This window comes from Hypanus sabinus, chromosome 20 (genome assembly GCF_030144855.1).
Source record: "Hypanus sabinus isolate sHypSab1 chromosome 20, sHypSab1.hap1, whole genome shotgun sequence".
Lineage (NCBI taxonomy): Eukaryota > Metazoa > Chordata > Chondrichthyes > Myliobatiformes > Dasyatidae > Hypanus > Hypanus sabinus.
The window spans coordinates 60,444,665-60,965,239 of NC_082725.1; the positions used below are offsets into that span (position 1 = coordinate 60,444,665).

At 42.4% G+C, this 520,575-nt stretch overlaps 2 protein-coding genes across 16 annotated transcripts; one reads left to right on the forward strand and one right to left on the reverse strand.

Moving 5' to 3' along the window:
- Window positions 1–14,336: 14,336 nt before the first annotated feature.
- LOC132378572 (phosphatase and actin regulator 1-like) lies at window positions 14,337–460,879 on the forward strand. The gene is made up of 14 exons (XM_059945581.1): window positions 14,337–14,448; window positions 291,834–291,998; window positions 360,695–360,775; window positions 381,899–382,048; window positions 395,242–395,445; window positions 401,190–401,312; window positions 403,657–403,942; window positions 413,545–413,768; window positions 415,697–415,853; window positions 424,125–424,180; window positions 429,315–429,376; window positions 437,741–437,881; window positions 460,576–460,652; window positions 460,746–460,879. Exons 1-14 carry the CDS (start codon window positions 14,337–14,339, stop codon window positions 460,759–460,761), a joined length of 1,854 nt encoding a protein of 617 aa, XP_059801564.1. The 3' UTR covers window positions 460,762–460,879.
- A 17,152-nt stretch (window positions 460,880–478,031) lies between these two features.
- On the reverse strand, window positions 478,032–496,299 carry tbc1d7 (TBC1 domain family, member 7). Of its 15 annotated transcripts, none has more exons than XM_059945589.1 (8): window positions 496,172–496,299; window positions 494,620–494,735; window positions 492,979–493,059; window positions 491,549–491,736; window positions 490,416–490,553; window positions 488,721–488,866; window positions 481,383–481,512; window positions 478,032–479,758 (listed from the first exon to the last, which is right to left on the reverse strand). In XM_059945589.1, exons 2-8 carry the CDS (start codon window positions 494,729–494,731, stop codon window positions 479,672–479,674), a joined length of 882 nt encoding a protein of 293 aa, XP_059801572.1. In that variant the 5' UTR covers window positions 494,732–494,735; window positions 496,172–496,299; the 3' UTR covers window positions 478,032–479,671. The 15 variants fall into 15 exon arrangements, with proteins under 15 accessions (XP_059801572.1, XP_059801566.1, XP_059801567.1 ...); XM_059945583.1 differs by having other exon boundaries at window positions 494,572–494,735; XM_059945584.1 differs by having other exon boundaries at window positions 494,572–494,738; window positions 496,172–496,293.
- Between the last annotated feature and the right edge of the window lie 24,276 nt (window positions 496,300–520,575).

Below are 520,575 nucleotides of genomic sequence, written 5' to 3' on the forward strand. Positions count from 1 at the left end.
AGGTGCAAGGTCATAACAAGGTAGATTGTGAAGTCAAAAGTCCATCTTATCGTTCCAGGGAGCCATTCAGTAGACATATTACAGCAGGACAGAAGCTGTCCTTGAGCCTAGTGGCATGTATCTTCTACCTGATGGGAGGTGGAAGAGGAGAAAATGTCCAGGGTGGGTGGGGTCTTAGATAATGTTGTGTGCTTTACTGAGGCAGGTAGAGGCCTTGGAGGGTAGAATGTTTTTTTTTTGTGATGTGCTGAGCTGTCTCCACAGATCTCTGCAGTTTCTTGCTGTCTTGGACAGAGCAGTTGCTGTACCAAGCCCTTGATGTATTTGGATAGAATGCTATGGTTCACCTATAAAAGTTGGTGAAGGTCAACAAGGATTTCTTTAGCATCCCTAGGAAATAGAGGTTAAGGTGTCTGCATGGTAAAACTAGATAAAAATGGAGTAAATGCCATTAAGGAGCCTTTCCTACTAAACTTATAAGCCTCTGGCTCCCTCCAGTGATGACCAGCTGATGTGTTTTAATCAGAATATACAGTTAATTGTACACAATCGTTTCATGTTCCCCATTCACAGTTTAATTTCCATTCACCTGTAAACGTGTAATCATAATTAAAAAAATTAAGTCTCAATTGGAATGAGCACTTGATAAATGGAAATTCTTGATAAACAAGGAATTAGTGGGAGTACATGGAACTAAGGTTACAATGATCCAGCTGCAGCTCCTGACAAACCGAATTAGGGAACTGGAGCTGGAGCTGGATGAACTTTGGATCATTCATGAGGCAGAGGCAGCTGAGTGACTGTCAGAAGAGGGAAGGGGAATAGACAGGAAGAACAGAGCACCCCTGTGGCCGTTCCATCAATAGTAAGTATACCGTTTTGGATACTGTTGGTGGGGACAACCTACCAGGGACAAGTCTCTAGCACCGAGACTGGACTCTCAGCTTAGAAGGGAAGGAGGGAAAAGAGGAGAGCAGTAGTGATAGGTGATTCGATAGTTAGGGGGACAGATAAGCGGTTCTGTGGGAGAGATCGAGAATCTCCGATGATCTGTTGCCTCCCTGGTGCCAGGGTCTGTGATATCTTGGATCCAGTTTTCAGTATTCTCTAGAGGGAGGGTGAGCAGCCAGATATCGTGGTCCATGTAGGGACCAATGACATGGATAGGAAGAAGGAGGATGTCCTGCAAAGAGAATTTAGGGAGTTAGGTGCAAAGTTGAAAAACAGGACCTCCAAGGTTGCAATCTCAGGATTGATACCTGTGCCACGTGCAAGTGAAGCAAGAAATAGGAAGATAATGCAGCTAAATACGTGGCTAAGGAGTTGGTGCAGGGGGGAGGGTTTCATGTTTCTGGACAATTGGGCCTTGTTCCAGGGAAGGTGGGGTCTGTTCCAATGGGACAGGTTGCACTGGAACTGGAGGAGGACTAACATCCTTGCGGGAAGGTTTACTCGTGCTGCTCCAGGGGGTTTAAAATAGATTTGCAGGGGGAGGGGAACCAGAGTGTTAGAGCAGATAGTGAGGTGGAGGAGGATAAAGATCATGCGAGAACTGCAAGTATAGTGCATGGAGTAAAGCCAGATCTAACATATAAAGAGGCATTGAGGAAAGAGAAACAGAATAAAGGGTATAAAGGCAGTAAGGGTTAAAGTGCATGTACTACAATGCAAGAAGCATCAGGAACAAAGATGATGAACTGAGAGCCTGGATACATACATGGAATTATGAAGTAGTGGCCATTACAGAGACTTGGCTGGCACCAGGGCAGGAATGGATTCTCAATATTCCTGGATTTCAGTGCTTTAAAAGGGATGGGGGGGGGGGAGGGGAGGAGGGGTGGCATTACTGGTCAGGGGAGGAGGGGTGGCATTACAGCTATAGAAAGGGTGGGTAATGCAGCAGGATCCTCTTTTGAGTCACTATGGATAGAAGTCAGGAACAGGAAGGGAGCAGTTACTCTATTGGGAGTATTCTATAGGCCCCCTGGTAGCAGCAGAGATACCAAGGAGCAGATTGAGAGGCAGATTTTGGAAAGGTGCAAAAATAATAGGGTTGTTATCATGGGTGACTTTAATTTCCCTAATCTTGATTGGCACCTGATTAGTTCCAATGGTTTAGACAGTTCAGAGTTTGTCACAGTATGTTGACATGCCGACTGGGGGAATGCCAGTATCAGGTAATGAACCAGGTCAGATCACAGATCTCTCAGTGGGTAAGCATCTGGGGGACAGTGACCACCGCTCCCTGGCCTTTAACATTATCATGGAAAAGGATAGAATCAGAGAGGAAAGGAAAATTTTTAATTGGGGAAGGGCAAATTATGAGGCTACATAAGGCTAGAACTTGCGGGTGTGAATAGGGATGATGCTTTTGCAGGGAAATGTACTGTGGACATGTGGTCAATGTTTAGGGATCTCTTGCAGGATGTTAGGGATAAGTTGGTCACAGTGAGGAAGATAAAGAATAGTAGGGTGAAGGAACCATGGGTGACAAGTGAGGTGGAGAATCTAGTCAGATGGAAGAAGGCAACATACATGAGGTTTAGGAAGCAAGGAAAGAGTACAGAGGAGATTTACCAGGATGCTGTTGCCTTGTTTAGAGAGTATGCATTATGATCAGAGATTAAGGGAGCTAGGGCTTTACTCTCTGGAGAGAAGGAGGATGAGGGGAGACATGATAGAGGTATACAAGATATTAAGAGGAATAGATAGAATGGTCAGCCAGTACTTCTTCCCCAGGGCACCACTGCTCAATACAAGAGGACATGGCTTTAAGGTAAGGGGAGGGAAGTTCAAGGGGGATATTAGAGGAAAATTTTTTACTCAGAGAGTGGTTGGTGCATGGAACGCACTGCCTGAGTCTGTGGTGGAGGCAGATACACTAGTGAGATTTAAGAGACTACTAGACAGGTATATGGAGGAATTTAAGGTGGAGTGTTATATGGGAGGCAGGGTTTAAGGGTCGGCACAACATTGTGGGCCGAAGGGCTTGTACCGTGCTGTATTGTTCTATGTTGTATGTTCTATCCCAGTTATGAACTTACTAAATGGTAGAGGAGGCTCAAGGTGCACATACCCCTGCACATTCATTATTCATTAGCACATTTCTCTTCATTTATAAACTACACAGTGACCTCCAATTAATATTCTCCCTGACACTTCTGGATTGCACACATCGTTGGGGGTATTGTGTGCAGCTGCACTCAAACTATGATAGGAAATACATCCTTAAATTGTAAAGAGTGTAGAGGAGATTTAGAAGGATGCAACCAGAACTCAAGATCCTAAGTTATAGGGAGTGATTGGGCAAGTTAGGAGTTTATTCCTTAATGGAAAAGATTGACAGGTGACCTTATAGAGTGTGTAAGATCACGAGGGACTTAGATAGGGAGAATGCACAGTCTTTTTCCTAGGGAAGGGGGAACTAAAATTTCAAGGGAAAAGATTTAAGAAGGATCTGTGGGACAAATTCATTTATGGAATGGACTGCCAGAGCAATTCTTTACCTCTGAATAGATTATGAAATCTAAAATCTGAATTTGAAATGCAAGGAATAATCTCTGGAAATGCTCAGTTTGTCAGGCAGCATCTTTATAGAAAAGGGATTTTAACATTTCAGATCAATAGCCGAATTTAGTACAGATGCAGCTTAACTCATTACGTGTTCTTACATGTTCTGCTTTTGTTTATGACATTCAACTGTGAACAACCATGGCTGCACAGCGTAGGCTATGATTTATAGGGATTTTTCCATACCAGTCAAATTTAAAGATCTCTGCTGATGAAAAAGTTGAAACCATCAGCTGATAATTAGCAAAAGATCCTGAACATATTATTTGTCAAGTATCAGGCATGATATTATCTTTGCAGAACAAAAGCAGAAAATGTTGAAAATACTGACTAAGTAGGCAACAGCTTGGAAAGACAATCAGTTTAAGTTTCAGGTTGAAGGCACTTGATCAAAAGTGGCAGTTAAAAAATTATATATATATAATCTTTGTAAACCTTTCCTTCTCCAGGCCAATGATAATCATGCCCTTTGACAGATGTTCCCATTGCAAACATCCTGCACTTGCTCACCCCTAACATACTTGAGAATCCAGAAGCCACTGCCATGTGCAGAGGCTCTTCTCATTCAGATGGACAACATTTCTCTGGTGTAATTGGTTTTATTTTGCACCCTGTCTTATTCAAAATATGAAGCTGTATAAGCATTGTCATAGATAGTGTAGAATATGGGACATTTTCTCCTAAAATCCTTGAACTTAAAACTTTATCACAGCTATTCTCCTGTGCAACACACAATATGCTGGAGCAACTCAGCAGTATCTGTGGGGTAAATGTACAGTTAAGACTTGGGGCCAAGAACCTTTATCAGTCCTGGAGCTTAAGTGGCTTTTAGATTAACAAGCAAATCAGAAGGGAACAGAGGGATGTGAATAATACACAGGAGGAGGATATTTGGTGCATCTTGACATCAAAACTAAGCAGATCATCTGCACCTGTGGGAGAGTATCTTAAGAATTGAGTATCTTAGGTAAGTCATTTTTTTATTAGATCTGAAGGAGCTGAGATTAAAGAAAGATTTTAAAAATTAAAGATAAGCTTTATTTGTCACATATATGCCAAAACGTTGAAATCGCCAGTAAAATGAGTTGTTTGCATCAATTTGAGCATGTTCTGGGGTCAAACGTTGCTATGCTTTTGGCACCAACGTAGCATCCCACAATTTACTAAGCTTAACCTGTACGTCTTTGGAATGTGGGAAGAAACCAGTGCACCCTACTGTAAACCCGGTGGTCATGGGGAGAATATACAAACTCCTTACAGATAGCAGTAGGAATTGGACCCTGGTCACTGGTGCTGTAAAGTGTTACACTTACTGCTACGCTATCGTGCCGCCCCTTCATTTGAACAACTGCCGGAGAATGAGGAGAAGTGGAAGACAGCCAAGTAAGGAATGGAAGTGATTAAATAGACAGCAGCATAGAAGTAAACACGCTGCTGGTTGGTGAAGAAAAGGAAGAAAAAAAAACTTAGTTCTGATGTTGGTAAATAATAAATGATGTGGAGGTAGTTTGGGTGGGGGCAAAAAACTTGCAGTTTCACAGTTTCAACAGCTGTCAAAACGTATCACAGCTAACAATGTTCCTTTGACTATCATTTTTGTTGTAACAGCCACTGTTGGGAAAGAAGCAACAAGCAGTAAGCAGATAAATGAAATCAACCGGTTTGAGATAAATGTTGTGCAACATCTCTTCCTCATCACTTGAGAAAGGGATCATCGTCTCTGCTGTGATACGCCTCACTTTACCATCCCATCTGATGGACCACACTGAAATATCCAATTTCAGGTTACATGTGCCATTCACTAGAAGAGAACACAAGTCCACACTTTCCAACATGGAGCTAATTGCATTGTCAGCTCTGATACTCAATGTAGAATAGATAATATCATGGGAAAAATAGGTGTTTTATTTTGCTTGGGCCAACTGTACATCCTCTTCATCCTAAAACATTTGTTTGTCATGTTTGTAATCTACTGTGTGCTACTGCAAAAAGTTGGTTTTCATGTTATTTTTCCCCTGGGTATGTAAATCAGTGACAATAAGGTTGAACTTGATCAGGACAGTTTGTCAGCTCGTGAAAAATGCTCCACAATGTCACTAGGTGGCATTACAGTCTGATACACAGCCCAAGTTGATACAGGTTCAGTGAGAGAATGAGTAAGGTTTAGCCCAGAGGTAGCAGCAGCAGTCAGGCCAAGTAGATCCTCACGTAGCCTGCATAATCTTCACATATGCAGCCTGGTTTGACTGGCATCTATCATTTTACTTAAGGGCAGGTCAGGAACCAGTTAGGTTCAGCACTGAAGCAACAATTTGCTGGAGGAAGTCAGTGGCCCCAGCAGCACCAATTGAAGGAAAGGAATCGACGTCTCGAGTCAACAACCCTGCATCAGGATCGAGAATGAAGAGGCGAGATGGGGAGGATTCTGAGATGGTTGTTAATCCAGCATTTGCAGTATCTTCTATCTCCAGGTTTAACACTGAACTGCTGTACTTCCCCTGTGCACTGTTTCTGAAGGACATGAGGAGTGAAGTTGCAGGGGGTGGGGGGTACTGGTCTCTACAGTCAGTACCAGGCATGATCAGCTGACTAACCTTTTATGGTGTATCATGTTTATCTCTATGCTGCTATGCAACAAATCTTAAATGAATCAATGTTCACACCACAAGTGGTGATATAACAGCTGGAGCTGCTGTCTCAGGGTTTGCTCCTGATCTCAGGTGGTGCCCGTGTTGACTTTACATGTTCTCCTTGTTACTGCTCTATGGGTTTTCTTCCACATCCCAAAGATGTACTGGTTGTTTACTTGATTACTGTAAATTATATGTTACTAGAAAAAGGAAATAAAATGGATCTGTCCAAAGACATACTTGGTGGTAGGTTAATTGGTCATTGTAAATTGTCCCATGATTAGACTCGGGTTAAATTGGGGGATTGCTGGTTGGCGCAGCTCGAAGGGCTGGAAGGGCATATTCCATACTACTTCACAATAAATAAATTAATTAATTAAAATCTGAGAGAGAATGAGTTGTTGGAATACAAGAAAAATAAGGAGAGGGATCATAAGATTGATATGTTTACACTGCTGGGGCATGCCAGTGCATAGACTTGATAGGATGGATGGTCTCCTTTATCACAGGAGATATTTATAGAGGATTTCTAACACACGGTTAAATACCTTGTGGGATTCCATAGGAATGTGATTTAACAAATATTTTTTACTGAATTATTTCAAGTGAAGGCCAAATGTTGGGTGTAAGGAGTTTCTTAAGAAAAGTTTGAAAGTCAACACCAGCAGAAAAAAAATTGCCTCAGTAAAGCTCTCAGTGTTGGCCAGGGTTCTCTGGGCCACAGGCTCTTAGGTGAGAATCTAAAATGTGACTTTTGGCTTCCTTGATCTGCCTAGTCAAAAGACCAGGGTGCCAACCTCTTTTGAATGCATTTGCTCCTTTTCCCTCCCCATCCATCCCTTGCCCTACCCCCAGCCGCCCCCCTCCTGTGTCCAGCAAGTAGGTTGAAGGCTGTGGTCAGATTTGAGAGATAATTATTTTGGACATCTCATCCTATTCCAGAAGGCTGCAATTGGTAAGGATGCTGTACAACAGCTCTGTAGGCTGTTTCATGAATAGAGTACCTTACATAGAAAGGATAAAATGTGCAGAAACTAGATGGGGTTAGCAAAAAAGGGTAGCTGATGGTCAGTATGGACTCAGTGGGCTGAAGGGTCTTGAACTGTCTAGTATCTCTCTGTCTTTCTATGACACTTGTGGTTGCCACCTGATTATCTTGGGGTCTCAAAGTGCTGCAGGAATAGCACCCATTTCCAAGTATTAGTAAAGAGTTTTCCCAAGAGTGTGGAAAGAAAACAGCAACAATCCTCTCAGTACTTTCTTCAGTGTTAGCCAAAGAAGGAACTCGGTACGATACTTTTCACAGTTACTTAAGGGTTACAGGGGATTGTGATGTCAACTCCTCTGTGTCTATACAATGCTCACTAACATTTTCCATGAGTTTCAGAGAGTTCAGATAAACGTATACATCCTGGGTTAAAGAGTGAAACCAATAGCCCTTATAGGGCTATAGGATAGAGAAATTCAGGCAACTTCTAGTGTAGGTTTCATGGTCGGCACAACATTATGATCTGAAAGTTCTGTAATGTGCTGTAGATTTTCTATGTTCTAATAGCATGCCAGTTGCATGGAACATGCAGTGACAGTGTGAAATACCAACTTCACCTCCCCATCTGGGGTATTTCCTGGTGCTGTCCAATGTGTACAATTTCATTGTGAAAGTAGATGTACATAGGTTAGATTTCCAAGCCCCTGATTGTGTAATAACCCCTCTTACATATCCCCACCAACTGCCTGCACCTCATACAGCTCCGCCATCTTCTCCTCTCATCTATCTTTAGTTGTCTTTCGCTTGCTTCTCAAATTCTTTTCAGTTCAGATTCACTGCAGCACTTGGCAACATTCTAAGATTCTTACCTTGATCCAGTACTATATTTTCAATATCATTGTTTGGATAAGAATGCTTTCCTGTAGGGATTTCCTATCCAATTCATATTCAGATTAGGTTATTGCCACATATTTTACTGTGCAACAATCTTAGGCATATATATACAGCTAGAGACTTCTCCACAGTACCGTAATTGTCAATATGGAGCGGAGAGCGAGTTTGTAAATCTGGCAGGAACAAAGGATATTGGGTGCAGCTCCGCAGGAGGGGTGTGGGACAGCTGGCAGAGAAGGAGGAGGTGGTTGCGTGGGTGCAGAGACACCAGGCAGGGTAATTTGATTTCAAACAATTGCTCTGTTGATAATTACAGAATGTCTCTCTGATGTTGCCCACTCTCTCCCCTCTCCTTTCCCCTTTTCACAACCATAATTTCCATCCCCCTGTTCCCTTCCCACTCTCAGTCCACAACAGAAACCCATTTCAGAATCAGGTTTCATATTTGCTATGAAATTTGTTTTTTTCTGACAGCATAACAGTGCAATACATAAAATTACTACAGTACTGTGCAAAAGTCTTAGGCACCCTAGCTATATATATGTGTCTAAAACATTTGCACAGCACTGTACTCTAGGATGCAATGAAATTCTTTGTATGCATGAAGCTCACAGACTAAACTGTATTTTATGATTATAATAAATGTAATGAATAATGCAAGACCTATTGCGCAAAGTGGTCCAAAGTGTAACAGAATGGTGCAAAGTGTAGTAGTGGAATCTCAAGTGACAATAACTGAATAACCAAGTGAGGTAGAACTGAGAGTCCAAGAACGTGGCAGCACCTCTGGGAAGAGGATGTGAATGAGATGATTGGTTCACAAGTCTGACAGAGGTGGGGAAGAAACTGTTCTTTAGTCCAGACATCTGGGGTTTTGAACCCCTGTATTATCTCCCAGAAGAAAGAAGATAGAAATTGAAATGGTGATGGGTTGCATCCACTGACATATTTTTTTTACATAAATCTAATTACCTACTTTTTATTGTTTATTCATTAAATCTGGTTTCCCATCTAGCTTTATAAGCTTTATAAGCCCATTTAACTCTTATTTTTTAACTTCATGGCTTAAGTTTCGTTTAACAAAATGCAATGTTCATATTATGATTACCTTCCTGAGAGGCAAGCCGTTAATAGGATTGCTCAGTCAATCTGTTAAAAAGCAAAGATGGTAGCACTGTTAGTGGAAAGGTATCTAGAGACCTTGAGCAATGATATGAAGACATAAGATCACATATCACTATTGTGGCTGGGGAATTGGAGTTCAATAAATAAGAAATGAAATAAAAAAACTTCTATCAGTAGTGGTGCCAACAAGTAACACCAGGTCATTGGTTCAGTAATTTTATTTGAGGGAAGAACCCTTACCCCATCAGGTGTAAATTTGACTCTATATTTAGAGCAATGTGTCTAATTGCCCTCTGAAATGTGAGCAACTGAAACCATTTCTACAGGACTGGGTTCTGCTTTTCATAAGTCAGAAACAGAGTGTGGGAGAGGACCACAGAGACAGCTGAGACAGGAGTGCAAGAAGGTGTGGGAAGAGTGGCCACCCACTGGCCCCATAGTCTCGGTAAGTCAGTGAGTCTGCTCAGCATTTCCAGCTCTGCTGGGCTAGACCCAGCCCCTTATTATTGCAGTTTCTTCACATGTATAGGTGTCCATGAGCCTGGTGTTTGTACCCTAGGGAGGGCCTGTACAAATCAATAAAACAAAAACAAAAAAGAAGCGAAACAGAGAGCAGAGCACCCAGTCTTGGATAAAAGGGCCCAACCTGAGCCAACCCTGAAATTGGCAGAACCAACCCAGACATTGTAACTTCTTTCATTATAGGCCCCTCTATCATCAGTGTTACAGACACCCTCACCCACCAGAGCTGAAAGAAATAAAGGTGCATAGTCAGGAATCAACGGTTCCAAGAATCTTTAAATTTGACTCTGGACTCAAGGCATCAGATCAAACAACTACATTGTACATCATAGAACGGTACAGCACAGGAATATGCCCTTCAGCCCATTATGTTGTGCAAAACTAATTAGACTAGTAATTAAGAGCTGACTAAACTAATCCCTTCTGCCTACATAATGGTCACTTATTCTACTGCAGTCTGAAATGTACATGACATATCAGCTAACTTCCACATGTTGCAGTAATGTCACAACCCTTGCTTCACTTTCCCCATGAAAATTAGTGTTTATTTAATAATTTTAATAAATTAAAATTGTATATAAAATACATGTTTTATTAATAAATTTTAAAATTGGTTAACTATGCATTTCTAGCTTTTAGTTTTTTAATGTCCTCACATAGAGAAATCAGGAATAACTCCACCCATCAACTTAATTTCATACCTGTTATTTTATAATCCTTCATCTTTGCTCAGCACTCTGCCGCCTGTTTCTTTGTGCTTCCTTTCTCTGCTGCTTTATTCTCAATTCTTGCTATTTCCTCGTCCCTTTTGATTATTTATCCCATCTGCTATTTTCTCACTTTTTGCTGTTGTCCATGCTCCCTTTACCCTCTGCAGTTGCTGTTTTGTAGGGGAGGCTGTAGTGGAATTCCATGTGCCATGCCAATGGATTTGTGTTGCTGTTTGCATGAGCAAACAGACAGAACTGGAGCTATAAACATGACACACTTTATTTCAGGCAATAACTGATCTGTAGTACCTTGATACCATGTACCATGTAACAGAGTCACGTTACATTGCGCAACAGCCAAGGTGGCCACCCCGTGCAAGTTGCTCTCAGAGGATCTATTTATATGATTGTTCTCCTCTCTTAAATATCAATTCCAGGATTGAAATAATTAGTACCAATGCTGTCTTCAATCTTCTGATTACCAGAAGCAACTAATCTCACATCCCAACTCCCAGACCCAAGCAGAACCAACCAAAACTTTTCACAGTATCTCAGTACATGTCATGATAACAAATCGATTCCAATTTAAATCACTTCTTAGTTACACAGACATAACACTTTACACAGCATCCTCTTTAAAAAAACAAACTCACATAAACCAGCAAGTGTTTTCAAACACAAAATTATTTGAATTATTTGAACTGTTTATATAAAAATCTGTAAATTCAATCAACCCTAAGTTCAATTAAAATTTTTATCTGTTCATTCCCTGAACTCTAACATTTCACAGTAGCACCTAAGGCTTTGGTTTCTCATTTTCTATGTGGTCTCTTATGTTGATACAACTGCTACTGTGGATTTGTTACCGCATGGCATTCACATGGAGTACAAACTCTTCTCTCCAGAAGAGAATCCACCCCTCTATCACACCACAGTCCTGAGATTTCTAATTAAAGCTCTGATTTAAACTTCCATGGCCACCTTGATCAAGGTCTAGCTTGTAGCTCTGATCTCCCAGTGTCTGCAAATTGTAGACTCTCCAGCACCCCTTCACATATGGTTGATCTCCTCTCCTGAAGTATGTGTGGCTCCTACCTTGCACTGACTGTGAAACTTTTAAAAACACGTTGCCTCAGCCTGAGTGATCCTGTCCAGTTCACACTTATGATCATCAGTGCATTACTGGCCTTGACATAATTACCTGAACTCCCAAGGCTTCATGATCCCTTACGTGTGTAACCATACCACTTTGCTCACTTCGATAGAAAATGGTTGAGGTATCTCAGATACATATCCAGGCCTTTTGCAGCCTGATACTGGATTATCAATTTCCATATCTATTGATGCTTCCTTGGTGAGCAGGGTGGCATTAGAAGCATTTGTCTTTATCATCCTCCTTGGGTCTGCATTTCTTTCTCTTACCCCTTCCCCTGCCTCTGAGCTTCTAGACTATGTTTCCTAGAATCCATAGCAGACATTCCTCTAAATTTTCACAAATCCCAAGGACTTTGATCCCTGTAATAACTATTCTACTCTGACCCTTGCTTGGCAATGGCCTGCAAATAAACCTTTATTGACTTCCACCTCAGATCAGGGAATAAACTTGTGACCTAAATCTGGTGTAAGCCCATTGACTCTTACAGATTCCTTATAACTATTCCGCCCACCATGTGCTTTTTGAAAATATTTTGTTTCATAGGCCAGTTTCTCTGGCTCATGGTAGCTACGCTGGCAATACCACCTTCTGCTCTGTTATTTCTGAATGAGTTTCTTTTCCAGGATATAGGAGCCCACATACCAAGTGAGAAGCCAAAGCCTTTGGTGCTGCTGTGAGATGATAGAGTTCAGGGAATGAACAGAAAAAAGGATCAATTGAATTTAGATTTGTTCGAACTTACAAATTTTTATATAAACAGTTAATTGTTCAAATAAATTGTGTCTGAAAACACTTGATGGTTGTAGGGCTCTCACTAATTATGGAGACAGAAGTAAAATTTAATGACTCTGGCTGATATCTTGTTCATCAGCCTTATCTTGTTCTATTTTTCATCTTCTTACTCCCTCATCACCTTCTCCCACTCAGAATGAGATTACATTTCCAGCCCACTATCCTCTTCAGTCCAATTCCTCTTCTGTGCAATTTCAAACATCTCCAATGTAATGGGACGTATTCCCCTACTCTGTCCTTTCCAATTTCAAGGGGACCATTCCCTTTGGGAAATATGGCTCTTTGCTCCATCTCTACCAGTGCTCTTCTTGTGGCACCTTCCCTTGCAAAGCCAGGAGATGCAACATTTGCCCCTTCACTTCCTACCAATTAGGGAATAAAACCCCCTGTTCAACAGGAATCATTTGTATATTTCTACCAACTAATGCAATTACAAAGTTCTGCAATGGTGTGAAAAAGCACTTTGGAGGATGTTTTCATTTGGTCAATGACCCTAAGATACCTGTCACTTTAATTATCTGTATCTTTCCCTTTCTGACATTTTGTTCTTCGCCTCTTACCCTGTTACAATAAATTACAATGTAAGCTCATCAGCTGAGTAATCACATTGCAGCCTTCAGGATTCTGTAGTGAACTCAGTCTTTTCCAGTAAACTCAGCCTTTTCCAGTAATCACCATTTCCTGCACTTTCTTTTCAGACTTCCAGTCTCCATAACTAAGTTATGATTATGCAGATCCTGCCCGGAGTTCCTGCAAACCAGGGGTTCCCAAAATTTTTATGCCATGGACCCCTGCTGTTAACTGATGGGGTTCATGGACCCAAGGTTGGGAATCCCTGCTCTATACTAACGTTAACTTTCCACCTCTTCACCTTACCACTTCTACTTTTCACAGTAGTTGCTTTTTTGCCATTTAACCAAGGGGAGGGCTATATTCCCACCCCTACACAGTCCTATCCTTTGGTTCACTTCTCCCCTCCAGTACCCCCCCACCCTTATTCTGTATCCTATCATCAGTATATCCCCTAATATTTCCAGTTCTGACGATTTCCAGATCTGAAATGTTCACTGGTTTTCTCTTCAGAGATGCTGCCTGACCTGCCGAATGTCCCAATCTCTGCTGTTTTTGTTGGTCTCTTCACAATCTTGGTGCCATATTCCATTCCTTTTCGAGTTGCAGACTATATTTCTGGGGCACCTATTCATGTCCATGGCATCACAGAGTCTGATCACGCCTCCAAACTTCTGCTGTACCTTTAGACATCCCATCCTATGCATTTTTGGTGTCTTGCTTCCTATCATAAATGGGGATCCTCTGCTGCTTCTGTCCTCACTTGCACTGACGGCCACATTGATCCACTTCCTTCGTGCCTGCTGACAAGTGTTTAAATTCCTCCCCTTTCCATCTCTGTAATCTCCCTACAACCCTTCTAGAAACTTCATTCTATTCTAGTCTGAGGGACATCCCCAAATCACACTATTCCGGGCGAGAGCGCTTTTAACTGACAAAACTTAACTGAACTTCCTTACCTTCCTTTTCACCCCCTTAAAATCCAGCTAACAAGATCTCCACTAACCCCTCTCTTCTCCTAATATGTCATATTTTAATTGATGACGCCCTGGGGACGTTTTACAACATTAAAGGCGCTACACTGATGGAAATAGTAGTGGAATTCAGCGGCTGATAAATTGCTGTCTCTTTTATTTGCGTTGCGTGGGCGGGTCTTTCCGTGTTTGGTTGTATATGTGTGTGGACTTATTGTGCGGGAGACGCGGGAGGGATTTTCCTGTTCTGGGTTGCCTGCAACTTCTGGCGTCCGATGTCTTGCCATTGTGTGTCTGTGTGCGTGTATTTGCTTGTGCAACCCTTTGCATTGAGTGCTGGGGGAGGGGGTGGGGGGGTCGGAGGGGCTGCAGTGGCGTTGAGTGCTGTCGCTGGTACCTCTATTAATGGCGGCCTCTCCAACAGAGCAAGCAGATCGCCGGCTCATCCGCAGAGTCAGGTCCAAGAGCGATACGCCCTATCTCGCCGAGGCTAGAATATCCCTCAACGTGGAAACAGGTACTGACCGAAACAATGCAGCAAGCCGAGCGACGTGCATTAAATCCGCTGACGTTATAGTGAAGAGAAGGAATCGTCTTTGTGTGTGCTTTGGGTATAGAAGCTGTTTGAAGGAGGTACAATTTTCCCGCTGCTGCTATTTATTGTTGGATGAGATGCGTTTTATGACTTGAATTGCACCTTTTTATTTTTTCTATGTGGACTTTTACCTAAAGGCGAGTGGTTAGTGGGCGCCAAGCGCTGATGGAGGTGAGGATCGCTTGTTTATTTCTTTGTCCCGCTCAAGATGTCATTGGGAGGCAGATGTGCCGAAGTTACCCGGAGCCGAGCCACTGGGTGGCTGCGTTGCGGATGCACATCCGCCGCCAGCCTCGCCTGCATCAGCACCCGACCTGTCCTCGGGCATTAGCTGTGTGGCCAAGACTGACCGCAGCAGACTTCCTGCAGCTTGCTAGTCAAGGAGGATTGTTAACCTACCGTGTCAATTTTATTATCACTGAGAAATCCAAATGGCTTCCCAAGTACATCTCCATAACTCGCAGTCAGTGTTTTTGTTTCTGCAATTGGAGGAGGTAGACTCGAACGTGAGCTGAAATTTGAGAGTTTACTGTCGTTTTAGAGTTTAGTTGCTTTGTTACCATGTCAGGTATACCTCAAGTATCTAATGTACTACACTGCAGTTATAATGGTAAATAAGGACATTACGAAGAAGTTAAATAATCTGTGTCTATTTAATTGGAAGGAGAAATAGAAAATTTGGAAATAGTGGAGGTGGTGGGGGGAGACAACAGCCCGGAAACGATTGAGACACTAAAGACATTAGGACTAGTTTTTGTTAGATTAGCAGTGGAGACATTCTTGGGACTAAACTGCAGTAATTCCCCAGCACCTGATGATTTGAAGCCTATAGTTATGAGCCTGGAAGATGACAACTATAATGGTACTATATAAGAAAGAGTGCTGATTTGGAGGGGGGGGGGGGTTGGAGAATGGAGTTCTACAGATCACATAACCTGACATCAGGATAGAAGAAGCCTTTGTAATTATTACAAAGGAAGATGTAACACAGTACACCTGGTCTTACCAACACCAAATTTACCTGTAGACTGTGCTTACGGACAAGTGTTCTGGAGACGGACAGGATGAATTTACTAGCTGTGGCGGGGCTGCAGGTATCTTCTACCATGTGGCAATTCAGTTTACAGACTCATTTTCCAACTGGGTTATGATTAGCTTCCGGGAATAGAACCTTGCTGTCATGTGGGGAGTCACTACGCTTCAAAATTTGAAGGACCTGGTGGAGTCGACATGGATCTATGAAAAGGAAATCCTGTCTGGAAAATTTCTTTCTGAAGTTACATATAGCAGAATAGAATAAGGTGACCTTTGATGATATATCAGAAGGCCTTTGATAAGGTTCCATGTGTGAACTTTGAACTTTGATATGAGGTTATTGATAATATTAATTACTGGGATGGACTGAAGTCTGGTTCAATGATTTTTGGGTTGAGAGACCGTGACTGATGGGGTGGTGACAGAGATGAGGGCTATGGCAGCCTCTGTTTTAGTATTTGTATCACCAATTTGAGTAGGTCGAAAACAATTTCAAGGTCTAGTGTAATTAAACTGCAGGGAAATAATCCATGGGAAAACTTAAAATTATCTGTGCGTGTTGTCCTTTATTCTTGTTCAGTTGATATTTTACAAACTATTACTTTTAAGCCCATAATGTTGCACACTGAATTATGGTTGTACAATATGTGCTTCAAGTGGAAGTTTTGAATGATTGTTCTGTTGTATAGATTAGGATGTTAACATTAGAGGGTGTAGAAGTGGGTTTGGGAAAGTGGTGTATGCTTTTCCTTCTTTTATCTAATCATGGTTAGTTGCTGATGGATTTGAGGTGAAATGTTAACTTACTACTGACTGGAAAATGCCCAGTGCAGAAGGTTCTTCGGGTCTTTTTGGCTTTCTGCAAAAGTTAGCAACAGGGCAAGAGAGATGATATTTGTACTTATGTAACTTGAGAAGGAGTTAAAATTAAAGCCAGTATATCAGTGGGAATGTAAACCAGATGAAAAACATTTAAATGAAAAGACAATTGACAAAACTATTGGCACATAGAAAAAGACCTTCAGTCATTGTGACAGTAAAAGCATAGTTGAAAGAGAAGAAAAATTTTACTTAACACAGTTAGTGAATTGAATTCCTTTTTACTATTTTTGGTCAACCAATTCTTTAATGACAACAGGAGTGAATCTGCAGATGCTGGAAATAAATAAAAACACAAAATGCTGGCAGAACTCACCAGGCCAGACAGCATCTATGGGAGGAGGTAGTGATGACGTTTTGGCTGAAACCCTTCATCAGGAGTGAAGTAACATGGGATGGTCAAGGGGTAATAAGAAGTGGGTGGAGGGATGAAGTAGAGAGCTGGGAAGTGATAGGCTGAAGGGAAATGGGCTAGGGGAAAGATGGAGAATTATGGGAAATAAAAGAGAAAGAAAGGTAGGGCTGGGGGGAGATTATAGTGATGGGGGGGGGGCGGGAAGAGAGAGAAAGAGAACCAAAAACTAAAATTATAGATAGGGATGGGGTAAGGTGGGGGGGGGGGCAGAGGTATGAACGGAGGTCTGTGAGTTGAATGTTCATGCCAGCAGGTAGGAGGCTACCTAGGTGGGAGATAAGGTATTGCTCCATCATCCTGCGTGTGGCCTTATCTTGACGGTCGAGGAGGCCATGGATAGACATGTCGGAGTGGGAGTGGTCTGTGGAATTGAAGTGTGTGGCCACAGGGAGATCCCGCCACTGCTGGAGGACTGAGTGCCGGTCATTCTTTAATGACTTTATCATCTGTAATGGTCGCACTTGCTTACTTTTCCATGGAACAGAACTGACCTTGTAATTAACGTTGCAGACTTTATAAATTCATCTGATTGCAGCGAAGACAATGATGCACACACTTCAATTGTATCTGTAAGTGTGTGGGGGACTAATTACCATTCCAAATGATTCACAGAAATGATATTTTGAATGACATTTTGAGCATTCTAGCCGTTTTTCTTTGCATTTTCTTTTACAGCCATTATACTGTGAATATTAGTTGCTATTATGAGATGCATTTTATATTTGAAAGTACACTTTGAGGCAAATGATAAATACCCACAATTTTATTGAATGAATTGCCATCATCCATTAACTGCTCCACTTATTTGCATCCACATCATATCTTAATGGAAATTTTATTATGCAATAAATACAATTTACAGTGGTCTATTTTTAAACAACTATCTGAACAAAATGTTTCTATTGTGCAAGTGTGATTTTTACTTAAAAGCAACCATTACTTGAACTTATAAAAGAAAGCTTGTTACAGGAAGTTTTATCTCATTTATACAGCTTGCGGAGTGTGGATTTTGCACAATTTTTGTTTAGAAATATTTCAAGTAGGTGCTTAAAATGAAGAAAATACAAATTACCTTTTTGTTCTTTGTTCAAACCTCATAACAGTGAAGAAAAACAAAAAAAAGGACGCAGGGCAGGATCGGAGGAAGCATTTAAAGAGGTTGCAAATCCAGGTGAACACTTTTAATTTATCTCTTGAGTTACCTTTAACTTTAGTCATCTTTAAAAGTCTCCTGTCCATCCTGCCCTCCTTCCTATTTTACATCACTCCAATTTTAGTGAATTGTTTTAAGGAGATTTGTTTCTATTTCCTCTCAACTGGTCAGAACCAGTGCAATATTTTCATGGAATTATTTATCCATTATTTATCTCAGTATATCACATTGTCATGTGAGCACAGAATGTCTATACTATATAGGAACAGATTTTTTTCAACTCTTTTCTGTGTTACTGAAGTTTAAATATGCAACTTAGTAATTCAGCTGGTATTCCTTAAACAAATAACTTTATACTGTTTTGTTTTAAAGCTACAAATATCAATATTTACAGAAAAGATGTAGAAACATAGAAACATAGAAAATAGGTGCAGGAGTAGGCCATTCGGCCCTTCAAGCCTGCACTGCCATTCGTATGATCATGGCTGATCATCCAACTCAGAACCCTGTACCTACTCCCTGATCCCTTTAGCCACAAAGGCCATATCTAACTTGGTAAATAAGGTTGAAAGAGTACTGAGAAAATTTACAAGAGGACCTGAGTTATAAGGAAAGATTTAGTAGGTTAAGACTTGATTCCCTGGAATGTAGAAGATTGAGGAGTGATTTGCTAGAGGTATAGATAGAATAAATATAAGCAGGCTTTTTCCACTGAGGTTGAATGGAACTACAAGTAGAGGTCATGGGTTAAGGGTGAAAGATGAAAGTTTAAAGGAACAGGAGGAGGAACTTCACTCAGGGTCGTGAGCGTGTGGAAGGAGCTGTGAGCACAAGTGGTAGATACGAGCTCGATTTCAACACTTAAGAGAAGTTTCGATACTTACTTGGAAGGGAAATGGAGTGCTATGGTCCCAATGCAGGTCAATGGGAGCAGGCATTTTAAATGGTTCAGCATGGACTAGTTCGGCTGATGGGCCTTTTTCTGTGCTGTGCTTTTCTATGATTCTATGAATCTTACTGATGTGACAAATCATTTAACCAAATCTGCTGTTAAGGCTAACTACTAAACTGTTAGCTAGTATATACAAATGTTTCTTAGATAGTCTGGGAGAATATAGGTTCTTGAGTGCAATTGGCTAGATCAAACCCTCTGGCCTCAGCTTGAGGTCATTTACTCCAGTTTGTCTGACATTCCACGTGCCTCTTCACTGCAGAGTCTGCCAGTGCAGGTACATGATCATTCCTGATTTGCCATCTGTATTGTAGTTCTTTGTTGTTAACTTGGCTGAGGCCACAGTTTGTTGTTGATGACATGGATTACTAGTCCAATAGACTAGTGAGCATGTTAGAAATAGATCAGTAATAGGCATTTTGTTTGCTGCTTCATCCATTATGATTGTGCCTGTTTCACACTAACTCCATCTCCTCCAACTCCTTTTATACCTAAAAACCCTTTTGCTCATGTCCTGTAAATTGTCAGTCATTGGCCAATTAAATGGAGGACTGCAATGTTCCATCACTTTCTGGTTGATGAAATTGCATCTACATCCTGAATGGCTGACATCTTATTTTAGACCATAAGGTATTGGAGCAGAAGTAGGCCATTCAGCCCATTGAGTCTGCTCCACCATTCTATCATGGCTGATTTATTATCCTTCTCAACTCCATTTTCCTGCTTTCTCCCAGTAACATTTGATGCCCTGATTAATCAAGAACTTATCAACCTCTGTCTTAAATAAACCCAATGACTTGACCTACACAACTAAATCTGGTGATGAATTACACAGATTTACCACTATTTTGGCTAAAGAAATTCTTTCTTATCACTGTTCTAAATAGATGTCTGTCAATTCTGAGGCTGTGCACTCTGGTCCTAGACTTCCCCATAATAGGAAACATCCTCTCCCTATCCACTCTATCTTGGCCTTTCAATATTCGATAGGTTTCAATGAGATCCCCTTCATTCTTCTAAACTCCAGTGAGTACAGGCCCAGAGCCATCAAATTAATTTGGATAAGTTGGTTAAGTCACTGGGACCAGACAAGATGTACCCCAGGCTATTGTGGGAGGTGAGGGAGGAGATTGCTGAGCTTCTGGCGATGATCTTTGCATCATCAATGGGGATGTGAAAAGTTGTAGATGTTGATCCCTTATTCAAGAAAGGAAGTTGTGATAGCTCAGGAAATTATAGACCAGTGATTCTTACTTCAGTGGTTGGTAAGTTGATGGTGAAGATCCTGAGAGGCAGGATTTATGAACATTTGGAGAGGCATAGTATGATCAGGAATAGTCAACATGGCTTTGTCAAAGGCAGGTCGTGCCTTATGAGCCTGATTGAATTTTTTGAGAACGTAACTAAACACACATGATGAAGGCAGAGCAGAAGATGTAGTGTATTTGGATTTCAACAAGGCATTTGATAAGATACCCCATTCAAGGTTTATTGAGAAGGTAAGGAGGCAAGGGATCCAAGGGGACATTGCCTTGTGGATCCAGAATTGGTTTGCCCACAGAAGGCAAAGAGTGGTTGTAGACAGGTCATATTCTGCATGGAGGTTGGTGACCAGTGGTGTGCCTCAGGAATCTGTTCTGGGACCCCTACTATTTGTGATTTTTATATTTATCTGGATATACCTGTATGAGGAAGTGGAGGGCTAGGTTATTAAATTTTCTGATTACACAAAGGTTGGGGGATGTTGTGAATAGTGTGGGGAGTTGTCAGAGGTTACAGTGGGACATTGATATGATGCAAAACTGTGCTGAGAAGTGGCAGATGGAATTCAACCAAGATAAGTGTGAGTTGATTCATTTTGGTAGGTCAAATATAATGGTAGAGTACAGTATTAATGGTAAGACTCTTGGCAGTGTGGAGGATCAGAGGGATCTTGGGGTCTGAGTCCATAGGACACTCAAAGCTGTTGTGCAGGTTGACTCTGTGGTTAAGAAGGCATATGGTGCATTGGCCTTCATCAATCATGGGATTGAGTTTAGGAGCCGAGAGGTAATGTCGCAGCTGCATAGGATCCTGGTCAGACCCCACTTGGAGTACTGTGCTCAGTTCTGGTTGCCTCACTACAGGAAGAATGTAGAAACCATAGAAATGGTGCAGAGGAGACTTACACGGATATTGCCTGGATTGAGGAGCATGCCTTATGAGAACAGATTGAGTGAACTCGGCCTTTTCTCCTTGGAGAGATGGAGGATGAGAGGTGACCTGATAGAAGTGAATAAGATGAAGAGAGGCATTGATCGTGTAGATAGTCAGAGGCTTCTTCCCAGGGCTGAAATGGCTAGCACAAGAAGGCACAGTTTTAATGTGCTTGGAATTAGGTACAGAGGATATGACAGGGGTAAGTTTTTTTTTATGCAGAGAGTGGTAGGTGCGTGGAATGGGCAGTGAGTGGTGGCAGTGGTGGAGGCGGAAATGATAGGGTCTTTTAAGAGACTCCTGGATGGGTACATGGAGCTTGGAAAAATGGGGGCTATGGGTAAGCCTAGGTATTTCTGAGGTAAGGACATGTTTGGCACAGCTTTGTGGGCTAAAGGGCCTGTAATGTCTGTAGGTTTTCTATGTTATACGTTTCTATGTAAACTAGTCAATAATAAAAAGAGTGTACCAAAAGGGTTTTTCAGATATATAAGGAGTGAAAGGGAGACAAAAATGGATTTTGGACCACTGGATAATAACACTGGAGAGGCAGTAATGGGGGACAAATAAATGGCGGACAAATTGAATATCTATTTTGCTTCAGTCTTCACTGTGGAAGACACTAGTAATATGCCAGAAAAGTGAGAGTGACAGGGAGGCAAATTTGAGTGTAGTTGCTATTACTCAGGAGAAGGTGTCTGGGAAGCTGAAAAGTCTGAAGGTAGATAAGTCAGATGGACGACACCTCAGGATTCTGAAAGAGGTATATATATAGAGACTGTGGAGGCATTAGTAGTGATCTTACTAGAATCACTCGATTCTGGAATGGTTCCCAATGACTGGAAAATTGGAAATGTCATTCCACTCTTTAAGGAGGAAAGAAGGCAGAAGAGAGAACATTATAGGCCTGACTTCAGTGGTTGGAAAGATGTTAAAGTCAATTGTTGAGGAGAAGGTTTCAGAGTACTTGGAGGCACATGATAAAATAGGCCAAAGTCAGCATGGTTTTTTTAAGGGGAAATCTTGCCTGACAAATCAGTTGGAATTCATTGAAGAACTAACTGGCAGGATAGACAAAGGTGAGTCAGTGGATGTTGGTTATTTGGTTTTTCAGAAGCCCTTTGACAAGGTGCCACACATCAGGCTACTTAACAAGATAAGAGCCCATGGTATTACAGGAAAGGTACCAGCATGAATAGGAGATTGGCTATCTGGCTGGAGGCAATGAGTCAGAATAAAAGGGGGCTTTTTTTTTGCTTAGCTGCTGGTGACTGTGGTGTGTGTTGGAAGGAGTCTGTGTTGGGACCTCTTCTTTTTACATTATATGTCAATGATTTGGATGTGAGAATTGATGGCTTTGCAGCCAGGTTTGTGAACAATATGAAGATGTGGAGAGGCAGACAGCATTGAGAAAGGTTTTAGAGAGATTGGGTGAATGGGCAAAGAAGTTGCAGATGGAATATAACGTAGGGAAGTGAATGGCCATGCATTTTGGCAGAAGGAATAAAGGTGCGGGCCATTTTGTAAATGGGGAGAAAATTCAAAATATCAGAGCTGCATAGGGACTTGGGAGTCCTCACAGGATTGCTTAAAAGTTAACTTGCAAATTGAGTCAGTGGTAAGGAAGCCAAATGTAATGTTAGTATTCATTTCGAGAGGACTAGAACACAAGAGTAAGGATGTAATGCTGAAGTTTATAAGGCATTGATCAGAATGCACTTGTAGTATTATGAGTAGTATTGGGCCCCTTATCGCAGAAAGGACGTGTTGGACATTGGAGAGGATCCAGAGGAGGTTCACGAGAATGATCCTCGGAATGAAAGCATTTATGACGAGCATTTAGAAACATAGAAACACAGAAAACCTACAGCACAATACAGCCCCTTCAGCCCACAAAGCTGTGCCGAACATGTCCTTACTTAGGGTTACTCATAGATCTCTATTTTTTTCAGGATCTTCTCCATCAATTTAGCAACCACTGAAGTAAGACTCACTTGTCTATAATTTCCTCGGCTATCCCTACTCCCTTCCTGAAATAAAGGAGCAACATCCGCAACCCTCCAATCCTCTGGAACTTCTCCCATCCTCATTGATGATGCAGAGATCATTGCCAGAGGCTCAGCAATCTCCTCCCTTGCTTCCCACAGTCGCCTGGGGAACATCCCGTCTGGTCCCGAAGACTTATCCAACTTGATTCTTTCCAAAAACTCCAGCAGATCCTCTTTCTTAATATCTACATACTCAAGCTTTTCAGTCCGCTGCAAGTCATCACTACAATCACCAAGATCCTTTTCCATAGTGAATACTGAAGCAAAGTATTCATTAAGTACTTCTGCCATCTCTTCCAGTTCCACACACACGCTTCCACTGTCACACTTGATTGGGGGTTTCCTTAATCCTGTCCTCCAAGGCCTTCTCATGGCCCCTTCTGGCTCTCTTAATTTTATTCTTAAGCTCCTTCCTGCTAGCCTTATAATCTTCTAGATCTCTATCTATCATTACCTTTTGTGAGTTCTTCTTTTCTGCTTGACTAGATTTTCAACAGCCTTTGTACACCATGGTTCTTGTACCCTTCCATCCTTTCCCTGTCTCATTGGAACATACCTACACAGAACCCCTCACAAATATCTCCTGAACATTTGCCATTTTAATTCCTTACGTTTCCCTGAGAACATCTGTTTCCAATTTATGCTTCCAAGTTCCTGCCTGATAGCCTCATATTTCCCCTTACTCCAGTTAAATATTTCCCTATCTTGTCTGTTCCTGTCCTTCTCCAATGCTATGGTAAAGGAGATAGAATTGTGATCACTATCTCTAAAATGCTCTCCCACTGAGAGACTTGACACCTGACCAGATTCATTTCCCAATACCAGATCAAGTACAGGCTCTCCTCTTGTAAGCTTATCTACATATTGTATCAAGAAACCTTTCTGAACACACCTAACAAACTCCACCCCATGGAAACCCTTTACTCTAGGGAGATGCCAATCAATATTTTGGAATTTATAATCTCCCATCACAACAACCCTGTTATTATTACTCCTTTCCAGAATCTGTCTCCCTTTCTGCTCCCTCATGTCCCTGTTACTATTGGGTGGTCTATCAAAAACACCCAGTAGAGTTATTGACCCCTTCCTTTTCCTAACTTCCACCCACAGAGACTCCGTAGACAACCCCTCCATGACTTCCTCCTTTTCTGCAGCCGTGACACTATCTCGGATCAACAGTGCCACACCCCCACCTCTTTTGTCTCCCTCCCTGTCCTTTCTGAAACATTTAAAGCCTGGCACATGAAGTAGCCATTCCTGCTCCTGCACCATCCAAGTCTCTGTAATGGCCACAACATCATAGTTCCAAGTGCTGATACATGCTCTAAGCTCATGTGCTTTATTCATAATACTCCACGCATTAAATAGACACATCTGAAACCATCGGTCTGAATGCATCCCCTCTCTATCCTCCCTTTTACACTGTCTACAAGCTTTCTCTATTTGTAAGTCAATCTCCCTTTGCTCCGTCACTTCAGTTTGGCTCCCACCCCCCAGCAATTCTAGGTTTAAGCTCTCCCCAAAAGCCTTAGCAAACCACCCTGCCAGGATATTGGTCCTCCTCAGATTCAAGTGCAACCCGTCCTTCTTGTACAGGTCCCACCTGCCCCAGAAGAGGTCCCAATGATCCAGAAATCTGAATCCCTGCCCCCTGCTCCAATCCCTCAACCACACATTTATCCTCCACTTCATTCTATTCGTATACTCACTATCATGTGGCACAGGCAGTAATCCCGAGATTACTACCTTTGAGGTCCTGCTTCTCCTTCCTAACTCCCTCTGTATTTCATCTTTTCTGTCTTTATTTCTCTTTTAGTTCTCTTCTGTGGTTTTTAGAAGTTCCCCAATCCTATAGCTTCTCTCTAACTTTTGGTCTATTATATGCCCTCTCTTTAGCTTTTATGCTGTTTTTGGCTTCTCTTGTCAACCATGGTTGCCTTATTCTTCCTTTAGAATCCTCCTTCATCTTTTGTATGTATCTTTCCTGCACCTTCTGAATTTCTCCCAGAAACACTAGCCAGTTATCATCCCTGCTAATGTCCCCTTCCAGTCAACTTTGGCCATCTCCTCTCTCAGGCCTGTGTAATTCCCTTTACAATGTTACCACTTTTTAAGGCTTTGATTTCAAGTTTTTACCAACAGAGGCACACCACCCCCTCTGCCTACCTGCCTGTCCTTTTGATACAATGCGCAGCCTTGAATGTTAAGCTCCTACTATGATCTTCTTTAAGCCATGACTAAGAATTACCCACCACATCATACCTGCCATTCTCTAACTGCACTACAACATCACCTTATTCTATATAAACAACACACACAAAATGCTGGTGGAACACAGCAGGCCAGGCAGCATCTATAGGGAGAAGCATTGACGACGTTTCGGACCGAGACCCTTCATCCTGACATCCTGAAAGGTCTCGGCCCAAAACGTCGACAGTGCTTCTCCCTATAGATGCTGCCTGGCCTGCTGTGTTCCACCAGCATTTTGTCTGTTGTTTGCATTTCCAGCATCTGCAGATTTCCTCGTGTTTGCCCTTATTCTATATACTGTGTCCATTAAGTATAACACCTTCAGTCCTGTATTCATCACCCTTTTTGATTTTGGCCTCCCTGTTATACTTTAACTCATCCCACTGACTGCATTTCTGCTCTATCATCTGCCTGTCCTTCCTCACAGTCTCACTACACACTGCTTCAAGTTGTAGACCAAAACCTCCTCAGCCCTATCACTCCAGTTCCCATCCCCTTGCTGAATTAATTTAAACCCTCTCTAACAGCTTTAGCAAACCTGCCCACAAGTATATTGATCCCATTCAGTTTCAGGTGTAACCCATCCTTTTTGTACAGGTCATACCTTCCCCAGTAAAGATCCCAATCATCCAGAAGTCTGAAATGGTGCCCTTTGCATCAATTCTCCAGTCACACATTCAGTTGCCAAATCATCCTATTCTTACCCTCACTGGCCCATGGCACAGGCAACAATCCAGAGATTACTACCCTGGAGGTCCTGTTTTTTGGCTTTCTGCCTAACTCCCTATGTCTTCCTCCCCTTTTCTATCTATGTCATTGGTACCAATATGTATGATGAGTTCCAGTGCTATACTCTCCTTCTTTAGAATGCTGTGGACCCAATTTGAGTCATCCCTGACCTTGGCACCTGGCACAGGGTCAGTTTTCTGCCCCTCTAGTTATGGAATCCCCTATCACTACTGCACTCCTCTTCTCCCCCATTCCCTTCTGAGCCACAGAGGCAGAATCAATATCAGAGACTTGGTTGCTGCGCTTTCACCTGGTACGTTAAACTCCACCCCCAACAGTATCCAAGGTTGTGTACTTATTGGGGGAAATGGACATGGGGTACACTGTACTGGCTGTCTCTTCCTGTTCCCTCTCTGACAGGCACTTAGGTACCGGCCTCCTGTTACTTAAGGGTAATTACCTCCCTGTAGCTCTTATCTATCACCTCCTCCTCATTTGGCCATATAAGCTGAAGGTTATCAGGATTCCTTAGCAGGGTCTCTAAGGAGCTGCAGCTTTATGTATTTCATGCAAGTGTAGTTATCAGGGAGAGCAGAGCAGCTCAGAAGACGAAACATGCAGCAGCATGTGAACACCATTAGGGCATGGTCTGATGTAGCAAGTAGCATTTGTATCGTAACAATACCAGGATTTGTTATGTTTAAGTGGGGGCATCTAGCTTTGTTCCAACACTGTTTAGTAGCATTTACACTGAGATCACCACAGTCTAGAAACTTAACTGGAACAGCAAGGGCAAGTCAAAGGCTGCATTGGCCAGTTACCACAAGTATCCACCATCTATGTTTAACACACCAAGACCCTGGATTCCTGTGCTTCCTCTGATACACCATTCCCAACACACTCTGAGCCTCAGATCCCACACTTGAAATTTAGTTCACTGGAAAATCTATTATTTTACTGTTCAGCATCATTATATCCAAAGGATGTTGGAGGTTCAGTAGGAAAATCTGCAGATCTGACACCAAGATCCTCTGAGTGTGCAGCGTTATGAGAGTTTTACTCAACAGCAGATTTCCTTCACATTGATAAAGGGTTTTAAAGCAAAAATCTAAAAATTTGAATGCAAACTTTGCTGATAGGGTGAGCTTTGAACTTGTGTTTCTAAATTAATTGTCTTTAGCTCCAAGGTTCTATTCCAGCTACCAATATGCCGATCTGAGGCCTCCGTTGGTCAACGGTGACCATGGATATTGTGTCCTAGCTGTCTAGATATGCAAGCCTGGGTGGGACAACATGGACAGCAAGTTGTTGTCCATGTATCAAGCTCCCTCTCTCCACGCATCTGATGAACCCAAAGAAACAGCAGAGACCAATACAGTTTGGTACCAGCAGTGTCACAGAAGTTACCAGTCAGCATTGAACTCAATGTAGGACTACTTTAGGGACTCCACTCCAGATTTTTCCCTCAGGTTTTACTCCGGAAGTCTATCCCATGAGTGGGTGTAGCCGCAAGATGGCAGAGATTTGAGATCAGAGTTTTCCTTCTAGGTGAGCTGCCAGCCATGGTTGATGAGCCCCATCTGCTCAAAGCGACTGGTTTTAAGCTGCCAGTAATCCACCATTGCCCCTTCTCCTATCAGTAGAAATGGTTCCCCCGGGCTTAGTAGCTAAGCAACATGTGAAGGCCAGGAGCTGGACTTGGTTGTCAGAGGCTATTTGACCCACATTTAATTGAGAGCATTTAATAGGTAGTGGGAGCTTGTTCCCATTACTACCCCTAGTTATAACCTTAAAGAACCTGTTACATACCACACCAATATACTTCCACATCACTATACCACCTGGATTGATGCAGGTCAGGTAACCACAATGTGGGGATCAGCAGCAAGTTAATGACCATGTCACTAATAACCAAAAACGGTAAATGAATTGGAGAAAACATTCTTGTTCTACAACCACTGGAAGTTGTCTTCTGTGGCATCCTACTCAGGTGGTAACCTGACTTCAAATTGTTGCATAATCTCTTCAGTTTAAACAAAAGCAGGCACAATTCTTCTTGATTTTGTATATCATTGTTTCAGCAAACACTCGGTTCAAGTTACTTTGTGTCTTCTTTCTATTGTATCTTTAAAGTTAAATCACAGCTGAGGTTTTGTGAAACTCTATCTGATCTGGTTTCTCAAGGGACTTCTCAATACATCAGGCGTCTGTTAGAGGAATAACCGCACTGCAAACCAACCTGGATCATTGGAGCATGATCTGCTTGCTGATCAATAAGCCTGCAGTTATATTACAGTTCTGTTCTGAGGCCAGCAGCTATGAAATGCAGTGCGTAGCTGGCATGGGAGTTCTTATTACAGGCTGTTGGTGAGAGGACGTTTGCAGACACAGTGGCAGAGTTACTACCTCACTGCTCCTGCAGTCCTGAGCTCCAGTGTTGTCTGTTCTCCCTGTGATCGTGTGATTTTCCTTAGGTGCTCTGATTTCCTCCCTCATCCCAGTGATGTCCAGGTTTGAGTGTTGCAGAGTATTAAGGTGAACTAAGCCTCCCAAGCTTTGCTTATGGCTTGTAGAATACTGAAACACTGTGTGATTTGTAGAAACTATCACCAGCTAGTAACTGTCAGTACTGAAGAGATTCAGGATTCAGATTTTTTTTATCACAGTTACATTGAAACACAGAGTGAAATGTGTCATTTGTGTTAACAACCAACACACCTGAGGATGTGAAGGGGCAGCCTGCAGGTGTTGCTACACATTCCAGCACCAGCATAGAATGCCCATAATGCTCAGCAGAACCACACAGAACACAACAACAAAACAATGCTCATTCTTCTCACACATTCACCTATCCATGCACATACTCAGTCCTCCAACCCCAGCACAAGTGTCCTCACCCTGCAGCATCCAGCAGACTCAAACTCACAGACACTGGGCCTCCTACTTCTCCAGTGGATTTGTAGATATCCACAGATTAGGGGCTCTGGCCAGCAGGCCTCGACTTCTGGGCTTCTTGGGCTGATCCTTAGCTTTGATGGCAGGACCCACCCATCATCAAACACTAGGCTGCAAACTCTGGAAATCAAAAGCAACAAAAAAAAGTATTGGTTTTATATCCTGATGATGGAACCCCAAACACTAGGCTTTGAATGCTGGTCTCATTGATTCACATGCCAGGGGATTATTGGACCTCACCCCTCCTTCCTGCATGATATTCCTTCTCCAGAACCTGCCAAGATCTCATTTACAGGGTTTCTAAGGAGCTGCAGCTTGATGCATTTCATACAGGTGTGATTATCAGGGAGAGCAGAGCACCTCAGAAGATGAAGCATGCAGCAGTGTGTGAACGCCATTAGGGCATGGTCAGATGTAGCAAGTAGCATTTGTATCATATCAATACCGGGTGGGAGAGGGTGCACCAACTTTCATCCATGCTGGTTTGCTGGCCCGTCAATTGACCATGGATGTCCAACATCATTGGTTTCATCATTGGCCTTCAGATATTGAATGGATGCTTGGACTGAGGCCTGATGTCTGAATTCCCCCACATCCCTGTCCCTAACACAAACATGACCCCTAACTCACCCCAAAATCATCCCTACAAACCTAAAATTCTTCTAAAAGGCAACAAAATCTGAGCCACGACCTCAATAGAGACTGCAACTCAGTGCCATCTTAACTTCAACCCTCTGTAAATTATGCAGGTTCTACAAAACCTCTGAATTACTTGGCTGAAATTATACCTGTAGTGGGTTTGAGTGTGTGGGTTTCATTACTCATACTTCATCTTGAAATGATTATTGAATTAGTCATAGAGCTGTAAAACTTTCTACTGCCTCTCCAACTTTGCACATAAACATTTTAGTTTAATTTTTCAATGTAATATGAATGAAAAAAATTGATTTTACCGAGTCTGGGTTGCATTTTCATGTGCTTGGTGTAATTGGACACGGGGCTTTTGGTTGGGATCTACCTTGGAATGTCTAACCATTGTTGCATCTGATGTGCATGTGATGGTATCTTTGTTGGCACCACACCTTCAATTGTCATTGACTAGATTTGGACAGGAGAGCCACAGGGGAGTCACAAGGAAAGGGGGCCTGCTGAGGTTACCAGCAAGGTTGGGCTTGAGAGCTTCTGCTCTGACATTAATGCCTGACACACAGCACTGTTCCACCTCTTTTACACTGTTCACATTATTTGCCAAAAGTTTTCAAAGCTTTTCTGTTTTATGTGCCACAGTGCAAGGAGCAACCACCCCTGCCTTGCTGATGATGCCCCAGAACACTGTGGCCTGTGCAGGACTCAATGAAAGTTGAGGACACAGTAGGTTGACTCCCTGGCCCTAATAGCAGCCAGTTATGGAGAAGGTCCACAGCTGGTGTGAAGAGAGTTTCTTTAAAGTTCGATGCTACTCTCTGTAATGAGTGTTGTTGTGAACTTCACAAGTAGCACTCCAATCTCAAGGGGCTGAATAGTCTGAATGCTCCCATTTTGGGGAAATACAGCACAGGTAGCGGTCCTTCTGCCAACTGTCCATGCTGACCAAGATGCCCAGGTAAGCTACACCTGTGTTTGTTCCCTACCCATCAAAGCATTTTCTATCAATGTATCTGTCCAAGAGTTTTTTTTTTTGTTAACAGTGTTTTATGCTGCAGCAGATTGAAGTGACTTTAATTAATAAAAAGCAGACAGGTAATTTAAACCTCAACAAATATGGTGAATTAAATTTTGCCAATAATAATAGTAATTAACCAGAAAATCAATCATGGATTAGAAATACAGTAGCCACAGAAAATCCTTATGTATTTCAATTGGACACACCAAGCCTTTGTCTCTTTGTAGGGGGATCATCAGCTTACCAAAGTACATATTTCATTGAAAGTAGTGTCACAGGTAGACAGGGTGGTGAAGAAAATGTTTGACATACTGGCCTTGGTTAGTCAGAGTACCGAGTATAGGAGCTGGGATGTTAAGATCCGGTTGTTCAAGACATTGGTAGTACTGCAACTGGAGTACTGTGTACAGTTTTGATAACCCTGTTAAAGGAAAGACATCATTAAAGAGGGCAGAGCATGTTTATGAGGATACTGGCAGGATTTGAGTGCTTGAATTATGGGGAGAGGTTGGGCAGGCTAGGTCTTCTTGAAATATAGGAGGTTGAAGGGTAACCTTACAAAGAAATATAAAATCATACGTAGATGGGGGATAATGCATATATTCGTTTTGCTAGGTTTGAGGTGAGAGATTAAGGTGCCTTCCTCCCTCCAATCCTTCGGTATTATTCCCGTGGACAGCAGGGACATAAAGATCCTAGCCAGAGGCTCAGTAATCTCTTCCCTTGCCTCATGGAGCAGCCTGGGGAATATTCCGTCAAGCCCCGGGGACTTATCCTTCCTAATGTATTTTAACAACTCCAACACCTCTTCTCCCTTAATATCAACATGCTCCGGAACATCAGCCTTACTCATATTATCCTCACCATCATCAAGTTCCCTCGCATTGGTGAATACCGAAGGGAAGTATTCATTGAGGACCTTGCTCACTTCCACAGCCTCCAGGCACATCTTCCCACCTTTATCTGTAATCGGTTCTATCTTCACTCCTGTCAACCTTTTGTTCTTCGCATAATTGAAGAATGCCTTTACCCTGCTCGCCAAGGCCTTCTCATGCCCCCTTCTTGCTCTCCTCAGCCCCTTCTTAAGCTCCTTTTTTTTGCTACCCTACATTCCTCAGTAGATCCATCTGATCCTTGCTTCCTAAACCTCATGTATGTTGCCTTCTTCCTTCTGACTAGATTCTGCACCTCACTTGTCACTCATGGTTCCTTCACCCTACCATCCTTTACCTTCCTCACCAGAACAAATTTATCCCTAATATCCTGCAAGAGATCCCTAAACATCGACCACATGTCCATAGTATATTTCCCTGCAAAAACATCATCCCAATTCACACTCACAAGTTCTAGCCTTATAGCCTCATAATTTGCCCTTCCCCAATTAAAAATTTTTCTTTCCTCTCTGATTCTATCTTTTTCCATGATAATGTTAAAGGCCAGGGAGTGGTGGTCACTGTCCCCCAGATGCTGACCCACGTGAAGCCCTCCCTCCTGCACCAACTCCTTAGCCACGTATTTAGCTGCATTATCTTCTTATTTCTAGCCTCACTAGCAAGTGGCACGGGTATCAATCCTGAGATTGCAACCCTGGAGGTCCTGTCCTTCAACTTTGCACCTATCTCCCTAAATTCTCTTTGCAGGATCTCCTCCTTCTTCCTTTCCATGTCATTGGCCCCTACATGGACCATGACATCTGGCTGCTCACCCTCCCTCTTGAGAATACTGAGAACTCGATCCAAGATATCGCTGACCCTGGTGTCAGGGAGGCAACAGACCATCCAGGATTCTCGATCTCTTCCACAGAACCTCCTATCTGTCCCCCTAACTATCGAATCCCCTATCACTACTGCTCTCCTCTTTTCCCTCCTTCCCTTCTGTGCTCAGGATCCAGTCTCGGTGCCAGAGACGCAACCACTGGAACTTGTCCCTGGTAGGTCATCCCCACCAACAGTATCCGAAATGGTATACTTATTATTGATGGGAACGGCCACAGGAGTGCTCTGCTCATTCTGTCTTAACCTCTCCCCTCTCCTGACAGTCACCCAGCTACCTGTCTCCTGAAACTTAGAGGTGACTATCTCCCTGTAACTCCTGTTTATTTCTGCCTCTGCCTCCGGAATGATTCAAAGTTCAGCTCCAGTTCCCTAACTCGGTTTGTCAGGAGCTGCAGCTGGATGCACCTTTTGCAGGTGCAGTCATCAGGGACAACTGTGCTCACCCTGATTTCCCACATACTGCAAATGGAGCAGTCAACTGCCCTAACTGCTGTCTCCATTACCTACCCCTAAACTAATTAGATTAATTAAAGGTGGTTACCTGGCCTTACCTGAATGGGAGCAAGCTCGTCCTCTGCCTCTGCTCGCCGAAGCCTCATAGATAGAGGCATAGGTAAATCAAACATAGATATTTATAATTCTGAAAGACTTAGCAATGGAAATGGAATGGAAAAGCAATGGAAAATGATGCTTCAGCTTGCAAAAAAAAAGTCCAGAGACCTATCAATATAAGACCGTCACCGAGAAATCAAATGGTGAATGCAGAAGGAACTCATAAATTTGCACATGCTGAAATCCAAAGTGACATACAAAATGCAGGTTAGACAGTATTTATGGAAAAGAATAAATAGTCAATATTACAAACTGAGACCCTTCATCAGGACTAATGAAGGGTATTACCATGCAGGAGGAACTTCCTTACCCAGGAAGTGCTGAGAATCTGAAACTTTTAATGGTGAACGGAGACTAATATTGTTAACGGTGATCAACCCGATGTGATGAAACAAGTACCACAGTTGATTCTTTTCCACCTTTATTAGTAGCAAGCTACGAGAGAGAACATTCCATCTGCACTCTCACAGAATCTCTCTGTCGAAGCACAGAGTTTTTACCATCTTTGTCACGGACACAGAAAACCATTTCTAGCTAACCACCACAATCACATGTCCAGCAACAGTGGTAGTCCAAGACAAATACCACTTAATCACTTCAAACAAAATAGATATTTCAGTCAAGTAAGTGGATTATTGATACAAAAGGACAATGAGTTTGATAGACACCCCAGTCACTTTAATTAAGAAAGGAATGCCCTACCTGGTTTGTTTGGAGCCAAAACTTAATTACAAAGATAAGAACATCCACCAATTTTTTAATGCTTTAATTAAGAAAGGAATGTCCTGTCTAATCTCCATCAGCAAACACCTTTTGTCAAAACCAAGAAGATGTGAAAAATCAGGAGACATCCTTTTCTGGGTTTTGTGAGCTTTTAATCCTTATCTCACTCCAAAGAGCAGCTGCTCAAACACGCTGCGGCCATTCGCAAATGTTACGAATGTACCACAGCTCTGAGGGGCTGAAGGGTGCGGAGTAGCCCCCTCCTTTGTGAGAATTGCAAGATCACTATTATGTCAGTTCAGGAGACCCAGGAAATGAGAGAAAGACATGCAGAATCCACAAAGAGTTGGAATGTGTCCTGGCCTCTGAAAGGCGGAGCCATTGATACCGGCTATTGTCTCTTGGAGCCGGACTTGTGTATTGAATCCGGATGCATCGAAGCCCCCAGGCAATGAACCGAGGGTGAGGTTGGTGGAGGGATTGCATCATCCCAACCTGATTGACATCTGAGACCCTGTGAGTCAGGATAAAGGAGTGTCTGGGGAACAGCCCCTCAGATGCACCAGAAGGAACACTAGCGATCCCGTATTAGCAAAAGCCGGTGGGAAGGCCACGTGCATCCGTTTCCCTTTGCCCCAGAATCGGTGTGCCTTTACCATGGAAGAACAGTTTTTAGCTAACAACGGGGAAATCAATTCCCAACGACTCTCGAAGGATTGATATCATAAAGGGAATGGGCAAATTTTGACCCGTCTTTCTCTCCAACCAAAAAGCTGCAGCTTGAATGAACTAAAGTGACTTTTATATTTCCATCGGACAATACATTATCCCCTAGACAACGATAGAGCTATTTCTTATTGATTATTATTATACCCGCGCTTTTAGATTTAGTATTGACGACGTATATTATCTGTGTGTTTGCATTAATATTACTTTTGTGTATTTTTATCAATAAATACTGTTAAAAATAGTACCATCAGACTTCAACGGACCTCTCTATCTTTGCTGGTATGTGACCCAGTTACAGGGTATGTAAAAATTGGGGGCTCATCCGGAATTTGACACCAAATTGGGAGGCCAGTGGATCGGGCTTGTAAGTCCAAACTTGGATCTGGTTACGTGGGTAGCCAGACGGGAAAACATCAAAGATGGACATGGGTGAATTTATAGAAAAACCGACTCTGGAGGCGCTAGAGGTGGTCACCAAATCAGACTTGATAAATTTGGCGAAAAGGTTAAACCTTGCAGAGGTGAGATTGTCGATGAAAAAGCGGGAGGTGCGAAGGGCAATAACTCAGTATTATATTGGGAAGAATGTGTTGGCAGCTGAGGTATTGGAAAATATCCCTGAAAAGGTACCAGCTAGTGGGACGGCTCAGTTAGAGTTGGAGAAATTAACGTTGGAACATGCAATTAAGTTAAAACAGCTGAAAGCAGCTGAGAAGGAGAGAGAGAGAGAGAGAATATGAATGCACTGCAGCTAAAGGAGTTAGAGATGAAACAGGAGCAGGAAAGAGCTGAGAAACAAAGAGAGCACGAAATTCAGTTAAAACAGCTGGAAGCAGCTGAAAAAGAGAAGGAAAGGGCCGAGAAGGAGAGGGAGGCAGAGAAACAGAGGAAACATGACTTGGAGATGGAGAAGTTACGGCAAGAGCCACCAGTTCAGGGGTCAGACCGAGAGGAGTGGTTTAATGTTAGTCAGGAGTTGAGGTTAGTACCTCCGTTCAAGGAGACGGATGTTGATAGCTATTTCTTGCTATCAAGGTGGCAGTGAATCAGAAGTGGCCCAGAGATCAGTGGGTGGCGTTGTTACAAAATGTGTTAAAAGGGAAGGCACAGCGGGCATATATGGCGTTGTCCATGGAGGAGAAAGAGGAGGAGAGTTATGACAAAGTAAAGGCGGCCATTCTCCAGAGTTATGAGTTAGTACCTGAAGCGTATAGACTAAAGTTCAGAAAGTTAAAGAAAGGGTGGAATCAGATGTATACCGAGTTTGCCTATGAGAAAGGTGTGCTCTTGGACCATTGGTGCACAGCAGAGATAGTGGGAGAGGATTATTGGCATCTCAGGGAGTTAATTCTGATTGAGGAATTTAAAGGTTGTGTTTCGGAGGATATCCAGATGTATTTGAATGAGAAGCCGAATAAGTCCATCTCAGACTTTACTAGGTTCGCAGATGAATATGCCCTAACCCACAAGACAAAGTTTTCCTCGAATAAAAGTTCCCAGAGAGACCGTGGGAACGATAGAGAAAGCCCGCCGGCCGAGGCAGAGGTCCCACCGGGAGCTGGTGGTAAGATTGGGGGGGAAAGGCAAGACGGCCAGAGATTTCCGGGCTTGACCTGTTTTAATTGTGGAAAGGGGGGGCATATTGCATCTAGGTGCTTTGCTCCGAGGAAAGAGACAGGAAAAGGGAAAGCAGCAGTCCCTATCGGATGTGCCGTGGTAATCAGTAAATCGACAAGAGAGCCCCGGGTAGACAGAGTACGAGAAGGGTCTGAGACTTGTATGTCAAATGGAACCGTGTCTGTGAGGGAGGGAGACACCCCAGTTCCAGTACGGATCTGGAGAGACATGGGGGCTGAGCTGTCGTTGATCAGCAGTAAGGTACTAGATTTTGGTCGCAAGATGGGAATGGTAGCTATGAAAAGAATAGGCAAAGGGACGGAAATGGTGCCCTTGCATATGGTCATTATGAATTGTGAGCTAGTCTCTGGACCAGTTGAAATAGGGGTGCGATCAGAATTCCCGAGAACTGACGCGGACGTCCTTCTGGGTAATGATTTAGCCGGTGGTAAGGTTTGGGCAGCAATGACGCTGACAAAACAGCCTGTGAGTGTTGAGGCTCCGCCCCTAGATTCCCAGATCTATCCTGCATGCGCGGTCACTCACAGCATGTCGAGAAAGGCAGCTGAGACAGAGAGCAGTTTAAATCAGGCCAGTATCGATTTGGCCGAGACATTCTTACCGACCCTGTACCACGAGGGTTTAGAGGGTGGTAAAACAAAGAGTAATAAAGTGAAAGAGAGTAAGGGAGAGGAGGTAGACCTTCCCTTAGCGGGGAGAAAAGTTCTAGAGGCAGGAGATAAAGATGAGAAACAGCTGTTAAAAGGTCCAGAGTTGGACATGGATGATCTGTCTGGTTTGGCAGAACTGTTTGAAGAAGTTGAAAATTCTAAAGGTGTTCCTGATAATGAAATGAGGGCAGTCCTAGATGAAAAGGGTGCCCTTACCTTGAAGAAGTCTGCTGGGTCGGCAGATGAGGTTGTTTCAGCCCGCAGGGTTGAGTTTACTCGGGAAGAGAGTTGCCCAGAGAGTAGCTGGGAGAATCAGGGGAATTTAGAATTTGGACCGGGTACAGGTATTGAAAGCCTGGAAGAGGCAAATGTCCCGTTTGAGTGTGTCCAAGATGTGGATGCACATGGAACTGAATCTAGTAATGGAGCTCAGAAAAAGTCTGAGGTATTTGATTCAATTGAAAAGGAAGGCCGTCCTTGTGGGTCATATAGACTTGGGTCAGTGAAGAAAGGGTTAACCTTGGTAATAGTGAGAAGTGAGAGTTCCCAGGTGTTTGTGCTCGAAGGTGTGTTAAAAGTTAATGTGGAGATCAAAAGTGGGGAGATGAATATTACTATTGAAGGAAAAGGGAAATATGTAGTTCCCAAATCGAATGAAAAAAATTTGAAGGCTGGATTAATATCAAAGGCAGCAACCAGGCCCCAGTCCTTTCAATGGCGTGGTACCACAAAGCCTGCGGATCACTTACGGGTTGAGTTGGAAGATGGCGGGGTCCCCCATGCTGTTGATATTCCAGAGTGTGGTGTGAAAAGGCAGAATTTGAAATGCTGCTTGGACAAAGAGTACGAACTAACAACTAATAGCCTGAAGGGTCCTGAAGAGAAAACTAGCAACTTGCAAAAAATTAAAGAATTGGGTGGAAATTCAGAAGATGGTCTAAGTTTGGGACACAGTGTTGATAAAATAACTCCTATGGAAGAAGCGGGGGAAAGCCTATTTCGCCAGGGTACCCAAGCTCCCCACGTGGGAATTAACCGGAAAAGAGGCGAGGGTTAATGGGGACGCCATTTTTAAATAGCAAAAGCCGGTTTTACGGGATTTCGACAAAGCATGTGAATAATAAAGACAACCCCATGGAAGCCTGCTTGTTAAGTTTGAAAGCAACAGAAAGATTAGTATTTGCATGAACTTTTGTAGTATACCCGTAAGCTAAGATCACAACTCTTTAGTTTTTGTTTGGTGAAGGAAAGAAATAAAAATAGGTGGTTATTAAATTGAAGTCTGATGCTACAAGACTTTAGTAAGTTACAAGATGTTAAGATATTAAAGGAAGTGACACTGTAATTGTTAACTGTTTAGATGCTGAAGTGAATGTATAACTGTATTACCCTGTAGAAAAAAAAGACTTTTGTATTGTGTTAGATTCTAAAATCCTGTAAGACTCTGTACTACTTCGTTTTCACCGCTGGTGAAAATGCTTTGAAGAAAGGGGGTGTTACAAATGTATCACAGCTCTGAGGGACCAAAGGGTGTGGGGTAACCCCCTCCTTTGTGAGAATCGCAAGATCACTATTAAGTCAGTTCAGGAGACCCAGGAAATGAGAGAAAGACATGCAGAATCCACAAAGAGTTGGAATGTGTCCTGGCCACCGAAAGGCAGAGCCATTGATACCGGCTATTGTCTCTTGGAAGCGGACTTGTGTATTGAATCCGGTACCATGCATCGAAGCCCCCAGGCAATGAACCGAGGGTGAGATTGCATCATCCCAACCTGATTGACATCTGAGACCCTGTGAGTCAGGATAAAAGAGGGACTGTGGGAACAGCCCCTCAGACGCACCAGAAGAAACGCTCGCGATCCCGTATTAGCAAAAGCCGGTGGGAAGCCCACGTGCGTCCATTTCCCTTTGCCCCAGAATCGGTGTGCCTTTACCACGGAAGAACGGTTTTTAGCTAACAACGGGGAAATCAATTCCCAATGACTCTTGAAGGATTGACATCATAAAAGGAATGGGCAAGTTTTAACCCATCTTTCTCTCCAACCAAAGAGCTGCAGCTTGAATGAACTAAAGTGACTTTTATATTTCCATCAGACAATACATTAACCCCTAGACAACGATAGAGCTATTTCTTATTGATGATTATTATACCGGCACTTTTAGATTTAGTATTGACGACGTATATTATCTGTGTGTTTGCATTGATATTAGTTTTGTGTATTTTTATCAATAAATACTGTTAAAAATAGTACCATCAGACTTCAATGGACCTCTCTATCTTTGCTGGTAAGTGACCCAGTTACGGGGTATGTAACACAAACCAGAATACACAGACTCAACCTTAACCATTATTTACAGGAATCTGAGAATCCCCTTAAGACCTTATCATTAATGAAGGGTGGTACCATGCAGAAGAAATTTCCTTACCCAGGAAATGCTGAGAATCTGAAACTAGTAATGGTGAAGGGAGACTAAGGCTACGTCCACACTACACCGGATAAATCTGTAACCGAAGCTCTTTCTCTTTGTTTTTACCCTTCGTCCAAACTAAAATAGCGTTTTCCTCCCCCAAAACCGGAGCTTTTCAGAAATGCTGTCCAAGGTGTGTGTTTTTGAAAATGCTGGATTGGCTGGAGCAGTGTGGACGGGGTAACCGGAGACTTCTGAAAACACTGTCAGATGGCAGCGCGCCATTTCATTATTTTCTTGAATACAATCTAACAATTTCAGAACAGACGGCAACAAGACTGACGCCAGAAGAGTTAGAAATGTACTCTACAAATATTTTGACTCATAGCTTACTGAATAAATAAGTATACTCACTTTGCCCTGTTTTCTGTCCTTGCTCGTATGAAGGTGGTTTACCTATTTATGCAAGTACTTCTCTGACAATAGATGTGTAACAGCCTAATGTAACATTGTGTGGAAATACAAGATAACACTGATGCAGACACGTTTTATACATTTAACAAGGTGTTTTATTAATGCAACAGAGTTAGTCATTTTTTCAATGTTCGTTGTCAGCCGGGTCAATCTGTCCGTGGACTCCATGTCGGTTGTCTCCATACGCTCCAGTATTTGTTTTTTTTACTTTTAAGTTCTCCTCCGTGACAGCCAACAGCTGTCCGTCGTTTAAGTTTTTCTAGTCTGTAACTGCACAAACATGCACTTTCACGACGAGATTCGACACCAAGTATGTGGCTTGTTTTCAGTAGATAAGTCCTGTGCATGTGCAGTAGGAGGAGATTCACCAATATCTCCATTTCAATGTGGTCAGAGATATTTTTTAAAACGCATAGTGTGGACGCCTATTGTTTTTAAGCGAAACTGGCATTTTCAAATTTATCCGGTCTAGTGTGGATGTAGCCTAATATGGTTGTGCTTATGAGGAAAGCATGGATGGGTTTGCTAGATAAGGGTGCTGGAAAGAAGAAAGTAGAAGCCAATTGAGTTAGACAAAGAAAGATGGCAGACACGCCTGTAATATATAAACCCAGTGTGGACTGGTGGGGAAAAAAAGGCTTGCATTTATAGAATGTTTTACATCTTTTGTAGAACAGCTCAAAGGAGTTCACAGCAAAGGAACAATAATCAATCTGCTGGATGATCTCTGGGTCGAGCAGCATCTATGGGAAAGGAATTGCTAATATACCTGGGACCAGTCTGGATGTCCATCCTGAGGAAGGGTTTTGTTGAATCTCATCAAAAAATCCTTTTCTTCCATAGATTTCTTCCAGTATATTGTTCATTGCTGTAGATTCTAGTATCTGCAGTCTCTTGTGCCTCCACTTCACAGCAAAAGGAAGATCTATTGTAGTCAAGGTTGGCATGCTTCACACACAGGAGTCACTTTCTGCGTACCTACGCCTACATTAGTGGTAACAAGCATTGGTGTGGATTTTACTCAGGTGTGGCTCAGCATCTGCTGCTCAAGAGAACAGTGGTTAAATTATTGCATCCGAGGGTTCTAAAAGAGGTGGCTCAGGAAATTGCGGATGCATTGGTAATCATTTTCCAATGTTCCTTAGATTCAGGATCAGTTCCTGAAGATTGGAGAGTGGCTAATGTTATCCCACTTTTCAAGAAGGGAGGGAAGGAGAAAACGGAGAACTATCGCCCTGTTAGCCTAACGTCAGTCGTGGGGAAGATGCTTGAGTCCATTATTAAGGATGAAATAGTGGCACATCTTGATGGCAGTAATAAGATTAGGCCGAGCCAGCATGGATTTACCAAGGGCAAATCATGCTTGACTAATCTGTTGGAGTTTTTTGAGGGTGTAACAAGGATGTTAGACGAGGGTAAGCCAGTGGATGTTGTGTACCTAGATTTTCAGAAGGCATTCAATAAGGTGCCACATAGGAGATTGGTGAGTAAAATCAGAGCTCATGGCATTGGGGGCAGGGTTTCAACATGGATAGAAAACTGGTTGGCAGATAGAAAGCAAAGGGTAGCAGTGAATGGGTGTTTCTCAGACTGGCTGGAGGTGACTAGTGGGGTACCACAGGGCTCTGTATTGGGACCACAGCTCTTTACGATTTATGTCAATGATTTAGATGAGGGCATTGAAAACTATATCAGCAAGTTTGCTGACGATACTAAACTGGGTGGCAGTGTGACATGCGAAGAGGGCATTAGGAGAATGGATAGGCTGGGTGAGTGGGCAGATACTTGGCAGATGTCATTCAATGTGAATAAATGTGAAATTATCCACTTCGGAAGCAGGAACAAGAGGGCAGAGTATTGTCTGAACGGTGTAGAGTTAGGTAAGGGAGAAATGCAAAGAGACCTAGGAGTCATAGTTCATCAGTCAATGAAGGTGAATGAGCAAGTGCAACAGGCAGTGAAGAAGGCAAATGGAATGTTGGCCTTTATTACAAGGGGAATTGAGTACAAGAGCAAGGATGTCCTTTTGCATTTGTACAGGGCCCTGGTGAGACCACACCTGGAATATTGTGTACAGTTTTGGTCTCCAGGTTTAAGGAAGGACATTCTGGCAATTGAGGAAGTGCAGCGTAGATTCACTAGGTTGATTCCTGGGATGGCAGGGCTGTCTTACGCAGAGAGATTGGAGAGATTGGGCTTGTACACTCTGGAATTGAGGAGATTGAGAGGGGATCTGATTGAAACATTTAAAATAATTAAAGGATTTGATAGGATTGAGGCAGGAAATATGTTCCAGATGTTGGGAGAGTCCAGTACCAGAGGGCATGGATTAAGAATAAGAGGTCAGTTATTTAAAACAGAGTTGAGGAAGAGCTTCTTCTCCCAGAGAGTTGTGGAGGTGTGGAATGCACTGTCTCGGAAGACGGTGGAGGCTAATTCTCTGGATGCTTTCAAGAAGGAGCTAGATAGATATCTGATGGATAGGGGAATCAAGGGATATGGGGACAAGGCAGGGACTGGGTATTGATAGTGAATGATCAGCCATGATCTCAGAATGGCGGTGCAGACTCGAGGGGCCGAATGGTCTACTTCTGCACCTATTGTCTATTGTCTATATCGGGGGCTCCACAGACATGAGCTTGACTGCACCCCCTCAAACAGGACCCAACACCAAATCTGTTTGTGGATAACTTGTGATGGAGATTGTACCGAATAGCCTACAGTATAATAAGGGACTACTTTATGTTTTAATAACATGTCATTGAATGGCACATATTGAGCATGCACTATTAGGCACGTATTGATCTGTACGCGTGTGCTGAGTGCGGTTTCTGCCAGTAAAGAATCATGAACCTTAGCTCTCATCTCCAGGGTTTTTATTAACCAGGCCACATACACAGCAAATTGGCGATGAGGTTAATGAACCTACATCGTATCGGAACGCCATGTTTTAATTGATAATGATACTCAGAGGAAGAGTGCAAGGAACGAGCCAAGGAGTGGGAGAAGGAGGCAGAGCGAGGACATGAGTCTGAAAGGAAATGGGAGCACAGCCGGGGTCAGGAACGTCAGGGGACCAAGAGACACAGTCGGAGCAGCAGCACGTCCACCCGAGACCACAGCCACTGCTGATCCCCAGGGACTGAGGGTCTGCCTGCCCCAGAAGAGAGATAAAAAGGAGCGATACGCACATCTCGACGGAGTGTGCTTGTGGTGCTAGTAAAAAGGACACATGAGTGAAAAAGAAAACCAAGGGAAAACAGAGCTAAACATAACAAAGATGGTGATGATTGGAACCATTACAGCACTTGATAGTGGCATTGAAGACTGAGCAACTTACATTGAGAGAGTAGACTTACAGTGTGAGGCTAACAGCATTTACGATGAAAAGAAAGCCAGCATCTTACTCAGTATTCTGGGAGCAAAAACATACTGGCTGCTACAGAGCTTGTTAACTCCTGAAAAGCCAGCTGACAAAACGTTCAAGCAAATAGTAGACACTCTCCAACAGTATTTAAAACCCAAACTACTGAAAGATTTAAATTTCACAAACAGAATCAAAGCAAAAATGAAAGCATTTCTGAATATTGTGCTGAATTGCCCAAATTATCAGAACATTGTCAATTTGGAGCTGGTCTATCGGACTCATTGAGGGATAGGTTAGTGTGTGGCATGCACTGTGAAACCACACTGAAGAGGTTCCTGGGTGAAAAAGACCTTGCATTAGAGAAGGCACTGAACATTGCAATATCAGCAGAAACGGTATCATGGGGCGCTTCAGAGATACAACAAAAATCTCTGGAATATGCTACGAATAAAATGTCACTAAACAGAAATTAAGGAAAGAAATGTTACCGTTGTGGGAACATGTCACATGACCCTGATGACTGTTTAAAGACAAAGAATGCAGAAACTGTGGCAAACAGGGCCACATTGGCCGAGTATGCAAAGCTAGTAAACAGCAGAAATAGGACAATTACAGAGAAACAAGAAACCCAGAAAGGAAAACACAACAATGTGCACAAAATGAAAGAAGGCTGTTCTGATGAAGATGACTCAGACAAAAGTGAATTGTCTTGTCTGCAACTTCACAACGTGAAAGAGACAGATGATCAAAGAGTAATAATGATCACTCCACAAGTGACAGGCGTGAGACTGAAAATGGAGTTGGATGCAGGCTCAGCTTTAACAGTGATCTCTGTACACAACTACAAATGACTGTTTTCTTACATACCTCTGAAACAAACTAAACTACTGCTAAAGACTTACACAGGACAGAAAGTGCATCCCAAAGGTAAAATTAAAGTGATAGTGACCTACAGAGACAAAACACAGCAGCTGAACCTCTATGTACTGAAAAATGGAGGACCACCATTGCTGGGATGTGAACGTCTCAGGAAAATCCAGTTGGATTGGCACACTATGTGTCAACAAAGGAGGGCAGTTTGGCAGGGAAGATGTCTGCAGCTCTCCTCTCACCCATTGTCAACTATTACAATGATGAGGAGGAGCTAGACAGCATCGCGATGAGGAAAAATGCAGTATCCGTGGCTGCGACTTGGATGAAGATACAGAGGATGCAAGGGAGACAGATATTGCCAGTAAGCAGGATAATGAAGACTACCTGGAAGTAACAGAGCAGAGGTACCAGGAGAAACTGACATCTCTCAAAAGACAGATATAGCAGTTACAGGAAGGCACTTTGCAGGAGTATCAGAAAAGGATGATGAAACTAGATCAACAATACAAGGAATGAATATGAAATGCAGAGCTTTTTCTGCCACTGGAGACAGAACAAGTGGAAAGGAATTATATTAAAGAGAAGAAAGCAGCAGTGAAGGAATTTGAAGATAAAAAGATTGAGTTAGAAGAAAAGAAAAAGATGATTGAGAACGAGAGGCTAACAATGGAACTCGCAGGAGGTTTTATGGAGGTAAAGCCAATAATGATTAGAAAACTAAGGAGGAGACCTAATGACCCTGTTCCAATTACAGACAAAAGACAAAAACCTGCACCTGCACAGTTAAGTTACTTGTTAACAGATGAACAGATAATGGAAGATCTGCAAACTCTCAATAAGCTTAACTCTCTGAAAAGACGAGCATCTTCGTCTTCTCCTGAGCATCTTCCCAGCACTCCTGCTGAATCACCAGCACAAAGATATGAAGCATGAATAGAAGTTATATAATGATAGGAGAAGGTATCATAAAGGTCAGACTGTCTAGATGGGATCTAAGGAGAATAAGAAGATTGGCTATGTAATTAGTTCAGTTGGAACAACTGAGATATGGGTAAGGAAGACAAGTGATAGCACAAAGATGCATATATATCCAGGACAGCTGCACAGAAGAGTCTTCATTATATGGAGGCGATCTGCTGCCTAGAAATCTTAGCAAGTTGGAGGCACAGATCTTCTTAACTCCCAATGCTCAGAGGTCAGTTTTTCATGACTTTTAAATGGAAATCTGTATTAAAACAAACAAGTTGTTGACAGACGTTACCCAGGAAGGCAGAGAAGTCTCCTCCAGAGACTTGTGTTATAAATGGGCCTTAGACCAAAAGTTTAAAAAAAAAGGTTTGTTACAATTTGATATTACAGTCTCCTTATGCACGAATTCAACCAACCGCGAATCACGAATACCTAGAAGTGCTCTTCCAGCACTTGTTGTTTGAGCAAGTACAGACTTTTTTTCTTGTCATTATTCCCTAAACAATGCAGTATAACAACTATTAGGTGTTATAAGTAATTTAGAGGTGATTTAAAGTATATGGGAGGATATGCGTGGGTTATCATGAATCGGGATTTTAAAAAATCGGAAGTTCTCTTACTAAGTAAGTCAGAACAGGTATATCCAGTATTATTTAGTGTCGGTTAGTCAAATGTTTGTCTTAGTATATAGTATATATTTTACCTTTCCATGCTTATAAAACACTTAACATATGTTTAAGAACATATGTATGGCACTCCACTGATGGCCGACCTCCATGCAGAATATGACCCATCTACAACCACACTTTGCCTTCTGTGGGCAAGCCATTTCTGGATCCACAAAGCAATGTCTCCTTGGATCCCATGCCTCCTTACTTTCTCAATAAGCCTTGCATGGGGTACCTTATCAAATGCCTTGCTGAAATCCATATACAGTTGGCCCTCCTTATCCATGGGGGATTGGTTCCGGGACCCCCTAAGGATAACAAAAATCGCAGATGCTCAAGTCCCTTATTTAACCTGTCTCATTAACCTGTGGACATTAGGACCTGGTGCAGCTCTGAATCCGTAATGTTTCTGTTCATGAAAATAATCACGATTGAAAATATGGTGGAAGTAATAAAGCGATCAGAAAGAGGTGAAATGCCATCAGTCTTTGGAAAAGCGTTAGTCTACAGTCGGTCAACGATCGGAACAATTTTAATGGAGCATGTGAAAGGCCCTGCCCCGATGAAAGCTACAATTATTACTAAGCAACGTAGTGGTTTAATTATTGAAATACGTATGATTCTTAAGTTTTATATGCATAGAAAGGTAAAATATATACTATATACTAAGAAAAATGTTTTACTAACTGACACTAAATAATACCGGATGTACCTGTTCCGACTTGCCTGTACTTTTAAATAATCTCTAGATTACTTATAATACCTAATACAATGTAAATTCTATGTAAATAGTTGTTATACTGTATTGTTTAGGGAATAATGACAAGAAAAAATAGTTTGTACATGGCCAAACAACGAGTGCTGGAGAGATAACTTCCGGGTTTTTCCGATCTGTGGTTGGTTGAATCCGCGCATGTGGAATCCGCAAATAAGGAGGGCCAACTGTATACTATACCTACTGCTCTTCCTTTATCAATGTGTTTAATCGCATCCTCAAAAAATTCAATCAGGCTCATAAGGCACAACCTGCCCTTGACAAAGCCATGCTGACTATTCCTAATCATATTATACCTCTCCAAATGTTCATAATTCCTGTCTCTCAGGATCTTCTCCATCAACTTACCAACCACTGAGATAAGACTAACTGGTGTATAATTTCCTGGGCTATCTCTGCTCCCTTTCTTAAATAAAGGAACAACAATCGCAACTCTCCAATCCTCCGGAACCTCTCCTGCCCCATTGATGATGCAAAGAATATCGCCAGAGGGTTAGCAATCTCCTCCCTCGCCTCCCACAGTAGCCTGGGGTACATTTCATCCAATTGTGGTGACTTATCCAACTTGATACTTTCCAAAAGCTCTAGCACGTCCTCTTTCTTAATATCTACATGCTCAAGCTTTTCAGTCTGTTACCAAGATCCTTTTCTACAGTGAATACTGAAGCAAAGTATTCATTAAGTATCTCTGCTATTTCCTCCAGTTCCATACATACTTTCCCACTGTCACACTTGATAGGTCCTATTCTTTCACATCTTATCCTCTTGCTCTTCTCATACTTATAGATTACCTTGTGGTTTCCCTTAACTTTGCCCACCAAGGCCGCCTCATGGCCCCTTCTGGCTCTCCTAATTTCCTTCTTAAGCTCCTGCCTATTAGCCTTATAACCTAGATCTCTGAACCTTTTGTAAGCTTTTCTTCTTGACTAGATTTATTAGAGCCTTTGTACACCACAGTTCTTGTACCCTACCATAACTTCCCTGTCTCGTTGGAATGTACCTATGCAGAATTCCACGCAAATATCCCCCGAACATTTGCCTCATTTCTTCTGTACTTTTCCCTGAGAATATCTGTGTTCAATTCAAGCTTCCAATTTCCTGCCTCATAGCCTCATAATTCCCCTTACTTTTCTAACTTGTCTGTTCCTATCTCTCTCCAATGCTGTTGTAAAGGAGATAGAATTATGATCACTAGCTCCAAAATGCTCTTTCACTGAGAGATTTGACACCTGACCAGGTTAATTTCCCAATACCAAATCAAATACAGCCTTTCCTCGTGTAGGCTTATCTACATATGGTGTCATGAAACCTTCCTGAACACACTTAATAAACTCTACCCTATCTAAACCCTTGCTCAAGGGAGCTGCCAATCGATATTTGGGAAATTAAAATCTCCCATCATAATAACTCTGTTATCTTCACACCTTTCCAGGTTTAGTTTCCCTATCTGCTCCTCAATGTCCCTGTTCCTATTGGGCAGCCTGTAAAAAAACACCCAGTAAACTTCTTGACCCCTTCCTGTTCCTACCCTCCACCCACAGTGACTCCATAGAGAATCCCTCCATGGTGTCCACCTTTTCTGCAGCCATGACACTATCTCTGATCAATAGTGCCACGGCCCACCTCTTTTGCCTCCATTCCTGTCCTTTCTGAAATGTCTATAACCCAGCACTTGAAGTAACCATTCTTGTCCCTGAGCCATCAAAGTCTCTGTAATGGCTACAACATCATATCTCCAAGTACTGATCAATGCTCTAAGCTCATCCACTTTGTTCACAACACTCCTTGCGTTAAAATAGACACATTTCAAATCTTCGGTCTGAGCGTGTCCCTTCTCTATCACCTGCCTGTCTTCCCTCTCCCACTGTCTACAAGGTTTCTCTATCTGTGAGCCAACCTTCTCTTCCCCAGTCTCTTCAGTTCGGTTCCCACCCCCCAACAATTCTAGTTTAAACTCTTCCCACTAGCTTTAGTAAACCTCCCCACCAGTATATTGGTCCACCTGGGTTTCAAGTGCAACCCATCCAAAGTGATTAAAATTAAAAAAAAATACATTTGCAGCCTCAGTTTAGTTCTTTATTGTTAGGATAGTTCTGAATCAGAATCAGAATCCGCATGTGATGTGAAATTTTTTCACTTAGCAGCAGCAGTTCAATGCAATACATAATATAGAAGAGAAAATAAATAAATAAGGCAATTACAGTATATGTATATTAAATAGATTAGAAACCATGCAAAAATCAGAAATACTGTATATTTTTTAAAAAGTGAGGTAGTATCCGAAGGTTGAATGTCCATTTAGCAATCAGATGGCAGAGGGGAGGGGAAGAAGCTGCTCCTGAATCACTGAGTTTAGGCTTTCAGGCTTCTGTAACCCCTTGCTGATGGTAACAGTGAGAAAAGTACCCAGTGCCCTGGGTGGACACTGCCTTTCTGAGACACCGCTCCCTGAAGATGTCCTGGGTACTTTGTAGGCTAGTACCCAAGATGGAGCTGACTAGATTTACAACTCTCTGCAGCTTCTTTCGGTCCTGTGCAGTAGCCCCCTGCCCCCCATACCAGACAATGATGCAGTCTGTCAGAATTCTCTCCACGGTACACCTATAGAAGTTTTTGAGTGTATTTGTTGACATGCCAAATCTCTTCAAACTCCTAATGAAGTATAACTACTGTCTTGCTTTACTTGTAACTACCCATTCTCAACACTTAACTGGAGTGTTGGCCAAACTTTGTTGCTTAAATTCTTGGAGTAGGATTTTGACTCAGAATCTTACTGAAGGCAAGGATAGCACCAATCAAGTCAGAGCTCAGATAGCAGAGCAGAGCTGAATAGTTCCTTCAACTGTGTACATATTCCTATGCAACATCTTACAGGGAAATCATGAAAGCTCAGGGTCAATACAATAGATCTTTGTATTGATTTGAACCCAGATCTCTTAATTTCATGTGAGTGTAATAATACTGGGATTATTTGTAACCCAATGTCATGACATTGAATACAAACACAAGTGTTTTTCTGCCTCTGTGTACTTGGAGCAGTGCAAATGATCTGTTTAGTATGCTTCTGCCCCTGGGGATGAGTCTGGGGTGGGGGGGGGGGCACTACATGAGTGGTAATAGTGTTACCTATAAAAATGTGTTAACTCTAATCAAGGTATTGATCAAATGAAATCAAGAATACAAAGTGTTTTCAACTGTGCTTATTCCTTTTCTCTATATATTTTGTTATGAATAAAATTTATCTTTGAAATAAAACAAAATTTGCTTTTTGAGGTAGATGCAGCTTGCAGCTTGGAGGTCGTGGGGAAATATTCAGCCTAGAAATTCACAAAAGGAGCATTAAAATGTTGCAGCTTGGTTTACTTGTTTCAGGTGACAGATTTAGTGCAATGTTCACAATAATAATTGTATTTGAATAGGCCTATACAGCCTAATAGAGAGAGCAGGACACATCATCAAATCAGTTTCACATTGCTGCCAGCACTTAGCTGTGACACTAGCATGCAGGGCTCCAGCATCCCTTAAAGGAATACACAGCTTTGATTCGTACCATCTGGAGTTGACAGTCAGGAGGTGTAAAGAGATGTGGAGATATAAATAGAGTGAAAGAGGGCCTCATTCCACCCCTCATAACACCCCTCATTCCACTTCGCTCCAATCAATAAACATAACCTGTGTAATCTCTCTACGTGTCTAGAGTCTGGCAACATCCTTTTAGATCTCTTCTGTACTCTTCTAGCTAATAGCATCTGTCCAATAGCAGGATGACCAAAACCAAACACAGTACTCCATGTGTGGCCTTACCTGTCTCTTTTACAACCACAACGTAACTTCCCAACTGTCAGTCTTGGACGATGTGAAGGATCCTGAGCACACACCCCTTAGAGAGCCCAGCAGGACCCAAGTGCTCAGAATTCTTGGTAACCTATTGTGATAGTGATAATGGAGAGATTGAAAGAGTCAACAAAAAAAAATCACTTTGCTCCAATGAATAAAGTCCTAACTTGCTCAACAAGAGAAAATCTGCAGATGCTGGAAATCCAGTCAACACACACAAAATGCTGGAGGAACTCAGTAGGCCAGGCAACATCTAGGGAAAAGATTATAGTTGATGCTTTGGGCTGAGACCCATGTTCTGATGACTGGTTCCTGATCTAAAGTAAATGAACATGATAGTTTGTCTAAAACTTTAGAATACAGGCAGTCCCCGGGTTACGAACAAATTCCGTTCCTGAATCCATCTTTAACTAGGATTTGTACATAAATTGGAACAAGTATATCTGGTATTATTTAGCGTCACTTAGTCAAACGTTTGTCTTAGAATATAGTATATATTTTACCTTTCTATGTATATAAAACTCTTAAGAAATGTATGTATTCCCATAATTAAACCACTGCATTGCTTAGTAATAATTGTAGCTTTCATTGGGGCAGGGCCTTTCACATGCTCCATTATTCTCACTTTATCTTTTATCCTTTAAAATTGTTCCGATCGTTGACTGACTGTAGCCTAATGCTTTTCCAGTGACCGATGACGTTTCATCTCTTTCCAAACGCTTTATTATTTTCAATCGTGATCGCTTCCTGTCAATAGAACAGAAACAATGCGGGTTCCCAAAGTCCACTGAGTCCTAAGGACCACCGCACTGAATTCCCCAGGTCCTAAAGTCCACCACACTGGGACAGGTTAAATGGGACAAGTGGGGGCTGTGCTGGGTTTGGATATTTGATCCTCTACAATATTCCACATGGTAATTTAAACTGGAGGTGGCAGTGTTTTTTTTATGAGGTGGAGTTGCGAGCTTGACATCAACCTGGCACACTTGAGAGTGGTCTGTCAGGATCCTCCATTCTTGAGCCCAGCACCGATCTACTGCGCCACCAGCCAACCAGAAAAGGGACGGGGGTCAGGGTGAATCTTGCTAAGAAAAATTTAAGCCACATACTGTACAAAGTTACACACTCAACACAGTGTCAACGGCAACGACTTAAAATGGCAGACGGCATCGCAATCCAACTTAAGATGGCGGACTGCGTTCCTCTTCTTCGGTTGATAAGCACGAGTTGTTTGTAAGTCGGATGTTCGTAATTTGGGGACTACCTGTATTGAGGATTGTGTGGCTGATGTCTGAGAGGATTGGATAAGTAATCAAATCATGCAGTGCTGAGTTACAGTACCAATGTGGAATAGTGGAGTTGTATTATTTTATAGGATATAAATGAATGTACTACATACCAATTGAAAACACTGTGAAAGGTGCAAATATTTGACTGTCAATTTTAATTGCAATGAGAAGCATTTTTGCCTGTTCTTGCCATGACAGGGCACTTAAATATTTCTGCCTGCTTAATTTGCACAATGGGTGGGGGAAAGTAACCTGGAGATTCAGCACAACTAAATTTGGTGCGACAAGTTATTATCAATTTTTAATGTTTAAACAGAGATTTTCTTGGTGCAATATAAAAAGAATTCTGAAAGGTGTGGGTACACATTGTAGACCATCAAGTACTGAGGAAGAAGTTTATTAGAAATTCAAGATTGGTAAAAGGGCTAGGGATCATACATTGGTGCACTTGGTTGAACTGCTGGTCTCATAGCTTAAGCAGCTCAGGTTCAACCCTGACCATGGGTGCTGTCTGTGTGGAGTTTGCATGTACACTGTTTTCTCCAGGTTATTAATTTTCCTCCAGTGTTGTAAAGAATGCAGGTTGGTCATTATCATTTATCTCTAATGTGTAGATGAGTCTTAGAATCTGAGGGTGTCTATCAGAATGCGGGGAGAAGTACGGTGAAAATCTTACAAACCATTCTGCTTGTGCTCTGACTTTTCATCTTCCAGCTATAGTTTTGTTCCTTTGTTCCTGCAGTACAATTACCTTTAATTTGTAATATGCACTCTGTGTAATACATGGTCTCTCTCCTCTCCTCTCTTCCCCCCTCCTCCTCCCCCCCCCCCCATCCACATTGTTAAAAAGCTCCTCCTCTGTTACTGTCTCCTCTTGTCTGTTTATTTGGGGAAGGTTAGTTAAGTCTTGTGTGATTCTTCAGTAGAATGAATGAGGTACATTCAGCAGGTCAAACAGCATCACTGAAGAGAGAGAGCAGTCCTGTGACACAATATTTAAAAAGTTAAATTATTGTTTATTGATCCCTTTGTCAGAACTGAGATATGCCAAAACAATGATTCTTTCTGGTTCTGAGAGAGTCTTTGACTTCAAATATTAACTCTGCTTTTTTTTTCAATAACTCTGTTTGAACTGTTGAATTTTTCCAGAATTTTGTTTTCATTTCAAATTTCTAACATCTGCACAATTTTGACTTTCATTAACTTGTCAACCATCTTCACTGTCCTTCATTATATTTACAAAATTTCTAGCTGTTCAAACGATTCTATTACCTTTTCTCCCACTGATGTTAAACTAATTGTTACATCATTCCCTGGACTTCGTTTCTTTCTACATTAAGGGATCATATTAGCTGTCTGCTGGGAATATTAAATTATCTATTATAAAATACCACAATTGTATCTGTGTAACTAATTTTAATGCTCATTGGTACTACTGAATTTAGACTGGATTTCATTCCTTCCAATTAGTTTATCAATTTTGACAAAACTGGGGCAAAACAAAAATGTTATTTTTAATATGGGGACATAGGACTGCTGACGCTGGAATAAGGAACAAAAAAAAACAAATTGAAGGATGAACTCAGTGAGTCTGAGAGTATCCGTGGAAGGAATGGATAGTCAGCATCTTGAGTTGAGACCCTTCAGCTGGACTGATTATTTTGGTTCTAATTTTTAATATGTTTATTATTGACAACTTTAATGGCTCAGGGATATCAGTATTACAGTGGAGTAAAGGGAATTACAGAGGCATGAGAAGGAGCTGGCCAAAGTCCATTTGAAGGGACACTCGCATAGATGACAACAGAGCAGCAAAGATTGGAGTTCCTTGGAGCCATTCAGAAGGCACAGGATAGATACATCCTAAAGCAGATGTACGGTATTCCAAAGACAGTATGACCCAACTGTGGCTGACAAGGGAAGTCAAAACCAACATACGAGGGGTGATTGATAAGTTTGTGGCCTAAGGTGGAAGGAGTCAATTTTAGAAAACCTTGCACATTTATTTTTCAACATAGTCCCTTCCTACATTTTCACACTTAGTCCAGCAGTCATGGATCATACAGATCCCTTCTTTGTAGAAGTTGGCATCTTGGACCTCCAGAAGTGGTCCACAGCAGGGGTGATTGATAAGTTTGTAGCCTAATGTAGGAGGAGATGAGTTATACAGCTCTCGTTACATGCACATGCAGATCAGCTCTTTGAGTGATTATGCAAAAAGTTTGAAGTTAATAACCCATCTCTTTCTATGTTAGGCCACGAACCTATCAATTACCCTCGTCGAAGCAAAATAGAGGATATATAATGATCAAAAATTAGCAGGAAGTTAGAAGATGGGGAAGCTTTTAAAAACCAACAGAAAACAACTAAAAAACCAAAGGGGGGAATGAAATATGAAGGTGATCTAGACATCAACATCAATGGTTCAATGGTTCAATTTAATATCAAAGAACATATAGTGTACAATCTGAAATCCTTACTCTTTGCAGACATCCACAAAACAGAGGGGAAAAACCACAAAGAATGAATGACAGAAAAATATTAAAACCCCAAAACTCCCTCATCCCCACAAGCACAAGCAGCAGCAAAAGCATCAGCCCGCTCCCCCACGTGTTCCAGCAAAAACATCAACCCTCCCCTCGCACCACCCACAATGCAAGCTCCATAGACCAGAGACCATGATCTAGGATCAGTCAAAAACTATTGTCCATCCCAACACAGACATTTCAAGCAGGCCTTCTCTCTCTCACAAATGAAGGAGAGAGAGATACTGCTCCTGCTACAGCAAGAAGGGAAACCAACAGCTTGCTGTTTCAATATTATGATGTACGACGTTGCTTATTGTCCATGTTCCCCTGACTTGAGACCAGCAGACTCTCTCTCACCATCAAGAGAGAGAGTTCACTTGAGAACAGAGGCCTCTGACAGCTGTGCCACCTGTCTCAATGCTCCAATCTCCCGCAACACTTCATTCAGTGACATTACCAAGGAATTGGTTCGTCCATAGGGGCACACTCAGAAGGCAATCTGCCTTCCAAGCCATTCCTAGAGATCCTGAAGCACAGGACACTTAGTGAACTCCAAGAGTTAGAACCCAGTGCCCCTGAAGAATGTAGTAATGGCACAGTTGTAGATCATGAACTTCGAGAGGACCCCAGCCACCTTGAAAAGGAAAAGGGAGACAAGAGAACAAGAGACTTAACTGGATGAATATGGATGAGCTGGAAGAAGTTGCACAGGTCTGTAAAAATGTCTGGTACCATCTTTAGCTCCTCCCACTCTTACCTATGTTCAGACCTAACAAAAAAGATTCCAAAAGATTTTTCAGATATGTAAAGAGCAAAAAGAGATGAGAGTAGATATTGGACCACAGGAAAAGTGATACTGGTGAGTTAGTAATGGGGGACAAGAAAAAGTAGACCAAATGAATAACCATCTTGCATCAGTCTTTACTGTATAAGATGCTAGCAGCTTGGTGGAAGTTTGAGAGTGTCGGGGGCAGGAGTTAGTTCAGTTGCTATTACTACAGAGAAGGTCTTGGGAAACTGAAAGGTCTGAAGGTTAATAAGTCATCTGGACCAGATGGTCTACACCGCAGGATTCTGAAAGAGGTGGCTGAAGGGATTATGGAGGCATTAGTGATGATCTTTCAAGAATCACTAGATTCTGGAATGGTTCCAGAGGACTGGAAAATTGCAAATGTCACTCTGCTCTTCAAGAAGGGAGGGGGTCAGAAGAAAGGAAATTCCAGGCCAGTTAGCCTGACCTCAGAGGTTGGGAAGATGTTGGAGTTGATTGTTTAGAATGTGGTTTCAGGGTACTTGGAGGCGCATGATAAAATAGGCCAAAGTCAGCATGGTTTCCTTATGGGAAAATCTTGCCTGACAAATCTGTTAGAATTACATGAGGAAATAAAAGGCAGGGTAGACAAAGGAGAATCGGTCGATGTTGTGTACTTGGATTTTCAGAAGGCCTTTGACAAGGTGCCACATGTGAGGCTGCTAAAACAAGATAAGAGCATTTGGTATTACAGGAAAATGCAGTATGGATAAAGAATTGGCTGATTGGCAGGATGCAAAAAGTGGTAATAAAGGGAGCTAATTGGCCGCCAGTGACTAGTGGTGTTCCACAGCAGTCGGTGTTGAGACCACTTCTTTATATGCTATTTGGGCAATGATTTGGGTGGCAAAGTTGATTACTTTGTGGCCATGTTTGAGGATGATACCAAGATAGGTGAATGGCAGGTAGCAGTCTGCAGAAGGACTTAGACAGATTAGGAGAATGGGCAAATAAGTGTTAGATGGAATATAGTTTAGGGAAGCTCTTTGATAGAAGGAATGAAGACATAGACTGTTTTCTAAATGGGGAGAAAATCTAAAAAAATCAGAGTTGCAAAGGGACTTGGGAATGCTGCGCAGGGTTCCCTGTAGTTTAACTTGTCAGGATGTAATAGGGAGGATGTAATAAGACACTGGCGAGACTTCACCTGGAGTATTGGTTTGGGCCCCTTTACTTAAGAAAGTATGTGCTGACATTAGAGAGGGTTCAGAGGAGGTTCACAAAAATGATTCCAGGATGACTTATTATATGTGCAGTGATTGATGGCTCTGGGCCTTCAGTCGCTGGAATTTAGAAAAATTAGTGGGTTCTCCTTGAAATCTATCAAATTAAAATGGATGTGAAGAGGGTTTTTTATGGTGTGAGTTTAGAACCAGAGGGCACAGCCTCAGAACAGAGGGACGTCCATTTAGAACAGAGATAAGATAGAATTTCTTTAACCATACAGTGATGAATCTGTGGAATTCTTTGCCACATGTGCCTGTGGAGACCAAGTCATTGGGTGTATTTAAGACAGAGGTTGATAGGTTCTTGATTAGTCAAGCCATAAAAGTTTACAGGGAAAGGGCAGGAAATCTGGGTTGAGAGGGAAACAGATGGTTCAATTCTGCTCTGCTGTCTTATGATTAATCACATAACTTGATTTTCCTGAAGTTATTTATATGGTTACCTCTTCCTTTGATCCGTAGTTTGTATTTGCCTTTTTAGTTGTGATTTTGTCGTTACTGAGCTTTTGACATATTTGCTCAACCATTCATTGTTCTGTTTTGATCCTGACTTTGCCTCTTTGATCCTCGGTGGAGCACTGGGGCAGAAAAGACAGGAAGTAAAATCCTGCAACCCGGAAGTAGAAGTAATGTATGAACACCAGGGGTCACCCTTTTTTTTGTACCACGGACTGGTTTAATATTGACAATATTCTTGTGGACCGGCTGACAGTGGGAGGGAGGGGGTGTTAAACATGACCAGAATACAGCGATACTCGAAGCAGGTTCCTTATGTCCAGTCTATTCCACAATTTAGTTTTCGTGGCTCTCAGCACTTACCTGCTGTCCCGTTTGCTCACATTTTTTCCCCTGGAAAAAAACTCAACGTGTTTGTCTTTAAGTGCAGGGTGCTTGGACTTCAGGTGCCGAAGCAGTCCTGAGTGCTTCATTGCCTCATTAGACAACCTCCGGACCCGAACTCCAGCCTCTCACCCACCTGCCACCAGACGCCTTGGCCAGGTGCGGCTGTTCCTGTACCGGGGCCACGGCGGTCACAGTCAGGAGAGAGTGACTGACCGACCGAGCGAGGAGTGCGACAGGACACGCACCCGCCACCCTTTTAGGATCTATCAGCCAACAAAAGTTTGTCTCGAGGGATGACTTTCAGTAGATCGCAGCGAGGTAACTGCACTGATACTTAGAAAACCCTGAGCCCGAATTAGGTCTTCCATGAATACCTTAGCACCAGGTTCCCCACAAACATTTGGTGTGGTAATCAGGTTTAGAGGTGGCGCCCATCTGTCTGCAGTCCAGGCCAGTAGCAATGGCACTTTTCGCCAGCCACGCGAGGCCGCCGGTTACCCCAGGCCAACCAGTGATCCCTGACACGCTTGGGTAATGACCCCGCGTGTATTCAAGTTCAACAGTGGGCATGATGGGGAATGAGGAGAGGTGTAGCTGGCTCGTATCGTTTCCTTGAGGCCCGGTGGTTGGGGACCACTGAAGTACACTGTAATGCGTGGTGGGGGAGCTATACACATGTGCACTGGGCAGAAAGAATGGAACTAAAACCTCACAACCCGGAAACAATCTCTCAACAGTTTTTGTGTATTTATTTTTCTTCTATTTTTGGGATCTACTGGGAAAGTCTCAAAGATTGACCAGTCAATTGCGATCAACGGGTTGGCGACCACTATTTTAGTGAGTATCTTTAATTTGGATTCCAACAATCACTTAAAGTGTTGGCCACTTCTGTCTAGTTTGTATGAATATTTTTCTATTTGAATAAAATAGAAAATGAATCTTACCTCTTTAAGGTATCTTGCCACAGTTCTTGTTGTTCCTTATCTTGCTTATACCAGTTTAATTTGCATCTTACAGTACTTTGTGATTTCTATCATCTCTCCCTGATTTGTGAGTATTCCTTCATGCTTGATTCTATTGTTATTCTGGTTCTTCACTATCAGTACCACGTGGAGCAGTCCCTCTCTAGACCAATGAACTTTCTCTATGCTGCCCCCATCCTTGAAATGGGGAGACAAGAATTGTACACAGAATGACAGCTGAGATCTCAGTCATGCTCATCAAAGCTTCTGTATTTTGACATTCCCTGCCTCTTGCATCCCTGTTGATTTGCAATAGTTGTGTGTTTTGCCTATTAGGACCCCTCATGATCCTTTCATTGAGTCAGTGATACAGCAGGGGAATAGATTCTTAACCATGGTGAGAAAAATGGTTATCTAAGTTAATCCTTTTTGGCACAGATCCCTTTCCTGTCATTGTTCCTGTCCAAGTGTCTATTGTTATTGTATCTGGCTCAACTACTTCCTCTGGCAGCTTGTCCCATACGCACATAGAACTCCGCATGAAGAAATTGTCCTTCACATCCCCTTTAAATCTTTTTTTATTCACACATTAAATCTCTAATCTCTAGATTTTAAATCCTTTTCCCTGGGAAAAAGACTGTGTGTCCCTCATGACTTTATGCACCTGTTAGTCTTCTGTGCTCCGGTGAATAAAGTCCAAGATTGTCCAGTCTCTCTGTATAACTGAAGCCATCAAGTCCTAGTAATATTCTTCTCTGGACCCTTTCCAGCTTAATTTCTTTCTTATAATAGGCCAACCAAAGCTACATATACACAGTAGTCCAGGCACAGCTTCACCAATGTCTTATACACTGCAACATTTCAGTTCCTGTACTCTGTGCTCTGACTGCAGAAGGCCAGTGTGCCAAAAGTCTCCTTTACCATCTGTGACACTGCAAAACACCTAGATAAAGACTTGATTTTCCTTCTTCCTTTGGAAGTAAATAACCTTGCCTTTTCCCACATTATACTCTATCAGCACCTTTGTCTACTCACATAATCTATTTATTTAATTGCTTGTTTACTGAGAGATGCAGTGTGACCCTCTGAGCCACACTTCGAGCCGCACTGGCTAGAAATACACCCGATTTAACCTTAATCATGGGACAATATCAATGACCGTTAACCTACTGACCAGTATGTCTTTGGACTATGGGAGGAGGCCAGAGCACCTGGAGGAAACCCATATGGTCATAGGGAGAATGTATAAACTCCTTGCAGACAGCAGGAAATGAACCCCGGCTACCTGTGCTGTAAAGCGTTGTGCTAACCACTACATTGCCCTATTTGTATCTGTCTTAACTCCTCTTTGCAACCAGCTAATCCACTGATCTTTGTATCACTAATATGCTTAACCAAGTGCATTTGATTCCTTCATCTAAGTCATCAGAATAGATTATAAACAGCTGACACCACAGCATTGATATTTGTGACACTGTGGCGACCCACTTGCTGCGCAGGCGAACCGGCTCACAAATAGCCAGCGCGTGAGGGTAGACTTTGGTAATGCACCTCTGATGTCATTTCCGCCCGGAGAGGGCGGGCGCTAGGGATTAAATGCCAGCACCGTGAAGTTTGAATAAACTAGTCTCGAAATGACTTACGAAATGCGTGTCCTCTCTAGCTCTGTATGTAGTACATCGCTACATTGGTGACCTGTTCACGCAGTTTCGCTAAAACTGCCGACTTTCTGGATGCAGCGACCACACGTGTGGTTTAGCCAAGCAGAAGCCCAGTTCCAGATTCGGCAGATATCTTCTGATTCCACGTGTTACTACAATGTGGTGAGCGCCCTTGACCAGGAGACGGCCACCCAGGTTGCGGATTTCTTGCTAGTTCACAGCCTGCTGGTCGACTTGCAAGGGAAAAGACTGGTACATGCCGAGACTTTCAGATGTTCTCCCTGGGTGAAGCCAAGTTGCCGGTCCCACACCTGGACTCCATCACGCTGTCGGACAACGAATTCACCAGAATCCTGGTGGACTTTCCATCGATCCTGGCACCGTAGTTCACAGCAGCCATGCCCAGACACGGGGTTCAGCACCACATCCCGACCAAGGGACCACCCCTCCACACCCACACACGAAGGCTCCCCCCAGAAAAGCTCCGCCTGGCAAAGGAGGAGTTCAAGAGGATGGAGGAATTAGGGATCGTACGGAGGTCTGACAGCCCATGGGCCTCCCCCCTGCACATGGTGCCCAAAGCAGCCGGGGGTTGGAGACCATGCGGTGACTACCGCAGACTGAATGAGGCTACTACTCCGGTCCGCTACCCTGTGCTGTACATACAGGACTTTGCAGCAAACCTGCATGGGGCAAGAATATTTTCCAATGTAGACCTCATCCGGGGATACCATCAGATCCCGGTGCACCCTGGACATCCCCAAAACAGCACTTATCACCCCGTTCGGCCTGTTCGAGTTCCTTTGAATGCCATTCGGCCTGAAGAATGCCACACAGACGTTCCAGCGGCTAATGGATGCGGTGGGACGTGACCTGGACTTTGCGTTCATCTATTTGGATGACATCCTTATAGCCAGTGGTAGTCGCCAGGAGCATCTGTCCCACCTCTGCCAGCTCTCCTCCCGCCTGAGTGATTTCAGCCTCAGGATCAACCCGGCCAAATGCCAGTTTGGTCTTGATACCATTGACTTCCTGGGCCACAGGATTACCAAAGACGGGCAACACCTCTGCCCGCCAAGGTAGACCCACGATCTCCCACTTCGCCCGGACCAACACGGTCAAAGGCCTGCAGGAGTTCGTTGGTATGGTGAACTTCTACCACTGTTTCCTCCCCTCAGCAGCCCGTATCATGCGCCCTTTGCACACCCTGATGTCGGGTAAAGGCAAGGACATTACTTGGGACGAGGAGGCACGGCCACTTCCGTTAAAGCCAAGGAAGCCTCAGCAGATGCTGTGATGCTGGTGCACCCCAGAACAGACGTTCTAACCACCCTCATGGTGGACGCATCCGACACAGCAGTCGGTAGGGTGCTGGAACAGCTCATCGAGGGGCACTGGCAACCCCGGCGTTCTTCAGCAAGCACCTACGACCACCTGAACTCAAGTACAGTGCTTTTGACCGGGAGCTGTTGGCACTGTATCTGGCAATCTGGCATTTCAGGTACTTCTTAGAAGGCAGGCTGTTCACCGCGTTCACAGACCACAACCCATTGACCTTTGCGTTCACGAAGGTGTCTGATCCCTGGTCGGCTCGCCAGCTGTGACATCTGTCCTACATCTCCGGGTACACGATGGACATCCAGCATGTCTCGGGAAAGGACAACGTCGTGGCAGACGCACTCTCCAGACCAGCTGTCCAGGCCCTGTCCCTGGGGGTGGACTATGCAGCACTGGCGGAGGCACAGCAGGCAGACGACGAGATGCCCAGCTACAGGACCACAGTCTCGGGTTTGCGGCTGCAGGACTTTTTCGTAGGCCCAGATGAGAGGACTCTCCTGTGCGACATGGCTACCGACCAACCTCGCCCCATCGTCCCGGCAGCCTGAAGGCGGTGGGTTTTTGACTCCATACACGGTTTGGCGCACCCATCTATCAGGACAACTGTCCAGCTGGTCTCCAGCAAGTTTGCGTGGCATGGACTTCGCAAGCAGGTCAGTGAATCGGCTTGTGCCAAACAGCCAAGGTGCAGCGGCACACTAAAGCCCCACCGCAGCAGTTTGAACCCACCCACCGGAGGTTCGACCACATTCATGTGGATATCGTGGGCCCCCTACCAGTGTCCCGAGGAGTGCGGTACCTCCTAACTATGGTAGACCAGTTCACGAGGTGGCCAGAGGCAGTCCCGCTCACCGACAATTCTGCCGATTCCTGTGCCCGAGCACTGATTGCAACCTGGGTAGCACACTTCAGGGTACATTACCTCAGACAGAGGCACCCAGTTCACCTCCAGCCTGTGGTCGGCTGTGGTCGGCTGTGGCCAGCCTGTTGGGAACGCAGCTACACCACACTACTGCCTACCACCCACAGTCGAACGGACTAGTGGAGCATTTCCACCATCACTTGAAGTCGACTCTCATGGCCCGCCTGAGAGGACCTAACTGGGTGGACAAGCTTCCCTGGGTCCTGCTTGGAATTGCACAGCGCCCAAAGAGGATCTGCATGCCTCGTCGGCCGAGTTGGTGTACAGTGCACCCCTGGCCATCCCAGGAGAGTTCATGTCAGCCCCAACGGGGCAAGAGGAAGAACCCACAACAGTCCTGGACAGACTACGCGAAAGGCTTGGCAACCTGGCCCCCGTACCGACTTCACAGCACGGACGGACCCCAACCCATGTACCCAAAGACCTGCAGAACTGTAAGTTTGTGTTTGTACGAAGGGGTGGACACTGGTACCGCTACAGCGGCTGTATGAGGGGCTGTTCAAGGTGATCAACAACAATGGGTCCATGTACGTTCTGGATGTTGGGGGGAAAGAGGAGGTTTTCACGGTGGACCAACTCAAACCAGCCCATGTGGACTTGGTCCAGCCAGCCGAGGTTCAGGCACCGCGGCGCAGAGGCAGACCTCCCAAACAGAGGCTGATCCAGATTGTGGACATTGGGGAGTGTATCGCCGGTTCTGGGGGAGGGGGTTATGTGGCGACCCACTTTCTGCGCAGGTGAACCGGCTCACAAATAGCCAGTGCGTGGGGGGAGACTTTGGTAAATCACCTCTGACGTCATTTCCGCCCGGAGAGGGCTGGTACTAGGGATTAAATGCCAGTGCCGTGAAGTTCGAATAAACTCATCTCAAAATGACTTACCAACTGTGTGTCGTCTCTAGTACACTGCTACAACACCCCCCCCCCCCCTTGGTTACAGAGAATATAGAACAGTACACTACAAGAATCCATTACGTCTCTGCCAAACACACTAAGCTAAATCCCCTCTGCTATACGTGATTCAGTACCTGCATCTTCATGTGTCCACCTAAAAGCCTGTTAAGTACACTATCATAATTGTTTCCAACATCACTCCTGGCCCCTATCTCTTTCTTGTGTCAGAACAAAACTTACTCTGCATATCTCCTTTAAAATATCCTCCTTTTCCCTTAAATGCATGTGCTCAAGTTTTTGACATTTCTACCTTGGGAAGAAGATTCTGACAGTCTACCCTCTCTACCCTCTTGTAATTTTATAAACTTGTATGATGGCTCTCTTCAGCATCTACTGGGCCAAAGAAAACAACCCAAGTTTGTCCACCTTCCCTCTATAATTAATACCTTTTAATCCAGACAGCACCTTGATAGACCACTTTTGTCCTCTTTTCAAAGCCTCTGCATGCTTTTGCAATGGGGCAACCAGAATTGCACACAATACGGAGTGTCTGAATCAAATGACTGATCTGAAAATAACCTAATATAGTTTATTTTGAGAGTTGGCATTGATTTTATGTCATATGGAAAATATGGAAATAGAAAGTTGAGGTTCATGTATTCTTGTTTATTAGTTAATTACTTCTTTATCCATGCCAATATTACCACAAACTTCATATACCATACTCTAAACCTTTGAAGCATGAATGGCTTTAATCTTGAAACCCTATTGCATATTACAGATTGTATGTATAGCCACCATTGTAACATTTAGTGATCTCTGAAAAGAAATGAGGCAACAGTTGTAGGATGCACATTCTCCCATATGTTGCTGTGTTCTTGTACACAAAGTTGGAACTCTATTATTGTGTTCCCCTTAGGACCAATCTACTGCACAGTGGAAATTTCCCCGACTCAGTGGTTAGACACCTGCTGCCCGTAGATTGTTTTCCACAAAACAAGACATGTATTTTTCACCAACCTTTATTGATATACTAAACTTCCAGGAGAGTGTTGGCAAAACCAGCTTTATTAAGTTCTCTGTATATTTTATGATTTGGATTAAAGCGGTTCCTTTTGCATGGTTGACAGTGGCTGTGGGAGTTAGCTCTGCATTATAAATTTGCCTCATCCTATTACAATATATAAAACAGATGATTAATTTTTTGCATTTATTTTAAAGGCACTGCAGAGACAGGCACAAGGGTCTTGCCAGGGATTGCTGAAACGTAAAGATGAAAATGAGAATTATTTATTGATGTAAAAACAAATTGCATAGTATCTTAAACATTTTCCAGATCATTTTTGGCAGCTTATTTCAATTTTTGTAGAGCTCTCAGTACGGTGACATCATTTATGTACATGGTCTTGAACATTTCTTTTCAGTGAAATATTTCATTTTGCTTTGCTCCCTGGGCTGCCCTGGCTAAAATACATTTGTAAGAATGCTGTGACCTCCAGGCTATTGCACTTTGGTATCATGGGATGTTAATATTGTGGAGACAGGATCTTCCCAGTGATAGTGTAACACTCAAGTCCTGCCTGGATCTCAGGTCTAGGACACTGTCTCTTGAGTGTGCTCTGTCAATTAATAAGATCGTGGCTAACCTCATTGTAACCTCAACTATATTCCCACCCATTTCCAGTAACTTTTAACCCTTTGCTTATCAAGTCCCTACTTTTCCCTTGAAATTGGCATTCAAGCACTCTGCTTTTCACTGCTTCAACCTTCTGAAAAGAAACTCACCAGGATCCCCGTCTGGTGACTCCATTGTGTTAGGCAGTGACCCTGTGTTCTAGATTCCCCCACAGGAGGAAACATCTTCTCCACATTTGCCCTGCATGACCTCTCATGATCTTGGATGTTTCATTCATATATATTCTCACTCTTCTGAATTCTAACAGATACCACTAAAGTCTGTCCAACCTTTTCTCAGTGGACAACCTTTCTATTCCAGGTACCAATTTAAGAAATCTTCTTGGGTTTGTTTCCTTAAATATTGTATATTAAATATACAGTCCTGCAGAGGTGGAATCACCAATGTCCTACTTAATTGAAACTTTATCTCCTTACTTTTGTATTTGATTCTTTCAGCAATAAACAACAACATTCTGTTAGCTTCCTCAATTAACTTGCTCTGTCTGTATATCAGTCTATCTGGATTACAAATGCTCCACTTATGGTACCCTGTACATACAAATGAAATGTTGGGAGACTGACAAAATGGATATTTTGGTTGCTGCGCATCTTGTGCCAGGTTTGAATATGGCATAACTACTGAAGGCTGGGTTGAGCTGTGCGATACTTGACCCACCCTGGTTTTACATAAAGTTATACCATGCAATGAGAAGCAAGACTTTAATGCAAAAAAAATTCAGAATTGAAAACAAATCCTTGGTATTGCAAAAGAAGGTTAATAGTGTTCCATTGCTGAGGGAGTTAGGGTTATGCAGACTGGTTCAAGCCCCTGATGATTGTAGGAAGATAAGATGTTCCTGAGCCTGGGGATGTAGGACTTAGGGCTTCTGTACCTCCTACCTGACAGTAGCAGTGAGAAGAGAGCATGAGCTGGATAGTGGGGATCTCTGATTGTAGATACAGTCGGCCCTCCTTATCCACGGATTCCGTATGTGCGGATTCAACCAACCACGGATTGGGAAAACCCGCAAGTTTTCTCTACAGCACTCGTTGTTTGAGCATGTACAGACTATTTTTTTTGTCATTATTCCCTAAACAATACAGTATAACAACTATTTACATAGTATTTACATTATAATAGGTATTATAACTAATCTAGAAATGACTTAAAAGTACAGGCAGTCCCCGGGTTATGAATGAGTTCTGTTCCTGAGTCCATCTTTAAGTCGGATTTGAAGTCGGAACAGGTACATCCGGTATTATTTAGCGTCAGTTAGTCAAACATTTTTCTTAGTATATAGTACATATTTTACCTTCCTATGCATATAAAACACTTAAGAAACTTATGTATTTCAATAACTTAACCATTGCGTTGCTTATGTAATAATTGTAGATTTCATCAGGGCAGTGCCTTTCATATGCTCCATTAAAATTGTTCTGACCGTTGACCGATTGTAGCCTAATGATTTTCCAATGACCAATGGCATTTCACCTCTTTCCAATCGTGTTATTACTTCCACCTTATTTTCAATTGCAATCGTGATTATTTTTGTGAACAGAAACACTGCGGATTCAGAGCTGCGGCACCAGGTCCTAATGTCCAGCGCATGGAGACACGTTAAATAAAGTCCGGGATTCCGCTGGGTCCTAAAGACCACAGTACTGCTACATGTTAAATAAGGGACTTATTTAAATTCGCATTCGCGAATTTTGGTATCCGCGGGGGATCCCAGAACCAATTCCCTGCGGATAAGGAGGGCCGACTGTACTACCTTTTAAAGGCAGTGCCTACTCTAGATGCTGTTAGTGATGTAGAGGGTTGTGCCCATGTTGGATTGACTGTGTCTACTGCTCCTCTGGTGTTCTTGTGTTTAGAAACTGCTGTACCACATCATGATGAAACCAGTTAGCATACTTTCAAAAGTCTTTCAAAGTTTATTAAGGCAAAGGTGACATTTCAGATACCCTTAAGCTTCTAGGAAAGTAAAGCTACGAACACAGCTTCATAATTAATCTGTGTGATGGCCAGAAATTTGAAGGTGCTGACTCTCTTCACCTCTGACCCATCAATGCAAATTGAATTTCCCCAAATATAAACTAATCATGTTAGAGAAATGCCTAGCTGTTTGGATTTGCTCCCACCATAAGAAGTTCCCCAGAGTATTTGCAAGAAGATTAAAATCAATGTTGCTCTGTCATAATAAATAATTCTTCCATCTTATAATCACAGAGTCCTACACCTTGGAAACAGGCTCTTTGATCCAAATTGTCCATGTCAACTGTGTTGTCCAGCGAGTAACTCCATCTCCCCACATTTGGTTCACAGCCCTCCTACTTGATCTGTCTTTCTAATTACCTAGATAGGTTCTAAATGTGCTAATGTGTCCCCTTCAAACACTATTTCTGGCAGCTGATTGCAAATACACATCACCATTTGTGTGAAGAATTCTCCCCTGATGTTCCTTTTAAACAGATTTTCTCTTGTTTATGGTTCCTTTTAAATATCTCACCTTTGATCTTAAACCTAGGAATGAAAGTATGCCCTCACACTCGTAAGCCCTTCTATTCCACAGCAATCCCCAGGGCCCTATCATTCAGTGTATAAGTCCTACCCTGGTTTGATCTCGAACGATCTCACATTTATCTGGATTGAAAGCAATTTGACAATCCTCAGCCCACAAACCCAACTGATCAAAATCCCCTACAATTGTTCATAATCTTCTACAATGTATGTTTGTATTTCAAAGAGGAGTCAAAGACAACCAATGAAGGTTGAAAATCCGTTTCCTGGTGGGTCAATTCTTCCACATTGACAGGAGGTGCTAACACAGCCTTCCTTCAGTTATGCAGAATACTTCCACAAAATGCTGCTGCTGATCTACTTGGAATACATTTTAATTGTTTAAATTGAATATTAATTAATTTATTTTTTTATTATTCCAGGCTAGAAGCTCTTATGCTTTAAAGTTTTGAATCATTGGGGCTTAGTTGGTTATTATACAGTATAATGAATTCGCACATTAGTAAGTAATAGCTTTGGTATGTGAGATGTGGGGGAGTTTCAAGTGTTAACGAGCAAGGCTTGCAGAATTCTCCAGCGTCATGGGAACATTAAGCAATTTATTATCTTGTTTCAGTTGACCTTAAAAGCATGCACAGCAATTACAGTTAGAATAATTTTGTTTACTATGAATCTAGTCTGCTGCAAATATACTCCAGAGAAGGGAATGATTTGAATGACAAGACGACTTGTAGATTCTGACATCTTTCTGAAATCTGGGAGGTCAAAAGTGGCAGTTCCTGACCCTTCTTTCTATATCTGAAGGCACTGAATTCAAAAATCAAGAGCTTATGTTGCAACTTTATAGAACTTGGGTTAGGCTATATCTGGATTATTGCATACGGTTCGGATCTTTCCACTATAGGAAGGATGTTGAGGCTTTGGAGAGGGTCCAGAAGAGGTTTACCAGTATGCTGCCTAGTTTAGAGTGCATGTGCTATCATGAGAGGCTGGACTAACTTGGGTTGATTTCTGTAGAGTGTCAGAAGCTGAGGGAAGATCTGATAGAGGTTTGTAAGATTATGAGAGGCATGGGTATAGTAGATAGGGAGTATCTTTTTCCTAGGGTTTGCCAGGGGGCATACATTGAAGGTGTGAGGGGGTAGGTTCAAAGGGGATGTGAGGGTAAGTTTTTTTACTCGGAGTGTGATGGGTTCCTGGAATGTGCTGCCTGGTATGGTTATAGAGGCAAAAATATTTGGGGCTCTTAAGAGGTGTTTAGATAGGCACATGAATATAAGAAAGACGGTGGGATATGGATATTGTGAAGGTATGAAGTATTAGTGTTTGGGTGTTTTTGATTTGGTCAACATAACATTGTGAACCGAAGGGCCGGTTCCTGTGCTGTACTGTTTTATGTTTTACGTATCTTGCTGTGTGACTCCATAACATTACCAAACCTTCACATCTGGTCCCACAGTGTTTACCAGCTGGTGCATCTAGTGATGCCTCATTCATTTAGCAGGAGTTGATAACCTTCATCTAAAAGTAAAACATTTCTTCTTTTTACTTAAAATTATTGCTATTACTAAATTAATTTATGTAAATTCATCTAAAGGACATATATTCTTTCAATGAAGAAGGAAGTTGTTCCATCCCATAGGATCAATTCCAGTTCACAGAACAGTCTCATTCTTTATTGGTTTATTGTAGCCCATCCCAGGGAAGCACTTGTACTCACAGGGAGAATGCTCCATCCAGACTGTGCCCAAGGACAGGATTGAACCCGGCTTGCTGGAAATGTAAGGCAGCAGCTTCACTAGCCATAGTTTCAACTAAAATAACATCAATTTTAAGTTATAATTTTAAAATTATTTTTTCAACTTTTTCTGTGTCTGTGATTATCAGACAAAATTTGCAAAATTGCAAAATTTTATGTTTATTTTATTTTATTTTATTTTATTTAGAGATACAGCACAGAATAGGGTATTTCAGTCCTTCCATCTGTGCCACCCATAATCCCTCAATTTAACACTTGCCTAATCACGGGAGAATTTACAATGACCAATTAACCTACCAACTGGTGGGTCTTTGGACTGTGACAAGAAACCAGAGGACCTGGAGAAAACCCATGTGTTATGTTTCACAAATCCAAAACATAAAACTAATCGAAAGAAAAACAAGGGAGGCTGGAATTCATGTACACTTAGTTTCATTTTTACTTTAAGCCTGTTAGAGTGATAAAACCCTTTGTGAATGTTATGGTGAGAAAACCTTCATACAGCACAATCTCAATGGCTTGTTGGCTGTTGTATTTCACTGTAACAAATATCATTTCCACAAGAGTTTTCTCTGGTAAGTTCTTAGTTGAATATTTGCAGGCTTCAGTTTAGTATCTTTGAAATGTTGTTCAAGCTCACTTTGTGGAATGACTGAAAAAGTCAAGATAGTGTCTAACTCTATTCTAATTAATTTGCTGTTTTCTTTTGGTGTAAGCCATGTAACTTGTCTCTTGTTAGGTTTCACATTATAAATCTCAATGCTGCTCAGTCTTGTGTCACTCTCATCATTATCAGATTTTTCATCAATAGTATGCAGGTAGGTGTTCTTTTTGAAATTTCAGCTTGACTTATCTTTTTCTCTTCCCTGTGCAGTCCGTTTATTTTTATATGCCCAACATGCTCTTTATATGTGTCCGACTTTGTTTCATTTCTAAATGTACATTGAACCCATGAACACTACCTCACTACTTTGTTAATGCTGTTATTTTGCACTATTTATTTTAACTTAACTATTTAATAGACATAGAAACATAGAAAACCTACAGCACAATACAGGCCCTTCAGCCCACAAGGCTGTGCCGAACATGTCCCTACCCTAGAAATTACTAGGCTTACCTATAGCCCTATATTTTTCTAACCTTCATGTATTTATCCAAAAGTCTCTTAAAAGACCCTATCGTATCCGCCTCCATCACATTTGCTGGCAGCCAATTCCACGCACTCACCACTCTCTGAGTAAAAATCTCACCTCTGACATCTCCTCTGTACCTACTCTCCAGCACCTGAAACCTGTGTCCTCTTGTGGCAACCATTTCAGCCCTGGGAAAAAGCCTTTGACTATCCATGCAATCAATGCCTCTCATCATCTTATACATCTCTATCAAATCACCTCTCATCCTCCATTGCTCCAAGGAGAAAAGGCCAAGTTCACTCAGCCTGTTTTCATAAGGCATGCTCCCCAATCCAGGCAACATCCTTGTAAGTCTCCTCTGCACCCTTTCTATGGCTTCCATATCCTTCCTGTAGTGAGGCGACCAGAACTGAGCACAGTACTCCAAGTGGGGTCTGACCTGGGTCCGAAATAGCTGCAACATTACCTCTCGGCTGCTAAATTCAGTTCCACGATTGATGAAGGCCAATACACTGTCTGCCTTCTTAACCACAGTGTCAACCTGTGCAGCTGCTTTAAGCGTCCTGTGGATTCAGACCCCAAGATCCCTCTGATCCTTCACACTGCCAAGAGTCTTACCATTAATACTATATTCTGCAATTATATTTGACCTACCAAAATGAACCACTTCACATTTATCTGGGTTGAACTCCATCTGCCACTTCTCAGCCCAGTCCCTCCACTTCCTCATCCAGGCCATTTATAAAAATCATAAAGAGTAAGGGTGCCAGAACACATCCCTGAGGCACTCCACTGGTGACCGACCTCTAAGCAGAATATGACCCGTCTACAACCACTCTTTGCCTTCTGTGGGCAAGCCAGTTCTGGATCCACAAAGCAATGTCCCCTTGGATCCCATGCCTCATTACTTTCTCAATAAGGCTTGCATGGGGTACTTATCAAATGCCTTGCTGAAATCCATATACGCTACATCTGCTGTTCTTCCTTCATCAATGTGTTTAGTGACATCCTCAAAAAAATTCAATCAGTCTTGTAAGGCACAACCTGCACTTGACAAAGCCATGCTGACTATTCCTAATCATATTATACCATTCCAAAAGTTCATAAATCCTACCTCTCAAGATCTTCTTCATCAACTTACCAACCACTGAGGTAAGACTCACTGGTCTTTAATTTCCTGGTCTATCTCTACTCCCATTATTGAATAAAGGAACAACATTCGCACCCTCCAATCCTCTGGAACCTCTCCTGTCCCTATTGATGATGCAAAGATCATCGCCAGAGGCTTAGCAATCTCCTCCCTCACCTCCCACAGTAGCCTGGGGTACATCTCATCCAGGCCCGGAGACTTATCCAACTTGATGTTTTCCAAAAGCTCCAGCACATCCTCTTCCTTAATACTTACATACTCAAGCTTTTCAATCTGCTACAAGTCATCACTATTATCACCAAGAGCCTTGTCCATAGTGAATACTGAAGTAAAGTATTCATTAAGTATCTCTTCTATTTCCTCCAGTTCCATACACACTTTCCTACTGTCACATTTGATAGGTCCTATTCTTTCACATCTTATCCTCCTGCTCTTAACATACTTGTAGAATGCCTTGGGGTTTTCCTTAATCCTGCCCGCCAAAGCCTTCTCATGGCCCTTTCTGGATCTCCTAATTTCCTTCTTAAGCTCCTTCCTGTTAGCCTTGTAATCTTCTAGAACTCTAACATTACCTAACTTTCTGAACCTTTAGTAAGCTTTTCTTTTCTTCTTGACCAGTTTTATTACAGCCTTTGTACACCCCGGTTCCTGCACCCTACCATAATTTCCCTGTCTCATTGGAACATACCTGTGCAGAACTTCACACAAATGTTCCCTGAACATTTGCCACATTTCTTCCGTACAATATATACTATGTATATACTATATACATACTTTATATATATAATAAATATACTATATATATATATTTCTATATACAATATATTTCTTCCAATAAGTTAACAAATTTCATGACAATGCCAGTGACATTAAATCTGATTCTGATAGATTTTCTGCAAGTTTCACCTTTAACACAGTGCTATCATGTTTGCTGTTGTGTGCTGGGGCAGCAGGCTGAGGGTAGCAGACACCAACAGAATCAACAAACTCATTCGCAAGGCCAGTGATGTTGTGGGGTGGAACTGGACTCTCTGATGGTGGTGTCTGAAAAGAGGATGCTGTCCAAGTTGCAAGCCATCTTGGACAATGACTCCTATCCACTCCATAATGTACTGGTTAGGCACAGGAGTACATTCAGCCAGAGACTCATTCCACTGAGATGTAACACTGAGTGGCATGGGAAGTCATTCCTGCCTGTGGCCATCAAACTTTACAACTCCTCCCTTGAAGTGTCAGGCACCCTGAGCCAATAGGCTGGTCCTGGACATTTCCACTTGGCATGATTAACTTATTATTATTTAATTATTTATGGTTTTATATTGTTATATTTCTTCACTATTCTTGGTTGGTGCAGCTGTAATGAAACCCAATTTCCCTTGGGGTCAATAAAGTATGTCTGTCTGTCTGTTTAAACCTGCATTTTCAGGTGTATGTGAGCCCCTGCTACAATGGTAACACAATTAATTGGACCAGGCAGGCTTCTGTTTAGATATTTGAATTTTGTTCATGCTCACTTTAATTTTATACAGCAATTCCAACTGCTCTTTTAGATGTGTTATGATTCTGTTAGGAGTCATTTTTAATGCATTCTTGTAAGCTTTAACAAACTTAATTGTTCTCTCTTATTAAGCCTATCATTAAACTGACAATGCTGAAACAATCTCTTCAATTCAGGCAAGTATGCTGAAATGGAGTCCCCCTTCCTTTTGATTTCATTTGTAAAGCCTAAAGCATTCTGCAACCAACAATAGTTTTGGTTCTAAATGTTTCTGTATTACTTTCATGATACAGTAAAGCTTATTTAGGCTGGTTTAGTTGGAGCAGTGAGAACCTCTATGCAAATTGTATGCCTTTAAAGCCAATGCAGTCAGCAAAGTTGGCAGTCTCTTTTTATTATCTTTTCTATTTGCTTCAAGACATAACCCAATTCCCTCAGTATACGAAATTCAGATATCTCTTGTGCAATCAAACACATCGATCCTCCCAATGTAGCCAGCCATTTCTGCTTTGTTTTCATTTATTATTATTATTATTATCACCCGATACTCACTGTTTATGGATCCATGAATTTGTTTTCTGCCTTTATTTTGACTCGAATATCTCTGTCCCTTTTCGATGAAGCATCTGATCACTGTTTTTTCACTTGACTATTTCTCGCTGTGCTTTGTTTTTAAACTCGAATATCTTGCTGCTCTTCCACAGGTAGGTAACCTTCTTCCTCATCACCAGTAGTACTATTTGTTGCTCCAAAACATAGAACTAATTGAAAGCAAAAACACAGAGACAAAACTAAGACATGCATTCACAGCTATGAGTTTTAGCTTTCAATTAATTTTATGTTTTTGAGCTACAATACATAACACCACACATGCCACATGGAGGACATCACAGTTGAACTCTGAATTCTGATGCCCTGATCTGTAATATTGTCCTGCTAACCATTATGCTACCATTGCCCATCGACAGCAGAAGCTGCAAAATGTATAAATACTGCAGTCAGTCAGGGAGAGGCTGTGGAAAGATGGAATGAAGATGTTGGGACCTGGTATGAGTTTCCTGCAGTGATCATGGGTGCATTTTCACTATTCAAAGGTCTAATTTAATGTCAGAGAAATGTATACAATATACATACTCAAATGCTTTTTCTTCACAATATCCCCGAAAACAGAGAAATGTCCCAAAGAATGAATGACAGTTAAACGTAAAGTCCCTCCTGTGCGTGAGTGGCAGCGAGCACCAATTCCCCACCAGCAGAAAAAAAAACAAGCATCAGTACCACCACCGAGCACTCAAGCGTGAGCAAAGCAACAGTAAAGACACAAACTTGCAGTTACCCCAAAGACTTCGCATTCACCCAGCATTCGACATACCACAGTTTTTCTTTCTCCCTATTAAGAGAGAAAGAGAAGTCTCCCATCTTCCCAGCAAGAGTGGAGACATACCAAACAACTCACTGGTTTACGATTTTCAAAGTCCGTTACGTTGTTTATTCATGCTCTGCCTGAAGATCCCGAAGATCCCGGGTTTTCAGGCGCACAGCAGTAGATTTCTGACTCCCCTGACAACACATGGGTCTCCTGCTGTGACAGCAACCCTTGATCCACCTGTCTGTAGAGCCCCAAGATCTTAGGTTTCCAAATCTGAGCTAGACTCTCAGGCTAAACCATTGGTGTGCCAGACAACGGCCAGTCCTGAAACCCCGAGAACAGGTCCCATTCCCGCAAAGAACCGAAGTCAGCGTGTAACTCCAGGTCAGGGTCTTCAAAAGAACCCTGAAAAGGAAAAAAATAAAGATGGAAATAGGGCTGTTTCCAAAGATGCAAGCAAAGGAGTCGCAGTTTAGCTTTGCTCCCCCTCCGGGAGATTGTCTGTTGTTAGATGATATTCCTTTGCTGATCCAGTTCTCCAAGTGGGACCCTATACTGTGCCAGAGTATTGATGAAAGACTTCTGCAGTTCCATAAACAGTGCAAAAAAATTGATTGAAATATTCAACAGGTCAGGAAGTACTTATGGAGAGAAAAATTTATCAGAAGAATGCCTGTGGTTGCCCCATTACAGGAAGGATGTGGGGGCTTTGGAGAGAGTGTAGAAGAGGTTTACCAGGATACTGCTTGGCTTAGAGGGCATCAATTACAAAGAAAGTTTGAATAAACTTGGATTAATTTCTCTGGCATAGTGGAAGCTGAAGGGGGATGGAATAGAAGTTTGGAATGGGGAAAATAGGGTAGACAGTCAGATTCTCTCTCTTGTGTGTGTGTGTGTATATATATTAACAACTTGTCTCTCACAATGCTTTTAAACTCTTAACTCCTTGATCTCAGAAACTTAAAAAACATGTCCCTTGGGGGAAAGATCTGACAATCCCCCCCCCCCCTATTTATGTCACTCATAACTTTAAAAACCTCAATCAGGTCTCCCCTCAGCTTCCAGTGCTCTAGGGAGAATAAAATTAAGTTTGTTCAGTGCTCTTCTCGATCTTCATGGGTGGAGACTAATGTTTTTCTATTTGTTGATGTATTTTTCTTTGTTACAAATTAGCACACTATCTCTGCCTACATGAATACAAGTTGCAGTAAGATGTCTATAATGTATTTCACCCTGAGGTTTGACTTTATGGAAAGTTTCCCAAGAATTCATCTCTTTAGTAAGTTGAGGAGTGATTACTCTACTCTTTCCTTTCTGATCTGTCTTCATGAGTTCTAAACTAAATTTGTTAATGAGATTGACAAATCTCACCTGTTTGTGTTTTCTGACGTTAGCATGGAGCCTTCTATGTGAACTATGTAGGTAGTCAAATGCAGCTGAATGTTGATAACTAGCATCTATAGAACACACAAAGATAGAGTATCAAAGCTTTTCCAGCACTTTTGTTAACATACACCACTACTTGAAATCCTGGAACATAATTCTAACTGAGTCACTGACTTCATAACAAAGTCGTCTGCAATAAAATAATATCCAACATGGCATAAATATGCTGGAAGTTTGAAATAAAAACAGAAAGTGCTGCAATTGCTGAGCAGATTGGGCTTTTGTTCAAAGCTTTATCAAAAACATGAAGCCAAACAAAAAAATATTGCCTGACCAGCTGCATATTTCTATCACTTTTTGTTTTTTTTTTAATCTCCAGAATAGTTGCAGCTCAAAGCTTTTTTGTCCAAATGAGAGAATTGTTTCAATGAATCTTGTTGTTGACGTCAGTAAAATAATTGATGTGACGAAGTATCAGAATACATTTCAGAGGTCATTAGATTGCACTGTAAACATGCTTTGTGAAGTCACTTCTGAAAAAGATCTCAGCAAAATTTTCCCCAACAAGAACTGGTCAGCTTGACTTTGGTGTTTCAAGGTTTCTAGATATGATCATCCAAAAAGGAATTAAAGGTAATTTGACATGAGGATTAATCAAGAAAGGCTAACATGAATTTATTAAAGACAAATGGTATTTCAGTGAGCTTACAGAACGAATTGATGTAGGTATTGCAGTGCTGCTGCCTCACAGGTCTAGACAACCTGGTTTGATCCTGACTTCGGGTATTGTTTGTATGGAGTTTGTGAAGTCTCCAAAGGCACGGGAGACTAATTGATCACTTGTGGCTACTTGGTGAAAGCTTGATTGGAATGGGTGTAACCTGCAGGAAAATAATTGGGGAATAGAAATAATGTGGGCTAAGTGGGTTGCTATGTTGTAAGAGAATATATAATCTTGGTTGATGTTTCATACATAAATATTCAAGCGGTGTTGAGTAAAATGCCATGTAACAAGTTTGACAGCAAAATAGAAGTTGCAAAATCAAGAGAGCAGTGAATGTATGGATACAGAGTCGGCTCAGGAAATCCTGATGAATCTGTTTTCTGGACTGGAGATAGTTGTATAGTAGTATTCCCAAGGCAATGGTGCCTGAATCACTGCTTTCCTGGATGCATGTCAATGACTTGGAATGCAGTTTAAGGTTTGTCATTTAAAATTGAATCAAAAACTGGAAGTGTAGTTATTGAGGGGTTATTGAGAAACCACGTTGATAAATTCAGGTAAGTGGAATTGACTAGCAAATGGATGATGAAGTATAACACAGAAAATTTAAATAAATGAGTTTTCATCTCACTGAGGTGAACTGGTAGGAATTTGAATAGAATGATTGGTCAAATAAGTAATTTTTTGAATATAAGAACCAAATGTACTGGCAATTATAAATTGGACTGTAAATAAACTTGCAATTAAGTAAGTAAGTTATGTTTACCTTCAGATACTGGCTTGGTCACAACTGGAGCAATATATCCAACATCACACTTCAGGAAGTGTGTGAAAGCATTATATTGGGCGCAGTGAAAGGGAATCTCTGAGTGCTTTTGGGATTGCAGGACTTTAATAGTGTAGTGGGGTGGAGGGAAAAGCTGAGATTCTCCTCAGGATAGACAGAATTGAGAGAAGGTTTATTGGAAGTGCTTTGAAATTGTGAAGGGTATGTAAAGAAAGGAAGTTGTGATGAGGTAAATCATATAGTAAGTGATTATACTTTAGACCACTGTTTGGCAAAGTGGATTGAATGCAAATCCACAACAGAAATTTGAAAACAGATGTACGTCAAAACAAAACTGTATACTCGTAGGAAAAGAGTTGAGAAATGACATTAATTACAGCAGTTCAAAGGCTTTATTCTCAAAATACTCTTGGAAGGGAGAGTGGCACAGCAGCTAGAGCTCCAGTGTCTGTTAAGTTTTCCTTTTTGGTTTTTCTCCTCTCTCTTACTGTACCATTTAAATGGCTGTCGTGTGCTCTTCATCCCAGAGTCTCCCAGAGAACTACATATGTGTGAAGAGCATCCGGCTGCAGCTCCTTGAAGACCGTGTTAGGGATCTGGAGCAGCAATTGGATGACCTTCGGTATGTACGGGAGAGTGAGGAGATAATTGACCAAAGTTACAGGGAGATGGTCACTCTAAGGTTGCAAGAGGCAAGTAGCTGGGTGACCATTAGGAGAAATGTAAATAGGCAGTTAGAGCAGAGCACCCCTGTGGCCATTCTTCTCAAAAACAAGTATACCACTTTGGATACTTCTGTGGGGTGACCTCCTGGGGGAATGCCATGGCGACAGGGTTAATGGTACTGAGCATGGATCCATGGTACAGATGGGAAAGAGAGAGAAGAAATGGGCAGTAGTGATAGGGGACTCAATAGTCAGTTGAACAGACAGGAGATTCTGTGGATGTGAACAGGACACACGGATAGTATGTTGCCTCCCAGGTGCCAGGGTCACAGATCGCATCCACACCTTTTTGGCGAGGGAGGGGGAGCAGCCAGATGGCTTGGTACATATTGGTACCAATGACACAGGAAGGAAAAGCAATGAGGTCCTGAAAAGAGAATTTTAAAGTAACTTGGCGGGGGGATGGGAATCGGAGTGAAGGGACTCAGGATAGGACAGATGATAAAAAAGTAAAGATGCCGTGCATTCAGATTGTTAGGAATGGCAGGCAGGTGATGGGACTTAGTTTCAGTCAACAGGCTAAGTATCAAATCATTAGGAATGCAGAGTCAGAAAGAACAGCAAATGCTCAATGGATCTCAAGGTGTATCTAAAAGCGCATAGTGTAAAAAATGACGTTGATGATCTTGTTGCAATATTACAGATGCCAAGTATGATGTTGTGGCCATCACTGAATCATGGCTGAAAGATGGTTGTAGTTGGAACTGAATGTCCAAGGTTACATGTAATATCGGAGGGATATGAAGGTAGGCAAAGGGGATGGTGTGGTTATACTAATAAGAATTGGCATCAGATCAGTAGAAAGATGTGATATAGGATCAGAAGATGTTGAATTCTTGTAGGTTGAATTAAGGAACTGCAAAGGTAAAAGGACATTGATGGCAGTTATATGCAGGCCTCCCAACAGTGGCTGGGAGGTACACCACAGGTTACAGCAGGAAATAGAAAAGGCGAGTCAAAAGGGCAATGTTATGGTTATCATGGGAGATTTTAACATGCAGGTCAATTGGGAAAATCAGGCTGGTAATGGATCTCAAGAGAGTTGAGTTGTTGAATGCCTAAGAGATAGCCTTTTAGAGCAGTTTGTTGCTGAGCCTACTAGGGGATCATCTATATTGGATTGGATGAACCGGAGGCGATTAGGGAGCTGAAGGTAAAAGAACCCTTAGGAAACAGTGATCACAATATGATTGTGTTCAACTTGAAATTTGTTAGGGAGAAAATAAAGTCTGATGTAGCAGTGTTTCAGTGGAGTAAGGGAAATTACAGTAGCATGATAGAGTAAATTGGAAGGAGCTGTTGCAGGGATGTTAGCAGAGCAGCAATGGTGTGTGTTTCTGGGAAAAATGAGGAAGGTGCAGGACATGTGTATTCCAAAAATGAAGAAATACTCAAATGGTAAAATATAAACTTTGTAATATAACTGTGGCTGACAAGGGAAGTCAAAGCTATTGTAAAGGCAAAAGAAAGGGCATAGAACAAAGCAATAAACAATGGGAAGATATAGGATTGGGAAGTTTTTAAAAACCTACTGAGAGCAACTAAAAAAAATCTTTAGAAAAGAAAAGATGAAATATGAAAGCAAGCTAGCAATTAATACCAAAGTGGATAGTAAAAGCTTTTTTTAAGTATGTTAAAAATGAAAGAGAAATGAGAGTGGATTTAGGACCAAAGAGAAATGAAAGAGAAATGAGAGTGGATTTAGCACTAGAAAATGAAGCAGGACAAATGATAATGGGGTCAATGATGAACTAAGTGAGTATTTTGCGCCGGTCTTCACTGTGGAAGACACTAGCTGTATGCCTGATGTTGTAGTGTGTGAAGGAAGAGAAGTGAGTGTAATTACTATTACAAAAGAGAAGGTGCTCAAAATTCAGAAAGACCTAAAGGTACATAAGTCACCCAGACCAAAGGAGCTGCACCCTAGGGTTCTGAAAGAGGTAGCGTTAGAGATTGTAGTGGTATTAGAAATGATCTTTCAAAAATCGTAGGACTCTCACATAGTGTCAGAGGACTAAAAAATTGCAAACATTATTCACTCTTTAAGAAAGGAGGAAGCAGCAGAAAGGAAATTCTCGACCAGTTAACTTGACCTCAGTGGTTGGGAAGATGTTGGAGTCAATTGTTAAGGATGAGGTGATGCAGTACTTGGTGACACAGGACAAGATAGTACAAAATCAGCATGGTTTCCTTCAGGGAAAATTCTGCCTGACAGATCTGTTGGAATTCTTTGAGGAGATTGTAAGTGAGATAGATAAAAGGGATGCAGTCTATGTTGTGTATTTGGACTTTAGGAAGGCCTTTGACGAGGTGCACATGAGGCTGCCTACCAAGTTAAGAGCTCATGGTATTACAGCAAAATTACTAACATTGGCTGATTGGTAGGAAGCAGCAGTGTGAATAAAAGGATTGTTTTCTAGTTGGCTGCCAGTGACTAGTGATGTTCAGCAGGGATTGGTGTCGGTACCACTTCTTCTTATGTTGTTTACAAATTATTTAGTTGATGGACTAGATGGCTTGCTGCCAAGTTTGCAGATGATATGAAGATTGGTGGAGGGGCTGGTAGTGTTGAGGAAACAGGTAGGATGCAGAAGGACTTACACAGATTAGGAGAAATATAGAAAGCCTACAGCACAAAACAGGCCCTTCAGCCCACAAAGTTGTGCCAAATATGACCCTGCCTTAGAAATTACTAGACTTCCCCATAGCCCTCAATTTTTCTAAGCTCCATATACCTATCTTTAAGTCTCTTAAAAGACCCTATCGTATCCGCCTCCACCACCACCATCGTTGCTGGCAGCCCATTCCATGCACTCACCACTCTCTGAGTAAAAAACTTACCCCTGACATCTCCTCTGTACCTACTCTCCAGCACCTTAAACCTGTGTCCTCTTGTGGCAACCATTTCAGCCCTGGGAAAAAGCCTTTGACTATCCATACAATCAATGCCTCTCATCTTCTTATACACCTCTATCAAATCACCCCTCATCCTCCATTGCTCCAAGGAGAAAAGGCCAAGTTCACTCAGCCTGTTTTCATAAGGCATGCTCCCCAATCCAGGCAACATCCTTGTAAATCTCCTCTGCACCCTTTCTATGGCTTCCATATCCTTCCTGTAGTGAGGCGACCAGAACTGAGCACAGTACTCCAAGTGGGGTCTGACCTGGGTCCTATATAGCTGCAACATTACCTCTCGGCTCCTAAATTCAATTCCACGATTGATGAAGGCCGATACACTGTATGCCTTCTTAACCACAGAGTCAACCTGCACAGCTGCTTTAAGCGTCCTGTGGATTCGGACACTGATCTCCACACTGCTAGGAGCCTTAACATTAATACTATATTCTGCTATCATATTTGACCTACCAAAATGAACCACTTCACACTTAACTGTGTTGAACTCCATCTGCCACTTCTCAGCCCAGTTTTGCATCCTGTCAATGTCCCGCTGTAACTTTTGACAGCCGTCCGCACTATCCACAACACCTCCAACCTTTGTGTCATCAGCAAAATTACTAACCCATCCCTCTACTTCCTCATCCAGGTGATTTATAAAAATCACGAAGTGTAAGGGTCCCAGAACAGATTCCTGAGGCACACCACTGGTCACTGACCTCCATGCAGAGAATGGGCAAGAAAGTGGCAAATGAATAACAATGTTGGAAAATACATGGTCATGCACTTTGGAAGTAGAAATAAATGTGTGAACTGTTTTCTGAATGGGGAGAAAACCCAGGAATCTGAGATGCAGAGGGATTTGGGAGTCCTTGTGCAGAACACCCTGTAGGTTAACTTGCAGGTTGAGACTGTGGTGAGGAAGGCAAATGCCATATTAACATTCATTTCAAGTGGTTTAGAATACAAGGATGTGATGCTGAGGCTTTATAAGGCACTGGTGAGGCCTCACCTTGTGTATTGTGAACAGTTTTGCGCCGCTCACCTTAGAAGAGATGTGCTAGCATTGGAAAGGGTCCAGAGGAGGTTCACAAGGATGATTCCAGGAATTGAGGGGTTATCATATGAGGAGCGTTTGATGTCTCTGGCTCTGTAGTCACTGGAATTCAGAAGGATGAGGGGGGATCTCATTGAAACCTTTTGAACGCTGAAATGTCTAAACAGAGTAGCTGTGGAAAGGATACTTCCCATGGTGGAAGATGCTGGGACAAGAGAGCATAGCTTCAGGATAGAGGGGCACCCTTCGATAACAGAGATGTAGAGAAATTTCTTTTGCCAAAGGGTGATGAATTTGTGGAATTTGTTGCCACATGCAGCTGTGGAGACCAGGTTGTTGTGCGTATTTAAGGCAGCGATTGATAGGTTCTTGATTGGACATGGCATCAATGGTTACAGGAAGAAGGGTGGGAACTGGGGTTGAGGAGTAGATAGGAGAAAAGGATCAGCCATGATTGAATGGCAGAGCAGTCTTGATGGGCCAGATGGCCTAATTCTGCTCCTATGTCTTATGGTCTTATGGATCCGGATTCAATCCTGACCTCCAATGTTGTTTGTGTGGAGCTTGCACATTGGCTAGGTTACTTGTGGGTTTTCTCCGTATGTTCTGGTTTCTCCTGACATCCAAGAGGCATGCAGGTTAGTGGGTTATTTGCCTCGGTATGTAGGGGAGTGACAGAACCTGAGGGGGTTACTGGGAATATGGGAAGAATAGAAGGGAGAGAAAGAACCTGTGGTACATTGAATACTGGGTGAATGAGTAGTCTTTGGGATAATACAAGTCTATGTCTTTGCTGATGCTTAGCAGCATCCTTAAGTGCTCGGTGGCTGGTGCCAATGCTTTTTTATTGCTGGTGGGGGAGGGGGGATTGTTGCTTGGCTGCTGTTTCTGCAGGGGAGAGGGTGCTAGGGAGCGCTGTGAGTTCTAACATGTAACTGTCATTCACTTTTTGGAGGCACTCTGTTTTCGTGGATGGTTGTGGAGAAAAAGTATTTCAGGATGTATATCATATACATTTCTCTGATAGTAAATGTACCTTTGAAACTTTAAAATAGAATGAGTTCAGCGGGGATTAGCAGGCTAGGGAAATGTTTCTATGCTGTATGGCACAGTGACTGTATAATATTTGCAAATATCTGAAAGTTGGAAGAAAGGTCCTGGAGTACAAGAGAGGAAACAGCTTAAGCCTGTGACAGATGAAAGTGTATGTACCCTTGTCTTTCCTTTGAGGAAGCTGGCAGGAGGAGTGGTCTATTTGCAGATGGGTGACTTATTTCCCTTGGGTCATATCAAATGACATTTACCAATTCTGCCTTTGTCCTGACAGGAGGTAGCCATGTTGAGTGGCTTCAGGCCGGGTGGCAGTTGGGCAGAGTGGGTTCAAGAGGGAGGCAGGGATGGAGTAACAGATGAGCAGGCAATTGTTGGCATCCAAGAGGAGGGGAGAATCAGTATAAGAGTTGGGAAGCAACATGCAAAACGCTAGAAGAACTGAACAGGTCAAATGACACCTGTGTGGGGAGATGGACAGACAATATTTCAGGCCAAGGCCCTTCACCAATGATGTCCAACTTCAGCGGGAGATTGTGAAGTCAGTAAACTGTCCAACCAGCTGATCATAGGAAGGTTTTCCCCTCCTGCACTTAACTGTCCCCAGCTCCCTTTTGCTGCTGGAATTGAGAAATCTGCAAAATCTGACAAGCCAGAGTTAAATGTAAAATTCTGGCTAATTCTGAGGCACATAGCCCATTCTTTTTTTTTAATAGATTTTTTAAATATATTTTCTACAACACTACAAACAAAAAAAAAACCCAAAAACAAAATAGGAAATTAGTATAGTGCAAGATAAACATACAATAGTAATATAATACAAAATAAAATAATTGAAAAAGTTGAAGTCATGTAAAGTTAGTGTCCACCCCCAACCCCACAAAAAAAACTCCAGACCAACCAAAACAAAATGTAGAAAATATAAATCAGAACATTGAAACCCCCAAAACTGTAAATACAATTGAAAACAGAAGATAATAATGCCTACTACCAAAAAAAAGCGGAAAGCAAAGGACTGAAAAAAAACTTAATTAAAAGGAAAGTTATGAAAATACTCAATAAAAGGTCCCCAGACCTTATGAAACTTTATATCCGAATTAAGAATTGAATGATGAATTTTTTCAAGGTCTAAACAGGACATTATATCGGTAAGCCGTTGAGCATGCGTGGGTGGGGAAACATCTCTCCATCTAAGGAAGATTAGACGTCTAGCCAGGAGAGAAGCAAAAGATAATATTGGACATATAGTTGAACTCAAGCGTATATCTGTCTCACCCAAGAAACCAAACAGAGCAATTAAAGGGTTAGGTTCTAAGTGGCGATTCAGAATACAGGATAAAGTTATAAAAACATCTCTCCAAAATTTCTCTAGACTAGACTCCAATACATATGAATAAGAGAACCCTCGCCACTTTTGCATTTATCACAAAGAGGACTAATATTAGGATAAAATCGAGATAGTTTAGATTTGGACTTATGGGCCCTATGAACAATCTTAAACTGTAAAAGACAGTGGCAAGCACAAAGAGAAGTTGAATTAACTGATTTGAGGATCGAGTCCCAAACCTCATCAGATAAAGGGATATTTAAGTCGTGCTCCCAAGCCATTCTAATTTTATCCACAGGGGCACGCCGTAAGGATACTAATTTATTATGAATAAAAGATATTAAGCCTTTACCCAATGGATTAATAGAAAGAAATAAGTCCATAGCATTTTTCTTGGGCATTTCAGAGAAGTTGGGAAATAAAGTATTGATAAAATGTCTAATTTGGAGATGTCTAAAGAAATGGGCATTAGGTAGATTGAACTTAGCAGAGAGCTGTTGAAAGGATGCGAAGCGATTATTGATAAAAAGATCTTCAAAATACCTAATGCCCTTTCTATACCAATCATAAAATGTTGAATCATACATAGTAGGTAGAAAAAGATGATTATGTAAAATAGGACGAGAAAGGGAAAAACCATAAAAACCATAAAATTTCCTAAACTGGGCCCATATTCGCAACGTATGTCTAACAAGAGGATTAACAATTAGTCTAGACAAACTACTAGGGAGTGCAGAGCCAAGAAGTGCAGAAATAAATAGATCTTTAGTGGAATTCAGCTCCATTGCTACCCAATTAGGGCGATCAGGCTGGCTATGAAAAAAAGACCAGAAGATAAGACAACAAATGTTAGCTGCCCAGTAGTATAAACAAAAGTTAGGTAAGGCCATACCTCCCTCTTTTTTAGATTTTTGAAGATAAACTTTATTAATTCTAGAATGCTTACTCTTCCACAGATAGGACAAAATAACAGTCTAAGGAATCAAAAAAGGTTTTAGAAATGAAAATTGGAATAGATTGAAATAAATATAAAAATTTAGGGAGAACATACATTTTAATAACATTAATATGACCTACCAAGGACATAGATAGAGGTAACCATTGTGACGAACTCTGTTTTGTAGAATGCAAAAGATTGGCAAAATTTTCACGAAAAAGATCTTTAAACTTACTTGTAACTGTAATACCAAGGTAGGTAAATTGATTATCAGCTACTTTAAAGGGGAGGTCGCAGAATGCTAATACTTGTGCTTCTTTATTAATTGGGAAAAGTTCGCTCTTATGTAAGTTAAGTTTATAGCCAGAAAACTGGCTAAATTGATCAAGAAGTGAAAACATTGGGGGTAAGGATGTGGACGGATTTGAAAGAAAAAGTAATAGATCATCAGCATAAAGTGAAACTTTACGAATAAAAGATATTATATATTAAAAGTGAAACTTTATGCTCAACACCTCCCCCCCAGATCCCTGTCAATTCAGGACTGCTTCGAAATGCAATCGCCAAAGTTCTGTACAGCCAAATCTAAAAGAAAGGGACTTAAGGGGCATCCTTGATGGGTAATAACTGGGATTGCTGAGAATTAGTCAAAACAGAGGTGGTAGGACATAGATATAGCAATTTGATCCAAGAGATAAAATTTTGATCGAGGTCAAATTTTTCTAAAACCACAAAGAGGGAGTTCCACTCTATACGATCAAGTGCTTTCTCCGCATCGAGAGATAATGCATTCAGGAGTCCTAGTTGAAGGTGAATATAAAATTTTGAATAAACGCCGTATATTAAAAAAAGTAAGACGATTTTTAATAAAACCAGTTTGATCATCAGAAATAATAGAGGGAATAACAGTTTCTAATCTATGAGCCAAAACTTTGGCCAAAATTTTAACTTCAACATTAAGCAAAGAAATCGGCCTGTATGAGGAACACTCTGTTGGATCTTTGCTCTTTTTTAATAAGAGAATAATACATGCCTCATTAAATGAGGGTGGCAATTTACCATAGTTAAATGAATCAGATAGTACTGAGAGTAATTGAGGTGAAGGAAGTGAAGAGAATGATTTATAAAATTCTACGGGGAACCCATTAGGTCCAGGAGATTTGCCTGAAGACAGTGCAGAAATTACAAAAGATATTTCTTCTAATCATATAGGCTCATTAAGTTTTGCTTTAGAATCAGATGAAAGTGAAGGGATATTCAAGCTATTTAAAAAAAGATCAACAGAAATATTCTCATTCAGAGATTCAGAGGAATAAAGCTGAGAATAAAAATTTTTAAATACATCATTAATTTCTGAGTGATTCGATGTAGTATCGCCGTTCTCCTTCCGGATCTTTGTAATATGTTGTTTAGCTTTAGAACATCTCAACTGATTAACTAGAAATTTACCAGATTTATCACTGTGAATATAAATGCAACTCTTACTTTCAAGAAGTTGGCGTTCAACTGGTTGAGTAGAGAGAAGGTCAAATTTAGTTTGAAGTTCTACATGCTTCTTATATATATCGGGGTTTTTAGTCTGAGCATATAATTGATCTAATTCTTTAATCTGATTAATTAAGTCTAATCACTCTATACGGGACTTTCTGTTAAGATTCGCTGTATATGAAATTATTTGACCCCTCAAATATGCTTTCATAGCATCCCAGACAATCTGGGATGAAATTTCAGATGACATATTAGTGTTTAAAAAAAAAGTTATCTGATCCTTAATAAATTTTAGAAAATCATCATCTGATAATAAAGTCAGGTTAAAACACCAATGTTTATTCCTCTGAGTAAGACAAGGAAAATTTAGAGACAAAGTAACTGGGGCATGATCAGTATACTCTGATAGTCACAAGAATGGACAAATGAAATAAGTTGATTATCAATTAAAAAATAGTCAATTCTAGTAAAGGTATGGTGAACATGTGGAAAAAAGGAATAATCTCTCTCAGTAGGATGAAGGAAATGCCATATATCTGAGATACCATAGTTAGAAAGAAAAGAGTGAATAGCTAAAGCAGATTTAGTAGGTGATCTAGTAACAGGGGATGATCGATCCAAATTTGGGTCTAACCAGCAGTTAAAGTCGCCACCTGATATAAGAGAATATAAATTCAGATCTGGTAATGAGGAAAAAAAACATTCAAAAAAGTTAACATCGTCAAAGTTGGGAGCATACAGGTTAGCTAATACAACTTAAGTGTTATATAATTTACCAGAAACAATAATAAAATGGCCATTTGTATCAGATATCTTACTATGGAGCTCAAAAGGAATATTTGAGTTAATAAGAATGGAAACCTCCCCCCCCCCCCCCCCAGCTTTGGCCGGGAAGGATGAATGAAAATACTGACCCACCCACTTTGACATAAGCCGAGAATTATCAAAACTATGAATATGAGTTTCTTAAAGGAAAGCAATGTCAGCTTTAAGTTGCTTAATATGGGAGAAGACCTTCCTTCTTTTAACAGGATGATTCAATCTCTTTACATTCCAGCTCACAAATTTCAATGTATTTACCATTATCAATTGTTAATATGTAAAAGATAGTAGGCATATATAAAATCAAACATTGCAATAACAGTCTGGGAGCAAAAATATAAACATAAATCAATAAGATCAGGACACAAACATTTCCTGAATAACAAGGAAAAACAGAAAAAACAATAAATAGTGTTGGGACTGGAGAACCCAAAACTAGATGGCTACCCAAAAAAACAGCTAGCTCTACAAAAAAAATGATACCCCCAAAACAACTTGCAGTTCCGTAACATTAACATAAGCTCCGTGTAAATAATATAGCAAATACTAACTAATTTATGCACTAGAAAGCAAAATTACAAATAGGAACAACTTCATCAGAAAAAAATATAAAACTTAATACAAAAAAAAATCAAGAGCTAACCTACCTGTGAGAAACTATGAAAAATTGAAAAAGAAAGATGGGGAGAAGGGGGAAATTTTGTATTTAAAGAGAGTACATATCAGCCGTTTAAAAAAAAGGCAAGTCTTATACTGTAAATCGACAGCAAGACCTTCAATAAGAAACTCCAAGCCTCCAAAACAAATTAAGACCAATTGTAATTCTCTATAGTTAAAGTTATTCAAAAGTAGAGTAAATTACACAAGTAAAATCTAAGTCCACAGAGAAACATTAAATTTAAATCATCTATTTAAGAAAATCGCACCAAGTCCAGGGAAAGACTAACTAGAACCCTTAGAATCTCAGTAGTTAGTGTCTAAGTAGACTCTGAGTTCGCAAAAAAAAACTTTAATTCAAGAAATACTTATCAGCCATTTTAGAAAATCAAACCGGGTCTGAAGAAGTCAAGATGGCTGGAAGATTTCCAATAATAAACTCAGCCTCCTTAACTGATTTAACCCACTTATATTCTCCAGTAGTAAGCATAATTCGAAGGTTGGCAGGATTACGAAGGAAAGGTTTGAATCCACGATTAAAGAGCACTTTCATAATGCCTTTGAACTCGGCATTCATATTCAGAACCTGGGGGGCATAATCTTCCATGATACGAATGATATTATTATTGAAGGTCAGAGTACCTGTTCGGCGTGCCTCCATAATCAAACTGTTTTTCACCTGATATCGATGGATAATTGGCCGTGGTCTAGAACCCAAAACAGCTCGAGGGACATAGACCCTGTGAGCTCTTTCTAGCTCAGGTGGAGTCGGGAGAAATTCTTTCCCAAAAATCTCACAGAAAAACAAAAAGAAAAATTCAACGGAAGAACCCATTTCGGTGGCCTCCGGCAAACCGAGAATTCGCAGATTGCAGCATCTGCTTCGACTTTTGAGATCCACCATTTTGGAAGTAAGTTTGCTGTTTTGCTCTGTTAATTTGGAGCAGAGAGTTTCCAGATGCTGAGCGCGGTGTTTTAAATCTTCAGGGGTTAGGTCGATGTGAGATAAATGTTCGGCTTGGTCATCCACTCTGGCGTTAATCTGGTCCAATTTTGACTCCAGCTGACTGATAGAGGCTCTAAATTCAGTCTTCATATCAGTTAGAATGTCTTGTCAATTCTGTTCCAGGATAGAGAGAATCTCAGCCGACAGAGACGTGGAAGTTTCTTTTTCCCGAGTTTAGTATTTTTTGTAGCCATTATAAGATAGACGTATTCGCAGGCAGATAAAAAAACAAATAAAATAACGAACTAAGGTTTAAAAAGGGAGACACATAGTGCGAAGATAAGAAATATAATGGAGCAAAAGTTTGAAGCGACTAAACAATCACCATCTTGCCGGAAGTCTAGCCCATTCTAATAACTAAATGGCCAGCCTGTTTTCTGTGTCAGATAAAGCCTTGATCACTTACAGTAGGCAGGTTAGGTTTCAGACTGTTAACTTTTTATACCTCATATTGCTCAATATTGAGCTGCATCAGCCTTATGCTCAATGTCAGTAAGACAAAAAATCTGATTGTGGCCTTCAGAAAGGGTAAGATGGGGGAACACACACAAGTCCTCATAGAGGGATCAGAAGTGGAGAGGGTGAGCAATTTCAAATTCCTGGGTGTCATTATCTTTGAGTATCTATCCTGGGCCTAAACATATTGATGCAGCTACAAAGAAGGGATGACAATGACTATATTTTATTAGGAGTCTGAGGAGATGTGGTATGTCACCAAAGACACTCACAAATTTCCACAGATGTACCATGAAGAGCATTCTAACTAGCTGCATCACTCTATGTTATGGGGGTGGGATACTACACAGGAACAAAATAAGCTGCAGAGAGTTACAAACTTAGCTCTATCATGGGCACTAGCCTTCATAATTATGGACCCCCATCACCAGGGTCATGCCCTGTTCTCATTGCTACCATCAGGAAGGAGGTACCTGAAGGCACACACTCAACGATTCAGGAACAGCTTCGTTCCCTTTGTCCTCCGAGTTCTGAATGGACATTGAACCCATGGTCACTACCTCACTATTTAAAAAAAAAATTTTTTGCCATGTAACGACAAATTTCATGACATATGCTAGTGATATTAAACTTGATTCTGATTCAGAACCTCATAGTTATGATAGGCAAAGAATGTTGATAGTTCATTATCACCTCTAACCTGCCCTTCAGTTTGCACATGGAAGCTAATGTTTAATGTTATATTTTCACCCAGAGCCTGGTCAGTGTATGGAATGAGGTATCAGAGAGTGGTTGTCACAGGTACAATAACAAAATTTAAAAGACACAAAGGTACATGGATAGGAAGGGTTTAAAGGGATATGGGTCACAAAACAAATTGAACTAACTTTGATGGGAATTTTGGTCAGCATGAACCAATCTGGCTGAAGGGCTTATTTCCATGGTGTATGACTTTATATGTGATGCTTTAGATTTTACCACTTCCATTTGGCTAGGACCTTGACTCCACATCTACCTGTATGAAGCAATGAGTGTGAGAGAACTCTGACAATGAATGGATTGCAGCTGATGTTGAGAAGATCACGTGTTTCAGTAGGATGAACGGGGTGCAGGCTGGATTGGGCGGAGCTCATGCTGAACTGAAAGGGAAATGGCAGGCTGGATTTCCAGCGGACCACCTGAAAGGAAGATGTACAGATGGGTGCGGACCTGGAAGTGTGATGCCCTAGTGAACAGTGTAGGGTGAAGCAGGAACATAGATGGACAAAATGAAGAGGCAACGAACTGAGGAATTCACAATGATAATCGGGGCGAAGCAGGGAAGGTGGGTGATTAGTAGTGGACCTAGCAATGTGAGGAGTGTATGTATACCAGAGGGTGAAGCAGAAAGCAGTACAGGAAAATGTCTGTATCTGTGCTGTATGACACTGTGACTCTGATGAGGTGAGCGTCCATAGTCACTATAACAGAGATTTATATATAGTCACCGAGATTTATTTCAGGGCACTTGACAACGTAGCTGAATAAGGAGTATTTATACACCAAAAAATGGATCCAGTCTCCTTTTGACAGAAATCATTGTTGGAAAACATGTACCATGATGAAATCCATCATCTCCTGTCTATCCCTTGTAGTCTTGAAGCCCATGTGGTGAAGTTAGCCCTACTTCTCCATCCCCTAAAGATATTAAATATGCTTTAATGGTTCTTTGCTCAGTGATGACAAAGTGAGGCTTTCTGAGTGAGTTGTAGTTTCAAGCGCTGCCTTGCCAAAGCTGTGTTGACCCAGCAACCGGGTGTAAAGAGTTGGGAGTTTTCCCAGAGACATTGCCAAGATCTCTCCCTCAAATAAAGCACAAACAAACAAATAAAGTTGTATTAAGAGTCCAGGGCAGCATGTTCCTGTTCGGATGAAGGATAAATATGGCAAATTTAGGGAAGTCTAGATGATTGAGAATCTCGTCAGGAAAAAGAAGGAAACATAGAATCATTAGAATCAGAATCAGGTTTAATATCACCGGCATATGTCATGACATTTGTTGTTATTTGGCAGCTGTATACTGCGATACATATAAATTACAATATGGATTTATAAAAAATAATAAATAGTGCAAGAAGATATCAATAAATTACAGAGAGTGCAGAGACGATTTACTAGGATGTTACCTGGGTTTCAGCACTTAAGTTACAGAGAAAGGTTGAATAAGTTAGGTCTCTATTCATTGGAGCGTAGAAGGTTGAGGGGGGATTTGATCGAGGTATTTAAAATTTTGAGAGGGATAGATAGAGTTGATGTGAATAGGCTGTTTCCATTGAGAGTAGGGGAGATTCAAACGAGAGGACATGAGTTAGGGGGCAGAAGTTTAAGGGAAACACGAGGGGGTATTTCTTTACTCAGAGAGTGATAGCTGTGTGGAATGAGCTTCCTGTAGAAGTAGTAGAGGCCAGTTCAGTTGTGTCATTTAAGGTAAAATTGGATAGGTATATAGACAGGAAAGGAGTGGAGGGTTATGGGCTGAGTACGGGTAGGTGGGACTAGGTGAGATTAAGAGTTCGGCACAGACTAGGAGGGCCGAGATGGCCTGTTTCCATGCTGTGATTGTTATTTGGTTATATGGTTAAGAGAGGGAAAATACTGAGTAAGTGTTCAGTGGTTCATTTGCAATTCAGAAATCTGATGATGGAGAGGAGGAAGCTGTTCCTGAAATGTTGAGTGTGTGTTTTTATGGTGGTGTGGTGAACTACGTGTGCCTGTCTGGACACGCCCCCTGCTGACTGCTCCTGTGGCTCCTTCCACAGGCCTCTGTATAAAGGCAATCGAGGCCTGATGCTGGGCCTCAGTCTCCAGGATGTAGTATGATGGTCACTCACTGCTGGTTCCTTCTTCCAGTCAATAAAAGCTGATATCTCGCCTTTACGTCTCAGAGTGATGTTTAAAAGAGTCCCCATGTGGCGAAGTTTCTTACAGCTCAAGTCTATCAGGTGGTCGAATCTGTCGCTGAAATCTACGTAGCACTGGCTGTGATTGCACAGATGCCGGCAACATTGGTGATTGCACAGGAGACGGAGGATGTGCTGGTTCCAGCTCACGCATGTGCGAGGCACCTGGTATATATGCGTACAAAATGCCCGGTATATAAGTGTCGTGAGGAGTCTGTGTAGGGCCTGGTGAGCACGGTGTCACCTCGGGTACAGGGTTCATAGTTACTGGAGAGTGTTCAGGGTAGTGGTCTGCTGCTCCTGCGGGCGCCAGGTCGCGGATGGAGACCGTGTCCTCCCGCCCATCAGGTAAGACCACGTAGGCATATTGGGGGTTCGCATGTAGAACGTGAACCCTCTCGACCAGCAGGGAGTATTTATTACTCCTCACATGTTTCCGGAGCAGCACTGGCCCCAGGGACGTCAGCCAAACTGGTAGGGTGGTCCCAGTGACAGACTTCCTGGGAAAAGAGAATAGCCGTTCGTGAGGGGTGCCATTGGTGGACGTACATAACAGAGAGTGGATAGAGTGGAGTGCCTCAGGGAGGACCTCCTGCCATCGAGAGACCAGCAACCCTTTTGACTTAAGGGCTAAAAGTGTGGCCTTCCACACCATGGCATTCTCCCACTCCACCTGTCCATTACCCCGGGGATTATAACTGGTGGTCCGACTAGTAGCAATGCCCCTAGCCAGCAGGTACTGGCGCAGCTCGTCACTCATAAAGGAGGACCCTATATCACTGTGGATATAGCAGGGATACCCGAACAGAGTGAAGAGCTGGCGCAGGGCTTTTATGACGGACGTGGCAGTGGTGCCGGGGCAGAGAATGGCAAAGGGGAACCATGAGTACTCGTCGATAACATTGAGAAAATAGACATTGCGGTCAGTGGAGGGAAGGGGGCCCTTAAAGTCAACACTCAGTTGCTCAAAAGAGCGGGTGGCCTTGACAAGTTGCGCCGTGTCAGGATGGTAGAAGTGCGGTTTGCACTCAGCGCAAATTTGGCAGTCCCTGGTCATCATCCTGATGTCCTCCAGGGAGTACGGCAGGTTCCGGGCTTTCACGAAATGGTAAAATCGGGTGACCCCTGGATGGCAAAGTTGTGCATGAAGGGCGTGTAGCTGGTCGAGCTGTGTGCTAGCACACGTTCCCCGGGATAGGGCATCAGGGGGCTCATTGAGTCTGCCAGGCCGGTACAGGATGTCATAGTTGTAGGTGGAGAGTTCTATTTTTATCATTTTATCATTTTTGATTTTGCCCCGTTGTTGGTTGCTGAACATGATCGCAACCGAGCGATGGTCGGTCAGCAAGGTGAACCTTTTGCCAGCGAGATAGTGCCTCCAGTGCCTAACAGCCTCCACTATGGCCTGGGCTTCTTTCTCCACAGCGGAGTGCCGAATTTCAGAGCCTTGGAGGGTACGAGAAAAGAATGCTACTGGCCTGCCTTCCTGATTGAGGGTAGCAGCCAGAGCGAAATCGGAGGCGTCACACTCTCACACTCCACTTGGAAGGGAATGGTCTCGTCCACCGCATGCATTGTAGCTTGGCAATGTCCTCTTTAATGCAGCTGAAGGCCGCGCGGGCCTCAGCAGAGAGGGGAAAAGTGGTAGACTTGACCAGGGGGCGGGCCTTGTCTGCGTAATGGGGGACCCATTGGGCGTAATAGGAAAAAAAACCCAGGCACCGTCTGAGGGCTTTGAGAGTGGTGGGAAGAGGGAGTTCTAACAGAGGGCGCATACGGTCGGGATCAGGGCCAATGACCCCGTTTTCCACGACATACCCAAGGATAGCAAGGCAGGAGGTTCCGAACACACACTTGTCCCTGTTATAAGTAAGGTTCAGGGCTTCGGCCGCTTGGAAAAATCATTGGAGGTTGGCGTTGTGATCCAGCCAGTCGTGACCACAGATGGTGATGTTATCCAGATAGGGAAATGTGGCCTTCAGTTGATACTGGTCCACTATCCAATCCATTTCCCTCTGGAAGACAGAGACACCATTTGTGACACCGAAAGGGACGCGCAGGAAGTGATAGAGCCTGTCGCCCGCCTCGAAGGCGGTGTAGGGGCAGTCCTCTGGGCAGATGGGGAGCTGGTGATAAGCAGATTTCAGATCTATTGTCGAGTACACCTTGTACTGAGCTATCTGGTTTACCTTATCCGCGATGCGGGGTAGGGGGTACGCGTCAAGCTGCGTGAACCTATTGATGGTTTGACTATAGTCCACCACCATCCTATTTTTCTGCCCAGTCCGAACAACAACCACCTGGGCCCTCCAAGAGCTTGTGTGCTTGGCTCAATGATTCCCTCCCTGAGCAGCCGCTGCACCTCTGACTGAATGAAGGCCCTGTCCCCCGCGCTGTACCTCCTGCTTTTAGTTGCCACAGGTTTACAGTCGGGGGTCAGGTTGGCGAACAAGGTTGGGACCTTGAGGGTGGCGAGACTGCAAGTGGTGTAGGTAGCGCAGCTGTCGGCCTGGTGCTGGATGGGATGTGTGTGCCCGTGTGTGTGTGTGGTCAGTAGCGGGGTATGTGAAGAAGTCCCACAAAATTGAGGATTCCGGACAGTGAGTGGTGGGAGGGGCCCGTCATATACCATAGTCACACTTTCGAGATGGCTCTGGAAGTCCAGCCCCAATAGCACAGGTGCGCACAGATTAGGCATGACCAGTAGCGCAAAGTTCCGATATTCTGTGCCTTGCACCACCAATGTCGCTACACAACCCCCCCGGATGTCTGTGGAATGCGACCCAGAAGCCAAATTGATCCTCCGACTTACCGGCCGTGTTGTGAGTCCACAGCGTTGCACTGTGTCCGGGTGAATAAAACTCTCAGTGCTGCCCGTATCAAACAGGCATCTAGTCCTGTGCCCCTCCACCAGGATGTCCATCACTGACCTTGCAAGCTGGTGTGGGGCGCTTTGGTCGAGAGTTACAGTGGCCAGAGTTGAGCCGTCAGGGTACCCGGTAAGCATCGGAGGGTCGGGGGTGGGGCGTGCTGACACCGACAAAGGTGGCAGCTCACATCCGGGGTACCCGGTAAGCATCGGAGGGTTGGGGGTGGGGCGTGCTGACACCGACAAAGATGGCCGCTCACATCCGGGGTACCCGGTAAGCATCTGAGGGTCGGGGTTGGGGCGTGCTGATACCGACAAAGATGGCCGCTCACATCCGAGCATGCAAGATGGCGGCCCCACGTCTCACCCGCAGCGCTGCACTCCGCTCGTAGTTTAGACTTACAGACCTTGGCAAAATGGCCCCGCTTTCTGCAGCTGGAGCAGGTCGCTTCTTGCGCCGGGCAGCGTTTTCAGGGGTGCTTTTTAGTCCGCAGAAATAACAACGCACAGGCTTCTGACGGGCCGCAGCCGTGGTCGGGTTCGGGGAGCTCGTGGAATCGCGACTGGCAGCGGCCTTGGCGAATTCGCTCCCAGGAGCCGGCGGTGGTGGGGTCTGAGGTGTCCACGGAACCGGCAGGGAATCACGCGACTGGACAGCGTCAGCGTTGTGCAGAGCAGCTTCCAGAGCGTTTGCCGTCTCGATCGCTGAGCGTAAGGTAAGATTGGCTTTTTCCAGCATCCGCTGGCGCACGTACACTGACCTCAGTCCCGTCACAAAGGTGTCTCGCACTAGCAGCTCCGCATGCTGTTCTGCTGTGAGCGTCTTGCAGTCACAAGCTCGGATGAGTGTCTGTAGTGCTCGGAGAAACTCGGCGCCCGATTCTCCAGTCTGCTGTCGCCGGGTAGCTAAACGATGTCTTGCATAGATGGTATTCACCGGCCGCAGGTACTGTCTTTTGAGGGCGTCCAGTGCCCCATCGTAGGTCGGCAGGTCCCGGATAATGGAATAAACTTTTGGGGTGACCCTCGAGAGGAGAATTCTGTGCATAACGGCAGGGTCAGTCGCATGAACCTCCTCCAAGTATGATTGGAAGCATGCAAGCCAGAGTTCAAAAGCAAGAGCTGCTTCAGGGTCTTGAGGGTCCAAATCCAACCTTTCCGGACGTAAAACGGTTTCCACATTTTAAAACTTTCAGTCAATAAAATTGATGCACCATCAATAACTCACTCTGAGACGTAAAGGTGAGATATCGGCTTTTATTGACTGAAGAAGGAACCAGCAGTGAGTGACCATCATACTACATCCTGGAGACTGAGGCCGAGCATCAGGCCTCGATCGCCTTTATACAGGGGCCTGCGGGAGGAGCCACAGGAGCAGTCAGCAGGGGGCGTGTCCAGACAGGCACTCGTAGTTCACCACAGGTGGTAATGAGAAGAGGGCATGTCTTGGGTAATGAGGGTCCTTAAAGATGGATGCCGCCTTTTTGAAGTGTCCCCTGGATGCTGGGGACGCTAGTGGTCATGTTGGAGCCGGATATGTTTACAACTTTCTGCAGCTTTTTCTGATCCTGTGTTATGGCCCCTCTATACCAGATGATGATGCAACCAATTAGAACGCTCTGCACAGTATTTCTTGTAGACATTGTGAGTGTCTTTGGTGACATACCTATTTTCCTCAAACTCCTAATGAAGTATAGCCACTGTTGTGTCTTCTTTGTAATTGCATCAGTATCTTGGGTCCAGGATAGATCCTCAGAGATGTTGACACCCAGGAACTTGGAACTGCTCACCCTTTCCACTTCTGGTCCCTCGATGAAGACTGGTGTCTGTTCGCTCAGCATACCTTTCCCAAAGTCCACAATCAGTTCCTTGAACTTACTTATGTTGAATGCAAGGTTGTTTCTGTAACGCCATTCATCGAGATGATCTGTCTCACTCCTGTATGTCTCTTCATCAACATATGAAATTCTGCTGTTAATAGTCATAATCTCGGCTACTCTATGGAGGGCATTTGAGCTGTGCCTAGCCTCTACATGTGTGTAAAGAGAGTAGAGCTCTCCTTGAGGTGTGTTAGTGTTAATTGTCAGCAAGGGCGAGAGGTTATTTCCAATCCACACAGACTGTGGTCTCCCAGTGAGGAAGTAAAAGATCCAGAAGCAGAGGGTGGTACAGAGGCCCAGGATTTGGAGCTTTTTGATTCAAACTGAGGGTGTGATGGTGTTGAGCACTGAGCTATGTTGAGCACTGATTGTGTTGAGCACTGCCTATTGTCCAGGTGATCCAAGGCTGAGGGAGAGCCAGTGAGATTGCATTTGCTGTGGACCCATTGTAGCAATAGGCAAATTGCAGTGGGTCCAGGTCCTTGCTTCAGCAGTAGTTGATTCTAATCATGACCAACCTCTCAAAGGACTTCATCACAGCAAATGTAAATGTCACTGGGCGATCGTTGTTGAGGCAGCTCACCTTTGTATTCTTGGGCACTGGTATGACTGTTGCTGGTGAGAACCCCGACTGCAGCAGTGAGAGATTGAAGATGACCCTGAACACTCCTGCTAGTTGGTTGGCACTGGTTTTCAGAGCCCTGCCAGGTACACCAGCAGGGTCTGTCACCTTATGAGAGTTCACCCTCTTGAAAGATATGTGGTGTCAGCCTCTGAAACAGAGGTTACAGGGTTACCAGATGTCACAGGGATTGGCATAGATGAAGTTTTATTCTCAAAATGTGCATAAAAGGTTTTGAGCTCATCTGAGAATGAAGCATCACAGCCATTTATGATGTTAGGCTTCAGAGGGTAGGAAGAAATAGTCTGAAAACCCGAACATTGCATTTAATAGATGGAGGTTGTTATGTTTTGTAACTTTAGAACATTAAATTAGTTCAAAGGATGACACAGGGTAGTCTTTAAGCAAGATGTGCACGTATCACATGATAGTGTGATGATATATGCATTTAATATATTTTTACAAATAACTCATAATTAATCATTTAAATGAATAAGAATTAAGAACATATATATGTGCTATATGTAACTGTTGATACTGTGTTTTGCACTTTAGCCCTGGAGTAACACTGTCTCATTTGGTTGTATGGATAACTCATGTAAGCTTAAATAATAGACACTAGACACTAGAATTCTACAGCATTGTACAGGCCCTTCAGCCCTCGATGTTGTACCGACCCATATTTTCCTTAAAAAATATACAAAACCCACACTATTCCATAACTCTCTATTTTTCTTTCATCCATGTGCCTGTCCAAGAGGCTCTTAAATACCCCTAATGTTTTAGCCTCCACCACCATCCCTGGCAAGTCATTCCAGGCACTCACAACCCTCTGTGTAAAAAACTTAACCCTGATGTCTCCCCTAAACTTCCCTCCCTTAACTTTGTACATATGCCCTCTGGTGTTTTCTATTCATGCCCTGGGAAACAGGTACTGGCTATCCACCCTATCTATGCCTCTCATAATCTTGTAGACCTCTATCAAGTCCCCTCTCATCCTTCTATGCTCCAAAGAGAAAAGCCCCAGCTCTGCTAACCTTGTTTTCCAATCCAGGCAACACCCTGGTAAATCTCCTCTGCACCCTCTCCATAGCTTCCACATCCTTCCTATAATGAGGTGACCAGAACTGTACACAATACTCTAAGTGTAGTCTCACCAGAGATTTGTAGAGTTGCAACATGAACTCTCTACTCTTGAACTCAATCCCCCCGTTAATGAAGCCTAGCATCCCATAGGCCTTCTTCACTATCCTATCAACCTGTGCAGCGACCTTGAGGGATGTATGGATTTTGAACCCCAAGGTCCCTCTGTTCATCCACACTCTTAATTAACTGACCATTCATCCTGTACTCAGTCTTCTGGTTTGTTCTTCCAAAAATGCATCACCTCACACTTATCCAGATTGAACTCCATCTGCCTCTTTTCTGTCCAACTCTGCATCCTGTCTATATCCTCTTGTAACCTTTGACAACCTACAGCTCTATCCACAACTCCTCCGGTCTTCGTGTCATCTGCAAACTTACTCACCCATCCTCCCACCTCTACATCCAGGTCATTTATAAAAATCACAAATAGCAGGGGTCCCAGGACAGATCCCTACAGCACTCCATTAGTCACCGACCTCCAAGCAGAATACTTTCCTTCCACTACTACCCTCTGCTTTCTTCCTGTAAGCCAATTTTTTATCCAAATAGCCAAGGTTCCACGGATCCCATGCCTCCTGACTTTCTGGATGAGTCTCTCGTGGGGAACCTTGTCAAATGCCTTGCTAAAATCCATGTAGACCACATCCACTGCCCTACCCTCATCAATTTCTTTTATTACCTCTTCAAAAACCTCAATTAAGCTTGTGTGGCACGACCTTCCCTTCACAAAACCATGTTGACTATCCTTGAGTAGACTGTACTTCTCCAAATGCTCCTAGATCCTATCCTTAAGAATCCTTTCCAATAGCTTGCAGACCACCAATGTAAGACTCACTGGTCTATAGTTTCAAGGATTATCCCTATTACCTTTTTTCAACAAGGGAACTACATTTGCCATTCTCCAATCCTCCGGCACCTCCCCTGCAGCCAAAGAGGATTCAAAGATCATAACTACTGCTCCAGCAATCCCTTCTCTCACTTCCCACAGCAACCTGGGGTATACCACATCCGGCCCTGGGGACTTAACAATCTTGATGTTTTTAAGAACACTTCTTCTTCATTAATTTTCACATTGACCAGCACACAGGCCTGTTCTATTTCAACCTCACCCTGATCAAGGTCCTTTGCACTTGTGAATACTGAAGCAAAGTATTAATTTAGGACCTCCCCAACCTCCTTCGTCTCCAGGCACATGTTGACTCCTTTATTCTTTAGTGGCCCAACTTTCATTCTAGTCATCCTTCTGTTCTTCACATACGCATAGTACACCTTGGGGTTCTCTTTAATCCTACATGCCAAGGCCTTATGCCATCTTCAAGCTCTCCTAAGTCCTTTCTTAAGCTACTTCCTGGCTACCCTATATTTCTTCCTGCTTCCTGCTTCTTATATCTAATATATGCTTCCTTCTTTCTCTTGACAAGTTGCCTCAAATGTTTCATAAGCCATGGTTCCAGGGACAGGAATTTTGAGGGACAAGATCTAACAACATTTGGATAGACTGAGACTGATTGGGAGGAGTCAGTGCAGCTTTGTGTGTGAAAAGTCATGCTTGATGAATCTTTTAGAGTTTTTTTTAAAGAGAGAACTAGAAGGACAGATGAATCTTTTAGAGTTTTTTTTAAAGAGAGAACTAGAAGGACAGATATTGTCCATTTTGACATTAGCAGTGCATTCGTTAAGGTCCACCATGGTAGTCTGGTCACCCAAAGACCGTTAAGTACCTGGAATACATTGAATGTAGAAAATAGAAATCCATAGCACATTACAGGCCCTTCACCCCACAATGTTGTGCTGGCCATGTAACCTACTCTAGAAACTGTTTAGAATCTGTTTAGAAACTGTCTCCTAGGAATCCATGCCTCCTTACTTTCTAAGGGAGCCTTGCATGGGGATCCTTATCAAATGCCTTACTAAAATCCATTTACATTACATCCACTGCTCTACTTTCATCAATGTGTTTTGTTACATCCTCAAAGAATTTAATCAGGTTCATAAGGCACAACCTATCTGTGACAAAGCCATGCTGACGATCCCTAATCAGATTATGTCTCTCCACATGCTCATAAATCCTGCCTCTCAGGATCTTCTCTAACAACTTGTCAGACTCACTGATCTATAATTTCCTGGACTATCTCTACTCCCTTTCTTGAACAAGGGAACAACATTTGCAACTCTTCAATGCTCCAGTACTTCTCCCATCCCTATTGATTGCTCAATATTTGCAAAGATCATCACAAGAGGCTTAGCAGTCTGAAGGATTGCTTGAAAGATTCTTGGATGTGAGATTGCTGGTAGCATTTAAGAAGAATCTAGAGAAGTAGTGAAGTCACCTAGATACATGGGTCAAGTGCTGGAAGGTAGGATCGATACAAATAGGTACCCACAGGTTAACGTGGACACTGTGGGCTAAATGCTGTATGACTCTGAAGCCATGGCTATGACTCTATAACAAATTCTTGCTAGGGTTTTACATCCTAATGCAGGTTTCACTTTGAGTACTGTGGATTTTATCATGGATAGGCAAAGGTTGTGGGAAAACCAGACACAGAGGTTTCAGAGGTGACTTGATGAGTGGGCAGGGGGAGATCAACATGCTGAAAGGTTTTGCTGCAGCAGAAGGAAATTCCCTCTGAGCAGGACTGTTAATGCAGGACAAGAGTTCAAAAGAATAGGGAGATGAGGGAAAGGAGTTTTCTTACTCCACCACCCTCCCGACTGCCCCCCCCCCCACAAATCTCAGGCTACAAGGAGTGAGACTGCCCTCCCAGTTAGTCTTCATGTAGCAGATTCAAACTACACTCTGCAACTTCAAATCCTTTGAACACCACACTACACAAATTAAAGAGCCCTGTTTTGTTTTACTGTATTTTGTAGTACTGGAATATTGTTCCAAATGGAGTTTAGTATATATATATTTTTGCTAACCTAGTTGAAGCCAGAGTCGACTTAGAAGCTTGGTAATTTGATAAATGAAAACCAGAAGTTACAGGGGCAAGTAAATAACAAGGCCCATGGCAAGGCTGTTAGTTTAAGTAAGATAAAGAAACATTGCCAAAGAAAGAAAGATATTAATAAATCTAAAGTGAATGCAATTGATTGAGAGCTCACACTGAACGATCGAGTTTCAAGAATTCTTTATTCTGATTTATCACACACACTGACTTCAAGGCAAGGAGAAAAGGATAAATGCCAATCACTATTCCTTTTTGGTTATGCTGATGATCATTGTACTTGTTTATTGAGATGTTTTAGTTTCTCCAGTTACCGATAGAAGCAGGAACAAAGTACACTACAGCACAGGACAGGCCCACAATGTTGTGCCAACCTAAGTAAGCCAATTTCTTTCTGCTTGCGCATGATCCATACCTCTCCATTTTCTGTGTATTCATGAGCTTCCCCTTGAAGGCACCCACCACTCCTTCTGTACAAAACCATGTCCTGCAGATTTCCTTTGAAATGTCCTCTCTCACCTCAAAACCATGCACTCTAGTATCAGGTTCAAATGTTTCAAAGTACATATATTATCAAAGTATGTATAAATTATACAACCTTGAGATTTATTTGCTTACAGGCAGCCACAAAGCAAGAAACCTGAAAGAACCGAATTTTTAAAAAAATAAAAGGCCAAAACCTGATGTGTGGAGAAAGGGGTAAAAAAAAACACAGACCGTGCAAACAATTGAAGTGTGCAACAACATTCTGAACTAAAATGAGTCCTTAGATCCGAATCCCAGAGTAGGCCTAGACTTCAGTAACAAGCCATCATTTTAGTGAGCATGGAGCACAGCAACTGGGGCAGTCTTCATAGCCTCGGTGCCATAGTGAGAAAGGAGTGAACATCACGGGAGAGCAAGCAAAATTGGATCTCATCTCTGATCCCGAAGGATTGTCTTTCCACTATATCATCTAAATTGTCCAAACAGTGTATTGTACCTCACATTAGGACCTGGCCATTGCAGCAGTGAAAGGTTCTGGGTCTAGAACACACTGCCCAGTGACTTCAGTTCTGTCCAATTCAGTTCAGTTCAGTTTCAGTTTATTGTCATTTAGAAACCACAAATGCAATGCAGTTAAAAAATAAGACAACGTTCCTCCAGAATGATATCACAAAAGCATATGACAAAACAGACTACACCAGAAAATTCACATAACATTTGTTAATCCCCAAATCCAGAGTCCAGAGAGGCTGCTGTGTATGAATATCGCGCTACCATCTTAGTGTGTTTTCCAGAAAGGACCTCCAAAACTCCCAGTCAAAACAAGACTCCACAGACACACCAAGTCAGGAGACCAACTCTACCACCCAACAAACTAAGAACTAAAGCTACAAGACCTTCACAAAACCACACAGTTGCATATAGTTATAGTTAACATATTGTTACAACAGTGCAGACAATACCATAATTGATAAAAAAAAAGACCATGGGCACAGTAAAAATAGTCCAAAGATGTTAAAAGACTATAAGTTCGAAAGAAACCATCACACAGTTTCCACAAGTCCTCAGGGTCATGCACAGATTTATAGACCTTGTATAGGATCCCACTGTTCTCTGTGCATTGAAAGATAACAGGTTTAAAATCTAAATATTCAGATTGCTGTGTAAGGAACACCATTAAACTATTAATTTAGTTCAGTCCTGGTGGAAGCTGTTGAGGGACAGATTAATGAAAGGGGTAACACACACAAAATGCTGGTGGAACACAGCAGGCCAGACAGCATCTATAGGGAGAAGCACTGTCGATGTTTAGGGCCGAGACCCTTCGTCAGGACTAACTGAGAGGAAAGATAGTAAAAGATTTGAAAGTAGGCGGGGGAGTGGGAAATGCGAAATGATAGGAGAAGACTGGAGGGGGTGGGGTGAAGCTGAGAGCCAGAAAAGTGATTGGCAAAAGGGATACAGAGCTGGAGAAGGGAAAGGATCATGGGACGGGAGGCCTAGGGAGAAAGAAAGGTGGAGGGGAGCACCAGAGGGGGATGGAGAACAGGCAGATGGGTAGAGAGAGAGGAAAAAAAACTAAATATATCAGGGATGGGGTAAGAAGGGGAGGAGGGGCATTAACAGAAATTAGAGAAGTCAATGTTCATACCATCAGGTTGGAGGCTACCCAGCTGGTATATGAGGTGTTACTCCAACCTGAATGTGGCTTCATCTTGACGCTAGAGGAGGCCATGGATAGACATATCAGAATGGGAATGGGACGTGGAATTAAAATGTATGGTCACTGGGAGATCCTGCTTTCTCTGGCAGACAAAGCATAGTTGTTCAGTGAAACGGTCTCCCAGTCTGCGTCGGGTCTCACCAATACATAAAAGGTCACACCAGGAGCACCGGACGTAGTATACCACACCAGCTGACTCACAGGTGAAGTGTCGTCTCACCTGGAAGGACTGTCTGGGGCCCTGAATGGTGGTGAGGGAGGAAGTGTAAGGACAATGTAGCACTTGTTCCACTTACAAGGATAATTGCCAGGAGGGAGATCGGTAGGAAGGGATGGTGGGGACGAATGGACAAGGGAGTCACGTAGGGAGCAATCCCTGTGGAAAGCAGAAGGGGGGGGAGGGAAAGCAGAACAAGTGCCACACCTGCCCTTACATTTCCTCCTTCACCACCATTCAGGGTCCCAGACAGTCCTTCCAGGTGAGGCAACACTTCACCTGTGAGTCGGCTGGTATACTGCGTCTGGTGCTCCCAGTGTGGCCTTTTATATATTGGTGAGACCCGATGCAGATTGGGAGACCGTTTCGCTGAACACCTATGCTTTGTCTGCCAGAGAAAGCAGGATCTCCCAGTGGCCATACATTTTAATTCCACATCCCATTCCCATTCTGATATGTCTATCCATGGCCTCCTTTGCTGTCAAGATGAAGCCACACTCAATTTAGAGGAACAACACCTCATATACCAGCTGGGTAGCCCCCAACCTCAAGGTATGTACATTGATTTCTCTAACTTCCATTAATGCCCCTACTCCCCTTCTTACCCCATCCCTGACATTTTTTTTTCTCTCTCTCTCTCTGCCCATCACTCTGCTTGTTCTCCATCCTCCTCTGGCGCTCCCCTCCCCCTTTCTTTCTCCCTAGGGTTCCCATCCCAGTATCCTTTCCCTTCTCCAGCTCTGTATCCCTTTTGCCAATCACCTTTCTGGCTCTCAGCTTCACCCCCACCCCCTCCGGTCTTCTCCTATCATTTCACATTTCCTCCTCCCCCTCCTACTTTCACATCTCTTACTATCTTCCCTTTCAGTTAGACCTGACGAAGGGTCTCGGCCCGAAAAGTCGACAGTGCTTCTCCCTATAGATGCTGCTTTGTTCCACCAGCATTTTGTGTGTTGCTTGAATTTCCAGCATCTGCAGATTTCCTCGTGTTTGCTTAATGAAAGGGGTTGTGGTATTTATAGGAAATAGGTACCATTGGTAAGGCTAGTAATGCTCTTGAATTGAGCGGCTTGCTGGGCAAAACTTCAGATGGCAGTTGAGAGACAGTCTGGAGTTACACAGCCAATCATCACACAATCAGTGATGATGATTGATTTCCTTCCCAGATGGGCATTCAGATTAATGGATCCATGGTCACTAGGACAGATATGCTTGTTTGATACTCAACTTTATATTGCTGATTTGCTTTAAAGTGGTCTTAATTTCCCTAAGTGCTATGTGGGATTTGAACCTTTCTGATTGTTGTGTCAGTTCTAGTTACCTGATTACAGGATATGGAACTTTTGAAGAAGGCGCAGAAGAGATTCACCAGGAATTTGCCTGGGTTAGAGGTTTTTACTTATAAGCAGAGGTTGAACAAATTTGGATAATTTTCTCTGGAGCATCGGAGGCTGAGAAGCAAGCTGAGAGTGGTATATGAAATTATGTGTGACATAGACAGGATGAATGGCCAGTCTTTTTCCCAGGATGGTGAAAAAACTAATTCTAGACAAAGTAGCTTTGAGGTAGAAGACAGTAAGTTTAAAAAGATGTGTGAGGTAATTTTTTTAATGCAGTGGAGGTTGTTTGAAACAGGCTGCCGGGGAGGTAGTGAAAGCAGCTGTGACAGTAGCATTTAAAAGGCTTTTAGACAAACACAGGAGCAGGCATAGAATAGAAGGATATAAATCACAGGCAAACTGCCATACTGTTTAAATTGGCAATATAGTCGGAACAAACATCACAGGCCAAAAGGCCAGTTCCCATGCTATACTGGTTTGTTATTAGCCTGAGACTCTGGATTCACAGAAGATTCATTACCATCTACAATTGTTAAGGTAAGAACAGAAATTAAAAATTTTAAATGAAAATTAACTACAGTAATAAAAATCTAAAATGTTGGAAACGTTCAGTGGATCACACTGCTTCAGTGCTTCAGCTTCAGTGGATCACAGCTTTCAGCAAACTTTGGAAAATGAAATGCTTCCTAGAACTGCTTATGAAGCATCGTTAATGTAGTTAGAGTACAATTATGAGAAATAATTGTGGAAGATTGTGGCACTGGTCTGGAAGCTGCTTGCTTTTGAAATCCAAAAGTAGTCTTCTTGCAGCAAAAAAGTTATTTTGTAAGCTGCACACATGGAGATTCCATTCCCTGTACTAGAGGTTCACAAACAACTTTTATGGTTGCCCTCACCATTGCTCACCCTCATCTCCATTTCCCGAACACCCGCACTCACCTCATTTTCCCGCCACCTTACAGGGTTAGAGTTCCTCTTGCTCTCACAAACCACCCCATAAACTTTCAATTCCAACACATCATTCTCTGCAACTTCTGCCATCTTCAATAGGATCCTACCACCAAAGATATCATTACTTCCCCACTACTCTCCAATTTCCACTGTGATCGCTCCCTCTGTGATTCCTTGTCCATTTGTCCCTCCTACTTCCTCCATTTGTCCTTCCTTCTGGCACATATTCCTGCAAATGAAAGAAATGCTAAACCTGCCATTCATCTCCTCCCTCACCTCCATTTAGGGCCCCAGACAGGTCTTGCAGATGAGGCCTGCAAATCTGCTGGGGTCATCTATTGCATCCAGTGCTCCTTAAGCTCCTGATATAAACTGGGGACCACTTTGTCATGAACCTCTGCTTCATCCACCTAAAGTGGAATTTCCCAGTGGCCAACCATTTTAATTCCGATCCCCATTCTTGTTCTGACATTTTGGTCCTCTTCTGCCATGATGAGGCCACTCTCAGGGTGGAGGAGCACCTCATATTTCCATCAATGTAGCCTTCAACCTGAAGGTATGGCCATTGATTGATTCATCCTTTCGGTAACTTCTCTTTCTTTTTTTTTCTTTTCCCTTCCCGTTCCCTCCTCTCTTATTCCACACTCTCTTACCTCTTTTCCTCACCTGCCTATCATCTCCTCCTGGCATCCTTCATTTTTCCCTTTCTCCCATGGTCCACTCTCCTCTCCTATCAGATTCCTTCTTCTCCAGCCCTTTACCTTTCCCACCCATCTAGCATCACCTATCACCTTCTAGCTTGTCCTCCTTCCCCTCTTCCCACCGTTTTATTCTGGCATCTTCCCCCTCCCTTTCCAGTCCTAAAGAAGAGCCTCAGCATGAAACAGCAACTGCTTGTTCGTTTCTATAGGTGCTGCCTGACCTGCTGAGTTCCTCCAGCATTTTGTGTGTGTTGCTCTGGATTTCCATCATCTGCAGAATCTCTCATGTTTAAATGTTTGCTTATTGTTCTTGTATACCAAGTATTGCTGCAAACACGTTGAATGGTAGAGAAAAAGAGTGATGTGTCCTGATGAAAACTATAGGGCTGTTGTGCAGTAGGAGCATGGTACTAGGATCAAAATTAATAAACAAATGAAGACATGGTAGATGTAGGAAAGGACAACACATTTATTACCATATTATGTTATGCCCCTCTATGAATGTACATTCATTTGCTATTGAGCACTTTGAAGAAATTAAACATTAAATGTTTAATACAATCAGTTTCATAAATTGCTCTTTTATACAAACTGCATGAAGCTCATGAAAGGTCAAATGTCCAAGGACAGAAAAACTGGAACAAAATAGAAATGCTGTAAGCACTCAAAAGTTCAGGTAGGCTCTGTGGAAAGAGAAGCAGAGTTAAGTAGTGCTGATGATTTGGGTCAGAGGCAGCCAGAACTGATTTCAACGTCTGAGAAGTTTGGATAGGTACAGTATATGGATTGCAGGGGTATGGTTGTGATGCAGGTCAATGGGAGTAGGCAGTTTAAATAGTTTGGCATGGACCAGATGGGCTGAAGGGCCTGAATCCCTACTGTATTTTTCTATGACTGTATCTTTTTTCTGTCTCCTGATCTGACGGGCATTTCTTGCATTTTCTGTTTTTAGTTCTGATTTCCAGGATCTGCAGTCTTTAAATTTTTTTTATAATTTAAAGGCAGAAACTGAAGTAAGTACCCAGCAGGTTGGACAACAACAAATGGAGGGAAGTATTTTAGACTCATTGACCTTTTATCAGAACAATTATTACTTGTATGGAGACATACGAGACTGTAAATGATGGAACCTGGAGCAAAGGACGAGCTGCTGGAGGGTCTCAGGTGGCCAAGCAACACCTAGTGGGAGTGGACAGTTCACACTTCGGGTTATGACACTCCACCTGGATTGAATTATTACTCCTAACTGTTGTACTACTAAATCTATAGTATTGGGATTGAGATGAATTTAAAATTTATTGCACTAAATCAAATCTATTGCATCTATTGAAGGAAATTCTCAGTAATGCCCTTGAGCTAGTCTTTATATTGATTTACTTTAGAAATACAGTTCATCTCCTAATTTCTACTCAGAACACCTGCTACATATAGAACAAAGAATGCAATGAAACTGAATTATATTTGGTGTTTGCATGCCGTTACTTTTTTGAACAACGGCAAATTTATTAACAAGAAATAAGTGTATTCTCCTTGCATATTCTACAGCTGAAGTTGATAAAATGCTGTTTCTCAAGGATGGCAGCTGAGAGGGCAGTTAGTGCAGGATGAATCCTAAATCCTCTGTGGAACTGCAGAAAATGATCTGTGATGGTTTTTGCTGAGATACTTATATGATTTCTCTATTGCCTGTCACACAGTGTTCAGGGCTTCCTTCATTGTGTTAGTAGCTCAGTTTTCACTACTGTCAGTAAGGCAAGTTCCGGGTGAAGATTCAGGAATACCATTGTATTCAGATGTAGAGAGATTCTTCATTGCTGTTTCTGTAACAGTTCTGTTTGATCATTCAGGGTTGTTAGCCCTGAGCTAAACCCTGAGCCTGGAGGACCAGTGTATCACTCTCATCTGGCCTCTACCCTTTGACCAGTTTGGCATGGGTGACTCTACCAAGAGCCAAAGCATAAAGCCCTGACTCCAGCCAACATAGCTCTCCAGGTCATTAATGCATGCAAACCTCCAAACCTTACAACAAGGTTATGGTTCTCTTAGAGGTTTTTTGATTTGGTATCATTTAAAAGAAGCAGAGTTTGAAGCATTATTGGAGAAAAATAAAAAAGTTACTTACCTGATTTACAAAGATGCACTCTTCAAAAGAAGAAATTTGGTTACATCCAGTAAGAATCTCAAATAATCCAAATGTTTTACACCAGGGAAGTTCTCTCATTGTTCTTCAGCATTCCCTGAGGTTGAGGATGACCTATTTCCATCCAAATTATGATGTGATTGATGAGGCCAGTGTGGACACCACAGGTGGGGCAATATGTGATTACAGGGTGAGTGCCTTCCTCTGCCACTTATGGTGGCTAAAGTGTGCTCCTGAAGCATGGGATGGAGGTTCTCAATATTGTCCGAATGTTTCTTTTCTGTCTTGAGTAGCCAGGTGCCAGAAATCCCCTGGGCTCAGTGGGAATGTTGCATTTTTTTTCCAAGAAGGTTTTAAGAACATCCTTTGAATCATTTCCTCTGGTAATCTCTTCTGTGACAGATGTAAGCACGGGGGTTTGCTCTGAGGGTTTGTTGTCGGGCAACTGAACTAGGTGACTTTGGGTTAAGTGTGATTAGTGCATCAGGCCTTGGGGAGGATACTGGGTGAGGAAATGGAATTGGGGGAGAGCAATGGTGGGATGTTGTGCTGAAACCAGTAAGATATCTCCCAAGAAATTGTAGGAGCTTGCTGGGATGGCTCTAGTATTTGTACATATTCAGAGTACTTGAGTGTTAAATCTAAAGGTAGAATATAGTTGAGAGATATCATGATAAGCAGCAGAAAAAGTAAGATGATTAATAACAAGGGTGTAACAACTGAAGAAAAATTAATGCATAATTAGTACAAGTGGAGAACTAGAAAATGTTATAATCATACACACATTTTCTGTAGGGCAAGTACCTTACAACCTGCATAAAACAATATGCCCACAACCCAAAATTCATTGCACAAAAGCACTTATTTATTCAGGCAGTAATTTTTTTCTTTAATTAGGAAGAAACTGACATTTAGCAGAAGGTGTTAAGCTCATGTGGGTGGAGATTTTGCTTGTCAAAGCACTAAACCCCTCTGCAGAACCTTGTTGTGGTTTCCCCTGGATTAATATACTGTGGGAGGCGAGGGAGGAGATTGCTGAGCCTCTGGCAATGATCTTTGCTTCATCAATGGGGACAGGAGAGGTTCCGGAGGATTGAAGGGTTGCGGATGATGTTCCCTTATTCAAGAAAGGGAATAGAGATAGCCCAGGAAGGCAGATACGATAGGGTCTTTTAAGAGACTCCTAAATAGGTACATGGAGCCTAGCAAAATAGAGGGCTATGGGTAACCCTGGGTAATTTCTAAGGTAAGGACATGTTCTGCTCACCTTTGTGGGCCAAAGGGTCTGTATTGTGCTATGGGTTTTCTATGTTTCTAATATGCAAGTGTGTGATAAAGTGAATGTAAACCCTACACAAAACACAATAAATATTTATCCAGAATCTTTTAAGCAATTAACATTAAAGAAATAGAGGTAACTATATATATTTATATATATCACCCCTTTGTAACATCACTCAATTGATACCTGTGCTTTCTATTGGATGATCCTCCTTTCCAAGTGTGGCAAAGTGATCTGGAAATAGAGGTCATTGTCTTTCATTTTAGAAAGTAAATGTTGATTTTCAGTGTGGTGAACTACATATACCTGTCTGGACACGCCCCCTGCTGACTGCTCCTGTGGCTCCCCCACTGACCCCTGTATAAAGGCGATTAAGGCCTGAGCCCAGCCCTCAGACTCCAGGATGTAGTATGGTGGTCAACTACTGCTTGTTCTTTCTTCCAGTCAATAAAAGCCGATATCTCGCCTTCACGTCTCAGAGAGAGTTATTGATGGTGTATCAATTTTATTGACTGGAAGTTTTAAAACATGGAAAGTATTTTACATACGGAAAAATTGGATTTGGACCCCCAAGCCCCTGAAGCAGCTCTTGCCTTTGAACTCTGGCTTGCATGCTTCCAATCATACTTGGAGGAGGTTCGTGCAACTGAACTCGCTGTTATGCACAGAATTCTCCTCTCGAGGGTGTCCTGGAAAGTTTACTCACTTATCAGAGACCTGTCGACCTACCAAGGGGCACTGGACGCCCTCAAAAGACAGTACCTGCGGCAGGTGAACACCGTCTATGCAAGACATCGCTTAGCTATGCGAAGACAGCAGCCTGGAGAGTCGAGCGCCGAGTTTCTCCGAGCCCGACAGACACTCGTGCGAACTTGCGACTGCAAAACTCTCACGGCGGAACAACATGCGGATCTCCTCGTACAAGATGCCTCTGTTACAGGGATCAGGTCAGTGTACATGTGCAAGCGGCTGCTGGAAAATGCCGATCTTATCTTGCGCTCGGCAATCAAGATGGCCGACATACTGGAGGCTGCTCTGCACAATGCTGACGCTGTCCAGCTGCGCCATTCCCAACCGGTTCCGTGGACACCTCAGACCCAGCCGCTGCCGGTTCCCGTGAGCAAATTCGCCAATGCCGCTGCCAGTTGTGATTCCACAAACTCCCCAAACCGAACTACAGCTGCTGCCAGTTGCAAGCCTGTGCAGTGTTACTTCTGCGGACTCGAAAAGCACACCTGAAAACGCTGCCCGGCCCGAGAAGTGACCTGTTCCAGTTGCGGGAAGAAGGGCCATTTCGCCAAGGTCTGTAAGTCTAAACCATGAGCGGGGTTGGGCAGCACTGCGAGTGAGGCAAGGGGGCCACCATCTTGCCTGCCCGCCTCGTGCAAGGCATGGGGGCCGCCATCTTTGTCAGCACCAACATGCCCCGCCCCCTACCCACCGGTGCTTACCGGGCACCAAGACGGCAGTTCAACTCTGGCCTCCGTAACCCTCGACCAAAGCGCCCCACACCAACTTGCAAGGTCAATGATGGACATCCTGGTGGAGGGGCACAGGACTAGCTGCCTGTTTGACACGGGCAGCACTGACCCGGGCATGGTGCAACGCTGCGTACTCATGACACGGCCGGTAAGCCAGAGGGTCACCTTGGCTTCTGGGTCGTATTCCACAGACATCCGGGTGGGTTGTGTAGTGACATTGGTGGTGCAGGGCATAGAATATCAGAACCTTGTGCTACTGGTCATGCCTCAACTGTGCGCGCCTGTGCTATTGGGGCTGGACTTCCAGAACCACCTCGAAAGTGTGACTATGGCATATGATGGGCCCCTCCCACCACTCACTGTCAGGAATCCTCAGTTTTGTGAGACTTTGCCATATACTCCGCTACTGACCACACACCATGCACCGACCCACACATCCCACCCAGCACCATGCCGACAGCTATGCTACTGACACCACTTGCAGCCTCTCCACCCTCAAGATCCCTCCCCCACCGCTGTTCGCCAACCTGGCCCCCGACTGTAAACTTGTGGCAACTAAAAGCAGGAGGTACAGCGCGGGGGACAGGGCCTTCATTCAGTCAGAGGTGCAGCAGCTGCTCAGGGAGGGGATCATTGAGCCAAGCACAAGCCCTTGGAGGGCCCAGGTGACTGTTGTTCGGACCAGGCAGAAAAATAGGATGGTCGTGGACTATAGTCAAACCATCAATAGGTTCACGTAGCTTGACGCGTACCCCCTACCCCGCATCGCGGATATGGTCAACCAAATAGCTCAGTACAAGGTGTACTCGACAATAGATCTGAAATCCGCTTATCACCAGCTCCCCATCCGCCCAGAGGACCGCCCCTACACCGCCTTCGAGGCGGGCGGCAGTCTCTATCACTTCCTGCGCGTCCATTCAGTGTCACAAATGGTGTCTCAGTCTTCCAGAGGGAAATGGACTGGATGGTTGACCACTGCCAACTGAAGGCCACATTTCCCTATCTGGATAACATCACCATCTGTGGTCACGACTGGCCGGATCACAATGCCAACCTCCAACGATTTTTCCAAGTGGCCAAAGCCCTGAACCTTACTTATAATAGGGACAAGCTTGTGTTCAGAACCACCCGACTTGCTATCCTTGGGTATGTCGTGGAAAACAGGGTCATTGGCCCTGATCCTGACCGTATGCGCCTCCTGTTAGAACTCCCTCTTCCCACCACCCTCAAAGCCCTCAGACGGTGCCTGGGCTTCTTTTCCTATTACGCCCAATGGGTCCCCCATTACGCAGACAAGGCCCGCCCCCTGGTCAAGTCTACCACTTTTCCCCTCTCTGCCGAGGCCTGCGCGGCCTTCAGCTGTATTAAAGGAGACATTGCATGCATGCGGTGGATGAGACCATTCCCTTCCAAGTAGAGAGTGACGCCTCTGATTTTGCGCTTGCTGCTACCCTCAATCAGGCAGGCAGGCCAGTAGCATTCTTTTCTCGTACCCTTCAAGGCTCTGAAATTCAGCACTCCGCTGTGGAGAAAGAAGCCCAGGCCATAGTGGAAGCTATTAGGCACTGGAGGCACTATCTCGCCAGCAAAAGGTTCACCTTGCTGACTGACCAGCGCTCAGTTGCGATCATGTTCAGCAACCAACAACGGGGCAAAATCAAAAATGATAAAATGATAAAACTAGAACTCTCCACCTACAACTATGATATCCTGTACCGGCCTGGAAGGCTCAATGAGCCCCCTGATGCCCTATCCCAGGGAGCGTGTGCCAGTGCACAGCTCGACCAGCTATACGCCCTCCATGCACATCTTTGCCACCCGGGGGTCACCTGATTTTACCATTTCATTAAAGCCTGGAACCTGCTGTACTCCCTTGAGGACATCAGGATGATGACCAGGGACTGCCAAGTCTGCGCTGAGTGCAAACCGCACTTCTACCATCCTGAAAAGGCACAACTTATTAAGGCCACCGGCCCCTTTGAGTGACTGAATGTTGACTTGTTGAAGGGCCCCCTTCCCTCCACCGACCACAATGTCTAGTTACTCAACATTATCGACGAGTACTCTCGGTTCCCCTTTGCCATCCCCTGCCCCGACACCACTGCCACGTCCGTCATAAAAGCCCTGCACCAGCTCTTCACTCTGTTCGGATATCCCTGCTATATCCACAGTGATAGAGGGTTCTCCTTTATGAGTGACGAGCTGCGCCAGTACCTGCTGGCTAGGGGCATTGCTACTAGTCGGACCACAAGTTATAATCCCCGGGGAAATGGACAGGTGGAGAGGGAGAATGCCACAGTGTGGAAGGCCACACTTCTAGCCCTTAAGTCAAAAGGATTACCGGTCTCTCGATGGCAGGAGGTCCTCCCTGAGGCACTCCACTCTATCCGCTCTCTGTTATGTACGTCCACCAATGGCACCCCTCACGAATGCCTATTCTCTTTTCCCAGGAAGTCTGTCACTGGGACCACCCTACCAGCTTGGCTGACGTTCCCAGGGCCAGTGCTGCTCCGGAAACAAGTGAGGAGCAATAAATACTCCCCGCTGGTCGAGAGGGTTCACCTTCTACATGCGAACCCCCAGTATGCTTATGTGGTCTTACCTGATGGGCGGGAGGACACGGTCTCCATCCGCGACCTGGCGCCCGCAGGGGCAGCAGACCACTACCCCGAACACTCCATGGTAACTATGAACCCTGTACCCGAGGTGACACCACGCACACCGAGCCCTACACAAACTCCTCACGACACTCCTATACCGCGCGTCTCATACGCGCATATACCAGGCGCCTTGCACACGCATGAGGGATCACTGATGCCTAGTGGGCTGACACCTCCAGTTAGGGTGGAACCAGCACAACCACCGTCTCCGGTGCAGTCACCACCGGCACCTGTGCAATCACAGCTGGTGCTACGTAGATCGCAGCGACAGATTCGACCACCTGATAGACATAACCTTCGCCACATGGGGACTCTCTTTTAAAACAAAGGGGGGGGTGTGAATGTGGTGAACTACATATACCTGTCTGGACACGCCCCCGCTGACTACTCCTGTGGCCCCTCCCACTGACCGTGGCTCCTCCCACAGACCCCGGTATAAAGGCGATTGAGGCCTGAGCCCGGCCCTTAGTCTCCAGGATGTAGTATGGTGGTCAACTACTGTTTGTTCTTTCTTCCAGTCAATAAAAGCCGATATCTCGCCTTCACGTCTCAGAGAGAGTTATTGATGGTGCATCATTCAGTTTCCTCACGCTGATAAGCTACTAGCTTTCTGGGCTTCAGATTCAGGCAAAAATTCTGTTGCTAATGCTGCTTGGTGTCAATGAAAATATAAACTCCAATATATATTCAAGCTCTGTTTACCAGTTACAGTTTAAAGATATTTTAAAGCTAGGTTTGTTGTAAAGTTTAGTCCTGAAAGGTCTGAAAAATCATTGGCATATAATATTCGTTTCTCTGAGCATTTCTGTGATTTTCAGCATTGTTGGTGTATTTTATGCATTTTCTTTTGTTTTTAACTATTAAGAGATCTGATTTCTATTCAGTACACAGTCTTGCAAAATTAAATAATACCTTTTCTGTGGGCAGTGGATACAACCTTTTTGGAATTGGGTGTGTGCTGGGTTTTTGTTTGATTTGTGTGACTTGGGAGTGGGAGTGTGTTTCAATCTTCCCCGCATATTCACTCACTCCCTCCATTCTCATCTGCTCTCCCCACCTCCTTTATTTGATTTCAAGTACTACCTTCCTCTCTTATTATATGCCATCACCTGCAGCTTTTTGTTCCCTCCAATCACTACTTCCATTCTTCCCTCCTGCATCCACCTATCACTCCTTCTCACGTGGAACTACCTATCGCTTGCTAGGTCTTCCCCCACCCCTCTCCTCCACCTTTTTATACCAGTTATCTTCCTTCTAGTTTTCAGTAAAGATGAAGTGTCTTGATCCAAAATATCAACTGTCCATTTCCCTCATCAGATGCTGCCTAATCTGCTGAGTTCTTCAGTATTGTTTGTTACTCTGAATTCCTGCATCTGCAGTTTCTTGTGTCTTCAAGATAACATTTTGACTGCTTTCTTTGGTCATCTTCCTCAAGGCCACCTAACTGCCTAGCTTATGTCTTTTCCATTTATTACCAAGATCTCTACCTGGTTGGAAAGAATCTTTAAACCAAGAATAGGTTGCTGATCAGGTTATTTCAGTGTCATTAATCATAAGTACAGTCTTCCAGCAATTATTCTCTCAAATGGAGACAAGATGATTCGAGATTGCTCAACTATCTGCATTTTCTGTGAACTTATTTAAAAACTCCCTCTACTTTCTCAGGAACAAACTCTCATTTTTATTAACCAAGCCAATCAATATGGCCTTTTTTATATATTTTTTTGATTTGGGCTCATTAACAAGTCCAATATTTATCCTTAATCTTTGCTTGCCCTTGAGAAGGTGGGGCTGAGCTACTGAAGACCTGGTGAAGGTGCTCCATCCACGCAGGGAGTTCCGGGATTTGGATTTGGTGATGACGAAGCACTAGTAAAATGGTGCACAATTTAGTAAGAAGTCTACAAGTGATGGTGCTCCCATCTGCCATTCTTGATAGTAGAGGTTGTGGTTTTGAATCAGAATAAAGCAAATGCATGTACAGTGGATCAGAGTGACTCTGTGCAGTCTTCAAGTTGTGGATTATGGCCAATTAATCAATGAGCATAAGGAGAAGACTCAGAGCACATTGCCATGCACAACAATGGTAGGGTGCAGCACCTGAGTACTAGAGAAAAAGCTGAGGCTTTCACAATCATCTTGTCCAGATGTACCACATATATGATCTACCCTAGCTGTTTCTTCAAACCCCTACCTTCACAGAAGCCACTTCTGTTTATTCCATGTGATATCAAGACATAGTTAAGAGCACTGGTTACAGCAAAGGCTGCGGGACCAGACAATATCCCAGCTGCAGTACTGAAGACTTGTACTCCTGAAGACCTGTAGTCCAAAACTAACAACATCTTTACTCTAGCTAAGCTGTTCCAGTATGGTAACAGCACTGCGTCTTCCCAATATTATGGAGTATTGAAGAGACAGAAGACTAGATGCTGGAATCTGGAGCAACACACAAAATGTTAGAAGACCACAGCATGTCAGACTGTATTTGTTAACCTGAAGCAGAGAGCGAGTTTGTAAATCTGGTGGAAGCAGAGGATATTGGGAATGGTGAAGGTGGAGTGCTGTGGGAGGGGTGTAGGACAGGTGGCAGAGAAGGAGTGCTAGGGAAGAGTTAGTGAGGGTGCAGACACACCCTGCTGTGAGATACCAGGCAAGGTCAATTGGTTGATTGATCATTACAGAATGTCTCTCTGGTGCTTGCCACCCCTCCCCTCTTCCTTCGCCTTTTCCAAAGCATAATTCCCCTCTCCTTACCCCTTTCCACTTTCAGTCCACATTGGAGACCCATATCAAAATCAGGTTTAGTATCACTCATGCATGTCATGAAATTTGCTTTTTTTGTGGCAGCAGTAGTGTAACATATAAAATTACTACGGAACTATTCAAAAGTCTAAGACAGTGGTCCCCAACCACCTGGCCGCGGACTGGTACCGGGCCGCAAAATGTGCTACTGGGCCACGAGAAAATGATATGATTTGGCGATATGTAACGATATGAGTCAGCTGCACCTTTCCTCATTCCCTGTCACGCCCACTGTTGAACTTGAACGCACGTGAGGTCATTACACACGCGAGGTCATCAGTCGGCCATTAACCTACACTACTCGATGAGAGAAAAACAAATGTCGCTTAAGAGTTTCTTTGGAAGAGGTGGTAGAGGACATAAAAGACCTAATGATGATGATAACACAGAGACAGCTGAGGCCGAGACTGCAAAAAAAGAAAACTACTTCAACAGAAAATACGACGAGTCGTACATAAAGTATGGCTTTATTGCGACTGGTGACTTGCTTGCTCCAAGCCCCCTGTGTGTGATATGTGGAGACAAGCTGTCTAATGAGGCAATGAAGCCCTCAAAATTGCTTTGGCACCTTGAGTCCAAGCACCCTGCACTTAAAGACAAACACATTGAGTTTTTTGAGTGGAAAAAATATGACAAGTGGGACGGAAGCAAGTGCAGAGAGCCACCACCTCCACAAATGCTGCTGCTCTGAGAGTGTCATACTTAGTGGCTAGCCGTATTGCTAAGGCTAAGAAGCCTTTCACTGTTGGTGAAGAATTGATTCTGCCTGCTGTCAAGGACATGTGCCGTGAACTGTTGGGAGAAGCTGCAGCTAACAAGATGGCACAGGTTTCTCTTTCAGCTACCACAGTTTCAAGGAGAATCGATGGCATAGCGGAGGACATTGAAGCACAGCTGTTGGAACTACTTAACGAGTCACCATAGTATGCTATCCAAGTCGACGAGTCTACCAATGTCGACAACAAGGCAATACTGCTGGTTTATGTGCGATATAGATTTCAAGACGATGTGCACGAGGATATGTTGTGTGCACTTCCGCTGCCAACTAACACAACTGGGGTAGAACTATTCAAGTCTTTGAATTACTACATGTCAGGTAAACTGGACTGGTCATTCTGTGTTGGAATATGCACAGAAGGGGCTGCAGCTATGACTGAACAGCTGTCCGGTTTCACTACCTGAGTCAAAGAGGTTGCTCCTGAATGGCAGTCTACACACTCTGTCATACACAGGGAAATGCTGGCTAGCTGAAAAATGTCACCTGATCTTAACAGTGTATTGAGTGACATTGTTGAAGTTACTAATCACATTAAAGTAAAAGCCCTTAACTCACGTCTGTTTGAGCAGCTTTGCGAGGAAGTGGATGCAGAGCACAAATGCCTTCTCTTACACACTGAAATCAGATGGCTAGCAAGGGGGAGAGCCCTGGCCAGGGTTTTTGAGTTAAGAGAGCCGCTACAGAGATTTCTTTCAGGAAAAAAGTCACCACTGGCAGCACACTTTAGTGACAAGGAGTGGATAGCAAAACTCACTTATCTGTGTGACATCTTCAACCTGCTCAATGAACTCAATTTGTCACTTCAGGGGAGAATGACAACTGTCTTTAAGTTGTCAGATGAAGTATCTGCTTTCAAAGCCAAACTGGAACTATGAGGACGGCAAGTGAACAGAGGTATATTTGACATGTTCCCAACATTAGCTGGGATTTTGGGAGAGACTGAGGCTGCACCGTCCTTCTCACAGCTGGTGTGCGATCACCTATCTTTGCTGTCGACAGAATTCGAGTGTTACTTCCCAACCGCAAATGACCCAAGACATGCAAAGGAATGGGTCCCTGACCCATTTGTGAATGTCCCCGGTGAATCGTCCATGTCAGCGCGGGAAGAAGATCAACTCCTCGAGCTTGCAAGTGATGGTGGGCTGAAAAGTATGTTTGACATAGCATTGCTGTTGGCATTCTGGATCAAAGTCAAGGCTGAATATCCTGAGATAGCCAGAAAAGCACTGAAAACGTTGCTTCCATTTCCAACATCTTATCTCTCCAAAGCGGGTTTTTCTGCAATGAAAACTAAATTGCGGAATAGACTGGACATAAGGAACCCCCTTTGAGTATCGCTGTCTCCCATCACCCCTCGATGGGACCATCTTGTTGCAGGGAAACAAGCCCAGGGCTCCCGCTGATTCAGTGATATTGGCGTGTTGCAATGGTTTTATATGTTCATTTGAGGAAAATATGTGCTGTGTATTTAATATCCAAACGTTACTTAAAATGTTATGATGCTATTGACTTATAATTGACTTATCACTATATTCATGGGAGGAAAATATGTGCTGAGTGTTTAATATTAAATTTGTTAGATAAATCCTTTTAGAAATGAAATTGAGTGTATGAGCCACTTGTAAGTAACTTATAGTTGACTTATCACCTACATTCCGGTTGTGATTAACAGCCCCCCCCCCACCCCAGTCAGCCAGTCCGCCAGTCCGCAAGAGTATTGTCAATATTAAACTGGTCCGCGGTGCAAAGAGGTTGGTGACCCCTGGTCTAAGGCACCCCAGCTGTGGTGTGCCTGTATATGTACCTAAGACTCTTGTGCAGTACCTGGCCTTCACCCAAATACAGACCAAAATACTGAATTCTAGAGGTGAGTTGAAAGTGACAGACCTTGATATTTGTCCAAGAAAACCATTTTAAACTGTGGGTTTCAGGAGTCAGAGGATGACCTCCACAGACAAAAGCAGTCTAGGAAAGAGAGCGTGTGCTGTTCTTGAGCCTGTGTGAATTTTCCACCTTCAGCCGAAATCTGGTTGTACCATAAGTAACTAAGGAACAGTTGTTTTTCAGAACAGGGAGGGAGAGTATCTCACTACCAAATTTTAATACTAAGTAATGTCTTACTGGTGCGAGAAGGTTTTTATACCAGAAAGGAAATGCTTGGCAGAAAAAAAATGCAGCCAGATATTGAGGAGACATATCTCCAGGTGGGTTTAAGGTGTCTGGAAATGTGCATATAGTTACTCCATGCTGGGTGGCCAGGATGTTCAGCAATGCTCTTCTCTAATGTTTGGAGTTGTGTCAGCAAGTAGCCTGCTCCAGCACCATTGCCTCCGATGCAGCTTCCCCTGCATCCTGCATCTACTTAGTTTTAGCCCAATTTCAATCTCTTACAATGATGTGCATCTTCTGCTGCAGCTGCAGTTCACCTCTTGCTCAAGCATTCCTGAGTTTTAAACAGTGCATATTTACATTCATCCCTGCTAGCCTGACATTGAGGCAAATATTTGACAATGTACTTCATGCTGGCCTGGCTGGATGCTGAAGTCACTATAAAGATTAAAATCACAAAATGCTGGCAGAACTCAGCAGGCCTGACAGCATCTATGGGAGGAGGTAGTGACGACGTTTCGGCCCGAAACGTAGTTATTACCTGCTCCCATAGATGCTATCTGGCCTGCTGAGTTCTGCCAGCATTTTGTGATTTTATTTATTTCCAGCATCTGCAGATTCACTTGTGTTGCCTTTGAAGTCACTATAAAGATTGTTTGTCTTCATCAGTTAGGGCACTAAGTACAAGAGCTGTGGCATTAGACGTTGGGGTAAGACCACATTATATGCAGTTCTGGTCACCCAGCTATAGAAGAATGTCATCAAGCTGGAAATGGTGTAGTAAAGATGCATAAGGATGGGACAGAATGACTTAAGTTAAAAAAAAAAATTGAATAGGCTGAGATTTTTCCCCTAGAATCAGAATCAGGTTTATTATCACTGACATGTGTCACAAAATTTGTTGTTTGGTGGCAGCAGCGTAAAAAATAATATAAATGAGTAAAACTGTGTGAAAGAAGAATAACAAGGACATTCAGATATCAGATGGTAGAGGGTAAGGAGCTGTTTGTGAATGGTTGAGTGTGGGTCTTCAAGCTCCTGTACCACCTCGCCAATGGCAATAATGAAAAGGGGGCAAATCCCAGATGGTGATGGTCTTTAATGATGGATGCCAGATGCAGAGCAAAGGAGTCTGAGGGGTGGCTTTAGAGAGGTTTATAAACCCATGAGGGTAATAGAAAAGGTCTTTTTCCCAGGGTAGGGAAGTCTGAAACTAGAGAACTTAGATTTCAACTGGGAGAGGAAGATTTAAAAAAGAACTCAGGGTCAAACTTTTCATAGAGCATGGTGGATATGTGAAACAAGCTGCCAGTAAGAAAGATGATTACATTTATTTATTTATTGCGATACAGCTCAGAACAGGCCCTTCCAGCCCTTCGAACCACACTGCCCAGCAATCCCAGTTTTAATCTGAGCCTCATCATGGGACACTTTACAATGACCAAATAACTTTACATCTTTGGACTGTGGGAAGAAACCGGAGCACAGGAGGAAACCAATGTGGTTAAGGGGTGAGCATACAAACTCTTCACAGGCAGCAGTGGGAATTGAACCTGGGTTGTCTGTAATGGAAAATGCATGCTAATCACTACGTTACTGTGCTGCCTGAAGAATGTTCGAACAGGAGTGGATAGGAAAGATTTTAGTGGGATACAGACCATATACAGAAAATGGGACCAATTCATATAGACAATTTGGTTGGCATGGATGACTTGAGCTAGAGGGCCTATTTCCATAATGTATCTCTCCCTCTCCCCCTCCCCCTCCTCCTATAATCTACTGTATGCAAATAAACCCAAGAACCTACTCTGGCTGTGACAACCGCCAACCTCCCACTTGCACTAATCTACCACTAACCCTAATCTCCCTAACCCACACATCTTTCATAGGGAAGAACATGCAAACTCTACACAGACAGCACCAGAGTTCAGGATTGAACCCAGATTGATGGAACTGTGAGACAGCAATTCTACCTGCTATGCCAATGTGTCACACGAACTTTGGCATATTGACTACTAGTTGAAACCGTGGTAGTTAGTCAGGGTAAAAAGCTGTCCTTGACATTTACACTTGATCCATTTGTGAGCCGTTGAATGGTAGAACAAGAAAATGGAGTGAATTCATTGATGCACAACTCATAACAGTTAAAACTGGAGCACACAGATTCATAAAGATTGTTCAGTTTGTGCAGGAATGAAAGCTGCCTTTGACCATTTGTTGGACTTGGCTTCATCACCTTTCAACATTTTATGCAGAATGTTGCTATAAGAGTGAGCTGATCTCACAAAGAGAGGTGCAGGGTCCTAGGAACATCTGTGAACTAGACCACTGCTTGTGTACTTGGATAGGACTACAGATTACAGACTAGGCTGGGAAGAAGCTGTGAATGCATTGCCAAATCAGTGAGAGATAGAAAAGGGAAAGTAAAGTGCTCAGGAAAACTGGCAGATAGAAAAGGATTTTAAAATATGTGCAGTATTTCAGATATGATTATCTGACATCTATCACACTTTAACATAAAAATCACATCATTCCAATGTTTTGTACTAGTGAGATAGTGAGTGAAGCACCACTTTGACAAGGTTAATCAAACAGTACTGTAACCAGGCAGCAGGTGTAGATTTTTGTGTTCTGTCATTCGCCTGTCCCCTGAAGTTACTACACCAGTCTGCCAAACAATAAGTAAGTACCTTGTGTCACATCATTATTTTGACATCTTATCCAAAATACCAAGTAATTAAGAGGACATGATGCACAGCTCAAAGAGGTGTAATTAGCCTATAAAATTGAAAGCTGACTTTGAAGTCTCAGATATGGCTGTTCACTTGTATTTATTTCCAAATCAGTAACTACCATGTGCTTCAGACTGGGTATTCTAGTTCCATCATTGAAGCATGTTCACCTTAGGAGTTTAGAACCCTTTCCAAAGAATCAGCATCTTATTATAATAGAAAAAGATCTCCCTAAAAGCATATGTCACACACTCAAATCATTGGAGGAACTCAGTATGTCAGCATCTATGGTGGGAAATGAGCAGGTGATGTTTTGGCCCAAAACACTTTATCAGTTCTGTAAAGAAAGAGGACAAAAGACAGGATAAAAGGGCAGGAGAAAGGGAGAGGAGCACAAGGTGGCAGGTGATAGGTGAATCCAAGTGAGAGGGAGAAGGTGGGTTGGGGGGGGGGGGTGAATAGAAAAGAAATGTTGTGAGAAGCTGGGAGATGACAAGTGGAAGAAGTGCCAGGAATGGTATTGGAGGCAGATACAGTAGAGGCATTTGAGGGATGCTCAGATAGCTCATGATTACTGAGAGAATGGAGGGATGTGGACCATGTACGTGCAGAAGGGAGGAAGTGACATTAGTCTGATTAGTTTGACACAACGTCATGGGATGAAGTAATTAAGCTCTGTACTGTTCTGTTCTAAATGTCTTAAATTTATCTACACTGGTACGTAATCTCCTGCATAAAGTTCATCCAGCTATAACTTTATAAAATCTTCCCTCAGCCTTCTCTGCTCCAAAGTCAGTAACCCTGACCAGCCAGTGTTTCCTCTATGTAAACCTCCTCTAAACCACTTTAAATATGGTTACATTGCATAAATATTCATTTTGCATATTAACATTATGTTTCCACACTTGCAGCCAGCAGTTAAGACTACTGCTGCAGTTTCTAATCAGCAGGTCAGATCACAGAATGGAAAAGGAGATGTTATTTTCACTAATGCAATTGCAAATTTAAACCATTTGAGCTATTAGAAGCCATTCCATTTTACCCACCTCTAATCCCCACTTACTCCCAAATGTTGACCCCTCATACCCCACCCAAATCACTCCCTGATATTCTTCTTTCCTTTCATACAAACATAGAAAACATACAGCACAATACAGGCCCTTCGGTCCACAAAGTTCTGCCAAACATGTCCCAACCTCAGAAATTACTATAGGCTTACCTGCAGCCCTCTATTTTATTAAGCTCCATGTACCTATCTGAAAGCCTCTAAAAAGACCCTATCATATCCGCATCCACCACCGTTGCTGGCATTCCATCCCGTGCACTCACCACTGTAAGTTTTTTACTGGAGTGAAAAACTTACCCCTGACATCTCCTCTGTACCTACTCCCCAGCACCTTAAACCTGTGTCCTCTTGTGGCAACCATTTCAGTCCTGGGAAAAAGCCTCTGACTATCCACCTGATCAATGCCTGTCATCATCTTGTACACCTCTTTCAGGTCACCTCTCATCCTCTGTCGCTCCAAGGAGAAAAGGCCGAGTTCACTCAACCCATTGTCATAAGGCATGCTCCCCAGTCCAAGTAACATCTTTGTAAATCTCCTCTGCACCCTTTCTATGGCTTCCACATCCTTCCTTGTAGTGAGATGACCAGGACTGAGCTCAGTACTCCAAGTGGGGTCTGACCCAGACCCAGGTGATAGGGGAATCAAGGGATATGGGGACAAGGCAGGGACTGGGTATTGATAGTGAATGATCAGCCATGATCTCAGAATGGCGGTGCAGACTCGAGGGGCCGAATGGTCTACTTCTGCACCTACTGTCTATTGTCTATATAGCTGCAACATTACCTTTCGGCTCATAAATTTAATTCCATGATTGATGAAGGCCAATACACCATACACCTTCTTAACCACAGAGTCAACTTGTGCAGCTGCTTTGAGCATCCTATGGACTTGGATGCTAAGATCCCTCTGATCCTCCACACTGCCAAGAGTCTTACCATTAATACTATATTCTGCCATCATATTTGACCTACCAAAATGAAGCACTTCACACTTATCTGGGTTGAACTCCATCTGCAACTTCTCAGCACAGTTTTGCATCCTATCAATGTCCCACAGTAACCTCTGACAGCCCGCCACACTATCCACACCACCTCCAATCTTTGTGTCATCAGCAAACTTACTAACCCATCCCTCCACTTCCTCATCCAAGTCATTATAAAAATCACAAAGAGTAAAGGTCCCAGAACAGATCCCTGAGGCACTCCACTGGTGACCAGCCTCCATGCAGAATATGACCCGTCTACAACACTCTTTGCCTTCTGTGGGCAAGCCAGTTCTGGAACAACAAAGAAATGTCCCCTTGGATTCCATGCCTCCTTACTTTCTCAATAAGCCTTGCATGGGGTACCTTATCAAATGCCTTGCTGAAATCCATATACACTACATCTACTGCTCTTCCTTCATCAATGTGTTTAGTCACATCCTCAAAAAATTCAATCAGACTTGTAAGGCATGACTTTCCCTTGACAAAGCCATGGTGACTACTCCTAATCATATTATGCCTCTCCAAATGTTCATAAATCCTGTCTCTCAGGATCTTCTCCAACAAATTACCAACCACTGAGTTAAGACTCACTAGTCTATAATTTCCTGGGCTATCTCTACTCCCTTTTTTGAATAAAGGAACAACATCCGCAATCCTCCAATCCTCCGGAACCTCTCCCATCCCTATTGATGATGCAAAGATCATTGCCAGAGGCTCAGCAATCTCCTCCCTCACCTTCCACAGTAGCCTGGGGTACATTTTGTCTGGTCCCAGTGACTTATCCAAATTTATGCTTTCCAAAAGCTCCAGCACTTCCTCTTTCTTAAAATCTACATGCTCAAGCTTTTCAGTCTGCTGCAAGACATCACTACAATCACTAAGATCCTTTTCCATTGTGAATACTGAAGGATTCATTTAGTATCACTGCCATTTCCTCTGGTTTCATACACACCTTCCCACTGTCACACTTGGTAGGTCCTATTCTTTTACGTCTTATCCCAGTCCCATTTCAAGACTAACCTTGAGGGCCAGTGCTGCACATCCCCGTCTTCTCTCTCCTCTGTGTAAGTGCTCATTAGGTGGCTACAGTTCAATGGTGCGAAGATAATAAGCCATGGTACATAACATTCTGTGCCCTCGGCATGCCCATGTCTGTTGAGGCATGCATCATCTCTCTGCTTGTTGGCTGGAGACTCTGGGTCAGATTGCCAAGATGCATGATTTCAAACTCATTAAGGGGCACATAATCAGGCAGTTTCATTGTGTTTATGATGTGTTAACAGGAATTCAACAATAAAATACTGAGAAAGGCTCAGCCAAGTGACATCTAATGAACTGTATCTTTTAATCTTCTTGGGTGAGGGTGGGGATGGTTCATTGATGAATTTAACAATAGTATGGTCACATTGAAGGGCAACAAGAGTGGTATTGGTGAGCCAAATGGATGTTGTAAGGTCCATATTCCAGTGGGTTGAGGGAAGGGAGAGGTATGAGAAGGAGGGTTAAATATGAGATATATAGTTGTGGATAGTATAGTTCAAGAGAAAAGGGACTATGTTGGAGTGTGTATATGGGTTTGTGCATCAGTTTATGTCTATCAAGTTTGAGTAAAGTTGGAGAGGATTCAGCATGGACATATGCCCTTCAGACCAAGATGCCCGTGTCAACAAGGTGACTGTCCAAGTTATTCCCATGTCCCCACATTTGGCCCATATCACTCTGAAACCTTCCTATCCATGTAACTGTCTAAATGTTTATTTTACAAACTGTAATTGCATCCAATTGTACCGCTTCTTCAGGCAGCTCATTCCATATACTAACCAACATTGGTGGCATTCGGGTTCCCTGAACAGGTGGAACTACATAGAACATAGAATAGCACAGCACAGTACAGGCCCTTCAGCCCACAATGTTGTGCCAACACTTAAACCCTGCCTCCCATATAACCCCCCACCTTAAATTCCTCCATATACCTGTCTAGTAGTCTCTTAAACTTCACTAGTGTTTCTGCCTCCACCACTGACTCAGGCAGTGCATTCTATGCACCAACCACTCTCTGAGTAAAAAAAACCTTCCTCTAATATCCCCTTCGAACTTCCCACCCCTAACCTTAAAGTCATGTCCTCTTGTATTGAGCAGTGGTGCCCTGGGAAAGAGGCGCTGGCTGTCCACTCTGTCTATTCCTCTTAATATCTTGCATACCTCTATCATGTCTCCTCTCATCCTCCTCCTCTCCAAAGAGTAAAGCCCTAGCTCCCTTAATCTCTGATCATAATGGATGCTCTCTAAACCAGGCAGCATCCTGGTAAATCTCCTCTGCACTCTTTCCAAAGCTTCCACATCCTTCCTATAGTGAGGCAACCAGAACTGGACGCAGTACTGCCAAGTGTGGCCTAACTAGAGTTTTAAAGAGCTGCATCATTACCCCGAGACTCTTAAACTCTATCCCTCAACTACTGAAAGCTAACACCCCATAAGCTTTCTTAACTACCCTATCTACCTGTGAGGCAACTTTCAGGGATCTGTGGACATGTACCTCCAGATCCCTCTGCTCCTCCACACTACTAAGTATCCTGCCATTTATTTTGTACTCTGCCTTGGAGTTTGTCCTTCCAAAGTGTACCACCTCACACTTCAACAACACACACAAAATGCTGATAGAACACAGCAGGCCAGGCAGCATCGATAGGGAGAAGCGGTCGACGTTTCGGGCCAAGACCCTTCGTCAGGACTAACCAAAGGAAAGATAGTAAGAGATTTGAAAGTAGTGGGGGGAGGGGAAAATGCGAAATGATAGGAGAAGACTTCTCAATTTGGACCTTCTGAGGATCCCAGGTACTCACATTTAATTGACTCTGCCTCCCGTTGTTTCTCCAGTCGAGCTCTGAGGTTGACACTCTCCGCCATGAGAAGGTCCCTATCACAATCCCTTCCACGCCTCCAGGACACCTGTTTCTCCGTTTGCAATGGACCTGTCCGTTATTTCATCCTCCGTCAGATCCATGCGTGCAATCGCCGCTTCTTTGAGTTTATCACGTCCTGCAAGGATCGCAAGATCTTCCATCTGCAGAACCCAGAGCATGGTCTTTGTATTGCATCCTCGACCCCAGCTGTTGATCTCGGCTGCCCCAGCGACCCAGGGCATTTTGAAAATCCGGACTCCAGCACCATCAACGCAGGTTCCAATGACCATGGACAGCTTCAAAGCGATTGCACAACCACCGACTGCTACTGCAGTCTTGAACTCCAGGCCGGGTCTTCACATGCTGTGATTGTGTCTCCCGTCTCCCCTTCCCCCACCACCACTCTACAATCCCCTCTCCCTCAGATCCAATCATCAGCTCCTGGGCCCTCAGAGGCTCCATCTTCCTCTCACCCCAACCCTTCCCTCTCCACTGACACTACCAGCCTCCCTCCCCCCTCTGATCCCATCTCTCATCCGGGCCGGGTCTTTACCATTCCCTCCGACCTTCAACTCTCTGAGGCAGAGCGCTCTGTCCTCAGTAAGGGCCTCAGCTTTGTCCCCCTTCGCCCACACCTCAGTGAGTTCTGCGTACACCATGACGCTGAACTCTTCTTCCGCCGGCTCCATCTCCGAGCCTACTTCTTTGACAAGGACTCTCCTACACCCACCGATGACCCCTTCTCCCGTCTTCAACGCTCCTCCTCTTCATGGACACCCCGCTCTGGTCTTCTACCTGCTCTGGATCTCTTTATTGCTAATTGCCGAAGGGACATCAACCGTCTTGACTTCACCACACCCTGTTCCAATTCCAATCTCACTCCTTCCGAACGCTCTGCTCTCCGCTCCCTCCACACCAATCCCAACTTCAGTATAAAACCTGCTGATAAGGGGGGAGCTGTTGTTGTCTAGCGTACTGACCCCTACCTGGCCGAGGCACAGCAACAACTCTCTGATACCTCCACTTATTTACCCCTTGATCATGACCCCACTAAGGAGCACCAGGCCATTGTCTCCTATACCATCATCAACCTTATCAGCTCTGGGGATCTCCCATCCACTGCCACCAACCTCATAGTTCCCACAACCCGCACTTCCCGTTTCTACCTCCTACCCCAAGATCCACAAACCTGCCTGTCCAGGTAGACCTTTTGTCTCAGCTTGCTCCTGCATACCTTTCTGCATACCTTGACACTGTCTTATAGCCCCTTGTTCAATCTCTTCCCACCTATGTTCGTGACACTTCTCATGCTTTGAATTTTTTCAATGATTTTAAGTTCCCTGGCCTCCCACCATCTTATTTTCACCATGGACGTCCATCCCCCAACCGAGATGGTCTTGAAGCTCTTTGGTTTTTTTTGGATTCCAGACCTAACCAATTCCCCTCTACCACCACTATCCTCCGTCTAGCAGAATTAGTTCTTACTCTCAATAATTTCTCCTTTGGCTCCTCCCACTTCCTCCAAACCAAGGGTGTAGCCATGGGCACCCGTATGGGTCCCAGTTATGCCTGCCTTTTTGTTGGCTTTGTGGAACAGTCCATGTTCCAAGGCTATACCGGTATCCATCCCCCTCTTTTCCTTCGCTACATCGACGACTGCATTGGCACTGCCTGCTGCACGCGTGCTGAGCTCGTCAACTGCATTAACTTTGCCTCCAACTTTCACCCTGCCCTCAAATTTACTTGGTCCATTTCTGACACCTCCCTCCCCTTTCTTGATCTTTCTGTCTCCATCTCTGGAGATGGCCTATCTACTGATATCTACTATAAGCCTACAGACTCTCACAGCTACCTGGACTATTCCTCCTCCCGCCCTGTCTCTTGCAAAAATGCTATCTCTTTCTCACAATTCCTCCTTCTCTGCCGCATCTGCTCTCAGGATGAGGCTTTTCTTTCCAGGACGAAGGAGATGTCTTCCTTTTTTAAACAAAGGGGCTTCCCTGTGTCCACCATCAACTCTGCTCTCAAGCTCATCTCTCCCATTTTCCGCACATCTGACCTCACCCCATTCACCCGCCATCCCACTCGGGATAGGGTTCCCCTTGTCCTTACCTACCACCCCACCAGCCTCCAGGTCCAACATATAATTCTCCGTAACTTCCGCCACCTCCAACGGGATCCCACTACCAAACACATTTTTCCCTCCCCCCCTCTTTCTGCTTTTCGCAGGGATTGCTCCCTACGCGACTCCCTTGTCCACTCGTTCCCCCCCCCCCCCATCCCTTCCCACCGATCTGCCTCCTGGCACTTATCCTTGTAAACGGAACATGTGCTACACCTGCCCTTACACTTCCTCCCTCACCACCATTCAGGGCCCCAGACAGTCCTTGCAGGTGAGGCGACGCTTCACCTGTGAGTCGGCTGGTGTGGTATACTGCGTCCGGTGCTCCCGGTGTGGCCTTTTATATATTGGTGAGACCCAACGCAGGCTGGGAGACCGTTTCCCTGAACACCTACACTCAGTCCGCCAGATAAAGCAGGATCTCCCAGTGGCCACACATTTTAATTCTACGTCCCATTCCCATTCTGATATGTCTATCCATGGCCTCCTCTATTGTCAAAGTGAATCCAAACTCAGGTTGGAGGAACAACACCTCATATACTGACTGGCTAGCCTCCAACCTGATGGCATGAACATTGACTTCTCTAACTTTCGTTAATGCCCCTCCTCCACTTCTTACCCCATCCCTGACATATTTAGCTGTTTGCCTGTTCTCCATCTCCCTCTGGTGCTCCCCCACTCCTTTCTTTCTCTTGAGGCCTCCCATCCTATGATGCTTTACCTTCTCCAGCTCTGTATCACTTTCGCCAATCACCTTTCCAGCTCTTAGCTTCACCCCACTCCCTCCGGTCTTCTCCTATCATTTTGCATTTTCCCCTCCCCCCACTACTTTCAAATTTCGTATTATCTTTCCTTTCGGTTAGTCCTGACGAAGGGTCTTGGCCCGAAACGTCGACAGTGCTTCTCCCTATTGATGCTGCCTAGTCTACGTGCATTTTGTGTGTATTGTTGCTTGAATTTCCAGCATCTGCAGATTTCCTTATGTTTGCACCTCACACTTCTCTGGGTTGAACTACATCTGCCACTTCTTAGCCCACTTCTGCATCCTATCAATGTCTCTCTGCACCTTCGACAATCCTCTACACTATCTACAACACCACCAACCTTTGTGTCGTCTGAAAACTTGCCAACCCACCCTTCTACCCCGACATCCAGGTCATTAATAAAAATCATGAAAAGTAGAAGTCCCAGAACAGATCCTTGTGGGACACCACTAGTCACAACCCTCCAATCTGAATGTACTCCCTCCACCACGACCCTCTGCTTTCTGCAGGCAAGCCAACTCTGAACCCACCTGGCCAGACTTCTCTGCAGTCCATGCCTTCTGACTTTCTAAATAAGCCTACCGTATGGAACCTTGTCAAGTCTACCATGTGAACTGTCGCTGGATTTCTTCCTGCTCACCAGGACATGGTTGGATGCCTTGGAATGAGCTGCTGCTCTGTGCCAATGGCGCTGTCCAACAGCAGCTGGATTCAGTGGCCACCTCTAGATGAAGAAGTACTGACAAGAACATCGGTTAAGCTTCTGCTTGAGTATGGAACTCCTGACCTTACTTGCTTATCATATTTGACACCTCTCAAGTACATGGCTAGAGGCATAGGAATCATGGAGGATGTTTGTAGTGTTCTGCAGTGCATTGCCATGAGTAATAGAACAGGCAGATATAGAGGCATCTAAGAGGCTCTTAGATGGGCACATGAATATGCAGAGAATGGAAGAATATGGACCACGTGCAAGGAGAAGGCATTTTTAGCTTAGTTATTTTGGCACAACATTGTGGGCTGAAGAGCATGTTCCTCTACTCTACTGTTTTATATTGTATGTTCAGGTGGGTAGACAGCGGTTGGGCAGTTACACTTAAGTGCTGCCTTTTTATACTACCTGCTATCATTGACTAGTCTGAAATTCCTGAAGTATGAATTTTAATCCAGAAATCCACATACTTTTGATTTTTACAAATATATCAAATAATCATCAAATGAGAATGAAGTGGTGCAGCTAGTATAGCCAGTGTCAGACAGCACCAGAGACCTGGGCTCAATCTTGGCCTTATGTGCTGTCTGTGTGGAGTTTGTATGTTCTTCCTGTGACTGTGGAGGGCTCAGAAACCTGTCACATCCAAAAAGTTGGTAGGATAACTGGGTTCTGGAAATTACCCCCAGTGGAGCTTGGGAGTTGACAAGAATGTTGGGAGAATTTTGTTTTAATGGCAATAATTTAGGATTAATATAAATGCCTGATTTGATGGTCACTGTGGACTTGTTGGGCTGAAGGGCCTATTTTCGTGATCTGTCTTCTCTTTGACTCAAACAAAATTCAGTGGAATTAATTCAGTGAAGATGACACTTACCCACTGCAGATCTGTTTCAGTCTGACACCAAATTTGTTTCTCTCTCTTTAGACTCTGCCTGACCCGAGTACAGCATCTTCTGTTTTTATTTTCTGACTTCCTCCATCTATGGTCATTTTCTTCTCCTTGCACTCCAACACATTTAACTTTGTTTTCACAAAGGTTCTCCTGTCACCTTTTTGGAACTTGTAATAGTTTCTGTTATGGCCTTGATGAAACCTATAGGAGTAATAATCTTGGTTTCCTTATCACACCACTTATCCAGCAAAGTTCCTTGGGATGCCTCTCCTACATCCTCCCATGAAAGGAAGTTCTGTTATATGTGGTTTCTACTGAATCTCCAGTGAGGTTACAGTTGAGGAAATGCTGGCCTTTATTGGTGTTTGTGCAACAGTCATGTTCCTTTCTCACCCCTTGAGTAGTTTTTTTATACGTAGGTACAGGCTGTTCCCTGTTAGCTTGTCACCACATGCAATCACTTGCAGATATTGCACATCTCCGTCCTCAATACAAGTTATTAAAATTCAGTATTGTGTTTAAAAGACAGTTTGTGTATTGTGAAGCCATGTGCCAGTTTCTGGAAATACAGTTCATATGTTATAGTTTTAGTCTTGGTTCATCAGCTCAGTATTCCAATTACCTTATTACTGATTTGCCAAGTATCCTGGAAACAGTATTTATTTACTTAGATACAGTGTGAAATAGGCCCTTCTGGCTGTTTGAGCTGTACTGTCCAGAAACCCCTAACTTACCCCAGCCCAATCACTGGACAATGACCAATTAACCTACCTACTGGTATGTCTTTGGACTGTGTGAGGAATCCAGAATACCCAGGGGAAACTTATGTGGTCACAGAGAGAACATACAAACACCTTACAGACAACAATGGGAATTGAACCCAGGTTGCTAGTACTGTAAAGTGTTGTGTTAACCATTACACTGCTGTGATGCCTCATTATACCTACCATTATTTATGCATAGATGTTTCAGTTATAAAGAGACTGGAGAGGCTGGATCTGGTTTTCTTGCAGCAGAGGGGACATGATTGAGGTATATAAAACTGTGGCTACAGATAACATTGATATGCATGTTTCTTGCAGTCTGAGGTAAATGTGTTTGGAGGACATAGGTTTAGGATAAGGGTTAAGAGATTTGGAGGAGACTTGAGGAGGACCCTTTTCACCCTAAGAGTGGTGAATATCTGGAATACACTGCCTGAGAGCCTGATGGAAGCAGATTTGCTGACAACATTTAAGAAAATCCCTGATTTGCACTTGACTAGAAGACATGCAAATGAGTTCCTGCTTTCAGATCAGGCTCAACCAAGCAAGGTGATTGGGTTTAGACTTTAGATGTCATTTTGCCAACATCACTCATATCCTAGAGTGCGTTTGTTAAAGTCTATTCTTTGTAAATATGATGGGATCTATAAATATATAATTGCATTAAATTCCATCTGCTTTGTGCCTTCACCTTCCCTTCTCAGTACAGGTTTCCCTTGCTATCCAAAGATAGAGTGTTCCTATGAAACCGTTTGTGACCGAATTGTCATAAAGCAAAGAAGCAAGTACCATTAATTTATATGGGAAAAATTTTTGAGCATTCGCAGACCTAAAAAATAACCTACCAAATCATACCAAATAACACATAAAACCTAAAATAACACTAACATATAGTAAAAGCAGGAATGATATCATTAATATACAGCCTATATAATGTAGAAATATTGTATGTATGGTGTAGTTTCACTTAACAAAATTGGGAAGACAGTGAGCCAAAATTGATTTTGAGAAAAAAATTGGCGTGTACACACGTACGTACAATCATACACACGTACACACATACGCATACAACTGCCCACAGTAGGCTTCATGGTCATGATCGTCTTTCTTGGGGTAAACATATGTATAAAGCGGGTGTCTTTTTTTCATAAAAGCAAAAATCCTCTTTGGTTAGCAAAATCAGGTACTAAAGTAGGTCTTTCATAACAGCGATCTGTCATAAAGCGAACGTACTAAAAACGGGCCACCTGTACATAAAATAACTACTGGATTTACTGGATATGCTCTCTGCATATTTTTGATGCTTCTCATCTAGTCACAAGCTCCATTATGGATTTCTTTGACTTTTATAATCTTAGCTGACGCCTTTCATGCAGAATTTTATAAAAAGTCTTCTGGAATCAATGAGTAAATATGATGCATTGTGTATAGCCTTAAGAACAACCATGGATGTTATCCAGGGACTGCTTAAATACCATGTTAGTTGTTGCTGATTAAGAGTTATAGTTGATAATTCTGTTACTAGTATTGAGGTCTTAAATTGCCTTGTTTCTTTTTGTTGGTTTCTTCTAGTATTTTTGCTGGCATAGGTCCTATATGCAGTATAAATTGTCAGAGGATATCAAAAGCCCTTCCCTCATCTATTGTGTCTTTGTTATTTTGAATCAAGAGCTCTCGCCTGAAATTGCTTTTCAGTGCTATTTTTGTTAGAAACATGGATATCTTCGAAGCTACATAAATGCTAATAAATACATCTGGTCTTGCAGTCCCCTGCTGTGGTACAGCATTTCCAGCACATTTTCTCTAAATTTGCTTTTCTATACAGAAATGAACGCTGGGAGTGCAAAGCAATTAATTGGTGAAAGCGCTCGTTTCTTTCCCTGCAAGTGTTATTGATCTTTCGACTGTTTATAACTTGTAGTTGTGGACACCATAACACTCCTCTGATAAGCCTGTCTTGAGGCAAGGTTTTGTTTGCATGGTAAATCACTTCTGAAACTCTGTTTAATTTAGTTGGAGTGTATCTGTGATGATTAACTACCCAGTGCACATGATAGGTTGATCTTGTTTCACTGTTCTGGGTGTAATTTGCATGCTGTGTATTATGTGGTAGAAGCTATGCTTGTTTAAAGAAGGAGCACATTAGTTTTGTACCAGCTCAGTGATTTATCAAGGCAAGATAAAGTAATTAAGTTCTATTCCCCACTCTGGCCTCTTACCTCTTCTGACCTGCCAATCGCCTTCCCCTAGCGTTCCTCCTCCTTCCCTTCATCCCACAGTCGACTCTCCTTTCTTGTCAGATTCCTTCCTCTCCAGCCCTTTACCTTTCCCACCCACCTGACTTCACCTATCACCTTCCAGCTGTCCTCTTTCCCATCCCCCACTCTTCATTCTGCTATTTTTCTCCTTTCTGGAGAAGGGTCTTGGTCTGAAACATCATCTGTTTGTTCATTTCCATAGATGCTGCCTGACCTGCTGAGTTCCTCCAGCATTTTGTGTGTATTGCTTTAATTGAGTTCACAGTTTATATTTAAGAGTCAGGTTGTTTTACCGCACGCTGTCTTCTTTTCTCTTCCTTGGAACCTAAATGGAATAGCGGGTGTTTGTGATCTGTGCTGACCTTGGAAGCAGTTATGCTTTTTAGCTGAATGAGGCTGGAACAACAATATTTACTCATATCTATTGAGAGTACTGCTGATACTCAAGTCGTACCTAGGAAGTGGAGAGAGTGAGCAGTTTCAGGTTCCTGGGTGTCAAGATCTCTGAGGATCTAACTTGATCCCAATGTATCGATGTAGCTATAAAGAAGGCAAGACAGTGACTATACTTCATTAGAAGTTTGAAGAGATTTGGCATGTCAACAAATACACTGATAAACTTCAATAAATGTACTGTGGAGAGCACTCTGACAGGCTGCATCACTGTCTGGTATGGTAGGGGCTACTGCACAGGACTGAAAGAAGCTGCAGAGGTTTGGTAAATCTAGTCAGCTCCGTCTTGAGCACTAGCCTACAAAGAACCAAGGAGTGGTGTATCTGAAAGGCAGCCTCCATTATTAAGGACTTCCAGCACCCAAGGCTTACCCTTTTCTCACTGTTATCATCAGGTGGGAGGTATAGAAGCCTGAAGGCACACACTCAGCGATTCAGGAACAGCTTCTTCCCCTCTGCCATCCGATTCCCAAATGGACTTTGAACCCTTGGATATTACCTCAATTTTTTTATTATACAGTATTTCTATTTCTTGCACTTTTAAAATCTTAAATATACATATACTGTAATTAATTTACTTTATCTATTATTATTATTTTATTCTTCTAGATTACGTATTGCATTGAACTGCTGCTGCTAAGTTAACAAATTTCACATCACATGCCAGTGATAATAAACCTGATTCTGATTTTGATTATCTGTCACAGATTTCAAAATAAGGAGTCATTTGTTCAGGACAGAGATGAGATTTCTTCAGCTAGTGTGAGAGGTCTGTAGAGGTGCAGTCATTTGGTTCTTTAGAGATTGATCAATGTTTGGATATTAAGGAAAGCAAGAAAAATAGGGTTGTTAATGGAAAGTGGCACTGAGCTAATTGTCTTTTTATTGTCATATGTACTGAGGTTCAGTGAAAAGCTTCGCTTTCACACGGAAATATTAGCACGAAAAATTTCGCACTTTTCATATGGAAGGCACGCTTCCATATGGAGATTTCCATACATAAATACACTGATGGGAAAAGCACTAACAAGTGCAGAGTATAGTATTACTGTGTCAGAGAAAGTGCGGTGAAGGTAGACAGAATGCAGCAGGATAGATTGAGCAATCAAGAGTCTAGCTTAATTCTACACAAGGTTCATTCAAGTATCTTAAGGCAGCAGGATAGAAACAGTCCTTGAACCTGGTGGTACAGGTTCAGCTTTTGAATCTTCTGCCTGATGACAGGGGGTGGGATAGGGGTGGGCGAGAGGGATTTACTGGGGTGGGAGGAGTCCTTGATTATGCTTTCCCCAGGCAGCAGGAAGTGTGATCAGAGTCAATAGAGGGGAGACTTATTCCCAGGATGGACTGAGCTTGTGTCCTCAAATCTCCACAATTTCTTGTGTTCTCAGTTGTATGCCAGCTGTGATACTTCTGGATAGGAAGAGATCAGCCATGACCTAGGTTTCTTATGATCTAATGCAAGTGTGACTTTCCTGTTTTGAATATAGTATTCCTAGATATATATTTTATGATTGAATATTCATATAGCAAAAGTAATCCATAGAATTACCATAATGCCACAATGAACTGCTAGATCAAACTAATTCAATTTGTTTTGCACTCTCTGAGCAACTTGCCAATGCATGGGAATTTCAAATTTGCAAATGTTAAAACTGGTTGCCACATTTGGATTACCAACCAAATTAATAGAAAGTATATTATTTATTTGTTATTGTGCATTTGCACCAAATTCAATGTTTTACCATATCTTATGGCATCAATTTAATTTTACACAGATTTTTCCTCAAGGATTATCAGCATACAATGTCCATTAAAGTAGTATTCCACATAAATAATTGGAACACAAGTTAAAGTGGCCACACCTGTTATCCATTGTCATAGTCTTTCCTGTAATTAAGTATTTCCAACAAATTTGTGCCATGTATTGGCCAATCGTAACAGTTAAAAAGAAATATCTCTGGCTTGATTTATTCTAGGGAGGACCCAGCAGCCACACTTATAGTTGATGTAATCAATTCTCACAGACACACCTGGGTATAATCCTGAAGCACCTACTGAATGAGAATCTGCAGCTCCCAATCAGCATTGTACTGAGGTCTTGAGTAACGTGATCATCCCACATGAATGGGCCAGGAAAGATCCTGCCTACCAAAGGGTGGGGTCAACCAATGACAAATGGGGAAAGCCATGCCCTCAGATTTGCCAACTGTTAAAGCCATTACATTTTCCCCTGGGATTGTGATTGGTTCATGAAATGTTCAAAAGCTTATTGAAAAGGAAATGGGCAATTAAAAAGATCAAAAGTGTTTTTTTAAATACCAACCAAAATAAATAATTAAAGACATGACAACATATTCAAGTGGTTAACAAAGAAATGTGACTTTTTGTTAAAACTGTCATCCAGGTCTGAGAGCAGATTTGCCCAGTGTGAATGATAAGGTGTTCGCCCAAGTTCTTACTCCACTATTGGGATCCATTTACTGTAAGGCATCCAGAAAATTCATAATCCCCTCATTCATTAATGAGACTCAAACTTGCAGGCATTAACAAGATTAACAACATCCAGGCCATTGTCTTTTTTTTTATCTCAGAAGTCTTTATTTCACTTCATTAATCCAATGTGAGTCACTTAATTGAATAATAGGTGGTGAATGCTCTGTGATGTAGATATACAAAGTAAATCAGGTCAGCTGGTTGGAAAATAGTTGAAGTAATAAGCAAGACCTTTCCTTCATTGCTGTAAGCTTTATGTGGGTGTAATTAAGAATGGAGGTGATTCACTAGTGCTGTGGTGTTCTTAACAGCTGCCAATGTTTGGTATAGTTTTCAATTAGTTTAACACCTGATATGGACAATTGAGACAAATTTGATAATGTAGTTGCCTCGTAAGAATATTGTGCTTGCATTCCAATTCCTAGCTTTATTGCCTAAATTAGATAGACAAAACAGCAAGTCCTTGGGGCGCAGAGTACATAGTTCCCTGAAAGTAGTAAAACAGGAGACAGAGTGGTGAAGAAGTGTGTGGCCTTCATTGGCCGAGGTACTTAATTCAACAGTTGAGATATAATGTTATGGTTGTACAATCATTGGTTGCACATCACTTGGAGTATTGTGTACAGTTCTAATACTATACTGTGGCACAAATGTAATTAAGCTAAAGAGGGTGCAGAGAATATTCACAGGAATATTGCCTGGAGCCAAAGGGTTTTAGTTATAGAGAAAGATTGGAATGAAGTTCTGTATAACTATTTGTTTCTCTACCTGTCCATCTCTTACTGACTTGACTACCCACCACATCTTCTAATAATTTTTCCAGCCTATCCCATTCACTCCATGCCAAAACTTACGATGGGGGCGACGCATACCCTCACCAGCCACCCCAGTGCAGCTCACTGTGCACGTGTCATCAGCAACGACATTGGTGCAGCGTGATGACATCGGCAGTACTACTGCGGCACCCTGCAGTGAGACCATCCAGGCAGCGGAGCAGCAAAGGCTTAGATCAGGACCAGCAGTAGTGGCTGGAAGACCTTCTCGACCAGCACCTTGAGGGCTTCGCAACCAAGGACAAAGACTGCAGACACATGAAATCTGGTCCAACACCAAATTAACACCAGGGATGCCGAGCCCATCCATCTGCCTGCAGCCTCATTGACTGGCCCTTGCCAAACACCGGGCAGTGGTGCAGTGAATCAAAGAGATGGCAGTGGTTGGCATCATTGAACCCTCCAACATCTCGTGGGCAGCCCCAGCGGTGTGGGTCAGGAAGAAAGACTGGTTGTGGCGGTTCTATGTAGACTGCTGCTGCCTCAATGCTGTGACCCAGAAGTGCTCCTACCCGCTGCCCCAAATTGATGATGCCCTGGACTGTTCTGTGGTTTGAAATGGTTCAGCTCTCTGTCTCCACAGTGGCTACTGGCAGGGCACTGCCCCCTGAAGTCTGGCCCAAGACTGCTTTCACCATTGGCCAAGGGCTGTGGCACTTCAGTTGATTTGTGTAATGCTCCGTCAACATTCGAGGGGCTGATGGAGAGGGTGCTGACTAACATTCTGCAGTCACTGTGTCATCTATTTGGACAATCTCCTGGTGCGCACCACCATTTTTAATGATGCTCTGTGGAACTTGGAAGAGTTCCACCATCCACCAGGTGAACCTGCGCCTCAACCCCACAAAATGCTACCTGCTGCGTGGCCAGACAAAGTTCGTCTGTCACGTACTGAGTGCGGAAGGAGTGACGACAGACCCTGGGAAGGTAGCGGCAGTCCAGGAATGGCCCAGCCCCCACAATGTCTCCGAGTTTCGCAGCATCCTGGGATGGCATCATACTACCTTCGTCATTAAGGATTTTGCCACCATCTCCATTTCCCTGCACCTCTCTGAGAAGGATGGCCTGGACTGCCACCTTCAACTAGCTCTGAGCTGTGCTCACTCTGGCCCTGGGTGCTGGCGTACCCCAAACTAGCACATTCTTTCATTGTTGACACAGATGCCAGCAACAGAGTGGGGGCTAGGTGGAGTGCTGTCACAGGAGGGTGACCAAGGAGAATGTGTTGTGCTATACTTCAGCCGTATCCTGAGCCCTGAACGGAACTATTGTGTCACCTGCCGGGGGATCTGGTGTTTAGACCCCCCGCCCCAACCCACGGTTTCCTGGGGAGGTCGGGTTGGAGTACCTGCAGCACCATTCACGATGCTGCTCGGCTGAACCAAACAACAGCTAGTGGCCACCAAAGACATGTTTAGGATGCCTGCAGCCAGAGACAGGACCTTATTGGGGGGGATGACCAAGTGTGAGTCTACTGCCCCACCCAGAAGCAGCGATTATCCGCCAAGATTGGAAGGGACCAGGAGAGGTGATTGACCACATCTCTGATGGGGTATACCAGGTACAGCTGCCTGAATTGCAGAAGGCAGTCTTGCTGCACCGGAATGGGCTGGAACTGTATCGACCCAGCAAGGCTGAAGGAAGGAGGTGACACTCTGCTGCCCTTCCCCTTGCCTCACCAAACAGTCTGCAACACCCTGGGGGTGGGTTGCAGACACCCCCAACGCCCCAGGTGTCAGTGTCAACCTCCACAAAGACTTATGGGCTTCGTTGTGGACTTTGGGATTGCCAGGGATGGCTGACCCCTCAGGCAAGGGCTGTGTGGTGCTATGGGGGCGTGGTCGACAGCTCAGCCCAGCATTCCTAGTGGCATTATTTTATTCTTGTTTAAAAAGGCGTTGCTGGTTTGTGTGTGTTTTCAGTAGCATTATGGTGGGGTGTTTATATTAATTTATTCTAGCTCAGGTTATAAAGTTGTTTGCTTGTGTGTTTGAATGCCACCCTGACCCCACCGGGGTGTGTAATAATCACCTCCCCCAGTCTGTATGTGACTGAGTTAGTTGTCACCAAGCAACTACGCTCTGTCTGTTATTGTGCTTGTTGCAATAAAAACAGTAGTTGAGAAAAAAAAGCTATTCTCATCTGTCATCATGGACAGAATACTTGCCACAATATATTTCAATGATATGGATGAGAGAATCTACTGTAACATTTCTAGGTTTACCTGTGACAGGACACTAGTTGAATTATGATTTGTAAGGATGATTAATAAAAGCTTTAAGGTAATTTGCTGTGTGTGGCATTTGACCTAGAGAGGGTGACCAAAACTGAATGCAATATGGCCAAATATGGCCTCACTACATTTTGTACAACTACAAAATGGGATCCCAGCTTGGGATGTTTGAAAGCCGTTAGTATTAGTGGGATGTTTTGGAAAGGCATTTAGGTTTAGGACATGATTATGGAATTTGTGATGACTAACAGTGGAGGGTAAGATGGGAAGGTGTGTCCTCTTGTGGAATGACAGATTACACCAGAAGACAATTTTTTTTTCAGAAGCGTTGCTTCCTCAGAATTATTTTTGTTTATGATAGATAGCTTGACACTGAACACAAATATAATTTCAGACTACTTGTATCCTGTAGGGATTTGGAGAAATAGGAAATTAACTTTTATTAGACCAGAAGACCTTAGGACAGAGGGGCAGAGTTAGGCCATCAAGTCTGCTCCACCATTCAATTATGGCTGATCCTTTTCCTTTTCTCCTCCTCAACCCCAGTTCCTGGCCTTCTTCCCAAAACCTTTGATGCCATGTTCTATCAAGGACCTATCAATCTCTGTCTTAAATACACCCAATGAGCTGGCCTCCACAGCTGCCAGTGGCAACAAATTCCACAAATTCACCACCCTTTGGCTATGGAAATTTCACCACATATCTGTTTTGAAAGGGCACCCCTCTATCCTGAGGCTGTGTCCTCTTGTCCTAGACTCTCCGACCATGGGAAACATCCTTTCCACATCTACTCTGTCCAGGCATTTCAGCATTATAAAGGTTTTAGTGAGATCCCCCTCATCCTTCTGAATTCCAGTGAGTACAGACCCAGGGCCATCAAACGTTCCTCATATAATAACACTTTAATTCCCGAAATCATGCTTGTGAACCTCCTCTGGACCCTCTCCAATACCAGCACATCATTTCTAAGATGAGGGGCCCAAAACTGTTCACAATACTCAAGATGAGGCCTCACCAGTGCCTTCTAAATGGGGAGAAAATCCAAAAATCTGAGTTGCAAAGGGACTTGGGAGTCCTTGTGCAGAACATCCTAAAGGTTAACTTACAGGTTGAGTTAGTAATGAGGAAAGCACATGCCATGTTCGCATTCATTTCAAGAGGTCTAAAATCCAAGAGCAAGGATGTGATGCTGTGACCTTATAAGACCATAAGACATAGGAGTAGAATTAGGCCATCTGGCCCATCAAGTCTGTTCCACCATTAAATCATGGCTTATCTGACCATGCCAAAGACCAACGATTATTGAAAGATTATTGTGCCACCACAATCACTAACGCTGCTTCTTTCAGAACCCTAGGGTGCAGTTCCTCTGGTCCAAGTGAATAATGTACCTTTAGGTCTTTCAGCTTTTTGAGCACCTTCTCTTGTGTAATAGTAACTGCAGCCACTTCTCTTTCTCTTCCTTCACACACTACGACATCAGGCACACAGCTAGTGTCTTCTGCAGTGAAGACTGATAAAAATACTCATTTAGTTCATCAGCCATCTCCTTGTCCCCCATGATTATTTCTCCTGCCTCATTTTCTAGCAGTCCTATATCCACTCTCATTTCTCTTTTATTTTTAACATACTTGAAAAAACTTTGGCTATCCACTTTGGTATTATTTGCTAGCTTGCTTTCATATTTTATCTTTTCCCTTCTAATGATTTTTTAAGTTGCTCTCTGTAGGTTTTTAAAACTTTCCCAATCCTTTGTCTTCCCACTAATCTTTGCTTTGTTGTATGCCTTTTTTTTTGCTTTGACTTCCCTTGTCAGCCACAGTTGTACTATTTTACCATTTGAGTATTTCTTCATTTTTGGAATTCACATGTCCTGCACCTTCCTCATTTTCCCAGAAATTCATGCTATTGCTGCTCTGCTGACATCCCTGCCAGCAGCTCCTTCCAATTTATTTTGGCCAACTCCTGTTTCATGGCGCTGTAATTTCCCTTATTCCACTGAAATACTGCTACATCAGACTTAGCTTTCTCCCTATCAAATTTCAAGTTGAACTCACTCATATTGTGATCACTGGTTCCTAAGGGTTCTTTTACCTTAAGCTCCTTTATCGCCTCTGGTTCATTACATAACACCCAATCCAGTACAGCCAATCCCCTAGTAGACTCAAATGACAAACTGCTCTAAAAAGCCATCTCTTAGGCATTCAACAAACTGACTCTCTTGAGATCCATTACCAAACTGAATTTCCCAGTCGTATAGCATGTCATGTTAAAATCTCCCATGACTACTATAACATGGCCATTTTGATTTGCCTTCTCTGTTTCCTGTTGTAATCTGTGGTACACCTCCTAACCACTGTTGGGAGGCCTGTATATCACTGCCACCAATGTCCTTTTACCTTTGCAGTTCCTTAACCCAACCCACAAGGATTCAACATCTTCTAGTCCCATGTCATACCTTTTGATTGATTTGATGCCATTACTTACCAATAGAGCCACACCACCCCCTCTGCCAACCTTCCTATCCCTCTGATATAATGCGTAAGCTTGAACATTCAGCTTCCAACTACAACCATCCTTCAGCCATGATTCAGTGATGGCCACAACATCATACCTGTCAGTCTGTAATATTAAATAGAGTGCATTTAATTGCTTAACAGTGCTGATGCTTGAGGTGCTCGAGGAATATAAAGGATGTAAAAAGAATCTTAAGAAAGAAATTAGAAAAGCTGAAAGAAGATATGAGGTTGCTTTGGCAAGTAAGGTGAAAATAAATCCAAAGGGTTTCTATAGTTATATTAATAGCAAAAGGATAGTGAGGGATAAAATCGGTCCCTTAGAGAATCAGTGTGGACAGCTATGTGCAGAGCCAAAAGAGATGGGGGAGATTTGAACAATTTTTTTTCTTCGGTATTCACTAAGGAGAAGAATATTGAATTGTGTAAGGTAAGGGAAACAAGTAGGGTTGTTATGGAAACTATGATGATTAAAAAAGAGGAAGTACTGCTGCTTTTAAAGAATATAAAAGTGGATAAGTCTCTGGTCCTGACAGGATATTCCCTAGGACCTTGAGGGAGGTTAGTGTAGAAATAGCAGGGGCTCTGACAGAAATATTAAAAAAATGTCATTAGAAACGGGTTGGTGCTGGAGGATTGGCGTATTGCTCATGTGGTTCCATTGTTTAAAAAGGGGACTAAGAGTAAACCTAGCAATTATGAAAGTTTGATGTCAGTAGTGGGTAAATTAATGGAAAGTATTCTTAGAGATGGTATGTATAATTATCTGGATAGACAGGGTCTGATTAGGAACAGTCAACATAGATTTGTGGGTGCAAGGTCATGTTTGACAAATCTTAATGAATTTTTTGAAGAGTGTGGTAAACTATGTATACTTTTCTGGACAAGCCCCTCTGCTGACTGCTCCTGTGGCTCCTCCCACAGACCCCTGTATAAAGGTGATTGGGGCACGGGGCGAAGTTTCTTACGTATATTTACAGGTTAAGTCTATCAGGCGGTCGAGTCTGTCACTGCGATCTACGTAGCACTGGTGGTGATTACTCCAGTGCCGGTGGTGATTGCACCGGTGACGGTGGTTGTGCTGGCTCCGGCCTGACTTGAGGTGCCAGCCCGTTAGGCGTCAGTAATCCCTCATGCGTGTGCGAGGCGCCCGGTATGGGAGTGTCGTGAGGAGTCTGTGTAGGGCTTGGTGTGTGCGGTGTCTCGTGGGTATATACCTTGGTGGGTACGGGGTTCATAGTCACCGTGGAGTGTTCGGGGTAAGGGTCTGGTGCTTCTGCGGGCGCCAGGTTGCGGACGGAGACCATGTCCTCCCGCCCATCAGGTAAGACCACGTAGGCATACTGGGGGTTCGCATGAAGTAGGTGAACCCTCTCAACCATCAGGGAGTATTTATTGCTCCTCGTGTGTTTCTGGAGCAGCACTGGCCCTGGGGATGTCAGCCAAGCCAGTAAGGTGGTCCCAGTGGCTGACTCCTGGGAAAAGAAAACAGTCACTCATGAGGGGTGGCATTGGTGGACGTGCATAACAGGGAGCAGATGGAGTGGAGTGCCTCGGGGAGGACCCCCCTGCCAGTGAGAGACCGGCAATCCCTTTGACCTAAGGGCTAAGAGTGTGGCCTTCCACAAAGTGGCATTCTCCCTCTCCACCTGTCCATTCCCCCGGGGATTATAGCGTGTGGTACTACTAGTAGCAATACCCCAAGCCAGCAGGTACTGGTGCAGCTCGTCACTAATAAACTCATATCGCAGGGATATCCGAACAGAGTGAAGAGCTGGCGCAGGGCTTTTATGACGGACGTGGCAGTGGTATCGGGGCAGGGGATGGCAAAGGGGAACCGTGAGTACTCGTCGATTATGTTGAGAAAGTAGGCATTGTGGTCGGTGGAGGGAAGGGGGCCCTTCAAGTCGACATTCAGTCACTCAAAGGGGTGGGTGGCCTTGATAAGTTGTGCCTTTTCAGGACAGTAGAAGTGCGGTTTGCACTCAGCACAGACTTGACAGTCCCTGGTCATCGTCCTGATGTCCTCAAGGGAGTACAGCAGGTTCCGGGCTTTCACGAAATGGTAAAGTCGGGTGATCCCTGGGAGGCAGAGGTCTGCATGGAGGGCGTATAGCCGGTCGAGCTGTGCGCTGGCACATGCTCCCCGGGATAGGGCATCAGGGGGCTCATTGAGCCTTCCAGGCCGGTACAGGATGTCATAGTTGTAGGTGGAGAGTTCTATTCTCCACCTCAAAATTTTATCATTTTTGATTTTGCCCCGCTGTTGGTTGCTATGCATGAATGCAACTGAGCTCTGGTTGGTCAGCAAGGTGAACCTTTTGCCGGCGAGATAGTGCCTCCAGTGCTTAATAGCTTCCACTATGGCCTGGGCTTCTTTCTCCACTGGGGAGTGCCGAATTTCAGGGCCCTGAAGGGTACGAGGGAAGAATGCTAATGGCCTTCCTGCCTGATTGAGGGTAGCAGCCAGCGCGAAGTCGGAGACGTCACTCTCTACTTGGAAGGGAATGGTCTCGTCCACCGCATGCATCGTTGCTTTGTCAATGTCCCCTTTAATGCGGTTGAAGGCCGCGCTGGCCTCGGCTGAGAGGGGAAATGCGGTGGACTTGACCAGGGAGCGGGCCCTGTCTGCGGAGTGAGGGACCCATTGAGCATAATAGGAAAAGAAGCCCAGGCACCGTTTGAGGGCTCTGAGGGTGGTGGAAAGAGGGAGTTCCAACAGAGGGAGTATACGGTCAGGATCAGGGCCAATTACCCCGTTCTCCACGATATACCCAAGGATAGCGAGTCGGGTGATTCTGAACACACACTTGTCCCTGTTATAGGTAAGGTTAAGAACTTTGGCTGCTTGGAAAAATTGTTGGAGGTTGGTGTTGTGATCCTGCCAGTCGTGACCGCAGATGGTGATGTTATCCAGATATGAGAACGTGGCCTTCAGTTGGCACTGGTCCACCATCTGGTCCATTTCCCTCTGGAAGACAGAGACACCATTCGTGACACCAAAGGGGACGCACAGGAAGTGATAGAGCCTGCTGCCCGCCTTGAAGGCGGTACAGCGGCGGTCCTCCGGGCGGATGGGGAGCTGATGGTAAGCGGATTTCAGGTCTATGGTCGAGTACACCTTGTACTGAGCTATCTGATTGACCATATCCGTGATGCGGGGTAGTGGGTACGTGTCAAGCTACGTGAACCTATTGATGGTCTGGCTATAGTCCACGACCATCCTAATTTTCTGCCCGGTCCGAACAATGACCACCTGGGCCCTGCAAGGACTTGTGCTTGGCTTAATGATCCCCATCCCTGAGCAACCGCTGCACCTCTGACTGAATGAAGGCCCTGTCCCCCGCGCTGTACCTCCTGCTTTTAGTTGCCACAGGTTTACACTCAGGGGTCAGGTTGGTAAACAGCGGTGGGGGAGGGATCTTGAGGGTGGAGAGGCTGCAAGTGGTGTCAGAAGTGCGGCTGTTGGCATGGTGCTGGGTAGGATGTGTGGGTCGGTGTGTGTGTGTGGTCAGTAGCAGGCTATATGATGAAGTCCCACAAAACTGAGGATTTCTGACAGTGATTGGTGGGAGGGGCCCGTCATACTTCATTGTCACACTTTTCAGGTGGTTCTGGAAGTCCCGCCAGGATATTGGTCCCCCAAGGATTCAAGTGTAACCCATCCATTTTGTACAGGTCAGACCTGCCCCAAAAGAGGTCCCAATGATCCAGAAACTTGAATCCCTGCCCCCTGCTCCAATCCCTCAGCCACGCATTTATCCTCCACCTCCTTTCTTTCATTGTTACGTGGCACAGGCAGTAATTCCAAGATTACTACCTTTGCGGTCCTTCTTCTCAACTGCCTTCCTAACTCCCTATATTCTCCTTTCAGGACCTCTTCCCTTTTCCTACCTATGTCATTGGTACCTATATGTACCATGACCTTTGGCTCCTCACCCTCCTACTTCAGGATATCTTGGACGCGATCAGAAACATCCCGGACCCTGCCATCAGGGAGGCAAACTACCATCCGGGTCAACTGATTGCGTCCATAGAATCGCCTATCTGACCCCCTAACTATCGAGTCCCTATTACTACTGCCTTCCTCTTCCTTTCCCTACCCTTCTGAGCCACAGGGCCTGACTCTGTGCTGGAGGCACGGCCATTGTTGCTTCCCCCAGGTAGGCTGTCCCCCACAGCAGTACTCAAACAGGAGTACTTATTGTCAAGGGGTACAGCCACTGGGGTACTCTCTAGTACCTGACTCTTCCCCTTCCCCCTCCTAACCGTGACCCACTTGTCTGCCTCCCATGACCCCAGTGTGACCACCTGCCTGTAACTCCTCTCTATCAACTCCTCATTCTCCCTGACCAGATGAAGGTCATCGAGCTGCAGCTCCAGTTCCCTAACACAGTCCCTTAGGAGACTGCAGGACCTCTCACATCCGACACCGAGAACAACAAGCTGCCCTGTCATTCATACTTCCCCTTTCCTCAAATAACAGGAAAAATTGAAACCTAAACCTACCATGCCTCGCCCGTTTCTGCCTAAGTCAGTTGAGCCAAAGCCTTAAGCCTTCACTGTGCTTCCAGCTCAGCCCACTGTTTAAAATTGTGTCCTCTTTACATCTTCCCTGCTTCACTGCCCGACGTCACATGCCTGCACAGTCCCGCCTCTCTTAATTCCAATGAGAATAAGAAAAAATCAAAATGGCTCCCGCCACACTCCCGTTCTGATCCTCTGACTTCCTTCTCCAAAACTTTTTAAGCGTTCGCAGACCCAAAAAAAACCTACCAAATCATGTCAAATAATACATAAAACCTAAAATAACAGTAACATATAGTAAAAACAGGAATGATCTGATAAATACACAGCCTATATAATGTAGGAATACTTTTCTACAATCATTGCAGCACTGTCCACCGCAGTGCAAATCTCACACAAGCGCTCTCGGCAGCATTCGTGGCAAAAACACACAACACAAGTGCTCCCGACAGAAACACTCGGTGCAAGCGCTCCTGGCAGAAGCTCTCTTTCCAGTAACCTTAAACTATGAAGCTACCAAATAACACATAAAAGTACACAGCCTATATAAAATAGAAATAATGTACGCCCAGTGTAGTTTCACTTACTGGAATCGGGATGACAGTGTGGACACTGATGATGGGGTGTTAGGTTGAGTCATCAGAGGCTGTGGTGGTGGGACACTGGGGTATCATCTCATCATTGTCCGTTTCCATCAGGACAGGCAGGTCACCTTCTTCTATGTCTGCCTGCCTCAATGTCGAAGGTCGAGTTTCGTCATCTGCTGTGGCTGATGTGGAAGGCTTGAAAAACGACAATATGCTTGACTGCTTAGCCTCGCGCATTTTTCTATCATACAGTTCTTTGTAAGCATCCTGCAAATATGCCCTAAACCTACATACCCTTTCAAAATTAGACATACTTTTCTGCAATCATTGCAGCGAAAATCTCACACAATTTCCTCACGTTCAGTTCACTTTTGGGTTGTTTGCTACTGCGTTCGGTTTCAGTTGTTATCCTTTCCTCTTCATCAGCTCTTCATCTCTCAGGTCTTGATCATGTGATGCCAAGAACCTCTTCAACATCATCTTCGTCAACTTCCACAAACCCTTCGCCAAACTCACTATATCCTTACTTTGTTCACCACGATCGAGACGCTTAATTATGTCTAGTTTTACACTAAGTGTAACACCCTTATGCGCTCTTTTAGGCTTTTCCGATACCTTAGAACTCATCTTGCTAATGGATGTACAGAATAAATCGACATAAAGCACAGATGATCACAGACGTGTGTTTAAGCAATGCCGGATAGAATGCAGTTCCGGGGGAGGAGCTTGGCGCGCTGCCTTTTTTCGTAACAGTGAAGACACCTTCTGTTAGTGAAAACAGATAACTAATATAGGTCTTTCGTAACAGCGAGTTGACATAAAGTGAACGTTTGAAAAACGGGGGACACCTGTACATTGATGGTCTGGATGATGGGGTGGTAAATTGGATTAGTAAGTATGCAGATGATACTAAGATAGGTGGCATTGTGGATAATGAAGTAGGTTTTCAAGGCTTGCATAGAGATTTAGGCCAGTTAGAAGAGTGGGCTGAAAGATGGCAGAGGGAGTTTAATGCTGATAAGTGCGAGGTGCTATATTTTGGTAGGACTAATGAAAACAGGATATACATGGTAAATGGTAGGGCATTGAGGAATGCAGTAGAACAGAGTGATCTAGGAATAATGCTGTATCGTTCCCTGAAGGTGGAATCTCATGTGGCTAGGGTGGTGAAGAAAGCTTTTGATATGCTGGCCTTTATAAATCAGAGTACTGAGTATAGGAGTTGGGATGTAATGTTAAAATTGTACAAGGCATTGGTGAGGCCAAATTTGGAGTATTGTGTACAGTTCTGGTCGCCGAGTTATAGGAAAGATATCAACAAAATAGAGAGAGTACAGAGAAGATTTACTAGAATGTTACCTGGGTTTCAGCATCTAAGTTACAGGGAAAGATTGAACAAGTTAGGTCTTTATTCTTTGGAGCGTAGAAGGTTGAGGGGGAACTTGATAGAAGTATTTAAAAATATGAGGGGGATAGATAGAGTTGACGTGGATAGGCTTTTTCCATTAAGAGTAGAGGAGATTCAAACAAGAGGACTTGAATTGAGAGTTAAAGGACAAAAGATTAGGGGTAACACGAGGAGGAACTTCTTTACTCAGAGAGTGGTAGCTGTGTGGAATGAGCTTCCAGTAGAAGTGGTAGAGGCAGGTTCAATATTGTCATTTAAAAAAAAATTGGATAGGTATATGGACAGTAAAGGAATGTAGGATTATGGGCTGAGTGTAGGTCGGTGGGACTAGGTGAGAGTAAGCGTTCAGCATGGACTAGAAAGGCGAGATGGCCTGTTTCCGTGCTGTAATTGTTGTATGGTTATAACAGTTCAACTAAGCTAAAAGTGTTTTACTGATGATTATTGTTTGTACTCAGTGTATGAAGCTTCACACTTAAGTGTCAAACAATAATTAGCCGGCATTGATGGATTCCTGTTGCCCAGATACAATCTCTCCATGACCACAATGTCCTGGTGAAACCTTTCATCATACTTGTCGCTGATGGCATCAAGGTTACCAGGAAAGAAGTCTAAATGGGAATGCAGAAAATGAAACTTCAGTGACATGTTGCACTTCTTGGTTTTGTATGCTTGGAGTAGTTACACATAGTTTGGTGCTCTGCAGTTGCAAAGAAAATTTTCAATAGAGGGTTATGGGTAACCCTAAGTAATTTCTAAAGTAAGTACAGCGTTGTTGACCAAATGGGATGTATTGTGCTGTAGGTTTTCTGTGTTTCTCTGTTTCTAATAACATCCTTGAATTGCCTTCCATTTTCTGATCCCACTGGAAGTTCTTCGAATTATCTGTTATTGATGACCTGTTTGATTCGTAGACCAACAAAAATCCCTTCCTTAATCTTGGTATCAGTTATTTTGACTTGAATTATGAATTCAAATAACAAATGTAGACTATTTCAAAAACTGATGTTAGGGAAATTTCATGGTGATTTTCATGATCAGCAGCCCAAAATCCATAAGATACACCCAAAAGTAATCAGGAAGCAAAATCTTCATTGTCCCTTGTTATTGTTCATGCATTCACTTGTGCATTTGTTAACTAAAGGGATTTTTGCAATACCTGTCAATCTCCCAGATGTGGCTGGAATGGTACTTATTACTAAACACTCTTGAGCGGGTCAGTTATGTTTGGTGATGGTACTCCCACAATGGTGTTAGTTACATGGGAAGAATATCAGGAGGGTTTGTAAGAGAGGGGCAGGCACCTGGAGGTGACAGTGTCCCACATCTTTGTTACCTATATCTAGCTCATTAACAGAGGTGGTTGTTGTGCCAAATGGAGTTAAGGAATCCTTAAAGAGTATGTACCATGCATCTTGTAGATTATGCTCACCATCCACCAAGCACACAAATGGTGGAGAAAGATTGTTGATAGGATGCCCCAAAATGAGCTGCTTTACCCTTGGAGAATGTCAACATTGCATTTATCAATTCACCAAGGCACTTGGAGCATATTCTATCACATTCTTTATCTGAATGGTGGTTTCAGGGACTTGGTAGCTGAGTCACTTGCCATAGAACACTCATCTTCTGGCCTTGTAGTCAGAGTATTTATGTGGCTGGTCCAGCTGAATTTCTAACCAAGGATGACTCCCAGGATGTTGATGGTAGAGTACTCAGATGGTGTTGTAGGGAAGTAGGTTCACGGGTTCAGTTAGTGAAACAGCAGACACTGATTCCGGGTAAATACAGCAACTGTTCATTGACAAGCAAACAATGAATCAGTTTTCTCGCATGTAAGTCAAACACTCATTCAAGTTACCCAAACTATAGAAACTACAATACTAAACATTCAATACACTAGTTAAGTCTGTCCAACTTACACAAGACTAAATAAGCAATAAACAACTACTTACTGTATCTAGATATGCACCCAAAACATGAGCCCTTCCCCCTATTAACTGTAACGCACCTTCCAAATGGTTTCTCCAGCACAGCCTGTGACTCACAGCCTGGAGTGGCTCAGGTCAAGAAAGGGACTAACACAGGTGTGTTCACCTTTGTACACCTGAAAACCATAAACCTGTCGCATATATCGCAGTACATGACCAGAAACTGGTGCCGCAGTGCACAGGAACTCACCAATGGGAAAGTGGCTACATAACTCAATCAGTAAATAGGTTAATCTTCCACATTGCAGATGGTAGTCTCAATGGTGGTTGGTTAGCTTCTCACTTGCTGGGAAGGATCATTGTCTAGGATTTGACCATAAGATATAGGAGCAGAATTAGGCCATTCAGTCCATTGATCTGCCTGCTGATCAATCATAGCTGAATTTTTTTAACCTCATTTTCCCACTTTCTCCCCATAACCCTTAATCCTCTTAACTAATCAAGACCCTACCAATCCCTACCTTAAATAAACTCCACAACTTGGCCTCCACAGCTGTCTGTGGCAACAAATTCCATCGATTCACCACCCTCTGGCTAAAGACATTTCTCTTTTCTGTGCTAAGGGTCATTCCTTTATTCTGAGGTCGCCGGGTTCTCCTACTAATAGAAACTGTATCCAGACCTATCAGCCTGGACATGATTGTGGACTTTAGGATGGTACAGGCTGACCACTCCTCACTGGCTCCTCTGTTTCCTCATAACAAATGATCTCAGCTGGACTCTCAATACCACGTCTTTAATCAAGAAAGCACAGCAATGTCTCCAGTTCCTGAGGGGTATGAGGCATGTGAGGCTTGCCCGCACCATTCTAACCAATTTTTACAGACGCATCATTAAGAATGTCCTGATAAGTTGTATCTCTGTCTGTTACGGGAATTGCAAGGCATCTGACTGCAAGACCCTACAAAGGATTGCAAGGACTGCTGAGAGGATCACCAGGATCTATCTTCCACCCATCCAACATATTTATCAGGAGTGGCATTGTCAAGGCTCTCTCCCATCTGTCCCACAATCTCTTTAACCCCTACCATCAGACAGGTGGTTACATGGCATTAGGACAACTGACAGTGATGATGGCAACCAGCTTCTTCCCCCAGGCCATGAGCCTACTAAACTTTCTGCCACCACCCTGGTCTTATCATGTCAGAAAGGCCAATAGCATAATATTGTTTACTTTTTAACTCATGTTGTAAGTGCACCTTCTGCTAAGTGAAAATCATCTGGTATTCAGTATATTATTATTTGTTAATTTATTTGTGTTAATATTACTTTATGTGTGTGGGTTATATGTATTGTGCTATGCACCTAGGTCTGGAGGAAAGTTGTTTTGTTTGGCAGTGTACACGCATGTGTACAATACGTGACAGTAAACTTGAATTTGAACTTCAATCTGAACCTATCAGCATGAAGTACAAACGTTTGCAGATTTCAATGAGATCCTTCCCCTCTCCCCCAGTCCTTCGGAACGCTGCTGTATACAGGACCAGAGCCATCTAAACTCCTCAAATGTTACTTTTTCACTTAGCTACTGTGAGTGCAATTTCTCGCATACAGGTTTGAGTCAAGATATGAGCAAATGAACCTATTTGCCTCTTTATGTGGATATGGGAAATCCACCTCTTATTTTCAACGTAATCACAAAACAAGTCATCTCCTTTTCATAGGCACAGAGGACATCCTCCACATTGCACTGGAGCCTGACTACAAAGCTGCAGAGTCCTGCGTGTCACACTGATATTCCCTGCTATTCTGGAGTGAGGAGTGAGATGCAGGCGTTTGGGGGGGGGGTGGGAGAGATAGGAGTGGTCTCCAAACTGTCACCTGGTCAGGCACTGTAAGGTTGAGTTGAGTGAACTCCATGGACATCTGATTTCTGTATCAGTGCCTTCTTTCAAGTCTGCCAGCACCTTGAATGGTCGGATACAGGTTTCCTGTGGCTCCAGTGTGTGTGTGAGCGTGCGTGTGTGCACATGCATGTGCGTCATATGTCTGCAGTAGTGTCAACGTGTTCAGGAGGGAGCATGCTTAGCAGGGAATGGAGACTCAGCAGCTTTGTAGACAGACTCCATTACAATGTGCAATGGGTATTTTGTTACCTCCTCCATAAACTAACCATCATGGGGGCAGAGGCTTTACAAGAAGCCCCACATCTGCAAGCCTTGGACCATTGTCTCATGCCCAAGGAGAATGAGATTAATCTAGGATTTGTTGATGAAAATCCTTTCACTCTGCTAGTGCAACAAAGGGATATGTGGCCTGGAACATTGCTAACATCACCAAGGCCCAAGACCATTGTGACCTTCATGGTCTAAGTGAGGGCAAATGGCAGAAGCAGATGGTACAGAAATTTACTGTGAGCAGTGAGGAGGAAGACTTTAGACCATAGGATATCGATGGTTTGTCAGCTGGGCAGAAAAATGGCAAATGGGTTTTAATTGAGGGAGATGTCTTATAAAGCATTTGGGGAGGTTCATTAAAGCATATGTATGTACAGTAAATGGGAGGATATGGGTCTGAGGAACCTTGGACTGTATGTCCACAGATCTTTAATGGTAGCAGGACAGCTCATTAGATAGTATTCTGTATTCATCAAGGTATAGAATATTATAGTGGGCAGGTGGTGTCTGAACTGTCCATAGCCTTAGTTAGACTGCAGCCTAAGAATTATGTCTGGTTCTGGTCACCAAATTACTGGAGAGATGGGATAACACTGGAGAGGTCATTCATCTGGACATCGGCAGGACTGAAAAATTGTAACCATGTTTCGTTGGGTTGGGGCTTTATTTGGAATGGAGGCTGAATGGAGACCTAATCGAGGTGTTGCAAAATTTAGGGGCCAAGATAGAGTAAATAACTGAAACCCATTTTCTTTTGGCAGAGGCGTCAGTAACCTTGGCTCATGGATTTGAAGTAATTGGTACAAGACGAGGTGAGGGAAAATGTTCTCAGCTTGGAGAGTGCTCTTAATCTCTCTGCTTAACGGAGAGAGAGGTAGAAAATCTTACCACATGTAAACAGTATTTGCATGTTTAATTGAAGAACCAAGAGAGATAGAGCTGCATTGAAGGTGGGGTTGCACAGGGTACTCTTTCTCAAACAGCACAGACAATGGACTGAATATCCTTTGTGTGCACCATACATTTTTCTAAGGATCTGAGTCTGAGATGTGGAGTCAGAGAACAGGTTGTGCTCCTGGATTGGTCCTGTCATCAAGCACTATGAAGACAGCATTCTGTAGGAAAGCTCATGACACATGCAGTTTCCTCCCTACTTTCTCTTCCCACCCCCTCAGTCAGTGCTCAAAAATGCAATAGAGTTCTAATTCTCTTGTGTCTTTCAAGTTCCTCATCGTTTATGCTCTTCTTGGACCTCACCACACACCTCCCATCTCTTCCCCATCTGTGTCTCAAAGCTGAAACGATTTTTTATGCCTTGGACAATATTATTTCCTCTGCAAACATCAAAATAATTATCTGGTTATGGCTGTCTGTGGCTTGCTATGTGTAAAATAACTGCTGCATTGTCTATAATACAGCCCTCAATGGAAGTATATAATCCATAGCAAAGAGTTGTCAGTGTTTTCTGAGGGCTTTACAAGACCTTTTCTCTCCCTTGATTACTCTGATACAAGTTTTTAAAATAAAATTGGCTCCAGTTAAACTGTGTGGGACTGAGCACTTCCCAATTAAAAATGGCCTGCATCCCATCTCCTTCACTGGCTGTGACTTCATGTTTTCTACAAACTGCTATCACGAAGAAGGCATATCAGCAGCACTACTTGGTTAGGAGCTTGAGCAGAATCAGTATGTCACAAACGACTCTCACAAGTTGCTATAGGTACAGCGCCTATAGAACATTTTCTTGGAAGTTTTCATGGTTTTGTTGTTTTACAGCATTGAATCACATGGATTTAATTTGGCTTTTTTTGATACAGATCAGCAGAAAAAGACTCTTTCATGTCAAAAATGAAAACAGATTTCTACAAAGTGATCTAAATGAATTACAAATATAAAACATAAAGTTATTGATTGCATAAGTATTCACCCCCTTCAAGTCAGTATTCGGTAGATGCACCTTTAGTGGTAATTATAGCCTTGAGTCCATGTGGATAGGTCTCTATCAGCTTTATACAGCTGGACACTGCAATTTTCCCCCCATTTTTCTTTATAAAATTGTTCAAGTTCTGTTAGATCGCATTGGGATAATGAGTGATCACCCCACAACTTCTCAATTGGATTGAGGTCTGGACTCTGACTTGGCCATTTCAGGATGTTAACTTTGTTGTTTTTAAGCCATTCCTGAATAGCATTGTTTTTATGCCTGGGGTCATTGTCTTGCTGGAAAACAAATCTTCTCCCAAGTCACAGTTCTCTTGCAGACTGCATCAGGTTTTCCTCCAGGATTTCCCTGTATTTTGCTGCATTCATTTTATCCTATACCTTCACAAGCTTTCCAGGGACTGCTGTAGTGAAGCATCCCCCAGCATGATGCAGCCACCATCTTCATGGTAGGGATGGTGTGTTTTTGATGATGTGCAGTGTTTGGCTTAACCCAAACATGGCATTTAGTCTGATGGCCAAAAAGCTCAATTTTGCTTTCATTAGATCATAGAACCTTCTTCCAGCTGACTTCAGAGTCTCCCACATACCTTCTGACAAATTCTAGCCAAGATTTCATGTAGTTTTTTTCAACAGTGTCTTTCTCTTTGCCACTCTTCCACAAAGCTGCAACTGGTGAAGCATCAGTTGTTGTATATGTAATCTCTCCCATCTCAGCCACTGATGCTTGTAACTTCTCCAAAATTGTCAAAGGTCTCTTGGTGGCTTCCCTCACTAGTCCCATTCTTGCACCGTCACTATTTTTTTGAGGACAGCCTGCTCTAGGCAGATTCACAGCTGTGCCATATTCTTTCCATTTCTTGATGATTGACTTAACTGTACTCCCGGGGATATTCAGTGACTTGGAAATTTTCTTGTATCCAGCTCCTGACGTGCTTTTCTCAGACTTGCTTGGAATGTTCTTTTGTCTTGATGGTGTAGTTTTTGTAAGGATACTGACTCACCAGCAGTTGGACCTTCCAGATACCTGTGTATTTTTTACTATATCAATTGAAATACTTCGGCTGCGCAGAGGTGATTTCAATTTAAATAATTATGTGACTTCTGAAACCAATTGGCTGCACCAGTGATTGATTTGGTGTGGCACATTAAAGGGGTTGAATTATGTTGTTTTTTATATTTGTAATTAATTTAGATAATTTTGTTGAGATCTGTTTTCACTTTGACACAAAAGAGTTTTTTTTCTATTGATCAGTGTCAAAAAAAAACAAATTAAATCCACTGTGATTCAATGTTGTAGCTCAATAAAACATGAAAACTTATGGGGTGGAGTGAATACTTTTTATAGGCACTGTGTATGCTGGAGAATATTCTGGTTTCATTACAGCCTGGTATGGAAATTTAATGCGCAGGATCACAAAAGGTGGCAGCATGTTGTAAACTTAGCCAGTTCAATCATGGGCACAACCATCCGCACCATCAAACACATCTTCAAAGAGGTGCTGCATCCTTCACTAAGGACCCACACCATCCTGGACTTTTCCCCTTCTCATTTCTTCTGTCAGGAAAGAGGTACAAGAGCCTGAAGAATCACTGTTACCAATTCAGAAATGGCTTCTTCCCCTCTGCCACCAAATTTCTGAATGGTCTAGAAATATGACCTTATAATTCCTTTGCTCTCTTCATGTACTTTTGTATATTTCTAAGCTAAATTGACTGTTCTGTTGTATATCTTACTGCACATATTATTTATTACAAATTACTATTATTTACACATTGCACATTCAGATGGAGATGTAGATTTTTACTTCTCACATATGTGAAGGATGTAAGAAATAAAGTCAATTCAATTCAGTTTAATTTATTCACAGGCTCATAGTATTATATAAGCAGTATTCATGGAAAAACACAATTAAACTTAAATAATACACAACTTATACAAAATGAAATACATTCAGAACAAAAAAATCTGTGGTGTGCAGTGATCAAAATGATCATAACCTTGTTAAACTGTTGTGATTAGGGTTTTGCTGGTTGGTTCAAGAACCAGTGGTGGGCAGTGATGTGCCCGTGATATTGGGCTGAGTCCACTACTCTCTGAAGCTGCCTACATTCCTGCTCAATCAAATTGCTATGCTAAATAATAATGCAACCAGTCAGGATACTTTCAGCAAAGCTTCTGTCGATGTTTCTATTGGATCCCAATCAAGCACACAACTAGATAGAGTATACCTCATTTTTCAGACTGTGTCATGCAATGCCATTCATTCAGGAGCAAGTCATGATAGCATCCACAGGCAACATCATATTCTCCCACCCTTCCCAATAACTGGCAATGTTGGTTTTCTGCATCATCCCCATAGGATAGTAAAATACGAGGGGTGATTGACAAGTTTGTGGCCTACAGTATAAGGAGTCAATTTTAGAAAACCTAGCACATTTATTTTTCAACATAGCCCCTTCCTACATTTACACACTTAGTCCAGCAGTTGTGGAGTATGGGGATCTTGGACCACCAGAAAGTGTCCACGACAGGGGTGATTGATAAGTTTGTGGCCTAAGGTAGTAGAAGATGCTCTCTTACAGCTCTCGTTACGTGCACGTGAAGTTCAACTCTTTGAGTGATTATGCAGAAAACTTGAAGTTAATAACTCATCAGTTAATTCATTGGGGATGATTGATAAGTTTGTGACCTAAGGTAGAAGGAAATAAGTTATTAACTTCAAACTTTTTGCATAATCACAGAATGGAAAATTATGTGATCGTCCATTCACATAATGGACAATGGGAGCATCACTGCCACTAGATTCTTGAAGTCCTATTGCATTGCAATCTGTGTTACTGTCCTGGGTCAAAATCCTGGAACTCTTAGATGAACAGCACAGTAGAAGGACTCCACAGTCTGAAAGTTTGGCACTGTCTTCCAAAAATCTTGCTTTTGTATTGTCATCTAAAACTCAAAATGAATTACAATTTTAACTGAATCCCACCTCAGTATTAATCACCATTGCAAAGGGGGCCCTGTCAACATGAGGCAATTACTAGTTATCTTGCTACATTACAAAAAAATCCCACTTGCACTATTAATCTCTTATGATGCATTAAAAGATGAGCATAAAGATCCTTAATTTTAATCACAAACAAGAGAAAATCTGCAGATGCTAGAAATCCAAGTAACACACAAAATGGTAGAGAAACTCAGCAGGCCAGGCAGCATTTATGGAAAAGAGAATAGTCAACGTTTCCTGCTGAAAGGTCTTGGCCTGAAATGTTGACTGTACTCTTTTCCATAGATGCTGCGTAGCCTGCTGAGTCCTCCTGCATTTTGTGTGTGTTACTTAATGTTAATATTTACCTGCTAGTTATACTTATTTGAAAAGGAAGGTAAGGGAGGAGAAGGAGTACAAGCTAGAAGGTGATAGGTGAAGCCAGGTGGGTGGGGGAGGAAGGATGAAGTAAGAAGCTGCGAGGTGATAGGTGGAAAAGGTAAAGGGCTGGATAAGGAAGTATCTGATAGGTTCTTGGGAGAAAAGGAAGGAGGAGGAGCACCAGGGAGAGGTGATAGCAGGCAAGGAGAAGAGGTAAGAGGGGTGCCAGAGTAGGAAAATGAAGATGGGAGAAGGAGAAATTCCCAGAAGTTGAAGAAATCAATGATCATGCCATCAAGACAAAAATGGAATAGTAACATTGACCTCCAAATTCCCTTACCTTGCACACAAAAAAAATGAGAAAGTTCAGGTGAAAAACACAGAATACAAATAACAATAGGACTGAAAAAAAGTCCACACCTAAAATGCAGAAAACCTGGGCAACATTCTCCTTCTTGTAGCAGAGAAATCTTACCAGCAATAAAAAGGCAGTCTCCCCTCTCGGGCAGCAGACCAATTCCCTAGCAGTATAAAGGCAGGCAGCTGGTATTTCGATTTCCATTGTTGCTTTAATCGGTGAACAATGGAAGCTTTAATCTGTGAAATTGAGTCGAAAATCAGTTTGCAGCTTTCTCACCACGAAGTTGCTGCCTCTGCTTCCCGGAATCCCCTCGGAGATTGCAGAGCACTGAAACACCCAAATGATCCCTAAACTGCAAATCACAGGCTCCAGCAGTTCCAGAATCACAATCAAGATGAAAAACAAACACAAAAGTCATAAGAGAAGCAAAAGGTATGGTTTCATGATCTATCCAGAAGATGTTGACCAAAGGATGTTGTACACAGGTGCCATCTTGACCAGAATGCAATATTAGATGTTATTCCTCCAACCTGAGAGTGGCCTCATCTTGGCAGTAGAAACCATGGACCAACATGTTAGAAAAAGAATGGGGGTGGGAATTGAAATTGTTGGTCACCAAGAAATCCTTTTGCAGATGGAGTGCAGGTGGGTCTTACCAATGTAGAGGAAGCTGCATTTGGAGCACTGGATACAGTAGGTGACCCCAACAGATTCTCAGGTGAAGCGTTGCCTCCCTGAGAGGAGTGCTTGAGACCCTGAACGGAGGTGAGGGAGGAGGTGAATGGGTGGATATGGCACTTCCTCTACTTACAGGGATAAGTACCAGGAGAAGATTAGTAGTGAAGGATGAATGAATCACAGAGGGATTGATCCTTGTGGAAAGCAGAGAGTGGAGGAGGGGAGGTGAAGATTTGATTGGTGGTAAAGTACAGTTGACAATGGCAGAAGTTGTAGAGAAATACCCCTTCCCCATGCCTTTTTATTCTGGAATCTTCTTCCTTCCTTTCCAGTTCTGATGAAGGTCCTCAGCCTAAAATGATTTCCAAAGATGTTGCCTGACCTTAGATTACTTTGAGTCAAGATGGCGCCAGCAAACAAACGATCCCTTGGGTGACATCTTACAGATAGCAAATCTCTGTAATTATATCATGTTTATATGCCTTCTGCTTGCTCTTTTGTTTTTGTTACAGAAATTGTTGTAGCCTGTGATGTACAGTTTGGAACTCAATTACAGGATCCAGTGCTCTGCTGTGTCAGGAGAGCTGCCTCGTGGAGATTAGAGATGGGGGGGGGGGGGGGGTGCTGAAAAGGACCGAGAAATCAAGTGGATTTGTTGTGTTTTTCTGCGAGTGATGGGGTCAGTGAATCTTATTGTCGCTGTGTGTGGGTAAGGGGTCGGAGATTGTTATTGTCACTGTTCACTTCTGTGAGTGAGGAGTAAGGGGACTGTTATTGTTGCTGTTTTTTGCTGCAGGGGAGGAGGGTATTTTGGAGTCTGCGAATTTTGTTCCTTTTCTTTTCCATGCTGAGGGGGGTGTAAATTGGTGACTTTTCCTCCATCAACATCCATTTCTGTATTTAATACTTTCTGGAGAAGATGAATATCAGGGTTGTATTGTACATGCATACTTTGACAATAAAATGAACCTGTCAACCATTAACACAAACACAAGGAAATCTGCAGATGCTGGAAATTCAAACACACACACAAAATGCTGGTGGAATGCAGCAAGCCAAGTAGCACCTATAGGAAGAAGTACAGTTGACGTTTTGGGCTTTTCATTCCAGGATGAAGGAGATGTCTTCCTTTTTTAAAGAAAGAGGCTTCCCTTCCTAGACCATCAACTCTGCTCTCAAACGCATCTCTCCCATTTCACGCACACCTGCTCTCACCCCATCCTCCCGCCACCCCATTAGGGATAGGGTTCCCCTTGTCCTCACCTACCACCCCACCAGCCTCAGGGTCCAGGTTACAGGTTCTCTGTAACTTCTGCCACCTCCAACAGTATCCCACCACCAAGCACATCTTTTCCTCCCCCTTTCCTGCTTCACTCCGTATGTCACTCCCTTGTCCATTCATTCCCCCCCCCAATCCCTTCATACCGATCTCCCTCCCAGCACTTATCCTTGTAAGCGGAACAAGTGCTACACTTCCTCGCTCACCACCATTCAGGACCCCAGACGGTCCTTCCAGGTGAGGCGACACTTCACCTGTGAGTCAGCTGGTGTGGTATACTGCATCCGGTGCTCCCGGTGTGGCCTTCTATATGTTGGTGAGACCTGACACAGACTGGGAGACCGTTTCACTGAACTCCTACGCTCAGTCCGCCAGATAAAGCAGGATCTCCCAGTGGCCACACATTTTAATTCCACATCCCATTCCCATTCTGATATGTCTATCCATGGCTTCCTCAACTGTCAAGGTGAAGCCACACTCAGGTTGGAGGAACAACATCTATATTCCATCTGGGTAACCTCCAACCTGATGTCATGAACATTGATTTCTTCAACTTCTGTTAATACCCATCCTCCCCTTCTTACCCCATCCCTGACATATTTAGTTGTTTTTTTCTCTCTCTCTGCCCATCACTCTGCCTGTTCTCATCTCCCTCTGGTGCTTCCCCCTGCTTTCTTTCTCAATTGGCCTCCTGTCCAATCATCCTCCCCCTTCTCCAGCTCTGTATCCCTTTTGCCAATCAACTCTTAGCTTCATCCCTCCCCCTCCTGTCTTTTCCTATCATTCTGGATCTCCCCCTCCCCCCCCCCCCACTTTCAAGTCTTTTACTATCTCTTTTTTCAGTTAGTCCTGAGGAAGGGTCTTGGCCCGAAACGTCAACTGTGCTTCTCCCTATAGATGCTGCCTGTCCTGCTGCGTCCCACCAGCATTTTGTGTGTGTGTTACTGTTAACCATTAAACCTGCAGAGTTCCTGCAGAATTTTGTATGTTGCTCTGAATTTCCAGCATCTGCAAAATCTCCTGTGTATGTATTTATACTTACCTGTGGTTTTTCCTCCAAATCTTACATAGTTCATCAGTTCTCTTTGGAGCTTTATAAATGGGAGAGATGGAATCCTCCTTTCTCAACTGTGAAATCAGTGGGTGGAGTGGTTGTGTGAAATATCTATGCTACATGACTCTTGTGTAAATGGGAAGTTGTGATGGTTGACTAATGGTTACTGTAAATCACGCCTTCATAGTGTTAAATTTTAAAAAAGGAATCAAAGGGAAGTTCATGGGAGCAAAAAGAAAAACTGCTGAAAGAACTCAGCGGGTCTGGCAGCATCTCTAGAGGAAAAGGGGTGGAAACATTTTGGGTTAAGGCACTGCTGAAGATGTCCAGTGTATAGAAATAAGAGGGAGGGTAAAAAGATGATGGGATGAGATGGGGAAGAGAATGGGATAGGTGAATCTAGGGAGGAAAAACCCCAGGTAGATGGGTATGTAGTCTATGGATAGATAGAACCAGAAGAGAGAGAGAGTGGTAAGTCTAGGTAATAACAGGAGGCAAGTAGGTTGTAATTGAGAGAGAACGTTTCAGGCCCATGAGGGTGATAAGAAAGGGAACAGCAATGAGATTGATGCATCACGGGCCAATGTGTCAAACAGCTTCTTGTGTTGTGATGCTGAGGTGTATTTGGAGGATGCATATCATCAACAAAGTAACCTGGGGTTATCAGGCGTTTTGGGTCTTTCAGCATCAGACACTCTCACCCAGGTGACTCAGCCAAGGTTGATCACACCTTGGCTTGTATCCCAGTAGCACTGGTCCACAGGTCACACCTCTTGATCCATAGTCATCTGGAGGCTCGCTCAGCAGCCTCAGTGACGGGCCAGATGACTCTATTCTTTGCAACCCCCATAATGCAAAGGAGAGAGTAGGTTCAGCCAGTAAAACCTCTATACTCCAACTCCAGATGCCCACATTGTACCTTCCACCCCTGTCTCTGGCATTGCTGTACTGGCTTCTGATATTTGGCTTTCAAATGCCTGATTTTAATTATTGACAGTTCTAATGAATTTGTTTACACTCTGCCCCCAAGGCCACAACAATGGAACCCCAGGCCTTGTGTTATATGCAGATAACACACAATAACACCAGAAGCAAATTTTCTTTCTTTCTTTCACCAGAGCAAGGCAATTTCATTCCCTGATGAAATTCTGTGACAATATTCTGATGATTTTTATAAATGTCAGCTGATGGGGCTTCTGCTCTTATTTGCTAGCATTTTCATGCCTCTCATTTATTTTGAAGTACTCACTTACTTTAAGTGAGGATGCTGTGTGATTCACCATACTGCTTTAGAAGTGATATGGAGGATGTCTGTAATCATGCAAGAAGTTTATAATCTATACAAGTGAGGTCACACAGATGACTTCAGCCATGACATTTTGTTGTCAGATTATTGTATGCCCCTTGGGTATGCTTGTTGCCTGCCTAGTTCTGGTTGGCATTTCATTCATTTGATTGTATAGGGGGATGGGTAGTCTGTTTAACTGTCAGTCCTACTACTTGTAAAATAATTGTTCCAGTGTAGTTTGTGAATAGGAATATAATCATCTGAAATGGAAGGAAGCTGAAGTTACTGCAAGGAACAGGAGTTCCCTCAGTCTGGCAGTGGAATTAATATAGTTTAAGTAAGAGTGAAAACTTTCTTTCCTCTTTTAATCGTGTCTGACCTTTCCAGATCAAAATCTGGACTTCTATACAGTTTGTAACTGTGGTTTCTTTCATCAGTCAGATCGCTTTAATCATGACTGTTAAATCTCCTGAACTACATTCTGGGAAATGAGTGTGAACAGAACCAAAGAAGTAAATTACAACAACTACAAAATTGCATCCTCCTTGGTCCAAGGGCCCAGGTTTGATCCTGACCCTTGTTTGGAGTTGATCTTTCTTCCCTGTGACTGTGATGGGCAGATGAAGGAAAATAAGTTGGAAAACTACAGGGAAATAAAGAGGGTGTAATGTGACTGATGGGATTACTATGTTGGAAGTCAGAACAAATACTGTGGGCTGAAATGCCTTTTCAGTAGTAGTATGTTTGTAAGGGGCTCTCAGCCTGGTGTCCACGGACCTTCGGTTAATGATAGAGGCCCACGGCATAAAAAAGTTTGGGAAGCCCTGTTTTGGAAAATGGTTTATGGTTGTCTCTAATGGTGAATATTACTGCTACTGTTAATGCTAAAAGTACTTAACAGGTCAAGCAGCAGTGAGTTGAGGTTACAGGTGGTGATTTGATACCATTAGGTGGAGAAACTGTGGGAATAATAGAAATATAGAAAATAGGTGCAGGCCCTTCGAGCATGCACCGCCATTCAGTATGATCATGGCTGATCATCCAACTCAGAACCCTGTACCTACTTCCTCTCCATACCCCCTGATCCCTTTAGCCACAAGGGCCATATCTAACTTCCTCTTAAATATAGCCAATGAACTGGCCTCAACTGTTTCCTGTGGCAGAGAATTCCACAGATTCACCACTCTCTGTGTGAAGAAGTTTTTCCTCATCTCAGTCCTAAAAGGCTTCCCCTTTATCCTTAAACTGTGACCCCTCATTCTGGACTTCCCCAACATCGAACAATCTTCCTGCATCTAGCCTGTCCAATCCCTTTAAAATTTTATACGTTTCAATAAGATCCCCCCCTCAATCTTCTAAATTCCAGTGAGTATAAGCCTAGTCGATCCAGTCTTTCTTCATATGAAAGTCCTGCCATCCCAGGAATCAATCTGGTGAACCTTCTCTGTACTCTCTCTATGGCAAGAATGTCTTTCCTCAGATTAGGGGACCAAAACTGCACAGAATATTCTAGGTGCGGTCTCACCAAGGACTTGTACAACTGCAGTAGAACCTCCCTGCTCCTGTACTCAAATCCTTTTGCTATGAATGGCAACATACCATTTGCCTTTTTCACCGCCTGCTGTACCTACATGCCCACCTTCAATGACTGGTGTACAATGACACCCAGGTCTTGTTGCATCTCCCCTTTTCTTAATCGGCCACCGTTCAGATAATAATCTGTTTTCCTGTTCTTGCAACCAAAGTGGATAACCTCACATTTATCCACATTAAATTGCATCTGCCATGAATTTGCCAGAAGATTATTTATGGCCTCCTTAGTGAAGACAGAACCAAGACAGAACAATTGGTCTGCCATGTCTTTCTTTCCTATGATCAATTCACCTGTTTCTGACTGTAAAGGACCTACATTTGTCTTGACCAATCTTTTTCTTTTCACGTATCTATAAAAGCTTTTACAGTCAGATTTTATGTTCCCTGCCAGCTTTCTTTCATAATCTTTTTTCCCTTTCCTAATTAGGCCCTTTGTCCTCCTCTGCTGGTCTCTGAATTTCTCCCAGTCCTCAGGTGTGCCACTTCTTTTTGCTAATTTATATGTTTCTTCTTTGGACTTGATACTATCCCTAATTTCCCTTGTCAGCCACGGGTGCACTACCTTGCCTGGTTTATTCTTTTGCGAAACTGGGATGAAAAATTGTTGTAGTTCATCCATGCGATCTTTAAATGCTTGCCATTGCATATCCACTGTCAACCCTTTAACTATCATTTGCCAGTCTATCTTAGCTAATTCACGTCTCATACCTTCAAAGTTACCCTTCTTTAAGTTCAGAACCTTTGTTTCTGAATTAACTATGTCACTCTCCATCTTAATGAAGAATTCCACCATATTATGGTCACTCTTACCCAAGGGGCCTCGCACGACAAGATTGCTAACTAACCCTTCCTCATTCCTCAATATCCAATCTAGAATGGCCTGCTCTCTAGTTGGTTCCTCAATATGTTGGTTCAGAAAACCATCCTGCATACATTCCAAGAAATCCTCTTCCTCAGCACCCTTACCAATTTGGTTCACCCAATCTATATGTAGATTAAGTCACCGATTATAACTGCTGTTCCTTTATTGCACACATTTCTAATTTCCTGTTTAATGCCATCCCCAACCTCACTACTACTGTTAGATGGCCTGTACACAACTCCCACCAGCGTTTTCTGCCCCTTAGTGTTATGCAGCTCTACCCATGTCGATTCCACATCCTCCAGGCTAATGTCCTTCCTTTCTATTGCGTTAATCTTCTCTCTAACCATCAATGCTACCCCACCTCCTTTTCTTTCCTGTCTATCCCTCCTGAATATTGAATATCCCTGGATGTTGAGTTCCCATCCTTGGTCACCCTGGAGCCATGTCTCTGTGATCCCAACTATATCAAATTCATTAATAACTATCTGCATATTCAATTCATCCACCTTGTTATGAATGCTCCTCGCATTGACACACAAGTCTACAGGCTTGTTTTTACAACAATCTTAGCCCTTATACAATTATGTTGAAAAGTGGCCCTTTTTGCTTTTTGCCCTGGATTTGCCTGCCTGCCACTTTTACTTTTCATCTTACTACTTTTTGCTTCTACCCTCATTTTTCACCCCTCTGTCTCTCTGCACTTGTTCCCATCTCCCTGCCACATTAGTTTAAAGCCTCCTGAACAGCAGTAGCAAATGCTCCCTCTAGGACATTGGTCCCAGTCCAGCCCAGGTGCAGACCATCCTGTTTATACCGGTCCCACCTCCCCCAGAACTGGTTCCAAACCCCCAGAAATTTGAATCCCTCCCCCTTGCACCATTTTTCAAGTCACATATTCATCTGAAATATCCTCCTATTTCTACTCTGACTAGCACATGGCACTGGTAGTAATCCAGAGATTATTACCTTTGTGGTCCTACTTTTTAGTTTATCTCCTAACTCCCTAAATTCACCTTGTAGGACTTTATCCCGTTTTTTACCTATATCGTTGGTACCTATGTGCACCACGACCACTGGCTATTCACCCTCCCATTCCAGAGTGTCCTGCAGCTGCTCAGAGACATCCTTGACCCTTGCACCACGGAGGCAACATACCATCCTGGAGTCTCGTTTGTGGCCGCAGAAACATCTATCCCCCTTACAATCGAATCCCCTATCACTATAGCTCTCCCACTCCTTTTCCTTCCCTCCTGTGCCGCAGAGGCACCCATGGTACAATAAACTCGGCTGCTGCTGCCTTCCCCTGATGAGACATCTCCCCCAACAGTATCCAAAACAGTATATCTGTTTAGGAGGGAGATGACCTCAGGGGACTCCTGCACTACCTGCCTACTGCTACACTGTCTAGTGGCCACCCCTTCCTTTTCTGCCTGTGTAGCCTTTACCTGCGGTGTGGCCAACTCACTGAACATGCTATGATGAAGAATATAAAAACAAAACATTATTACATGGGAGGGCATGGTAGCATAGTGGTTAGCACATTGCTTTACAGTGCAGGCCACCCAGTTCAAGTCCCGCCGCTGCCTGTAAGGAGTTTGTACATTCTCCATTGAACATTACAGCACAGAAACAGACCTTTTGGCCAACCTCGGCTGTGCCAAACCTTTTTTCTGCCTAGTCCCACTGACCTGCACCTGGCCCATAACCCTCCATACACCTCTCATCCATGTACCTGTCCAATTTTTTCTTAAATGTCAAAAGTGAGCCTGCATTCACCACTTCATCTGGCAGCTCATTCCACACTCCCAGCACTCTCTGCGTGAAGAAGCCCCCACCCATGTTCCCTTTAAACTTTTCCCCCTTCACCCATGACCTGTTTTTTTTTCTCCCCTAGCCTCAGTGGAAAAAGCCTGCTTGCATTCACTCTGTCTATACCCATCATAATTTTATACACCTCTATCAAATCACCCCTCATTCTCCTACGCTCCAGGGAATAAGATCCTAACCTATTCAACCTTTCTCTGTAACTCAGTTTCTCAAGTCCGGACAACATCCTTGTAAACCTTCTCTGCACTCTTTCAACCTTATTAATATCCTTCCTGTAATTAGGTGACCAAAACTGCACACAATACTCCAAATTCGGCCTCACCAATGTCTTATACAACCTCACCATTACATTCCAACTCTTATACTCAATACTTTGATTTATAAAGTCATGGTCCCCATGACCATGTGGGTTTCCTCCTGGTGCTCCAGTTTCCCCCCACTGTTAGTAGGTCATTATATATAGGATTAAATCAGGGGATTGCTTGTCAGTGTAGTTCAAAGGGCAGGAGTGGCCTAATAAAATAAAACACCTTGAAGTGAACAATAAGATTTAGCAAGGTTAGTATATACTAATAAAAGGAAACTATGCGGTAAAACTCCAGTAATCCATTGTCCGCTGATACTATGATATTAGGAAGGTTGAACATCAGGGTCACTGGTTGCTGATTTCCACACTCTCTTCAGTTGATTGAGGTCCTAGTTACTGCATTCCTTACTATTTACTGGAACTTCTGTTCTCATAACAATATGGAGGATGAGAGGTGACCTGATAGAGATGTACAAGATAATGAGAGGCATTGATCATGTGGATAGTCAGAGGCTTTTTTCCAAGGCTGAAATGGCTAACACGAGAGGGCATAGTTTTAAGGTGCTTGGAAATAGGTACCGAGGGGATGTCAGGGGTAAGATTTTTACGCAGAGAGTGGTGGGCGCATGGAACGGGCTGCCGGTGATGGCGGTGGAGGCAGAAATGATAGGGTCTTTTAAGATACTCCTGAATGGATATATGGAGCTTAGAAAAATAGAGGGCTATGGGGAAGCCTAGGTGGTTCTAGGGTAAGGACATGTTCAGCACAGCATTGTGGGCCAAAGGGCCTGAATTGTGCCGTAGGTTTTCTATGTTTCTAATATAACTCCCTCTCACTGAGGTACTGGTTTCTGTAAATTCACTTCATTCTGTTCACCATACTCCCATGAAGATTTACCTGGTTTGTTTTCCTGTGCTCCGTTTATATATATAGATTCATTGTAAAATGTATGATTTTACAGTGTAATTTCCAGTAATCTAAAGAATATGCATGTCTGGTACCACCAAAGTCCCACGATTTATGGATTAGAGGAGTTTGACTGTCATTGACTAATCTGCTTGAAGTCTTTAAGGATATGACTTGAAAAATAGATGAAGGTGAACCTGAGACAGCAATGTATTTGGAATTCTGGAAAGTTTTTAATGGGTCTCACAAGGTTAGAGCATGTAGAACTATGGTAATATACCTATATAGATTGAGAATTAGTTATCATACAGAAAGCAAAGAGCAGGAATAAACACATCCTTGTCAGTTTGGCAGGCAGTGTGAAGTAAGCAACTGCAAGGGATTGGTACTTGATTCAATAGTCTAATTTCAGGGATGGTGGGTTCGCTATGCATAAAAGATTCAATTGATTAGGAGTGAGAGAAGATCTCACTGAAACATGCACTGTTCTTATAGGGCTTGTCATACAGGATGCAGCAAGCATGTTTACCTCAGTAGAGGTAGGTCCCAGCTAGTTTGCTGAAATTTCCAAAATTGCATTTAAGATTTTAGAGTGCAATGACTTTTCTGCCTTTTGCAATTTAGGAACTACAACAAGGGAAACAAGTAGGGAAGTTGTGGAAACTATGACAATTAAAGAGGAGGAAGTACTGGCGTTTTTAAGGAATGTAAAAGTGGATAAATCTCTGGGTCCTTGAGGGAGGTTAGTGTAGAAATAGCAGGGGCTCTGACAGAAATATTTCAAATGTCATTAGAAACGGGGATAGTGCCGGAGGACTGGCATATTGCTCATGTTGTTCCATTGTTTAAAAAGGGTTCTAAGAGTAAACCTAGCAATTATAGGCCTGTCAGTTTGATGTCAGTGGTGGGTAATTAATGGGAAGTATTCTTAGTGATGGTATATACAATTATCTGGATAGACAGGGTTTGATTAGGAACAGTCAACATGGATTTGTGCGTGGAAGGTCATGTTTGACAAATCTTAGTGAATTTTTTGAAGAGGTTACGAGGAAAGTTGACGAGGGTAAAGCAGTGGATGATGTCTCTGTGGACTTCAGTAAGGCCTTTGACAAGGTTCCACATGGAAGTTTAGTTAGGAAGGTTCAATCGTTAGGTATTAATATTGAAGTAGTAAAATGGATTCAACAGTGGCTGGATGGGAGATGCCAGAGAGTAGTGGTGGATAACTGTTTGTCAGGTTGGAGGCCGGTGACTAGTGGTGTGCCTCAGGGATCTGTACTGGGTCCAATGTTGTTTGTCATATACATAAATGATCTGAATGATGGGGTGGTAAATTGGATTAGTAAGTATGCAGATGATACTAAGGTAGGTGGCGTTGTGGATAATGAAGTAGGTTTTCAAAGTTTGCAGAGAGATTTAGGCCAGTTAGAAGAGTGGGCTGAACGATGGCAGATGGAGTTTAATGCTGATAAATGTGAGGTGCTACATTTTGGCAGGAATAATCCAAATAGGACATACATAGTAAATGGTAGGGCATTGAAGAATGCCGTAGAACAGAGTAATCTAGGAATAATGGTGCATTGTTCCCTGAAGGTGGAATCTCATGTGGATAGGGTGGTGAAGAAAGCTTTTGGTATGCTGGCCTTTATATATCAGAGCATTGAGTATAGGAGTCGGGATGTAATGTTAAAATTGGACAAGGCATTGGTAAGGTCAAATTTGGAGTATTATGTACAGTTCTGGCCAGCGAATTATAGGAAAGATGTCAACAAAATAGAGAGAGTGCAGAGAAGATTTTCTAGAATGTTACCTGGGTTTCAGCACCTAAGTTACAGGGAAAGATTGAACAAGTTAGGTCGTTATTCTTTGGAGCGTAGAAGGTTGAGGGGGGACTTGATAGAGGTATTTAAAATTATGAGGGGGATAGATAGAGTTGACGTGGATAGGCTTTTTCCATTGACAGTAGGGGAGATTCAAACATAAGGACATGAGTTAAAAGTTAGGGGGCAAAAGTTTAAGGGTAACACAAGGTGGAATTTCTTTACTCAGAGCGAGGTAGCTGTGTGGAATGAGGTTTCGGTAGAAGTGGTAGAGGCAGGTTTGGTACTGTCATTTAAAGTAAAATTGGATAGGTATGTGGACAGGAAAGGAATGGAGGGTTATGGGCTGAGTGCGGGTCAGTGGGACTAGGTGAGAGTAAGCGTTCGGCACGGACTAGAAGGGCCGAGATGGCCTGTTTCCGTGCTGTAATTGTTATATGGTTATATAACCATTTTATTTCTTCTGTACAGGTTATTGGTACAATGCCTGCAGTGATCCATCTGGAGTATTGATATCTGGATAGACCGCATCTGGACTCTTATGTTCATTTCTGGTCACTGCAAAATAGGATGTGGTGGATAGAGGAGAGATTTAACAGGATGCTGCTTGGATTAGAGGGCAAGTGCTATCAGGAGAGATTGGACCCTGGTTCAATTCCAACCGTTGGTTGTAAGAAGTTTGTACATTCCCCCCATGGGTTTCCTCTGGGTGCTCTGGTTTCCTCCTACAGTCCAAAGATGTACTGGTTGGTCGGTTAATTGGTCATTGTAAATTGCCCCATGGTTAGGTGAGAATTAACTCATGGGGCAGCTGGGTAGCATGGCTCAAAAGGCCAAAAGGACCAATTCTGTACTGTATCTTATTAAATAAATTAGATCAAAAACTTGAGTTATTTTCCCTCTGCAACAGAAACTAAAATGAAACCAAATAGAAGTTTATAAAATTTTTGGGAGCACAGCCAGACGTTGAAAATCTTGTTTCCCCAGGGTAGAAGTGTCAAGTACTAGAGGGCATGCATTTAAGGTGAGAGAGGGAAAGTTTAAGACAGAGGTGCAGGGCCAGTTTTGTTGCACAGAGAGTGTTGGCTGTCTGAAATGTAATGGCAGAGATTGTGCTATAGCAAGAACAGAAAGAGGGATGTGGACCACTTGCAGACAAAAAGGATTAGTTTAATCATTATCTTAATTAGTTTAGCACATCAAAGCAGGAAGGCCTGTTGCTGTGCTGTACTGCTCTATGTTCTGACACACCAGGGGTCACAGCCTCAGACTATGGTTGTTGGCTGTTTAGGACTGAGACAAGGAAGCATTTCTTCACTCAGGCGCTTGTGGGTCTTCTGACTCCTCTTCCACATAGAGTTGTGGTTTGGTCATTCAATCCAAAGATCTCTGGATGGTTGAGAAATAAAAGGTGAAGGGGTTGGTCCTGGAAAATGACATCATGGTAGAAGATTTGCCATGAACTTAATGAAAGACAGTGCAGCTTTAAAGGATTAGATGGCTTGTTCATGTATATTCTTATGTTGTTGTATTATGTTATTAATGTTATGTTGTATTATGTTATTTCTTATGTTGTTGTTAATTATCTGATCTCACTATATGGAAGTGCACAATTTCCACCTTGTCTCTTTATGTGAACTATGAACCACTGAAGAATCAAAAAGGGCCATACTAGGCTTAAGATTTAAATTTAAAGACCCTGCTGACACTCACTAGGAAATGGAATCTGATTCCACTCTCAACTGGTAAAAAAAAACCCATATTATTAGCATCTTATTTATTGTTGTATTTGTTGTTATAATACTATTTACTCTGTGAGTTTCATGTGAGTCAGTAATTTCATTCCACAAGCTAATTTGAATCTGAGGTGGCACAAAAAAATCATTATCTGTCAGATGGAAGTTGTGTTGAAATTGCGAAACCAGAAATAGAGGCTGACTTTGGCATGCTTTTTAAACCACCTTCTAATTTTTCTTCCGGTGCTCTGTGCAAGTAATGAAGTACACATGGTCTTAAGAAGCTGTGCTGGAAAATATGATGTTCAAAGAAACTTCTGGTGCTGCTTACTTGTGAAACCAGTGTGTGCATCCAACCATGAAGTAGGCTGCCATCATCCAGTGTTGTGCAGTGATGGGGAATAGAGGAGTTGTAGGCTGTGCTGAATAAAGCCATGCCTTCAGTGCTATAATGTTTGCTGGAGAATGTCAGATAGACTGGAGAGCACGTGAAATAGTGCTATACAATATATCCGGCAATCAAAGTGGAAATGCTTATGGACTAGGTCAGCTCTGACAGAGAGATACCATGTGACTGGGAAACAGAGATACAGGATAGAGAATCAGGATTTTAGGCCTTATATTGAAGGAAAGATGTGCTGGCTCTGGGAAGGTTTACTAGAATGACCCTGGAAATGAAAACAGCATTTGATTGATCTGGGCCTGTACATGATGGAGTTCAGAAAGATAAGGGGAATACTGAAAAGCTTCAGTATGAATATGGAGAGGATGCTTGCAGTGGTAGGAGATCTAGGTTCTAAAGGCACAGACTCACAGCAAAGGGACATCACATTAAAACTGAGAAGGTGAGGAGTTTGTTCAGCCAGAGGATAGTAGTATATATTGCAAAGCGGGCGATGGAGGTCAAGTAATTAGATGTTATTAAGATAGACTGATAGGTTAAAGGTTACAGAGAGAAAACAGGAAAACAGGGTTCAGAGAAAAACCAATAGCCATGTTTGAATGGTGGATAAGACTCAATGGGCTGAACTTGGGGAATTGTGTTCTGGTTTGGTCACCTGCTATAGCAAAGATGTTATTAAAAATGAAAGAATGCAGGGAAGATTTAGAAGGATGTTGACAGATTTAGAAGGAGGGACAGAGTTACAGGGAAAGGTTGGTTAGGCTAAGTTTTTTTTCTTGGAATGTGGATTGATGGTAGTTGTACAGGTGTGTATAAAATCACAAGGGTAATTGATAGGGTGTATTTTTCGATAGTCTTTTTGCCAGGATTGAGGAATTAAGAATTTAAGAATATGGGTTGAGATCAGTAGGAAAGATTTAATAAGAATTTGAGCAACATTTTTTTTCCCAGAGAGAGATATAGTTGAGGATATAGTTGAGTTGGGTACAGCAACAATATTTAAAAATAAAAGTTTGACAGGTACATGGATAGGAAAGGTTTGTAAAGTTGGCAAACAGAGCTAGCTTAGATGGGCAACATTATCAGTATGGACCAGCTGGGCTGAATAGTCAGGCAACAACTATCAAGGGAAATGGACAGTAGATGTTTTGAGTCAAATCTATTTCTCTCTATAGATGTTGCTTGACCCACTGAGTACCCCCAGCATCTTGTTTGTTATTATTGTAAGTCCCTGACAGCCCAACTTAGTTTGGACTTAAGTGAAGCTGTCCTAAATCACTTTCTAGAGTGTTTGATGTATTAATACTGCAACACACTTTAATTCAATTTTATTGGACTTTACACAGCATTGTCATAAATTCTTCAGTGAACTGGTTAGTTTAATAAGACTGTAGGAAATGGGACCCTGGTCAGTTTCAAGAGAGCGTAGGGAGCAGGATTCCAGTGAGGCAAAAGTTATCCAGTGAACCAGATGTTGAACTACTGGGATTTCAAGATAGTTGATTATCAGAGTTGTGTCTATCAACTCTTTAATTCTATACTGAGTGAATAAAGTTGGAATTTTAGTGTCTGCAATTTGTTCATCCTTTAACATATTATTTTTTTCTGCTCTTGATGCTCAGTACTGGCCAAACCATAGGGAAATTGTACAGTTGCTTTCTTTCACTGTAAGTTAACCTGTTATGGTCCGGTCTGGAGCCCGCATTCTGGGTCTTGATACGGTCCGCATACTCCGGACTCCGGGTCTTGTAGCCATCCCTCCTTTCACCCTTAAGTCCAGGTAGGATCACCTTGGCTTAAGAAGGTGCACCTGATACCTATCGGCTGGCAGGTGCATATAAGGGGCTCCGGGACTGGGACTGAGTCTGGGTGTGTGTCCGCCCGCCCCTGTGTCCAATAGTTCCATCAGGATTGCCTTGTTTGTGCTGTTGGCCTGTCTGTCCTGTTCATCATGTTTGCCCTGCTTGTGCTGTTCACCTTGGAGAACCCACCATCAATCACCGAGTTCAGTGAGTCATTCTTGGAGTCACCCTGGACTGGGCTCCCTTCCAATTCCTTGCCTCTGTTGGGTAAGCCTGGCCAGACTGCTGTTGCCCGCTGGGGGACTCTGACCCTTTCCTACCCTTCTCTTCTGACAGGTTGTGCCCTGCACCTGCCCAGGTGCCTTGTGACCTGCCCAGGCCCCTGTGTTCCTGCCTGGGAGGCTGGGCCCTGCCCAGGAGTTATGTGGCCTGCCCAGAGGACTCTGAATCTTTCCTACCCCTCTCCTGATGGGTTGTGCCCTGTATCTGCCCAGGCCCCTGGGAAGCCGGGCCCTGTCCAGGAGTTATACAGCCTGCCCAGGGGGCTCTCCTCCCAGCATTCCTTATCCCATAGAACCATCCTCTAGCCTAGCCAAGATCCTGCCTTGCCATGAACTCCAGGATCCTACCTTGCCTGAACTATCCCTGAACCCCAGGATCACCTTGAATGCCATGTCCATCACGCATGCCACGGTCTCCCCATCTTGTTCTATCCTTTAGTTGTTCCTGTCCTGCCCGTAGTACTTCAATGCCTGCGTCCTGCACTTAGGTCCAGCCTCGTGTCCCCTTGTGACATATCCATTTAATCAGTGTGTTAAGGATGAGGGAGAGATTGGGGCTTTTTAGTGAATTTTGGAACACAGGTTTGAGCAACAGATGGCATTTGAGAAGTTCCATAATTGGAACCTGTCGTGGATTCTCCTGTATCTCAATGTGATCACTTGTTGCTCTTCTAAATTCTGGTGAGAACAGACCAGAAATCACTTCATCTTTCTTCAGAATAGCTTTCTCATCTCAGGAATCAATCATTTCAATATCAGTTGCAATCTTGTCAAGGCTTTCTTTTGTGCTCTTAAATCCTTTCCAAGAGGGGCCAACATAACATTCTCCTTCCTAATGGTTCACTGGATCTGGCCATTTATTTTCATTGTTTGATGAAGTAGCCCACCCATATCCTTCTATATAAGATTTTCTCACTACATAGATAGTATACAGTTTTTTCCCATTCTTCTTACCCCGAACTGTATAACCTCACATTTTTCTGCATTGTATTCCACTGTCCTTGTACTTCTCATTCTTTTCATTTCACTGAATAGACTTTCTGTTCACCTCACCAGGTCTGTTGAATCAGAATGCTTGTGTATATTACAATATTTTTATTAAATGTAAGTCATTATTGAAAATTACAGATAGCTAATGACCAGATACTGATTGAAATAGCACCCAACAAGATTAACTCTACTAAGCTGAAAAAATGCTTCATGTTTATTTTAATTAATTTTCGATCTGTCCTGATATATTATTGCTAACCCTCAATCTCTTACTCTGCGTAATGTAGTTTTGTGAGCTATCATGTCAAATTCCTTTTGAAACTGTTGGATTTATCAAACTGCACTTTGGTCTAATGTCTTGTATCTGACTGCACCTCAAGCTCCCTGATACCATTTGGCTTGCTGCAAGCTTGTTTGAATGACTAGGGCATTTGCTGGTTGCAGGGACGTAACTAGTGGAATATCCAGTGATTAGGTCTTGGCCCACAGTTGTTATGTATTTGCATTAATGATCTGGGGAAGGAACAAAATGGCAGGTTTCCAAGTTTGTCCATATAAGAAAATAGGTAGAAGGTCAGATTGTGATGGTGACTTATGGCAAAATGGCAGTGTACTTGAACGCAGCGGCTTCTATGGGGCCAACCAAAGGTGTTATTTATTGTCTTTTAGTTTAGCCTGTTACACCACTGGCATGTAGGGCAGCAATGAACTTCCTCTATCTGTGGCAGTGCTCAGGGCTTCTTTCATCATGTCAGTACCCCTCCTTCCATTTTCACTACTATCAGTCATACAAGTCCCAAGTGGAGACTCAAGAGTGCCATCAAACTCAGACATATAAGGATTCTTCATTGCTGTTTCCATAAGAATTTTGTTTTACTGGTCAGGGTTGTTAGCCTAGAGGACCAGTTGACATCTACCATTCAACCATCTACCATTCTACCATCTACCATTCTACCTGTTTGGTATGGGTGACACTATAAGGAGCCAAAGCCTAAAGTCCTGCCTTGAGCCAACATAGCTCTCCTGATCAATGAAGCACACAAGCCTCTAGACCATTTCATGGTTGTGGTCCTCCTGGAGGCATTAAATATATCTTCTAAGGACTGCAAAACCCTGTTGGACACTAAAGTTCTGCAGTCTACCTTATCAGCAAGATGCTTGTTGATGGAGAAACTGAAAGAGCTGGAGCTGGTGCGGATCATGCTGTGGCATATGTTAGAGATACACTGGTGTGCAAAGGCAGTGTGCAGTCTTAACAGTGAGTATTTGTCTTGGTCACTTTTCTTGTGTTCAAGACCTTGTTGGACATTGTTAATGTGGAATTCTGCAAGTCTGATTCACTGAATTCTTGCTGAACAGTGGGGGCAAATGGCGGGGGAAGGATCTGCATAGTCTCTGTCATAGTGAATACTAGTCCTCAAGCAGCGGTGTTGCAGTCTGCCTGGAGGAAGGCAATAGTGCGGCGCACATGTTGGAGTCAATGCTGCCCCACAAAATAGAGATAGAATCGTGATCAGTATCTCCTTTACCATGGCATTGGATAGCAACAGACAAGTTAAGGAAATGTTTAATTGGAGTAAGGGGAAATACGAAGCTATCAGGCAGGAACTTGGAAGCATAAATTGAAAACAGATGTTCTCAGAGAAATGTACAGAAGAAATGTGGCAAATGTTCAGGGGATATTTGCATGGGGTTCTGAGCAGGTACGTTCCAATGAGACATGGAAAGGATGGTAAGGTAGAAGATCCATGGTGTACAAAAGCTGTGTAAATCTTTTCAAGAAGAAAAGAAGAGCTTACGAAAGGTTCAAAAACTAGATAATGATATGAATCTAGAAGGTTATAAGGCTAGCAGGAAGGAGTTTAAGAATGAAATTAGGAGAGCCAGAATGGGCCATGAGAAGGCCTTGGTGGATAGAATTAAGGAAAACCCTAGGCATTCTACAAGTATGTGAAGAGCAAGAGGATAAAACATGAGAATAAGACCAAACAAGTGTGACAATGGAAAAGTGTGTATGGAACCGGAGGAAATAGCGGAGGTACCTAATGAATACTTTGCATCAGTATTCACTATGGAAAATGATCTTGGCAATTGTAAGGGTGGCTTGCAGTGGACTGAAAAGCTTGAGAATGTAGATATTAAAAAAGGGGATGTGTTGGAGCTTTTGGAAAGCATCAAGTTGGATAGGTCACCAGGATCAGATGGGATGTACCCCAGGCTACTGTGGGAAGCGAGGGAGGAGATTGCTGAGCCTCTGGCAATGATCTTTACATCATCAATAAAGATGGGAGAGGTACCGGAGGATTATGGATGGTGTTCCCTTGTTCAAGAAAGGGAGTAGAGATGGCCCAGGAAATTATAGGCCAGTATGTCTTTCTTCAGTGATGTTGATGGAGAAGATCCTGAGAGACAAGATTTATGAACATTTGGAGAAGCATAATATGATGAGGAATAGTCAGAATAGTTTTCTCAAAAGCAGGTTGTGCCTTACAAGCCTGATTGAATTTTTTGAGGATGTGACTAAGCACATTGATGAAGGTAGAGCCAAAGATGTAGTGTATATGGATTTCAGCAAGGCATTTGATAAGGTACCACATGCAAGGCTTATTGAGAAAGTAAGGAGGCATGGGATCCAAGGAGATCCAAGTTGCAGCTATATATTTATAGATCCAGAACTAGGTTGCCCACAGAAAGCAAAGTGTGGTTGTAGACGGGTCATATTCTGCATGGAGGCCAGTGACCAGTGGTATGCCTTGAGGATCTGTTCTGGGATCCCTACTCTTTGTGATTTTTATAAATGATCTGGATGAGGAAGTAGAGAGATGGGTTAGTAAATTTGACACAAAGGTTGGTGGTGTTGTGGATAGTGTGGAGGGCTGTCAGAGGTTACAACGGGATATTGATGGGATGCAAAGCTAGGCTGAGAAGTGGCAGATAGAGTTCAACCCAGATAGGTGTGAGGTGGTTCATTTTGGTAGGTCAAACATGATGGCAAAATATAGCATTAATGATAAGATTATGTGTGGAGGGTCAGAGTCCATAAGACACTCAAAACGGCTGTGCAGGTTGACTCTGATTACGAAGGCATACGCTGCATTGGCCTTCATCAATCGTGGGATTGAGTTTAGGAGATGAGAGGTAATGTTGCAACTATATAGGAACCTGATCAGACCCCACTTGGAGCACTGTGCTCAATTCTGTTTGCCTCACTATTGGAAGGGTGTGGAAACCGTAGAAAGGGTGCAGAGGAGATTTACAAGGATGTTGCCTGGATTGAGGAGCATGCCTTATGAGAATAGGTTGAGCAAACTTGGCCTTTTCTCCTTGGAGCAACGGAGGTTGAGAGGTCACATGATAGAGCTGTATAAGATGATGTGAGGCATTGATCGTGTGGATAGTCAGAGGCTTTTTTTCCCAGGGCTGAAGTGGCTAGCACGAAAGGTTTTAAGGTTCTTGGAAGTAGGTACAGAGGAAATATCAGGGGTAATTTTTTTTTTATGCAGAGTGGTGAGTGTGTGGAATGGGCTGCTGGTGGCGGCGGTGGAGACAGAAACAATAGGACCTTTTAAGAGACTCCTGGATGGCTACATGGAGCTTAGAAAAATAGAGGGCTATGTGTAAAGCCTAGGTAGTTCTGAGGTGGCAACATGATTGGCATGGCTTTGTGGGTCGAAGGGCTTGTATTGTGCTGTATCTTTTCTATGTTTTCTGTGTTCTAAGTGTTCACTTGGCAGGAGACAAGATGTTTTCAATTGCAAACTGCTTCATCCTCCATGGATTCGGGGACTTGGGCTATTTTTTTTGTTGTATGACTGTATTTCACTGTTATATGTGCTATGTTTGCCTTGTGCTATGTATTACTGTTGTTACTGTGTATTGCACCTTGGTTTCAGAGTAACACTCACTTGTTTGACTGTATTCATGGGTCTGTATGGTTGAATGACAAACTTGAACTTGACATTGATTCTGTAGGTGAACACAGATAGATTGAGAAACTGAAAAGCTGGCAAATGGGGTATCATGTGGGGAGGTGTGAGGTGATGCATTTTGATAAAAGAAATCAAAAGATGGATTATTATTGAAATGGAGAGACTGCAAATGAGAGAAGTACAAAGAGACCTTGGTGTTCTAGGAGCTAAATGACAAAAATACTCTCATTTAGATCTAGCAATTAATTAAGAAGGCGAATGGATTTTTCAACTTTCTTGCAAAGGGGTTGGAATTTGGAAATAGAAAGATTTGCTGTAATTGTCAAAGGTGTTTGTGAGGCCACACCTGAAGTGATGTTAGTGGCATGGTAGTGTAATAATAAGCCAAGTGCTCTACAGCACCAGCTGTAAGATTGGAGTTCAACTCCTGCCACTGTCTGTACATTCTCCCTGCGACTGTGAGCATTTCCTCTTGTTGCTCTGGTTTCCTCCCACATTATAAAGACACATGGTTAGGGTTATTGACTTTTGGGCATGCTATGTTAGTGTCAGGAGCGTGGTGACATTTGCGTTGTCCCAGGACAACCCTTTCTGATGTGAACAAATTATGCATTAATTTCTTTAAAATTTTGCATAGAATTTTGGTCTGCTCACCTCAGAAAGGCACTGGAGGCATTCCAAAATAGATTCACTAGTGTCTTCCACAGTGATGACTGATGCATAATCCTTATTCAGTTCATCTGCCATTTCATTGTTCCCCATTACTACCTCTCCAGCATCGATTTCCAGTGGTCCAATATCCACTCTCCCCTCTCTTACACTTAATGTATCTGAAGAAGCTTTTGGTATCCTCTTTAATATTATTGGCTAGCTTACTTTTGTATTTCATCTTTACCTTTCCTAATGAGTTTTTAGTTGCCTTCTAGTGGTTTTGAAAAGCTTCCCCAACCTCTAACTTCCCACTAATCTTTGCTCTATTAAATGCCATCTCTCTGGCTTTTATGTTAGGTTAGTCTTCTCTTGTTAGCATTTGTTTTTAGCTCTTGTTGTGTCATTTTTTCCTTTAGGATATTTCTTACTCTTTGTGATGTATATATTCTGGGCCTTCTGAATTTCTTTGAGAAATTCTAATCATTGCTGTTCTGCCATCATACCTGCTGGTGTTCTTTTCTAATCAATTCCGGCCAACTCCTCTCTCATGCCTCTAAATTCCCTTGTAATACTGATACATCTGAATTTAGCTTCTCCTCAAATTTGAGGGTGAATAGTATAATCACTTCTGTCTAAGTGTTCTTTTACCTTAAGGTCTCTAATCAATTCTGGTTCATTGAACAACACCCAATCCCAAATAGCTGATCCTCTAGGGGGCTCAAACATGAGCTGCTATAAAAAGCCATCTTGTAGGCTTTCTGGAAATTCCCCCTCTTGAACTCCAGTACCAATCTGATATTCCCGGCATATTGAAATCCCCCATATCTATTGTAATATTGTCCTTTTGGCATGCAGCTTCTATCTCCCATTACAATTTGCAGTCCACATCATTACTACTGTTTGGTGGTTTTTATACATCTCCCATCCGTGTCCCTTTACCCTCACGGTTCCTTAGCTCCGTTCATAGTTCAACACCTATGTTAGCCATTCTAAAGATTTGATTTCATTTTTTACCAACAAAACTCTACCCTCTGTTTTCCTGCCTGTTCTTTAAATACATTGTGTCTCCCTGCCATGATACAGTGATGCCTACAACATCATACCTGCCAATCTGCAACTGTTCTTCTACTTCATTCTGTATACTGCACACATTGATATAACACCTTCAGTCCTGTATTTACCTTTTATTATTTTGACCACCTTTTACTCATCCAGTTGACTGAAATTTTGCCCTTTCATCAATCTCTCCTCACTACACATTCTCTGTTTTGTAAACCAGCTACCCCATCTTCAGCACTATTATCCCCCTTTCCTACGATACTACTTGCATGAAAATATATACAGCTCAACACACCTGACAAACTATGCTCAACCTTTGATTCCTAACTTTGTCTGAGGTCTTACCAACATCTACTCCCACAATCTCTGCACTAACTATACTAGCACTCTGGTTCCCATCCCCCTGAAACTCTAAACCTCCACCGTGCAGCATTAGCTAACTTTCCTGCTAGGATATTAGCCCCCTTCCAGTTCAGGTGCAAACTATCCCTTCTGTACAAGTCCCACCTTCCCTGGAAGAGAACCCAATGATCCTAAAATCAGAAGCCCTCCCTCTTACACCAACTCATTAGCCATGTATTAAACTGTCTCAAGGGGCTGGTTATATAGAAATTGCCTTTTGAAGATGTTGATAAATTTCTGGAACTCTTTGCTGCAGAGACTTGTGAAGACAAGATCTTTAGAAATATTTGAGCAGGACCTAGTTAAATTTTTGGAAGATTTGATGATCATGGATTATAGTGGTACTGATCTGGAGTTGAGTCCAGGGAATTTTCCACATCCACACCTTACTCTCTTGATTCTTCTTGTTACATCCTCAAAAACCAAATAAAATCAAACATGGAGTTAGAGCAGGGGTGGGCAAACTTTTTGACTTGAGGGCCACAAAGGGTTCTAAAATTTGACAGGGGGGCCGAACCAGGAGCAGATGGACGGAGTGTTTTGGTAATACACCTCATAAGAGAAAATAAAATATCATGGGATATGTAGAAAACATGTGCTTTAATTTCGATTGAAAATGAACAAATGCATTACAACAAAATATCTGTCTTTGAAGTCCCATGGTATTTAGCTATATATTGAAATGACTTTTAAAACACTGAAAATTAAATGAATAAAATACAGCTTTTTTAAATAGTAACAGTTATTATTTTAAAGCACTGAAAATTCTGTTATCCTTCAAGATATTATCATCATCACTCTCCTCCTGACTGTCTTTATTTCAAAAACGGTAGGAGATGCAGGTCTACTTGTCCTGCTCCTTCTTATTCAATTGTCCCCTGTGCCAAAACTCAACAACGACCTGCACAATGACAGAACAGTGAGAGCGCGCCAGTATGCAGAGCTCGTTATTTGATCTAGAGCGCATTTTTTATTTTGAGAACGTACGTGCACCTGCGCACTACTTATGTCCATCACTTAACAGAAATGACATGTAACGTGTAAGGCTTATTGAAAAAATATTTTCAAATGCATTTTTTACATAACACAACGAAGAAACTTATTTTTAATTTCAGTGGGAATAGTGTTGTTGGTCTCCCTTTTTAGCCAGTGCATCAAAGTCTGGATTTAGTTTTGTTGTGGCAATTCTCAGGATGGATCTGAGGTGTTGGTCAGTTAACTTGGATCTGTGGCTGGCTTTGTTGATGTTCATGACGCTGAATGCCTGTTCACATAAATAGGTCGAGCCGAACAAAGAGTAAAACGCAAATGTGGAGTAATACGCTGCACCTCAACAAAGGTCAATGTGTAGCGGTGTGCTACATGCAGCGCTAAAATTACGACACGGAGTCGGTAACTGCAGTTGAAGAAAAAACTTTATTCGAAATCCCCAGCCTCACTTTTAAGCCTCCCTCAACCTGCCCCCCTGCGCAGAGGCTCCAAAGCTCTGTGCTCGCAAATCCCCGCAGGCTATCTCCCTTAGCCAGAACGCTGGCTAATTGTGAGCCGGTTCAGATGTGCCAGGAAATGGGTCGCCACAAATGTATATAGAGTGTGTATATTGGGAAAATGCCAGAATTGCGGGGGGAAACGTTAACAAGGTTTATTAATATAATTTCATCAAGTTCTGCGGGCCGGATTAAAATGCTTAACGGGCCGTAGTTTGCCCATGCCTGAGTTAGAGTCATAGAAAACTACAGTGTAGAAGCAAACCATCAACCAACAACCACTGACCATCAACTGTCAATTTACATTAATCCTTCATCAACCTTTCTGGTTTATTCCCTCTGCATTCTCTTCAAGGCTCCAATGGCAATCCTATCATTCACTATTCACTATTCACTATTCACTTATTCACTTATTCACTATTCACTTATTCACTTATTCACTATTCACTTATTCACTATTCACTATTCACTAAGAGCAATTAACCTAGCAACCTACACAACTTGGGTTATGAGGGAAAACTGGAGCATGTAAAAGAAACCCACAGTCGCTGTGAGAATACGAACTCTGCACAGGTGACACCTGAATCCAGGATTAAGCACAGGCCTGTGCCACTGTGAGCAGTGGCCCTGTGCTGACACTTTGGCACTATACCTGTCACAAGCAGAAGTTGTGTTTTTAAATAAAAAATTAATATGTGGATTCTATTTTTTCAGTATAACCTTGTGGGTACACAGTGTTGCTTGGATTACTTATCTCTTATTTGTCTTTGGACAATCTCTGGGTTCTCTCTTTGTGTTGCAGGTGTCTCATTTGGTGTCATGGGGATTTTTAAGCTTTCTTTGGTAGTTATTACTTTTATTCAATTTGGGGCAATTAAATTAGCCCAGGTTTTTCAATGTCTTGTATTCTTTGGGGGTTATTGCTTCATCTGGATATCGTGGCTGTCTGATTGCTCCTGAATGCCTGTGTGATGCAGCGTGTATTTCAGTGGGGCATGCCAGCCCAAGACTGTGCCTTAGGGTCTTCACATTGGAGTGGAGTCCTGGATTTGATTTGGTGATACATGCAAGAAGAAACTGTGGGCAGTCCAAGTGAATTAATCAGTGTTTATCAAGAAGATTCCTCCAGTATTTTCTGTGTGTTACACTGTCCATAAAGTCCTAGATTGTGCACCAAAATGGTCAGATTTGATATTGAATCCCTTTTGTGACCTTGATGAAGCTTGAATTTCACTATTTTGGCTTGTGATGCTGATATGCCCTTTTGTGTCTAGGTGTCCCTGAGGGGTGGCAAGCAAGTGCTGCTGATTTGCAAATTTGTGAGAGCCCTCGATCTTAAACCATATTTCATTTTGTATAAAAAAAAAATCTCCCTCTTTTAGGAGCATGTAATTTTTTTTTTAGTAATTGCCACCATGAGAACTGCATATTTTATTTGCGTGGTGCCTGTAACATGGCCAGCAACTACCACTGAGCTTATTTCAAAAATTTCAAAGAAATCTCTGAGCAAGGATTCTGCAGCATGACACAGAGGGCAGACAGCAGCTTCTATTGCCTCAAATGTTGCTGATGGGACAGACTGTCTGATATGGGCAGTCTGACAACACACAGGGCCAGTCCCTAACAATGTCCACAATCACTGTGCCAGTGAGGATGCAACTCTTGAGTCACATATCTCAATGCTGAGTGGCTGTCTAGCCAACACCAGCCCCCCGGAGACAACCTCTCCAGTTCATAGCTGGGGATTGGTAGTGGAGGGCAGGGATTCTTGGAGCAGTGTTATCAATAACAGATCTCTCTACTGATATATAAAGTTTTAATGTTCCCTCTTACCATTGATACCATTCTTGGCAATGCCTCCAGATTGTGAAGCAAGGTACCTGTATATTTCTTCCAGCTTATTGGGTTCCAGTATCCATTCTAAGGTTTGAGATTGCTATCTGCAATAGCAGAGCTGGTGGTATTTGCTTTATGATTAACTCACTGACATGCCAGTTCTGTCAAGTGTAATCCATTCTATCTGCTGAGAGAGTTCTCCACTGTCACCTTGTTAGCAGTGTCCATTCCATCTCTGGAAAAAGTTGAGCTGGGTAGTGGAGGAGAGGGACCCTGTGATCTACAGTCACAAAACAGCTCACCCTGACACCTTCCTTTTCATTGTATGGGACTTTATCAGGCTAGCTTGAAGAAGTCCCTGACAAACTACCATCAGCTTGTCACTGGCAGAGCTACAGGAGTCACCACACTTGATCACTTACATCACCATCAGGAATGCTTATCATGCTATCCTGTGCACAGACTTTGGCAAGTCCAATTACCTGGTTATGTTTCTCCCAGCATTTAGGCAGAGACTAAGACTACAGCACCAATGGGTGAGGACTGTGAAGATGTTGTCAAGGGAGATGGAGAGCTCCTTCTTACTTTTGCCATTTGTGCAGTCGTTTGATTTGCTTTTGGTGGAGGCGGGGGGGGGGTGTTGCTTAATGCTCTTGCTGCCATTTGCTTGATTTTTTTTTGTCCATGAGTGGCAGGGTTTGATCATCTTATTGCCGTTTGTGCAGTTTGTTTTTATGTGTGTTGGGAGGAGGTTGATATTTTTCTTTGAACAGCTTCCATGGTTTTCTTTGTTTCATGGCTGTCTGGAAAAGACAAATCTCAGAGTTGCATTCTGCATACATTGATAATAAAAGTACCTTGAGCCTTGAATCAGAAAACTGTACCATATTCAGGGATTCATCTTCCAATATGAATGAATATGCCAAGGATATCACTGATGTTATCAATACCTGTGCAGATCAGTGTGTGGCTTTTCCAAACCAGAACCTCTAGAATCTAGATGAGCCAGGAGATCACAGTGTGCTGAGGGCTTGATCTGTGATGTTCAAAATCAGCCATCCAGAATCCTACAAGAAGTCCAAGTGTGACTTACGGAAGACCATCACAAATGTGTGAAATTAGAGAGGCAATCAGTTTCCTGATAACTGAGGCAGAATTTGCATACCTTTTAATTTCTATAAAATGAAACCCAACAGCATAAGTGGATGTAATGCTTCACTCCCGAAATTCTCGGTGCCTTAAATGCAGACTTTGAAATGGAGAATAACACTATGAACCCCTACAGCATCCAGCAACCCTGTGATCTGTCTCAGAGGTTGATATCAGAACATCCTTCAAGTAGGTGAACCCTTGCAAGGCATCAGGCCTCAACAGTATACTTGACTGGGTATATAAAACCTATGCTGATTACAGATTTTCCATACTGGCTGGAAGGTTCAAGAACATCTTCAATCCCTCACTGCTTTGGACTGAGGTTCCTAACTGCTTCAAAAATGCTACAATCACTGATGCCCATGAAGGGCAGAGTGAGGCTGTCACCTAGTAACACTCAAATCTATGTGATGAAGTTCTTTGAGAGGTTGATCTTTGCTAGAATGAACTTCCACCTGAGCAAGTACCTGGATGTGCTTCAATTTGACTATTGCTGCAACAGTGTTCAGCAGATGCAGTCTCAATAGAACTCCATGCCAGTTTGGAGCATTTAGACAACAGCTAAACATACTCCTTATCAATTACAACTTGGCATACAAGACCATTATCCCCTCCATACTAATTACCAATCTTGTAAACCTGTTTCTCTGGGAATTGGTCCTTGACTTCCTCATTCAGTTCATCTTCTCCTTGCTGACAATCAACACACCACTCACGACTGTGTGGCTATGTACACCTCAAATGTCATCTATAAATTCACAGATGATACTACTGTGGTTGGCAGAATCTCATATGATGACAAGGAGGTGCATAGGAGTGTGATAAATTGGCTGGTTGAGTGGAATTGCAACAACCATCTTGCACTCAGTGGCAGCAAGACCAAGGAATTGATCATGGACTTCAGGAAGGGGAATTTAGGAAAGCACATACCAGTCCTTATCAAGGAGGCAGCAGAGGAAAAGATGAGCAACTTCAAGTTCCTGGACATCAACATCTCAGATAATCTTGAGCTCAACACATTAAAACAATCATGAAGAAGGCATACCAGGGGCTCTACATGGTCAAGAGTTTTAAAGATTTGGTATGTCACCAAAGAATCATAGAATCATAGAAAATCTACAGGACAATACAGGCCCTTTGGCCCACAAAGCTGTGCTGAACATTTCCTTACCTGAGAAATTTCTTGGGGTTACCCATAGCCCTCTAATTTTCTAAGCTCCATGTACCTATCCAGGAGTCTCTTAAAAGACCCCATCGTATCCACCTCCATCACCGTTGCTGGCAGCCCATTCCATGCACTCACTTGCAGGTTTCAATACATCTATGGCAAAGTTGCATTACAACCTGGTATGGAAGCACAGAATTGCAAGAGGCTGCATCAGGTTGTAAACTCAGCCATTTCAACCTCAGGCAAAATCCTCCCCACCATGGATTAAATTTTCAGGTAGTGGTGCTGCTAAAGGAAGCATCCATCACTAGGCTCAGTAATTCAGAAACAGCTTCTATTCCCCCCCCCCCCCCCCATTAGACTTCTGGATGGTCCATGAACTCATGAGCACTATTTCACTATTCCTTTGCACTATTTACTTTGTAATTGTAAGTCTTTGCACTGTACTGCTGCAGCAAAACAACAAACTTCATGTCACTTAGCTTAATGATAATACAACTGATTCTAATTCTAATTTTAACTTCCTTAGTCGTGCCAGTCATGTATCCCCTTGACTTAAGTGTGTGAACACAATTGAGAGAATAGTGCAAAGATACTGCAAATGTTGGAATCTGGAGCAATAAACATTCTACCAGAGAAAGGTCAAGCAGCATCTGTGTGGGTGGTGGGGGGGTGGTGAATGAGTTGTAAATATTTTAGGTTAATACCTGCATCAGGACGATGAGTGGGAAATATATGAGTGGGAAATGAGTGCTAATATAAAGAGAAGAGAAGGAATTGGTGAGACTCAAGACTGAGGTGATAGTGGATGTGGAGGGTGTAAAAGATAACAGGTAGGTCAAACCAAGGTGGAAAGGGCAGAGGGAACATCTGAGACAGGGTGTGGCCAAGCTTGTCAAAGTAACAATTAAGTCTGTCAAGGAAATAAGATTTAAAAATACAGAGTAGACAGAAATCAAAAATGAAACAAATTGAAAAAGATGGTCAGTCTGTGGAGAGACAATAAATCGTAAAATTCAATACAAAATCCAAAAGACTGCACTAGCCCAGATGGAAGATGAGATCCTGTTTCTCCAATTTACGTTTGGCATCATTGGAGCAATGTGGAAAATAACTTAATTGGTTGTCATTTCTTATTGCAGTTTGTATAAATAAGTAAAATTGAATGTAAAATTGACTGCATGAGGAGTAATTTACTATATATATGACACTCTGAGAATAGCTCTTTACCAGTCATTCTGAAGGTATATTGATGACTAGGTAGAAAACAGCTAAACATAAGATCTATGTAGTGCCTGAAACATGAAACACATAATATATCAAAATGTTGCAATCTATTGTACTGCATTTGGTACTCACAATGTGGCCTACTCTGTCCTAGAGAAACCAAATGCAGATTTGGTGATTGCTTTATGGAGTCCCACGTTCCGTTATCTTGGTGTACCTGCCACGTTCATTGTTATGCCAGTTGTCAGTGACCTACTCTCTCCCCCACCCTCCCTTCTCTTCTCTCCTTCCTAGTTCTCACAAAGGCCCCTCAACCTGAAGCACCGACTCTGTTTCCCTTCCCACAGTTGCAGCTGAAGTTCGGCAACATTTTCTGCATTGTAATAATTGGAAAGCAAAAATGACCAACCTCAAAGTACATGAATTTCCTCCCACATCCTTCATGCACAGAGAAGCCTGCGGGGTGCCCAGCAGCATACAGTGCAGTCTAGGTGACATCTCCAGGGTCTTTGTTGTTGAATGTGTGGATTGTGATTGACAGAAGGCTGCCTTTACAGAGCTCTATGCTATACGGGCAAATTAATCTTGTCATGGCAACAGATAAAATTCTGAAGCGGTGGCACTCCATTGACTTCACCCACACTTCCCACTGCCACAAGATGGAGGACACCACTTCTCCATCTTTTCTCTCTCTCCCTTTGGACAGGGGATGCAAATGCTTGAGAGCATAAATCACTAGGCTCAATGATGGTCCATGTCCTATTTTTATCGTCCATTTGACCAGACGTCTTATATGCTAAAAGGTGAACTCTTGTTCTCCCAGTCTACACAGTTGTGTCCCTTGTGCTTTATTTGTCTACCTTCCCTGCATGTTCTGTAACTAACACTGTATTCTGCACTTTGGTCACAACCAAGAGAAAATCTGCAGACAATGGAAATCTGAGTAACACACACAAAACGCTGAAGGAACTCAGCAGGCCAGACAGCGTCTATGGGAAAGAGTGCAGTTGATGTTTTGGCCTGAATTCTGGTTTGCACATTCTTCCAGTGACTGTGTAGTTCCTCTGAGTACTCCAGTTTCCTCTCCTTTCTCATAAGTAAGTGAGTTAGTTGGTTAATTATCTGAATGTATGGGTGAATGATTGAGTCTGAGCAGGGAGGTTATGGGAATGTGGACATAATTAAAATAAAATAGGGTTAGTGTAATTGAGTACTTGATGATCACTGAAGTGGTCTGATATCCTGTTTCCATTCTGTGACTGATTAGCAAATGGGACAAGTTTACATAGCCATCTTGGTCAATATTGATTAGATGGGCCAAAGAGCCTGTTTCCATGCTGTATTACTGTTATGACTAAAGCTCCAATACCGGTGGCCTGCTACATATCTTAATGCTCCCTCATTGCAGCCATTAGGAATTTGACATCTTAAAAATAAAATTATTTGAAGATGTTCAGGCAGTTAAACTGTTAAGATTGTGTGCTGTAGGTTCTTTGGCTGCTTCAGAATGATTGAATATACTGTTTAAGGATTCACACTCTGGATACATTTACCCCTCTTCTGATTTAATTCAATGCTCACAAGTGGTGCTTGGTAATAAAGGAGCATGCTGATGTGAAGACGGCAAAATGAAAGGGCACAGGTGTGTGGAATGCTTTATGAAGGAGTCGAGATGCTGGAATAGGGAAGAGGGGTTAATTTTCACATTATAAATTAGGGATAAATTGGGTAAAAGGTCAATTTATCTCATTTGGGGGAAATGTAGAGAGCTAGGTTAAGTAGCGTGGTGAAACGAGATTCAGATGCTGAAGTCTGGAGCAAAGATCAATCCCTACTGGAAATGGATACAGGGAAGTAGACAATCAACATTGTAGTCTGTCAAGATGAAGGGCCTTGAACTGAAATGTCAACTGTCCACTTCTCTCCTCAGGTGCTGCCTTAACTGCTGAGTTCCTCCATTAGTTTGTTTTTTTAAATTGTATGGAGTTTGGGGTGATGAGGATCAGAGGCAGGATGTACATTAGGAATAAAATCTGGAAAAAGTGATAGTAAAGTGAAACAACAGAAGAGAGCTGTACTTTCTCCTGGTCTGGCAAAGGCATTGAGGTAGGAGGCAGTGGCTGGGAGGAAATGTTTCTCAGTAAACTGATAAGGTAAGATGGGCACTGGTGAGTATTTATGAAAACAAACTTTTTGTAAATCTTAGCCAACTTGTTTAGAATGTTAATTTGTGAATTACAAAAGATTAAAAAAAAACTTCCCTTTTTTTTAAAAAAATAGCCAATAGCAACTCGTTTTTTTTTAGAATTTGCCACAATTTCAGCTCCAAATCAGCCTATGTTAAATTGTTAAATGAACTGTGATTTTTTTTAATATTATTATTGCCTTGACTGTTGAAGGTACTTCACTTCTTTGTAATGGAAAATGGCTTCTACATTCCTGAAGAAGTGCACTGCTAAAAGTTCCATTTCTTCATTTGAACTTCCCTCTTCTACCATTATACACCTTTTTTACTCCCAACATAAACAAAGCCTATCAAGTTCACGATGACCTTTCCCACCTCAGCATACATTTTGTAACTCCCTCCTTCAGTGACTATGCCCCTCCCTTGGTGACTCTACCTCTCCCTCCTTTTCTCCTTCGGTGACTCGGTCACTCTCTCCCTCATTGAAGCAGCCCCTCCCTCCCTCTGTTTCACCCCCAAACTGTACAACTCCATCAGTCAGTATTTTTTTATTAATTTCTACAATGAAAGAAGAGTAAAAAAGTTTGTACAGTGCAAAACAAGCTGTCGAATGTACAGTTCACAACAGTTAAAGGAAAGCACCCATGGTAAAATCATATATAGTTACCACCTCACCCTCCCATTCACCAACTCCAAGCCAACCTTACAATAGATAGAGAAGTTAATCAGAACTTTTATCTCCACAGAGGTGTATTTGCAAAAAGAAGGTATATTGCCTACTACCTCATCAGATACCGTAAATCTTAACCGAAAGAAGCTGGTAGTAAGGGATTTATATGCAGAAGGGCAAAAAAGGGATGGACTTTTAAACTAAGCAGGAATTATGAAAATATTCAAGGAAAGGTCCCCACACTCTTTGGAACTTTATGTCCAGATTAAGAAGTGAATAATGAATCTTTTCAAGGTCTAAACAGAACATAATGTCTCTGAGCCATTGAGCATGAGTGGGTGGGGCAGCATCTCTCCACCTAAGTAGGAGAGGCCAAAAGAGAGGCTAAAGACTGTGTATGATGTTTAGTCGGACTCAGGTGCATGTCAATCTCTCCCGAGGTGCCGAAAAGAGCAATCAGAAGGTTAGGTTCCAAATAGTATTTAAGTATATGGAATAAAGTTAGAAGGACATCTCTCCAGTATTTCTCCAAGCCAGGACAAGTCCAATATATATGAATAAGTGAAGCCTCACCCCCTTTACACTTGTTGCAACAGGGACTAATGTCTGGATAGATACACGATAATTTAGTCTTAGACATAAGAGCCCTGTGTACGACCTTAAACTATAACAGGCAGTGGCGAGCACATAGAGGTTGAATTAACTGATTTGAGAATTGAATCCCATGCATCATCGGACAAAGGAAAATTTAAATCGTGCTCCCAGGCAGTTTTAATTTTGTCAAGGGGGGGGGGCTCACCTCAAAGTCGCTAACTTATCTCAAATAGTAGATATCAAACCTTTACACAATGGATTAACGCAAAGAAACATGTCAATAACATTTTTATTGGGTAACTCAGGAAGTTTTATATTAAAGGATTGTTAAAATGTCTAATTTGGAGATACCTGAAAAAGTGCGTGTTGGGTAAGTTGAACTATACAGGCAGTTCTTCAAAAGATGCAAAGCGATTATCTGAAAAGATCTTCAAAGCACCTAATATCCTTTCTGTGCCAGTCTTGAAATGTCAAATCATGCATAGAAGGCTGAAAGAGATGATAATGTAGGATGGGACTAGAGAACGAGAAACCGTGAAGACCATTGTACTTTCTAAACTGAGCCCATATTCTCAAAGTGTGCCTGATAACAGGATTAACGGTTGGTTTTGGTGAATGGCAGGGAAGTGCGGAACCAAGAAGTGCAGAGATGGAGAAATTCTTATTAGAGTTCCATTCCGCTGGCACCCATATTGGGCAGTCAGACTTATAATAAAAGTAAGACCAAAAGATAAGACAGTGTATGTTGGCTGCAAAATTTTTTTTGGTTGTCTCTCGGGATCCAAGAAAGGCTGCAGTGTGCAGGGTGGCAGTGTTTTTTACAAGGCTGAGTTGCAAGTTCGACATCAACCCAGCGCAGAAGGAGAGCATGCTCGGGGGCGGCCTGTCACTGGATTGAACTCGGGAACCTCCATTCTCGAGCCCGGTGCTGATCTCACTGTGCCACGAGCCGACTGTTTTGCACAATGTAACCAGTGTGTGGAAGATACTAAAAGTGAAAAAGCCTTGCACAGAGATGATCCCACTCCCTTGGGCCTCAGAAGTCAGGATCCAGTGGCACGAAAAATTGTTACATCTGACAACTTCCTTGGCTGCATTGGATGGCTGAGTCGTCTCCACAATGCGCTGCTGCAACGTCTTCTCAGCTGTTGAACCCCTGGGGTTTCCTCCGCCTGATCCACCGAAGCAGTCTTCACATGCTGGGATGAGCAAATTCCTATCTCACCAAGGGTTTCAGACCTGTTGACTAACCTCACCTGTTGAAGCAGTTGCCCAGGGTGTGGCTGCTGTTGCATGCAAACAGCTACGAGGAGCCACAGGTGAGAACTGGGCATTGGTGGGAACCAATAGATGACGAACCGCTCTAAGGAGTGTGACAAGCTACCCCCCCCCCATCTAGAGGTGCTACCCCTCCCATGCACCCTAAGCACCACAATAATATAAGTGGAAATTGGGTAAAGCCATACCCCCATATAAAACAGAGTTTAGTAAAATTGTTTCCAAAAAGATATTTGTAATTCCTTGTTACTCTAATGCCAAGGTTAGTAAATTGATTATTCACTACTTTAAAAGAGGTTGTGAAACTCTAATGTTTGTGCTTCTCTGTTTATTGGAAAGAGTTCACTCTCATGTAAATGAAGATTGTATCCTGAAAACTGGCTAAATTTGTTAAGGAGTGAAAACAATGGGGGTAAGGAGGTAGTTGGATTTGATATAAAAAGTAAAAGATCATCAGCATAAAGAGAGACTTTGTGCTTAACACCACCCCTCCAAGTCCCCATCAGGTCAGCGCAGCTACGAAACGCAATCGCCAATGGCTCTATGGCCAGATCAAAAAGTAAGGGTCTCAGACTTAAGACACCCTTGCTGGGTGCCACGTTTAAGATTGAAAGGTTGGGATGCTGAGAGTTGGTCAAGACAGAGGCAGTGGAATAAGAGTATAACAATTTAATCCATGTAATAAAACATTGTCCAAAATCAAATTTTTCTAAAACTACAAAGAGATAGTTCCACTCCACACAATCAAACACTTTCTCTGCGTCTAAAGAAATGACACATTCAGGAATCCCAACTGAAAGTGAGTATAAAATACTAAATAGATGCTGTATATTGAAAAAACGGAGGTGATTTTTAATAAGACCAGTTTGGTCTTCAGAAATAATTAAGGGTAGAATGTTCTCCAATCTACAGGCCAAAACTTTAGCCAAAATTTTGACATCAACATTTAGCAAAGAGATCAGCCTGTATGAAGAACACTCTGTTGGATCTTTGCCTCTTGTCTCTAAAAGGATGATACATGCCTCATTAAATGATGCTGGCAATTTACCTCGTTTAAACGAATCAGATAAAACCAAGATTAGTTGAGCTGAAAGCAGTGAGGAAAATGATTTATAGAATTCTACAGGAAACCCATCAGGTCCAGGAGATTTACCAGTCTGCTGTATAGAAATGGCTGAAGATATTTCTTCTAGTGATATTGGCTCATCCAGTTTTGATTTGAGATCAGGAGAAAAAGTAGGAATACTTAGACTATTTAAAAAATTCTTGGCCAAAATATTAACATTTAGAGATTCAGAAGTATAGAGTCAGGAAGAAAAATTCCTGAATATGTCATTGATTTCAGAATGAATCAGGGTAATATTCCCATTTCCCATTCGAATTTTTGTAATGTATTGTTTAACTTTGAAGCTTCTTAGTTGGTTGACAAAAATTTACCAGAGTTATCACCATGATTATAAACCGGCTCTTACTTTCCAAAAGTTGGTGTTCAATTGGATGAGTGGAAATAAGGTCAAACTTAGTTTGAAGTTCCACTCATTTCTTATACAGCTCCGGGTTTTTGGTTTTGGCATATAGTTGGTCTGTTTCTTTGATTTGATTGGCAGATCTAATCGCTCTTTATAGGTCCTTTTTAAATTTGCAGTGTATGAAATTATTTGACCCCTTAGGTTTGCTTTCATAGCATCTGAAACAACCAGACTTGAAGATTCAGATGGTGTTTTAGTATTTAGGAAAAAAGTTATCTGGTCCTCCATAAATTTTACAAAATCATTATTTGACAGTAAGGTCGAATTAAAATGCCAATGCTTATTTATTTGGGGAAAACAAGGAAGAATTATAGACAGGGTGACTGGAGCATGATCTGATGTCATTATACTCTGATAGTCACAAGAATGGACAGATGGGATCGGCTGATTATCAATTAAAAAGTAATCAATTCTAGTAAAAGTGATGGGCATGTGAAGAAAAGAATAATCTCTCACATTTGGGTGGAGGAAATGCCATACATTGGAGATACCATAATTGGAAAGGAAGGACTGAAAAAAGGAAATGAAGAAAGGAAGGAAGCAGTTTGTGGGGAAGTCTGGGAATAGAAGACAATCAATCCAAAACTGGATCTAACCAACAATTAAAGTCACCACCCAAAATGAGAGAATATGAACTCAACTTAGGCAATAGAGAGAAGAAATGATCAAAAACTTCCACATCATCCGAGTTAGGAGCATATAAGTTAGCCAGCACTACTAGTGAATTATATAATTTCCCCAAGACAATGATAAAACGATCATTTGTATCTCATATTTTATTATGGAGCTCAAAGGGAACATGTTGATTTATGAGAATTGAGACACCCCTGGCTTTAGCCTGAAAAGTAGAATGGAAGTGCTGCCCCAACAATCTTGACATGAGTCAGGAGTTTTCAGGACTCTGAATGTGTTTCCTGCAAAAAAGCAATTGCTGTTTGAGATGCGAAAACGCCTTCCTTCTTTTAACAGGATGGTTCAATCCCTTAACATTCCAGCTCACAAAATTCAATGGACTAACCATTGTCCTTTTTCAAAAATAAATAAATAGATAAATAAATAGATAGATAGATAGATAAATAAATAAATACCCAGGATAATAGGTATAAGCAATGTCAGAAATTCAAATAACAGCTCTGGTGCAAAAGTATAAAACAAAGAAAAACAAGACAAATACGTCCTATATAACAAAAATATCTAAAGGTTCTGTAAATATCAGCATTGGAGTTCCTCCCCCACCTCCTAACCCACAGCGAGACAACTACCAACAAACAGCAGCAAGCTCTTCAAAAAAAGTCACCCCATAGTTTAACTTCCTGTCTCGTAACATCAACATCAACTTTGTCTTTTATCAATTGAAAGAAAAACAGAAACCTTTTAGCACTCCAAACTAATACTATACATAGTGAAAAATCAAGCAATTCCTCCAAAATGTATTAAGAGTGCCTCAAAGTAATAATCCAAAAAAAAGAGATATAAACTAGTATTTAAAAAAGAAAGATAAAAACAAATAAACAATGTTCCACCCATGAGAGACTGTGGGGGGAAAAAAAATACACTGAGTTGAAAGAAAGAGGTCACGGAAGAGAACAAAAAAAAATTAATGCTTCTCCACCTGTCTAGGTAATCAGACCGGATCTGAAGAAATCAAAGTAATAGGGAGGCTATCAATATATTTCTGAGCTACTGCAACCAAATTTAACCACTTTTTGTCTCCACTGGGGAGAGTAATTCGAAGTCATGCCGGAAACAGAAGAGAAGGCCTGAATCCAGTATTATATAGCTCCTTAATTATTTCTCTATACTCGGCTCATAGACTCAAGGCTTAGGGAGCACAATTCTCAACAACCTGAATCGATTGACATTTGTATTCTAACTTATTTCTCCATCGAGCTTCTCTAACCAGGAGATCTTTAATCTGGTAGCAATGAAATCATAAAATCACTGGGTGCAGTCTGTGCCCTGAAGCACCTAAACCAGCTAAGGAATGGTGAGCTCTATCTATCAGGTGGAGTTGAGAGTGTATCCTTCCCAAAAATTACACATAGCAGAGTGGAGAAAAATTCAGTGGGATATCCATGTTCGATAGACTCCGGCAGGCCCAAGATACGTAGGTTCTGATGTCTGCTTTGGCTTTCCAGGTCAGTAACTTTTGCTGTTAGCTTGTTATTATTCTTGTGCAAGCTGGAGCAAACGTTTTCCAACTCGTTGACGCGATGGTCCGAATCTTTTGTAATAAGCTCAAGATGTGATAAGCGTTGAGCATGATCCTCCACTTTGGAATTAATTTGATCCAATTTCAATTCTAACAAACTGAAAGAGGACTTAAATTCAGCAATTATATCCTGATGGTGCTGATCCAGTATTTAGATGATATTTTCTCTCGACAGGCCAGTCGCTGGAATGTCTTTTTTCTCGGGTTTGGTGCCCTTTGAGGTCATTGCAGATCAGGCCTATTCGCAGGTGGGGAGGAGAATAAAAAGTTTAAGTTTGGAGTAAAAAAAAAGAGAGAAGGAATACAGAGGTAAGAAACAGAATGGAGCGATAGTTTTTAGTGACTAGTCCGGGGGTCGGCAACCTGCGGCTCCCGAGCCATTTGTGGCTCTTTCACCTCTGTGCTGCGGCTCCCTGTGGCTTTGGGAAATAATTGGTCAGTATTTAATTAAAATGTATTTTATGTTAGTTTGTTAGCTTTTGAAATGTAATTATGGTGATCTTGTACAACCTAAGTGTAGCGACACATTTCCTGCCACATCATAAAACGGCTCACAATTAGCCAGCATTCCGGCTAAGGGAGATAGCCTACGGGGGTTTGTGAGTACGCGTCTTTTGCAGCATCTGCGTCCATGGGGGCTGGGTTGAGGGAAGCTGAAAAGCAAGGCTGTTTAGTTCGAATAAAGCTATCTTTGACTGCAGTTTACTGACACCGCTACAACGTGTTTTTATCGCTGGCTGTCCAGACGGAAGGTGCTGAAACGCTTTGTCGCGTGTCTGGAAGAAGTGAAAACTTTCCTGGGCAGCAAAGGGCTCACCTTTCCTGAGCTGGAACAGCCAGAGTGGCTGGAAAAGCTACACTTCATGGTAGACATGACAGCGCACCTGAACACGCTGAACACAGCTCTTCAGGGGAAAGGACGTACAGCCCTGCACATGTTGGAGGATGTTTTGGCATTCGAGCGCAAGTTGACAGTGCTTGCCAGAGATTTACAGAAAGGCACTTTGTCTCACTTCCCCAATTTGAGAGAGTTCAAACAAGGTCACGACATGATAATTTCGGAGTATTTACATTCTGCAATCATCGCAATGCAAACATCGTTTGGGAAACGCTTCTGTGAGTTCAGAGAGGAAAAAAACACATTATCCTTCCCGGTCACTCCCTTAAGCATCGATCCTTCCCTACTGAATATGACTGCATTGGCAGGTGTGAGTCAACCTGATCTTGAGATGGAACTGGCCGACATAGCCGACAAAGACATATGGGTGTCCAAGTTTAGACGCTTGACAGCAGACCTTGAAGATGTTGCCCGTCAGAAGGCCGTTCTTGCTCAGAAACACAAATGGAGTGATATTGAAAACCTCACAGATGACAGCTTGCGATCCTGTGTAAAGATGAAGGTGACATCATACAGCCCTGATGTGCAGACGCTGTGCGCTGAGGTCCAGGAGCAGAAATCCCATTAACCAAGTATGATAAATATTTTAATTGCCTATTATTTTACTCATATTCATATTTTTTCATTGTTCAGTGAAATAGTCCTTTCATTTTTCAGGATGACAGCTGGCTGACGTTATTTTTGGTTTGCTGCTGGCGGAAAATTTAAGTTCGGCGTTTTCATAAATACAAGAAGGACTCAAATAGACATTGAATATTTTACTTAAAAGTAACTTTCAACCCAACGTCTTTTTTTCGGAGTTCAAAATGTTTTTGTTGCATGCAGAAATGTAATTTCGTTTTCTCTGCAGGAGTTCATCAATTTCATAAATGCAACACATTATAGTTTGTTTATACATAGCATAAAGGCAAAAAAAACGTTGTATGCAGTGTTATTTCATTTTAAATGTCAAACGGGTTTTGCGGCTCCCAGTGTTTTCTTTTCTGTGGGAAACGGGTCCAAGTGGCTCTTTCAGTGGTAAAGGTTGCTGACCCCTGGACTAGTCCATTGCCATCTTGACCGGAAGTCCCACTCAGTTTTTATATACTCCTTCAGTGCCCGTGAAAGATTTCAATAGGAAATGTTGTGAATTTGATAAACATTAATACCCATGGTCTCATTGTTGTGTATTTAATATTTCAGTATTATTTGAGTAATACTGTGAATATATTGTTTGATTAAACATTCTGTGTTTAAATAATTCATTATGGGTTATATGTAAAAGTACATGAATGGCATACATCGTCATGCCACTATGTCATACATGTGTGCCTTACTGAAGTAAAAGCAAAGTACATATTATTCTCAGCTCTGTGTTTGCCTTTTGATTAGTTTTGGAGTCACAAAACAGAACACTTGTGACAGAAGGATGGTGTTGAGCCTTCCCTGTAGGCCAGCAGAGGGCCCACTGGAGATAGATATTGTTTGTGTCACTAAGGCAAAGGTGCATGATTATTGCCTTGTTGAAAAATTAACAGTAATTTTCTTTGTTAGGTGCACGCATTAACTGTGATAGGTGGGCAAGGCTGTCTGTGATTAACTTTCTATCTGAATTTTGTCTGATCATTTGGGAAAATCTGTTCTGCAGGCTATTGATTCAGTGATGCATAAACACTAAATCAAACACTAAAAGCTTTGGCATCAGCAGCTTTACCTACTGCAGGTAATTTGAGTTTTTTCTTTGTCAGCAGGTGATACAAGAGAATACAATCCTGCAGCTAATCAGCTGTTAGATCAAACTGTTGTGTACTTTCCAAGTGTAAGCACATTTTCTTGCTTTAGGAAGTTCTTCCTTTGATAATGTTATTTTACTTTCACTGTTGGTTCAACTTTATATCATCATGATTATTTTCATCAGTAAGTAAGATAATACATTAAGTTATCATTGGTAAAAATATTTAACCCATTCTTCACCATGTGCAGTATTGCCATCACTTTTTGATTCTATTTACAGAGTCTGGCTTTTCATTTTCTTTTTCATGAGTCAACAGTGAAATGATATGAATTGTGATCTCTTGCAGAGAGTGACTCAGCAGCATGGGTTTTCTGGCCCTGACATTGACCCATTTCTTTGGGGATACAGCCAGAGATGCCCTGAGCTGTGCCCCCAACCTGAGAGAAGTTGATGCCAGGATCCGTCACGTTACACTCCGGCAAAGAAGATTTTTTTTAAACGTACCTTAGAGTAGCGGTATGGGCTTATTTATGCAGCAAGTGAAGCTGCTTCAAAAGCCTGATGGTTGAGGAGTAATAACTGTTCCTGAACCTGGTGGTGCAAGTACTGAGGCTCCTGTACCTTCTTCCTGACAGCGGTAGCAGGAAGAGAGCATGTGCTGAGGTCCCTGATAATGGATTCTGCTTCGCTGTGACAGCGTTTCATGTAGATGTGCTCAATAGTTGGAAGGGCTTTACCTGTGATGGACTGGGCCGTATCCATTATTTTTGTAGAATTTTCCATTCAAAGGCTGTGGAGTTTCCATACCAGGTGATGATACAGCCAATCAATATACTCTCCACTACACATCTGTAGAAGTTTAGAACCATAGAACATTACAGCACGGTACAGACCCTTCAGCCCTCCATGTTGTGCTGACCCATATAATCCTTAAAAAAAAGTACTAAACCCACACTACCCCATAACCCTCTATTTTTCTTTCATCCATGTGCCTGTCCAGGAGGCTCTTAAATACCCCTAATGTTTTAGATTTGTAGAGTTGCAACATGACCTCTCTACTCTTGGACTCAATCCCCCTTTTAATGAAGCCTAACATCCCATAGGCCTTCTTAACTACCCTATCAACCTTGAGGGATGTGTGGATTTGAACACCAAGGTCCCTTTGTTCATCCACACTCTTAAGTAACTGACCAGTAATCCTGTATTCAGTCTTCTGGTTTGGCCTTCCAAAATGCATCACCTCACACTTGTCCAGATTGAACTCCATCTGCCATTTTTCTGCCCAACTCTGCAGCCTGTCTATATCCTCTTGTAACCTTTGACAACCTACAGCTCCATCCACAACTCCTCCAATCTTCATGTCATCCGCAAACTTACTCACCCATCCTTCCGCCTCTACATCCAGGTCATTTATAAAAATCACAAATAACAGGGATCCCAGGACAGATCCCTGTGGCACTCCACTAGACACCGACCTTCAGGCAGAATGCTTTCCTTCCACAACTACCCTCTGCTTTCTTCCTTTAAGCCAATTTTCTATCCAAACATCCAAGGTTCCACTTATCCTATGCCTCATGACTTTCTGGATGAGTCTCTCGTGAGGGACCTTGTCAAATGCCTTGCTAAAGTCTATGTAGACCACATCCACTGCCCTACCCTCATCAATTTTTTTTGTTACCTCTTCAAAAAACTCAATCAGGCTCATGAGGCACGATCTTCCCTTCACAAAGCCATGTTGACTACCCATGAGTAGACTGTACTTCTCCAAATGCTCGTGGATCCTATCCTTAAGAATCCTTTCCCGTAGTTTGCATACCACTGATGCAAGACTCACCGGTCTATAGTTTCCAAGTTTCTCCCTATTACCTTTTTTAAACAAGGGAACTATATTTGCTATTCTCCAGTCCTCTGGCACTTTCCCTGTAGCCAAAGAGGATTCAAAGATCATAGCTAATGCTCCAGCGATCTATTCTCTCAATTCCCACAACAACCTGGGGTGTATCATATCCGGCCCTGGGGATTTATCAATCTTGATGTTTTTAAGAAGGTCCAGCACTTCTTCCTTCATCTCCACATTGTCCAGTACCCAGGCCTGCTCTATTTCAACCTCACCCTGATCAAGATCCTTTTCACTTGTGAATACTGAAGCAAAGTATTCATTTAGGACCTCCCCAACCTCTTCTGCCTCCGGGCACATGTTGCCCTCTTTATCCTTTAGTAGTCCTACCTTCATTCTCGTCATCCTCCTGTTCTTCACATATGCATAGAACGCCTTGGGGTTCTCCTTAGTCCTACATGCCAAGGCCTTCTCATGCCCCCTTTGAGTGCTCCTAAGTCCTTTCTTTAGCTCCTTCCTGGCTACCCTATATTTCTCATAAGCCTGCTTCCTGCTTCTTATATCTAACATATGCTTCTTTTTTCCTCTTAACGTGTTGCCTCACGTGTTTCGTCAGTCATGGTTCCCTTTTCCTACCACTTTTTCCTTGCCTCAGTGGGACAAACCTATCCTGAGCCCAGCTCAAGTGGTCCCTTAACTTCTCCCACATTCTGTGTGTTCCCCTTTGAACATCTGTTTCCAATTTACTCTCGCTAGTTCCTGCCTCATTCCTTCAAAGTTAGCCCTTCCCCAGTTAAGCACTTTACTATTTCATCTGATTTTATCCCTTTCCATAGCTATGCTGAAGCTAAGGGAGTTGTGGTGATCCTCACCAAAATGCTCCCCCACCAAGAGGTCTGTCACCTGACCAGGTTCATTACCCAGAACTAGATCCAGTATAGCCTCTCCTCTCATCGGCCGGTCCACATACTGTCAGGAATCCTTGAACACACCTGACAAATTCAGCCCTATCCCTTTTGCACTCAGGAGGCACCAGTCAATATGAGGGAAGTTGAAATCACCTATAACTACTACCCTGTATTTCCTGCTCCATTCTAAAATCTGCCTGCTTATCTGCTCCTCGGTGTCCCAAGGGCTATTTGGGGGCCTATAGACTACTCCCAGCACAGTGATTGATCCCTTCCTATTTCTGACTTCAACCCACACCGACTCAGTGGACACTCCCTCTGCAGCGTCCTCCCTTTCTATACCCGCGATACTATCCCTGACCAGCAATGTCACTTCCTCCCTTTTCTACCTCCCATCCTATTCCCTTTAAAGCACCTGAACCCCGGGACCTGCATCATCCAATCCTGCCCTTCCTCCAACCAAGTTTCACTAATGGCCACAACATCGTAGTTCCACGTACTAATCCATGCTCTAAGTTCATCCTCCTTGTCCTAATACTCCTAGCATTGAAATAGACACATTTTAACCCCTTTAACTGGCTACCATTGTTTCATCCCCTGCCTGTCCTTCCTCATCAACTCAGAACTCTTAGCATCATGCCCTTGTCCTTCTACCTTAATCCCTGCACTCACATTCTGATTCCCACCCCCCCGCCAAACTAGTTTAAACCCTCCCCAATAGGTCTATCAAACCTGCCCACCAGAATATTGGTCCCCCTGGGGTTCAAGAGTAACCCGTCCTTTTTGTAAAGGTCACACCCACACCAAAAGAGGTCCCAATGATCCAGAAATCTGAATCCCTGCCCCCTGCTCCAATCCCTCAGCCACGCATTTATCCTCCACCTCATCCTATTCCTATTCTCACTGTCGCATGGCACAGGCAGTAATCCCAAGATTACTACCTTTGAGGTCCTGCTTTCCAACTTCCTTCCTAACTCCCTGTAGTCTTCTTTCAGGACCTCTTTCATTTTCCTACCTATGTCATTGGTACCAATATGTACCACGACCTCTAGCTGTTCTCCCTCTCACCGCAGGATATCTTGAACACGATCAGAAACATCCCGGACCCTGGTACCTAGGAGGCAAACTACCATCTGAGTTTCTTTCCTACATCCACAGAATCGCCTGTCAGAACCTGACTATAGAGTCCCCTATCACTACTGTCTTCCTCTTCCTTTCCCTACCCTTCTGAGCCACAGGGCCAGACTCTGTGCCAGAGTCACGGCCACTGTTGCTTCCACCAAGTAGGCTGTCCCCCCCAACCCCCAACAGTACTCAAACAGGAGTACTTATTGTCAAGGAGGACAGCCACGGGGTACTCACTAGTACCTGACTCTTCCCCTTCCCTCTCCTGACTGTGACCCATTTCTCTATCTCCCCTGGCCCTGGAGTGACCACCTGCCTGTAACTCCTCTCTATCACCTCCTCACTCTCCCTGACCAGACGAAGGTCATCGAGCTGCATCTTCAGATCACTAACATAATCCCTTAGGAGCATCTCGATGCACCGGGTGTAGATGTGGCCGTCCGGGATGCCGGGAGACTCCAGGACCTCCCACATCTGACACCGACCACAGAAAACCAGCCTCACACACATACTACTTCCTTTTGCAATCAACCACTGCCTTGCCTCGTACCGTTACCACCACAGCCCTTTCACTCTGCTGCCACTCACTCCGCTGCCCATTCCCAAAGCTGTCCCAAAGTTTATCAAAGTTTTAGATGTCCTGCCGAATCTCCACAAACTCCTAAGGAAGTAGAGTCACTGCTGTTCTTTCTTCATAACTGCACTTGTGTGCTGGGCCCAAGACAGGTCCTCCAAAATAATAACACCTAAGAATTTAAAGTTGCTAACCCTCTCCAATTTTGATGCTTCGATAAGGACTGGCTCATGGACCTCTGTTTCCTTCTCCTGAAGTCTACAACCTTGGTCTTGCTGACATTCAGTAAGATGTTGTTGTTATGACATCACTCAGCCAGATTTTCAATTTCCCTCTTATATGCTGATTCATCACCACTTTTGATTCAGCCTATGACAGTGGTGTCATTGGCAAACTTGAATATGGCATTGGATCTGTGCTTGGCCTCACAAGTGTTAAGCAAGTAGAGCAGGGGGTTAAGCACATAGCCTTGTGGCTCACCTGAGCTGGTGGAGATCATGGAGAAGTTATTGCAAATCCAAACTGACTGGGCTCTGCAAGTGAGGAAATTGAGGATCCAAATGCACAAGGAGGTATTGAGGCCAAGGTCTTGGAGTTTATTGAATAGTTTTGAGAGAATGATGGTATAGAATGCTGAACTGTAGTTGATCAAGAGCATCCTGATATATACATCTTTGCTGCTCAGATGTTCCAGGATTGAGTGAAGAGCAAATGAGATGGCACCTGCTGTTGCTCTGGTATGCAAATTCAAGAAGATCCAAATCGCTTCTCAGGCAGGAGTTGATATGTTTCATCACCAACCTCTCAAGACACTCATCATGGTGGATCTAAGTGCTACTGGGCAATATTCATTGTGGCAGGTCACCTGACTCTTCTTGGACTCTGGTATAATTGAAGCCTGTTTGAAGCAGGTGGGTACCACACATTGCCCAAGCATGATAAAGATCTCACTGAACACTCCAGCCAGTTAATCAGCACAGGTCTTTAGTACTTTGCCAGGTGCCTCATCTAGGCCGGATGTTTTACGTGCGTTCAGCCTTGTGAAGGCTGTTGGCACGTTGGCTTCAGAGACGGAAATTATAGGATCATCGGGAGATGTGGGAGTTCATGATGGGTCCTCCATGTTTTGATGATCAAAGTGAGCATAGAAGGCACTGAGTTCATCCCTGCTGTCTCTTAAGTCCCACTTGATTTAACTCTAAGCGGTGGTAGTATTCAAGTCCAACAGAACGTCACCAATGGTCACTGGCGCCATCTTGCTACAAGATGAAAGTCTCACATCACATCACATCAAGTCTCACATGAAAGACTGGTCCATAAACTTGGAACAGAATAGGGATTTTATTTAAAATCTATTTCAAATAGGGATTTTATTTTAACCTGAAAGAGGCACATAAAATTATGATGGGCATAGATAGAGTCGATGGTATGAACTTTATCATATGGCAGAAAGGTCCAAGACTGGAGATATAATTTTAGGGTAAAGGATATAATGTTTAGAGGGGCTCTGAGGAAGAATTATTTTTCCCCAAATGATGGTTTAGAAAGTGAAAAGCATTGTCTAAGAAGGTAGTGAAAGCAGGTACTTACAGAACTTACAAGAAGAACCTGGACAACCACTTTGATCGTCAAGCAGAGAAGGCTATGAACCAAGTGCTGGTAAAAGGGATTAGCTTTAAATAGGGGCCTGATGGTTGCTATGGATGTTGTGAGCAGAGGGCCTGTTTCTGTGCTGTATCACTCAGCTGTGTACAGTGAGGTTTGTAACCTCTTTTCCATCTGTTGACAGCCATGATTTGAAACCACATGCATTTAAAAGCACATTGAATTATGTGCATGAAGTAACAGCAGAACATTTCAAGAAAAATACTTCCAAATTTAAGATTTTGAGATTTAAATTCAGACAAAATTGGGAATGTTGGTCGGTGGCATTATGGATAATGAAGAAGGTTTTCAAAGCTTGCAGAGATTTAGACCAGTTAGAAAAGTGGGCTGAAAGATGGCAGATGGAGTTTAATGCTGATAAGTGTGAGGTGCTACATTTTGGTGGGAATAATCAAAATAGGACATACGTGGTAAATAGTAGGGCATTGAAGAATGCCGTAGAACAGAGTGATCTAGGAATAATGGTGCATAGTTCCCTGAAGGTGGAATCTCATGTGGGTAGGGTGGTGAAGAAAGCTTTTGGTATGCTGGCCTTTATAAATCAGAGCATTGAGTATAAGAGTTGGGATGTAATGTTAAAATTGTACAAGACATTGGTAAGGCCAAAGTTGGAGTATTGTGTACAGTTCTGGCCACTGAATTATAAAAAAGATGTCAACGAAATAGAGTACAGAGAAGATTTACTAGAATGTTACCTGGGTTTCAGCACCTAAGTTACAGGGAAAGGTTGAACAAGTTAGGTCTTTATTCTTTGGAGCGTAGAAGGTTGAGAGGGGACTTGATAGAGGTATTTAAAATTATGAGGGGGATAGATAGAGTTGACGTGGATAGGCTTTTTCCATTGAGAGTAGGGGAGATTCAAACAAGAGGACATGAGTTGAGAGTTCAGGAGCAAAAGTTTAGGGGTATCACGAGGGGGAATTTCTTTACTCAGAGAATGGTAACTGTGTGGAACGAGCTTCCAGTAGAAGTGGTAGAGGCAGGTTCGATATTGTCACTTGAAGTAAAATTGGATAAGTATATGGACAGGAAAAGAATGGAGGGTTATGGGCTGAGTGCAGGTTAGTGGGACTAGGTGAGAGTAAGCATTCGGCACAGACTAAAAGGACTGAGATGGCCTGTTTCCATGAGTGCCAATGCATTCAAAAGGCTAATAAGCTGGCATTTGGGAAAAGTCTAACTGCTATTTCTTGAACAGTGATAACTGAATGATGAGGATGATAATGCTATCCTTCTCTTTGGTATGAGGTACCTGAGTGAGTGAGTGAGTGAGTGACTATTGTGAGAAGCTAGGGTGAAAGGAAGAAATCCTTGTTTCTCCTAAAATATTATCACAGGATGCAGTGATACTAGCAGATTAATCTTTAAGGAAATTGGGATGTTAACCTTGCTGATTTGAAATTGCAGAGAATTGTGGACTCAACTCAGCACATCATGGAAACAAGCACCCCTCTATGGACTTTGGTAAAGCAGCCAAGATGATCAAAGACCCTAACCACTCGGACATTCTTTCTTATCCCCACCAGACTCGAGGACAGCTGTTATCCCACTCTTGCAAGACTATTGTATGGTCTTTAGTATGATAATATGGGTTCTTGACCTCACAATCTACCTCCTTATGGCCTTGAACTTTGTTGACTACTTGAAGTGTACTTTCTCCATGACTGTAGCTTGTTATTCTACATTTTGTCAATGGTTTCCCCTTCTATTCCTTAATATTACTATTTCAATAATTACTACTTAGTTTTTTGTTGGGTGATTTTCTTACCAATAGATTTGAGTTTATTTCAATAACAAGCACCTTGCATTTCCCCTTTTTTTTCTAACTGTTTGAACATTAAATGTCTGAGGTTGTTAATACTGCTCTGATCTTCAAATCAAGCATTGCTCTCAAATTGCACACCCTGATTATCAGACCATTAGACCATCAGACACAGAAGCAGGTTAGGCCATTTGGCCCATTGAGTCTGCTCCGCCATGCTATCATGGCTGATTTATTATCCATCTCAACCTCATTTTCCTGCCTTCTCCCTTTGATGTCCTGATTAATCAAGAATCTATCAACCTTAAATATTCCCAATGAATTAGGCTGCACAGCTGCCTGTAGCAATGAATTCCACAGACACCACCCTCTGGCTAAAGGAATGTTTCCTCATCCCTGTTCTAATTGGACATTTGTGTTCTAAATGGCAAGCCCCTAGTCCTAGACTCTACCACTATAGGGAACTTTCTCTCCACATTTATCGAGACCTTTCGATATTCAATAGGTTTAATTAAGAACCCTCCTCATTCTTTTAAACTTCAGCAAGTACAGAGCCAGAGCCATCAAATGCTCTTTATATGTTAAACCTTTCATTCCTGGGACCATTCTTGTGAAATTCCAATGCCAGTACATCTTTTCTCAGATAAACCTCTCACAGTCCTCCAAGTATGAGCTAACTAATGCCTCATAAAACCTCAGCATTGTATCCTTGCTTTTGTATTTTAGTCCCCTCAAGATGAATGAATTGCACTTGTCGTCCTTACCATCAATTCAACCTGCAAGTTAACCTTTAGGAAACCCCTGCATGAGGCCTCCCAAATCCCTTAGCACCTCTGGTTTTTGAATTTTCTTCTCACTTAGAAAATAGATCACAACTTTATCCCTTTGGCCAAGGTGCATGACAATGCACTTCCCTACACTATATTCCACCTGCAATTTCTTTACCTATCCCCCAATATGTCTGTCCTTCTGCAGACACCCTGCTTCCTCAGCACCACCTGCCCCTGCACCTGTCTTTGTATGATCTGCAAACTTGGTCATAAAGCCATGAATTTTTTCATCTAAATCATTGACAGATAATGTGAAAAGAAGCAATCCCAAAAGCCAACCCCTGCAGAACACCACAAGTCATCAGCAGCCAACTAGAAAAGGCCTCCTTTATTCCTACTATTTGCCTCCTGCCAGTCAGCCAATCTCTTGTCCATGCTAGTACCTTTTCTGTGTTACCACAGGCTGTTATTTTGTTAAACAGCCTCGTGCACAACACCTTGTCAAAGGCCTTCTGAAAACCCAAAATAATCAAAATACACTGGTTCTCCTTCATTTATGCTGCTTGTTATTTCCTCAAAGAATGCCAAGATAAGTCTATCTTATCATATGCCTCCAAATCCTCTGAAACCTCATCCTTAATAATAGGCTGCAACATCTTTCCAATCACTGAAGTCAGGCAAACTGGCCTTAATTCCTATCTTAAAGAGTGGGGTGACATTTGTAATTTTCCAGTACTTGGGAATCATTCCAGAATCTAGTGTTTGTTGAAGGATCATTATTAATGCCTTTACAGTCTCTTCAGCTATATCTTTCAGAACCCTGGGGTATAATCCATCTGGTCTAGGTGACTTATCTACCTTCAGATTTTTCAGCTTCCCAAGTACCTTCTCCTTAGTAATAGCTACGACGCTCATTTCTTCCCTGACACTTCCTGGCATTCTGCTAGCTTCTTTCACAAAATACTTATTCAATTTTTCTGCCATTTCTTTGTCCCCTATTATTACCTCTCCAGTGGTCTGATATCCACTCTCATCTCTCTTTTACACTTTATGTATCTGAAAAAAAACTTTTGTATCCTCTTTTATATTATTGTCTAGCTTACCTTCATATTTAATCTTTTCTCTCAATATGGCTTTTTTTCATTACCTTCTGTGGGCTTTTAAATGTTTCCCAATCCACTAACTTCTGACTAATTATGCGCCCTCTTTTGATTTTATGCTGCCTTTGACTTCTATTGTGTGCCATGTTTATCTATTCCACGCTTTAGAATAAATCTTCATCTTTGGGATGTATCTTTCCTGTGGCTTATAAATTTCCCTCAGAAACACTAGTTGTTGCAGTTCTGCCATTGTCCCTGCTAGTGTCCCCTTCCAACTATCTTTGGCTAGTTCCTCTCTTACTCATCTATAATTCCCTTTTACTCCACTGCAATGTTGATGCATCTGATTAGAGCTCTCTTTCTTAAGCTACAGGGTTGATTCTATCATATTGTGGTCATGTTTCTTAAGGGCTCCTTTACCTTAAGCTCCCCAATGAAATCTAGGTCATTACATAGCATCCAATCCAGAATTGCCATTCCCCAGTGGATTCAACCACAAGCTCATCTAGAAGTCATCTCATATGCAGTACATAAATTCCCTCTTGCAATCCAACAGCAGCCTGATTTTTCCAATCTACTTGCATGTTGAAACCTCCCATGATTATCGCAACATTGACCTTTACTCATACCTTTTCTATCTCCTGTTGTAATTGGTATCCCACATCCTGGCAACTGTTCAGAGGACTGGATATAACTTCCATCAGGGTGTTTTTCACCCTTGCAGTTTCTAAACTCCATCAGCAAGGATTTTACATTTACCAGTCCTATGACACCTCTTTCTAAGGCTTTGATTTCACTTTTTACCAACAGAGCCACTCCACCTCCTCTGCCTACCTGCCAGTCCTTTCGATGCAATGTGCATCCTTGGGTGTTAAGCTCCCACTATGATCTTCTTTGAGCCACAACTCAATTACCCAACACATCATACCTGCCAATCTCTAACTGCACTACAACATCACCTTATTCTGTATTCTGTGTCCATTCAAATATAACACCTTCAGACCTGTATTCATCACCCTTTTTGATTTTGGCCCTTGCTACACTTTAACTCATCCCATTTGACTGCAATTTTGCCTGATCATCTGCCTGTCTTTCCTCACAGTCTCACTATACTGCAACTAGTTGTATACCAACTGCCCCATCATCAGCCGTACCACTTTAGTTTCCATTCCGCTGCCAAATTAGTTTAGACCCTCCCCAACAGCTTTACCAAACCTGACTGCAATGATATTGGTCTCTTGCAGGTGCAACCCATCATATTTGTACAGTTCATACTCATCTTTCCAATCATCCTATTCTTGAAAAAGTATCTAGTGCTTTCCCAAGATATATGATGAATAAACTCTTCTTGGGCTTCCAGATGAGTACAGGTATTGATTTTAAACAACATTCCAAAGACAAGCTCTGCTATCTTCATCAGGGATGATGCCTATGCAAGTCTAGTCTGGTGGTACATATATTCCCCCATCTTCCAACCTTCCTGATTGGTTAGTCCTCATCTAATCAGGTTTCCACTGACCCAAAAGCAATTGTCATGGCACAGTAGGAGAAACTGGTGATAGCAGAGCATTGCATTTGCAATGACCATTGGATTGCTTTCAAAACTACTGTGTCGTGCAAATGGCTTTTGGGACCACCTGATGAAGGAAGCCACTGAAATAAAACTACAGGAAAAGAATTTTAACAAAGACAAAGGCCCCATTTTAAATAAGAACTGGAATTCAACTGTAAACAAATTGGGAAAGCCGAAACCTGATTGGATGAGGACCAATCAGGTGGGTTGGATGATGGCTATACCAATGAATTAGATGTGCCTAGGTATCATCCCTGAAAAAGATGGCAGAGGGCAGAGTCTGTCACTGACACCTGTACCCGGCTGGAAGACTGAGAAGAGTTTATTCATATCCTATTCTCATCCTCACTGGCGCATGGCACAGGTGACAATCCAGGGATTACTATGCTGGAGGTCCTGCTTTTCAGCTTTCTGTCTAAATCCCTATATTTTTTCTTCAGGACCTCTTCCCTTTTCCTGCCTATGTCATTGGTATCATTATGTACCGTGACCTCCAGAAGCTCCCCCTCTCCCTTAAGAATGTCTTGGACACAATCTGAGATAACCCTGATGCTGGCATCTGGAAGGCAACATACAATCTGGGTGTCTTTCATGTCCACTGAACCTGCTTTCTGCTCCTCTAATTAGGGAATCTCCTAGCACAGCTGTACTCTTCTTCTACCCCATTCCTTCTCAGCCACTGAGCCAGAAGTAATGCCAGAGACCTGGTTGCTGTGGCTTTCCCTTGGTAGGTTGTTCCCCCCCAAAAGTATCCAAAGTGGTAAACTTATTATTGAGGGGAACAGCCACAGGAGTACTCTGCTCTGGCTATCTGTTCCCTTTCCCTGTACTGACAGTCACCCAGGTACTTGCCTCATGTAACTTAGGGATGACTCATGTAACCTGTAGCTCCTACCTATCACCTCCTCAATTCTCCCATATGAGCCGAAGGGCATCAATCTGCATTTTCAGTTCCTTATTACATTCTCTGAGTAGCTGCAGTTCAATTCATTGCATGCAGATGTGGTTATCAGGGAGACTCCCAGAATTCTGACCTCACACAAAGGACATACCATTACCTTTGGATTCATTCTCAGGGCACTAGCTATGTACCAACAGAAAAAGAAATCCTGCTAGAAGCTTACATAGAACAACCACCTGTACTTGCTCAAGCCTGTTAGTCTTAGGACCACCCACTCCAAAATGGCTTCTCTGCATACACCTCCTTCGTTTCTCTTGGCCCCAGGCTGATTACAGACTGCTGAAAAAGAGCTGAAAAGCACTCAAGCTGTTATTAAGCCTCATGCTACGTCACCAACGAACAACCCAGCAATGATGTTTGGTTATCTGGCAGCAATGACATTTGGATTTATTACTTCAAGTAATAGAAAATTTGTGTGCTAGACTAACCACTGAGATTTTAAATCAGAAACAAAATCAGTACAGAATTTTGCACATCATCACTATGACGACACAGGCATCCTCTGTGTTCTGTAGTTTCTTTCCACATCTAAAAGACGGTAGGTTACATTGAGACTGTAAATTCCCCAAATGTTTATGTGGCACAACCATCAAAGGACAATTGAGCAGTTTAGAGAATAAAATGTAGGAAAGTGGGGAGTGAGGCTGATCGTCAAATTTGTTGTCATAAAAGACCATTAGACCATAAGATATAGGAGCAGAATTAGGCCATTTGATCCAATTTTCCTTTCAACCCCAATCTCCTGACTTCTCCCAGTATTCCTTCATGCCCTAAACAACCAAGAATCTATCAACCTTTGCCTCAAATATGCATAAAGACTTGGCCTCCACGGCTGTCTGTGACAAAGAATTCCACAGATTCACCACTCTCTGGCGAAAGAGATTTCTCCTCAACTCTATTCTAAAAGGATGTGCCTGTATTCTGATTGTGTCCTCTGGTCTTAGATTCTCCTGGAAATATCCTTTCCACATCCACTATATCGAGGCCTTTTATCATTCAATAGGTTTCAATGAGGTCACCCCTCATTCTTCTGAGTTCTAGTTAATACAGGCCCGGAGCTATCATATGTTCTTAATATTACAAGCCATTTAATCCTGGAATCATTTCCCTGAACCTTCTTTGAACCCTCTCCAGTTTCAGCACATATTTTCTAAGATAAGGAGCCCAAAAATGCTCACAATACTCCAAGTGAGGCTTCACCAGTGCCTTATAAAGCTGCAACATTACATTCTTGTTTTTATATTCTGGCCCTTTTGAAATGAATGCTAGCATTGCACTTGTCTTCCTCACCACAACCTACAAATTAACCTTTAGGGAATCCTGCACAAGGACTCTCAAGTCCCTTTGCATCAATGTTTTGTAGTATTTTCTCTCCACTTAGAGAACAGTCAACCCTTTCATTATTTCTACCTAAATGCAAGACCATACTCTTCCTGACACCATATTCCATCTGCCACTTCTTCGCCCATTCTCCTAGTCTATCTAAGTCCTTTTATAGTCTCTCTGCTTCCTTAAAACTACCTGCCCCTCCCTTATCTTCATATCATCTGCAAACTTTGCAACAAAACCATCAATTCTATCGTCCAAATCATGGACATATAATGCCTAAAGAATCGGTTCCAACACAGAGCCCTGTGGAACGTCACTGACAGCCAATCAGAATAGAATCTTGCCCATAATACAGTGGGCTCATAGCTTGTTAAGCAGCCTCACATGCGTACCTTGTCAAAGGCCTTCTGAAAATCCAAGTGCACAACATCAACCAATTCTAATTTGTCTATCCTGCTTGTTACTTCACTCTTTTAGAAAGGAGGAAGGCAGAAGATAGGAAATTATAGACCAGTTAGCCTGACCTCAGTGGTTGAGAAGATGTTAGAGTCAATTGTTAAAGATGATGGAGTACTTGGTGACACAGGACAAGATAGTACAAAGTCAGCATGGTTTCTTTCAGGGAAAATCCTGCCTGAAAAACCTGTTGGAATTCTTTGAGGAGATTACAAGTAGGATAGATAAAGGGACACAGTGGATATTACATAGAAACCTACAGCAGAATACAGGCCTTTTGGCCCACAAAGTTGTGCCGAAATTACTAGGGTTACCCATTGCCTTCTATGTTTCTAAGCTCCATGTACCGATCCAAAAGTGTCTTAAAAGACCCAATGGTTTCTACCTCCACCACCGTTGCCGGCAGCCCATTCCATGCACTCAGCACTCTATGAATAAAATTCTTCCCCCTGACATCTCCTCTGAACCTACTCCCAAGCAACTTAAACCTGTGCCATCTTGTGGCAGCCATTTCGGCCCTGAGAAAAAGCCTTTGACTATCCACATGATCAATGCCTCTCATCGTCTTATACACCTCTATCAAATGTATCAGGTCCAAGAAGAAAAGAATGTTGTATATTTGGACTTTCAGAAGGCCTTTGACAAGGTGCCACACATGAGGCTGTTTACCAAGTTAAGAGCCCATGGTATTACAGGAAACTTGCTCACATGGTTAGAGCATTGGCTGAGGAAGCAGCGAGTGGGAATAAAAGGATCCTTGTCTGGTTGACTGCCAGTGACTACTGTTCCACAGGAGTCAGTGTTGGGACCACATTTTTTTATGCTGTATATAAATGATTTAGATGATGGAATAGATGGCTTTGTTGCCAAACTTGCAGATGATACAAAGATTGATGGAGGGGCAGGTAGTGTTGAGAAACAGGTAGGCTGCAGAAGGACTGAGACAGATTAGGAGAATGGTCAAGAAAGTGGAAAATGAAATACAATGTTGCAAAATACATGGTCATGCACTTTGGCAATAAAAATGAATGTGTGGACTATTTTCTAAATGGGGAGAAAATCCAGGAATCTGAGATACAGAGCGATTTCAGAGTTCATGCGCAGAACACCCTGAAGGTTAACTTGCAGGTTGAGTCTCTGATGAGGAAGGCAAATGCCATGTTAGCATTCATTTGAAGAGATCTAGACTACAAGAGCAAGGAAGTGATGCTGGAGCTTTATAAGGCACTGGTGAGGCCTCACCTTGAGTATTGTGAACAGTTTTGGTTTCCTCGTCTTAGAAATGATGTGCTGCCATTGGAGAGGGTCCAAAGAAGGGTCTGAAAGATGGTTCCAGGAATGAAAGGGTTTTATATGAGGAACGTTTGACGGCTCAGGGTTTGTACTCACTGAAATTCAGAAGGATGAGGGGGGATCTCATTGAAACCTTTTGAATATTGAAAGGCCTAGACAGAGTAGATGTGGAAATGATGTTTCCCATGGTGGGGGAGTCTAGAACAAGGGGGCACAACCTCAGGATAGAGGGGCATCCATTCAAAACAGAATGCTGAGAGATTTCTTTAGCTAGAGGTTAGTGAATTTGTGGAATTTGTTGCCACATGCAGCTGTGGAGTATAGGTCATTGGGTGTTTTTAAAGCAGAGATTGATAGGTTCTTGATTTGACATGGCATCAAAGGTTACAGGGGGAAGGCCAAGAACTAGGGTTAAGGAGGAGATTTAAAAAAAAGGATCAGCCATGATGGTGGAGTGGACTCAATGGGCCAGATGGCCTAATTCTACTCTTATGTCTTATAGTCTTCTTCAAAGAATTCTAACAGATTTGTCAGGCAAGATTTTATGTGCCTCCAATAACCCTGAGACCTCATCCTTAATAATCAACTCCAACATCTTCCCAAACACTGAGGTCAGACTAACTGATCTATAGTTTCCTTTCATCTGTCTCTCTCCCTTCTTGAAGAGTTGAATGATTCCAGTCTTCCAAAATCATTCCGGAATCTAGTGATTCTTGAAAGATTACTACTAGTGCCCCATGATCTCTTCAGCCACCTCTTTCAGAACTCTAAGGTATACACCATCCAGTCCAGGTGACTTATCTATCTTCAGACCTTTTAGTTTCCCATGAACTTTCTCTCTAGAAATGGTAACTTCACACACTTCTTGCACAAAGACTGATGCAAAATAATTATTCAGCTTGTCCACTATTTCATGGTCCCCAATGACTACCTCTGCAGCATTATTTTCCAATGGTTTGATATCCATTCTCACCTCTCTTTTACATTTTATGTATCCAAAGAAACTTTTGGTATCCTCTTTAATATTATTGTCTTCCGTTGGTTTTTAAAAGCTTCCCAATCCTCAAATTTCCCACCACATTTTGCCCTATTATTTGCCTTCTTTTTGACTTCTTTTGTTAGACATGGTTGTGTCATCTTTCCTTTACAGTACTTCTTCCTCTTTGGGATATGTATGCTATGTACCTTCTGAATTGCTTCCAGAAATTCCAGCTGCTGCTACTCTGCCATCATCCCTGCCAGTGTTCTTTTCCAGTCAATACTGTACTGGCCAAATCCTTTCTCATATCTCAGTAATACTGAGTAATACTTTAGCTTCCCTTTCTCATACTTCAGGGTGAATTTGATCATATTATGATCACTCTCCCCTAAGGGTTCTTTTACCTTAAGTTCTCTAATCAATTCTGGTTCATTGCACAACACTATATCCAGAAAAGGTGATTCCTTGGTGGGCTCAACCACAAGCTGCTCTAAAAAAGCCAGCTTGTAAGCATTCTAGAAATTCTCTCTCTTGTAGTCCAGCACCAACTTAATTTTCCCAAGCTATCTGCTTATTGAAATCCTCCGTGATATCATAACATTGCCCGTTTAGCATGTATTTTTAATCTCCCATTGTAATGTGTAGTCCACATCCTTACTACTGTTTGGGGGGTCTGTATACAACTCCCACCAGGGTCTTTTTACCCTCGCAGTTCCTTCACTCTATCCACAATGATTCAGCACCTTCTGACCCTATGTCACCTCTTCCTAATGATTTGATTTTGTTTTTTAACCAACTCTGCCTTCCTGCCTGTCCTTTTGATACAATGTGTATCCTTGGATATTAAGCTCCCAGCTATAATCTTACAGCTATAAGAAACCCCAAGGCATTCTTCAGTTATGTGAAGAACAAAAGGATGACAGGAGTGAAGGTCAGACCAATTAGAGATAAAGGTGGAAAGATGTGCCTGAAGGTGATGGAAGTGAACAAGGTCCTCAGTGAATATTTCTCTTCGGTATTCACCAATGAGAGGGAACTTGATGACAATGAGGACAATATGAGTGAGGTTGATGTTCTGGAACATGTTGATACTAAGGGAGAGGAGGTGTTGAAGTTGTTAAATACATTAGGACGGATAGTCCCTGGGGCCTGACGGAATATTCCCCAGGCTGCTCCACGAGGCGAGGGAAGAGATTGCTGAGCCTCTGGCTAGGATTTTTATGTCCTCGTTGTCCACAGGAATGGTACCGGAGGATTGGAGGAAGGTGAATGTTGTCTCCTTGTTCAAGGGGGATATTAGAGGAAGGTTTTTTACTCAGAGAGTGGTTGGTGCGTGGAATGCACTGCTTGAATCTGTGGTGGAGGCAGATACTCTAGTGAAATTTAAGAGACTACTAGACAGGTATATGGAGGAATTTAAGATGGAGGGATATATGGGAGGCAGGGTTTAAGGGTCGGCACAACATTGTGGGCTGAAGGGCATGTACTGTGCTGTACTCTATGATCTATGATTCAGTGATGCCTACAACATCATACCTGCCAATATCCCATGTTGCATTTCTCCACAGTTGGCAATAAAATTTTATTTGCAGCAGAAATTATTAGAAACATAGAAAACCTACAACAACAATACAGGCTCTTCAGCCCACAAAGTTGTGCCGAACATGTCCCTACCTTAGAAATTACTAGGCTTAACTATAGCCCTCTTTTTCTAAGCTCAATGTACCTATCCAAAAGTCTCTTAAAAGACCCTATTGTACCCACCATCCAGAAGTTTCTTAAAGACCTTATCCTATTCTATTAATTTGAATTAAATAGAAATTATAAAAAAAATACAAGAAAGAACAAAATTTGAACAAAAAATAGTCACTGTAGTGGCAAGTAGTCCTTGGAAGAGGGAAACGAGTGTAGTGTTCGCTGATGACACCAACAGATTGTGCAGAGGATGCAGAGGGTTATAGTTTAAGTGAGTGAGCAGGGGTCTGGCAGATGGAGTACAACGTTGGTAAGTGTGAGGCCATCCACTTAGTAAGGAAAGGTAGATCAGAACGATTCTGCTGTTGTGCAGTGGGACTTGTTAATGAATTTTCAAAAGACTAATTTGTTGGTGCAACAGCTTATCAAGGAGGCAAATGGAATATTGATCTGCATTGCTAGAGGGATTGAATTTAAGATCAGGGAGGTTAACTGCAGTCACTGGTGAGGCCATACCTGGAATACTGTGTGCATTTCTGCTCTCCTTACTTAAGGAAAGATGCACTGGCTTTGGAAGCACCAGGTGGATTCTGGAGATGAGGGATTTAGCCAAAGAGGAGTGGTTGAGTCACCAAGGACTAGAATGAGGGGAACCTGATAGAAGCATATAAAATGATGAAAGATATAGAAAAGATGGAGGCAGGGAAGTTGTTTCTATTGGTAAGTGATACAAGAACTAAGAGACATAGCATCAAGATATGGGAAATAGATTTCAAAGTTCAAAGCGAATTTATTATTAAGGTACCTACACATCACTATATACTACCTTGAGATTCATTTTCTTGTGGCATTCACAGTAAATACACAGAAACACAATAGAAGCAATGAAAAACAAGATGGACAAACCACCACAGTGCAAAAGACAATGAGCTGTTCAAATACAAAAAAATGAATAATAATAAATACATAATAAATATTGAGAAAATGAGATGAAGAGTCCTTGAACGTGAGCCAATAGGTTGTGGGAGCAGCTGGTGATGAGGCAAGTGAACTTATCCGCACTGGTTCAAGAGTCTGCTGGTTGAGGGGTAATACCTGTTCCTGAACCTGGTGATGGGAGAACTGAGACTCCTGTACCACCTTCCTAATGGCATCCACGAAAAGAGAGATGGCTTGGGTGGTGGGTGGTTTTTGATGATGGATGCCACTTACCTTGTAATGACAGGGAGGGCTTTACTTGTGAAGGACTGGGCAGTATCCACTACTTTTTTGTAGGATTTTCCATTCAAGGGTGTTGGTGTTTCAATACCAGAACGTGATGCAGCCAGTCAGTATACTTTTCACTGCGCAGCCGTAGAAGTTTATCAAAGATTGAAATGATACACTGAATCTTAGCAAACCTCTAAGAAAGTAGAGGCACTGCCGAGTTCTTTGTAATAGTACTTATATGCTGAAGCCAGGACAGATCCTCTGAAAGATAACACTAGGGAATTTAAAGAATTAGGACAGAGATGAGGGGAAACTGCTTTTCCTCATGAATCTGTTGAACTTTCCATCTAGGGAAGCAGTAGAGGCCACCACACTTAATTTGTTTGAGATACAGTTGGATAGATTTTTGCACAGCAAGGGAATTAGGGGTTATGGGGAAAAGGCAGGCAGGTGGAACTGAGTCCACAGCCAGATCAGCCATGATCTTATTGAATGTCGAAACAGGCTCAATGGCAGGTATTCTTGGGAATAATGCACAAGGTGAAAATCAGTTCATCCCCGGAGAAGGAAGGATTCAAAGGGGGGAAAGGGGCCACAGTGGTTGACAAAGGAAGTCAGAGATTGCATAGCATTAAAAAAAAGGAAGTATGACAGAGCTAAGGTGAGTGGGAGGACAGATGATTGGGAAGTTTTTAAGGAACAACAGAACTTAACTAAAAAGACAATACGGGGAGAAGAAATGAGATACGAATGCAAGCTAGCCAGGAATATAAAGGAGGATAGCAAAAGCTTTTTTAGGTATGTGAGGAGAAAGAAGATAGTTAAAAACAGTGTTGGGCCCTTGTTATGGGAAACAGAGAAATGGCAGAAGAATTTAATGAGTACTTTAGATCTGTTTTCACTAAGGAAGACACAAGCAATCTCCCAGATGTATGGATGGGCCAAGGACATAGGGTAACAGAGGAAAGGAAACAGATTGACATTAGGAAGGAAATAGTGATGAGAAGACTGATGGGACTGAAGGCTGACAAATCCCCAGGTCCAGATGGTCTGCATCCTAGAGTACTAAAGGAGGTGGCTTTGGAAATTGCAGATGCATTGGTAATCATTTTCCAATGTTCTTTAGATTCAGGATCAGTTGCTGAGGATTGGAGAATGGCTAATGTTATCCCACTTTTTAAGAAAGGAGGGAGGGAGAAAACAGAGCACTATCGACCTGTCAGCCTGACATCGGTGGTGGGAAAGATGCTAGAGTCCATTATTAAGGATGAAATAGTGGCATATCTATTTAGCAGTGATAGGATTGGGCTGAGCCAGCATGGATTTACCAAGGTTAAATCATGCTTGACTAATCTGTTGGAGTTTTTCGAGGATGTAACCAGGAAGTTAGACGGGCGAGATCCAGTGGATGTAGTGTACCTCGATTTTCAGAAGGCATTTGATAAGGTCCCACATAGGAGACTGGTGGGTAAAATCAAAGCTCAGGGCATTGGGGGGAAGACATTGACATGGATAGAAAACTGGTTGGCAGATAGAAAGCAAAGGGTAGCGGTGAATGGTTGTTTCTCAGAATGGCAGGTGGTGACTAGTGGGGTGTCACAGGGCTCGGTATTGGGACCACAGCTGTTTACAATTTACGTCAACAATTTGGATGAAAGCATTGAAAATAACATCAGCAAATTTGCTGATGATACTAAGCTGGGTGGCAGTGTGACATGTGATGAGGATGTTAGGAGAATTCAGGGTGACTTGGATAGGCTGGGTGAGTGGGCAGATACTTGGCAGATGACGTTTAATGTGAATAAGTGTGAGGTTATCCAGTTTGGGAGTAAGAACAGGAAGGCAGATTATTATCTGAACGGTGTAGAGTTAGGTAAGGGAGAAATACAAAGAGATCAAGGAGTCCTTGTTCATCAGTCCCTGAAGGTGAATGAGCAAGTGCAGCAGGCAGTGAAGAAGGCTAATGGAATGTTGGCCTTTATTACAAAGGGAATTGAGTACAAGAGCAAGGAAATCCTCTTGCATTTGTACAGGGCCCTGGTGAGACCACACCTGGAGTATTGTGTACAGTTTTGATCTCCAGGGTTAAGGAAGGACATCCTGGCTGTAGAGGAAGTGCAGCGTAGATTCACGAGGTTAATTCCTGGGATGTCTGGACTGCCTTACGCAGAGAGGTTAGAGAGACTGGGCTTGTACACACTGGAATTAAGGAGATTGAGAGGGGATCTGATTGCAACATATAAGATTATTAAGGGATTGGTCAAGATAGAGGCAGGAAATATGTTCCAGATGCCGGGAGAGTCCAGTACCAGAGGGCATGGTTTGAGAATAAGGGGTAGGTCATTTAGGACAGAGTTGAGGAAAAACTTCTTCTCCCAGAGATTTGTGGGGGTCTGGAATGCACTGCCTCGGAAGGTAGTGGAGGCCAATTCTCTGGATGCTTTCAAGAAGGAGCTAGGTATGTATCTTATGGATAGGGGAATCAAGGGATTTGGGGACAAGGCAGGAACCGGGAATTGATAGTAGTTGATCAGCCAAATGACGGTGCAGGCTCGAGGGGCCGAATGGTCTACTTCTGCACCTATTGTCTATTGTCAATTGACTAGATGGCCAACTCCTGCTCCGATTTCCTTATGTTCTTAAAATAATCATGGTGAAGTTGTGATCAAGGTTGTGCAGGTTGGTTCAAGTGCTGAATGGCTGAAGGGAATTACTCGTAGTTGTTCTTGAAACTGTTGGTGTGGGACAAGGTTTCTGTACTTCCAGTCCAGTACTAACTGTGAGAAAATGTCATGGCTTGGATGTAGGGGATCTTTGATGTTAGTTGTTTTATTGGGACCTAGAATAGACCTCCTGAGCCCACTGGCCTCTTTTGTGTCATTAGTCATTTTGTCACCTGCTGGTTTGCTTTTCTAAAACATCACAACTTAACTGTTCACTAAACAAAGTTACCCACTCTCACTTCTCAACAAAAGGATATAATTGGCATCTGAGTCCCTGTCCTAGAAGAAGAAGAATCAGAAACTGTCAGCAAAGAAGCAACAGGGTGGTTGAGAAAGAAAAAGTCATAACTGTCAATGAATACCCTGACATCACTGAGGTTTCGTCACTAGTACAGTGTGAGCTATTTACTCTTTATTGCTTACCTGTGCTGTGCACTATATGCACTTTGAATTATATTTATTAACTTATTTGTGGTCATATTTTGTTTTATGTGCTGTATCTGATAAATGTATTGTGGATGCACCGTGGTCCAAAGGAACATTGTTTCATTTGGTTGTATATATGATTAGTCAGATGACAATAAAGTGGAACTTGAAGATGAAATACTTTGGTGGCAGATGATGTCGAGGATGAGTTGTGCTTGTATTCCTTGCTTTATTCAGATGCATTTTGCACTTCCTTTAGCACTGTTTCCTGTCGTCATGAGATCATTAACAGCTTTTTGTTCATTAGTGGCTTCCTCCTGAGACAGGAAATATCCTTGAAGATGGATAGTGACAGAGTTAACATTTAGTCTTGGCAGAAGGTTTGTTGCTGTTATCCTCTCGAGATACAATATGTAAATTGATTATGCAAATATCTTCTTCATAAGCCACCTTGCTAATGTAATAAGTACATTGGTGGAACAGTGCATTGTACTGTACAGTGGAACTGGGTAATGGTGCGCTCTCTTTGAATTTGTCTTAGCCAACAGTCCATCAGAGGTGGAGAACCCCCTAAACAGCACTTGTACAGAGATTGATCAGCATATTTCTGGATGGGAAGCTTGAGTGTCTGAACAGAGTCAAAAGTGTGGGACATTTTAGTGAGTAAGGGAACAGAGGGGCTCTGTGCTTCCACCTCAGCTTGCTGGTACAGTAGCACAGCCAGAAGACCTGCTGCCTCACACCTCCTGTGGCCCGGGTTCAATCTGCTGAAGAGCCACATTTGCAGGGAAATTACATGAATTGTGGGGACTTGATTGTTTCCCATGTTTCTAGTGCTGCAGTGGAACTTGTGAAAGAGGAGGAGGGGGTTAATGGCTATCCTTTCCTTGTAGAATCAAATAAATATTTAGCACAGAAGAAAGACACTCAGCTCATTCTGTGCTTACTACCCAAATAGTTCTGGGTTTGTTGACTTTGAAGGTCACGGCTGTCCAAATGCTGAACCTTTTTCTCTGCCCACCTGCTAATCTCCTGTGACAGAGCTGGGAATAAGGTGTCTGTTTCAGGAATGTGGTGATGTAGCCTGCCCAATGAAACCAACAGAGTACGGTACTTAGTGTCTCTGCTGTTAGACTGAGAGAGAATGTTGACATTCACAGATCCTACTGATGAAATTGGAGGATTTTGTGGGGTCAGGATTGGTGGTAGCTCCATGGGTACCTGCTCGAACATACAGGAGGATGATCTGATGGCCTTTTGGAAATTGCTGGCATTCAGGTCTGCTGGGTATAGTAGGGAGGTCACAGCTGTGGAAATGAGGGCCTATAGCCACAGGTCATTTGCTGAAGACCTTTATTGATAAATGATTGTCACATGTCATTGCAGTTCACTTCCTGCATTCATCACTGAATCATTTCACCCTTGTTGCCTATGGCAGCAGTGGCAACAGGCTCAGATAATGTTGCCTGTGGATGATGGTCTCCTTCTATACAGGGACTGAAGTAAGTTTGCAATCACAAAATGGAAGATTAATTTAGAGCTGTCTTCCTTTCCAGAGATTAGATTACCTCAAGTAACTTATCTATGCCTTAACACAAAGTACACTGCAGATGCTGTGGTCAAATCAACATGTACAAACAAGCTGGAGGAACTCAGCAGGTTAGGCAGCATCCTTGGAAACGAGCAGTCAACGTTTCGGGCCGAGACCCTTTGTCAGGACTTTGTGAGTCCTGACGAAGGGTCTCGGCCCAGAACACTGTCTGCTTGTTTCCACGCATGCTGCCCAACCTGCTGAGATTCTCTATTCCTTGTTTCTTTCCCCTTCTCCACCCACTCAATCTGCCTTTCACTCTAGCCATGGTTCCCATCTACCCACCCACGTCCCTTATTTAATTTCATGCACCACCTTCCTCTCCTATGAAATTCCACCATCTGCAGTCCTTTGTCACATCTTCCTATCACCTCCGTAACTCAGGAGTTAAAGAGAGAAGGTGGGAGAATGGGTTTGAAGAAAAAAATCAGGTATGATTGAATAGTGGAGCAGACACTGGGCTGAAGAGCCTACTTCTGCTCCTATATTTTACGATGTGATGGAGGAAATTAAATATTCAACCTCTGTTACGGAAATTATTCAATAGTCTGCCCATTTGATAAGATGTGACCATAATGTACTATTTTAACTTTATCAAGGAAATCTAACTTGCATGGACCTGATATGAGCAAAGGTCAATTGATTTGTGTGTGATCTTTGTGTGGAAAGCAGTGAATACAGGATGAACAAAACAACACCACATCCAGATTCCATTTACTTTGTCCATGGTCTACTGTCAAGGAAGAGATAAATAAATTTCTGGGCTGCACAGATTTGCAACTAGCTGACCTCCTGCCTCACAGTTCTTGTGACCTCCGGTGCTATCTGTGTGGAGTTTGTACATTCTCCCTGTGACCGTGTGGGTTTCCCCAGGATCTCTTTCTGCAATAGGTTAACTGGCCTCTATACATTACCTCCAGTGAGTTGATGACTGGCAGAATCTGAGGGGAAGTTGAGGAGAATCAACTGTTGGGACAATTAGTAGGGGAATGGATTGTTCTGAGAGCTGGCATAGATTTGATGACTAAATAGTATCCAGCTGATCCTATGCGATTGATTGGAAAAATGAGGTAAACATGCATGAGGTCAACTGATCATCAGGTGAATTGATTGGGCAACGCATGTTTCACACAGACTTGGCGGGTCCAGTTTATCTATCCCACACTGTAAGTTGCCCAGCTTGTAACATGGCTAACATCACCCAGTAAAAATGTTTAATAATACTTCTGTTGTTACTTTGTCTCCACGCATACGGTACCTAAACCTATGCTGTCGGGATCTCCAGGAATATCATATTGAGACTGATTGGAATTGCTCTTACTCATAGTGTTTAATGTTCTTAAAGCCTGCAGGCCTAGTTTTGCAGGTTCAGATAGCACTCACATAGCTAACTAGATTTTACCAATCGTGGAGCCAGCAGGACCCAACACAGAAGGCTCGAGGTTGCTCCTGGAGTTCTTGCCTGCAAAGCCCTTGTTGAGCTCTGGAGCCTGGCAGCATTGCACAAGCTTACCAGAACTCCTTAAGTTGAGGAACCTTCATACAGATCCTGTGGCCAAGCTACATCTGCGGCAAGATTTGGCAAGTCCGCTCATCTGAATAGGGAGAGTGGAAAGAATAAAGAACTATTCTATTTTAAAATGTCATTTGGGCTTGCGTTTACTTTTTATTAAAAAAAAGCTAAGTATCAATTCAGAATTATTTCAGGTCTTGGGACCTCTGACAGACAGCAAAGGTTTTCTGTTCATCAAAGGCTTCCTTAACCAGTTTGTGGGTGGGGGCCGAGAATCATAGAGTTATACAACACAGAAACAAATTCTTCAGGCCAATTCATTCATGCTGACCAAGGTGCCTACTTAAGCTAGTCCTGTTTTCCTGTGCTTGGCCCATATTCATCTAAACCTTTCCCATCCATAACCCTGCTTAGACATTTATTAAACATTGTAATTTTACCAAACACTATCACTTCCACTGGCAGCTCATTCTGTATACTCATAACCATCTGTGTAGAAAAACTTGCCTATTGAATCATCTTTAAATTTGTCCACTCTCACTTTAAACCTATGTTATCTGGATTTGGACTTGTAATCTGTGGGAAAAAGTCTGTGACTGTTCACCATATGAATGCACCTCGATTTTATAAACCTCTGTATGATCATCCATCAGCCTGCTTTTCTGTAAGGAAAAAAGTTCCAGCTTTATCCAGTCGCTCATTATAACTCAAGCCTTTCAGTCTTCATATGAATCTTTTCTGCACCCTCTCAAACTTAATCACATCCTTTCTATATTGTATGACCAGAACTGCATCAGTATTCCCAGTGCAGTCCCACCAATATCTTGTGTAACTTGATGTACCATCTTCTGTGCTTAGTGCCCCAGTCGATGAAGCCAAGGGTGCCATAGGCTTTCTGCATCACCCTATCTACTTGTGTTGCTTCTTCCAGGGAACTCTGTACCTTGTACCCTTAAATTTAGACATCCTTCTTCAAAAGTAGCAAGTGGGGCAGTCAGGACATTTTGTACACCATGCATCACCAGGAGACGCTGGAGTGCACACAGCGAGAGAAGAATTTCAAAGGAAGTGAGTGGTGAGCAGTCGGGACTTTCTCCATGCCACACGTCAAGAGGAGACTTTGAAGTGTGCGTAATTAGGCACTTGGCAAGGTCCAATAAAAAGGAGTTAGATTTAAGAGGAGTGGTATTATGTGAGTGAGCCAATGTTTAAAGTAGGGAGTTCAGGCTCATAAAGGCTTTGGCGAGGAGAGGTGGAGGCTGCAGGTCGATTTTTTGTTTAAATTTTCTTTCTTTCTTATTACGGTTAGAACTGTGGGGAAGCCAGGAAGACAGTGGAGTGCTCCTCTTGTGGGATGTTGGAAGGCAGAGACACCTCCAGTGTCCCTGATGACTACACTCTCAAGAAGTACATCCAACTGCATCTCCTTACAGAGCATGTTAAGGATTTGGAGCTGGAGCTGGACAAACTCTGGATTATTCAGGAGGCTGAGGGTTTGATTGACAGGAAATACAGGGAAGTACTTATACCCAAGGTGCAGGGCATAGATAACTGGGTGACCATCAGGAAGTAGAAAGTGCAATGTGGAAGTAACAATGTGGCCATTCCCCTCAAGTAACTTCCACACTTCTCAATGGCAGCTAAGCCCTGGCTATGGATATATGTTTCTAGAAGTTTCTTCAGCTCCCCAAAGCCATCCTGGATTCGAGACACTAAGTTACTCTTTGATCCAGGTCCTCATTTCTATCACATCTAATAAGTTCTGGAATTCCATATGAAAAAGTTCTAGATGTTTCTCAATAAGTACTTATTCACCTTTACGAGCCAGCTTATCCTGGGTACTTTCATCACATTCATGGTGGACCCATTGTCTATTGAGGTAGACACAGATTCCATTCAACACTTTTTCTAGGAAACCTGTAATCTTCCCACTGCTGAGTATAAACACTTTCATCCATCAAATCTTCACCATCCTTAAGAAGGTTTGCCAATTCTCTGGTTTCAATAGCACGTTTTACTAATCTTTGTACAATAGAGAATATGTTATGAAGTCCGGACCCCGAATTTGATGTGGTTCCAAATGGTGCAGGCACTTCATGTTTGGCAACACAGACTATTTTCTCAGTCAAGGCTATTTTATGACGAATTATAGAAATTTCTTGAAAAAGCAAATCACCATCAATAGCAAAGTTGAATGTTGTAATACACCATGTCACAACACCCCCTACCTTGTCAAATGGTGACAGTCCCTTAATCTTTGCTCTGAAGTATGATTCAGTTTGTGACAAGACATTGGCTTCTTCTAATTTTCTTTGTAATTGCACAATTTTCTCATTTGATACCTGGGAGTTCTGAGTCACTTTCTTCAAGTTGCTCTCTAGATGAGGTTTCATGATAGTGTTTGTGTCTGCTGGGTCCAATTTGGCCAGATTGTTCAGTTGCAAGAAGACGGGTGAACCCAAACGCAGGACACTGGCATGGAGATAGAGTTAGGATGCAGACAAGGGCATGAGCGTGGGTGGAACTTGACATGAAGCGTTGCTGGAGTTTGAAGGGCAAACAGAAAGACAATCCTTATCTTGACACGGAATGTTGCTGAGCTGAATGGCAAATGGATAGGCAAACAGCAGGCAATACTTATCTTGACACGGAGAGACAGATTTACACAGGTAAACCTCAGTACGGAAGTAAACCTTAGAGTACAGAATCCTAAGCGGCCGGGAACGTGAATCACCACACTGGCTAATACAATGATCTGGCAAAGAGTGGATGCAAAGCCGGGGTTTTATGCTGCAGGTTTAGTTGAGAATCAGGTGCCTCAATCAAGGAGCCCAGGAGAACACGGGGAAAAGGGAATTAGGAGAATAAGAGGAATTAACGGTCGGGATCGTGACAGAGCATGGTGCTACTAATGTTCTGAGTTATGTATATTTCAATGCAGGAAGTGTTGTAGGAAAGGAAGATAAGCTTAGGGCATGGATCAACATATTGAATTATGGTACTGTAGCTATTAGCGAGGCTTGGTTTCTGGACAGGCAGGCTTGGCAGCTCAGTGTTCCAGTGATGAAACATCAGATGTTTCAAAAAACTAGGTAATGATAGAGATCTAGAAAATTATAAGACGAGCTGGAAGGAGCTTAAGAATGAAATTAGGAGAGCCAGAAGGGGCCATGAGAAGGCCTTGGCAAGCAGGATTAAAGAAAACCCTAAGGCATTCTGTAAGTATGTGAAGTGCAGTATGTAAGGCATGAGAGAATAGGACCAATCAAGTGTGACAGTGGAAAAGTGTGTATGGAACTGGAGAAAATAGCAGAGGTACTCAATGAATTCTTCGCTTTAGTATTCACTACAGAACAGGATCTTGGCGATTGTAAGGATGACTTACAGTGGATTGAAAAGCCTGAGCATATAGACATTAACAAAAAGGATGTGCTCGATCTTTTGGAAAGCATCAAGTTGGATAAGTCTCTGGGACTGGATAAGATGTACCCCAGACTACTATGGAAGCAAGGGAGGAGATTGCTGAGCTTCTGGCGATGATCTTTGCATCACCAATGGGGACAGGAGAGATTTCAGAGAATTGGAAGGTTGCAGATTTTGTTCCCTTATTCAAGAAAGGGAGTCGAGATAGTGCAAGAAATAATAGTTCAGTGAGACTTACTTCAGTGGTTGGAAAGTTGCTGGAATAGATCCTGAGAGGTAGGATTTATGAACATTTGGAGAGGCATAATATGATTAGGAATAGTCAGCATGGCTTTGTCAAATGCAGATCATGCCTTATGAGCCTGTTTGAATTTTTTGAGGATGTGGCTAAACACATTGATGAAGGTAGAGTAGTAGATGTAGTATATATAGATTTCAGCAAGGCATTTGATAAGGTACCTCATACAAGGCTTATTGAGGAAGTAAGGAGGCATGGGATCCAGGGGGACATTGCTTTGTGGATCCAGAAATGGCTTGCCCACAGAAGGCAAAGAGTGGTTGTAGATAGGTCATATTCTGCATGGATGTAGGTGACCTGTGGTGTGCCTCAGGGATCTGCTCTGGAACCCCTCTTCTTCATGAATTTTATAATTGATCTGGATGAGGAAATGGAGGGATGGGTTAGTAAATCTGCTAATGACACAAAGGTTGGGGGTGTTGTTAGACCCTGGTCAGCCAAGAGGTAATATTAGACCCCATTTCGAGTACTGTACTCAGTTCTGGTCATCTCACGACAGGAAAGATGTGGAAACTATAGAAAGGGTGCAGAGGAGATTTACAAGGATGTTGCCTTAATTGGGGAGCATGCCTTATGAGAATATGTTGAATGAACTTGGTCTTTTCTCCCTGGAGTGGAGGAGGATGAGAGATGACCTGATAGAGATGTATAATATGATGAGGTACATTGATGATGTGGATAGTCAGAGGCTTTTTCCCACTGCTGAAATGGCTAACGTGAGAGGGCACATTTTTAAGGTGCTTGGAAGTAGGTGCTTGGAAGAGGAGATGTCATGTGTATGTTTGCTATGCAGTGAGCGGTGAGTGCGTGGAATGGGCTGCCGGTAATGTATGTGGAGGTGGATATCATAGGGTGGACAGGTACATGGAGCTTAGAAAAATAGAGGGCTGTGCGTAACCCTGGGTAATCTCTAAAGTAAGTACGTGTTCGGCACAGAATTGTGGGCCAAAGGGCCTGTATTGTGCTGTAGGTTTTCTTTGTTTCTATCTATGTCTCTAAGTGAAAAAATGGGAGGGAGTAAAGGGAAGGGCCAGCATTACTACTCTGGGAAATGATCATGGCAGTGCTCAGATTGAACAGACTGGAAACCTCACCTACTGATGCTATATCGGTGGAACAGATGAATAGGAAAGGGATGACCATGTTAATGGTATTATATTACAGACAACACAAGAGTCAGTGGGATTTACAGACATATATTTGTGGAGAGATTTCAAACTTTTGCAAGAAACATGAGGTTGTGATAGTTGGTGATTTTAGCTCTCTGAATATTGGTTGGGACTCCAATACTGTAAAAGGGCTGAATGGGATATAGTTTGTCAAATGTGTTATGGGAAAGTTTCCTCTTGCCCATAACCACAGTTGGGGTGGCTAGAGGATTAGAGGATAGGTAATATCATTACGTTGTTTAAGAATAGCTGTAAAAAATAAGCCTGGAAATTATAGGCTGGTGAACCTGTGTGTGTAAGTTATTGGAAGGTATTCTAAGGGACTGGATGTATAATTATTTGTATAGACGGGGAGTGATTAGGGATAGTCAACATGGCTTTGTGCATGGTAGGTTGTGGCTAACCAATCTTAATATTGAGTTATCAGGAAAGTTGATGAAGGCAAGGTAGTGGATACATGGACTTTAGCAGGGCATTAGACAACGTCCTGTATGGGAGACTGGTCACGAAAGTTTGGTCAGTTGGCATTCAAGGTAAGGTAGTAAATTGGATTGGACATTAGTTTTGCCAGAAAAACCAGAGAGTGGTAGTAGATGGTTGTCTGTCTAACTAGAGGCCTGTGACTACTGGAGAACCACAGGGATCATTGCTGGATTGTTATTGTTAGCCTTCTATATCAATGATCTGGATGATAATGTAATAAACTGGATCAGCAAATTTTAAATGATTGCAAGATTAGGGGTGAGTTAGACAGTGAGGAAAGGAATCAAAGCTTTCAGCAGGATGAGGAACAGCAGAGAAATGGGCTGAAAAATGGCAGATGGAATTTAATGTAGACAAGTGTGACTTGTTACACTTTGGGAGGACAAACCAGGGTATGATTTGACTGATGAGCAGTAGAGCACTGAGGAGCATTGATCTGGAAATACAGATTCATAATTCCTTGAAAGTGGCATAAAGAGAACTTTTGGCACATTGGCCTTCATAAATATAAGTATTGAGTACAGGAGTTGAGTTGTTGTGTTGAAGTTGAATATGATGTGGTTAAGGCTTAACTTGGAGTGTTATGTGCAGTTCTGGTCATCTACCTTCAGGGAAGATATCAATAACATTGAAAAAATATTTGTAAAAATGTTCTCAGGAGTTAGAGGGAAAGGTTGATTAGGTTAGGTCTTTATTCCCTGGAGTGTAGGAGAATGGGAGGAGATTATCCTACAAAATTATGAGGGTTATAGACAGGGCAAATACATGCAGGCTTTTTCCATTGAGGTATAGTGAGACTAGAAATAGAGGTCATGGGTTAAGGCTGAAAGGTGAACTACTTAAGGGCCACATGAGAGTGTGGAATGAGCTACCAGCGGAGGTGGTAGATGCAGGTTTGATTTTAAGAGAAATTTGGATAGGTATATGGATGGGAGTGGTGCAGAGAGCTATGTTCCAGGTACAGATTGGTGGGACTAGGTAGATTAATAGTTTGGCATGGACTAGATGGGCAGAAGGGCCTATTTCTGTGCTATAGTGATCTCTGATTCTATTCTATTCACTATGATATTAATGCTAAACATTCCACCCACATTTTCATCCAAATTATTAACATAATAATAAAAAGCAGGTTACCTATCACTGCAGCACATAACCAATCAGTGATCAGTGTACACATCACCAGACACTGTCGCACACAACCAATCAGGGTACACAACACCAATCACTGCGGTACTGAACCAATCAGGGTACACAACACGAATCACTGCAATACTGAACCAATCAGGGTACGCAGCACCAATCACTGAAGCACTTAACCAATCAAAGTACACAGCACCAATCACTGCAACACTTAACCAATCAGGGTTCACAACACCAATCACTGCAGTACTGAACCAATCAGGGTACACAGCACCAATCACTGCAACACTTAACCAATCGGGGTACACGACACCAATCACTGCAGCACATCGCATTTGTTCTGATCCTGTCTGTGTGGAGTGCAATTTCTTATTGTGACCACATGGGTTTCCTCCAGATGCTTCAGTTTTCTCTGATATCTGAGGTGTATGGATTATAGCTACTGTAAATTTCTCTTATTGTGTAAGTGATTGGAAGATCTGGGTGAGGTTGATGGGGAAGTGGGAAGAATAAAATGGGATTAGTGTAGGATTGGTGTGAATGGGTGCATGATGGTTGGTGCAGACCTGCTGGGTTGAAGGGCCTGTATCTTTCTCTTTGACAAGCTAGTCTTCCATACTTTGGCTATTGCTCATTTGATTTATTATGTGGTGCAGTTCATACTGTTTGCTTCATTGCTTGATTTGCCTGCCACCTATCCATCTTTCACACTGCCATCTGCACTTTGTTTGTCCAATGTTTTCCAGGAAGATTGTTGGAAAATTACACAAAATTTCACAACACATGAACAGCTCATTAGGCACATAAATCTAAGGCAGTAGCACATTCTGTATGAGTTTCCTTCCATCTCATTTCATCTGAACCCATCAACATATCATTAAACTACAGATTAGATTAAACCTTTATTGTGCAATCTCATTTTCTGCAAGTACTTACTAGTAAAGCAGATGATCTTTTATTGCAGTAAGCTGATAAGTATGCAGTTAAATGCAGTGTAGCAGGGTAAAAGGAGGTTTTGCATTCATCTTTGATAGGTCACTGAGCAGCAGCATAAACTCCTGGTTCTGTATGGACCACACAATAGTGTATGATATACTCTCATGGACTCATGGGAGGTGAGAGTGACATGAGAATTGCTCCATTAAAAATGACCATACATCACATACATGTCCTCTAAGCAAAAACCTTCACAAAAATTGCTGAATTGTACACCATCTCTTTGCCCTTTTAAATAATAATCTTTTACACTGCAATTCTAGATTTATGGTTAAACAGTCATTGAAAAAAATAGAAAATGACTATCCTTATAGAAATTGATGTCAGTTGCTTGAAGGTTCCAGATGCATAAATACTGGACAAACAGGAGCTTACTTAACTTCTGCCAATAGAAGGCAGAGGTGTTCCATTGACATTGCATGCCTATATAAACACACAAAAAAAACTGTAAGAAATCGTGTTCATTTCAGAATAGGAGTTTTCTCAAATAGCAAGAAACTCTTTTGGTTTTGTTCTCCCAAGGTATGCATTATTTGTTGAAAAAAAAATAGGGAAGCAGGTATCATGAAAATATTGGACCCAATTTACTTGTAACTCTGTACATAGATTTGAACCATACTACCTGGTTAGCATGGAAAATTTTAGAAGGTTATCTTCCATAATTTACGCCTCCACCAAATGCCAACACCAAATGCCCTCCACTCCATTTCCTTACATTCTCCTCCAGATCAGTCTTCCATTTCTACCAATACACACTACCCTTCTTGCAGGACCTTCCACAATTGAGAGCATCCTGACTGGTTGTGTCACCACCTGGGTACTATCCTCAATCGCTGGGCCCTGCAGAGAGTGGTGCTGACAGCCCAGCACATCCGTGGATGTGAAATTTCTTCTATTCAGGACATTTACAGCAGCAGCTGTGTAAAAAGAGCCCAGAGGACCATTAGGGGCTCCAGCCACCCCGATCACAAACTGTTGTAGCTGCTTCCATCTGGCAAATGGCATTAAGGCTCTTTCACCAGGCCACCAGATTTATCAATACACATTGATCTGATTGCATATCTGACTGTGTATACATGTGTACAAAACAATTTGGGTAAAATCCTCCCACATTTCCCTCCCTTATTACATGTACATAGTGATGGAGATGCAACATAAAAATCTTTACTCCCTCATGTTGTGAGATGGATGTAAGAAATAAAATTCTAAATTCCCTGTTTCTAGGAGCAGGAATAGGTTACTCGGCCCCTTAAGCCTACACTGCCATTTACTAAAACCATGGCTGAATTGATTGTAATCTCAATTCTGCAGTCAGGCTTCCCATACAGTTAACCTTTCACCTGTTCCTTGCTTGTCAAGAATATAGCCATCTTAGCTTTATAAATGTTCACCCTTTGCAACTCTCTCCCTCAAAGGGTGGACATTTGTAAAGCCAAGCTTTCCTCCAGCTTACATTGGGGATCGGTAGAACAGTGTCAGAGGTAAAAGACAAAATGGGAGTTGGATGGAGAATTAAAGCGGCAGACAGCTGTGAGCTCAGGGTCACCCTTGTGGACTTGTGGATTGAAGGCAGATGTTCTTCAGTTTCGTGCCTGAGAACACCAGTGTAGACGAGACCACATTATTGTCTCCAAATGCAGCACACCATATTAAGAGTGAAATACTACCTCAACTGAGCAGATTATTTGCTTCCTGGATGTTAGGAAGGTAAAATTCAAAATTCAAAGTACACTTGCAAACCTGAGATTTGTGTTCCAACACAGAGCCATGAAAGAAAAAAACACAATAGAACTCGTTCAAAGAAGACATCAAACAATCATTTAAAAAAATGAATCGCAGAAATGGCAAAAAATGAGCAAAAAACACGGAATATAAAATATCAAACCAAAGGAATTGAAACAGTCTAGGAGTGTTCAGTTTAGTTCAGTTCAGTTTATTACTGTGTCCTTCGTTGACTGCAGACCACAGAGCCAGTCCACTACAATCAAAATCACACGAAATAGCAATAAAAAAAGAAATAAGAAGAAACCAGAAACACATCATAACATGAACTACGGGGTCCAACCACAAACCACGTCAATTAACCTTTGCCCAAGACTCAACTCTCCAGTGCCATCCCCAGCAGCACCAAGCATGAGGGAGAGAGAGTAATGTATAAGCACAGCTGTCACACCTATTGTTGACAAAATGAACATGTAAGATCTTATTGACAGAGGGACATAGAGAAGATATTTCCTCTTGAGAATGTCCCACTGTTTACTTTCTGGGAGGTAATACTACAGAAAGTTGAGCAGTTGGCCAAAGGAGGGTATAAAAAAGGAGGCAGTGTAGGAGCCCACTGGGAAATGGCTCTCTTAAACCAGTGCTGAACACTAGTGAGACTGACAGCATTGTGAGAGGGATCAGGTTGGAACATAGCCAATGTGAGATGACAAAGGGGCACCCAGTGAGACCCTAGAACAATGAATGCAAATTAATTCCCTGTATATGGAAGCAAATTAAATCAGTTTTTTAAAAGCTTTTCATACTGCTATTTTTATCAATCTGAGCTTTAAATACCAACAGTTAATATGGAAAGCAGGCAACATGCACACTCTGAATGCATTGTGTGTTCAGAATTACTGAACATGGCCATCAAACAAATATAAATCTTCTGAAATACAAGTGGATAACAGGTGGCTGAACCAAAGAAATGGTGGTCCATGTTGTAATCAATAATATGGAAAAGAATAATGTTGAGGTGTTGCAAGCAGATTTCCAGGAGGGAAAGTAAAGTGCAAATACTGCAATGAGGTCATTTCCTTTGTTGCCAGGCCAACGTAATACCATCTGTAGGAGCAGTAACACTAATCAGAATCAGGTTTAATATCACAGGCATATGTCGTGAAATTTGTTGTTTAAAGGCAATAGCACACTTCAGTACAGATTTTAAAAAACTATAAATTACCATATGTATATGTGTGTGTGTATATATATGTATAATATGAAAAATTGAATTAAATAAGTGCAAAAAGAGAGGAAAACAGATAGTGAGGAAGTGCTCATGGGTTCATTATCCATTCAAAAATTTAATAGCAGAGGGGAAGAAGTTCTTGAAACTTTGAGTGTATGCCTTCAGGCTCCTGTACTTCTTCCTTGATGGTAGCAGTGAGAAGCGGGCACGTCCTGGGTGATGAGGGTCCTTATTGATGGTTACTGTGTTTTAGAGGCATCTCCTTTTTGAAGGTGTCCTCAGTGCTGGGGAGGCTAATGCTATGATGGAGCTGGCCAGATTTACAACTTTCCACAGCTTTTCCTCATCCTGTGTGGTGGCCCTTCCATACCAGAAAGTGGTGCAACTTGTTAGAAAGCTCTCCATTGTACATCTGTAGATATTTGTGGATGTCTTTGGTGACATACCAAGTCTCCTCCAACTCTTAATGAAATATAGTCTCTGTCATGCCTTCTTTGTAATTGCATCAATATGCTGGGCCCGGGATAGATCCTCAGAAATGTTGACACCAAGGAACTTGAAACTGCTCACCCTTTCCACTGCTGATCTCTCAATGAAGTCTGGTGTGTGTTCCCTCGATTTCCCCTTCCTGAAGTCCATAATCAGTTCCTTGGTCTTACTGACACTGAGTGCAAGGTTGTTGCTGTGACACCACTCAACCAGCTGATCTATCTCAATCCTGTGTGCCTCCACATTAACATCTGAAATTCTGCCAAAAAATAGTTATGAAATCAGCTTATTTATAGATGGCATTTAAGCTGTGTGTGGCCAAACAGTGTTGGGTGTAGAGAGTGGGCTAAGCACTTATCCCTGAGTTGTGCCAATGTTGATTGTCAGTGAGAAGGATATATTATTTCCAGTCAGCACAATTTGTGGTCTCCAGGTAAAAAAGTCAAGTATCCAGTTGCAGAGGGAGGTACAGAGGCCCGGTTTTGAATCTTGTTGATTAGTACTGAATACTGAGCGCTGAGCTGTAGTCAATAAACAGCATCCAGGCATATGTGCTGTTATTGTCCAGGTGATCCAAGACTGAGTGAACAGCCAGTAAGATTGCATTTGCCCAAGTTCTATTGTAGTGATTGGCAAATTACAGTGGATCCAAGTACTTGCTTAGGCAGGAGTTGTTTCTAGCCATGACCAACCTCTCAAAGCACTTTATGTGCATGCCACTGGGTGATAGTTGTTGAAGCAGCTCACACTGCTGTTCTTAGGCACTGGTATGATTCTCGCCCATTTGCAGCAGGTGAGAACCTCCAGCTGCAGCAAATGAGAAGATGTCCCTGAACACTCCACAAGTTGGTTGACACAGGTTTTCGGAGCTCTCCCAGCTACACCACCAGGGTCTGACACTTTGCAAGGGTTCACCCAAGAAAGATGTTCAGACATCGGTTTCCAAGAAAGAGATCGTAGTGTCACTAGATGCAGTAGGGATTCAGACAGATTTAATTCATTCATGACACATTAATCCTAGGCTGGAGAAGCATTACAGGAGCCAGAATTCCAGGAACACTGATATAAAAAAAAATCCCTGTTAATCCACAGGGAAGATTGGGCATTTAGTGTTCCTAGTTAAGTTTATTTAAAAAGAATGGGGAAGGAAGAAAGGAGAGAGTGAACCTTCCATTGCATGGAAAGGCTGTTCCTCCTCAAATTTGAGAAGGAGCTTTGTCTACCTTGTGCTCACTGAGATCTGCCATCCCACAGAGGAAGTCCATTGAAAATGGTTGAAACTGTGACTATGGCCTTATTCAAGATGATTGTATTCAAAACATATCATGCTCTGGAACTCACTGACATATATGGACCTTTGTAACTGCAACAGGTTTATTTTTGTCAAAATTACTGAGGTACAGTGAAAATCTTTGTTTAGAATGCCATCCATGCAGATAATTTCAAAACGTGTATATATATAGGCAGTACAAAGGGAAATACAGTAACAATGCAGAATAGGGTGTTAGAGTTACCAAGAAAGTGTAGTGCACTTAGTTAATATGATGCAAGAGCCATGACAAGGTAGGTTTTGAGTTCAGGAGGTCACCTTTGACGGACAAGAGGCCCACTCAAGAGCTTTATAGCAAGGGGTCGAAGTTGTTCATAAGTGTTTTCAAACTGTTGTATCATTTGCCCCATGGAAAGGAGAAGAAGAGAGAATATCTGAGCTGGAAGGGGCTTTTGATAATGCTGGCTGCACCTCTGAAGTACAGCCACATCATTGAATCCTCCCACAACCTCTGGACTCACTGTCAGAATTTGTCATTTCATGTTCTCAATGTTTATTGCTTATCTACGTATTATTATTTCTATTTATTGTTATTTTTATTTTTTTCAGCTCAAGCTGGTAAAGTCTGAGGTACAGGCATGGTCAAGCACACTCATCTCTCAATTGCTAGGAACTTTCTGGTGGTGTTTAGTATTGTGTCTTTCTGGAGATTTACATAAATATTGCTCTATAGGCCTAATTGTTATAATGCTATTGTGTAGTGATAATACCAGTTGTATATATTACCATAGAGATAGTGTATACCTTGTTCATGTTCCACAGTCTGTCAATTTCCTCTTTTAATTCAGCATATTTCTGTGTTTTTCACTTACTATTTCTCTAAGTAGGGGGTGGTCTTTCATTGATTATTTTGTGTTTACTCTGAGTGCCCACAAGAAGATGAATCTCAGGGTTGTATATGGTGACGTATATGTACTTGGATAATAGATTTACATTGAACTTTGAACTTTGAGTTGACAGAGTTTGGTCTATGTGGTTGGACAGGACAAGCTATTAATGATACTTACACCTTGGAACTTGAAGCTCTATACCATTCTCACTTCAACACCTTTGATCTATACAGGGGCGTGTGCTACCTGAAATTGCTTCAGCTCCATACACTCTCCACAGAGAGTAGTGGGAGCATGGCTATACTGGATCTGCAGCCCTTCCCCTTTTACTGCATGCAATTATTTTGAGGGAAATAAAAAATAATAGTCCATTCTCTTGTGGCAGTTAAAGCTGTCTGGGAGTTGCAATCCTTGGCCTGCAGGGGCAGTTAAATGGGCTTCCTGCATTGCAGTAAATTAGTGAACTCTTAGCAGATGTAGTGGTCCTTGTGGCTGTTTTTGGAAGAAGCCTTTAATTTCGACTATGGGTTTAAGGATGTTGCAAGTTTGGTGAACACTGAGCCACGAATTGCACATCAACACGGTATCTTGATATTCAGTTAAAGAAGCTGAAAATCAAAACAAATCCCACAGATGTTGGAAATCGGAAACAAAAGCAGAAATGCTGGGAAAACTCAGTAAGTCAGGCAGCATCTGAGGAAAGACAACTATCAATGTTTTGAAAGTGCACCCATTCACCAGAACTGGGGAAGTGCAATGCATATAGATACTCAGCGGAGGGAAGATGCTAGGCAAATAACTGCAGTGTACTTTGTAGATGGTCCACAGTATAGCCATTGTGCATCAATGCTGAAGGAAAAGGAAGTTTAGGGTGATGGCTGTGGTGTTGGTCAGGGGCTATTTTGTCCTGGGTAGTATTGAGCTCCTTGGGAGTGTTGGATTTGCACTCTTCCATGCAATTGGAGAGTATTCCAATTGGTTAGTGCATTGTAGATAGTGGAAAGGCTTTAGGGTGTTGAGAGGTGCATCTCTCACTATAGGATAGGTGGTGGTGGCATCCGTTAGTCTCACGAGACCATGGATCTGTGCCTGGAATGGTTTCCAGGGCGCAGGCCTGGGCATTGTTATATGGAAGACCAGCAGTTGCCCAAGCAGCAAGTCTCCCCTCTCCACGACATTGATGTTGTCCAAGGGAAGGACAAGGGCCGATACAGCTTGGCACCGGTGTCGTCGCAGGAGTTGCCAGAGTGAGGTTGAAGACAACGTTGGACTGCCTTAGGGACTCCAGCTCCGGATTTGTCCTCAGGGTTTACTCCCGAAGCCTTTCCCATGACTGGGTATTGCCATAAGGCAGCGAAGGTTTGAAATCAGAGTTTTCCCTTTCTTGGGTGGACTGACTTCCCTGGCTGACAAGCTCCATCTTACCTGAAATAGGATAGGTACCATAGTATTTCTATAAAGACCAAAAATCTGCAAATGCTGGCAATTTGAATTATACTCAGAAATTACAGGGAACATTCAGCAGCTCAGGCAGCATCTGTGGATAGTGAAACAGTTTAACTTTTCAGATCTAAGACCTCGGTGAAGTTCTAATATTAACTGCTTCTCTTTCCAAAGCTCAGTGTTGCTAACATTTTCTGGCAGTGATCCAGTTAAGGTTCAGATTATTGGTGGCCCAGAGAATATTGGTAATAAAGGATTTAGTTATGATAATGCTCTTGAATGTTAAGGGTACCATTTGAATTCACTCTGGAGATAATCACTGTCTGGCACTGAGACAAAAATAATAGATAAAATTCTGAATTCCTGAAGTGAGGTGAGATTGACGGTCATTGTCACCAAGGTTAAACAGACGCTAGCGGACACATGCTCCAGTGGTTGGAGTCATAACTCACACAAAGGGATATGCCACCCCTTGCCACCTATCAGCCCATGTCAAAGTCTTACTGCGTGCAGACATGTGTGCTTCCATTTTCTGAGGAGTTGTGGTGAATTTAAACATTGCCGAGATGTTCGTGAATATCCTCACTTATGAAGATACGATGGAAGGAAGGTGATTTACATTCAAATGCTTAATTAAAGTAATATGAACAAAGAATAAAGTATTGGAAACTTTCCTTACTGTCACACAATTTGCTGGAAGAAATCAATGGGTTGAGAAAGAAAAGTAATGTTAATATTTCCCCTTCTTGGGGAAGAAAATAATGTTAATATTTCAGGTCAAAACATGCATCACAACCAACTGCATCAGACCTGTTGACAGTTCCTTTCCTTCTACGGATACTGCCTGACCTGCTGAGTTCTTCAGCAAATGGCTTGTTGCACCAGATTCCAACATCTGCAGTGTCTGGTCTCTCTGTTGTTCTCACACAGTTATTCCTTCCACTGAAATGAATGGAGTAGCTGAACGTGTGCTCATTTGGTTTAAGTGGGCAGGCAGCTGCTGGAGAACATGAGGACTTGGTGGTCTGTCACTCTTCTCTGTTGGTACTCAGTCTGGAAGTTGCTGGGTGGTGCCTGTCAATGCCTTAACTATAATCATCCAAAGGGCTCTTAAATTAGGATCTAGTTTAGAAAAATACATGTATAACTTCCATTAATAAAGAGTCACTAGGAAGTTGACTCCCCTGGATGAAGATAGTGGAATCTGTAGTTGATATAGTTATTGAGACCTTACATTTCTATTACACCTTACACAACCTCAGCCAGTGAAGTACTTTTGAAGAATACTTGCTGATTAGGAAATTATAAAAATTTGATTTGATTAGAAAGATTTAAAATGAATTAGTAAGATGTCTAATGAACCTAATCGATTTGTTTTGAGAGAGCAACCAAAGGAAAAACCATCTAATGTGTTTATGTAAATAAATGGCCAGATGTCATTTGCTAGGGCTTTACATAAGGGATTGTTAACTAAAATTTCTCAGTGTAGAAGGCAAATTACTGATTTTGTTAGTAGCTTTTAAAGCAATAGAAAACAGAGACAGGATAACAGATGGGAAAGAACTGCCAGATAGTATCCCATAGGACTTGTGCTGTGGATGTAACTATATATTACATTTATAAGTGACTCAGATACACAGTAGAGAGGCTTATGCTCAGTCAGGCCAATGAGACAATGATAGATGCTACAGTAAATGACATAGATACAAAATGTGGAATTTGCTAGATTAATTAAAGGGCAAAACACTGACAGATGAATTTCATTCCATGTGTGTGAAGATGTCAGTTTTGGTCTAAAAGAGTGCTTGGCCGAGTTTTGACATAATTAGTTAATGCAATCTGAGGAGCTTTGTTAGGCACTAATGTTAATTTTATGTGATCTTAGGTCACAATGCTAAGAATAATTAGAGAGTTCAAATCAGCTCCAAACCAAAAATATGACTCAAAATACATTGAAAGAACAAGACAAATTTAATACATAGTAACAAACTGAAAAAAGCCTAAAGCAGTGTACGCATCCAGTATGAGAGTTTTGATCTCAGTCAGCAGAGGCTGACAGTATCTGTAGAAACAATACTCATGTTGCTTTTTAGTGACTATTGCAACTTCTAACCATATCCACAATCACATTCAGTGTTAGGTTCACATTGAATAGCACTGTCAAAGAGAGATGCAGCAAGGAAATAGGCCTTCTGGCCCTACAAGTTTTTGCCAGTCACTTAAACAGACCCTATACTAATCCGGTTTATTAAATCTTACTCCCACCTACCCCCCTCAAATCAGAGTTCAAAATACATTTATTATCAAAGTATGTATAAATTATACAACCTTGAAATTTGTCTGCTTACAGGTAGCTACAAAACAAGGAACCTGAAAGACACCCAATGTGCAGAGAGAGAAAAAAAATCATGCAAACAATAAAAGTAAGCAACCCCATTAAGAACCAAATTAAGTCCATAAATCCAAAGCCTGGAGCAGGCCCATAGCCTCAGTATCAGTTCATCACACAGCAGGGCAAATTGTTGCAAAGCTCACAGACACTAAGCCCAGAGCAGCCAGAGCAGGACACAGCTTGGCCTCAGCCTCAGCACCAAGAAGAGCAGAGTAAAACATTGCAGAACAGAACTGGTCCCAATCATCACCTCTAGTCCCGACACCCCACCATTCAGTCCATCCGACCCAGCGTTTAAATTGTCCAAGCACCGAGTTGTCCTCAGCACTCAGACTCGCCGCAGTGATACACTCTGGGCTGGTCCGTACTCAACATTTCCAAATCGGCCCAGTGTTTAGATGGATCCAACCCCACTCTGAAACAATGCCACTCCAACATTGCTCCAGTCTACTCTCCAACTTTGATTCAAACATGCCTCAACCTCATTCTGACTCCATCTCACATCCATGCGCCTCGACCCATCAGATCAGCCTTGCCTCTTCATCGTTTGCAATTTTCCACATAAATAGTGCTATTAATAGCAAATATTTTCTTGTATTTCTTGCTTTGAAAACTACCAGTAAGCTATCGGCATCTTAAACTGGAAGTCACACATTCACACACAAAAATGCCAACTGCCAAATTAACACACGCGTCTTTAGGGTGTGGGGGAAAACCAGAGTACACAGTCATAGCGTCATACAGTAAAGGAACAATCCCTTCAGCCCTACAGCTCTATGCTGAACAAGTTCTCATAAAAGCAAGGCCTTCTGAACCTTTATGATCCATGTACCTGTGCCAATACCTTTAAATGCCTGCCTCAAACACTTCCTCTAGCAGCTTATTCTGTATATACATCAGCCACTGAGTGAAAAAATGCTTCTCTGGTTTCTCTTTCCCCTCTCATCTTAAACCCACACAATCTAGTTCTTGATACACCCAACCCTGAGGAAAAGACTATGTGATTTCACCCTATCTATGCCTCTGATGCTTTGATACACCTCTATAAGATTAGCCCTCATTCTCCTACAGTCCAATAAAAAAAGTCACAGGGAGCAGTCCCAACTCCCCCCTCCTATTTTACCACTCACTTACACATTAGTGGCCAACTAACCAATTAACAACTAACGTGCTCTATCTAGGATCTGGGAGAAGGTCAAAGCGCCCATAGGAAACTCACACAGTCACAACAAGCACGCGTGCGTGCAAGCAAGCACACACACACACACACACACACACACACACACACCTGTTCAGCATTGGACCTAAGTCTCTGAAATAGTGGCTCTACTTCATGTACCACTGTGCCTTTTGGTGTGAGCTTTCCTCTGGTCTGATAATCTACAACATACAGTAATTAGTTGTCCTGTTACCTTGTAATATCTCCATGGCTCCCACAGAGTCTTTTCCATAAAGCACTATCCAATCTTTCTTTATTGCTCTGCTCATTTACTATATGAAGCTCCCACCATATCTGATGGCAGTGAAAATTATCACATGATCTGCCTTCCTCCTCTGAGAGTGGGTGTTTTTCCCAGTACTATTAAACATAAATGTATCAGGGAATGGGACAAATGGCTCAGGGAGGGTAAGGGGTGGGAGTGGACCATGGTCCTAGAGAAATTTTTCCTAACCAGGATAGTATTGTAATGAATGAACCGTGAGGGCAGCATTAGTGGGTTACAGATATGATAAGATAAGAACAGGAAATGTAGGAGACCTCAACAGGTCAGGTAGCATCTGTGCAGAGCAAAGCAGCAAATCCACTGTTTGGCCTGCTAAGTAATCCCAATATTTTTGCTTTTTTAAAATTTTTGTTTTACAATTAGCATGGACTAATTGGGCCATAGGGTGTGTATCCATGCCCTATCTGATTCAATTTCAGATTTCAGGCAGTTTGCTTGATTTTCATTGATGTCAAGTTGGGCTGGGGGCTGAAGTTGCCTATTGGTTCAACATCCAAGGAGTACTCTAATGGCAGCACCTGCTCTGTTCATGTGCCTTTGAGTGATCTTTCTCTTCTTCCTGCTCTGACTCCATCTCCTCTCTGTAGTATGGAGAACAGCTCCGTACATGAAGTCTGGGGGCATTCCATCAGGAAGCTGCACAAGATTACACTGACCACACCTCAAGAATAGAACTTTATCATCATTGCTCAAGATGAGATTGGGTCCATGCAAACAGATATTTACAATACATGCAGTATGGATTAAGTTTTAAAAATCCTATATTTACATGCATTAAGTGACTTTGATAGTCCATAATATAGCACTCAAAGGTCTTTGCAAACCGGGTTGTAGCATTATTCAGCTGCACAACAGCGCTCAGGAAGAAGGTGTTTTTCAGTCTAACTGTCTTGGCTAAGATGTTTCTATATCTCCTACCAGATGGCAGGAGATTGCAGAGACAGTGTCAGGGGTGGGATGATATTACAAGTGTGTTCAGGGTGGGATGGATTTTTAATGAAGATTCAATCACAACTTCATCCCTGCTGCCATCAGGTTCTTGAACTGACCTGTAAACTACCTTGGACATTATTTCTTTTTCCTCTCTCTCTCAACTTGCACTGGTATCATTACCTTTATTATGTTGTGTAAGTTATGTATAATTTAAGTTGATGCTAATTTATGATTGTCATATTTATACTATATTGTATTGCTGCTGAGAAAAGCTATTTTTCATTGGTTTATGCCCTGTGGATGCAATAAACTTGAACTTGGCAATAATCACACTGAGAAGGCATACAGGAATGAGACAGGTAAACTGGCTGAATTGTGTTCCAATAATAACATACTGAGCATCAGCAGGACCAAGGAATTGATTGTAGACTCAGGAACAGGAGTTTGGGAGATCATGCATGTCCTCTTTGAGGGTTCATCAGTGGAAAGGGTGAGCAGCTTTGAGCTCCTGGGTACCTACGTCTCTGAGGATCTGTCCTGGGTCCCAACACATTGATGCAGATTTGAAGAAGATACTTTGAACTCATCACCTGCAGCCTATTTAAGCCCAGCTGTCATTCACAGTCCTTGTTCACCCATCAAACCAGCCAGCCTCAACCAATTGCTCCTAACTTTCAGTTACCAGAAATAGTTGAGGAATTCCCTTATAAATCTTGGCAAATATTTATTCCCAGGAAACATTACAAAAGGCATGCCTTCTGTTAACTAAATTACTTACTGTGGCATCTTACTGTGGACAGTTTTACTTTTCCCACATTACTTCATTTCAAAGGTATTTGATCTGGATTGAAGTGTTTTGTAATGTACAGTAAAAGACATGAGTGGTGTCATATAAATGCACCATTTTTCCACTGTGAATGCAGAAAGTGTGAGTGTGCTTGGTTAAAGTTATGGAAAAACTGGGGAATGGGATAGGGAAGGAAACTAGAGGAAACAGTTAATACCCATGTATTGATTTGGGCAAAGGTGCTGGGAATGTGTTAAGGTTTATAAACTCCCTGCAATCGAAGACTCTTTGTTCGGATTTGGTTAGGTATGGCTTTGTATTGCATCTGTTATTATCGCCTATGTGTTCACTCTCATCTTTGACATCATACTTGTCCCTCATAAAACTGACAGTATCTGTGGAGGAAGGCATCTGATGCTTCAACATGAAATATTAACTATCATTTCTCTCTGTCTCTCTACAAATGATGTATAAAGATCTGAACATTCCAGTCCTGATGAAAGTCTTGGCCTGAAATGTCGACTGTTTATTCATTTTCACAGATGATGCCTGACCTGCTGAGCTCTTCCAGCATTTTTTGCATGTTGCTCAGGACTTGCAGCTTCTGCAAGTTTTCTCGGGTCTGTAAACAATTCTGTTCTTCATCTTTCTTTCAGATTTCCAGCATCTGCAGTTTTTTCGATTTTCTTTAATTTACAAGTGAAATTACTTAATAATCCCATTGGTAGCTGGTACCTTATCTGGGTTTATTTAGATGAGCCAGTGTTTGGAGAGGAATCTTTTGTGAGTAATGTTCAGAAGTTGATGAAATGCGGTTACGACATTCCCACCTCATTGTTTATCCAGAACCTACTGCTTCTGCCTTTGTGGGTGTGCAATCCAACATAGTTAGTAATGCAGTAAATGAGTAGGATGTACTTCAATATTTATTAAGCTAGAAGCAGATTCTGTTTATAACAGCACCAGTCATCAGGTACAAAATACTTCTGCAGGTTTGAAATTTTGTGGAAGTTATATTGTGTGCTTCTGTATTGGGAACTGCTTCCATATGAACTACAAATAACTCTGTTTTAGTTTTTATTTCAGCAATGTCAGATTATTATAATCCTTCCTTTGCTCTCCCGTTTTAAAGAAGGTTGAAAACTAGGTGAGAGATTTCACAGGTGTAATGAATGACAGAGGGCAGATCTAGAAGGGGGTGTCAGAGCTTCACCAGCGTTAAGAGTCTGTCACTGTGTTGTAATGACTGATCACCTGTACAGTGAACTCTTGCTGCATCCCTTTCAACTTTGTTGGATTTCTTCAGAGACATTTAAAGTTGCATTCTATCAGTTAGCATTGATCGTTGCAGAGAATTTGTGGTTTCTCTCCCTTTGCTGAAGTATTCTAGTGGTTGGAGGGTATGACTACATTGTAGGAAAGCTCCCAGTCTTGTTTCCCACAAAGAACAAGTAGATTTTTCATTCTTCTGGTCACATAGTCTCTAACCTATGGATACAGCTAAGCTTCCTCTGTCACATGCTCATTTTCTCTGGCTGCAGAGGTCTGCCCTTGCCTGCTGAGGTGGTACTATGGGAGTCCCTCAGTGCTAGAAGGGTTGCAAACTACCTCATGTGGTTAGATGGTGGGTCTGGTGGGTGCTGCTGCCTTTAAAGACTTTGGACATTCTCCTCATAACCGTGAGGGTTTCCTCTGGGTGCTCTTATTTCCTCCCACAGTCTAAAAATGCACCTGTTGGTGGGTTAATTGGTTATTGTAAATGATCCCATGATTAGGCTAGGATTAAATAGACTACTTTAAGAGCTTTTGACAAATAGAGAGTTTCACTCTCAAGAAGATTACCAGGACTGGAAAATGGCACATGCACACAAATTAAGAGCAGGAGCCCCTCATGACTTGGATTGACGAGACAATTATTGAGAAGAAGATGTATTAGAAGGTGTTAAATCTTGTGACATTATACCTTCATGATGCAACACCTCACAAAAGCAACACTAGTTATAGGTGTAACAAATCACAAGACTACTATTTTAGAAACCAGTAATCCAAATATCTGTGTTTAAATCACACATTATTAAATGTAATTAACAATCTTGAATTTAAAAGAAAACAGTAATTGTTCTGGACTGATGTAAAAACCCTTCTTACCTAGCTTGACATGTAGGTGATATGAACCCCTGTTGTGTTTGTCGTGAGGGATGGTGCAGAGCACACCAGCGCAGCAGCATGCAGGATGTTCAGCTGAACTTTATCGATAACCCAGCTTGTACAATATGTCCCAATTGGCAGTGGCATAGGAATAACCTATTAACCACCACAAACATCCCACATTCAGAAGTTACCTCAAAAGCCAAGAGACTAGACTGCCAGATGCTGGAATCTGGAGTAATATACAAAAGGTTCAGGGTCTGGACCAGAAATATCAACCATTCATTTCAATTCCTTTCACGGATGCTGCCTGACCTGCTGAGTTCATCCCAGAATTTTGCATGTTCTGCCAACAGGGGCAGGTAACTAACAGTGTCCTCGCTGTAAAATGAGAAAAGGAAACAAAATCTCTCTGTACACCTAAGACAGCTTACCAATGCTTTGGTCAGAGGACACCCAATAAAGCCTTGGTGCAAACTGTGACAGTCTGCCTCACCATTCCTCATACTCTGCTATCTCTACCAGTGAATAAATAATGGTCAATGGAATGACTTTGTCAGTTGGTTCCACTCCAAAATGCCCTGCACCCCCTCTCACAACTTCACTCCCTAGGCATTCTTACTGTAGTTGGAGTTAACTGATGTTGGTGGGAGCTACTCACTGGTTAATATTCCAGTGCATAAAACATTTTCATTAGCATGAGTGACTGATTTCTGATATCAAATTAATGAGATCACTGCATGAATTTTGTGTGTGTCCTATGCTGCGTCCAGCAAGCTTGGTTTAGTCACACATTGAGATCACAATTCCCACAGAAAGCAAGCTTTAATCCCAAAACCTTCGATTACAATTTGCCAGTTTTGCCTTCTGTTCCACTGGGAATGAACCCAAGTGCATTAGTTTGCACCCTTATCATTCACAGCTTCCTCCAGTGGTGCTTGGATTGTTTTCTCGCATCTTCTGCTCCCCTTCTCTTTTCCATGCCTTACCTTCAATTGAATAAATATTCTCATTATTCCTCCCACTACACTGAACAAGCACGTACTTCATTACGCTAGATTGAATTTAATTTTCCATTTATCCACCCACTTTTCAAGCCTTTATGTGTCTTTCCGTATTTTTGTGCAGCGCTCAAAATAATTGGTATTCTTCTCAGTTTGATGTCAGCTGCAAATTTCAACACCACACCTCCAGGTTCAGGGTCCAGAATATGTTACATATCGTGAATGCCTCTGCTCCCAGTACATATCCCTGAGAGGGTCTCTGCTCACCTCCTCCTAGTTTTGCGTAACATGAACAGAAGCTTTTGACTTGCTCTTTGCTCAGGGTATGCCTGGTGTGCACCTTAACTTTAGCTGACCTTGATTGATGTCTCTATTAACTCAATCGTTCCCCTCTCCTTACCCAGTCCTTCATACATACGTCTAGACACCTTGCATACTCTTCTCCATTTTAACAACATGCACTTCCCTGGCCGCCACAGCCTCATCATCATGGACGCCCAGATTCAGGAAAGCCTTAGGACTCTTTTAGAAGAGTCTTTCTAGACTATTTTCTTTCTGTTTTCTTTCTTTCTCATTTCTTTCTAGAACACAGATCCAACAAATTCCACTCCACTCCACTCTCTTAGTCCTGGCAGAACTTAAGCCTACCCTGTGCAACTTTACTTTTGATTCTTCCCACTTTCTGGAAGTCAAAAGTGTAGCTCTGGGCACTCATGTTAGCCTGGAATTGGCTATGTGGAGCAGCTGTTATTCCAGTCCTTCGCTGATACCACTCCCCAAACCTTTCTCTGCCTCATCAATAACAGCATTGGTGCTGCCTCCTGCAATGGATACTTGTGGATAGTGTGGAGGGCTGTCAGAGCTTACAGCGGGATGTTGATAGGATGCAAAACTGGACAGAGAAATGGCAGATGGAGTTCAACCCAGTTAAGTTCATTTTGCTAGGTCAAATATGATGGCAGAATATAGTCTTAATGGTAAGATTCTTGGAAGTGTGGAGGATCAGAGGGATTTTGGGGTCCAAGTGCATAAGCCACTCAAAGCTGCTGCGCAGGTTGACTGTGTGGTTAAGAAGGCATACTGTGCTTTGGCTTTCATCAACCACGGGATTAAGTTTAAGACCCGAGAGGTAATGTTACAGCTATATAGAACCCTGGTCAAACCCCCACTTGAAGTACTGCACTGTGCTCAGTTCTGGTCGTCTCACTATAGGAACGATGCGAAAACTATAGAAAGGGTGCAGAGGAGATTTACAAGGATGTTGCCTGAATTGGGGAGCATGCCTTATGAGAATAGGTTGAGTGAACTTTGACTTTTCTCCTTGGAATGGCAGAGGATGAGAGGTCACATGATAGAGCTGCATAAGATGATGTGTGGCATTGATCGTGTGGGTTGTCAGAGGCTTTTTCCCAGGGCTGAAATGGCTAGCATGAGAGGGAATGGTTTTAAGGTGCTTGGAAGTAGGTACAGAGGAGATGTCAGGGGTAAGTTTTTTACGCAGAGAGTGATGAGTGCATGGAATGTACTGCTGGCAACGGTGGTGGAGGCGGATACGATAGGATCTTTTAAGAGACTCCTGGACAGGTACATGGAGCTTAGAAAAACAGAGGGCTATGGGTAACCCTAGGTAATTTCTAAAAGTAACTATATGTTCATCACAGCATTGTGGGCCAAAGGGCCTATATTGTGCCGTAGGTTTTCTATGTTTCTAATACATCAATTTCACTATGCTCTTCTAACCTGCCCTTAAATTTGAAAAAGCAGTCCTGATGAAGGGCTGAAGTGTCTCACCCAAAACATCAGCTGACTATTTCCCTCCACACACACCGCCTGACCTGCTGAGTTCCTCTAGCAAGCTTTCTCTCTCTCTCTCTCTCTCTCTCTCTCTCTCAAGATAGCCAGCATCTGCAGCTTCATCTATCTCAGTCATGGTCCTTATCTATCAGTCTTTGACAGATAATATATGTGAATAACAGGAAAATTGGCAGAGGGTTGGAAGTTCAAAGTTCAAAAGTTCAAAGTTTAAAGAATCCACAAAAACCATACATAGAAAAGACAGACAAATACCTAGTGTGCAGTAGAGGACAAATCATGTAAATAATGAAAAAGTAAGCTAATAATATCTAAAACCTGAGCTGCAAAGACCCCAAAAGTGAGCTCACAGTCGTGGAGGATGTTCAGTGCCTGAGCGAATAAAGTTCATCCAGGACCCTGATAGATGCAGGTCAACAACTGCTCCCAAACTTGGTGGTGTGGGACCCTAAACTCCTGCACCTCCCACCTGCTGCAAGAAGAGAGGGAAACAGGTTGATGGGCATGTGAGAGGGAATAGGTTACAGAGAAATAAAGGGAGTGATGAGACTAATAGAATGCTCCTTGAGCTGCCAATGACTCAGTGGGCAGAATGGCCTCCTCCTCAATGAGCTATGAATTTATCCAGCATGTTCACAGAATCCGTGATAACAATCAAGTATTGATTTAATGTTATAACAAAATATGAGAATGTAAAGAGTATTTATCCTGGCAATTCATACATTAAGGTGATTTCCTTTAATCCTGCTCTTTGTTGAGTACCCATCTTCCAATCCTTACGGTCAAATTAGTCTCGACCTCACTCATCGTATGTCTCTCATGTCAACCTCAGAGCAGTCCACCTGAAATGACTTACTGGCCATGAATAACTTAATATAAGAGCATTGAATTGGATTTTAAATCGAAGATCTTTGGACATCAAATAGAAGCAAGCAAGTATTCAGATTGGAGAGTTACTGCAGTGAGTTGCTACAAGACACTGGGAAGTCACCAAATGTTAACATGAATGTTGGACAATGAGGGCTGAAGGCAACATAGGAACGATGATACCACGCTAGAGACCTTAGTGTGTCATCTGCAACTTTTCAGAAGGTCTACACTTGGGGTTTACATAGTCTCCAATCCAAGATCACACTACATTCGGCAGGGAGATATTAATATGTCTAAGCATTCTGAAACCCATTGAGAGGAATTTTTTAACTGAAATTTGCAATCATAGTACCTTTGAAAATACATATGTAATGTAGGCAAAATGTAGTAAGTAGATCAGAGTTTGTGTGTGTGTGTCTGTCCTGTTACTGCCACAGGATGTTTTATTTATGGGATTAATACTTCTTGGTTACTTTTTATACAAGTACCAAGGGGCAGCTTCACATTCAGCCAATGAATAAATGTAATCCTACACTGAACATATTTATATTGGCACCAGAGGACTAAAGTTTATTCTGTGAGTAACTAGCTAAGCAAATTAGACGATAACAGCAATTTGTTTCTCTCCAGAGTTAACTCTTCTGATATAACTCCATCCCAGCTGTATCAGAGAAGGGTGAATTATCTTGCTTCAGATGTGCTGTGTACCACAGCTTAGTAACTCTGAAGGATGCATCCTTTAGTCAGGACTATTGGCCTGGGGGGGAGGGAGGGAGGGTGTGTGTGTGTGTGTGTGTGTGTGTGTGTGTGTGTGTGTGTGTGTGTGTGTGTGTGTGTGTGTGTGTGTGTGTGTGTGTGTGTGTGTGTGTGTGTGTGTGTGTGTGTGTGTGTGTGTGTCGGGTGGGGAAGGAAGAGAAGGTGTAAAGAGCCAGTACACAGTGCATGCCCTTCAGTTATCTACATTGCTCTGCTTCAAGCTGAATGGTCACTACAAGTAGACTGGGGTCTCGTCTCCTGATCTCCTTGTGATGTGACTTGCTGCTAATCCTTTAGCCTATGGATAGCTTGTTCCGCTTGCACAGAACAGCTCATACCTCCTGCTGTAGAGAAAGACCAGCACACGGAATGAGCGAGGAGAAACCCAAGAAGGGAGCCCTTTACTTCATAAGAATGAAGCCGCTGAAAGAGCCAGTGAACCACAGTGTTTCCTTTGTAATTCAGTGCCACATAGGCAAGGAGATCAAGCATATTTGCAGCAACTGTAGCCGTGGAGAGGGAGCTAAAGATGGTAAGGAAGTGTCAGTTTTATTATAGTGTGCATTTTCAAGAGCTATTACCATCGTTTAATGGTCTCTGTTGCTAGAATGATTGCTTAAATCATTTATTAATCTTACTGCAAAATATCTTCCATGTGGATCAGCGGGAAGCTGGCATGACCTCTTTATGGTCTTTCTGTGAGGCAAAATCATTCTGAAGCTTTACTAGTGTGTCTAGTATACTAACTCATCTAGGATTATTTCTTGTATCTTTCAGTTCATACTCAAAATCAAGATTTTAACAATCAATCAGGAATATAATATGTTGTGTTTCAGTTATATAAAATGCATTGCATTAATGTATCTAAGGTGGTGCATGTAAAGGGAATCTGGCTTTTAGTGTTAGTGTGATAAACACAAGCTGTTCAAGGTTAGGCATATTACACAAATAACTCGATATTGAGGGCTGGTGACAGGGATCGGGATTTGGTATCAGAAATCATCAGTTCTTTATTGTTAAACTTTGGCCAGTAATGAGGTGAGGGAGAAGGTAGATAACTCTGACCCTTGCAGCAGAGGTGGAACGCTGAACCTTGCAGTCTTCTCTCAGCTCTCTGACTGCAATCAGTAGTCATCTCAGTCAGCTCTGTTACAGTGGGAGCTCCTGGAGCGGTTATTTATTCACTTGTTCACTGTTAGAATGCTGGGGTCACCATTGTGAATTATGTAAAGATTTGGAATGGTTGTGAGGTTACCCTATTTTGTATTATCGGTGTAACTGGCAGCCATCTAGGAGCATCACAGCCAGAGTTTTTACTTCTATTTATACATGGTCATTTTTCTTAAATAAATGATCTCGGCACTATCAAATAAAAAGCTAATGCAATTGCTCTGTGTAATAGAATTCTGGGTGCACATTTGAAGATACAAATTCGATCACGGGTTCCCAACCTTTTTTATGCTATGGACCAATACCATTAAGCAAGCAGTCCATGGGAACCCCTGAATTAGATGAACCACAATGGCTTAAAATGTTGAGAGAAACGTGTGAGTTAATAATGATATTGTCAGAGACAGCACTGGCTGGTACTTAATATGAAGGCTAGCAAGTTACTAGTTTATTCATGATCTTCTCTCCTAAAAATAGAACCTGTCATCTTCACAAAAGGCATTAATGCAACTCTATTTCAGCAGAATGGAAATGTTGAAAAATGTCTTTTTTTGTATTAAATATACCATTGCTCAATCTTGATGAAAGGAAGGGACCTGGCCTGCAGCTGGTCATTATGACCTTTCACATAAAGATTTGGAAGTTTCTGTCAAATGGCCAGTGTTTCCCCAGAGTACTCCATTATCATTATGGTTTCCTGCTGACAACATATCTGCTGGAAATCAGTCATAAAATAACAAACAACAGGCCTTTCAGTCAAACTCCTCTAAGATGTCCATCTAAGCTAATCCCATTTGCCCCCAATTGCCCCATTCCCTCTGAACCTTTCTTATCTATGTACCCGTACAAATGTCTTTTAAGCGTACTAGCCTCAACCACATCATCGAGCAGCTCATTCATATATGTACTGCCCTCTCAGTGAAGAAGTTGCCACTTGACTCTTCCCCCTCTCACATGAAGCTCATGCCCTTCCAGTCCTTGATTCATTTTCGCTGGGGGAAAGACTTTGAACATTCAACTTGACAGAGTGCTGGATTGAACCGAACTGAATATGGCTGGACATTTTCAGTCTTGTGTCTTATATTCTTGTGTTTTTCAGTTGTGTTTTTATTTGTTTTCATTTGTGCATGAGGGAAGGGGGGGGGGGTTGGTGGTTTTCTTTGTTTATGGCTGTATGTGAGGAAGATGAATTCCATGGTTATATACCTAATGCACACTGTGATAATAAGTGTACTTTGAACTTGTCTGTGCCCCTCATGATTGTAAATACATCTGTGACATATATACCTCAGTCTCCTGCATGCCACAGAATAAAGATTCAACTTGCCTAGACCACCCCTATAGCTCAGGTTCTTGAGTCCTGAAAACAATCTCATAAATCTTCTTTTCACTCTTTCCACTTTAATGACATCTTTTCCCAGCTAAACAGTCCACAGGCCAGGGAATCCAGTTCATTGATTTTCATGGAATAATGACCCAAGCCTAGCACAACCATACTCTTCGCTAGGTGTTAATGATAACTGCAGATGAACAATCTAATTCAAAGCTGGGGCTACATGTGATGTGCTGGAAGAACTCAGTTGGTCAAGCAGCATCAGTGGGAGAAAAGAAATTGTCAACATTCGTGCTGAAACCCTACATCTGGACTGAGAATGGAGAGGCGAGAAGGCCAGCATAGAGGTGTGGCAAGATAGGACTCTGAGGTCATCAGTGGACTGAGAAAGAGAGCAAGATGACAGAAAAGTAGTGCTAGGTAGGAGGTGTGTGGGGTGGAGTTGAAAGACTACGGCAGATGAATTATAGATGGAGGAAGACACAGAGAGAGGAAGAAAACAAACAATAGATGGAGCAAGATGGGGAGATGGGAGTGTAAACATGGAAGGCAGCTGCTGGAGGGAGATACAGATGCGGGATTCTGATAAGGAGATGGGAGTAGGAACCATTGGAGGAGAAGGGAGAGGTGAGGTACATTTGGGACCAGATAGGAGATGGAGGTGGGGAGGGATAAAGTGAGGCTGGTGGAAACCTGTCTGTGACATTGATTAGTTGAGGACGGTGGGGGGGGGGGGGGGGGCTGTAAAGGGACTTAGGAATGCTAGTGCAGGATTTCCTAAATGTTAACTTACAGCTTGAATCAGTGGTCAGGAATGCAAATGCAATGCTAGCATTCATTTTGTGAGGTCTAGAATTAAAAACAGGATTGTAATGCTGAGACTTTATAAGACATTGATCAGACTGCACTTGGAATATTGTGAGCAGTGTCAGGCCCCTGACATTGGTGAGGGTCCAGAGGAAGTTCATGAGAATGATCCCAAGAATGAAAGGGTTAACATATGAAGAGCGTTTGAGGGCTCTGGGTCTGTACTTGATGCACCATCAATAACTCACTCTGAGACGTAAGGGGAGATATCGGCTTTTATTGACTGGAAGAAGGAACAAGTAGTGAGTGACCGCCATACTACATCCTGGAGACTGAGAGGCCGGGCTCAGGCCTTGATTGCCTTTATACAGGGGTCTGTGGGAGGAGAAACAGGAGCAGTCAGCAGGGGGCGTGTCCATACAGGTATATGTAGTTCACCACAGTACTCACTGGAATTTAGAAGAATGAGGGGAACTCATTGAAATCTATCAAATTTTGAAAGACCTAGATAGAGTAGACTTGGAGACTGTGTTTCCTGTAGTGGGGTGTTTAAGACCAAAGGACACAGTCTCAGCATGCACGGATTTAGAACAGAGATGAGGAGGAATTTCTTTAGCCAAAGGGTGGTGAATCTGTGGAATTCATTGCCACGGGCGGTTGTGGAGATCAAGTCATTGAGTATATTTAAAGCAGAGGTTGATAGGCTCTTGATTATTAAAAGTGTCAAAGGCTACACGGAGAAGGCAGCAGAATGGGGTTGAGAAGAATAATAAATCAGCCAAGATGGAATGACAGAGCAGATTGAATGGGCTGAAAGACCTAATCCTCTTCCATTGTGATATTAAATTAGATTAGATTCAACTTTATTGTCATTGTGCCGAGTGCAGATACAAAGCCAAATGAAATGCAGTTAACATCTGACCAGAAATGCAAAGAATAGTGTTATTTACAAAATAACTGTGAATAAAAAGTGTGCTACAGCATACAAATATACAAGTACTGAGACAGTACAGTATAGGTGCAGTACTGCTTAGCACTGTGAGGTTCAGCAGGGTCACAGTCTCAGGGAAGAAGATCTTCCTGTGCCTGCTGGTGCAGGAGTGAAGCCGCTGTAGCGCCTACCAGATGGGAGGATATGGTCTTATGAGACAAGATGGGTGAAGGCCAGTGAGAGACCATTCAAAAGCTGCTTTCGTTTTTATTTCTTCACGAAATACGGATGTCACTGACAGTGGTGTTATTTATTGACACAAAAATACAACTGCAGATGCTGTAGATCAAAGAATACATACACAACGCTGGAAGAACTCAGCAGGTCAGGCAGCATCCATGAGAAAAGAGTAGCCAACATTTCAGGCTGAGACCCTTCATCAGGAACTTCTTGACCCGAAACGTTGGCTACTCTTTTCTCACGGATGCTGCCTGACCTGCTGAGTTCTTCCAGCGTTGTGTACGTGTTATTTATTGTCCTTCTCTGGCTTCTTCTGAACTAAGGAAGTGCTTAAATCAATCAGCACAATCTGAAGTCACTTCAGTCAGCTGTAAGGACAGCAGACTTCTATCTCTGAAGGGCTTCAGTGAACCAGGTGAGTTTTGACAACTGCCTGGCATATTCACAGTTAGCATTACACTTACTGGTACTAATATTAGTATTAATTTCAGATTTAGCTGCAGGTCCACCCCAAGTGAAAGCAGAATTCTAACTCAAACAGCTGGCAAGTCAGACATATGCCTGCAAGCCAAGTCCCCACACAGCATGAGATACTGCATCCTGCAGCCACTGGGAAACTTTTCGGCTCATCTCCCAAACACTCATTCATACAGTTTGTACAGGCTGTACATACTCTGAATGCTCAGGAACTAGGCAGACCCATTATTGCATGAATTTCAAGTCCCTGGTCAAACTGGTCAACGGCTCAAAACATATCTGCTTGTCCAGTAACTTAACCACACTATATTCTTCAAGCACATGTTGTCACGTTTTTTCGGCCATCTTCATTTCCCCAGTCACTAGTTTGCGCTGAGTGGATAGGAATTGGATTGACTTATTATTGTCACATGTACTAAGTTACAGCAAATCAACTACACCATAGATAAAAACCTTGAGGTAGTAAACAAGAAAACAGAATGTAGCGTATAGAACATAGAACAATGTTGTGCCAACCCTTAAACCCTGCCTCCCATATATCCCCCCCCCCACCTTAAATTCCTCCATATACCTGTTTAGCAGTCTCCTAAATTTCACTTGTGTTTCTGCCTCCACCACAGACTCAGGCAGTGCATTCTATGCACCAACCACTCTCTGAGTAAAAAAAATTCCTCTAATATCCCCCTTGAACTTCCCACCCCTTACCTTAAAGCCATATCTTCTTGTATTGAGCAGTGGTGCCTTGGGAAAGAGGCATTTGCTGTCCACTCTATCTATTCCTCTTAATATCTTGTACATCTCTATCATGTCTCTTCTCATCCTCCTGCTGGCCAAAACCCTAGCTCCCTTAATCTCTGATCATAACACTCTGTAAACCAGCAGAGTCCTGGTAAATCTCCTCTGTACACTTTCCAATGCTTCCACATCCTTCCTATAGTGAGGCAACCAGAACTGGACACAATACTCCAAGTGTGGCCTAACACAGAGTTTTATAGAGCTGCATCATTACCTCGCGACTCTTAATCTCTATCCCTCGACTTCTGAAAGCTGACACCCCCATAAGCTTTCTTAACTATCCTTTCTACTTGTGAGGCAACTTCCAGGGATCTGTGGACATGTACCCCCAGATCCCTCTGCTCCTCCACACTACCAAGTATCCTGCCATTTACTTTGTACTCTGCCTTGGAGTTTGATCTTCCAAAGTGTACCACCTCACACTTCTCCGGGTTGAACTCCATCTGCCACTTCTCAGCCCACTCCTGCATCCTATCAATGTCTCTCTGCAATCTTCAACAATCCTCTACACTATCTACACCACCACCAAACTTTGTGTCATCTACAAACTTGCCAACCCACCCTTCTACCCCCACATCCAGGTCATTAATAAAAATCGCGAGAAATAGGGGTTCCATAACCGATCCTTGTGGGACACCACTAGTCACAACCCTCCAATCCATATGTACTCCCTCCACCATGACCCTCTGCTTTTTGCAGGCAAGCCAACTCTGAATCCACCTGGTCAAACTTCCCTGGATCCCATGCCTTCTGACTTTCTGAATAATCCTACAGTGTGGAACCTTGTCAAATGCCTTACTAAAATCCATGTAGATCACATCCACTGCACTACCCTCATCTATCTGCCTGGTCACCTCCTCAAAGAACTCTATCAGGCTTGTTAGACATGATTGCCCTTCACAAAGCCATGCTGACTGTCCCTGATCAGACCATGATTCTCCAAATGCCCACAGATCCTATCTCTAAGAATCTTTTCCAACAGCTTTCCCACCACAGATGTAAGGTTCATTGGCCTATAATTACCCGGACTATCCCTACTACCGTTTTTGAACAAGGGGTCAAAATTCGCCTCTCTCCAATCCTCCGGTACCATTCCTGTGGACAACGAGGACATAAAGATCCTAGCCAGAGGCTCAGCAATCTCTTCTCTCACCTCATGGAGCAGCCTGGGGAATATTCCGTCAGGCCCCAGGGACTTATCTGTCCTAATGTATTTTAACAACTCCAACACCTCCTCTCCCTTAATACCAACATGCTCCAGAACATCAACCTCACTTATATTGTCCTCACCGTCATCAAGTTTCCTCTCAGTGGTGAATACTGAAGAGAAGCATTCATTGAGGACCTTGCTCACTTCCACAGCCTCCAGCCACATCTTCCCACTTTTATCTCTAATCGGTCCTACCTTCACTCGTGTCATCCTTTTGTTCTTCACATAATTGAAGAATGCCTTGTGGTTTTCCTTTACCCTACTCGCCAAGGCCTTCTCTTGCCCCCTTCGTGCTTTCCTCAGCCCCTTTCTTCCTACCCTATATTCCTCATTGGCCCCATCTGATCCTTGCTTCCTAACCCTCATGTATGCTGCCTTCTTCCACCTGACTAGATTTTCCACCTCACTTGTCACCCATGGTTCCTTCACCCTACCACTCTTTATCTTCCTCACTGGGACAAATTTATCCCTAACGTCCTGCAAGAGATCCCTAAACATCGACCACATGTCCATAGTATATTTCCCTGCAAAAACATCATCCCAATTCACACCCACAAGTTCTAGCCTTATAGCCTCATAATATGCCCTTACCCAATTAAAAATTTTCCTGATTCTATCCTTTTCCATGATAATGCTAAAGGCCAGGGAACGGTGGTCACTGTCCCCCAGATGCTCACCCACTGAGAGACCTGTGACCTGACCCGGTTCGTTACCTAATACTAGATCTAGTATGGCATTCCCCCAGTCGGCCTGTCAACATACTGTGACAGGAATCCATCCTGGACACACTTAACAAACTCTGCCCCGTCTAAACCATTGGAACTAATCAGGTGCCAATCAATATTAGGGAAGTTAAAGTCACCCATGATAACAACCTTGTTATTTTTGCACCTTTCCAAAATCTGCCTCCCAATCTGCTCCTTGGTATCTCTGCTGCTACCAGAGGGCCTATAGAATACCCCCAGTAGAGTAACTGCTCCCTTCCTGTTCCTGACTTCCACCCATACTGACTTAAAAGAGGATCCAGTTGCATTACCCACCATTTCTGTTGCTATAATAGTATCCCTGACCGGTAATGCCACCCCTCCACCCCTTTTTCCCCCTTCTCCATCCCTTTTAAAATGCTGAAATCCAGGAATCCATCATAATTCCATGTATGTATCCAGGCTTTCAGCTTATCACCTTTGTTCCTGATGCTTCTTGCATTGAAGCACATGCACTTTAGCCCTTCTACCTTATTATCTTCACATCCTTTATTCTGCTTCTCTTTCCTCAAATCCTCTCTATCGGTTAGATCTGGCTTTACTCCATGCACTATACTTGCAGTTCTCACATGACCTTTATCCTTTCTCACCTCACTATCTGCTTCCTGATTCCCCTCCCCCCGCAAATCTAGTTTAAACCCCCCCAGAGCAGCACTAGCGAACTTTCCTGCAAGGATATTAGTCCCCGTCCAGTTCAGGTGCAACCTGTCCCGTCGGAACAAGACCCACTTTCCCTGGAACAAGGCCCAATTGTCCAGAAACATGAAGCCCTCCCTTCTGCACCAACTCCTTAGCCATGTATTTAGCTGCATTATCTTCCTATTTCTAGCCTCACTAGCAGATGGCACAGGTAGCAATCCTGAGATTGAAACCCTGGAGGTCCTGTCCTTCAACTTTGCACCTAACTCCCTAAACTCTTTTTGCAGGACATCCTCCTTCTTCCTATCCATGTCATTGGTCCCTACATGGACCACGACATCTGGCTGTTGGAGTTGCAGGGACAATGCAGTGCAGGGAGACATATGAAGTGGGAAGGTAGACTGGGTACTCGGGAGTTCATCCTTTAGGATATGGGGGGTCTGTTCACAAGTTGGACAGAAACTGCCCTGACTCTGGTGGTTTTGTGTCTTCCATGCGATGGAAAGGGTAAAGAAGAGGAAATGACCAGGGTGGGAGGGGTCTTTGATTATGTTGGCTGATCTCTCAAGGCAGCCAGAAAAATGGAGGGGCGGGTGGTATGCATGATACACTGATCTGTGTCATTTCTGGAAGCATTGGACAGAGCAGTTGCCATACTAAGCTGACATTCGAGTCAGATACTTTCTATGGTGCATCTGTAAAAATTGGTATGATATGGATATTGAATGTGGGTGTCTTTGCTGCTTCTTCCGTTACCCACAGGGGTACATTACCCAGGAACTAACACCGCGCATTGTGCAGTTTCCCATCCATCAAATTATTGTAATTTATGTGGAACACATAGAAACCCAGCAGGGGTTCCTCCAGCACCTTGAGTGTGCTCCTCAAGGTTTCCAGCATCTGCAGAATCTCTTGATCAGTGTAATTTTGTGTTGAACTGCTTAAGTAATTCTGTTTATTATTGTGAAACATCAAATCTAGTCAGTGCTCTGGGTGTTGGTATTCTAGGGTACAGGTCTTTCATACTGACAGCTGTCTGAGAAAACATGGTTATCTTATGGAAGAGAATGACTTAGTTCCATCTTTTTCCAACACTAAAGACTTTCATGATAGTGCCTCCAGCAAGAAGCAGGCCAGTGGGACAGTAGACTCATACTGTTTTGATGCTCCAAAGGAATTCCCCTATTGCCTTTGTGTAACTGTCTAACTGTAAAAACATAGAGTCACCCAGCATTGGACCAGGCCTTTCAGCCAACTGAGTCTATAGAGACCAGCAAGCACCCATCTACACTAACTCCACACAAATCACACTGTATTCTCCCCACATTCCCATCAACTACCCCAGATTCTGCCCCTCACGCACTGGCGGCAATTTATAATGGCCTATTGACATGCCAAAAATAAACTGCTGGAGGAATTCAGCAGATCAGGCAGCATTTATGAGGGAAAAGAAGGGATGAAAAGTCAAGACTCCCTTCATCTGGAACTTTCCATTAATCTGGCTTAAATGCTGATTTAGCGGCTGACGCCCACATCCCATGAATGAATTTTTAAAAATCTCTAGCACACAAGAAAGCCTTGAGCATGTTGTCTTACAGAGACACCAGGCCACCCTGATGAAATAGCAACTAGTTTTTCTTTTCACTCAGTGCATAGTAAGGGGACGGAAGTTCAAGGGGGATATTAGAGGTGGGTTTTTCACTCAGAGAGTGGTTCGTGCGTAGGATGCACTGCCTGAGTCAGTGGTGGAGGCAGATACACTAGTGAAGTTTAAGAGACTACTAGACAGGTATATGGAGGATTTTAGGGTGGGGGGTTATATGTGAGGCAGCGTTTGAGGATCGGCACAACATTGTGGGCCGAAGGGCCTGTAATGTGCTGTACTATTCTATGTTCTATGATCTATGGTTGAGAACAGACCAGACGAAGATGTTGACTCACTGAGTTCCTCCAGCAGAATTTTGCTCCAAATTCCACCAACCCACAAGTTACTAGTAGGAAGCCTGAGCACCTGGGAGAAATCCATGTGATCACAGGGAGTGTATACACACTAAGCACAGACTCACCCTGCAGTTCTCTCTTATTCATGTACATAATCAACAAATACTTCTACAGGAAAGATACTAAAGAATGTGGATGCTCAAATCTGGAGCAGTACTTCCCTCATCTAATCCCGGTGGTGAGAGGCTTCACGTTCCCATCACTTTTGGTTGAATGCTTTTCTCCTGATTTGTAAATGAAGAACATAAATGGGTTTTGGGTCCTCACAGGTCATTCATGTAACAGGAAACAGACTGTCTGCAATACATTAATCTGACTTTATTCCTCTTTTGTTCTACTCCAGGATGCACCTTTTAGGCCTACTTATCGTGTCACATCTTAACGTGGCCATGAGGTTGCCAGCTTTATCGTGTCACCTGATTTAGGATCTACACATCCCATGGAGAAGTAAAACCAAAACAAACCACACAGTCCTAATGAAGCGAATCAGCCCAAAATGTCGAACAACATAGAACATAGAACAATACAACACAGTACAGGCCCTTCGGCCCACAATGTTGTGCTGACCCTTAAACCCTGCCTCCCATATAACCCTCCACCTTAAATTCCTCCATATACCTGTTTTTGACTGTTTATTCCCCTCCATAGATGCTGCCTGACTTGCAGAGACACTACAGCATTTTGTGTCTGTTCTGCATCTGCAGAATCTCTTGTATGTCTGAAATGTTGATCTGGCTTCTCCCTCCACAGATGCTGCATCAGGACATCGAAGCATACAGTGATGTGTCAAATCAAATCAGCGAGGATTGTGCTGGGTAGATCACAAGTGTCAACATACATCCAGTGTCAACACAGCATGCCCACAACTCACTAAACTTAAACATATTTCTTTGGAATGTGGCAGGAAACCGGAGCATCTGCAGGAAATCCACACAGTCACAGGGAGAATGTTCAAAATCCATCCAGGCAGGGGCAGGAATTGAACCCCGATCAATGATTGCTGGTGCTGTAATAGCATTATGCTAACTGCCATGCTGCCATGTCACCGCTCTGCTATCAGGGTGTTTTAACAACATAGGAGGCACAATGTACAAGGCATCACAAGCACGGAAGAACTTCCAGTTCTAGTCCCAGCAAGTGCCAATTTATTTGCAAAAGGAGGATTAGCTTCTTGGATCCTCCTGTCAATATTAAAGGAAGTTAAGGATGTGGAAGCAGCAAGCAGAGCTGGCATGAGCAGGATCTCCCAGCCTTTCTTCGGTCTGCAGTCCCAATTCAGTGTAGTTGCTCTGATGTCACAAGATTGGCTGGCACTGTGGTGCCGCTGGTAGAACTGCTGCTTGGCTGCACCAGAGATCCAGGTTCATTCCTGACCTTGGTTCCTGCCAATGTGGAGTTTGCCCGTTCTCCCTGTGACTACATGGGTTTCCTTTAGCTGCTCTAGGTTCTTCTCACTTCCCAAAGATGTGTAGGGTAGCCAGCTAACTGGCCACTAGCCACACCGACTTGCATCTAGTGTGCAGTTGAGTGTAGAATCATGTGGCGGGGGGTAGTGGATGGGAATGTTGGGTGAATAACAATGGGATTGACATTGGACTAGTGTGGTTGATGGATGGTGCAGACTCGGTGGGCTGAAGATCCTGCTTCTTTGAAATAAGTAGTGCAAAAATAAAAATAAAATTTCAGATAGGAAGAAGCTGTTCCTGAATTGTTCAGTGTGTGCCTTCAGGCTTCTATACTTCCTTCCTGATGGTAGCAATGAGAACATGTCATTTAAAAAAAAAATTGGATAGGTATATGGACAGGAAAGGAATGGAGGGTTATGGGCTGAGTGCAGGTTGGTACCGAGGACTAGGTGAGAGTAAGCGTTCAGCATGGACTAGAAGGGCTGAGATGATCTGTTTCCGTGCTGTAATTGTTATGTGGTTAACAAGGCATGACCTGGGTGATGGGCATCCTTAATGATGGATGCCACCTTCTTGAAGAATTGTCCTGATCTGGGAATTTATCCTTGAGCCCTGCATTTTAAAATTCCAGACCTGCCCACTTAATCAGCTCTGTGGTTATACTGTAGATATATGGACCGCAACAGTTCAAATTGACGCACCATAGGATTCTCAAAGGCAATTACAGGCAGTTAATGTGAACAACATGTACAGCATTGAAACAAATAAGGAAGGGTACAGCATGACACATTCTTCAACTACAGATGCTGCAGAAAACAAACAGTAATGTTGTTTCAAGTGATTATTACTAGCCAGCAACAATGAAAAACATTTGACATGTGACCAATCACCTCTCAGTTAACTTATCTTTTCGGTTTACTAATAAGGGGTATTGTCATGTAACTGTAGGAGGTTGATATGTGTAAACATACATGGTGCCTGCTTAATCATTGCATTAATTACCCATGTCTCCTTGCTACAAAAGTTGATCTGTTAATTGCTCACTTAAAAAAGCCTAACACTTCATTACTTAAGGGAAGTTTCATTGAATAGGTATAATAAATCTCTTCATTACCTTGTGTTAATGTAAATATAGTTCTTAAAATATCTTATATACTATGTCTAGCATGTACTGTGGGGGTAATTTTACCAGTGTGCAGAAGCTGTACTAGTATGGCCACTTTGAGAAGCTTCTTTTGAGTCTGAGTTATACAGCAAGGAAACAGGCCTTTCTGTCCACCAAGTCTGTACTGATGTCCATGTTTGCATTGACATCAATCCTATTTTATTTCCCCAGTTTCCCATTAACTCCCATCAGATTCCACCACCCACCTACACAAAAGACAGTATACAGTGGCCAATTAATCTACCAGCCCACACATCTTTGGAGGAAACCCATAGAGGTTTTAGATATTCAAATCCATTGCAGAGACTTGTGGACACTGCTCAATCTATCACAACAAACAACCTCCTCTCCGTGGATTCTATTTAATCTCCTGCTGTCTGGTGAAAGCAGCAAACATAATCAAGACCTCTCCCACCCTCGGCATTCTTTCTTCTTCCCCTTCCAGTGGGCAGAAGATACAAAAGTTTGTAAATACAGAAGTTTATAGGCTTAAAGACAGCTTCTATCTTACTGTTATAAAACTCTTCAACAGGATTCTTGCATGATAAAGGTGAACTTTTGATTTCCCAGTTTACCTCATCATGTTCTTTGTACCTTAATTGTTGACCTGCACTGCACTTTTCTGTAACTGAAACAATATATTCTGCATTCTGTTATTGCTTAATCCTTCGTACAATCTTAGCAAAATTATGGATGGCATGCAAAACACAGTTCTTCAAAGTACAAAGTATATTGTAAAGTTCAAAGCAATTGAGATTAATAAATTAATTACCAACTATCGTCACAGTAAGAACATCTGAATTCCACATAGACAGCACCTGAGGCCTGAATGGAACATGGGTTACTCAAGATGTGAGGCTGGTTGTACCACTGTGCTGTCCAGTGCTTTTTAGGAATTCACTTTAATTAAGGGGCCATTGTTTGCTTCCTTCTAAGATTAACATTGCTCCAGAATTTTGGATTATTTTACTGTCCTGGTGTTTGGTTCAAAGTAAAAGTAAATGAAATATTTTAATTAGTAATACTTCCCCAATTTTTTTACGTTGTTTAATACTATACTTTGGTTCTTCAAATTCTGCAACCTTCTGTCTAAAATAATCTGTCTGCTTTAACAGTTTCTTCTTTACACAGTTCACACATCTAAGGTTATAATGCTGCTGAATCTCCTGTGTTTGCTTACTACTGACCTGTGTTGAGTTTGCACCCATGATCATGTGATCATGTGGATTTCCTCCCATAATCCAACAGTGACAGGAAACCTGTGCAGGGGAGTTTTTAAAGTGGAAAAGCCATTGCATTGGGGCAGTTCCATTCTCTCGACCTCAGGTCCAGGTCCAGTGGTACAAACAAGCATCACAAACTGGAGTCTTCTTTGGTTGCAGTGGATGATCGTAACATCTTTTGTACCTTGTCAAGTCCTTCGCCTCCACAGAGCGTTGCAGTACTGCCTCCCTGGTCATTGGCTCTCACTGTAGATCTCACCTGCCCAGTCCACTGGAGCTGAATCTGCATGATAGGACAGGCATGTTCCTGTCTCGAGTGTGGACGCTGTCACATGGTAACAGCTCCTTGCAGGCACAGGTGAGAGCTGAGTGTCTGGTGGGGAGCAAAGATGAGAGAGCTGCCCCAGAATGGACAGAACAAACAAAAGGGTAGCAGAGGTGCTACCCTTCCCTGACACCACATACACCCTATTATATAGGTAGCCAGTAGAGAGTTGTTGGGGGGAAGGATGCGGGTGTTGATTCTCGTACCAGCCATAGCACCCAAGGTCAGGGAAGGCAGGGGATGGCAGAATATGAGGCAGTGGCTCTCAAGCTGCCCATGTGACACGTTTGAAAGTTGTTTATTATCAAATGCATAATATGTGAATGCACAGTACTTTGATAAACTTACTTGAAGCAGCATCACAGGCAAATAGCATCAGATATGTAGCAATCAAAATTTAAAAGTTCAAAGTAAATTTATTAACAAAATACATAAATGTCACCATATACAACCCTGAGGTTCATTCTCTTGTGGGCATTCTCAGTAAATCCAATAACCATAATAAAATCAAAGAAGGACTACACCCAAAAGGGTGGACAGCTAGTGTGCAGAAGACAACAAACTATGCAAGTACAAAAGAAATAATGATAATAATAATAATAATATTAATAAATAAATAAGCAATAAATATTGAGAACATGAGATGAATATTCCTTGAAAGTAAGTTCATTGGTTGTGGTAACAGTTTAGTGATGGGGCAAGTGAAGGAATCATCTCTGGTCTAAGAGCCTGATGGTTGAGGGGTAATAGCTATCCCAGAACCTGGGGGTGTGAGTCCTGAGGTTCCTGTACTTCTTTGCTGATGGCAGCAGTGACCTGGACGGTGAGGTCCCTGATGATGGAATCTGCTTTCCTACGACAATGCTCTGTGTAAATGTGCTCAGTGGTGGGGAGGACTTTACCTGTGATGCACTGGGCCATCTCTACTATTTTTTATAGGATCTTCTGTTCAAGGGCATTGGTATTCCCATACAAAAACAAATTTATATTATAAAATATAAAGTATTATACAAGAAAAACACAATTAAGATTTTAAAAAGTCCACTGAGGTGCTAAGTGGTCAAAGTGTTGTTATACTGTAGTGATTAGGGTCGTTCAAGAACTGAATGGTTGAAGAGAAGATGCTTTTCTTGAACCTTGTGGTGTAGCACTTCAGGCTTTTGTGCCTCCTGCCCAATGGTGAGGATGTGGATTTTCTCTGGGTGCTCTGTCTGCCTCCCACATAATCTGGGAGAGGTCACATAAAACATAGGACAGTACAGCAATGTATGGGCCTGCCATCCCACAACGTTGTGCTGACCTGTATAAACCTGCTCCAAAATCAATCTAACCCTTCCCTCATACACAGCCTAAAACCTCCAATTTTTCTTATATACATCTAAGAATCTTTTAAATATCCCTATTGTATCAGTCTCTACCACCACCCTCATCAGGGTGTACCAGGCACCCACCTCTCTCCTCTGACATCTCCTAAACTTCCTCTACTCACCTTAAATGGAATTGAAAAGAAGATGGGGAGAATAATAAAGGGTTTAAAGTAGGATTGGTGTACATGATGGTTGGTGTGAATGTCTATTTCTGAACAATATCTTTTTATGACTCTGAATGTTCTTATAGGAGTCAGCATAGACCCAGAGTGCTGAAAGGCTCCTGATGTATTCTGATACAATAAGATAAATACTCCCTCTGTAGTCTCACCATATCCTGGGACAATTATACAAAGACTTTCTTAGTTTCGAATCTAGTGAATTTCTTGCAGTACTTTTCATTCCCTCTTGCAGTACTTTTCTGCATTTTTCCCTCTGAAATCCCCAAGGATGTACCCTTGGTCCCCACTTCTTGTGCTGGTGCTTAGAGGCAACATTTCAATTCCTCCAACATTCCTCCAACACCCCTCCTAACTCCATCACTATCATTAAGATGCCTTTTGCCAAGAGAGATTTTCAACAGGCATAGTACCAAGACAAACTAATAAGTTACACACTGAAATTGTAGAATTCCTTCAGTCACTTGGGAACACACGAATTCAGAGCAGAGCAGGCCACAAGATCCCTTAAGCTTTCCCTGCCTTTCAATATGGTCATGCCCCAGGCCTCATCTCCTCTTTTGTACTTGTTACCCAAAGCCCTCATTCCCCAATCTTTTAAAAATGTTTGTCTGTCTCCTTTTCACCTAACTCCAATTATCTAGTTGCCACAAGCCTTCAGGAAGGAGAATTTGTAGAAATTTCCTACCCTCTGCAAGAGTAAGTTCCTACACACCAAAGTTTTAAATAACTGTCCTATTAGCTATTAACTGTGTCCCCTCATTTAAGATACTTCCACTAATGGATGTTCTCAACATCTAATCTGTACTGCCTCTTTGGGATCCCATTCCTCTCTCCCCTTGATTTTACCAGTTCCACCTGTACCCACCCAAGTCCCCATCACTTTGTTTTGTTTTCTCCTACCTCACCCACTCCATTTGGCCATACCCATAACTTTCTCCCACTGGATTTTCTCCTATTCTTCCCTTCTGCTCTGCCCACATCCCTCACTTGAGTCCATGTTCCACCTGGCTCTCCTATCAGACTCCATCATCTGCAGCCTTTTGTTGCCTCAGGCCTCTGTTGCTATTTCTACTCTTTGCTCCTCCATCTGCCTTGTTCTGCTCCTCAGTTGGAGCTATCTATCACTTGTTTGTGCTTGCCCCACCGTCTTTATACTGGTTATATCTACTTTATCTTTCAATCTAGGTGAAGGGTCTCTGTCTAGAATATTAACTGTCCGTTCCCCCACATCCACAAGTGCTGTCTGTTCTCCTGAGTTCTTCCAACATTTTGTTTGTTGCTCCAGATTCCACGATCTGTAGTCTCTTGTATGTATGTCCTTTCATACAATGCTTGTACATTTTGTATACCCTGTCTTAAATCAATGGAATAAAACTGTGCATATTACTCCAGGTATAGTCAAGAATATTAGCTCTAGGAAAAATTGAGACTGGTGAAAACTTTTATTCACAACTGGACACTTGCCTCACTGGAAGTGCAGACATTCCTTCCTGCTCTTGATAGGGAACAATCAAAGCAATTGTCTTCAGTACCTACTACAAGCACACCATTATACCCCAGTCCTTGGCAACTGTCTGAAGCATACTGCTCATAATTCCCGTCTTGCATGTGAGCGTGGCTGAGCTTCAGATCACAGAGATGTACTGTATTGTCACCAGTGTCACCAAGTTGCACCAGAGTTCAGCTCAACTGTTAAGCCATTCCACAATGCCACTCTTTCCACTGGACTTACCTCCTCCAACACTCTCCTGCTAGCCCTCCTTCTTCCAAAACCTTAAGTTCTTCAAAGTCAACCCTCTGAACTTGCATTAGATCCTGGTTCAACCTCACCTCTGTACCTGCTGACTCGCCCTGGTTACTGGTGAAACAATACCTTTATTTTTAATGTTTAAATAGAACAGTACAACACAGAAACAATCCCTCCAGCTCATGACATCTGTGCTGACAACGATGCTAATTTAAGCTACACGTTTTCCTGCATGTGGTCTGTATTCCATCATTCCCTGCACGTTGATGTGCCTCTCTAAAAACCCCTTAAACTTTTCTATTGTATCTTCTTCTACCACTTCCCCTGGCCATATGTTTCAGGAACCAATCACTCACTGTGTAAAAATAAAACTTACCTCACAAATCTCCTTTAGATTTCCCCTCTCTCACCTTCCAGCTACGTCATCTAGTGTATGATATTTCTACCCTGGGGAAAAGAACTATCTATCTTGACTATATGCCTCATGACTTTATAAATTTCTGTAAGATTACCTTCCAGCCTCCAACACCCCAGAAAAGACAGTCAATTTTTAGCTCTATTTCCCTCAATTTGCACTAATATTTATTTTTATCAATTTTGTCATGTGTATTACATGATATGTTAATTTAGTGTATGAAGTTTAGAAAGGGTAAGACAAGGGAACACAGACCAATCCAAACAGAGCGATCAGAGTGGACAGAGTGAGCAGTTTCAAGTTCCTAGATGTCAATATCTCTGAGGATCTATCCTGGACCCAACATATTGATGCAGCTATAAAGAAGGCAAGGCAGCGACTTCATTTCAATAGGAGTTTGAGGAGATTTGGTGTGTGCACAGGATTGAAGTAAGCTGCAGAGAGCTATAAAATTGTTCAACTCCATCGTGGGCACTAGCCTCCATAGTATTGAGGTCATCTTCAAAAAGGTGGCGTCCATCATTAAGGGCCCCATTCACTGAGGAACTCTTCTCATTACTGCCACCAAGGAGGTACAGAAACCTGAAGGCACACACTTCAATGATTCAGGAAGAGCTTCTTCCCCTCTGACGTCCGATTTCTGAATGGACATTGAACCCATGAAGACTACCTCACTACTTTTTTTCTATTTCCTATTTTTTGCCTTACTTATTTAATATAACTATTTTATATATAATTCATAGGTTTTTTTGCTCTCTATTACCATGTATTGCATTGTACTGCTACTGTAAAGTTAACAAATTTCATGACCTGCCGATGATATTAAACCTTATTCTGATTTAAGTTTGTAATGTTTGTCATGGGCTACGCTATTGCTGCAAAAACTGATTTCTACAGCACTTAAGGTCTGGTTTTGTATGCCCATGACAATAAATTTAAACTTGAGCTCTGTAGTTCACACCTTCATCTGTATTATCGCTCTCAAGCTACCCTAATTTCAGCATTTTGGTCTCTTTAATTAATCCTTCTACAATAGGACTTTACAATTTGTATCTCTGGCAACCTTGACCACACACCTGCTAATGTAAGGGTGGAGGAGTCTGGGGATGAAAAGTTTAGAAGTGGTTCACTGTCTAGAAAATAAATTGAGGGTTATCTTTGTATTACTGGTTAACTCTGAAGAACTTTGGCAGAGGAGGAGCAAACTGGATGTGCGTTATATGATACACTGTTGGCTGGCCTTGAATGGCTAAAGCAATTGACCACCAGTTGTTGGCTCTCAATTCTGAGAGTTGCCACCTCCGTTGAGCGCTCCCTCAGTACAGTCCAAGATTATTTACCAAGGTAACCTGCTCTAGAATGGGTGTAGCATTGCTTAACTCAGAATTGAAAGCTAATGTGGAGCATGGCTTTTTACAAATGTTTTCTGCTCAGTATAAAGTTGGAAAATTGGTCTTCCTCATCTCAAGAATGACTGTAATGCAGTCTCATTGTAGGCACTAACCATTTGGGCACAATGGACAGACGCAGAAGAAAATCAAAACAAAACTTCAGGTGTTAGTAATCTGAAACAAAAGCAGAAATGGAGGGAAAGCTCAGGCAGCATTTTTGTAGAGAGGAGCAGAGTTAATAAGCGCTGACTGCCCTTTCACTAACCAATGGGTTAAAATTGAGGATAGATAGATACAAGATCAGATATAAGACATTTATATCAGTGGGGTGAAGAAATGTATTTATACAGAAAGAGTGTGAATATGTACAACTAGGGCTAATGATGGAGGCAGAGGAAACAGATGAGATTTGCTTAGCTGAACTGCTACCATTTGGGTATCTGGTGAACTGGCTACATTGCAGCACTAGGATGGAATAATTACTCACGTGCTGCATTAGACTCAATAGGTAGCTATTCATCTTCAGCATAATGGCAAAAGTTCCCTTGTTCTCGATTGGAAACTTGTTCATGTCGACGAAAGTGTCCACTTAAAGTAATCCCATTCACCTGCACTTGATTCATTCCCTCTTATCTTTTCCCATCAACATACAAATCCAAAATTCTTTTACATTTTGTACCTGCCTCAACCACTTCCTCTGGCAGCCCCTTCCAAATATCATATGATTTTGCATAATTTTCCCTGACATTTTGTCCACCAAAATAACTTTGCAGTGTTCCCACTAAAATAGGATATTATTTTTCCTTCTGTTTCCATATATCCTCCTGCAGAAACCAATCACCCTGCTGCGTTTTCATAATCTCGCAGATTCAACCTTCTCAGTTCAAAGAAAAACACTGCTCTGCCATTTTATAACTTGTTTTATCACAGACAATGGCTGTGTGGAATTAATTTACATGTTTAGTTTACACTTGCTTAATTTTGTCCAAAAAGGAATATTTACAGAGAGACAGGAGAGGGGAAAGTATAAGGGTGATTTTTGTTTTCAAAGGCTTACAGAAATATCTATATAGGCAACATAGGGTGGGGGCTGCAGAATCACTTTTATCCATAGGATGCCACCTTGGTTAAAGTGTTGAAGACAGGATTGGGAATGTAATGGTGTTGATGGTGCTGAGAGTACTTAGCTGTGTTTAGTAAGATTGCTAATAGTAATTTTTCACATGACAAACCTATTCATAATAGTGACTAGCTGAGCCACACTGAACAAGTTATTGCGGAGGATTTCAAACACTACTTAAATGTATCCTACACTTTAATGTGCTGCTGGGTTCTTTAAAGAGAACTTTATATATCCATTGGGATATAAAACCATCGATGATCTAAAAAACCATTAGACATAGGAGCAGAATTAGTCCAATTGGCCTGTCCAAATGGCTTATTTATTAACCCCCTCTACCCATTCTCTTGCCTTCTCCCCATAACCTATAATGCCCTTAATAATCAAGAACTGGCAACCTCCATTTCAAATATTTCCAGTGACTTGGCCTGCACAGCCATCTGTGGTATTGAATTCCTCAGATTCACCATTTGCTGGATAAAAAATTTCCTCCTCATCTCTTTGTTAATCGGTTGTCCTTCTATTCTGAGGCAGTACACTGTGGTGCTAGACTCCACTACTGTAGGAAACATCTTCTCAACTGTCATTTAAACTCGGCCTTTCATAGAAACATAGAAAATAGGTGCAGGAGTAGGCCATTCAGCCCTTCGAGCCTGCACCGCCATTCAGTACGATCATGGCTGATCATCCAACTCAGAACCCTGTACCTGTTTTCTCTCCATACCCCCGATCCCTTTAGCCACAAGGGCCACATCTAACATCCTCTTAAGTATAACCAATGAACTGGCCTCAACTGTTTCCTGTGGCAGAGAATTCCACAGATTCACCACTCTCTGTGTGAAGAAGCTTTTCCTCATCTCGGTCCTAAAAGGCTTCCCCTTTATCCTTAAGCTGTGACCCCTCGTTCTGGACTTCCCCAACATCGGAAACAATCTTCCTGCATCTAGCCTGTCCAATCCCTTTAAAATTTTATACGTTTCAATAAGATCCCCCCCTCAATCTTCTAAATTCCAGTGAGTATAAGCCTAGTCGATCCAGTTTTTCTTCATATGAAAGTCCTGCCATCCCAGGAATCAATCTGGTGAACCTTCTCTGTACTCCCTCTATGGCAAGGATGTCTTTCTTCCGATAAGGGGACCAAAACTACACAGAATATTCTAGGTGCAGTCTCACCAAGGCCTTGTACAACTGCAGCAGAACCTCTCTGCTCCTGTACTCAAATCCTTTTGCTATGAATACCAACATACCATTTGCCTTTTTCACTGCCTGCTGTACCTGCATGCCCACCTTCAATGACTGGTGTACAATGACACCCAGGTCTCGTTGTATCTCCCCTTTTCCTAATCGGCCACCATTCAGATAATAATCTGTTTTCCTGTTCTTGCAACCAAAGTGGATAACCTCACATTTATCCACATTAAATTGTATCTGCCATGAATTTGCCCACTCACCTAACCTATCCAAGTCACCCTGCATCCTCTTAGTGTCCTCCTCACAGCTAACACCGTCACCCAGTTTTGTGTCATCCGCAAACTTGGAGATGCTGCATTTAATTCCCTCGTCTAAATCATTAATATATATTGTAAACAACTGGGGTCCCAGCACTGAGCCTTACGGTACCCCACTAGTCACTGCCTGCCATTCTGAAAAGGTCCTGTTCACTCCCACTCTTTGCTTCCTGTCTACCAACCAAATCTCTATCCACATCAATACCATACCCCAATACTGTGTGCTTTAAGTTTGCACACTAATCTCCTGTGTGGGACCTTGTCAAAAGCCTTTTGAAAATCTAAATATACCACATCCACTGGCTCTCCCCATCCACTCTACTAGTTACATCTTCAAAAAATTCTATAAGATTCGTCAGACATGATTTTCCTTTCACAAATCCATGCTGACTTTGTCCGATGATTTCACCTCTCTCCAAATGTGCTGTTATCACATCTTTGATAACCGACTCGAGCATTTTCCCCACCACCGATGTCAGACTAACCGGTCTATAATTCCCTGGCTTCCCTCTCCCTCCTTTTTTTAAAAAGTGGGGTTACATTAGCCACCCTCCAATCCTCAGGAACTAATCCAGAATCTAAGGAGTTTTGAAAAATTATCACTAATGCATCCACTATTTCTTGGGCTACTTCCTTAAGCACTCTGGGATGCAGACCATCTGGCCCTGGGGATTTATCTGCCTTTAATCCCTTCAATTTACCTAACACCACTTCCCTACTAACATGTATTTCCTTCAGTTCTTCCATCTGACTAGACCCTCAGTCCCTTACTATTTCTGGAAGATTATTTATGTCCTCCTTAGTGAAGACAGAACCAAAGTAGTTATTCAATTGGTCTGCCATGACTTTGTTCCCTATGATCAATTCACCTGTTTCTGTTTGTTGTTTCAATTTATACCCCTTCATTCTTCTAAACTTCATCAAGTACAGGCCCAAAGCCATCAAATATTCCTCATACTTTAATCTTTTCATTCCTATAATCTTTCTCTGGACCCTCTCCAATACCAGCTCATCCTTGCTGAAATAAAGGGCCCAAATTTGCTGACAATATTCCATGTGCAGTCTAACAAGTGTCTTCTAAAACCTCAGCATAACATCCTTGCTTTTATATTCTAGTTCTCACTAAATGAATGTTAACATTACATTGATCTCCCTTACCAGTGACACCTGCACAGGAACTCAGACTTTTTTCACCCATGACTTCTGAATTTTTACTCCTGCAGATCCCCTGCTTCCTCAACACTACCTGCCCCTCCACCTATCTTCATACTATCTGCAAACTTGGCCACAAAGCCATCAATTCCATTTCTAAATCATTGATATCTGACACGAGAAGAAGTGGTTTCAAGACTGACCCCTGTAGAACATCACCAGTCACTAGCAGCCTATCAGAAAAGGCCCCCTTTATTCCCACACAGCCGATCTTCTATCCATGCTGGTATCTTTCCTGTAATACCAAGGACACTTATTTAACATCCTCATGGCCAGCACATTGTCAAAGACTTTCTGAAAATCGATAAGACCATAAGATATAGAAGCAGAAATAAGCCTTTCGGCCCATCGAGCCTGCTCTGACATTTAATCATGGGCTGATCCAATTCTTCCAGTCATCCCCAATCCCCTGCCTTCTCCCCACACCCTTTGATGCCCTGGCTAATCCAGAACCTATCTATCTCTGCATTAAATGCACCCATTGACTTTGCCTCCACAGCCACTCATGTCAACAAATTCCATAGATTTACCACCCTCTGACTAAAGTAATTCCTCTGCTTCTCTGTTCTAAATGGAAGTCCTTCAATCCTGACATTGTGTCCTCTTGTCCTAGACTCCCCTACAATGGGAAATAATTTGGCTGTATCTAATCTGTCCAAGCCTTTTAACATTCATAATATTTCTATGAGATCTTCCTCTCATTCTCCTGAACTCCTGGGAATACAGCCCAAGAGTTGCCAGATGTTCCTCATACAGTAACCCTTTCATTCCTGGAATTATTCTCGTGAATCTTCTGTGAACCCTCTCCAAAGTCAATAAATCCTTTCAAAAATAAGGAGCCCAAAGCTTCATGCAATACTCCAAGTGTGGTCTCACGAGCGCCTTATAGAGCCTCAACATCACATCCCTGCTCTATATACCTCTAGAAATGAATACCAATATTGCATTCACCTTCTTCACCACTGACTCAACCTGGGGGTTAACCTTTAGCGTATCCTACAGAAGGACTCCCAAGTCCCTTGCATCTCTGCATTTTGAATTCTCTACCCATATAAATAATAGTCTGTCCATTTATTTCTTCCACCAAATTGCATGACCATACACTTTCCAACATTATACTTCACTTACCACTTCTTTGCCCATTCCCCTAAACGATCTAAGTCTCTCTGTTTCCTCAACACTATCTGCTCCTCCACATATCTTTGTATCATCGGCAAATTTAACCACAAATCCATTAGTCCCATAGTCCAAATCATTGACATTCATCGTAAAAAGCTGTGGTCCCAACACCAGGACCCTTGTGGAATTCCACTGGTCACCGGCAGCCAGCCAAAATAGGATCCCTTTATTCCCACTGTCTGTTTTCTGCCAATCACCCAATGCTCCATCCATGCTAGTAACTTCCCTGTAATTCCATGGGCTCTTATCTTGCTAAGCAACCTCATGTATGGCACCTTGTCAAAGGCCTTCTGAAAATCCAAGTACACATCTACTACATCGCCTTTGTCTACCCTGCTTGTAATTTCCTCAAAAAATTGCAGCAGGTTTGTCAGGCAGTATTTTCCTTTCAGGAAACCATGCTGTCTTTGGTCTATCTTGTCATGTGCCTCCATGTACTCCATAATCTCATCCTTAACAATTGATTCCAACATCTTCCTAACCTCTAATGTTAGGCTAGCAAGTCTATAGTTTCCTTTCTGCTGCCTCCCACCCTTCTGAAATAGCAGAGCAATTTTCCAGTCATCCGGTACAATGCCAGAATCTATCAATTCTTGAAAGATCATTGATAATGTCTGCACAGTCTCTCCAGATACTTCCTTCAGAAGTTGAGGGTGCATTCCATCAGGTCCAGGAGATTTATCCATCCTCAGACCATTAAGTTTCCTGAGCAACTTCTCAGTCATAATTTTCACTGCACAGACTTCACTTCCCTGACACTCTTGAATGTCTGGTATACTGCAAATGTCTTCCACTGTGAAGACTGATGCAAAATATGCATTCAGTTCCCCTGCCATCTCTGTGTCTCTCATTATAATACCTCCAGCGTCATTTTCTATTGGTCCTATATCTACCCACAACTCTCTTTTACCCTTTAGATACTTAAAAAAGCTTTTAGTGCCTTCTTTGATATTAGTCACCAGCTGATGCACCATCAATAACTCTCCGAGACGTGAGGCGAGATATCGGCTTTTATTGGCTGGAAGAAAGAACAAGCAGCAATTGACCACCATACTACATCCTGGAGACTGAGGGCAGGGTTCAGGCGCCAATCGCCTTTATACCGGGGTCTGTGGGAGGAGCCATGCTCAGTGGGAGGAGCCACAGGAGCAGTCAGCGGGGGGGGGGGGGGTGTCCAGACAGGTATATGTAGTTCACCACACCAGCTTCCTTTCATAAGTCATCTTTTCCTTCCTAAAGACCTTCTTAATTTCTTTCTGCAAGTTTTTAAAAGCTCCCCAATCCTCTATCTTCCCAGTAGCTTTGGTTTCCTTGTAACCCCTCTCTTGTGCTTTTACTTTGGCTCTGACTTCACTTGTCAGCCATGGGAGTGTCCTTCTTCCATTCAAAAATTTCTTCTTATTTGGAATACATCTGTCTTGCACTTCCCTAATTTTTTTTTTTAAGAAACTCCAGCTATTGCTGCTCTGCTGTTCTTCCTGCTAGTATTCCTTTCCAGTCAACTGGCCAGTTCCCCTCTCGTGCTATTGTAATTTCCGTTATTCCACTGAAATACCGACACATTGGATTTCAGTTTCTCCTTCTCAAATTTCAAAGTGAGCTTGATCATATTGTGATCACTGTTCCCTAAGGATTCCTTAACCTTAAGTTCTCTTAACACCTGTGGATCATTGCATATAACCCAATCGAGCACAGTTGATCCCTTAGTGGACTCAACAACAAGCTGTTTTAAAAAGCTGTCCTTTAGACGTAACGGAGGAACTGAAGGAGATTCACATTAGGCAGAAAATGGTGTTGGGTAGACCGATGGGACTGAAGGCTGATAAATCCCCAGGGCCTGATGGTCTGCATCCCGGGGTACTTAAGGAGGTGGCTCTAGAAATCGCGAATGCATTGGTAATCATCTTCCTATGTTCTATAGATTCAGGATCAGTTCCTGAGGATTGGAGGGTAGTTAATATTATCCCACTTTTTAAGAAAGGAGGGAGAGAGAAAACAGGGAATTTAGCCTGACATCAGTGGTGGGGAAGATGCTGGAGTCAATTATAAAAGATGAAATAGCGGCATATTTGGTTGGCAGTAACAGGATCGGTCCGAGTCAGCATGGATTTACAAAGGGAAAATCATGCTTGACTAATCTTCTGGAATTTTTTGAGGATGTAACTATGAAAACGGACAAGGGAGAGCCAGTGGATGTAGTGTACCTGGACTTTCAGATAGCCTTTGATAAAGACCCATATAGGAGATTAGTGGGCAAAATTAGAGCACATGGTATTGGGGGTAGGGTACTAACATGGATAGAAAATTGGTTAGCAGACAGGAAACAAAGAGTAGGGATTAATGGGTCCTTTTCAGAATGGTAGGCAGTGACCAGTGGGGTACCACAAAGCTCTGTACTGGGACCGCAGCTATTTACAATATACGTTAATGATTTAGATGAAGGGATTAAAAGTAACATTAGCAAGTTTGCAGATGATGCAAAGCTGGGTGGTAGTGTGAGATATGAGGAGGATGTTAGGAGAATGCAGGCCGACTTGGACAGGTTGGGTGAGTGGGCAGATGCGTGACAAATGCAGTTTAATGTGAATAAGTGTGAGGTTATCCACTTTGGTGGCAAGAACGGGAAGGCAGATTACTATCTGAATGGAGTCAAGTTAGGAAAAGGGGAAGTACAACAAGATCTAGTTGTTCTTGTACATCAGTCTCTGAAGTAAGCATGCAGGTACAGCAGGCAGTGAAGAAAACTAATGGCATGTTGGCCTTCATAACAAGGGGTGTTGAGTATAGGAGCAAAGAGGTCCTTCTGCAGTTGTACAGGGCCCTGGTGAGACCACATCTGGAGTATTGTGTTCAGTTTTGGTCTCCAAATTTGAGGAAGGACATTCTTGCTATTGAGGGAGTGCAGCGTAGGTTCACGAGGTTAATTCCCAGGATGGCAGGACTGTCATATGTTGAAAGATTGGAGTGACTGGGCTTGTATACACTGGAATTTAGAAGGATGGTAGGGGATCTGATTGAGACATATAAGATTATTAAGGGATTGGACATGCTAGAGGCAGGAAACATGTTCCCGATGTTGGGGGAGTCCAGAACCAGAGGCCACAGTTTAAGAATAAGGGATAGGCCATTTAGAACGGAGTTCAGGAGAAACTTTTTCGCCCAGAGAGTTGTGGATCTCTGGAATGCTCTGCCTCAGAAGACAGTGGAGGCCAATTCTCTGGATGCTTTCAAGAAAGAGTTAGATAGAGCTCTTAAATAAAGCAGAGTCAAGGGATATGGGGAGAAGGCAGGAACAGGGTACTGATTGTGGATGATCAGCCATGATCACATTAAATTGTATTGCTGACTCAAAGGGCTGAATGGCCTACTCCTGCACCTATTGTCTATTGACATTCTACAAATACTCTCTCTTGAGGTCCAGTACTGACCTGATTTGCCCAATCCACTTTCATGTTAAAATTCCTAACAATCATCATGACATTGCCCTTCTGCCATGCCTTTCCTATCTCCTACTGTAATTTGTAATCCACATCCCAGCTGCTGTTTAGAGGTCTGTGTACAACTGCCAATAGGGTCCTTTTACCCTTGTTATTTCTTAACTCAACCCATAGAGACGCTACACCTTCCGAACCTATGTCATCTCTTTCTAATGATTTAATATTATTTCCCATACACAGGGCCACACCACCCCCTCTGCCTACTAACTTATCTTTCTGATACACTATATATCCTTGGACGTTCAGCTCCCAATGACAGCCATCCTTTAGCCAAGTTTCAGAGATGGCCACAACATCATACTGGCCAATCTGTAGCTGAATTTCAAGATTGTCCATTTTATTTCTTATGCTGCATGCATTCAGATATAACACTTTCAATCCACTATTTGTTGCTTTCTATTTTAACTGTACCATGCCTCAATTGCCCTGTAACTTATCCCACTTGCTGTGATTATGCCTTATCTCCTGCTTGTCCTTTCAATCATCTCTGTCGCATGCTATATTTGATTTATTTCTGTTTTCCCCTTCCTCAGCCTTATCACTTTGGTTCCCATCGCCCTGCCAAATTAGATTAAACCCTCCCTAACAGATCTATTAAACCTGCCTGCTAGGATATTGGACCCTTTTGGGTTCAGGTGTAACCCATCCTTTTTGTACAGGTCATACCTCCTCCAGAAGAGGCCCCAATGGTCCAAGCAAACAACATCCACTGACTCCCCTTTGTCAATCTAACTTGTTATTTCCTGAAAGAATTCTAACAGACTTGTTGAGCAATATTTTCCCTTAAGGAGACCATACTGACTTTGGCCTATTTTATCATGTGTCTTAAATTACCCCAAAACCTCATCCTTAATAACTGACTCAGGCATCTTCCCTACTACTGAAGTCATGCTAATTGGCCCATAACTTCCAGTCTTTTGTGTTCCTCCCTTCTTAAAGGGTGGGGTGACATTTGCAATGTTCTGGTTCTTTGGATCTATTCAAGAATTTAGTGATTCTTGAACAATCGCTACTAACCCTCCACAATCTCTTCACCAACCTCATTCAGAACCCTACGGTGTAATTCACCTGGTCCAGGTGACTTATCTACCTTCAGACCTTTCAGCTTCCCAGGCATCTTCTTCTTTTACTACAAAGTGAATTACATTCATTTCTGCCCACTGATAGGCTCACATTTATGACATTCTATTAGTGTCTTCCACAGTGAAGACTGATACAAAATACCTATTCAGTTCATTTGTCATTTCTTTGTCCCCCATTACTACCTCCCCCACATCATTTTCCAACAGTCCTATATCCACTCTCATCTCTCTTTTACTCTTTATCTGAAAAAAATCTTTACCTTCATATTTCAACTTTTCTCTCCTTATCACTTTAGTTGCCTCCTGGAGGTTTTTAAATTTTCCCAGTCATCTAGTATCCCTCTAATTTTTGCTATATTGTACTCTTTTGTTTTTATGCCATCTTTAACTTCCTTTTTCAGCCACCCTTTAGAATATATTTTCTTTGGGATGTATCTATCCTGCATCTTCAAATTGCTCCCAGAAACTTCAGACATTGCTGTTCTGCTGTCATTCCTGCTAGTGTTCCTTTCTAATCAACTCCTCTCTCATGCCTTTCTAGTTGCCTCCATTGTAACATTGAGACATTTGTTTTAGCTTCTCCCTCTCAAACGACAAGGTGAATTTTATCACCTTGGATACTTGGTAGTATGGAGGAACAGAGGGATCTGAGGGTACATGTCCACAGATCCCTGAAAGTTGCCTCACAAATAGACAGGATAGATAAGAACGCTTATGGGGTGTTAGTTTTCTTAAATTGAGGGATAGAGTTTAAGAGTCGTGAGGTAATGATGGGGCTCTATAAAATTTTGGTTAGGCCACACTTGGAGTACTGTGTCCAGTTCTGGTTGCCTCACTATAGGAAGGATGTGAAAGCATTGGAAAGGGTACAGAGGAGATTTACCAGGATGCTGCCTGGTTTGCAGAGTATGCATTAGGATCAGAGATTAAGGGAGCTAGGGCTTTACTCTTTGGAGAGAAGGAGGATGAGAGGAGACATGATAGAGGTATACAAGATATTAAGAGGAATAGATAGAGTGGACAGCCAGCACCTCTTCCCCAGGGTACCACTGCTTAGTACAAGAGGACATGGCTTTAAGGTAAGGGATGGGAAGTTCGAGGGGGATATTAGAGGAATGTTTTTTACTCAGAGAGTGTTTGGTATGTGGAATGCACTGCCTGAGTCTGTGGTGGAGGCAGATACACCGGTGAAATTTAAGAGACTACTTGACAGGTTAATGGAGGAATTTAAGGTGGAGTGTTATATGGGAGACAGGGTTTAAGGGTCGGCACAACATTGTGGGCCGAAGAGTCTGTACTGTGCTGTATTGTTCTATGTTCTATATTACAATCACTTTCCTCTCAGGATTCCTTTACTTAAGCTCCCTGTTTCATAATATAAACTCAATCCAGAATTGCCTTTTCTCTAGTGTGCTCAACCACAAGCTGCTCTAAAATGCTATCTCTTAGGCATTCTACAAACTCCTTCTCTTGAGATCTAGCAACGACCTGATTTTTCCCAATCCACTTGCATATTGATATCCCCCATTGACCATCATAACATTACCAAGTCCTTCATTCATGGAACCAGTCTTGTTACCCTCTTTTGTACATTCTCCAAGGCATTCTTTCATTCTTACTGGTATTATGACCAGTATTCATTGTAATATTATAGTGGTGACATTACCATCGAATTACAGTAACTCATAAAGCTTCTTTCTTTTCATTACCTAAATATGTTTTAAGCATTTGTTTACAAAATTGACATACCATTTTAACTAGTTCTTTCCAAAAACTGTATGCTCTTTTCACCACTTCTTTACAAACCCCATACCATTTATCCATTTCATTACAAAAGACATATGCTTTATTTAAATCACTTTCTCAACCTTCCCTGCTAGCTTCAAGCATTTGTTCACATATACACTCAAGTTTTTCTGTTCCTTAAGAGTTGTACAATTTTTATAATATTGTTTCTCTGTATTCAGAGCATAATATATTCATCTGCAGTTTACTGTATACATTTCTGTCAGTTCAGCATTACGTACAACCTTGACTGTATCTCCTCTGCCCCTGCCAAATAATGCATTCCAGATGCTAACCACTTGCTGACTGGACAAGTTTATCATCACATTGAGATGGAATCAAATTTGATGCATTGTGCCACTGCCTGCACTTAGCTGGGCCAAGTGAGCTGTGCCTAAATACCACGGAATCCTCAAGTGTAGTGAGGCCTCAGTGTGACTAGAACTTAGATACTCTCCAGATGAAGCCCCATCTCTGAATACTTACAGTATCTGAAATGGATTAAGGCCCAGGGTCAGAGATTCATCCCCTGACAAGGCTGTGAGACTTCATAACAAACCTCCAGCATCTGTGATCAACCATCCTCTCTTCCACTGACTGCTTACACTTCCCCCTGCCTCAGGAAAGCAGCCAGCATAATCTAAGATCCCTCCCACCCCAGTCATCGCTCCTTTTCCGTTGCACAGAGGGTGTAACATCTTGAAATCTTGCAACAGTTTCAACTGTTGTTGAATGGACCTCTTGTATGATAAAAATGAACTTCTCATCTCTCAATCCAGCCCATCAGAGCCCTTGCATCTCATTTGTCTACATGCACTGCACCTTTTCTGCAGCTGTAACACAATGTTCTGTATCGTTGTCCTTTTGTATTAACTTGATGCAGTTGTGTATGAAATGATCTGTCTCAATGACAAACATGAGGAAATCTCCAGATGCTGGAAGTTCAAGCAAAATGACAGAAGTTTTTTACTGTATCTTGGTATGTGTGACAATACTAAACCAAATTACCAATTACTAAGACATAAACTATGTAGGTTCTCTAAATTATTTATATTGTTACATAAAATATTTTAAAATATGTCCAGTGAGTTGACGGATTTAGATTGGAGCTGCCTTTCAAAATAAATTGACATGATCAGAAAAGGTGTCAGAATTGATGTTCCCAGTTTGTGCCATGAACAAGTGGAAAGGCAAACACACTCGTAATAATTCAGTTGTTCATTGGCGCCATTATTTCTGATAGTACATTTTGAATTTTCAAGGATGATTTTAACTGACATATCACACCTCCTTCTGAAGGGCCTCTGCCCAAAATGTTGGTTGTACTTTTTTCCGTAGATGCTGCCTGGCCTGCTGAGTTCCTCCAGCATTTTGTGTACGTTACACCTCCTTCTTATTTGGCAAGAAGGTATCTGGTGAATCATCCCTCCAGTATGGTATTGCAATACCATTGTAACTTTTTTTACTGAAGTTGGTGACTATAAAACAACGTTGAAGCTGCACTTGGAGTATAAGGCACAGTTTTGCAAACCCTGTTATAGGAAGGATGTCATTGAGCTGGAAGGAGTGAAAAGAAGATTTACAACAATGTTGCCAGGGCTTAAGAGCCTGAGTTATAGGGAGAGCTTGGGCAACCTAGAACTTTATTTCTTGGAGTGTGGGAGACTGAGGGGTGATCTAATAGTGTATAAAATAATGAGGGGATAGGTAGTGTGAATGTGCATAAGCGTTTACCCAGCAATAGGGGAAAGATGTCAATGGGCATACACAATGGGATAAGTTTTCATTCAAAGGGTGATGAATAAATGGAATAAGCTGCCTGAGTAGCTGATTTGGGCAGTTACAAGGATAAGAAAGGTTGGGATATGGGAGAGCTTAGATGGTCATCTTGGTCAGTGTAGATTCCATGCTGTCCCTAAGCGCTAACAAGGATGAGCATTGTCAGGGGAATTGTTGACGCTTAGATCATGATCCTACATCAGCACTTTGCACTTGTTCTCATTTGCACAATGCTGGCCAGGCAGGGTCCACCCATCCCTATCCCTGACTGTTACTGAATGCCAATGGGACTGCAGAATTTCAGCTCCTTGGTTACTGCTGAAAGCTCCCAAGCCTCTCCATCTCGAGTGCACTTGATACTACTCCTCACCTATCCTTGGGGCCAAGTGTGATACTTGGTTCAGGACCTGATCCAAACAATCCAGAGTAGGATGCTCTCTCCTTCCAAACTTGTCACAAAAGTCCTCTGCAAAGAATTATATGCACTAATGCCTGACTATACAGGCCACTGTCAAGTTGAGACACAAGGTCTCTCTTTGTTTCACCTTGTGTCTGTACTAGAACCAATGAAGATGTCCAGTTCTTGCAGTTGCAAATGGAATATAGTAAAAGTTTGCAAATTCAGTGGCACTTCAAAGAATGTCTGACTGTGTACATGCACACCCGAACTATGGCAGAAATAAAAGACATAGATTCTTCCAGAGGCACAAGAAGGAAGGCAGTCAAACAGATTGTACAACTTATAAAAGGCAAATACATCACATAAACATTGAGTTGTTCGGTCTAAGGTAACTCTCCCTTCTGGTGGCCTGTTTCTTCCTTTTTTCTTCCCCATTCTCCTTCTCTCCTTCCAATTCTTTTCAGGTCTACCCATTTTTGTCCCCCTTTGCTTAACCCTCCTGCAACCACCACTCCTCTCTGCCCATCACCCATCTCTGTACCCCTCTTTCTCCTGATTCTATTGACTCACTAAACACACAGATCACCCTCACATTTCACCATAAAACATTCACCCCTCCCCCTACCCCTGCACTCCCACCATATTTCCATAAGATCATTCGAGATGGTACATTCTTAGGGAAATGTACGGAAGAAATGTGGCAAATGTTTAGGGGATATTTGCGTGGGGTTCTGCGTAGATACATTCCAATGAGATGGAAAGGATGGTAGGGTACAGGAACCATGGTGTACAAAGGCTGTTGTAAATCTAGTTGAGAAGAAAAGAAGAGATTATGAAAGGCTCAAAAAACTAGGTAATGATAGAGATCTAGAAGATTATAAGGCTAGCAAGAAGGAGCTTAAGAAAGAAATTAGGAGAGCCAGAAGGGGCCATGAGAAGGCTTTGGCGGACAGTATTAAAGAAAACCCCAAGGCATTCTACAAGTATGTGAAGAGCAAGAGGATAAGACATGAGAGAATAGGACCAATCAAGTGTGACAGTGGAAAAGTGTGTACGGAACTGGAGAAGAAGGCAGAGGTACTTAATGAATACTTTGCTTCAGTATTCAGTATGGAAAAGGATATTGGTAATTGTCGGGATGACTTGCAGCAGACTGAAAAGCTTGAGCATGTAAATATTAAGGAAGAGGATGTGCTGGAGCTTTTGGAAAGCAACAAGTTGGAAAAGTCACTGGGACCGGATGGGATGTACCCCAGGCTACTGTGCGAAGTGAAGGAGGAGTTTGCTGAGCCTCTGACGATGATGCATGACGATGAACCTCGACGATGAACCTCATGGGAGAGGATCCAGAGGATTGGAGGGCTGCACATGTTGTTCCTTTATTCAAGAAAGGGAGTAGAGATAGCCCAGGAAATTATAGACCAGTGAGTTGTACTTCACTGGTTGGTAAGTTGATGGAGAAGATCCTGAGAGGCAGGATTTATGAACATTTAGAGAGGAATAATATGATTAGGAATAGTCAGCATGGCTTTGTCAAAGGCAGGTCATGCCTAATGAGACTGAGCCGTAGATGTAGTGTATATGGATTTTAGCAAGGCATTTGATAAGGTACCCCATGCAAGGCTTATTGAGAAAGTAAGGAGGCATGGGATCCAAGGGGAGATTACTTTGTGGATCCAGAACTGGCTTGCCCACAGAAGGCAAAGAGTTGTTGTAGACAGGTCATATTCTGCATAGAGGTCAGTCAGCAGTGATGTGCCTCAGGGATCTGTTCTGGGACCCCTACTCTTTCTGATTTTTATAAATGACCTGGATGAGGAAGTGGAGGGATGTGTTAGTAAATTTGCTGATGGGGCGGGAAAGGTTGGGGTGTTGTGGATAGTGTGGAGGGCTATCAGAGGTTACAGTTGTACATTGATAGGAAGCAAAACTGGGCTGAGAAGTGGTTAGTATGCTTTATGAGAATAGGTTGAGTGAACTCATCCTTTTCTCCTTGGAGCGACGGAGGATGAAAGGTGACCTGATAGAGGTGTATAAGATAATGAGAGGCATTGATCGTGTGGATAGTCAGAGGCTTTTTCCCCAGGGCTGAAGGGGCTAGCACGAGAGTGTTAAGGTGTTAGTGTTAGTGTTAAGGTGCTTGGAAGTAGGTACAGAGGAGATGTCGGGTAAGCTTTTTATGCAGAGAGTGGTGAGTGCGTGGAATTGGCTGCCGGCGGCGATGGTGGAGGCAGAAACGATAAGGTCTTTAAAAAGTCTCTTGGATAGATACTTGGAGTTTAGAAAAATAGAGGGTTATGGGTAAGACTAGGTAGTTCTAAGGTAAGGACATGTTCAGCACAGTTTTGTGGGCCGAAGGGTCTGTATTGTGCAGTAGGTTTTCTATGTTTTTTTTCTATGAGATAGGAGCAGAATTAGTGTGCTCTGCCATTTCATCATGGCTGATCTATTTTCCCTCTCAACCACATTCTCCTACCTTCTCCCCTTAACATTTCATGCCCTGACTAATCAAGAACCTATCAATCTCTGCTTTAAATACACCCAATGATTTGGTCTCCACAGCCACCTGTGGAAATAAACTTAATAGATTCTTCACCCTCTGGCTAAATAAATTCCTCTGCACCTCCATTCTAAACGTTCATCCATCAATTCTGAGACTGTATACTCTGGTCGTTGACTCCCCCATCATTGGAAACATCCTCTCCATATCCACTCTATCAAGGTCTTTCACCTTTTGATTGGTTTCAATTAGGTCATTTTTATTCTTCTAAATATTAGTGAGTACAGGCCCAGAAACTCTTCGGACAATAACCCTTTCTTTCTTTCTTTGAATCTTTTTTGTGAACCTCCTCGAAACTCTCTCCAATATCAGCACATCCTTTCTGCAATATGGAGCCCAAAACTGCTCACCATGCTCCAAGTGAGGCCTCACCAGTGCCTTATAAAGCCTCAATGTTATATTGTTGCTTTTATTTTCTAGTCCTCTTCTCGAAATGAATGAATATGTGCTTTCCTCACCACCAACTCAATCTGCAAGTTAACCTTTAGGGAGTCCTACCAAAAAAATTGCTTTGGACCTCAGATTTTTTAACTTTATCTTCAATTAAATACTCTACCCTTTTATTACTCCTACCAAGGTGCATGACTATACACTTCCCTACACTATATTCCATCTGCCACTTTGCTCATTTTCCTAATCTGCCTAAGTCCTTCTGCCACCTCTCTGCTTTTTCAACACTACTTGCCTCTCCACCTCTCCTCATATAGTCTGCAAACTTGGTCATGAAGCCATCAATTCCATCATCCAAATCATTGACACATAATGTAAAAAGAAGTGGTCCCATCACCAACCTCTGCAGAACCACTCTAGTCACCAGGAGCCAACCAGAATAGGATCCCTTTATTCATGCTCCTTATCTCTTGCCAATCAGCAAGTACTCTGACCATGCTGTTGACTTTCCTGTAATTCCATTGTCTATTACCTTGTTAAGCAGCCTTTTGTCAAAGGCCTTTTGAAACTCCAAGTACACAACATCCACCCATTCTCCTTTGCCTATCCTGCTTGCTGTTTTCTCAAATAATTCCAACAGATTAGTCAGGAAAGATTTTCCCTTAAAGAAACCATGCTGACTTTGGGCTATTTTATCATGCACCTCCAAGCACCCTGAGACTTCATCCTTAACAATTGATTCCAGTATCTTCCCAAACACTGAGGTCAGATTAACTGGCCTATAGTTTCCTTTCTCCTGCCTCCCTCCCTTCTTGAAGAGTGGAGAGGCACTTGCAATTTTCCAGACCTCCGGAACTGTGCCAAAATCTAGTGATTCTTGAAAGATTGGTACCAATGCCTCCACGATCTCTTCAGCTACCTCTCCTAGGATCCTGAGGTGTATTCCATCATGTCCAGGTGACTTATCTACCTTCAGATCCCCAGTTTCCCAAGCAATATCTCCCTAGTAATAACCCAACATTCTGGAACTACCGTCATACTGCTATTGTCTTCCACAGTGAAGACTTATTTAGTTCATCTACCATGTCCTTGTTCCACATTACTACCTCTTCATGACTATGTTCCAGCAGTCAAAGATCCACTCTCATTTATTTTACTCTTAAACATCTGAAAATTTTTATCCTCTATAGGATTCTTGGCTAGTTCACCTTCATATTTCATCTTTTTCCTCCCTATGGCATTTTAGTTGCCTTCTGTTGGTTTTTAAAAGCTTCTCAATCCTCTAACTTCCCACAGATTTTTGCTCTATTTCATTTGCTTTTATGTTGGTTTTGACTTCCCTTGTCAGCCATAGGTGCATCATCCTGCCTTTAGAATACTTCTTAGGGATTTATCTATCCTGCGCCATCCAAATTTCTCCCAGAAACTTCCACCCATTGTCGTTCTAATGTCATCCCTGCTTGGGTTCTCTTCCAATCAACTGCCCCGTCCTCAGCCCTATCACTCTGGTTCACATCCCACTGCCAATTTAGTTTAAACCCTCCCCAACAGCTCTAGCAAACCTGCCCATAAGGATTATGGTCCCCCTCAGGTTCAGGTGAATTTGTCCCTTTGAACAGATCATAACTCCACAGAAGAGATCCCAATGATCCAGAATCTGAAGACCAGGCCCCCACATCAGTTCCTCAGCCACACATTCATCTGCCAAATCATCCTATTCTTAACCTCATTGGCGTGTTTTGGTTCCATCTGCCACTCATCTGTTCCCTAATGATTCCCACATTCACCTTTACTTAACAGATCCCAACACTGGTAGACCTTTCCTATGGTAGACCTGCTCATCTCCCTCCAGCATAGCCCGACCTTTACCCACCACCCACATCCTCCTCTTTCTACCTTTCAATCCTTATTCTCTCTCTCGCTTTCTCTGTATCTCTGTCTCTCTTTTTCTCTTTCTGTCTCCTCTTGCTTAACCTGCCACTGTCTCTGAACTCCACTTATATTCCCTCTTACACCTCTCCTAAGTCTACTGCTCACTGCTGGTTCCCATATCGCCACTCCCCTTCCCCTTCTTACATTGCCTATCTCATCTCTCCACTCTGAGTCCTGATGTAGGATCTCAACCCAAAACATCAACTGTTCCTTTCCTGCCATTGTTGCTGATCCAATCAATGAGTCCTCTAGTGATTGTTGCCATATATCACATAATCCAGCATGGAGAGTGGAATCTCTGATAATTATAATTGATAATTATACATTATATGTATGTAAGTAATAACTTTACCATTAAAGTGTGTTACTGGCAGAAAATGAGCTCATAGCTGATTGCCCATCTTTCTGTTTCCACTCCAGCTGAAGAAGTAGAGAGGCTGGCTGCAATGCGTTCCGAGTCACTGGTCCCAGGGACACACACGCCACCCATCCGGAGAAGGAGCAAGCTAGCAACCCTAGGGAGGCTGTTCAAGCCATGGAAATGGAGGAAGAAGAAAAGCGAGAAGTTTAAGCAGACATCTGCAGGTAAGCATGCAGTTTTTAAAATGAGTAAAATGCAAGAAAATAGCCTGCAGCTTATTCTCTGCAAGGGCACGGTGTCCCTCATATGTAAGCAACCTACCAGGCTTGTAGTGGACATTGTGGAACTTTGTATCTCCTTGCTTCTATTTGTCATCAGCACAAGGTATAGAGCTTCACTGTGAAAGGGCCAGCTGAGTCTAAACCATACTTCTGCTCCCAGCAAGTACTCATTTATGATTAATAAATCCAAGTTTCTTCATCCAAATCTGCCATATGTTTTCTCCAATGCTGATGGCATGCAAACAAGCAATCGCGTTTCACAGGTATGTGTGAGTGGGTCAGGAATCTCGCCCACCCTTGCTTCTGATATCCTGCTTCATGGCTGCTGCAGCTAAATGTACAATGCCATGGTCTGGCTCTGATTGTTTCTTGAAGACTCAAAAGATTGCAGAGGCTGGAATCTGGAGCAACAGAAATCAACTGGGAGAGCTCGATTGGTTGAGCAGCATCTGATGGGGAGAAAGGAGCTTATCATTCACCAGCCACTTTCTTCCAACTCCACACCTCCCCTCTCCGCAGGTTATCTTTCATTCCTTCTCAATCCACTATTCTCCTCAGGATCCTGTCTCAACACTCACCCACCTCTCTTTATTCTACCTGTACTGCCTCTCCACTTAGTCCTGATGCAGGGATTTGACTTAAGAAATCAACAATTCCTTTCCCCAGTACAGATACTGCTCATGGGTGCATTCCTCTAAGAGATTTATTGTTACTTCTGCCTACTTCTTGTTGCTGAGTCCAACTTCTTTTCAATTTACGGAACACACAGAAAATGGTGGAGGAACTCAGCAGGCCAGGCAGCATCTATGGAAAAGAGTACAATCGAAGCATCTCGGTCTGAAACGTTGACTGTACTTTTTTCCTAGATGCTGCCTGGCCTGCTGAGTTCCTCCAGCATTTTGTATGTGTTGCTTGGATTTCCAGCATCTGTAGATTTTCTCTTCTTTCCAATTTACTCTGTTTCCAGGATACGGGTGTCATTGTCAAGGATTGCCCATTTTTAATAACCCTTGAACAGAGTGGATTGCTAGGCCATTTACAAATTGCCACATTGGTGGGTCTGGAGTCACACTTAGGCAAGACAGGGTGAGTCTGGCAGATCTCATTCTCAGGCAGGCATTGCGAACCAGATGTTCTGTTATGACAATGGATAGTATTTGTGGGCTTTGTTACCCCTTTTTTTTTGAATTGCTGGTTAATAACCAGTTTCAATCTCCACAGTTACCCTTCTGGAATTAAACTCAGTCTGGCTGCCAATCCGGGTTCTTGGGTTACTAGTTGAGTAACTTAACCATACCATCATTGTCTACCCTTGTGATGCAGGCAGGAGTCCTTCAGGTGAAGTTCTGGGGTTCACTCACACCACTGTGTGCAACCAAAGGTATCTTACTGCATGCAATTCTGGTCATCCATATGCAAGTGGGTTTGAAGATGGTGCAGAAAAGGTTCACCAAAATCCTACCTGGAATAGAGAGTATGAGTTATAAGGAGAGATTGTACAAACTTGGAGCATTGGAGGCTAAGTGGAGAACTAATAAAAGTTTATAAGATTATGTGATGAGTAATTTTCCCAGGACAGAAACACCAAGTACATGCATTTAACATGAGAGGGATAATGTTTAATGGACATGTGTGGGGCAAGTTAATTGCACAAGGAGTGGTGGGATTTGGAATAGGGTGCCAGTTGAGTGGTGGAATTAGACACAATAGAACCATAGAACATTACAGCACAGGCCTTTTGGTCCTTCTTGGCTGTGCCGAACCATTTTTCTGTCTAGTCCCACTGACTTGCACCTGGACCATATCTCTCCATTCACCTCTCATCCATGTACCTGTCCAAGCTTTTCTTAAATGTTAAAAGTGAACCTGCATTCACCACTTCAACTGGCAGCTCATTCCACACTCTCACTACTCTCTGTGTGAAGAAGCTCCCCCTAATGTTCCCTTTAAACTTTTCCCTTTTCACCCTTAACGTATGTCCTCTGTTTTTTTTTTCTCTCCCCTAGCCTCAGTGGAAAAAGCCTGCTTGCATTCACTTTATCTATACCCATCATAATTTTATACACCTCTGTCAAATCTCCCCTCATTCTTCTATGCTCCAGGGAATAAAGTCCTAACCTATTCAACCTTTCTCTGTAACTCAGTTTCTCAAGCCCTGGCAACATCCTTGTAAACCTTCTCTGCACTCTTTCAACCTTATTAATATCCTTCCTGTAATTAGGTGACCAAAATACAATACTTCAAATTCGGTCTCACCTATGTCTTATACAACCTCACCATAATATTCCAACTCTTACACTCAATAATTTGATTTATAAAGGCCAGTGTGCCAAAAGTTCTCTTTACGACCCTATCTACCTGCGACACCACTTTTAGGGAATTATGTATCTGTATTCCCAGATCCCTCTGTTCTGCTGCACTCCTCAGTGTCCTACCATTTACCTTGTACGTTCTACTTTGGTTTGTCCTTCCAAAGTGCAATACCTCACACTTGTCTGCAATAAACTCCATCTGCCATTTGTCAGCCCATTTTTCCAGCTGGTCCAAATCCCTGTGCAAGCTTTGAAAACCTTCCTCATTGTCCACTACACCTCCAAACTTTGTATCATCAGCAAATTTGCTCATCCAGTTTGCCACATTATCATTCAGATCATTGATATAGATGACGAATAACAATGGACCCAGCACTGATCCCTGTGGCACACAACTAGTCACAGGCCTCCACTCAGAGAAGCAATCCTCCACTACCACTCTCTGGCTTCTCCCATTGAGCCAATGTCTAATCCAATTTACTACCTCACCATGTATACCTAGTGACTGAATCTTCCTAACTAACCTCCCATGCGGGACAATGTAAAAGGCCTTACTGAAGTCCATGTAGACAACGTTCACTGCCTTCCCGTCATCCACTTTCCTTGTAACCTCCTCAAAAAACTCTAATAGATTGGTTAAACATGACCTACCATGCACAAAGCCACGTTGACTCTCCCTAATAAGTCCCTGTCCATCCAAATACTTGTAGATCCTATCTCTTAGTACTCCTTCCAATAAGTTACCTATTACTGCATCAAACTTACCAGCCTATAATTTCCCGGATTACTTTTAGTGCCTTTTTGTAAACACAGAACAACATGAGCTATCCTCCAGTCCTCCAGCACCTCACCTGTAGATACCGACATTTTAAATATATCTGCCAGGGCCACTGCAATTTCAACATTGGTCTCCTTCAAGGTCCTGGGGATCTATCTACTCTGATTTGCCTCAAGACAGCAAGCACCTCCTCCTCTTTAATCTGTATAGGTTCCATGACCTCACTACTTTTTTGCCTTATTTCCATAGATTCCTTGCCAGTTTCCTTAGAAAATACAGATGCAAAAAAAAAACATTTAAGATCTCTCCCATTTCTTTTGGTTCCATACATAGCTGACCACTCTGATCTTCAAGAGGACCAATTTTATCCCTTACTATCCTTTTGCTCTTAATATACCTGTAGAAGCTCTTTGGATTATCCTTCATCTTGCCTGTCAAAGCAACCTCATGTTTCTTTTAGCCCTCCTGTAGCGTTCTCGCTCGGGTGTAATGAAACGCCGAATTAAACGCCGAGATAAACCGCAGTCAATGAAACAAGGTCGCAGTAAGATTAACCATTTACTGTTCACACTTCACATTAACATATGGTGAAAACTGTTGATATAACAATACAAGATTGATACAGTATTTGTTCCCTTCTTGATATCACATTTATATTGTAAATACTCGTAAAAGTAACTATAACTACATTACATTAAAGTGCAGCATACTGGCAGAATTTACCTACGCCATTGACTGCTTTAAATACACTTCAATGCAAACTATCCGCAACTCTTTAACTAACGAAAACATAAACATTATCGACCGTCGTTACTTTTAACAGGATCGGCGTTAACATTTTAATTCAACATATCAATTATCTATTAACTTACAGCATTGCTCTCACTGTGATTTCTAATGCTTGCAAACAACTCCTTGCTCGGGTCTGCCTTGTGCGAGCCCCCGCCCTCGTGTCGATTCCAAACCGGTATTTTCCCACAAGACGCGGCAAAACCGGATGTGACGTCATCGCATGCAGATATATTTTACAGGCAATGAATATACTTTAAACACTTCTAATTCTAACTATAAAATACTAACAAATGAATTACTAAGTGAAAATATTATAAACTAAATAACTGCCATAAAGGCAACACACTCCCCGCTTGACCTTCGTAAGGTCACAATGAACATAATACAAAACTTAGTCTCTAAATCAGTCATTAAGTAGAAGTAGAATGACTTCTGTAACTGGCCTTTGGTAAATTTTCACATTGCCTTGGTCGGCAGTCTTCAACTCGATCTTCCTGACATGTCCATCCCCACTAGGGAATGTAGCAGTGATTCTGGCCATTGGCCAGCTGTTGCGGGCGATTTGCTTGTCCCTGAGCAGGACTAAGTCTCCAACTTGAAGATTCCTGCGGGATTCTGTCCACTTTTATCTGTGTCGCAACAAAGGTAGATATTCCTGTCTCCAGCGAGATCAGAACCGATTTGCCAGAGCTTGGACTTGTCTCCATTGCTTTGTGTACAAATCCTTGTCTGAGAAGTCTCCTGGTGGAGGGGGAGCTCCTGCCTTCTGCGTAAGGAGCATTGATGGCGAGAATATGAAGGGGTTTTCTGGGTCAGAAGACACAGGTAGGAGTGGTCGTGCATTTATAATAGCTGTGACCTCTGCCATTAGGGTGCACAGCACCTCGTGGGTCAATCGGGTGCGTTGCTGCATCTCAGGTTTCCTTTTCAGGGTTTTTTGTAAGGACGTGAACCACTTGACCGCCTGCTCTTCGTTATTTGGCAAGTGCTGGCGTGGTTCTCTGAAAGGCAATGGGGCGACCCCATTATTTGCTTCATCTCTGAAGACCTTGGTGTCCTTTGTTTCTAAGAAAATGGCATCTTGAGTTGATTGAGCAAGTTTATTACCATGCTCAGTTTAAACGAAGACTGACTGACCCAGCGGCTCGTCAGTTACTTTACGTTTGTCAAAGCCTTGCCGTGCTCCCTTAATACACGTGACACTTGTGCGGGGTTGAAAAATTGAATGGCGGCCACTCTCTAGCACATTGGTCTTGAGTGTGCTAACCGTCGGTTTGTGTACATTGCCAGGGCACACCGCTCCTATCACCACCCAACCTAGATCCAGGCGTTGCGCAAAGGGGGCGTCGTGTGGTCCATTGACCTGCTGCCTAACCTTGTGCACCCGGATAACATCTCTTCCTAATAGCAGGAGTATTTCTGCTTTTGGATCCAGTTCTGGGATGTGTTTGGCGATGTGGCGGAGATGTGGCTGGTGTAGCACCGCACTTGGCGTCGGGATCTCAGTGCGGTTATTCAAAATTTCATTGCACTCTAAGAGTGGAGGAAGACAGATGATGACTTTACCATCCAGGGACTCGATCTGGACACCTTCCGCCTTCCTTCCTTGAGTTTCCACGTTGCCTGAGCAAGTTCTAAGGTAGTATGGGAACTGCTCACTTTCAATGTTGAACAATTTAAAGAACTCTGGACTGACTAGTGAGCGATTGCTCTGATCGTCCAGAATTACATAGGCTTTGATGGCCTTGTCTTTGGCTCCTTTAGGGTACACCTTAGTGAGGCAGATCTTTGAACAAGAACGGCTTGACTGAGCTTGACCGCAAACTTCTGTACAGCTCGAGCTGACAACTGTTGTCCTGGAGTGAGCCTCTCCCTCCCCGCCGTCCTGTTGTGGGGGTGAAGGAGCATTGTCGGTTTGCGGTGACAGGCCGGGATGCATGGCCCCAACGTGATTAGTGCTATCACATTCCGGACACTTCACGGCGATCGTACACTCTCTGGCGAGGTGAGAGGTTGAGAAACAGCATTTAAAACATATTCTTTTCTCCTTGAGAAGGGCCATCCTCTCTTCAAGGGGTTTTTCCCTAAACGTTCTGCATCCTTTGAGGGGGTGAGGTTTGTTATGCAATGGACAATACTTGCTAGGGTCGTTGTTGGTTGTAAAGGTTTCAGTCTTGAGCACTGAGACGGGTTTATTGATGTTGAAAGTATTTGAAGAGGATCTACCTGGCTTGGTGTCAATCGTACTGCTTCCTGGACCCATGAGGCTAGGGTCATTTCGCTTCTTCGCCTCCTTGCACACAAACTTAGCAAGGTGCTTAAAGGGAGGAAATCGACCACCGTGGTCTTCCTCGTACTCTGAGGCAACAGACACCCACCTGTCCTGCAGCCCAAATGGAAGTTTGTCCACGATTTGTCTAATCCCGGATGGAGTACCTAGGTATACTAGACCAGCTGAGTAGCCATCTTCTTTGGCGCCTTGGATCTCCATGAGTAAACCTCCGAGTTCTCTTAACTTAATGTGATCTTTGGCTGACACCTTAGGAAAGTTTTCCAGACGTCAATATAGTGCTGCTTCAATAATTTCGGGGGCCCCATAGCCCTCCCAAAGTCTCTCCCATGCTTTGCGTAAGGCTAGCTCGGGTTTGTTGATGTACACTGAACGTATGTGTCTCACCTGTTCGCATGATTCTTTTCCCAACCATTTCGCCATAAGATCCAACTCTTTGGTTGCTCTGAGCTGGACTCCGTCGATAGCGTTGGTGAATGTGGAGTACCATGCACGGTAATTTTCAGGTTTATCTTCAAACTGGTACAGTCCCGAAGTGACGAGATCCCGTCACACTAAATACTGCATCATGGGATCAACTGTAAGTGGCATGCGGGCTGGGGAAATACGTTGGCGCGTATATGACTGAGGGCATACATTTCTTATGGAATTGGCTGTCCTGAATTCGACCTCTGCATCTCTTCTCCTCAAATCTTGTAAGTTTGGTGTCCAGAAGTAATTGTCATCAGCTCTTTCATTCTTGACTTCATCGCGGAGTTGCGAGGGTAAATTGTCTTCCTCGTACGGATGTGATGCAATCGGGCCTCCCTGAGGTTCTTCATGACATGGGATGTTATCGAATACGTATGGAGAGGAAGGACGAGCCTTCCTATCTATTTGAGATCGGACATAGTCGCTTGTGCGTTCCAATCTGGTCCTTTCTGAAGTAGATCTTACGTCGGCCAGATCATGCATTCCTTCAGCTTCTTCTATGTACTCTGCTTCCGCCTTGGCAGCTTCTTCTTCTCCTTCTAGCTGCAGCACTTCCAACTCTGCCGATATCCTTGTCATTTCCAACTGGATTTCGGCTTCTCTGGCAGCCGCTTCCTTCTGGATTTCGGCTTCTTTGGTGGCTGCTTCCATTTCTCTGGCAGCCTTTTCCTTCTGTATTTTGGCTTCTCTGGCAGCCCTTTCCTTCTGGATTTTGGCTTCTTTGGCAGCCTGTTCCATTTTCAATTTTGCTACTCGCTTGGCGTAGTCCACCCGCACATGGGCAGCATCTGCTTTAGCTCTTGCCTGTGCGGCCTTACTTGATGATGCCCTACTGCCCTTGTTGCTGGGTAGCATCAACTTGATGCTGGATCAAGATGACATTGCAGCACTTGAAACACCTGATAATGCTGCTTTTTCACTGTAGCGTTCTCGCTCGGGTGTAATGAAACGCCGAATTAAACGCCGAGATAAACCGCAGTCAATGAAACAAGGTCGCAGTAAGATTAACCATTTACTGTTCACTCTTCACATTAACGTATGGTGAAAACTGTTGATATAACAATACAAGATTGATACAGTATTTGTTCCCTTCTTGATATCACATTTACATTGTAAATACTCGTAAAAGTAACTATAACTACATTACATTAAAGTGCAGCATACAGACAGAATTTACCTATGCCATTGACTGCTTTAAATACACTTCAATGCAAACTATCCGCAACTCTTCAACTAACGAAAACATAAACATTATCGACCGTCGTTACTTTTAACAGGATCGGCGTTAACATTTTAATTCAACATATCGATTATCTATTAACTTACAGCGTTGCTCTCACTGTGATTTCTAATGCTTGCAAACATCTCCTTGCTCGGGTCTGCCTCGTGCGAGCCACCGCCCTCGCGTTGATTCCAAACCGGTATTTTCCCACAAGACGTGGCGAAATCGGATGTGACGTCATCACATGTCGATATATTTTACAGGCAATGAATATACTTTAAACACTTCTAATTCTAACTATAAAATACTAACAAATGAATTACTAAGCGAAAATATTATAAACTAAATAACTGCCATAAAGGCAACACACCTCCAGATTTCTTTCTTAAGTATTTTCTTACACTTTTTATACTCCTCAAACACCTTATTTGCTTGTTGTTGCCTATACCTGTCATACATCTCTCTCTTCTTCTTTATCAGAGTTCCAATATACCTCAAAAACCAAGGTTCCTTATTCTTATTCACTTTGTGTTTAATCCTGACAGGAACATACAAACTCTGCACTCTCAAAATTTCTCCTTTGAAGTCCTCCCACATACCAATGGCATCCTTGTCAGAGAACAACCTGTCCCAATCTACGCTTTTTAGATCCTTTCTCATTTCTTCAAATTTGGCCTTTTTTCAGTTTAGTACCTCAACCTGAGGTCCAGATCTATCTTTATCCATGACCAAGCTGAAACTAATGGCGTTATGATCACTAGACCCAAAGTGTTACCCTACACACACTTCCATCACTTGTCCTAACTCGTTTCCTAATAGGAGATCTAATATTGCATCCTCTCTAGTTGGTACCTCTATGTATTGATTTAGAAAACTTTCCTGAATACATTTTACAAACTCTAACCCATCTAGACCTTTAACAGTATGGGAGTCCCAATCAATATATGGAAAATTAAAATCCCCTACTATCACAACTTTATGTTTCCTGCAGTTGTCTGCTACCTCTCTGCAGATTTGCTCCTCCAATTCTCTCTGACTGTTGGGTGGTCTATAATACAACCCCATTAATGTGGTCATGCCTTTCCTGTTTCGCAGCTCCACTCATATGGCCTCGGTAGACAAGCCCTCTAATCTGTCCTGCCTGAGCACTGCTGTAACATTTTCGCTGACTGGCAATGCCACCCCCCCTCCCCCCCCCCCCCGCACCCTTCATCCCTCTGCATCTATCACTTCTGAAGCATCAGAACCTTGGAACATTAAGCTGCCAGTCCTGCCCCTCTTGTAGCCAAGTTTCACTAATAGCTATAATGTCATAATTCCACGTGTCAATCCACGCCTTCAGCTCGTCAGCCTTCCCCATAATACTCCTCGCATTCAAATAGACACACCTCAGAAGATTATTACCACCACACACAACCCTTCTATTTGTGACTTTGCATGAACTTTTAACATCATTTATTTTCACTCCCGGTCCACTGTCTGCTCTGACACTCTGGTTCCCATCCCCCTACAAAACTAGTTTAAACCCTCCCCAATAGCACTAACAAACCTCCCTGCAAGGATATTGGTCCCCCTGTACAGGCAGTCCCTGAGTTATGTACGAGTTCTGTTCCTGAGTCCGTCTTTAAGTCGGATTTGTACGTAAGTCGGAACAAGTACATCCAGTATTATTTAGCATCAGTTAGTCAAATGTTTGTCTTAGTATAATAGTATATATTGCACCTTTCTATGCATATAAAACACTTAAGAAACGTATGTATTCCAATAATTAAACCACTGTGTTGCTTAGTAATAATTATAGCTTTCATCAGGGCAGGGCCTTTCACATGCTCCATTATTCTCACTTTATCCGTTATCTTTTAAAATTGTTGCAATCGTAGCCTAACGCTTTTTCAATGACCGATGGCGTTTCACCTCTTTCCAAACGCTTTATTATTTCCACTTTATTTTCAATCGTGATCGCTTCCCGTCAATGGTACAGAGACACTGCAGGCGGCGGATCCCGAGCTGCGCCAGCTCCCAAGGTCCACTGGGTCTTAAGGACCACTGCACTGAATCCCCCGGGTCCTAAACTCCACCGCACTGAGACAGGTTAAATGGGACAAGTGGGGGCTGTGCTGGGTTTGGGTATTTGATCCTCCACAATATTCCATGTGGGAATTTAAACTGGAGGTGGCAGTGTATTTTTTTACGAGGTCAAGTTGCGAGCTTGACATCAACCCGGCACGGATGGTACGGGAGTCACTGGATTGGCATCAACCCGGCACGGGAGCGGTCTGTCACTAAATCGAACTCAGGAATCTCCGTTCTCGAGCCTGGCACTGATCTCATTGCACCACCAGCCGACCGGAACTGAGGGGAGGGGCAGTGAGGTCAGGGTGAATCTTACGAAGAAAAGTTTAAGCCAAATACATAGTTAAGCACTCAACAGTGTCAATGGCAATGAATTAAAATGGCGGATGGCATCGCGATCCGACTTAAAATGGCGAACAGCGTTCTCCTTCCTCGGTTCGTAAGTACAAGTTGTCCATAAGTCGGACATTCGTAACTCGAGGACTACCTGTAGTTCAGGTGTAACCCGTCTCTCTTATACAGGTTGTTAAAGAGGTTTTTAGACAGCCGCATGAACGTATAAGGAATGGAGGGATATGTATAAGCAAAAGAGATAGAGTTTAATTTGACATCATGTCCAATGTAGACCTTATGGGCTGTGGGGCCTCTTTCTGTGCTGTGCTGTACTGTACTATGTATTGTGCTTGTTTGGAGAGGGGAGACCCTGATTTCCAGGTTAACTGTTCTGAGAAGCTTCTCCAAATGTAAGATGACAATAATCTCAGGAGACCAGAACTGGTGTGAAGTCTGATTCCCCAGTCTAGTCAGGATTGTAGGCTCTCATGGAATTCAACCAAGGGAATGGCTATCTGCAACTTTGTAGAAGTTACTTCAGAGATTTTTCAGCTGCTTCTGTATATGTTAAAGACAGTATGTTTTGTTATCTTTTGTCATCAGTTTACATAATTGTATTTATTTTTGAATGTTTGATGATTGACAGACAAGGGTACTGACAGTCTAAGTGAATTTAGCGTTTTATTTTTGGGTAGAGTTGGCTCTGACTCCACTCAGATGTTTCCATGCTGAAGGAGAGAGTAATTCCTTTTGTGACAAGGCTTATTGAGATATTTACAGTTGGACCAGCAGAATATATACAGAATTCATAACCATCCTTAACCAGGATGTAGTCCAGCCCCTGTACTCACCAATGGTTTCTGAGAGAGTCAGTGGACAGTGTATGCTTTCTCTCCAGGGAGACTGGGGCACAGATATCAAAAAAGGAGTAGGCAGCTGGCCAGATGGGTTCCCCAATGGCCCACTGCCTTGAACTGTGATTACTCCAGGAGCAGAACAATCAAGAGGTCTCCTGATTGACTAACCAGAAGCCTCCACAGTCCCTGATCCAAAGATCAGGGGAGTGAAGCCAACGTGCAACCAGAACACAAGGAGCAGCCCCTTCAAATACTCAAACAGGGTTAGTGTCTAGTACAGTTGGCAACTAAAGGATGGGCACCAAGAAGAGAGAATGGATACTTTCTCCTGAGGTCATTAGTGGACATGAGCAGCTGACAATATCTTACCCAAAAGGGACTGGGGACAAATATTGACCTGTTATATCACTCAGTATGGGACAATTTTAGGTTTTGACTATCTGAACCAAGTAAGTACAGCCAATTATCCTGGCTGTGGGTCAGTATAGGTGAAGGTAGCATTGACCTACAAACAATTCTGCCTTTGATACTGAATTAAGTGCACTCAGCAGGTCAAACAGCATCTATGGAGAAAGGAAAAGCTACAACTGTGGTTTTGAGAGTATGTGTTATTTTTAAGTTGTTGTGAGATGGGGTGTGATAAAGAGAGTGTCTTTGGCCAAGTGAGACTGTGCAGATGATGATGAGGAAACTGGATAGGTCCAAGAGGGAATAATTCACAGGGCTCTGGAGATAGAACAGGGGAAGTCATTTGGACAGTTCCAGAGATAGGAAAGCTTTAGAGAGACTCGGGCCAAACGCAGGCAAATGGGAACAGCTTAGGTGGGAATCTTGGCCGGCATCCGGCAGTTCAGCCAAAGGCTCATTCTCCATGCTGTACGACTCTGTGACTCTAAGTGGAACTGAATAGATTGCTCTACAAGAAACTAACATCATCTCAATTGGCTAAATGGTAGCATTTTTGTGATTGTGACCTAATATTCCAGGCCAGCTTCATGTTTGAGTGATTTTTCATAAGAACCTAGCAAACTCCTGTATTTTTTCATATTTTTATAGGTAGCATGGCAGTGTAGTGGTTAGCACAATGCTTTACAGTACCCATAACCCAAGTTCAATTCCCCTCACTGCCTGTAAGGAGTTTGTATCTTCTGCCCGTGACCGTGTGGGTTTCCTCTGGGTGCTCCAATTTCCTCCCATATTCCAAAAACGTACCAGTCGGTAGATTAATTGTTCATTGTAAATTGTCCCATGATTACGCTAGGGTTAAACTGGGGAATTCGCTGGGTAATGTGGCTCAAAGGGCCTGAAAGTCCTACACTATGTCAATGAATAAAAAATGAATAATTCCTTTTACTAACCCTGTTCCATGAATCAGCCTTGTTTTTCTCTGGACCCTCCAGTGCACACATTTGTAGCTCAGTTAGTATACTCCATGATAAAACTTACTGTGCTTGTGCACAGAGTCCTTTGGAACAGCACGCTGTAATTCTACTTGAAGCTGCAGATCTGTTGTATCAGTTAACATTGTAACAAAAGCTTGCATTGTAAGCATTGAAACTGAAAAAACACAGATGTTGGCAATCTATAAAAATAAAGACAAGTGTTGTAAGTATTCAGCAGGTTAGGCAGTATCTGGAGAGAGAAATGGTTGACAAAGGATAATTGGCCTGAAAAGTGAGTTTTGTTTCTCTCTTCACTGATGTCCCTGACCTGTTGAGTATCCATAGCATTTTCAACCTTAATTCACACCCAGTTATTGGGCTGCATTGTGGAAGTTTTGTAATGCTTGTGATTATGGTTCCTAACTCCTGCTGCCCCAGCAACTGTACCTGCCCAAAGCATTCATAACACTTGAAGTAATTTCAAGGAAAGCTCCAGTTTAGGACCATGCTTTACCTATTTGCACACAGTCTTGTAACACCCTCATTTTGTTTCATTTGAAAATGACTTGCTTATCAGATATTTATTTCATTAGTCAGTGAGCCCAGGTACTGCTGAGTAAAATAACAAAATACAACAAATCAACAGTTCTACAATCGACAATGGATCTGTTCAGAGAATTCTGAATTCCTTTGGGTTCTTCTTCTTCGGCTGTCCATCGATTTCGATGTTGACTGAGGCCTGGGCAAGGTTGTATGGAAGACCGGCGGTTGCCCATGCTGCAAGTCTCCTCTTCTCCGCGCCACTGATGTTGTCCAAGAGAAGGGCACTAGGTCAATACAGCTTGGCACCGGTGTCATTGCAGAGCAATGTGTGGTTAAGTACCTTGCTCAAGGACACAACATGCTGCCTCAGCTGAGGCTTGAACTAGCGACCTTCAGATCACTAGACCAACGCCTTAGCCACTTGGCCACATGCCAACAACTTTGGGATTATCATGCTTGCAACAGCACAAGAGTCTGTGATTTAACCTATGTTGCAGGGTGATGAGTCCAGATTGATGGGAGTAGTTAATCCTCTGCATTTACGAAGCCAAAAAGAAAAAGACATCAAGAATCTGACCTGAGAAGATTGGCCTTTGGGCAAAGAAATGTTGTTATGTGGTTTGATCAATTAAAATTGTGTTAGTTTGAGAGACATTATACCACCAAACACATGGTTTAATGAGCATTATACAGAATGTTTTTGTAGTTTTTTTCTAGACCTTATTCAACACAAAAACACACATTCCTAGCAGTACTTGTTGGATGAGGCATCGTCTGTGGAGACGGAAATGGCTTTAACAGTTTCAATGTGTCAAGACTAAACTGGAAGTATTACTCACGGTGTTCATTCATTCGTTATGTGCCATATCATATGACGTAGGTGATCATGGTCTTTCCAAGACCACAATTGTTCTTGGCAAATTTTTCTACAGAAGTAGTTTACCATTGTGTTCTTCTGGACAGTGTCTTTACAGGACAGGTGATCCCAGCTATTATCAATACTCTTCAGAAGTTGTCTGCCTAGCTTCAGTGGTTGCATAAAGAGGATTCTGATTGGGGGCTAAGCAGCTGCTACATTTGCCCAAGAGTGACCTACAGGCAAGCAGAGGGGAAAAAGTACCCTACACTTCCTTTGGAAGAGATTCCACCCCGCCACCCCACTCATGGTATTACAGGATTCAAAAAGGAAAATGGAGCAAGACAGAGTGAAAGAAAGTGGAATCTCTCCCTCTTTCTTTCCCTTCTTCTCTTCCATATTTCTTCTTGTCTCTTCCTGCTTCCCCTCTCTCTCACTCACTGTCACACCAAACAGACACACACACACACACACACACACATACACACACACACACATATGGCCATTTAACATTTCCATGGAAAACAGAAGATGAACAAATGACATTAATTATTTACTATGAAGTCGTAGGATGCATATTAAAAATAAACAAAATAAATGTTAATTAAGAGGTACAGTATACTTGAAAAGAGAAGCATTGTTTCTGTATTTTACATCTCTAATTCCTCAAAGTGCTGTGTATATTGTGGAAACAGAACATAGCTCACTACATTGCAGGAACAGGCCCCTCAGCCCACAGTGTTTGTGCTGAACATGCAACTAATTAAACTAAATCTCTTCTGTTTGCAGATTACCCATTCCCAATATATTCAAGTGTCTATCTCAAAATTTCTCAAACACCTTTGTCATACCTGCTTCCACCATTACCTCAAACAGTCTATTCCAGCACCAACCACTCACTATGAAAACGAACCTACCCCACACACCTCCTTTAAAGTTCCACCCTCCCCTACCTCACAAATACACGTCCTCTACTATTTGAATCATGAGATCATAAAAGGGAATAATATGGATTCCCAGGACTGTATGTCGAGCATACCCCAGCGTAAGTCCTCCTATACAGTATTGGTTTGATATGCTACAGTCAATACGGAAGGGAAATGAGAAAATATTTCCTATCAGATAGGAGATTCTTGCCACGACCATAAAGATGACTGTTAAGTGCTCTCAAAGTTCAAAGTAAATTATCAAAGTACATATATGTCACCATATCCCAACCCAGAGATTCATCTCCTTGTGGGCATACACAGTAAACACAAGAGACATAATAGGATCAAGGAAAGATTCCCCCAAATGGGATGGACAAACAACCAATGTTCAAAAGGCAATAAACAGTGCAAATACTAAAAGAAAATAAATAAATGAACAAATAAACATACAATCAAGCAATAAATATTGAGAACATGAGAGGCAGAGTCCTTTAAATTGAGTCCATAGGTCATGTGAACATTTCAGTGATTAGGTGAAACAAAGTTGACTGAAGTTATCACCTTTGGTTCAAGACCCTGATGGCTGAGGGGTGATAACTGTTCCTGAACCTGGTGGTGTGGACCCTGAGGTTCCTCTACCTTCTTCCTGATGGCAACAGTGAGTAGAGAGCAAGGCCTGGATGGTGGGAGTCCTTGATGATGGATCAAGGACAGTGCTCTGTGCAGATGTGCTCAATGGTGGGGAGGGCTTTACCCATGATGGACTGGGTCATATCCACTGCCTTTTGTCAACTCTTCTATTCACGGGCATTGGTGTGATGCAACCAGCCAACATGCATACTCTCCACTGCAAATCTACAGAGGTTTTCAATGACATGCTGAAACTTTGCAAACTTCTTAGAAGATTAGAAGTTTGTCATGCTTGTCATGCTTTCTTCGTAATGGCACTTACATGCTGGACTCAGGACAGATGATAACACTGAGGAATTTAAAGCTGCTCCACCTCTGATTAATGAACTAATCTTGATCCAAATAAAAAATCTAGCAAATGTGAACAGCTTCTAATGCGAGCCAACTGCCATAGCAGTAGGTTGATACCAAAGGTGGAGAAGCCTTTTTCTTTCAGTGAATAAAGTCGTTGAGGCAGCATTCCCAACACTACCATTATATCTTGCCACATGTCACAGGTAATGGAAAAGGAAAGGTGATTGCAGTGTATTTTCCAGATTGCATTTAGGAGTTCCTGACCAGCTAGAAACTCTTTGAGGTTTCTCAGTGAGAAACCTTTCACAAAAATAAAATCTCCTAGCATTACTTATGGATGAGGCTGTCCATATAGAGTTTGCATGCATTCCTTGTAGCTCTGTGATTTTCCCTGTTTTCTTCCCGTATTGCAAAGTCATGCAGGGTAGTAGGTTTAGTTACCCCTAGTGGGTAGGTGAGTAAAGGGAGAATCAGAAGGAGTCAAAGTGAGTGTAAGGGAGAATGCATCACAGGTAAATAATGAAGGAATGAGATTGATCTGAGAGCCTGCTTGGACTTAATGGGCTGAATTATCTCTTTCCATGTTATATGAGAAAAGAAATAATATAGTTTTGAGGTGGATTTTGAGAGTACAAATCCCACTAAATGCATTTCTGATTGGTACACCAGAAATGCTGTCTGCCAAGTTCCTATTGAACCCTTCTGCATCTACTGAAGAACTGCTCCACCATTTGATCATGGCAGATTTTTAAAAATTTCCTCTCAACCCTTCTTCTCGAGTACTTTGGCATCCTTGCTGATAAGGAACGTCTCAAACTCTGCTTTAAATATACCCAATGAGCTGGCCTCCACATCCGTCTGTGACAATGAATTCCACAGATTTACCCACCCTCTGCCTAAAAAAATTCCTCCTCATCTCTGTTCTGATGGGACATCTTTTTATTCTGAGGTTGTGCCCTCCAGTCCTAGACTCTCCCACTAGTAGAAATATCAGTTCCACCTTCTATCATATTGACTGTCAGCTGATGACTTTGGCTGACCATTTACTTTTGGCTAGTTTGGCTTCATTACAAGTTGGATAATGCTCTATATCCTACTTCCTCTGTGCCCACCTGTTCATTTGTTAGAGATACAGCACAGTAACAGACCCTTCTGGCCCAATGTACCCACATTGCCCAATTACATGGTATGACCAATTAACCAACTAATCCATACATCTTTGGAACGTGGAAGGAAATCAGAGTACCCAGAGAAAACCCACACAGTTACCGAGAGAATGTACAAACTCCTTACAGACAGGAGCAAAATTGAACCTAGGTTGTTGCCACTATTACAATGCAACACTAAATGCTATGCTTCCATACTATAGTGGTATGACAGAAAGTAGCGTCCAATACTGTTGACTAGAATACATTCTAACAAAGGTTGGTTCTTCGCCTTGTCAAAGGCATAAGCAGGGATTCTACTCTTTTGCATTCCCAATGCAATAACAGAACAATGGAGATTGCGTCCTTGCATCTCTAGATTATGGGCAAAGATGCATAAGCCACATTTTCTGTCTGATAGTTGAGTCTTGTGCCACTTAAAAAGTATTTTGTTTATTCAATCAGAGCTGTTCAGGGATTTCAGCTGCATAATGAAACCTTCACAAAGCTGTATCCACTTACCCAATTGGTATGCAGAAATGTTGTACCTAGACTGCTGGTGTCGAGCTCAAAGTTGTGTCAAGTTGTATGGTAATAGAGGAGAACACTTGGTATGTTTTTGCCTGCCATCAATCCCAGGGTAAAACTACCAAGTAATTCCACTATCCTGGTTATTCCTTGTCACCTTGTGAGTAATTCCCTCTTACATCCGATGAGCAAGTTTGTAGACATCACCAAAATTCGTGTCATGGGGAGTGAAGAAAATTATCTAGGGTTGCAACAGAATCTAGGTCAACTGGGAAAGTGGCCAAAGGAATAGCAGATGGAATTTAACCCAGACAAATGTGAGGTAATGCACTTTGAGAAGCTAAACCTGGGCAGGACTTACATAATTTGGAGATTGAGATCACAGAATGTGTTCAAGGCAGTCCCCAAGTTACACGTGTTATGAAGTAAACCAGAGATCAAGTTATATCAGATCTTGTTTTATTATTTGCAATGGAGCAGAAATCATTAGTAACAAGAAGAAATTGTAGTCATTCTAATCAAAATATAATCAAATTTTACATTATCCAAGAATGATGCACTTAAAATCAAAGGTAGTCATGTTCTAATTCAAATTCAATTTCAAAGGTAGTCTTTGAATTGTTCTATTATTTGAACAGCAAGCTAGAAAATTATCAAAAAAGATAAGATATAAACTATACACTTATTGCTACACAAACTGCATACACTTAAAACAGTATCTTATTAACTTTTATTGAATTGATTTTCTGCTGAGAAATGGAAATTCATAGAATAACTGATTCGTCTGCAGCTAAGCAGAAGTACAAATGTCCAAATTAAATGGAAAGAAAAGGCTTGGAATGTACTCAAGGAAAATAGTACACCTAAGGATTGGGAGAGGCTTGCAAACCACTAAAAGCTGTCAAAAGGTTGATAGAGGCAGAATATAGAATAGGAGAAACTAGCAAAAATTTAAGAAGAAGTACATAATGAAAAATGCACTAACCATAGATATGAGATAGGAGAAATCATAATGAGAAAAAATGGAAGTGGTTGAAAGATCTTAAGTCTGAAAAGGTACAAATAGAATATTCAAGGAAGTGGCTAGAGTTTGTAAGGTTGAAGAACCTAAGGTGGTCAGTGTTCATAAAGGAAAAGTACCAGAGAGGTCAATGAGGCTAGAAACTGCCAAATTCAATGGACTGAATTGCTAACATAGAACACCCTAGAACATAGAACATAGAAATCTACAGCACATTACAGGCCCTTTGGCCGACAATGTTATGTCGACCATGTAACCTACTCTAGAGACTGCCTAGAATTTCCCTCGCACATAACCCTTTATTTTTTTAAGCTCCATGTACCCATCTAAGAGGCTCTTAAAAGACCCCATTGTATCCACTTCTACCACTGCCACCAGCAGTGTGATTCACGTACCACCACTCTGTGTGTGAAAAATTTTACCCTTGACATCCCCTCGGTACCTATTTCCAAGCACCTTAAAACTATGCCCCCTCATGTTAGCTATTTACGCCCTGGGAAAAAAACCACTAGCTATCCACATGATCAATGCCTCTCATCGTCTTATACACCTCTATCAGGTCACCTCTCATCCTCTGTTGCTCCAAGAAGAAAAGGCCAAATACACTTCACCTATTCTCTTAAGGTATGCTCCCCAATCCAGGCAAAATCCTTGTAAATCTCCTCTGCACTCTCTCCAGACTATCCACATCCTTCCTGTAGTGAGGTGACCAGAACTGAACACAGTACTCCAGGTGGGGTCTGATCAAGGTCTTATACAGCTGTAACATTACCTCACGGCTCTTGAATTCAATCTCACAGTTGATGAATGCCAACACACCATACACCTTCTTAACAACACTGTCAACCTGCTCAGCTGCTTTGAGTTTATATTATATTCTGTCTTCAAATTTCACCTTCCAAAATGAACCACTTCACACTTACCTGGGTTGAAGTCAATCTGCCACTTCTTACTGTTTTCTATCGATGTCCCGCTGTAATCCTCCAGACTATCCACAACACCCCCAACCTTTGTGTCATCAGCAAACTTAATAACCCACCTTTCTCCTTCCTCATCCAGGTCATTTATAAAAATCACAAAGAGGAGGGGCCCCAGAACAGACACCTGCGGAACACCACTGGTCACTGACATCCATGCCGAATATGAACCATATACAACCACCCTTTGCCTTCTGTGGGCAAGCCAGTTCTGGATCCACAAAGCAAGGTGTTACAAGGGGGCGTTGGGAGCAGACCCAAGTGCAGGACACAGACACAGAGGTAGTCATAAACAAAACAGTGTTTATTGATAGTTACTAGGGAGACCAGGGAGCAAGGACAAAATGTCAACATGGACGTAAACGTTGGATAACAAACCGGTAAAACCTGGACAAGGACTTGGACAAGGAACCTGGACTTGAACTTGCCTTGCACTCAACTTGGACTAGGAACCTGGACTCGGACCCTGGACCTCGGCTTGGACTCTGGATCTCCATTTGGACTCGGAACTTGGATCTTGGCTTGGAGCCTGGAACTTGGACTAGGACCACGAGTCTGGACTTGGACTAGGACTTAGGCAACGAGGAGACAGAATACCCAACTCCTAGTAGCAGCAAATGGCCGGACCTACTCAGCTGGAAGGACGAGGACAGCAGGCTCTCAACTTGACCCAGGAACTGCAGACGTCAGGCTCTCGACTGGGCCCAGAAACAACAGACAGCAGGCTCCCAACTCGACCCAGGAACTGCACACAGCAGGCTCCCGACTCAACCCAGTCTCAGCCGGCCATGAAAACGACAGAATTCATATCTTACTTGGAGTAGCGGCAAAAGCGGATGGCAATCCAGCTGAATATGAAAACAACTGAATTCACTAAGCAGACATGGCACTGAAGCAACTAGAGTCTACGATTCTTGGCGGCCCTGAGACAAGCATAGCTGCCTTGCTGAGATGACCGGCTTCTGGTGACTGGTTACCAGTGATGAAGTTCTGACAACGGTCCAGCAAAAACCGCTGTAATTCAAAGCCTTTCTGTTGCCGCTACAAAATGAAGATCAGGTGCCTTAATCAAGGCGCCCCATGGAACATGGGGAAAAGGAAATAACTGGAATGAGGAATCCACGGACCGGACCGTGACACAAGGTCTTCTTGGATCCCATGCCTCCTTACTTTCTGAAAGAACCTTGTATGGGGAACCTTATCAAATGCCTTACTGAAATCCATATACATGTTCTAAAGTTCTAAAAGAGGGGGATAGGAAGATAATGGATGCATTGGTAGAGACCTTACAATGTTCCATGTTCTGGAAGAGGCCTCAAATAACCATGAAGTATCTTTTGTAATTTCAGGATGAAAATAATTCAATTGCAATTAACGGCACTGGGTATATTGTCACTGTTTTGTAGACAATCTTGAATAGTTTACAAAGTTTTGCATGATCCACTATCACTAATGAAAAGGACCATGACACTAAACATTTGTGCTACTTTTAGTGATTCCAACCAGAGTACTAAATTTGGTTGCACATTATTTTTGCTTCAACAGAAAGTTTCTTTCTGAGTTCCAAATTCACTGCTGTAGATCAAACCATTGATTTACTGCACAAGATGTCTTCAGATTCATGCCTCCTGGCTAAAAACTGTTTCAGTTAACGAACCTACCTGCCAACTCCACCGTCTTTACCATTGTATTAGCATATGCCTACTAATAGATATAACTCTTTTTCCCTAACCTGCCATGGTTTTTAGAAACATAGAAAACCTACAGCACAATACAGGCCCTTCGGCCCACACAGTTGTGCCGAACATGTCCCTACCTTAGAAATTACTAGACTTACCTATAGCCCTCTATTTTACTAATCTCCATGTGCCTATCTAAAAGTCTCCTAAAAGACCCTATCATATCTACCTCCACCGCCATTGCCAGCAGTCCATTCCACGCACTCACCACTCTCTGAGTGAAAAAATTACCCCTGACATCTCCTCTGTACCTACTCCCCAGCACCTTAAACCTGTATCCTCTTGTGGGAACCATTTTAGCCCTGGGAAAAAGCCTCTGACTATCCACATGATCAATGCCTCTCATCATCTTTTACACCTCTATCAGGTCACCTCTCATCCTCCGTTGCTCCAAGGAGAAAAGGCCGAGTTCACTCAACCTATTCTCATAAGGCACGCTCCCCAATCCAGGCAAAATTCTTGTAAATCTCCTGTGCACCCTTCCACATCCTTCCTGTAGTGAGGTGACCAGAACTGAGCACAGTACTCCAAGTGGGGTCTGACCAGGGTCCTATATAGCTGCATCATTACCTCCCAGCTCTTAAACTCAATCCCACAATTGATGAAGGCCAATGCACCGTATGCCTTCTTAACCACAGAGTCAACCTGCGCAGCTGTTTTGAGCGTCCTATGGACTCAGACCCCAAGATCCCTCTGATCCTCCGCACTGCCAAGAGTCTGACCATTAATACGATATTCTGCCATCATATTTGACCTACCAAAATGAACTACTTCACACTTATCTGGGTTGAACTGCATCTGCCCTTCTCAGCCCAGTTTTGCATCCTATCAGTGTCCCGCTGTAACCTCTGACAGCCCTCCACTCTATCCACAACATCTCCAAGCTTTGTGTCATCAGCAAACTTACTAACCCATCCCTCCACTTCCTCATCCAGGTCTTTTATAAAAATCACGGAGAGTGAGGTGCATGAATTTACTGTCCTGTTTCTGAATGACATTGGTAATCTCACCACACTCATGCCCTTGCTGTTGTCTGTCATTCACTATTTAGACACCATTAGTTTTGAACAAATCTAATTTCATTCTCTAATTAGTCCCTATTTGACTGTCCTTGGTTATTAGTTTGAGAGCCTTATGCACCATTGCAGTTAAAGTGACCATGTTGCAGTGTTTATCTTCACATTTTTTTATGTGAACTGAATGAACCTAGAACATTAACAACAATCTGCTGGAGGAGTTCAGCGAGTCAAGCAGTATTTGTTGGAGAAAAGGAATTGTCAATGTTTTGGAACAAAACTTTTCATCAGGAATTTGTTCCTTTCATAGATATTGTTAAACCCATTATGATAACCCCTGCAGATTGATTGTTCCAGTTTCCAGCATCTGCAATCACTTGTGTGGACCCACGACACGGGTTATGTTCTTCACTCCACTGATCTAGGTTCAATCCTGATCTCCATTGCTGTCTGTATGGAGTTTGCATGCTTTCCCTGTAACCAGGTAGGGATCCTCCCACATCCCAAAGACATTAAGGCTGATAGGCTAATTGGCCACTGTAAATTGCTGTAAATTGTATGTTAATGGTAGAATCTGGGAAAAGGCAAGGGAAATGTGGAGAGAATAATATACAATTAGTGTAGGATAGTTTTAAGTGGATACTAGATGGTCAGGGTACACTGGATGGACCACAGGACCTGTTTCTGTGCTGTGTGACATGAAGTCTTGCAGCCTGAGCTGCTGAGTGCTTCAGGTATTTTCTGTAGTTACCACAAAACTGAGTTCAGGTATTGACAAGCAATAGAAAGAGATTTATCCTCCTCTCCCTATAAAAGAAAATAAATACACAACCAGGAGCACTGTTTTGGTAAGTTAATTACTGCCTCTACTCACTGCTGATTCAACGTGGATGATAATCAGGTGGGGTGATTATTCTTTTTTGTTCAAGTATAGGCAGAACAATTTATTATTTTGGATAATTAGAGCTGTTTTCTTTTAAAAATTCAACCAGCCTTTTGAAAAATTATTCAAATAATTATTCTTAACCCTGTACTGATGCTTCTATTTGTCTCTTTTGCCTTCTAAATCTTGAAGCATTTTTTTAAAAAATCACTTATATTTGAAAAACTAACTAATTTATCACATAAAAGAATATATTGAGCTTGACAGTTCTGCGTCATTGGAGCACAAGGGTAGATCTCTGCCCTTCCAAGCTTATGGCTGTACACATATTCTGATATGCAGACTACAAAACTTGATTGCCTCGCACCTGTTCTATAATTTCCTTCTAGTGTGATGCGTCTGCACACATTTGTAGCACTGGGAGAGCTGCCAATTCATTTGATGCTATCGTCTGCCGGAAATACAGAGAAGAAAAATTCATGGGCTGCTAGAGGAACTCATCATGTCAAGCAGCATCTGTAGAGGGAAAATGAATGGTTGACATTTCTTCTGAAGTGGCGATTAGAAGGGAGATAGATAGTATAAAATGTTGAGGAGAGTGGGTAGCGCATGAGCCGGCAAGTGATCAGTGGGTCCAGGTGGGGAGAGGTAATGTGGTTCAAGAACAGGTAAACAAGAAACTACAGAAAGGGAAAAGCAAGAAAGGGTCTCACAGATCTCCTGAGGGAGACAGGAGGAAAACTTCTTCAAAGTTGGTATGTCTCCAAGAACATGGAATATTGAACAGTCCAGCACAGGAACAAGCCGCTCAGGTCCCGATATCCATGTCAAACATGCTGCTAAATTATGCCAGTTCCTTCTATCTGGACGTGATCCATATTCCTCCATTCTCTGCATATGCATATACCTATTTAGAAGTCTCTTAAAATGCCATTTGTTTCTGTTCCTACCATTAACGCTGGCAGACCATTCCAGGTACCTACCACCCTAGCAATGAAGGCAAATGCATCGTACACCACCGTTACCACTGTCTTTACTTGCATTGCCACTTGGACCCTGAGATTTATGCTGGATCCATTGTACATAGACTTTGTAGGTTGTGATATGATGACTGGGAACTAGTGTTGCTAAAATGAACTGTCATCATACTGCAAGTGCCATGCATTCAGCAAGCACAGCAGATCTGGTGTTTATCATTAGGAAGGAGAGTCTTGTTAGAGCTAGCTGGTGGTGCAGTACCGAATTCGAGGTGAATCGTTCCGGGTTCAAATCAAGCCACACTTTCCATCTGTCCTGACGAAGGGTCTCAGCCCGAAACATGAACAGTGCTTCTTCTTATAGATGCTGCCACCAGCATTTTGTGTGTGTTGCTTGAATTTCCAGCATCTGCGGATTTCCTCATGTTTACTTTCCATCTGTGCTGGTTTGAGCATTGAGCTATCAATTCAGCCCCATTAAAAAACAGACAAAAGCTCAGGAGACAGCAGAGATGCCACCTAATGTGCCACAAGGCTCGAAAAGGACCAACAACAAAAGTCTTGTTAGTTTAATGTATAGGGGCATAGGGGTTGCAGTTTGGAATTAGACATCTATGCGCTCTTACGCCTCAGCAGAACTGGTGAAATCAGCTGAGGGGATAATGTGACAGAAGCAAAGATTCAACTTCACCTCATGTCCATCGTAACATTCTAGGTGACCCTCGAGAAGCATGTGTAGTTACATTCACCTTAGAGTGAGGCATGGTAGACAGAATGAGAAGATGCTACAGCCTCAGCAGGAGACTCAATCCACCAAGTTAGTCTATCTGGTCTCAGGAAGGACCAACGTTTGAGGTGATTCCACTTCAATTAGAAGGAAGACAGACAGCAGGAAAGAATGAACAAGGAAATAAGGGTCATGAAAAGATAAGGCAGCACCAGTAAAGTAGGAACAGTTCACATGGATGCAGTTAACATCTCTCCTTATTGATGCTACCTGACTAGCTGGGTATTTCCAACATTTGTGTTTATTTCAAATTTTTAGCCTCTGCAGTTGTACGACCTGCATAGGCAGAAGGTGAGGACAAGCACAGAATATTTCACTGGTGTGTGGCCACACTTAACGTAGTATGTAGTCTCTTCCCGTATGCATGAAGAAGTCAAATGCTCTCACACTGTGCCTAATCCAGTGCACCAAAACCAAACCAAAGAGTGGTTACTGGGCATTCAGTAATATCATAGTGTAAGACTGTGGTGTGCAACACATGCCCAGAAAGACCATTTTCACAGAGCGCATGCCTTGAAGAATAACTTCAAGGAGTCCAAGGTGGAAGAAACTCTGTTTCAGATTCTCAGATGGCTCACTGCAGCCTAGATAGGGTTTTTTTTTGTGATGAAACTGTAATGTTCTATGGTTCTATGCTTCTTAGTAACAGAGCATCTCCTTATTGACCATCAACACAGGTGCACCTGAAGGATGTGTGCTCAGCCCACCGCACTACTCTCTTTACCCTTTTAACTGGGTGGCTAAGCACTGGAGTCCCTATACTAATATAGGAAACAATCAAGAGTGCTGTCCATCATACACCTAATGAAATCAGATGTTCCTGAACCACTGAGTATATGTCTTCAGGCTCCTGTACCTCATTCCTGATGGGAGCAATGAGAACAATGCATGACCTGGGTGATGGGGTCCTTAATGATGAGGAGATTTGATTTGTCACCTAAAACACTCAAAACCTTCTACAGTTGTACTGTGAGAGCATTCTGACAGACTGCACCACCATCAGATATGGGGTTGCACAGGACTGAAAGTTACAGAAAGTTATAAAATTAATCAGCTCCATCTTGGGTACTAGCCTCTGCAGTATCCAAAACATCTTCAAGGAGTGATGCTTCAAAAAGGCAGCGCTAATTATTAAGGGACCCCTCTTCTCATTGTTACCATCAGGAAGGAGGTACAGAAGCCTGAAAGTACACAACAGCTACTTCCCCTCTGTCATCCGATTTCCAAATGGACATTGAACCCAAGAGCACGACCTCATTTTCTTATTATTTCTGCTTTTGCACTGTTTTAATTGAACTATTTAATATACATATATATACTTACTATAATTATTTTTTTCTATATTTGTCATATATTGCATTGTACTGCTGCCGCAAAGTTAAGAAATTTCACAACATATGTCAGTGATATTAAGCCTGAATGTGATTCTGTTTTGTTATTGTCACATGGACAGAGAGATAGTGCAGGCATACAGATCATTATACAACATGAGTAAAAAGGGAAAAGCAGAATGTAGTGTTACGGTTAGAATAACAGAGAAAGTACATCTAGACGAGAGCATATAAGACAAATAAGATATAGGACCATGACAAGGTAGATCAAGAGAGTAATCTAATCTCTTGGTCAGTATGGCTACTCCAGTCCAGGTTTTGGTAAATGGTAACCCCTAGTATATTAATTGTGAGGGATTCAGTGAAAGTTGTGTCACTGAATATCAGGGGATGATTGTTGAATTTTCTCTTGTTGGTTATTGCTCTTCTGTGGTACAAATTTTACTTACACTAAGCAGCCTAGTCCTAGATGTTGTCCATTTGGCTGTGAAATATTTTGCTATCTGAGGAGTTGCTAATGGTGGTGAACATTGTACAGTTGTTAGCAAGCAGCCCAGCTTCTAATGTAATGACTGAAGGAAACCAAGGAGCATACTTGTACACTTTGAGCAGTTATAGACTGGCTGGAAGAAAGGCAGGTAAAAAAATGTTGAGAAATGTGAAATGTAACAGTTTGACAAGCAGAATGAGAAGAGCCAATATCAACGAGAGGGTTCAATTATTCACTGAGTACAGGAATGGAGAAATTTGTCAGTTTAGGTGAATAGTTTCTTGACAGTAACAGGGTTGAAACTAGAAAACAGAATCCTGAGTTTTTTAGGTAGAAACATGATAAGGAAGGAAGCTATGGTGAAATTTCGTAAAGCACTTGTTTAGTCACAGCTGGTATCCAATTCTTGCCACAATATGGGAAAGCAGTAATGACTGCATAGGGGATGCAGAAGAGGTTTGAAATGAGGTACTTTGGTTCTGTGGAGATTCTGTAAAACCTGGTGTTGTTCAGGAAACAGAAGAAGTTATGAGGGAATCTAATAGATCTCTAAATTCACAAAGGATATAGACAAAGAGAAACTGTTCTCATTCACAAAGGGCTATAGAACATAAAATGAATGTGTTGAGAAAAGAATCAAAGGTATCATGCAGGTAACCTGCATTAATATAGTGAGCAGTTAGTATGTTGCCAGGGAGGTAAATTCAGATGTAGAGTTCAGTAAGAAGATTAATGTCTGAGGGAACAAGAGGAGAGGAGAGATAAGTGGAATGAGTTCTTACATAAAATTGGTACAGACCAAATGAGTTGAATGGTCTTCTCTCCTGCATGTTTTCTGTGAATCTGATTCCTGTAAAGCATTTTGCCCAGGGCAGTACTTTCTGTAGAGTAGTAAAGCTTCCTGGCTTGGAAAAGGCTTCAGCCAATCCAGCATCATTGATGCCTCACTCTGACAGGAGAGATTCAGATGCAGGAATCAGCAGCTCAAGCAGTGTCTGTGGAAGGAATAGAATTGTCAACTTTTCAGGTCAAAATCGGATGCCAGGTTCCCTCTACAGATGCTGCCTGAGCTGCAGAGTTCCTCCAGCAGATTTTTATTCTGAATGTCACACCTCACTATCTGGTGTGGGTAAATGTGGCCAACAAGGGTCAACAGGTGAAAAAAAACAGATGCTAATCCGCAACAGCACATTAGTACAGGGGGGTTTATTTATTACCAAGTGGAAAAAAATGCAAAAGCTGCCCAAAAGAAACATAGAAAACCCACAATACAGGCCCTTTGGCCCACAAAGCCATGCCAATCATGTCCCTACCTTAGAACTACCTAGGCTTTACCCATAGCCCTCTATTTTTCTAGGCTCCATGTACCCATCCAGGAGTCTCTTAAAAGGCCCTATTGTTTCCGCATCCACCACCATTGCCGGCAGCCCATTCCACGCACTCACCACTCTCTGTGTAAAAAAACTTACCCCTGACATCTCCTCTGTACCTGCTTCCAAGCACCTTAAAACTATGCTCTCTCGTGCTAGCCATTTCAGCCCTGGGGAAAAGCCTCTGACTACACGATGAATGCCTCTCATCATCTTATACACCTCTATCAGGTCACCTTTCATCCTCCAACACTCCAAGGAGAAAAGGCCGAGTTCACTCAACCTATTCTCATAAGGCATGCTCCCCAATCCAGGCAACATCCTTGTAAATCTCCTCTGCATCCTTTCTATGGTTTCCACATCCTTCCTGTAGTGAGGCGACCAGAATTGAGTACAGTACTCCAAGCGGGGTCTGACCAGGGTCCTATATAGCTGCAACATTACCTTTCGGCTCTTAAACTCAGTCCCACAATTGATGAAGGCCAATGCACCGTATGCCTTCTTAACCACAGAGTCAACCTACGTAGCAGCTTTGAGTGTCCTATGGACTCGGGCCCCAAGATCCCTCTGATCCTCCACACTGCCAAGAGTCTGACCATTGATACTATATTCTGCCATCATATTTGACCTACCAAAATGAACCACCTCACACTTACCTGGGTTAAACTCCATCTGCTATTTTGCAGCCCAGTTTTGCATCCTACCGATATCTGGCTATAACCTCTGACAGCCCTCCACACTATCCACAACACCCCCAACCTTTGTGTCATCAGCAAATTTACTAACCCATCCCTCCACTTCCTCATCCAGGTCGTTTATAAAAATCACAAAGACTAAGGGTCCCAGAACAGATCCCTGAGGCACACCACTGGTGACTGACCTCCATGCATAATATGACCCATCTGAAACCACTCTTTGCCTTCTGTGTGCAGGCCAGTTCTGGATCCACAAAGCAATGTCCCCTTGGATCCCATGCCTCCTTACTTTCTCAATAAGCCTTGCATGGGGGTACCTTATCAAATGCCTTGCTGAAATCCATATACACTACATCTACTGTTCTACCATCATCAATGTCACATCCTCAAAAAATTCAATCAGGCTCGTAAGGCGCGACCTGCCTTTGACAAAGCCTTGCTGACTTTTCCTAATCATATTACGCCTCTCCAAATGTTCATAAATCCGGCCTCTCAGGATCTTCTCCATCAGCTTAAGACCACTGAAGTTGTGAGGGAAAAGAAGTTGACAAATGAAAACAAACATCTATATGTAAAAATATATCGAGGCTTTCTCCACAACACACTCTGTCGTTAACTTTCCAATATAAATATTCACCAACCATCAACTGCAATCTCTACACCTCTCTAGCAAAGCCAGACTGATGGTTTAAATCTGCCTCCACCTGGCCTAGAGGACCAGGAAATTCTACTGTTGGCCTGAGTGGGTGGGGGGGGGGGGTGGCAGAGGAGTAATCTTGTAACCACCAATAATAATTATTTTAGATGCAGAAATGGAACATTTTAAACAGGGATTCTGACAACCCACAGTTTTATTCCACAAGAGCCTCAGTTAAACCCATAGATTAGTGTCCACATTCTCAGATGAATATAAAAAGTTAGAAGTGGGGATGTTTGCAGATGACGGCACAATTTTCAACACCATTCCTAACTCCTCAGATAGTGAAGCAGTTCTGTTTGTATATTCATAGCAATGACCATCTCTGACAAGGGAGGCTCTAACCATCATCCCTTAACATTCAGTGGCATCAGCATCACTGAATCCCCTACTATAAACATCTTGGGGGTTACCATTGACAGGAAACTGAACTGCTCTAGCCATATAAACACTGTGGTTACCAGTGCAGGTCAAAGACTAGGAATCCTGCAGCCAGTAACTCACCTCCTGACTCCCCAAAGCCAGTCCACCATCTATAAGGAGTCAAGAGTGTAATAGAATACTCGCCACTCACCTGGATGACTCACTCACTCACCTCCATCAACACTCAAGAAGCTTGACACCATCCGGTACAAGGCAGCCCACTTGATTGGTACCCCTTCCACAAGCATCCAGTCCCTCCACGGTCGAAGGAACAGTTGCAGCAGTGTGTACTATCTACAAAATGCTCTGCAACAGCACACCAAAGTTCCTAAGGCAACACCTTCCAGACCCACAACCACTACCATCTAGAAGGACGGGAACAGCAGATACCTGGGAATCCCACCATTTGGAAATCCCCCTCCAAGTCACTCACCATCCTAACTTGGAAACATATCTGTCACAACCATGGATTCCGCAGCACAGCAGATACGGTAATTGCGCTTGTGAATATGCATGAGTCATGGGCCTGCTCCCACTAACCAGGCATTATTTTAGGACACTCCAAACTGTCCCTCAGGTCTTTTGGGGCTGTTCTGCTGTTTACAAACCAATATAACAATGTGAGTGAGAATTAATGAAACCGTTTGGAACCCTTATTCTTGAGTTATAAACTAGTAGAGCACGTTAACTGGTCGGATTGGTTTGATTAGCCAAGCTAGTGATTGTTTTACTGTTGGAGGGTGTAAATGGTGAACTCCCAAGAACTGTAGAACAGGAGGGCAAAGTGTGTGAACTACTGGGGAAGCTACACCAGGGACAGGACGATGAGGAGAGACTAACTGAGCAAAGGGGCAATGTTAGCGGGAGAATTGTCATTGCCAGCCAGCCTGCTTATAATATTTAAAGGAAATTAAGTCAGAGAAGGGAATGCCTTCTCCCTGTTCTTAAGACATTTAATGATGGGGATGCAAACATACTGGAATGTAACAAAGCCTTGCTCTTGCAGTGAGGCTGACAGCTGCCTCAGAACAGTTTTTCATGTGGCACTTTTGGCTTGTTTCCTCATTGCAAGGAGAACACGCAAACTCCACACAAACAGCTATCAAGATCAGAACTGAACTTGAGTCTCTGGTATTATGCGGCAGACACTTTACCAGCTATGCCACTGTACCGCTCAGATCTTTCAAAATACTTGGCTTCATACTCAGTCACTAATAAACAAGCGACTAAACATCTCATGTAGGGATAAGAGATGATGGCTAAACATGACTGGCTGTGTAGGCTTCCTTAAAATCAATGAATAATGAGAGACCCCTGGAATGATGGCACTGACCATGGTCACACATAGCTGTCCATTTTAAGGTTTAGCCACTAGGGGGGTCATACTGACCACAAGATGACCCAATTACCACAAGAATGAAGCTTTCGTTCACTGATCATTTGGCAAGCCAGTGATCCTGGCAAATTAGCATTCCCACAACTCAGTGTTCCCTATCAATGTGATAACCCCTGCTGAAAGTAACACAGATAAGGTCCTTCTCATTGAATGGGGAAGCATAGTCACTTATCACTGTATCAGTCCTTCAGCCCACCTAGTCCATCCGGAGTAAAATGTCTAACTGAGCCAGTCCATTTCACACTAAATCTTTCCTATCTGACTATATGTTTTTACGTATTGTAATTGTACCTGTCTCTACACTTCCTTTGGTTGTGCCTTCTGTCTTTGTGAAAACATTGCCTTTCAGCTCCTCTTTAAATATTTCCATTCTTACTTTAAACCTATGCCCTGTGGTTTTAGATTCCCTTTCCCTGGGAAAATGACTGTAGCCATTCACCTTCTCTATGCCCCTCGTGGTTCTATATAGGTCTATATGGTCACCTTTTAGCCTCCACTTCTCCAGGGGTCTGTCCAGCCTGTCACTGATCTCCATTACGCTGGGGTGGGCACAAAACTGGCAGATGAGGCATTGATCAGCTGGAATGATCCAGAGACACTGAATTTGAAGCTGGTGGTGACCTAGACTTCTGCAGAGCCATGCAGGCTAAGAGTGTGTATCTATCCACAGACATGGAAGGCTGCAGGGTCTGGATATGTTGTTTCTCCAAAGTCCTGAAAAAGTGTGAAAAGTCTTTTTTTTTCATTCCCGCTCCCTGTCCTTCCCCCTCCTCGCAACATTGTCTTTCAATTTCATGCTCTCCCTCATTTTGCGAGTCTCTCTCTTTCCCTCTCTCTCATTCTCTCCCACATTTCCATAGTTTGTCCTTTTCTACATCCCTGGCTTGCAATTCACTCTCTCAATCCTTCCCCAGTTACATTCAGTCTCCTGTCTGATGCTGTCCTGCCTCTCAGGCCTGCTGTTGGGTCTTGACCTGAAACATAAAAGTTTCCTTCCTCCCATGGAAGCACATTAGCCTGCCTACCCTACTTCAATAGTTGCTGTCTGGACACTGTACTAAGAGAGCTTTATGGTAGTGGCAGTTCTATGGCTTCTGCTGTCCTTTGGAAAATCATACTGGCTTTCAGAGGTAGAACATGTTGAGGTTACATTATTGAGTGATTAGCGCTACTGCCTGTGAAAGAATTCCAGTGCAGTACTCTTCTTTAATTTAGGCAGCATTGGCTCTGTAGTTCCTGACAAAGCTTAAGATTCTTTTCACTTCAGCTTGCAGCCTATTAGGAAATCAGACTGCTGTTTGGATTCTAGCATTTAGCCTCATTCTGATACTGATCAGATACTTATTACAAAGCTCCCCATGAAAGAACTGCAGCTACACTGCTTTAGCTTAGAACTTCCTCTTCCATTTGCAATAAAACAATACAGATTAAGAGCATAGGGTTCAAATTTTCAAATTTTGTGTATTGACTATGTAAAAATCCTGAAATGTGCAAATAATATATTTGTGATTAGCTTATATTTTTTTCCAAAATCTCAGACTCTGCTGGTGAGAGTTCTCTATTCATATTTGCTTCTTGAAATAACATTTGAAGAAATTCATTACAAAGTTAGTTTTAAATTTGGCTTCTAATAGAGCTGAAAGGGCACACAGCTGTAATATTTGTATGGCTCTTTGTTGGTGTTTAACTTGTGAGAATAAGTAATCCTATTCTTTGTTTCCCTGAATGGGTAGAAAAAACGATCTATAGTGTGACTATTGACAGACTGATGTAAGACAGTAATGTGGAGCCAGCTCTTGATTGCACTGGATGGCACCAGTTAGATTGAAAAGCTCCACTTGTTCAGAGGCTATAATTTTGTTTTAATCTTTATTTTCCTGAGTCATTTCTGACACTTGGAAGATGATTTATTCAGTCACCATTCTTTTGTGCTTTCCATCAATTCCATTGATTTTTAGCAGTGGCCAGACACAGTCATGTGAAGGGTCTTTTCTACATTGAAGAAGTAGATACAAACAAAAGAGGGGGAAGTTGACAATGAACTGCTCTTCCATGCTTGCTTGCAAACACTGCACTGCCTTGTGTGTGGATACTGGTGTTCCCAAGAATGGATCAGTGTTCCCAGTTGGATCACTGCACTCAGGAACTTCTGGTTCCACGTGCTGAAGCCGCCTGTAAAAGGCTCACCTAGATGCCTCCCTCTCCCTGACTACGGTCTCATCACCACTGAGCCAATGATGCACTCTGTGTTTGAGGTACATCTGGCTCTCAGTGCATTACTTGTTTAGAGAATGGCATTGTGAAGTTAGAGCACACTGTCTTAAGGCTCTCTCGACTCAAACAGGCTTTAATTGTATCACACTGCTAGCTCCGGAGTGGTGCAATTCATAGTGTTCTTTGTAACTGCAGGCCTGCCTCAGGTGACTCTCTATTCGTTTACTGGCCCATATTATCACCTTCAATGGATCTGTATTCTCACTTATTAGTGAGACTTTTTGTTGGATGCTGTATCAGTAATCCAGATGTTTGTAACATAAGTTGATTGTTGAAGTTGCACAGGCAACAAGTAGTAAGGTAAGTATTACTGTCATTTGGGAGCTTTATTAAGCACTCTATTTGACCTCTCATGGAAGTTTGGTAGCTGGAATTATTTACTTTGCATGGTCTTCTACATTACATGTTGGGGTCCAAGTCCATTGATCCCTGAAAGTGGCTGCAAAGGTTGCTAGGTGGTTAAAATGGCATTCAAGACCATAAGATGTAGGAGCAGAATTGGGCCATTTGGCCCATCAACATCATGGTTGATCCAATTTTCCTCTTAGCCACAATTTCCTGCCTTCTCCCTGTATCCCTTCATCAATCAAGACTCTACCAACCCCTGCCTTAAATATACATAAAGACTTGGCCTCCACAGCTGCTTGTGACAAAGAATTCCACAGATTCACCACTCTTTGGCTAAAGAAATTCCTCCTCATCTCCATTCTAAAAGATCACCCCTCTATTCTGAGGTTGTGTCCTCTGGTCTTAGATTCTCCCACCATAGGTAGCATCATCTCCAATGCCACTCTTTCATTTGATTCACCATTCGATAGTTTTCAGTAAGATCACTCCTTTCCCCTTCTCCCCATTCTTCTGAATTATAGCGAATACAGGCCCAGAGGCATCAAGCACTCTTCACTTGATAAGCCTTTCAATCCTGGAATCATTTTTGTGAACTTCCTTTGAACCCTCTCCTGGTTTAGCACATCCTTTCTAAGATGAGGAGCCCACACATACTCACAATACTCCAAGTGAGGCCTCACCAGTGAATTATTAAATTTCAACATTACATTCTTGTTTTTACATTCTAATCCTCTTGAAATGAACGCTAACATTGCAATTGCCTTCCTCACCACAGACTCAACCTGCAATTCAACCTTTGAGGAATCCTGTGCATGCCCCTTTGCATCTCAGTTTAAAACATAGTCAACCCTTTCATTTCTTCTACCAAAGTACATGACCATATACTTCCTGACACCATATTCCATCTGCATTTCTTTGTCCATTCTCCTAATGTCTTTAAGTCCTTCTGTAGCCTCTCTACTTCCTCAAATTACCTGCCCCTTCTACTTATCTTCACACCACCAGCAAGCTTTGCAACAAAGCCATCAATTCTATCATCCAAATCATTGACATAAAACATAAAAACAATCTGTCCCAACACAGACCCCTGTAAAACACCACTCGTCACTGGCAGCCAGTCAGAAAAGGCTCCCTTTATTCCCACTCCTGCTAATTAGTCACTGCTTTATCCATGCTGTACTCACTGTAATTTAGAAAAATGTAGAGGGGTGGGGGTGGGTAATATTAAAATCTACTGAATTGTTGAAGGGAGTAGATAGGGTGGATGTGGAGAGGATGTTTCTTATGGTGGAGGTATCCAGAATCAGAGGGCACAGCCTCAAAATTGAGGGGCCCATTGAGTCTGCTCTGCCATTCAATGATGGCTGATCCTTTTTTTCTATCTACTCCCCAATCCTCGTTCCTGGCCTTCTCCCCGTAACTTTTGATGCCATGTCCAATCAATAACCTATCAATCTCTGCCTTAAATACACCTTAAATATGCCTGGCCTCCGCAGCTGCATATGGCAACAAATTCCAAAAATTCACCACCCTTTGGCTAAAGAAAATTAATAGTAGGTAATAAGATTATGAGAGACATAGGTAGAGTAGACAGCTGGTATCTTTTTCTCAGGGTTGAAATGTCCAATATTACGTGGCATGTAATTAAGCTGAAAGGAAGAAAGTTCAAAGAAGATGTGCAGGACATGGAGAGTGGTGGCTGCTTGGAATGTGCCTCCAAGGTGCAGTGCAAGCAAATGCAACAGAGACGTTCAAAGACTCTTTGATGGACATAGGGATGTGCAGAGAAAAGAAAACTTTGTGTAGTAGAAGCAATTAATTTAATTAAGCATTAAACTACTGATTGTGGCCAAAGGACATGGTCCTGTGCTATATTATTCTGTGTTCTAAGATGAAAAGGGAAGTTTACTCCTTACACTGCAGTATCAGGCAAGCATCGCTTTGGTTTTTAGGGAACCTTCCATGTAGGTTTGCCCCAGCCTTCATCTTTGCAGTAAGGCTAATAGAAGAACCGCACCTGGTGTCCCAGGCCATCTACACAATTCTGGGCATAACAGGGCTAGCTGTGATACTCCAGAGCATCTCTGGAGTAGTCTGGGGTGTCTGGCAGTGGGTCACAGACAAGAGCATTGCCAGAGAATCCTTACTGGCACCAGGAACAGTGGCATGTTTTGAGAGGACAGTTCCAATTGCCATGATCCAGGCTGTACAGCTGTCAACAAAACCTACTCTTCCAAAGCTGTGCAGGCAACCACCTTCAACAGACTAGCAGTCCATTTCACAAGGCTGCTGCTGGTTCAAAGTTAAAAGTACATTTATTATCAAAGTATGTTTGCAGTATACACCCTGAGATTCATCTTCCCACAGACTGCCACGAAACAAAAATAACCCTCAAACCTATTGAAAGGAAAACATCAAACGCCACCACCCAATGCACAAAAAAACAAATTGTACATATGACAAAGAAGAATGAGCAAAAAACACATACCCCTCCAACCTTCTGCATGTAACCCATATGGCATCTGTCACCTTTTGTAGGAATGCCCTCCAGCAATTCCCACATAATAAACCTCTCATCTACTGAAAGGTGAACTTTTGACCTCTGTCATGACCCTTGCACTTTATTTGTTTACCTGATCTGCTCTTCTTTTGTAACAGTAACACTGTCTATATTCTATTTTCCTTTTCTATATGAAATGATTTGTCTCGATGGCATGCAAACAAAAGCTTTTCACTGTACTTGGTACCTCTGACAATAATAAACAAGTTTACAAATTTATTAGTTACCCACACCTGAGTTTCACCTTGATGCATTTAGTCCCATGCTCCAGCAAGCAGAGATCTAAGGTAACATCCAGGAAAAAGAAGCAAGACACAAAGATTATGTATGTGTTCCACCTCTGGAATTCAATTACCTGCACCAATCTGCTGTTCTGTCAGAGAGCTGATGATGCTCATTACCACAAATCCTTCACCACCTCCACTCTGAAAGTTGTGTGCTGTGCGATATGCAACCGCTCCCTCCAGGGAACAGATCTGCCCCTCTCCCTGTGTTCAGCGACTGCCAGGTGTTTCTCTGTAGAAGACACACGGTTCCAGTCTACACTCGTCATGATTCAATGAGTGAGCTGCTGTGTCTTGTCATTGTGACCACTGATGAGATGTCTTCCTCCTCTGCACCCTCCTCTCCTTCCTTCACATGTTCTTCCTACATTGGATGAGGCACTGAGGAGTCAGCACATGTGTATGGTATGGCCATCTCACCCAGACCACTTGATATTGTGCATGGTAAAGTTCAACACGTATAAATTATCCTCACATCCTGAGAGATGGAGGTTTCTGCTGCCTGGAGTATTGGAAGTTTGGGAAGTCTATTCCAACCTCCCTTTCCCTGATGGGTGATTAAATTCAATGCCTGTTCCAGGAAAAGAAGGCATAACGCCACAACAATCCAAATACCCCAAAGCCATTTTCACAACAACATTAGCAGCTTAGCCTCTGCAATTTAAATAATTCCCATAATGCAGTCAGTGACACATTTAACAGGTCATATTATCTTCTGAGCTGTGTAATGCTTTCATTGAGTTCCCCTAATTCCCTGCTGTCTCTGATGAAATGCCTCAGAATGAGATGCTTTGTAGCTTTTGAAAGTTGTTAATTGAACAACCTGATGCGAAGGCGAAATGTGTCTTAACACTGATTAAAAATGCAGTGACATGAATGTGTTTATTATTACCACAGATTTATTGGAATATTCTGTAAGGTAATTCCAGCTCTCTGTCATAGTTGCTGTTTTGAGAGTTGATTCCATGTTGGAAATACGGAATGTACTCTGCTCAATAATATGCTACTATTTAGGACACAAATACCACTCCAAGCACTCCATTGATAGATTCAAGCAATGTTAATAAAAGGCTGCACCTTTCAGCCTTCAGATCCAGAATTAGAGTTACAGAGTGTGACCTGTACAAAATGGATGGGTTGCATTTGAATCCAAGGGGGACCAATATCCTGAAAGGAAGGTTTGCTAAGGCTATTGGGGAGAGTCTAAACTAGAATTGCTGGGGGGTGGGAACCAAACTGAAGTGACAGAGGAACCTTGAAGACAGTGCGAGAGGGAGGATAGGCAGGTGATAGAGAAGGAATGTACTCAGACCAATGGTTTGAGATGTGTCTACTTTAATGCGAGGAGTATTACATAGAACATAGAAAGCCTACAGCAAAATTCAGGCCCTTCAGCCCACAAAGTTGTGCCGAACATGTCCCTACCTTAGAAATTACTAGGCTTACCCACAGCCCTCTATTTTTCTAAGTCCCATGTCCAACAGTCTCTTTAAAGACCGTATCATACCCGTTTCCACCACCGTTGCCTGCGGCTCATTCCACACACTCACCACTCTCAGAGTAAAAAACTTACCCCTGACATCTCCTCAGTACCTACTCCCCAGCACCCTAAACCTGTGTCCTCTTGTGGCAACCATTTCAGCCCTATGAAAAAGCCTCTGACTATCCACACTCTCATCATCTTATACACCTCTATCAGGTCACCTCTCATCCTCCGTCGCTCCAGGGAGAAAAGGCTGAGTTCACTCAACCTATTCTCATAAGGCATGCTCCCCAATCCAGGCAACATCCTTGTAAATCTCCTCTGCACTCTTTCTATGGATTCCACATCCTTCCTGTAGTGACTGAGGTGACCAGAAATGAGCACAGTACTCTAAATGCGGTTTGATATAGCTGCAACATTACCTCTCAACTCCTAAATTCAATTCCACGATTGATGAAGGCCAATACACTGTACGCCTTCTTAACCACAGAGTCAACCTGTGAAGTCAATTTGTGAAGTGGGGTGCCATGCGCAATCATAATCAATTGAAAATGGACGTGGGAGCACAGAGGAACATCCGGAAGTCTCCAGGAAGACCTTCTTCATTGCTGCTGCGGCTGTGGTGTCCCGGACTCTGCTGGGAAGAACAGGCCCCCAGTCCTTGGGGTCGCATTGCCGATGGCCGTTGGCGGGGCCTCCTTAATACGCTCGGCAGAGGATGGTGCTCGGAGAAGCTGTGCCAGAGGCTCAGAGGTTCGACGGACTTGGAGCCCGCTGCGATCAGGTCGCTTTTGGTGTGTGCTGCATCTGCGAGGCTGAGTCAGGTGGCGCCGTGGAAGTCCATAGTGGGGGTATTCCTTTCTGCCACCGGCGTGGGATGGCGAGTCTGTCAGGACCCTGGGGACTTGTGGAAACTATGTGGTGATTTCTTTTGAACTTTTAGTCCTTTAACATCTTTGGACTATTTTTACTGTGCCCATGGTCTGTTTCTTATCAATTATGCTGTTGTTTGCACTGTTGTAACTATGTGGTTTTGTGCAGGTCTTGTAGCTTTAGTTTTTGATCTTTTTTGTCTGGTGGATTTGGAGCTCCTTTCCAGGGAACGCGCTAAGATGGTAGCGCGATATTAATATGGAGCAGCCTCTCCAGACTCTGGATTGGAGATTGCCCAACGTTATGTGGATTTTCTTGTGTAGTCTGTTTTGTCATATGCTTTTGTGATATAATTCTGGAGGAACATTGTCTCATTGTTTAACTGCATTGCATTTGTGGTTTCTAAATGACAATAAACTGAATCTGAATCTGAATCTGAATCTGAACCTGCTCAGCTGCTTTGAGCATTCTATGGACTCAGACCCCAAGATCCCTCTGATCCTCCACACTGCCAAGAGTCTTACCATTAATACTATAATCTGTCATCATATTTAACCTACATTACTACTACAGTATTATGAATAAAACAGATGAGCTTAGAGCATGTATCAGCAGTGGAGCTATGACGTTGTGGCCATTACACGGACTTGGATGGTGCAGGGGCAGAAATGGCTACTTCAAGTGCCAGGCTTTAGATGTTTTGGAAAGGCTAGGGAGGGAGGCAAAAGAGTTGGGGACGTAGCACTGTTGATCAGAGATAGTGTCACGGCTGCAGAAAAGGAGGAAGTCATGGAGGGGTTGTCTACGGAGTCTCTGTGGGTGGAAGTCAGGAATAGAAAGGGGTCAATAACTCTACTGGGTATTTTTATAGACCATCCAGTAGTAACAAGGACATCGAGGAGGAGATAGGAAGACAGATTCTGGAAAGGATTAATAATAATAGGGGGATTTTAATTTCACAAATATTGATTGCCATCTCCGTAAAGTGAGGGGTTTAGATGGGGTAGAGTTTGTTAGGTGTATTCAAGAAGGTTTGTTGACACAATATGTAGATAAGCCTACAAGTGGAGAGGCTGTACTTGCTCTGGTATTGGGAAATGAACCTGGTCAGGTGTCAGATCTCTCGGTGGGAGAGCATTTTAGAGATAGTGATCACAATTCATAGTGACCTTTACCATAGAATTGGAGAGGGATAGGAACAGACAAGTTAGGGAAACACTTAATTGGAGTAAGGGGAAATATTAGGTTATCAGGCAGAAACTTGGAAGCATAAATTGGAAACAAATGTTCTCAGGGAAACGTATGGAAAAAATGTGGCAAATGTTCAGAGAATATTTGCATGGGGTTCTGAGTAGGTACATTCCAATGGCACATAGAAAAGATGGTAGAGTACAAGATCCATGGTGTACAAACGCTGTTGTAAATCTAGTCAAGAAGAAAAGAAGAGCTTATGGAAGGTTCAAAAAACTAAGTAATGATAGAGAGCTGGAAGATTATAAGGCTGGCAGGAAGGAGCGTAAGAATGAAATTAGGAGAGACAGAAGGGGTCATGAGAAGGCCTTGGCAGACAGGATTAAGGAAAACCCCAAGGCATTCTAACAAGTATGTGAAGAGCAAAAGGTTAAAAGACGTGAGAGAATAGGACCAATCAAGTGTGACAGTGGAAAATTGTGTATGGAACCAAAGGAAATAGCAGAGGTACTTATTGAATACTTTGCTTTAGTATTCACTACGGAAAAGGATCTTGGCAACTGCAGGGATGACTTGCAGAAAAGCTTGAGCATGTAGGTATTAAGGAATAGGATGTGTTGGAGCTTTTGGAAGGCATAAAGTTGGATAAGTCACCCTGGACCGGACAGGATGTACCCCAGGCTACTGTGGGATGCGAGGGAGGAGATTGCTGAGCCTCTGGCAATGATCTTTGCATCATCAATGAGGGAGAAGTTCCGGAGGATTGGAAGGTTGCAGATGTTGTTCCCTTATTCAAGAAGAGAGTAGGGGTATCCCAGGAAATTATAGGCCAGAGAGTCTTACCACAGTGGTTGGTAAGTTGATAGAGAAGATCCTGAGAGGCAGGGTTTATGAACATTTGGAGAGGCATAATATGATTAGGAATAGTCAGCATGGCCTTGTCAAGGCCTTACGAGCCTGATTGAATTTTTTGAGGATGTGACTAAACACATTGATGAAGTAAGAGCAGTAGATGTAGTGTATATGGATTTCAGCAAAGCATTTGATAAGGTATCCAATGCAAGGTTTATTGAGAAAGTAAGGAAGCATGGAATCCAAGGGAACATTGCTTTGTAGATCCAGAGCTGGCTTGCCCACAGAAGGAAAAGGGTGTTTGTAGACGGGTCATATTCTGCCTGGAGACCGGTGACCAGTGGAGTGCCTCAGGGATCTGTTCTGCGACCCTTAGTCTTTGTGATTTTTATAAACGACCTGGATGAGGAAGTGGAGGGATGGGTTAGTAAAGTTGCTGATGACACAAAGGTTGGGGGTGTTGTGAATAGTGTGGGGGGCTGTCAGAGCTTACAACGGGACATTGATAGGATTCAAAACTGGGCTGAGAAGTGGCAGATGGAGTTCAACCCAGGTAAGTGTGAGATAGTTCATTTTGGTAGGTCAAATACGATGACGAAATATAGCATTAATGGTAAGATTCTTGGCAGTGTGGAGGATCAGAGGGATCTTGGGGTCCGAGTCCATAGGACACGCAATGCTGCTAGGCAGGTTGACTCTGTGGTTAAGAAGGCATTTGGTTCTTTGGCCTTCATCAATTGTAGGATTGAGTTTAGGAGCCGAGAGGTAATGTTGCAACTATATAGGACCCTGGTCAGACCCCACCTGGAGTACTGTACTCAATTCTGTTCACCTCACTACAGGATGGATGTGGAAACCATAGAAAGGGTGCAGAGGAGATTTACAAAATGTTGCCTGGATTGGGGAGCATGCCTTATGAGAATAGGTTGAGTGAACTCGGCCTTTTCTCCTTGGAGCGATGGAGGATGAGAGGTGACTTGATAAGAGGTGTATAAGATATTGAGAGGTTTTGATCATGTGAATAGACAGATGCTGAAATGGGCTGCAATGGCTAGCATGAGAGGGCATAGTTGGAAGTAGGTACAGAGGAGAGCTGTCTCCCTAAACCTTTCCAATCCAGGAACAAGTTTGGGGCTAGTTTTCTTAGATGTAAAGTGCCTTTAAATTTATCTTTTTCTATAGCAGCACCATATAGTTCATGGATAAACATAGATTAACATAAACTTAAGTTTTGTTATATTGCTACTTTTAAAACTGGTTTTATGGCTGTCATGCATCTGATCTGCGCTTTTGTAGTTCTGGACATTGCTTGTACTGGCTGGTTACTTGATTTTATTTATTGTTTATCTATTTTATTGGTTATTTTATAGACAATAGATAATAGGTGCAGAAGTAGACCATTAGGCCCTTCGAGCCTGCACCGCCATTTTGAGATCATGGCTGATCAATTACTATCAATACCCGGTTCCTGCCTTGTCCCCATATCCCTTGATTCCCCTATCCATAAGATACCTATCTAGCTCCTTCTTGAAAGCATCCAGAGAATTGGCCTCCACTACCTTCCAAGGCAGTGCATTCCAGACCCCCACAACTCTCTGACAATAGACAATAGACAATAGGTGCAGAAGTAGACCATTCAGCCCCTCGAGTCTGGGAGAAGAAGTTTTTCCTTAACTCTGTCCTAAATGACCTACCCCTTATTCTCAAACCATGCCCTCTGGTACTGGACTCTCCCAGCATCTGAAACATATTTCCTGCCTCTATCTTGTCCAATCCCTTAATAATCTTATATGTTTCAATCAGATCCCCTCTCAATCTCCTTAATTCCAGCGTGTACAAGCCCAGTCTCTCTAACCTCTCTGTGTAAGACAGTCCAGACATCCTAGGAATTAACCTCGTGAATCTACGCTGCACTTCCTCTACAGCCAGGATGTCCTTCCTTAACCCTGGAGATCAAAACTGTACACAATACTCCAGGTGTGGTCTCACCAGGGCCCTGTACAAATGCAAGAGGATTTCCTTGCTCTTGTACTCAATTCCCTTTGTAATAAAGGCCAACATTCCATTAGCCTTCTTCACTGCCTGCTGCACTTGCTCATTCACCTTCAGTGACTGATGAACAAGGACTCCGAGATCTCTTTGTATTTCTCCCTTACCCAACTCTACACCGTTCTGATAATAATCTGCCTTCCTGTTCTTACTCCCAAAGTGGATAACCTCACACTTATTCTCATTAAGCGCCATCTGCCAAGTATCTGCCCACTCACCCAGCCTATCCAAGTCACCCTGAATTCTCCTAACATCCTCATCACATGTCACACTGCCACCCAGCTTAGTACCATCAGCAAATTTGCTGATGTTATTTTTTATGCCTTCATCCAAATCATTAACGTAAATGGTAAACAGCTGTGGTCCCAATACTGAGCCCTGTGGCACCCCACTAGTCACCACCTGCCATTCCGAGAAACACCCATTCACCGCTACCCTTTGCTTTCTATCTGCCAACCAGTTTTCTATCCATGTCAATGCCTTCCCCCCAATGCTCTGAGCTTTGATTTTACCCACCAGACTTCTTTCTGGGACTTTATCAAATGCCTTCTGAAAATCGAGGTACACTACATCCACTGGATCTCCCCCGTCTAATTTCCTGGTTACATCCTCGAAAAACTCCAACAGATTAGTCAAGCATGATTTACCCTTGGTAAATCCATGCTGGCTCGGCCCAATCCTATCACTGCTATCTAAATATGCCACTATTTCATCCTTAATAATGGACTCTAGCATTTTTCCCACCACCGATGTCAGGCTGACAGGTCGATAGTTCTCTGTTTTCTCCCTCCCTCCTTTCTTAAAAAGTGGGATAACATTAGCCATTCTCCAATCCTCAGGAACTGATCCTGAATCTAAGGAACATTGGAAAATGATTACCAATGCATCCACAATTTCCAGAGCCACCTCCTTTAGTACCCTAGGGTGCAGACCATCTGGAACGGGATTTGTCAGCCTTCAGTCCCATCAGTCTTCTCATCACCGTTTCCTTCCGAATGTGAATCTGTTTCATTTCCTCTGTTACCCTATGTCCTTGGCCCATCCATACATCTGGGAGATTGCTTGTGTCTTCCTTAGTGAAAACAGATCTAAAGTACTCATTAAATTCTTCTGCCATTTCTCTGTTTCCCATAATAATTTCACCCAATTCATTCTTCAAGGGCCCAACATTGTTCTTAACTATCTTCTTTCTCCTCACATACCTAAAAAAGCTTTTGCTATCTTCCTTTATATTCCTGGCTAGCTTGCGTTCGTACCTCATTTTTTCTCCCCGTATTGTCTTTTTTGTTAAGTTCTGTTGTTCCTTAAAAAATTACCAATCATCTGTCCTCCCACTCACCTTAGTTCTATCATATTTCCTTTTTTTTAATGCTATGCAATCTCTGACTTCCTTTGTCAACCACTGTGGCCCCTTTCCCCCCTTTGAATCCTTCTTTCTCTGGGGGATGAACTGATTTTGCACCTTGTGCATTATTCCCAAGAATACGTGCCATTGCTGTTCCACTGTCTTTTCGGCTAAGCTATCCATCCAGTCAACTTTGGCCAGCTCCTCCCTCATGGCTCCATAGTTTCCCCTGTTCATCTGCAACACTGACACCTCCAAGCTGCCCTTTTCCTTCTCAAGTTGCAGGTAAAAGCTTAACATATTGTGATCACGACCTCCTAGTGGCTCCTTTACTGCGAGGTCGTTTATCAAATCCTGTTCATTACATAACACTAAATCCAGAATAGTCTTGTCCCTGGTCGGCTCTCGTACAAACTGTTCCAAGAATGCATCCCGTAGGCACTCTACAAACTCCCTATCCTGTGGTCCAGCACCAACCTGATTCTCCCAGTTCACCTGCATGTTGAAATCCCCCATAACTACTGTGTCATTACCTTTGTCACATGCCAATGTTAACTCCCTATTCAACTTGCACCCAATATCTACTACCGTTTGGTGGCCTGTAGACAACACCCATTTTGGTCCTTTTGCCTTCAGTACCAGAGCTGCAAACTCATTTTCTCTGTGTTGGTGCATGAAAATTGTACAATGCAATGACAATAAAGATATTTCAATTTCAATTTCAATTTCAGTAGCATAGTGGTTAGCACACCCCTTTATGGTACAGGTGTTGGCCAGAAGAAACTTCTGTCTGATCAAGGAAAGGAGAAGCAGACAAGCCAGTTGTCTACGCCCCCCCCCCCCCCCCGCCATTTTGTGGACTCTGAACAGTTTCTTGCTCTTGGATAATATAATCAGAGCAACTGAATGTGGACGCAGGAAGCTTCAGGTAATGATCTGCTAAACCTCAGACCATTCTCAAACAAATAGCCATTTGTTATGTAAAGGGTGGACTCTGAACTGATCCTTGGTCTGGGACAATCTCATCAGAGCAATATACCTGAGACAATTCTCAGCGGTGTAGCAATTTGTTATGTAAAATGCCAGACCTGCAATTGGTAATCTTGTTCAACTCTGTCTGGGTTGCCTCATTTAACTGGTTTGGTCCAGTCAGAATGTAAAGTCATGAATACACAAGGCTGGGGTGGGCAGAGTCATGAAACAATGTTGGCTGTAGCCCTGTACAATGACTCAGGTAGGTCAGGTGACCTAGAATCAATGGGACGGAGATCCAATGGTTCAATTGATGAGGAACGGTGTAAGACTCAGGAGCTCCAAATACACAGGGGCGATAACTCTCCAGCAGCCAGAGACCAACCGTCACGGATAAGGAGGACCCCACGGACACATGGAGATCGGGACCACGAGGAATGCCTGGCCAGTATAGACTCCTTTCCCGGGTTATATCTTTTTCTCTTCATTGACTGTTCATGAAGTGTCAGGGGTTCTAGTAGGGAGCACACAGGCAGATAAGAATGTGAACCCACCTGCTTTTTTAGTTGAAATAATAAAAGTTACTTGTCAGTATATACATAGGTTTGAGGGTCGGCACAACATTGTGGGGTGAAGGGCCTGTAATGTACTGTACTATTCTATGTTCTATGACTCTCTATGCCTCGCTGATCATTATTACAAGGGGTGATTCTGTTAAATGGCTATCGTTTGAGAATGGTCTCAGGTTTAGCAGATCATTACCTGAAGCATACTGCGTCCACATTCAGTTGTTTTGATTAGATTACCCAAGAGCAAGAAACTGTTCAGAGTCCACAAAATGGGGGAGGGGAGGCGGGGAGGGGGGTGGAACAAAGACAACTGGCTTGTCTGCTTCCCCTGTCCTTGATCAGACTAAAGTTTCTTCTGGCCAATATCTCGGTATATACAGATTCTCTGTGTCTCACTGAATATTATTACAAGGGGTGATTCTTGTAACTAAGGCAACTCAGGTTCAATTCCCAATGCTGCCTGTGAGGAATTCGTATGTTCTCCATGTGACCATATGTGTTTCCTCTGGGTGAACACGAGGAAATCTGCAGATGCTGGAAATTCAAGCAACACACACAAAATGCTGGTGGAACGCAGCAGGCCAGGCAGCATCTATAGGGAGAAGCGCTGTCTGCTTTCTTCTGGGTGCTCTAGTTTCCTCCCACAGTCTAACATGTACCAGTTGGTAGATTAATTGGCTGTTAAAAATTGCCCTATATTTAGGCTGAGGTTGAATTTGGGGTTGCTATGCAGCACGGCTCAAAGTCTGGAAGCACCTTTTCTGCATTATATACCAATATATAAATAATATTTTTTTAATCTATGTACCTGTCCAGATGTCTTCTAAGATTTGTAACTTTACCCACCACTACCATTTCCTCTGGTAGTTCATTCAATACACTTACACCCTCTGCTTGTCAAACACTTGCCCTTTGGCCCCCATTAAATCTTTCTCCTCTAATCCTAGACTGTCAGCTTTAAATAAGCAATTGTAAGGCTCCACACACAAAATGTTGGAAAAAGAAGCTTGAGAGGTTGCCTCTGACAGGATAAAACCAGCATGATGATAGGCAATCAAGGTTAGCTGGTCAATGAGTGAATGGGAGCCATGGACAAAAGAATTTGGGAGTTGTGAAATACAGAGCAGGAAGACAAGCCTGGCAGTTCAAGGTGAGCACACCCTCTGCTTCCAGAGAGATAAAAGAAAGGCTTCACCTGCACTTTTAGCTGGACAAAGAAGATTCTAAGAAAGTGCTTGAAGAAGTTTCAGGACATCTTGTTCCACTTATGCATTAATGTGCACTTGCTGTTCATCACAATCACATTTGACATAATCTTCTGCTTTGACTGCTGCCTTATAAAATTTCTGGGGGTGCTTTGAAACAGCCATATTCACTTTTATTTACGAAAGAAGATTGTCTTGCTAAAGGGGGAGTGCAGAAAATGGTTTATTTGTCATTGGAAGAGTTGTGGAGATTTTTTTTAAGAGTTCAGGAGAGTAAGAAGTGACCACATTGAAACAGAGTTCTTAGAGGGCGTGATAAACACTGGAGAGTGCTTCCCTTGATTGAGGATTGTAGAATGAAGAATCACAGGTTCAAAATGAGATTGGATTAAACTTCAATCAGATGGCTGGTGTATATTTGTTAGCTCTGCCCTAGAGGGCTGTGGAGGCTCAATCACTGGAAACAGTCAAGACTGAGATGTCATATCTGTGGATATTGGAAGTATCAGGCATTACAGGGATAAGATGGGGAAACAGTATTCAGGATATTGGCCATGACCTCATTAGATGACAGAGCAAAACTTAGGGGCTGAGTAGCCTACCCATACTCCTGTGCTTGCTAATTACCTGATGGTGCTCCAGAACCTCAATATACAGTTTCAATGACTCAGCCCACCATAAATGGTACATATTGTGGGGATTCAGGAGGCTCTGTTGAGAATTTGCTGATCCCATGCCAGTCACTTGCTCCAGCTTGTCTTGTGGATTACAGACTCTCTCAAGCCCTGAATTGCCAACACCCTTTCTTAGATTCTGACTTCTAGTTCGAGGTAACTCAAACTCAGGAAACATCATTCTTGATAACCTACATGAGAAATTTGGATGTTTTGAGAGAAAAAAAAATCACCTGCTAAGCTTTCTGAAAATGTGGGCCCCGTCTCCTAAATCTTTCTTCACAGTTTAACCTCCCCCTTTACAGGACTCAGTCTGGTGAAGCTTGGTTGCACCATCAAAAGTATATCCTTCCTTATTGAGACCAGTACTATAAACACTTTTCCAGGTGTGGCCTCAGTAGGGCCCTGTGTAGTAAATGGAAGATGCTATACTCTTGTACTCAAATTTTCCAGCATCAAAGACCATCTGCCTTCCTAATATCTTGCTGAACTTTCATGTAAACTTTCACTAATTCATGTACAAGGACTTCCTGGTTTTTTAGAATATTTTAAAATACCAATATACTTTTTTTAATATACCAAAGGAGATTTTTTTTCACTTTGTGTTTTATCTGCTATATTCTTGCCCATTCATCCAGCCTGCTTCTATCCCCTGAACCCTCTCTGTATCCTTCTCACCTACAATAACAGCAGCTATTATCACCAGTGAGGTAGATGATTGAACTTCCTTGACTCCTTGAACTAGGCCATTGATCAAAACATTTCATACTGACTTCTTCATCCATCTCCTCTTCCTGCCTCTTTATTTGGACACTTGACAGATAACTGGGGTCAGCGCAAGCAAATATGTCTTTCTCCCTGACTTCCTTTATGGCCAGGTTGCTGAAATTAGCACTGGGGTAATGTCAAATTCAAGTTTATTGCTGTTGCCGTTGGATGCAATGAAAAAATTACATGCAGTAGTATTACAGGCATATATCACCAGAGGCACGATATTCACAAAAATATAGACAGAAATTATGCATTTCTTTTTACAAAAAACACAATTAGACCATAAAAAACAAAGTCTATTGTAGTACAAAGTGGCCATCATGTTATTTACTGAGGTAGTGATTAGAAGTTCTGGAGATTGGTTCAAGAAACAAATAGTTAAAAGGAAGTAGCTGTTTTTGAACCTGGTGGTATAGAACTTCAAAATTCTTTATCTCCTGCCTGATGGTAGCTGTGAAAAGATGGCATAGCCCCTGTGGTGGGTGTCTTGATAATGGATATTGCCATCTCAAAGCAGTACATCATGTAGATACTTCCAATGATGGGGGGGGGGGGGTTGTGACATGATGTATGGGGCTGAGTTCACTATCCTTTGCAATTTCTTATGTTCCTGTGCTTTCAAATTGCCATACCAGACCATGCTTCAGTCTGAGCACCAGAGATTGCACCAGAGTCCTCCAAGCTCTGACGTGACTCCTCCCCGATTATTAGTTGATTATTTTCACCTGTCTCATTTTGGGTATCAGTGCATCATGCCTTGTTTTGTTTCTCTATTTAAGTTCCCTCTGTTTTGTTTGTCTTTGTTTGGTCTTGATTTACCTACCCTGTATGTAGTGATTCTTGAGTCCTATTGTGTGTTCTCTACAAACCGATCCAAAGAAAGATTCTTTGTGTGATTCCATCCTCGTCTCTGGTCTACTCTGCACTTGGGTCCACCTGGTCTATATCCCTCCTGGTAGTCCACTGGTTGAAGATATGGAACTTCATCTGGTTCAAATCCATCCTGGCGACTACTCCTTATTACCACAAGGCTGAGCCACAACATGGAGCCAGCAGAGTATGAACATCTCCGATCAATGTTGGCCAGCCAGGAAGTCATGGCAATTGGTCACGTCCATATTCTTCATCAGGTCTTGACCGTCCTGCAGGTACTCACTGAGTTCATCTGGCTGAACCAACAAATCCCTGCTGCCACCTCAGATCTTGAGTCTTCAAGCTTACCAGCGCCCATGCATTTTGATGGCAACCCAGGCACTTGTAGAGGATTACTTACTCAGTACTTACTCTGTGGATATTGGGTACAAGTTGATTAGGGAGTTAACATTGGCATGTGCTAAAGGTAATGCAGTCGTTATGGGAGATTTCAACATGCAGGTGGACTGGGAGAATCAGGTAGGTGCTGGACCCCAGGATAGGGAGTTTGTGGAGTGTCTAAGGGATGTATTTTTGGAACAGCTTGTGCTTGAGCCAACCAGGAACGAGGCTATTTTGGACTTGGTGATGTGTAATGAACAGGAATTGATAAGTGATCTTGAAGTAAAGGAGCCATTAGGAAGTAGTGATCATAACATGATAAGTTTTTATCTACAATTTGAGAGGGATAGGGGCAGATCAGAGGTGTCAGTGTTGCAATTAAATAAAGGAGACTACGGAGCCATGAGGGAAGAGCTGGCCAAAGTTAAATGGGCGGATGCCCTGGCAGGAAAGACAGTGGATCAGCAGTGGCAGATATTCTTGGGCATAATACAAAAGATGCAAATGCAGTTCATTCCAATGAGAAGGAAGGATTCAAAGAGGGGGAAGGGGCCACAGTGGTTGACAAAGGAAGTCAGGGATTGTATAGCATTAAAGAAAAAGAAGTATGACAGGGCTAAGATGAGTGGGAATACAGATGATTGGGAAAGTTTTAAGGAACAGCAGATCTTAACTAAAAAAGCAATACGGAGAGAAAAAATCAGGTATGAGCTCAGTCTAGCCAGGAATATAAAAGGGGATAGCAAAAGCTTTTTTAGCTATGTGAAGAGAAAGAAGATAGTTAAGAACAATGTTGGCCCCTTGAAGAATGAATTGGGAGAAATTGTTATGGGAAACAGGGAAATGGCAACAGAATTTAATGCATACTTTAGATCTGTCTTCACCAGGGAGGACACAAGCAATCTCCCAGATGTATGGATGGGCCAGGGTCATAAGATATCAGAGGAATTGAGACAGATTGACATTAGGAAAGAAACTGTGATGAGTAGGCTGGTAGGACTGAAGGCTAATAAATCCCCGGGTCCAGATGGTCTGCATCCGAGGGTTCTAAAAGAGGTGGCTCAGGAAATTGCGGATGCATTGGTAATCATTTTCCAATGTTCCTTAGATTCAGGATCAGTTCCTGAAGATTGGAGAGTGGCTAATGTTGTCCCACTTTTCAAGAAGGGAGGGAAGGAGAAAACGGAGAACTATCGCCCTGTTAGCCTAACGTCAGTCGTGGGGAAGATGCTTGAGTCCATTATTAAGGACGAAATAGTGGCACATCTAGATGGCAGAAATAGGATTAGGCCGAGCCAGCATGGATTTACCAAGGGCAAATCATGCTTGACTAATCTGTTGGAGTTTTTTGAGGGTGTAACAATGATGTTAGACGAGGGTAAGCCAGTAGATGTTGTGTACCTAGATTTTCAGAAGGCATTCGATAAGGTGCCACATAGGAGATTGGTGAGTAAAATCGGAGCTCATGGCTTTGGGGGCAGGCTTTCAACATGGATAGAAAACTGGTTGGCAGATAGAAAGCAAAGGGTAGCAGTGAATGGGTGTTTCTCAGACTGGCTGGAGGTGACTAGTGGGGTACCACAGGGCTCTGTATTGGGACCACAGCTCTTTACGATTTATGTCAATGATTTAGATGAGGGCATTGAAAACTATATCAGCAAGTTTGCTGACGATACTAAACTGGGTGACAGTGTGACATGCGAAGAGGACGTTAGGAGAATACAGGGAGACTTGGATAGGCTGAGTGAGTGGGCAGATACTTGGCAGATGTCATTCAATGTGAATAAATGTGAAGTTATCCACTTTGGAAGCTGGAACAAGAGGGCAGAGTATTGTCTGAACGGTGTTGAGTTAGGTAAGGGAGAAATGCAAAGAGACCTAGGAGTCCTAGTTCACCAGTCAATGAAGGTGAATGAGCAAGTGTAACAGGCAGTGAAGAGGGCAAGTGGAATGTTGGCCTTTGTTACAAGGGGAATTGAATACAAGAGCAAGGATGTTCTTTTGCATTTGTACAGGGCCCTGGTGAGACCACACCTGGAATATTGTGTACAGTTTTGGTCTCCAGGTTTAAGGAAGGACATTCTGGCAATTGAGGAAGTGCAGCGTAGATTCACTAGGTTGATTCCTGGGATGGCAGGGCTGTCTTACGCAGAGAGATTGGAGAGATTGGGCTTGTACACGCTGGAATTGAGGAGATTGAGAGGGGATCTGATTGAAATGTTTAAGATAATTAAAGGATTTGATAGGATTGAGGCAGGAAATATGTTCCAGATGTTGGGAGAGTCCAGTACCAGAGGGCATGGATTGAGAATAAGAGGTCAGTTATTTAAAACAGAGTTGAGGAAGAGCTTCTTCTCCCAGAGAGTTGTGGAGGTGTGGAATGCACTGCCTTGGAAGACGGTGGAGGCCAATTCTCTGGATGCTTTCAAGAAGGAGCTGGATAGATATCTGATGGATAGGGAAATCAAGGGATATGGGGACAAGGCAGGGACTGGGTATAGATAGTGAATGATCAGCCATGATCTCAGAATGGCGGTGCAGACTCGAGGGGCCAAATGGTCTACTTCTGCATCTATTGTCTATTGTCTATTCTTTGGCTTTCAAACTGCAACCCATGAAATTCCCCTCCAATCACTTAAAGTGTCCTATATCATCTTGCTCCTCTCTGGCAAAAATGTATCTGTCTTCATCAGTGAGATGTACAGGGTGTTTGACCACTTAGTTAGCAGACGAGAGGAGACCAACTGACTCCTCCTACCTGTGGAGTGGGTAACTATGCAATCCAGTTCTGAACTCTGGCAGTAGAGAGTGGTTTTAACACTAAAGCCCTTATGGCCATTAATTGGCAGCCAGAGAGTTTGAACAACCAGCCCCCATCAGCATCCCAGAACCCATCCTCCCAAGGCCCAGGCTGGTGGCACTGGTCCAATGGGAGGTTAAGATCATTCTCAGGAGAGCACAACAGCAGGTGACAGACCCAGCGAACAGCCCCACTGGATCACTTTTTGTCCATAACTCTGTCTGTTCCGATGTGTTACAGTGGGGCACATATCACGTATTTCAGGACATTCAGGGCCTGCGTAAACAGTGAGTTCATCAAGAGAAGGTTCTGGTAACCAAGCATGGATGGGATTGTTAAATTATACATGTTCCATCTGTGCCCAGAAGAAAGAACCCAGATCATTTCCACAGGGGCTCCAACAACCACTGCCCATAACTTGCTGTCTGTTGTCCCATATCTCCATATCTTCATAACCCGTGTGTCATCATCACGAGCTAACACTGTAATTACAGTGGTGGTGGACTGGTTCTACAAGGCCTGCCACTTTGTGTCCTACCCAAGCTTCCCTCGACTCAGGAGGCAGCCAATCTTTTGCTGAAATCTATGTTTAGAGTGCATGGCTTTCTCTGGGATATTGTTCCTGACTATGGCCCTCAGTTTACATCCAGTTCTGCAAGGCCTTGTCAATTCATTGGAGCTACGATCTCACCCCAGTCCAATGGGTAGGTGGAGAGAACCAACCAGGACCTGGAGAAGACCATGAGGGGCCTTGTGTCGGGAAACCCAACCACTTGGAGTGATCATCTGCTCTGGGCAGAGTTTGCTCATAGTATTCTGTGCCACTCTTCTATGGGTATGTCTCTCTTAGAGTGTCAGTTTGATTATTCACCGCCTTTGGATCCAGAGCAGGATTCTCAGGTGGGATCCTGTCTGCTGAACAGCCGGTCCGTCATTGCCAGCAGAAGTGGAAGAAACCTCAGGCAGTCCTGCTGAAGGCCTCTCTACAACAACAGCAGCATGCCAGCCATTGAGGTATCTGAGGCCTTCATTGCATCCTAGTCAAAAAGTCTGTCTCTGCACCAAGAATGCTATCTCTGAGACCCAATCTCAGTGGAGTTTGAGTCTCAGAAACTGGCACCACTCTACATCATGGTTCTCTGTCAGGACAACCCAGTCACTTACCATCTCCAGTTACTACATGCCATGCATATCACAATAGACAATAGGTGCAGAAGTAGACCATTCGGCCCTTTGAGCCTGCACCGCCACTAGGACATCATGGCTGATCATCTACTATCAATACCCGGTTCCTGCCTTGTCCCCATATCCCTTGATTCCCCTATCCATAAGATACCTATCTAGCTCCTTCTTGAAAGCATCCAGAGAATTGGCCTCCACTGCCTTCTGAGGCAGTGCATTCCACACCCCCACAACTCTTTGGGAGAAGTTTTTCCTTAACTCTGTCCTAAATGACCTACCCCTTATTCTCAAACCATGACCTCTGGTACTGGACTCTCCCAGCATCTGGAATGTATTTCCTGCCTCATATCAACCCCACCTTCCATGTCTCATATCTAAAATCCATTCTGCACAGTCTGCTGGCACCAATCCCAAGACCATCTCCGGCTCCTTGCATCATCAGCAGTCAGATAATGTACTGTGTCTGGTTCTACTGTCCCATCTGGTTCATTGCCAGCTTCAATATTTGGTGGATTGGGAGAGTTACAGCCCAGACGAAAGGTCTTGGGTTTCGTCTCATGACATCCTGGACCCAGACCTGATCAGAGACTCCACTTGTGCCACCCAGATCACCCTGGGCTTTCAGGTGCTGGCCATAGAAAGGGTGGGGATACCCTCTTATGCTTTGTTCTGATCACGGGGGTGGGGGGATGCCAGAGTCTTTCAGGCTCTAACACTCCTCCTTCCCAATTAATTTATTATTTTCACCTGTCTCTCATTTTAGTTATCAGTGCACATGTGCCTTGTTTTGTTTCTCTGTTTAAGTTCCCTTTGTTGTATTTTTTTTGGTCTCTGGTTCAAACCCAGCCTGGCAATGTCCCCTTGTTACAGATGCAACCAATAGGATGCATACATTAATCTATAGAAGTTCATCTCCCCCTGAAGAGGTGAAGTCATGCACCAATTAGTCCAGGTTAATTTCAGCAGGTATGTGGGAGTCCCTAAATTACTGCTGCTTAATGTGGGCTAGCGGGTAAAGCAGCAGGAAGCTTGTCTCTGCATAAGCAGCTCTCAGAATTCTCCTGGGGTTTAGCCAAGTATATTTCACAAGAGGTTGTTAGGGGGATATAGGTCTCTAGAAGGAGATGAACATAGTGAAAGTCTTAAGTTAACATTGTGGGTCATTAAAGATGGTCTGCACTGGTGCCTAATAAAATGGGGTACTTTGCCCCAGTGGAGGAGAGTGGGGTTGCCTGGACAAAAACAGTATGAATCTATTATTGTGTTTTCTGGTAGATACCTTTTTGCAAATATTGGCAGTTTTCTTTTCACTATTTTTGCTCATTTTTGATGCACCTGATAAACACCCTTGCAACTCCGGCCATGTTTCCTTTGGTCATAACCCATGTATCTAAGACTCACACCACCAGCCGTAAGGTAGCTTCTGTCCTGTTAAAATGTTTTAAGACTCTTGGAAAATGAGAATGAGGGAAAGTAAAAATAAATATTAAAATTATTTTGAACTCCATGGAGCATGTGGGGATCCTCCAATATCCAGGCAATTTTTCTCTTCTTTCTTTTTCTTTTCTTTCCTTAGATAAGGGTTAAGGGGGGGGGGGGGGAGGGTTAATATTATTTATCTTTTTTTACTATTTTATCATCACATTTATTCTTTGTAATTTTCTTAAAAATAAATAAATAAATAAATAGATAAATAGAATAGACTAGAAAATGAGAATGAACGTTCAACTTCACGATCTCTCTTGTCATTGCCCTGCAACTTGTCTATCTGCACTGCACTTCTGCTGTGACTATAATATTGTATGCTGCATTCTCATACTGCTTTTCCCTTTGTGTCACCTTGATGTATTTATATTTTGAAATTATCTATCTCGGTACATGTGACAATAAGAAAGCATATTCTGCCCATATTCTGATGAACTTCCCTCAGATTCCACTACTCATCCACATATTAGATTCATTTTTCTGTGGATGATTATCCTACTGATTTGCCTGTCTTTAATAGGGTGAAAATCAGAGCCCCTGGGGCAAACTTGCACAATCACAGCAGAATATTCAAACACCACCTAGTAGCACCTGACATCGGGATTGAACTTGGGTCTCTGGCACTGTGTGGCAGCGGGGTGATTTTTATGCCAGAGAAACAAAGCATTAGAACAAAATTCCCATTAACAAGTCAGGGTTCCAATTTCTCAAAATAAAATAAAACAGGAACAAGTTGTAGTGGTCCTGTCTCTGGCACTGAGGTTGGACCCTCAACTAGGAAAGGGAGGAGGGAAGAGAAGAGAGCGGCAGTAATAGGGGATTCTATAGTCAGGGGGGCGGATAGGAGATTTTGTGGGGAAGATCGGGAGTCTCAGATGGTATGTTGCTTCCCTGGTGCCGGGGTCCGGGACATCTCAGATCGGGTGCAAGTTATTCTCGAGAGGGAGGGGAAGAACCCAGATGTTGTGGTCCATGTAGGGACCAACGACGTGGGTAGGATGAGTGAGGGGGTCCTGCGTAGTGAGTTCAGGGAGTTAGGTGCGAAGCTGAAGGGCAGGACCTCCAAGGTAACAATGTCAGGATTGTTACCTGTGCCACGTGCGAGGCACGTATTATACAGATTAATACGTGGCTGAGAGGATGGTGCAGGAGGGAGGGCTTCAGGTTTGTAGATAATTGGGCTTTGTTCCAGGGAAGGTGGGATCTGTTCCGACGGGACGGTTTACACCTGAACTGGAGCAGCACTAACATTCTTGCAGGAAAGTTTGCTAGCGCTGCTTGACGGGGTTTAAACTAAATTTGCAGGGGGCAGGGAGCCAGAATGTGAGAGAGGATAGTGAGATGAAGAATAAAGGACAGGTGGGGACTGTGTAGTAGAGAAAGTAAAGAACAAGTGATAAGGAGGACACATGTACAAAGGGATGGTCTGACGGAACATGGAGTTAAATGTGCAGAAAGAATAAGTAAATTTAGGAAGGACAACAAAATTTAAGGGGCGTATAGCCCGATGGGAGTACAGGGAGCTCGGTTAAGCACAATAGGCAGCGATTTAAACAGGGAGAGAAGAAATGGTCTAAAGATTCTATATCTGAATGCACAGTGTCAGAATTAAGGCAGATGAGCTTGAAGCTCAGGTGCAAATGGGTAACTATGATGTTGTTGGGATAATGGACAATGGCTGCAGGGAGATCAGACCTGGGAAATGAACATACAAGGGTATACGTGCTATCGTAGGGACAGAAATGTGGGCAGAGGGGGTGGGGTGGCCCTGTTGGTGAGGAATGAGATGCAGTCCTTTGCAAGGGGGGACATAGGATCAGGAGAAGTAGTCTGTGTGGATAGAACTGAGGAACAGTAAGGGCAAAAAGACCCTAATGGGTGTTGTCTACAGGCCCCCAAACAGTAGCATGGATATTGGGTGCAAGTTGAATAGGGAGTTAACATTGGCATGTGGCAAAGGTAATGTCGCAGTAGTTATGGGGGATTTCAACATGCAAGTGAACTGGGAGAATCAGGTTGGTGCTGGACCCTAGGATAGGGAGTTTGTAGAATGCCTACTGGATGCATTCTTGGAACAGCTTGTACGAAAGCCAACCAGGGACAAGGCTATTCTGGATTTAGTGTTGTGTAATGAACAGGATTTGATAAGCGATCTTGAAGTAAAGGAACCATTAGGAGGCAATTTGAGAAGGATAAGGGCAGATCGGAGGTGTCAGTGTTGCAGTTGAACAAAGGAGACTATGGAGCCATGAGGGAGGAGCTGGCCAAAGTTAAATGGATGGATATCCTAGCAGAAAAGACAGTGGAACAGCAAAGGCAGGTATTCTTGGGAATAATGCACAAGGAGCAAAATCAGTTCATCCTCCAGAGAAGGAAGGATTCAAAGGGGGGAAAGGGGCCACAAAGGAAGTCAGAGATTGCATAGCATTAAAAATAAAGTATGACAGAGCTAAGGTAAGTGGGAACTTATCTAACTACAGAACTTAACTAAAACGGCAATACGGTTAGAAAAAATGAGGTACGAATGCAAGCTAGCCAGGAATATAAAGGAGGATAGCAAAAGCTTTTTTAGGTATGTGAAGAGAAGTTAAGAACAGTGTTGGGCCCTTGAAGAATGAATTGGGTGAAATTGTTATGGGAAACAGAGAAATGGCAGAAGAATTTAATAAGTACTTTAGATCTGTCTTCACTAGGGAAGACACAAGCAATCTCCCAGATGTATGGATGGGCCAAGGACATAGGGTAACAGAGGAAATGAAACAAATTGACATTAGGAAGGAAATGGTGATGAGTAGACTGATGGGCCTGAAGGCTGACAAATCCCCAGTTCCAGATGGTCTGCATCCTAGGGTACCAAAGGAGGTGGCTCTGGAAATTGCAGATGCATTGGTGATCATTTTCCAATGTTCCTTAGATTCATGATCAGTTCCTGAGGATTGGAGAATGGCTAATGTTATCCCGCCTTTTAAGAAAAGAGGGAGGGAGAAAACAGAGAACTATCGTCCTCTCAGCCTAACATCAGTAGTGGGGAAGTTGCTAGAGTCCATTATTAAAGATAAAATAGTGGCATATCTAGATAGCAGTGATAGGATTGGGCTGAGCCAGCATGGATTTACCAAGGGCAAATCATGCTTGACTAATCTATTGGAGTTTTTTGAGGATGTAACCAGGAAGTTAGACAAGGGAGATCCAGTGGATGTAGTGCACCTCGATTTTCAGAAGGCATTTGATAGGGTCCCACATAGGAGATTGGTGGGTAAAATCAGAGCTTATGGCATTGGGGGGAAGGTATTGACATGGATAGAAAACTGGTTGGCAGATAAAAAGCAAAGCGTAGCGGTGAATGGGTTTTTCTCGGAATGGCAGGTGGTGACTAGTGGAGTGCCACAGGGCTCAGTTTTGGGACGACAGCTGTTTACAATTTACATCAACGATTCAGATGAAGGCATTGAGAATAACATCAGCAAGTTTGCTATGTTACGAATTCCCGTAACTGGATCACTTACCAGCAAAGATCGAGAGGTCCGTTCAAGTCTGATGGTACTATTTTTAAAAGTATTTATTGATAAAGGGCACAAAAATAAGACTAATGCAAACATACAGATAATATACATCATCAATACTAAATCTAAGCGCGGGTATAATAATAATCAATAAGAAATAGCTCTATCGTTGTCTAGGGGTTAATGTATTGTCCGATGGAAAGATAACAGTCACTATCAGTTCGTTCAAGCTGCAGCATTGTTGGGTTTAAAAGTGATGCGGTTTAAACTTGCCCCAGGTCTTTTATGATGCTAATCCATTGAGTCAGGGGAGCGGGCTTCCCCGTTGTTAGCTAAAAGTTGTTTTCTGTGGTTCCAGCCACGGAATCGAATGGAATCGTGGCTTCCTTCAGATGACTTCCTGCTGTTGCATGGTCGCTTAACGTTCCTTCTGGTGCGTCTGAAGGGTTGTTCCCCAGACCCTCTTTTATACTTCCTCATGGGGTCTCAGATGTCAATCAGGTTGGGGGTGTGCACTCCCTCCCTCAACCAGCCCACTTTGCCTGAGGGCGTTCACGTAGTATAGTAGCTCAATCCACAAATTGGTCCTCAAGAGACAATGGCCATGTCCCGCAGCTTTACATCGCCGGGGAAACAAGCCAGCCTGCACATCTCTTTTCCCCTTTCCTGGGCCCCTTTACCCAACCCAACAGTGATCTTGCAATTCTCATAAAGGAGGAGGCTACGGACGTAACACCCCCTTTCTTCAGTGCGTTTTTTACCATCGGAAAATAACGAATTCATACAGAGTCTTACAGGGTGTTAGAATCTAACACAACACCAAAGTTTTTTTTTTCTACAGAGTAATGCAGTTATACACTCAATTCAGCATCTAGATAAACAATCCGCGAGCACATTATCACTAATATGCTGTATCTTAATATTAAACTCTTGCAGCATCAGACTCCAACTCAATAACCTCCTGTTTTTATTTTTCATATTGGCCAGGAATACCAACGGGTTGTGATCGGTATAGACAACTATGGGTTTTTGCGCTGGACAAATGTACACTTCAAAATGTTGTATCGCCAAAACAAGGGCCAACAATTCTTTTTCCACGGTAGAGTAATTCCTCTGATGTATATTGAACGTCCGAGAGAAATATGCTACTGGGTGCTCCACTCCATTCCCTGCTTGCTGTAAGAGGACCGCTCCAGCAGCCTCATCACTCGCGTCCGTCGCCAGGGAGAAGGGTGCTAACAAATCGGGTGCTTTTAACACAGGGTGATGGTACAGTATGGCTTTTAACTTTTCAAAAAACATTCTGACAAGAATGGCCCCTCTCAAATTTTTCCTCCTTCCGTAGGAGTTTTGTAAGTGGGAGAGCAATATCCACGAAATTTTTACAGAATTTCCGATAGTATCCCACCATGCCCAAAAACCTCCTCAGGGCCCTTTTATTGGAGGGTACAGGGACCTCAGAAATAGCCTGTACCTTCGCCTGCACAGGAGCCAGCTGCCCCTCTCCCACCACATACCCCAAGTATGTGATCGTGGCATGACCAAATTCACTCTGCGAGGTTTACCGTAAGTTGGGCTGCCGACATTCTCTTAAACAGATTTTCAACCGCCTCCAGGTGCTCCCCCCAGGTGTCACTCCAAACTATCACATCGTCAAGATAAGCCTTGGTGTGGGTTAACCCCTTTATCACAGTGTCTATCATCCACTGAAATGTCCCTGGTGCATTTTTCATCCCAAATGGCATAACGTTGTACTCGTACAACCCAGATGGGGTGACAAAGGCTGAAATCTCTCGAGCCCTGTCCGTTAAAGGAACGCACCAGTACCCCTTTAACAAGTCAATTTTCGTGATGTACCTCGCCTTCCCCAGTTTATCAATGCAATCATCCACCCTGGGGATAGGGTAAGCGTCTGTCTGGGTGACAGTGTTTACCTTTCGGTAATCGGTACAGAATCTTATGGTACCGTCTGGTTTTGGGACAACCACACATGGGGAAGCCCAAGCAGAAGAGGATTCGCGGATTATCCCAGCAGCTAGCAAATGTTCAATCTCCTTTCCTACTAGCTGGCTCTTTTCGGAATTCATCCGATAAGGGGCCTGTTTTATGGGCTGGGTTGAGGTAACTACCACATCATGTTTCGTCCCACTACACCTTCTTGGGACATTGGGACATAAGTCTGTATGCCGGTTAATGAGCTGTGTTACCTGCTCCCGTTGTTCAGGCTCTAAGTGACTAACTTTATCCGCAAGGCTTGCCAATACAACAGAGTTCTCCAATCGGGTGGGTACGATATGTATCTTTTCAAACCACTCTGGTTCCTCCTTATCACCCCCCTCTACCTCATCAGTTTTCATGGCCGCACCGACCACCGCGGGGGTGGTTTCATGGTACCCTTTCATCATGTTCACGTGAACTAACTGGGTCGGCTTTCGCCGATCGGGGGTTTCAATCACGTAATTCAGCGAGTCTATTTTCTTACGCACTTTATATGGTCCTTGAAACCTCGCCTGAAGGGGGTGGGTAACTACTGGAAATAGGACCAAAACCTTGTCGCCCACGTGAAACTCTTGCTCTCTCGTTCTTGGGTCATACCACTTTCTCATTTTTTCCTGGGAGTCTTTAAAGGTTTTCTCTTGCCAAGGCGCGTACTTTCTGCAGCCTTTCCCGGAATTTCAGAACATAGTCGATCACACTGACTTGTACGGTCGGGCTAGACCACTTTTCTTTCAGTAAGGTTAGAGGCCCCCTGCGCCGGTGACTGAAAATGAGCTCAAATGGACTGAATCCCAGTAAGCCCTGAACTGTATCCCTTACGGCAAATAACAGAAGGGGTAAAGCATCATCCCAGTCTAAAACATTTTCCTAACAATAAGTTTTAATCATGGTCTTTAGTGTAGCGTTGAATCTTTCTTGGGATTCCGGATGGTATGCAGAGGCTAAAACTTGTTTGACCCCCAGCTGGGTCATCATCTGCCGAAATGCTCTGGACGTGAATGTACTCCCCTGATCCGACTGTATCTCCTCAGGCAGCCCCACTGTGGTGAAGAATTTAATGAGGGCCTTCACCACCACAGAGATCCTAATATTACCCAGAGGCACAGCCTCTGGAAATCGTGTAGCGGCACACATCAGGGTCTTGATATACTGCCGCCCACTCACAGTTTTAGGTAAAGGACCCACAAAATCCACAATGACTCGGGAGAAAGGCTCACATGCGGGGATGGGTCGGAGGGGTGCCTTAGGGATAACTTGGTTCAGCTTACCCACCACCTGACATGTATGACACCTTTTACAATACTCAGTAATATCTTTTCTCAGATTTGGCCAATAGAACTCTCTCATAACTCGATCCGCTGTCTTCGTTATTCCCAAATGCCCACCCAAGGGTCCCTTATGAGCTAAGTTCAAAATTCCGTCCCGATACACTTTCGGAACTACTATCTGATGTACCACCGCCCAGTCCTCATCGACCGGCACTGCGGGGGGCCTCCATTTTCTCATCAACACACCCTCTTTCAGGTAGTAACCCTCGGGCTCTGCCTCAATCTCGGTCTCAGAAAGAACCAACTCTCTCAAGGCTACCAGCTCCTCGTCACCTTCCTGTTCCCGGACAAACTCCCTTCTTGCTAAGGGTAGGTCTACCTCCCTCCGTTTACTCTCTCTTCCTTCCCTACTCTCCGGTTTACCTTCCTCTGACCCTCGTTGGTACAGAGTCGGCAAAAACGTCTCGGCCAAATCAATACTGGCCAGATTTAAACCGCTCTCTGTCGGCTGCCTTTTTCAACATGCTGCGAGTGACCGTGCATGCGGGATAGATCTTGGAATCTGGGGGTGGGGCCTCAACCCTCGCAGGCTTGTTTGTCAGCTTCACGGCTGCACCCACCTTTCCACCCGCCAAGTCGTTACCCAGAAGGACGTCCACTCCTTCCCCCGGCAACTCCAGCAGTACCCCCAATTCCACTGGTCCAGACACCAGCTCACAATTCAGAATGAACCTATGCAATGGCACCACTTTGGTCCATTTTCCTATTCCTCTCAGGGCTACCTCTCCCGTCTGAGGACCAAAATCTAGCACCTTACTGCTAATCAATGACAACTTAGCCCCCGAGTCTCTCCAGATCCGTACTGGAACTGGTGTGCCTCCCTCTTTCACAGACATGGTTCCTTTTGAACTAAACGTCTCACGCCCCTCCTGTACTCCCTCTACCGGGGGCCCTCTCGTCGATTTGCTGATCGACGCAATACAGCCTATAGGTATAGCTGCTTTTCCTTTTCCTGACTCCTTCCTCGGAGCAGGGCATTTAGATGCAATATGACCCACCTTTCCACAATTAAAAAAAGGTGAAGCCAGGAAATCTCCTGGCTTCTGGCCTCTCCTCCTCAATTTTACCGCTAGCTCCTGGCTGAGTTTCTCCCTTAGCCAGGGGGCTTTCCCTACCGTTCCCACGGTCTCTCGGGTAACTTTTAGTCGAGGAAAACTTTGTCTTGTGGGTTAGGGCATATTCATCTGCGAACCTAGCGAATTCAGAGATGGACTTATTCGGCTTCTCATTCAAATATGTCCGGATATCCTCCGAAACACAACCTTTAAATTCCTCAATCAGAATTAACTCCCTGAGACGCCCATAATCCTCTTCCACTCTCTCTGCGGTGCACCACCGGTCTAAGAGCACACCCTTCTCATAGGCAAACTCGGTATACGTCTGATTCCACCCTTTCCTTAAATTTCTAAACTTTTGTCTGTAAGCCTCAGCTACTAGCTCATAACTCCGGAGAATGGCCACCTTTACTTTGTCATAACTCTCCTCCTCCATGTCCAATGCCGTATATGCCCGCTGTGCCTTCCCCTTTAACACACTTTGTAACAGCGCCACCCACTGACCTCTGGGCCACTTCTGATTCACAACCACCTTTTCAAAAAGCAAGAAATAACTATCCACATCCGTCTCCTCGAACGGAGGTACTAGCCTCAACTCTCGACTAACATTGAACCGCTCCTCTCGGTCTGACCCCGGAGCTCGTAGCTCCTGCCGTAACTTCTCGATCTCCAAGTCATGTTTCCTCTGTTTCTCTTTTTTATCTGCTTCCAGCTGTTTTAACCTCATTTCATGCTCTCTCTCTCTCTCAGTTCTCTCCCTCTCTTTCTCTCTCTCGGCCCTCTCCCTCTCTTTCTCTCTCTCGGCCCTCTCCCTCTCTTTCTCTCTCTTGGCCCGCTCCCTCTCTTTCTCTCTCTCGGCCCTCTCCCTCTCTTGCTCTCTCTCTCGGCTGCCTCCAGCTGCTTTAACTTAATTGCATGTTCCAACTTTAATTTCTCCAACCCTAACTGAGCCGTTCCACTAGCGGGTACCTCTTCAGGGATATTTTCCAATACCTCATCTGTAAACACATTCTTCCCAATATAATACTGAGTTATTGCCCTTCGCACCTCCCGCTTTTTCATTGACAACCTCACCCCTGCGAGGTTTAACTCCTTCGCCAATTTTATCGAGTCCGATTTGGAGGCCACCTCCAGCGCCTCCAGAGTCGGGTTTTCTATAAATTCACCCACGTCCATCTTTGCTGGTTTCCCGTCTGGCTACCCGCGTAACCAGATCCAAGTTTTGGACTTACAATCCCGATTCACTGGCCTCCCAATTTGGTGTCAAATCTTGAGACGAGTACCCCAACTTTGTTACAAATTCCCGTAACTGGATCACTTACCAGCAAAGATAGAGAGGTCTGTTGAAGTCTGATGGTACTATTTTTAAAAGTATTTATTGATAAAGGGCACAAAAATAAGACTAATGCAAACATACAGATAATATACATCATCAATACTAAATCTAAGCGCGGGTATAATAATAATCAATAAGAAATAGCTCTATCGTTGTCTAGGGGTTAATGTATTGTCTGATGGAAAGATAACAGTCACTATCAGTTCGTTCAAGCTGCAGCATTGTTGGATTTAAAAGTGATGCGGTTTAAACTTGCCCCAGGTCTTTTATGATGCCAATCCGTTTAGTCAGGGGAGCGGGCTTCCCCGTTGTTAGCTAAAAGCTGTATTCCGTGGTTCCAGCCACCAACTCTAGCCACGGAATCGAACGCATGTGGCTTCCTTCAGATGACTTCCTGCTGTTGCATGGTCGCTTAACATTTCTTCTGGTGCGTCTGAAGGGGTTGTTCCCCAGACCCTCTTTTATACTTCCTCACAGGGTCTCAGATGTCAATCAGGTTGGGGGTGTGCACTCCCTCCCTCAACCAGCCCACTTTGCCTGAGGGCGTTCACGTAGTATAGTAGCTCAATCCACAAATTGGTCTCCAAGAGACAATGGCCCTGTCCCGCAGCTTTACATCGCCGGGGAAACGAGCCAGCCTGCACATCTCTTTTCCCCTTTCCTGGGCCCCTTTACCCAACCCAACAGTGATCTTATGATTCTCACAAAGGAGGGGGCTACGGACCTAACAGCTGATGATACTAAGCTGGGTGGCAGTGTGACATGTGATGAGGATGTTGGGAGAATTCAGGGTGACTTGGATAGGCTGGGTGAGTGGGCAGATACTTGGCAGATGACGTTTAATGTGAATAAATATAAGGTTATCCATTTTGGGAGTAAGAACAGGAACGCAGATTATTATCTGAATGGTGTAGAGTTAGGTAAGGGAGAAATACAAAGAGATCTATGAGTCCTTGTTCATCAGTCACTGAAGGTGAATGAGCAAGTGCAGCAGGCAGTGAAGAAGGCTAATGGAATGTTGGCCTTTATTACAAAGGGAATTGAGTACAAGAGCAAGGAAATCCTTTTGCATTTGTACAGGGCCCTGGTGAGACCACACCTGGAGTATTGTGTACAGTTTTGGTCTCCAGGGTTAAGGAAGGACATCCTGGCTGTAGAGGAAGTGCAGCGTAGATTCACAAGGTTAATTCCTGGGATGTCCGGATTGTCTTACGCAGAGAGGTTAGAGAGACTGGGCTTGTACACGGTGGAATTAAGGAGATTGAGAGGGGATCTGATTGCAACATATAAGATTATTAAGGGATTGGACAAGATAGAGGCAGGAAATATGTTCCAGATGCTGGGAGAGTCCAGTACCAGAGGGCATGGTTTGAGAATAAGGGGTAGGTCATTTAGGACAGAGTTAAGGAAAAACTTCTTCTCCCAGAGAGTTGTGGGGGTGTGGAATGCACTGCCTCAGAAGGCAGTGGAGGCCAATTCTCTGGATGCTTTCAAGAAGGAGCTAGATAGGCATCTTATGGATAGGGGAGTCAAGGGCTATGGGGACAAGGCAGGAACCGGGTATTGATAGTAGATGATCAGCCATGATCTCAGAATGGCGACGCAGGCTCAAAGGACCGAATGGTCTACTTCTGCACCTATTGTCTATTGTCTAAAATATGACACTTTGGAAATCTGAAACAAAAATAGAAAATACTATGCCAGATGAAGCGAGTGAGGTAGATACAATATGCCACTCTCTGTAAGGAGCTTGTACATTCTCATGACTGCATGGGTTTTCTCTTGGTGCTTCAGTTTCATCCCACAGTCCATTTTGTAGGTTAATTGGTCATTGTAAATTGTCCCTTGGTTTGGCTAGGTTCATTTTATTGTCAAAGTGTGCATGTACAATACAACTCTGATATTTGTCTTCTCTCGATAGCCATGAAATACAGAAAAATCATAGGAGTTGTGGAAAGATTTCAACTCCACCCTGCAGAAAAAAGAAAAAGAAGCAAACCTTGCAAACCCTGAAACCCTCCCTTGCTGAGAAAAGAGCAGCAACAATAGCATCAAATACCCAACCCCTCCCCCACAGAAAAAACAACAGCAACAGTGGCATCAAATCCCCAAACCCTTTACTCGCAGAAAAGTACAGTGACAATAGCATCAAAACCCCTAACCCTCTCTCTCATAGTCAAAAACTAAAATATCACCCACCCATAAGAAAGAAAACACCAAAAAACTGGAAAAGACCAATATAAACCACAGTCCAATGAGCATTTAAATCTCAGAATATTGAAAACATCTCTCATCAGCATTTGAGGAGAATGGCCACATGAACTCAGTCCTCCTGTGAAGACCAAATGTTGCACTGGATCTGAATATCACTGACACAGCTACGGACCATCAATGCCCCTGTGGCCTCTGTTGACCCCCTCCACACTCACCTCTAAGCTTCAATCTTCCTGGACGTTTCGTCTCTGATCCTGGGCCACATTTCTGGTCTTCTCCACAAGTTCAGCTCTCCAGACACAGCTGAGCCATCTTCCATCAAATTTCAAACTGCACGTCATTGGCTCCAACAGTTTCCATCACACAATCATGACAAAAAGAACAAGCAGAAGATATAGAGAAAGTGAAATAATTGAAGAGTTTGGCTATCTGGAAGATGTTGTCTGAGGAGTCATTGTTTGCTGGTACCATCTTGACTGGCAGAAGGGGTTTGCTGGGCAGTTTGGCTCACAGGGGTAGAAGAAAAAAGGATATGCAAATAGGACTAACTTAGATGATCATCTTAGTTTAATTCAATTCCAATTTAATAGTCATTCAACCATACATGAATACAGCCAAACGAAACAGTGTTACTCCAGGGTCAAGGTGCAAAACACAGTACCAACAACCACACACAGCACAAAGCACACACAAGATAGCAAGCACAAATGGTATCACCATCATGCAATAAGAGTCCAAACTCGCATCATCAATCTGCAGTCAACCAAAATAGATCTTATCTTCTCCCGAGCAAACACTGGGGGATCAGCATTGATTCTAGCCTGGACACCGTGCTACACTGCCCCTGATGGAGCACACCAGCTCTGATGCCCCTCACAGGCAATACCATGGCCTCAGGGCCCAGGCCCCGCACACACAAGCAACAAGCCCGTACATAATGTAAGTAAAATGCCACCATGCAAAATATATATGTATATAGTCCAGACCCTTCAGTCCATTGAAATCTCTGTTCGACACCAATAGAGCTTATCTTTTGTTGAGCGAACATGGACAGGTAGGTGGCACCAGCTCGGGCACCTCTTTACCAGAAGCTGTAAGCAGGCAACCCTGAGGCTTGGGGCCCTGAATCTATTAAGTGTCGCCTAAATCTGCACTTGACCACAACAGAGCTTGTCTTCTACTGATCGAACACTGGGAGGTCCTGGATGTCGTGCCTCACCCTCTCAGTGGAGTGCACTGGCTTTGACACCTCTCTCCTGGCAATCACAATAACAACGCCCAAGATGGCCACTCGGTAATTGACTGTAAGCTTCCATCAACTCAGGCAGCAGCACCTTGCGCAGCTCCTTCGTTTTCTCCACCAGCAAGCAACTCACTGATGGTATAAACCTGCAATACTTTAAATTCTTAATGTATAGCAGGATCTTGTGATGATTAGAGGTGCATTTAAATACAACAGTAGCATCTTTTGTTGACCCTGTAGAAGCCACTACAACCAAATGTGCTGCAATCTTACCAAAAGTACTGGTTGGGCCAATGGGTTTATGACTTGAAATGCACCACAGTTTAGGAAAAACTCTTAAGGTTTCAGGTCTGTGCTCTTTCCTGAGCTTCTGGATGATATTAAAGTACCAGGAATGGACAAAACCATTCAAGTTGTGGTTAACATCATCATTTGGATTGATGTGTAAATATTTTTAGACCTCTGCATCTAAACAAACTCTGTTTTGTTTGCAGCTTTGGAAAGAAAGATCTCCACTCGTCAGAGCAGGGAGGAGCTGATTAAACGAGGTGTGCTGAAGGAGATTTTTGAAAAAGGTTAGTCCTCTGATCAGACATTGGGTGACTGAAGCACTGAGGTGTTTCTTGCCCCTGGGTTTAACTAAAGCTTCAGTTATGTTGTAATATTTTGAAAGTCCATCAGGGTATTTTTAATGGAATCATAAAATGGTTACAAAACAATAGAAGGCCATTCAGCTCATCGTGTCTGGGCCAGCACACTACCTGAGCAACTCAGATTCCACCCACCAGGATCTCTGTAGTCTAACAACATTTTCCTTGCCATAAATTTATCCAGTTCCCTCTTGAAGACTACATCTAAGCTTTATAGTGTCTCGCATTTCTTGACAAGCAGCATTCACTGCACATGCTCAGTTCTACTGTGACACGCAAACATACACACATGGAAATCTGTAATGAAACATCAACAGTAGAGCCACCAATTTTCAGTCAGGTTGAAGCACTGACAAGTCCTGTTGACAGCTGCCATTTCAAGAGGTGAAGCTTTGTACAGATATGCACGGTCCATAAAGTTACTGAAGGTAAGGTGCATAAGGCCAAGACTTTAAACCATTTATACTCATATGTCTTGTACATTGGAAGTCCACTAGATATCCACAACCTTCGATAAAAATTGGGCCCTTGTCCAGCACCATTTTAGCAAACACTTCCAGCTACTGCAGAGTTTCAAGGCCACAATTTACTTAGGTCTTTATTTCTCAAAAGAAGTGATTATTGTGTTACAAAGTTGCTTTCTAAAATTATTCACTTTCTAACAGTTGCTTGATGTGAATATTTGTTTCATTCAGTACCAGTTACAGCTGTTTTTGGGAGATAATGAATATGTTCTTAGCTGTAAAACGGAATCTTGTGCTTCCACATCACTGTATAAAATCTTTGATGGTGGGGCAATAAGTAATCATTTAAAGTTTGAAGGGAAGCAAAACTCATCAAAGGTTCTTGTCGTCTTATAAACCCTGGAGGTTTTGTAAATGCAGGGATGAAAATTATCCATCAAGTTCTGTTAGGTCAGATATCCAGTTTGTTCTGGACAATGCATTAACCTTGGGAAAACACTCAGTTGTCTTTGTCTCATTGTTTCCTTGAACCCTACTTTCAGAATGTTTCTGTTAATAGGATTATTTGCCAAAAAATGAAAGGAGACATAGCAAGCTTAGTAGCATGAGTTCTATCTTTCCCAACTACCATTTGGTTTATCAGTGACTGACAGACTACAGTCTTAAGGCCACTCCTTAGTTCTCATTGGATTAGCTGTGTCTTCCTGCATAATTCTAACTAAGAACACCAGATAAATCAGGTCATTCACGACTTCTCACACAGAAGTGACATGTTGGAGATTGACGTGAGACCTGATTGAAATTTATAAAATTCTGTAAGGCGTAGATTAAGATAGACAGAATATTTTCCCCAGTGCAGAAATGGCGAATACTAGAGGGCATTACTTTAAGGTGAGAGAAGGAAAGATTAATGAAGCTATGCAGGGCAAGTTTTTTTTTACACAGAGAAAGGTGGATGCCTGGATCAGGCTGCCAGGAGTGGTAGTGGAGGGACATATGTCTGTGACATTCAAGAAACTTTTAAATAGATACATGAACAAATTGGTAAATTGGTTGATTATTGTCACATATGCTGAGGTACATTGTTTCTGCATACCATCCATACAGATTATTTATTACCTCAGTATGTTGTGACTGTGAACAAAGTCACCAGGTAACACTGAAGCTGATGGATATTAGAAGTTTTTATTTAGCACAACAGACATGATTCTGGAGACACTCCTAGAAGAGGCTTCCTGACCCAGTATTATATGACATTTTTATATACTAAAGATCAAAACCAGGAAAATTCTACAGTTACAACCAATCCACAATGCTTCCTTTGAATTACATACAATTTTCACATACCACTGTCTTTGAACTGCATTCATGCATATGCAGCTATCTCAGGTCAATGGCTGTTTCCTGGGTTGTAATCAAGCCCAATATGTAGCTCTAGGAAGACCACTGTTCTGAGCTGCATTTTAAACTCAGTCTACAATCCATATTCAGGATTGTAGACTGGTTGCTGTTGTAATTAATATTTGGTATATACCATAACTCCAGAATATGCCCTAACAAAGTATATCAAGGTAATAAAAGGGAAAAGTAATAACCCAAGATGTAGATTATAATATTAGTTACAAAGAGAATGGACACGGACCGACAATAATGTACAAGACTATGCTGAGGTAGATTGTGAGGCTAAAATCCATTTTGTCATAAAGAGACCCATTCAGTAATCTCATAACAGCAGGATGGAAGCTATCCTTACAGCTGGTAGTATGTTAATCTGAAGCTTTTCTATTTTCTCTCTGATTGGAGGGTGGAGAAAAGAGAATGTTTGGGGTAGGAATGTGCAGAGATGGGAGGAATATGGGACATGTACAGACAGAAGGGATTAGATAAATTTGACATCATGCTGGGCACAGACATTGTGGGCCAAAAGACCTGTTCTTATTCTGTATCCTTCAATTCAATTCAAGTTTAATTGTCATTCAACCGTACATGAACAATGTTACTGTGGGACCAAGGTGCTAAACTACATTATCAACAGTCACAAACAAGAATATATTCACGGAATAAAAAGAGCCCCAACACCCCTGCAACACTTGATGCCCAATCTTTGCAATACAAGTCAACAAAGCCATGTAGAATATTATTATATGACAATGACACAAAATCTGCATGTACATAGTCCAGACCCCCCATCACACCAATATCTGACAACCTGCCATGCCCAACACCCGCCAGGTGATACTGCAGGCTTAGAGGCCCAGTCCTCATGTATACAGCCACATATAGAATATTAGTAAAAACACAACAAGACAATATATGTGTATATAGTCCAGACCCCTCAGTCCAATTGAAATCTTCAGTCGACCACAATTACACTGTGCCACCACTGGTAAAGCGTGACAGTTCGGATGCCTCTCACCTGGCGGCTGAAAAGCAAGCAACCCCATAGCTGGAGGCCCAAGTCCTTTGAATGCCACTATAAAAATCTGAATTCAACCACCAGGCCTGTCTTCTATGTGCTATGTTCCAGATTAGAACATAGAACAGTGCAGCACAGGAACAGGTCCTTTGGCCTACAATGTTGAGCAGAACCAGTTAAAAAGGAAATCAAAAAAACCCTCTAAAACAAATCCCTCCTACCTACACAATGTCCATATCTCTCAATCTTCCTCATATTTATGTGCCTATCTAAACATCTCTTCAAAGCCTCTAATATGTTTAACTCTACCACCATACCATAAGACATAGGAGCAGAATTAGGCCATCTGGTCCATTGAGTCTGCTCTACCATTCAATCATGGCTGATCCTTTTTTTCCTCCTCCTCAACCCCATTTCCTGACTTTCTCCCTGCAATAATTGTGCCATGTCCAATCAAGAACCTATCGATCTCTGCCTTAAATACAACCAACAACCTGGCCTCCACAGCTGCATGTGGCAACAAATCCCACAAATTCACCACCCTTTGGCCAAAGAAATTTCTCCGCATCTGTTTTGAAAGGATGCCCCTCTATCCTAAGGCTGTGCCCTCTTATCCTAGACTCTCCCACCGTGGCAAACACCCTTTGCACATCTGGGTTGATTTGAAGGGCAAGTCAGAAGCAGTATGATTTCCTCTCTAGACCAAAGGTAGCCTTTTCAGAATATCTAAGTAGCTGTGCACTGGCTGTGCCCAAGATAGAATATAGCTCACTAGAATAGTGGAAGATCCGAAAGAATGAGTGATATAGGCTGATAAAGCACATCATGGACATCTTCCACAATCACTTCAACAGAATTATGAAGGTGTGGGGGAGGAAATAACTCTGCAGCTAAAATTCAGAAAGATGTTTTAATCTAAAGCATTGTGCAGACAAAAATAATATTGTGCTTTATGCCTGGACAGATTCAACTTGTCCTTTCAAGGGACCTTCCCAAATACATTGTCATTCTCTGCTGCTGTTCATTAATTTTTAGTGTGAGAGCTCAGAGTATAATTCTAGACATTTGAGATAAAGGTTATCATTAGCATGTGAAGATATAGCCCAGCAAACAGTTTAGTTAATGAGCAATGTTTAATGAGGTGGGACATAATTAGTCTTCATCCTTAACTACACTTGTCATGATACAAAGGTGAAGGTTTGAGGCAGCACATCACTGTCCACTTCAAAATCTACTCAGAAAGGTTCAATTAAATAGTGAATACTGTACACTGTTTAATATGCATGAGGAGATTTGTAGGAGCAGTGGCTGCCCATACTCCTCATTCTAGGGTGCTGGCAAGGTGAAACTAAAGGAATCAGGAAAGGTTAAACATGTTGATCAAAAGTTTAGCACTTGCTATTGCCAAAAGGATTAAATCAGAATGAACCACGGAAATGGTTTCATCATCATATATTCATTAATTCTATTGTTGCATCATTGTATTTTCACCATAGATCAATGCTGGCTTCAGTCTCAAGGTTCTGAAGCAAAGTCAAAGTTGACTTTACTGCCACATGCACTCATACATGTCTGCAAGGGTGAAATGTAAAATGTGCTTGTTTACTTGTAACAGAATCAGATAAGTAGCATTCACAAGAAAAACATAAATTAATCATAAATTTTATACAACTTGTACAAAGAAGAATGCAATTATAACAAAGAAAAGCAAAGAAACAAAATGCTGGAAATCTTGAGCAATGCACACTAAATGCAGGCCAGACAACATCTATGGAGGGAATAATTGACATTTAGTGCAAAGTGATCACAGTGTTGCTATACTAAGGTACTGTTAGGGTTAATGAGTTAGTTCAGACACCAAATGGCTGAAGGGAAGTACCTGTTCCCGAACCTAGTGGTGGGGCTTCAGGATCTAAACTTCCTGGCCAGTGGTAGTTGTAAGAAGATGGCATGGTCTGGATGGTGAGGTGTTTTGATGATGGATGATGCCTTCTTGAGGCAGCACCTTATGTAGATAGTACCAATGATGGAGATTTCTAGAAGTGCCTGTGATGCATTGAATCCCCCTTTAGTCCTGAGAGAATGAGTGAGTCTTACATCCCTGTAAAAGCAAGCCAATTCCTACTTTCCAGAGATGACAGACCTACATACAGGATGGTGGAGGGGTTGGCAACTCAAACAGCATCTGGAGGAGAGTGAGCAGTCAATGATTTTGGTCAAAACCCTTGATTTGGATCAAGAGTTGATTGTGGACTTCAGGAAGGGTAAGATGAAGGAACATGTACCAATCCTCATAGAGGGATCAGAAGTGGAGAGAATGAGCAATTTCATGTTCCTGGGTATCAAAATCTCTTAGGATCTAACCTGGTCCCAACATATCAATGCAGCTATAAAGAAGGCAAGACAGCGACTATACTTCATTAAGAGTTTGAAGAGATTTGGTATGTCAACAAATACACTCAAAAATTTCTATAGATGTACCATGGATAACATTCTGACAAGTTGCATCCTTGTCTGGTATGGGGAGGGAGCGCAGGGAGAGTACTATTGCACAGGACCGAAAGAAGCTGCAGAGGGTTGTAAATTTAGTCTGCTCCATTTTTAGTATTCAGGACATCTTCAAGGAGTTGTGTTTCAGAAAGGCAGTGTCCATTATTAAGGACCTCCAGCACCCAGAGCATGCCCTTTTCTCACTGTTACCATCAGATAGGAGGCACACACTCAGTGATTCAGGAACAGCTTCTTCCCCTCTGCCTTTTGGTTCCTAAATGGACATTGAACCCATGAAGTCTACCTCACGTTTTTTATATATATTATTTCAGTTTTTTGCACAATTATTTATTTTCTTCTTCTTCTTCTTCTTCTTCTTCTTCTTCTTCTTCTTCTTCTTCTTCTTCTTCTTCTTCTTCTTCTTCTTCTTCTTCTTCTTCTTCTTCTTCTTCTTCTTCTTCTTCTTCTTCTTCTTCTTCTTCTTTATTATGTATTGCATTGAACTGCTGCTGCTAAGTTAACAAATTTCACGGCACATGCTGGAGATGATAAACCTGATTCTGATTCTGATCTGGACTGAAACATCTCCCCTCTATCTTTGTCAGATGTAGGGTCTCAACCTGAAATTTCGGCTATTGATTTCACTTTATTGATTATGCTTGATCCACTGAGTTCCTCCTGCATTTTGTATATTGCTCCAGAGTCCATAACCTACAGTGTCTTGTGTCTCCAGAGGTGATAGAGAAGTCCTGCTAAGGTTCAAAAGCAAACACTGCAAAATAAAATGTGATCAATTTTTTAACAAAAGATATTGTTAGGAAAAACTCAGTAGTTCAGACAGCATCTGTACAGATGAAATATTATAGAGTAATGACCCTTCATCATCTGCTTCCATTTCTGTTTTTTTTTACTGCCTTTAATTTTTAATCTATTTTGTGTATATCTCTGTGATGTTTTCTTTGGAAGTGCTGGTTATTGTCATCCTCAGGACATGCAGACCTTGTCTCTGAGTCAGAAGATTGTACCTTCACACTCCACTCCAGAATCTTGTGCACAAAACCTAGTCTCACACTCAACTGTAGGACCAAGCTGCATGTTCGGAGGATTTTTGATGACCTGTCAACCTTGTTTGTTGCCTTAGGAAAACTAAAAATTAAAAATTAGCTTTATTTGTTGCATGCATAGTGAAATATCAATGTGTCAACAACCAACAGTCCAAGGATTGTGCTCGACAGCCTGCAAGTGTCACCATGTTTCCAAGGCTAATGTAGCATGCTACATTTCACTAGTTCTGACTGCACACCTTTGAATGTGGGAGGAAACCAGAGTAGTTAGTGGAAACTCACAGTCACAGGGAGAATGTACAAACTCCTTAAAGACAGTGGCAGAAATTGAACCTTTATTGGTGATCACTGAAACTATAAAAGTGATTGCACTAACTGCTACACTACTGTGGTGCCCTATCTACACTACTGAAAAGGATCTCATGGTACTATTGCTGTGAAAGCACTGTGTTTCAGCTAACATTCATATTCCAACATCACTAAAACAGATCCTCTGGTCAACATAATGCTGCTGATTGTGGGTGATCAATGGGTAAATTGGCTACATTTCAATGAAGATCACAAGTCCAATGTATTTCATTGACTGCAATGTTCTTTGAAACATCCTGAGAGGTAGCACAATAAGTCTTTCTCCTTTTTGACATCTTCATCAAAATGAATACTGTAAATAAATACATCATCAAACTACCTATTGTTATATACCCCTAGGGTTAATTTTTTCTGTGGACTGTCACTTTAAAACACCGAGAGAATGCGACTGACTTTTAGACACTGTTGGTTTCCTGCTGACTGCAGAATTGCTCTGTTACTATGGTGAGAGAGGTGGAGTTATTTGATGGACAATGAATGTTTACATTTTTTTCTGTGGCTTGTTTTGAATATACAAGGACACACAGACACACACAGTCAGAATCAAGATGAATTTGGTCAATGGAAGACACCAGTGAGTAGGTCACTGGTTTAAACTTTCAGTAGCCCAAAAGGGGTGAGTTGAGATCAATCCAGAGTATTGATAAATGACTCTCATAAGTTTGCTGCAACTAGAAGAAGTTTGCTGAGAGGAGAGGAAGGTTTGAAACCTAAGAAGCTTAGTGACAAAGAGGTCATTGTATGGACTCTCTGTCCAAGTAGCCCATGAGGGTAAGTTTGTTTCCATTCGGATACGAAAGTGTGATTGTCACATAGTTAATCCACAGGTGTGGGTTCTCTAGGGAGGGGAAAACCTTTGTGAAAACCACGTGTTTGTTTACCCTTTGTATGGGTGTGGTAGGTCACTGAAGAAAGGCATCTCTGTGGCAAATCACTGTTGGAGTTATTTCGTATGTCGTGGAACTGGATAAGTGACTATCACAGTTGTGTGTGATCGGGGTAACCTTGTGGAATCTACCAGTGTGTTGACCCTTACCTGGGTGGTGGTTCCCTTGAAGATGGTCCTCTTTGTGATAAACTACTGTTGGTGATATTTCATGTGAGGAGTCCGAGGACAACGGGAAGATCGACGACACCTATTTTTTTTGGATTACAAGTATCTCTTGCTCACTTCAAATTCCATGGATTGAACTGAACAGAACTGAACTTACTTACATACCATCATAAGACTGTGACTCTTGCCACCTGAGTTTGAGTAAGTTTGGGAACTTTATTTTTACACCTATATATGCATAACACTGCTAAACCTTGGTTTACCTGGTTTAAGTTACTATGTTATGTAGTTACTAATAAAATAGTGTTAACAGCGAAACCAGACTCCAGGTGTGTTCAATTGCTGCTGAAACTTTGTAGTGTTGCGTGCACGTAAGAGCTACTTTCCCCAGGGTTGCGTGTATGTAACACTACTAATTACATAGCCTTCATAGTAGAGAATGATAATAAAGCACCAGAGGGTGACTCGCAATAAATCAGTCAAAGCAAGGATCTTATTAAAAGTAATATTCTAAAAATGGCAAAATGAAGAACAGAAAAAGCTGGAACAACTCACTAGGTCAGGCGTCATCAGTAGAAAAGAAAATAGGGTTAATGTTTCGTGTCAAATATTTTTTGTCAGGTTTTCATTTAAAATTAGGTAATGGAGTAAGTGATGAGAGTGAAAACAAACATCTCTGGGAACCGATGAGCTTCTCACCAAAATAATAAAACATTCAACAGTTGTGCAGTCAGGTTGGAGAACCACCATTATCAAGCAGCTACTTAGAAAACACAAAGGTAATTTTGCATCCAATAAAAACCACAGATCAGCTGAGTATCAGAGAGAAAAGAAAGTCCTGCCTTTATGTAACACTCCTCATCACTTCTTTTACATGCCGGAGTGTGTAAAGACCAATAAGTTTTTTTTCAAATCTGAACGTAGAAGAATTGTAATTAGTTCAACTATAAATAGATCTGAAAGAGACAGCATAGGTTTGTACAAGGTGAGATATGACTAGCTACACTGGATCTGTTCTTTGAGGAGGTGAAGAACATAGCAGATGTTGAAGTATTTATGTAAGTTAATTGTGTATACTCAAAAAGAAGTGATTACATTTGTCCACCAAGTTTGCTGGGTCTCGGGTGCTTGAAATGACGTGTGGGATGAGTAGACTCAGAAACAGCTTCATCCTTACCCCACTCCCACTATCAACTTCTCAACCAATCACCTCTTTCTCATCCTTTTCCCAGTAGTGCTGCCACATTCTCAGTCACTTAATCCTTCCTCTCTGTTATTCCATTATTGTCACTTTCAGCATTTCTTATTTGCATTATCTCAGATTACATTGCAGACTTTGCACAATTCCTGGTGTTGTTATTGCTGTTTTGTTATGTTACATTTAGGGCAGCACAGTAGCATATGGTTAGCACAATGCTTTACAGTACAGGTGACCTGGGTTCAATTCCTATCACTACCTGTAAGGAGCTTCTACATTCTCCCTGTGACCATGTGGGTTTCCTCAGGATGCTCCAGTTTCCTCCCACAGACCAAAAGACATACCGATTGGTAGGTTAATTAGTCATTGTGGATTGGTCTGTGATTAGGCTGAAGTTAAATCAGGGATTGCTGGGTGGCATGGCTCAAAGAGCTAGTTGGGCCTGTTCCGTACTCTATTTCAATAAATAAATGACCATGTTTATTGTTTAACCTCATGAACATCACAAGTGAAAGTAATTTCATTTCACCAACACAAAGTACACCGCAGATGCTGTGGTCAAAGCAACACGTACAACACACTGGAGGAACTCAGCAGGTTGGGCAACATCCATGGAAACGAGTGGTCAACGTTTCGGGCCAAGACAGACAGGATTTTCCAGTTGCCACCCGCTTCAACTCTGCTTCGCACTCCTATTTGGATATGTCATACATGTACATGGCCTCCTGTACTGCTATGATGAGGCCAAACTCAGGTTGGAGGAGCAACACCTCATATACCGTCTGGGTATTCTCCAGCCCCTTGGTATGAACATTGAATTCTCCAACTTCCGGTAATTCCCTCCCTCTCCCTTCCCCCATCCCACTTTCACTCTGCCTCCTCCTCCAGCTGCCTATTGCCTCTCTCATGATTCTGACTTCTTCTACTACACATAGTGCTTTCCCCTTACATTCCTTCTTCGCTTTCCCCTTACATTCCTTCTTCACTTTTCCTGCCTATCCCTTCCCTGCTTCCCCTCCCTCACCCCCTTGATCTTTCCTCTTACTGGTTTTTCACTCGGCACCTACCAGCCTTCTCCTTCCCACCCTCCCCCCACCTTCTTTATAGGGCCCCTGCCCCCTCCCTCTTCAGTCCTGATGAAGGGTCTCAGCCGGAAACATTGACTGCTCGTTTCCACGGATGCTGCCCGACCTGCTGAGTTCCTCCAGTGTGTTGTACGTGTTTCATTTCACCAATGTTTGTATGACAATAAGCTAATCCGAATCTGAATTTTCAGATCTAAGTCCAAGTTTCCTGTTGATAGTGTAGGATCCTCAGATTATTAAATGTATGTTAACTGCCAACTGCATATATAAAATAGCTTCTCTGCCGAGTTATAATGAAGTGGCTTCTTTGTGGGTAACTGATGAGGTAATGCTCTATCTAGTTGAAATGTCTGGGTTATTATTATTGATAACGGAGAAACGAACTAATGGTAGCAATGTCGCAATGTTGGTCTATGTGTATGTGTGGAACCGAGGTTGGTCCCAGGTGGCGGGTTGAGGAGGTCAGAGAAGATCCAATAGTGGACTGAAGACTTCAAAATTGAGTTCCAATTGTTGTACACGAATTGATAGAACTCTGATAAGTTTTGGCACCTTTTCTTTTCTTTTTATATTGTATCGCTATTAATGACCTAGTTCTAGTAAGATTTATAAAGTGTAGTCTGTAAACGTACGTGGTGTGCGAGTTTGTATCAGTGTGCACAGCATCCACATGGTTTGGCAGATGGACGGATTTTCCCCTAGACATACATAAGCCGATAGCGTGAGCGTTACAATAGAAATATAGAAACAGAAGAGGAGCTGACAATTTAGGGGTCAATGTATAAATATCACTAAAATCAAATTAATAGGAATTTAAATAATCAAGGAGGCTGCAATACAAACGGATGGAAGTTCCACAATGGCGCCGGTTAGACTGCTGCTTCAATATTTGGATAGTGTGAATCTTATTAGGTGAATCTTAAGCCAAGTGAACTCAGCTCCAGTTATCAAGCGTTACTTCACATTCTTTCATGACCTTTCCTGTAAGAAACATGTAGATTTTAATATGCAACCATTGAAAACTGGATGGGTTGGCATTAAGATGATGTCACTACTTATTCCTTTGGCCCATTACTTTCTTGCACATGGTAGTCCTAACCTCTTTTTTTAAATAGGTAAGCAGTGCGCCCATGGAGTGAAGTAGTAGCGGGCTCCAAACTTGACTATCCAAACCGAACACATTGAACTCAACATTTTCCTGTGAGTCTTTTTCATCCCTCAGAAATGGCATAAGCAGTTGAGTCCTCCATGCTGGTTCCCATTTTCCTGCAGTTGGGAGTACTGGCAGCATCCAGTGCATGTTTCAGCATTGATGTTATCAATGGCAAAGAGCAGGCTGTTCCCACCACTGGGAATTCTGGTGGGTGGTACTTGTTTGTTACTTTGTTCCACCATATTTCTATGTAACTTTCCCTTATTTAAATGCATTTGCATTTCCCTATATCTTCAATTTGTTTTCATATCACTCCCCACCCCCACTGTCTTCTGACTCTCCCCAAGATGAGTACTTCATTTCCTCTCCTCAGTGTGCGTTCATTATGAGGAGGAGTGAAGTGGGAGATCCAACCCACTTTCTCTTGTCCTGTCCTTTAAAATACCCATCACTTGATACTATATTTGGAGTATTTTGCTCAGTTTAGATCACCGTGCTATAGGGAAGATTCATTTATTATCAAAGTATGTATGCAGTGTGCAACCCTGAAATTCATCGTCCCCACAGATGAAATAAAAAAGAATCATGGAAGCAACCCATTTAAAGAAAAATATTAAACATTAAACATCAAGTGCACACTCTTCCTCACACAAATGGCAACAAAAATGAAAACAAGCAAAAAGACAATATAAAACACAAAATCAAAAGACATATTTTAGTTCAGTTCAGATGGACTGATGAAAGATGGCAATAAGCAGCAAAGAGTATAGAACAGAATCATAAGGATCTTGCCAGGACTAGAGGGATTGAGTTAGGAGAAAGGCTGAACAGGTTATTATGTGTGTGCACTTAATAAAGAACTTCAGCTGAGAGTGATGTTGGTGAGCTGGTCACACATGCTCAGGTCAAGCTGAAGCCATGATTTAGAGTATCTTGTAAATAAACATATGTTTGCTTTACCCACGCTAAGTTTGCCTTTTATCAAAAACAAACATAACATGGTGTCAGAAGTCAGCACGACGACTAAACAAGGAAAGTAAATGCGAGAGAATTAGAAAGATGCTAGGTTCCAACAGAGAGAAGCTGCCGGCCAGAGAGCACATTGTATCATGAAGCTGCTGTTGTTCACTGAGAGAGATTCAGATGAGAGCCCAAAATAGATGACCTAAGCCCGCCTGCACCTGTACGGTTTTCTGGCAATCTAAATGATAACTGGAAATGCTTCAAACAGCGATTGAATATATATTTAGAGGTGAGTAGAGCCAGAGCCACAGATGAAAGTTAAAAGCGTCTAATTTTCTCCATGTAATTGGTAAGGATGTTTTGGACTTCTACAACAGCTTTCAAATTGATGAGACAGCCTTTACATTGGACACTTTGATGACAAAATGACAAAACTCTGATCCCAGGTAAAAACATCATGTTTGAAAGATATAAGTGCTTTTGCTGAGACCAAAAACAAGGTGTTAGCTTTGACCAGTACGTAGCTGAGTTTCACACACATTGAGTGAGTCCTGTGAGAGATTCACTAGTTAGAGACTAGTTTGCGGAACTACAAATAGTAGGCTCAGAGAAAGCTTGCTCTGAGAAAAACATTTGACACTGGAAAAGGCTGTGTAGGGCAACAAGCATCACACAATCTCAAGCTAAGGACCTGCAGAGGTCAGAACCAACAGTACATGCTAAGAAAATAGAGGGACAGAGTACAAGGCATTTCCCAAAACAACAGCATAGCAAAAAGGTAGGGTTCAAACAGCAAATGCAGCAAATATGAAGGAAGGCACATCCCAAAGATGTGTCCTGCTTATGGGAAGTCTTGCAATAATTGTGGGAAGAAGAAGTGCTACAAAGCTGGGGCTACCAAGAGAAAGGTGCACACGGTTGCTGAGGAAATGGAGGAAGCCTTTGTAGATTCTGTGCAGATTGCTGGTGCTGGTTAAACAGAATGGATCATCCCAGTGACTGTGAATGAGACAGTAATTCCATTCAAGCTTGACACTGGAGCCCTGGTGAATCTGTTATCTGTGGATAATTACAAGACTCTCAAGGTAAAGAGCAGGATTTACCCAGTGAAGTTAAAAATGACAGGCTATGCTGGAGAGAACATTCCAGTAAAAGGGGGCTGTATAGTGGCCTTGAGCACAAAGAGCAGCACTTAAAGGTACTGCTCTTATTATGGAAAAGTGAATGCAGCCAATATTAGGTCTGAATGCATGTGAAAAGCTAGCCTCACAGTCCAAAGAAGACCAGACTTCACTCATGGAAGAGTAAGCAGATTTGAGGGGCTTGGATGCTTACCTGAAGTACACTAAATTCATATAAATGTGACAGTGGCTTCTGTTGTCCATGCATGCAGGAAAGTTCCATTTGCACATAAACTCAAACAAGAACTAGCATGCATGGAATGGATAAATGTTATAGAGAAAATTGAAGAACCAACAGATTGGGTGAGCTCACTGATCATTGTGCAATAGAAAAATGGATATATCTGGACCCAAGAGATCTCAATAAATCCATCAAGAGAGAGCATTTTAAATTGCTAACATGGGAGGAGATCATGCCCCAGTTTGCAGGTGCTAAGTGGTTTAGCAGACTCAACGATTCATCTGGGCTTTGGCAAATTAAGCTTAATGAGGCAAGTTCAAAAATGTGTACTTTTAACACACCAGAGGGAAGCTATTACTTTCTTTGGTTACCGTATGGAATTCTGTACACACCAGAAGTCTATCATAAAACCACCCACATGGGTGGACTTGGTCTCATGAGCAACAAGAGTGTTTCCAAAGGCCGAAAGGAATGCTAGCTGAAGAGACCATGAAGAGTTTTATGATCCTGAAAAGTGTATTAGGATCTCATCTGATGCATCCCAGCATGACCTTGGAGCAGTACTACTGCAGCAGCATGAAAACACATAGCAATCTGTGGCCTATGCATCAAGGGCTTTTTATCAAGTGTGGAAGCCTACTATGCACAAATAGAGAAAAAGCTTCTTGCCAGCACATATGCATGCAAAAGGTTCCATCAATATATGTATGATCAAGCTTTTGAAGTGGAGATAGACCATAAACCACTGGTCTCAATTATGTCCAACCCACTGAGTTACTGTCCCATGAGCATACTACGCACATTGATAACACTGCAGCAATACGTTGTGAAGATGACCTACACTCCAGGAAAATATATATATGTTTGCTGCTGAAGCATTGTCTCAAGCAGTCAACAAGAAAGAAAAGAGTAACCATGAGGTTAATACTGATATGTAAACCTATGTTGACATGATTATTGCCTTCATTTCAGAATCTCCCAATAGAACAGAGAAGATTAGGACAGCAGCAGGGACAGATGAAACAAGGAACAATACAGAAAGGATGGCCAGCAACTAAGAACAACTGTCCAATTTGTATTCAGGAGTATTGAGCATGAAGTGGAACTGTCAGTAGTGGAAGATATGGTCTTCAACGGGAACAGGTTTGTGATTCCAATGTCACTACACAAGGAAATTCTCCAGAAGATACACAAAGGGCATCTTGGTGAGGAAAAATATAAACAAAGAGCTTGCGAAGTGATGTACTCGCCAAGAATGAAGTCAGCCAGACCACTGCTTCATGTAAAATATACCTGAGATTCAGGCCAAAGCAACAAGCAGAACCGCTTACACCACACCCTGTACCAGACAGGCCATATTTTAAAGTTGGAATGGATATGTTTGAATGTACTAAGGAGAGTCATACTGTTCTATACAGACTACTTATCAAATTACCCAGAGGTTGGAACATTGTAATCAACATCCTGCAAAGCATTCATCACCTTCCTGAAAGCTGTGTCTGTGAGGCATGAAGTTCCATCTGAGGTAGTATCAGATAGTGGTCCACAATTTTTGAGCTGTAAACTTGAGTCCTTTGCCAATAATTGGGGGTTTCGACATATAACTTCAAGCCCACATCACCCAGAATCTAATGGCCTAGCAAAGAGTCTGGTCAAGCTAGTAAAGAGCCTCATGAAGAAAGCAGAAGATGGATGAGAGGATTTCCACAAAAGTCTGATGATCTACAGAAGTGGGCCACTGCAAAATGGCCTTTCTCCAGCCCAGATGTTGATTGCTCAACATACTAACATTCTACTGCACAAAACCTTCTTAAAGGAGTATGCAAGGTCAAATTGGCTAAAGAGAAAGGGAAAGAACAAACAGAAACAATATCATGACAGGACTGTGAAAAGCCTGCCAGTACTGAAGCCTGGAGATCAAGTGCAAATTTGATATCATGATTCTGGCACATGGCCCATGCAAGGATATCTGTAAGAGGAAATTGCTCCACATTCCTACCAGATCCAGACACAGCAAAGAATACCTTTGAGAAGAAACTGTGTGGATCTATGAACACATAGCTGTGACACGTAACTTGTCAGTACTCCTTAGCGAACAACAGACGTGAAAAATAATGTTTTTGTTCAGAGTTCTCAAAAATATACTAATATTGACACAGTAATTGAAAGCAATATATCTGTGGAGAATCTAGCAGACCAAAAAGATCATCAAACCACCTCAGAGACTGATTGAGAGTTTGTGAGTAAATAAAGGACTGTATTTGCTCATTACAATTGAAGTTGTTGTAAATATCTGTTGGAAAGCAATATTGTTTCTTGCAGGTTTTTGAGGACATAGCATTGTGCTTGTTTTTTCTTTAAGGGGAAAGATAAGTTATTTTTTGTGTTCATAATAAAGAACCTTAGTTTTCAGTGTACAATGTGGCTGTTTCACCCAGAACAGGAAATGATGTTGGTGAGCTGGTTAGAGATGCTCAGGTTGAGCTGAAGCCATGACTGAAGTGTGCTGTTAGTTTCACCCACATTAAGTTTGTCTTTTATCAAGAATAAAGGTAATAGCTAGGAAGTATTTCATTGGGGAGTAGGAAAATGATGGATGATCTTACAGTGGTGTATAAAATCATGAGTGACCTTCATAGGTTGAATGCATGTAGTCTTCTTCACAGGATTAGACAATCAAGAACATGGGCTTAAGGTGAGAGGGGAGAGATTTAATAAAAATGCTTTTTCACCCAAAGAGTGGTTAGTATATGGAATGAGCTGTCTGGGGAAGTAGCTAAGGCAGGTACAGTACATTTAAAAGGTACTTGGACAGGTACATGGACAAGAAGTGTTTAGAAGGATATTCACCAACCATGGGAGCATATAGTATTGGCTTAGATAGACCCATGGTGGCCTGGACCAGATGGGCTGGAGGGCCTGTTTTCATGCTGTATGACACTGTTTTCAATATCTTTCAGTTCCAGGAACCCATTAACAACCAAAATATTTCCTTCTCTACCATCAAATATGTGTTTTTCTTTGTTTTAGAAAGAATTTGTCCTAATTTGAGTTTGCTCATCTCTCACAAAAAAATTCCGCTCTACTGCTTCAAAATAATTAGAGGGCTATTTTTAACTTTCCTTGAGGACAGTGTGTTTGCTTTGCTGAATACTGTGGAAATTACAGACTGAAAGTACAAGCCAGGATGAACTGCCATCCTTTGAGACTGGAATTTAATTTGCTGTGTGCCACATTCTGAATACATCTGACGTATTTTTGTCAAATTCCTGTCTCATTATGGTAACATGGTTGATAATAGTCTTTAATTTCATGTTAAAGTAACAGTGAGGTTAATAGTTCTATGTAGCAATTTTACAGAAACACTGCAGCAACTTTCAGCAGAAAATGTATGCCATTAATTGCAGAAATCTGCTGTCCAACATGTCCAGTTTCATTCTAAAAGCATAACAAAACCAAGACATGGAACAGAAGTAAGATTCAGTAAAGTCATGTCTGACCATGAGCCTGTCCGATCTCCTACCCGGTCCCTAATTGCTAATCTTCCCAAAGTGTTCAAAAATCCATTGATCAAGCCTTGAATGCACTTATTGTCAGATGATAGGCCAATCTACATATCAGAAATTTCCAACATTTTAAAACACTTGGCACAATGTAAAATCTTTCTCAATGGCTGAAACTGTATTCTGTGATGCAATGTGAGGAAACAACTCCTGGGTACATATTCAGTCAGAACATTTGTTTTTCTCAATAAGATTAGTGAGGATAGCATTTGGCATTCATCATCACCAAGGAAACACATTGAATAGGCTGTGATTGGCATAGGAAAGTGAAATTGAAGGTATAAACTGAAGTTGCCACAGAAAGCATTGTCTATTGCATATGAAGTGTGTTATTAACCTAGTGACAGTATTAATTACTGCCAGACAATCCCTGACACTGAAAGCCTACCTAAAAGAACTGTACAATCTTTTCCTTTAAAATTTAATTGTTCTAGAAATTAAAAATCTTAAAAAAGAAATTTGATTTTTTTTTCTTCTAATCCATCCCTTTCTGTGCTCTGTATTCTTCTCTCTGTACATGATTTGATATAAAGACTGGCAAATTGCCTCCAATACCCTGGAGTACTGGACTGACTTGAAGCATGCCAGTGACTGCCTACTGACTCTGTGGCAAGAATACCAAATGTGCAATTCTTCATTCATACGTGAATGAATGTGTGAATGAACTTCCAAAGTTAGGACACACTGACCTTAAAAAAGACAATTCAATTTGGCTTTGCCTGTTCTGTTGCTATTTTACTTCATTGGAAAGCCATGATCAAAAAGAACAAAGGGTTTTCATGAAGCACTGTTATCTCCCTTAGCTGGCAACTGGTTCATATTCTTTTACACTTTGCATTCCTGGCCACCTGTGGGTTGTTGCCATGGTTACAGATTGCAAAACTGATACCTGAAACTTGCTCTGAAAGATACCAATCCAGTTCTTCAGTCCAAGATGTGGACAGCATGAAAGAGGTTTTGTGGGAACAAATAAAGCATTTATGGAGTACTGTATAAAAAATACAAAAGAACACGTAAGAATAAAATTAGGAGGTCTAAAAGAAGGCATGAGGTTGCCTTAGCAGACAAGGTAAGGCGAATCCTAATGGATTCTACAGATATGTTAAGAGCAAAAGGATTGCAAGGAGCAAAGTTGGAAGATCAGATGATAATTTATGTGTGGAGCCAAAATAAATGGGGGAGATCTTAAATGGATTTTTGTGTCTGTATTTACCTGGGACATGGACACAGAGTCTATAGAAGTGAGGCAAAGCAGCAGTGAGGTCATGTACCCTGTACAGATTACAGATGAGGAGGTGTCTTGAAGCAGATTAGGGTGGATAAACCCCAGGGCCTGACAAGGTGTTCCCTCAGTCCCCATGAGAGGCAAATGAAGAAATTGTAAATCATCCTTAATGACTGGTGAGGTATTGGAGGATATCTAATTCAGTCGTCAGTTGTTCTGTTGTTTAAGGAAGGGTCTAAAAATAAACCAGGAGATTATAAGCTGGTGAGCCTGACATCAGTAGTAGGGAAAGTTATTGGAGGGTATTCTAATGAACTGGGTATATGAGTATATGGATGGACAGGGACTGATTATGGAAATCATCATGACTTTGTGCATGGTAGGCCAAATTTATAGAGTTTTTTTGATGAAGTTACCAGGAAAGTTGATGAAGGCAATGCAATGGATGTTGTCTACATGCACTTTTGCAAGGTATTTGACAAGGTCCCACATGGGAGGTTGGTCAAGAAAGTTCAGTTGCTTGGCATTCAGCATGAGGTAATGCATTGGATTAGATATTGCTTTGTGGGAGATGCCAGAGAATGATAGTAAAGGGTTGCTTCTTTCACTGGAGGCCTGTGACTATTGGAGTACCGCAGAGATCGGTGCTGAGTCTGTTGTTGTTTGTCATCCATATCACTGATCTAGATGATAATGTGGTTAGCTGGATCAGCAGGTTTGGGAATGACTCCAAGATTGGAGGTGTAGTGGACAGCGAGGATGACTATCAGAGCTTGCAGTGAGCTATGGATCAGCTGGCAAAATGGGCTAAAAATGGCTGATGGAATTTAATTCAAACAAGTGTTAGGTGTTGCATTTCAGTAGGTCTCACACAGTGAACAGTAGAGCACTGAGGCATGCAGAAGGAAAAAAGGGTCTGGGAGTACCGATCCATACTTCATTGAAAGTGACAGCACAGGTAGTTAGGGTCATAAAGGAAGCTTTTGACAAATTGGCCTTCATAAACCAAAGTACTGAGTACAGGAGACAGGTGGCAGTAGGTGAAATCATAATGCAGGGCTTTAACCTGAAACAATTCCTCTTTAACATGAGAAGTTATCACAAGGTGGTTCACAAAATCTCTAAAAGATATTGAATCCCTAGAGGTGGAAGTGGGTGATCAGAGACTCAGTGGGGAAGAATGTTTTAAAGGAAAAAAATGTAGATAAAAACAAGGAAAGTTTTATGGAGAATTTAATTTACAGGCTTCAACATTCATCTACTGAGGCTGGGGCAGTTATATTTGGGAACGATTAGGATAACAGCAAGGGAGAAGTAGATCATTTTACAGACGGATTTGAAGAGGTTAGAGTGACACATGAAGCTACAGATGACAAGGATCTAGAGCAACATACAATCTACTAGAGGAACTCAGTTGGTTAAGCAGTATCTGTGGAAGGAGAGGAATTGTCCATTTTTCAGGTCAAAACCCTGCATCTGAGCTTCACCCATTGGTCCCTGTCTCACCATTTCCCCTCTCCTCAATGTATTGGCTATCATTCCTCTCCCCCCTCAGTCCTGACACAGGGTTTGGAATCAAAATATTGATGTCCCCTCCCCCCTACAGATGCTGCTCAACCCATCACTCCCAGGTGAACTTTGACAATTGCTTTCTCCCTTCCATTTGGCATCACCTCTCCTCTGATCATTTCTGAAGTCATTATCTTCCAGTGCAGCTCCCATTCCAGACATTCTCATTTTTCTCCCTTTCCGTTGGGCAAAAGATACAAAAGCTTGAAAACATGCACGAGCAGACTCAAGGACAACTTCTACGGTATCCCATTGTTTTCAGACTCTTGAATGATAAAAATGAATTCTCAATTTCTCAATTTACCTCATCAGGTCCTTGCACTGCACTTTCTCTGTAACTGTAACACTATACTGAGCATTTGGTTATTTCCCTTGCCCTTATACTGCCTCAATGTACTTGTGTATGAATGACATACAAAACAGTTTTTCATTGGATCTTGGTACATGTGACAATAATGCAGCAATATCAACTCCAGTTCTGATTCATGCTGCAGCACCACCTTTATTAGTATTGCTTCCAGACCAAGACCCAAGGAACCACAGAACATTTGATAGAGTGCATCATACTCTATTTCAAGTTCAGAATAAACTTGTTATCAAAGTATGTATACTTTATACAACCTTGAGATTCCTAACAGGCAGTCACAAAACAAAGAAACCCAATAGAACCCACTCTGGTAAAAGAAGACTGTCAAACAACCAATAGCACAAAAAACACATCGTGCAGACAATAAAAGTAAGCAAATAGCATTCAGAACTGAAATTCAAGAAGCTGGGCATCACTGCAGTCAATTCAAAAGTCCATTAGTTGCAGGTCACAGTCTCAGTTCAGTGCAGAGAGGAGTAAAACACATAGATTAGTGAGCTGAACACCGGCCCATCCCTCACCTCCAGCCCTAACACCCTGACCATTTCAATCTGGCCCAGCACTTAAAACATCCAATCCTAGGGCTGTCAAAGCACAGTCCCTTATCTATAAGCAGTTGTATTATCTTCTCTTTGTGGTTGATTTATGAGTGCTTATGGGTCACTTCACCCTAACTTTTCTCTATGCCATATGCTTCTGGTTTCAGATGGAGATGCTCCTGTGCACAATGAAGAGGAGGTAGTAGAGAATGGCCAGGTCCGGACATCACGGCAGGAAGAAGGGGAGCATGAGCCAGAGTTGGGTGAATCCTTAGCAGATGACTCAGCCCAGTGTACAGAGTCAGTGGACAACCCAGGTGAACCAGGCCTTGCGATTGTCGACACCCCAGATTTATTCCAAAGGTTTTCAGGAAGATATACAATTGGTATTGAATGGAAGAAGTTATCCTTAAACAACTGCTCTGAACTTAGTTTAGAAATATTAGCAAAGAGCAAATAAAAGTGTCTCTCAACTCCCTCATTGAAGCATTAGTTCTGTTGTATTGCAGGGTTAAATGATCAACAGGCATTGGGTTCATTTCTTCAGTACAAGTGCATTTTAAAGTATGCCACAATTTGCCAGTTATATAATAACCAGCCTCTTTCACAGCAGTCATGTGAGGGTTTCGTTCTGATCGGCTCCCAGTTCTGATCACTCAGCCCATGTAGCAGTTACACAGCTGTAGCTGGGATGGTTGCCTGGACTTTGCAAACGTCCGATGTCTCGCTGTTGTGGATTAGACTGTGAGGCCAGAACCTGTATGAGCTGTAGATACCAGACACAGTAAGAGATTAGGATATGGAGAGGTTTCCTCTACATCTCAGAATGGCAATATTTGTACTGATGCTTCAAACCAGTCTTCTGTATGCACCATCAGAATTTAGCATTTCTGTCTCCTTATGGGAACCTACCCACACTCCTAATCAATGTGTCATCTTCATTACTACAAATAAAGGAGAGTCCTACAACGTAACCACTCTCTGAATGAAGGCGTTGACCTTTATTAGTTTAAGAACTGACTTCAAGGGTCAGGAACTTACAGCATGTTGCAGCTTTGTAAAACTCTGGTTAACACACCTCCAAAGTGTTGCATTCCTTTCTGATTGCCATATTATTGGAGGGATGTGGAAGCTTTGACAGGGTTTTGAAGAGATTTACCAAGATGCTTGGATTAGAAGGCATGTGTTATCAGACAGATGTTGGAAAGCACTGGGTTTGTTTTCTCTGCAGTAGCAGAGGCAGAGGGGAGAACAGATAGAAGTTTATGCAAAACTATCTTTTTCACAATGATGAAATGTTTAATCCTAGAAGACATGTTTTTAAGGTGAGAGAAGTAACGTTCAAAGGAAATATTAGCCAAATTTTTAAAAACACAGAGTGGTGAGTGCCTGTAAAGTGCTGCCAGGGATGGTGAAGATGTAGAAGAGTGGGTTGGTAAGTTTGCAGATGACACAAAGATTGGTGGTGATGTTGTCGATAGCACGGAAAACTGGCATAGAATACTATGCATTACAGTTATGAGCAGAGAAATGGCAGATGGAGTTTCACCCAGCCAAATGTGAAATGTTGCATCTTGGTAGGTCTAAGGTAAAGAGGTAGTACACTGTTAAGGGCAAGACCTGTAACAGTGTTGATGAGTAGATGGATCTTGGGGTCCAAGTTCATAGTCTCCTGAAAGTGGCTACACAAGTTGGTAGGGTGGATCAGAAGGCTTATGGCATGTGGATAATAAGTGCTTTTGCTTGAGTACTGTTGGGAGGAGATGGCCTGTTTGGGGGAACATCAGAGTCTGGCCCTGTGGCTCAGAAGGGTAGAGAAAGGAAGAGGATGGCAACAGTGATAGGGGACTCTATAGTTAGGGAGTCAGACAGGCAATTCTGTAGACGCAGGAAAGAAGCACAGATGGTAGTTTGCCTTGCAGGTGCCAGAGTTTGGGATGTTCCTGTTTGCGTCCACGATATCCTGAAGTAGGAAGGAAAACAGCCAGAGGTCATGGTGCATATTGCTACAAATGACATAGGCAGGAAAAGGGAGAAAGTCCTGAAAGTAGACTACTGGGAGTTAGGAAGGAAGCTGAAAAGCAGGACCACAAAGGTAGTCATCTTGGGATTACTGCCTGTGCCACACAACAGTGAGTTTAGGAATAGAGTGAGGTGGAGGATAACTGCGTGGTTGAGGGATTGGAGCAGGGGGCAGGGATTCAGATTTCTGGATCATTGGGACCTCTTTTGGGGCAGGAGTGACCTGTATAAAAAGGACAATTGACTCTTGAATCCCAGGGGGACCGATAGCCTGGCAGGGAGGTTTGCTAAGGCTATTGGGAAGAGTTTAAACTAGGGTTGCTTGGGGGTGGGAACCAAACTGAAGAGACAGTGGAAGAAAAGGTTGGCTCACAAACAGAGAAAGTCTGGAGACAGTGCAAGAGGCAGGATAGCCCGGTGATTGAGAAGGAATTTGCTCAGACTGATGGTTTGAGATGTGTCCATTTTAATGCAAGGAGTATTACAAATAAAGCAGATGAGCTTAGAGCATGGATCAGCACTTGGAGCTATGATGTTGTGGTCATTACAGAGATTTGGATCGCTCAGGGGTAGGAATGGTTACTTCGAGTGCCAGGATTTAGAACCCTGTGCAAGGTCAACCAACAGAAGGCTGCTGGACCAGACAATATTCCTGGTAGAGTGCTTAGAGGATGTGCAGACCATCTAGCAAATGTTCTCACTGACATCTTGAACATCTCCCTGAGCAGCGCTACCATTCCAATGTGTTTCAGGGCCACCACCATCGTCCCCGTGCCGAAAAAGTCTTCAGTGTCCTGCCTCAATGACTACTGTCCCATTGCACTTACATCCATCATCATGAAGTGTTTCGAGAGGCTCATCATGAGGCACATCAAGACCCTGCTGCCCCCCTCACTGGACCCCCTGCAGTTTGCATACCATCCCAACCGCTCAACAGATGATGCCATTGCCATCATCTTCCACCTGGACGAAAAAGACACGTATGTTTGAATGATGTTCATAGACTTCAGTTCAGCATTCAACACAATCATCCCTCAGAAACTGATAGGAAAGCTGAGCCTACAGGGCCTGAACACCTCCCTCTGCAAATGGATTTTAGACTTCCTGACTGGGAGACCTCAGTCGGTCCAGATCGGAAGCAGCATCTCCAACACCATCACACTGAGCACGGGGGTCCCCCAGGGTTGGGTGCTCAGTCCACTGCTGTTCACTCTGCTGACCCACGATGGTGCTGGAACACACAGCTCGAACCACATCATCAAGTTCGCTGATGACACGACCATGGTGGGTCTCATCAGCAAGAACGAGTCAGCTTACAGAGAGGAGGTGCAGCGGCTAATGGACTGATGCAGAGCCAACAGCCTGTCTCTAAATGTGAACAAAACAAAAGAGATGGTTGTTGACTTCTGGAGGGCACGGAGTGACCACTCCCCACTGAACATCGACGGCTCCTCGGTAGAGATCGTTAAGAGCACCAAATTTCTTGGTGTTCACATGGTGGAGAATCTCACCAGGCCCCTCAACACCAGATCCGTAGCAAAGAAAGCCCAGCAGCATCACTACTTACTGCGAAGGCTGAGGAAAGTCCATCTCTCACCCCCCCCCCCCCCCCCATCCTCGTCACATTCTACAGGGGTTGTATTGAGAGCAGCCTAAGCAGCTGCATCATTGCCTAGTTTGGAAATTGCACCGTCTCGGATCGCAAGACCCTGCAGCGGATAGTGAGGTCAGCTGAGAAGATCATCGGGGTCTCTCTTCCCGTCATTACGGACATTTGCATCCCTCATACAAACTCTTCTCCCTCCTGCCATCTGGGAAAAGGCACCGAAACATCGGGGCTCTCATGATCAGACTGTGTAACAGTTTCTTCCCCCAAGCCATCGGACTCCTCAATACCCAGAGCCTGGACTGACACCTTACTGCCCTCTACTGTGCCAATTATCTTGTTTATTATTTATTGTAATGCCAGCACTGTTTTGTGCACTTTATGCAGTCCTGGGTAGGTATGTTGTCTAGTGTTTTTTTCTGTGTTGTTTTCACGTAATTCAGTGTAGTTTTTTTACTGTTTCATGTAGCACCATGGTCCTGAAAAACATTGTCTCATTTTTACTGTGCACTGTACCAGCAGTTATGGTCGAAATGACAATAAAAAGTGACTTGACTTAAGATGTTTCAGAAAGGACAGGGATGGAGACAAAAGAGGTGGGGTCATGGCACTGCTGATCAGAGATAGTGTCACGGCTGTAGAAAAGGAGGAAGAGATGGAGGGATTGGCTACAGAGTCTCTGTGGGTGGAAGTTAGGAACAGGACGGGATCAATAACTCTACTGGGTGTTTTTACAAAACCACCCAATAGTAACAGGGACATCAAGGAGCAGATAGGGAGACTGATTCTGGATAGGTGTAATAATGGAGTTTGTTAGGTGTGTTCAAGAAAGTTTTCTTGACATAATATGTAGATAAGCCTACAAGAGGATAGACTATACTTGATCTGGTATTGGGAAATGAACCTGGTCAGGTGTCAGATCTCTCAGTGGGAGAGCATTTTAGAGATAGTGATCACGATTCTATCTCCTTTAGCATAGGTCTGTTAGGTCTTTAGCATCCCTTTAGGAGGGATGCATCATAGGTCATAGCATCATAGGTCTTTAGCATCCCTCTTTAGGAGAGGGATAGGAACAGACAAGTTAGGAAAGCATTTAATTGGAGTAAGTAGAAATATGAGGCTATCAGGCAAGGACTTGGAAGCATAAATTGGAAACAGATATTCTCAGGGAAATCTACGGAAAAAATATGGCAAACGTCCAGGGGATTTTTGCATGGAGTTCTGCATAGGTACATTCCAATGAGACAGGTAGGGTACAGGAATCATGGTATACAAAGGCTGTTGTAAATCTAGTCAAGAAGAAAAGAAGAGCTTACGAAAGGCTCAAAAAGCTAGGTAATGATAGAGAGCTAGAAGATAATAAGGCTGGCAGGAAGGAGCTCAAGAAAGAAATCAGGAGAACCAGAAAGGCCATGAGAAGACCTTGGCAGACAGGATTGAGGAAAACCTCAAGGCATTCAACAAGTTTGTGAAGAGCAAGAGGATAAGATGTGAGAGAATAGGACCAATCAAGTGTGACAGTGGAAAAGTGTGTATGGAACTGGAGAAGATAGCAGACATACTTAATGAGTACTTAGCTTCAGTATTCACTACGGAAAAGGATCTTGGCGATTGTAGGGATGACAGAGTGGACTGAAAAGCTTGAGCATGTAGATATTAAGAAAGGATGTGCAGGAGCTTTTGGAAAGCATCAAGTTGGATAAATCACTAAGACCAGACGAGATGTACCCCAGGCTACTGTGAGAGTTGAGGGAGGAGATTGCTGAGCCTCTGGCGATGATCATTGCATCATCAATGGGGAAGGGAGAGGTTCTGGAGGATTGGAAGGTTGTGGGTGTTCTTCCATTATTCAAGAAAGGGAATAGAGATGACCAAGAAAATTATAGACCAGTGAGTCTGACTTCAGTGATTGATAAGTTGATGGAGAAGATCCTGAGAGGCAGGATTTATGAACATTTGGAGAGGCATAATATGGTTATGAATAGTCAGCATGGCTTTGTGAAAGGCAGCCATCAACAAGATGGCGGCACGACGCAGCGTGCAGCGGCCACTTTGGAATGAATATCTGTAATCTGTCAAGTAGGGAGCCATATACAATCCCGATTTGATGGAGATGGATGTGTGAAGCACGGAGGAACATCTGGTTAAACTTCTTAAATGCCTGTTTCGCTGCTGCTGCTACTGTGCGATCAGAAAAATCTCCGGGAGGAAGGCCCCGAATCCTCGACTTTGCCTGTTGCTTGGTGGCCGATGCCGGGGTCGAAGCGCTCGGCAGAGATGGTGCTCGGTGCTCAGTGTCGGAGGCTCAAAGTTTTCGGACGGACTCGGAGTTGGCTGTCGTCTGGGCTCCCAAAGTGCTGCATAGGCAAGCTGCAGCGCTGGAGGTTTATGGCAGGAAGAGTTTTTCTTCCTTCTACCGTCTGCGTGAGATGATGGGCTGTCGGGACTTTGAGAATTTCTTTTAAACCGTGCATGGACTGCTCTTTATCAGATTACGGTATTGCTTTGCTCTGTTGAAACTATGTGTTATAAGTATGTGGTCTTTGTCAGTTAGTCTTTTATCAATTATGGTATTGTCTGCACTGTTGAAACTAAATGTAACTATGTGGTTTTGTGTAGGCCTTGTAGCTTTAGGTTTGTCTGATGGGTTTGTAGTTCCTTTCTGGGGAACATGCTAAGACGGTGGCGCGATATCGATACGCAGCAGCCTCTCTGGACTCTGGATTGGGGATTACCAAACGAAATGTGGTTTTTCTTGTGTGGTCTGTTTTGTGCTTTTTTGTGATATCATTCCAGAGAACATTGTCTCATTTTTAACTGCATTGTATTTGTGGTTATAAATGACAATTATCTGAATCTGAATCTAAGGTCCTGCCTTACAAGCCTGATTGAATTTTTTGAGGACGTGACTGAACACATTGATGATGGTAGAGCAGTAGAATAAGTGTATATGGATTTCAGCAAGGCATTTGACAAGGTACCCCATGCAAAGCTTATTGAGAAGGTAAGGAGGCATGTGATCCAAGGGGACATTGCTTTGTGGATCCAGAACTGGCTTGCTCACAAATGGCAAAGAGTGGTTGTAGACAGGTCATCTTCTGGATGGAGTTCGGTCACCTGTGGTGTGCCTCAGGGATCTGTTCTGGGACCCCAACTCTTCGTGATTTTTATAAATGATCTGGATGAAGATTTAGGAGGATGGGTTAGTAAATTTGCTGATGACTCAAAGGTTGGAGTTGTTGTGGATAGTGTGGAGGGCTGTCAGAGTTTTCAGCAGGACATTGATAGGATGCAAAAATGGGCTGAGAAGTGGCAGATGGAGTTCAACCCAGATAATGTGAGGTGGTTCATTTTGGTAGGTCAAATATGATGACAGAATATAGTATTAATGGTAAGACTCTTGGTAGTGTGGAGGTTCAGAGGGATCTTGAGGTCCGTGTCCATAGGACACTCAAAGCTGTTGTGCAGGTTGACACTGTGGTTAAGAAAGCATGTGGTGCATTGGCCTTCATCAATTGTGAGATTGAGTTCAGGAGCCTAGAGGCAATGTTACAGCTATATAGGACCCTGGTCAGACCCCACCTGGAGTACTGTGTTCAGTTCTGGTTGCCTCACTATAGAAGGATGTGGAAACCATAGAAATGGTGCAGAGAAGATTTACAAGGATGTTGCCTGGATTCGGGAGCATGCCTTATGAGAATAGGTTGAGTGAACTCGGCCTTTTATGCTTGGAGTGACGGAGGATGAGAGGTGACCTGATAGAGGTGTAGAAGATGATGAGAGGCATTGATCATGTGGATAGTCAAAGGCTTTTACCCAGGGCAGAAATGGCTAGCACGAAAGGGCACAGTTTTAAGGTGCTTGGAAGATGGTACAGAGGAGATATCAGTGGTAAGTTTATTACGCAGAGAGTGGTGACTGTGTGGAATGGGCTGCCGGTGACAGTGGTGGAGGTGGATATGACAGGGTCTTTTAAGAGACTCATGGACAGGTATATGGAGCTCAGAATAATGGAGGGCTATGGGTAACCCTAGGTAATTGCTCAGGTAAGGACATGTTCAGCACAGCTTTGTGGGGCAAAAGGCTTGTATTTGGGCTGTTGGTTTTCTATTTTCTATGTTTGGCTCTGAGTTCAAAAGTCAGGAAGTTATGGTGCCTCTTTATAAAACTCTAGTTAGGCTGCATCTAGAGTATTGCATACAATCTAGTCACTCCATTATAGGAAGGATGCTAAGGCTTTGGAGGGAGTGTGGAAGAAGTTTACCAGGATGTTGTCTGGCTTCGAGAACATATGCTATAATAGTACATTGGACAAATTTGGATTGTTTTCTCTGCAGCGCTGGAGGTGAGTGGATTTAATAGAAATTTATAAGATTATGAGAGACATAGATTGAGTAGACAGACAGTATCCCAGGTTTTTTCCAGGTCTGAAATGTCTAATACCAGAGTGCATGTGTTTCAGGTGAGAGAGGGTAACTTCAAATGAGATATGAGGGTCGAGTTTCTCTTACACAGAGAGTAATGGGTGCCTGGAATGCACTGCCTGTGGTGGTAGTAGAGGCAGAAGCATTAGATACGTTTAAGAGATGTTTAGATAAGCACATGAATGTGAGGGAAATTTGAGTGCAGCCAAAGTTAACAGCTTTTTGCGCCTTTTAGCAGGCTGCCAACAATTGCCTTGTTATGCCTCTGTGAAGTGGTATAGGAGTGCTCCTCACGGCTCTCCTTTTGATTAATCAGATAATACTGGAAATTGCCTTCCCAGTGAAACAAAGGTTAAGAAAACTCATGGAATATAGAGTAGGTTCTCCTATTTGAGGAACATTGAGTTAGCTCTACAGCTAGGTTACGTGCCCAGGATAGAAGTTGCCCAGATTTATCCTTGAGGATAGGTTTACAAAGGGTTCACTGAGTGTAGGAGAGCATATTGGCAATAGCACCAGGCATATCTATAAATGATAACAACAACACACACAAAATGCTGGTAGAACACAGCAGGCTAGGCAGCATCTATAGGGAGAAGCGATGTCGACGTTTCGGGCTGAGACCCTTCGTCAGGACTAACCGAAAGGAAAGATAGTAAGAGGTTTGAAAGTAGAGGGGGAGGGGGATATGCGAAATGATAGGAGTAGACCGGAGGGGGTGGGATGAAGCTAAGAGCTGGAAAGGTGATTGGTGAAAGTGATACAGAGCTGGAGAAGGGAAAGGATCATGGGACGGGAGGCCTCGGGAGAAAGAAAGGAGGGGGGGAACACCAGAGGGAGATGGAGAACAGGCAAACAACTAAATATGTCAGGGATGGGGTAAGAAGGGGAGGAGGGGCATTTACGGAAGTTAGAGAAGTCAATGTTCATGCCATCAGGTTGGAGGATACCCAGGCGGTATATAAGGTGTTGTTCCTCCAACCTGAGTTTGGATTCATTTTGACAATAGAGGAGGCCATGGATAGACATATCAGAATGAGAATGGGACGTGGAACTAAAATGTGTGGCCACTGGGAGATCCTGCTTTCTCTGGCGGATCAAGCGTAGATGTTCCACGAAATGGTCTCCCAGTCTGCGTCGGGTCTCACCAATATATAAAAGGCCACACCGGGAGCACCGGACGCAGTATACCACACCAGCCGACTCACAGGTAGCCACCCCCTCTGGTCTACTCCTATCATTTCGCATTTCCCCCTCCCCCCTCTACTTTCAAACCTCTTACTATCTTTCCTTTCGGTTAGTCCTGACGAAGGGTCTCAGCCCGAAACGTCGACATCGCTTCTCCCTATAGATGCTGCCTTGCCTGCTGTGTTCTACCAGCATTTTGTGTGTGTTGTTGTTTGAATTTCCAGCATCTGCAGATTTCCTCGTGTTTTCTCTATAAATGATAAGGTGTTTCAGTTTGTGAGATGATGGCATCCTCAGGGCTTCCATGTGCTTCCAATCCTGTCCCAAATGCAGCTTTTCCTTGTGGAGCAGTCCTGAGCCAGGGGTTCCCATGAGGTTTCCATTGATTGTGTGGATAGTCAGAGAGGCTTTTTCCCAGGGCTGAAATGGCGAGCATGAAAGGGCACAGTTTTAAGGTGCTTGGAAGATGGTACAGAGGAGATATCAGGGGTACATTTTTTTTACTCAGAGATTGGTGAGTGCGTGGAATGGGCTGTCCACAACGGTGGTGAAGGCAGATACGATAGGGTCTTTTAAAAGACTCCTGGACTGGTATATGGATCTCAGAAAAATAGAGGGCTATGCGTAACCCTAGGTAATTTCTCAGGTAAGGACATGGTCAGCACAGCTTTTTGGGCTGAAGCGCCTGTATTGCGCTGTAGGTTTTCTATGTTTCTATGAGTCAGTGGGAATTATACATTCACTCAAGGAGATTTTGAGTACATCCATGAATCATTTCCTCTGACTGCTTGGTCTTCCCTTTCAGTGACAGAGCCCAAAAACGAGTGCCTACTTTAGAAGACTGTTGCCAAGCCTACCAATATCAAAGTCTGCCCAGAGGAGCCCATTGACTGGGGCCTCAGTGCTGGGGATGTAGGTCTGAAAGAGTACTGTGACATTGGGTTGCGTCTCCTTGCAGTCAATTTGAATTTTGTGGAGATGGCATTACTGCACTGCATTGTATGATGTTGGTGGTTCAGGTCTCAGAGGCTCAGAGGGCAGGGATCATTTCTGCCTATTGAACTGAATTTTAATTTTAATCTGATCTTCACATAACCTTTTCTTCAATAGGCTCAAAGCTATACTGATTAAATACATTAAATGCAGTGGAGATCTGAGAGGTGGTCCATGATTTTCAGCATGTCACCATGCTTTTTTTTGTTGAGCCAGGGTACAACAGGGGCAGGTTGGTAGAGGATCTTTGTGTAAGGGCCATCGTAAAGTAGTTTAGGATATCAAGAGTTCACCATGGGAGGTCCTTTCCAGAGTCTGATAACGGAGAGATAGAAGCTGTCCTTGAGCCTGGTGGTGTGTGTTTTCAAGCTTTTGTATGTTCTGCAACACACACAAAGTACTGGAAGAACTCAGCAGGTCAGGTAACATTTATGGAAATTAATAACAATCAACGTATCAGGATGAGACCGTTCTTCAGGACCCTTTTTCTCAGCCCTAAACATTGATTGTTCGCTCTTTTCCAAAGATACTGCCTGACCTGCTGAGTTCCTCCAACATTTTATATGCGTTCCTTTGGATTTCCAGCATCTGAACAAATGCTTGTATTTTGTATCTTCTGCCCAATGGGAAGATGCCAAATGCTTACTCCCACCGACCTGCACTCAGCACAGAGTCATTGGAAGGTGTGGAGGTTCATGAAGTTATCTCCATGTTATGTTTTGTAACTCTAGGACATAAAACTAAAGAAAATGAAAGAAAAACATGGATCCAGGGATAACGTGTCTAGTTCCATTTCCACTTCAGTGAAGCACAATCTTATGACATGGAGGTGCAATGATGTATGCCATTCATGTATTTTTATATACAACCCATAATGAATTATTTAAATAAACAAAGAATGCTTAATTAAACAATATATTTGCTATAATACAACTACTATATAGACATACACAGCATAGTAAATTTTAAATTGTCCATTCAGACCTAACTGTAATCGCTATGGAGGATTTTTCACTCTTGTGAGATAACCACTTTCCTGAGAAGGGAGTTCACTTTGCTTGGCAGACTTGTGGCTTGAAACAATCTCAGGTTATATAACCATGTAACAATTACAGCACGGAAACCGGCCATCTCAGCCCTTCTAGTCCATGCCGACACTTACACTCACCTAGTCCCACTGGCCCTCACTCAGCCCAAAACCCTCCATTCCTTTCCTGTCCATATACCTATCCAATTTTACTTTAAATGACAATATCAAACCTGCCTCAACCAATTCTACTGGAAGCTCGTTCCACCCAGCTACCACTCTCTGAGTTTAGTTCCCCCTCATGTTATCCCTAAACTTTTGCCCGCTAACTCTCAACTCATGTCCTCTTGTTTGGATCTCCCCTACTCTCAATGGAAAAAGCCTACCCACGTCAACTCTACTCTGTCTATCCCCCTCATAATTTTAAATACCTCTATCAAGTCCCCCGTCAACCTTCTACACTCCAAAGAATAAAGACATCCATCATCACCCTTGTAAATTGAGGAGACTTCATTAGACCACCTAAGTTGGAAGTAGAGAGACCAAATGTGGACATCAGAAGGCCACACACAATTTTGTCCCTGACCACCCAATTTATTCTCTCAACAAAAAGACGTAGGAATAAAATGATATATCCCAACTGTGCTTCTTGCAGCAGTCTTATCCATTGAAACAATACATAAGTAATGAGAACATGAACTATCATAAATTATCTAAACATTTAAAAATTGTACTTAACACACAGATTTCCAAAGGGAGCTCTTATCATATGAGACTCCCCAACACAGGTAGTTACAATGAACAAGAACAGCAGTATCTGTTAGCCACAACTGGAATCTAGAGTCAAATAGTAAGAATCACAAACAAGAGAAAATTTGCAGATGCTGGAAATCCAAGCAACACTCACAAAATGCTGGAGGAACTCAGCAGGCCAGGCAGCATCTATGGAAAAGAGTACAGTTGATGTTCCAGGCCGAGACCTGCCTGGCCTGCTGAGTTCCTCCAGCATTCTGTGTGTGTTGCTCAAATAGTAAGAAGTGGGGTCTTCTGCTCACCAACTGTTATAGTGTTCCTTTTAATACAACTTGTTCAATGTTTTGTTTCATATTCATTTACAGGATATGAGTGTCACCAACAGGGTCAGCATTTATTACCCATTCTGTTTCTTTTTCATTAGAAAAGAATGCAGTTTGACACTGAGAGTATTGTTTGCTAAAGATAATCAGAATCAGATTTAATATCACCAGCATGTATTGTGAAATTTGTTGACTTTGTAGCAGCAGTACAATGCAATACATAATAATAGAAAAAGTCATTGAATTACAGTATGTTTGTGTGTGTGTGTGTGTGTGTATATATATATATATTATTTATATAAAATAAGTAGTGCAAAAGTAGAAATAAAAAAGTAGTGAGGTAGTGATCATGGGTTCAAAGTCCATTCAGATATCGGATGGCAGAGGGGAAAAAGCTGTTCCTGAATTGTTGCGTGTGTGCATTCATTGGTACCTGCCAAATGGTTATGCAATATTACTCATCACAAAGGAGCAATATTTGGTAAATTCAACAATTGCAATTCTAAATGTGCAGGGATAAAGCTTCTAAAACTTGTCTGTTGTGTTTGACCATTCTGTTAACTACTATATTATCACTAGTTAAGGTAACTGGGGTTCTTTATACAATCCATAAATTCTGCTGCTCTTTCAATATAGAATGAAGAGCATAGAGTAATACACCATAGGTGCTGAACACAATATCGAAATAAACTAATTTACCTACGTATGTACATGAATCATATCCCTCCATCCCTGCATATTCATGTTACTAGCAACCTCTTGACTTGATCCACAATCATATCTGCTTCCACCAACCCGTTCCTGGAACATGCTACCCTCTGTGTAAAAAAAAACTTGCTTCCGCATCTCTTGAAAATGTCATCTTCACACTTCAACCCTAGGGAAAAAAAGTTCTGATTGTCTATCTATGCCTCTCATAATGTTATATCACCTCCCGTCAGCCTCTGATGCTCCAGAGAAAGTACCCTACTGCAAGTTTGTCTTACCTCTCCTTATACCTTATGCCCTCTAATCCAGGCTGCATTTTGGTATCCAAGGCCTCCAAATCCTTCCTGTAATGGAGTGATCAGAATTGCACACAGTACTCCCAAGAGCAGCCTAAGTGAGGTTTTACATATATAACCAATGTTTTGTTTCCCTGCTTTAAATCTCTAACTCCTTTTGTGCCCTCTAGCTGCTGAAGAGAGTCCCACTGATGGCAGAGCAGGAGTACCTGAGCAGGACTCATCAACTAAACCAGCCATCTTACTTCCTGCCAAGAAGTCTGTAGCTTTCCACTGTGACAGTAATGAAATGCCTGCCAAACAGCAGTCCCAGCCGAAGCAGCCCCCTGCCCTGCCTCCAAAACCACTCACGAGAATCGCCCATCATCTGGCTGGTAAGTTCCCAGTATTCTGATTCTGTGAGAATCAGAATTGTTTAACATCACTGCCATGTGTTGTGAAATTTGTTATTAAGTGGCAGCAGTACATTGCAATATATAATCATAAAAACTATACATATATATACACTTATGTTAAATTTTAAAAGTAGTAAGGTAGTGTTCATGGGTTCAATGTTCATTCAGAAATCGGATAGCAGAAGGGAAGATGCTATTCCTGAATCATTGAGTGTGTGCTTTCAGACTCCTGTATCTCCTTCCTGATGGTAACAATGAATCGAGGGTAATGAGAAAAGGACCAAGGCAATAAACATTTCCTTGTATCGATTTATTGAGTCTAAATAAATGGATGTGATTTGAAACAGTTGAAATATCTGTTTTAACTTGCTAAGGTAAAGGAGACAGAAGACTCTGCTTATGGTGGGATGTGGAGCAACAAACAATTTGCTGGAGGAACTCAGTGGGTCGAGCAGCATCTGTAGGGGAAATGGAATTGTTGATGTTTCGCCTTGAAACCCTGCATCAGAACTGAGAGTCTATCATTCACTTGCCACTGTCTCCCATCTCCACCCACCCTCCCCTATCTGGAGCAACCTGCCAGTATTCTTGCATCTCTTCAGTCCCCAATACCTCAGGCTTCTGTCTTAATTCTCCCCTTCCCATCTGGTTCTACCTGATTCTGAATGCTATTTGCTTAACCTTATTGTTTGCATGATTTCTTTTTTTTTTAATTTTTCTCTCTATGCATTGGGTCTTTGACAGTCTTTTTTATTCTAATGGGTTATTCTGAGTTTTTTTTTGTTTTGTGGCTGCTTGTAAGGAGATGGATCTCAAGGTTGTATAAATACTTTAATAATAAATGTACTTTGAACTTTTGAACTTTATACAGGCTACCTCCCCTCTGCATTCTCAGTCCGGATGCAGGATTTTGACTCAAAATATTGACTTTCCTTTCTTCTCACAGATGCTCCTCAACCCACTGAGTTTCTCCAGCAGATTATTTGGAAGAGTTATGTCCTGAGGCATCTTGAGGGGTTTTTATAAGCTGTTCAGCATGTCCAACACTTTTTGCACGCAACTTCATACCATGGCCTAAAGTTAATGTTCATAACAGTGCCCAGCCAGAGAACCAACAATTGAACTACTCTTTACTCAATATATTTCGGACCTTGTTTATTTTTGATTCCTGGGTTCTTTTAGGAGTTCAGGATTGAGGACTTTCATTCTTCGTGATTGTTTATTTTAAAACTTAAACAAAGATACTAAGTGACAAGGCAGATGAGAGATAAGAAATTAAAGCGATTCGATAGATTCCATATGGCGTTTTTGAAAAGTCTGTCACCTTTATACTTGAGATAACAGAAATTCCTTAGATAACAGAATCCAATCAAAAGGATACACAACTATAACAAGTATTATAACCTCATTACTTAGCCAATATAAAAATGAGAAAGGAGGTAAACCGCTGGGTAGCTGCTATACCACCTCTGCCAGTAAGTGGGAACAAACCAGCACATACTGTGAAAATACATGCATGAAAAATGTTAGCAAAAATTACAATGTTAGTCTTGTATTAATTCAACTAATATCTTATCAAATGTATTTAAAAAACAACCAATTCTAACATAATATAGTCTCACAATGAAGCAACAGGACTCCCTGACAGTAGCCCAGACAGGTAACTACTCTTTAATTAATGTAGCAGAAGGCTAGGAGGGCAGGACAGGTAGTGCTACTGCCTCCCATATCCAGCAAGCATGGTTTGAACCTGACCTTGGGAGCTGTTGGTGCGGAATTTACACATTTTACCTGTCACTCTGTGGGTTCCTTCTGGGTGCTCCATTCACTCTGCATTCCAAAAGCATGCAGGTTAGTAGGTTAATTGTTAGCTATAAATTGGCCGTAATGTAGTAAGTGAGTAGAAGGAGAACCAGAGCAATAGGCACACAGGGTTGATGGGATTGCTCTAGGACTCAGACCCATTGGGTCAAATAGCCTCCTTTGCCAAAGGTTTCATTTCCCCAGCTGAGACCTGCTACAATGTTTGAGACCTGCATTGTTCATTCATTAGTGCTGCACAATTAAGAAACCAAAACTGCACAATATTTGTTCATTGATGTGACCGGGAATGTCCTGTGTAATTTGCACAGAAGGCTGAAAACCACTTCAGTGAAGGGTGTGGTGAGTACACAACATTGTTCAACACTGGGTTTTAGATAAATTCCTACTGCACACAGCAGGAATTTGTGTCCCACAATAGAATTTCTATGTCAATTCCTCTTCAGATGGTAGGTATAACATCAATTAGAAATTGGTAGGTTCTTTGATATTAATGGATATAATAACTCAGGTTTATAAAGTGAAGTGCTAGTTCTGATAGGCACTCCTTTTGATGCAATCACACTCCAAAATCTTCAAAAAATATTTCACACATAAGCCCCACTTATAACAAGAAAACGTCTCAGACTGAAGCACAAGCTGCCACATGAATACATTAATAAATGATATATAGATATGTGCAATAGACCACATCATGGCATACAAAGCTTTACAGTGACAGAACAAATTATATCACAGGAAAAGACAAGGAAACAAACTACTTCAAAATAATTTAAATTGGCAATTTATGTGCTTTTTAAGTATTCAGTTAGTTCAGCACAAGCAGAGAGACAGTAAACTTCAGCAACAACCTCCTCCAAAGTATTTGCAGTCAGGAGTAAATCCAGCTCACATTATGTTAATTTCAATATCCTCACAATGTCTTCATATCATGGCAGTTAACATCTCCATTGCCTATATTGGTCCATTGAAATCACCTTCCTGATGTTTAATTTTCAGTTTTCTGGTCATTATCCATACTTTGCCCATGTATCCCTTCACCTCCCCCCACCCTCCCCACCTCATCAGGCAACGTGTGCAAGAATTCTTTGTCACTGTGATTGTCTCCATTCTGTTAGTTCCCTCTGCCACTTGCGTCATTGAGAATCAGAGTCACAATTACATTTATTATCATTAGTATGGCTATATTGCCACCAGAATGTGGGCTGACCCCAGTTCATCCCCGAGTGTGTTGGTTGTTAACACAAATGACACATTTCAGTGTATCTTTCAATGTACAAGTGATAAATAAATCTGAATCTGACATGAATTTTTTTGTTTTGTGGCAGCATTACAGGGCAAAAACATAAAATTACTGTAAATTACTAAATTAAACAAATAATGCAGAAAGAATCCCTCTAGTCCAAAAACACAATCAAACTTCAGATTCAAATCCTGGTCCACCAAACATATGAATCATCTACGTATTTGTGGAATATATAATCTAATTAAATATAAAACTATTCTGTTTCAATGCTTTCATAAATAAGGAGATGGTGACAATCATGACAGTTCCAAGTGAGCTGTGTTTGTGGAATGCTGGTTTTGCAGTATCTACCTAACGTACTATGTCACAGGACTATGGTTTATTTTGCTTTCTCTATGTTCATTATTCTTTAACTTAGGACAAAAAGTCCAAAATTAAATTCAGCCCAGAACCTTGACTCTTTGCAGATCAAAATAATTTGATTTACTTTGATTTGCCAATAGTTTCCACAGAGGCAAATTGCTTTACTCTGCTTCTGTCTTACCTGATAGACTCCAGAGTCCAGATGAAGGATCTTTGACAACTGTCCATTTCCCTCCATAGATGCTGTTGACCCCTTGAGTTCCATCAGTGCTCTATGTGTAACTGGATTCCAGTATCTGCAGTCACTTATGCATCTTTATAAAATGTCTTTGTTACAAGTTACCATTAGAAAATGCAGAAGAGATTCAGTCAGCAGCCTTTCAATTGGTGCCACATGTTTCACATCACAGGAGGTAAACTGCAGAGGGTGGATGAGGCTGATGTAGGGATAGTACAAGGATCCTGTACATGCAGTGGGAAGTTACGCTGAAAGCAAAGACTTTGGACCTTTCAATTCAACTCAACTAAGTCGACTAAGGCCTAAGGGGCCGGTGTCAGGCAAAACCGTAGACCTTTCAACTCAACTCAACTACGTTGATTCGGGTCTTTCCTCAACCCATATTCCTTCAAGAGTCATCTTTCTATGCAGAAAACAGGGTATTGGACCTTCCAAAATTGGCAGAGGACCGTCTTCTGCCATAGCATATTGTTCTGCCACCAACATCATAGAGTCATAAAAATGGAAACCGGTTTTGCAGGTCAACTCATCCATGCCAAGATGACCAGCTGTTAGTCCCATTTTCCTGTGGCCCCCACACCTCTGAACCTTTCCTAACTATGTACTTGTCCAAGTGTCCTTTAAACGTTTGTTCACCTCTTTCTTCCTACGTTATAGTAATGGCTGCACTTAAGAAGTATTTTATTAAGCATGAGAAGTTCTGAGGACGGGAGAAGTGTTTTATAATTAAAGGGCTGTATTTTTGACTGCCTTCTTACTGTTTTGTTACTGAAGGAAGTTCTTGCCCTTTGAATACATGCATTTGGCCTGTGTATCTCTCTAACATTTCCTATCCATGTCCTTATCCAAATGTCTTTTAAATGTTGTTAATGCATGCACCTTCAACCACTTCCTCTGACAGATCACTCCATATACATCCCACCCTTTGGGTGAACAAGTTGCCCCTCAGTTTCCTATTAAATTTCTTCACCCTTACTTTAAACCTATGTTCTCTCATTCCTGATGCCCCACTCTTGGGAAATATGTGTGAGAGTTGTGAACACTGTGCCATTTAATTCAGATGGTTCCTTTGTGTACATCGCCATAATTTAATTTAGAAAGAAAACACCTAAACTAATTTCAAGGTTGAAGTAGCATATCTCATAGTACTTCCACTACTGAAGGACCAAATCTTCTCTGAGGGTATTGAATCTGAGGAGCAAGAAACAAGAAGCCAGAGGAAATTGAAGGCAGCATCTGTGGAAGCAAATGAAAAGTTAACATTTCAAGTCAAGACCTTCCATCTCGACTGAATGTTGGAGGGAGATGCCAGTATAAAGAGATAAAGGAAAAGGGTGCAGCAAGATCTAGTGACAAAGATAAGTACCATAAAGGGACGCAAAGCTCTGGTAGCAGATCTGGGTGAGAATGCTGTCAAAGAACAAGAGAACAGCAGTATTCACAGAGGGGACACTGAATTCCCATCAAAGGGAGAAGGAAATTGTCTCAAAGGTCAGCATTCCTTGAAGAGACTTCACAGTGGAGTGATGAAATGGAGTCAAGAGACTGCTGATGTTGGAAATCTGGAGCAATAAACAATCCTTTGACCCTTTCCAGCAGCAATCCGCCAATGTAGTCTGGTGTACGTTCACCCGCCATCCCTTTGCTGAAGTCAACAATCGGTTCTTTAGTTTTACTGACACTGAGGAAGAGGTTGTCGATGCACATTCACAGTATGAACTGGGCCATTTTGAGTACATTAGAACACTGAAACAATATTTTGTATTTATAAAAACAAAACGGTTGTTCCTTAATGAAGTACTCCTGATGTAGGATTGCAGAATCAAGCTAAGATGCATTATACCATGGAGCTGGCACCTTGAAGAAGCCATGCAGAGTTGGTGCTTACTACAGCTCAGTCACTTCCACACCAGTCATTCCCATGTACAGCTGCTTTACTATAACCGTCCAGTGGCCTTACAATGGAACCACCTCGAAGCCCACGTCAAGGTTTTGGATGAAATTGCAGAGTGTGACAATGGTATCCCATTTTAAAACTATTCTTCCCTCTTTCAGGTTTCCCCACTGCCTACACCATTCCTCGACTAAGAAGACAAACAGACAGGCAGGCAGCCTTCTCCCATGACTCTGCCCTTTGCACTTCTAAGAGACCAGTGGGGCACATGAGAGCAATCCGGGGTAAGTTGCCTCTGATTTGCTCCCTCTTCCCTTGTAGTGGTACCTAGCCAGAGTATTGTTATAGGTTTTTATTGTCACATACATCAAGTTACTGTGAAATACTTCATTTGCATGTCATGCAGATCGATCTTTCCACATATAATTACATTGGGGTAGTACAAAGAAAACAATGCAGAATAGAGGTATACAAGATTATGAGGGGTATGGATAGTGTAAGTGCAAGCAGGCCTTTTCTGCTGAGGTAACACACACAAAACTCAGCAGGCAAGTGGAAAAAATTGAACAGTCAAACTAAGAAGGTGGGGAGAGGGGAAGAGGAAGTACAAGGTGGTAGGTGATTGGTGTAATTGAGAGAGGGGGAGGGGTGCTAAAAAGCTGGGAAGTTAATGGTGAAAGAGATTGGCTGGAGGAGGGGGAATCTGATAGGAGAGGACAGAAGGCCATGGAAGAAAGGGAAGGGGGAGGAGCACCAGAGAGAGCTGATGGGCAGGTAAGCAGATACATTGAGAGAGGGAAATGGGAGTCAGAAATAGAGAAGAAGAGGGGGTGGCATTTGCCAGGAGTTCAAGAAATCAATGTTCATGCCATCAGGTTGGATGCTACCCAAAAGGAATATAGTTGTTGCTCCTCCAACCTGAGTGTGGCCTCATCGCAGCAATAGAGGAGGCCATGGACTGACATGTTGAAATGGAAATGGGAAGTGGAATTAAAATCTCCACCAGGATATCCCACTTTTTCTGGTGAACGGTGCTTGGCAAAGCGGTCTCACAATCTACATTGGGTCTCACTGATGTACAGGAGGTCATACCAGGAGCACTGGATACAGTAGATGACCCCAACAGACTCACAGGTGAAGTGTTGCCTCACCTGGAAAGACTGTTTGGGACCCTGAGGGAGGGGGCAGGTGTGGCACTTGTTCCACTTGCTAGGATAAGTACCAAGAGGGAGGTCAGTGGGGACAGACAAATGCACAAGGCAGTCATGTAGGGAATGATCACTGGGGAAAGCAGAAAGTGGGAGAGGGTGAAGGAAAGACGTGCTTGGTGGTGGGATCCTGTTGGAGATGGTGGAAGTTACAGAGAATTATGTGACGGACGTTGAGGCTGATGGGGTGATAGGTGAAAACAAGAGGAACCTGATCCCTGGTGGGGTGGTGGGTGGATGGGATGAGGGCAGACATGCATGAAATGGAAGAGTGAAGGCAGCATTGATGTTGGAGGAAGGAAAACCCCCTTCTCTGAAGAAGAAGGACATCTCACTATTTCAGGAATGAAAAGCCCCATTCTGAGAGCAGATGCACTGGAGACAGAGGAATTGAGAGAAGGGGGAGGGGTACTACAACTAGAGATCATGGGTTAAGGGTGAAGTGTGAAAAGTTTAAGTGAAAATGAGGGAACCCTTCTTCACTCAGAGAGTTGTGAGAGTCTGGAACGAGCTGCCAGTGAAAGTGGAGCATACGAACTCAATTTCAATTTTTAAGAGAAGTTTGGATGGGTATATGGATGGTAGAGGTATAGAGGGCTATGGTCCCAGTGCAGGTTGATGGGAGTAGGCAGATTAAATGTTTCCCCATGAATTAGATGAAGGTTTCAGGGTTTCAAAGGTACAATTTAATGTCAGAGAAATGTATACAATATACATCTTGAAATGCTTTTTCATCACAACCATCCACGAAAACAGAGGAGTGCCCCAAAAAATGAACGACAGTCAAATGTTAGAACCCTAATGTCCCCGCCAGCTCCCCACTCCTGCACGCAAGTGGCAGCGAGCAACAACCCCCCCCCTGCCCCACTGGCAAAAAAACAGCATTGGCGCTCTGCCACCAAGCACTCAAGCGTGAGCAAAGCAAAGGGAATGTTTATGTGCTGTACTTTTCTGTGACTCTAATATACTTGCAGCTAAAGAGAAACTGCTGTTCAGAAAGGCAAGTAAAGTGCTTGGATCACAAAATGGCTAAATGGGAGATCAGGAGTTCATCTTTTAGCTTATAAGATGTCTGTTCAAGAGTCTGGCACAGGGAGATAGAAAATGTGCTTGAGCCTGTTGCTACGTGTTGTCAAGTTGCTGTATCTTCTGCCTGCAGGATAGGGAAGAGGAGAAAATGACCAGAGTGGGAGGGGCAAAGGAACCAAGGCTGCTGGAGCAGTAAGGCAGTAGCTCTGCCCCTCTGTAGTGTGTTTTATTCATGGGCATTGGAGTTTCCATACGAGGCCAAGATGAAACCAGTCAGAATGCTGTCCACTGGCACCTCTGTACAAGTTTGTCATTGCCTTCTATTATGCATGCAAGAGTCATGGATGAATGGTTAACTGCTGCCTCGTTCTCCAATATTTTGTTTCACCAGATGCTGGCCAACCTGTGAAGCTGCCTTGTATGCCGCCGGTGAGATTGTCACCCCCTCTACCGCCAAAGAAAGTGATGATATGTACTACATCACAGGCAGCCGACACACCCACCAATTCCTATTCTGCAGCACAGAAAATCACCCAGCAGCCTTCCCAGCTACATTTCGGGGGTTCCCATTCCTCGGCCTTAACTGGTGCGATGACTCTCCATCCTGCAGTGCCCACAAGCAAGGTGATAGAAGAACTCAACAAGACACTGGCCTTGACAATGCAGAGGCTGGAAAGGTAATATGGCAGCCATCATATAGCTGTAGAAAAAAATTACAGTACCAAAGGAGGCTATTCAGCACATTTTATCCAGGCCTGTTGTGAAGGGCTCCCGAACTTAATCCCAAATTAGATCTCTTGAGTCCACAGCCTTGCAGGCTGTAGCTATTAAAGTACAGACCTAAAGGGGTGAAGATTCTGCCTCTGCTGTCCTTTCGGGCAGTGAGCTCCAAAGCTGCTTCCATGTTTAAATCCTTACACCTGCTAAGAAATAGAAGCTTCTTATTAGCTCTGTTCAGCTGCCATTATAATTCGACATAGCTTAATTAGGTATTCTCATACCTTCCTCAGCCCCCAAGAAAGCAACCTTCCAACATTTTCGCATTGCTACTAATTTTGTAGGCCAGGCAATATCCTGGTCACAATTAGAACAAAGAACACAGAACACTATTGCATAGTGCAGGCTTTTCAGCCCATGATGTTGAGCCAACCTTTTAACCTATTCTTAAGATCAATTTGGCCCTTCCCTTCTAGTAAGCACAACGTTGTGCTTGTGGGAGATTTTAATTTTCCACACATAGACTGGGAAGCCCATTCTGTAAAAGGGCTGGATGGTTTGGAGTTTGTAAAATGTGTGCAGGATAGTTTTTTGCAGCACACATAGAGGTATCGACTAGAGAAGGGGCAGTGTTGGATCTCCTGTTAGGGAATGAGATGGGTCAGGTGATGGAGGTATGTGTTGGGGAGCACTTTGGGTCCAGTGATCACAGAACCATTAGTTTCAATATAATTGTGGAGAAGGATAGGACTGGACCCAGGGTTGAGATTTTTGATTGGAGAAGGGCTAACTTTGAGGAGATGCGAAAGGACTTAGAAGGAGTGTATTGGGACAATTTGTTTTATGGGAAGTATGTAATAGAGAAATGGAGGTCATTTAAAGGTGAAATTTTGAGGGTACAGAATCTTTATGTTTCTGTTAGGTTGAAAGGAAAGGTTAAAAGTTTGAGAGCGCCATGGTTTTCAAGGGATATTGGAAACTTGATTGGGAAAAAGAGGGAGATCTATAATAAATATAGGCAGCATGCAGTAAATGAGGTGCTCAAGGAATATAAAGAATATAAAAAGAATCAAGAAAGAAATTAGAAAAGCTAAAAGAAGATACGAGGTTGCTTTGGCAAGTAAGGTGAAAATAAATCTGAAGGGTTTCTACAGTTATATTAATAGCAGAAGGATAGTGAGGGATAAAATTGGTCCCTTAGAGAATCAGAGTGGACAGATATGTGTGGAGCCAAAAGAGATGGGGGAGATTTTGAACAATTTCTTACAGTTCATTCTTTTCTGTCCAGAGACCCCTCGCTCCGACCACAAATCCGAAGTATTCCACAGACCCTGCGCCTGTTAGGTCTTTGATCTGACACGTCAGGTGTCTGTATTTGATCGCTTTCTCCCTCCATCCTCTTTCTAGAGCGTTGTGGTTATCCTCATACCGGATACTAATGTCCACTACTGCCGCCCTTCCTCCCTTCACGAAGATCAGGTCTGGCTTCCATAATGATCCGTCTTCTGTCCGAATATGAGGTTCCACAAAAGCCTTCCATCCGTTCCTGCAAACTTTTTCCTTCAACTTGTCCATCACCTTATTATGTCTCTTTATCCGACTCCTCTTAACCGCTCCACACCTTCCAGATATGTGTGCTAGTGTCTCATTAGCCACACCACATCTTAAACAGGTTTTTATTCTCCGGTCTTCCCCTTTATTCCTAGTGCACCTAGTTGGGTACTGACCGCATCTCAGCAGCAATGCGTCCACGATTTGGTAAGCTTTCCACCCCTCGTGGTTTCTCAGCCACCAATTAGAAAACTCATTCCCTTTGAAGTCTTTGATTCCCGAACCTTGTTGAGCGAGACGGGCCCATTTTGCAAACTCTGCTGCTCGCCAATCTAGCTCGAACTTGGGAATAGTACCTTCCCCCTCCACCATCATCTCTCCTAGGAAGCTATCCAACATATCTGGGCCCTCTCCCAGGTATGTTTCAATATTCAGATTTCCATCTCCTCTAACATCCTTAATTATTGAATTGTGTAAGGTAAGGGAAACAAGTAGGGAAGTTATGGAAACTATGATGATTAAAGAGGAGGAAGTACTGGTGCTTCTAAGGAATATAAAAGTGGATAAATCTCCGGACCCCGACAGGATATTCCCTAGGACCTTGAGGGAAGTTGGTGTAGAAATAGCAGGGGCTCTGACAGAAATATTTCAAATGTCATTAGAAACTGGGATGATGCCAGAGGATTGGCGTATTGCTCATGTGGTTCCATTGTTTAAAAAGGGTTCTAAGAGTAAACCTAGCAATTATAGGCCTCAACACACACAAAATGCCGATAGAACACAACAGGCTAGGCAGCATCTATAGGGAGAAGCGCTGTCGACGTTTCGGGCCGAGACCCTTCGTCAGGACAATTATAGGGCTGTCAGTTTGACGTCAGTGGTGGGTAAATTAATGGAAAGTATTCTTAGAGATGATATATATAATTATCTGGATAGACGGGGTCTGATTAGGAATAGTCAGCATGGATTTGTGCGTGGAAGGTCATGTTTGACAAATTTTATTGAATTTTTTTAAGAGGTTACGAGGAAAGTTGACGAGGATAAAGCAGTGGATGTTGTCTATATGGACTTCAGTAAGCTCTTTGACAAGGTTCCGCACGGAAGGTTAGTTAGGAAGGTTCAAACATTAGGAATTAATATTGAAGTAGTAAAATGGATTTAACAGTGGCTGGATGGGAAATGCCAGAGAGTAGTGGTGGATAACTGTTTGTCAGGTTGGAGGCCGGTGACTAGTGGTGTGCCTCAGGGATCTGTATTGGGTCCAATTTTGTTTGTCGTATACATTAATGATCTGGATGATGGGGTGGTAAATTGGATTAGTAAGTATGCAGATGATACTAAGGTAGGTGGCGATGTGGATAATGAAGTAGGTTTTCAAAGCTTGCAGAGAGATTTAGGCCAGTTAGAAGAATGGACTGAACGATGGTAGATGGAGTTTAATGCTGATAAGTGTGAGGTGCTACATTTTGGTAGGAATAATCCAAATAGGACATACATGGTAAATGGTGGGGAGTTGAAGAATGCAGTAGAACAAAGTGATCTAGGAATAATGGTGCATAGTTCCCTGAAGGTGGAATCTCATGTAGATAGGGTGGTGAAGAAAGCTTTTGGTATGCTGGCCTTTATAAATCAGAGCATTGAGTATAGGAGTTGGGATGTAATGTTAAAATTGTACAAGGCATTGGTAAGGCTGAATTTGGAGTATTGTGTACAGTTCTGGTCACCGAATTATAGGAAAGGTATCAACAAAATAGAGAGAGTACAGAGAAGATTTACTAGAATGTTACCTGGGTTTCAGCACCTAAGTTACAGGGAAAGGCTGAATAAGTTAGGTCTTTATTCTTTGGAGCGTAGAAGGTTGAGGGGGGACTTGATAGATGTATTTAAAATAATGAGGGGGGATAGATCCAGTTGTCGTGGATAGGCTTTTTCCATTGAGAGTAGGGGATATTCAAACAAGAGGACATGATTTGAGAGTTAGGGGCCAAAAATTTAAGGGTAACACGAGGGGGAATTTCTTCACTCAGAGAGTAGTAGCTGTCTGGAATGAGCTTCCAGTAGAAGTGGTAGAGGCAGGTTCGGTATTGTCATTAAAAAAAAATTGGATAGGTATATGGACAGGAAAGGAATGGAGGGTTATGGGCTGAGTGCGAGCCAGTGGGACTAGGTGAGAGTAAGCGTCGGCACGGACTAGAAGGGCTGAGATGGCCTGTTTCCATGCTGTAATTGTTATGTGGTTATATGGTTAATTGGCCTCCATTTTTCTTTTTCTTCATCTTCTTCTGAGGGTTTATGGTGGTTGGTAAACAGCTTTTTAGGTGCATTGCCGCCACATTCTGAACTGGAGTGCAGGCCAGGATATCTAAATCCCATATTTACATTTGTATCAAATTCTATAAAAATGACCTGTATTCTTAAGGAACTCCAATATATATTTAAAGCAATAAACTTATGCAAGATATTAGAAACATGGAAACAGAGAAAACCTACAGCCCAATACGGACCCTTTGGCCCACAAAATTGTGCCAAACATGTCCCTACCTCAGAAATTGCTAGGCTTACCTATAGCCCTCTATTTTTCTCATCTCCTTGTACCTATCCAAAAGTCTCTTAAAAGGCCCTATTATATTTACCTCCACCACCATTGCCAGCAGCCCATTCCACGCACTCACCACTCTCTGAGTAAAAACCTTAACCCTGACATCTCCTCTGTACCTACTCCCCAGCACCTTAAACCTGTGTCCTCTTGTGGCAACCATTTTCAACCCTGGGAAAAAGCCTCTGACTATCCACACAATCAATGCCTCTCATCATCTTAAACACCTCTTTCAGGTCATCTCTCATCCTCCATCGCTCCAAGGAGAAAAGGCCGAGTTCACTCAACCTATTCTCATAAGGCATGCTCCCCAATCCAGGTAACATCCTTCTAAATCTCCTCTGCACCCTTTCTATAGCTTCCACGTCCTTCCTGTAGTGAGGCAACCAGAACTGAGCACAGGACTCCAAGTGGGGTCTGACCAGGGTCCTATATCGCTGCAACATTACCTCTCGGCTCCTAAGTTAAATTCCACAATTGATGACGGCCAATACACCATACGCTTTCTTAACCACAGAGTCAACCTGCGCAGCTGCTTTGAACGTCCTATGGACTCAGACCCCAAGATCCTTATGATCCTCCACACTGCCAAGAGTCTTACCATTAATACTATATTCTGCCATCATTTTCACCTACCAAAATGAACCACCTCACACGTATCTGGGTTGAACTCCATCTGCCAATTCTCAGCCCAGTTTTGCATCCTATCAGTGTCCCTCTGTAACCTCTGACAGCCCTCCACACTATCCACAACACCTCCAACCTTAGTGTCATCAGCAAACTTACTAACCCATCCCTCCACTTCATCATCCAGGTCATTTATAAAAATCACAGAGTAAGGTCCCAGAACAGATCCCTGAGGCACTCCACTGGTGACCAACCTCCATACAGAATATGGCTCATCTACACCACTTTTTGCCTTCTGTGGGCAAGCCAGTTCTGGATCCACAAAGCAATGTCCCCTTGGATCCCATGCCTCCTTACTTTCTCAATAAGCCTTGCATGGGGTACCTTATCAAATACCTTGATGAAATCCATATACACTACATCCACTGCTCTTCCTTCATCAATATGTTCAGTCACATCCTCAAAAAATTCAATCAAGCTCGTAAGGCACAACCTGCCCTTGACAAAGCCATGCTGACTACTCCTAATCATATTATACCTCTCCCAATGTTCATAAATCCTGCCTCTCAGGAACTTCTCCATCAACTTATCAACCGCTGAAGTAATACTTACTGGTCTATAATTTCCTGGGTTATCTCTATTCCATTTCTTGAATAAAGGAACAACATACGCAACCCTCCAATCCTCTGGAACCTCTCCCGTCCCCACTGATGATGCAAAGATCATTGCTAGAGGCTCAGCAATCTCCTCCCTCGCCTTCCACAGAAGTCTGGGGTACATCTCATCCAGTCCCGGCAACTTATCCAACTTGATGCTTTCCAAAAGCTCCAGCACATCCTATTGGCGTATCTTCAGGCAGCACTTCACAAAATGTGAAATCCACTCCCTCATCTCTGTGTTCTGTCTCTCCACATCTTTGCCGATCTCTGTTGAATTTTCGATCTCTTCTTGGCTCTCTTTCCTCTCGAATTCTTCTTCCTCTGTTTCTTCCTGTACTCCGCTGATCTCACATCCGCGGACCTCCTTCGTTTAAATATTGGCCTTCCTCCTATAAATTCAAGTCTTCTGCTCAACGGCGCTCTTCCCTCTCCCATCAGCACCATCGGGGTGCCACCTGACCCACAACCTGGGCTCTCTTCATCATTCTGCGCTTGTTCTTCACCACCCACTGCTTGATCCTCACTTTCACATCTCACTTTCTCTTCTGTGACAATTACATTGTCTTTGTTTTCATTTTCTACTTTCTCCTCTGCACCCATTCCTTCTTTGTGGCTTCCATTTATCATGTTGTTATCCCATATATCCTCATTTTCACCCACTTGGTTCATTGTTGTGCTGGCTACCTCTGGAAGAGCTGGCTCAGGACCTGGTTTTCCATCTGGCTGTTCTTGAGGACTAATTACATGCTGCTTTCCTTCATCCCTTTCTTCCGTATTATCAGCCCTAATATTCTGGCTCCCCGTTCTATATTCAGATTCCTAGTGCTGAGCTCTGAATAATCTGCCTGTAAATCCAGATTACTCTCAGCTGTACACAGATTACCCATTTCATGTTCTGACTCTCCAACCTCTGGATCTAAGCTTCCTGCCTCCAGCTCCATCTCAATTATAGCTGCTCGACCAGAGCATCTCCAGCTTTCAGGCTCCATTTGTTCAACATTGGGCACCATTCCCCCAAATTTCCTGCTCCTAGTTCAGCTGTTTATGTTAAACTGTACATTATTCTGTGCTAACTTTAAAATCAACCATCCCCTCGTTTGATTAACTTGGACACCTCCCTCTATTTTTCTATTATTCACGTGCCTATCTAAGGGTTTCTTAAATGTCCCTAATGTATCTGCCTCTACCACCACCGCTAGCAGGGCATTCCATTCACCCACCACTCTGTGTAAAAAATATTACTTCTGACATCCAACCCTGACATAATTTCCTCCAATCATTTTAAAATTGTGCCCACATGTATTAGCCATCTTCACCCTGGGGAAAAGTCTCTGGCTATGCACTCAATCAATACTTCTTATCATCTTGTACACCTCTATCAAGCCACCTCTTATCCTCCATTCTAAAGAGAAAAGCCCTCGCTCATTTATCCTATGTTAATAAAACAAAGTGGTTGAGAGGACAAATTCAAGCACATTAGTGCTCTAATATGCTTTGTCTCATCTATTGAAGAAAATTTTCCTTGCCGCATTTTAATCTCATTCACCTGCCCTGCCAACCTGAGGGATCTGTAGCCATCTAATCTAAGGACCCTCTTTCCAAGCACCCACCTCCACACAGTCTATCCCCAATCCCACATAATCGTCGTCATGTTGCCTCCAGAAGGAACCGTTCCTTTCCCCCTTTCCCCTATTCAGAATAACTCCTTCCAATCTGTCTCTCCCTCACCATAATGAATCTCCCTTCCTGATCTTCCCTGACCTAACATGGCTTTACCTTGAATTCCCTCCTGGGATCTCTTCTTCCCTGTCATCCCTCCAATTTCCCCCTCCCATGATCTCTCACTCACTGTGATCTCTCTCTGGTTCACTCCTCACTTCCTGCAGTGTCCTACTTGATTTTTCCCCTTCCACCCTCTCACCTGATTTTTCTGAGGACTTGTATCCAGCCTGGATCAATACACAATTGGCTGGAGGAACTCAATGGGGTAAGCAGCTAGAACATCATCTTTTGATCACTCCCTCTCTCTTTTTGTGGCCATTTCTCCTGTGATTTAATAGCAGTGTGATCTATCCATGTGGTGTCACTGAAATCCTTCCCTAGGATAATCTTATTTCCAAGTAATGGATCTACTGGAACTTTCTCATGCTATTGGCTCCTAGTTTTCCACTCTGCATGTGGGAATATTTTTCAAACACTTCTCAAAATTTTAATGACTTCCACAAGGCCTACTCTGTAGTCTTTCCTTTTCCAGATACCTCTGAGCAGTTTTGTTTCCTCTGATGTCTTCCTCTTCATTTGTTGAAGGGATGTGAGCTTCCCAGGCTGAGCCAGGAGACATGTGCTTAATACATAAGTTACTTGGAAGTGTGGAGGAGTAGAGGGATCTGGGGGTACATGTCCACAGATCCCTGAAAGTTGCCTCACAGGTAGATAGGGTAGTTAGGAAAACTTATTAGCTTTCATAAGTCGAGGGATAGAGCTTAAGAGTCGCGGGGTAATGATGCAGCTCTATAAAACTCTGGTTAAGCCACACTTGGAGTACTGTGGCCATTTCTGGTCGCCTCACTATAGGAAGGATGTGGAAGCATTGGAAAGGGTACAGAGGATATTTATCAGGATGCTGCCTGGTTTAGACAGTATGCATTATGATCAGAGATTAAGGGAGCTAGGGCTTTACTCTTTGGAGAGAAGGAGAATGAGAGGAGACATGATAGAGGTGTACAAGATATTAAGAGGAATAGATAGAGTGGACAGCCAGCACCTCTTCCCCAGGGCACCACTGCTCAATACAAAAGGATATGGCTTTAAGGTAAGGAGTGGGAAGTTCAAGGGGGATATTAGAGGAAGGTTTTTCACTCAGAGAGTGGTTGGTGTGTGGAATGCACTGCCTGAGTCAGTGGTAGAGGCAGAAACACTAGTGAAATTTAAGAGACTACTAGACAGGTATATGGAGGAATTTAAGGTGGGGGTTTATATAGGACACAGGGTTTAAGGGTCGGCACAACATTGTGGGCTGAAGGGCCTGTGCTGTGCTGTGCTATTCTATGTTCTATGTACATCATCAGGCTGAGCAGCATCTGTAAGGAGAAAGATGTTTGGGGTCATCGTTCCAGCTGCTTGCCCCATTGAATTCCTCCAGCCAGTTGTGTATTGATGCAGATTCCAGCAACTACATCTTGTGTCATAATTTAATTGCCCATTCCTGATTGCCCTTGAGAAGATGGTGGGAAGCTGTCTTAAGTTGCAGGAATAAGTTCCAGGACTTTGACCCACTAATGGTAAGATGTATGTGTCACCTTAAACTGGCTCACATCACTTCAAACCTTTTTTGTATGATATCCATGCTGAGATTAGAGTAACACACTGGCAGATGAACTACCATTGCTGCTACTGCCTCACTGCTCCAGCAGCCTGGCTTCCATTGCACATCCAGTGCTGTTCACAAAGATTGTATGTTCTCCCTGTGACTATGTGAATTCCATTCCCTCCCCTGCACCCCATCCCAGTGCTCCAGTTTCCTCTCACATCCCAAAGATGTGCCAATTGGTAGTTAACCGGCTGTTGTGAATTATCAAAGATCCAAAGCACATTTATTATCAAAGTGTGTATGCAGTATACAATCCTGAAACTTGTCTTCCCCACAGTTAGTCATGAAACAGAGAACCAGGGAACCATCCCTTTAAAAGAAAAACATCAAACCCTCCTCCCCCTCCTCATACACAAACAAATCACGCAAATGGCAACAAAAAAAAAAATCAAAAATATAAAACGCAGAAGGCATATTTCAGTTCAGTTCACTGTTCATTATCTTCAGGCCACCCAACTCAAATGTCACTCAAGAGCAACCAGAACTAAAAGTAGAAATAGAACGCATCATAAATATTGAATTAGAATTTTACCTAATTATGTGGTTTCTAGGGGGAATGGGAGGTGAGGAGAATAATGTCCAGGGAATAAGTGGGGCTGGATTGATGGAAATGTTCTAAATGCTGGCATTGACCTAATAGGCCACATGGTGTCATTCTAAGTCATAAAGTGTATATGAGAAATATGGAGTGTATGAGCTTAACTTCTATATAGTGAATGTTGGCTTAATACAACAGTGATTTTGATTTTATTTTGGCAGTTCAGGATTGCATACAGGAGAGAGTGGGATGAAAACAGGAAAAAGCAATACACCCGACATCCGACAAGTGCCAACAGTGGTGGTTGATTATGATGATGACAAAGAGAATGTGCCTAATGAATCGGACTATGAGGACACTTTCAGTATGCACGGGGAGGAAGATGAAGAGGATGAGGGGGATAATGATGATGATGACGATGACGATGATGACAATTTTTTCACAAGTATGGAAAACATCAACTCGCTACATATGCTATGGTCTGCCCAGCACCAGAGAAAACCAAACTAGTGATAAAACTCTCATAAACCAAACAGTGGTGATTCTGTGTCTTTCAGGCTGTGTGGTTTTTCATCAGTCTTGTGTTTAATGTAATCAAGTCAGTTCAAGTTCATTGTACAGTGAGGTTCAGTGAAAATCATGTTTGCAGCAGCATCACATGCATGTACAGTTGGTAATACATAAATTATACAAGATGGTGAAGAGAAAATAAAATACTGCAGAAACAAAATACTAGTGCAAAAAATACACAGAGTTAAGTCCATAGTAGTACCAGACTTGGTCCATATAGTGTTCCATTGTTGATTGAGTTTGTGCGGGTCCATTCAAATATCTGATGGCTGAAGGAAAACAGCTGTTTATATATTTATGTAATATATATATTAGATGCTTTACCTTTCAAATAAACACTTAACACATATCTTGAGAATTAGGTGTTAGCCCATCAATAAACATGGCATTTATCTACCAGCAATTAAATTCAAAGTAGAAAGATATCACATGTGCAGAGTTTAACTTAGTAAGAGTGTCAAAGGTTATGGGGAGAAGGCAGGAGATTGGAGTTGAGAGGAATCATAAACCACCCATGACAGAATGACAGAGAAGTCTTCAAGTCAAGTCAAGTTGCTTTTTATTGTCACTTCGACCATAACTGCTGGTACAGTACACAGTAAAAATGAGACGATGTTTTTCAGGACCATGGTGCTACATGAACAATACAAAAACTACACTGAACTACGTAAACCAACACAAAAACTACACTAGACTACAGACCTACCCAGGACTGCATAAAGTACACAGAATGGTGCAAGCATTACAATAAATAATAAACAAGACAATAGGCACAGCAGAGGGCAGTAGGTTGGTAGTCCGATGGCTTGGGGGAAAATCTGTTACATAAGTAATCAGCTACATGCTTGATTCTGCCACATGGCTTGATTCTGCTCCCATGTGTTATAATCTTAAGGTGTACAGCAGAAGGGGAGAATTGTTGAACATATAAGTTGTTGTTGTTTTCAAAATATTAGTTTAATAGGCTGAGTTTCAGTGGATTTGGAACTGCAATAGAATCTGAATCCAAGGCGCAAAGCACCTGTTACCCAGCCTTCATAAGGTCCAGGGATAGCAGAACAAGTGACATGTGGATGTTCCACTCCTAGGACATGGGTCAGCTACTTAAATAATGCAGAGAGGTTGGTAGCCCCTGATTTCATCTTCATTGCAAGCATTATAAGGACAGTTGGGTTTTCCTGGCTTCAGGAATGATGCCACAAGGATACCTTCAGGACTGCTTGGCCGGGGCTGCCTCTTACAACACTTCCAAGTTCCCTCATCCCCTTAACAATCCCACCCCCAAACTGGGCATCTTAATCTATTGGTTTTGTTCTTCCCTGCTCAGGAATGCCCCCTCACTGATTGGTTACCAAGTCTGTCAATCACATTGATTTCTGTGCAGAGAGTCTGCCTGGACCAAAATACAGAACAAAAACATTTGAAACATTAAAAAATAGGAGCAGGAATCGGCCACCTGACCTGCCGTTCAATAAGGTTGTGCTGGTCTGGCTTTTGTCTCAGCTCCACCTATCTGCCATTTCCCTATAATCTTTAATTCCCCAGTTATGCAAAAATCTACTTAAATGTGTCCTAGTCAAAATTAACAGTTTTTACCCTTGCTCTCCCAGCTAAAGATGGGTGTGTGTGCAAATAAAATGAATGCCAGGGCTCTTCCTCTGATCTTATTTGTTCCTATCTGTATATTGTTAAAATTCCATCATTCCTGAAAAAGCCATTAATATTCAGACTAGCGTATTCTTACTGTTTACACTATCTCTGTGAATCTTAATGCTCTCTCTCACTTCTTTATTTTCTTTCTAGGTTCATTAGCATTAAAAGTTTGCAGGAAAGATTCCCTGGCCATTAAACTCAGCAACAGACCGTCGAAGCGTGAGCTGGAGGAGAAGAATATCATTCCAATGCAGACTGATGAAGAGAGGCTTGAAATGAGGCAACAAATCGGCACAAAGCTCACAAGGTTGGTAATGAAATCAGTGAAGTGCGAATGTGGTCCCTTTGCTGTGGTTGCAAACCTGTCTGCTGGAACAAGTTAGTTAATGTTACTCAAATGCCTTCCAGTTAAACATTGACATAACAACTGGATACATATTCAAGTGGGTCAAAATACCCAAACTTACTATTTTTAAGCCTGCTCTCCCAGCCAAAATGGGAGTGTGTACAAAAAACAAAAACGACAAAATCTGCAAATGCAGGAAATCCAAAGTGTTCAAAGGGCTTAACCTAATTGACTTTACTTGTTCACATGACGAAATCTGCAGATGCTGGAAATTCAAGCAACACACACAAAATGCTGATGGAACACAGCAGACCAGGCAGCATCTATAGGAAGAAGTACAGTCAACGTTACAGGCCAAGACCCTTCGTCAGGACTAGCTGAAAGAAGAGATAGTAAGAGATTTGAAAGTGGGAGGGGAAGGGAGACGGGGAGATCTGAAATGATAGGAGAAGACAGGAGGGGGTGGGATGAAGCTAAGAGCTGGGAATTTAATTGGCAAAAGGGATACAAGGCTGGAGAAGGGAGAGGATGATTGGATGGGAGGCCTAGGGAGAAAGAAAGGGGGAGGGGAGCACCAGAGGGAAATGGAGAGCAGGCAAAGAGTGATTGTGAGAGGGACAGAGAGAGGAAAAAGAGAGAAAAGAAAAAAAGGGAAAAAAACAATCAATCAATAAATAAATAAGGAATGGTGTAAGAAGGGGAGGGGGGCATTATCGGAAGTTAGAGAAATCAATGTTCATGCCATCAGGTTGGAGGCTACCTAGATGGAATATAAGGTGTTGTTCCTCCAACCTGAGTGTGGCTCCATCTTGACGGTAGGGGAGGCCATGGATAGACATATCAGAATGGGAATGGGACGCGGAATTAAAATGTGTGGCCACTGGGAGATCCTGCTTTCTCTGACGGACAGCGCATAGGTGTTCAGCGAAACGGTCTCCCAGTCTGCGTCGGGTCTCACCAATATATAGAAGGCCACACAGGGAGCACCGGACGCAGTATACCACACCAGCCGACTCACAGGTGAAGTGTTGCCTCACCTGGAAGGACTGTCTGGGGCCCTGAATGGTGGTGAGGGAGGAAGTGTAAGGGCAGGTGTAGCACTTGCTCTGCTATAAGCCTACGGACTCTCACAGCTATCTGGACTATTCCTCATCCCACCCTGTTTCTGGCGAAAAATGCTATCCCTTTCTCGCAATTCCTCCATCTCTGCCACATCTGCTCGCGGGATGAGGCTTTTCATTTCAGGATGAAGGAGATGTCTTCATTTTTTTACAGAAAGGGGCTTCCCTTCCTCCATCAACTCTGCTCTCAAACGTATCTCTCCCGTTTCACGCACATCTGCTCTCACCCCATCCTCCCACCACCCCACGAGGGATAGGGTTCCCCTTGTCCTCACCTACCACCCCACCCAGCCTCCAGGTCCAAAATATAATTCTCCACAACTTCCGCCACTTCCAACAGGATCCCATTACTATGCACATCTTTCCCTCCCCCCCCATTTTCTGCTCTCCGCAGGGATCACTCGTTAAGTGACTCCCTTGTCCATTCGATCCCCCCCATCCCTTCCCACCGATCTCCCTCCCGGCGTTTATTCTTGTAAGCGGAACAAGTGCGACACCTGCCCTTACACTTCCTCCCTCACCAACATTCAGGGCCCCAGACAGTCCTTCCAGGTGAGGCAACACTTCAACTGTGAGTCGGCTGGTGTGATATACTGCATCCGGCGCTCCCGGTGCAGACTTCTATATATTGGTGAGACCCGACGCAGACTGGGAGACCGTTTCACTGAACACCTACGTTCTGTCCACAAGAGAAAGCAGGATCTCCCACACCCTTTAATTCCACATCCCATTCCCATTCTGATATGTCTATCCATGGCCTCCTCTACTGTCAAGATGAAGCCACACTCAGGTTGGAGAAACAACACCTTATATTCCATCTGGGTAGCCTCCAACCTGATGGCATGAACATTGATTTCTCTAACTTCTGTTAATGCTCCCCTCCCCTTCTTACCCCATCCCTTATTTATTTATCTATTTATTGTTTTTTCCCTTTTTTTCTTTTCTCTCTTTTTCCTCTCTCTGTTTCTCTCACAATCACTCCTTTCCTGCTCTACATCTCCATCTGGTGCTTCCCTCCCCCTTTCTTTCTCCCTAGGCCTCCCGTCCAATCATCCTCTCCCTTCTCCAGCCTTGTATCCCTTTTGCCAATTAAATTCCCAGCTCTTAGCTTCATCCCTCACCCTCCTGTCTTCTCCTATTATTTCGGATCTCCCCCTCCCCCTTCCCCTCCCACTTTCAAATCTCTTACTATCTCTTCTTTCAGTTAGCCCTGACGAAGGGTCTCAGCCCGAATCGTTGACTGTACTTCTTCCTATAGATGCTGCCTGTCCTGCTGCATTCCACCAGCATTTTGACTTTACTTGTTGTTTATTGAAATACAGTGCAGAGTAGGCACTTCGAGCCACATCACCCAGCAACCCCCAATTTAACCCTAGGCCAATTAACCCTAGTGAAACAGGTTTGTATTTGGAAACTCATGTGGTCACAGGGAAAATTCCTTACAGGCTGCAGCTGGCAGCGAACCTGGGTTGATGATACTGGAAAGCATTGTGCTAACCACTATACTGCTATGCTGCCCATGTTTCTATCTTTCACAACAAAGGAATCTGCTGTCTATCAGGGCTTTAGCAAAACATTCCCATCATTCTCATCATAAACAAGAGGAAATCTGCAAATGCTGGATATCCGAGCAGTACACACAAAATGCAGGAGGAACTCAGTAGGCCAGGCAGCATCTAAGAAGGGTTTCAGCCCGAAACATCGACTGTGCTTTTCTCCCCATAGGTGCTGCCTGGCCTGCTGAGTTCCTCCAGCATTTTGTATGTGTTGCTCATCATTCTCATCGCCCCTCCTTACTTCCCTATAGAACTGTAACTTATTTTCTCTCACATATGTAGGGGTGATGATCATTAAAACTAAATGGGTGAAGAGACAACTATTTCTTGCCCATAGGTATTGTTTATCTCACAGTCTAGCTCATCATGGCTCTTGCATCTTATAGTGTGCCAGCACTATACTCCCCCTGTAACTGTAACACTGCATTCTGCATTCTGGTTTAGCTTTTCCCTTGTATTACCTCAGTGTACTGATGTAGTGAGATGACCTGTATGAATGGCTTGCAAAATTAAGTTTTGCACAGTACCTCAGTACATGTGACAATAATAAATCAATTACCTGTTACCTTCACATGGCTTCTAGATATTCAAAAGGGGGTATTGTATTAGATGCCAAGTGGCCTTACATCTCTGCCCAGAAGTCCCTGGACAGTCTATTTAACTAACATTCAGCATCATTCATTTGGCTCTGACTGTAGAATCAGAATCACTGAAATTTCTAGACCACTGAAGACACTCAGTAAACATCTACTTATCAGCCTTCCTGGAAAGATAAACCGAAGGTTTCAAGTTGATTATGAAGGAGTAGATTCTTGATGTACAAATAACTGGGGGGGAGTGACTTTCCCATTAACACTTATGTGGAAATCACAGCAGCTTCTGAAGACCGTGCACGTCAAAAGCAGAAATCTGGATGCTGCTGTCCAAAGCACCCTCTTTTTCTTTTCAGAAGTATCCCATCAAACATTTGGTTGCTGAGTTTCTCATCAGAGCACAGTGAATGGCATGAATTTTGATACGCTCTGATTGGCTCATAGATACCAATTAATCTCATCAGAAAATGTTGGGTCTGATCTGTTGCTACTTAAGTGCCTATTTAACGACAAAGAAGGCCTTAATTACTGCCAAAATGTTTGAAGTGAACTTTTGTAAGTGTTGAGTTAAATTCTTTCAAATTGTATTTTTGTTGTTGATTAAAGAAATACAACAAAATTCCTTCATGTCTTCATCTCTCTCCACTAAAACAGTATTTCTTAGCTTCTCTTTATTTAGCTTTCCATGCCTAATTTGGGAGTAAAATTGATATAACCAATAGCGAGAGCTCTGTTTTACCCATGTGCTGCTCACTAATGATTTTTCATTTTAAAGACATGGACTGTCATCTTCCCTGCTCACAATTGTTGGGTACTAGAGAGGTGGAGGAGCAGAATTAGGCCATTCAGCCCACCATGTACGTTCTACCATTCAATAATGGTTGCTTTTTTCCAACACCCCTCCTCCCATTCGTCTGTGGCTGAAAAAATTCCTCCACTTCTCAATTTTACAGGGTTGTCCCTTTATTCTGACGCTGTGCCCACAGGTCCTGGGCTCTCCTAGTAATGAAACACCCTTTACACATACACTTCATGCAGGCCTTTAAGTATTCTGTAGGTTTCAATGTGATCCCCTCACATCTCTCTGAATTTCATCAAGTACAGGCCCAGGGACATCAAATGCTCCTCATACATCAAGCATTTTATTCTTGGGATCATTTCTGCGAACCTCCTTTTTGAACCTCTCCAGGGCCTGCACATCCTTCCTTAGATATGGAGCTCAAAATTCCCCATAATATTTCAACTGCAGTCTGAACACCACTTCATAAATCCTCAGCAGTATATCTTTATTTTCATTTTCTTGTTCTCTCAAAACAAATGCTGACATTGCATTTGCCTTCCTTACTGCCAGCTCCACCTGCAAGTTAACCTTAAAGGGTTCCTGCACTTGGACTCCCAGATCCCTTTCTACCTCCAATTTCTGAATTCTCTTCCTGTTTAGAAAATACTCTACAACTTTATTCCTTCTACCAAAGTGTATGACTTTACACTTCCTCTTGCTGTACGTATTTCATTTGTGACTTCACTACCTACTCTCCCAACCTGTTCAAGTCCTTCTGCAGATTCCCTGCCTCTAGAGCAGAACCTGTCCCTCTACCTATCATTGCATGTCTGCAAACTTTCCCACAATGCAACCAGTTCCTTTATCTAGATCATTGCCTTGGAGAACTGTGCCCCTTGGCGCTCTAATTTACAGGATATCAAAGGGATAGTGTCAATAGTTCAGTGCAGTGGGGGTAGGTTAGGTTGAGGATCTCTGTTCACACCCTGTACTCTCTGGTACAATTAAGTGAATGAATCAACAGCATCTTCAGTCTCAGCCTCTGAGCATGTGCAAATGCAAACATCACCTGCACGTGGTAGTTCAGCAACTGAGATCTGAATGACCTTAGTTCTGGAGTGTAATCACAATAGGTTGAACAATTTCCCCTTAGTTCTGAAGATTAGCCCCAGACTCAAAGGAAGCTTGCTGGAGGTGAGTGGAAGTTCCCACTGAACAAATGTTCAGAGAAGTGTATGGGGTAATGATACAGTCTTGCTTGGTTCATTGGGATGGAATCTACACCTACCAAACCTCATTCTTCCCTACTTTGTCTTTCATCTGCCACCTTTTTGATCACTCTCCCAACCTGTCCAAGTCCTTCTGCAGTCTCCCTGTGTTGTAATACTACCCGAACCTCCACCCACCATTATATTGTCTGCTAATGGTGGAGTTGAAATTCTGTGTCCAACTGAACTTGAAGACAGTGTTTCTCAATCTCTCCAATTCCTAGAGTCAAAGGCTTTGATAGGGCTGAAGAATACCGTATTTAGTGGCAGGTGTTGCATTTCTCTCGAGTTCTTGCATAGTAAAGATCTTGTTCATTGTATATTTGGATGTATGAAATCCACACCTGATTCAGCCATGTGGAAGATGAGATCTTGTATTTCTGATTCAAATGTCCAACCTAATGTCAGAGAAATGTATACAATATACATCTTGAAATGCTTTTTCTTCTCCTACTGACTCCTGGAACCTCTGGCCCTGACTGGTGAAAGCAGTGAAGGAGGATCTGGGATGATGCTGATTAACGCCAGTCCATGAATCAGTGTGAGCAGCAGGAGGCCCACAGCAGCTCACAAACCACCCACCTGACTTCCTGCCCTATCTGTGGGACCCACATTGGCCCAATCACCACCTCAAAACCAGAATGAAAATAAGTCATCCTCAACCCCAAGGACTAACTGAGAAAATGATGAGAATTGTTGAGAGCAAAATCTATTCTGATATTTAACTAATTAATGGACATTTTTGTTGATCATAATTATCTAGGTAAAGATACTTTTTTTCATTTATATATAAAGCACTTTTAAGCGTTCATCATTTATTTCCAAAAAGTTCCACTGATTGTTTCTCTCTTATCCTTTGCTCCCTAATCCCAATCCCTCACTGTTTTCTTCCCAAACTGTGTTTTCAGCCTTGCATCTGCTTCTCTCTAATCCTAACCCTGCTATGCACTCTCTTTTTCCCTCTTCAACTGCCTCTTCCAGCTTGGGCAGGATCTGAGATGCAAAAGCAGCAAGTACCAGTGTCTGTGGAGAGAGAAACAATCAGCGCTTCAGCATCCTGGACACTCAAAACTGTCTTACCATTGCTTCTTGATCTTCTGACCTGTTCGTCATTTCCAAGCTAGTCCATTTTATTTCCACTTTTCAGCACCTGCAGTAGTTTTTGCAGGATGTCAAGTAATTAATTGAATATGACGTACAAAAAAGCTGGATGAACTCAGCAGGTCAGGCAGCATCCGTTGAAAGGAGCAGTCAGTGTTTCAGGTCAAGACCCTTGGTCAGGACTAAAGAAGGAGGGGGCAGGGCCCCTATAAAGAAGGTGGGGGGAGGGTGGAAAACCAATCAGAGGAAGGATTAAGGGGTGGGGGAGGGGAAGCAGGGAGGGGATAGGCAGGAGAGGTGAAGAAGGAATCTAAGGGAAACGCACTATGGGTAGTAGAAGAAGGCAGAGTCATGAGAGGTGATAGGCAGCTAGAAGAGGAGACAGAGTGGAAGTGTGATAGAGGAAGGGAGAGGGAGGGAATTACCGGAAGTTGGAGAACTTGATGTTCATACCAAGGGGCTGGAGACTACCCAGACGGTATATGAGATGTTGTTCCTCCAACCGAAGTTTGGCCTCACCATGGCAGTAGAGGAGGCCATGTATGGACCTCCCTCCCTCTCCCTTCCCCCATCCCCCACCCCTTTATCTTACTTCTGATTTGTTTTCCACCCTCCCCCCCACCTTCTTTATTGGGCCCCTGCCCCTGCCCCCTCCTTCTTTAGTCCTGTCGAAGGGTCTGGACCCAAAACGTTGACTGCTCCTTTCAACGGATGCTGCCCGACCTGCTGAGTTCATCCAGCTTTTTTGTACGTCTTGATTTGACCACAGCATCTGCAGTGTACTTTGTGTTTATTAATTGAACGTGCAGTTACAGAGTAGCTAAGAAACTTGAAAGTAGTTATAACCTCTACAGTTTGGTAGACTGTTTTAAGTATTCTCTGAACAAGGTTCAACAAAGCTTTACCAGGATTAGAGCGTATGTGCTATATGAAAAGGTTGAGTAAATTTGAATTGTTTTTTCTGGAGCTATGGAGGCCGACTAATAGAAGTTTATAAAATTATGAGAGACCTAGATAGAGCAGATACTAGAACTAGGGGACATAGCCTCAAGATTCGGAGGAGTAGGTTTAGTACGGAGATGAGGAGAAACCACTTTTTCCAGAGAATGGTGAACCTGTGGAATCTCTGCCCAATGAAGCTGAGGAGGCTACCTGAGTAAAAATATTTAAGACGGGGTTGGATAGATTTTTGCAAAGTAGGGCTATTAAGGATTATGGGGAAAAGGCAGGGAGGTGGAGCTGAGTCCATGGTCAGATCAGCCATGATCTTATTGAATGGCAGAGCAGCCTACTTCTGCTCCTATTTCTTATGTTCTTATATCTTTTTCCTCTGGTTAAAATGTCTAATATCTAATACTTGACATGATGCATTTGAGGTGAGAGAGGGAAAGTTCAAAGGAGATGTGTGAGCATGTATTTTACACAGAGTGGTGGGTGCCTGGAAAGCACTGCTTGCAGTGGTGGTGTAGACAGATATGACGGTGGCATTTAAGCTTCATTAGTTTGGCACAATGTCATCTGTTCCAGCCCTGCACTGTTCTACATTTTAAATTCTATATTTCAACACTAAACATTGTTATTTCACGCATTTCAAATTTGGTTTGGATGTAAAGGCTTCAATGGTAATCAGTGAATCTGATTTTAATGAAAACAGTATGAAATGAATGCCTACTTTCTTTGGGCTGGGCAGGAGTGGTTTGAGTAGACACTTGCATTCACACCAGTTTCAGTGGGGAATAATGACAGTGTTCTAACATGTTACCCTGCAGTGAAGTGACAGGGGCAGACACTGATCCTGATCTTCTTTCACAGGCGATTAAGCCAGAGGCCAACTGCAGAGGAACTGGAACAAAGGAACATCCTGAAACGTAAGTGCTGCCACAGCTTTATTATACTGTAAGTTTCGTCAGGGCACCACAGCAGAAATGTAGATAGGCTTTGCTTTTCACTTCATTTTTCACTAGTCAATTGTAGCTTGAAGGTGTTTCAAAGTTCTTTTTCTTTGCTGGATCTACTCGTACCTTATGTCCTGATGTCCACCATTTTTATTCCATAATGCAAAAGTGTGAATAAAGGACCTGTGCAGGAATAAACACTGCAAAATCACATCCGGAACTGGTATTCCATGCAGTATTCTCAAACCTCTGAGGAGCTGAAGGAGCTCAGTCTTGTGAGTAACTTTGGGCCTTGTATCTAAGGTAGGATGTGCTAGCCCCAGAGAGAGTCCAGAGGAGGTTCACATGAATGATCCTAGGAATGAATTGAATCAGATATGAGGAGTGTTTAAACAACACACACAAAATGCTGGTGGAACACAGCAGGCCAGGCAGCATCTGTAAGGAGAAGCACTGTCAATGTTTTGAGCCGAGACCCTTCGTCAGGGCTAATTGAAAGGAAAGATACTAAGAGGTTTGAAAGTAGTGGGGGGAGGGGGAAATGCGAAATGATAGGAGAAGACCGGAGGGGGTGGGTTGAAGCTAAGAGCTGGAAAGTTGATTGGCGAAAGTGATGCAGGGCTGGAGAAGGGAAAGGATCATGGGACGGGAGGCCTCGGGAGAAAGAAAGGGGGAGGGGGGAAGCACCAGACGGAGATGGAGAACAGGCAAACAACTAAATATGTCAGGGATGGGGTAAGAAGGAGAGGAGGGGCATTAACGGAAGTTAGAGAAGTCAATGTTCATGTCATCAGGTTGAAGGCTACCAAGCCAGTATATAAGGTGTTGTACCTCCATCCTGAGTTTGGATTCATTTTGACAGTAGAGGAGGCCATGGAAAGACATATCAGAATGGGAATAGGACGTGGAATTAAAATGTGTGGCCACTGGGAGATCCTGCTTTCTCTGGCGGACCGAGCGTAGGTGTTCAGTGAAATGGTCTCCCAGTCTGCGTCGGGTCTCACCAATATATAAAAGGCCGCACCAGGAGCACCGGATGCAGTATATCACACCAGACGACTCACAGGTGAAGTGTCACCTCACCTGGAAGGACTGTCTGGGGCCCTGAATGGTGGTGAGGGAGGAAGTGTAAGGGCAGGTGTAGCACTTGTTCCACTTACAAGGATAAGTGCCAGGAGGGAGATCGGTGGGAAGGGATGGGGGGGACGAGTGGACAAGGGAGTTGCGTAGGGAGCAATCCCTGCGGAAAGCAGAAAGAAGAGGGAAGGGAAAGATTTGCTTGGTAATGGGATCCCATTGGATCCATTTAAAACTGAGATAAGAATTTCTTCAGCCAGAGGGTAGAGAATCAATGGAATTCATTGCCACCTAGGGCTGTCAAGACACATCTTTGTGTGTACTTAACACAGGTACTAATATATTCTTGAATAGTTATGGGTTATGGGGAGGAGATGGAATAATTGGATTGGGTAAAAAATAAGCCATGATTGAGTGGGTAAAGGGATGCTCCCACCGGTTGTCTGTTTACTGTTCATAATTAAATAAAGAGAAAATCATGTTGTTTCTAAAAACGTGAAATGGGGATGGGAGAAGAGTGAAGCAGGCATTGTAACACTCATAAAGAAGACTGATCTTTCCTCACTTGACATGCATGTTAGGCACAACTCTTAGCTGTTTATTCTTAATTAATTATCTTCAAAGTATTTATTTGTTGAAGGAATGGACCATAAGTGCACCTGAGAATCTAGTGACAGCTAACTGATTAACAAATGTTTTCCCCCTAATAATCGTGCCATCAGTTGTTGGATACCAACTTAGATATGACAGCATGGTGGTTAAGACACTACATCAGCATCTAGGGCTTGTACCATTGATCAGGGACATTGGTTTGAATCCCACCACAAACATCTCTTGACCTCTTGCTCATTTAGGGCTGGACAAAATTGCCAGTGGCATCATATCATATGAACAAATATTAAGTATAGCTGGGTCAATCTCTTAAAATGCCCAGCTAATCATACTCAGGCAGTTGGTTATAACTGATGGACAACTATATGAAGAGCTTCCCAAGACAGACAGACAACTGAGAGAAAGCTTTCTCCGCATCTTTACTAAATTGAATGCTTTTGGCCGACAACAGCTCATTGCTCTGTCCTTACTCCACCATAGAAAGCAGTTGAATAAATCATCTAAGTTGAGTTGACTGACTTCAGCAATGCCTTTACATGATGCTGCAATTCACTTTAGTGACCTGGAATGGAGGTGGAGGAATCAGACTGGTCATTATACTCCTGAAATGCAACCACTTCCTCATTTTAGGAAAAAGAGTCATATAGCGTAGAACCAGGCACTTCTGCCCATCTTGTCTGCACTGACCATCAAACACTTGACACTACTCCCATTTTATTCTTCCTACACTCAGCTCATTTTCTCCTCCCCCAAAGACTCTAACTCTCACCTACACACCAGGGCCAATTTACCTCCTAACCTGCATGTCTTTGTCTTTGAAGTGGGAGAGGAAACCGGAGCACCCAAGGAAGCTCAGAAAACAGAAAATGTGTGCATGTCAATTGAAGAAAGATCAAAGTCAATTAAAAACCAATAATGCTTACTCAACCAACAGGTCAGGCAGTATCTGCAGAGAGGGAAGCAAGTCTGATGTTTTAGGTTAAAGAAAAAGGTAGATATCAAGAAGAGTTTAAGAGGTGTCCTCTGACAAATGGCACCACTATTTTTAATCTATCAACCCTTTCTGTCCCCAACCTATTATGAAGATCTATTTTGTTGTCTCTATAACCTGCAAACTAAAAAATGTGTGATTTCTAACTTCTTCAATTTTGACGAAAGTCCATCACCAGAAATATTAGCCTAGCTGTTTTTTTTTATCTCCAGATTTGCTGCCTGACCTGCTGAGTGTTTCAAGCATTCTATTTTTATTTCAGATTTTCAGTGTCTTCTTGATTTCTGAAAAGGTGTGACGAAGCTGTCCCATGCTGCGTTACTTGCTTGGTGTAGATAGCTACTCATACAATGAAGGGAGAAAATGGGCAAAAAGGTAACATGGGCAGTATTGGTAAAAGTTTTACATTTTGAGAATCTTCTAAGAAGCATCAAGAAACAGTAAGATGAATAATGACTGAGTTTGCAGCCAAGGATTTCCAAAGAACTCTGAGGTTTGCATGTTAACTTGAAGACCATGATATCAGAAAGAAGATATCCTGTTTTCTTTGAATAGTTTTCCATTCTCCGTGATTAAGGCAATGAATAAGCAACTCATCTAAGAGGCATCACCTATGACTAAGCCACAACCTTTCAGTTCTTCACCCATTTTGCTTCCTCAAGTTCAGTTTGTGAAGCTCAAGTCAGCACATTCTAATGAAAGGGAAGCAAGAAGTTTTGTACCACCACTGGAATGAAGCTGTCGCTTAGTGAATCTCAATGTAGATAATAAATTGACTTTGACTTTTGCCACATTTATTATTGAGCAAAACAATAACATGTTGAGATATAAGCCAGTCAGTCATTGAAAGACTGAGGCCTTCAAACCCTAATGACATGGTGCAGATGGAAAATCTGAAAGAGGATGACAATCTAGATAAATAGGAAGTATGTGTGCAAGGGAAATGTAGGTGAGAGTTTTCCTTGTTGGTGATGCGTTACTAGTAGAGGAAATATTTCCCAGAGGTGGTCATTAAGAAGTTTTAAAGGGAAAAGAAGTTTCTTTTAGTCACTCAAGGTAGTGATAAGCAAAGCAATTTCTAGCTGGTAGTCACTTCATCCATGGTGTGCTTGTGGCGGTAGTGATTCTGGATGACAGCCATTAGCCTCACCACTTTTCTTTGGATGTGCTGAGCTTTTTGTGTGTTATTGGAGTTTCTCTCATTCAGGCAAATGTTGAGTTCATTTCAGTTGGAAAGGGTTTGTGGGGCTTCTGACTTGTTCCAGCATTTGTCTGACTAATCCTGCGAAGTAAACAGTCAAAGTGACCCTCAGGTATATTGATCAATGGGAGTGAAGAGACTGCAGTGCTGGAATCTGGTGCAACAAAATGCTGGAGGAACTCAACATCTCAGGCAGCATCTGTGGAGGGAAATGGACAATCGACATTTTGGGTGGAGACTTTTCACCTGGACTGAAAGATAGAGGGTTGATAACCAATATAAGATGGTAAAGGAAAAGGATGGCCAAGAGCTGGCATATAGGTAGATTCACAGGGGTGAAAATCAGATGGAGAAGTTATAGAAGCTGGAAGCTGAAAGGAGGAGGTGACAAACGACTACAAATAATAGAATCTGATGGGAGAGAAAAGTGGAGCATGGAAGCAAATAAGGGAGGTGGGTTGGGCGGATGCGAACAGTGTGAGGAGGGAAACCACTCGGAGGAGAATGAGGGTGATGTACTGGTGGAGTGAGTAAGAAACAGGGTGATAAGGGGTAGAAGTTGGGTATAGGAGGAACAGGGTAGAAAAAGAGGAAAGAAAAATAGACAAAGGTGGAGCAGTTCACCAAAAGTTGGAGAAATCAGTGTTCATGCTGTTGAATTGAAGACTACCCAAGTGGAATATAAGAAGCCACTACTCAGATTTGCATTTAGCTTCATGTTAGCAGTGGGGAAGACAGAGTATAACCATTTCAGTGTGGGAATGGGAAGTGGAATTAATATGGCTAGTGACCGGGTGCTCAAGAGAGCCATGATGGAGGAGCAGAAGTGTTCAGTAAAGCAGGGGGCTATGTTGGGAGTACTGGGTGTAGTAAATAAACCTGTTGAACATAAGTCATAGATGTTTAGGCTTCCTCTGTTTTGCAAAATTTATCTGCCACTTTTTAGCCAGTGTCTAATTTATATGCACTCATGAAAGGACTGCCATTATTTAAGAAGGTGGACTTTGTGCACTCAGCAGCCACCATCCACGCTCTCAGTTTATAATGAACAGGTCATTAGTAAAGCAGCAGAGACCCAGAGGATTTGAGTATGTTGCCAGATGGTTAATACTGCAAAGGATGAAATAGCAGTTTGATTTCTGTTTAGCCCACACATCATACCTACTGTAAATCAGGCAATAGTGTTTGGCACATGATGAAGGCAACTTACTGATTTCTCTCTATAGCAAGAAATGAACAAGAGGAAGAAGAGGAAAAGCGAGAAATTAAAAGACGGCTTACACGGAAGGTAAGTCGCAACAATTTAATTTGTATCCATTGGTACTGAAGGAATGAGACATTCACAGGCAGTGAACTTCACAACACAATGAGTGACTTTTCACTCAGCAAAACTGGCTAAAGCCTTAATTTTATTTCTATATTCATCCTTTGCTTTCAGTATTCATCTTTAAGTAACAATATTGAACTGCTAGACTTCTGTAATTTCAGTTCAGTTATTTAATCTAATTAAATTAGAGATGGTTACATATTGAGTGGGTGAGTTACGAAGGTATGGTATGAGCATGAGGTGAAATTCTAGAAACCAGCACTCAGTGAAATATCCCTCATCAAAAGATGGACTGGTGTTCCTCAAACTGGCAATCTAAGATATAAGCAGAAAATGACAGAAACACTCAGCAGGTCAGGCAGCGGTGTTGGTGCTTAACAGTCATCTCCATGAAATCCTAGGGAAACGCAAGAGACAGCAGATGCTGGAATATGGACTAAAGGAACTCAATGGGTCAGGCAACATCTGTGAAGGGAAACAAACAGTTGACATTTTGGCTCAAGGCAGGTGAAGCTTCTCAACCCAAAATGATGATTGTCCATTTCTCTCCACAGTTGCTGCCTGACCTGCTGAATTCCTCCAGCAGTTTGTTTCTGGCTCTGTGAAATCTTCCTTCTGCCAGATGGATTCTTTTTTTTACAGTGGTTCATCACAAATAAGTAAAAGTCTCACCTACATATCTTGAGCACAGATGCTCCTTGTTTATCTAACCTGCCGTCTTCACCCAGAAGAACTTAAGGTTCAGGTCAGAGACCTTTGATCAGATTGGGAAATGTGATTTTTGTCTCTCTTCATTTCTGACAAAGGATTCTAACCTTAAATACAAACTGTTTCCCTACATATAGATGCTACCTGACCCACTGAAGTGATTCAAGCATTTTCCATTTTTATTTCAATAGGACAATACATGAGGCTGTGGAGGGATCTCACAATATGACAAGTGTTTAAACTGCTAAGCTCTTGGTCACTCTTGTGGAGATGTTCAGCAAACAGCACCAATATGGAATTTGACCTCCCCAATGCCGTGATCAGCAAGTATACTGTTATAAACTGAACATAACTAAATATTACTACCTCACCTGGAAAGAAGTGTTTGAATCCTTAGGCTACAAGCAAGGAAGTGAAAGAGTATCTTCTGTAGGGAATGGTAGTGGATAGGGAAGCACATATTGAGTATGAGTGAAGATTGTACCAGCTGTTGGGAGAAGTAGTCCCTCCAGAATACTAAATGGGGAAGTATAGAGAGATATGCTTGGTAGTAATCAAGCATTCTAGGCATCAGGATTCATGAAGGATAATTCCTTCAATATGGTGAGGCTTGGAAAGGCAGTTAACAACAGAAAACACAACATTTCTATGGTTCTAGAAAGAAGAGGAAGGATTGAAATCTGGGAATAAAATGGATGTAATTCAGCTCCTGCGTTAAAGGAATCATAATTGAAGCAAAAAGAAGCCATATTGAAGCATTGTCTGTAAAATAGCAACTTCAGAAGAGATGTAATGGAGGTAGATAAAGCAAGTGAATGGAATAAAGGAAACAGCTGACTTAAGTATAATCATTGGGGAACCAATAGCTTTCAGTGGGATATCCTCAGAAGTGGCAAGGTTCAGGAAAGATAGAGTGAGAGATAAATTGTATGTAGGCAAAGGTGAGTGTCAATCAGAAGCAAAGTTTGTGAAATGTTGATTTGTGGTTACAGCAGAAAGTAGCTCTGATGCAAGGATCGTAAGTATAAAGTGAGTAAAACAGGGCTAAGTACACAGCTCTGTGGTACTTAATTAAATTAAACAATATATTTACTATATTTAATTAATAAAACTAATTAAACAATATGTTTGCTATAATAAATTTTATAGTAAATTTTAAATTAGGGTTTAATGGTAAAACTGGGAGGAAACTGGAATTTCTGTTGCACATTCCAGCCATTTTGAATTGCCATGTAGACCTGCGAAAGTATGGGGTCTTTTCTAGTTTCCTTTCGATAGGCAGACTTTTGATTTGCATTAAGAAAAATACATAGAGGAGTATTTCCTCTTTAAGTATTTCTTTTTCTAAGGTCCATTCAGACCTAAATGTAATCGCTATGGAGGATTTTTCACTCTTGTGAGATAACATCTTTCCTGAGAAGGGAGTTCACTCTGCTTGGCAGACTTGAAACAATCTCAGGTTTTAGGGGTTTGTCAGTCATGATTGTAGGAGTTGACTCTGGGACTGCAGGAAGTGGGTCTGACAACTATTGACACCTTTCTTCTAGACATATTGGCATCCCATGCAGTGTATGGTAACCTGTTTAATCAGGCCACCAGACAACGCTTCAAACCAGCACTTTCATTTTGACCATGCCGTGATGACTGACATGCACTGTAGTCCTCCAACACTTTAGCTCTCAGCTTCGATAGGACAATAACTCTCAAATCCCCACAGAAGGCAATCTCTGTCAAAGGAAAGTACATCCCAGCAATGGTAAAACTGGGAGGAAACTGGAATTTCTGTTGCACATTCCAGCCATTTTGAATTGCCATGTAGACCTGAGAAAGTATGGGGTCTTTTCTAGTTTCCTTTCAATAGGCAGACTTTTGATTTGCATAAGGAAAAATACATAGAGGTGTATTTCCTCTTTAAGTATTTCTTTTTCTAAGGGTAAATGGGACCATCCATCTGCATTTCCATGATTAGTCATCCTCTCGAATTCAATCTTGTAATTTTGTCCTCAACAAAACAGAACTCATCTCAGCATTTGTGCTGCTGCTGATAATGGAACATCCTTCTGTGGATTGAAAATGAACACCAGTGGTTGATAATCAGTAATGAGGGTAAACTGTTTCCACCACTGCTTGAATTTTTTCAATGGACCTGTGTAAATCTTGTGCGTCAATAGTGTGACCACAGTAAGTGATGTTTGATTATAAAGGGTTCACACTTACTGTATCGTGCTCTAAGCCCATAATCTTCTAATCTTTTTAACACTGCCTTGAAATTTGGAGGTGTTCCTTGTTATCCTCATGAGTAACAATGATGTTAGCCAGGTAATATTGAGTGCCTGGGCAGCTTTCCAGCACTTGATCCATTGCTTTCTGCCAGACTGCAGGTGCAGATGCTGCTCCAAAAATAAGCCTATTATAGTATTTATGGTGAGAAATTCTTTGCTTTTGTCTTTTATTTCCATCTGTAGGTAGGCCTCAGCTAAGTCAACTTTGCTGAAGTGTTTCCCTCCAGAAAGGTTTGCAAAGATATCCTCTTTCCTGGGCGGAGGGTATTGATCTACTTTCAGTATTGGGCTGATAGTGTGGCGAGATCTGAAGGATTATTCTAAGTGGACTGTTCCTTTAAAAAGAGAGAGAGGGAGCGAACAGCAAGTGTGCTATTACAGGGAGAGGGAGAGCAGCAAAAAGTCTGTGAGTTGCTTTGGAAACTGAAAGACAGAACTATGTGATGGACAGTTCATGTTCAGCACTTGTGAGGTATATACAAGGTCAGTTGGCTTTGTAATCAGTCATGCCAGACACCAAGAAAGACACTGGTTGAGCTTTGTGTGCCCATGAAAAAGGTGGGTTTTTTTCTCACAGTGTGGACAAAAGGGCTGACCAGTGGAATGCTATCGGTGTGTTTAACCCTTGCCTGGGTTGATAGCGGTACCACGTGAAAACGGCATCCTCTTTTTGTGGTCACAGTCGGTGACTGTAAGTTCAGAAGATTTGACCAGGAGGACGATGTGGAGGATTTATCGGCATTGGCACTGGGAAGACAAAACAACTCTCTCTCTCTCTCTCTCCAACTCTACTCAAATCAAATTCCAGAACTGAATTGACTACTTACCATACCACCGTAAGACTGTGGAGAAGCTTGGGAACTTTACTTACTCACTTATATATATGCATATACTTTGCTAACCTGTTTTGCCTTATCTTGTTTTATATTACTTTATCACGTAGTTATTAATAAAATAGAGTTTATAACGGAAGACTCAGACTTCATTTCTACTGGTTCTTTTTAACCCGTTACCTTAAAGTCACCACAGATCCCAACAGACAAATATTTGTTGGTTACTGAGACCTGTGGTGTTTCCCATGGGCTTCAGTCAACCTTGAAAAGAATTCCTTCAGATGCCACATGATCTAGGTTGTCAACGAATTTATCACATATGGTATAAGGATCCTAATGGGCTCTGTAAGCCATGGGTGTGGCATTTTCACTGAACACTATTTTCCCTTGATATGTTAGTTTTCCGACGCCTTCCTTGAACACAGCTGTGACATCATCCAATACCTTCCTTAATTTGCTTACTGTTGACTAATGCAGGGGATTTGGCATGCAAATTGTGGTTGGATCTCCAATCAAGTTGTAATTGTTTCTGCCAATCACAGCCCAACAATGCTTCCTGATTTTCACAATATACAACCAGTGTGAGTTGTTGGTCATTGTATTTCACTATTACAAATGTCATTCCCGCAAGAGTTAACTTTGTTCCTATATAAATTATTAGCTGGATGTCCGCAGGATTCAGTTCAGTATCTTTGAAATGTCATTCAAACTCAACTTCTGGAATGACTGAAACAGCCAAGCTGGTGTCCAATTCCCTTTTAGTTAATTGGCCAACTGGCCGTTCACTTCTGGTGTAAACTGAAACTTTACTTTTTATCTTTTTCTATTCTCTGTGCAGTCCATTTACTTTTGGCTGCCCAACGTGCTGTTTGTATGTTGCATTTTCTCCAGAATTCACCTTTAAACCTGCCTTAATCAAGAGTATGTAAGTCCTTGCCACAGTGGTAACACAACTTGTCAGCTAGGCAGGTTTCTGTTTGGATGTTGCAAGTTTGTTGAAGCTCACTTTCATTCCTGACTGCAACTCAATTGTGTCTTTGTCTGCTGTTTCCATTGATACAGCAATTTCAACTGTTCAAATTTCAAATGAGGGCTGCGCTTCAGCTAGAGGCCATTTTTTAAAACTTTCTTATAAGATTCCACAAACTAAATGATCTCTCAGTGCATCATTAAGCCCATCACTGAACTGACAGTGCTCAGGCAATTTCTTCAAGTCCGCTATATAAGCTGAAATGGACATCCCTGCCTTTGGATTCCATTTATGAAACCTAAAGCATTCTGCAATCAACAATGGCTTTGTTTCTAAATGATCCTGCATTACTTTTATGTTTTCAGCAAAGCTCATTTCAGCTAGCTTGGTTGGAGCAGTCAAACTGTATGCTCTTCCACAAATTACACTTAGCAAAACTGGCACTTGTTTCTCATTGGCCACTTAATTTGCTTCAATGTACTTCTCGACACATCTGGATGCATCAGCCAGTTATCAATCGTGCATTTGAATGTGTCTACCTTTCCAACATAGCCAGCCATTTCTGTTCTTTTTTTAATTTATGATTATTATCAACTGGTGCTCACTGCTTATGAATCTGTGAACTCATCCATTTTCTGCCTTTTTTTTAAACTCGACCATCTTTCTCCTTCTGAAGAAAAAAAAACATGCTGCACTTGTCATCTTGCTACATTTTTTAAATTCAAGTGTTTTGCTTTACTTTTTTCTTAAGTTGAACATCTCAGAATGCTTCAACAGGTTGTGCGTCATCTGGAGTTCATTTTAAAACTTACTCATTGCCACTGTTATGTTTTGAAACTTCACGACATAATACTAATTGAAAGAAAACAGAGCTGGGAAAAACGTTTAGCTCTGTGTTTTTCTTTTATGAGGCATGCTTTCATGATGTGGTGGCATAATAACGCATAACTTCTACGTGCTTTTACTTGTAACCCAAAATGAAGTAATTGAACAAAATAGTAATACTTAATCAAACAATATATTTACAATATTACTAAAATATTACTGAAATATTAAATACTCAAGAGTACCGTTCTATGTTCTAATACAGATTTACTTCAGTTGGTGCCAATCACTCACTCACCAATGAGTGTTGTCTGGGTGCTATTAGGTTAAAAAGCAAACAGTGGAAATTTGTTGGCTGCTTGTATTTTACTCAAGGGACAAGGGTTAACAAGACATTACAATCCTTGCACCATTTTCACTCCAACCCCACCTCCCACCTTCACACACAATTCCACTCTCCCCTATCCGTACCATGAATTTTGCTTTTACACAGACTTCACCAGGATTGCTGACATCATCTGAAGAACACATAAATGAATGCAAATTTTAAACATACTTGGTATTGCATACAAGGACACAAGGAATAGACTACCCAGATGTGGATGGTATTGTTAATGATTCAAAAACATTGATAAGGAGTTCAAAATTTCTGATAACAAAAGCAATTAAGTTACTTTGTGGTTTCAAAACTTGCTGATTTTAGTGTATGTAAAATTGTAATTGCTCATGATCTCTAATAATGGTGTTTCATGCTGGCAATAACTGCTTGGAAAGTCCAATCACTTTTCATTCAGTGAGCAAAGATACCTTCTGGACCTATACATTCTCACATTCATTTGAGAAGAGGTTTTTCTACAGTATCAATATAGTGGTTTTATTATACCCCCCTGAAGCCCACCATGTCAGTACTTAGCAAAAAATTACAGCCAATAGCTATAAATATATGAAATGAATTGTGTGATCTATTCTAATCAGAAAACTGAAATATGGAAATATTTCTGGAAAGAGATCTAGAAATATAATCTATTTAATCAGATGCTAAACCATCTCTGAAATTTGGTTGTTCTACCAACTATAATACTTAATATTTTTACAGTAAAGGTGAAAGTGAGTGAAAGATCTACATGCAGCAATGCTTATCCATCCAAGAAATATAATTGTTGAGGAGATCACACCAGGAAGATTAAATGAGATTGCTTGATTGCCTGAACAAGCAAAAATAGGCAAAGCACAGTGCTCAGGAAAATAATACATTGTAGAAACTTAAACACAAACTAAATTGTGATTTAATAAAGACAGAAAATGCTGGTAATATTCAGCAGGTCAGGTAGCTTATGTAGAGTGAGAAATAGTGTTAGGAAAGCTGAGTATTTGTAGCATGATTTCAATCAATATGAATACCTGTATGAGCTAAGGATCATTGCACAGTCATAGTTCACTGAGATTACTCAATACAAAACTTAGCACCAGAAGTAACCCCTCTTCTTTTGGTGTGAGATGGGCAAATTATTGCCACCCTTCAACTGAATGCCAAACAAAAAAAGCAAAATGTAAAATAACTTACTTTTATGTAGCACCTACATAATATCCTAAGGCATCCTTCCGAGGTAAGAAGATGAAAACTATGAAGGCGTCCCCAGGTAACGAACACCCAAGTTATGGTCTCTACTCAGGAACGAGTCCCCATTTTGTTACCAAATTCATAAGTTTAGTGTACATACACATGTTCATTCTTATGAACTGCAAAAGTAGTTTCTTCTGTCTCTGCATATTTAGTAATTACATCAGCTTTATATGCTAGATTGATTCTGTACTGGGAAACCCTTGTAAATTTGTGCTACTGTTGATGAAGCACTGATTACATATGTTATAACACTGGAGAGAGTGTAGAGGAAATTCACTGGAATGTTGCCTGGGATGGAGCATTTCAGTTATGAGGAGAGACTGGACAGGGTAGATCTGTTCTCTCTGGAGCAGAGGAGGTTAAGAAGACAAGTTAACTTTTCATTCAACAGCCCACGCAGTACGTTGTGTACAAAGCTAGAAAGGGAGTTGAACATCTTCTCAAAAATCACCTAAGCTGGAAGCTTTCTTCAGAGTTTTTAAATGAAAAACTACAAAAAGATAAGTAAAACACTTATTAGATTCAATACAGATCATCGTGCACATGAATGTATTAATATTATTGATTTTTCTCACTATCAGCATTAAATGCTGATGATAATACACACATGCAATAGTCTATATTTATGCCATGGACCAGAGCGAATTTATGGCACAATGATAGCTTAAAGTGATGAACTATTTACCAATATTAAGAAAGCTTAAGACTCACAAATATTGCTGTTTCAAGGGCAAATAAAGAGTGAATGCAGATGGATGTTGTTCTACTGTGTTTGCCCCAAGTCAAAATCCAAATTACCCTGTGCAGGAAATGATGTAAAAAAAAGTTTACGAGCAGGAAGTGTTGTTTGTACAAAACAAACAGTGCCTCTAGCGGCAGAACAGTAAACATAGGCAATATTCAGAGTTCTTACTGGTGAGTAAAGTTACCTACAGAGCTAAGCCTATACTTATGTGATAAATGGAACTCACATGTACTTAAATGACCTACCTTCTACAAGGTATTCAAAAAGATTACAAGCAGATGACTAAATTTAATCTTTTCTTTTCAATCTATAATATCAATTTTGTTTTTTATTTCTAGCTTAGCCAGAGGCCTACTGTGGAGGAGTTGAGGGAGAGAAAAATCCTTATCCGTTTCAGTGACTATGTGGAGGTCGCTGAAGCCCAGGACTATGACAGACGTGCCGACAAGCCGTGGACGAGACTGACAGCTGCTGACAAAGTAAGATCTCAGGAACAAATATACAGATGTATTGGAATGGCAATATTATAAGCATTTCTTTTAACTAGTTTTGCTGAAAACTAGCAGCAAAGCAAATGATACACAGCAATAAACGCATTTTACTGAATGTGGGTTTCATGTTCACAGTCCAAATGAATGGTCTTGGCCCGAAATATCAACTGTCCATTTCCCTCCATAGATGCTGCCTGAGCAATTTTATGTGTTCTTCATATTCCAGCATTTGCAGTAAACATGTGTCTCTGTTTCATGTTCACACCACTACTGAAACGTGGAGAGTTCGTGCATAGAGGTGATGCCTCTGTCCCCTGAACCATAGGTTCATCATTGACTATATCCAATGAATTGCTACTTTCAGCAGTACGTGCTCTGACTTTCCTCAGTGACTCTATCTGTACTGCAGGTATGACAGACAGTAAATTCTGTACATGTGGGCGCCTGTACATGTGCTCAGCCTGAAGACAAACTTTCCAGCACTCCGACTAATCCATAAAATATTGATCGTTCATAAAATACTGGATCCTGAAACTTGGGAGGAAATGTCATTGAATTTGTTGACTCTCAAGTAATTCATCAATGAGCCACTGTCCATGGACCACTTCCCCCAAATTTTCCCAAATCTAGAAACATGCACTGGGATCATAATAGCAAAGTAATCCTTGTTCCATGGAATCAATGCAAGATATAGAGCAAACTGGTGATTCCAGCTCGCAGTCATCTGATTTTCTATGCAATACTATTCACACTGTGCTGCTACACATACATAGGACCCAGCTTCATGGGTGTCTGGTACAAGCTGAAACCTAAAAAATGTTGATTGAAGCCACCCCGCCTCTCTTAAAAGGGAAGTGCTCTATGCCTATAGCTAATGGTGGAAAATCTTGTCACTGATGCTTGAATAGAGAACAAGGACAAAGAGTTTTGCATCTTGGTTGACAATGGTGGAGGAAGTTAGAGAGATCTTCTCTCTGCAGATATGATGAGGTTTTCCAGGCTAATGTCACCAATGAAGGTGAGCACCAGTGGAAGTTTAAGACCTTTGTGTTGTACAGATAAATGAATGCACCATTAAATTCCATCCACCAACATCCTCTCACATTGTTCCTTGCAATCACCTATCAAGACCCATTAGTCAGAACTCCTACCATCAGCTTGTACAAAACTTGCCTTCTCACATAGCACTGCTCCAAGACATGTATTCAACCCTTGTACATTCCACACCTTGCCAGCTGTTCAGGAAATAGAGACAAACTATAAAACGCACAAGAAAACGCTAAAAGAACTCACTCTCCATTCCATAAGTAGACAACACAGAACAACTGAGTAGACAGTGAAGGGCAAGCATGAGTTAAATGGTTCACCTAACTGGATGACAGAGTATTATTTTTGAATTACTGGCACAGTGTCCTTGGCCAGAGATGGAACAGTGATATTGAAGATGATTCTGTGGTCCTACCTAATTCCTCTTATGATATCGCTCATTCCACATCATCAGCAGAAGATGGTGTAACCATTCCTGCCTCCATTCACCGTGAGCACATTGTGCCTTTGTGCTTCTCTTTAAATCAGTTAAAAATTGCAAGTTGATCTGCAGGCACCAGCTCAAATGCTATCACTGATCAATGATAGCCAATGCAGAAATGCATGTGGTGAGCCTTTGGGCAGTGGTCATACGCAGTCTGGTCAAGGGAAAAGAATAGCCCAGGTCCTAGCTCTGAGAAGATTATGATGAGGACTACAGTGGGGCAACATTCATGGCAGCATTCCAGGCATGGTGTAGTTGCAGGCCTGTTTGAAAACATGCACTAGGCTATCGGAGTGAGAGATGTCCATTTCAACCATGCACAAAGCCTGCAGCCCATCATTGTAGGGTGGAAATAATGGCCATCCTCACACAACAACTTCTCAACAAATAACTACGGTTGTCTTCAAAGCACAAATTTAAACAGGTTTTCCCAAATGCAATTGTACTCGAACCAGCGAGTAGTACAAATAGTGTTCCCTAATCCACCAATCACATGAGTTACAGCAGAGTTACCATGCCGTGACCTTGTTGATCTTGTAAAAGAAAAAAAAACACTTTTTTACCATTTGAGTACAACCACAATGTCATTTGTATAAGCTAAACTTAAACCTCTAAATCCATCCTGAATAAGGTAAACAATTTAAAAAGAACTGGTGAGAAGTGGAGACTTCTTACTTCAGGGTATTTCTAGCCATCACATTGTGTTCAACTTATTACTGGAAGAACTAGCAACCTGACACTCACACCCCAGAACTAGCACAGAAACAAGCCTTTGGCCCATCTAGTTCATGCATCTGCACCCCAACATACCCCTCCCATCCAGGTACTTATCCAAATTTCTCTGAAAGGGAATTGGAATCAGAGTGATAAGGCTGAAGATGAAGCAGCTGGTATACAAGTCAAAACATTGTAGACTGTCAGGAAGGACAAACAGATGATATGGCAAAATTGCAGTGGGATGAATATAATACAGGGCCAAATCAAAAAAGAGTGATGAATGCAAGACGGAATGTATTTGAATGCACTCACTGTACGAAATTAGATAGACGATCTTCTACCATACAGATAGAGATAGATAGAGATCGGTAGGTAATACATTGTGGGCATCATTGAGTTGTGGCTGAAAGAAGATCACAGTTGCGAGCTTAACATCCAAAGATACACACTGTATTGAAAAGACAGACAGATAGGCAGAGTCAGTGGGTTGGCTCTGTTGGTAAAAAATGAAATCAAATCCTTAGAAAGAGGTGACATATTTTTGGAAGATGTAGAATCCTTGTAAACCATATAAACCATATAACAATTACAGCACAGAAACAGGCCATCTTGGCCCTTCTAGTCCATGCTGAACGCTTACTCTCACCTAGTCCCACCAACCTGCACTCAGCCCATAACCCTCCATTCTTTTCCTGTTTACATACCTATCCAATTTTTTTTAATGACAATATCAAACCTGCCTCTACCACTTCTACTGGAAGCTCATTCCACACAGCTACCACTCTCTGAGTAAAGAAGTTCCCCCTCGTGTTACTAAACTTCTGCTCCCTAATTCTCAACTCATGTACTCTTGTTTGAATCTCCCCTCCTCGCAATGGAAAAAGCCTATCCAAATTTGGCCTTACCAATGCCTTGTACAATTTTAACATTACATCCCAACTCATTACATTACATTACATTACATACTCAATGCTCTGATTTATAAAGGCCAGCATACCAAAAGCTTTCGTCACCATCCTATCTACATGAGATTCCACCTTCAAGGAACTATGCACCATTATTCCTAGATCACTCTGTTATACTGCATTCCTCAATGCCCTATTATTTACCATGTATGTCCTATTTTGATTAGTCCTACCAAAATGTAGTACCTCACACTTATCAGCATTAAACTCCATCTGCCATCTTTCACCCACTCTTCTCTAAGAGAAGAGTGGCCTAAATCTCTCTGCAAGCTTTGAAAACCTACTTCATTATCCACAACGCCACCTATCTTAGTATCATCTAACATACAAAAAAGCTGGATGAACTCAGCAGGTCGGGCAGCATCTGTTGAAAGAAGCAGTCAACGTTTCGGGTTAAGACCCTTCATCAGGACTAAAGAAGGAGGGGGCAGGGGCCCTATAAAGAAGGTGGGGGGAGAGTGGAAAACCAATCAGAGGAAAGATCAAGGGGGGAGGGGAAGCAGGGAGGGGATAGGCAGGAGAGCTGAAGAAGGAATCTAAGGGGAAAGCACTATGGGTAGTAGAAGAAGGCAGAGTCATGAGAAGTGATAGGCAGCTAGAAGAGGAGGCAGAGTGAAAGTGGGATGGGGGAAGGGAGAGGGAGGGAATTACCGGAAGTTGGAAAATTCGATGTTCATACCAAGGGGCTGGAGACTACCCAGACAGTATATGAGATGTTGCTCCTCCAACTGAAGTTTGGCTTCATCATGGCAGTAGAGGGGGCCATGTATGGACATATCCGAATGGGAATGTGAAGGAGAGGTGAAGTGAGTGGCAACCGGGAGATCCTGTCTCTTGTGGCGGACAAAGGTGCTCGACGAAGCAGTCCCCCAATCTGCGTCGGGTCTCGCCGATGTAGAGGTGGCCACACCGGGAGCACCGGATGCAATAGATTACCCCAACAGACTCACAAGTGAAGTGTTGCCTCACCTGGAAGGACTGCCCTGAATGGTGGTAAGAGAGGAGGTGTAGGGACAGGTGTAGCACTTATGCTTGCAGGGATAAGTGCCCGGTGGGATATCTGTGGGGAAATGAAAAGGAAGCAGATGTTAGATATAAGAAGCAGGAAGTAGGAAGGGCTCTTGAGAAATATCGGGTAGCCAGGAAGGAGCTAAAGAAGGGACATAGGAGAGCTCGAAGGGGGCATGAGAAGGCCTTGGCATATAGGATTAAGGAGAACCCCAAGGCGTTCTATGCATATGTGAAGAACAGGAGGATGACGAGAATGAAGGTGAGACCGCTAAAGGATAAAGAAGGCAACATGTGCCTGGAGACGGAAGAGGTTGGGGAGGTCCTAAATGAATACTTTGCTTAGTATTCACAAGTGAAAAAGATCTTGATCAGGGTGAGGTCGAAATAGAGCATGCCTGTGTGCTGGGCAATGTGGAGATGATGGAAAAAGTGCTGGATCTTCTTAAAAACATCAAGATTGATAAATCCCCAGGGCCGAATGTGATACACCCCAGGTTGTTGTGGGAATTGAGAGAAGAGATCCCTGGAGCATTAGCTATGATCTTTGAATCCTCTTTGGCTACAGGGAAAGTGCCAGAGGACTGGAGAATGGCAAATGTAGTTCCCTTGTTTAAAAAAGGTAATAGGGAGAAACCTGGGAACTATAGACCGGTGAGTCTCACATCAGTGGTCTGCAAACTATGGGAAAGGATTCTTAAGGATAGGATCCACGAGCATTTGGAGAAGAACAGTCTACTCATGGATAGTCAACATGGCTTTGTGAAGGGAAGATATGCCTCACGAACTGATTGAGTTTTTTGAAGAGGTAACAATAGAAATTGATGATGGTAGGGCAGTGGATGTGGTGTACATGGACTTTAGCAAGGCAGTTGACAAGGTCTGTCACGAGAGACTTATCCAGAAAGTCATGAGGCATGGAATAAGTGGAAATTTGGCTGTTTGGATAGAAAATTGGCTTAAAAGAAGAAAGCAGAGGGTAGTTGTGGAAGGAAAGTATTTTACCTGGAGGTCAGTGACTAGTGGAGTGCCGCAGGGATCTGTCCTGGGACCCCTGCTATTTGTGATTTTTATAAATGACCTGGATGTAGAGTCAGAAGGATGGGTGAGTAAATTTGCGGAAGACACAAAGATTGGAGGAGTTGTGGATGGAGCTGCAGGTTGTCGAAGGTTACAAGAGATGAAGGTTTACAAGAAGGTTACAAGATTATGGAGCGATAGAGCAGTGAAAGAAGTACATGGAGTAAAGCCAGATCTAACAAATAGAGAGGCTTTGAGGAAAGAGAAGCAGAATAAAGGGTGTAAAGGTAGTAAGGTAGAAGGGCTAAAGTGTGTGTACTTCAGTGCAAGAAGCATCAGGAACAAAGGTGAAGAACTGAGAGCTTGGATACATACATGGAATTATGATGTAGTGGCCATTACGGAGACTTGGCTGGCACCTGGGCAGGAATGGATTTTCGATATTCCTGGATTTCAGTGCTTTAAAAGGGATAGAGGGGGGGAAGGGGAGGAGGGGTGGCATTACTAGTCAGGGATACTATTACAGCTGCAGAAAGAGTGGGTAATGTAGCAGGATCCTCTTCTGAGTCAGTATGGGTGGAAGTCAGGAACAGGAAGGGAGCAGTTACTCTACTGGGGGTATTCTATAGGCCCCCTGGTAGCAGCAGAGATACCGAGGAGCAGATTAGGAGGCAGATTTTGGAAAGGTGCAAAAATAACAGGGTTGTTATCATGGGTGACTTTAACTTCCCTAATATTGATTGGCACTTGATTAGTTCCAAGGGTTTAGATGGGGCAGAGTTTGTTAAGTGTGTCCAGGATGGATTCCTGTCACAGTATGTTGACAGGCCGACTAGGGGGAATGCCATACTAGATCTAGTATTAGGTAACGAACCGGGTCAGGTCACAGATCTGTCAGTGGGTGAGCATCTGGGGGACAGTGATCACCACTCCCTGACCTTTAGCATTATCATGGAAAAGGATAGAATCAGAGAGGACAGGAAAATTTTTAATTGGGGAAGGGCAAATTATGAGGCTATAAGGCTAGAACTTGCGAGTGTGAATTGGGATGATGTTTTTGCAGGGAAATGTACTATGGACATGTGGTTGATGTTTAGGGATATCTTGCAGGATGTTAGGGATAAATTTGTCCTGGTGAGGAAGATAAAGAATGGTAGGGTGAAGGAACCATGGGTGACAAGTGAAGTGGAAAATCTAGTCATGTGGAAGAAGGCAGCATACATGAGGTTTAGGAAGCAAGGATCAGATGGGTCTATTGAGGAATATAGAGTAGCAAGAAAGGAGCTTAAGAAGGGGCTGAGAAGAACAAGAAGGGGGCATGAGAAGGCCTTGGCAAGTAAGGTAAAGGAAAACCCCAAGGCATTCTTCAATTATGTGATGAACAAAAGGATGACAGGAGTAAAGGTAGGACCGATTAGAGATAAAAGTGGGAAGATGTGCCTGGAGGCTGTGGAAGTGAGCGAGGTCCTCAATGAATACTTCACTTCGGTATTCACCACTGGGAGGGAACTTGATGACGGTGAGGACAATATGAGTGAGGTTGATATTCTGGAGCATGTTAATATTAAGGAGAGGAGGTGTTGGAGTTGTTAAATTACATTAGGACAGATAAGTCCCCGGAGCCTGACAAAATATTCCCCAGGCTGCTCCACAAGGCAAGGGAAGAGATTGCTGAGCCTCTGGCTAGGATCTTTATGTCCTCATTGTCCACGGGAATGGTACTGGAGGAATGGAGGGAGGTGAATGTTGTCCCCTTGTTCAAAAAAGGTAGTAGGGATAGTCCAAGTAATTATAGACCAGTGAGCCTTACGCCTGTGGTGGGAAGGTTGTTGGAAAAGATTCTTAGAGATAGGATCTATGGGCATTTAGAGAATCATGGTCTGATCAGGGACAGTCCGCATGACTTTGTGAAAGGCAGATCATGCCTAAAAAGCCTGATAGAGTTCTTTGAGGAGGTGACTAGGCATATAGATGAGGGTAGTGCAGTGGATGTGACCTACATGTAAGGCATTTGACAAGGTTCCACACAGTAGGTTTATTCAGAAAGTCAGAAGCATGGGATCCAGGGAAATTGGCCAGGTGGATTCAGAATTGGCTTGCTTGCAGAAGGCAGAGGGTCGTGGTGGAGGGAGTACGTTCAGATTTGAGGGTTGTGACTAGTGGTGTCCCACAAGGATCAGTTCTGGGATCTCTACTTGTTGTGATTTTAATTAACGTCCTGGATGTGGGGGTAGAAGGGTGGGTTGGCAAGTTTGCAAATGATACAAAGGTTGGTGGTGTTGTAGATAGTGTAGAGGATTGTCGAAGATTGCAGAGAGACATTGATAGGATGCAGAAGTGAGCTGAGAAGTGGCAGATGGAGTTCAACCCAGAGAAGTTTGAGGTGGTACACTTTGGAAGGACAAACTCCAAGGCAGAGTACAAAGTAAATGGCAGGATACTTGGGAGTGTGGAGGAGAAGAGGGATCTGGGGGTACATGTCCACAGATCTCTGAAAGTTGCCTCACAGGTAGACAGGGTAGTTAAGAAAGTTTATGGGGTGTTAGCTTTCATAAGTCGAAGGATAGAGTTTAAGAGTCGCAATGTAATGGTGCAGCTGTATAAAACTCTAGTTAGGCCACACTTGGAGTACTGTGTCCAGTTCTGGTCGCCTCAATATAGGAAGGATGTGGAAGCATTGGAAAGGGTTCAGAGGAGATTTACCAGGATGCTGCCTGGTTTAGAGAGCACAGATTATAATCAGAGATTAAGGGAGCTAGGGCTTTACTCTTTGGAGAGAAGGAGGATGAGAGGAGAAATGATAGATGTGTACAAGATATTAAGAGGAATATACAGAGTGGACAGCCAGTGCCTCTTCCCCAGGGCACCACTGCTCAGTACAAGAGGACAAGGCTTTAAGGTAAGGGGAGGGAAGTTCAAGGGGGATATTAGAGGAATGTTTTTCACTCAGAGAGTGGTTGGTGTGTGGAATGCACTGCCTGAGTCAGTGGTGGAGGCAGATACACTAGTGAAGTTTAAGAGACTACTAGACAGATATATGGAGGAATTTAAGGTGGGGGTTTATATGGGAGGCAGGGTTTGAAGGTTGGTTCAACATTGTGGGCCGAAGGGCTTGTAATGTGCTGTACTATTCTCTGTTCAATGATATAGTCAGGCTGCAGAACTGGGCAGAAAAATGGCAGATGGAGTTCAATCCGGATAAGTTTGAGGTGATGCATTTTGGAAGGACAAACCAGAAGAATGAGTACAGGATTAATGGTCAGTTACTTAAGACTGTGGATGAACAAAGGGACCTTGGGGTTCAAATCCATACATCCCTCAAGGTCGCTGCACAGGTTAGTAGGGTAGTTAAGAAAGCCTATGGGATGCTGGGCTTCATTAACAAGGGGATTGAGTTCAAGAGTAGAGAGGTCATGTTGCAACTCTACAAATCTCTGGTGAGACCGCACTTTGAGTATTGTGTTCAATTCTGGTCACCTCATTATAGGAAGGATGTGGAAGCTATGGAGAGGATGCAGAGGAAATTTACCAGGATGTTGCCTGGTTTGGAGAATGTCATATGAAGCAAGGTTAGCAGAGCTGGGACTTTTCTCTTTGGAGTGTAGAAGAATGAGCGGGGACTTGATAGAGGTCTACAAGATTATGAGAGGCATAGATAGGGTGGATAGTCAGTACCTGTTTCCCAGGGCACCAATAGCAAACCCCTGAGGGCATATGTACAAGATTAAGGGAGGGATGTTTAGGGGAGACATCAGGGGTATTTTTTTTACACAGGATTGCGAGTGCCTGGAATGACTTGCCAGGGATGGTGGTGGAGGCTGAAACATTAGGGGTATTTAAGAGCCTCTTGGATAGGCATATGGATGAAAGAAAAATAGAGGGTTATGGGGTAGTGGGGGGTTAGTTCTTTTTTTATAAAGATTATATGGGTTGGCACAACATGGAGGGGTGAAGGCCTGTACTGTGCTGTTATGTTCTATGGTTTTATATTCTTTAAAAACTTGCTCTTCTTTAATCATTATAGTTTCCATAACTACCCTACTTGTTTCCCTTACCTTACCTTATCCTTCTCCTTAGTGAATACCGAAGAAACAAAATTGTTCAAAATCTCCCCCATCTCTTTGGCTCCACACAAAGCTGTCCACTCTGATTCTCTAAGGGACCAATTTTATCCCTCACTATCCTTTTGCTGTTAATATAACTGTAGAAACCCTTTAGATTTATTTTCACTTTACTTGTCAAAGCAACCTCATATCTTCTTCTAGCTTTTCTAATTTCTTTCTTTCAGCAAGGACTAGAAGGGCCGAGATGGCCTATTTCCATGCTGTAATTGTTATATGGTTATATGGTTATAAGATTCTTTTTACATTCTTTATATTCCTCGAGCTCCTCATTTACTCCATGCTGTCTATATTTATTGTAAATAGCTCTCTTTTTCCGAACCAAGTTTCCAATATCCCTTGAAAACCATGGCTCTCTCAAACTTTTAAACTTTCCTTTCAACCTAACAGGAACATAAAGATTCTGTACCCTCAAAATTTCACCTTTAAATGACCTCCATTTCTCTATTACGTCCTTCCCATAAAACAAATTCTCCCAATCTACTCCATCTAAATCCTTTCGCATCTCCTTCAAGTTAGCCCTTCTCCAATCAAAAATTTCAACCTTGGGTCCAGTCCTATCCATAATTATATTGAAACTAATGGCATTGTGATCACTGGACCCAAAGTGCTCCCCAACACATACCTCCATCACCTGACCTATCTCATTCCCTAACAGGAGATCCAACACTGCCTCTTCTCTAGTTGTTGCCTCTATGTATTGCTGCAAAAAACTATCCTGCACACATTTTACAAACTCCAAACCATCCAGCCCTTTTACAGTATGGGCTTCCCAGTCTATGTGTGGAAAATTGAGATCTCCCTCAATCACAACCCTCTGCTTACTATAAATATCTGCTATCTCCTTACAAATTTTCTCCTCCAATTCTCGCTCCCCATTAGGTGGTCTATAATACACCCCTGTAAGTGTTATTACACCTTTCCCATTCCTCAATTCCATCCTCCTTAGACGAGCCCTCTAATCTATCCTGCCAAAGCACCACTGTAATATTTTCTCTGACAAGCAATGCAACGCCTCCCCCTCTTGCCCCAGCGATTCTATCACACCTGAAGCAACGAAATCCAGGAATATTTAGTTGCCAATCACACCCTTCCTGCAACCATGTTTCACTAATAACTACAACATCGTATTTCCAGGTATCAATCCATGCTCTCAGCTCATCCACCTTTCTTACAATGCTCCTAGCATTAAAATAAATGCATATAAAAAATTCTCCACCTCTTACTCTCTGTTTATCCCAAATGGTGCAAACAACTTTATTATCTTTCTCTTCCTTCTCCCCTACATCTTCGGTCTGAGTGCTCCCCTTCTCTCTCACCTGCCTATCCTCCCTCACACACTGTCTACTAGCTTTCTCTATTTGTGAACTAACCTGTTCTCTCCTAGTCTCTTCAATTTGCTTCCCACCCCCCCCACAACTACTCTAGTTTGAAGTCTCCCCAGTAGCCTTCGCAAATCTCCCCGCAGGATATTGGTCCCCCTAGGAATCAAGTGCAACCCGTCCTTTTTGTACAGGTCACACCTGCTCCAAAAGAGGACCCAATGACCCAGAAACTTGAATCCCTGCCCCTCACTCCAATCCCTCAGCCACACATTTATCCTCCACCTCATTCCATTCCTACTCACGTTGTCATGTGGCACAGGCAGTAATCCCAAGATTACTACCTTTGCGGTCCTTCTTCTCAACTCCCTTCCTAACTCCTTATATTCTCCTTTCAGGACCTCTTCCCTTTTCCTACCTATGTCATTGGTACCTATATGTATCACGACCTCTGGCTCCTCACCGTCCCACTTCAGGATATCTTGGACACGATCAGAAACATCCCAGACCCTGGCACCAAGGAGGCAAACTACCATCCGGGTTTCCTGACTGCGTCCACAGAATCACCTATCTGACCCCCTAACTATCCAGTCCCCTATTACTACTGCCTTCCTCTTCCTTTCCCTATCCTTCTAAGCCACAGGGCCAGACTCTGTGCCTGAGGTACGGCCACTGTTGCTTTCCCCAGGTAGGCTGTCCCCTCTCCAACAGTACTCAAACAGTAGTAAATATTGTCAAGGGGTACAGCCACTGGGGTACTCTCTAATACCTGACTCTTCCCCTTCCCTTTCCCAACCCTGACCCAGTTGTCTGCCTCCTGTGGCCCCAGTGTGACCAGCTGCCTGTAACCCCTCTCTATCAACTCCTCACTCTCCCTGACCAGATGAAGGTCAGCGAGCTGCAGCTCCAGTTCCCTAACACAGTCCCTTAGGAGCTGCAGCTCGGCGCATCCAGTGCAGGTATGGACATCCGGGAGGCTAGGAGACTCCAGGACCTCCCATTTCTGACACTGAGAACAACAAGCTGCCCTCACACTCATAACTCCCTCTTCCTCAAATAACAGGAAAAATTGAAACCTAGACCTATCCTGCTTCGCCCGTTTCTGCCTAAGTCAGTTGAGCCAAAGCCCTTAAGCCTTCACTCTGCTCCCTGCTCACTCTGCTGCCCGCTGTATAAGGCTGTGTTCCTTTTAAATCTTCCGCGCTTCACTACCCAACGTCACACTCCGGTGCAGTCCTGCCTCTCTTAACCCCGATGAGAAGAAAAAATCAAAATGGCTCCAGCAGCTCTCCAATTCCGATTCTCAGACTTCCATCTCCAAATTAAACCTGAATCAGGATTTCTGTCTTTTTAAATCTTCCGCGTTTCATTGTAGGTGGAATTAAGAAACTGCAAGGGTTAAAAGACCCTGATTGAAGTTACAAACAGGTCCTGAACAGTAGCTAGAATGTGGGATATAAATTTCAATGGGAAATAGAAAAGGCATGTAATGAGGGCAATGTTACAATAGTCATGGAGGTTTCAATATGCAGGTAATTGGGAAAATCACGTTGGTGCTGGATCCCAAGAAAGAGAATCTGTAGAATGCTTACAAGATGGCTTTTTTGAGCAGCTTGTGATTGAGTGCACAAGGGGAAAGGCAGTTCTGGATTGGGTGTTGTTAATGAACCAAATTTAATTAGGGAGCTTAAAGTAAAGGAACCATTAGTAGATCAGTGATCATAATATTGCTAGATTTCATCCTGCTGTTTGAGAGAGAAAAGATAAAGTCAGATGTATCATAGCAGAGTTCAGGAGATGAATCGTGGAATTATGATATTGTAGCCATTAGTGAGACTTAACTGGTAAGACTGGACAAGACTGGTAGCTCAATATTCTGATAGAGCGGGAGGGGTGGCTGTACTAGTCAGGGGAAATGTCATGGCAGTGCTCAGTCAGGACAGACTGGAGAACTTGTCTAGTGAGACTTTATGGGTGGAACTGAGAGCTACATTGCAGACCACACAGTGGTATGTGGGATTTAGAGGACCACATTTTTAGACAGATCACATACTGTTGCAAGAAACATAAGGTTGTGACAGTAAATGGTTTTAACTTTCCACATATTGACTGGGACTCCCATACTGCAAAAGGACTAGATGGGATAGAATTTGTCAAATGTGTTCAGGAAAATTTCCTTAATCGGTACATAGAAATTCCAACAAGAGAGCGTGTAATACATGATCTACTATTAGTGAATGAGACAAGGCAGGTGACAGAAGTTTTGGTAGGATAGAAGTTCCTAACCTGGGGTCAATAGACCCCTTGCTTAATGGTATTGGTCCATGGCATAAAAATTATTGGGAACCCCTGGTGTAGGGTAACACTTTGCATCTAGTGACCATAATGTCATTAGTTTCAAGGTAATTATGGAAAAGAATAGGTCTGGTCCTCAGGTTGAGATCCTGAATTGGATAAAGATGATATTTGATAGTATCAGAAAGGATCTAACAAGTGTGGTTTAGGACAGGTTTTCTGGTAAAGGTGTATTTGGTATGTGGGAGGCTTTCAAAAGTGAAATATTGAGAGTACAATGTTTGAATATGCCTGTCAGAATAAAAGGCAAGGATAACAGATTTAGGAACCTTGATTTTCAAGAGATATTGAGGCCCTGGTTAAGAAAAACAAGGAGGAACATAGCAAGTATAAGCAGGTAGGGAGTATGAGAAATGCAAGGAAACACTTAAGAAAGAAATCAGGAAGGCTAAAAGAAGGCATGAGGTTTCAGTAGCAAACAAGGTGAAGAACAATCTTAAGGGCTTCCACAGATATGTTAAAAGCAAAAGGATTGCAAGGGACAAAATTGGTTCTCTGAAAGATCAGAATTGTAATCAATGTGTGGAGTGAAAAGGGATGGATTTTTGGCATCTGTATTTACTCGGGAGATGGACACAGAGTCAATAGAAGTGAGGCAAAGCATCTGCAAATTTTAAACAGGAGGAGGTATTTGCAGTCTTCAGGCAAATTAGGTGGACACATCCCCAAGGCCTGACAAGGTGTTTCCTCGTACCCTGTGGGAGGCAAGTGTAGAAATTGCAGGGGCCAGAGCAGAGATATTTTAAATCATCCTCAGTGACAGGTGAGGTACTAGAGGATTGGAAGTTAGCTAAAGTTATTACACTGTTTAAGGAAGGCTCTAAGAATAAGGCAGGAAATTGACATCAGTGGTGGGAAAGTTATTGGAAGGTATTCTAAGAGACCAGATATGTGAATATTTGGATAGACAGGGAGTGATTAGGAACAATCAGCATGGCTTTGTGCATGGTTGGTCATGTCTAACCTTTCATTTAGAGTTCTTTCAAGTAAGCTACCAATAAAGTTGATAAAGGCAATACAGTGGATGTTGTCTACATGGATGTCAGCAAAGCATTTGTCAAGGTCCCACTTGGAGGTTGGTCAGGAAGGTTCAGTCAGTTTGCATTAAGGATGAGGTAATAAACTGGATTAGACATTGGCTTTGAGGTAGAAAATTTTTGCCTCTGACTGGAGGCCTGTAACTGGGACAATGCAGGGTCCATAGTTGTTTGTCATCCATATCAATGATCTGGATTATAATGTGGTTAACTGGATTATAATCTGGATTATAAAAGTGGCTGGATGGGAGATGCCAGAGAGTAGTGGTGGATAACTGTTTGTCAGGTTGGAAGCCGGTGACTAGTGGTGTGTCTCAGGGATCTGTACTGGGTCCAATATTGTTTGTCATGTAAATTAGTGATCTGGATGATGGGGTGGTAAATTGGATTAGTAAGTATGCAGATGATACTAAGATAGATGGTGTTGTGGATAATGAAGTAGGTTTTCAAAGCTTGCAGAGAGATTCAGGCCAGTTAGAAGAGTGGGCTGAAAGATGACAGATGGAGCTTAATGCTGATAAGTGTGAGGTGCTACATTTTGGTAGGAATAATCAAAATAGGACATACATGGTAAATGGTAGGGCATTGAGGAATGCAGTAGAACAGGGTGATCTAGGAATAATGGTGCATAGTTCCCTGAAGGTGGAATCTCATGTGGATAGGGTGGTGAAGAAAGCTTTTGGTATGCTGGCCTTAATAAATCAGAGCATTGAGTATAGGAGTTGGGACAAGGCATTGGTGAGGCCAAATTTGGAGTATTGTGTACAGTTCTGGTCACTGAATTATAGGAAAGATATCAACAAAATAGAGGAGATTTACTAGAATGTTACCTGGGTTTTCAGCACCTAGGTTACAGAGAAAGGTTGAACAAGTTAGGTCTTTATTCTTTGGAGCATAGAAGGTTGAGGGGGGACTTGATAGAGGTATTTATAATTATGACGGGGATAGGTGGAGTTGACGTGAATAGGTTTTTTCCATTGAGAGTAGGGGAGATTCAAACAAGAAGACATGAGTTGAAAGTTAAAGGGCAAAATTTTAGGGGTAACATGAGGGGGAACTTCTTTACTCACAGAATGGTAGCTGTGTGGAATGAGCTTCCAGTAGAAGTAGTAGAGGCAGGATCAATATTGTCATTTAAAAAAAAATTGGATAGTTATATGGACAGGAAGGGAATGGAGGGTTATGGGCTGAGTGCAGGTTGGTGAGACTAGGTGAGAGTAAGCGTTGAGCACAGACTACAAGGGCCAAGATGGCCTGTTTCCGTGCTGTAATTGTTATATGGTTATATGGATCAGCAAATTTGCAGATGACACCAAGATTTGGTGGGGGGGGTGGTATAGTGGCCAGTAAGGAAGGCTATCATGGCTTGCAGTGGGATCCACAGCAGCTGGAAAAATGGCAGTTGGAAGTTAATGCAGACAAGTACGAGGTGTTGCACTTTGGTAGGACTTACCAGGGTAGGTCTTACAAAGTGAGGGGTAGGGCACTGAGTAGTGCAGTAGAACAAAAGAATCTGGGAATACAGGTCCATAATTAATTGAAAGTGGCATCACAGGTAGATAGGGTCGTAAAGAAAACTTTGGCACATTGGCTTTCATAAATCAAAGTATTGAGTATTGAGATGGGATGTTACATTGAAGTTGTATACGATGTTGGGGGGCCTAATTTGGAGTATTGTCAGCAGTTTTAGTCACCTACCTACAGATAAGATATAAATAAGATTGAAAAAGTACAGATAAAATTTACAAAGGTGTTGCTGGGGCTGGAGGTCCTGATTTATAAGGAAAGATTGAATGGGTTATAACTTTATTCCCCAGAATGTAGGGCATTGAAAGGAGATTTCATTGAGGTCTAGAAATTTATGAGGAGTCCAGATAGGGTAAATGGAAGCAGGCATTTTTCCACTGAGGTAGAGTGAGACCACAACTAGAGGTCATGGCTTAAGGTTGAAAGGTGAAATGTTTAAGGAGAGGATGAGGGGAAACCTGTTCACTCCATGGGTGATGGGAGTGTGGAACAAGCTGCCAGTGGAAGTGGTGGGTGTGATTTCAATTTCAACATTTAAGAAAGTTTGAATAGGTACATTGATGGGAGGAGGTCTATGGTCCAGGTGCAGTTCGATGGGACTTAGGCAGTTTAAATAGTTTGGCACTAACTAGACAAGCTGAAGAGCCTGTTTCTATGCTGTAGTGTTCTATGACTCTGAGGGGAAAATACAAAAATCAGAGGTGCAAACTGACTTGGGAGTCCTTGTTCAGGATTCCCTAAAGGTTAACTTGCAGGTTGAGTCAGTGGGAATGAAGGCATTCATTTCTGGTGGATTAGAATATAAGAGCAAGGATGTAATGCTGAGGCTTTATGAGGCACTGGTGAGGCTTCACTTGAAGTATTGTGAGCAGTTTTAGGCCCCTTATCTAAGAAAGGATGTGATGGAATTGGAGAGGGTTCAGAGGAAATTCACGAGAATAATTCCAGGAATGAATGGTTTAACATAAGAGTAGCATTTGATAGTTCTGGGCCTGTACTCACTGGAGTTCAGAAGAATGAAAGGGAAGCTTATTGAAACCCTTCGAATCTTGAAGTGCCTAGATAAAAAGGATGTGGGGAGGACATTTCCTATAATGGATGAGTCTAGGACCAGGGGCACAGCCTCAGAATATAGGTACATCCATTTAGAACAGAGATGAGAAGGGATTTCTTTAGCCAGAAGGTGCTTCATCTGTGGAATTCATTGCCATGAATGGCTGTGGAGGCCAAGTCATTGAGTTTATTTAAAGCACAGGTTCTTGGTTAGTCAGGGCATCAAAGGTTACAGAGAGCAGTCAAGTCAAGTTTATTGTCATTTAACTATATACATGTATGCTTGGCAGCCGTCTGTCTCAAAGGACAATGGGTGATAATGATCATCATCACAAACCTGGGCAGAAGGTATGGAGATCCTGACATGCCAGGTCGTCAAGATCCCCCTCTGGACCTCACCAATGTGGTCCAAAGGAAGGGTTATGAAGCAATTTGTTAGGCACCAGCTTGGCTGCAGGAGCTACCAAATGACATCCAAACACCTTAGGGGCTCCACTCCGGATTTGCTACCTGGGTTTTACTCCCATAGCCTTTGTTTCTTCCGAGGCTGCCCACAAAGAAGTGGAGCTATTTACCCATATCTCAGGATCTGGCTCACAAGCACCAGGGCTTGTCCACACATCGATGGGCTTTTGTGCTACATGTGCAGGAGCCAGACATCCTCCCTGTCCTCTGTAATTCAGCCTGAGTCTGAAAGGAGTTCAGTTTCCATGTGTCACCAGCGAGGAGGCACGACATGAGGCTTGTTGTTGGAGAGGCTATGTACTGGCAGGCAGAAACTTACACATTCAGCTCTCCTTTTTGCAAAATTACTAGACAGCTGTAGAAGACAATAGTGAGAATGACAAGCACTATTCATTACACAACCACACTAGATGCGTCACAGCAACCATTTTGACACCATACATGCATGTATATAATGTATGTATATAACCATATAATGTATATAAGAACAAGGGTGTAAAACATTCTACACATAACACATGATAATCACATACAAATAAATAACTGACGTCATTTATTTATTTATTTATTCATTCATTCATTCATTCATTCATTCATTTATTTATTTATGACTGTGCTACAATACACAGCTTGAATCACATCAAGTTTGCCGATGACATGACTGTGGTGGGTCTCATCAGCAAGAACAACGAGTCAGCTTACAGAGAGGAGGCGCAGCAGCTAACGGACTGGTGCATAACCAACAACCTGTCTCTGAATGTGAACAGAATAAAAGAGGTGGTTATTGACTTTAGGAGAGCACGAAGCGACCACTCTCCACTGTACACTGATGGCTCCTCCATTGAGATCGTTAAGCACACCAAATTTCTTGGTGTTCACCTGGCAGAGAATCTCACCTGGTCCCTCAACACCAGCTCCATAGCCAAGAAAGCCCAGTAGCATCTCTACTTTCTGCAAAAGCTGAGAAAAGTCCATCTCCCACCTCCCATCCTCACCACATTCTACAGAGAATGTATCAAGAGCATCCTGAGCAGCTGCATCACTGCCTGGTTCGGGAATTGCACCATCTCGGATCGCAAGACCCTACAGCAGATAGTGAGATCAGCTGAGAAGATCATTGGGGTCCCTCTTCCCACTATTAAAGACATTTACACCACATGCTGCACCCGCAAAGCTAACAGCATTGTGAAGGATGCCATGCACCCATCACACAAATCTTCTCCCTCCTGCCATCTGGCAAAAGATACCAAAGCATTTGGGCTGTCACAACCAGACTGTGCAACAGTTTCTTCCCCCAAGCCATCAGACTCCTCAATACTCAGAGTCTAGACTGACATTGTAATGTGTCCTCTACTGTGCCTATTGTCTTGTTTATTAATTATTGTACTGCCCTGCACTCCTTCTGCACTTTATGCAGTCCTGTGCAGGTCTGTACTCTAGTGCATTTTTAATGGTTGTTTTACATAGTCTAGTGTAGCTTTGTGCTGTCTCACAAAGCCTAGTGTAGGTTTGTGTTGTTTCATGTAGCACCAGGGTCCTGGAGGAACATTGTTTCATTTTTACTGTGTACTGTACCAGCAGTTTATGGTCAAAATGACAATAAAAACAACTTGAACTTGAACTTTATTAACATTGGATAAGTCACCAGGACTGGATGAGATGTACCCCAGGCTACGGTGGGAGGCGAGGGAGGAGATTTCTGAGCCTCTATTGATGATCTTTGCATCATCAATGGAGATGGGAGAGGTTCTGGAGGATTGGAGGGTTGCAGATATTGTTCCATTATTCAAAAAGGGGAGTAGAGACAGCCCAGGAACTTGTAGACAAGTGAGTCTTAATGCAATGAGTAAGTAAGTTGATGGAGAAGATCCTGAGAGGCAGGATTTATGATTATTTGGAGAGGCATAATATGACTCGGAATAGTCAGCATGGCTTTGTCAAAGACAAGTCGTGCCTTATGAGCCTGATTGAATATTTTGAGGATGTGACTAAACACATTGATGATGGTAGAGCAGTAAATGTAGTGTATATGGATTTCAGCAAGGCATTTGATAAGGTACCCCATGTAAGGCTTATTGAGAAAGTAAGAAGGCATGGGATCCAGGGGGATCCAGATCTTTGTGGATCCAGAACTGGCTTGCCCACAGAAGGCAAAGAGTAATCGTAGACAGGTCATATTCTGCATGTAGGTCAGTCACCAGTGGTGTGCCTCGGGAATCTGCTCTGGGACCCCTGCTCTTCGTGATTTTTATAAATGACCTGGATGAAGAAGTGGAGGGGGGATGGTTTAGTGAATTTGCTGATGACACAAAAGTTGGAGGTGTTGTGGATAGTGTGCAGGGCTGTCAGAGTTTGATAGGATAGACATTGATAGGATGCAAAACTGGGCTGGAAGTGGCATATGGAGTTCAACCCAGATAAGTGTGAGGTGGTTCATTTTGGTTGATTAAATATGATGACAGAATATAGTATTAATGGTTAGACTCTTGGCAGTGTGGAGGACCAGAGGGATCTTGGGGACCGAGTCCATAGACACAGGTTGACTCTGTGGTTAAGAAAGCATACAGATCATTGGCCTTCATCAATCATGGAATTGAGTTTAGGAGCCACAAGGTAATGTTGCAGATATATAGAACCTTGGTCAGACCCAACTTGGAGTACTGTGCTCAATTCTGGTCACCTCGCTATAGGAAGGATGTGGAAACCATAGAAAGGGTGCAGAGGATGTTGCCTGGATTGGGGAGCATGCCTTATGAGAATAGGTTGAGGGGACTCAGCCTTTTTTCCTCGGAGCGACGGAGAGGTGACCTGATAGAGGTGTATAAGGTGATGAGAGGCATTGATTGTGTGGATAGTCAGAGGCTTTTTCCTAGGGCCGAAGAGACTAGCACAAGAGGACACAGTTTTAAGGTGCTTAGAAGGAGGTACAGAGGAGATGTCAGGGATACGTGTTTTACACAGAGAGTGGTGAGTGCGTGGAATGGGCTGTTGGTGATGGTGATGGAGGTGGATATGATAGGGTCTTTTAAGAGATTCCTGGATAGGTACATGGAGCTCAGAAAAATAGAGGGCTATGTGCAACCCTAAGTAATTTCTCAGGTAAGGATATGTTTGGCACAGTTTTGTGGGCCGAAGGGCCTGTATTGTGCTGTAGATTTTCTCAATTTCTATGTTTCTAATATTAAATTTTGTGCTGGAACAGATTAATCAGTGACCCTTTGGATATGATGTGGCAGGGTTTCAGAAGCTTAATGACCTGAGGAAAAAACTGTTTCCCATCCTGACTGATCTTGTTTTTATGCATCAGAGTCTCCTGGTAGAGAGTCAAAGAGGGTGCCGGATGGATGGTTGGGATCCTTAATAATACTAATACACAACACTCCTGATAAATGTCCCTGATACATGGTAGGGTGACCCTATTATCCTCTCAGCTGTTCTCAAAGTCATTTGTAGGGACTTCTGGTCCCATGCTTAGCTAATCCCATATCAAATGAAGATGCAACTTGTTAGGATGCTCTCAATGGTGCTCCTGTAAAGCACGGTTAAAATAGGGAATGGGAGCCTTGCTTGCCTCAATCTTCTTAGGAAATGGAGGCACTGCTATGCCTTCTTGTTCAGGGAAGTGATATTAAGGGAACAGGTGAGGTCATCCATGATGAGAACTCCCAGTAACTTGGTGCACTTAACTCTCTCTACAGAGGAGCCATGTATTCACAGTGGGGGGTGGTTCGGCTGCACCTTCCTGAAGTCCACAGTGATTTAATTTGTCTTCTCCACATTCAGGCTTTGGTGGTTGTTCTTACACCAATCTACCAGCTGCTCCATTTCCTTTCTATACTCTGTCTCATCATCATTCTTGATAAGGTTATGTTATTCACAAACTTAATTGGAGTTAAGAGGGATAATAAATCAGCCATGATTGAATAGCAGAGCAGACTTGATGAGCTGTGGCCTAATTCTGCTCCTATATGTTATGGTGGTGAATTCCATACTCTCACCACCCTCATGTTCCCCCATAAAAAGAGTCCATCCTGATTTGTTCTCCCAAAGTGCAACACCTTACACTTGTCTGCATTAAATTCCATCTGCCATTTTCCAGCCCATTTTTCCAGCTGGTTCAGATCCCACTGCAAACTTTGATAGCTTTCCTCACTGTCCCTATGCTCCCTATCTTGGTGTCATCTGCAGAATTGCTGATCCAGTTTACCACATTATCATCTAGATCATGGATATAAATGACAATGAACAATGGACCCACCACAATACCTGCGGCACGCCATTACTGAGAGAGGCCAATATCTACTACCACTCTCTGGCTTCTCCTGCAAAGCCAATGTCAAATCCAATTTACTGCCTCATCCTGAACGCCAAGCAACTGAACCTTCTTGACCAACCACCTATGTTGGGACCTTGTCAAAAGCCTTTTAAAGTCTATGTGGATAACATCTGCTGTGTTTACTTAATCAATTTTCTGGTAACCTCCTCAAAAGTATCACGTAACACACACAAACTCTTATTGACTATTGCCAATCAGACCCTGTCTATTCAAATACTTAACTATCTCCAGTCCCTTGGAATACCTTCCAATAATTTATACACTATTGTCATCAGGCTCACTGGTCTATAATATCTTCCAGTCGCCCGGCACCTCACCTGTTGCTAAGAACATGTTAAATACTTCTGCTAAGATTCCTACAATTTCTGCACTAGCCTTCCACAATGGCTAAGTATGATTATGAACATCAGCCCATGGGAATTTATCCACCCAAGTTCCATAGAACCATAAAACATTACAGCACAGTACAGGCCCTTCAGCCGTCCATGTTGTGCTGACCCATATAATCCTTAAAAAACAGTACTAAACCCACACTACCCCATAACTCCCTATCTTTCTTTCAGAATGAAAGTTTATCTCCAGACAACAAGCAACTCCTCCTCCATAATCCATAAATGGTCCATAATCATACTTCTGTTTTGCTTAGCCCCACCCTTTGTGGGTACTTAAAAATTCAGTGGCAATTTCCGGCACCAGCCTTCGTGCATCCATGTGCTTTTATATTCAAAACAAGCTGCAGAGAAACCATAACATTGATTGTCCATCAAATAACTCCATCCATCTCTCTCTCTCTCTCCCTCTCCCTCCCTCCCCTCAAACAGTATCCAAAAGTCAGTCTCATTCTCCCAGCGTTTTAAAGTGACAGTCCACAGAAAAAAATGAACCCTCGGAGTACATAACAGTATTATTTGTAATAATTTACAAAGCTCAAAGTATAAGTTCCAGCATTTAAAGTGAAATTTAACTGCACCTTAGTTCTAGATTCCTTAACATCCTGATTTGACTAAAACCATTAATTGCTACTTCTGAATTTTCAGATGACTGAATCACTGCCACGTTCACTGGGATGAGTTCCAGATCTCCAATACCATTTGTGTGAACTAGTTGATTTGTGATATCCACATGTGGAAACTCAATAGGAATATTAGCTTAAAAATTCATAAACACCACAGAGAATAAATTAATCTTCAAAATCCATCTAAATTCATGCTTTTTTGAATTGCAGGCTGCTATTCGTAAAGAACTAAATGAATTCAAGAGTACTGAAATGGAAGTGCATGAGTTAAGTAGGCATCTAACGAGGTGAGTGAGTCAGATTTACTCAACACAGAATGGAATATTTTCATCTCATCATTAAATGCCATTGATTAAATGTGTTTTTTTATATATTCTCAGGTTTCATAGGCCCTAGCCATTAACAGTGCAGAACCACAGTGAGTCTTACAAAAACCTGAAGTGCTAGGACTGTACAGGTGCCCATTTATCCCAACTGGGACAGAACTCTTCTTAATTGCCTTTGTGTGTCAGATATGTCCAATAATGGATAGTCTTCAGTTGTCTACCGATCTTCTCGCCTTCAAGAATTGTCGTGTCCTTCTTGGGATTTGATCAGATGTGCCACATCCATGAGCTGATGCTGTATTTAGACATCTAGTACTGTTGTTGACTGTTGTCTCGTTCTTTCTTGTTATTTATTGCACTGGGTGGATCATAAGGTTAAAATCCCCATCTCTACTACACTTAATGACATTCTGTCTGTGATGGAGGTGAGACGGCACACTGCAGTTATTTCTCCAAAAGAGCTTCATGAAGCTCCCTCCAGTTAATATTGCTGAACTTTTACCACATTATTGCTTTGTGATCTTAACTGAGGCAGCAGCATCCAGAATATCAGGCACTGGCTTGACCTAGAGGGAGAAGGTATATCTGATAAATATTCTTCATTCAGCAGGTCTGTGGGAAGGGATCTACCTGCTCTATATGTAGCAGATATATTTATTATAAAATATAAAGTAAATAAAATGACATAATATTAACAATAAGCAACAATGTCAAAATTATATCAATAACAAGCAGAAATGCAGTTAACAATGATCTGATTGGATGCAGCACAGGTAGCAGATTGTCAAACTACAGACAGAAGGATATTCCTGCGATGGGATTCTTCATTGCACAGATTGTATATATTGAGTTTGCATATGCAGGAAGCTTCTTCCACATCCAATTTGTTTGACTAGCAGGATGAATATATTACACTTCCAGATAACAAACTTTCTGAAATTATGTATGAATAATGCTAACAGTGCGATACAAAGCAAGTTCATATACAATAAAAGCCTGTTTCAGCAACTTGCAACAATGATTTTATCCAAATCATTGGAGCATTGTTTTGCATGTTAGGTTGGATTATGGAAAGGTTAAACAAGTGTCTTTTTTTTAATTTAAGGAAGTATATAATGTAAGATATTGAAAGAAGAGGCCTGTAACTTGATGATAATTTGTATTATATGTTACACATATGGCTACATTTTTCAAGGAAGTCTTTCTACCCACATTGAGAGCACTACTTTGTGTAGGGAATTAAGTGAATGGCAGTGTAACTCAAATGAGCCATCCTTTTGTGTATAGTGAGGAATGAATGATGACTGTGTACCAACCCAGGCAATATGTGTGAATGGGATGCCGCCACCAGGCAACATCTCCCTTGATGGAACATTTTCTAATGTTTCTTAAGTTCATCATGCAGAACATACTCCATGTGTCCAAGTAATCTAGTTTCTTCAACTATCATGTGCCAATTTGATTTTATATAACGTGGTTGTATAACTAGCGGCCTTGACACTTAAACAACACGTAACTATATTACAAATTCTTGATTTGGCTTTAATTATTACAGACTTGAATCATTTTATTCTTTTTATGATTTCTGTTAATAGAAAAGAGATTTCTAGCAATGCCCTAAGTAGAATTACAAGAGATGGAAATCGTACCATTAAATTCAAGGGTGTCTTCAAATTACTGTTGCACATTTACCAAATATTACTATTACTATTTTTCTCTCCCAGCATTTTAACAAGGCCTACTACAAAATCCATATAACTACTGTTGATGTTCTACTCCTTTCTACTGGAGCGGTTTTTTTTCTCTGTGTATTAGACAAACCATTCAGCATCTTTGCTTCTCAGTTAAATCAATTCCTCCATGTTTCAAATAATCTGAACAAACAGTGTGAATTAATGTGAATGTTGAATACCTGTACATAATTGTCTTTGTAAAGGAGTGGAAGTTGTGACTGTTGCCCTGTGCTCTTCCAGTTCTGTAAATTAAATCAAAGTTGATGTATGAAAACTTGTAAATAATCATAAAAAGCATTTGACACTCTAATATGGTTTGCTCCAAGCTTTGCCATCTGTACATACTGAATTTGCATGTTATTGTATAACTTAAATTACTGTCTACAAGTTTGTTTCAAATGATGTATACAGTTTCTTAAAACTAAATTTTATTTAAAAAAAGTTTTTTTAGTCGTTGGCATTCAACAACTGTTTTTACACAAAAGGGGCTTCAATTTAAATAGTTTGGTTAAATCTAATTTTGCTAAATAATGAAATAACTGGTCCCATTAAAAGTTAAAACAAAGGCAGACTGGTGTCATTTCATTCTCACAGTCATTTGATGCAAACTTCTCCAGATTACTCAAGTTTGCAAGGTGTACGTATTGTGGGGAAGCTGAAGATATTTCAGGATACTGGAATGGTTCCAGAGGACTAGAAAACTACAAATGTCACTCCGCTCTTTAAGAAGGGAGGGAGGCAAAAACTGGAAACTATAGGCCAGTTAGCCTGACCTCAGTGGTTGGTAAGATGTTGGAGTCTATTATAAAGGATAAGGTTTCAGGGTACTTGAAGACACATAAAATAGGCCAACGAAGGATTGTTTCCGAAGGGGAAATCCTGTTAGATAAATCTGTTAGAATTCTTTGAGGAAATAACAAAGAGAATAGACAAAGGATAGTCAGTGGATGCTGTTTAGCTGGATTTTCAGAAGACCTTTGACAAGGTGCCACACATGAGGCAGCTAAACAAGATAAGATAAGAGATAAGAGCTCATGGTGTTACAGGAAAGATACTAGTATGGATAGAAGATCGACTGGCAGGAGGCAAAGAAGGGGAATAAAGGGGCCTTTTCTGGTTGGCTGCAGATGACTAGTGGTGTTCCACAGGGTTGGTGTTGGAACCACCTCTTTTCACTTATTGGCTTTATGCCTAAGTATGTAGATGATACAAAGATAGGTGCGGAGGCAGGTAGAGTTGAGTAATCAGGGAGTCTGCAAAAGGACTTAGACCGTTTAGGAAAATGGACAAAGAATTGTTAGATGGAATAATGTAGGGAATTACCTGGTCATGCACTTGGTTAGATGGAATAAAAGCATAGATTATTTTCTAAACCGGGGCAAATTTAGAAATTAGAGGCGCAAATGGAAGTCCTTATGCAGGATTCCCAAAACATTATCTTGCAGATTGAGTCTATGGAAAGGAAGGCAAATGCAATGTTAGCTTTCATTTCGAGAGGTCTAGAATATAAAAGCAAGGATGTAATACTGCGGTTTTAGAAGCCATTGGTCAGACCTACTTAGGGTATTGTGAGCAATTTTGAGCCATTAATTATCTAGGAAAGAATGTGCTGGCATTGGAGAATCCAGAGGAGGTTCACAAGAATTATCACAAGAAAGAAAGGGTTAACATATGAGGAGTGTTTATGATAAATACTGGGTCTGTACTTGTTGGGAGTTTAAAAGTATGTGGGGAGATCTCATTGAAACCTATCAAATATTGAAAAGCCTGGATAGAACAGGTGTGGAGAGGATGTTTCCTCTAGAAGGGGAGTCTAACACTGGAAAATACAGCCTCAGAACTCAAGGATGTCCCTTTAGAACAGAAATGAAGAGGAATCTCTTAGCCAGAGGTTGATGAATCTGTGGAATTCAATGCCACAAATGGCTGTGGAGGCCAAGGCATTGAGTATATTTAAAGTAGAGGCTGACAGGTTCTTGATTAGTAAGGGCGTCAAGTTCACCAGAAAAAGGCAAAAGAACGGGATTGAGAGGGATCATAAATAAACCATGATGAGCTGAATGGCCTACTTTTGCTCCTATGTCTTGTGGGTTCATTAAATTTAAAGTAATAAGCCTCTTGATACAGGATCCCACATGACATTCAGAAAGGTGGAAGATTATATCCAATGGACTCTAGCTGCAAAGTGAATTATCTGCAACAGGAATACCAGAACCATGCAGAGTAGACTGATAATGATGTTACTCAATGTTTAATGTTGACTTAATAGAGTACTGCCAATTTCAAGCACCTCATTGATACAATGTCATCTCCTGACTTCAAACATGACAACAAAGAGTGCAAGGCATCTCCCATTATATTATTTAAAAGGATCATGAACAATTAATGGCTGGGTGCTAGATTACTTCTTAGTTTTTGTATATGACCAAAGGTACACTGGTCCTCGCGATTCTGAAGATCTATACATTATGTCCCAGAATCAGTTATTTGCAGATATCAACAGCCTAGTATGGCTTTGCCTCAGAACTGAGTGGAAGGAGATTGAGCAGCAGCCAGAGAATAGGAAGCAGAGTGTTAAAAAAAAATTCTCAGCAAGAAGCTGCATCTGCAGTAGATGTGTTGAGAGACCAGTTTGATTTAGCATGAACTGTAGCAATGTCCAATTCTAAATAAACATGCTTCACTAATGAGATTGTAAATGAGCTGATGATTACTGTAGCTGCAAGTCAAGCCTCCCAGCAAGGAAAATGCTTATGGCTGCCTACTTAACTATGTGTCTTGACCTTGATGCATCCAAATCCTTCCAAGCAGTGCCTTGCTGTTCGCCATATGGATGTTCGGCACCCAATTGCCCACCATTGAGAACATCTACCAAAAAACGCTGCCTGGCCAGGGTGAAAAGCATTATCAAGGATGCATCTCACCCCAACCATGGACTTTTTACTCCCCTCCCATCTGGTGGATGCTACAGGAGCCTCCGCTCCCTCACCAGCAGACACAGGAAGAGCTTCTTCCCTGAGGCTGTGACCCTGCTGAACCTCACATCACAGTACTGAGCAGTATTGCACTCACATTGTACTGTCTCAGTACTTTTATATTTGTGTGCTGTAGCACTTGCTTTTTATTTGCAGTTACTATTCTTTGTATTTCTGTTTAGATGCTAACTGCATTTCATTTGGCTTTGTACCTGTACTCTGCACAATGACAATAAAGTTGAATCTAAACTAATAATGGGAATCACCAATTTTCAAACTATGCAGGAATAAACTTACCACTAAAGACAAGAGAATTTTTGAAAAGTTAGGAAAGTTAGTGTTTACTTAGGTCGCTTAGGTGTGGCAAAGAAACCTGATAAGTATCAACAGTCCCCAACACTTCGGAGAACCACATTCAAGATTTCAAGATATGACCACATTCTTGATATATAGAAACATAGAAAACATACAGCACAATACAGGCCCTTTGGCCCACAAAGCTGTGCTGAACATGTCCTTACGTTAGAACTACCTAGGCTTTACCCATAGCTCTTTATTTTTCTAAGCTCCATGTACCCACCCAGCATCTGCAGTTTCTGATTCTGATTATATACAGCCTTAAGACCACACCTAAACTGCCAATCATCGATTCAGCCTTTGCCACCAATGATAAGCACACATTTAGGCATCCTGTTTCTAATTAAACCCCTATAAAACCTCTGTCTAAGCTGTAAACAAGTTAAAGTCTCAAATTCTGAATGCAAAACTAATTTCAGAATGAGATAATTCATTTTAATGCTTACAAAATCCTTGACTTTTTGCATCCTATTTAAGTTGTACACTGTATAACTGTTCTTTGATAATATATTCTAGCAACTTCATAATGATGAAGGGTCTCAGCCTGAAACATCAACTGTTTACTCTTTTTCGCAGATGCTGCCTGGCCTGCAGAGTTCCTTCAGCATTTTGTGTGTATTACTTTGATTTTCAGCATCTGCAGATTTTCTCTTGTTCATAACTAATATATTAGACAGACTTGCTTAAAGTCTGCCGTAGAGGGCATTGAGAGGAAAACCAACAAGCACCTGCGGAGATGGTTAGGAGTTCCCCCAAGCTTCACTTCAGTGGGCCTCTTCAGTGCCAAGCAACTGCAACTTCCCCTGTTATCTGTTGTGGAGGAATTCAAGGTAGCTAAATGCAGAGCCTTATTAAGCTTGAGAGATTCCAGTGACGACCTGGTAAAGCAAGCAGGCATTACAACCAGATTTGAGCACAAGTGGGTAGCCAACACAGCAGTAGAGCAGGCAGTGTGTTCTCTGAAGCTGTGAGTTATCATCGGCAACCCCCGCGTCGGATGGCAAGGCCTCAGCTCAGTTCATTTCCAGCAGTGGGGAAACGCAAGCTTAAAGAGACATGGTACAGGCAGAAGTATGGATCCATGAGGAAGAGAACAAGTGTCCCACGGAGCCTAGACAAAATGGGATCTGCCCAAGCACAAGATCTCATGGGTAGAGTTATGGAGACTGGAGTCCATATTTCCTTCCTCTTGCGATCCGTGTATGACACCCTTCCTTCGCCATTACATCTGTACACATGGGGGATGAGAGAGGACCTGAACTGTAAGATCTGTGGTCAAAAGGGGACACTGGCTGATATACTGTCCATGTGCAAAACAGCTCTAATTCAAGGACGGTATAGGTGGCGCCATGATAAGATGCTGGGGCCTCTTGCTGGCCACACTAGAGAGAGAGAGATGCAAGAGAGAACGGCAGGCACAGATCTGAGGAAGGCCATCGGGAACTTGGAGAAGGAAGGATGAGAATCAGAGCGGGAGTGCCGGGGGAGCCTTTTTGATTTTTTCTTCTTCTCATCAGAGTTAAGAGAAGTGGGTCTGTGCGGCATGTGACGTTGGGCAGTGAAGTGGGGAAAATTTAGAAGGTAAGAAATCCCGTTTTGGGTTTAACTTGGAGAAGGAAGGCTGAGAATCAGAGCGGAAGTGCAGTGGGAGCCAATTTGATTTATTCTTCTTCTTATTGGAGCTAAGAGAGGTGGGACTGCGTAGGAGTGTGACGTCGGGCAGTGAAGTGGGGAAGATTTAGAAGGAGCACATCCTTATACCGTGGGCAGCATTGTTTGCAGGCAGCGGAGTGAGGTCTTAAAGGCTTTGGCTCAATGGGCTTAGGAGGAAACGAGCAAGGCAAGGTAGGTTTAGGTTTAAATTTTTCCTGTTATTTGAGGAAAGGTGGAAATATGAGTGTGAGGGCAGCTTGTTGTTCTCGGTGGCAGATGTGGGAGGTCCTGGAGTCCCCTAGCCTCCCCAACATTCACATCTGCACCGAGCTGCAGCTCCTAAGGGACTGTGTTAGGGAACTGAAGCTGCAGCTCGATGACCTTCATCTGGTCTGGGAGAATGAGGAGTTGATAGAGAGGGGTTACAGACAGCTGGTCACACTGGGGTCTGGGAGGCAGACAAGTGAGTCACGGGTAGGATGGGGAAGGGGAAGAGTCAGGTACTAGAGAGTACCCCAGTGGCTGTACCACTTGACGATATTTAATCCTGTTTGAGTACTGATGTGGGGGACAGCCTACTTGGGGGAAGCAACAGTGGCCGTACCTCCAGCACAGAGTCTGGCCCTATGGCTCAGAAGAGTAGGGAAAGGAAGAGCAAGGCAGTAGTAATAGGGAACTCAATAGTTAGGGGGTCAGATAGGCAGTTCTGTGGATGCAGTTAGGAGACCTGGATGGTAGTTTGCCTCCCTGGTGCCAGGGTCTGGGATGTTTCTGATCGCGTCCAAGACATCCTGAATTGGGGGGTGAAGAGCCAGAGGTCGTGGTACATATAGGTACCAATGACATAAGTAGGAAAAGGGAAGAGGTCCTGAAAGGAGAATATAGGGAGTTAGGAAGGGAGTTGAGAAGGAGGACTGCAAAAGTAGTAATCTAGGGATTATTGCCTGTGCCACGCAACAGTGAGAGAAGGAATGGAATGAGGTGGAGCATAAATGTGTGGCTGAAGGATTGGAGCGAGGGTCAGGGATTCAGATTTCTGGATCATTGGAATCTCTTTTGGGGCAGGTGTGACCTGTACAAAAAGGACAGGTTGCACTTGATTCCTAGGGGGACCAATATCCTGGCGGGGAGATTTGCTAAGACTACTGGGGAGACTTTAAACTAGAATGGTTGTGGGGGGGGGGGTGGGAGTCAAATTGAGGATACTAGGAGAGAGGAGGTTAGTTCACAAATAGAGAAAGCTAGTAGACAGTGTGTGAGGGAGGATAGGCAGGTGATAGAGAAGGGGAGCACTCAGACCAAAGATGTAGGGAAGAAGGAAGAAAAAGATAATAAAGTTGTTTGCACCATTAAGGATAAACAGAGTAAGAGGTGGAGAGTTTCTTAAATGCATCTATTTTAATGCTAGGAGCATTGTAAGAAAGGTGGAGCTCAGAACATGGATTGATACCTGGAATTACGATGATGTTGTAGCTATTAGGGAAACATAGTTGCAGGAGAGCTGTGATTGGCAACTAAATATTCCTGGATTTCGTTGCTTCAGGTGTGATAGAATTGGAGGGGCAAGAGGGGGAGGTGTTGCATTGATTGTGAAAGAAAATATTACAGCAGTGCCTTGGCAGGATAGATTAGAGGACTCGACTAGGGAGACTATTTGGGTGGAATTGAGGAATGGGAAAGGTGTAGTAACACTTATGGAGGTGTATCATAGACCACCTAATGGGGAGCGAGAATTGGAGGAGCAAATTTGCAAGGAGATAGCAGATATTTGTAGTAAGCACAAGGTTGTGATTGTGGGAGATTTTAATTTTCCACACATAGACTGGGAAGCCCATTCTGTAAAAGGGCTGGATGGTTTGGAGTTTGTAAAATGTATGCAGGATATTTTTTTGCAGCAATACATAAAGGTACCAACAAGAGAAGGGACAGTGTTGGATCTCCTGTTAGGGAATGAGATAGGTCAGGTGACAGAGGTATGCTGTGGGGAGCACTTTGGGTCCAGTGATCACAATGCCATTAGTTTCAATATAATCATGGAGGATAGGACTACACCCAGGGTAGAGATTTTTGATTGGAGAAAGGCTAACTTTGAGGAGATGTGAAAGGATTTAGAAGGAGTGGATTGGGACAATTTGTTGTATAGGAAGGATGTAATAGAGAAATGGAAGTCATTTAAAGTTGAAATTTTGAGGGTGCAGAATCTTTATGTTCCTGTTACGTCAAAAGGTTAAAAGTTTGAGAGAGTCATGGTTTTCAAGGGATATTGGAAACTTGGTTTGGAAAAAGAGAAAGATCTATAATAAATATAGGCAGCATGGAGTAAATGAGGAGCTTGAGGAATATAAAGAATGTAAAAAGAATCTTAAGAAAGAAATTAGAAAAGCTAAAAGAAGATACGAGGTTGCTTTGGCAAGTAAGGTGACAACAAATCCAAAGGGTTTCTACAGTTATATTAAAAGCAAGAGGATAGTGAGGAATAAAATTGGTCCCTTAGAGAATCAGAGTGGATAGCTATGTGCAGAGCCAAAAGAGATGGGGGAGATTTTGAACAATTTCTTTTCTTTGGTATTCACTAAGGAAAAGGATATTGAATTGTGTAAGGTAAGGGAAACAAGTAATGTAGTTATGGAAACATGATGATTAAAGAAGAGTAAGTACTGGCACTTTTAAAGAATATAAAAGTGGATAAATTTCAAGGTCCTGACAGGATATTCCCTAGGACTTGAGGGAAGTTAGTGTAGAAATAGCAGGGGCTCTGACAGAAATATTTCAAATGTCATTAGAGACAGTGTTGGTGCCAGAGGATTGGCGTATTGCTCATGTGGTTCCATTGTTTAAAAAGGGTTCTAAGAGTAAACCTAGCAATTATCGGCCTATAAGTTTGATGTCAGTGGTGGGTAAATTAATGGAAAGTATTCTTAGAGATGGTATATATAATTATCTGAATAGACAGGGTCTGATTAGGAACAGTCAACATGGATTTGTGTATGGAAGGTCATGTTTGACAAATCTTATTGAATTTTCTGAAGAGGTTACTAGGAAAGTTGATGAGGGTAAAGCAGTTGATGTTGTCTATATGGACTTCAGTAAGGCATTTGACAAGGTTCCACACAGAAAGTTATTTAGGAAGGTTCAATCATTAGTTATTAATATTGAAGTAGTAAAATGGATTCAACAGTGGCTGGATGGGAGATGCTAGAGAGTAGTGGTGGATAACTGTTTGTCAGGTTGGAGGCTGACATCGCTTCTCCCTATAGATGCTGCCTAGCCTGCTGTGATATACCAGCATTTTGTGTGTGTTGTTGTTTGAATTTCCAGCATCTGCAGATTTCCTTGTGTTTGTCCATTCTTGTCTCCCATTTTATATATTTCAAAAAACGTTTGATATCCTTTTTTTTAATTGTCCAGCTGATCTTCTCTCCTTATAACTCTTTTAGTTGTCTCCTGGTGGTTTTTAAAAGCTTCCCACTAATTTTTGCTATTTTAGAAACACAGAAAACCTAGAGCACAACAGGCCCTTCAGCCCACAATGCTGTGTTGAACATGTACCTACTTTAGAAATTACCTAGGGTTGCCCATAGCCCTCTATTTTTCTAAGCTCCGTGTACCTATCCAGGAGTCTCTTAAAAGACCTTATTGTAACCACCTCTATAACCATCGCCAGCAGCCCATTCCACTCACTCAGCACACTCTGCTTAAAAAAAAATTACCACTGACATCCCTCTGCACCCATTTCCAAGCACCTTAAAACTGTGCCCTCTCATGTTAGCCATTTCAGCCTCCGACTATCCACACGATCAATGCCTCTCATCATCTTATACACCTCCATTAAGTCACCTCTCATCATCTGCTGCTCCAAGGAGAAAAGGCCAAGTTCAACCTATTCTTATAAGGCATGCTCCCCAATCCAAGCAACATCCTTGTAAAATTCCTCTGCACCCTCCTATACTGAGGTGACCACAACTGAGCATAGTACTCCAAGTGGGGTCTGACCAAGGTCCTATAGAGCTATAACATTACCTCTCAACTCTCAAACTCAATCCCATAGTTGATGGCCAATGCACCGTACGCCTTCTTAAGCACAGAGTCAACCTGCACAGTTGCTTTGAGCGTCCTATGGACTTGGACTGCAAGATCCATCTGACGCTCCACACTGCCAAAAGACTTACCATTAATACTATATTCTGCCATCATATTTGACCTACCAAATTGAACCACCTCACACTTACCTGGGTTGAACTCCATCTGCTATTTTGCAGCCCAGTTTTGCATCCTACCGATATCCTACTGTAACCTCTGACAGCCCTCCACACTATCCACAACACCCCCAACCTTTGTGTCATCAGCAAAATTACTAACCCATCCCTCCACTTCCTCATCCAGGTTATTTATAAAAATCACGAGAAGGGGTACCAGAACAAATTCCTGAGGAACACCACTGGTCACCGACCTCCATGCAGAATATGACCCATCTACAGTCACTCTTTGCCTTCTGTGGGCAAGCCAATTCTGGGTCCACAAAGCAAGCTCCCCTTGGATCCTATGCCTCCTTACTTTCTCAATAAGCCTTGCATGGGGTACCTTATCAAATGCTGTGCTGCAATCCATATACACTACATCTACTGCTCTTCCTTCATCAATGTGTTTAGTCACATCCTCAAAAAATTCAATCAGGCTTGTAAGGCACGACTTGCCTTTGTCAAAGCCATGCTGACTACTCGTAATCATATTATGCCTCTCCAAATGTTCATAAATCCTGCCTCTCAGGATCTTTTCCATCAACATACCAACCATTGAAGTAAGACTCACTGGTCTATAATTTCCTGGGCTATCTCTACTCCCTTTCTCGAATAAGGGAACAAAATCTGCAACTCTCCTGTCCCCATTAATGATGCAAAGACCATTATCAAAGACCCAGCAATCTCTTCCCTCGTCTCCCACATTAGCCTGGGGTACATCTCATCCAGTCCCGATGACTCATCCAACCTGATGCTTTCCAAATGCTCCAGTACATCTTCTTTCTTAATATCTACATGCTCATGCTTTTCCACTGTCACACTTGATTGGTCCTATTTTCTCACATCTTATCCTCTTGCTCTTCACATACTTGTAGAATGCCTTGGGGTTTTCCTTAATCCTGTCCGCCAAGGCCTTCTCATGGCCCCTTCTGGCCCTCATAATTTCATTCTTAAGCTCCCTGCTAGCCTTATAATCTTCTAGATCTCTATCATTACCTAGTTTTTTGAACCTTTCATAAGCTTTTCTTTTGTTCTTGATTAGATTTTCAACAGCTTTTTACACCTCAGTTCGTGTACTCTACCATCCTTTCCCTGTCTCATTGAAACGTACCTATACAGAACACCATACAACTATCCCCTGAACATTTGCCACATTTACCTGAGAACATCTGTTCCCAATTTATGCTTCCCTGTCTGATACCTTATTTCTGCTTACTCAAATTAAACACTTCCCTAACTTGTCAGTTCCTATCCCTCTCCAAAGGAGATAGAATTGTGATCATTATCTCCAAAATGCTCTTCCACTGACAGACCTGGCACCTTCCAGTTTAATTTCCCAATACCAGCTCAAGTACAGCCTCTCCTCTTGTAGGCTTGACTACATATTGTGACAAGAAACCTTCCTGAACACACCTAACAAACTTCACCCCATCTAAACCCCTTGCTCTAGGGAGATGCCAATCAATATTTCAGAAATTAAAATCTCCCACCACGCAGCGCCTATTATCATTACACCTATCCAGAATTTGTCTCCCTATCTGCTCCTCTATGTCCCTATTACTATTAGGTGGTCTAGAAGAAACACCCAGTAGAGTTATTGACCCGTTCCCGTTTCTAACTTCCACTCAGCGAGACTCAGTAGACAACCCCTCCATGACTTCCTCCTTTTCTGCCGCCATGACACTATCCCTGATGAGCAGTGCCTCGACCTCATCTCTTTTGCCTCCCTCCCTCCCTGTCCCTTCAGAAACAGCTAAAACCTGGCATTCTAAGTAACTATTCCTGTCCCTGAGCAGTTCCAAGTCTCCGTAATGGCCACAACATCATAGCTCCAAGTACTGATCCATGCTCTTATCTCATCCGCTTTGTTCATTATGCTTCTTGCATTAAAATAGACACATCTCAAACCATCAGTCTGAGCGCATCCCTTCTCTATCACCTGCCTCTCACACTGTATCCAAGCTTTTACTTTTTGTGAGCCACAGCCCCTTCCTCTGTCTCTTCAGTTTGGTTCCCACCCCCTAGCAATTCTAGTTTAAGTTCTCCGCAACAGCCATAACAAACCTCCCTGCCAGGATGTTGATCCCCTTTGGATTCCCCTTCCTTCCCAGGAGAGAATATTTTGTATTCTCTTGCATCAGTTTTTTTTTGCTTCTTTGACATCCTTAATCAGCCACAGTTGCCTCATCATTGTTTCAGAATGCTGCTTCTTCTTTGGAAAGAACTGATTCAGCATCTTTTGATTTACTCCCAGAAACTCCAGCCATTGCTGCTCTACTGTCAACCCTTGCAGTCAACTTTGGCCAGTTCCTCTCTCATGCCTTTAGATACCTTTAATTAGCTGTAACACCAATACAACTGATTTTGTATTCTCCCTCTCAAACTGCAGGGTGAATTCCTTCATATTTTGATCACCCAAGTTCTAAGTGTTCCTTTACCTTAATCTCACTGATCAAATCTGGTTCATTACACACTGCATTCTAGAATTGTCTTTTCCCAAATGGGTGCGGCCACAAACCATCTCATATGCATTTCACAAATTCCTTCTCTTAGAATTCAGCACCAACCGGATTTTAAAAATCTATCTGCATATTGAAATCCTCCTTGACCATCATAGCATTCTTTTTTTTACCTGTTATTTTTATCTTGCATTAACTCGTACCCCACATCCTGGCTATTGTTCAAAAGCCTGTACATGACTCCCATTAGATCTTTTATTCTCGCAATTTCTCAACTCTATATATTGTCAGCCTTCATGAAACTTTGTATGCATGAGACCGTCAAACACTAAGAGAAACTTCATTACTTCAGGATAGGGATAGTGTGCTTCCATTTTGTCACCATAGAGCGCTATTAGCTCTGAACAATAACATCTGTGAGACTTGAGCAGTTTCATTAGGCCTTAATAGTGCTAGTATAATAATACAAATGTTGAAAAGTCAATCACATTAGTGCATAATAAACTCCTGGGTGATTATTCCCACAACTATATATTTTCTTTTTGTAGATTACAAATGGTAAGGAGCTTTTAAAATTTGGAGATACATGATCTACAATGACCTATTCCATTTGGTTGTCTTGGGTGACAAATATGCAACTTTTCCTTTAAGTTCCAGTTACAAACCATCACAACTAGCCAGCACCATGTTTAAAGTGCTGTTTATGCTGCATTCAAATCTGCATGTCCAAAAGGTGGTTATGGTCCTAGTGAATACAAACACTCTTCGCATCATGTTTTTCACACTTTGATTTATCTATCTTGACAGTCTGTCCATAGTATTGGCTGTGTTTTTCATTGCTCTGTACCACTTCCTTGAAACCAGGGATGCAATAGCTTAATTCTATAATAACTGCTTCCTACATTTCTGTTCTGAAATCACTGTATTTTTGTTGAATCTGGAATATCAGCTGCCAATATGAACACCTACTAATTACTTGGACACTATAAGTATAAATGTTTCACAATAAATATTTTAACATACAGTCAGCAATGTTCTATATTTTCATTCATCAGCTGTGCCTTTGCGTCATGAAGTTCAAACACATGCTAACAGTTCTCAACATTTACTTAAGCATTTTTGCTTAAGCTTAATAGTGGTTTCAGTCAGACACACCTGGTTTCAGGTGACTAGAACTGGCTGCAGTACTCTAGTCTGGCCCAATCAGAATTTAGCAAGGTTCAGCATAACTTCATTGTTTTTGCAATTAGTACCTCTATTTATGACACAAGATATTATTTGCTATTCTCAATGTCATGCAGTTTAAAAGACTGATCTTCCAAACTAGTGAAACAGTTCGCACTATTGCATTAGAGTACAGTATCCAGTATCAAATAGGAGTAGATAAATATCCATTTTGTTCCCCTAGATTAGCTAAACCTTTTCAATATCTATGGAGGATCTAATTACAGAATACTCAGCTTCTAAATAACACTCATCAACTGCTATAGGGACATTGACAAATTGTCAGTGCAATTAGATAAAAATCAGCTGTTTCTGTCAGATCTTCAAGTAATCATAAGGTCAGTTGCTTTTATGAATTATGTAATGGGGAATTAATACAACAGGCAAACAATATTTTCTCTTGAAGGTCTTGAAGGTCATTGTCTTGGAAACATTAACTGCCTGAAATCTTGGCTTCAAATTTCTGATCACACTTGGAAAGTTTTTCTGCAGTGTAACAGAACCACAATTTCTCTTCTGTGATTTAGACTGGGTAAGCATTTCTTTTAAGTCAAAATACAACCACTATGTGGCCTGACTAGTGTCTTATAAAGCTTTCAGCATTATCTCTTTGCTTTTATATTCTATTCCCCTTGAAATGAATACCAACATCACATTTGCCTTCTTTACCACAGATTCAACCTGTGAATTAACCTTCTGGGAGTTTTGCTCAGGAACCCGTAAGTCCCTTTACACCTCTGATGTTTGAATTTTTTCACCATTTAGATAATAGACTGCACTATTGTTCCTATTACCAAAATGCATTATCATACATTTTGCCAACACTGTATTCCATCTGCCACATTTTTGCCATTTCTTCCAATTTGTCCAACTCCTGCTGCAATTGCTTGCTTCCTCAGCACCCCCCACCCTTCCACCTATCTTTGTATCATCTGCAAACTTTGTCATAAAGCCATCAATTCTACTTAATCATTGACAAACAATGTGAGAAGTAGGGGTCCCAATACTGACCTCCTGAGGAACACCACTAGTCTCTGGCAGCCAACCAGAAAAGGCCACCTTTTATTCCTACCTCCTGTCAGCCATTCCTCTATCCATGCCAGTATCTTTCCTGTAAGACCATAGGAGTTTATCTTGTTAAACAGCCTCATGTGAGGCACCTTATCAAATGCCTTCTGAAAATCTAAGTAAATGACATCTATTTCCTCTCCTTTGTCCATGCTGCTTGTTACTTTCTTGAATAATTCTAACAGATTTGTCAAGCAAGATTTTCCTTTACAGAAACTATGCTGATTGACTTATTTTGTCATTAGTCTCCAAGTACCCTGAAACCTTGTCCTTATTAATAAACTCCAACATTGAGGTTAGGCTAAATGGTCTATTATTTCCTCTCTTTTGTCCTTCTTCCTTCTTAGAGAGTGGACTGACATTTGCAATTTTCCAGTCCTCCAGGACCATGCCAGAAACAAGTGATTATTGAAAGACCATGACCAATGCAACTGTTACCTCTTCAGCCACCTCTGCAGTGTATTCTATCTGGTCCAGGTGACTTATCCACCTTAAGACCTTTCAGTTTGCCTAGCACTTTTTCCTTTGTAATAGCAATGGCACTCAATCCTGCTCCCTGACACTCACAGACCGCTGGCATGCAGCTTGTGTCTTCCATAGTAAAGACTGAAGCAAAGCACTTATTAGGTTCATCTTCCATTTCTTTGTCCCCTACTACTACCTCACCAGCATCATTTTCCAGTGGTCCAATATCAACTTTCATCTCCTTTTTATTCCTTATATAACTGAAAAACTTTTAGTATCCTGCTTTATATTATTGGCTAGTTTGCCTTCATATTTCACTTCCCTTCTTATAGCTTTTCAGTTGCCTTTTGTTGGATTTTAAGCTTCCCAAACATTCAATTTCCCACTCACTTGACCACATGAGTTGTCAAATCCTTGAAAGTAAGTCCAAAGGTTATGGAGTCAGTTCAGTGTTGAGGTGAGAAAAGTTATTCACTATTCACACTGGTTCAGAGGCCTGACGGCTACAGGGTAATAACTGTTCCTGAACCTGGTGGTGTGGTACCTAAGACTCCTGTACCTCCTGCCCAATGGTAGTTGTGAGAAGAGAGTGTGACCTGAATGATGGAGTCCTTGATGATACATGCTACTTTCTTGTGGCAGCACTCCTTGTAGATATGTTCAATGATGGGGAAGGCTTTGCATGAGATGGACTGGGCTATACATACCCACACATTGTTCCATTGCTGAGCTTTGGTGTTTCCATAGCAGGCCATGACGCAACCAGCCAGAATACTCTCCAAACGCAAAGAAATCTGCAGATGCTGGAAATTCAAGCAACACACACAAAATGCTGGTGGAACGCAGCAGGTCAGGCAGCATCTATAGGGAGAAGCGCTGTCGACGTTTCGGGCCCAGACCCTTTGTCAGGACCTGACAAAGGGTCTGGGCCTGAAACGTCGACAGCGCTTCTCCCTATAGCATACTCTCCACTTAGCCTCTATAGAAGATCGTCGGTTTTAAATGACATACACAAACTTCTATGAACGTAGAGGCACTGTTGTGTTTTCTTTGTGATGGCACTTACATGCTGGTCCCAGAACAGATCCTCTGATGTAGCTTTACTGCCCTTGCAGTGCATATGTACAGCCAGTTAAACACCTTCTCAAAATACACCCGAGACAGAAACTTCCTTCAAGGTATTTAATCAGATCTTACTTGTGAAACTGCAGAAAGTTGAGTAAAATGTGTATTAAGTTCAAAACAGAGTCATAGCACATCTGAATATACTATCAATTATTCTCACAAATGTTGTTAACCAAGGCAATACACAATACTCCATAACTACACCATGTAAAGAACAGTAAACTCGCGGCACAATATCTTAATAACAATAAACATAATACTTCCTTCAAAATCTATCTACTAAATCTTCACTAATATTACCCAAAGGTTCAGATATTGCTGTTTCAAAGGCAAATAAATACAGGATGGAGATAGATGTCTTTCATTGTGGGCTTTAATCAGTTAACTTACAAAGGAATTGTTATAAATAGCTGATGTAAAGGAAGTGATGTTCATGCAAAACAAACTGCACCTCCAGAGGCCAGAACAATTGTAACACCAAGGAATTTAAAGTTACTGACCCTCTCCACCTCTGATCCCCTAAAGGATTGGCTCATGGACCTCCAGCTTCTTCACCCTGTGATCAATAATGTCTTTACTTTTGCTGATGTTGAGTGAGAGGTTGTTGCTATGGCACTATACAATTTCCCTCCTATGTATTATTCCCTCACTAGTTCAACAACAGTGGTGTCATCAGCAAACTTAGACGTGGCACTAGAGTTGTACTTAGCCACACAATCATATGCATTAAGTAAGTAGAGAAAGGTGCTCAGCACACAGCTTTGTGGTGTACCTGTGCTGATTGTGTTTCCTTGTGCCCCGCTAAAGACTTCTTATGTTTAAGATTACTTCAGCTCCTTTCTTTCCCACACCATTTTAGAAACTTCCAACACTACAAATAATGTCCTTCCATTTTGCATTCCCTATTACAACTGTAGAGTCATACAAGCACAGAATAGGCCATTCAGTCAGCTGGTCCATGCTGAACAAAACCTCTATCACATTTACAGTATTTGGGCATATTGCTTTAAACCTTTCTTTATTATGTACCTGTCCAAGTGTCTTTTAAATGTTAATGCACCCTCCTCAACCATTTCCTTTGGTAGCTCATTTTATACAATGACCTTGTCCCTGATGTTCCCATTAAATCTTTCCCCTCTCAACTTAAAACTATGCCTTCTAATTCCTGTTTCCCAATGGTTGAAAAAAGACTGTGTGAATTAGGCCCCTCTTTTTTATTCACCTCAATAGGATTACCCCTCAATTTCCTACACCAATGAATATTAATATTTATATTTATGCAGCAATCTGCCAACTAATGCCATACAATAAATATATTATCTATTTTTAATAATGTTCGATGTGGAATGATAAGTAATTACTGTTTCTAGTGAGAACTTTTAAACAGTGCCAATGATTTATTTGTTACCTCCATCTGGAAGTTTAAAGGGGGGTGTGAGACAGGGTCTTCATTTTCAGTTGTCAAGTAACTGCAGTATTACCAATATAAGTCTTCTTCAATAAGGTAGGAGTTAGGTGTTGACATCCCAGCGTGGAACTCAAACCTACAAGCTTCTGTCTGAATTGTGAAGTGCTATAGCATTGTCTTGTATATTTAAAAGTCCGTTTTTCAAATTTTGAACAGTCATTTTAATAAATTACTGCATAGAAGAAAATAATCAATATTTTTCATTCACATTTTAATTACACAGAGTGCACAGGAGTCCCAACATATTTATGCCATAAATCAATGGCTTTGCTGATGATCGCATCTGTGTTCTCCTGTGGTATCTAAGCAAACACATAAATAGCACATCATTAATATGAGGAAAAGTAGTCATATTAACAACATTGAGTCATTATAGAATGGTCAACCCATGGGTCAAAATAAGGTATCTGAAGAAAAATCTGAACAATGTTCTTATTACACTTGATTATATTGTATAGTGACTAATGCAACATCTTCTGTTTATAACTGTAATAGGAAAGATTACAAATATAAAAAATGAGGTAAAAAATAAACAATTTAAATAAAGAAAATGATATAAGGGCAAGATATATTGATGCCTCCACCTGCCAAGAATCAAACAAAAACTGAAGCAAAGCATAAATTGCCTCGCATTTGTTTTAGAACATCAGACAGAATAGACAAAATTCGAAGTAAATTTATTATCAACCTACATATATATCACCATATACAACCCTAAGATTCATTTATTGCGGGCATTCACAGTAACTACAAGGAACACAACAGAGTCAATGAAAGACTGTACCCAATAGGATGGACAATAACCAATGTGCAAAAGATAACAAACTGTATGAATACAAAATGAGGGGAAAAAAACAAAATAATAAAAAAATAAATATGCAATAAATATCAAGAAAATGAGTTACAGAGTCCTTGAAAGTGAGTCCATGGGATGTGGGACAATTCAGTGATGGGGCAAGTGAAGTTATCTGCACTTATTCAAGAGCCTGATGGTTGATGGGTAATAACTGTTTCTGAACCTTGTGGTGTGGATCATGAGGCTCCTGCACCTGCTTCCTGATGGCAGCAGTGAGAAGAGCATCTGCATGGTGAGGTCCTTGATGATGGATACTGCTTTTCAGTGATAGCAGTCTATGCAGATTTGCTCAATGGTGGGGAGGACTTTACATGTGATATATCCGCTTTATCCACTTTTCTAGGTTTCTCCGTTTAAGGGCATTGGTGTTTCTATACCAGACTGTGATAGAATGAGTCAATATACTCTCTTACCATACAGCTATGGAAATTTGTCAAATTTTTAGATAACATGCTTAAATCTTTGCAAACTTCTCAGAAAGTAGTGGCACTGCCATGCTTTCTTCATAATGGTACTTATGTGGTGGGCCCAGGACAGCTCATCTGAAATGATAACGCCAAAGAATTTAAAGTTGTTGACCTTCTCTACCTGATTCCCCAATGAGGATTGACTCATGAACCTTCACTTCCTTCCTCTTGAAGTCAATAATCAGCTCTTTAGTCTTGATGACATTGAGTGAGAGGTTGTTGTTGTGGCACCACTCTGATATGCTACTGTAAATTGATCCTAATATGCAGATGACTAGTGGAATCTTATAGTGAGTTGATCAGTATGCGGGGAGAGCAGGTTACAAGTAAAATTGCTCAGAGCCAGCACTATGTCATAAAATAATATACTAATACAAGCTTCTAAAATAACATATGGACCAATTAATTCAATAAATCAAAAACAAAATCAAACAACTGAGATCTCAAATAGAAATTAAATATCCAACAGTGCTAGTCAAAGGCATTTTTATTAAATAATAACATTCACAAAACAGTAACTGCATCTAATTATAGATCTTTCATTACTGGGGAGGCAATTTTCTCAGGAAAATTAGCAAAATGTTTGCTGACAAGTGTACTTACATTAAGAAGGAACTGTGAAATACTTTCTGCTTTATTCATTGCCATTAATTTCATCTTAAAAGTTAATAAGATTTCCATGGCTACGAAGACCAGAATTCTGCATGATCCACTTATGACTTTGTCCCAAACCCTGAAAAGCAAAACATTATCAAGATGAGAGAATCCTAATTAAAACCTGAAAAATATAATCATAATGCAAAGTACCATGATCCACTGTCCCCTCCCATCAGATTCTCTCATCTTCTGCCCTTTGACACTTTCATCTATCACCTCCCAGGTTCTGACATTATTCCCACTACCCCATCTCTTATTTGCCTATCACCTGCCAACTCTTGCTTCACACCTTTCTCTTCAAGTTTTTGTAAAGAGCTATATCCCCTTTCTTTCCAGATGAAAGGTCTCAATTTGAAATGTCGACTGTCCATTTCCCTCATAGATGCTGCCTGATCCACTGAGTTCCTCTAGCAACTTGTGTTTTACAGAAGAAAATGATTCATAAAATAACATCTCATAAAAAGGAACTGGTCCTGTTAATCTATTTTTGGTGATTGAATTTAGGAATATGTATGATGGACTCTCTCTCTCTCCCTCTCGCTCATTGCTCCCAAGGGAAGGCACCTGCGTTCTCTCTCTCCGTCAATGCTGTCGCAGGATGGTACCCAAGTTCTGGGTCTGCAGTTTGTGAATTGCACTGCAGTTTAACTGGACTCTTTCAGTTTTTGTGTTTTTATATTCTGTGTTTTTGTTTGTTCTTTCTTGCTGCCATTTACATGATGTTTGTTTTTTGCATGAAGGTTGATGTCCTTGTTGCTGTTTGTACAGTTTGTTATTACACATGGAGAAGGGTTGATGTTCATGTTGTCATGTGTGAGGTATGATTTTTAATGTGTGAGGGGTTTTGATGTGTTTTGTTTATGGGTTCTATTGTTTTTGTTGCTTCGTAGCTGTCTGGAGAAGACAAATCTCAGTTGTGTACTGCATAGATACCTTGATAATAAATGTACTTTGAACTTTGAAAACTATAAACTTTGAAGGGAAAAACCTCCGGTCAGATTAGATTTGTTTATTGTCATGCACAGTAGGGTATAATGAAATTCCACTTTTAGATGCAGCTCACAATGTAAAGAGTATACATGTATCCCTCAATGACTCACCATCAAATGTCCTATGCAGGAAACTGCATTCATGCTGGTCTCAAATGAAAAGCTTTGTTTTGCTATCCACTTCAACACCTTCTTTTGACAAATGACTAAATGACTTGACACAAGCAATACCACGTGCCTTTGCATGTTAAGAATTTTAGCATCCAAGCAACCCAATCCGTGTTTGAATGGTATAAGGAAGTTACTTTTCAGAATGGCAAATAATAATTTAAGCAGACCTGTACTAAAGAGAGGCTGCAACTCTTAATATGATTATAACAGGAGGTGGACATTGTAGAAACCAAGAAAAGAGTCTTAAGCATACTGTACATATCCAGGTAGAATTCAGCAACTTTAAATGTCCAAAAAGTTCTGTACCATTATTCAATCAAGAAAAAAAAATACAAATTACCAAGCAATTAACCTCAGTGACATAACAGGTGCTGAATACTTAATTTTTCAGATGTTTTTTAATATTTATCACTAATTACTTTATTTGGTGTGTATAGTACCACTAAAATCATTTCCCCTTCTCAGGCTGAGAGCTATGAAACTTTATTACTGGGAAAGACAAGTTTCTTTGCCACAGTAGATGTTGAAACAGAGCTAGAAAGACAGAAAATCAGTGGTTGAGGAAAACCTGAAATGGAGTCCCCAAATTCACAAGGCAAGGAGGGTGATACAAAGTGCACCTTATCTATGTAAGATACACACATTTTATATCATACTTCATAAGAATACACATTTTATGTACTTTTAACCATAGACTGCCTCAGGAATTGCTGCTGCAGTTCTATACTGCAGTCATTTGAGTCTGTCCTGTGCACCTCCATCACTGTGTGGTTTGGAGCCGCCACCAAGCAGGATAGAACCAGACTACAGCGCACAGTGAGGACTGCCGAGTGCATCATTGGAGCCTCCCTGCCCTCTATTGTGGACCTGTACTCTTCCAGGTTGAAGAAGATGGCGGGGAACATCATAAAGGACTCCTTCCATCCTGCCCACGGACTGTTTGAACTGCTTCTGTCTGGTAGGTGCTTCAGATCCCTCCAGACTAAGACTAATAGGCACTGGAGAAGTTTTTTCCCTACTGCGGTCTCTTGCTAAACAGTTAACTGCCGGTTAACTGTCGGCTAACTATTACTTGGATTGCACTACTTGTATGCATAATCTATATTTTCATTTATATTTATCATTATTATTGTTATGAGCAGAGAGACAACATCTGCCGGAAGTAAATTCCTTGTATGTGCACAGGTACTTGGCGATTAAAGTCTGATTCTGATTCTATTTCATCACCTTTCTATAGGTGTATTTTAATTATCATCAAGCCCCCAAATCTCCATCCTACAGGATAAATGGCAAAAACGCAACAAGCTTCCTTCTGACTTCGCCATGACCATTTCCACAGTAGCGTAGAAGACTAAGAACATCACGGGGACACCCTCATCTCCAAGGCCACCTCCAAGCCACGCCCCATCTTGAGTTACAGATACCGTAAATTCTGGTGTATAAGCTGAGAATTTGGCCTTAAATTTTGGTCCTAAAATTAGGGGGTCGGCTTTGGAAAAATGAATACACGGAAGACAGGTCGTATTTATTGGCTGTTTTTGAGTCAAATTGGTTCTACTGTTGACACATGAATTCTTTGGTTTGTGGCTGGAGCACGGACATCAAACCACCGGGGATGACTGCAATGTCTGTATTTTCAGCTTTCAATGCTGCTTCAACCACCTGACAAGTGCGCTTTGAACATGTCCCAGACAAGTAGTGACTTTTCTTTCCTGACACCTTCGGGACATCGACACCACACCTCTTTAGCCCACTTCAAGCAACCTGCTTCGTCCATCTAGCAGCGTTCTTGAATGTAAACAACACCGCACAGGAATTTTCTGAGCAATCTTTGTTTTTTTTTTGTCTCAACACAAGATCACATCTATTCATAAATCGGGTGCACCAAGTTTGCGTAGCTTTGAAATTTTCGCTGACCTCACGGTGTTTCTCGTCATTTCTCTGCTAACAATGTATCCAAACAGTCATTGGTGATTCATCCACTCTAAAACTTTTTCTTCCAGTTCTGGCCACTGGCATGTTTTCCCGCGGTTTGCACATTTCATCTTTGGCATTTCCCTCAGCGTGTCCTCTCCACTCTTGCTCGTTTACACTAAGCTCCTTAGCAGCTGCAGAATTGTTTGTTCCTTTAGCAAAATCACAACCTTCAGCTTGAAGCCAGCATCATGTAAGTTTGACATCAGTGGTGGGTAAATTAATGGAAAGTATTCTTAGAGATGGTATATATAATTATCTTGATAGACAGGGTCTGATTAGGAACAGTCAACATGGATTTGTGCGTGGAAGGTCACGTTTAACAAATCTTATTGAATTTTTTGAAGAGGTTACTAGGAAAGTTGATGAGGGTAAAGCAGTGGATGTTGTCTATAAGGAATTCAGTAAGGCCTGTGACAGGGTTCCACACAGAAGGTTAGTTAGGAAGGTTCAATCTTTCGGTATTAATATTGAAGTAGTAAAATGGATTCAACAGTGGCTGGATGTGAGATACCAGAGAGTAGTGGTGGATAACTGTTTGTCAGGTTGGAGGCCGGTGACTAGTGCTGTGCCTCAGGGATCTGTACTGGGTCCAATGTTATTTGTCATATACATTAATGATCTGGATCATGGGTTGGTAAATTGGATTAGTAAGTATGCAGATGATACTAAGATAGGTGGCGTTGTGGATAATGAAGTAGGTTTTCAAAGCTTGCAGAGAGATTTAGGCCAGTTAGAAGAGTTGGGTGAACGATGGCAGATGGAGTTTAATGCTGGTAAGTGTGAGGTGCTACATTTTGGTAGGAATAATCCAAATAGGACATACATGGTAAATGGTAGGTAGGGCATTGAAGAATGTAGTAGAACAGAGTGATCTAGGAATAATGGTGCATAGTTCCCTGAAGGTGGAATCTCATGTGGATAGGATGGTGAAGAAAGCTTTTGGTATGCTGGCCTTTATAAATCAGAGCATTGAGTATAGGAATTGGGATGTAATGTTAAAATTGTATAAGGCATTGTACATTGCTGAATTGAGGCCAAATTTGGAGCATTGTGTACAGTTCTGGTCACCAAATTACAGGAAAGATGTCAACAAAATAGAGAGAATACAGAGGAGATTTACTAGAATGTTACCTGGGTTTCAGCACCTAAGTTACAGAGAAAGGTTGAACAAGTTAGGTCTTTATTCTTTGGAGCGTAGAAAGTTAAGGGAGGACTTGATAGAGGTATTTAAAATTATGAGGGTGATAGATAGAGTTGACGTGGATAGGCTTTTTCCACTGAGAGTAGGGGAGATTCAAACAAGAGGACTTGAATTGAGAGTTAGGGGGCAAAAGTTTAGGGGTAACACGAGGGGGGACTTCTTTACTCAGAGAGTGGTAGCTGTGTGGAACGAGTTTCCATTAGTAGTGGTAGAGGCAGGTTCGATATTGTAATTTTTAAAAAAAAAATGCATTTGTTTTAATCTTTTGTACATGGTGTTCACAAACTCAATACTGAGTACACGTACTGGTCCCACCACCACATGTTATGTTTTAACGAGATTACAATGGATGCTAAATGGTTTCACGATCCTTTTCCATTGGAAACCTAATCCAAAATTTCTCTCCCTGAATTATTTATTAAGAATTCGCCTATAACGCTCTACAATGTGCAGGCCTGTTTTCTTAGCAGGTACTGGTTCACAAAATTTCCAGGGTCCGGATCCGGCAAAGCTGAGTACCGCATGTGAGATCTTCTGATCTTTTCTGGTTAAATCAAAAACCTCTACAAAAGGGGTCTGCTTATACAAAGGTAACATGAATAAGTCACTTTTCTAACCTTGAAAATGGGGGTTGGCTTATATTCCAGAATATATGGTAAACATGCTCTTGGATTTTGATTCTGGGTATAAGAAAGTACTCTTGGATCAAAACCTTGGAATGCTTTCCTAGACACAACCCAGCTCAAGGATTGCAGCAATTCAGAAGACAGTTCACCAACATATTGTTTTAAAGCCAACTGCATACAGGCAACAGTTTCAGCACTGTTAATAACTATTCCTTCATTGTGGATAATAATGTGTTTTTATATCTAAATAGCAACTCAACTCTTAAAATTTCCAATGTCAATTATTCCTTCCTTCCTTCCTTTCTATCTTGCTCTATTCTTCCATTCCTCAGCCTACATATATAATCAGCTGCAGATTTGTACTACATGATTAAACATAGATAACAGGATCAATGACATAATGAGTTGAATGAACTAAACTGATCAACTGAAACAGAATTGGGTGTAGAAGAAATCAAGCTTGGTGAAGGACAACCAAACTAAAAGGAAAGGGTGTAGCAGATTTGACAGTTTAACCTTCAAATCATCAGTTTTCACACCATGGCAAGAGTGAGCATAGCAACAAAACACTAGGTGGTCATCCTGTATCAACAAGGTCTCTCCCAGGCAGAAATTTCATGGCAGACAGAAGCTTCAAAATGTGCTGTCGACCAGAAATGGTCAGCCACAGAAACTGAGTGTAGCAGACAAGAGACACATCAAGACACACCCCTTCTAAATCAGAAGAGGTCCAACACTGCTATCAGCTCTGGACTCACAGAAACCACTTGAATCCAAGTACACTCCTCTATAGTCAGAAGTCCTATTAGAAGTGAAGAGCTGATGCCAAAAAGCCATTCTTCCAAAATGGAAATAAAACCAAGAGACTCACCTACCCTCAATAACACAAGGACTGGGGTGCTGAATAATGGCAAGTGCTCTGGACTGATGGGATAAAATCTGAAATTTTTAGCTCTAACAAGAGGCAGTTTGTTTGCAGAAGACCGGAATGAGTGTCTGCAGCCAAAATTAAAGCATAGAATAGGTTCCCTGCAAGTTTGGGACTGCACTTCTACAACTGGAGTTGGTGATCTGGTCAGAATTAATGGAATCCTCAATGCTCAGATGTACAAGCAGATTCTCATCCATCATGCAATACCATCACGGAGGCATCTGATCACCCAGCTTCATTCTGCAGCAGGACAATGACACCAAACACAGCCAAGGTCAAAAAGAACTATCTTCAAAAAAGAACAAGGAGTTCTGCAACAGATGGTATGTCCTCCTCAGAGCCCTGAGCTCAACATCATCAAGGCTACTTGGGATTATCTGGAGAGACAGAAGCAAGAGAAAAACCCAAAGTCTGCAGAAGAAATGTAGCAAGTTCTCCAAGATGCTTGAAACAATCTATCAGCCAATTTTCTTGCAAACATGCATAACTGTGTACCAAAGAGAACTGATACAGTTTTAAAGGAAAAGGGTGGTCACACCAAATATTGACTAGATTTAGTTTTTTTACTATTTACTACTCTTTAGATTTTTTTGATATTTAGAAACTTCTCATTTCATTATTCTGACTCTTTTGCACAGTAGTGTGCCTCACTTTGTTAGTAGCATTCCAGCTATCTTTCTAGCAAGACAAAGAATGAACTATGCATGATACAATGATAGCATTAGCTGAAACATTAAACATCTCAACTAAAGAAAATAAAAACTTCTCTTCTTTTGTGTGGGGAGGGGGATCTGGGAGCCAATGTGCCTGTTCCATTTTTGTTCTTTTTTTTTGCAGGGAGGGTGGATTTGGGAGTTGATGATCATCTGCCTTTAATTTCTTTTTCTTTCTTGGTCTCAAGGCTACCTGGAAAATTGAAGAATTTCAGAGATGTATACTTTGACAATAAATGAACTTTGATCTTAAAACTGAGTTCAACTTCTCTGCATGACTTTAATACGTACTCTAAGTGACATTTTAAATATAGAATCAAGGAAGATTATATGGCTCTCTCCATTAACACCACAAGAGGATTAATTTCTCACTCGTCTGTGAATAGTCTTAGGATCTCACTATGCACAAAAAGCTACAACTGATGGTCACTATTCTTCAATTTCTTCATCTAGAAATATAAATGTCCTATTCTTTATGAAAGCAAAACTGTATTTATCGAACAGCAAATTAGTGAGCATTAAATGGATTTCACCATGAGCTTCTTGAAAATTACCTTATGAGCTCACAATCGACATTAAGCACAGAAAACATCTGTAAAGTCAATATAATAATTATTTTGCTACATCTCTAATAAAGTAGTATAGGTATACTCTTATTACAAAATTGAGTGCCTACCTTTGAAGGCTTGACTCAGGTAAATAGCCTGCAAAACAGTGTGTGAACCACACATCATAGGGGAGCTTATTCATGGCTGAGCAGGTTTTAAGATGAGCAAGGAGTTTGCTGTCTTCTAGATTCAGGTACTTTTCAAGGCTCTTTGGCTGCACCATTGATTAAAAAAAATAGAAATTATCAATCGTTAATTTTCTTCCATTAAGGTTAAAATTAAAGGGCTTTTCTATTTCTACAAAAGTAAAATACCCCTGGTAGTGGAGACACAAAATAAAAAAGAAAACGCTAATAATATAGAGCAAAACTTGAAACACCTTTGAAGAGAAAGACTTAATACTTCAAACTGTTAAATTTGCATCAGAACTAGGAAACAATCCTGCCTGTTACAAGCCATGCATGCTCACTGCTACAAATTTATATTTCTAAGGATATGTCAGAATTGATATGCTACCTCAAACTATCCCAAACAAATAGAATCACAACTGCAATACTGCACAGGAAAAGGCAATTCAGCCCACTAAGCCTGGGACAGTTTCTAGTAAAGCAATATCAATCCCAGGAGGCCTGTAAATTGTCTTACTCCAGGTGCCTATTCAATTCCTTTCTGAATATCCACACTACTCTGATTTAGCTGGTGTCACCTAATAAAAGCCTATGTGCGTGTCTTAATATCCTGACATTGGGAAACATTCAAAAATATTTGAAAGAATTATACTGTTACAAAATTAATTTTAAAATACATTTCTTTTAAACAATTTAAAACTTTTAATGGAATTCAATGAATAAAAATACATAAATTACTCTTATTTATTTAGCTAAGTACCTGCTGTTCCTGTCCTTTCAAATGAACAGACCTTGTGATCATGTTTTAGCAGGCAGTATAACTGCTAAATAAATCGTGGATCTTGGAACGCCACAGGTGTATATTCTACTCTTGAAATTGAGTAGCAAGCAACTCTTGAATATTTCTGAGTTAGGAGGGCTCAAATATTACCTCAGCATGTGCAGATCTCCCATCGCTCTATACTTAGAGAATATGAGGCAATATTCATTGCTCTTCAGAAAGATGACCAGAGATCTGAACAAATCTGGTTGGTATTCCTAAAGCTAAAACCTGGTGTTAGCTAGATCTCACAATCCTAATTTGATAGACTACATGATAAATCTCATTGTGTCAGAACTGTTGGCATATCACTCAAGAATTCCTCAAGGTTCTAGTGTGAGCACATAACATATACACAGCTGCACTATTTGGCAAGTAGTATAATCACATTAAAATATGTGCTTATAATTTGCAATTAAAAATGGAAGCAAATTGATACCTATGCTCCTTTCTCCAATTTCACAACTAATATTTCACAATGCTACTTTCACCTGACAGAATAATCAGGATCTTGGTTAAACATCTCATCAGAAATTTCCAACAATGCCTTAGACACATTGCTTCGAACTATGACAATTATTGTGCTCAGTCATAAAGTTTAACAACATATTTATTAAAACAACAGCAATGTTTACTGACAAACAAAATCATCCCGTAAATTCTCCTTTTGCTTTTGATTGTGAAAACAAAGATGCAAGCTCAAAATGCAATGCACTTTTCATCACTTTTCATTCTTAATCACTGCTGCTTATTTTATAGCATAAAGGCCATTCCCTGCTGTTATCAGCATTTACAGTGGTTATCATGTTACTTACCAAGTGAGGCAGTGAATCTCCATATTTATTATTAAATTGCTTCACAAAACATTTAATTAACCAATAGGCATCAACATCATTCTCCATCATCTCTTCCATTGCTTCTGCAATTGCAATTAACATTTTGTCCTCTGGTCCCTGAGATAAAAAAAACAAGCTTACAAAAAGTATTCAAATATTATGTGAAAGGAATGCTTATTCTCATCACTGCAGGAAAATCAAGTTAATGAAATAATATTTCTTTTATTTCCTGTCATGATATTCACAAAGCTAAAAAGCCTACATTTATAGTATATATGGTGACAACAATCCTGAGATCTACCTTGTAACTACTTATTTTTATAGCAGGGTGCTCTCAGATTGAACTGAGTCAGAAGAATGACAAAACCTAGACCAGGGAGAAAGGACTGGCTTAGTTTTCTTAACACCACTTTGAGACACATAGATACCTGATATCTATTACCCAAGGTTAAAATGGCAAATACTAGAGGACTTGCATTTAAGATGAGTGGGCTGAAAGGTTTCAATACAGCTCACTGCCACCTTTTACAGTGAAAATTAGGTAAGGCAATAAGTACAGGCCTTGTGAGAGATGCCTAGATCTTGGATCAGTATTTGTATTGAAGCCCAATACCTTAGCGGCTGGCTACCTAAGGCTGTTTATGAAGCAGACTGAAATAAATATGCATAATTAATTTTTGACATTGAAAATATAATGCCAAAAGCTAGAAATTAAACAAAGTGTATCAGAATAAATATGTTAACAAATTTAACTTCCAACAAGATCATAGCTTTTTTTAATCAACTCTTTCTGCAAGACACATCACCAGCCTCCCCAAGCAACTAAAGTCATCCACCACTTCCCCTGAAATACATTTAGGAAAGGAACCTGTATAAGTTTGGGATAATCTTTGAATAACACTTATAAGCATCATACAAACCATTTAAACAGAAACAATTATTTTTATATTCTATAAAACAAGAATGCTATATGACATAGATTTTAAACTTCATACTTTAAACTTTGTAAATGTGAGTCAGTAAATCAACTGCTTAATTTTTAAAACTACTTTTCCTGACTTTTGCTGTCTCCAAAAACTAAATGTTATGTCAACAGTAGAAATACAACTGACCAGTGACTGAGACGGACAGCGTGGCAGAATTCCAGACTCTAACTGATACATTCGGAGGTAAACCCAAACTTGTGGTGTGGAATCCTGAACAAAACGGATAACTTGCAATGCTTGCAACAGGTCCTCATATTGTTCTTTCCGAAATGTTGCTACGGCAGCATGAGATTCATAGTGAGGAGGGAGAATACCTTTGAAAGCATGGGGTAAATATTAATTACAATGCTACAGATGAAAATATTCCCAATCCAATATTCACTTCTCACATCTCAGTTCTGTCTGTCACACAATAAAAAAAGCCTCACTTTAACCAGATTTATTCCATTGCATTTATAAAATAAAAATGGCTTTTATCATAGACACAAACAGTTTTTCTTTTCTTCAGTAGACAAATGAAAAAAATGGATGCTCTTTAATGCAATGCTGTCAATATGCTTCAGTGATAGGACATTTGTCTTAAATTACAAGGCCGTGGATTCAAGCCACAATCTAGTAAACTAAGCACATTATCTCGGATGATTAGTCACTGCAGAATTTTAGAAGTGCTACATCTTCTGGGGTGCTATGTTTCAGAATGAATCAAGGCCCTTTCTGGCCTCTCAAGTGGGTGAGAAACACATCTTGTCACTATTAATAAATGCAGTTTCTGGCTATATCTATCGCTCTGAGGCAAATGAGTCACATGAGGGAATCTCACTACCTATCCTTGATATTCAAGGACATTACCATCTCCAAATTGACCATCAACAACACCCAGGGGTCATCACTGATCAGAAGCACAAATGAACCTACCACTTAAATACCACGCCTAAAATAGAAGAGCAGAGGTTAGGTATCCTGCAACGTCTGAGTAATCTCCTGACATCTCAAAGTTTTTCCGTCACCTACAAGGCACAAATCAGGAGCAGTGCTAACCAATCTTTTGTGCTGTAGGTTTTCTATGTTTCTATGAAGCAGCCCACGTCAAACACCTTAACCAAACATTCCCTCTCACTGGCATAGAGCGGCTGCAGTGTGTGTATTATCTGCAAAATGTATGGCTGCTTATCATCATAGCTTCTCTGCACCTTCCAATCGTTCAAACTCTATTATCATGAAGGGCAAGGGCAACAGGCCAGTGGGAGCACCAGATCGTGCAAATTTGCTCCACAACACAGAGCTGGAGTTGTAATACCAGTCCTTTGTCTTCACTGTATCTAATTTCTGGAACTCCTAGCCCAAGCACTGAAGAAGTCTGTATATTAGAAAGACTGCATTGTTTCAAGGTGGCTCAGCAGCACCTTCTCATGGGCAATTTAAAATGGGCAATAAATGCTAAGCTTGCCAGTGATATCCAGATCCTGAGAAATAAATTAATAAAACTTGACATCCTGAGTGATTATTAAAGATATAATCTCGCCATTACATCCTACAATAAGATTACTTAAACATACCAAGCAATACTTTCCATACAAGAGTGCGATACATGGTTGGGAGAGGATAGCGTTGAGCAAAAGTGCATAGCTTCTCAAGATCTGCAAAATCAATACGTAAAACTTCTTTTTAAATTTTAATGGAACCAACATACACGTGTGTAAAGCTCTACTTGCTAACCCATAGATACACTATTAATTTCCGCTAACTTGCAACACATTACACTGGACAACAAATTTTTTCAAAAGTGCTGCTTCCTCGAATTTTTTTTTTGTTTATGATAGACTGCTTGAAGATGAACACAAGTATACTTTCAGGCTACTTGTATTACGTAGGAATTTGGAGAAACAACAAATTAACTTTTATTGAATATAATGTGTTTAATTGCATAATGGTGCTGATGCTTTTAAGTTAAGAATATTTTATTAATGATTTTCATTTGTACTCAGTATCTGAGGCTTCTCGCTTAAGTGTCCAACAATAATTCGCCAGCATTGATGGATTCCAGTTGCCCTGGTATCTTTTCTCCATGACCACATTGTCCTGGTGAAATATTTCACCATGCTCGTCACTAACAGCACTAAGGTTTGCAGGGAATACAGAAAATGACTCTTTAGTGACATGTTGCATTTCATGGTTTTATATGCTTGAAGCATGCTTTCAACCAGCTGCATGTAGTTTGGTGCTCTGTAGATGCCGAGAAAAATTTCAACAACTTCCTTGAATGCCTTCCATGTGATTTTCTCCAGTCCCACTAGAAATTCTTCAAACTGCCTGTCATTGATGATGTTTGATTTGTGGACTAACAAAAATGCTTTTCTTAATCTTGGCAACAGTTATTCTGGGAAGCATCTGTCTCAAATATCAAAATCCTTCTTAGAAATTTTTGTGACTGGTGATAGCAAATTCCATCTTTACAGTCTTGAACCCAATAATTGTTACTAAAAACTGTCTTGCCATGCAGCAGCCGCGCCGCTTAAGCATGCCCAAGCAAGTCTGGACAAGATAGAAAACTTTCCAGCTTGCATAGTAGGCAACAATTTAATTGATTTGAATTGTGAATTGAAATAATAAACATAAGTTTATTTTAAAAATGGTGCATGATAGGAAAAGTTCATGGTGATTTTCATGATCAGTAGCCCAAAATTCATAAGATATAAGTATTCAGGAAACAAAATCTTTGTTGTCCGGTGTTATCAGAACTATGAAAAATATTTCAGTCATTTCCATTTTTTTCAAAAACAGTTTTATAACTGTCCTGATAAAGGCCTCGGCCCCAAACAGCAACTGTTTATTCCCATCCATGAATGCTGCCTGACCTGCTGAGCTCCTCCAGCACATTGTGTATTACTCTAGATTTCCAGCATCTGTAGAACCTCTTGTGTTTATAATAGTTCCACTATATTCCTAGCAGTAAACTTATTTATTTTACAACCATTTCTCATGTACCAAGGGCGCACAACAGAATTAATAAGTCAAAAAATCTACATTTCACACAAACTTTTCAATCAATTTCATACTTCATAAAGTCAATCTGACTGAATTAGACTTTGCAGTACCAACAATGCTTTCTGTTGTAAATTTTATTTCAGCATTTTGTTAATTACCAGTACCTAGAGTTAGCAGTGCAACAATGAATATTTTAAAGTCTCTTATTATACCCAATGGATCGTCCTTCAGCAGGATCTCAAGCGATTTCTTCTCTTCAACACCACGGAACCCAACCTTTTCATAATAGTGAGAACGGAAATTCCTCTGAGGATCCTCAGCCATTTTTCTACTGACAAAGAGACTAGAGTCATAGAAAAGTACAGCACAGAACTAGACCCTTTGGCCCATCCAGTCCATACTGAACCATTTAAACTGCCTTCTCCCATTGAACATGGGACTATGGTAATCAGAGCCAAAACTTTCTACCATTATCAAAACAGGGGGAGACAATGCATTTTCAATGAGAAATTTAATGTTACTTTTGTATATGGAAATGTATATGAAAATGTTAGTGCTGTATTTCCCAAATAAAATCTTCACAATGTCACCAAAATCTACTAAACAGGACATTTTATTGTTGAATAAGTCATACAGGGATGCATTTAGAAGAGATAGCATGAGCCTCCCTGTGGAGTTAACTTTAATCTACCAAGAAAGACAAATCACTTAGAAGGAAAAATAATACTTGAACTTTGTACAAGAGAGGAACTGATGGGCAAAGGTACATTGTTCGCTGAAATGGAGAGAATAAGGTGGTGAAAGTCATTGGTACTCCTGTCTTCATTAGTTAGGGCATTGAGTGCAAGAGTCAGGATATCATGTTATGGTTGTACAAGACATTGGTGGGACCACAGTTGGAATATTCTGGCTAAATCTGGTTGCCTGGATATAGAAAGGATATCATTAAGCTGGAAAGGGTGCAAAGATATTCAACGATGTTACCAGGACTGGTGGGTTTGGGCTATGAGACACAGGATGGGCTGGGTCTCTTTTCACTGGAGCACAGGAGAGGCTGAAGGGTGACCTTATAATGACTTTTAAAATCATAAGAAGCATATTTAAGGTGAATGGTTAATCTTTTTTATTGGGGAGGGGAATCTAAAAATAGAGGTACCAGATTTAAAATGAAAAATCTTAAATCCAAGGAATAACTTCTTCCACACAAAAGGTGGTGGGTATACGAAACAAACTGCCAGCATAAGTGGTAGAAGTGGGTATGACATTTTTAGAAGGCCATCTACCAATGCAAGCAAATGGGTCGAGTGGGGTAGGCAACTTTGTCAGCATGGATGAACTGGGCTGTATGTTTCTATGGTTTTTATAACTTCATAAATTCTCAAAAATCTGAGAATAAATCAGAACGTGCAGTCAACCCAGTCAAAATCAGCCACCGAAAAGTACAGCAAACACACAGAGAATGGCTGAGTACACGGGTGCACAAACACTGGCAGGTTCTGCATATACCCGCACACGCAGTGTAAACAATAAAGAGGTTTGCATGGACACGCTCACACAGTGAGATGGGAACTGCACACAGTGATGGAGTCATACGCGCAGACATTCAGTAAAAAAGGTTTTGTACATTCACACATACAGCGACAGCGAAGTAGTCTAAACAGAGTCGAACCTCCTGCACTCGTCAGTACGGCAGTGCCCAGGGCAGTGTGTGCACCATGCCACCTGAAAAGCACACGACCACCTCTACTCACACCGAGGACCCACCACTGTCTGCCACACCAGGCCGCGATCCAATCCCTCCCGCCGTTTCCCGGTCCGCCGACGTCACCGAGTCTGGATGCGCGTGCACGCGAGAGGCGAGAGTTCGGGCGCGCGCCGACCAGGAAGCAAGGAGGATCGCGTGGAGCGGCGTGCGCGTGCACGCGAGAGGCGAGAGTTCGGGCGCGCGCCGACCAGGAAGCAAGGAGGATCGCGTGGAGCGGCGTGCGCGTGCACGAAATTGGCGGGTCGGCTGGGCTTCCGGGTAACGCGCCCGCGTTCGCGCGCGGAGAACCGCAAAGCGGGTGGTTCCAGGGCATGATCGGGTGCGCGCGCGACAGGAAGTTACTCGACGCTGCTGCTTCGGGGGTTAAAATCTGCAGGAGGAAGGATGATGAATTATATAGAACGGCAGTGGCTTTGGGGAGTAATGAGTAATTCGAATGGTAGCGTGTTTCGAGCTGGAGGAATGCAGAATCAAGCGGAGTTGGCTGAGCCTGCTGTTAGGAGTTGCTCTCAAGCGGGGGTGGTGGTGCTAGAGGCAGGGAGTGAACGACAGATGATATTGGTTGATAGGAGTTTTACAGAGGAAAGTGACTGGCAAGCTTCTGGGAATCTGAAAAATAAACGACAAATCGAGGATTGTCATCAGTGGTGAAGGCGGTAGACAGTGTTACGTTTTGCAATTTCAAAACATTAAATTAATTCGAAAGAAAACGTTGGTGTAGTTAAAGTTTACTTTAAGCGAGGCGTGTACGTATCACGTGGTAGCGCGATGGCGTTTGCAATTCACGTAATTTTACATATATCCCGTTATTAATTAACAGACAAGGAAAAGTTAATCAAACTAAGTTAATCATATTAGAATATTACTAAAATAGTATTTAAATATTAAATACACAACACTCCTACCTGCTGAGCTATAAACTCTAACTATATAGATTGCATCTCAACTATATGCATAGTATAATCTATAGTACAACCACCATATACGGCCATCCACAACATAGTAAATTTTAAATTGTCTCATTCAGGCTTAAAGATTTACTCTTAGAGAATTTCTTACTCTTCTGGGATAACGTCTTTCCTGAAAGCGGGGGCAGAGGTGCCGTAATACTGCTTGGCGTTGAAACTTGTGAATGAAATGATCTGGTTCTCTGGTCTCCTTGGTGGTTGTAGGAATTGACTGACACGGTATGAAGTGGTTCTGATTGCGGTACCCAACTTTCTTCTCTATCAGTTGACATTCTGCTCTCCTCAACTGATTGAAGTGGCGTCTCCAGGTGATATCACTCAATCTCCACTACGTAGGAGAGTGGTCCAGTTCTGTCCTTAATTATTCCACGTAACCACTTTTGATCACCTCTATAGTTCCTCACCAGGACTTTGCCCAGGAGTGATACCTAAAGCTCCTTGTTTGAGGAACCTCCAATTTGTCACAGCTGTTTGTCCTACATACTCCTGAGATTGGATTTGAGGAGATCCAAGCGTGAATGTGAAGGATGACCCAGAAACCGCATAGCTGGCCTATGCGAGGAGGAAAATGGCGGACTTCTGCTTCAGTGTTGGTATAGTGTGCTCTGCTGACATTGCTGTCAGTGTGTTCTTTAGACTATGGACAAACCTTTCCACAAAGCCATTTGTAGCTGGGTGTTATGGTGCAAATATGTCTTATCCCATTCATTTTTAGGAATGATTGAAGCTGTTCTGTCACAATCTGTGGTCCATTGTCACTAGGTGTTCCTGAGCATTAGTCCTTGTGAAGAGGCTTCTCAAGCAATCAAAAGTGTCAGAGGCAATTGGGAACACTCCTGGCCACTTTGTAGCTGCTACCAAGAAGTTTGTGCCTGTGAACAGTCCAGCAAAATCCATGAACTCCTCTGCCAGGGCAATGCTGGCGATTTCCAGGGGTGGAGAGGTATTGCTCTTGGCATTTTCTGGACATGTTGCCATCCCCTACAGTACATGACAACCTGCTTGTCTGCTGCCAGGCCATCAGCCAAAGTTTCAATCCAACACTTCCATTTTAACCACACCTAGATGACCAGCATGTAGCTCCTCCAAGACTTTAACTCTTGGTGTGGATAGTGCAACAACTCAATCCCATGTAAGGCAAACCCCCCCCCTCCCCCATCAAGGGCAATTCCATCCTGCTGCTGGTAAAATGGGAGACGTGGGATTTCCGTTCCATATTCCAGCCCTTTTGGGTGACTGTAGGCCTGAGTCAGTGGGGTGTTTTCTGGTTTCTCTTTGGATCTTCTCTGCCGTAATAGGCAGACTTTTGATTTGCATTAGGGAGAATACATAAAGAGGAGTGTCTTTCTCAGTAAATTTTTCAGGTATTTCCATTTCCAAGGATAAACAAGCCAATCCACCAGCATTTCCATTATTATTTATCCTCTTGAATTCAATCTTGTAACTGTGTCCTCCCAGAAACAGAACCCATCTCTGTATACATGCCACTGCTGTTAGTGGAACACCTTTCTGTGGATTGAAAATGGACAGTTGTGGTTGATGATCTGTAACAAGGGTAAACTTTCTCATACAAGTACTGGTTGAACCATTTCACACCCAAACCACACTCAAGGCCTCTCTGTCGATCTATATAATTTTTCTCTGCAGTGGTAAGGGAACATGATGCAAAGGCAATGTGACATTACTGCACGTATATCATAAGGCCCCAACAATGCTGGTCCTTCTGTTTTTTACAACATATGAGCTCAATGTGGCTTGTTGGTTGACGTGTTTCACTGTACCAGAGGAATTATCCAGTATGAGCTCTTTGTTGAATATCTGCAGGCTTTGTTTAGTACCTTTGAAAAGCCATTCAAACTCATTTTGTGGAATAACTAACAGCTGAGCCAATCTCCAATTCCATTTTAATTAATTTGCTGTTCACTTCTAGCATAAGCTATATTGCTTGTCTATTATTAATTTTGACAATGTTAATGTCAAGGCTATACAATTCTGCATGACTCTAGTCATTATCAGATTTTTCATTAGCAGAATGCAAATTAGTACTCTTTTTGAAACTGCCACTTGAACTTTTATCTTTTTCTCTTCCTTGTGCAGTCCATTTATTTTTGTCTGCCCAACATGCTGTTTGCATGTGTCCAATTTTATTCCATTTTCTGCAAATTTCACTTTACAATCTGCACTTGTTTGGCATATGTGAGCCCAAGCCCCAATGGTTAACAAAATTTGTTCAGCCGGGCCAGTTTCCGTTTAGAGGATGCATTCTAGTTCACACTCACTTTCATTCCTGACTGTAACTCAATTGTGTTTCTGTATGTGGTTTCCATTCAAACAGCAATTTCCACTGCATGTTTGAATGTAAGCTATGCTTCATTTAGGAGACTTTTTGGGATGCTTTATTTTAAGATTTCACAAACTAAACAGTTTCTCAGTGCATCATTAAGCCCATTTTTAAACTGACAATACTTAGACAATCTCTTCAATTCAGGCACATGCGCTGAAATGGACTTCCCTTCTTTTTGATTTCACTAAAGTGTTCTGCAATTAATAAAAGCTTTGTTTCTAAGTGCATTACTTTGACAATATCACCAAAGTTCATTGCTGCAGGTTTGATTGGAACAATCAGACTTCAAATCAAACTGCATGCCTTTAAACCTAATGCATTTAACAAAATTAACACTCACTTCTCATTGGTTATTTCATTTGCTGCAAAATATTGTTCCAATAGCTCAATATACATGAGCCAATTATCCATTGTGTAATCAAACTCGTCAATCTTTCAGATGTATCCAGCCATTTCTGAATTTTTTGATGATTATGATCACCCAGAATTCAGTCTGTATGAACCTTGAGCTCTTCTGTTCACAGCTTTTTTCAAAAAAGAACTCGATCATGTTCTCCTTTCCAAAGATTGACTCTTTACATGCTGAGCTGTTTCTTTTAAATTCAAACTTCCTTACAGTATTTTATTTGAACATCTCGCTCTGCTTCAACAGGTCAGTAATCATCTCAGGTTCACTTTAAAAAATCCTTGTCAACAATGTTATGTTTCATAACTTCAAAACTTTAAATCTACTTCAAAGGAAAACATGGGAGTCTGGGAATAGAGGTGTACTTCAAGTTCACTTTAAGTGTGGTGCACATGTATCACGGCAGCATGATGACATGCAATTAATGTATTTTTACATGTAACCTGTAATTATTTAAATGAACAGGAAAGTTTAAACAATATGGATATATACAAGATTATAAAATACACAACAGGCAGAATCTAAAGGAAGAAGGAGTTTGTGGTTTTGTTGAGTTTTGAATGTGGACCTGTTTCTAATATCAATCAAATTAGGTTAACAAAGGATTTGGGAAAAAATGCTTTAGGAGATATTGTGTTCACAAAACCTTTAAGAGGTTTGTAAAGATAGTAAGCAATGTGACAAACCTTTGGTGTTAGAAGCTATGCAAGGAAACTTTGGGGAGTAATCTCTGGAGTGTCTCTCGAATCTAGAGTCTAGATGTATCCATGGACCAGTTTAATCAGGGGAAAAGTTGTAGACCTAAACACTTAAAAGGGTTTTGTGGTGGAGTAAGAACAAATAGCTTAATAGTGTTGATTAAATTTTATGGGAAAGATGTTGCTAAACAGGGTTAATTTTAAAATATATGAGTTTGAGTTCCCCCCCCACCACTGGGATGTTTCCTGTGCCAAAAGTTTAGCCATGTAACAGTTGCCTGTAAGGATAAAAAGTGGTGTGGTGGATGTGAAGGAGAACGTGATTATGGATATTGTGGATAAAGTGTTAGGCTAACATGTAGTAACTGTGCGAGGTATCATATGTAGGTCTCTCTATACAGGGTGCCCTGTATACAAAAAAAAAGCTTTAGTAGTGCATACAGAGTGCTCAGATGGAAATGGGCATATCATTTCTGTAGAAAATACAGAAGGCACCTATTAAATTGCAGAATACCAATAGATTAAGACCATAAGACAAAGGAGCAGAAGTCGTCCATTCGGCCCATCGAGTCTGCTCTGCCATTTTATCATGAGCTGATCCAGTCTCCCATTTAGTCCCACTCCCTCACCTTCTCACCATAACTGATGCCCTGGCTACTCAGATACCTATCAATCTCTGCCTTAAATACACCCAATGACTTGGCCTCCACTGCCGCTCGTGGCAACAAATTCCACAGATTCACCACCCTCTGGCTAAAAAAATTTCTTCGCATCTCTGTTCTAAATGGGTGCCCTTCAATCCTTAAGTCATGCCCTCTCGTACTCGACTCTCCCACCATGGGAAACAACTTTGCCACATTCACTCTGTCCATGCCGTTCAACAATCGAAATGTTTCTATGAGGTCCCCCCTCATTCTTCTAAACTCCAAGGTGTACAGTCCAAGATCAGTCAAACATTCTTCATATGTTAACCCTCTCATTCCTGGAATCATTCTAATGAATCTTCTCTGAATCCTCTCCAATGTCAGCACATACTTTCTTAAATAAGGAGTCCAAAACTGCACACAGTACACCAAGTGAGGTCTTACCAGTACATTATAGAGCCTCAACATCACATCCCTGCTCCTATACTCTATTCCTCTAGAAATGAATGCAAACATTGCATTCGTCTTCTTCACCACCGACTCAACCTGGAGGTTAACCTTAAGGGTATCCTGCACAAGGACTCCCAAGTCCCATTGCATCTCAGAACTTTGAATTCTCTCTCCATTTAAATAATAGTCTGCCCATTTATTTCTTCTACCAAAGTGCATGACCGTACACTTTCTAACATTGTAATTCTTTTGCTACTTATTTGCCCATTCTCTCAATCTATCCAAGTCTCTCTGCTGGCTCTCTATTTCCTCAGCACTACCGGTCCCTCCACCTATCTTTGTATCATCAGCAAACTTAGCCACAAAGCCTTCTATTCCATAATCCAAATCATTGATATACAATGTAAAAAGAAGCGGCCCCAACACAGACCCCTGTGGAATACCACTGGTAACCGGCAACCAACCACTTTATTCCCACTCTGTTTCCTGCCAATCAACCAGCGCTCTATCCACATATGTAACTTCCTCGTAATTCCATGGGCTGTTATCTTGTTTAGCATGTGCAACACCTTGTCAAAGGCCTTCTGAAAATCCAAATGCACAACACCCACTGCATCTCCCTTGTCTAGCCTACTTGTAATTTCCTCAAAAAATTGCACTAGTTTTGTCAGGCAGGAATTTGCTTTAAGGAAACCATGCTGAGTTCTCCAGTTACTCCGTAACCACATTCTTGACAATCAACTCCAACAACTTCCCAACCACCGATGTCAAGCTAACAGGTCTATAATTTCCTTTTTGCATCCTTGTCCCCTTCTTAAATAGTGGAGTGACATTTGCAATCTTCGAGTCCTCCAGAACCATGCCAAAACCTATCGACTTTTGAAAGATCATTGCTAATGCCTCCGCAATCTCCACAGCTAGTTCCTTTAGAACACGAGGGTGCATTCCATCTGGTCCAGCAGATTTATCTACCCTTAGAATATTCAGCTTCCTGAGTGCTTTCTCAGTCGTAATTGTGACTGCGCACACTTCTCTTCCCTGACACCCTTGAGTGTCCGGTATACTGCTGATGTCTTCCTCAGTGAAGACTGATGGAAAATACTCATTCAGGTCCTCCGCCATCTCCTTATCTCCCATTACAATTTCTCCAGCATCATTTTCTATCGGTCCTATATCTACTCTCACCTGTCTTTTACTCTTTATATACTTGGAAAAGCTTTTAGTATCCTTTTTGATATTACAAACTTTGTATTTGCTAGCTTCCTTTGCTAGTTCATCTTTTCCCTGTTAATAACCTTCTTAGTTTGCTTTTGTAAGCTTTTAAAAACTTCCCTTGTTGCATCTTGTCACGGTTGCATCCTTTTTCCATTCAAAATTTTCTTCTTTTTTGGAATATATCTGTCTTGCACCTTCCTCACTTCTCGCCTAAACTCCAGCCACTGCTGCTCTGCCGTCCTTCCCACTAGTGTCCCTTTCCAGTCAACTTTGGCCAGTTCCTCCCTCATGCCACTGTAATTTCCTTTACTCCACTGAAATACCAACAGATCGGATTTCGGCTTCTCTTTCTCAAATTTCACAGTGAACTCAATCATGTTATGATCACTGCCTCCTAAGGGTTCCTTCATCTAATCATTAGATGATTCATTACACAATACCCAATCCAATACAGCCGATCAACAACAAGCTGTTCTAAAAAGGCATCTTGTAGACACTCTGCAAATTCTCTCACCGACCAAATCCAGTGCCGACCTGATTTTCCCACTCCACTTGCATGTTAAAATCCCCCACAATTATCATAACACTGCCCTTCTAGCAAGCCTTTTCTATTTCCTGTTGTAATTTGTAGTCCACATCACTGCAACTGTTAGGAGGCCTGTAGATAACTGCCATCAGGGTCCTTTTACGCCTGCAATATCTTAGCTCAACCCATAAAGATTCTGCACCTTCTGATCCTATGTCACCTCTTTCTAATGATTTAATATAATTTCTTACCAATAAAGCCACGCCACCCCCTCTGCCTACCTGCCTATCCTTCCAATACACCGTGTATCCCTGGACGTTCAGTTCCCAGAGACATGCCACATCTCAGTGATGGCCACAATATCATACCTACCAATTTGTAGCTGTACAACAAGATCATGCACCTTATTCCTTATGCTGTGTGCATTTAACTACAACACCTTAAGTCCAGTATTTGGTACATTTTGTTTTGATTGCACTGCAACTCATCCCAATGGCTGCAAATTTGCTCCATCACCTGCCTGTCCTTCCTGACATCTTTACTTCTCACTATCTTAGATTTATTTCTGTTTTCCCCCTCCTCCACTCTATCATTCTGGTCCCCCTGCCAAATTAGTTTAAACCCTCCCTAACAGCTCTTTTAAACCTTCCTGCCAGGATATTGGTCCTCTTTGGGTTCAGGTCTAGCCTGTCCTTTTTGAACAAGTCATACCTCCCCCAGAAGAGATCCCAATTATCCAAGAATCTGAAGCTCTGCCCCCGCACCAGTCTCTCAGCCACACATTCATCTGTCTGATCCTTCTATTCTTGCCCTCGCTAGCACATGGCACAAGTAGCAATCCTGAGATAACTACCCTGGAGGTCCTGCTTCTCAGCTTCCATCCTAACTCCTCTCTTCAGGACCTCCTCCTATCCATGTCATTGGTACCAAACTGTACCAAGACAGCTGGCTGCTCGCCCTCTCCCTTCAGGATATTCTGGACCCAATCCGAGACATCACATTCCCTGGTACCTGGGAGGCAACACACCATGTAGGTATCTCTATCAGGCTCACAGAATCTCCTATCTGTTCCCCTGACTATGGAATCCCCTATGACTACCGCATTCCTCCTCCCTCCTTACCCCCAGCACAACATCGCCGGGCTCAGTGCCAGAGACCCGGTCACCGTGGCCGTCCACTGTCAGGTCATCCCCCTCAACAGCATCCAAAACGATATACTTGTTGCTGAGGGGGGCAGCCACAGGGATGCTCTCCACTATCCGGGCATTTTCCTTCCCTCTCCTGACAATCACCCGGTTTTCTGACCCCTGTAGCCTAGGGATGACTACCTCCCTGTAGCTCCTGTCTATCACCTCTTCACTTTCCCTAATAAGCAGTAGGTCATCAAGCTGCAGCTCCAGATCCCTAACACAGTCTCTGAGGAGCTGCATCTCGGTGCACCTGGCACAGATGTGGCTATCAGGGAGGCTGGAGGTCTCCCAAGATTCCCATATCTGACACCCTGAACAAAGCACTAACCCTGCAGACATGTTACCTAATTCCACAGGAATGAAACAAGGAAAAATAAGTCTACTCACCCACTTACCCCATCAAACACACGAACTTTTAAACTGTTAGCTCGTACCGTTAGCTGTGTGAGCCCTGCTGTTCCTCCGTCTGTCCGGGCTGATTCGCCAAGGGGAGAAAAAGACCTACTTCTAAGCTAATTAGATTAATTAAAGGACCTTACCCGGCCTTACCTGACTGGGAGCAAGCTCGTCCTCAGCCTCTGCCCGCCAAAGCCCCTCAAGCCAAAGCCTTCCTACTCTGTCTCCCACTACTCCATCGCCCACTACTACGTCACCCGCTCTGTTAATCTGTTCACTTTTTAAACTCTCCCGCTGCTTCAGAGGCTGACTTTCATGCACTTGCGCAGTCGTGCCCCGTTCAAACTGCCGAAGAAATGACCTTCCTGTGGTGAACTACGTGTGCCTGTCTGGACATGCCCCTGCTGACTGCTCCTGTGGCTCCTCCCACAGGCCCCTGTATAAAGGCGATCTGAGGCCTATGCTCTCTCTCAGTCTCCAGGACGTAGTATGATGGCCACTCACTCCTGGTTCCTTCTTCCAGTCAATAAAAGCCGATATCTCGCCTTACGTCTCAGAGTGAGTTATTGATGGTGCATCACTTCCCCCTCTCAATCTGTTCACTTTTTAATCTCTCCCGCTGCCTCAGAGGCCGCCCTTAATGTGCTTGCGCAGACATGCCCTGTTCAAACTGCCGAAGAAATTACCTTCCCCCTCTCAGTAAGAGAGGTCAGTATGTAAAGTGCATGATTGTATAATAATGATTTGATAATTGTTGATAAACTGAAGTTTGTCACTCACACACCGGATATGGTAAATCATACAGTACAAACTGAATCAAATTATATTAAAAGCTGCAGAAAAATATCTAGATGAAATACTTAATTCTAAAATATATTAATGATGCTTTACAAAGAACAATGACGCTTCACAAGTTAATAATGTTCAGGTTAAAAAGGAGAGTTCTTGATGGTTTTTCTAATTTTACAATAGAACACTAGAAGACTTGGCTAATGGTCATAAATTTCAGAAATTTTTTGAAGATTTACCAAAAAAATCTGATGTTATATGAGTACGGGAAACAACACACACAAAATGCTGGTGGAACACAGCAGGCCAGGCAGCATCTATAGGGAGAAGCACTTCTTCCTATAGATGCTGCCTGGCCTGCTGTGTTCCACCAGTATTTTGTGTGTGTTGTTTGAATTTTCAGCATCTGCAGATTTCCTTGTGAGTACAGGAAACCTGGTTGAAATCTTGTCTAAGTTTTAAGGTACAAGTTTATGTTGATATAAGATGTAATCGGACAATGGGTAATGGAGGAGGAGTATCTACCATTGGCAAGTAAGCGATAGCACATAGTGGGAATATTTTTTGGTTGGCTGCCAGTGACTAATGGTGTTCCTCAGGGGTCAATATTGGGACCGCTGCTTTTCACATTGTTTGTCAGTGATTTAGATAATGGAATTGATGGTTTTATGGCAAAGTTTGCATATGATACGAAGATAGATGGAGGGGTAGGTAGTGCTGAGGAAGCAATGCGATTACAGCAGGACTTAGACAAATTGGAAGAATGGGCAAAAAAGGGCAGATGGAATACACTGTTGGGAAATTTATGATAATGGATTTTGGTAAAAGGAACAATAGTGCGGACAATTATCTAAATGGGGGGGAAGGTTCAAATATCAGAGGTGCAGAGAGACTTAGGAGTCCTCATGCAAGACTCCCAGAAGGTTAATTTACAGTAAAGAAGGCAAATGGAAAGTTGGCATTTATTTCAAGGGGAGTAGAATATAAAAGCAAGGAGATAATGCTGAGCCTTTATAAGACACTAGTCAGGCTGCACTTAGAATGTTATCAACAGTTTTCGGCCCCATGTCTCAGAAAGAATGTGCTCTCATTAGAAAGAGTCGAGAGCAGGTTCATGAGGATGATTCTGTGAATGAAGGAGTTAGGATCTGAGGAGTTTTGCTAGTTTTGGGTCTATGTTCACTGGAGTTTAGAATAATGCAGGGGGATCTCATTGAAACCTATCAAATGTTGAAAGGACTAGATAGGATGGATGTAGAGGGTGGGGGCGGATTTGCAATATTCCTGGATTTCAGTGCTTTAAAAGGGATAGAGGGGGGGAAGGGGAGGAGGGGTGGCATTACTGGTCAGGGATACTATTACAGCTGCAGAAAGGGTGCGTGATGTAGCAGGATCCTCTTTTGAGTCAGTATGGATGGAAGTCAGGAACAGGAAGGGAGCAGTTACTCTACTGGGGGTATTCTATAGGCCCCCTGGTAGCAGCAGAGATACCGAGGAGCAGATTGGGAGGCAGATTTTGGAAAGGTGCAAAAATAACAGGGTTGTTATCATGGGTGAATTTAACTTCCCTAATGTTGATTGGCACCTGATTAGTTCCAAGGGTTTAGATGGGGCAGAGTTTGTTAAGTGTGTCCAGGATGGATTCCTGTCACAGTATGTTGACAGGCCAACTAGGGGCAATGCCATACTAGATCTAGTATTAGGTAACGAACCGGGTCAGGTCACAGATTTGTCAGTGGGTGAGCATCTAGGGGACAGTGATCACCGCTCCCTGGCCTTTAGCATTATCATGGAAAAAGATAGAATCAGAGGATAGGAAAATTTTTAATTGGGAAGGGCAAATTATGAGGCTATAAGGCTAGAACTTGCGAGTGTGAATTGGGATGATGTTTTTGCGGGGAAATGTACTATGGACGTGGTCGATGTTTAAGGATCTCTTGCAGGATGTTAGGGATAAATTTGTCTTGGTGAGGAAGATAAACAATGATAGGGTAAAGGAACCATGGATGACAAGTGAAGTGGAAAATCTAGTCAGGTGGAAGAAGGCAGCATACATGAGGTTTAGGAAGCAAGGACCAGATGGGTCTATTGAGGAATATAGGGTAGCAAGAAGGGAGCTTAAGAAGGGGCTGAGAAGAGCAAGAAGGGGGCATGAGAAGGCCATGGCGAGTAGGGTAAAGGAAAACCCCAAGGCATTCTTCAATTATGTGAAGAACAAAAGGATGATAGGAGTGAAGGTAGGACCGATTAGAGATAAAAGTGGGAAGATGTGCCTGGAGGCTGTGGAAGTGAGCGAGGTCCTCAATGAATACTTCTCTTCAGTATTCACCAATGAGAGGACGGTGAGGACAATATGAGTGTGGTTGATGTTCTGGAACATGTAGATATTAAGGGAGAGGAGGTGTTGGAGTTGTTAAAATACATTAGGATGGATAAGTCCCTGGGCCCTAATGGAATATTCCCCAGGCTGCTCCACGAGGCGAGGGAAGAGATTGCTGAGCCTCTGTTTAGGATCTTTATGTCCTCGTTGTCCACGGAAATGGTACTGGAGGATTGGAGGGAGGTGAATGTTCCCCCGTGTTCAAAAAAGGTAGTAGGGATAGTCTGGGTAATTATAGACCAGTGAGCCTTACGTCTGCGGTGGGAAAGCTGTTGGAAAAGATTCTTAGAGATAGGATTTATGGGCATTTAGAGACTCATGGTCTGATCAGGGACAGTCAGCATGGCTTTGTGAAGGGCAGATCGAGTCTAACCTGTTCTTTGATAAGAGTTCTTTGAGGTGGTGACCAGGCATATAGATGAGGGTAGTGCAGTGGATGTGATCTAAATGGATTTTAGTAAGGCTTTTGACAAGGTTCCACATGGTAGGCTTATTCAGAAAGTCAGAAGGCTTGGGGTCCAGGGAAGTTTGGCCAGGTGGATTCAGAATTGGCTTGCCTGCAGAAGGCAGAGGGTCGTGGTGGAGGGAGTACATTCAGATTGGAGGGTTGTGACTAGTGTTGTCCCACAAGGATCTGTTCTGGGACCTCTACTTTCCATGATTTTTTTTAACAACCTGGATGTGGGGGTAGAAGGGTGGGTTGGCAAGTTTGCAGATGACACAAAGTTTGGTGGTGTTGTAGATAGTGTAGAGTATTGTCAAAGATTGCAGAGAGACATTGATAGGATGCAGAAGTGGGCTGAGCAGTGGCAGATGGAGTTCAACCCAGAAAGTGTGAGGTGGTACACTTTGGAAGGACAAACTCCAAGGCAGAGTACAAAGTAAATGGCAGGATACTTGGTAGTGTGGAGGAGCAGAGGGATTTGGGGGTACATGTCCACAGATCCCTGGAAGTTGCCTCACAGGTAGATAGGGTAGTTAAGAAAGCTTATGGGGTGTTAGCTTTCATAAGTCGAGGAATAGAGTTTAAGAGACGCGATGTAATGATGCAGCTCTATAAAACTCTAGTTAGGCCACACTTGGAGTACTGTGTCCAGTTCTGGTCACCTCACTATAGGAAGGAAGTGGAAGCAGTGGAAAGGGTACAGAAAGTACCCTGGTTTAGAAAGTATGGATTATGTTCAGAGATTAAGGGAGCTAGGGCTTTACTCTTTGGAGAGAAGGAGGATGAGAGGAGACATGATAGAGGTGTACAAGATATTAAGAGGAATAGACAGAGAGGACAGCCAGCGCCTCTTCCCCAGGGCACCACTGCTCAGTACAAGAGGACATGGATTTAAGGTAAGGGGAGGGAAGTTCAAGGGGGATATTAGAGGAAGGTTTTTCACTCAGAGAGTGGTTCGTGCATGGAATGCACTGCCTGAATCAGTGGTGGAGACAGATACACTAGTGAAGTCTAAGAGACTACTAGACAGGTATATGGTGGAACTTAAGGTGGGGGTTTATATAGGAGGCAGGGTTTGAGGTTCGGCACAACATTGTGGGCCGAAGGGCCTGTAATGTGCTGTACTATTCTATGTCTATGTTTACTATGGTGAGGGTATTCAGAATAGATGCCACAGCCTCAAAATTGAGGGACAACCCTTTAGAGCAGAGGTAATGAGGAATTTTTTTAGCCAGAGAGTAGCAACTCTGTGGATTGCTCTGCCACAGACTGCGGTGGAGGCCAAGTCTGTGTGTATATTGTTACGTATTCAGGCAACAATAAATATATGAGTTCGGCAAGGGTTTTTATAACAAACAATACGTTTATTAAACACTGAAAACAAACCCCCCAAAAGTAAACAAACACTAACGTAACCGGAAATCAGCTGCTGTGCGGCAGCTTAAACAGTTCTTAAAGCGATGCAGCTCAAACAGTTCTTTAAAGTAGTATTGCCAAAAGTTCAAAAATTGCTCACAGTCCATTTAAAAGGAGAGACTTTATAAGACAATTTAAATTCTCTTTCATGTCGTTTTCCTTCAATCCCCGGCGTCAAACTTTTCCCACGAAGAATTTACGAAACGAAATGGCTTAAAGACACTGACCTTTCCTTTATCACACTGTCCTCAATCTGCTGCTATCCCGCAGAGATTAACATGAGAACAGTCAACGAATTCCTTCCAAATAAGGATTAAATAAGGTCGAACCCATTGCCCCGTCGAAAATCGATTCTCCTCGATCTTTAACTCCCGAACTCCAATCTTCACTCTCCAATGATTTCTGAACTAGCAGTATTGTAAAGAAACTGCTGGCAATGCCCTTTTAAACTTTAGGCATTAGATAAAAACTTCATCCTTCAACTAAACTGCGTCATCACATTAAATCACGCAGTGGCATGAAGTCAACTTGGCAAATCCAGCCACGAACTGCCCCTCCTCACAGGGTGGGGTCTTCCTTTTATAACCTGTAAAAAAAACCTGTTACATGATCTCTGCTGGCGGGAAAATGACATCACTCCGCCATCACAAGACCATTACCTCAAGTCCAGTATTGCTTCAACCCCAGTCACGTGACAAGGGTACCACTGTCATGTCACAAATACGTAACACCTCCCTCCAAAAAAAACATTTTTGGTCTGACAAGAACAAAAATTTTTAACAATTGCTTACAAGAAAAACAAATGTATAAATTTTATAACATACACAATATACAATACCATCGTATAACAGCTTATAACCCACAATACAGTAGGAGTGTTACAACTGAAAAAAAACCAATCCATAAAAAATTGCATTGTACAGTCAACGTTGAGATAGACAATCAGCAACCACATTATCTTTACCTTTAATATGAGTTATCACAATATTGTACTCTTGTAACATCGAACTCCAATTTAATAATCTTCTGTTTTTGTTTTTCATCTTACTCAGAAAAACTAACGGATTATGATCAGTGTAAACAATAAGTGGTTTTTGAGTTGTACCAACATATACCTCAAAATATTACAAAGCTAAAACAAGAGATAACAATTCTTTCTCTGTTGTCAAATAGTTTCTTTGATGCTTATTAAATTTCTTAGAAAAGTAAGCTACTGGATGATCAACCTCATCACCCTCATTCCTTTGCATTAATACAGCTCCTGCAGCCTCATCACTAGCATCTACAGCTACTGAAAAAGGTTTTTCAAAGTCAGGTGCCTTAAGCACAGGTTGTTGACATATTATTTTCAATTTTTCAAACGCTTCTTGACAAGGCACTGTCCACACAAACTTCACATTCTTCTGCAGAAGGTTAGTTAATGGAAGGGCAACATTAGCAAAATTCTTACAAAATTTTCGATAATATCCTACCATTCCCAAGAATCTTCTGAGAGTTTTTTTCCCCGTTGGAGTGGGAATCTCTAAAATTGCCCGAACTTTTGCCTGAACAGGAGCTACCTTACCTTGACCCACAACCTAACCACGGTAAGTCACAGTGGCATGTCCAAATTCACTCTTAGCTAAATTAATAGTTAAGTTAGCTTTTGAAAGCCTTTCAAACAATTTCTCCACTGCAATAATGTGTGCTTCCCAAGTATCATTTCCTGTCACTAAATCATCAATATAAGCATCAGTATCTTTCAATCCCTGAATCACAGAGTTAATCATCCTCTGGAAAGTACCTGGGGCATTCTTCATCCCAAATGGAAGAACATTATACTCATATAACCCAGATGGAGTTACAAATGCAGAAATCTCTCTACCTCTGTTAATGGAACAAACCAATACCCTTTCAATAAATCAATCTTAGTAAGGAACTTTCCTTTTCCAACTTTATCTACACAATCATCTACTCTAGGAATTGGATATGCATCTGTTTTCGTTACAGCATTCTCCTTCCTATAGTCCGTACAAAACCTAATACTACCATCTGGTTTTGGCACCATAACACATGGTGAACTCCAATTCGAGTTAGAATGTCTAATAATATTATTCTCTAAAATATATTCAATTTCTTTCTCAGCAAGTTCACATTTTTCTATCTTCATCCTATATGGATGTTGTTTAATAGGTTTGGCATCTCCAACATCTACATCATGTGAAGCTATAGTAGTCCTTCTTGGAACATCTAGAAACAACTCCTTATATTTAAAAATTAATTCCTTCATCTGTTGTTTCTGCTCTAGCTGTAAATGTGCTAATTTCCCATCAATATTTTCCAGAATGGTTGAATTTGGTAACCTAACAGAAACAATGTTGGATTTAGAATGAAATTCTAAATGAAATTCATGTTCCTAGTTAAATCAAACTCATTCTCACTAACCACAACAGTCACAGTATCAGATTGTATCTCAAAATATGGTTTTATCATATTTATATGGCAAAGTTGTGTTGACCTTCTACGATCTGGAGTTTTTATCACGTAATCCACATCATTGATTTTAGACACAATTTCATAAGGACCATGAAATCTAGCTTGTAAAGGATTTGTCTGCACTGGGAAAAAAACCAACACCTTATCTCCAGGCTTAAACATCCTCATCCTAGCTTCTTTATCATACCAAGTCTTCATTTTCTCCTGAACCAACTTTAAATTTTCCTTGGCTAAGCTACCTTTATGTAACCTGTCCTTAAATTTCAAAACATAGTCCAACAAATTAGTGTGCACTTCCTTACTAATCCACTGTTCTTTCAATAAAGCTAAATGTCCTCTAACTCTATGCCCAAACACAAGTTCAAATGGACTAAAACCTAAAGATTCCTGTACTGATTCCCTTACTGCAAATAAAAGTAAGTTTATACCTTCATCCCAGTCACTTTCATTTTCCACACAATATGTCCTAATCATATTTTTGAGGGTAGAATGAAACCTCTCCAAGGCACCTTGCAATTCCGGATGGTATACAGATGAAGTGATTTGCTTAGCTCCCTATTTATAAACTCTCTGTTGAAACAATCCAGACATAAAATTACTGCCTTGATCAGTTTGTATCTCCTTAGATAATCCAAAATAAGTAAAACATTTTATAAGAGCCTTTGTCACAGTTTTAGCTTTTATATTCCTAAGTGGTACTGCCTCTGGAAATCTAGATGAAGTACACATGATAGTCAACAAATACTGATAACCAGTTTTTGTCTTTGGTAATGGACCAACACAATCTACAATAACTTTAGAAAATGGTTCACCAAATGCTGGAATAGGTTGTAATGGAGCTACTGGTGTAACCTGATTTGGTTTACCCATAATTTGACAAGTATGGCAATGTTTTACAAAACATCGCCACATCTTTTCTTAGAACAGGCCAGTAAAAATGTTTTAAAATCTTGTCCACAGTTTTCCTTACCCCTTGATGTCCACCTAAAGGCACACTATGAGCTAAAGTCAAAATCTCATTTCGATAAACTTTCGGGACAACTACCTGGTAAACAGCATTCCAATCCTCACTTGCAGGAATTGTAGGCAATCTCCACTTCCTCATCAACACTCCTTTTTCCCAAGTAATATCCTACTGGCACTTTCTCAATTTCACTACCTAGTAAAGCTTGCTCTCTTAACTTTATAATCTCAGAGTCCCTATTGTGCTCTGCTATCATCTCCTTCTGAGACAGAGATAAATCTTCATAGTCAGACTTCCTCCAAGAATCTTGTTCAAACAATGAAGATAAGAAAGTCTCTGACACATCCTCAAAACTTGAATCCTGAGTTGAACAGTCCTGAGTAACAACCTCATTCTGCACATCAATCTTTTTAGCCATAGCTCTAGTCACAACACAGGAAGAATCTGTGTTAGAATTCAACTCTGGTTCCTCTGACTCCATTGTCAAATACACTTCAGGAAAAACTTGTCCACCTGCCAAGTCATTACCTAACAATAAAGAAATACCCTTCACAGGTAAGCTATGCTGTAATCCTACTTTAACAAATCCTGTAACTAACCCTGATTTTAATTTTACTTTATGTAAATGTACAGACATAAATTCACTCCCAACTCCTCTTATGTAATTTACCTCACCAGTATCAGACTCTTCATTAAACTTCAACACACTGTCTAACATCAGTGATTGAGAAGCTCCAGTATCCCTAAGGATTTTTATTGGCACCAGAGTAGACCCTTCTTTCAAGGATACAAATCCTTCAGTTATAAAATGATCATATCCCTTTTTAACCTGGTCAGACTCTAACAAAACCTCATTTGTGTTTATCAAACCCTGTAACTTTACAGGTGCTTCAGTATGTTGCACACAAGCATCTGGAACTGCTTCCTTCTCTTTCTTTTTCAATCTGAAACAGTTAGCTATTACATGGCCAGGTTTCTTACAATAGTTACAAATAAGACCAAACTGTCTTTCCTTCACAGGCTTTCCTTCCTCCTTACCTTTCTCATTTACTTCTGATTTAATTTCTGATTTACCTTGAGTCTCCATGTTATTTTTCCTCTTAAAATTTCTGCCCTGAGGAAATTTATTCTTATGGATTAAAACATACTCATCAGCTAATCTAGCACAGTCCTGCAATTTATCAGTAACCCTCTCATTTAAGTAGGTCCTTACTTCAACAGGAATGCTTCTTTTAAATTCCTCCATTAAAATCAGCTCTCTCAATGTATCATAGTCCCCATTTACATTTTTAGAAGAAAGCCATCTCTCAAAACACACAGCTTTATCATAGGCAAATTCCACATAAGTTTTTTCCACAGACTTTCTCAAACTTCTGAATCTTTCCCTATAAGCTTCTGGGACTAATTCGTATGCGTTTAGAACATGCATCTTCACAATATCATAATCAAGTGCTTGCGCTGCAGTTAAAGCTGTGTAAACTTGTTGAGCTTTACCTTTAATTACACTCTGTAACAACACTGACCATTTATCTTTCGGCCACTCTAACATCCGAGCAATAGTTTCAAAATGTTGAAAATATCTTTCCACTTCTGTTTCACTAAATGGAGGGACCAATTTAATTTCTTGACTAGCAACAAACGGTTTTTTAGAACCAGAAGACTGTTTCCCAGACCTTAATTCCTCCATTGCATATTCAAAATCTCTCTGTTTTTGTTCAGCTTCTAACTTACAACGCTCCAACATCATTTGTTCGATTTGCAACTGCATCTCCAGATCACTTATTGGAAAAGACTCTAAAATCGAATCATCAAAAACACCCGAATCCACATAGTGTGACGCGATTTTTCTCTGTATTACAGCCTTAGATGTAGTCATCAAAATACCTTTAAGTTGCAATCTACTAGCTATCCCAGACACCTCAGACTTTTTGCCTTCGCCAACAACTCCGCGCCTGGCGAAGCCAGAAACTCATCAATATTCATTGTCACCGAAAAACACTCACAAGCCAATCAAACAAAAGAATCGAGAATTCCCCTTTTCCAAAACACCGATTCAAAAGTTAGCAAGCATTTAAACTCAAACGATCCAATCCGGACGCAGCCCCCATATTTATGTTACGTATTCAGGCAACAATAAATATACGAGTTCAGCAAGGGTCTTTATAACAAACAACACGTTTATTAAACACTGAAAACAAACCCCCCAAAAGTAAACAAACACTAACGTAACCGGAAATCAGCTGCTGTGCGGCAGCTTAAACAGTTCTTAAAGCGATGCAGCTCAAACAGTTCTTTAAAGTAGTTTTGCCAAAAGTTCAAAAATTGCTCACAGTCCATTTAAAAGGAGCGACTTTATAAGACAATTTAAATTCTCTTTCACGTCATTTTGCTTCAATCCCCGGCGACGATCTTTTCCCACGAAGAATTTACGAAACGAAATGGCTTAAAGGCACTGACCTTTCCTTTATCACACTGTCCTCAATCTGCTGCTATCCCACAGAGATTAACACGAGAACAGTCAACGAATTCCTTCCAAATAAGGATTAAATAAGGTCGAACCCGTTTCACCGTCGAAAATCGATTCTCCTCGATCTTTAACTCCCGAACTCCGATCTTCACTCTCCAATGATTTCTGAACTAGCAGTATTGTAAAGAAACTGCTGGCAATGACCTTTTAAACTTTAGGCATTAGATAAAAACTTCATCCTTCAACTAAACTGTGTCATCACATTAAATCACGCAGTGGCATGAAGTCAACTTGGCAAATCCAGCCACGAACTGCCCCTCCTCACAGGGTGGGGTCTTCCTTTTATAACCTGTAAAAAAAACCTGTCACATGATCTCTACTGGCGGGAAAATGACATCACTCCGCCATCACAAGACCATTACCTCAAGTCCAGTATTGCTTCAACCCTAGTCATGTGACAAGGGTACCACTGTCATGTCACGAGTACGTAACAATATTTAAGATGGAAGTTGATCACTTCCTGATCTTTCAGGAGTATGGAGTTGAGTGAGATCCAGGATCAGCCATGATGCAGTGGTGAATCAGACTCAATGGGCATAATTCTGCTGTTCTATGGTCTTATAGAGCTAGGGAAATTTGAGTTGTTTATGGGTTAATTGTGGTTGAAGTTTAGGGAAAGAATAGATATTGCATTTTTAACACCTGGTATTGGAAAGTGTGAGTGGAAATGGGAACAATAAGGTGATATGGTGTGGGTTTATAGTATAGGAAACAGATCCTGGAAAAGTGTAATGATAACAGGTTAGACATTGAGTGCCAGGTTGTTGCTGTGGCACCATTCCACCAATTAGCGTATCTCACTCCTGTACGGCCCCTCATCACCACCCAAGATTCTACCAATAATGGTTGTATCATAAGCAAATTTATAAATAGTATTTGAGCTATGCCTAGCCACACAGTCACGTGTATATAGAGAGTAGTTTGTGAGGACAGCATTGGGAGACTTTCTGGAAGGAAATTGTTTGGTGTGCTTGATCGATGGTTAGGAGTATAGGGATAATGTATTAAGTGTTTATAACTGGAAAGTGCATAATAACACAACAGTGGGGAGTGATCATTTTCCACTATTTGTGCAATGAGAATAGATATGTAACTAAGGAGAGGTTCTCATATCACCAGATGTAACTTTAAAAAGGCAGTTTGGGATGTATTTGATGATCTATGTGGAAGCAGATTTCCTGATCATTTGGTTTTTGAGGATATCAACTTGTAACAACCCTCCCTCTCCCTCGTCCTTGTCCAGGGCTACAAGGCAGGGTTAGGCTAGGTAGCAGCATTTTCAATTACATGGGCATGACAGGCCGAAGAGTCACATTCTGTGTCAGAAATTTGATTCTATCACGCTATATTTTGGCCACAAGTCAAGCCAATTGCGATCCTTTTCTGTATATATCCCTGCTTAAGTTTACTAGATTCTGCTTTATGTTAACAGTCAGTGAACCCCCACATTCTTATTTTGCCCTCACGTTCTTTTATTCTTTCCCGACTTCCTTTTTATTCTTTTCCTTTCACCATTCTTTATTCTGCATTTTTCCAATTTATTTATTAGTTTTATTAACCTTCTTCCAAGAGTACCTCTCAGAATCAAGGATGCCCTGCTTTCATTCCAGTTCTATGGGTAATTGATGATGCCAACATGGGATCTGCAGACTCTACCGCATATTGAACTTAAGGTACTGGGGGAATTTGGGGCTGATTCTGTTATTCACACTGGCATTCTATGCCCCCTCCCTTTGTGTTTTCTTCATTTTGGACAGAGATGAGCTGGGGACTCCCATAAATTGGTAAAAGATCTAAAACTTTTTCAAACAGGGCTTAACAATTCCTTACAGCATAAAAGGAGGATATTCAACCAAGTGAATCTCTTTTGGCTGTAAGAGATCCCATTCATAGAGTAACACAACATGCAAGCAGGCCCTTCAGCCCTGCATGTATACACTGACCAAGATTCCCAGTGTCACAAGAGACTGCAGATGCTGGAATCTGGAACAATAAACAATCTGTTGAAGGATCTCTTGTTTGAAGTTGTTTGAAGGGCCTTGGCACGAAACGTGGATGATTTACTCTTTTCCATAGATGCTGGCCTGTGGAGTTTCTCCAGTATTTTGTCTTTGTTGATCTGTTGGAGGAACTTGGCAGGTTAAGATCTCACTTCTCCATTTCTCAGTCCTAATGCTGATTTTTTTTTAAACTGAAGAGTTAGTATTTTCTTTCCTCCCACACATGCTACTTGACTCACTGTGTTCTTTCTGCAAATTGTTGACCCATTGGACTGCATTTAGCCCACATCCCTCTAAATCTTTCCTATCCCACATACTTGTACAAATGTACTTTAAATATTGTTATTGCTCCTGTGTCAACCATTTTCTCTAGCAACACATTCCATATACACACCACTCTGCTGGAAGGTGCCCCTCAGGACCCTTTTAAATCCATTCTCTCCCACTTTGTATTTATTTCCTCTCTCTCTCTCTCACCTTAAACCTATTCCTCCACATACTTTCCTTTAACTTGCTGCACATCCCACTTCAGATTGCTGCACACTTGGTGGAGCACTTTACAATGCTACCTGCTACCAATCTCTGCATCTCTGTGCCTTGGGGAAAAACCAGAGCATCCAGAAGAAATTCACAGTCAATGGAGAATGTGGAGAGTAGAGTGCACAAGGTGACTTCTGGAATAATGTGTAATGTAGTTATGTTGGCGTAGTTCTACAATAAATTTTTTTGCTATTCAAGTGCCAAAAATAGAAGTACTCTCTTCACAGGTGATTCAAATTGGGTGTCTCCATGGTGAATACAATATTTTGCAGCTGGCATTGGAGCTCTATCACACTTCCTGAAGTCAATCCTGCTGATCTTGTGTTTGCCTTTGTAAGCTGTTGGATCAGGGACTTTCATGATGCTTCAAAATATCTGAGTTACCTCCATGTAGATACTACATACACTCAGTGGCCACTATATCAGGTCCACCTGTATCTACAGTAATAAAGTGGCCACTAAGTGTACATTCATGGTCTTCTGTTGCTGTAGCCCATCAGCTTCACGGTTCATCATGTTGTCTGTTCAGTATGCTCTTCTGTTTGAACAAGTCTGGTCACCCTCCTCTGACCTCTCTCATTAACAAGGTATTTTTACCCATAGAACTGCCGCTCAACTGGATGTTTATTTTTTTGTTTCTCACACCATTCTCTATAAACTCTAGAGAATGTTGTGGGTGAAAATTCCAGGAGATCAGCAGTTTTTGGGATACTCAAACCCCATCAGGCACCAATAGACATTCCATAAGTCAGAGTCATTTAGATCACATCGAACCTCTTGACCACACCCGCATGCTTTTATGCATTGAGTTGCTGCCACATGATTAGTTGATTAGTTGCAGTAACAAGCAGGTGTACCTAATAAAGTGGCCACTGAGTGTATTTTCTCAGCCAAATAATTTTACAGAATCATCAAACAATAGAACAACACTTTTTCACAAGCAATGGTTAAAGCCCAAGTTATCTGTTCTGGTTTTGTTGTGGATTGTGATCAGATACGCTGTACTTGGAGGAAAGAAAATGCAATCAGATTGTCTCATTTTAATTAATTAAGTTGTAATCTGTAGATTCAGAAGTCCAATGAGCAGAAGATTTGGACCAGAAGGCAAATGGGGAAGTGAGTTGAGTGTGTCAGAACTGACATGAATAAGGATCTAGGAGAGACTTGACAGCAGATTTGATAAAGAGAGGTTGAAAAGAGGAAGAGTGATAGGAAAATTATTGAAAGTTGAGCGTGAAAGATGAGGAGAATGGGGAATGCCTCCTTTTTCAGAGCTTGGAGTGTAACAGTGATGTGATGATTAGGAGCAATAGCATGAGAGGTGCAACTAATGAAGCAATAGGAATTTCATTGGAAAGCCCAAGGAAGGTTTTTGAACTGAAGACTAAAATTGGAGGACATTTCATCACCTGGTAGATGAGATTTAAATAAAAGAAAATAGCTTAATGGGTTGGATTGAGTTGTTCTTAGATCTTGGCAATTTGCTTGCAAACATTTCATCACTATGCAATGTGACATCATCAGCTGATGATTGTGGTGTGTCCTCTGAACACTTGGCCTTTATAATGGTTTTCAATCAACTGATTGGAAGTCATTTTAGAAACACTGTTGTGATGTGGGGAGAAACTCTTGTCACTCTTTGGCTATGCGGTGAACTTCACACGTTGTGATCTAGAATTTTGACTGCATTGGCTCATAAGTAGGATCAAGATCTACATGTTTGTTTACAGAATTGTTTGCGGAAAACCACATTTCTAGAAATTCTCTTTCATGCCCCATGTTTGCTTACAGTAGACTTCCACCGATTACACTGTTGAATTTTTACCACTCTTGATCTTCATTAGTGGAGACTAAGGAGAGTTGGTCATGCTGCTTTACAGTCAGTTGATGCACCCAAATGCACATAAGAAGAGCTGTATCAAAACTTTGTTCCAAAGAGCAGAGACACAGCAGAACTAAAAATAAAGAGGAGAAACATCTCTTTAAAGTATTTGCACCAACCAAGAAGCAACCAAATGAGTTGTCCTTCC

Coding starts and splice junctions, on each gene's coding strand:
- LOC132378572 (XM_059945581.1), top strand. CDS start 14,337: ATGGCGGCCTCTCCAACAGAGCAAGCAGATCGCCGGCTCATCCGCAGA. Junction 360,776..381,898: donor GAAGGAGATTTTTGAAAAAG/GTTAGTCCTCTG, acceptor TTCTGGTTTCAG/ATGGAGATGCTCCTGTGCAC. Junction 403,943..413,544: donor ACAATGCAGAGGCTGGAAAG/GTAATATGGCAG, acceptor TTATTTTGGCAG/TTCAGGATTGCATACAGGAG.
- tbc1d7 (XM_059945583.1), bottom strand. CDS start 494,731: ATGGCTGAGGATCCTCAGAGGAATTTCCGTTCTCACTATTATGAAAAG. Junction 490,554..491,548: donor GCTGTCCGTCTCAGTCACTG/GTCAGTTGTATT, acceptor TTTTTATCTCAG/GGACCAGAGGACAAAATGTT. Junction 488,867..490,415: donor GAGATTCACTGCCTCACTTG/GTAAGTAACATG, acceptor TCAATGGTGCAG/CCAAAGAGCCTTGAAAAGTA.